We start from the raw sequence: 576,716 nt of genomic DNA, 5'->3' as shown, positions 1-576,716 counted from the left end.
CTGACGATATGAGTTTCATCTCCAAAATCTGTATAAAGCTTGAAAGAGAGAACCAGCTCCACAAAGTTGCCCCCTGACATCAACGTGAGTGCCACGCACATTGCGTGACACAAACGGCCCCTCCCCTACACCAAACACACACAGCAACAATAATAATAAATATAATTTTAACGTGTATGTTACCTGAGGACTAACACCTATAGTTGTCCTCTGACCTTCACATACACAAATGTACACATATGCAAATACTCACATGTTTGTGTGGGTGTATACCCCATACACACACATTCATGCGCACATATGCAAAAGGTCTTTAGGGGGTAGAGGGGGTCTGGAGGAAAGATATCAGCATCAGGCCCCCTGGGGATGCCTATCAGTGCAAGGAAGCTATTCTTTGGGGGTGGTCTCATTCAGAGGTGGTCCAAGTAGCAGCTGTGCAAATGGATGGGTTAGTCATTGCTACACAACAAACTGTCTCAGAACTCACAGGTTTAGAGGGATACCACGCAGTAAGTCATTGTCAAATGCATGAAAACACAAATGAACAGATACATACTGAAACTGTTTTCCGTCTCAGGGATGGAAGAGCCAGAGTAAACAGCTAAATGAAGCAAAGGAAGTAAACGTAGCTGTGAGGGTGACCTTTCCCACTGTGGGGCTCAGATAACTTCTAGATGAACTGGCGAAAACGTGGTTGATCTGTAGCCAGTATTCTGGGCAAGGCAAGAGGAAGCAGTGGAGCTTTATGGAGGTGTCAGCTTGCCTGGGCTAAGGGACAGCCAAGAAGCTGGCCAAACATTTCTGGGTGTTCCCAAGAATGTGTGTGGAAGAAACCGGGGTTTGAATCAGTTGAATGAAAGAGAAGACTATGGCCCAAATCCAGCGAAGAAGCCACAGAAGGGCGGACAGCCATCTTCCCCTGCCACTGCAGAGCACAGTTTGAGGTTCTCCAACCTGTGGACCCAGACTTGAATCAGAAGTCCTTGAGTTCTTAGGGGTTGGGCCTTAGAATAAATTTATCACAGCATTTGCACTTCTTGCTTCCAAAGCTTTCGGATACAGACTGAGCTCTGTTGGTCATTCCACTTTTATAAGGCCTTTTGTGGGACTTAGCCCTGAAAACCACAGAACTCAGTTCCTTAATAAGTCTCTTCTATGTATGCATGCTTGAATGTATCTGTTTATTTTTCCCTATCCATGATGTATATATACACATATATTATATATCACATGCATGTGGTATATATAATATTTATATATTCTTCCAATCATCTGTTCATCTATCCTTCCATCTATCCACTCATCCTTCTTTTTTTACATCCATTCATTTATTCTTTCATTCACACTTCTGTCTATTCATCTATCTATCACTATGATTCCTTCTATCTATCCATCTACTCACCATCCATCCATCTATCCATCACCCACTCATCTGTCCATCCAACATCCATCCTTCATTCATTCCTTCCTTCCTTCCATCTACTCCATTGGCTCCATGTCTGCCCAGTACAGAACTCTCCAACCTGATGATTAGAACCTGAAAGTTGCCACTTTCCTAAAGAAGACACCTATCCCCGAGATCCCCGCCAACACCCTCTTCTTGCACAGCAATAATAAATCATCCCTTGGTTAGCTCCTCTGATCCTTGTTGTTCCAGTTTCTGATTTTAGAAACCCCATCACTTTTGGTGCCATGGGGGCAGGAAGAGGCTGGGATCTTGGACTATGGGTTCCACTCCACTGGGCCATGTGATGGGTGGGAAATTGACTAGAATGAGGAGACCATGACCCAGAACAGCAAGTTCGCTCCCTGGGAAGCCCAGACTTTAATAGTTGGGTGGAGCTGAGAGAAACACCAATTGCTTACACCTGGCTGGACACTCACTTTAACTGTCATAGCAGCAGCTTGAAAAGGTTCTGTCTGTATGTATCATAGCTTGTCCCACGTGGTGACAGGAAAAATCACCCATGTTAGTGATCCCATGGGAGGCCAGTCAGCGGAGACAGCTGGCCCCAGCCTGCCCCATCTCTGATCACCAGGGTTGGTGTGCAAAGAAAGTCACCCAACAGCCTGCACAATAGCACTATGAGTCAGCTAAGCAATAAGCTTGCTACAGCTAGGATCTTAAATGCTCTTCAAAGGCCAGCATGTTGAAGGCGTGGTCTCCAGGCTGGTGTTTGGAGGTGGCTCCTTTAAGAAATGGAGCCTTATGGACAGATTTGTAGGTTATTGGGAGTGTGCTCTTGAAATGAATTGTGAAAATGACACTCTTGCCTCATGCTTCTTTGCTTCCTTCCATGAGGTGAATCATTTTGTTCTGCCCATGAGTGCCCTGACATTGCTGTGTGCTACCAGACCTAAAAGTAACGGGTTCACCTGATCAGAGACTCTAAAACCATAGGCTAAGGAGACCTTGTCTCTCTTCTTGCTTTTTAAAGTTGTGTGTGTGTGTGTATGTGTGTGTGTGTGTGTGTCTGTGTGTGTGCTAGTGTACATGCTAGACATCCTCCTACAGGCAAGTTATTAGGGATGACAGGAATGAGGGTTTGTGTAAACAGCTGAAATGCTACTGAAAGCTACTTTTAGAAATCCTCAATTTGCTTTCTGACTGGTTCATCTGAACCTGCCTGAGTGCCTGCTTTCTCCCCCACCCTTGGCACTATACTAGCCATTGGATCTTAATGGCTAAACAAATGCCATGCAATCTCTGTCTGGTAGTCCCAGTTCAAGTGGTGGTAAGTGCTGTGCTGAGTGAGAATGTGTAACAGGTGACAGTCATATGGGCTTTCTTGAGGACATGGGAGTCAGATTAATGGGAGAAGTGAGTATATTCCACAAAGCAGGATTATGTGCTGAACTCCGAGGCTGTAAGTAAAAGAAGGCCATTGTGCCTAAAGCAGAAAGGAATAGAAGTTTGGTTGCTCTGGATGTCCCTGTGATCTAGGAGAGGTGGGACCTGCCAGATCCACCATATATTCCAATCTAAGATAAGGGAAGGACAGCCCAACCAAGAAAAGGTTGAAAATGGAGCACACCCAGCCCCCTGATTCACTCAGGGTTCTGGACAAACATCCTCAGGGAGCCATGTAAGGGCTCTAAGAATGTTCTCTGCTGTGCCCTCCTGGGGGTCACAGACAGATGGAGCTCCATCACTCTGTGTCAAAATGCAGAGGACAAAATTATCCTATGGTTTTTTGTTTTTGTTTGTTTTTTTTTTAAAGTGTACAATCAATGCAACATACATTAAATACTGTAGAAGAAACAAAAGTAATTTTAACTTGACAATTAAAGAATCTTAACTATGGATTTGTCCTTCCATGTCTATTTGCATTGGAGGATTCCAAGGCAGGCACTGCCTGCCTCCTCCACGAGTCCAAGAACCAAAATGCTGATTTTGAGTGCTTCAAGACTGCCAAGCTTTTCCAGGGCATTCCCTTAGTTCTTTTCTTTATAATAACCTCTCCCTCTCCCTCTCCTCCTCCTCCTCCCTCTCTTCTTCCTCCCCTCTCCCTCTCCCTCTCCCTCTCCCTCTCCCTCTCCCTCTCCCTCTCCCTCTCCCTCTCCCTCTCCCTCTCCCTCTCCCTCTCCCTCTCCCTCTCCCTCTCCCTCTCCCTCTCCCTCTCCCTCTCCCTCTCCCTCTCCCTCTCCCTCCCCCTCCCCCTCCCCCTCCCCCTCCCCCTCCCCCTCCCCCTCCCCCTCCCCCTCCCCCTTCTCCTCTCTTTCTCTCTCTCCCCTCCCCCCTCCCCTCCCCCTCTCCCTTTGGACTTTGATGATGCAATGGTCTTTGGGTCATTTCTGCTCCTGTATGTAACCCCAATAAAACTCACTGGTTCACCAAGTTGGGCCTTGGTGGGCTTGTTACCTGTCTGCTGTCTGGGGTGAGTAGACATGTGTTTAGTATTTCCAAGGAAGAAACTGTCATATTTCTTCCCTCTTTTTCTTCTTTATTCTTTCTTCTCTTCACTCCTTCATCCTCCCACACCTGTGGTTCTTTTCCCTCCCTCTCTCTTCTCTTTAATTCCATGATTTCTTTCTCTTCCTGTTTTCCTCTCTCAATATTTACTTTTATCCTTCCTTCCTTCCATTTTCCTCTTTTCCATTCTTTCTTTTTTTTTTTTTGCTAACTCCTTTTGTTTCCTATTTATCAAAAGAGAATTTCTCTGTGTATCCTCGGCTGGCCCAGAACTCACTCTGTAGACCAGGCTTGCCTCAAACTCAAGAGATCTGCCTGCCTCTGTCTGCAGAGTGCTGGGATTAAATGTGTGCACCACCACTGCTTCGCTGTTGATTTCTTTTGATTGGAAAATTGACTTCTGTTTGATGTGAATATATGTATACATATACATACATGTGTACACACACACAGATGCACACACACATATATATTCCATGTGACTGGTTTACTGCTCATTAAATATTACTTTAACTTCTCTGTCCCTCCTAAAATAATTTTCTATGTCAGGATGATGGAAACAGACTTCTGTGTTATCCTCTGTCCTCCCTCTCTGGTTCTGCTTCTAAAGTGAGATAGAAGGCAAGCCTCATCTCCTTTCCATATCTAGTCACCTAACTCCCTTTAGTCAAATGTCATTTCTACCCGCTGTGTGACAGAGCACCTTCCCCCAACACATAGAGGACAATGCACATAGAAGTTTGTTTCTAGACACTGCCAATTCTGTTCTTTTGATCTACCTGATTTTCCTACATTGACAACTTTTCTGTGATCACTTGGAGCAGGTCTCCATAAGCAGTCTTCTCCTTTTTCCACTGTGATCTTCAAGGTTGTGCTAGCTATTTTTCAATTTGTGTATTTCCACATAAATAACAATAAGTCTCTTGGTTTCCACATGCAAAGTGCTGCTGGCGCCTTCACTGGCATCTCCCTAAATTTGTAGAGCAATTTAAGACAAACTGGCTATCAAATATCTGCAAACTATAATATCAAATATGAGAACATGAGACATTTTGCTTTTACATAGTTTTCTTTTTTTCTCAAAGTAATATGTAGTTTCCTTTATTTTGTTTAAAATGTCTCAAGTTATTTGATGTTTTTTTTAATATTAGTTATTTGAGAATTTCCTGCAAAATATTATGCTCATATTCCCCTCCTCCCCCAATTTCTCTTAGACCCATCCTCCCTTCCTTCACTACCCACCCAATTTTCTGTCCTTTTTTTCTAAATAAGAAAATTAATTTCAATTTATGCTGCTCATATGCTCCTGAATACGTTCCCTTCCACTGGAGTATGGTTAACACTATGGGACACACTAATTCTCCCTGTCCCAGCCGGTATCAATTATCAATACCTCCTAAGCCAGGGGTTGTGCTTCATAGTGTTCTCACCTAGTACTATTACTCTAACCAGACACAGTGTTCAGCTAACTCCTAATGACTTATTACTGTACACCCATATTAGGCAACTCTCCTCTCAATCACAGAATCTTCTTTTTGCAGTACGTGATCATGAACGCAGATAAAGCTTGTTAAGGTACAAAGAGTAACAGATTAGCAACTGTTCAGCTGTAAATAGGAAGTCTACATCACACTCCCATCTCCAAGGCTCCAGGATTATCCTCGAAGAGGAAGTGAAAAGACTGCAAGAGCCAGAGATGGTTGATGACTGACGACAAGGAAACTGTCTACTGGACACGGACACAGCAAGGTGGTTGTTGGTATGAACTGACAGAATTGTGATAGTGTGCACAAACCCATGTGAATTCCAGCCAGACAAAACCCCAGACTTATTTGATAGCTTTAATACTAATAGAGTTAATAATACCTCTTTATTTCTTTTGGTCTCTTCCTCCTCCTCCTCCTCCTCCTCCTCCTCCTCCTCCTCCTCCTCCTCCTCCTCCTCCTCCTCCTCCTCCATCATCACAGAATGGCCTGGAATTTACAACACTCTTGCCTCAGTCTTCTAAGTGTTAGGATAGCAGTTGTACAACTCCTCAATTCCTGGCTTAAAATGGCCTTTTTAAAATTTTCATTTTCTTATTGCTTTCTCTCAGTCTGAAGAAATTCTAAGATTGTGATAGAATGTCTTCAGTCCCAGTGTAGATTGTTTGTATATACCTTGTGTATTTCATACTGTAATCATGTTGTTTGCATGTACCAACACCAACCCATGCACCTGTTCTTGATTTTATGGCTCAGTTGCCCTTGCTGGTGTTGCTAACTCAGTGTTGAGAAGTGACGGTGAGCGTTCTGCTCTTTTTAAACCCGTTTATTATTATTTATTTACTTACCCATTTATTTTCCATTAAGTAAGATTTCCTTTGAAGATTTCTTTTGTTGGGAAAGAAAGTTCCCTTCCAATCTTAATTTCCCCCCAATTTTTTAAAAAAATCATAAACAGTCATAAAATTTATAAACATTGAGATTAAATATAAATTTTCACTCCTTGATTCTATGAAAATAAAGAATTATGCTATTTGATTTTTCCAACATTAAATTTTCCTTGAATTCCTGAAATAAACCCAAGTGGCCACGATATGCTATTTTTTATATCTACATATGAATTGAGGGTTTTTTTTTTTGTATATTTTTACTTGAGCTCTATTTTCCTGAGCAGCAATTGCATGTAATTTTTCCTTTCTTATAATGCACTTGTCAAGTTGCTGTTAAAATTATACTGGCTACATAAAATTAGCTGATTTTTTTCTATTTTCTGAAAGAGTGCATTTAAAATTGGCAACTTAATTTTTTTCCCCTTAAAATTGTATGAGAACTTAGCAGTATAGTCATTTGGGCCCAGAGTTTTCTTCATAGGTTTAACATAAAGATCAATTTCTTGAACTGTTTGAACCGTACAGACTTCCATTTCTTTTTATGTTAACACAAAATGTGTTATTTCCTCCTTAGAATTTATCTATTTCATTAAAAATATTAAATGTATGAACTCAGCATCAAATCATTCATGATAGTGCTATTTTTGTAACTTTATTGAGGATTCCCTGTTTCCTCTTGAAGTAGGTTCTTTTCCTCTCACTTTTTCTTCAACTCACCTAGAGTTTTACAAAATTCACCAGGGTTTTCAAAGAAGCAAAATTTAGCTTTATTTTTAAAAGATATTTAGTTTTTAGGTGTGTGTGTGTGTGTGTGTGAGAGAGAGAGAGAGAGAGAGAGAGAGAGAGAGAGAGAGAGAGAGAGAGAGAGAGAGAGAGAGGTGGGGGCGGGGGGGAGAAAGAGAGAGATTCTGTGAATGCATGTGAGGAGTACCCAGGATCCAGGTGCCATGAGGACTTGAAAAGGGCATCTGAGCCTCTGGTGCTGGAACTCGTGCTCCTAACCACTGAGCAATCCCTCCAGCCTTGGCTTTTTCTTTATTGTACATCTGTTTTTTTTATTAATTGGCTTCTGCTTTTTCTACTTCCTCACTGCTTTTTCTTTGGGGTTAATTGTTTGTTGCCAGAGATGTTTTGAAAGGGATACATAGACAATCGACTTTTACCCCCCCCTTTTATATTATGAGCATTTAAAATATAAAATAGTATCTCTTTAGAATTTTATCCCTTCATGTACTTACTACTACGGATGCTCTCAAATACTTCTAAGTAATAATTTTGTAAAATTGTCCAGCTTTTCTACTTTTTCTATATATCATAACATTATAACTCAAAGCATCATCTTTATCTTTTAAAGAATCATAATCATATTGAAAAGAAGTAAGAATCTTTTAGGTAGTGGGTGGCACAACACGTCTCTTAACTCAATGAACTTTGTTCTATAGTTCTATAAAGTGTGACCACTAGAGAATTTTTAATGAGGCTCAAATCTGTATTTTAGGATGGTATCAGGAGCATAATTAATGTTTACAAATAGCTCCTGTGTTAGAAGGCAGGGGGGTTAAATACACATAGTGAAATCAAACTGCCTTGGTTTGAACATCTGCCCTGGTACTTATTATCTATTTGACCTTGGATGAATTATATAACTTTCCCAATCTTCATCATTTATAAAGTAAGTATAATGAAACAGCTAACTCTTGAGATTATTATACTAGAGTTGAATGAGATTGTGCCTGCCATTTCCAAGTTATTGCCTAGAGCACAGTTACACAAGTCAACACTAACCGATCTTTATTATGGTTAATTATATTTTAGATATGGAAAAAGACTCAGAGACATAAAGTAACTTGCCCACATTTGCCCTGCTTGTGCCAGGACTGGAGTACAGATTTAAGATCTCTCCAAAGCCAAAGGCTGAAGCTGAATGAATGTAAGATGAACTGGTAGGAAAGGAAGCAGGGCAAGGTGGCTCACATGATAGCCAGGAATAAAGCCCAGGGACCTATATTTGAGCTGTGACAGTGTGAATCGGGGAGGAAGGAAGAAATCTGACTAAGGAAATTCAGTACTTAGTGACTCTCTGGTGGTGGGACAGGGGTTGGGAGAAAGGAGTATGAGCTGAGTCACAGTGCTAGATTGGGCTCCCATGAAATAGGAGAACCAAGAGAGGAGGTGAGCATCCAGGAGAGGTGCTGTTCTTGGCTTCAGGCCATAGGGAGAGGACCGTTGGATGCAGAGTCAGAGCAAGGGGCTGTAGAGAGCATCCGTGGAGAGGAGGCAGCTAAAGCTTTAGCAGTATGTATGATTCCCTAAGTGAGAGAAAAAAGAGACAGGAACAAAGCCCCAAGGATTGAACCTTGGGACAGAGCCAATGTTTATTTATGGATGTTCTAGAAGGGAATAAATAGGCATGTAGATAAGGGAACTGGTGAATGTAATCTACTCAGACTTTCAATAAGCCTTTGGCAAGATTCCATTTCAAAGACTATAAGAAATCAGGGCATGATGGGCACGTGGGGACAGTTTTTTGTTAGAAGCAAGAAATGGACTCAGAAAAGAATGGGTAAGAGAAATGGATGCTCATTTCTCCAAGGAGATAAGGATGAAGGATCAGTGCTAGGTCTTTACATGATCTTGATAAGGGCATTTCCAATAAATTCTCCATGTTTCTAGTTGACTTTAAATTATTTCCAGAAGCCAAGTACAAAGCTTAAGATACTAGACTGTCGGGTGACTGGAAGAGTCTGTGTGGATGACAAGGCCAAACTGAGCCACTGGAGTCCCTTCCTACGTTTTGTCTCTTCTTGTAACTGAGGCCTGAGCTGTAAGCTTAGTCCTGACTCTGGGGCTAAGTCTATCTGTAATCTAGCCCAACTTCCTTGTCCTCTGCTCAAGTCAGCCCTTTTTCGTGGATCTAATGGGCATCCTTGGTTCCACCTTTAGAGTATGGTTCAATACAACCCAGCCACTAATTAACAGCACCTGCTGTGGGTTTAGTATCCTGTAAGTACTACAGTAGACTCAGTCTTCAAGTAGCTCAAAGTTGAGAGTTCTTGCCCTTATTAATTTCTAGAACACTATTATATACAGGCCTGGGCACTTGCATTACTCTTATAAATTGTAGAAATAGCAGGCACCAAGTGTTCCTCTGATCTCCTATGTGTTGCAGCCAGTAACGGAGGGCTGTGCTCCAGTGGTCAACTATCCCTCTATGGGCTTCACAGTAGAGAAGTCAGCTGAGTGTGGTAGGGGTGGACTGCAGCTGGCCTGCCTCATAACTAAACCTAATGTATCTGTACCATCAGATACACTATTTTCCAAGATCTAGAATCTTCTGGCTAAGGTCCACTTAGAGAACTGGGCCACAGCTGCCTGCACAAATTGCCTGCTCTGACAGCCCCTACTCAGCTCTTTGCAGAGAAGCTGTTTAGTACTGAGTGTTGTAAAAGTCCTCTGGATTGACTGACTTCTGCAAGCTTTCCAGAACTGGATGCTAGATCTTTTTATGAAGTGTTGTCTAAAATAGAAGATCTACAACTTTCTGCTGGCTGGTAGACTAGCTGTCAGTCACATAGACAGCTTTAAAGTGATTAGTTAAAAACGAAAGAAAAAAACTGTTTAATTTTATTTGAATTCATTGGTGTTTAAGCAGCCACGTGTACTAGGCTACCAGGCAGCCATAGGTGGATGGTACTGCCCCTCTCCCAGGCTGTGCTGCACTGTCCTCTCTGTGTCTGGTGCTTCTGAGTCTCATCTGCTTGTGAGAGAGGACTTTGAAAAGAATGAGCATATAGATCTCGTGGTGGACACTGTTTAGAGATAAAAAAAAAAAATTCTGGAGCATTGCTTTAAAGTAAAAGATTTGGAGCTGGTTTTACTCCATCAAAGATTTCTTCTGATCTCAACAACTGAATGGTGCAGCCTGATCGATTGATCAGGTTGGGTCAAGATTCTTCAGTCTGAAGAATCTCTACATTCATATAAGAAAAAAAAAAAGAATAAAAGACAAGAAAAAAGAAAATCAAACACAGTTTGAAAGGTTGAAAGGATGCACATAGTGAGGTGTCCTGATGGAAAGGCCTTGTAGATGGGATAATTTAATTGCTCAAGACGAACTGGTTCAAAGGAACATGGCTTGACACTGGGACAAAACTCTGTCTCTGCCCATATACAAATACTTCAGGAGTCAGGAGTTTCCAAACTGGAGTCTCAGGCGTTAGGATTCCCTTACCCATCCTTCAAGGACATAACCAACTGATCACAGTCTCTGCCACTTCTGTCCCAGAGTCTCACCACCACCCCTGTCTATCTATCTGTCTGTCTCTGTCTCTGTCTCCGTCTGTCTTTGTCTCTCCTTCTCCCTCTCCCCCCTCCCTCTCCCCCACTGTGTGTGTGTGTGTGTGTGTGTGTGTGTGTGTGTCCCTGGCTTCCCTCCCTTCTGTTGTCTTTGCTTTCAGACTCTCTCCTTGCCTTGTGACTTCCTGGCCTTCCAGGCTAGCATCTTTGGCTTTTGCTTTCTGGCTTCTAGCACCATCAGCTTTGTCCTCACGTTCCCACGATCACCTGATGGGGTGTATCAACATCCAAGTCCCAAACTCTTGGGACAGAATCAACTCTGTCACCACCAGCTGTGGTCAGGGTGACCACAGTCACCTAGCATAGTGGGTTGCTTCTCTGAGACAGAAGATGGCAGGGGAGGCCATCTATGTCTGCATGTGACACCCCTTACTTTACATACAAAGAAACAAAAGCCAAGGGAAATTCAGTATTTTGCCTGTGATCTTAATATATGTTTCTTTACACCATATTTTAAATAAATTTTAAAATTTAACATATAAAATAATAGGACTTATCATGAAAATGTGTGTCATAGTTTTTTGACCTAAGTCATCCACTTAAGTCACTGCCCTGTTGCTTGTTTTTCTACTCAGACAGTCTATCCCTACCTTCTGCTGTCATGTCAAGGATTATATTACCTTTGATTTTTTTTCTTTCTGTACCTCCCTTGAGATCTCTCCTTACTCTCTCAGGAACACACACACACACACACACACACACACACACTTCCTGTTCTGCATACACAAGAAAACACAATATTTGTCTTTATGAGTCCGGCTTATTTCATTTAACATATAGATTTCTAGTTCTATCTATTCACTTGTAAATGTCATGATTTCACTTTTTATAATAGTTGAACAAAATTGTACAGTGTGTGTTTCCCACATTTTCTTTATTCATTCATCATTGTTGGGCCTAGGCTGATCTATACCTTAGCTATTGTGAATGGCATAGACATAGATGTGCTGGTATCTCTGAAAGAGGCATTCTGACTTAGAGTCCTTCAAGTATGGCTAAGTAGTATGCTGATTCTATCTGCAGCCTTGTCTGAGGAATCTCTGTATTGATTTCCATAATGGCAGCAGAAGCTAGCATTCCCATCAGCAGCATATAAGGGTTCCACTTTCCCCACATCTCTGTCACATTTGGTGATGGTGACTTTCTTTTTTTATTCAATATTTTATTTATTTACATCTCAAAAGTTATTCCTTTACTCCCCAGCCCCACTCCTCATTGTGACTTTTTTGATGGCAGCTATTCAAACCAGAAGAAAATAAGGTCCCATTAACTAGCCTTGGCTTGATGGTTAAAGATTTTGAACCGATTTAAAAATGTTTCTTGGTCATTTAATATGTGTGTTTTTAAAAAAAAAAAAAAAAAAAACTGCCGATTCGGTCCATTAACCCATTTATTGATTGCATAAGATGATTTTCTTCTTGTTGTTTAATTTTTGCAGTTCTTTGTATATTGTAGATATTAATCCATGTGTTGTATAGCTGGCAAAGAGTATTTTTTCCAAGTCTGTAGGGTGTATTTTTTTCTCTGGCAATATCTGCTTATCTACAGAACAGCTTATAAATTTCATGCAGTCTCATTTGTCAATTCTTGGGATTATCATTTGCACTAGGTAGAAGACCCTTGCCAATACCTATATTATGGACTGCATCCCTGTATTTTTCTCCAATTCAGAGTTTACAGTTATTGGTTGATTTTGAATTAATTCTTGTGCTATATAAAAATATGTACCAAATTTTATTTCTTGTGTGTAGATATACAATTTCCACAGCACCTTTGTTGAAAGATGGATTTTTTTTGAAGTATGCTTTTGACAATTCTTTTAAAACTTAGCCGGCTGTAGATATATAGATTTTTTTTTTCAGAATTCTCTATTTGAATCTATTTGTCTATGTGTTTCTTTTTATGTGAGTACCATGAACTTATTGTTATTCTGACCTTGTAACACAATTTGGGATCAAGTATCTTGATACCTCCTGCCTTTTTTCCTTCTTATCATGATTTGACTGTTCGGAGGCTTCTGCGCTTCTGGGTGAATTTTAAATCTTTAATGTTGTTGTTACCATTGTTCTGTGAGCAATGTCACTGATGGCGGTTGTGGGGGATCTCCTGTGCCACATTCCTGATATTGAAGTAGTAATCACAGGTAACTGCCTACTAGATATTGTCTCTATGTCAGCAATGTGCTTACTGGTATTTACAAATACAATTACATATATTTATATATCATGGGAATTAAATAGTCTCTTTAAAAGATTTTTATATTTACTTTATATGTATGAGAATATGTCTGAGTGTATGTCTGAGTAGCACATGGGTTTATGTATTCATAGAGCCAGAAGAGGGCATTAGATTCCCTGGAACTGGAATTACAGGCAGTTGTGAGCTAGCTGATGTAGGTGCGAGAACTGGAAGCTGGGTTTTCTGCAATATCAGTAAGTATTTTTTTAACTGCTTAGCCATCATGCCAGCCCATAAAGTAAAATATTAATAGTGTTCCCTTTCTACAAATAAAGTGAGTAATTAAACCAAAATTATATATCTAGTGTGTAGGAGAACTGGGTTTGAACCACACCATTCCAAGTAGACCATTCACTATTTTATGATAGACTCCCCTCTACTTCAAGTAATGGAATAATTTATGGAATTTATCATGCTGAAAAGGTGCTAGAGGCAGAGCATGCAGATGTATTAGAATTATGTTTGCATTAGAGAATTACTAATAGGCTGGGACCACCAAGCGGATCCACAGGTGTGTAAATGTGCCAGGTGAAAGACCCTGGCCACAAGTGTCTGGAAAAGCTCATATACATACATAATACACTTGTACTGAGTGAGTGGGAAAAAAAGAAATAGAAAGAAGGCACCAGGGAGGAGAGCCATCGCTTCTGATCACGCACCCTGTCAGATGTCTATTTGCAACAGATAGATTTCTCATCTGAGAAGGCTCCATCTGAGGACGCTATGTCTCATTTTGAGAAAGATTGGGAAATTGTAGAGAGACAAACTAAGCAATAGCTATTGAACATTGTATGGAAGTGCAGTCATGAGACACTGAGACATGGGAAGTGCCGTCATGAGACTGCGTGGAGACTGGGGACTTCCAGGTAACAAAAGGATTTAACCCAATAGGGTTGGCTCAAACTCCCAATGGTGGGGTGAAATTTCACTTACCAGGTAGGAAAAATATTGTGAGCAGACAGGTGCATATGAAAGCAGAGAGCATGTGCACAAAGGAGGTACAACTCGTTGGCCATAAGCAGTGTGATGTTGCCGATGATGAAAGACCCAGATGGTCAGCAGTTACATGTACATACTGCTTGCAGGAGACCCAAGTTCAGTTCCCAGCAACCATATTTGGCGGCTCACAGACATCTATAGGTCTAGCTTCATGTGGTCTGATACCTACTGTTGGCCTCCATGGAACTGTAGTCACATGCCACATGTTGTACACCTACCCATACACACACACACACACACACACACACACACACACAATTAAAAATATTTAGATATTTAATAATAAAGGAGTGACTGATTCCAGAGGTCACAGTGGGAAGTAAGTATTCAGGAGTCTGAAGATGCACTTTCTGTGCCACAGTGAGCAGATTGGACTCTATCCAAGTGATTAAAGGAGAATATCAGGGTCAGATTCATGTTTTAAATATAGATTTTCCTGCTCTAAGGAGGATTGATTTACGAAGGAATGGCTTAGGGGCAGGGAGACCTATTGGGAATCCAGGCAAGAAATGATGAGTGTCTGAACTGGGACAGGATTCCTGAGGAGGAATGAAAGGGAGAACTTTGAAAAACATTTATTAGGTTAAATTGGCAGGAAGAGTAATTGACATTGAATGGAGACAAGACAAAGGAGGTGACAGCTAGCATTCTGAAGGTTGTGACACAGAGCCGGCATGGCTGGGGAAGCCAGGAGGGCAAAGCTGGAGAGATCTGTTTGAGGGGGAATACAAAGTGTATCCTCTGTGTGTCAAGTTGTTTCTAAGACAAGAGGGAAATGTCTTGAGGGAGCTTCAGAGGAGAGGCTGGCCTTGGGCAAACAAATTTGGAAACAACCTGTCAAAACCTCGCTGAGTGAGCTCACCGTTGGTGAACACAGAAAGAGGGGGCCTCAAGCTAAACTCCAGAGGGCAGCAGCCTTTTGAGACGTGGAGAGCTATGCACAAAAGGAACAGAGGGAATAGAGGCTTCAAACAGAGTTTTCCAAGGCAGGAGGAGTCACCTGTAGAGTGCAACAGAAAAATCCAGAGGTAGGGACTGATGCTTTGTCCTTGAAGTTGGAAAATCACAGATCGTTGGCCATGGCAGGTTGGTATCTATGAACTGGTGACGTAGGGCAGATTTCAGTGGCTTAAGTGGTAGATAACACAAGCCTTCAGAGTCAAAGGCTGGGAGGGGAACTGTCCTAATTAGCATTAACAACTATGATATCTGAGTGTCCAGCCAAATCCGTGGGGAAAGTAGTTAGCTAGCAGTGGCCAATGCAGAAACCTGGGTAGCTTCAGAATGTTCTTTCTCTAGAGTAGTAGAAACTGAAATCAGGGACCAAGGCCGATGTGCTGGCGGTGAGAATACAGACGCTCTGTGTGCTGACTGACAGTCAGAGGGATGAGCACAAGATACACAGAAGGGATCAGTGTTTCCAGAGGAAGTTGAGAGAAAGGAGCAGCAGAAACAGTCAGGTCTTCTGTTTGCGGGCTTGTAGGGTGGCTTTTTGCTTTTGTTTTTGTGTTGTTTTGTTTTATTTTGTTTGGTTTGTCCAGAAGGCACACTATGACCACCTTGACAGGAATATAGGAAGACGTATTTAGTGGGAAGTGTGACAGTTGTTGGAATAAGAGTCTGAATTGATGAGAGAAGGGAGGGAGCACAGAGGACAGGGAAGCTGGCAAGCTAGAAGCAGGGATCGCTTTAGATAAGGCAGGAGTAGGCAAATGAACACATATGCAGAAGGATGAGAACCAGGGGACTTGTATAGCCTCAGATGTCCTGGCAAAGGACATGGAGTCTGCTGTTCTTTAGGCACCTGTGTGAGCCTGGAGCTCACAGGTTGGAAATTGAGGGTATCTCCAGGAGGAACCAAGAGACAAGTGAAACATGTATTATTCCAGAAGCAGTGTGGGGCATCACTTGAAATCGGACTGATGTTAATAACTAAGTAAGACAGAAATGAAGAGCACTGGATTGGAGTCCCTACACAGGACTGGTTAAGGTATGGACCATAGAGGAAACACAGAAGCTCTATTCCAAACTACAGTAAAACATTAATATCTTAATATCAAATATCTCACCCTCTCCTCCCACCGTAGATGGCGATGATGACTTTAGGCCTTTGAAGGAAGGTGTTGTGGGAACAAGCCTTTCAAATGCAGACTCTTCTTTTTCTCCCCTACTTTCATCTCCAAAATGGAAAAGACCTAAGCCAAGAGCTTCAGCCGCACTACCCCAACCCACCTCTTCAATTCATTTTTGAACATTAGTGAATGCCTTCAAGGTGCAAGCACTGGGATCATTGCATTGATGAGTGATGTAGAAAAAAACCCCACAAATGTCACTGTCCTTAGCTGCATGGTCCTGTCAGGGGACTTATAATATATTCAGCGCACTCCATGCAGACACTAAGCCAGGACAGAATCAAGGACCTGGGAGAGTCCTGTCTTCCTCTATATCTGCCTTATATGACCAACCCATATAATAATAGTTCTTCATATTCCCGAATGCTTAAAATATCAGAAGACACATGTGGCAACATGATTGAATCAGCTAAAAATAAGGAAATACCCATGGCAGGCAGGAAGGCTGCCAAAAACAAACTGGTGAATACAAGCCACAGATTGGCTGTGATGTAGACTCAGTCTCTTGGCTAGCCCTCTCTGGAAGCTTCCATGTGCCTTACATACAGACAAAGAGGTATCTAGGTATTCTTATCATAAAAATCATCTATCTCACTGGTTTTCTTCTTGTCCTAAAGTTTCTACAATTACCTCATATGAGAATGAATCAAATCTAAAGGAAGATTCATCACAGTTCTCTGCTACTGCGTGAGGGAGAAACACCTTTCTTTAGGAATGTAGCCACTGGTACGATCCCTATACTCCAGTGGAGGACCCGATACCTAGGTCTATACAGGACAGTACTAATTGCACTCAGTGGATTAAAATATAAATTAATATTATAAAAAGAGCACATGTGGCTGAAGGGAAGATGTGATGGGGGTCCTGGGGGAGAGGTGGAGCATGGCGGAGTAGGCTCATAGATTTGATCAAGATATGCTGTACATGTGTATGAAAATATCAAAGGCTAAACAGAAATTGAGGTTTTTAAATGCAAAGACTCATCAGGGTTGATATTCAACTACATTAGCACATGTATAAAATGCTTGGTGCTCAGTGAGCCTCCAGGTATGAACTCTGCACAGCTCACTGCATTCGGCTCTTACATTGCCTCCTCTGCCACCTTTGGATAATGGCTATAATCTACCCATTCTTCCTGTTATGTCTGAATCTTCTTCATGAAGAACCAGAGGATTATGGTACTTTTGCTCCCATCAACTCTACCTGGCAACCTGCCACATAACAAGTATGCAATTAGTATGTAATTGTGTGATGTCTCCTTGGTTTCATTGAAGTTGAATTTTAAATCTCTAAACCAATTCAACCTCTGAATGTCAAAACTTATTTCTTCTCCCTTGAACTGAGGTTTATGGTTGAATGCCCTTCTCATGCCTTTTATTCCTCCAGTGTTTCTGAGCATTAACTAATCTTGATACTGGGAATGTAACAGGGAACCAAATTTTTCTGCCCTTAGGGAGTTTAATGTGAGGCATGGGCAAAACAAACAAACCAACAAAAAACCCAGAACATTTTAGATAAAATATCTTATGTATCCATTAGTATTTTTCTTGTTCCTGGACCAAATACTGGGAAGGAAGCAATTTAAGGGAGGAAGGGTTAAGTTTGGCTCACGGTTCAGAGGGATACAGTCCATCACAGAAGTGATGTAATGGTATCAGGCAGCTGTCACATTGCATTGCAGTCAGATGTCAGAAACAGATGAATATGGATGCTCCACTAACTTGCTCCTCTCCATTCAGTCTAGGACCCTCATCAGTGGAATGGAGCTGCTCATATTCAGAGTGGATATTTCTGCAGTTGTGTTTCTGTAGAAGCATCCTCATAGACATGCAAAGATGTGTTTCTATGTTGTTGCATAGGATTTCTCTGAATTGAAATCTCTCTAGAGGGAAGAGGGAAGGCTCATGAGATTCAGGAAGTAAATGGGGCATGTTCAAAGTTTGGAAGGTTCACAGGGTCCCTCCTCAGGGTTCTAACATTTGTTAGAGAGAGAAGACTGTGGGAATGCTCCAGGGAGATGGCTTCCATGACTGGTCAGCCGTAATAGCATGGCTTTTCCAAGATGTGGCTGTCTTTAAGTCACCTGTGTTCCTCTCAGTAACCCCAATAAACTCATCTCTTCACTAAGTGTTACCCTGGCCATGGTGTCTCCTCACAGCAATAGAGCAGCGATTAAGACAGCTGTCCTAGGAGGAATATGGGAAACCAGTAGTGGTGAGTGATCCCAGTGAGGATGGAAAATCCAATGGCAACAGAATTCTGTTCTAAGAGCAACAGCCTGTCTTTGTGGCCAATCACATTGTGGGCATTAGGAATACTTACTGAGGGACTTCTAGAGATAAGCTTCTTGATGGAACAGGTACCATCTTCATTTTTATGCTCACAGTGTCTTACATAATGCCTTGTATTATACAATATAGGTGTGAGTACTGATTGCTAGATTGACAGCTTGAGCTACTGCTTGGTCCTCAGCACATTCTAGCCATTTCTGAGTATGACTTAGGATGCTTCTCACCTCCACCCCGTCAAAGACTCCCAGGTGATCTATTTCCTGAGTACTTCCTGCTTCCTCTGGCCTTACAGAAAAGTTACAGCTAACTATTCAGTCTTCTTTCTAATATAGTATCCCAACATGGATTGCCTGGGTCAGGTACAACACAGAATTTCATTCATATGGCCCTCCAATCTCTACCTTCTCCTCTGTGTTTCATTTCTAACTTGTGGCAAAATGAGGACTACATCATTTTAAATTTTACTGATCAGCCTTTTTTCAACAGAAATGTTTTATTATATATTCTTAATACACCAAAATAACCTAATACTTCTAGCTTCCTGCAAAATACTTTGACAGTGGTAAAATGTTTAACAACATAAAGAACAGCACCCTTCTCTGGCTTTTTCTCCTGATATATATATATATATATATATATAACAGAAGTGTACAAAGCAACATCACCAGGCCAGATTGGCTGATTTTTTTGAACACACATTGGATAATAAAGTTTTATTGAAACACAGATTCACATACTAATTTATGTGCACTGTCCTGTTTTGCTTTGGGCTATTAGTGGCAGAATTGAAAAGCTGTGATGAAAAACCAGAAATTGTAGGTTGAGCATCTTTTATGCTTAGAGATCGAGTGTTTTAAATTTTACTATTCTCAAGTGCTGGAATATCATCATACACAGTGTTAGTTATACTGAGGATGGGACCAAGTGTTGGAATATCATCATACACAGTGTTAGTTATACTGACGATGAGACTCAAGTTTAAAGTTTAAAAATGAAATTCATAATTTCTCATTTATATTTTTCCTTTAGTCCTGGGGATTGAAGCTAGGATCTTGAACATGTTAGGCAAGCATTCTACTTTATCAATGAGCTATTAACATTCATTAACATTCTCTCTTTCTTTTCTCCTCTCTCTCTCTCTCTCTCTCTCTCTCTCTCTCTCTCTCTCTCTCTCTCTCTCTCTCTCCCTGAAAGTAATTTGTATTAGTCAGGTTTCTGTAACTGTAATGAAATGAAATGTCTAAAAGAATCAATTTTGAGAGAAAGTCTGTTTGTGTTCATAGGACTTCTTTTGCTATTTATTTGTTTTATGTTGTTTTTGTTCTTGAAACAGTTTCCAGTAGCCCAGGATGACTGGAACTTAATATGCAGCTGAAGTTGGCCTTGAACTTAGGGCCTTTCTACCTTCATCTCTTCAGTGCTGGTTAGAGCATATTTGGAGTAGCACCATCAGCTCCCTGGAAGCTATAGATGCATCTTGTCACCCTGCCCTGGGCCTGCCTACAGAACCAGACATTCTGTGGAGGGTTCAGTGATTATTCTGAGGCACACTAGAGTCTGAGAACACCATAGCGGTAATTAGTCAATGGCCATATTTTCATCCTCATTTCAAGGAAAGCAATGTGCAAATCAGTTCCAACCTTCACACAGTGAGCATGGTGGTGCCCACCATGTCTGTTTGTCTCAGTAGTAGCTTTTCAGCCTAGGGCTCAGAAGCTTGCTTCGGTGTTCTGGTTCTAGCCCACAGATATGTTCACCTTAATTTTGAATCAGTTGACTTCTGGCTGGCCTGTTCTTTTCATATGTGTGTGTGTGTGTGTTTGTGTTATTTTCAAAGCAGAGGGAATGTGCTGAAACTTGAACTTAGAGTCATGGTAGAGAAAACCAAAAGCATATTTACATTCACCTCTTATGTTAAACTGCCACAACACAGCCTTGTCTGTTATACACTCTAAATGGACCACCAAAGTATCAGCAGCATGTACCACACGCATTTCTTTATGGTTTGTAACCTAGGGCAAGGAGCTCAATCCTCTAAACCTTGGTTAATGCATCCATAGAAGGAGAATGAAGGTAACTACTTAGATGCCTTACTGTGAGCATGAACATAGTACCCTTGCAGAGTGCCTGGCTCATAACTAGTTCAAGATTTAGTCCCCTCCCCTTCGAACCTAGAACATGCATTAGATTGAACATTAACTTTAAGATAAGTTTCTGGTTATTTTGTCAATGACTCACTTAACCAAATTCTGTTTACCATAACCCTTGATCACCAAAAATAATGCTATTGTAAAATAGACATATGAAGAATTCTATCCCATATCATCAAGAACAAGCCCATTTGTCTTACTCTCCCATGGGGAACAGGGCCCATTTACCTCACCCCGTGTCTGGGGGGTTGGAGTCAGTGTTAGTTACTTTTCTTATTGCAGTGATAAAAATGTCCAACAGATTCTGCTTAGGAGAGGAAATAATTTATCTTGGCTCGTGGTTTTAGAGGGTTCAATTCATGGTCCCTTAGACTTAAAATTTTTCATCATCATGGTAGACAGGAACAAAAGTAGAGATACAAAAAGAGACCAAAAGCCAGGGAACCTTTAAAGTCACTCTTTCTGGGATCTACTTTCTTCAGATTGCCCAGACCTTCATTTGCTTCCAGAATCTCCCAAAACAGAGCTGACTAGGGACCAACACTCAAGCCTGAGAGACACATTCCATTTTTAAACCGTGACAGGGTCATGAGCTATACATGCTACACAAATGATTAACATCATCAAGAACTTCGACAATACTAGCAAAGCTGCCCAGTGCCAAGCACCATGCCTTTACTCGCACAGATCACAAAAACAGTTCCAGAAAGCTAAATCCACTTCAAACTTAGCCAAACAGTTACAGAGCCAAGATTTAAACCAGGCACCATTAATCAGTTGGTTAACCTGGGAATCCCAGAACTGGAGGGAAGATGTCCTCCTTAGTCACTCATTAGGGTCTAAGTTTCTGCGTTCTACAGCTTGGATCATTTACAGCCATCAGATCCCATTAGATGCTACCCAGGGTCTGTTTCCAACCCAAGTTCACAGTAGTTCCCCCTCAGGACAAATGGTCCCCTCAGGCACACTCAGTGGATCCTCAGGAACCTTCCCACTGGAAATGTGTGGCTCTCTTGATGGGTATCAATCGCTGCTGCTGGTTGCCTGTCCCTGAGTATTTTAAGCCTCTTTGTTCCCTTCTCTGTTGTGGGTCTGTCACTGCCTAACCTTCTCTTTGACGAATCCTGTCTGTTTCTGTCACTCTTCTTCTTCATTTCTTTAGCAAAATTGCTTTTACAGGCAGTGACAAGTCTCACCTGCAGTAGAACTACCTGTTTTGAAAGGGATGAACACTTACAGAGAAAGGATCCTCTACTTGCACCGATTCCTGGTTTCTTTCCCTTCAAGCCGTTTCCTTCCTGTGAAATTTTGTCTACGTGACAGCCAAAGATGGTCTAGGGGCTCCTACACCATGAGTAGCCAACTGGTTGACAGGATCAGGACCTGAGGATGCTGGAGAGAGAAAGACTGAGCTGTGCTTGTGGGCAAGGGCCTCAGCATCCCTGGGTTCCACAGCAGGCACTACAGTCTCCAGCTGGGATGATTCCAACTTGCATTGACTCAAAAATTGCTGTGATTTTGGTCTAAATAACAACTCCAAGAGTGGGTCTGTGGAGCAAAAGCAGCTCTGATTCCAGACTTCAGAGGAGCTTCAGGATTTCATATCTTTAAAGTGGTAGAAAAACAAGGAAGGACCACTCTTCACTTGGGTGTAAATGAAGATAGCTGCTACCCGCAGCCAGCTGTAGGCACCATCTCTTCCTTTCTCCAAATACAAATGCATTGAATCTACTGAGACCCCTGTGATGTCCAAGCTGAATCCTGATCACTGTTGTAGCATGTACCTGCTGTCTGGTCCAGCAGTCATTCATCCCTTTGGGCCTATGAGTAGTAGTGGTATAACATCTGGAGCCTCGGCAATGCAAAGAAGCCGATCATGGGCTTGACATGAGCTGGCATTTTAGTTGCCTTCAGTTACATGCTGTAGAGTTCAAGATAAAGTGTATGGGTTAACTGATCCTCTTTTCATTTTAGAGAAACCTTCTTCCTTCCAGGACCTGTTGTACTATCTGCCCAGGAGCCACCTGTGAATATATGTTTCCTCTGAGGCACACTGGGATGCCAAGAAGTCACCTGCATTTCCCTCGTGGTCACCGCAAGGGAGGAGCACTGCCAGGAAGGAGTGAAGTGGGGAACATAGGAACTTCATTGTCATCTTCTGGGTGAGTGTAAATTCTAACAGTGGCTTAATTTTGAGAAGGATGCATGAATTCAGACAAAATGTAAGAAATCAGTCAGGAGGACTGCAGTACCTATGTGCTTTTTCCAGCCCATAAGCATTTATTGAACACCTACAATGGGTCTGTAAACCTTCTGGGCACTTCAGAATTGTGATCAAAAGGATCGCAGTATCTCATTTGTGTCAACTCCATTTCCTTCAGTCAGGTCCCAGCAGCCATTTTTCCCCTAATCTTATTCAAATTAGAAATAATTAAATACAAATTATTGAATTTTTTGGTGACATTGCTATACTTGCATATTGTGTGCGTTGGTTGAGTCTGTCTCTTTTACTTTTCTCCAGCCCTCCTTTGCCCCTACAACCCTTTCTAGTCTCTAATAAGGTCTTTTCTTTTCAGATTATGTTTTATTTAGTTCCTACATATAAGGCATATGTAATACTCATCTTCCTGTGTTTGATGTATTTCATGTAACAGGACATCCTCTGGTTCCATTCACTTTCTGAAAATGGCATGGCTTCGTTCTTCTTTATGACTATGGGTAATAGTCCATTATGTGTATATGCTCTTTCTCCATTCATCTCTTAATAGACACCAAGGCTTGTTTCATAATTTGACTATTGTGAATAAATATAAGTGTGATTGTGTGTTGGTTTTGTTTCCACCAAATAAATTCCAAAGTGGTAGGGCCGAATCTTATATGATATTTTAGTTTGGGGGTATGTATTGGCTAATTTAGTGTCAACAGCTAGAGTTATTTGGGAAGGGGGAGACTCAATTTTAAAAAGACCTCACCAGACTGGCCCGAGGTGAATTCTCTTCATTAATAATAGATGTGGGTAGACTCTTACAATGGAGTGAGAAGTGCCACCCCTGGGCAGACTGTCCTCATTGTGTCTGTGTCTGTGTCTGTGTCTGTGTCTGTGTCTGTGTCTGTGTCTGTGTCTGTGTCTGTGTCTGTGTCTGTGTCTGTCTGTGTCTCTGTCTGTGTCTCTGTCTCTGTCTCTGTCTCTGTCTCTGTCTCTGTGTGTCTGTGTCTGTGTCTGTCTCCGTGTCTCTGTGTCTCTGTGTCTGTGTCCATGTCTGTGTATATGTATATGTAGGCTGAGCAGGCCATGAAGGCAAGTCAATAAGGATCACGCCTCCATGGCTTCTGCTTCACTGTCTGGTTCCAGGTTCCTGATTGGACTTTTTGCCCTGACTTTCCTGGATGGTGGACAGCAAGCTGGAAGATGAAGTAAACATTTTTCTTCCTGAGTTGATTTGGTCATCTTATTTTATCACAGCAATAGAAACCATAACTAAGACGGTGTGTTTGGGAGTCTCTTCGTGCTATTTTCTATAAAGACTGTACTGGGTTACATTCTCACACTATGACCTGAGGGGTGATTCTGTGTACATGATAACTTGTGCCTCTGACTTCTCTTTCTGACAATTATAACTCCCTATACCAACACTTTAGTAGAGTCTGTCCTGACTGTTTTCTTACATTGACAATGGCTCTCCCTGCCTCTAGCCATGAGCCTTTCAACATGTCTCTTCTCTTTAATGCTGCCTGAATGATCTTCCTCAAACAGCTCTACTTACATTACCCGTTGGCTTAGAAACCCTGGAAGATCACACAATGTCTGTGCTAAAGGATAGAGCTGAGATTCCTAGGCTCTGTTTTTGAGTCTGACCTACCTTTCACTTTCAGCTACAACTGTTCCCACTCCCAAATCTATCATCACCTGTCAGATTCCCACACCCTCTATAATATCTAGCAGAATGCTAGGTCCTCTGCATCTTGGCTGTGCTGAGAGTGGCCTGGACTTCTTTCTCTTGTACATAACATGCAGTGTGGTTGGTTGGTGCATGGGAGCTTCTAGCTGTGGAGCTGGGTATGGCTCATCTGTGTACTTGCTTTGTGACCTTGACCAAGGACTTGAGCATGTGTGTGTATATGAGTGTGTGTGTGCTCGCGCGTGTGCGTGTGTGTACATGCATGGTATGGTGTCAGAGGCCAGAGAGGGTGTAGGGTCTCCTGGAGCTGGAGTTACAGGTGGTTGTGAGCTGCTTTAAATGGGTGCTGGGAATCAGACTCCAGGGCTTTGAGAGATCAACACCTGTCCTTAACTCTGAGCCTTCTTTCAGCCATGATACTTGTGTCTTTCTCAAATGAGACAAATTATAAATTTCCTGCTCATGAGATGATTATCAAATAATTATCAAATAAAATATCAATATCAAAATATCAATATCAAATATCAAATAATTATCAAATAAAATTATTAAATTATTAAATAATTATCAAATAATTATCAAATAAAATGAGCCACATAAAGAATAACATTTTCCACACAAGATGTGTTTAATAGGTCATTATTGTGCCCAAGGCATACTGTGTTCAAGCATAGAGGTACATAAGGCAGATAGCACCCTTCAAAGAAGATCCAGCAGACTTAGTTAGTTATTCATAAAAATGCCTGTCTATGGTGAACCATAGTCACAGCATTGTACTAGAGGATACTAGAAGTTATGAGTCTGAGCTGTCTGCTATTCTTTATCTAACATCCCACTAAAAACACACTAGCAATCAGTATCATGCATTCCAATTGATATCCTTTAACACCTTTGGGTAGGTACACATGCAGAATCTGTCCTTCTGTGTGTGATTGACACCGTTTTCACACACTGTTCTCTAATTCATCTATTTTGTATGGCACAGCTGCTTTAATCTTTTCCCCTACTAACCTACAAATAAATGAGATTCAGACTATGGTTGCTTTATTTGGCTTTGACAATTACTGAGGGCTAACTCCTATTCTACTCTTCTATCTGATGGCCTGGCTACCTTCCCAGCGGTACATCCCAGGCACTTGCTGTTTCTCCTGCCCCTTTGCTCATTGTCCACCTCCCCTATGGCAGCTTCCTCTTTTCCTCTCTTCTTCTTTCTCCTTCTCCCCTTGGTCCCTCTTCCTCCAACCAGGTCACTCCAACACCATGTACCTCTAATCCCTCCAGTATTTGGCCAATTTTATTTAACAGTTTTAATTAAGCTTGTAAACATGAGAAGTCACTCGTAGGCCTAGACCTTCAGGTATAGAATTTTAACATTTCAATACACAAAACCTCAACAATTTTGCTACAGATCTTTGTTGTTGTTGTTGTTTTTGAGTAATACTCTCTTATATGTATATACTGTGTCTTCTTTATCCAGTCATCCATTATGAGGCATGCAAGTAGATTATATACCTTAGCTATTGTAAATAGTACAGAAACACACACACACACACACACACACACATGCAGGTGTCTATTTTGATGAATTGTTACTATTTCCTTTGTATATTTAACTTCTTGAAAAACTCCCACACCATTTTCCTAGTTTTATAAACCATGGTTATCAGAACAGCTCAATATGAATATAAAGACAGATAGATCCCTGGAACACATGCAAAGACCCAGAAGTAGCCACCTAATTTATAGCCAGGTGATCCTCCACAAAGACACAGCAGCCACGGGGAAAGGACAGCCTCTTTAGTGCATGGTCCTGGAAGCTGGATGTGCACACGTAGGTGAGCCTAACTTGCCCTCTGTCTCTCATGCTGCACAGAGATCCTCTCAGAATAAATCAAAGGCCTAAGTGTAAGACTTAAAATCGCACTCAGAGAACACACAAGGGAAAGGATTCAGACATTAGTATAGAGAATACTTTTTTCAGCTAAGATCCGTAAAATGCAGGAAACAAAAGCAAACACGGGCAGGTGGGATTTTCTCAACCCAAGAAGTTTCTGCACAGCCAAGGAAGACAGCTGAGTGGAAAGGCAAACCACAGAGTAGGGAAAGCTTCACAAACTCCCCATCTGACAGAAATTCCCCAAACACAAGGGACATAAAGGACTCAGCAGCAGAAAGAAATTCAATTTAAAAATGGGCACCAGAAGAAGAAATTCAAATGACCAACAAATCTATGAGGGGGAAAAAAAAGCTCAACTTCAGTAGCCACTGGGAATTGAACTCAAGTCATCAGGCTTGGTGGCAAGCACCTTTACCCAGTGGCTTGTCTTGCTGGCCCCTGTTTATCTTATTGTTCGTATTCATACCTTCCAGTAGAGTTGTTCTTTTCATTGAAATATTGCTTGCAAAGAACAAAAATCCAAACGCTGCAGCATTAAAAATAGAGTTTCTGTGAGTCACTGACTCAAAGGCCTAGAAAAGGGGCAGCCGTTCAACCATTTCACTGAGGGCTTGCTGTCCCCAGCTCTCTTCTCTACCACCTGTGTGTAGGTGGGAGACCGTCTGTGCTGTGGATACAGATGGCTGCTATACCTCTGGACACATGTCCCGGAAGGATAAATGGGCACAGGGTTTTCTGCTGGTGAAGATGTCCTCTTTGTCCAGAGGGCAAGCTAATCTTGAAGTGCCACCAACTACACTGTGCCTGTGGCCACCACTTGCCACAAGACAATGGAAGGACATAGACATTCTCAGAAAGACACATCATCCCTTTGAACTGAACCATGGTTTTGTATCTATGCAAGACTTGGGAGACAGCAGAGTTCACCACAATCCTCTACTTGGTTTTAAATTTGCAAAACAACTCTATTCAGACCTGAACCAACCGGACAACTTAATCAGAAAGAAGTAATTTGGGAAGAGCTTTTATTATTATTACTAAATACACTTTATTTTTTTAGAACAGTTTTGAGAATTGCAGAAAATTCACGAAGATGATACGATTTCTGCTGACTACAACACCCAGTTTTTCTTGTTATTAACAGTTTACTTCACAGTACATTTGTTATAATGAGTCAGTGTTGATGTAGCTATTACTTCTGCAATTTATTAATCTTTCCTTAGTTTTTACCTAATGTCCATTTTCTGTCTGTATGTCCCTGGTGGGATGCCTTATCACATGTCGCTGTGCTGGCTCTTTAGGTTCCTCTGTCAGTTTCTCAATTGTTCTTAGGATTTGGTACTTTGGCTGTGAGTGTGTGTATGTGTGTGTGTGTGTGTGTGTGTGTGTGTGTGTGTGTGAATGTGTGTTCATGTAAGTGCAGGCACACATTTGTGTGTTGGGTTGGGTTTCCATGCAAATACACATAATGAGGAGGCCAGAGGTAAGTTCGTGGAGTCACATTTCCTACTGAACCCCAAGTATCTGCTTGTCTCTTCCCTCCCCAGCACTGATGGTACAGGCACCATTACTCCCAACTTTTACACAAGTGCTAAGGATCTGAACTCAGACCCTCATGCTGATACAGCAAACACTTTTCTGACTGTGCCATCACCTTGGCTCTGCCTTATTTTTGAGACAGAGTCTCTCACCGGCCTGGAGCTCACCCATGAGGCTAGGCAGGCTGGTGAGCCCTGTAGAGCTGCTTTGCTACAGCCCCAAGTGTTAGAATTACAAATTCGCAACACTACACCTGGCTTTTCAACATGGGCTCCAAAGATGGAACCCATTTCCTGATGCTTAGACAAACACGTGATTTCCTGTTTGTTAGACAAACACGTGATTGTCTAAGCTATCTACCCAGCCTCACTTGGACCTTTTTGAGGAGTTCTACCAGGTATTTTTATAAAGGTGCACCAACTTTTTATCAACATGGGATGATGTGGACATTTGTCAGCTAGAAAGATTATGTTTACGAACTGCACGAGTTCCAAAAGCAATTGCAAACCATGTTTTAAGTAAGCTTACATTGTTATGTTGGGCTATATTCATAACTGATCGTAGGCTGCTCGCAGACCACGGACACCTGATAAGGTGTTGGTAGGATACTATTTAGTAAGCTAAACCTCTTGGCTCTCACTGGGATTACTGTTTGGTGGGCATAAGACCACAGAGGTAATGTGCCATTGCCATCACTTCATATCAAGAGTGCATGATGTCAACATGAATGACATGGCTAATGTTGATGTTGGTCACTCATGTGAGGTAGGTTTTACCAAATTCTAAACTGTAAAGTCACATTTTAGCCCCTCTTTTCATTCTATACTCTTGGAGAGGCATTTACCATCTGAAGCCCACAATCACGGAGTAGAGAGATACACTATTGAAGGCAGCATGTTCCCATAAATGTCTAGATATTCTTATGCACAAGAGCCACGCCTCTTCTCCATTCAAGGAAATGTGTACATATTCATTCAATCATTTTACTTATGCCAATATAGACTTATGAATATTTATCTTATTTCTTGATTGTTGATAAAATATTTCTTTACTTTCTTCTCCCAAATCTCCTAACTTTGCCCATGAGGCATGAGTTCCATTACAGCCCTATGACATTATACCCTCACCAATGTGTATGTTTGTGTGTGTGTGTGTGTGTGTATGTGTGTGTGTGTGTGTGTGTGTGTGTGTGTGTGTGTGTGTATGCCCCATATTTTCCTGACCCTTCATGATGCTTTCAGTTTTTCTAGTATTCATCATACCTGGATCTTCAAATGAGCCATTTCTCCGGGGAATCCCGGGTGTTTTTATTAGAGAATTACACTGAAATCCAAGGTCTGAGTCCTGGACGTGTTCATGTGGGCAGTCATCTTTAATTACAGACTTAAGACTTCCTCCCCTGCCTCTCAAATGAATAATTACGTTGCTCTTCTTCCCACCTCCAGTTTCTCTCTCACTATGTCTGCCCACACAGAACTGAGATCAGCAAGGAAAGCTATACTCAAAAGTTAGGATGCTGGGAAAGGAACATAAAAGTTATGTCTTAGAAGTCATGGATTCTTCAATGTCAGAAATGTAGGTAGTTGGACCTTTCATGTTTCCAAGCCCCTCAAAGGAAATTGATGGATTCCCTCAGAGGCAGGCAGGGCATTAGTGACTGAGCCATGATTAAACCACGACTGGGTAGACTTTTCCTTATCACTATCTGCTCTGAGACATTGCTTTCCAAGGTTCTCTTCATCCTTGAGGCTGATACTGAATTGGCTACTGCCTCCGTGGGAAAACATGGGTTTTGCTGAAGAGCAAGTTAAATGTTGACCTTCTATAATAAATTTTCAGAGTTATGTGACCAGAAACGGTGGAAATATGACACAGCACTCTCCAGTCACACTTGGGCAGGGAGGTGGCACTTCACTTTAATCATGAGACACAGATGACAGAGGTGCCTTATCTCAGGGCCCTCGGGGTGCCAGCCATCTCTGCTGCTGTGCTGGGGGAGCTGAGCAGTCTTGGGAGGTGAGGCTGTTTGGATGATGTTGTTTTCTGATGTAACCTCTGTTGATTTCCCTACCTCCCCCCCCTTTTTTTCCTCTTTTCTCCCCTCTTGGGAGCAATTTATATGTCTCTGGCTCCTTTTAGGCAGGGACAGAGTGCTAATTAGCTGTCTGATTCATCCCAGGCCACCTGTCCCATGGCATTTGGCAGTAAGACCAGACTGGGCGTGGCCCCAAGCTTGCCTGTGCAGGCAAGTGTCCCAGGGGTCTGGACAGTCCCTGTGTGACGTGAGGCAATGATTGTGCAGCACGGTAAATGGGAAAGAAAGTTGTGTCCAGTGCTCCATTTCCTTGATAATAGCTACATCAGGCATTACAGGGAAAGCCAAGTCCGAAGAAACTCCTGTCTTCCCTCCTGATGAAATCCACTCCCAGAGGGACTCCCAGGGCATGGCTCTGAGGAGGGGCCCTCTTTTTCCTTCCTACCATTGCATTTATCATCAGAACTCACAATCATTCTAATCCCCATGGAGAGGTCAAAAAAAAAAAAAAAACCCACCAGAAAAGCATGCTCTGTGCTTATAATGGACATCCTCTCTTTATCGTCTCTACATCCACCAGCTCCAATCAGGTTCCATTGCCTGTTCCCTGCATAAAACTGGTCCCATGTAGGTCCAGCAACCTCATGGCCAAATGCTCTGCCACCAGCATTCAACACGAGCCCATCCCTTATTCTTGACTCCTCTCTCCCTGGCCTTGAGAACCTTTGACTTTCCTTCTCCCATGTTGGTTATTTCTTCTTGGCCTCTTTTTTTATAGGTGCCTGTTCTTGGCTAGAACTCTCTCTTTAATCCCTCCTCCTCTTCCTTTATCTTAATGAGATTTTTTTTCTGCCCCAATGGTTCCCTTCTGTCTACAGACAGAGAGGTCTACTAACCTTTTCTTGTGTCCAAATACAAAATGTCCAGCCACTCAGAATCTCCACCGGGAGAGTTAGCCCCAGGCTTGGCATCCCCTAATAAAATTTAGATAATTGCACTAATTGTCGTTAAATTAATTTAAATATTATAACTGGGTCCTATGTAGCTTTCTGTTCTTTAATTATTGCTCCAGCTTATTTCTGACTCCTAATCCTGCCTAATTAGGTAATCATATGAACAACAACCTTAGCAACAGTGACCAACCAGAGTGAATTTTTTAGAGTGTGCCAGGCCCCAGAAAGGCACTGCTCTATGTCAGACCCATACCATCCTGTTGTAAGATCCTGTTGATTCCCCATGTTTGCATCTTAGAGCTTTTGGGCTTAGGAATATGAAAGGACTTTGAACCTTAAATTCTCTAGAGGCAGAATTATTATAACCCACTTTTCTTGCCTCCAGACTAAAAATTCTTAAACCTATCCTTCACTAACCAGATCTTCGAATCAGCCCACCTGCAACTACAACTGATTATGTATCCCCATCTGGGTACAGAGGCCAGCAACTGATTGTGTACCCTAAGCTGGGTATAGAGATCAGCAACTGACTATGTACCCCATCTAGGTATGGAGGTCAGCAACTGGTTATGTGCTCTGATCTGCTCGTGGAGGTCAGAGACTGATTGTTTACACCATCTTGCTCAGCAACTGGTTGTATACCCCAGTCTGGACAAAGAAGTCAGTGGTGCTGCCCCTTTAGGCCCGCTGTGTCATTTGGCCAATGAGACTCAGGCAGGAGTTCTCAAACATGTGTTATAGATTATGGATGCTGGATGTTCTACTGAAAATTGATTGCTTCCCAGACTCACAGAGCCAATTTGTGCTGAAGAGAAGAGAGACAGTTGTCAACTAGGAAAAGCATGGGTCCCAAGGATGCAGGCCCATAATATCCGGTCTCTCTCTTGAGTGAGCAAGAGATCATAGAAGATAACTAGGTTTAGGCTGGGCTGCACGCCTGCTGTAAGCACCTTCTGGGGAATGACCATCTAGGCCATCACTTTCTTGACAGGATTAGCAATTTTATTTAGGTCATAGATGCAAACTCCCATATCACAGGTGCTACCTTGGTACACATCTGAAGAAACAGAAAGGACTACATATGATGGTTTTCAATGTGGGTTCCTTGAAACTCTGGGGTTCTAATAGAACCTTCGGGCCTACAAAAGCATAGCTTTTCAACATGAGCATCCCTGCTGCTAAAATATTTATGTTAACGCTTCATATAACATTCTATTCATTAATAAAAAGAATCTTAACTTGTAGGAAAGCATACTGAGCAAAATGGCAATAGGCTTTAATGCCAGGGAGACTTCAGTTGGACTCTTATTCTGAAATCCATTACCACTGTTGATTCTCCCTATAGCCCTCAATAACATAGAGGCAGGTGTCTCTGCATCTCTAGGTCATACAGTGAAATGTAAATGCAGTATGCAAGCAGGCCTACCAGAGAGTCCCACAGAACAAACACATCCATTTCCTGTCTTTTGCTCTGTGATATGCTGCCTGTCAGAAAGGACTGAAGACTTTACATACAGTGACTGCCCCTAACTAGAAATTTCCATAGGTTTTCCATCAGTTCAATAAGAGGAAACCACACACTCCAGTAATCTCCAAAGCATTTGGCCACTCCAAAATAGCCATCATAAAATTCTGCCTCTGGTCCACCTGGCACCTGACCTTTCAGGGCACCATAGAAAGCCCCAGTGATGCATCTGGACATACCAGCTCAGAAAATGGGTTTCCAAGCTGTCCGCTACCCAAAGCAGCACATCCAGAAACAGTCAAAAGGCCAGCCATCAAAGATGGACATCGGACAGCCAGGAGATTGAAAGATGACCTTAGGTAACTGAGGCAGACATAGTTTACATCCCACCAGAGCCCAACTGGGAATCTCTAGTAAAGGGGGAAGGCAAATGTGAAAAGTGCTTTTGAAAAATGTCTGCTAAAAATGATAAATTTTTAAAAGAAATTATTTTGGCTCCTGGAAAGACAGGCCTCAGCTGTCAAGTTCAGTTGTTGGTTTCTTGTTTGTTTGTTTGTTTAGTTTTTTGTAAATTCTAATGATGCCCAGACAAATGTGGTGTTAGTACATTTAACTCAGTCCCTAGACTTGTGGGTCCATTTTAAACAGTGAAGTGAAATGGAACAGGTTGTTATTGATAAATCTCAGCCAAGAGGAAGGTGCTGTGGCTCCTAGGGGAAGCTCCCCCAGCAAAGTGTAGAAAGGGCGACCATACTCTGGAACCTGGAAAGAAAAGGAGTGTAGGGGGACTCCCAAGCTTGAAATGGCAGATGGCTTGGTCCAGCTCAAAACTCGATTCATTAGGTTTTATGCATCTTAGGTGAACAGAGATTGGGAAGAAAGGACCAAGTGTCAAATTAGCCATTTAATTATTTCTTCAACTTCTCTTTATTGGTCCTGCATGGCTGCAAATAGACTCCTCCATCCTCTATCAGAGATGGAGTTTCAGGATGCCAGCCAGTCCATTGGATCTGCTCAGGATGTTCTGATCAAAGTGGTGCCTGCACTTCCAAACGGGATAGAGGAGAGGATTCTGTACACATGAACACTATACGTGAAGCAGACTTCCAGGTGAGGAAACCCAATGGCTTTCTCCTAGACTTGAAAGAGACCAGTCTTGGCTCCCAGAACTCCAGCAAGTCTGCAATATAACCTTAGTAAAACCTTGTCTTGTATGAAGGATACTTTGGGACAGTGATTCTGTTTTAGTTAGCATTAGTTTCATTGCAGTGAGATGTTAATCAGATCTGGAGAAGGAGATGTGTGGGGTCCAGGGGACTCCAATGAGTGATGGAGCATACAAAATTTGTACTCAGTTCAGGAGATTCTCATTTTCTTTTGAATGTTTGGTCAAACCTTGGTTTTCACATCTCCCTTAGTCCTTCTGGCTTCCACCTTTACCACATTTCCTTTTCCCCGCCTTTGTTAAAGATCGTTCCAGTCCCCACCACTGGCTTAGGACCTCTGGAGTCCAGGCCTTTACTTGGAACTCAGTATCTTCCTCTGTGGCATTCCAAGAGACACAATCTCTTCTCTAGCCCTTATCCTTTTCCTTGACTACACATTTACACACACTTGATTCCTCCTGACCAGGTGCTGGAACTGGCCTGAGTCCTGCAGAGGCCCACCTTACCCACAGAAAGAGCCCTTTGCTCACATTTCCTCTGATAGAGAGGTTCTGTGCAAAGTCAGACACTCCCCTTTCCAATCCAGCTCTTCTTGGCATTCAATACAGGTGCCTAAAGCCCCATCTACCTGGAAGGGATCCCTGGAGGGTGACCTGGGTATTGCCAGGAGTGACTTGGTCAAGGTCATAATACAAAGTGAGACTAAGACCTGCACACTGGCTTCCTGGCATTCACACCCCTCCCCCTTGTCTTTCTCCACCCAAACTCTCAGGCTAATCTGTGCAAGATGTCACAAGTAATTTGTCACCCAAAGTCAGTACCGACATTTTCAAATTAATTGCTTTATCATAAGATCACTCTAGAAAGATCACAGTCAGGCCCTTGAGAATACAAAAAAGCCTGCACCCTGGTTCAATCACGCACTGATTTTGTGATGGGGGCAATTTACTTTTCCTCTTCAAGGCTTAAGCTACCTGTCTATAAGATGGGACAAGCACAATAGACAGTTTCTGAAAGTTGTTGTTGGGATTAAGTAGCCTGTGGGAACCGGTGGCTGTAACCCAGGGAAGTCCTCCATGACAGTCGCAAGACGGCTGGCCCCAGTAACACAAGAAAAGTCCATGGGTTTTCAAAATGGCTTTATTGGCATAGAGGGATGGTAGTTGAATCTGGATGTGCACCCCCCCCACACACACACACACCACCACCACCAAACTCAGGGCAGACCTGAATTAAATAGGGAGGAAGAAGGAAAGAGGGACTGGGAAAAGGATACTTAATTAACTATGCCCTCTGGCCTTTAGGTAACTCATTAATATGGAAATCTCTTGAGGCTGAAGCCTGTAGTCATGCCCTCTACCTGTGCTCTTTGGGAGGGGCTGGATCCTATGTGACTGAAAGGCGCAGGTTAATGGAGTTCCACGCCATGTGTTAGGAGCCAAGATTCTGGGAGTGCAGTGGAATAAATGCCTGTCCCTTGCAGCCCTTCTACCAAAGACCAAGACCCCTTTCACGGCCCTAGAGTAGACTAGATGCCTAGTGTTTAGCATACCATGTGGAGACACTAACAATCAGTGTGAGCTAACATTGGTATTCATGCTTATGTTTGTAACTACATATAAATAAATGGAAGAATCTACATGTAACAACTATACCTTTCTCCCTGTTATTCTGACAGCATTCCTTCAGCAGAGTCAGAAAAGGATGGATTGTTGAGTACACATAAAAATTGTAAGTAATAATAACAATCTATCTTTTTTTTATCACATCTATAAGTGAGTTACCTTCACTGACATACCAGTAATACTTGTGGTGGTTATAACTTACCATCATCCTGATTTTCTCACAAAACAAATATGAATATGTGTCTATGTGTATGTGTGTGTGCCTCTGTGTGTATATGTGTATATGTGGAGGGTGCACACGTGTGTGTGTGTGGGGTGCACATATGTGTGCCTTTGTGTGTGTGTGTGTGTGGTGGCTTTTTTTCTTTATTTGGGCTACACTCAGAGAGTGTAGCCATCTTGGAAATAAACTTCATTTGTCAGGGATCTTGGGAAGACAGAAACTGACAATAGCAACAACCAGTGTGGTCTCCACAGGTCCTGATGCAAGACATGAGCCATAAAGTCCTAGAGGCACCAGACCAGATGTGGAGCAGGCAGCTCTGACCAGCAGGCCAGCTTGTCCCTGCTTGCCTTGGGCAACACCAGGAGAGGGCTCAGCTGGTGCCTTCCTGATGAATATGGAGGAGGCTGCCTTCAGCTCCTGCAGTGGGGCTTTGTTCCTCTGCTCCACTCCCCAGTTCTCAGATCAGATGTCACTCTTTTTATTATTATTATTCCCTGTGTGTTGACAAGTGATTTAAACACTTCACAGGGGAAGAGAAAGGGTGGGGGCTGGTGGGGAATCTTTTCTTTGAATCCAGGGTGTTCTGGGTTTCAGATCAGCAAATAAATGGCTATGGGTGTATAATTAAAGCTAATAGGTTAATTAGGGAACATTTAGATCTTTCTGGAAAAAAAAATAAGAAAGCCATCAACTTGTCTCCTTTGACACAAGCAAAATAGGAGTGTGTTAAATAAGCTGAGGCAGGGGAACAGCGCACCTACAGTTGCCTCTGTCCCTTCTTTCAGAATTACTGAAAGTGGGTGGGCCACAAAACTAGACATTCCCCACAGACCAAAGAAGTAGAGCCAGTTGGCGGCGACCACATGTTCATTGAGCAGGAGACGGGAGGCAGGCCATTGTTCATAGAGGAAATGGTCAATACTAAGTCTGTGACCCACTCAAGACAGACAGGCTCTGCTGAGGGAGACTGTTCATGTCAGAGCTGTCATTGGGACCTCCATTGGGTTCATGGATCCGAGGTCATGCAGGAGCACTGGGCAAGCCCACATTGGGTAGGATGGAGAGAAACCTGCCCACTGTGATTGATATCCTCTTCCCTAAAGATACTATGAAGTATCTTGGAATGTGACTTTAAGTTGGAAAGAGTCATTGCAGGTGTAATTAGTTAAGCTAATATCAGGTCATCCTGTCAAACCAACATTTCGCCTGCCTTTAGCAGAACAGTAGCTAGAGTAGATGAGCATCTGATATGGAGGTAGCAGCTAGAGTAGCCCTGCCATACCAATAAAAGCCTAGGGCTGCCCAAGGCTGAAGAAGGGGCCATTGGCTTCCTCAGCCCTCACTTTTGACTTCTGCTTTCTCAAACTAGTGAATTAAGTTTCTGGTGCTTTCTATTTGAAAATTTACTTGTTCATGGATGAGCATATTGACTTTAGCTGTCCATTTCAATCATTCCCAATCTTCTATTTTTCATGCATAAGTGTGTGTGTGTGTGTGTGTGTGTGTGTGTGTGTGTATGTGTGCATGTTTGCACATGTGTAGGAGTGCATGTGGACAGATGTGTTGGGATGGTTTGAACATGCTTGCCAATAGGGAGTGGCACTCTCAGGAGGTATGGCCTTATTTGTAGGAAATGTGTCATTATAGGGGTGGGCTTTAAAGCTCTGCCCAATGCCAATAAGTCAGTCTTCTCTGTTTGCCTTCAGAACAAGATGTAGCGCTCTCAGCAACTCCAGTGCATGCCTTCCTTGATGATAATGGACTGAACCTCTGAACCAATTAAATATTGTCCTTTATAAGAGTTGCCTTGGTCACAGTGCCTCTTCAAAGCAATAAAACCCAAACTAAGACAGAAGTTGGTACTAGGGACTAGGACATTGCTGTGGTAGGCCTCGTCATACTTTTGTTTGCAGGGATGTGGATTTGGGGACACTGTGAAGCAGCAGAATGCTTTAAGTGGGGCTTAATGGGCCATTGTAGTAGAAGCATGGAAGACACTGTTCCTGAGTGTTTTGAACAGTGATGTCCTAGCTCAAGAGGTTTCAGAGGAGAAGACATTTAGTATGTGGCCTAGAGTCTGTCCTTGTGATATTTTGGTGAAGAATGTGGTTGCTTTTAGCCATTGTCCGAAGAGTTTGCCCGAGGCTAAGGTGAAGAGATTTAGATTAATTGCTTTGACAAAGGAAGTTCCAGAACAGCCTGGTATAAATTCTGTTGTGTGGTTACTAAAATTCACTCTTATGAAGAGAATTTTAATGAAAAGTATCAAGCATAGAAAAGAAAGATACAAAAACTATGGTTTATAGAGTAAAGGGGCACCAGGAAATAGAATGAAGCTAAATCCCATGTTCAAGGTTATTAAATGGATTAAAGGAGTGGTCACCTTGGGGCAAGATCCTACACAGCTAAACTTATTGTTTATACATTTGTGGTTGTATGAGGGAGAGTTATATCATGTGATATCACATTATTAAAAGCTTAGGCCCAGGCATGGTGGTACACACCTTGGAGATAAAGGCAAGGAGATCTCTGAGTTCAAGACCAGACTGGGACAGAGCAAGTTCTAGATGAAGAAAAGCTTAAGTCCAGCCATGGTGATACATGCTTTTAATGCCAGCATTCAGAAGACACAGCCATACAGATCTCTTGAGTTCAAGGTCAATCTGCAAAGCACTTTCCAGGGTAGCCAAGCATAGGCATTGTGAGGGAGTTGGGAAACAGAGAGCTGGTGATAATGTAATAGAAATGGAGACCATGCTCCAGCACCAGAAAGCAGCAGAACTCGGCAGCTTTGTCGATGTAGCTCTTGCTTTAGAGTCAAGAATAGAAGGGACTACTGAGACCACTGATGCTAGTTAGCTAGAACTAAGAAATTAGCAGTGATTAAGAAGAGACCAGCATCACTGAGGTAAAATCTAGAAAGTGTTTTCTGAGAACATAGAGAAGCTGTGTTCCAGAAATAGCTAAGGTTGTACCTTGTGCCATAGCTGGACTTGGTAATGTGTAAGAGTCACCCAGGTGGTACTGATTTTGGAGGCATGAAGGGGTCATGAAAAGCAGCTGAGACTTGGCACTGTGAAAGGCCAGGGAAGGCCATTAGTGAAGGTGCAGCCTCGGCTGCAATTCAGCCTAGGACTGAAGGGGTTTTTCAAAGAAATTGAGGCTTGGTATCATAAAGGGAGCCTATCTCTGAGAGGCTATTGGTGAAGCCTAATTGCAGCATTAGACTTCAGTGTATTGGAGATGCCAGTACCATGGAATGATCACCAAGAACAGCACCAGCAATGGAGTGGAATCAACCAGATCCTGGAGTTCTACAAAGGGCAGAGCCGGAAATGTGACTCAAGCCCTTTGGAGGAACCCAGAAGATCACACTACAGGTGTGGATCCCAGACATTGGAACAAGAAGCTGTAAAGTTGAAGTTGCCTAGGATACCCCAAGATGTTAGAGATGCCAGAGTCATGGGATACTTGCTGAGGAAAGCTGCCAACAGGGAGTGGGACCAGCCCAAGGGAAAGAAGTTTGTTGTAGTCATCAATGCTGAAAAGAAGTGGACACCAGACATAGAGATATAGAGTTTAGAGTTTGCCCAACTGGTTTTTGGTCTTGCTTTTGTCCAGGATTTTCTCACTATGTCATTTGGAATGGTAAAATATATCCTGTGATGTTGGAGATATGTGATCTACTTTTTAATTTTGATTTTTATAGCAGTTAAGAGATTAAATGAATCTCAGAAGAGACTTTGAAATTTGGACTTTTAACATTATAGAAACTGTTTGAAACTATGGGACCTTTGAAGTTGGACTAAATGTATTTTGTGTTATTCTATGCCTGGGTAAGGCTCTCATAGACTTGTGTGTATGAATAAGCCTATGGGGACCAGGGAGTCGTTTGAATATGCTTGGACCGTAAAAAGTGGTACTGTTAGGAGGTATGGCCTTGTTTGGAGGAAGTGCGGTACTGTGGGGGTAGGCTTTGAAGCTCTGAACAATTTGGAAAAGTCAGTCTCCTCCTGTTTGCCTTTGGAACAAGATGCAGAGCTCTCAGCGTCTCCAGCTCCATGCCATGCTTCCTGCCTTGATGAAAATGAACTGAATTTCTGAACCTGTAAGCTAGCCCCAATTAAGTATTGTCCTTTATAAGAGTTGCTTTTGGACATGATGTCTCTTTAAAGCAATGAAACCCAAACTAAGACACTTGTACATGCATATGGGGCCACAAATTGACATCTGGTTTCTCCTTTAACTGTTCCTACCTTATATACTAATGCTCCGGTCTCTCACTTGAACTCACAGCTCACCAATTTAGTAGTCTAATTATCCAGCCTGTGCAAAAGGGTTCCCTTTGTCTGCTTCCTGCACTGGGATCACAGGCAGGCTACCCATACCTGCTACCATACCTGCTACCCATTGACCTGGGTACTGGGGATCACATTCTCATTTCTCCAGTTCTTCTATTTTACCTGTTCAGCCATCTTCCTTGCCCCATGCCTGATTTTTGAGACTGCATCACTGATTACCTAGGTCGAGTGACCAATAAGCTTCTTAGATCTGCCTGTCTCCATCCTCTGGGAACTAAAGTTCCAGATAGATACCACCATGCCAAGCTTTTACATGGGTGTTGGAGATTCAAGCACAGGTCCTTGTGCTTGCTCATCAGGCTCTTTATAGATTAAGCCATCTCCCCAGCACAGGTTTCTGATGCTTTAAATCACTCATGTGTGGTAATGTTTGAAACCTAGGAAACCAGAGCAAGCCTTCTTCGGTCATCTGGATTAGTCACCAGCAAAACCTCACATTCAGCCTGAGAGTGAAATTTCAAATGAAGTCCTCAGAAGGAAACACACGGGTTTCAGAGGGACCATTGAAGCTACTACAGCATGAAGGGTTCAAGATAAACACATCCCTATATCCCCACCTCCCATGGGATCTCCATTGTCAACTGACAGGCAGAAGAGACTCCTTATCTCTTAGGATAGACAAGTGTGAACCCCAATGAGAAGGATGTTGTTCCTGGGAGTTTGAAGGAAATGTATTGAAGCCTTCTTTTGTTGTCTCTCCCCTCCCCCTCTTTCCTAACAGTCATGGCTCTCTCATCTAGAGAGGGCTCACCATCTACTAAGGTCATAGGAAACTCTTTCTTAAGGATGTTTCTCATGAGAGGCTACCCTAAGTAAGGCCTATCGCTCCTGTCACCCATAAACAGTACCTCCACTGGTATGCAGGGACCCATCTTGCAGAGGTTAGACATGACTCATGAGGAATGACTGGCATCAAGTCCAAGTTCAGGCCACCATCAGACATAGCCGTTTAGTCAGCCCAGTTGCTTTTTTTCCCCCTGAAAAGCAGTTTAACTATATTTTTAAACTCAGTGATATTTTGACCAGACTGAAATGAATACATCTGAAATGAAAACATGGGAAAGTTACCTGACGTAACAGGAGATCAAGAACGGACCAGAAAACTGTCAAGGACATGAAGCTCTGCTTAAATGTTGAAGTGGGCAGCTCAGGAAAGTCCCTTGGCGTAAATGGCCAATGAGTGGGCTCAGCTTCCCAGCGTCTACCCGAGTATAACAGCAAATCATCCTCACCTAGAACCACAGATGTCACCTACTGAGTCCTTTCCAGCTCAGAAGCCTCCCAGGGAGCATACTCATGCCCACAGTGCCACTGAGCACAAGAATACGATTCTGGTGTAAGTCAGAAAAGAAGGACTGGGTGGTGATTTTCTGCTCTGGAATTAAGCTGGTGGAATGGCTTTAATGCATTAATACACAGCTCTTTCCCCAAATCCACAGTGGTATACCCGCTCCTCACCTAGTGAGTCTGTTAAGTCCCCTAGGTGTATAGTATCCTTTCCATACTGATCAAGCCACTGAATGCCCCAGCCGGCATTTCCTGTAAAATGTGAGGCAAAAATTAATTAACTCATTAATTAATAATACAGTTTTGAAAACATAATTATAATGATAATGATTACCATTTTGCAGAGTTCCCAATATTACTGGGGCTGCTGGGATAGCAGGGAGCATGCCAAGACTGTTAAGGATGGGAAGGCAATCACTCCTTCTCCTTGCTAATCCTCTCTGACTTGGCAGACCAGGTGAAAAGCTGCGGTTTTAACTTACAGAAAAAGGAAAGCACGGGTCCCATCCTGAGAAGGAGAAAAGATCCAAAGCAGAAAAGAAACAGAGAGGGCCTGGGGAGTACATGGTTTGATTTTCTGCCTCCAGTCCAAAGTGTTAAGTCCAGAAAGCAGCAATATCAATAGTTGTTTTGTTTGCCCAACAGAGAAAGATTGTGCTAGACCCCTTCTGACCCGCAGCTAATCCCCATCCTGAGGATCTGGAGAAGGGCCCTGTGCTCTGGGCTGTGTGTAGTGTCTGCACCTTGAGGCTGAAGCAAACAGACTTGACAAGCAAGCTTAGCAACCACAGGCTCTGCTCACCCACCCAGAAAGCTGGCAGGAACAGCCTAAAGGGAAGGAATTCTTTCACCTCCTTCACTGCAAGGAGAGCCAATCACGGGGTCTCTTCAGCCAGCCAGCCAGCCAATCACATCATTCGACAAGACAAGGACCAATCATCTCCCTTCGTCCATCTAGGCCACTGCATCTCTAACCCCCTCCCTCTGAGGGCTGTTTACCATCATTGCCAGGCCCCTGGAGTGGCGGGGAGCTAAGATGTCTAAGTTAGGGCAGTGTGCAAGCAGGAGAGCTACTGGTGGGAAACACCCTGAGCAGAGCCCACCCCGTTTCATCCAGTCACTCTTTGTTTACTGGGCACTATCCTTGTCTCAGGTCCTGCAAATGTGAAAGGCAGGATGATGTGTAAAGCCTAGTTGAGATAGAGTTGGCAATCCTGGCACCTTTATAGAGGTGACAGGGAACGGGGGTTGGGGGGAACTATAAAAACAAGAGGTTCCTTAAACAAGCACCAGGGGTCTATAGAGATATATAGGGAAACCCTTCAAGAGATGACACAACAGTCAGGCCTCTCATAGCCCCAAGGATCTTCCGAATACGCCCACCTGATTACTAGGCCTGCTGTACTAAAATGGCTCAGAGTGGTGTCTTCAGCCACAGGAATGTATCCTCTCAAACATCTGGAAGCCAAAAAAGTTGAGGTCCAGATGTGGACAGGGCTGCTTTCCTCTGTGGCCTCTTGAGAAGTCATTGCATGGTCTCCCCTCTGTAATTATATCTTTGTCCAATTCTCTTTTCTTGTAAGGACACTAGTCGCATTGGGTTAGAACTCCCTCTAATGACCTCACATACCCCTATATAAAGACTATCATCAGTCATATTCTCAAAGCTAGGAGTTAGATAGACTGTGAGCATTTAAACTGAACAATACACAGTTAAGCGCTGACACAATTTTACATTGGTTTGAAGATATTATTTAACTACTGACCCCATTCCCCAAGAACACTATGACGAAGGTCTTTCTGTCCTCTGAATCTTTGGTGCTAAGTGACTCAGACAGGCTGCTGTCAGAGGAAAGGGATGAGGAAGCTTAGCCCCATCTCTAGGGACAAGTCTACTCTCCATCTCTTCCTCCAAAAGCTGCCCATTACTCAAAGTCTCAGCATCCCATTTCCACTGCTCAGTGGTCCTGCACAGGGGGTATTTCATGTCATTTTCTCCATGATAGGTACTGATGTTACCTTAGATTTAGTGGGGGGGGGGGGGAGCAGGAAGTGAGTAAGAGGAGATGGGAAGGGAGAGGAGCAGAGGAAGTAGTGCATGTCATTGGTCCTGGTCCTTACCAGTCAGCCTGAGTTCCCTGAGAAAGGTACCCAGTATCCTCAGTCTGTGGTCATGGGGAAAAATAGTGTTCTGTGCTTTTTGAGATAACACAGTAGGATGTGAGTGATGTGCAGAAAGCAGGGAAGAGACATCCCCTGAGTTCCGTGCCTCACAGCTCAGTAAAATCAACCAGACATTTACTACATACCAGGCACAGGCACCATGTCAGGAGCCAAAGACAGATGAATGAGCTACAGTCTAGTCTTCATGGAGCTCACAGTCTCCTGGGTTAGACCATGTGAACAATCCAACGTAGGTCAGGTTATGCCCATGAAGTTTAAGGAACAGAGAACAAAGACAGCTGGCCCAACATGGGGTTCAGCTATGGAGGGGTCTGACCCAGGATCTTGATGGGTTGAGGAAAGTGAGGAGAGGAGGGTGCCCTGGCATGGGGGTGATATGGACGAGATGATGAAAGCCTGGAGCATTGGATATGTGAGAAGCTCAGAGAAGGTCAGTCGTCCTGGAATCCAACTACAGTGTGAAGGACAGAATGGCAAGAGGAAGAACAGGTAGCAGGCAGAAGAGAATGCAGGGCCAGCTCATGGAACATGCTAAGTGGCTTGGACACTACTCAAATAAGCACTGAGCTCTTTATTGTTGTTGCCAGAGATGAAGACAGCAACTGGCCAAGCAGAGAGCTCATTGGGCATTCAGTTCTTATCTCATACTTTGGGGCCCCAATCAAAAAAAAAAAAAAAAAAAAACCCTGCAAAGCTTAAAAAGTACTAGAAGTTGCCATTGCTTTGTCAAATGGAGACTCTACAGAGAGTTTTAAGCAAGGTATGAGACAGTGCTAATGTTCCATCTGAACCTCAGAGGTACCAATCTGGAGACAAGTACCCAAGTGGGAGATTACCGAAGCATCTCAAGAAGAAAACTAAAAAAAGAAGTTGAGAAACAGGAAAAAGGATTAGGAAGTGACTTGTCGATTGGCTATTGATATGGTGTGAAGAAGGTATCCACAAAGAGCAGTACATTTAGGGCTCAGATGACTGGATGCATGCTGGAAGCTTTACTACAGAAAGGAATCAGATGCATGCCAGGGTGGACAGATGAGGTATGGCTGTTGGCCATGTGGAATTTCAGGGCTAGTAGATCAGCCATACTGAGATTCTCAGGGGACCATTTGACAGAGTCTGATTGAGCACAAACAGCCAAACACAGGGTCTTAGTATTGCAAGTAGATTTTGGAAAATGTACCTTTATATTTTAAAGTGTGCACATAAAGCCTTCGAGGCTCTCTACGCTGTCTTAGCTCCTTTTTCATCTGGCCTGTCCTTGAAATCAAAATAGACTGGTGTTTCCTTCCCATAAACACTCTCTCCCACGGGCTTCATTGCATCACTGTCCCCTTGATGCCTCAGGAGATGGAGAAACATAAGTGGTGTCTTCTACATGGGTACACACACATAAAATGTAATGAGAGCCCTGGCACATGACAGACTGACCCTCCATTTCTGTTACTGTCCCCTCCCACACTTTTTTTGCCCTGATGTCACCCCTTAGACTCAGTACTACTTCCATTTGATCCATGAATCTTTCTCTGTCCTGCTCCCATTTAGAGATAATCAAACAGGGTTTATTTGTGGGGAACATTTTTGAGACTTGTGTGGGGGATAACTCAGTCTCACAGAATTGCATGCAGCCACCCTTGTCCCCAGATAAAGGGAGTGTCGACCAGGAGAGTCCTTCTAATACCATGCCAAGTATTCTTAGAGCCAAGTGCCAACTCCTTCAGGGTTCAGGGCATCTCTGTTCAGCAAAGCCCTGGACTCCAACGGAGTAGCTAACTCAGGATTGTTTCTAACTCTCTGGTTTCTTTTCCACGTCTCCCTGTTGCTGGTTTCTACTGCACACACAGGCTCAGCTTGCTTTACTCCTGGATTATTTTTAGTCTGCCCCTTCTCCTGGGTGGATTCAAATTCTCCAGCCCTAAACAAATGCTTAGCAACAAAGCCCCAGAGGCCAGGGCCAGTTTCTGCTTCTCCAAGTAACATCTCCTGCTACAGAGCCCCGCCTCTACAGTGAGTGGCAGTATCCCTGAATCATCAGCATTGCCCATTGAAAGGTAGAGTTCACAGTAGCACTGGTGGCCGTTCCCCACTCCCACTCTCCCTATTCAGTTTCTGTGGTTTTAAAAGTGCCCTGGGAACCCACAGATTATGCTACTGTGCATGTTGGCCTCTTTCGGGGCTCGCTGTGTCCATGTTCCGCTTTTCACCAATCCAACAGGGATTGTTTCCATCCCTCCCAAAGATCCAAAGATTTTCATAGCCCACATGGCATACTTGTGAAAGACACATGAGGCCTTATAAATCATGCACTATTTATTATCGTACTAAAATGATTCCCTTTGCTTAATTAAAGTAGCCATATGCTGCAGCACAAATCATTCTCATTCATTAAAATCCCCAAATTGTGTGTGTGTGCACACGCGCACGCACATGTGTTAAGGAAGAAAACCAGGAGCAGGAGCAACAGTTAGGGAGAATACAAACAGATCAAAGTTTGGGAGACAAGGGTGTACTAGAGAGAGCCTTGATATCACTCACCAAACAGCAACAAACAAACAAACACACCTCAACAGCTACAGCAAACTGATGGGCACCTGGGCTGGGTCACTTGATCTGAGAATTGGGATTGTTTTTTCATTGTCTTGTTTCTTCTAAGTAGTTAATAGACCCCAAATTTAGAATCTTCTTAACTCGTTTGCTTCTTTGAGTCTTGTCTTCTTTCTACCCTTGCTTCTACAACTTGATGGAAGTTTCTAACAGTGCCCACCTGTCCATCTTGCTCATAGTTCTTACCCTAGCAATATAATAATCATTTAGCCCATAAGAGGGCCTCAAAGGCATGCACAGAATGAATAAATAAATACTAATAGACTAGCATGTGCAAAGCTGAGAGCATATGACATGTTTAAAAAGATGAAAGACAATGCCTCATTCTGCCACTTCATCCTGTCCCTACTTCCCCTCCCTCTCCAGATCCTGTTATAGTCTGTGCCCCAGCAATCCCTCTCCTGTGCTCACCTCCCACCCTTTCCCGGAGGAACTGGCCTTTTTCTTACTCGTTCAAGTAAATAAGCACATTTTCTTTCACCTAAAACTACAGTGGCTGTATTTCTCCATGACCCAAGGTTAATGGCCAGTGACTCTTGGGCCATCTGCAGGGAACTGTGAGAGAATACACTCAGCCATGACCACCTAGCAGGTTCCCTGTCACCCCTATACATCACCTGCTTTTTGGAAGTCCTGTCCCAGACAGAAGGTGCACGAGGGTTAGAGAAGCTAAATACCTGGTCCTATGTATTTACTCTCCCCAAACCCTTTCTACATCATCAAGATTAAGATTAAAAAAATGTCAACTTCAGAAGGCTTTCAAGAATCACATTAATCTATGTATGTGGAGTTTGTATCAGAGGGAAAATAATACACAGAATTATAATTATTTGATATCTACAACCTTCCGGTTCTGTGTTCATGCTTTGCACATATGAGCAGTTTTATTTTCGTCATTTTATTAAATCCATACATCTTCTGTATGAGATTCATCTTAATTTGGGCAGAACAGACGGCGCATCTGATGCTTAGAAAGCTGAGTTTTTCCAAACCCACTTGTGAGCAGAAATGGTGTTTCAACCAATATCCACCTGAGTCTAGGAGCCTTTTGCTCAACCACTAATAATGTACCCACTGGCTCCTATCTTGATTTTCTGGGAATTTCTCTTGGAGCAGGAAGAAGAAAATGATGGTTATGAGAGCTTGCTGTAGGGCTTAGAGGAGACGAGGATTTGTGGGTGTGTCTGTGCAGCCAGGCTCACTGTGTATTTCTTCATCCTTTGGTCAGGATGGTTGGGTCTCTAGCACTTACCAAAGGTGGGAGGTATTTCGTCACTCTTATCTGGATAGCCAGCTAATTCAAGATCTTTCTCCAAAGTTGGATTAGTCTTGCCTATGTATCCTAACCCTAACCTGTACATGCACATAGCATCCATGGAATGAATTCTAGAAGCTATACTTCAGAAGAATAGCCAAGGCAATAGCATTCATCTTATATGTTATTCTAAAATCCTACCACCTCACCCATTGAAAAGTAGAGTCCTTGTCATAGCCTGGATGGACTATTGGTTTCAACATGGGGGAGCAACCCAAGTCTTTAGTCACTATTAACAGACCTACATATAAGTCCCTGATAAAGCAGAGAATTCTATTAGAGGGGAGGAAATAGAAGGCTGAAAGGGTGGGTGAGAATCAGACAGCTTAGGAAGGATTTCACTCCTTCTTCTTTCCCTCCCTCCCTCCTTCCCTCCCTCCTTCCCTCCCTTCCTCTCTTTCCTATAACCCTTTCATAGCCCTCCCCTTTCTCCCTCCACATCTTTCTATGTATTCCAGGCTGGCCATCTGCAGCCCACTCTCACTTTTTAAAACTTAGCCTCATTCTAAGCAACCATACTCATAAAGCCTCGAGTTTTTTGTCCTCTGCGTTTTGTCTACTAACACAAAATAAGCACAAAACTAATTTTTAAAAAGCTTTTGGCTATGAACTCCTTAATATAATTTCCTGTCCCACATGGGCCTTGCTTCAAAAATAGCATATGAGGCTGTGGAAAGCTACCCTGCATTCTGAACAAATAAGAAACCTTTAAAGAAAAATGTACCATTCTTTTGACAAATGCCAACAAACACATGCCAAAGACCTGCAGATGAAGGATTCTGAGGAGGAGCACACTGAAGTGAAGCACATAAACTTACTACTGTCCTTGCCACTCAAAACACCTGGGCCTTGGAGCATAAGGTGGTGCGGTGCTTTAGGAGCGTGGGGGAAATTAGGGCTCTAATTCTTGGACATCTAACTTCTTGGGAGGTGATTTAAACATAGTTATGCTATGGGTACATGAGCAAAACAACAACAACAAAACAAAAATCTGCAGGGATATTTAATTTTAAAAGAAGGCTTGGAAATCCCACTCTGGGTTGGGGCAGCTTTGGCTTATACCCTGAGCGACAGGCACATAGTTTACTTTCTTTGGTTCATGGTCCTCAGTTCTGGGAATTCATAAGTCTCATTTGAGTGAGCATAATCTAGTGTCTTGGTTCATTTTCTGTTGCTATGAGAGAATACCTCACACTGAGTTCAAAATAATTTGACGGTGGCTCATCCCCTAGAGACTGGGAAGCCCAAGAGTCTGTTACTGGCATTTACTTCACTTCTAGAAAAGGGTCTTCTGCTGCTCCAGCTTGTGATAGAGAGGGAAGGCAAAAGAACACAGAGAGAATAGATTTAAAAACAAATCATAATCGCAAGGATCTACCTGTCTTTGTGACAACCTTCTCTTGCCAGGATGTTCTTATTCTCTTTAGGAAGGGGTAACTCCCTCTAATGACCTGGTAATGACACACTGCCACTTTTCAGCCATATTTCATTGGAAGTCAAATCTCAATACAGATCTTGTTGGGGAAAAGGCATATCTAAACCACAGAACCTAGGTTCAGTCTCTTCTCCGGATGACCTACCTCATCTCTAACCTCTATGCTGCTGTTCTGAAACCAGCATTTTAATTCTTTATTTAAAATTTTATTACTGAGGACAGCCAGGATGGAATGATGTCATCTTAGGGTAACTTAGATATGAAAACTAAAGAATCCCAAAGGAGAAACTCCCCAGATTGGGGATGGGAAACCCAGTGAGGAGGCTAGCCCATAATTTGTCTACATGTTTTCATCCCTATGGGTGGAAATCTCAACACATATACATCTAATGCATATGCAGCAGGTGCACACAAAGGCAAATGCATAGTAACTGGTTAAGTGCAATCCGACCAGGAACACCCGAGGAAGGTTTTATCGATTAAACAAATACAGTTTGCTTACCCCAAACAAGCAACTCTATAGGCTTGAAACAAAAAATCAAGAACTATGATTCTAAAGAGATTAAGGTTTGTAGGATACGAGATCAAGGTCTTTGAAGTCAGAGCTGCTAAATTTGGGGTGTTTCTTGACTCATCCCTAATTAAGGTATTGGAGAGAAGCAATACAGCAATGCATGCACATGTGCTCAGTCATACACATAGTAGTGAAGTGAGGCTGAACAGTTTCAAACTCAGGTGCCTCAAACTGTTTTGAGTGAGCTATCTGTGAGGCTTTTGTTACTAAGCATGGAGACCTACTTCCTCAGTCTCCTGGGAGAAGGCTCTCTGTCCCAGATTGGAGGTTGGAGGGGCACTTGGCAGTGGACAAAAAGAAGTTACAGCCCCTACTCCTGGGTCAGAACATTTTTGCTTCACAGTTAGTACTTGCTTCCGGGGGCCACAAACAACAGGCCACTCAGAAATCAGTGTTGCGAAACAAGGCAGCATTGTCCCCTGGCCTGGGCTTGCCTGATGCTTGGGTGGGAGAAAGGGAGATGAGAAGGGTCGCTAAGTCACAGAGGTCTGGAGAAAAGCTGGCACCTGGAAAAGAAAAATTTCCCAAGCATCTGGCCAAGCTGGAGTCTTCCAAACAGACACAGTAGTTGACCCAACTGTTTTCCCATCCCTGTGAGCTCTTCTCTGCTGCTCTTGCTTCAAAGACCCAGCCAAGTGGTACTCGTTTAGACTGGCCACAGGTTCTCAGCACCCTAGACATGTTGGATGCTATTTGTAAACAGGCAGAGAAGGAATACCAACATAGAGCAACACATCTTGAGGTGTACACATACACACACACACACACACACACACACACACACACACACACACACACACCCCTCTTAAAACTCCACTTTACAGAAACGATGATCCAATCTGGCTGCCCCCCAAGGAACAAGAATCGGCATGGAGTGCAGCCATGTTCCCTCTGCAGGGCACTGAGGCTCCTCTCACTCTCATATCAAGCCTACTCTTGGGATTGCAGCAATTAGTTACCAAGGGATGTGGTGGTGGTGATGGTGATAGTGGTGGTGGTGGTGGTGGTGGTGATGGTGGCGGTGGTGATGATTAGTGATTAATGATTATGGAAGGTCCTACTGAGCCTTAGCCCCAATTTTTTACTCAATGTTAACAAGACTCTGAGACCCTATTTTTCAGATTCAGTGTGATACAAATGGGCCAACTGGCCTATAATTATCCTCTTTGCAACAAGCTCACCGGCCTCATTTTAGTGGACCAGTTCTTGGGAGCTCGACATGTCCCCCCTTTTTTTGTCAGAATGATGTCCCTTCCATCCTTACCTACTGCTTACCAGGTAAGGTACTTTAACTGTAAGCCAGAGACTGACAATAGGAAGTAGCTGAGAGACAAAAAGAAAGTTATAGTCTCAATGGTCCAAGAAATGGGTCTTTAGGGTGACCTGTCTGGCAAGCTTCTCTTTGTGTCGACTGACAGCCTCCATGATTGTATGACTTTAGCAGCCCCACAAGTATATGCCCAAAGCTCAGAAGAGTTTCTTCATGTGGTATTCGTCAAGAACAAGAATGCTCATTTCTGAGAAATCTTTAGCAGTCCTTTGAGAATGTCTGTGTTGTCTGGTGTCTTAGGGTTTTACTGCTGTGAACAGACACCACAACCAAGGCAACTCTCTTAAGGACAACATTTAATTGGGGCTGGCTTACAGGTTCAGAGGTTCAGTCCATTATCTTCATGGCAGGATCATGGCAGCATTCAGGCAGACATGGTGCAGGAGGAGTGGAGAATTATACAGCTTCATTTGAAGGCTGTTAGCAGAATACTGGCTTCCAGGCAGCTAGGATGAGGGTCTTCAAGTCCATGCCCACAGTGACACGCCTACTCCAACAAGGCCATACCTTCTAATACTGCCACTTCCTGGGCCAAGCATATATAAACTATGACACCCAGTCTCAATGGCTAGTGATGGATTAAGGGTCAGACACCTAAATCAATATGAGCTAATCAGAGAACATCTATTGGCCATGATGACTAAGCATGTTTTCTGAGCTGTGCTGATCATAACTTCTTTTTAGGAGTTTCTTGACTGAATGTGGGGTCAACTCCATCTCTCACCAGTTGCTGATCTTATACAGATCCTAACATAACCATGGCACTCCTGAGTTACCTCTTCATGGAGAAGCCATCTGATGGAATAATCCCCATAATAAAGAGAAATTGAGCCTGCCATCCTGATAGAAAGTGAGCTCTGAATTAATTCAGGGGCTGCCTTGGGTGAGTTTCTATTCTTTCAGTATTTGGTTTGTGTCAGACAGCCCCTGCTGGAGATATCTCCTCATTCTGTGTGCCCAATGCTAAATGCATAAATTGCAAGAGTAAGAACAAGGGAGGTCTGTTGTAGGCTTTCTGCTCTGCTCTTGGACAAGCAAAGGGAGATCACCTGTTTAGGGGAAGCACAGACTTCAGAACCAATTTGGGGGTTCTTTTATAGAGGAAGTAGCAGGTAGGGATTATGTATTGAATAGTAATGTCCTTTGTAACACTTAGAAATTGCCAAGAATCAGAATGTTATCTCAAAGCTGATGATTTATTTGAGCAGTGAGGTGAAGAGTCTGTGTACCACATTTCACCCAACCATTTCCAAAGACAGGCCAGGTAGTAGTATCTTTGCACAGACTCATGTAATGGGAATCACTGTTACCCATAAACCCTTTGAGGGTTGAACCAACACCGATAAGTAAGAAGAGCACATTACAGTATCATGGAGACTCTGACGACAGCCTACACCTCCCCCATGTCACCTATCACTGTAGAGCAGGGCCTATGGAAAACTTGAGGCTTCCTCTAGATGACAGGAGGAGGTAAGTGTATTTACAGAGCCCATCCACTTTCTCTTGTTTTGTTTTTATTCATTCACTCAATATTTCAGGAGCATCTACTATGTTCTTAACACGAGTAGTTTATCTTCATTTTCCCATCTTTCTGCAACACTGTTCTAGTTTTTTTTATTGATTCGTTTTCTGATAATTTCACACATGTACATAATACATATAAAGTATTCTGACCTAACCACCTTCTCCCATCTTCTTGCTGCCCCTCTCTATCCTACCTCTTCCCTATAACTGTATTTCTTATATTCATGTCTATTCTGTTTGTATTCCTTTTTTAAGCGTTATTTTATTGTATGTATATTAGTGTTTGCCTGTATGTGTGTGCACTGCATGCTGCTCAGTATCTGCAGAAGCCAGAAGAAGGGATCAGATATCCTGGAGCTGAAGTTACAGACAATTGTATGTTGTCATATGAGTGCTGGGAATAGAACAAGCGTCATCTGGACAAGCAACACGTTCTCTTGACCACTGAGTCACCTCTCCAGTCTCAGTTTTATGACCCATTGAGTTACCAAGGCCATCTATGTGAACATGAGGTTGGAGCTACTTGTTGGAGCATCATGGACTCAGCAATGGATACACAACTGAAGACGGTGACTCCTTTCCACCCAGAATGTATCAGTAGCCAATAAATAGTTCAGCCATAAGCATGTGAGTCTCTCTCATCCATGACTGATTGTAGACAGGCCAGTCTTGTGAGGGCTTCATGCAGGCAACTCCAGTTGTTGTGAGCTTAGGATTTCAGTGTGTCTAGAAGGTAGCAAGCCATAGACCTTTCTCTTCCTGCTCTTACAAACTTCCCATAATATGTTCTGTCACATTCCTCGAGCCTTATAGAGAGTAGTATATATGCCATATTTAGGGCTCTTACAGGTCACTTATGCCCAGCACCTTCCTCAGACACGAGTCTGCATTCACTACACATGGGACTTCTGTAAGGCTGGGCGTAGCTTCCTCTGTTGTATATATGTATGCATGGTGTGCAGAGACTGTGCCTTCATTTCTCCTTCTCGGTTTATTTTCTGTGTTGTCCCTTCCTTACTGGTTATCCTAATTCTAGCATCCTTCCCTCCCTCATTTCCTTTCTTCACCTTTGATAACTCTCTATATGCCCTTTAGCTGCTCAATTTTCTTTATAAAAATACATTTGCCTAACAGCCCTGTACCTCTCTCCTGGGCATAGAAGAAAACAGAGCCAATAGAAAAGAGAGCTCAATAGGGTGTGTTCCCTAGAAGCAGGGTCCCTGTGAGGTGGAAAATTCTATAATCAGACCCCTGGACAGAAGGCTGAAGTGAGAGTGATGGGCTCCAGAGCTAACCTCCCGTTCACTAGGTTTTGGGGGCAGAGACTGGAGAAACAAAACTTGGATCCTCTGCAAGAGCAGTATGTGCTCTTAACCCCTTCACCTTCTCTCCAGCCTCTGTTTTAGTTTTCCCAAAGAATTCAAGCAAAGCCATTGTCTGATCTTTACAAGGAAAATCTCCATGAACCAGTTTAAACCAGGATGGGATTTATATCTCGTCTAAAACTCTATCACATTGTTTTCTAAGTCCAGCCATCATTTTCTAGTTGCCAGGGTCTCCTTTGAGCCATCCTGCCTGCCTCTGTTCAGCCCCTCTCCTTTCTTCTTGCTTTGCCTTCTCCTCCCTCCCTTTCTCTCTCCTTTTATTTTTATAAAGCATTTCATCCTCAAATCTTACCTGCTTGAACCTTCCTCTATCATTGCTTCTGAATGGACGGCTGTCTTGTCTCTGGTGTCTTTTTCTCCTTGCCTTCTCTTTCTCAGCCTTCTTCCCTTAGATACTGTCCCTTCTGTGACCTCATTTGCTCCTCCCACAAACCCTTCCCTGGGTTTTATCCATATCCTTGGTTAATATTAGCACCCATGTTGATGATTCTTTAAATGATACCAAAGCAACAATTTTGGTTGTCTGAAAGACCCAAGTAGTTCAAAGCTTACCTCATTTGCCTTCCTTGCCTAACGTCTCCTACAGGATTCAACAGGTTTGTTTAAAGCTTCACTTTCAGCTATACCTTCAAACTTAGAGCCATTCAGTAGCCTGTCTGTTTACCAACCCCCACTTCCATACAAGCATAGGCTCCAAGCCATGTACTGTCTAGACTCTGACACAGACCATCAGTAAACACTGTCTCTTGCAATCCTTGGCTACGCCCCTTATCCAAGTGTCCATGCACTTCCATTAGCCATGACAACCGCCTTTAGGTTTTCCTTTTCCAAATCTTATTACTACCCAAACCATTACTAAATAGAGCAGCCTTTCTTTTGGAATACAGATCGAGTCCCCCTTGACTCAAAAAAATCCAATCCATTTAACCACACGTTTCTTTATCTAATTTCCCACCTATCCCAGCCCTCTGTATATTTGTATCCTGGTAATTTCGTGGAGAAATACCACCTGTTGTGTATCCATACCTCTGTCCACAGTGTTCCCTCTTTCTGGGACTTCTCCATCCACCCATATATAATGTCCATATCCTATCCCCAAGGAAAATTTAATATTGTTGAGTGGAAGAACAAAAGCTGTAAGATTTGGCTCTGTCATCATATTCCTGGAAAGACCTTTTACCTTGGCAGGATCCGTGAGCCTCTTTGCTTCCATAGTAACGCCTGTGTTCCTTCTTGTAGATTGCTGGATCCAAACACAATTTATATAATGTCTTTTCCCACCATCTATTGTGAGCTTCTTGCAAACAGGGTCAGTGGCTTTGTTTCTGTGCAATGTCAAGAGCAAAGACTAGGTCCTAAACAAATATTCGCTCAAGTAAAGTGAGATGAATCAAACCAGTATGTCAAAAATATCCTCCAAATGTCGCCTTCCTAACTCAGATGCATGGTTTCTGAGTGCAAGCCCAAATGAAGGCAGGAGGCAGGAGGACAAACATCAGATTTCAGGGTGGGGGCTGGAGGGCTGAGTTGCTGCTCCTTCTGAGAGAGTAATCGACAAAGAGTTCCCACTTTATCCCTTCTAATATTGTGTGGGCAGCAATCATGCTTTAGCAGCAGTAGTCAGAGCAAGCCCTTCTTCTGCTCGGTGTGCAAACTGGAGGAAAAAAGCAAACACTACCTGAGAAACCTACGCAGTCCCTGTTTTCCATTTAACAGAGCCAGCAAGCAGTCCATTGATACTAATTGCATGGGGAGGAGGCGCCTAACTGGAACTTAAGGAGAGGTGAAATTCTTTCATAAGAAAAGCTTCAACTTGCCTGCCAATATTTATATCCTTTCCAAGACAGGCAATAGGAAGACAGAAGCGAAGGAACTGACATCCCAGGGTGAGCCGGGGAGAACCCCTCTGCAGCCGCTCAACTCTAGCAGTCTTCCAAAGGCTAATGTGCCTCACATGGGGGGCGCCTGGATTCAGACAGGGCAATTTGGTGTGAGCAAAACCTAGGAAGGCAACTGGAGGAAGAACGAAGAGCTGGAGGTAGACTTAGAGGTGCAAAGATGGAGATGAAGGAGTTGTGGGGCCTAACTGGAGGTCTAATCTCCATTCTACCTTCACCCTTCAGTCACGTGGAGGGCATGATGAACAGGCCCTAGAGAGATTTACATACTAATGAGGTACCTGAAGGCCAGAGGGTGGAGCCGATTAAACATTCCTCCCCAGCCCCTCCTCCCTCTTTCCCTCCCTATTTAACTCAGGTCCACCCTGGGTTTTATAAGGTGTGCATCCAGATCCATCCACCATCCGCCATGTCAATAAACCGGTTTTGGAAACCCAAGGACTTCCTCATGTGTTGGGGCTGCGCAGTGAGAAACTGTGAGGAACTGTGGAGAGGCCTTTAGTTAATGAGCAGCCGGGCCCAACTTCCAGCTGGAGGAACCCAGAGTGTTCCCAGCCGACTACCCACAGCATGGCAGGAGGAACCCTGGGTTCCCCAGTCATAATTTTTTCTACAAAGGAGGAGACATGGAAGTGAAGGATGGGGAGAGGAGGAGGATGACAATGGGGAAGAAAAGTAGACGGAAGGGAAGGGAGGAGGGGGGAGGGGGAAGGGGGGAGAGCTGATGTTACAGTCTACTTTTTAACTTCCTTTGGTTGATGTTACAAAGAACAAGAACATTTAACCAGCTCCAGACAGCAATTCTGCACCTGTCCAACCCATCTCAGTAAGGATAACAGTGCCAAACATGTGTATAGGGCCAGGGACACCAGGTAGCCATTGGGAGGGGTGGCAGATGGGGAGATTTGTACTTAGCTTTTTTGAGGAGATGGGTGGTCACATACAAGAGAATGGTAGCTGTGAAATGGTTAGATTCTGAAAGGCAGCACACAGGATGCTCTTGGGTGTTTTCTTGAATTATCTTGGAGCCATGCACTGGAGCTATCTTCAGCTCGCACTGGGAGGCTTTTGAAGCAGAACATCTAAACCCCTAAGCAGCAGCCCTATTCCTCCTTTCACTCACCATGTACACCTCCTTTGGACCACTATCGGTGGCATGAATAATATAGTAGCTATCCATTGGGACGATCATTAGCTTGTTTTCCCCTATAAAGCTTGGTCATAATGTTCTCCCTCTTCTCCTGAGAGTGCACTTGCATGATGAGCAGATGGCCCATATGAGGACCAAGCGCTCGTGAGATTTCTCAGAGCTGAGAAAGTGGGATAGGAAGGGCCAGGGGAGACTTAAACCACATCATAGCAGAAGCCCCTGCTGCACCATGATGCCAAAGAGCCTCCCCATGGCTGGTTCTTCCTCTCTGAAGAGGCCCCATTGATCCAGATATCCTCATGGCAGAGTTATCCTTTACGCTAAGGAAGCTTATTACAGAGACATAAGCTGGCACATTAGAAAGCCGATAAGAGGACTCATTAAAAGGAGCGTATTTTAAAATACTATCAGGAATTTCTGTGCCTCCGGGTAGAAATGAGGCCATCTAAATATTTAAAACCAAAGAAAGTAAACCTCACACATGTCTTTTGTGTTGCTATTGTATTATCTTGTAATTGTTTGCGAACTTGTTTATGAAACCGATGGCAGCGGCAGCTTAGTGCAAATAAACCAGAGCATCTCAGAGAAAGGAACTCTGTGCATCTGTTGGGCTCCTGAATCTACTGCTATGGCCCCATCTCTTATTTTCACCTCAGCTCCCACTTTGTTACTTGCTGCGAACTGATCCTTCCTCCAAGCGTTGGTTGCCATAGAAACAGCCCTGTAAGGGCAATAGCATTTCCCTCCTGGAGCCAGTGTACTGGGTGACAGTGTACACCAAGACCTTAACATGTCCAGTCCAACATCTCTTTATGCTTTCTTGCATGCTTTCTTGAAGTTAAATTGATGCACAAAAGTTGCACACAGCTAATTTACATTTGATGAGTTTGACCTGTGCACACGATATCCTCACCATAATCATGATTATGAACACAGCCTTCTGCCTCACAAGCTTATTTATACCTATTATTCTGTATTCTTTTGTTTAGCACTGTGTGTATGTGCGCATGTGAGTGTGCATGTGTGTGGGTGAGTGTAGTTCTGATATGTGTATATCCATGTGCATGTTATAGGTTTGTATGTGGGGGGTCAAAGGATAACCTTCTCACTTTCTACCTGAGACCTGGTCTCTGTCTCTATCTCTGTTTCTCTCTGTCTCTGTCTTGCTCTCTCTGTCTCTCTCTCTGTCCATCTCTCTGTCTCTCTCTGTCTTTCTGTCTCTGTCTATCTCTCTCTGTCTCTGTCTTGCTCTCTCTCTCTCTCTCTCTCTCTCTCTCTCTCTCTCTCTCTCTCTCCCCTCTCTCTTTTTCTCTCTCTTTGTTTACCAGGAGAGTTGGGTCTCAAGCTTCTGAGGATTCTCTTGTCTCGGCTTCCCATTCCCATCTCCTGCAAGAATCCCAGGATTAAGATGCCTATGCTATGTGCCCAGTTCTTTGTGTGTTCCATAGATTTGAACTCATGTCCTCATGCTCGTGTAGCAAGTTCTTTTGCCCAACAAAGCATTTTTGCCAAGCCCTTTTCTTAACAGTGTTTTAAGTGAACAAACGACCTGTAGCTGTTGGCGTATCTTATACAGTAGCTCCCCAGACTTTACTGATGGCATAGAAATGAAACTCTAACATTTCAGACTGCAGTGCCCCATTATTGCCCCTTCTCACTCCCTGGCAGCCTCCACTCTAATTTCCTCTGCTCTGAGTCTTAATGCTCTAGATTCTTCCTACAGAGTCAAATAGACTTTGTCTTTCTGCAACTGCTTATTTCATCAAGCCTACTGTCCTCGTGTTCACTCCTGTGGTCATATATGGTAGGACTTCTGTCTTTTAATGGTTAAGTAATATTCCTGTGTCTGAGTGTGTGTGTGTGTGTACCATATTTTCTTGATCAGATTACCCACTGATGTGTATTTACGCTGTTTTTAGATCCTGGCTAGTTTGATTAATAGATAAAGACTTAGTATCAAAAGTACACAGAGAACTCATAAAAAAACAGCAAGAAATGAATGATCAAATTAAAATAAGTGAAAGATTTTAATAGACAGATATCCAAAGAAAGCATTCAAATGACATATGAAGGTATGGATAGCATCATTAACTATCAGGAAATTCAAATTAAAGACACAATGAGATATTAATTCCCAGTACTCATCTGTTCAGATGGCTAAGTGTTTGTGAGGATGTGGAGAAGTTGGAAGCCTTGTGTACTGTTGCTGGGAGTAGAGAATGATACAGCTACTATGGAAAGCAATGTGAAGGTTTCTCATGAAAAATCAACACAACTAGTTCAATCAAAGATCCTGCTGTTTTCATTCTGTATAGTTATTAGAAAGAATAAAAAGCCATCCCGAAGAGCCGCTTGCCATCCTTTGTTCACCAATGTCACTTTCTTTTGCTTCCCTTGACTTGCTTTGCCTGTAGCAAATGATGGAAGCCCTACATTATGCCCAATGGAGCAAAGTTTGGAAAGGTAGAAGATTATAATTCAAGATACCAAGAGGATGTCCCCTTCCCTAAGAAAATCCAGCCCCCCCTTTTGAGGGAAGAATGGGATTTCTGAAGTATTCCAATGGCTTATGACCCCAATAGCATTCCAGTACCCTGTGCTGTGTTTTGTATATTGACATGATATCAGTACCCGTGACAGTCCAATCCATATGAGTCTACCCACTCTCTTGTTTCAAGGTATCTGTTGGTCATGGCAAGCCTGTTAACATGAGCGATCAATGTGGCAATCATGGTCAATAATTGTTGAATGGGCATTTGCACTTTACCTTTGGGTTGGTTGACTTCTGCCCAGATTCATACAAAAGGAGCCAAAGGAAACCTGAGTCCTTTTTATAGGGGCACATACACACATGTATACCAAGGCCTTCAGATCACTAGTGACATATGCTGTAACAAAGCATTGTTTAAAAAAAAAAAAAAGAAAGAAAAAAGAAAGCTGGCTTTCCTAAGTCCTTCGAGAGTAGGTCCAAATAGCTCCTTCCCTTAAATTTAGACAGTTAGTGTTGTGGCTTTGTAGATCTTCCCACAGAGGAATCCCACATTTAATCTGCTCTCTGTGACTTAACAACCAGCTATTCCTGGTTCCCAAACTATGTGAAATATCAGATAAGATCTCTAGAACTGGATTCCTGGCCCACAGATGGCTCCTAGCACATAAGTAATCATAGGGGAGTCCAGAAGATTCATCTACTTTTTAGCTTCTTAACTGTGGTTCTTGATCCACTCATGAAGTAGTGGAATTGAATATAGAAGCTAGACAATTTTGGCAAACTAAACTTAATTATGCAACTAAACCAAAAGTTAATATCAAATCAAACACATACCAAATCAGAGGTGTTTTTAGTAACACTTTTCAGTGATGCAGCACAGAGCTTCACTGCAGCCTGAGATGCATTGCAGGGAAGAGGGAGATGCATCACAAGACCATATTGCAGACTGTGATGTATCACAGGACTTCACTGCAGCCTGTGGTGCATTACCTGGCCTTACTGCAGACTATGATGCATTACAGGACCTCATTGCAGACTGAGATCTATCAACATGGACTCACTGCACCCTGTGATGCATTACAGGACCTCATTGTAGACTGTGGTGCATTCTAGGACCTCACTTTAGACTGTGACGCATGAAGTGGCTTCACTGAAGCTGTGGTTCTGAGAACCTAATGTGCCCTATGCATTGTATTTTCCATCATCCTACACAAGGAACCCTGCTTGAAGGACCGAGTTCAGACACCATGTCATCAATCTGTTCTATATAAGGAGAGGTATATATAAATGTCCCATGTTCTTGTAGAAACATAATGGTTCAGAGAAAACAAAGACATTTTATATTTTCCTACCATCATTCCTCAGTACATATAAATTAGATTAGTGTATCTTTCTTTGGGCTATATTGTGTTTGAGTGTTTGATTTCCAAGATTTCTGTTTGAGTTATTGATTTGAGTTTCATTAAAAAAAAGTCACTCAATGAATTTGGGGTTTGGTAAAGATTAGGATAGATTTTCCAAGCATCTCTGAAAGATCCCTAAACACATTTCTGCAATCTTTCTGCACATTTATATGATATGACATTTTCAACATTGACAATTATAAAATCAAAATCTTGGTCTACTCAGAAAAGCTTTGAAGCATCAAGTATACAACCAAGATTTAGTTCTTTATGTAAAACCAAGCAAGCATATTCAGTTCATTAGTGTGCAAATTTGGGTTTGTTTTTTTACAAAATGGTAAAATCACAAGCATACTAAAGAATTGTCTTAAATTATAATTTTGTGATTTATCCTCAGTAAATGTTAAATTTGTATGCCTATTTTATATACTTACATGCTCAGAGTTAACTAAAAATTTTCAGGCACAAAAGAAGGTCATGAGAGGAAAACATTTTAAAAGCCTTGGCCCAGTTATCTGTAGATTCATGAATCATAACACATGCTGGCTTTAGCAGCTGACTATGGAAATGATTTGTTTTGCAGCAGAAGTTAACAGAAACATTGATTTTTAAAATGTCAGCCTTAGAACACTTTGAAGGCACTCAATGAGTCTTAGGTCACAGTGTCTAGCACACTATGAGAGAGGACAGTCTTACCACCACATTGATCCAAGAGGAAGTACAACCATGCTCATGTGAAAACCATGCCTCCTAGGAGGTACTTCCTGTAAATCTTCCTGTCACTTCACACCTGCCCCTTTTTCATTTAGATACTCCTGTACATAGACCTGAACAGTATTCTGTCTCCTCTTTGTAGAAGACAAAGAAACATAGATTGTAGATAATTTCTCTTGAGATTAGCTAACATACAATAAGCATTTTGCTACTTGTAAGCTAAGTACCAATCATTGGATTTATACCTGTGGCATGGAATGTCTCTGCTCAGTGCCCTGTACTTAGTTCCCACTAGATAACTGAAACCTGGACCCAAGCAATTAAGCACTTATCTACCCATTACAAGTTGAGTACCATACTGGGTGTTGGAGGCAAGCTGGGAGAGTCAGTGTGTAAGACCAAGACTCCAGGAGAGATCTCTGCCATGTTCAAGCCACCTTGTATTCCAACTTCTATCTTCACCCTGGCTCAAAAAGCCCCTTAATCCCATTACAGAACACTTAGATATCCTCTCACAAAGCAATCTCTGCTTTTAGAAACCTACCATTTCTAGTTCCTTAGGTATGAGACAAAGCAGAAGTGAAATTTACCAATTAAATGCAAGGATTTTTGCTTTATGCAGAACATAGCCACAGTGCAGTATCCTCAGGAGGATTCAATGTGTGTGTTTCTTCAATTTAATTTGCTTATCTGTGCTTCAGTTTTCATGAGCTGTGTTTACATTTTTTGCAAGGTCCAAAAATATCTCTGTGAGATATACCTTAATGAAAAGTAGCAAAGCCCTTATGAGGTGCATAAGATGCTCAAGTCAGGAGAAGCAGAAGTCATTGTCTTTTTGTGGAGGCAGCAAATGGTTGCCTGAAATGGAGCTGATTTGGGGTGATGTGTATTATAATAGAACAAATTACTAATCAAGTGCTAAGTTACTGGAAACCCTGTTTGTTGGCCTAGGGAGATTATATTTAGCCCATAGGTCATCAAGGCTATTCATGCCTTGTAAATAGTTGACAGATTCAACCAGGACATGCTGACTAACTCTGCCTTGTGACTGTGCATAGGGTGGAAAGACAAGAGGCAGGACCAGGAGCTCAGAGAGACGATTATAAGAGGTCAAATCCAAAGATTCACTGAGTGAAGGATTAATTCACTCTGTGATTAATTTGATAGGTAGCATGTACGATAAGAAGCATGTAAAGAAGATGTTGAGTTACCCCTGAAGACTTTCTACACGATGATAGAAAGAGTAGTACTCTTAGAGGAAGACAGAATGGAGGGGAGGTGACAACTGATTTCTGTTTTGACCAGTCCTCTTCCAAGTGCCTAAGAAACAGGAAAGCAAGGATATCCTTGCACAGTAAGATGCCCCGCAGAGAAGCCGAGTGTCTGAGTCTGTTGTCAGTCCTTAGGTACTGCCCACCTGCTAGCATGGTTGATTTGTTTGTTTGTTTTGTGTTGTTTTTTAGATAGGTTCTTCCTCACAACAAGGTCTCTCCCATATCTGGAACTGGTAAAGTAGGCTACACTGGCTGTCCAGTGAGTTCCAAGGATTCACGTCTCTATATCATCCCAATGCTACGATTACTGATTGAATATATATATATATATATATACATGCCACTATGCCTAGCTTTTTAAATGTGAGCTCAGGAATTGATCCCGGGTCCTTATGCTTGCAAGGCAAACACTTTACCAAGTAGGCCATCTCCTTAACACCATGACAAGTCTTTCTGACTAGCTTGCCTCTCTCTCCTGTCTTTACCAGGACATTTGATGAATTCTGACCACACGCTGCCCTTTAGAGGGTTCACAGGCATCCAGAAAGAAGCCCAGATACCACCCTAGATTTCTGGGCTCTGTTTTCTCCCACCAGCCCCTAGGTCCAGCATTTCCAGGCTGGGGCCTCTTTCTGAGCCAGCCATGGTCTTGCCTTGTGTCCCCTCTGAGGTCAAAAAAGCAAAGTGAACATAACCATGACTATTGCCAAAAGGGAAGGGAGAGTAAGAATGATATAGGAGAGAGAAAGGAAACTGACCCTTCTCTCTGCCATTTTCAGTTACCTCTCTAGCTTTCTCATTCCTGTTTGCTTTAATATTTTCAAGGAAATATCCAGCTGAACACAAGCAAAGAAGACTTAAGCACTCAATCTATTTTAATCCTTCAGCAACATATTTCTGAAATAATTTTTAGAAGGTGTTTTGACTTTCAGGAGAAAGAACCTTATCTTCAGCGAATTACTATTTATCGGGGGCTTTAATACACGTTTGTTGGTTTTGCTTTTCATATTTTTTCTGGCAGGCTGCTTTTTTGTAGCTCATTAAACTGGGGATTATCTTTGGGAGTGTGGGGGTAGAAAAAACACAAAGTCTAGTTTTCAGTCTGGGCAAAATAGTGTTAGAAATACAAGTTTAAAACTGCTACGTGACCAGTGTTAATCTTACCTGCTGAGGTGGATTCTGCCGTTTAATGATATATTTGAGAAATGGATGTGACACCAGAGGTTAGACATAAATAGGACTCAGAGTGACAAGAATGAAAAATCACACACTGGAGTCCCTTACTGGGCTCCATGGGGAGGCTTCCAATCATCTGATGGGTGGCAGAGAGACCAAGCTCCACCTCTATAATCTGCCTTCTGGGGAGGAGTGCTAGGGAAGAATCGGCCAGTTTGGTGTTTGCCTGTTTTCTCTGTCCAGTCATGTGACGAAAGTTGGCTGGGAAGATTTTGGCTTTATTATTGTTGTCTGTGACACAATCGCTACATTATACTGGAGCCTTTTGAAAAGCCGGTGTACAGCTCACTTGCCCACTCTCTTTGTGTGGGAACAGAACATTGGGTAGCCTTAGGGAAGCCCAGGATATGCTTCACTGGCATGGGAGAGGGGTTGTTGTTTTGTTACTGTGTGTGTGTGTGTGTGTGTGTGCGCGCGCGCGTGTGCGCACAGGTATACCGTGGACAGGGGTAGAGGTCAGAAAACTTGCAGGAGTCAGTTCTCCCCTTAACACTTGGGGGTCATATACAGGTTGTTGGTCTTATTGGAAAGTGTTCTTACCTACTCAGTCACCTCACTAGCCTAAGCTTTGGTGTTTTTATGCAATGTACTAAACTCTCAGCTTTTGACAATTACACTCTGTGTGTGTGTGTGTGTGTGTGTGTGTGTGTGTGTGTGAGAGAGAGAGAGAGAGAGAGAGAGAGAGAGAGAGAGAGAGAGAGAGAAAGAGAGAAAGAGAGTTCATGCATGTGGTCTTGTGTAAAGGCCAAAAGTCAGCATTAATATCTTCCTTAATGATGCTCCATCATCTTTTTTTATTTTTTTTCACAGGATCTCGAATTGGAAACTGGAGCTCACAGATTCAGATAGACTGGCTGAGCAGAAAGTACCAGGCCTCTTCCTGTCTCTGCATCCTTGACATTGGGATTTCACATATACCCACATATAAGTGGCTTTATGTGGATTCTAAGAATCTGAACTCAAGTCCTCATGTTTGCTCAACAACATTTTACCAACTGAGCCATCTTCATAGCCTCAGAATTATGCCTCTGAAGTCATATGAGTTGAATACAGCCTTGGAAATGGTGGCTTAGAGGCTTATCTCCCTTCATACGCTAGGACTGCAATGGTAGAGGTAAAGGACAGGCCTGGGTTGTAACATCTCCCAGTTAAAGTCATGGTATTAGGGACAGAACACAAGTTGTCCTGGATGATAGCGTCTGCCAGTTAAATTTATAATACCAGGGACAGAACATAGACTTCCAATCTCAAAAGTTCTGGAGCTGAATCTGGTCAATGACACTAGCCAGCTGTGTAACAATACCCTCCCCACCCCCAGAATTGATTATTTACCTGCAAGGCAATAAGCTCATGGGACGGCACAAAGGACAATATATGAAAATTCAAATGAGATTTACTAATCAATCAGGTCATATGTCAGGGACTTTCTCAGACACATAGGACCTTGTGGTGAAAAACATTGGCATCGGAGACTGAGGTTTGCAAAGGTCATGGTGCCTGCTCACTGACATAGTCAATCGGCAGGGCACCGGCAGGTCAGTGCTCCCAAAGAGCTACATGGAACCCTTGTCTATCTCTAGTCTCACTACACAGCCATCACAGTTCATTAAAACACCACAGAGAACAAAGCCACAGCCACAGTGCATTGTGGGAATTTCTCACCATTCTTCTTTCTTGGGATCTATGATAGTCAGGACCTATAAGCACCTGTTATAACAAGAGGTGTGTTGTTAGGACATGTGGGTTACTGGCAACTGCATCCCTAGGAAAGATGAATAAAGGTGTATTGGTCTACCTTCTATCTAAACCACCAAATGCCCCAGCAGAGCCAAGTTTCCATCCCTTAGGTTGAATGAGATGCTTTCCCATGCTGAACCCCTGGCAGCTTTTCAGTGTCATCACAAGCTCATCTAGATGAAGTCAGGACCTGGCCTGGAATGAACATATGAAGAGTGGGTGTAAATAAAATCTAAGAGACCAGTACCTCCAGGGATTGTGCAGAAGATGAAATAGGGGCATGAGCAGAAGAATCAGAGTTTGGTTATGATGGGCAGGTGGATGAACAAAGGTTGAATTTGAACCCTGCATGCTGTGTGCATGTACAGAAATATCACACTGAGCTGATTAATATGTACAATTAATACATTAGTGCATTAAAAAATAAAAAAATAAAAAGGAAAGGAAAAAGGAAAATGCTTATTCTTGGTAGCAGAATGGGATCTTAATTTCTTGAGCAAGGCTACCAACTTTTCCCAATTCTTTAGCTTTTCTAGAATTTTCGAGAGGGTTTGCCTCCCACCCTACCTTCTACCAGTCGGGTCTGGTGAGTTCCAAGTACCAGGAAATAAAAGCAAGTTCCTCCTCCCACAAACTCTAGAGACCCCATTAAACTCAAAGGCCTCCCATCCACTTCACTGCTCCTGTAAAAGGAACTAGATCGATTTTCCTGGGCTGGCTGGGGGGCAGGGGCTCCTGGAGGTGGGGAAATACAGCCCCATCAGGCCTCCTTTTAGAGTAGGCCTGGCTCTCAGGGAGGCTCCTGGTATTCACAGCTGGGGGCGGGGGGGGGGGGTTAGGCTGACAGACTGGCAGCAGCAATTGGAAGTGCCACCTTCCTTGAGATTACAGGTCAAAGCAACCAAAGGGAAAGATTGCAGAGCAGCGTATTTGAAAAGATGATCCCTGGTAAGAGCACACAGTTGGAGAATAAAGGCTTTTCCTGAAGCCTGTGGAACGTTTCGGCCTTTATTCTGCAAGCAGGGAGGATTTTTTTTTTTTTAAAGCTCACCTGGTGCATTGAGCCACCAGCAGTGTGTGAGAAAGGTGATTTTAGACCGTTTTTTTCATGGTTCAGCAAACGGCAAATCCCTCTCTTGTGGTGTAATGATTCCGAAGAGCCTCTGCCTTCCCCATTTGTTCAACTCTGTAACTTTTAGTAATGAGAAAAGGGCCCCTTGGCGAAGAGGGACCAGCTGAGCCCCAGCACTAAAACTCTTGGTGGCCCTTGTGTCCCTGGGTCTCCCTTTCCAAAGTGTCTTTAATCCAGCCTCACAAGGAGCCACATGGCAACAAGTTCAGCGGCCAGAGAAATCAAAACACTTCTCTCTAGCCTGCATTTTGCACCCTTAAGGACAGCTACGACCTGCTGGTTGCACACTATTGTCTCAAGCAGTGTGGTAATTTGGCAAGGGGCTTGGGTCTTTGTAAGCCTCTGGATTTTAAATTTTACAGGATCCTGTTTCCTCTCCTCGGTGACCTAGTAAAGACTGTGGGATGTCTATGAATTGCCAGAATAGGCAGGCTATGAAGCACTTTGATCATAGTTTCTGGTGTATTCTGGGTGGCTGACAAATTTGTGAGGGCTGAGCGAAGAACCCTGAAAGAGATTCCTAAGCCTTTGCCTTCACACCTGATTCAAATCCCATTCTGCTCCACTCCGTCCCTTCTTATCTCCTCAGCTGGTGTACAGAAAATTCCAGGCTGTGTGGCACAGCTAGTGTCATTGCCTGGATCATTAATTATCGTTGACAATGAAAACATGGGCTTGGACAATTGGTAAAATGTAATTATTTACCATCTGTTGCAGGCTCTCATGTGTAATTACTTAACAACGGAACAGTCATAAAGGAAAGGTAATGATACCAGACAAGTGAGTGCTGGACGCTGGGAAAGAGACTTGGTCCCAACATCTGCTAGCATGGCCCTTCTCCTCCCTCTCTTCCTCCTCTCTCTCTTCTTCTTGCCCTTCATTTTTGGCTTCTCCTTCCCTTTCCTATTCTCTCCTTCCCCCACCTCTTCCCCCACTTCCTTTTTTCCTTCTTTTCCTCCCTTTTTTCTCTCTTCCTTATTTCTACCTTTTCTCCTTCCCTGTTCCTCTTCTATCTTTTATTCTTTTCCCATCCTTTCTCCCCATCCCTTATTCCTCTACCCCTCTGTTCTTCTCTTCCCTCTGCCTTCTTTTCTTCTCCTTTCTTTCCCTTTGTTTTCTCTTCTTCAATAACAGCTGAAGCACACAAATCACCCATATGTTTGGTAAGCCCCCACTTGAGTGGACCTTTCTATAACTTCATGCAATTGTCCCTTTCTATATTTCTATGTACCCTCTCTTTGTAAAACACCATGTCAGTAGTGTTGTGGTTTGAATAAGCTTGGCCTATGGGAAACGGCACTATGAGGAAGCATGGCCTTGTTGGAATAGGTGAAGAGTGTCACTGTGCAGACAGGCTTTGAGATCCTAGGCTCAGGTTCCACCCAGTGCAGAAGAGACCCTCTTCCTAGCTGCCCTCCAAACAGTCTCTCCTAGCTGCAGTCAGATCAAGATGTAGGACTCTCAGCTCCTTCTCTAACACCATGTGTACCTGGATACTGCTACATGTCCTAACATGGTGATAATGGACTGAACCTCTGAAACTGTAAGCCAACCCCAATGAAATGTTTTCCTTTATAAGAGTAGCTGTGGACATGGTGTCTGTTGACAGCAATGAAACCCTAAGACATCTAGTCAAGCCTGTGTCATTTTATATCCTAGCAATTTGCTTTCACATCTGTTTGTCCTGTTTCCACATCTGCTCTTTAGTTGACCCTGAGTTCCTGAAGCAATGGTTTTGGTCTTTCTAGGTTCCACTGCCTAACATGTAGCACACACTCCATGCTTCTTTTTTTTAAAACAAATGCAGGCATGAACTTTGTTTTCTAAGACATTATTGAAAACCCAAATTATACACCAGCATGAAATAATTGAGATAATGATCAGTGTGAGGGGGAAAATATCATAAATATTTCCCTGGAAGGGAGGGGAGCTCGTAGATCTGGGACGTCCATGTGTCAGAGACCCTGGGCATAGTTCCCATTGGCATTTAGGCCCCTAAATGGAAAACAAAAAGCTGAGATTTGAGATTGCAGGTCCCAAACTAGCTCTGAAGCTATTGTAAGCCATTTCTTGTTCCTTCATGTGTGTTTTAAGGCAATGGTTCTCAACCTTCCCAATGCTGCCACCCTTTAATACAGTTTCTCATGTTGTGGTGACCCCCCACCATAAAATTATTTTGTTGCTACTTTATACTGTAATTTTGCTACTGTTAATTGTAATATAAACATCTGATATGCAGGATATCTGATGTGTGACCCCTGTGAAGGGGTTGCTCCACTCCTAAAAGAGTCACAACCCACAGGTTTAGAACCAATGTTTTAAGGGGATAGATATATGAAGAAAAGACCACTTCCTAAAAGATACTCATTAATTCATCCATTCCTTTGTTATCAGTTTCATGGGTTACTATTATGTAGCAGATTTCATGAAAAGTGCTCTCAACATACATATTGGTAGGCAGTGTTTGATGCATCCTAGTTTACTGAAGGGGAAGGGAGATGTTTTAAAAACATGCAAACGATAATTGATCAAATAGCCTGGGGTCAACACCGTCAGCAGATGCAAGACTCTAGGAGAGCACAGAGAAAAGAACACTCTTGGTTGAATGTATCAGAGCAAACAGAGATACAGAGTGCATTGTGTGTAGGTTCAGGCTAGAACCCATGGATTACCTGCTTGTGCACATCTGTGGAGGCTGTTAGGACTCACCATGCTTGAGACAAGAGTACAGAGAGGTGAAATTTTAGTGAGTTCCCTGAAAGCCAAGGGAAAGACAGCTCAGCTGTGTTTGGCACAGTTCCTGGAGAATATCCAATACGTTCTCACTCGGACTATCCACTACTGCTCTGCATGGCCACTGAGAGATGTGTAGGAAAGGCTTCCAGAAAGTTCTTGTTTATGAACATCTTGAGTACCCTGAGCCATGTTGGCCCTCTGTCCTGCTTCTTCTCCTCTGTTTCCTTAGTAATAATGAATGTCACTGTCCAAGAACACAATTTAACCTGCCTGCTCAATCTTTCCAGCTTTCTTATGGCTCTAAGTTAAGAAAAGCATTGTAATTTACAACCCCTGCCCTGCGGCAGTGCCAGGCCTTTCTTTAGAAAGCTGTTTTATATTCCCTCTTGAGTTTAGCGTGCCATGTTTTCCTTTGCATATTAAGGGACAAAAATCGAGGTGATGGACATGTTCGTTACCTTAGTACCAAAGGCAGCTGCCAAGTTTTTCTGGCTGACTTTATCTCCTCCTACAAACATTTCGTTGCCAGTATGGTCTTCACTAGGAGAATTTAAAACAGTGTGTATGTCTCCCTCATGCTCCCTTTTTCTAGCGAATGACCTGAGGATCAGGAACAAAAGGATAAACAATGAGAATCACACAAAAGTGGGTCCGAAGCACTGTTGATTTTTATAAGATCTTAATGCTGCACAGAACTGAGAGAACAAACTCCAGTTTATATTTAACTGCAGCAGGAGACTTTATGCTTAATAGGTTTTTTAATATAGTTTGACCTAGTACTGTCAGGAGAAAAACTACACTCAGCTCCTGGCTTCCACGCCGGACATGATTTCTGCAGATAAATAATTTGCAATGCAGTTTCTATTACTAAGACGGTGCCTCACACATCTGTTTTATGTTTCATTAATGGTACAACAAATGAAACCATCAACCATTCTGTTTCTCTACATTAATTCAACATGTAAGAAAGCTCCGATGACTCCAGACAGTAAGGCCGATTAACGTGTCCGGGAAGGCTACTAGTTTGGTTATGGATCTGCACAGGCTGCCCAAGCACAAATCACTAGGCTGGCAAGTGGTGATCCAATTTACTATTTAAATCAAGACTGGGTGACATGGTCTGATCCACAGCAGAGCACTTTAGAGCACATTAAATACTAATTTAACTTCGTCTCCAAGACCAAACAGGCAGGGAACAAGTCAGTTACAAAGGAAAGAACTACTGAGAGAAAGAAGCTGATAATGCCTTTGATGAGGCATCTTTAGAAGGAAGTGATCTTGATTGGACCAAAGAGACCACATTGCTTTCTGTGGTGATGACCATGGGGTAGACTGGATTCACATCTCCCATATTAGATTGCTGTTACAAAAGTCTTGTGTCAATGGGAAGCTTGGGTGGTTTGGGGTGTAAAGAGAACCTAGAGCCCAGTCAAGCACTTACTTGTGGTTTAATATAAATTTAGGTCTTCCCATTTGGCCAAGATGCCTCTGAGGTACTCTCCAGATCTTTTCCGTTATACCCAGGTTACAACAATAATAACAGTACATTTGCAGCAGAGAAGTCATACACAACTTTCCATATGGTTCTCTTCTGGTGTCCACTTGCTGAAGAGCTGGCTACAAGAGTGATTTGGGTGTGACCTTGACTGCTGAAAGGGGCAAATTTCTACAGAGGAATCTCAAGCCCATCCAATATCTTGATCCTTTTTTTTAATTTTTTTCCCAGTTCCTGGAACATTCCTTCCTGATGGCTGCTTCTGATCTAAAACACCCAGAGTTTCATATACTATGGTACTTGACACCCAGAGACAATGCTCAAGAATAATTTATAAGCTCCTAATGTGCTTGGGGCATAAAAATAAGTCAGAGCTGAAAGTTTTAATCTTCTTTCCCTGTGCATTGTGGGAAATATCTGGTCCTGCTGGAAAGTTTGTTAATGAGAAATGTTGAGGGACACCTGCCCATGGCATAACACTGGTGGCGGCTAACAGAAGAATCTAACCCAAATGAGCCTTTTGAGAGTTCACTTCCTCAGAGATATGTGTTGTATCATCGAGGCCCAGAGGAGTCAAATCTGTGCCATTTGTTTCTTGATTAAAAACAAAACCAAACCAAACCCAAAACTTTTATCAACTTCTGTGATATGTTGACACTACCTACCATCAGACATTGTGGGGCAGATCCTGATATGAATGTTTACCTTAAGGATATGACAACATGATAAGGAACATGAGTAGCTACAGAAATGACCATCAAGGATGGCCATTTGGGAGATGGCTTAGTGAGTCAGAGTGCTTGCTTGGTAGACATGAGGTCCTGAATTCAGATCTTCAGGGTGGAGGACTCATTGAGAGACCTGTTAAGAACACCCTAAAAGAGAACAGTGGACTTTCTGCTATAGACATCAAAGGTTCAAGGCAGATGATGACCTTGAACTAGGCCTTAATGAAGAGTAGAGCAGGCCATCTTAGTTGAAGAAATTCGTGGGTAGTTCCAGTTGTCTGAAGGCTCAAGAAATATGGAGCAGCTTGTTTTCCTGACCATGAAAGATGTAAAAGAGAGATGAAGTGAAGAAAACAGAATGATGTCCCTAGATGACTTGGAATGCCCAACTATGGCTTTAAACTTCATTCTATCAGCTACGGCAAGCCAGCGGGTCATTTTGAATAGCAACAGTATCTGCTAGAGGAATCCGAAGAAAACTTATTTTGTGTTCGTGACTCAAACTTTTACTCAGAAATGTCCCACTCTTTAACTCTCCCCTGCCACGGTACACGCCAATATTCCTTTGAAGTTTGCAAAGAGCTCAGTTCTGCTCTGAATGCAGCACGCTATTGACTGATTTAAGTTTCTCCTTTTTTCTTTCCAAGAAATGTCTTTTGTGTGGAGCTGATAAGTCTGCAGGTGCCAGGGCTAAGCCATATTGGAGGATGTAGAGCATGTAAGAAAATTAGAGTTTAATAATAAAGATGAAGGGTGTTGGGTAACTAGCACAGTGAAATATTCACCCCATTCATAAGGCTGAAAGAAATACAATGAATGTTTTTCAGGGATAGCCTGTGATGCTGAGCGGTGTTAATGGTACCTTCTGCTCTCTGGACACACTTAGAGGGCTTAAAATAGAACACCCTGAAGATGACAGTAATCTCTTGGAGCAAGGCAAAAGGAAAGGGACATGAGGTGGGGATCCCTGGTGCTTGACAAGAAAGAAAACTCCAGATGTCACAAGGAAGAGTGCTGTTGTCTGGATCTATAAGTGAGATGAAAAGGGTTCTTCCATGATTGGCTAAGATCAAAGACCACACCTTTCTCCTTTAACATCACTTAACATGTGGGAATCCCCTCCATTCACGGTCAATGTTCCCTTGTCTCTGTTAAGGTTATTTAAGTCTCCTTCCTCCCTCACAATTTCTATTTCATTCTATCCTTCCTTTTTTATTAGTCTTCATGATTGCAAATTGAATATCTTTACCCTTATTTGTCTACAGATCTGAAAGATGCCTCTTTTATCCTATCCATAAGATGCACTGTTTGCATGGGCCTCTGTCTCTCCTAGGAAGTCATCCAAGAATGGTAAAAAAGATTGTCTCTCACCCGCTTAGCATGTCACACTCTGTTCAATGTGGTCCATAAAGGAAGTTTCTTAGAGTAATTATGTTCTTGGAAGTGCTGAGCAGACTTTTCAAATGATGAAAATAATCTCGCCAAGGGGTGGTGATGGTCATTAGGCCCCAGGCTCCATACACATGCTAGGCAGAACTTGAAGGTGGAAGCCACGGCCTGCTATATCTCTCTGTCCCACTGGATCTGAAATAACATTACCTATGCCAAATCACACATTTTTTTCCTTCAATTTTCATATTCTGTTCCCTCCCTGTGTTGTAGGCACATACAACCTCCCTGATGTCTTATAACTGAACTTTTAAAACATTAGGCATAGATTTTTTTTTTAAATGCATGCTCTCTTCCCATGTGTGTTAGCCATTCTGTGCAGTTACAGCCAAAGACCTGAGACTGAGTAGTTCATAATAAAGAGAAATATATTGACTCCTATTTCGAAGGTTGGGAAGTCTACCATGAAGGGGCCACCTTCTTGACAAATTATCTTTTATTAGTTACTTTTGTCATTGCTGCACTGAAACACATGGGTCAGAAAGCAATTAGGTAGAAGGATTTATTTAGTCACAGTTCCAATGCAGGGAAGACAAAGGGTCTCTGGTTGTGATTGAAACTTGTGGCTGGTCACATCCTAGCACCTAAGAAGCAGATAGAGAGACTGGGAATAGGTCAGGTTATAACCCATAAGCTTGCCCCCTGCTTTCACAAACCATCTCTCTCTTCTTAAAGATTCCAGGAACTTCCAGCAGCACAAGCTGGTGGCCAGGTGTTCAAACGCATGAATTGTGGAGGGGGTAAGGACTTTGAAAGCATAATACTCTAACTTCTACCAAAGCGTAAAGGCTCTTGCAGTTAGGAAGGTAACTGAAGAACAACCACTTGCCTCTCTGTTCTACACACAGTCTGCTCTAAACTCCACAAAGGGCTCACTAGGTCCTCCTATTACACATAGAGCCAATCTCCCTTGAATCTTGTCATAAGGCAGGTTTTATCTAGTCATTTACTGCCAAAAATCGGTTCCCTACAATCGACACTCCTTGTGTGGCAACTGTTGAAACCTATTTGTCCAAACACCGTCCAGCGCAATTTGTCTCTAAATTGTTGCTTGCTGTTGTTAAAGGACAGTTTGCCATTAGTGGCCAAGGAATGGGTTTATATGTGTTTATATAGCAATTTGTAGAATAGTGTTTTAAGATGACTGCAACAGGTAGCTGTCAGGATGCCATTCGCCTCCTGCAGCAGGGTGAATTGGAACAAAAGTGAACTTTATCATCGCAGAGACACAGGTTTGAATCCCAGCTTAGTCATTTACCATCTCTGACGACTTTATTCCTCTGAGTCTCCAACACGAGTTGTCACCAATAAATATAGTCATAAGGTTTAAATAAGACAATGCGTGCGGGGATCATCGTTAAAGACACTCGATAAATGGTGGTCACTTGTGTTTATATTATTATTCAAATGAGTTGTGTTACCCACAGCTACAAAAACCAACCAACCAACCAACCAAAACAAAACAAAGCAAAAATTCTAAACATGGGGTAAAGCCAGGAATGGCTTATGTGTGGAACTCATGCTGTCTTGCTTGACTTTGCGCTCACAATAGATGCTATCCCTCGACAAGCACACATTCCTGCATATGAGGCCTGCATCTGACTCCAAAATCCTTGACACAGATTTATAAGTAGATACTAGGGCTGGGTATTTAGTAAACAAAGTAATGGAAGCATAGTTACTTTGGAATATCTAACAAGAAAAAAATTTTGGTTAAGTGGTTTAACCAAAAATTTTGTTAAAAATATTTTGTTATACATATATAATGTTATCAATTGTTTATCTAAAATGCAAATCTGTGTTCCATTGTCAAACTTTGGTTTGTAACCAAGGTAAAACTAATGTTCCACCCCAGACCTCTATATAAATCAGAACTTTGGACTACCTAGTTATTAAACTTAGTTCTAATAGCATTAAATTTAAAGGAAATACATCAGCTTACCTATCTAGGAATTGCACCAGGTCCAAGGGAATCAAGGGCTCAAGCAATGAGTGAGGTCTCTGGCCCTGAGGCTTACTTCTCAGTTGGGTAGTTTTCAGAGCCCAAGCCTCTACTGGTGGGAGGAAGTGTCCTCCACTGGCAAGCACTTATGTCCAACTTAATAAATAGAAAGTCAACTTTCCCAACAGCTATATGTCAACCCAGTGCAATTCTGTGTGGCTTCACTTGAATCTTGTGCCTGCCTCTAACCTTATAACTTGTTATCTAAATCATAGTCTAGATTGAATTTTATCATGGGTGCTGGATTAAGATATTTTGATGGATAGTTAGTCCATCCTCAAGGTACCATCTCCAAGAAAGCCAGGGCAGAGAAAGGGGGGAGGAGCAGGGCTGCACTTTCATTCTGTATAATGTAGCTCACAGACAGGCTTGAATACCCAGAAGGTCAAAATCTGCCACTGGAAGACAGATTATGTCATACACTGTAGCAAACCGCCAGTACCGGGGCACTTGCGAAAGCAAAGCTAGTGACCTGTCACAACCAAATATCTTGCTGCAAGAAACATGCAGGGAGATCAAAGCTCTGCAAATGATTGACAGAGACAGTGAGGACTGCTGGTAAATGCTCCTTAGGGAAGCATTTTTGACTCAGTATTGGTTTTCAAACAATTTCGAAGCATGGAAAAATCCCATGTTTTCTTCACGCTTTTGAAGCAGCTGTCTGTCAGAGCCCAGGGGGCTGGCTGCAAAAGGCTCTTAGAGAGTCCATTCCCTTGGTATATTTGCAGACAGGTAGTATGGAGAGAAGCAGGCAATGGGATCGATCACTGAGGTTTGGGGCCCAGTGTCTGCTTCTTCCTGAAGGTGAACATGGTAACCCCTAAGATGAGGCTGTTGTGACTACATTCAGTTGAATTTTAAGACAACAGGTTACTCAAAGAAAGGGAATCACCACAGAAGGACATTCTGGACAAGCCAGAAAATAAAGTTCAAAGGTGGTACCTAATTCAGAAAGAAAGCTCACCCTACATGCATCTCCCTTGCTATGTGGAATCCCAGAATGCTATGAAATACTTTCTGCCTATCTCAATAGGCATAGTTCAATATCTATATCTTTCTCAATATCTATAACAAAATATATATCCTTTATTGCATGTACATGAGTGTGGTTATACAGGTGTTAGGCATGTCCGTGGAGCCTAAGAGATCACCTTGGTTCTTGTTCATCAGGCACTTTACACACGTTATTTTCAGACACGATCTCTCTGGCCTGGAACTTACCAAAAAGCTACCCTGGCCAGCCAGTGAGCCCCAAGGGTTTGCCTGCCTCCGTTTCTGCCACAACGAAGATTACAAAAACATACTGCCAAAAGATTTCTTTGTTGTTTTTTTGTTTAGCATGGTTTCCTCCAGGCTGAATTTAGACCCTGTACTTGAAAGGTAAAAAGTTCACCAACCAAGCCATCCTCCCAGCCCCTGATGTTCTAAAAGGATATATCCAAAATATTATGTGGAAAAGAGATGGGGGGGGGGATTAAGGCTGAAATAAATCCTAAAGGGCTTAAGGAACTGTACAGTCCAGACATGGCTTTGGAGGGTGGACATGAGTGAGCACATAGGAGAGAGAAGGTGTTTACCAAACACAGGGACAAAGAGTATGCATAGCACCAGCTGCCGATCTCTTTTCAAGTTCAAACTTACACCCTCCTCAGCCACATACCCAAAAGTCCCTTGTTATGCTTTAAATGGAAAAAAATGCATATAATTTAAAACTTCGATTTGTATTAGATTAGAAATTGAGAACTAAGACATCACTTCTAAGAACATAAATCTATGGTTATGTTAGTAGGATCCTAGTAACTTGGGAGCTCTTACCAGCAGGGAATGCTTAAGTCCAGTGAGAAGAGTAGGAAGAAGATAATAAAAATCTTGGTGGAAAGTGACAGGGCTGGGGTATCGCTAAAAATCAAAGACAAGGAGCCATGTGTGATAGCCTATACCTATAACCCTTTAATCAAAAGATAGAGGCTGAGACTTCAAGACCAGCTTGGTCTACACAGCAAGGTCCAGGTCAGACCCTGTCTCAAATAAAACCCACATAGAAACTAAAACAAAAGATTAGGTTGCAAAGTCCCTATGCCAGGCATATCAACGTGACAGGATAAAGAACAAAGACAGATTGTCATGTAGCAGGTGCTCAGTAAAGGCTCCAGTTCAATGTTAAGCTTATTTCACGTAATTAATAACCTCAGCTGTGGACACAGATTCTAGAGCAGATTGAAGTGAACACTATTTGCTGGCATTTACACATGACTATCATGCTGTCCCCTTTCAATGTGACTTGCCTCTTAGATTGCAAGGGAATGATGAAACGTCTGCTTTGAGATTTGTTCCAGTATGACCAGGTCTTCTGTGTTACTGGCTCTCTCTTATCTGCTCTTGCTCCACTCCTAGGGAGGCAGCTGCCATGCTTGAGCTGTACCACAGAGGGGTTTTCATGCCCAGGAACTGGAGAAGACATCTAGCCAAGAGCCAAGTGGAAAGAGCCCTTAATCCAACAGGTCAGGGAGAACAGAATCTTACCAACTGTCGCTCAAGTGACTTCAAAGAAGACCCACCTCAATCAAGCCTGCAGGAAAGACTGTAGCCCAGTCAATGCCCTGATTAGAGCTCATCAGAGATCTGGAGGCAAGGACTGATGTCTCAGTTCTATCCAGATTCCTGACACTCTGCGAGATACCATGTAGGTTTAACCCACTAACATTTTATATGACGCATACCATAGAATACATAATTAATAAAAATTCAGTATGTTTATTTTGCCTGTTCTCCCTGCCAGACATGCATTAATAATCTCATGTAAGATTCAAGAACAGTGGAGTGAGGTAGATTCATGAGCTTCTTTTACAGCTGAGTTATCCTCAGGCCTAGCCAGATTAAGGAACTTTTCTAAACTCACGTAGGTGGCTCAGGTGGCTCTAATGTCAGTCTTTCTTACTCCAGATAGCTAGTTGTGAATTTGTAAAATTGTTCTGAACACAATAGAGTGCTATGGCAACCAGGCATCATTGAGGAAGTACAGAGGTGAGGGAGATAGGGGCTTCTAGAAAATCTCTCATTAAGGGTGCATCAAATTGGAGAGTAACTGAGAGATGATCATTTTATCTCATCTCTAAAAGCTATTACACCCAAAACAGTGTAATGGAATTAGTGACCTTATTAAAACATTTGCTCACATATTACTACTTGATAAAATTATAAGTTAATAAACCTCATTACGCCTACAAGTGATACAACCCACTATTTGTCTGAAGGCAAATCATTGACTTGCATGGCCTCACTGCCTCGTTTCAGGGGACATGGGAGTCTTTAAAAAGCCAATCATGGACTTTAGGTAGGAATAGAACTCCAAGCAACTCCAAGCTCCTTGGAGTCAGAAAGATACTATCAGGTGTCCCTCAGGCCATTCATGAGAGTAGGACTGTCTATCAATCTGCCTGCATCCCAATTACTTTATTAATCTTGCTGAGTACCGAGACTGCCCACTCTAGCCAAAAAAATCTTCTCAATCATCTAGAAAGAATAGCAGACTTAAAGTGCGATACTGGAGAAGGCAGGAGCAGAGGGGAATTGTCCGACCTCTGTTCTCGATGCTGCAATGTAAAGCTGCTTTCAGAGAAGACTGGGAGTCTTAGTGGAAGAGGGGAAAAGCCAAGCACCCAGTGACAGGTACAGGTGCATAGGTCAGTGGAGGGAGGAGAGGGTGTGTCCAAATGGCCCCCGTGGTCCTTACATCCGCTCTCTTCGTGAGGAAATTGTATCTGTGTTTATCAGCTCCATGGGTTAAATCTACCCTCTTTTTTGCCTTAGTTATATCACCCTCTTTATCCTTCAGCTTAGAACAGAGGATCCCACACCTTACCCCCCCCCCATCTTCCCACCCCTGTTCTATGCTAGTTAGTTTTATCATCAATTTGACATAACCTAGTGCTGCTTGAGAAGAGGGAGTCTCAGTTAAGAAACTGCCCAGATAAAAATTGCCCTGTGTCATGTCTATGGGGAATTGTCTTGATTGTCAATTGATATGGGAGGGCCCAGCCCATTGTGCGTAGTGTCACTTCTGGGCAGATGTTCCTAGGTTATATTTTTAAAAATCAGGCTGAATCAGCTGCGAGGAGCAACCCGGCAAGCAGCACTCCTCCATGGGTTCTGGTTCCTGCCTCCATCCTCCTGTCTTGAGTTCCTCCCTTGACTTCTCTGTGATGAGTTGAGACCTACAAGGGCAAGCTGAAGTAACCCTTTCCTCCCCAAGTTGCTTTAGGTCATTGTTTCTATCACAGCAACAGAGCAGCAAACTAGAACATCTCCATGTCTTCTCACTGTAGCTCAGCCTGGCCTCACGTTTACTACATAGCTAAGGCTGGTCTTGAGCTTCTGACCCTCTTGCCTCCGACTCTCGGGTGCTGAGATTGCAGGCATATGCTGCCATGCCTGGATGTCTGTAAGCATTGCTTAGTAAATGGCTATTAGAGATCCCTTAGAAACAGCTATGTATTTTGATTGGGGGTGGTATAGGAATTTTTGACAGACTGGGATAATGTGAGAGAAGGCGGCATCTGTTAAAACAAAACTAGACAAATTATGGTACAGAATGTATGGGAATGTCAATTTCTTTAGTTAAAATTATATCCAATGCTTAAGAACACACTTGTCATCCCAAAGAAGTCTTCTAAATGTGTAAATATAATGTAATACTCTGAGAAGACTCTTGTCATCCTACAGAAGTCATCTAAATGTGTGCAAATATGATGACCTATAAAGCGGCCAGAAATTTAACATCTGTTAAAATCGGCAAAGTTACCATTATCTCAGCAAAATCTTTCATTTTCCACTATCAATAGTAAAACAAGAGGTGGAATGTGAGGGGCGGAGCAACTCCTCACACTCCCGTGCTCTCCATCTTCCTCTCACTCAGAGCCAACACTCTCTGAGGACATCACGTGGAAATCAACTTACATGGAGCTGCTCAGATGGTCTGTACAGCGGGTCCATGCCAGGTACCATAATAAGACCATTAAATACACGTTCCCATTTACTATGCTCAGGAATTCCAGGTTTTCCACACACCATGAAGGAAACTGAAGCTAAATGGACTTGAGTTGTTTAGCCAACATGGAAGCCATGGAGCATGGGATGAATTCAGATAGCTTGGTTCACTAAACCTTAGTACACCTTCACCCTGAAAACCACAGGTTCAGGGTAACTGTTACATTATCTCTTACAAGAACTGGTGGCATAAGGTGGATCTATGCATATGAGTCTGTCCTCTCAGTCCCTAAAGTTTATCTCTGCATTAGCCGCTAGGCAAGAGGTGATGCATTTAATTGTATTAGATTTCAAACAATTGGATTGCTGTTAATTATTTACAAGTAACACCAAGGTTATTCGATAAAGACTAATATGCCATAGAATAACAACAACAACAGTACTAGGCATGAGAAACTGTCTTTTAAGTGGTTGGTCAGGGTAGTCCAATTAACTGCCAAAACAATATAGACTACCAATGTATCCTTCGTTGCCTCTCATGGGTGAAGCTGGGCTTTTAATGCTGAAGGCACCACACACTTAGGATACAAGACTTTGATGACTTGAACTGGATTTGATATAAAAACCTCTTTGCTAAGGTCTAACATCCATGGCACCAGAAAATACCATGCAAGTTGTCAAGGGAAGAAAGCAATTAAACAGCGCTGCCCAGCTGCTACATCTATGAAGTGTGACAGTGACCAACATGGCAGTAAGTGGCATGCACATATCAGTGATAACCAACAGCTATCTAACTTGATTTAAGGCCCACTCAACAGGAAGCAAATCATACCTGGTGCTGAAAAGCTACCCAGCCTCCCAGGGCTACTAAGGTCATGAGCATCAGCAAAGAATCTACTCCCACTACTTGGCTAGACCAGCATGGGTCTTTACTACATTCTGAATCTTATCCTTACACCCGCAAGTAAGTATGGGTACCACTCCTCATTAACGAAGCCCTTCTTTACTACAAATCGTGATCACCATAACCCCCCCCACACACACACACACATTTGGGTACCACACAGAGATCAACAAACCATGATGAGCCCAACCTTAACTGAGATCACAGTTAAGAAAGATCACAGAGAAGAAAGACTGTAAGTTGGAATACTAAGCAGTCTGCTGTACCTGTAAAGCATCTCCCAGAGATGGCTACATAAGTATGACCAGAAAAATGACAGTATTAGTGGACATGCAGAAGAAGAAAAATTTGTAGGATCCCATCCCTGGATAAGGAACTATAGGCAACTAGTGACTGCCAGGCGAAAGAGAACCTCTTTTAGGGAAATCATTATAGGTTGTCCAATGCAGAGTGGCATAGTTTTATATATTTATATTTCAACATAGATGTATGTATGTATGTAGTGGTCATAATCAATGAAAAATAGGTTATCAATTTGAGAGTGACAGGGCATGGGAGGGGTGGGAGGGTGTGTGTGCCTGGGAGGGGCTGGAGGGAGAAAAGAGAAAGGGGAAAGTGATGGCATTCTATTTCAATTAAAAACATATAAAGGAAATAAATAACAAATTTCCCCTTTAAAAAATCATAATCTGTCACCATGCCAACCCTCCCTTGTCAGCATCAAATTAAGCAGCCAGGTGGCAGCATATTGGGTGTTGGCACTGTTGCAAGTTGAATCCTACCCTCCCCGTCTCAGAAAGTGGTAGTATATGTTGATAACTCAATCCAGGGAACAAGAGAGGGAAAATAAGGAAAGGCAAAGGCAGGAAAACTGATGCAGAGTGAGTGCTGGTATTTGTCACCTGTGGGCAACTGGGACTGGATCTCAGCAAATTCCTGGAGAGCCAGGTAGTGTGCACATCAGAATGGCCATATGAAAGGCAGAGGCGAGCATTTACCCACAGGCTCAGTTCTCCCCGGGTTACACTTTATTTCTAGACTATTCACACTTGTAACACACACACACGCACACACACACACACACACACACACACACACACACACACACAGAGAGAGAGAGAGAGAGAGAGAGAGAGAATAAGCATTGCAGAAAGAAAAGTATGAACAGAACCTGTTGTGAAAGGCTGAGGCCGACATGGGACATGCTCAGTACTCACACCTGGGCACAGGTATTCTGAGGGTGAAAGGAGGGGAGCTGTGCTGCTTAAAATGGGAATCACTGTGGTCTAGGTCATCGCCTTCTGAAGCGTGCATTTTCTCACTGTCAAATCAACAGGCCAGAGGCCCATTCAGATGGAAAGCCCTCCTCCCTTCGAAAGGTAGCAACAGAGAGGACCGATGTTCATTTTACTGGTTTTCTAAATCTCTTGTGAAAGTGTTAATGGGCTGTGTTCTTACAGTAAAAAGCCATGTTGGGAAGCATGAGTTTGGACAGGAGATGAGCAAGGGGGATAAAGAAACCTAACACCAACTTTCCTAACTAGCAAGTGGGAAGCAGCATGCTGGGCCACAACCACCTAAAGCATGTGTCATGTATCAGCGTAACTGGAAGCTCCATCACTCTAGGTTACTACCAGGTTACTAGGCTCTTCTCGAACTCTCAAGTGGAATACAAAAATAGCCTTGTGGAAGTAGTGGATGACATATTTTTTGAAAGATGGCATTGGGCTGTGCAGATACCTTGAAGTTTAAGCAAAGCATTACCTCATTTTCAGCAACTTAGAAGTTTGGAAGCATTCGGACAGTGAAGGGAGGGGGCTGGGCAGGCAACAAGATCCTTGGCCGATGCTTATCACAAAAGATTCTGCTAGAAGAGACTCCAGCCCTGGATTTGCTGGGCACATTAGTAGAGTAACAGCTGGCTCCCAGCTAATGATGGCCATGACATTAAGCTCTAATAGAACATGCACATATTTGAGAAACTAATCACACTAAGTAGTTACAAACTAGGTCCCATCACTTGCATCTTATATCGACAAGGAAACTGAGTCATCAGAGAACTTGTCCCAAGTCACACAGTCAGGTAGATCAGGGATGCTTGTGTGTAATGTAGTGTTCCGATGTGTTTTGTGATGGTTTCTTAGTGTACACGTGTGCCTGACTTAGGGTTTCTGTTTCTGAATAAAAACACCGACTAAAAGCAATTTGAGGCAGTCATTTCATCTTATATCTTGGAAGATGAAATCCAGGGAAATGAGGGCAGGAAATCAGGACAAGAACTTAAGGCAGGAATGGGAACATAGGCCATGGAGGAGTGTTGTTTACTGGCTTCCTCCCTATGCCTTGCACCAGCAGCCCAGCCGTGGCATTGCCATTTGTGAGTTACTTCTACCCCCCATATCAACCATCAATGGAGAAAACGCACCAGAGGCCAATCAGGTGAGAACATTTCCTCAATTGAGATTCCTTCTTCCTAAATGGCTCTAGCTTGTGTCAAGGTGACATAAAATCAGCTTGCACAATGTGTTAGTATGATTATGTGTTTGAGTGTAGATGTGTCTGTTTGGGACTTGTATGCAGGGTATCTTTGTTTGTATGGGTGTTACTGTGAGCATGTCTGAGTGCTTTCTTTATGGCTGTATTTGTGTGTGAATGTGTAATGTGGTGTGGGTATTTGTAGGGAGATGTCCATATGGGTGTGTGTTTGTGCTGGGGAGGTGACTGTGTGGGTATGTTTGTGTGTTTGTATTTGCCTATGAATGTGTTTGTGGAGTAGATACGTTTGTGTGTGGGTGTTTGTGTGAGAGGGTATCTGTGTGATGATGTTTATGTAGGTTGTATGTCTGTGTTGTGTGAAAGTGTGCTTGGGCATCTGTGTGGGAGTGTCCAAGTTAGTTTGTGTTTGTGTTGGAGTTTACTTGTGTGGTTATGTATGTTTGGGGTTGTGTTTGGGAGAGGAGTTGTTTCTATGGGTATCTAATTGTATGTAGATGTCTGTGTGTAAGCTATGTTCAGACACTTCCCTCCTAGGATGTGGTCTCCCAGGGCCAGCCTACCAATGTCACTAGACTTACACAGACAACTGGTCAGTGTGGGTCTGGTTTCCCCTGCTCCCTCCTACCCACACTTCCTTCCACAGAACAAGGTTTATTAGGAATACAAGAAAGTCCCACTGCCTTGCACTTGACATCCTCTAGTGGCCTCCCATCACACTTTAGAAAAAAAACACGTGGGCTTCTTCTCCTAAGGCTTTGTTCAGCAAGCTCCTACCCATGACTACACCTTTGTCCCCTGTCTCTTACTCTCAAAATGTTGAAGAAACAATCACATTGCCATCTTTCAGAAAAGCCCTTAGTCCAGCCAAGGACCTCCATGGCCTGCATGTCCTCCAGCCTTTCACCATCCTCACCCTGGCTACCTCCATCTTGCCTTTTGTTTGGCTTTGTCCTGAGGGAACACAGGCCTGAGTCACTCACACTCCTTAGCAGGTTTTACTTTAATGACAAAACTGTTCTGGCCCATTTTTCTTTTCCCAGTCCTCACTTTCATTCCCATCTCTTCACAGATAACACGCTGACACCGGAATTATCCTCTTTAAGGACATCATGGTATTTCTCATGTTTTTAGAGTTTACTGAACTTTGTTCTAGTTCCTGCATTTCTACTCAATCTGACAGTTTAGAACCAACCAAGCTGTGTGCACCCATTGGCTGTGTCTTCATATTCTACAATAATCCATGACAGTCAATGACCTGAGTGATGCCCCCACATACCTCCTGTCACAAGCATGGCCACTGTGAATCACATGTCCTAGATAACATGTTTTTATAGACCTAAGCCATCCTCCAGAGACTCACATGTTCAATCTTGGGCCTTGTTACTGTCTTGCTTTCCAAAAATGGATGCACCATTTTATGTTTTTCCCGAACCCTCAAGAATTTTTCCTTAGATTGCAGATGTATCCCTCTTTCATATTTATTTCAGTTTCTTGTTTTCTTCATAAAACTATATATCTTCTACTTGTCTACTTATTTGTATATTGATGGTGTCTCCTTTGGAAACAACAGCTCAGTCAAAACTGCATAATTCTTGCATACATGCATACATACATACATACATACATACATACATACATGTATGTCAGCTCCCTGAGACGAAGGGCATTAGTTTTCCAGCTCTCTACCCGATCTCAGAATCTGCACAAGTACCTGGCGGGTGGTAAATAAGCATTTGTAGAATGACTAAACAGATAGAAAAGTTTGGTTTGGTAGATAAATGATGATTAAAATGTACATTAGGAATTCCCTGATGGGAGTACCACAGGACTCTGTCATTATATTAAGAGTTCCTTAGAATCATGAAAGACTGGATCTCCAGGTTCAAGAAGAAACTGTTTCAAAAAATAAGGTCGAGAACAGTTAAGAAAGCCCCACCCCCTCAACTACCATGTCAACCTTTGGCCTCCACACACATACAGAAGTATAGGTGCTCCCACATGTACATAGACAGAAAAGTCTTGATGAGCCATTCTGTCTGGTCGATGTGTTCCAAGGAGCCTGTCTCTACTCCACAGCACTGAGCTTATATGCATGCCGTGTCATGCCTGGCTTTTCTCCGTGGGTGCTGGTGATCTTAACTCGGGCCCTCCTGTTTATACAACAGCACTTTGCGAACTAAGCCATCTTCTCAGTTTCTACAAAAGGCTTTAAAATCAATTGGAATAAAATATAGAGCAGATGAGAACCCCTAGAAGTCTGTATCGTGGATTTTAGAGTTATGCAGTTAGGAAGTATAGAACGTGCCAAAAGACCATCATAGTAAGGGTTGTATGCCAGTCCTGTCTGTTGGAGTAGGACAGCTCCTTTAGGGTCCCTATTACTATGAAGCTGTCATTTCCTGTTTTTTTTCTAACAACCACAAGGAAGGATCCCCCCTCCCTTCAACACACACACCTTAGGTTTTTTAAATCCACCTACTGTGGGATCAGCTTCTCTTGGTTGGTCCCTGGGATCTGATAGGCATTCAGCAGTAATCATTGTACAAAGACAAGACTCTAACTGGAATGTTCATGTCGTCATTCTTAAAGGTCACTTCCCTTCCCTGAATCCTTGCAGCTTCCGGGGCTCTTTCTAAAGCCGCTTTCAAATGACATAACACCACTCAGGGCTATCTCTACCTGTCATGTCTCGCCCTACAAAGAAGTCAGCCGCCCCCTCTCCAGCTTCCCATCCTTTGTCTTATTAGTGAGTTCAAAGTGTCCCTTTCTGTTCTGTCATGTCATCTTGGCTCTGTTGTTGCAGCTGCCCTTTGAGAGCCCCCCACACCCAGCATGGGGTCTGGGCACGGTGTCTTCACCCCTCCAGATGATTTCTTTAGCAGAAGAATAACTAAGCCCACAAGAAACAAATAGGCTTTCTCTGACTTCTGGGACAGCTGCCCCCATTCGACTGAATTATATTTAAATACCTTTGGTTTTAGGAGGATCAACTGAGGAATGTTTTCTGAACAAGATCAGAATCAACTCCCATGAATTCCTCCTCTCAAACTACAGTTTGCTTGAAGATTTGACCAGGCAGCTCTTCCATCAGCCAGTAAGCTCTGGCCTAGATTCAGGTCCTTTTCCACCCAGACTTTGCAAGTCCAAGGCCCTTGACTAGATCTGGGAACAAAATAAAGGTTCATTTGCTCCTTTGAGGCCCTGCTGCCCTCAGCGAATATGTCTCTACTCAATTCCAAACAGCAAAGAAAACCCAAGTATAGTCTGAGAAGTTTGGGGCCTTTCCTTCACTCCTCTGGGAAGGCTAACTTCCTCCAACTCCTGAGGCACCATTTAAGCCAGCATCAAAGACATGAAGTGCCTGGGAGTGACCACCCATCTGATCCTTCTCATGTGTTTTTAAAGAGGTGCCTGGGTCTGGGCCTTTGATTCCTGAAAGCCTAGCACCTGGAACAAGGAAATGCTTTCCAAATGTACCAGTGGGCAGGCTCAGATCCAGCTCTCTACGAGAAAAGGAACATTAACCCTTACTTTTGTTCAGTTTCAGCATGTCAGATGCTAAAGGGAACTGTGGGGTTAATGTTGCCAGGTTCCGTACCAACCTCCTACCACCTAATGTACTTCCGGCAGGCAATTCCACAAACATAACAGTGTCAGCTTCAAGGTCCAAATTCCCACAGCCTGGAAGTAGAAGGGCCTGGGTATGGCAAGAGGCTGACCAGAAGCCAGTTCTCCTCAGTAGCACCCAGCTGTTTCTCCTACTGTACTGCAGAAGGCCCCAGCCTCCTTTTCATGCCCTTACAGACTGAGACACGTGGTGCTCCCCCCACTCCCACCCCCACCCCCCTCAATTGTCCTTTAGCTTTTAGCAGACAGCAATTTGCTGTTCTTATAAATTGAGACCTGGGAATGTCAGGCACAGAATATGAAGGAAACAGCAACTGCAGCAGCCACAAATAAATGAACCAAATGAGTGTTGTTCTTTGCTTTAAGTGAAGAAGAAGAAAGAAGGAAATGCTCCCCCAAATGATGTAGCAGCCAGAAAAAAGCAAACAGTGGGAAGAGCTTCATCAAGTACTGAACAGTACGGAAGTCATCATTTTTAGATGACGTGGCATCCAGTAAATAAAATAGCCTCCTATTTATCAAAACAGATTTAAGAAAATAATTGTTTATCAATCAGGAAACAAAGGGGAATGGAAGATGTCTGTTTCCTTTGCTCTATGTTCCGAATGGAGGGCCGACTTGTCCTTGAGTGTACTAAGCATAGGAGGAAGGCGGGGGTGGGGGGGAATGAAGGAATGGGGGGTTGAGGTCACGTGAACCTCACTTGACTGTCCTTTTTTTTTTTTCTATTCTACCCAAATTTTGCCTGGCTTTCTTTTCTGCTCTGAGTTTGGCCTTGTCACCTGGATATAAGCTGAGGACAGTATCAGAATGGCCCTGGCTTTAAAGAGCATAGGTCACACATGTTGCCGTTTCACTGTCATAGATCACATGGGCTGAACTGTTCAGGTACTTTTATGGAAAACAGTGCCTACAGCTCATGCAGAAGACTGGAGTTCAGTTCCCAGCACCGATTCAGCTGCTCATAAGCACCTGAAACACCAATCTGGGGGAAGCTTCTGGCCTCCGCCAGCAACACATACACATAAAGAAAAAAAATATACAATCCCCCCAAATAAAAGTAAATAAATCTTAGGGGCCCTGGTGTGAAGATGCAGTTTGGGTATGGCACATCTCTTCACCTTTCCATGTGGGATCACTAAAGTTCTAGGGGCTCCAGGGAAAGTGGGGCTCCATTCTAACAGTGCTTTCTCTGCTCTGGTCACCACTGTATTGAGCCTGCTTGCTTCTTATTCTCATCTTCATGTTACTGGTTCACTCTTTGGGTTTCCATGGTCACAATGACCTCTGGACTTCGGACACAACTGCTCTGAGTCACTGTTGTCCAAATCCAGGCTGTGTTGAATTAGTCTACACTTGTTGTTTCTTTCTACCAGGTTGGATCTGAGAAAGTCTTGTTCTGTCTGTCTGTCTGTCTGTCTGTCTCTCTCTCTCTGTCTCTCTCTCTCTCTCTCTCTCTCTCTCTCTCTCTCTCTCTCTCTCTCTCTGGTGTTGGGTATTAAACCCAAGACCCACACAAGACAGACAAGTACTCATCTAGCTGAACTATATTTCCAGCTCTTACCACATGAGAATTCTTGTCTATTTTCTCCACCCATCTTTGAAGCTACAATCCTTTCAGAGGCTTCCTAAATACCTACCCATCTGTGTTCCTTACTTACCCCTCATCATGCTATGGGACCTTTCTATTCTGGTTTCCCCTGGGTCACAGAAGCATCTTCTCTGCTCCAGACTCAACACGAACTTGGTTGTTCAGCATGTGGTTGGGATTAGATCTCTTTTGTTTCTTTGATTTTTCATAATCAATTTTCAGACTCCTTTTCATCCCAGGAATGATATAATCATTGAGCTATCCCCATGCACTGTATGGAAAGTCAGCTGTCCTGTGGTGTGTGGAACACAGTGCATATCCAAGTCACATTAGGACTTACCATTCTGATTAGACTCAGCACAGTTAAGAAATTAAGATATTTATGTTTATACCATCTTTTAGGCTCAGAAAACATCTCAGAAGAAGGGGTTGTAAGTGTGTGAGAGCTGGAAGATCGAGTGAAGGGCTGTGAGATGCTATTTTCTAAACTCAATACAACCATTTGATCACAGCAATGGTGGTTACCTGTCTTAAGTACTCAGTATTACACTGTTAACAACCAGTCACGAGCAAGGGAGACACTCACAGAAGCTGAGTTCGCTGCTTAGCTATTGGCTATTAAGAGATTCTGTTTAAAAAGGAGTCATTGTTTTTAGTTGTCTACCTACAGCTGAACCCACCAGGCTCTAAGGGAAGGCTTCAACCCTCATTAATCTCAGTGTGTTGTGGGTATCCAATAGCAAATACTATTTAGACTTGGGTTTAAGGTAATAGAAAGCTTTATTAGCTGACCAGCAACTACACTGGGTGTTCAGGATCCCAATGTAACCTTGAGCCTTTCTCAGGGTGAGCTTTTAAGTACAAAAAAACATATCCTGGATTAACATACATCTCTTAACAAGAACAATAAGCCAGAAGCCAAACTACGGATACAAACAAAAGAGGTTAGTTATAATAAGGACTTTTCCAGAACTATGGACTTTGATGCATTAGGTTTTTGTTTTCCTTTTGGCAGATGGTGCTGGCTATGTGCTGAGTTTTACAGCCTGAGTGGCATTCCTATCATGAAATCAGTTGTATCTTAGTACAATCTTGGGGCCCTCTGAGGTCTAGGAGCTCATTACAGGGTTAAGAAAAATGGATAGATATGATGTGAAAGAGATTGCAGGAAGATGAGAGGCAGACATGGGTAACAGGGGAAATGGAGAGTGTGAAGAGTAAGTGCACAATGTACACGTGAAATTGCTTAATAAGAAATGTAATGAATCAAACTCAAAAATATTGCTTGTGGAATATAGTTCATATGCAAGTCTGTAGGACTCACCTTTTTCACTCTCAAAATCTTTTTTGGTAGGTTGATAACCTGAACATTGTCAACACTAAAAGATACAGTTGAGCTTTCTGTAATGGCCCATCCTGACAATCAAGAGCTAGAGGCCAGAGGATCAGTTGTTCAGAGTCATTTTTGGCTACATAGAGTGTTCCATCCAGCTTTAACTACATAAGACCCTGTCTCAAAAACAAACAAACAAGATAACAAATGCAAAACAGACAAAGAAACTAAAACGAAAATTATATAAAGCACAGAGAGAAAGAAGTCAATCCTGGTACACAGATCTGCCTGAGGGCGTGTGTAGAACATATTCAAACCCCTCAGGACCACTAGGAAGATTGACCATCCAATATTTAAAGTGGGTAAAGCACTTGAGCCAACACTTCCTAAAAAGAGTTCCACAAGTGTCCAGCCAGCACACTGAAGAATGCTGAATACCAGCAACCTCTAGGGAAGTGGAAATCCAAATCTCAAAGAGATGGCACTTCAAGTTCATGAGAACAGCCAAAGCCAAGAAGATGGGTATCCCAGAGATGCGAGACGCCTGGCGTTCCCTCTCACACACTGCTGGTGAGAATGTGCCCTGCCTGGTACAACTACTAAGGAAAGCATTTTATCTGTGCCAGTAAGCACAGAGAAATGAAAAAAAAAAAAAAAAAAAAAAAAAACTGTCCACGAAAGTTCTGTGTGGTGGTGTTCACCCTGTCTTTATTAACAGTGGTGAATACCTGGAAACCTCAAGTTTCTACCAGCAGAAGAATGGATGGTGAGACTGGGGCATGAGTGTTCAATGGCACATGGCTCAAGGATTTAAAAGCAAAGTATTAGCAGCTGGAAGTGCAAGGGCTAAGCTCAAAGGCATTACAACAAATGAAATTATACAGCCATAACAGTCTGCTTCCACAAATGTAAAGTCCTGGCACAGAGAAACTTGTGACAGTGACAGAGAGAACTAAGAGGAAGGGATTGCTTGCAGTTGTGGTAGGTAGGGAGTCTTCACTGTCAGGAGGCCCAAGAGCACTTAAAGGTAAAAAAATGACTGTTCTCCATCTTTAAGATGATGAGGTTATAGGTAGGTCTATACAGTTTTCAAAACCTCAAGTCTGTGCCTTCAATCACATTTAATTCCTGTGGTCAACTTAAAGAGGAAAACCTCTTTTGTTTTCTGTCCCAAATCCCAGCTCTTGCAAGTCAAAGACTTGCAAAGCTGTTAATTTTCTGTTTGTTTGTTTGGGACTGGATGTACTGTCACTCCTGAAGTTGGACAGTATGAAAAGCTATTACCAGAAAAGGAGTGGGAACAGGGTGTGGCTTGGTAGCCTTCTGTGGAAAGACAGGAACACACCTCTGACTTGGACAATGCAGGATGCCAAGATCTGCCTACAGTCTAGGGGAAGAGGCAGATCAGACACAAGCCTATCACTAAGTAAAATGTGTGATTTTAATGTGCAAGTATTGGGACTAAATAAGGCTCCTCAGATATCAGAGGAACATCTGCTTAAACACTGTAGTCATCAGAGGCGTCTCTGGCAAAAGGGCATTGACCAGATGACGTACTTGAGTACCAGGAAGCAACTGAGTGGAAGACAGTTCGCTGTGCTCACAGAACCCAGAGAAGCAACATGGCCACTTGAGTAAAGGAATGTGTATACTAAAAAGCCATCACCATGCAGGCCTACCACCAGGTCACAGCAGAAAATTGGCACTTTGTTCTATGTGGGACATGAATTTATTCAAAGTTGTAAGCAGAGAAGTTAGGGTCTTCTCATTTATTTTAAAGATAGTCTTACTAAAGTATGACATTTCTATAATAAAGTATACATATTTATACTGTAAAACTTGATATGTTTTAAATATATACAAAATACATAAAACCACCAACAGAATCATGATAGTGAATACATTGAACATCTCCTGAATTCCTCTCTTTCTTACTCTACTACCACAGAGCAGTCCCTGCCCACACCCCAGGAAACCCCTTATCTACTTTCTGTCCATCCCTAGGATTTGGATTTTCTAGAACTTAATATGCAAGTGATCATGAATAGTGTTCTCATTTCACACAACTTCTTTTATTCAACACAGTTAGCTTGAGGTTAATTTATGCTGAGTGATCCATTATTATTATTTTTTTGCAAATTGTGTTCCATTATACGAACATGCTACAATCTGTTTATCGATTTACCTATTGATAAATATTAGAATTATTTCTAGATATTTTGGTTCAGTAACAAAGAATGACTGTTTTCCAGACTTTTGTTATTCCAGACAAAAATCACTGTCAACATTCGTATGCAAATCTAGATTCCACCATCTCTCAGTGACACAGGAGGTTGGTCCTTGGTTGATCACACCATCAGTGCACATCCTTGGGGGACATTTAAGATGGAAACCAGATCACAATGTTGGTATGTGACAACTAGTTTTAGGTATCTTGGAATGGAATGGCTACATAAATGGTAAATTTATGCTGAATATTTTAAAATACCCAGAGTTTCAGGCAGTTCTCTTGTGATGGCAGAGTCCACATTTCTTTAAGATATTTTCAGTAAATAAATGTACACATATACATACACATGTTAAAATGAAAACATTTCAAAACACCAGAAGACGTTTGCCCAAATGCTTCTGCAGATGAAATGCATATTTCACTTACGTCAGATGAAATGCATATTTCACTTACGTCAGTGCAGGAAAGTACCAGCTGCTCTAAGGTGATTTCCTAAACTTGGTCTGTCAAGTTTTTCAGTTACAAACATGCTAATGGATGTGCAATGGTTCCTTATGGTGGTTTTAATTTGCATTCTCCAAAGTATATAAATATGGATGAGGTCAAAGCCCTTCCAGGTCTTTGATGCATTATCTCTTTTGAATCTTTGTTCCTGGATTACCTTGAGTTTCTTTAGTCTGTGTGGGTACAAGGAGGTTTGAAGCATGGGAACTGCAAATTAATTTGATGCTTCTACTATATATAAAGCCTAACTTGGAAGTTTGTTCTTTTAGTAGTCTTGTTTTAGGTGTCTAAGAAGTCTTTGATTGTAGGTAGGCACATGCCTATAATCCTTACACTTGGAAGATAGAGATATGGGGATAGCAAGTTTAAAGCCAACATACATACATACATACATACATACATACATACATACATAAGCCATATTGTATTTTTTTTTTAGTAAGAAGTATTAAAACAGGGTCTCTCTACATAGCCCTGGCTATCCAAGAACTTACTCTGTAGACCAAGCTGGCCTCAAATTCACAGAAATCCACCTGCCTCTGCCTCCCGAGTGCTGGGATTAAAGGCGTGCACCACCACACCTGGCCCAATTGGTGTTTTTTTTTTTTTTTTTTTTAAATAAGATATTATGTATATGCCTCAATCAGCTTCCTATTGCTATAAGAATAAGCCCAGGACAATCACATTTAAAGAAAGATGTACTTTGGCTCAAGATTTTAGACGTTTCAGTCCAGTGGGGAGCGCCTCTGTTGCCTCTTGTCACATATTAGGTAGAAGTTCTTGATGAGAGCACAAGGCAGAGCAGAGCTGCCCATCATGGTGAAGTGGTGAACTAAGAGAGGAAGGGGAGAGGATGACCAGGGTTCCTTCCAAGGCATACACCTCCCCTCCCCCTACCATGACCTCATTCCCTCCATGAGGGTCTACGTTATAAGTTCAACCATCTCTTAATAATACATGTCTATAACTAAGGATAACTCCTTAGTACCCATCTTGGGTGATGCTTAAGATTGAAACCATGGCACAATGTCACTTTTATTAAAAGCTATCTTATGAGCACTCCATTTATTTTTAACAATCTTATGATCGATGATTGTAGACATTTCCTATTCTATGACTTGAAAGCTATTTGTATCTTTATGTTTTGAGTGTTTGTAAAGACAAAGTATACTTCTTTATATTTTTATTCAATCTAATAATATCCACTGTCTAAACTTAGACCACTTATGTTTATGTTTTTTAGACAAATATTTGAGTTGAAACTACCATCTTGGTAGTCTCAACTTGGCAGTACCAACTTGGTAGTCTGTTGATTATTTTCTCTTGTCTTCCTTTTAAAGAGGTCAGTACTTTTATTTATTTCACTTGTCTTCTTTCTTATTTACTGTAGAGTTTGTAGGGTCTATAATTACATCTTTTGCACACATATGTGTATGCATGTTTATGAGTATGCAAGTGTGCACACACATACTCATGACTATGTGTTCAGGAGTTATAGAACAACCATAGATGTTCTTTTCAGGGATGCTTGCCTATCTTCTTTGAGATGGAGTCTCTCACTTGCCTGGAGTCCACCAATGAAGCTACACCAAATGGCCAGGGGGTCTCAGAGAGTCTCCTGCTTCTGCATCTGCAGAGTCTCACCACATTGGGCTTTATTACATGGTCCAGGGTATTACATAGCTAAAAATATTGCATTTAATACTAGGTCTTATTCTCACCCTAAATGCAGCAGGCTAGTCTTGACCAACTCATTGTAATCCTTCTGCCTCAGCCTTCTAAGTACTGAGATCACAAGTATGAACCACCATGTCTTCACTACATCTATACACATATTTATTATTTTTTAAATTGCCATTTTATGTGTGTGTGTGTGTGTGTGTGTGTGTGAGTTTGTGCGTAGCACAATTCTATGGCATAGGCTCTCTCCTTCCATCTTTGAATGGGTTCTAAGACCTGAGTTCTAAGTTTACCAGGTTTGCTTCATAAGTACTTATATCCCCTGATCCATCTATGACACCAAACTTTTACTCTTCAAGAGGACTGTATTATAGTGTGGAAAATCAACTGGAAAGTAACCAAATTCTTTAAATGTCATGTAAGGTTTTCCCCCCTTTAATCAGTAAAATATGGTCACTACAGGTAAAATGTATCCTATGTTGTTACCGTAAAATTAAACAAGATTACATACATGGTGTACAAAGAAGATTCATTTCATCATCCTTTTTTTTCTGTCATATAAAGTTGATGAATGATTTAAACAGTATCCATCTTACTTATCTAGAAAAAAAAAAAACCCACTTAATGCACATTTTTGGAAACACAATCCCCTTGTAAAATGACAAAGAAATATATGCAGCAAGGAGCATGGGACCATCAAATCAAGTGGAGCCATTTCCAGAAGAGCAGGGGACATTTACCCACTGCACTGCTGTTTTCTAACAGGGTGACTGGTGAGGGATGGGAAATCTCCCCAAAACTTCAGCAGAAAAACTTGAGAGGACTCTTCATAAACATTAGGAATACACAGTACTAAAGCCACCAAGGAACCAACCACCTATGAAGAAACTATTAGCATAAAATAATCCATGCTTTTAAGAATAGATTCTTAAATCTATTCTTAAAGGGGGTCTCTAGAACAAAATGGAGGGAGATATTTAAAGACACCTGTAACTGTTCAAGCAGGCAAAAGACAAACGCTGTCTAAAATTCAAAATCTGAGATGTGAGGGTCTGAGGAGATGGCTCAGTTGGCAATGGCTAACATGAGGTCCTGAGTTCAATTCCCAAATCCCTGTCAAAAGTGAGGCATGGTGGTACGTGCTTGCCCCAGGAAGAGGTGAGATAAGCAGATCTCTGGGGCCACCCTCGGTGACCTCCAGGACTCAGTGAAACACCCTGTCTCAGAAAATAAGATGCAAGGTTCCTAAGAATGTAAGACCGAGGTTGACCCCTGGCCTCTACGTGAACATACAGACATATGTGCACCCACCACAAACAAACAAAATTAAACCAGAGATTTGATGTTTATAGTTCTTTAAAAAGAGTGCACACAAGAATTTTTTTTTGTTTTGCATAAATGACTCTCCTACTCCTCACCCAATGCCCACTCTTCTATCTCACCGCCTTCTTAAATAAACGCAGAAACCAAAACGCTAAGGTCCAGGTACTCAGCAGGGAACATTGCTCTGATCTGAGAACACACACATCCTTGAGCCAACTCACAGAAACCGTTATTATTTAACAGTTTATCAAGTCATTTCCAAGAGGTTTCCTTTGCTGTTTATGTTGGAAAGTTGTCCTTGCCTCAGATTCTATTTACTCTACCCAGTGCATGTGGCTGGAGTCCACACTAAGCCAGTGGAGTTTACTCTGAGCGTTCATGCACATGAGGGCTCATTTGGAGGCTCATTTTCTTTCTTTCTTTTTTTTTTTTTTCAACAAAAACTGCTGATTAGAAAACCCCACAATGAGGCTGGTCTTCAATTCAGCCCTCTGAGCATTTGCTAGCTACTTTTTGGCTGCTGCAGCATTTACCCATAATAAGCAAAACCTTAATCAAATCAGCTAAGGTTTTCAATGGCAGCGTTCAGCTCCCCTTACTTTAAACCCAAGCTGACAGTTTCCATCTACCCTGATGTCTGATGCAGGGAACATGGAAAGGGAGCCTTTTTCTTTTCGTTTTTAAAACCGAAGAAGCTACAAATAACAAGCCATCCTACCTTTGGAAGCCAACAGCTTACCTAGGAAACATAAGCAAACCCAGGTGACTGAATTCCCCCCAAATAGTCAACTCTCTCCTGTAAGCTGGTACCACTCTTTGCATATTTTCTATTTTGATCCTCATTTTGTTCATGAAATGGCAGTAATGATTTAGAGTGACATGTTGTTGCTATGGAATCTTGCTTCTCTCTGCTTCTAGTCTAGCAAGGATGTGAGAACTCTTAAATGCCTTCCCATGAGTTATTACTCAAGCGTACTGATGTACTGCTGATGGGCTGGGCAGCTGTTCAAACCCAAACTCAAACCAGGGCTAGTCACAGAGTCAAAGGTTGGGGGCGGGGGTGAGACCTGCGGAGCACATAAAATAAAAACCAGGCAAATGTCTAAGTCATGCCCTGTAACTTTATCTTGAAGGATTTTGACGATTTGAGCATTACAGCTGTGGCTTCAGAGGATAGTACTCTGTCATCCACAGCTCTTTTCTAGTCCATGTATTGCACTAGAAACTACCTTTATTATCTAATTTTCATAAGGAGAAATATGCCATTCATTCTGTGTGAATGAAGTGTCATCTTGCCCTGACCTGGAAGCTCACATTCCTGTACATAAGGGAAAGACCGACTCTATTGCCCTCATTTCAATATTGACTCACCTTAGGGAGGGACTTGAAACAGTCACGTCTAAGATAGACACATTGTTGGTTTTATTGACTATTGGATAGCTAGCACTGGGACTTGGGACTGAATATAGAGTAGGTGACCAATAGACACATTTAGATGGCTGATTAGCACAATACATATACATATATATCATGTAGCATGTACTATATAGTATGTAGTATATAGTGTATAAGCACCAGACTCAGCCTGCTTTCCAGCTGTGTCAAATGTCTCATCTGGAGAGTGAAGATAGTGGATCTCCTATCTTCTGGAACCACCAACGCCAGGAAACCCCAACTACCTAGAGAACAGCCCATCCCTTCTTGAAGGCTGTGACTCTAAAGTTGTTTTTTTGTTTGTTTGTTTGGTTGGTTGGTTTGGTTTGGTTTGGTTTGGTTTGGTTTGATTTGGTTTGGTTTGGTTTTACCTAAAATCATAAGGTATCACACATCTTCTTTGTTCATTCTCATTCTTCTTAGTAGTGTGGAATCTATTTTTTCTTCACATTGCTTCAAATACCAATAGTGGGGCCTCACAGCTTCCCAGAGATCCTAGCGGCACAAATCTCAGTACAAATGGCCGGAGAGTATAACCCATATAATCAGGAAGCTCCCTTTTCTTCTAGAACACTTGATTTCTAGGACACAATTCAGACCTATCCATCTTAAAGATTGCACGATACTAATAGAGTAATTAGGATTCATTATAGTGTGGGATGGTACTGGACCTTAGGGGGGAAAGAATCTCCATTTAAATTTGGCCTGACACAGGGTTTAAAGAACTGGGATTCTCAAGGAATTATATGCTAATTTTTGATCAGGTAAAGACCTTGGAATTGAAATGTTAATTAATTAGTCATACAACTCTTTTTAATTTGACAATGGACTCTGCCATCTCTTAACTTCCCTGTACTGTATTAAAGCTTTATCACCGAACCCTGGGATTTATTGAGTGCCCATGCCTTGCAAATGTTATCACACTTCATCCTTATGACAAACCCATGAAGAAGGCCCAATGAGTATGCTGACTCACATAACAGGAAACTTAGGATCAGTGAGCAAGGGTAACCTTTTCGAGGTCACCAGGCAGAGTGTCAAGGCTGGGCTTTCTACTTAGTTCCTCGGACACAGAGCTGCTTTTAATCTCTGACTATGTCCATAAAGACATACATCCCGCAGGAGGAAAACCAGTCCAGATGCAGTTCACTGGAGCATCCTTCATGCTATCTGCCCCCCCTACCCCCAGTTGGTGCTCAGTACGCTGAATGAGTGAACATTCCTGCTGGGGTATTGGCCATGGGTCAAAGCTTGATCCATAGCTCAGTACATTAGAGCTCAGGTTTCACATCTGTGAAGTGAGGGAAACGGGCTGAATCATATCTAAGTTTCCTCTTAGACTTAAAGAACTATGTTGCTTGTCTGAAAGGAGGATGAATCAGAGTTTAGCAGCCACAGACGAGCAATATGAGCCGATACAACATTTCTTTGTACAGAATGTTCCCTCTGCTCAAAATACCCTCTCCCCACTTGCTCACTTGGCAAAGGCCCAATGAGCAGCTCAGCTGGCCTCTGAGAAGCTGTCCTTGACCCCTCTGTCAGTACACATCCCATTCTCAAACACATGCACACGCAGTGATTTCCTTCTTAGGCTCCCGTGGGTACACAGTGCATTACTGTGATTATTTGATTATGGGCCTGTCTGCCCATCCTCACACCCTGGACTCCAAGCCCCATAAAAGACAAAAACTGCATGCTATTTCTCTTCAGGCCCTACCTTCCAGCCTGGCACACAAAACAGATCTTCAATAAATGCCCCTTTCAGGGACTGAAGGAATGAACAGGGCATGTGTGGAGGAGCGGGAAAAGACAATTTGACCTTAATGGAGAATCTAAGCCAGAACACAGTGAGAAATTAGCGTTAGTTTGGTGGGAAGAGAATGAAGCACAGAAAAGGGTATTGAGACCGGGTACACCAGACAGTGTGGGATCCTTGTTCCATTATGAGGTGGGAGGGGTGACAGAAAGAAGAAAAAAAACATGAAAAAGATCAGCACAAACATCCTCCTCAGTTTTAAAACTTGCTGTTTTTCTTCACAGTTAATCCAGCCACAGCTCAAAACTACATGTTACACTCAACTGCAGCAAAAAGTAGATCATCCACCTCAAATCTCAACACCCCAGAGACCTTGCAGAATTGCAAGTTCTAGGCATACCTGAGCTATATGGAGACCTCTATTAAAAAAGCCAAAAATAAATTACCAAAACAGCAAACACTTAAGTAGGAAAAGTTCTATCTATCTGTCTATCTATCTATCTATCTATCTATCAATCAATCTATCAATCTATCAATCTATCATCTATCTATATTACCTAGTGTATGAACTCACATCTATCTACTATGTATTACCTATCTATCTATCTATCTATCTATCTATCTATCTATCTATCATCTACCTACCTATGTGTCTGTCTATCTACCATGTATCTATATTATCTAGTGTACGCACTCACAGCCCTTAGAAGTTCTTGGACACCATCTTGCTATTACATTGTGTGTGCATTCACTCTGATTATTCACATGAACAAAGGCTGAAAGCCATGCTCAGCTCCAAGGGGGAAAAAAAGCCTGATTATTTTAGCTTAATAAAATATATTAAAGATTGAAACTCTTTGCTATTTGTTTGTGTTTGGAATATAAAACACACATGTTTATTTATAACACGTTCATCTTTTGAGCCCTCTGAAATAGAAGATAACACTAAAATACATGCATTGCAACAGGATATGTGAATGACTAAAATAGACAGGAACTCAAACAATGCATTCCATTTCCAGCCAGACAGCCCTGTGTCCTGTGTAAGCAGCCGAACAGGTGACATTTCCTTTCAAAGCCAAGCAAGTCTCTTCATTTTGTGCACTTTGGAGAAGCCAGACCTGGGAAACAGTCCAGTCTCTTCAAGATATTGATGAAGACATTGTAACTGTGTTCACCCAGGTGATGGGCCCTGTTACCAAGTGGTTGCATCATTTTGAAATCTTGGTATCTACACGTTCATGGGCAGTTTTAGAGTGCAGAATTGTCTTTTCTTAGGTGGAAAAGGCTGTGTGTGTGTGTGTGTGTGTGTGTGTGCGCACGCTCGTGCGTGAGCGAGTTACAAGGTGGAGGGAGGGCCTCGGACAACTTTTCAGTGGTGTTTGGTAACTGCTTTGGGGTAATTAAGATTGTGACTAAGTGTGATCTACTAGACAACACTGTGAGAAGTTGCCTTCAGTGTGTAATGAGCTTATTTGGATCACCCATGACTCAACGTTTATAACTCCGGAAGGTGAGGTGTTGTTGTTAGTCTAGATTCTTTCAAGGATTTTCATGATGGAGCAGCTCGGCTGATGACTTATCCCTATCTGGGCGGGGGACAATGCTGTCCTCCCAAGTTTAGCTTTCTTCTGCATAGTTATCGTTTTTAAGTTTCTAGCTGATTGCTAAGATATCTTTTCAGAAAGACATGAAAACCAACCTCAGTCTTTAGTGCTCCCATTATACCAAAAGTCACGGCAGGAGGAGAAGGTTATTTTCTTCCTTACACTTAGAAGCCTTGCTATAATATAAATTTTAGCTGGAGATAGGTTATTAGATAATAGGTCTTCAAACTGAGTCCTGGGTGTTCAAACTCTGCAAGATTTCATGTTCTTACAGTGCTTGTAAATCTGTGGGTGAGCTGGAGTCACATCACAAAGACCCATCCATTTTCCACTGACACTCATGTATATTTTAGAGATAACTTATCTTCATTCCTGATTTTGATCTTCCGTGGGTAATGGCTCCCAACTCTCTAGATTTATGTGGCTCTGCCCCTGGTCCCTTTGAAGGCTCTTAATCTCTCTCCCCTAGCTGTGAGTATAGAGTAGTGGGAAAGACTACAGACTTTGGGACCTATGGCAGGCACGGTTGTTCATTAAATAGCCCTGATTTTTTTCTACTGGACACAATACTTTCCTACCTCCCTGGTCCCTTGCAGGTAGGGATGTTGATATGGTTTTTTTTTTCAGTCTAGAAAATGGAAGTGTAAGTGGTAGGCAGGTCGTTTAAAGGCCTTATTATGTCCCTTTTCATGTTTAGGAGGCATGGAGACACACAGTGTCATAGTCAGCCCATGTCAGAACTCTGAACTTATGTGAACTAATTTGATCTCCCCTCCTCTTCCTTCTCCTCTGCTCTCTTCTCCCCTCTTCTTTCTCCAACCTCTCCATGTGTATGAATCTCTATACACGTGAACATGTGGAAATCAGAGCTGAACCTTGAGTACCATTTCTCACAAGCCGTCTACTTTGATTTTTGGAACAGTGCATCTGCCTGTGATCGTGGGCTGATTGGGATGAAAAGCTGTCTGCTTGGCCAGTGGGTTCCCTATCTCCGCTTCCCCAGCCTTGCAATGACAAGCTGCCCATCATACCCAGATATTTTGCCTGTGTTCTGGGGCTGGAACTCAGATTCTTATGCTTACACAGCAGGCATTTGACCTATTGAGCCATTCCCCTAGCCCCCAATTTGCTACTCTTAAGCCATTAAGACTTGGGAGTTAACGTTATCTCTACAGAACCTAGGAATGCTGATTAATGTGGGACTAGACATTCTTGGGTCAAATCCTTGAACAAATTACTAAATTTCACACAATTATGTGAAAGTTAAATACAAGTATGTAAAAAAGAGTAACCACATGTAATATATAAGTTTGCTTGGAAATGTATACAAACCATTTTTATTTCCTCTGTTCTACCCCTCTTTTTCTGTAAGGAAAAAGAAGGTACCTTATATCAATTTGTTGTACCTAGATTAAGTTTTGGAGTGCAGAAGATATTTGGATATATAAACACAGAAATATTTGAATGATATACCTACTTATTTAAAAGATCCTTTAACAATTATCTTACAACATAAGCATCTTTTTTTTTCTCCTACAAATTTTATTTTATCATGTTTTTCAAGGTACAAGTAGATAAGGATAAGGTTTGATGGAGAGTAATTAACACAATTTGGGAATTTTTTCACTTCCTGTATTTACTTGCTTGTTGTGTGAATATGAGTGCAAGTGTGTGCCAAAGAGAAGGTGTGGAGGTCAGAGGACGACTTGAGGGACTCTGTTCTCTTTTTCCACCATGTGGCTTCCAGAGACAAACCTCAGGTCATCCTCAGGCTTGGTAGCATGTGTCTTTACCCACAGAGCCATCTCTCAGATCCTTCATCAAAGTTTTGACTGTGGCTTAGCAACTGGCTGACCTCAATAGGTCTGGACTGCACCGAGCAATGTTTGGTACTTTGAAGCACGGCTCCCTGACATCAGCAAGATGTAGTTTAGACTGGTAAGCTCTTCTCTGAGATTCACAATTGAGAAGGACGTTAACAAGCTGAAATTCATACAAGTGTCAGGTGAGAAGAATCAGGATTATGATATGACCTTCTAATATACGGAATAACTTCCCTATTCACTTGTTTACAAATTGTGTAGGAAATGGAATCTGAGTTATCTAGCCTACACAAGGGTGGGGTGGAATCACCATGGTTTTTTTTTTTTAACTCTCTGTCTATATATAATTTAATTTTAGGATTTTTTTGTTGTTGTTTTGTGTGTGTGTGTGAAAAAGTTTCAGATGCCCTGGAATTGGAGTTACAGACACTTTAGATGCCATGTTGTGCTGGGAATTGAACCCAATTCCTTTGGAAGAGCAGCTAGTGCTCTTAACCACTGACCCATCTCACTATGGGTTTTGTCACTCCACTTCATAGGGGCCTCATTAGCTGGAGGAGGGAAAGCTAAGAATGTGTATGGGGAAATAGGCCCAGGCAGAGGAGAGGAGAGAGTGTCTAGCAAGGGTTGTGGGGCTGAGGCCAACCTCTTCTAGAGAGGTCTTGTGTCTGGTACTCTAGAACTGAGATGAGAGACTTGATCCCAGAGGGACCCACTGTAATTTGGGTAGACCCAAAATTACCAGTACTGTATATTTTGTTCCCTGAACAGCATGCATTAAACACCATGAAAACATTAAACACATTAATGTTTTATCAGCATTAAAAACAAAAGTTACATATTCAAAGCAAGTAGTCTAACGAGTGATTCATGACATTATCTTCATTCATTCCAAAAATAACTGTAGAACACTCACTGGATGTAGGGCAATAGGCTAGTGATACAGAGAGTGGACGAGCCAAAGCCAAACTAAATGTATTTGTAAGTGCGAGATATAAGCGAAAACCTGAAGGATTTGGGGAGAAACAACCAACCCCCAGGAAGAAAGAAAAAAGTAAGATAGGAAGAGTCAACAGAGAGGTGACTCATCCTAAAACTGATTTTCAACAGATAGATGAATACCAAGCAGGTCACTAGCAGGTGTTAGGATCAGCTCATGCAGGAGAAGACTGCAGTTACTTAGGTCTGCAGTAGAGCACAGAAGAAGCAAGAGTTTGGGCTGGAGACTGGAAGGGGCCCAATGACAGTGAGCTACACTGCCCTGGACTACATTCGGAGGGAGATGGGGAGGTAATCAAGGGGCTTGTGTGGGGCAGCGGCATTTGCAGCTGTTCACTGATTTCTCATTAGAAAGATAGCTTTAGGGAAGGGGAGATGGGAGTGTCGAGAATAGGGCAAGGAAGACCAGTCAAGAGGCCATGTCAGGAGCCCACAGGGAGAGGAGAGGTGACAGACTCAAAACAGCTTCCATGAAACTGCTGAAGAGCTCCTGGGCCCAAGTCATAGAACAAAGTACCCTTGATCCCTTTGTTGATGTTTATGGTTCTCATTCTTTCCAACAAACAATTAAGTGACATTTATGATGTGGAACCTACTGGGAAGTCAGGGACAGCTAGGGGCCAGTGCTATGGTGTTTGTCACATTCCTTCCTGCTTGGAGATTCAGAGATGAATCTTTCCTTGCGATACTTCCACTGCTGTTGCAAGGATCGGTGCTGGATGGGTTGAGCGTCTCCATGCTAGAGAGTACCAGGCCCTCTCCTCAGCCACGGCTGATGTAATAGGGAATTTCTCTCTCAAAGTGTGGCTGGTATGAGTTCTTTGTCTCCAGGGAATTCCTGTGAGCTCTCCAGCTCTGTGAAAATCTTGGTATCCGAGGGGTGAAGGGGCAAGGAAAAAAAAAAGAAAGGCTGCTTATCTTTAGAAGGCATGAGTGAGGGATTGTTTTATACTGACTCAGAGCCAGGAGCCATTTAGGATTTGCTAGCACCTTCCTCTGAGACAGAGTGTTACTATCATTCTCAAGAGACATGTAGGACAGTGACTGCTCAAAGGGAAATGGGCAACGAACGGTGTGTTTTCTTTTGTAAAGCAAAAAGTAGTGTTGACACTGGTCTGGGAGTCTGGTGATGACGTCACTATCCTTGTGGACATTTGTCATCTTGGTTTTTTGGTTTTTTTTTTTTTTTTGTTTTTTTCTCTTTGCCTCTTCTCTCCTTCTCTAAGTATGCCCAGGAGAGAGGGTAGCACAGATTTCCTGCATGAGTCTCTGGCTCCAAAGATTCAGTTGAGTCTAGAGAGAACTACAAGGTCCCTTCTTTCCTTAACTCTAGAACTAATGCCCTGCTGCGGTGTCCTAGTGTGTGATAAAAGACAGGAGTATGAGCATAGAACACACAAAAGAGCAGAGCTGGGTGGGAAGGGCAGGATGGAGTTAGAGAAACAAATGGAGCAGGAGAAGGGAGAAAAGGCTTTTGATCTCTTAGCCCAATTACTGATCTACCTATTCTTTTAAAACACTAGAAGCAATTCTCTAATTGCTATGACAATTACTCAAGGAGAGCTAAAGAGTCCTTAAAAACACTACCAATTTCAGCCATGCATGATGGTGCAAACTGGCAATCCCAAGGACTTAGAGCATTCAGAAGGCTGAGGCAAGAGGATTGCAGCTTTGCCGCCCTCACAAGATACTGTTTCAGTCAAAAATAAAGCAATGTAACCGACAACAGCAACCAAAGCCCCAGAGAAATAACAGCAGCAACAGAGTATTCCCACTTCACAAGGGCTGATCAGCCAGCTCCTGATGTCCTGAACCCACTCCAACGTGTTCCTAAAGTCACAAAAGCTCAATGCAAGGCTGAGTGGGTGCCCAGTGGTGCTGTGGTTACAGTTAGCCTTTACTCGTGCCCACTTGGAGGGCAGCGAGTGTATTTGTTCTTCCTACACTTCCCAGTCTCCCTAGTATCAAATCTAGTGGGTAAACCTCTGTGGGCCCCCACTTGGTTTCTGAGCAGCCTTTAAGGGAATGGCACAGCCTCCTCTGTCAGATTCTGGGTCTCGAGACAGTGGACTTTCTGTGTCTCTGGTGTCCTATCTCAGTCTCAATGTACCATCTGGATTCTCTGAGTTGGATTTTGGGCTGTTTGATCTCCCTCTTCTACCCCCTACATATCTGGTCACTTCATCTTTCTCCTGGTTTAGACTCTCACTGAAACACTCATGCCCCATGGAGACCTCTCCTCTGAACCCTAGACTCTTTTCTGGTCACCAACCTAATATCTCTGCTATCAGCTATTACTGATATCTGGGGTATCTCACAGGGAGACACCACACATACAAACCTGAACCTTATTCCCCTTTCTGTCCCTGTTACACAAATTCTCCCCATGTCTTTCTTTTCCTTCCCTTTCTCTTACCAACAAATTAGGTCAGTTCCATCCCCTGGCACCACCTCCCCAGGCACCACCTTCTCATCCATGGATACCTGCAGGAGCTTCTGATTGGGTTCCCACACTCTTTCCTGGCTCCCCAGCAGAGAGAGTGATTATTGGTTATTAAACTCCCCCAAGGCAGCTTGCATCCCTGGACTGCTAAAAATACTCCAACAGATTTTCCTTGAGCTTTGAAAGAAATGCAATCTCCTCATTTTAGCCCTCAAGGTGGCTCTTGTGTGCTGCTCTAGTCTCAGCGCGTCCCCTCTTTTCATTCTGACCACTCTGACATTCTATTCGTCTCTGGCATTGCCTAAAATTTTCTGAGACCCTATCGGTCTGAACACCTCTGGAAAATATCTCTGTTTGCTCTTTGTAAGTGGTACTTTGTGTTGCAACTTACCACCTCCTCCAAGGAGCCTTCTCTGATCAGACGTAAATTATTCCTGTCACTGTTTGTCAAGGAATAACGTTTATTTCCTCAATGTCTTTATTTACATTTTGTTTTGCTATCTTCGTTCACTTACCTTAACAAGTTCATAAACATGTATTCATTCATTTTCTCCTTCTATCTCTGCCATCTATCTCCATCCCCCTCTTTCCCGACTACCAGCACAATGGCTTGAATGTGATAAGTGTTCAATAAACGGCTGTTGAATGAGTGTCTGCTTACACTAAGCCCTCTGTGAATATTATCTTAATCAGCATTATAGTAAGTCTAAAAGACAGCTGCTGTCTCAAAACAGTTTTATGGACAAATAAAAGACAATTTACAGCCGTAAGTTCATTTACCTAAATATATAGAGCTTATGGGTTGAGGAGTTGGGATTTTGGCCTTGTATGGTCAAGCTTCACGAGCTGAACACCTATTTCACTGCTAGGGGTGTGTAGGAGAATACGTAAGAAGGTGTCAGGGTTCGAGTGAGAACGGTCCACATGGCTCCTCTATTTAAATGTTTGATCCTCCAGTTGATGGAGCTGTTTGTGGAAGTATTTGGTGATGTCTTAGTTGGAGTTTTATTGCTGTGAAGAAGCACCACGACCATGGCAATTCTTATAAAGGAAAACATTTAACTGGGGCTGGATTGCAGCTTTAGTCCATTATCATCACGCTGGGAAGCATGACAGCATGCAGGCAGACTCGGTGCTGGAGGAGCTGCGAGGTCTACATCTTGATCTGCAGGCAGCAGAAGTGAAGACTGAGACAGGCTGGCCAAAGCTAAGCTTCTTAGATCTTAAAGCCACCTTCAGTGACCCACTTCCTCCAATAAGGCCACAGCTACTACAATAAGGCCACACCCCCTTTTAGTGCTACTCCCTACGACCAAGCCTTAGAACACAAGAGTCTGTGGGGGCCATTCCTATTCAAATCACACTTCTGGTTTGGTCTTGTAGGAGGTGTGTCATGGGGCACAGCAGCTTTGAGATTTCAAGAGCCCACACATTCCCTTTATCTCTCTTTCTCTGACTACCACGTGTGGATCAGATGTAAGCTCTCAGCTACTGCTCTGGCACTAAACCTGCCTGCCTGCCTGCCCCTGCATGCCCTCACATGCCCCTCCATGTTGGTCATGGACGCTAACCCTCTAGAACCATGAGCCCCAAATGAAATGCTTTCTTTTATACATTTCTTTGGTCACAATGCCTCTTCACTGCAATAAAAAGTTAACTAGACAGAGGGGCAAAAGTAAGTTAGGCCCTCCCTTACTGAAAACCCAGCCATACTTAGTGATTTTTAAATCCTTGGCATAGGGTTTCTAGGTCCTTTCTCCAGTCCTATTCCAGGGGTTTTGTTTGTTTGTTTGTTTGTTTGTTGTTTTAGGGTTTTGTTTTATTTATTTATTTATCTATTTATTTATTTATTTATATTTATTTATTTGGACAAAACAGGAAGTTAGGTAGCTTGGAATGTGAACTCAGCTTAGAACCAAGTAAAGATTTAAACCTATGTTTTCTTCACTAGCTCACTGTAATTTCCCAATGCTAGCCATACACTCCGTGGCCTGACTCCCATGATTTCACCCTGCTGTTTGTATGTTAAAGACGAGAGTGTTGGCACTTTATGACAGTCCTCTGTGACTTGGTTTCCCACAATGCTAAAGAGAGTTCAACAGTATACATATATACAAAATGTCCTAAGCCAAACCACACTTCTGGAAAGATTAGAAAAGAGTGCTCCATAATTCTTAATAAAAACCCAATGGTAGATTTTATAAAGATAGAAAAAAATACATCTGAAAAGTCATGTGGAATCCTAAAGGACCTTGAATTGTTTGAAAGAATCTTGAAAAACAGGAATGAGCTCTGAGTTCTCCCATATCATGATTTTAAAACTTACTTCAAAAAACTATAACTGCTAAACTGGTGTGGCCCCAGCACAGTGGCAGGTACAGACCAATGGAACTTCAGTGAGCTAAACCCTAGCATAAGTGGCCAAGAAAATCTTAACAAAGCTGTCAAGACGATTCAGTAGGAAAGGGGGAACTTTTTCATATGGACGTAGCAATAATTTCTTGGGCATGGCATAAAAACCATTGAGCAAAAAGTGATTAAATATAGCTAAATTTCATAAAACATTTAAGCTTTTATGTCTGAGAAGTCAGACCAGCAGTGAAAAGGCAACCTGTGTAGTGAGAAAACACTTTCAAATCATGTATCTGATGAGAGATTGTTATCTAGCTTGTATTAACTTAACAAAAAAAAACTAATTGAAAAACAAGTTTTGACAGCCTTAAATAGTCATTTCTTCAAAGATGTGAAAAAAATGGTCAATAGACTCATGACAAAATGTTTGGTATCAATGGGCATGAGGAGAATGCAGGTGAAGTCCCCACAATAAGATAACGCTTCCTCTCTCTCCATTAGGGTGGCGAGGAAAGAGTTAGAGGAAAGAAGAGAGGCTGGAGGAAGAAACAGAAGGAATGAGCAAAACAAAGGGCAAAGGATGTGGAGAAATCAGAGCAAGTTCTGGGGATGGTGCTGGTGATACTTGTATGGTATTAATGTACCTTGTGCCAAGAACTATCCGTGTTAAAATGGCAACAAATTGCTATATGGATTCCCATTGTATCTGGGAATATAAAATGGTGTGCAGTCTTTGTGGAAAAGGTTCTAAAAGAGTTTCAAAAAAATGTAATGCAGAACACCATATAAAGCATCAATTCTACCTCTGGGTATATACCAAAAGCAACTTAAAGCAAAGACACAGATATATTTATATACCTGTGTTCAGCATAGCATTATTCTTACTAGACAGAAAACATAAAGGAGAAAAAATCCTCCATTCATGGATGAATAGGTGAAGTAAAGATGGCATGCATGATACTATTCAGTTCCAGAAAGGCAAGAAATTGACGTGTGCTATAACATGGGCGAACCCTGGAAACACGATGCTAAGTGAAACAGGACAGGCATGAAAGGATACATATTGTATGATTCTTCTTGCATTATTCCCTACAAGAGACTTCATGGGGGCAGCACATGGACTGTGGTTGCCAGGGGCTAGACTGGCAGATGGAGTTGGTATGTCACAAAGATTTCAGCAGAGGAAGATGAGCAATTTCTGGGGATGGTGCTGGTAATACTTGTATGGTTTTAATGTACCCAGTGACACGAACTATCCATGTTAAAATTCAACAAACTGCTATGTACATTTAAATTTTTACCACTAGAGAAAAGGAAAGTTTTAGCTTTCTCAAACTTGACACCTTTCTTTACAGATAAACCGTTGGTAGCAGGCATTATTCCAGGCAGCCTGGACTTTCCCCACAAGTTCAGAGGATGCTGTCTTCTTCCAGCTGTCCCTTAGATATTGCTCACAGCTGAAGACCACATTCCAGAGATGGCCTGAGTCTGGTGACTGACTGTTCAGTGTGAGGCTTGCACAACAATGTTGGAGCACTTACAGGGCAGTTTAATGCCTTGATATGGCCTCACTCTCTTTCCACCCTGTCTTTCATCCCTTCCCAGGCAGAAGTTCATCTCCAAAGCACTCTCTATATTGCTCTTCCTTCCACAATAAGAAGCCGAGCAGAAGAAAACAGCACTCCTTCCTCAACACATTACTTCAATTGGGTGCCAGAGAAAATTGTCATAACAAGTATATTAATATATGATGAGTGGGATTTGAAAGGCAGGCTTTGAAGTTGTGCATTGTGCAGCATATAGAGAAACCATCCTTCTGGGTCGATTCCTGTCTTATTCCTTTGCTTTGCAAGTTCCCAGTACCAGTCATCTGGAATTACTGGTGAGCACCCAGAACTTTTAATCAGAGCCTGGCTAAGCCTTGAACAGGGAGAGAAGGAGGTTGCTTCCACCCCACCCTTCAATAGAGCTCAGAAATAAGAGATGGAGCAGGCTGAGGGCTCCCTAGGAACTCCCCCTCTAGATTGTCGGACTCCATTTTATCCCTTGGTCCTAAAACTTTCCAGGATTGTCCTCTGTGTTCTGGGCACATTTTTTTTCTATCTTGTTTTAGTACCAGGTCACTCCTTATGTGGGTCTTAAGCTGCGGTGCTTCTTAGAATGAATTTTATTTCAATATGAATGAAAAATCCTAGGGTAGCTATGAATCCTGGGATCCTATTTGAGATCCTGCTTATTGATAAAAATAAAAGACAACAGGCCTAAATGGAGACACTATACAAGAACCTAGACCACGTTCGTTTATCAAAAACAGTCTTATATTGAGTTAGTGTACAAAACCTCAGAGGTTGTGAGCAGGAATTGACAACTGATTTATCCCACTTTCTAAGCAGATAAGAACTTCATGAAAATACCAAAAGAGAAGCCAAGAGAGTTGGGGTGCAGCTCAGGTGTCGAACATTTTCCTAGCATGCACAAGACTTTTCCATCTCTAGTTCTGTAAAACAAGCATGCAATAATAATAAAGGAAGCACGATGGAGGAACACCCCCTCTCAATCTTCCTTTTCCCTCAAACTTGCCTTCCCTTTTGGTCAGATCACTCACAGCTGGAAGGAATGCTCCAAGTCCCTGACTCCTCCTTCCTCCTTGTCCTTTTATCCTGAGAACAGAGTCATCTCTTTCTCTGTCTCTCTAAGAATTGGGCCTCTGTGAGCCACAAAGATCTTCTGAATGGCCAAATCCAAGAAGGTCCTTTAAACTGCCTTTTGTTTTTAACCACTTCGGATGTTTCTGTTTCCTTTTGGTTTTGTAACGTGTTTCATTTCTTTTCCCTTGGTCTATTCCTTCTCTACCTCTTCTGCGCATACCTTAAATACTGAAGCAGTATCTTCTGTGTCCTTCACACAATCATTGGAAGATGCCTCCTATGCCTCAGACCTAGAATTTCCAGAGCTAGCTAGCATCTTTACTCGTTGGCCCACCATTTTATCTGAATCTTCTCTTTCCTTTTCTAATTCCTGGCCTTGTCACCAGTCAGTCACTGTTCAGTTGTCTACACTGGAAGCTTCAATCTCAAATTTTTCTCTAGATTTTTTTTTTTTTTTTTGATATCTCCACATCAGCTCCTGTCCAAAAGGACACTCTCTCTACCCTGGAACTCCCTATGCCTCCACAGAACATCTTATTACTCCATTTGATACTTATCATTACTTCTTGATTAGATATCTAATGACTTATCATCTGCCTTCTCTGTAAGAACGGGAGCCCACTACTCCGAGCCCCATCTAGAGCAGTACCAGCGTTTTCCTGATGCTCAGTGGAATGAATCAAAAGAAGTTGTGTTTCCTCTCCCTACTTCAGATCTCATCTTGGCAAAGTTTTGGAACGCTTCTGTTTTCATCTCAGAAGTGTCTTTCTTTCCTTTCCTACGACACTGTCTCCAACTAGGATGTACCATATCATTCCAACACTGACCTGGCTGGGCTCTTGCTCTGGCTAGCTGGTCTTAGACCACACAAATAAATCTCCTTTTCTACACATGGTCTGGTCTAGGTGTCTCCTTCCTCTCCATGGAGCTACTTACTGATGTGTGCCTAACAGCCTGGTCTCTCTCTCTCTCTCTCTCTCTCTCTCTCTCTCTCTCTCTCTCTCCCTCTCTCTCCCTCTCTCTCCCTCTCTCTCCCTCTCTCTCCCTCTCTCTCCCTCCCTCTCTCAGCAGAGATATTCAGACATCCACAACTTCATCACATTTAAGAAAAATGGATCATGGGAAGTGTAGAAAAGTAACCCAGAAGAAAGCTGAACAACTAGGGACCAGTGACCCATTCTGTTAAGGGAACACGGGAGATATCCTAGGAATGTGGACTGCAGTAAGTGGGGCAGAATTCTAGAACAGTCATGACAACAGAGAACAGCTACAGGGCAATGGGAGGGGCTGGAGAGAGACAGAAAGGAAAAAATATATATTCATGCTGAAGTGAGATAGGATTTCCACACTTGTCTACATCTAAAGGCTAAAAATAGGGACATTTGAGGAGAAAAGCAGTGAGGAATCTTTTAATTCTACTGACAAGGGCTATAAGAAGCAAAGTTTGCAGGGATGGGTGTGTCTCTCACCCTGGGCAGTAAAATTAGAAAAATCTTATTTTGGATGCTCCAACCTTCACTCTTCTCTACCCTCCGCCCGGTCTCTCCATCTTCCTCTCGGCGGAAAATTTAATTAGGAAACAGTATGAGATATTTATCCACATAAAATTACAACGTATACTGTGCCCATTCTACACACTGGCAGAAGACAGTGTGTAACCAAAGACACAACCAGCAATATGTATAAATATATGTGATGTGCATAGCGTTAGTCAGGTTGCTGGCTCAGGGACAAAGACTTGATGTAAACACCTTATGGGGAGGAAAGGGTCATTTTTACTCATGGTTCAGAACTCTCAGCTTGTGGAAGCTTCATTTTGTATGTGTGTGTGCATGCACACACAATTGTATGCATATATACACAACTTAGAAAAATTGTGGCTATCTTTAGAATCTGTGGGGCAAAAAGATATTCTTTGAGCCTTTATACTTTTATGTATTTTTGAATTGTTTATAATCAGCATAAGGTACAAATTATAAACGTGAACACGAACGATTCCTGGGAGACAGAATGTGATAGGACCCCCAGCATGTGATAGGACCTACTGGGTACATCATACAGAGGAAAGGAGAGCTGGATGGTGACTGGTCAGCTGGCAGAAGGTGGGCTTTCTGACTGCTACAGCATCAAGGAGCCTGCCCTCTAAAGACAATTGCAGGGCTTGGGATTGTGCCTGAACTGGCTCTTTCCTCTGTCAGGGGGTTTCTCTGAGCAAGGCCACTTCTGGAGCACCCTCATGTGTGTTTCCTGCACAACTCAAGCCCATGTTCAGATGCTAAAGTGTGTTGATTTCACTATGCTCCCATCCCCTCTTCTAACAAACAGGGCTGCTTGATTAATGGACGTCTTCGTGTTGATATCTCAGTCACAATGAATTTTCATGGCCTTAAGAATGGAGGTCTCCTGCTGAAGGGAAATGCTTGCTGCTTCCCCTGTGCCATAATTCATACAGAAGAGCCAGGGAAGAGAAGGAAGGGAGGATTCCAATACCAGTTTCTGGTTATTTCTGAATATTACTTCGAAATGTCTCCGCATTTTCTTCTGACTGGCTTCCCCGCCACCCACTTCTGAGATCTGAGTTGTGCTGCTGTGAGTTGCTCCCTCTGTGGGAAGGTAAACTTCATAGCCAGGAGAAAACAAACAAACAAAAACAAACCTTCACAGCCCTCCCTCATCTCTTCCCAAATTTCCAATTTCCTTCACTTAGAAGGAGGAAGAGGAAGAGGAGGAAGAGGAGAAGGAGGAGGAGGAAGGGGAGGAGGAGGAGGGGGAAGAGAAGGAGATGAAGAAGAAGAAGAAGAAGAAGAAGAAGAAGAAGAAGAAGAAGAAGAAGAAGAAGAAGAAGAAGAAGAAGATGAAGAAGAAGAGGAAGAGGAAGAGGAGGAGGAGGAGGAGGGGAGGAGGAGATGAAAAAGAAGAGGAAGAGGAAGAGGAAGAGGAAGAGGAAGAGGAAGAAGAAGAAGAAGAAGAAGAAGAAGAAGAAGAAGAAGAAGAAGAAGAAGAAGAAGAAGAAGAAGAAGAAGAAGAAGAAGAAGAAGAAGAAGAAGAAGAAGAAGAAGAAGAAGAAGAAACCATACGCTGCTGCTTCCTATTGCAAGGACTTTAGTCACTAAACTGGAGGGGGGTCCACAACTTTGAAAATCGACCCGAATCTAAAATTCTTTTTCCCCTAATTATTAAAAACGTTCAAATTCCCGATTAAGGAACGCTGGAGGGCAGAAGGATCTCCAAAGACATGAATGAAAGAAAAGAGTGAAAAGAAGAAATCCCAGCTCTGCCTGGAAGGCTCCGTGTGAAAGAGCCCGGCTCCTTTGGTAATTCCAGGCCGCGTTTTGCAGGCGGCCGCATCTGCCTCCCCTGTCTCTTACCTCCTGGATGTTAGGAACTATTTGTGGTCGGCGTGGTGGAAGGACACAGTGAGGTTCTCACCTCCGCCCCCCGCCCGTCGCTCGCATCCCCAGTTCCATCAAAGCCAACCCGGGCCAGCGCAGGGATCTCCGAGTTGCGAGTGTGCTGAGGCTGAGACTGTCACTCATTCTCCGCTCAGCGCGTGAACGCAGCTCGGCAGTGGCTGGCAAGAAACAATTCTGCAAAAATAATCATACCCAGCCTGGCAATTGTCTGCTCCTCGGTCCATTGCTCCGCCGCCGTCCACAGTCGCTTGCAAGGGGAAGGCACTGAATTTACCGCGGCCAGAACATCCCTCCCAGCCGGCAGTTTACAATGCTGCAAACTAAGGATCTCATCTGGACTTTGTTTTTCCTGGGAACTGCAGGTACGTTTTTATTTCATTTCGTTTTATTTTTTTAAAAAATTCTAGAGCGGGTTTGTTAATTGACCGCTTGCCCCTGTCCTTCCTCCCTCTTCCCGAGAAGCCCGGTTCTTTTGGCTGGTTTTGTGTGTAAGGCAAAGACAGCATTTTCACTGAGCTGAGAAGGGAGCGCATCGCATCGTCCTTGCTTGGCCAGCCAAACCCGTGCCCTCCGGGACGGCGCTGGACGCGGCTGCCTCCCCGCTCCGTGGCGGCCGCGCACGCCCTTCCCACTTGTGTGCCCGCGGAGGTGGGACAGGGGTATGGGGACCGGGATGCTGCCGTGGTGGGCAGCGCTGCTTTCCCCTTTCCGAAGGCGGGTGGCGGGGATGCGCGGCTCGGGTGGTGTCTCACCCAGGCTCATCTTCCACCTACAGGGGTTTGTCAAGCTTCGAGAAGAGTGAACAATAAGGCTGGGGCAGCTTTACCCCCACCGTTATGTCCCGGGCTGTGATAAAGTAAGGCTTGCAGCCTTCGCTTACTCCCCCACCCCTTCCCCGCCCCGAATAACGGTTTGCAAAATGGGGCAACCACCGGCAGCACCGCAGGGCCCTGTGGTCGTTCCTGCACCCCCGTGCAAATGACGTTAGTTTTTCATTTGCCAAATTGCTGGGTAGTTGCAAAGCCTGCCCTCGGCCGGGAGCACGGAGGGATGGGAGGGTCCAGCGCCGCGTTTTGACAGGAGGAAGTGCAGAGGGGCGGAGGGCGAGGAGGGCGTGATCGGGGCTGCCTGGCTGTGTGTGTGTGTGTGTGTGTGTGTGTGTGTGTGTGTGTGTGTGTGTGTGCGCGCGCGCGCGCGCGTGTGCGCGCGTGTGCCTTTACACGCACCGAGAGCCCAGGGTTGCACGGTGCCAGGGAAGAATGGCAGGTAGCCAGCTGCCCAAGACACCTCTCCCCATTCTCCTTCCTCTGGGAGATATTCCTGATCCTGGCAAAGTGTGAACAATGGGGAGCTCGGGAGAAAGACTGTAGCGACGCTGTCGCGGGTGGCGGGGGCTGTGCCACCGCCCAGAGATCCTAAGCATCCGGGAAGGGGGCGCATTGCATTTTGGCTATTTCCATCTCGGCTTTCCCTGGAAAATTCTTCCTTGTGCCCACCCTCCCTTCCAGCTGCTGCCCCTACCCCACCCAAAGATTTGTGCTTTGGCGTCCCAGTGGGTTGAGAGAGGGGGAAGCAAAGGGCGCTGGGCAGCTGAGAGCCGGGTGGGATGGGCCGACAGCTGGGGCGGGGGGCGTGTGCTGCCAAGCACCAGCTGAAAGCAGGCCAGCCAGAGGAGACCGCGCGTGGCTGTCGCTTCTGCCTGGTGTGGCTGCACTGGTTCAAGATCTCTAAGCCTTGGGTGTGGAGCGCACAGAGCGGCCCCGGGAGCACCCAGCGCGCCCCCCTCCGTGGGCAGCAGGAGAGCTGAGCTGGGCCACCGCCTCCAGCCAACTCTGATCGGCGACCAATCAGAGCGAGGCTGGCTGGGCGGGAAGCCGCGAGAGGCTTTTATTGCGGCGCGGGTGGCGCCCGAGCTGCCAGGATGGTCTCCGGGTGTTCTAGCTTAACGGTCTCGCTCGCCTCCCGCCGGGAGAGACCCCGCCCTGATACTGCCCCTAGCTGCACGGCAGTTATCGAGGACATAGAAAAGAGAAGGATAGGCCCTGGGACTTCTCTTGGTCCAGCTAGCTTATTCTCGCCCACTCGTGCCTCTTTCTCCGCGGCTTGGAGCATTGAGGCTCCGTGTCCATGGCGCACAGTTGCGCCGGAGCGCTTCGCCTGAGAGTGCAGAAGACAGTAGCCCCCAAGCTGTGTCCGGGAGAGCAGATGCGCCTGCGCTGACCCTCTGGCCAAGGACTAGAGGCTGGGGTGGAGGGGCGTGGTGGGGTGTGGCAAGGGCGTGTCTTGACAGGGCGTGCCAAATGGATCCTCGCCACCACCAAGCCCAGTACTGGCAGAGGCGTGCCCTTCTCTGTGGTGCTGTGGGTGACCTCCTCTTAGGGTGTGTTTATTGAGACCTTCTTTCTGGATAGCAGCATGACAATGGAGACCTAATCTTTCATGATGCCTCTTTTTAGGATCCCCTGGTGGTCTTCTCCATGATGGAGATGGGTGTAACCCTCAGTGTTTTTATCCTGTTGGAAACTGAGGGAGGGAATCCTTCAGTGGCGTGATGTGATACCGGATGCTCAGGCAAGATTGGCATCCCGACCAATGTTCCCTAGAGCGAAAGAATCCCTATTCTGCCCCTAAGCCCAGACATTGAGGACAGTGAGGACCGTGAAGGCAGAGAGAAAGAGGCACATACCGACCTGTTTAACAAAAGAAAGTGGTTTTACAAAGAGAATTTTCAATTACAGTATTGTTTTCACCAGCTTAAAAAAATATAGAGAATTCAAGCCAAAGGGTTAGGAAGAATATAAAAGAAGAATATGTATATATGAATTTTCCCCTTCCTCTGACTGCAAATGCGGCAGGGTATCCACAGACAATGGTATAATTCAAACTCTGTTATTGGGTGAGCATAAAAATTTAACATATAAGGAACGCTATCCCTAGCACTCGTTAATGAATATCCTAGTGAATATCAAATGAATCAGATGTTGTAGGTGTTTTCTGCCCCTTAGAAATAAAAAGACGGGTTGCATGATTGCATAGTAAATTTGAGCCCGTGGAAGCAGCGTTCGTTGCATGCTGGCTGAATTATGTGAACGACGGGGAACGCTTAAACCACGTGCTTAGTTGACAATTTTAGGCCTTTGCTATTCGAACCTGCAAAAGTTAAGGAATAGGCAGCACTGTTTTTCTAACGAGATGACAGCGGGCATAACAAAGAACAAATTTAGAACACAAGGCAACACACACAACATATACCTCATCTCTTGCTCAGCAATTAAAGATGCATTTCACAAAAACGTGAGAGTGATTATGAAGACCTCTATTCTTTTTACATTGGTTTTTCACTTACAATGGGAAATGTAAAATTTGGACAAAATTTAAAGGACTGTTAACAAAGCCATACTTAATATGGAGGACCTTTCACCACTCACAACCCTTTTCAAAAACATGTTGCTGTCTGTAAAAGTTTAGCATGCTAAAATAACATTGAGATTAATTTAGAATTCACTTAAAATGTAACAAGACTAAAGTCAAATGGAGATTATAATCCAGAATTGTGGAACTATGGCCCTCCATTTATTTAAGTTGGTGGGTGTTATGCTGTTTTTTGTCTATTTGGGGGACAGTATCTCTTTATGTAGCCTTATGGCTTAGAACTCACTATCTAGACCAGCTTGGCCTTGAACCATTTTAGAATCCTCTTGCTTCAGCTTCCCAAGTACTGATAGTACATCCAGGAGCTACCAAACTGGCTTCTTTATGGTTTTGCTGTTGCCACTACAGAAGTCCTGAAGATCTCCGTGCCCTGCTAAGTTTTTGCTTATCCCGCACTGACAACATCCCTACCTTTCTGCTTCCTTCAAGAGATTAAACTTGGTGCCTTCTCTCTAGGCACCTTCACTCCAGATCCCTTTTGTTTTAACAGTATCAGGAGACAGCAGAAAGGTGTGTCTCAGAGCTTGGCTTAGTAAAGCAGCTTTTTCCAGGTCTATCCGTGGCCATTGGTTAAACCAAGGATTTGTTCCTTTAATGGGTAAGTAGTTCTCTAAACTTGATCAAAAATTAAAGAAGCTAGGCCCTTAACCAGCAAGATGGCCTAGTAGGTACAGCACTTGTCATCAGGCAATGCATCCCCAGAACTCACATGATAGAAGAGAGGACTGACTCCTGCAAGTTGTCCTCTGACCTCCACATATATGACAAACATAAATACATACAAAAACGTCAAAGCAAATATCAAAAAATCTCCCCCCAATAAAAAACCCCACAATGCAAGAAAAATTAAGGTGTTGGCATGTTATTCATACAAGGTAAGGTTATAGACTTCAGTGAGGGAGAAGTTAACTACGGGAGCCCAGCCTCTAAAAGCTTTTGAAGTGATTCCCTTTAGAGTATACTTATCATTAATTGAATTCTTCTGATAGGTAATCTATAACTCAATGTAAATAATCTCTAAATTTTCCTGTCACTGGGAACAATGTCTTAATTGCCTTTCAAAATAAATAGCACCATTTTGTCAGACAGACTCTAATCTTTACCATGACAGATGTTTTTCTTCACACCAGAACTCGGTTTCTTAACTTATAGGCAGCGTTTGTAAACCTCGCAATGCTTGAGATATAGACCTTGGGATTTTTGGTGCAATCACTTAATTTTTCTTTTAGATGATGAAAGCTGTGTTTGTATTAGTTTGATGAATTCCCCCCTCCCCCATTTACATCATGGCCTTTCTCCAGATTGCAAGTAGCTTCGGTGCTGCTGGCAGACCTCCAGATATTTTACAGTCTTTCTTGACTTTGTGGGAAATAAGTGGCTGACTACCTGTTGCTGAAGGACATTTGAACTCTCTCTGACAGTCGTTGCTCTGTGATGATAGAGACCAGAACGAATTAGCAGGGAGGGAGAACAGGGTCTGCACCTGTTCCCATCTATCTGCTGAAACAGTCGAGCTTGGGAGGAGACAAAAGCTCGTGCAAAAGACTCTCCTGTCCGGCTGAAGGTGTAGAACGTATAAACAATGCTTTTGTGGTGTCAAGATAAATATTTGAATGCAAACTCCATAACGGAGCTTGGTCATCTAACAAATCTATAGAGTAAGGAATGTCTGGAATTTTAAAAGTAACGGCAGGCAGCAGGTTACAAGCAGTGTTTTTGTAATCCTAAAAGCTCCATGATGAATTAAACAAAATTGGAAACATGAATCATCAATATTGTGCATTTTAGCTGTGAGTCAAAAGACCAAGGCTCAGATACGTTTTGCTATAAAGGAAGAATTCTGAGTAAAATCCAGGAGGGAACTGTGTGTGCTTGTTAATATACTCCCCAAGTCTCAGCAGTATTGGAAAAGGGAGCCTCATAGGAAGGACGGAATTTTACAAGGACTCTTCCGAGTCCTAATGATTAGCTTTTACGAGGCCTGGAGATTTTAGTATTAGAAAAGATTTTTAGCAAGAATGTTTGTGACAACACGAGTAGATAGATATGCTTGCTCCTGTAGGACACTGGAATATAGAAGTCAGTCTGAAGGTCGTGGGTCTTGTCACCTCCAGCCCTTTGTGTTATTACCTCCTGAAGCTGATGTAGAGAGGGATGGTAAACGATCTGGCACTGGCAGCACCTCCATTGTGCCCTTTGGATTGGTGCTGTTGAAATCCTGTCTTTCAGCTGCAGATGCTCAGCAGGAACAGTGCCTTTTGATGTTGGTCTGGGTGCCAAATGGAGGCCTTTCAAGCGGTTTCCATGCATTGTATTTCACATGCTATTAGGCCGTGTCTACAGGCAGCTTACCAGGTTAGCTGATTCTCACTTAGGTCGACACACTTCTCCCTCCCTGTAGTAATAATTTAGCTTCCAAGCAATCAGGGATCTGAAAGAGACTGCTGTTGAAGGACTTATCTCATATATGGGGCATTGAAGATTTTAATGGACCTGTTATGCATTCCTTCCATCTTGATATTTGTAATGCTTTCTTGATTGCAAAGCCAATCATGTGGCTGATGTGACTTCAGAGCCTCCTGTCTAACCTGCACCCCACTACATGCTCACCTTTTGACGGGGAGCTGAAAAACGCCTCAACGTCTGAGATCCCTCTTTCTTTTATCTTGTATAATTTCTGGGATAACATAGACAAAGCCTTGCTTTGCCCCTTCTCCATTGGTTTCTGATTGCCTCATCATTTCACAGCATTCCTGGTAATTTCATACTGTTTGAGATCCTGTTACATATTCTCTTAAACAGAGGATTGGGTATGTTTACCAAGTGCCAAACTTTAACCATCATCCCTGTGGTGAGCCACACTGGCGTTCGATGAGGTCATTTCTGCTGTCAGGGAAGCCTGCTATGAATACTCAGGCTTGGAGATGAGGAGAGGTACCTAAGCTAGGTAGAAGCTTCAGCCATATCTCTTCCTAACTGTCTGACTTTGGAATGGTGTTGTGTTCCAATTCCAACTTCTTCCCCTGTGAAATAGACATACTAACATTTTAGTATGCCTGTGTGTTGGAGTCCTGACTATTTTAGAGACCGCAGAAATTTGATGGATGTGAGTTATGAGTATTTACATGAGGAAATGGATGTATCTGGAGCTAGAAAAACTTACTTAGGCATGGTGCTGTTTTTTCAGGAGATGTTAACAAGAGCATCAGGAGACTGCGGCTTTGTTAGTGTCAGAACTAGATTCGGAGATATGATTGCTAAGTGTCCTGACATTGTTGTATTGGGATGCTTTAGAGAAAAAAAATGATTTGATCATAAGATGGACAGCCATCAGTGCAAGGATGGATATGGTTCCATGGGCCACGAGGCCCATGTAAAATTCTGACCCTCTGCAAGAAAATTCACAATCTCCTTTGTTTTGCAAGGATTTAGAAAACAAATGACTATGAGAAGACATTACCAGGTCCCCATCTTTCATGGTCTAGGAAGGCACTCATGTGCTTTTAGGGCTCTGGAAAACGCTGGTCTTGCTTTTGCAGCTATGTTTAGGTCTGTTTGTTGTTGTTGTTGTTTTTCTGTTTGAATTTAGTTGCTTTGGAATATAGGTGAATGCTTCCAGTTTGTTGAAAGTGGACCTTACATAAGTTCCATTGCTTTGAAGCTTAAAATCATTTATAAAAATCAAGGTTATTTTTGTAAAGAAGCTACTTGACCTTTATTTTCCCAAGGATCTGAAGTGAGATCTAAGGTATTCTATGATTTCTCACTGCAGGTATTTTTGTAAATTACCAACTCCAATAAAATAGAGTAATTGGTATTCTTATTCAAATGAATCAGACTTAAATACCCTAATGGCTGGGCAGGAAGTAGCTCTGCCAACTAAAGGTGACTTGGGAAGGAGGCTGCAGAATTTGTTTTAGGTAGCTAAAAGTAGATAACAAGGCACATAATACCAATTATTATATCTTAATCATCAGTATGTGGTTCATAGGTCCATTATATCATTTCACCTTCTCATCATTTGTTTGGTAAATATTTACTAAGGGCTTGCTCTGTGCCTTTATTGGAAGCACAGTGGTCAGATAACATAGGCCCTAGGCTAATAGTTCAAGAGGAATGCAGCTGTTAAACAAGAAAAATACTCACACACATTTGCAAAAAGCTGAGGAAGGAGACAGGACACTGGGAGCTTGTGAAGAGAAAATCTACTTATTGGATGGTTAGAGAAATGAAGGTAGCATTTAAACAACTGTCAAATAGAAGAGACAGATGGCATTCATTCTCATTTTAAGACATGGCCTATGGCCTGCTTCACTGGACAAACAAAGAAAAACAACAGGCAGAGGCAAATTCCCGTATCTAATAAAAATTCTTAACATCTTGAGGTCAAACAAGTTTAGAGATTGTGCCTGGTTTCAGTTTATAGAGTCAAGAGGGACATGCCTCTGTTTCCAGAGCTTTCCAACTTACACATAGAGATATGATGCCATGGCTCTTTTGGGGACCACAATAAAGGAAGCAATCAATTCTGCCTGGGAGCTCCCTGGAGTTTTGCTTAAGAGATGAGTTTGTCTTCATGAAGAAGAGGTAATTCAAAGAGATCAAATCACTGGGGCAAAATATATATAGCTGGGTTTGGGGAAGAGAGGCAGGGTATGACCAGAGAGTAGAAGAAAGAAACAGAAACTCGAGAACATTATTTATTGAGGTGGGGCTGGTCCATGGTTTCTATAAGTTGACTGCATTTATTCCTCTTCTAAATGATAGCTTGAAAACATGTAGCCTTGGAAAATATAGTAATAAAGTTGCCTGCAGTGGCTCTGCACAGACCGAGGCTCACCAAAGTGAGGAGTTGTTGAGAGGGGACGTTGTGCAGAGCTCTGGGGTTTGCACATCTGCTAGACACATTGACATTCGGTAAGTTGTTGCTTTTCTCAGCCTGTGTCCCTATCTGCAACACTGAGCCCCTGATGCCCACACCACCTACTGGGTTTTAGTAAGCTTAAATAAACAGTAAATAATCAATAGGTGCTTTTGAACAGTTTAGTTCATCTTGAGCCAAGAGATTTTATCTAAAATGTTTGTCTAAAGAAAATTTACTGCGACTGCTTTGGGCATGGCTCAGAGTGAGAGGAAGAAGACAATAAAGCAAAATTGAGAGTACTGTTTTTGGCTCTGTAGAAGCTTCCAGGTGGTTACAATGCAAGTACTAATTCAATTCCCTTAGTTATGAAAGATGCTATGTGGCAAGTCCCTAAGTTAAGGAGCCAGGCCACAGCCACTTAGATAGGCAGAAATCTCCTTGATTTCTTTTAATATCTAAAAACAATGTAGAAGACAGAAAATGTGATCCAAGCCTCTAGGGACCTTGGGCCAATAGTGCAAAGAAGATGTGTTACCTCATGGAAGTAGATGGGACTGGAGAGAGAACTGTAATAAAGAGTGATTTAAGGGGTGTGTGTGTGTGTGTGTGTGTGAGAGAGAGAGAGAGAGAGAGAGAGAGAGAGAGAGAGAGACAGAGACAGAGACAGAGACAGAGACAGAGAGATTGAAGTCTTAATGCTAGATTAATCTAAATGCTAGACTAAGGAAATATGAATTGCCTGAAGATGTAACAGTCAAAACAAGAACAACAAACATGTTTGGGAGGATGATCAGGTATAGGAAAGGACTCTGTGTGAGGTTGGCCAGCAAGTCTAAGGAAATTTTTGGCTTTGTCTAATAGGAAGACCCAAGTATGGAGAAGGGAAACTTTTAGGCTTAGAGTCAAAAGATTATGGTTTAAAAATTGACATTGTTCTGACTAAGTGAAATTATGGATATTTATCTCTTTTGAACACTAATGTCGTCATTTGAGGAGACAAAAGTAAGACCACCTGTGTGAAACCCATTATACATGAAAGTACTCTACAACTCGACTCTTTGTTAGAAGAACTATAGTAGGGTGGTTTTATCATTTGTTTGTACAGGAAAGGATACTTAATGGAGGAAAACCACTGTGGTATGTCTTATAAAGCAGCTCGTTTTGCAAAGTGAGCATTTTAGTGACTTTGGAGAGAGGAGGTGGGCACGGGCGAGATGTTGGAGATCAGGAAACCATGCTGAGGTCCATCATATCCGAGATGGAAGATGCCTGAGGTGGACAGGGTTTCTGGATTCTTCTAATTTTGGAATTCAGGGTCTCATTCTTTACCCCAGGCTAGCCTGGATCTCACTTTGTAATTCAGATTGCCCTTAAATGTAAGCTTCCAAGTTGTCAGGATTACAGACATAATGCCCAGCAAGTCTGTGTATTATCATTTAAGGTCTATTTTTAATAAGTACTACAACTTATTATAGTACTGTTAATAAAATGTGGAATTGGGATATTGTGGGATTTAGGGAACTTCTGGGCATCCTAATCATCCTAATATCTTAATTTATTATTTTCTAAGCTGTGGGTAGTGATGTTGGCTTTTTATTGTACACAAAGAAGTAAGAAAGGAAGAGAAGAAGGAAGAATGGAAGGCAACAGTAGGGTGGCTTAGATTAGAAAAGAGTATTTTACAGAATTGGTGTGGTAGAACATTTGTTTCTGGTGTGTGTGTGTGTGTGTGTGTGTGTGTGTGTGTGTGTGTGTAACCTGGTTGTGATGGAAAACATATTGTAACTTAGGTCAACATACTTTGACAACTACTGTCACAGAAGGAAAGGTAAAGGACACACAAGAGGATGAAGCCATCTGCAGCAGAGAGCATAGAGTTAGAAGGTACAGGGTAGGGACTTAGTGGGCTTTGAGTGAAGGAAAAGAAATGACAACCAGACTACTTAGCAAACATGTACTCAGCTGGTCATCTGCAGGGGAGGAAGAGAGCAAGAAGGGAGGCAGAAGGGCAGAGGGGGAAAAGAGGGAAAAAAAGCTCCATGCCAGCCTGACTTCAGAAGGCTTGTCTGTGTGGGAGTAAAAAGACAACTGGAAACACCAGAAAGCATCCAGAGCAAAATTTGGAGAATTTACCACATCACTAGCCAGATGGGAATGGCCGGGAACCAGGAGTGGTTGGGAAGTAGTAGTTGAGAAGAGCTTAAAGGAGGGGCTGGAGGTGGGAGATGGTGGGTGGGGCTGGTCTGGACATGGGAGGTATCTGTATGAAGCACAGTTAAGGAGAGGATGAAGCCCGAAGTCTTACTTTTATGATTTCAATAGACAGAAAACATGATGGATCGCAATCAATACTTTGTGGAATCTTTCTCATAGCCTAAAATATTGATGTAGTGTTTAGCATCCAGAATGCTGTCCTGTCAATAATCCAGAAAGGAATATTGAACAATATGGAGGGAACCAGATCCTAGTAGTATGAACTATAAGATTAGATGATTCCCACAGTGAGGGGGTACTAGGAATGAATATTATATAGAGATATGATCCTGACTTTGTAAAACAACCAAAATACCTTAATTATATTCTCTCATCAAGACTGGAAGAGAAGAGCTTACGTTTCACAGTGCTTGAGTTTTCTGGAATGAGAATGTAGGGCTTTGTGTTCAGTTGTAGAACAGATAGCTCCCTGAAAAGTGTGAGGGAGGTGAGTCCTAAGCAGAAAGTGAGGAGTTGTTGGAGAGCAGCACAGTGACATTAACACCATTTCAGTTGAGTGGAGAATTTCAAGGAATTTAAGAAATTTTGATCTTAGGAATCAAAGACCAAGGCATAGATGATATCCAAGACTCCAAGGCGCTTGTTAGGAAAGGTGACGGGGTGGGTGGGGGCTGTGTTGTTGGTGTTGGTGGTAGTGGTGCTACTGGGGGCAAAGATGTCATATTGGGATCATTGTCCCCTGGTTGACTGTGCACCAAGAGGACAGAGCCAGGGAGGAAAAATTGGTGAACAACCTCTTTGCAAGGGACAAAGGGAGAGATCCATAATTTTGAAAATTATCAAAGTCAGGGATTCCCACAGCTTCGGTTGTTGATGATATGAGAGAGCAGTTTTTAGTTATGGTTGCTCTGTAGTCTTGTATTGGCACCTTTGACAGTCATAACTGCTATTATTCTTTATTATTTTAGTATGCATATGAGTGTTTTGCCTGCATGTATGTATGTATACCATGAGTGTGCCTGGTACCCACTGAGGTCAGAGGAAGGTGTGGAATCCCATGGGACTGGAGATATCAGCATTTGGGAGCTGTCATTTGAGAGCTGCTGTGCAAACCCAAGTTCTCTACTAGGGCAGCAAGTGCTCTTAACCACTTAAAAAAAACTCTTTTGACTGTACATAGCAAGTTTTGAAATTTTCTTATTTATTTATTTATTTATTTATTTATAGTTTTGGGACAGAGTCTCACTTTGAGGTTTAAACTGGCCTCAAATTCAAGATCCTCCTGCCTCAGCCTCTGCAGTGCTGGAATTACAGCCTGCACTATTGCGCCTAGCCTTAGATAGCTTTGTGTTCTGTTTTGTTTGTCTGGTTTTTTACATGAGACCAGCAAAGGAGTGGCAAGGGTTATGATTGGCTACTCTTTCTGATTTAATAAAAAAGCACATTCACTTCAGAATATTTGCTTTGCTTAGAAGAGAAGCTGTCGAGTACATGTTAAGCTGGCGCTACTCTGTCAGAATTATATTTAGGTGACAATCTGGCTGCCTTCGAGATCTGTTGCCATCCAGTGCAGGCTCTTTATTTTGGGTGGATACTAGGGGTCTTTAGTTTCAGAACCTTCATTGAGACTGTGGTTCTTCTCCTTTCCATGACCCTGAGTATTAGTTAATCCTCTGACACTTCGTTTATTTACCCGTGAGGCAGCGATAGTGATGCTTACCTAATGGGGACATTGTGAGGAGGAAATGAGGCAATTCATAGAACTGTCTGCTACATAGTGAGCTTGGTCATTTTTTTTTTTTGTCTTCCTTTCTTTTTGCTAAAGTTCCCACTGAAGGAATATGCAATTAGTGTTGGGTGTAGATATTGATTATAATTAAAGTCACATTTTTTCCCCATTTGGTTTTCATTTCCTGAGAACTTAGGATTGCCGTAGGTATTAGTTGAGGCAGATATGCCGTCGTTGGTTACTTCCTTGTCTTACCTCCTTCAAAAGCAAAGTTTAGCTGATGATGACTTTGAGAAAAGCAGAACTTAAAGACATAAAGGTTGGGGAGATGGCTCAGTAGGTGAAGTGTTTGCTTGTATGAAAATGAGAAACAGAGCCCAGGTCCTCACCAACCATGTGAAAGCTGGGCATGGTTGTGTGCACCTGTGTCTCCAGTGCTCAAGGTGGCAAGGACAAAGAGTCAGGAAGATGGTTGGGGGCTTCCTTGGTCCCAGCCTAAATGGAAAATGGTTCTTACCAGGTTCAATAAGAGAACCTGTCTCAGGGTGGAAAGCAATCATGTAGGACACCTACTGTCCTCTTCCAGTCTCCTTATGTGCAGCTATCAGTGTTCACACAGATGCATACATGTGCATACAACACATATAATGCACAATCTTCCTGTATGGATATTTTGCTTTCTATTTGAATAGGCTTAGTGTCAAATCTGTTCACTTGTCTTGGTGGTGGATCCATAAAACTTGGCTGTTTAAATAATGGTGCCTGCTGAACATCATATTGGTGACACTTCATTAGTCTAGCAATCATTTGTCTGGCAACCAACCTTACTCCTCTAGAAGATGAAGAATGATTTGCCAAAATAGATATCCCAAAGTCCAGGAATTAAATTATATGCACTTGACCCACAGGGAAGCTTCTAAATCTTTACTCAGAGAGTCCATCTATTCTTAATTAATTTCCTAGCTACTACTTCATTTATAATGGCTCTGAGATTTGAATTTGAATTGAGGGAAGTTAATTGTTAGGGATGTGTACACTGCTGGTAGAAAGATGTGATAGCCTGAAGAAAAAAAAGAAAGGGTTAGAAAAAGTAGCAAAAACAGATTACAGATGAAAAAAAACCTATTTGGATAGAACATGAAAAGCCTCACATGTCACAAAATGCCAAAAGAGTGCCTATAGCAAAACATGGTATTAATGATGGACATTCAGCAAAGTAGAGTATAAATAGATATCCATAATATTGCGCCTCTTGGAAGAAATAGTTGCAGTTCCTTACAAGGAGCAGGTGTCAGTCACATGGGCTCAGTCATTTGAACACGCGTCTTCAGTGTTTAGCTGTGAGTTAGATGTTCAGGGTTGTGGGTGTGAGTCCACTGTTCTATACAGTTGAAAAGACCAAGCAAATTTAGACCTTAATATTCATGACTTTTGGAACTGCAAATTGCGGGAGGTTGGGGGAGGTGGGAGTGGAGAAGAGACTACAATTAAAATTATTCACCTGAACACTGGCTTGTGATGCAGATATAGTCCATGCCCCAAGGATTTAGGAGATATCTCATAGCTCATTATTTGAGAGATACTTTGTTATGTAGCTGTTTCTCAGCTTGGTTTGAAATATGTAGCAGTAAGAGAGAGTGGGCATGCTGGTTAGTTTTGTCAACTCAATACAAGTTATAGCCATCTAGGAAGAAGGGACCTTAATTGAGGGAATGCTTGAATCAGATTAGCCTGGAGGCAATTCGATGGAGAATTTTCTTGATGTGGGAGGACCCAGCCCACTCTGGGCAGTGCCAGCCATGGGCAGATGGTCCCAGGTGGTGTAGAAAGATAGCTAAACCGGAACCCTCAAGCCAACTATGTAAGGAGTGATCCTCCGTGGCCTCTTCTTCCACTCCTGTGTTCAGTTCTCTGCCTTGAGTTCCCACCCTCACTTCCCTCAGTGATGAACTCTGATGAGGATGCGAGACCCAAGTAAACCCTTTCCTCTTCAAGTTGATTTTAATTTTTGGCCATGTTGTTTACCACAGGAGTAGAAAGCAAAAGTGGTTAGTGGGTCAGCCAAGATTCCTCTGCTGAGTTATAATAAGTACATTTCAGATGAAAACATCAACCCAGTCATTACTTAGAATTGCTTACTTGGTGTTATTTTTCTTCTTCATCGAAATTAATTTTATATTTTTAGCAAAGTGATATGGCTGGATTGCTTTGAAACTTGAATAGTTCTATTAGATTTAGAATCGAACACATTAGATCCATGCCCTAACTCCCTCTGTACACCTCATCTCTCCCATTCCTTATTTTTGACTCCTCTGAAGTACTTGCTTTGTATACCTCCATATTTACACTTTACGAGTTGTGGTGGTTTGCATATGCTTGGCCCAGGGAGTGGCACTATTAGGAGGTGTGGCTGTGTTGGAGTAAGTGTGTCACTGTGGGCGTGGGGTTTAAGATCCTCATCCTAGCTGCCTGGAAGACAGTCTTCTGTCTGCCTGCAGAACAATATGTAGATTTCTCAGCTTCTCCTGTACTATGTCTGCCTAGATGCTGCCATGTTCCTGCCTTGATGATACTACACTGAACCTCTGAACCTGTAAGCCAGCTCCAATTAAACGTTGCCTTTATAAGAGTTGCCTTGGTCATGGTTTCTGTTCACAGCAGTAAAACCCTAATTCTGACACTAGTCTTGCAGTTTAAGTATTATTTGTTACCTTTTCCCTGTTGGAGCTTAGTGCTTACGTGCCTGTCCCATTTCCACGTTCTCCTTGTCCCCTCTGTACCACAAAATACCTATTTTTGGTTAAACCAATACTGAATGTTTATATCGCTATGACAACATAAACGTTATCACAGTTGAGCCTTGAATAACTCCACAAGTTTTCTTTTCTTTCTCATATAACTTTATGTTTTACCATGAATTTGTAATGGGTTTGGTTTTCCTTTGGTTATTTTTCTATGTGTCTGTCACTAATTATTCTCAACTTCTCAGGCTCTAGCCTACGTCTCTTCTTGAGACATTCATGTTTACTTCTGTTGCCTCTGGGGATTCTGTACTACACTTTAATCTGTTGATGTTCTAGGCTTCCTGTAGTTAATGTAGATTTACCTGGTATATCATTTTCTAGGTTGGGCATTGTGTTTCTTGTGAATTTTGAAGGTGAGGCTTCACGTTTCTAATTTTCAGTGTTGTGCGAGCAATGTTCGTTACTAACCTGATTCCTATACCCATACTAATAATACTACATAATACTATATACGATGAATGCTATTAAATACCAATACAATAATATTAAATAAATACAGTGCTAAAAGGTTTGATAACTTACTTACTTTTTCTCCGAAAGCATGGAAGATCTTTTGGCCTGCTGTGTTTGAAAGTTCTCAATAATGGACTTTTATGTAAGTTTTACCATCATGCTGAGATAGGTTCTCCATGGACAGTTTTAATCTTGGAATTTATGCCCTCTAGTCCTGAGGGTTTCTCTATTATTTACTTCCATTTTTGTTTGTTTGTTTCTATTCTTTTTATTCTTTTTCAAAAGTTAGATGAAATCTCTAATTTTTCTTAATATTCTCTGTCTTGTCAGAAATTTCTTTATTCCATTTCCCCTTTTGTTTGTTTCTGGAACTTTCTATTCCACTCACCTTTTTGGGTTCTATAGCACCCTCTCATCTTTCTTGATGCAGAATCATTTGCATTGCTGAGGGATTGCGAAACTTTCCTTTGCTTTCTATCTCATCAGTTTGTCCTCGAGCCTGTGTTCATTATGCCTTAGTGACTCCTTCCATGATTCAGGTATCAATTCATGCTGACAATCCTTTGCTGTGATGAGGAGTCAGCCACTGCGATGATGTGAGGAAACCTGTGGCTTAAGCTGCAGGGTGGTTGTTCAGAGACCCCTGGGATGTTAGGTTTCTTCTTGGCCTACCTGGTTTAAAAAATTCCAACAGTCAGACACCTGTCTTTCTCTGAGTGGAAGAAATGTGCTGGGTGTATTTTCTTCAGGATTCTAGTTAGTCCCCTCTTTGAAATACAGGACATTGTTTCATCAATAACTCTTAGCCCCTCTGGTGTAACTTCCCTAGTCAATAAAAGTGCAGACTTCTACTAGGATGGAGAGTCATGGGAGAAGAGATACTTGGCTGCTTCCTTCTATAACTTAAAAGTCTCTCTCTCTCTCTCTCTCTCTCTCTCTCTCTCTCTCTCTCTGTGTGTGTGTGTGTGTGTGTGTGTGTGTGTGTGTGTGTGTGTGTTGCTCATGGCCGTGCACATTTGGGAGATTGAAGTTAGTGGCAAAAGCTTGAGGAGGCCTGCCTTGGTTCATAATCACCACAAGCCAAAGCAGGCTTTTAAATCTTTTATCCCACAGGCTTTAGTGTAAATTTGGTGAGATAAAAAGAAGCCAACAGAATTCTTAAAGCAAAAGATATATGTTTAGGGGTGTCTCAAAGACACCCCCAAAAAGGATTGTGAAAGCAACTTTAAGGGATTGGTAGGTCAAACTATGAAGGCCAGCCATAGGCTTTTGAGGAACTTTTATGAACTTAAAGTTCTCAGATGACTCCAGGGTGGCCTGAGAGTCAACAGTTCTTGGATATAAAGCCATGGGCTTGGCAGCAGTGCTGTGAACCAGAGGAGCAGTTTATGCCTCTGCATACAAATGGCCTCCTCTAAGACTTGCTAGGCAGTAGTAGGCTTGATAGGGACATTCTCCTGATCTAGTATGCCCGGAATAGCTCTGCAATCCACACAGCTGGCCTGGGAGTTGGAGGTAAATATGGAGTGCAGCTAGAAAGTTTGTGAAGACTCCAGACCACATTCTAAAGTGCCTCTGATTACCCTGTAGTGTCATTCCTGTGGAAGGGAAATGTGATGACCCTGAAGTGTTGGGAAAAGATAATTAAAACTCACTTGTTCATTTCTCAGATTATTTTTTCTTTTGTCTATTGAGCTTCAAGTTACTCATAATGTCTGTTTTTTTTTTATATAAAATATCTGTTATAAATAAAGCAAAACAAGGGAAAGAGAGAAAAGAATGAGTAATGGTGTGTGGCGTTCTTTGAAGATAATAGCTTGAAAGTAGGTTAGCTGCCCTAGATTAGGATTGGAGGTCATTTTGAACTAAATTGGCTTTGAAATCAGAATTTAAATTGCTAGTCAGACTTAATTAAGATAACTGGGCATGAAGGCTATCCTTCTTTCTCCAGTCTCACAAAAAGAATGTATTTTTATTGTTTGTGCTTCTTTATGGACAAACGAGACTCTGGGTATTCATTTTTGAGGAAACCATTTCACATGGTAATTGACTTAGGACTTTAAAAGTGGTTTATATGTAAATAAATAAGCCGCATAATCACGTATTTGATTTTTCTAGGAATATTTAGAGTAGGTTTTTCTAAAGTCACTGGGAGGCAAAGCAGTACATTTCTCTGAACTGTGTCTTTTGTACCCTGTACAGCATTAAAAGGAATGTCCAAACAGACACATCCCTGTTGCTTTATCCATAATAATACAATACGTGTGTGGGTGGAGCTACCTTAAGGAAGGGTGAATTTCAAATATTTCAATCATCTTACAACTTATGCTTCTGTGTTAATATTACATCTATTTATTTATTGTGGTGTGTGTGTGTGTGTGTGCACACACACATAGGTGTGTGGAGGTCTAAGGACATTCATAGGTAGTTGGTTTTCTCTTTCTTTCGTGTGGGTTCTGGGGATTGAACTCAGGTAGTCAGGCTTGGTAGACTTGCTGAACCATCCTGGCAATCCTATCCAGTCATTTGCAAATATTAAATCTTTTGTTTGTGATAAACAGGTTAAATGTGTACAGTGTTAACTAGCTTGGCAGAGAAGACTTACAATGCTATTGTTAATTTAGCTTTCACGGGTCATCATCTTCTATAGACTAAAACAAATAAATTAGTACAATAAATGTTTTAACTTAGAATGGAAAAGTACAAAGAAAGAGAAGAAATTGAATCTAGAGATGAATTTGCTACTGCTACCTGTGCACCTGAGAATGTAGGTGCATAGCTGGCTGTATTCGGTGGACAGAGCTTCACATAAAGCAAAGATGCCTTGGCTGTTTTGATGGTGCCCTTGAACTGATGCTAACCTCCATCTTGAGTTTATGTAGATCTTTTCTGTAGATAGAGTGCACATCTTGGGATTTGGGTCTGTCGGCATGATAGGTTGACATTGCCAGTGATTAATATTGATCTGAATATAGTTTTGGAATAGCTTCACTGAAATTCATCTTGAAGTGGTAAAGAACATCTTCCTCTTGTATAGGAAAACTATTTCTAGAGATTTTACAAAGGAACATAAAATCAAATTTACATTTTAATGCTTAATACATTAGTTTAAAAAAACCCTCATATCTAAGGTAAGACATTTGAATCATTGATCATTCTTTGTTTGAAACATTAATTGGCAATGCCAGGTAACTGGTTGATTGGGTTTTCTTCATGGGGAACTGGAAGTAGAGTCAAATGATGAGGCCATTGAAAAATGAAACTTTCCTTATGAATGGTCTAATGATCATGTCTGATGGGTTTGAACTCATTTTAAGACTCTGGGACTGGGGCGATGGTTCAGAGAGTAAAGTGCTGTAACAAACATGAGAGCCTGAGTTACAATTCTTAGTACTCCAAATAAAGGCCAGGCATGGTGGCTCACATCTGCGATTCCAGAACCCCTAAGGTGGGACAGGAAGTGGAGACAGAACTCCCAGAGGCATACAGGCCTCTCACCTCCACACAAGTACTGTTGTACCTATGCACCTGCACTCACAGACATGAGTGTGCAACACACGCGCACACACACACACACACACACACACACACCATATATACACACACATACCACATCACACTAAATCATACACATACACTCACACACCACACACATACACACACCACCACTACCATTCATCCATCCATCCATCCATCCATCCATCCATCCATCCATCCATCCATCACATAACCCCTGTGGGTGGTTTAAATGAAAAATGCCCCCATAAGCTTGTAAAGAGTGGTGTTACTTGACAGGGATTAGGAGGTGTGGCCTATTGGAGTAATTTTGTCACTGGTGTGACTTGGAGGTCTCAAATGCTCAAGCCAAGCTGAATTTCTTCTCTCTTCTTGCTGCCTCCTGATCTAGATGTAGAACTCTCAGCTCGCTAGCACCAAGTCTGCCATGTTTCCCACAATGATGACTGTGGACTAAACCTCCAAACTATAAGCCAGCCCAAATGTAATGTTGTCCTTATGAGAGTTGCCTTGGTCACGGTGTCTCTTCACAGCAATAGAAGCCCCAACTAAGACAGAAGTTGGTACCAGGAACTGATCATGCTTCTATTTGGAGGTATGAGGATTTTGGAGTTTTGATTAGAAAAGCAGTTGAATGCTTTAGGGGGGACTTAATGGGCCATATTAGTAGGAATATGGAAGACATCACTGCTAGGGGTGATTTGAATGGTGGGGGCCTGGCTCAAGAAGTTTCAGAGAGGAAGAATTGGCCTAGAGACTGTTCTAATATTCTGATGAAGAATGTGGCTGCTTTTCACCCTTGTTTAAAATATCTGAGGCTAAATTGAAGAGTTATGGATGAACAGTATGGCAGAGGAGGTTTCCAGACAGCCTAGTAGTGACTGTGCTGCTTGGTTATTAGTGGCCACAGTTATACAGATCTATAATGAAAAGGAACAAACTGAACAAGGAAAAAACACAAAATGTGCAGTTTGTGGGGAAAAGGAAGAGTCATGGAGTCAAATCTAGTGCTCAGGGAGATAAAAAGCTTAAAGAAAAACCTGATACTAAGTGGAATAGAGGGATTGGTGTCCTCAGGGCAAGACCCAAGCCCACCAAGCTTCCAACTTGTGAAAAGGAATTAAAAAAAATATGTTTAGGGTTGGGCATGGTGGCATAAACCTTCAATCTCAGGAGTTGGGAGTCAGAGACAGGAGGATCTCCTTCAAGTTTGGGGTCAATATGGTCCACAGAGCAAGTGCCAGGACAGCCAAGCTTAACCAATGAAGGAAACCACTAAAATCAGAAGGCTGGTGCAGATATAAGTGAACACGGGGTCATGTTGCAGTCCTAGCAAGCAGCAGAACTTGGCAGTTTTGGCCAAGTGGCTCTGGCTTTAGAGTCAAGGATACAAGAGAGGGTTACAGAAGCTCTCAAGGTCATGGTGGTTCTTCACAGCAATAGAAACCCTAGAACCCCACTCCCTACCCTTAAAGATGAAAGAGAAAAGCTCTGGTAGAAATTATTCATGAAATTTGTGATTAAAAAGGATCTTTAATGAGTAAATACGTATGTGATCTGTTGTATAATAAATATTTAATGTTCTTTATGGTGTTGCTTTATTGAAATAGTTTTATTCATTTTTTTTTATTAAAATAGTTTTATACTGAATGAAGTAATTTGGAAAAGTCACAGGTCTTACAAAGTTACATAACATGTATCATACCAATCACATATTTTCCAACGGCTCATGCCAAGTGGATTATTTGCAATTTAAAAGTGAATTCCATTTCTAAAAACAGAAAAGGTATAACTGAATCTTGTCCCATGCAAACAATCTACAATCTTGTCCCATGCAAAATTAATACATTAGCTCAGTAGTTGACCATAGTTTTAAATATGACAAAAAAAGGTTTAAAACTCTAAATTGCCATTGTTTACAAAATATTGGCAAATTAGTGCTAAAGTGCCTGGTGATATTGTGCAATCTTCTGTTTAAAAATAAACAGTGGAAATAATTGTAGAAACCTCTGGGTTTAGAAAAGCTTGTTGGTCGCTCTTCACATCCTTCTAAAAAAGCAGGCGGTCTTTGCATATTAATCACTCTGTGAAAGGAAGCTCCCTTTATTTGCATTGTGTGAGCATTAAGAAGTCCAATAGTACGCCTGAGGAAAAAAAATGGGGGGATTGTAATTGTTGTTCTCAAAAGAGTTTTTATTCCATTCAAGTGGAAAGGCTGAATGCTGGAGAATTAGTGCACTGTTTGCTGGAAGAAGAGTCCCTTTTGGCTGCTGTGTTTTATGTGGTATAGTCCCGGTGTGCCAGCATCCAGGACGCTGGGGTGGAGACCAAAGGGACTCATGGGTCCATGATGCAGTTTCTCTTTTTTTAGATGGCTGTACTTCTGTAAGCATTTTCTCTTTACACATCTGCAAAGGGAATGAAAATTTGGCAATGTGTACAATATTGGAGACGCCAGGAGAACCGAACAGGAACCAAGAAGTGGGAAACTTAAGTGGCTGCCATTGGAGGGAGGGGAGACACAATATAAAATTAAGTAAATTATGTGTGAGTATTTCTGTAGAAAATGTGATCTGTTTAATGTCTTGCCGATGTAATTTGCTCCCCAAATTGATTTTAAATGATATATTTGAAATTCTCTTAATAACGATAGCATCGTTCTCACATCATTGTGTTTTAGGACTCATTGGCTAAGCGTAAACATCGAGAATAAACAGAAATGTTCTTGATGGCAATGCAGGCATCCTTTAAGGTTCCATAGGCAAGCGATTTTACCACTTTTCTCCCTCTCTGTACAGCGCATCTCCAGGAATCCCTCGGGTGTTCTAACTTGTTCTAGCTGACACCACTTCTTAGCCACGGTGGATTCTGAAGCCCATCGTGTGCCCTCTGTATCTCAGATGTTTAATATCCTGTCTGTAGTTTTAGTACTTTGAGATTCACATAGACCATGGGGTTTCTAACCAATTTAAATTTTAGAAATGGGTGTGTTATGACCTGTGTACATATATATTGACAAAAAATTTGTATGTGATCACAGAGACAAAGCTCATCATTCTGAATGGTTTTGTTAGCTAGCAGAGGGTAGTTAACTGACTCCAAGGTCATATGCATGTTCTACCACAAACTCTCGCTTAGGCATAGGTGAAGACTACCCATGAAGCTCCTTGTGATTATCCTCTTTCAGATTTGGCCACTTGGGTTATTTGAGAGCCATAACACATCCCTTGGTGATGCCATTTCTGTGATTTGAATTGCTTTCTGTGATACCATCCCTATGGCAATTCTGTTTAATTTGGGTGTATATGGAGTGCTTCACAGACATTTTGACTGTGTTTAGATTGCTCTATAGGAATATGAAAAACCAGGGGTATAGAAACTCGGATGGTCCAGGAAAAACATACTTTATACTTACAGTTCAGAAAGATTATGATAGGTTTCATTATAAATTTGTTTTCAAATAAATACCTAACTGATGTCATTCCCCTATAGTTTTTGTTACTGATATCACAGAAGTCATATTGCAACTAATTTAGTTGTGGATCTAATTAATTTTTGTCTTCAATTTATAAATCTGGAATAATATTCATTCTACAATATAAAATGAGTTTGCCTTTGGTAGTAACAGAAGAGAGGGTTTTATAAAATAGGAACAAGGAATCAGAATCATATAAAAAAGCTTCTTGGTTGACAATGGTTTCTTCAGGTTACTAGAAGGGATTTTGCTATGATTCTGTCACAGAGACTTGGTTCTCCCATTTTCTGGAAACATAAGTCTGTTCCAGGAGTCTGCCTTCTCTACCTTCTCATTTGGACTGTGTAGAACTAAGCATGAGTGAGTTCATGCTGGTTTGGTTTGATGTGTTGGCATCTAGTGAAGGAATTCAATCCAAGACGGTAGTATCCCATGACTTGTTTAACGGACATAGTTTATATAGTTTATAGTTACTAATTTAAATTTGAAACTTTAAAAAAATGTAGGGTGGGCCTGAGAACTTAACTTGATGATAGAGCACTTGGACCTTGGATTCCATTCCATTACCGTATATAAGTATAGATTTAGATACTTATAAATTATATATATACATATATATGTATATAATTTATATATTAATGGACATATACATACATGCATCATACATTTTAAAGCTTGTATATTTTCATATGAAAAATGTATGTAACAGGCTGTTATGAAAGGGTGTGTGGCCATTTCCACATTCATGTAAAATTTTTGACAGAATGGAACGCCTTTCATGATTTAAAACAGGAACCAAAGTGGAAATAGAAAGGTACCTCCCCAAGCACAGCATGCCCGAAAAGCTCAGAGTTCGCATCTAAATGGCCAGAGGTCAAAGTTCAGAAGATGCTTCGTCTAAGCAATAAGGACACAGTAAACTAAATCCCTGAGAGATACTACTTCACGTCCTCTAGGACTGCAATAATCAAAAAAGATTACAGCCTTGAACAATAGTGTGGAAACATTAAGACCTTCAGACACTTCTGCTTGGGAAGAAGGTGGTATGCCTCTTTGGAAAACTATCTGAAGTCATGAAACTGAGTTACTAGGTGAGCCACTAGCTTCCTTCTCTTCAAGATTAAAGCATGTTCATGTAAAAACTTACCCAGTAACCATAATGCACCATTATTAACCATAATCAGAAATCCGAACAACCTAAATGCACTTCAATTCATGAATGTGGTACAGCTACACAGTGGAATATTATTTGGTCATAAAAAGGAATGAAGTAATGCTTCGTGTCTCAACCTTGATGAGTCTCGGTCCTTCATTGTAATCATGTAAGACCATTAATTGCATTAACATTTATTTACTGATAGCTTTGAAGGTTTATTCTCATCCCAGTACTTATTAATCCATACACATAATTCTTAATAATGTTCAGCTTATGTGCATGACATCTTTATGGTTATAGTTAAGATAATTTTATTTATATTTATGGACTACAAGCATGCTATGATGACTCTTGGCACACACACAAAAATAACCACTTTTTCAAAATATAGTCATCTTCTAGAAGAAGGAAAACATGTTTTGTTTTTTTTAATCAATGCTTTTGACTTGGGTATTTTTCATTGTTCCTCTTTGGAGTAGTTAGAGTATCAGAACATACAGGAGAATCAGTTGTTTTCATAATTTGAATATCTTTAGTGTATGTACTCAGGCCTCACACATTCTGTGCAAGCACATTGCCACTCTGTCTTATCCCCACCCCTCTCTCACCTTTTATTTTGAGACTCAGGCCAACCTTGACTCACTCTGAAGTTCAAGCAAGCCTTAAACTTAGGATCTTCCTACTTCAGTCTCCTGAGTAGCTGGGATTGCAGGTTTGCCTCACAAGGAGGATCCTCAGTGTGTGCCTTCGGTAGAGGCTTACTTAGTCTCTAGCTTTGCTGTGCCTGGAAGTGATGGGAAGGTCAAGAGGAAGGCCTTCCTAGGAGGTCATGGTCAGCCCGTCCAAGATGCTTCCTTGTTCTTTGTCTTACTTCTTATCCAGGAGGTGCATGGTTTTATTCTGTTACCTGCTTCTGCCAAGATATGTTATCTCCTCATGGAAGTCTAAAGCCAATGAATATGCCTGATTGTAGACTGTGTTCTCCAAATCTGTGTCCACATAATGCTTTTTTTTCTTATAAATTGTTTCTTATACCTTGCTCACAAGCAAATGGCTTCATGGTAGAGAGCTATGTCATGGGCATTGGTTATTGATGTTGCCCCCCCACCCCCCCACCTCTGGTACTTGCATACTGTAAAGTTCCATACCCATTCTTTTTACAAGGCAAACCAAAAATGGAGGAATAAATTTCCCAGGATTTGATAGTCATTTTTGATTCACAAGAGGAAAGTGTTCATTTGTTTTGAGTCTCATTCATCCTAAATGTGAACACAATACATGTGGGTTACATTTTTATAGGAAGGCTAAGATAGATTAAGGATGTTTTTCTTGGCATTCGAAACAAATTCAGTGATCTGAATAAACTATTAATTAGCTGATACTGGAGTGGTGACTATGAAAATGGTTAAACTCATTGTGGGTGGCAATCATTGGGTTTGACAAACCCTGGGTTGCTCTTCAGGTAGAAATGTTCTTTCTCTTGAATAGGAAGAACATGTTCTTCATGGCCATGAGCTAACTAAGCACACTCTAGGTAGATCATTCTCAGATTTTCTTCTGCCAGAAAGCTTCCAAAAACCCGTTTATCTTCCTCTTATTACTTTCAGAATCCTCTGAGGATGCACAAGAAGATCTTTAACCCTGGAGAATGAAGGAATTTGATGGCTCTTTTGAAACTTCATCTTACTGAACTTGCTTTTTTTAAAACAACCATTGCAAATATCTCAGATAAGAATCTGTCTTGAAAAACAAGACTTGTTAGATGTACAGATGGAGATGAAAGATTATTCTCTAATGAAATTAGTCGACTCCCACTGGCTGCTGTCTCTCTTCTTTTAGAGTAGTTTAATATTTGTTAAAGAGAACAGTGAGGTTTTATGTCTTTTTAGAGATATTTATTTTATGACATAGACTACTCAAAGCCTGTAATAAGGTCTCCCAGCAAACATTTTTGTAACTTTTGATTGGGGATTGGGTTGAATTTCTCTGTTGAAATGCTGTATGTAGTAGGGTGGCTCTCTTGAGACTCAATGTAATGAAAAGTCCTAATATCTTCTAAAGTGGTTAGCAAACCTGGAAATAGACTCGGAGGCCAGTGCCAAGCCAACTCTTTCTCATTGGAAGGATCTTACTGATAGCATTCATTCCTCAACTCTGTGTTCGTTTGTATTTTGTTTTTGGCTTGTTTATCTCCTTTGAGGAATTTGAAGGAGGAAAAGTTGTTACTGAATTGACTTGAAAGAAAGGATGCCAGCTAGTAAAGTGTGTGCATCCGTGGGTCAGTAGGAACTGATGCCTTTGGAAGGTAAACTGCAGGTGCCCCTGCCACTAGCTGGGGAAGTGATGAGGTCAGAGGAAGCCTGGGTCCTGGGAATAACTTGATGGGAGCATGTTTTGGAAAGCTAGATATAGTGCCTTTCTCTGAGATGTTCGGTGAGACTAGAGTCTGGGAGCAGAACTGTGGCAGAGGCTGTGGAGGTAATAAGATTGACTTGAACTCTGATTGTGAGGATTGAAGGGCTTAAGAAGCACTGTAGGGCTGGGAGAGGCTCAAAAGCTGAAGGTTCTTTCTGCAGAGCCTGAGGACTTTCATGGCTGTGGAACCCACACAGTGGAAGGAGAGACTCCCTCAAGATCTTTTCTGTTCTCCTCAAGAGGCCCCAAATGGGGAGACTGTTGAGCTTAGTGTTGGTTTGTATGGATGCGGAGCAAAGTGAACAACTCACATGATTTACAGTTCAGACCAGGGTCTCAGGAAGAATGAATATCACTGGACACAGAAATGGGAACAAGGGAGAAAGGAAATTTTTAATTTTTTTGAAAAACTATAGCTTGGCCCAGAGGAAGGTGACCTTGAGGTTAAAGTGAATTGCACAAAATGAACAGCCCAGTAGACATCTGGAGACATAATTACAGTTCTTAGGAGTCTAAGTTAGAGGAAGGACTGCAGTCATTAAGCAGGAGATTGCTCTCAGAGGGCAAGTCCATTTGGATGGAACAGTGGAAAGAAACAACTACAGACCTTGTCCCAATATTCACATTCTGGAGATGGACACTTCTTAGGTGTGATAGCTATGTGTTTCCAAAATGTTAAAATCATAGAAAGCCTAGTGTTATATCAGACTCTCAGTCTCTTCTGTGTCTGTTTACCCTAGTTCTGCTGTAATGGAGAAGTATTTATATATATATTATATATTATATATATTAGTACTGATGGTTTATAAGCATAAATGACAGGTAAAAAATCGTGTAACACACATAGATTTAAAAACCTAAAGAACAAATGGAATTATATTATAGGCACCAAGAGAACTTGAAAATAAGATTTCTGGAAAATTACAGAAAGTAACCCTGGGAAAGCATGAAATGAACAAGAATTTCTGGTTTTTTTTTTTTTTTTTTTTCAAATGTAAAAGAGAGGTTAGTCTTCCCTAAGGAAAACTGCATCTTAATATCCATCCTGACCCATTGAGTAAGTTAAGGGTCCAATTCAGTGTGTGCCTATATACCCCAGTTCTCTCTCTTCCTCAATCTACTTCTCTGTCTCTCTGTCTTTCCATCTCTCCCACTTGTCCTCTCTCTCTCTCTCTCTCTCTCTCTCTCTCTCTCTCTCTCTCTCTCTTCTCTCTCTCATGTTTTACTGCCCTTTTTGAAAATTAGATGCTCATGTATATCTAGGTTTACTTTGGGGCTTTTCTGTCCCCTCCTGTTCTGTGCATCTCTTTTGATGCCAGTATTTGTGCTAGATTTTGAAATGCTTCTAACTTTGCCCTTCTTTTCCTTGTTATTGTTTTTGGCTATTTGAAGTCTTCTGTGGCTCCATATGGAATTTAGATATCTTTTTTTCTATTCTGTGGATACATATTTCAATGTAGTATGTCTTGCATTGATTCTGTAGATTCCTTTGGGTAGCTAGACATATAAAAATAATATTTCAGTATATGACCATGAGGTGTCTTTCATTTATTTGTGTCTTCAGTTTCTTTTGTCAGTGTTTTAAAGTTTTCTTTCTAGTGATCTTCCACCTCTTTGGCTAAAACATTTTATCTTTCAGTTTATCTTTCAATGCCATTATGTGTGTTGGTTGGTTGGTTTATTTCTACAGTACTGAATATCAAAATTAGGGTTTTATATACATAGGGAAACATTCCACAACTCAGTTGTTTTCAATACTATTGTGTATAGGTTTGTTTTCTTGATTTTGTTTCTTTAGATAATCCATTGTTAGCACATAGAAACACTAGTAGCTTATGTATATTGAGTTTGTATTCTCCCACTTTGACAAAATAGTTTATGTGTACACCCTTACAGTAAAGTCTTTAGAAGGTTCTTTATATAAAATAATGACATCTGCAAAAAAGCAACAATGTAATACTTTGATCTTTGTTCAAATACTTTAATTTTTCTTGTCCAGTTGCTCTGGCAAGGACTTCTAGGACTCACTGAGGCGACATGCTGAGAGTGGGCATTCTTTCCTTGTTTCTGGTTTTAAAAGTAAAACTTTCCTTTTTGCAGAGTTGGGTAAGATGATATGTAAGACTATCTTTCTTAGGATAGATTCCTATTGGAGATAAAATGTTGAGAATTTCTACATGAAAGGATGCTGAGTTTTGTTATAATTCTTTGTCTAAATAGCTGATCATATTAGTTCTGCCTTTCATTCTGTCAATATGATATATTACATTTATTGATTTGCATGTGTTTGAATGAACCTTGACTTTCAGACATAAATCCCAAGTACTGGTCAGTGATACTTTCAGTGCGAGGTGTTAGATTGGCTGAATGGAGATTTTTAAATATCTACATTCATGAGAACATGCCTCTGAGGATTCTTTGAGTTGATCCTACCTGGATTATTTTGCATTTAATGAGCCCTGGTGTTCTTTTATCTTCCAAGTATTTCCTTCAGACAGCATTCCTTTAAATGTAGATCACTGGTGCTTTCAATGTGGGCCTGAATTAGTAGATATGTTGGCCCTTTTGATGGAGATTGTATAATATCTATATTCATCAAAGATATTGTCCTGTAATCTTGGTTTCTTTCAGCATTCTTTGTCTGCTTTTATTATCAGGTTGGTGCTGATATATTAAAATGAGTTTGGAACTGTTCTTCTCAATTTTTGAAAATAGGAAGTATTTTAAAGATTGTGTGGTTGTTTGAATCAGAATAGCCCCTAAAGACTAATATTTGAATGTTTGGTCCTCAGTTAGTAGAATTGTTTGGGAAGCATTGAGTGGTGTGGCCTGATTAAAGGAGGTGTATCATTAGGGGTGCTTTGAGGTTTCAAAATCCCATACCATTCCCAATTAGGCTTCTCTGTCTAGTGCTTCTGAATAAAGATGTGAACTGTCAGCTACTGCTTCAGGACCATGCCTGGCTGTCTGCTGCTGTACTCCCTGCCATGATGGTTCATGTACTCCAACCCTCCTGAACCATGAGCTTATAAGTAAACACCTTCTTTTATAACTTGCCCTGGTCATGGTGTTTTGACTCAGCAATTGAAAATAACTAAACATGATTGGTACCAGTTATTTAATGATTTAGTAGAAATCATCTGTGAAGCCTTCAGATCTTTGGCTTTGCTTTGATGAGAAATCTTTGATTTCGGATTCAACATTCTTACTTGTTATTGGTTCATTCAGATTGCTTTTGTACAGATCTCTTTCTATTCCTTTACTTTGAACATTACGTTTGTCTTTAAAGTTGAAGTCTCTTTTAGATTTCAGATAATGTCCTCTTTATGTTTTGTGCTCATTTGGTTATCCTGTACTTTTTGATTAGAGAATTTAGGCCATTTATACTCTGAGTCATGGTGAACAGGCAGAGAACTTACTGGTGTTATTTATTAGTTGACTTAATTATTTGTTCTTGTTTGTATTGTGTTTCTTCCTTTCTATGATGTCATGATCTCTTTCACATGCTTTTGTTCATTTCTTATACTGTTTCTGTGTATCTACCATAGACTATTTTTTAGTTACCACATGGCTCACATGGAACATTTTACGGCATGTGATTTCAAGCTGATAAAGCAACTTAAATTTCATGACATACACTATACATTTTCTGCACTTTTACTTCCTCTATCCCACATTTTAAATAATTTATGGCACAATTTCTATCTTTTAATATTGAGTAAGTTTTAAGAACCTTTATTATAGCTATAGTTATTTTTAGTTGTCTTGTCTCTTGATGTTTATGTTATAGATAAAATTGACTTACACTCACTGTTGAGTATTTGGAATTTAACTATGTATTTCCTGTCACCGCTGCCTATTTTTACTTTTGAACAATTTTTTTTTGTATATTTTTTATTCACATTCTTTCATTTCAACTCAAAGAATTTCTTTTATAATTTCATGTAAAGCAGATCTAGTAGTGGCAAGCTCTTCCCCCTTCTATTTGCCTGGAAAATGTACTTATCCATTACCTTCCATTTTTAAGGGTCCTGGCTGGCATTTATTCTTTGTTCTTGTAGCACTTTGCATATGTATCCTCCGTTCCCTCTGCAGGGGTAGTGTTTCTTTTGAGAAGTCTATGGATACCTTTCAGGAGGGTCCCTAGTTTACACTGAGTCACTTAACCCCTTGTTGTTTTTAAGATTCTTTGAAATTTGATAATTTGATTACAATGTGCCCCCAGAGTATTTTTTTTTTAAGTTACCTTGACCTGGGATAGTTTGTGCTTTATGAACCATAGTGTTTGCTTTTCTTCCAACTATTTCTTCGTAAGTAAAATTTAGGACACTATTTCTTGGTGCTCACAAGACAAGTACTGTACTGAAAGAGCCATCTATAACCTGCTTCTGTTCATGTTTTGTTCCCATAATTTCTAAATTCCTAATTTTCTAGTTGTTGTCTGTTTGTAGTGTCTTGTAGTGCACTAGGATTTTTGACTCTTTATTATTATTTTTTGTTTGCTTGCTTTTTATAAGGGTTTTGCTTTGTAGCACAGACTACTCTTGAAGTCCTGATTCTTCTGCCTCAGCTTTTTTTTTTTTTTTTTTTCTACAGGTGTGTGCTACCTTGCTTAGATTTCTTTGATTAACAGTGATTATTTAGAGTTCTCTTTCAGGCTGCAGCTTCATGGATATCACATCAGATTGATTCTTGTTTTTCTTTGCAGCATTGTAGGCTCTTGGAGCATCTCTTTGTCATCATTCTAGACTGGTTTCAGCAGGTTAAGGAACTCTCTTGCTAGCATCCTAGGATAGTGTGACCGCCCCTGGGATGACAGTTGAGTAGGTTTGGAGTAGATCATGTGGTTGCTGTTGTGTTCTTGGCGAAGTCTGCTCTTGAGGAGGGACTCTAGTGGGCAATGATTCTGTCTGGTTCCTTGGTGAACTAAACTGTCTCTGGGACCTTGGGCCATAGGATTTGTACTGGGATGGAAATCTGCTTTAGGGCTTATAGACTGAACTTTTTGCCAGATACAGATGGGTATGGCTTCCCTTAGGTCTCTAAGAAAGTGCTTGCCAGGGCAGGTATAACTGCCCTGGTCAGTGGCTGAGGGAGTAGAACAGAGTTAGAGGAATCACTGAAGTAGGAAGGCCTGTCCAGAGGACTCAGGCAGGATTGTCTTTTCCCTATGCCCAGTGTTTGAGCTGTCAGCTTAATTTTTGACTGCTGATGAGAGGGACTAGACTCAGGCCTCAGAGATGTTTCTGGTCAACACCCAGGAATACTGTTAGATGGTCTGAGACCCAACACATGAACATTCCAGCTCCTGGGATGGGTTGCTGAGATACTGGATCTCCAAACAAATAGGTCTATGGCTGGGTCCACAGGGGAATATGTACCATTTTGGGTTCTGAAGCCAAAGTATAATCTGTGACTTTGTTACTTGGACAAAGTTCTACCTCTTAAAATGTCCTTTTTGTGTCTTGGGCTCCAGCAGGGTTTTATAGCCTTTTGAGTGGATTTTAGAACTTCCAAAGACACCTGTGTCTTTGGGTGTCTATAGAATCATTTAGGTGTCCCCACATACTCTGGAGCATCCTATGTGGTCATTTACTGCTGTCCTATGTTTTCTTATTCAACACTGAAGTCAGATAGAAATGAAGTTCAGATAGAAATGTCATGTAGGTGACACAGACAGGAATGGAGTGTTATTGTGATGGATAATAGGATCAGTCTGCAGTAAGCGGGATTAACGAGCTAAATTTACCACAATGAAATTTCATAAGGAAAAAAAAAGCAAAACTCACACTTAGAACCTAAGATGTGTTTTGCAGTTCCCTTCCCTTTTCCATGGCTACTTTCACAACCTTAGCAGAGTTAATTGCTCCTTTCTCTGTGTCTCCTTAGCACCTCAGGCTTAACACAGTCATCCTCAGTACTTTTCATTCAGCACTGTTCCTGTACCTCATTCCTACACTGTCAACAGTTTAGGAATATGATCTGTCCAGTGCCATCTCCCCACTCTGCAGCCTCCATAGCGATGAGAAATGAGCAACCGAATTTATGGACCAGAGCTCAACGGTGCCACTTGGACACAGCCTTAGCACATGGTCTAACACTGCTAGAAGACAGATCCTGAGAACTAGCCTGATTTTTATCCTAAGGGAGTGTTAATGTCTGTGAGTTGGTCACATTCAGTGATACACACACACACACACACACACACACACACACACATATATATATATATATATACATATACATAAATATATATATATATATAAAATACATAAATACATATACATAAATATATATATATACATAATATATATAAATATATATTATATACATAAATATATATATATATATATATAATAGTTTCACCAGTAAATTGGGAGAAAAGGTAGAAAAAAAAGACTGGAGAGATTAGAGATAATTGGATTAATTCAGACCATTCTGTAGATGAAGAAATGATACACAGTAGGAAGATGAGGCATGAAGCATCTGTGGTCACAGCAGGACTGTGCTGAGACAAGTTCTGGGATGGACACTTAAATATGAGTTGCTTTGTATTCTTTTTTTTTTTTATCCGAGAACATAATTTGCTAGTAACTACAGAAATATTTTATATGGTCATCAATTAGTAATTATGCATGGTAAAAGAGTTTATTATAGGCAATATAGTCTGTAAAAGTTAACATAGTAATTTAAGTCTCATATCTTTTAATGATGGATAATGCTAACTATTTATACATGCATTGTCCTATTTATAAAAGTTTTAAAAGAAAAATAGTCATTTTCACTCACTTTTATTACATGTTTGAAGCATTAAATATGTCTGTGCTTTGTTTTTAGTGATGAAACATCTTTTCTTGGAGATTGTGTTGTGATTATGAATGACTTGGGGAGAATAGATGATGCTCTGGTTATAGTTAGGTTAAAACTGCTTCTTAAAGGTTTCTCTTTAAGCGCTTTTTTTTATCAGCATACATTAATTATACAAAATAATGCCTTTATTGTGTCCCTGTTTTTTAGACAGGGTCATGATGTGTTACCCTGGCTGACCAAGAACTTACTAGGTAGACAATTAACTTGTAAGGATTCTCCTGCCTCTGCTTATGCCAGGCTGGGATTCCACGCATGCGTCATCATATGTGTATTTATGTATGTGCCTTTGTGGGTGTGTACACGTGAGTGTGGGTGCCTGCAGAAGCTATGGGAATTGGGTCCCCTGGAGTTACAGGAAGCTTCGATACCCAACATGGCTGCTGGGAAATCACACTCAAGCCTTCTGCAAGAACAGTATGTACTTGTAATCACTGTGCCGTATCTCTACCCCCTAGTGTAATATTTTAAAAGGCAGTTTCTCTTAAAGAAGTAATTTTCTCCGTGTGAAGTTTTATGTATCTAAATTTTCAGTCAGCATTGATATTTGCATTGTTGTCCAAGAGAGTTTATAGGGACAAGCATTTGTTCTGAGGCTCCCACCTCCCATGTATAAAAGAAGAACCCAATTTTATATATTCCTACTTCTTTGAATGTTTGCTTTTATACAAAGAAATCCGACTTTTGTGTCTTAAAATTGAATGTACTTAATTATGTTAAAAGGTAACTCACTTACATGGTTCAGAAATTAAACATGTGGATGCGTGTAATGAAATTTTTTCTTGTCACAACAAAAAATCTCTCACTGATCTCTTCTGGAACATTTTCATATTGACAGATAAGCACATGCATGAGCGTTTTCCTACTCACGAATACCTACACTTTGGTTACTTAGTTTATCTATTTTAAACATTTATTGACATTTTTATGATCATGTGCACAAAGGAAGTGTCTGTCACTGTATCATCTCCTTCACTTGGCTTCTGTGTCTTACGGCAGCTCCTTCACTCTTTATAAGTCCTCTGCCAGTTAAATTCTTAACTCAAGACAGCCAACTGAGTTTGTCTTATCAACTGTATCTCTTGATGCTTATTTGTAAGTCGGAGTTAACACTGTCCCAAGCTTCCCCCAGTCCTCCCTTTTATCATCTTCCAACCTTTTATTATCTTCCAATCATCTCTCTCTTTTTTCTCTTTATCTCTCTCTCATATGGAGAAAGAGAGAAATTAGTCCTTCCATAATGTCTCTAGAGCATAAATTGTAAAAGTTAAAATTAAACAAATAGGTTTTATTTTTCAGTATGATAGCCAGGTTAAGTTTTCTGACCAGCAGTCAGTATATGCAGAATATTATCATAGTTTCTATTATATTCTGTTACTGTTTAACCAGTGTGTCCATGTTTCAAGAAAAGGATCAAATTTGTAGCCTCCCTGTTGTGAAAGGGAACCTCTTATTCTTTCCTCCCTGTGCTCCTTTCTGCTGGGTTGACTGATCCACGATCCACTGCACAGCTATCTTCCAGGGGTGATCCTTCATCATTCTTGGCTGAGTTAAGATCTTAGATTTAGTGTCTTTGGCTTCCTGGTTTTCCAAATGACTTCACATGAGCAAATGTTTTCGGTAATTTCCTGAGGAGTGGGAGTGAACGGTAAAGGACACATCATTGGCCCATGTACTCCTGACACATATCCAATGTCGTTATTCTGTCCTGTCAATTATAAGGTTGACTAGATGTGACATCTAGATTGAAAATAGTTTCCACATCATAAGTGGAAGAAGGCACTTATCATTATAAGTGAGCCATCGAGTCTCATGTGACGCTTGCTGACAGTTTGCTTTCTGGGCGTGTACAGACTCCTTCATTCCTCACATAGGAATCATGTAAATGTGTCTCTTCATGCCAGGTGCTCCAAATCTAATGCCCCCCGTTTAAATGTGAGCCTTTCAAAACTCAGTTTCCTACTGCCAGGAGACTCTTTCCAATGAGAGGACTTGTATTCTACATTTTGATCAATAGGTCTCTATTAGGCTGGCATCCAGAAAAGTGATAATTTTGCCCTCCGTATTCTCTTTGGTACTTTTTCATCCGTCCTCAACAATTAATGTTGAGTGATGTCAACCCTTAGGCACATTCAGAGTATCTGGCATTTCTGAACCGGGGTCTGGGATTTCTGGGATGAAGATCATCTCCTGTGGGTCCCCCAACCTTGTGGTTTCTACTTTACCTCCTTTATTCTTTATTTCTGAGAAATGTGTTTTAATCCTTTGAAGTTGGTGGCTTCTTTCCCATGCTGCACCTGGTGTTTTGTGGTACTTTTAAGTTCTTTATTAGAGCTACAATGAGTGCTTGCTCAGAGAAATAGAGTCATGCGCTCTCTCGTCTCATAGTTCGAAGGGCTAGGTTGTATCTCAGGCTTCATAGGACCTTTGTGTCGCCCTCACTGGTTGTCCACACCTTTTCTCATCTGTCTGTACAGTGAGGAGCTTGACACATTATGTCTGCATTGGATAAATCTACTAAGTTTCAATGGGTGGGAAAAAACCGGAATGGTTGCGTTTAAGAATGATGATCTCTCCATTTTCAACCTTGGTCAGCCCTTTATTACTAGAAGAGATTTTTAATTGTGTCTCCCTTATCACCCCTTCTGGAATACCTGAGCATTAAAAGAACATGCAAGAAATAATGAGGATTTTACGATGGATTTGGTACCCATGTACCTTGCTTTGGATTAACGCGAGAGCCGGCTTTAGTGATGTCATGTTTCATATCGTAGCTGTTCTTCTGAACAATCTTCATGTAATTACCTGGTTTCTACTCAGGATTGGAAAGCTGCTAAAAACTTGACACTATTTTCATATAAGCCAAGCTGAATTTTAACTACTATAAGGATCTTCCATTGGTGTACACCGATGTTTACACCAGCATTTCATAGACTGTAAAATACTAGTACAGTCTGAGCCTCTGTTGATATTACAACGTGGGAACTGCCATGATTGTTTTGTAAGTTTTGCTATATGGAGCCAGGATTAGAACACTAATTAGCATGCCACTGTCATGTCTTTTCTTACTTTAAATGGAGAAGGGATGATCCTGTAATAGCAGAATTGTCAAACTGAAATGGCAGCTGTGCAGGGAGGATCACTCTGTTTTGCCTATTAGTGGTTCTAGATTTATTTGGCAAGTGTCGACCTGGCTTTAGGAAAACACACATTGAAGCTTGCGGTTACAATCTCTGACCACATCTCAAGTGTAAATGTAACATGGTACTACTGTTAGAAATCTACTGACCCATGTCTGGTTCTGTTTGGCTGGTTCTATTGAGGTGATCCATCAATGTCACATGACTGGAGGGCAGTGTGGGAGGGAGAGCCTGAGCTTGGGCAGAGCTGAGACACAGGGTTGTCATTGAACATAACACTCTTTGATTAACTCACTACTTCCCTCCTTTGGTTACATTTTTAAGGTTTAAAAGAAAGTTTCATTACAAACTAGGTAATTCAATAGAAAAATGCAGTGTAATTTCATTTAAATTTGTTTGTTGTGTTAAATTTGCTTCTGATTTTCACTTGTATTCTTACAAGTAGCATTAATGTTAAGGAGCTGTGCAAAATAATAATTTCTTTTTGCTATGTAACAGACATTAGTATATAAAAGTCTGTACTTACTCTCTTCTTTCTGTGATACCCTTCATGTCAGCTTCAGTGATGTCATGTTTCATATCATAACTGTCTGAGCAGTTCTTCTGAACAGACTTCATGTAATTATATTATGACTTCATATATATATATATATATTTCATATATATATGCATTTATTTTACAAACCAGTACAATTATCTACAGAATTTTGTCACTTGCTCGCATTTATAAAACTTTTTAATGCTGTTTTTGACATTGATAATGTATTACATTAAACCATATTTTCATTTTGACTTGTTCATTTTTAGAATTGTCAGAAATAGTATTGATGTAAGCATCTTTATATAAAGGATTTTCTTTGGCATTTGTTTTCAGAGCATATCCCCAATATGGGGTTATCCAGTCTTCTGCACGTCTTGTTTATGTAACTATTTTGACCTCATAATGACGGGGCTAAGTTGTGACTTGCTACATGTGCTCACTGGTGAACAGAGAACCCAGAATCTGGTACTTATATCTGATGTTGTAAATGAGATGGGAAAAATTTCATGGAGAAAAATCATTGTCTTTCACCTTCAAGATCCCCCCTCTAGCTTTGTCTTCACACATTGCTTTTCCAGGAGTAAATTATTCCAGTCAAAAGAAAGCTTGACTGACAAGGGTAACAAATGCCAAGCTGTTAGCTACAAGTCCTTCAGTGAGGACCACTTGTTCAGCTTAGTCTCCATCTCTTACCAGCTAGCCCAGAGTAGATATCCTCTAAGACCAGGATCTGGGGCAAGTGTTAGCTACACAGCCAAGTGCCATGGCAGAAGGGGAGGAGGGTTGGCATCTTGAATGAACTAGCATGCATCACACACTTGCTTTCTGGGTCTCCTCTTTTCCATCAAAATAGTTAATCTTAGTAAAAGGTGATTTCCTATTGGGAAACACTGAATTTATGAGTTAGGTAGTGTATTAATTCACCGCAAGATGAACTTAAGCGTGCTGTTGTGTCCTTTGTTCCTGGAGGGCACATTTTCAAACGAGTGGCTAACGAGAGTGTACAGGACATGCTGTGAAGAAGGTTTTTACATCTTTTGGTAAAACTACTCCTGGGAAAGTTCCCATATTCCTCAGTAAGGATGTAAATGAGAATACCACTGGAATTCAGAATTGGGAAAAAGCTGATGTTTTCTGAAAAGCATCTTTTTGTAGATATTAATAAGATTCATGCAACTATATATGAGTTCCACCCTTGGCCCCATTGTAAGGTAAAAGGCAAGGAAATAAATGATTCAACAAGGGATTTAAGACATAAAATAATTGTTTAGGGCTGTTTATCTGGAATGCCTCTCATAAGAACTATCATTAAATTAAGTAAGAAAGAGTCCCATCAAAACCCATCTTCCTGCCTAAAGCAATATATTCTGTCTGTAGCTACTTGGTGATTTCATTTCATACAGGATATACTTGAGAATTTGGGGATCTGATCTTATGTAGACCTAGAGTGCCTTATTTTTTTTCCTAGCAAGAATTCTTTCTAGATTTTTTTCCCAAAAATTGCAGAGGCAGGAGGAGACTGAACAATCTTCCCTTGCATTAGAGAAACAAGGTGCTGACTCCAGAGGTTCAAAGGGCTCTCCCGGGATCATATCTGGCCAGAAGTTGTTAAAGACTGGAGTAGAAAAGGGCTCAGTGAGGAACCCCATATGCTGAGAGGAGCGTGCCGTTTTACTGCATACAGCTGCCAGCGGCACAGTACAACTTCACCCTCATCTTCCGCATCCTGGCGCCTTTCCCAGGCCAGGTGATGTTTCATCATAAAGGGAGCTGCCATTGCCAGGTGTTTCACAAGCCTGTAGATCAGAGACTGGTGTGACGAGATGCCTAAGGGTCCCGTAGGCAATTAGGCTCTGGGGACCGGTGGTAGAGAAATGGGGGTTCCCACTTGGTTCATCTGATGTTTATATTTTTTCCATAGCAAAATATTTAACCTTTATGTTATGCTTTAGAAAAAAAAAATCGTAGCTACAAATGTGGTCCTAGATCACTGATCTCCAGCTATATTTGTTCATCCCCTGCTGCCAGCCCCAGCTCTGGCCCCATCTGTTCTTCCTCCGCTTGCTGCCTTTTAAAAATCCACGTGCTTACTACCGTCCAAGCACGGCTCTTCACCAATATGCCCTTGTTTTCTGCCAGCTTAAGTCACCCCTTTCTGCCCAGAACCTCAAGACAAATATCGACTTGGTTCTTCTAGTTGCTTCCATTGTTCCTTTCAGACACACAAAATTAGATTGTATGAGCTCGGGCTCTTTTTTTCACGTTCTCAACCAGGGCTCTGCTTTCCGGGAAATAGTCTCTTTGTTACTCCAGTGCCTTTTGCACATTTAGATTCTGCCAAATAAATAAAACAGCATGTTTTGAAACTGAAGCAGTATAGTTTCTCTATGTTTTAGTGACATATGGCTATTATGGCTTTATTCTCTATGGACTGAGCCAAAAAATAAACCTGATTTCAGGCCCTAACTGAACTACTCATGATGTTCTCGACACTTACCTGTTACAAAGGGTTTGTCTGTGGCTGGAAATACAGCTTAGCTATTATGAACACTTATTACTCTTGCAGAAGACCCTGGCTTGTTTTCTAGTACTCACTTGGTGGCTAATGAGCACCTGCACCTCTATCTCTAACGCCCTCTTCTGGCCTTCATGGGCACTGCACACTTGTGGTGTACATACTTATACTTTGGCATGCACATACATACATATATAGTTTGTTTGTTTATTTATTTATTTATTTATTTATTTATTTATTTATTTTTAATGCATGGTTGTGGTAAACCACCAGGTTGGTTTGAAGCAAATACAACAGATGATGGAAATAAAACAGTGTTTTATATTTGTTTGAATATTTAATGGAAAACTAACTATGTTATATGAGTAATTACAGTTTAAAGGGATCTATCTAAGAACAATGAGTGGAAAATGTCTGTCTACCAATAGCACTTAGCTTTCTTTATTCTGTAACTCTGCCAGTGGCTCACATTGGTAATCTTATTCCATTGTTCTTTTGTGCAGAATGGGAAAATGCCACAAAAACATATTAGCAAAACTTTAAAACATAAATCATGCTTTTAGAATGTTTATAATACCTGCACATTTTACATTTCTAGAGAATCCTGTGGAGAAGAAACTCTTGATATTATTCTAATTCCCTCTTTATTTTTTTTAAAAGTCCTTAGCTGCATGTTTTCAAATAATGGCACCTTCAAGTCTGCCTCTGCATCATAATTGACAGACAGTTTTTCTCTTCCAAATAAAAAAAAATTAGAAGAAAGTGGATAATTCAGATAACCCTAATTACGGGGAAGCCAGGTCCCACAGGACCATTGCCCGATTCATTATAAATCACAGCTTTAGAATTTAGAAAATGGTGTTATAAATCATGATGTCATTTCTAGGTAATCACTTTCAGGCAATGACTCCCCTGAGAGTCTGTGCCTGTCACAGCAGCTGTGTCATCTGAGGGGATATGGGAGAGGCTGGGCAGACCAGAGTTGTTTGAAGTGTGCTGATTGTACAGGTCTTTGTTGCTATGCTCACTGAAAGTAAAGATTATTCCTTAAAGTCGAAACCAGCATCTATAGAAAGTAAGCAAATTCAAATGGAGACATTTTTCAATCACTTGGGCAATTGGTTAACTAGAATAATTTCTGTTCTGAAATAAATTCAGAAGAGTTTCAATTAAGTAAGAGGCATTGCCACACAAAGCAAGGAGTTTGGACATTGTGTGTGTGTGTGTGTGTGTGTGTGTGTGTGTGTGTGTGTGTGCTGTCTTGACATTCTGCCATTAATTAATTAGCTGTGGACATATTTTATTTTTTAGCTTAATACCACTTTCTGCTCAATGGTTGATTTTTTTCAATCAGTATATATTCTTTGAGTGTCTGTTATGTGCTGGGCACTTCTCTAGGTGCTGGGGATAATGTGATAAGAAGAGAATGTGCTCACAGAACTGATGGTTTAGTTGGAAAGCCTGATATTAAACAGATAATCACGAAATGATACAACTACAGTTATTATAAGTGGTATGATGACAGAATGCAGAGCTAAGTAGCAAAACTGGGATAATAGTCCCTCCTTTACAAGACTCTGACACATAGAAAGCACTGTGAGTGGCAGAGCTGATTGTTAGACATATTGGTGGTATTATTATGATGTCATTCCGAACCAAAACATGATTGGGTGAGGACAGACAGTACAGACAACATGGTGCAGGCTGTGGGAGGAGCCGGTGACATGGGAGTGAATTTAAGTTGAGGAGGCATTAGGCATGAATGCACCCATTAAGTGTAGCACATCCAAGGTATAGATAGAGGGCTATTACACTGGTAGATCTTTGAGCACTTTGTGGTAATGTTATGATCCTGGATGGGTCAAGACTGCTGGGGAAGGTCATGATATGGGGGATACCTTCTAAAACATGCTTATATCCTTACATGCTTACACATGTATCTGTGTATATATACATGTATATATATGTATATGTGTATGTATAGATAGATAGATAGATAGATAGATAGATAGATAGATAGATAGATAGATAGATAATTTGGCCTTCTTTTCTAGGATCTAGGACTCAGAGTGTAATGATAGGATTTCCCAGTTGTTCATCCTGAAGCTAGAAATCAGACAGCCTTAATCCCCAAATAGAAATTCTCTGGTGCTCACCTAGAGGTGAGTGAGGCTGTGGTATGAATCCTCTATCGCTTGTCTAGTGTGCATGTGTGTGTGTGTGTGTGTGCACGTGTGTGCGTGTGCAGGCATTCCCTATGTGTAGCTGACTGAGGAGAGGAAAGGGCATCCCAGCTTCTCTTCTGTGTGGAGTGGTACCTTCATTATGATGGTGCACACCCGCATGAGAACCGTGAGGAATCCTGGGTGATGAATGGCATTTCCTGGAGTGTAGATGCTATTCTGAGAATGCTTGCCCCAGTTCCAGGAGGACTGGATATAAAAGCCCTGAAGTTTCTTTTCAAATAACACAGAATGGCAGTGTAGAACTCAGTAGCGTTTTCCTTACTAATAATAGTTACGGCTGCTGTTGATTCATCAACTAAGTGTCTTTCTTTTAAAATTTCATGTACTTCTTCGGATAAGGCTGTGAGATGGGTCACATTATGATCAGTTGATGGGTGAGAACAGAGCAAGGTGATATGTCTAGCAAATATCCCTTCACAGTGCTGAACCTGAGCTCCAGTTGTGAACTCAGTTTCTTTACTAGATTGACAGTTATACATATTTATTCTCTTCTTATGGAAGCCACAGAGATACCTACTTGACTGTCTCAAGATGGTGTGTTATCTGACCCTAGTTTATAGACTATTATCCTTTGCATTGCAAGTGACAGAAATGTGGCTGAAATCAGTATACAGACTTTACTGGAAGCTGTAGAAAGAAACTCGTGGTAAGGTGCAGGGACCTTGGTCACAGTGTACACAATGGGCAGCTGATGTCATTAAGAACACCTTTCCTTCCGTCTTCCCAGTGGCTCCATCTTTTTGGCATCTTGCCTAGTAAATTCTGTCCATGGGGAAGCAATTAAAGCTACCAGCAATTCCAGGCTACTGAGCCCAGAAATAAGAAGTTGTCTCCTTCAAGTTGTTGTAACAAAACCCCTAGGGGTGATTCTGATTAACTGGTTTGAGTCAAATGCCCATTTCTTAAGTAATTACTCCGGTAGTCAGATGATGTCATCCTTAGGCCTGGAGCAAAGGGATGAGAAATCTGCTTCACCTGAACTCCATGGACTGATCCTGGAGGAGCAGATATTCCCTAAAGAGATAGTGGGAAAGAAAAAGCCTATGCTTACTGTTAACCCTAATCCACACATGCTTGCCAAGTAAACAGGTGAAGAAAGAGAATTAGCTGTATTCCAGAGAGCTACAAAAAAAAAAAAAATCTAAAAATAAGATGTCATACAGTAGTACTCTTGCCATGTATTTTTGTTAAGTGGGTATGGAAATAATTGGATGACTGTGTCAGAGGAAGGCAGACTGTTCTCCAGAGAAGAAAACCCAAGTAAACACTCCTGTTCAGAGAAATAAGGATTTATAGAGGTGTCCATTGAGTCATCCTGATTTTATGTTCCTGTGTGCCCTTCAGATATTGGGCTGATGGAAAAAAGAAGGTACTTAATGAGGAGACTGCATTTTCCGTGTAGGCTCCCAGCTGAGTCCCTGGTGACAGAGACCGAGGGCAAGCACAGACAGACACCGAGGGCTCCCAAGAGGAGAGAGCAAATGGAATTTCTTGGATGTCTTATGTTTTTATCATTAAGGTTTCTGCAAATATGAGAATCAGCTTTATGACATTCAACCATTTCCTGTTGGTCATCAATGAATGTTTCAAGGTAATTATCACAGAGAAGGGGGCACAGCAGAACTAAAAGTGCTTCTGAGTGGCCTCAGTGGAACAAAGACACTAGTTCATTGAATCTTGATCAACTTTGACAAACTAGGTTGAGGGGAGTCCAAACCATGGATTTGTCTCATGGTCCAGTCTTGGTTTCTTGCCATTTCATACACATCAGTAGATGTTTCACAGCCACTTAGATGAGAAATTTGAAATATTGGTCTGTGTTGGGGGGGCACTGGCTAGTGAGACCCATGGATGGTCATATTTTTATTTTATCACTGGTGGTTTAATTTGATCATGACTGAAGTGAATGGTCCCAAATGATGTCATCAGGATTCTTACTCAAACTTGATGGTTTTGTTTTTTAAATTTTAATTATTTTATTTTTCATCTGATTTGTCCTGTGTGGCAAAATTCTCATCTTTTTCCTCCCCCTCCTCTTCCTCCTCCTCTTCCTTTCCCTCCTCCTCTTCCTTCTCTTCCTCTTCTTCCTCCTCCTCTTCTTCCTCCTTTTCTTCCTCCTCCTCTTCCTTTCCTCCTCCTCTTTCTTTCCCATCCTCCTTCTCCTCCTTCTCTTTCTCCTTCTCTTCATCTTCTTTTCTTCCTCTTCTTCCTCCTCTTTCTCTTCCTCCTCCTCCTTCTTTCATTTTGCCTTTCAGTTGTTGCTGTGTGTAAGTCTGTGATTAGCTGGTTCCATGAACTATTGTGTTTCCTTTACTGTCTTAGGGAGCACCACAGGGCGTTTGTGTAAGAGTTTGTACTGCATGTATATTGAATGAAGTTTTAACAGACCTTGGGTGAGCCATTTGGACTCTCCTGTCTTCTGAATAGGCTATGGGGGAGTAGTTTCTTATTTAATAGACTTTCAGACAAGCACCTGATTCCTTTTCTCCCTCCAGCTTCCTCTTCTGTTTTTGATTGTGGTTTTGAGTCTCTCTCTCTCTCTGTGTGTGTGTGTGTGTGTTTCTCTTGCCACTTGAAAATGAAAGTTGAATGTGTCTCTTAGGCATGTGAGAACATGTCCTGAACCATGATCATTAAACAGTGGTAGCTTTTAACGTATTGCTCTGTTTCTGTCTTCAAAACTGTTTGGACCACATCTCCAGTTTAGGGCCTCAATAAATCTCTTAATATATAAGATTTCCTTCTTCAGAGAGGAGGTGGGCAGTCTTGGCTTAGAACAATTTTGTTTGTTCTGTGATGCTTGTATCATGTCCTTCATGGCCAATATCTGTACCTTTTAGGTTTCCATGACTCTGGCAGCATCCCATCTGGCTTTGCCTGATTAGTCTTATGAAATGTCATTCTGAGATGGGCAGCTCTGTGCATGTTTTCACAGGAGCCTCATTTGCATCTATATGTGATCAAACTCATATTTTAAAGCAATGGCCTGTGCTCTTCAGATTAACGTGTGTGATTCACCGTGGCTTCATTAACTGTGGTCCAGGGAGCCCTGCCACTGGCAGCTCATTATGGAAACTCTCAGGGACAATGAATGTCATACCTGTCTCTGTCTGTCATACCTTGGGGCTATAATTTAATATTTTCTTCCACATATGACATAGATTTAAGGCTCCCACTTTTCATTTACTGTTTTATATAACTCTCCTTATTGAAATGTAACTTTCAAATCTTTACACTTTAAATAAATAACATCCACACACTGTGGTTACTTCCATGTTAAGGTAAATTGGAGTAGTTGTATGTTGGTGAACAGAACCTTTCATTAAAGGCTCTAAGTTAAACCACTGGGTTCTTCTGTAATCAAATATGAAACAAGAAAAAGGATCCAAAATGCTTTATAAGGTGATAAGAAGAACATAATTTTTAAACGTTGTTCTTGGGGCTCTTCAGGGAGTTTTGAACTGTCAGTGCCCAGCTGTGAGACAAGGGAGGGAAACAGCACTGGCTTTGGTCTTTTCTCAAAAATATAAAAACTAGTGTACATTTTCACTTTCAGAGCATATAAAATGTGATACCTAGAAGGTGTTATAATTGTGAAAAATAACAAAATGATCCAAAACAAATTAGTCACTCTGAAAGGAGATACCCTGCTAATTTCCAGGATTGGGCCCGACCTACAAGTACATCTCCCGGCCTTATTTACCCAGGACTTTGAGCAGAATGTATCCACTTCACAGAGGTAGCTTTCCAATAAATTCTACCTCTGGTTTGGGCCTCCCAAGTGGTGAAATGAAGGCAAGGAAGAATGTGGGAGCATCTGTGTTCTCTAGTCATTATCCTTCAGTCTAAAGTGCCATGCCACTATTGTGTAGAGACCTCCCTGGAAAAATGGGGTGCAAAGAGAATGACAGAATCTGTATTCCTCAGGGACTCCCTTTCCTGTTGTCAGCCAGCAGATTGAATCCAGGATAAGAGACTAACATATGTGCCAGATGTGTGAATTCCTAGAGACACACACATTTCTACATGAACAGGTCAGAAAATGGAATGGCTTTCTGTACTTGACAGTATCTTAAAGTCATTCCCAGCCATGCTGCAATTGTGACCTAATTGTAATTGTTTGTGCATTCCCAAATGTCCAAAGAGTCAGCAACACAATATGAGGAATACGCATCTGATTTCAACTGTGGTTTTGGAATGGTTCATTCCACACACTTTGATGACACTGGGGAATTAGGTGCGAAAACATGGACCTGAGTTGTCTGGGGTCAAAACATAATTCAAAATGATTCCAAACATGAAGAAGGGTGAAATGTGGATTTTTAATTCACTTAATTCATTAATTAACTCTGATGCTGGCTTTTGTTCTTAAGCCCTCAGATGGGAAACTTGAGAAAAATCCCTTTGCACAAGAATTCCTTGAATAGATGAAAGTTGAAAGCTGAGATGAAAGTTGAAAGCTGAGATGCGAAAGCACTGAGGCAGTTTCAACCACAACTTCTTTCTTCATGTATAGAACAGTGGCATATCTGACACACATGGAGTTGTAGTGTTCGTGATTTGACAAGATACCTAGAACCCAACTCAGACATCTGATGTACAACTCACTAGTGTTCACCGGAGATCTGCGGATCTTGTTGCTTCCAACAGGGCTGAGAGCATCAGATCTACACAGAGGGGTACATTTTGAAATTCTGAGGAGAGGGTGAAAGTCTCTCTCCTTCAAGTTGTCATGCCAACATGCTTTCAATCCTCACAAATTCTTTTAAACATAAACTTTTATTACAAAAATATCACAAATTACAGTTAACCAGGCCCCAAATCCATACATCTCAGTGAACGTCTGTACGGTAAGAATAGCCATTGGGATAGAAGCTATGTGGCTTTACATCGGATTTTATGCTGTCATTATCAAGTATACTTTAGACACTGAATTCTGAAAGTGAATAATGACATTGTAGTGAAGACTCAGTAAGTTCACCCCCAGTTGGGCTGTTCACATATCAATGCCTTCTTGCTGGCCTTAAGGATAATTATGTACAGAATGAGCCCCACTGGGTGTTTCTTGTATCTGACAGATCTAGATCTGCACTCAGTAAAAGTGTATCAGTGGAGCCATTATGGATTCAACCAGTTTCTGAGGACTCGCCCTAGCCATGTGACTATTTTATGTTATCTAATTTAATTTTATACATCTAGTTTTCTCCCTACAAAATTGTACTGTAAATTAGTTCTTCTGGATGTGCTGTTTTAACTCGGTTAATATTTGAGGACTAATTCTAACAATTTGTGATTTTTTTTTTACTTGAGGGTTTTTCAGGTGAAGCCATTCTTCCTGATAGCAGTTCCACAGAGACCCATCAAAGGAACGCACGTTGAAACGTCTTGTCTAGAGGTTGCTAATCTTCCTGTTCTGTATCCTGGGCTTAAATCGATAACTTAAGTCAGAAAGGGAACAAGAACAGAGAGCCCTGCTTTTCAGGAATGAATGTTTTTCCTCTTTGGGCTTCTGAACACTGGTGTTGGGTGCAGTTTGAGCAGTATAGGGGCTGGTGAGGGCTCACAGAGCAGATGCGTGCAAAAATTGAAGAAAGGCTATTATTAGCTATACTACCCTGTGTTGTTCTGATGGATGACCTAGGATGTTTCAGGATGCTACCATGAGTCTAAAAACCTGTGCTGAAGCCTTTGGCTGTTTCTAGAGGGTAGCCTGAGAAACAGCCATTACTTCTATAAAGGGAAAACAGCTCAACATTATGGCCATCACGCTAGCCTTCTGAATGTCTTCATTCATTTAAAAATATTTTAGAAACACGTGGGATCATATCTTCAGAATTATTAACATTTGTCAAAAACAGCCTAAACCTCGACACTTGTGTGGGCAGAAAGTCTTCCCTGGGTGAACTTAATCAGAAGGTTTTGAATCATTGTTGTGTGTTAGAGTAAGCGTAACCCAGACATGAGGTGAGGATTTCTCAGCAAGCTCGTGAGTATGTGGGATGTGGTGTTTGCTTTCTTGAGGAGTCCATTAACAACAGAGAGACTTTCAAAGACTATGAAGCCAAGATTTGAGTTTAAAAACGAGATCAGGATTCTTGAAAAGCTTCAGGGGTATAGAAGGTGGAAAGACTAGTATTGAGTTGAAGGAGTTTGTGTGACACTTTACAAGGCACTGGCCATGTTGACTTTTATGTATCTGATAAAAGTAGGGCAGGCATAAAATCAACAAAGGCAGAAGGGCACAGATGTTGGATTCCAAGCATAATGGGACTCTTACTTATGCAAGGAATCCTCATTGTCCAGTGTGAGCAAAGGCCGGCATGTAGATTTAGAAGACAGGAACCACATTTTGATTTGGGATATTGAACTGCATTTTGCATCCAAATCAAACTATTAATTCTGTTTTAAAAGGAAGCTAAAGTCATCTAATAAACCAATAGCATATTTTCAGAGACCATTTAAACTGGAACCAAAGTAGCATGTCAGAGCATCCCCTGCCTCAATTCTAAGCTAAATTAGTTTTCTATTTGATTCATGTCTCTGACTGTGGTATGCTAATTACGGAACCTTCTTATATATTTATCAAAGCAGGATCCAACTGAGCAATTCATTTGTATTTGGCTTTAAGAAATTACTGTTTATACTTGAAAGAATTGATGAAATGTATTTCCCCAGAAATATTCTATAAATCAAGTATTTTTAGGCAGATGGACTTTCAGTCAGAGAGTCTTGATTCAGATTGGTTCATTTTCCTCTATTCTAATGAATAGCAGAATTGTATAGGCTTTGAAACAAGGGCTGATAATAAAACTACCTTGCCTGTTCTTTATGAGTTGTGTTTATTCCCTGGAGTGCCTTTGCCTAATGAGCAAACATCAGCTGTATACCTGAAAGAATAATGCTTCTTATGGAAATAATTACTGATTGATAATTACTGCCTTTTCTGCTGTGGAAAGATGTATTCTGTACTCTTTTTTTTTTCTCTTGTGCTATACCCAAGTCAAGCTGGAAAACTCAGTTGGTAAGAGTATCAAGTATTTAATTGTACAATAAATTTCCTGAAATGGTAGTCTAATTAATCCAAGCAATATGCACATCCAGTGAACAGTACATACTATGGGGGTGTTAGTAAGATGTGACTCATGAAATGACAATGGAGTCAGGGACACATTAAAACTCAAGAGTCATTTGAAATGGTACCTATTGGAGACTGTTGGGACTCATGATTTGAGTTCAGCAAAAGATTTGTGATGAGCAAAGCACTTGGACTTCTTCTTGATAGAGGTGGTGTTTTCAGGCAAGAGAAGGAATGAAGGTGAATAGAAAATTGATATTACCAGGACTGGTGTGGGCAATAGTAAAAGAGACACAAAAATCTTGAGCCACCTTGTGTCTTCCAATCCTGTGGCCCACACTTATCCAAACTACACATGTCTAGAAGATTGAGGAAAGGTTGAAGAATGGATTCAGACAGACCAACAGAATCTAAGGAGAGGTGATGGCAAAACTTAATGTATGATCCTGGGGTAGGGTTTGGCTTTGTGGACAGGGTAGGGGCTGGAAAAAAGTTACTGTGAATATTAATGCAATTATGATATTCTAATATTGTATTGGTTTCCTGAATTTCATAAATATATTGTGAGTATGTGTTAGTTCCATAGGGCACCTATGACAAATACCCCACAATAATGCCTTTAGTGATACAGAGATACGTTGTCTTATAGTATTTGGGCCTCGAAGTCTGAGGCTGAGGTATTAGTAACCTCGTGTAGAGAAGCCATGCTTCAGCTGAAGCTGTGTCATTTTGATCTCTGCCCTATCACCTGTGTGGCTCTCTCCTTGTGTTAATACATGGCCTTGTAAGGACATTGTCCATTGAATTCAGCTTCACCCCCCCCCAATCCAGTTCAATGGTATCTTCATTAATTACATCTGTAGAAATCTTATTTCTAAATAAAGTGAGGTTCTGAAGTTCTAGGTAACGTGAGGGTTGTTTGTTTTCTTGCTTGCTTGTTTTCTATAGGGAGACATTATTTACTTTGAAACCCAGAGCAAATAGGAGAACGTACTGGGTTTTAGGAGAGAAAGGTTGAAGTGCTTAGGGGTAAGGGATCATGGTGTCTGCATCTTACTCTCTTTGGTATTGGAATAATAGTTAGACTATTGTGCATTTGCAGAGGTGACAAGAAACGCTGTGTATAATGTTAAAATAATGATGTTATCTGTAGCTCTGTCTGTCAATCTGACTATAGAACTTACCTGACCTCAGTCACTGTACTTCTGCACATCCCTGCATGACATTAAGCAGGCTAAAGCAACAGGAAATGTCATCATACTTAATTTCTTTGAAATAAACAAAAATCTATTCTGACATTTCTATATTTTATCCATAATTATGAAAGTACATTAAATTTTTCCTTAGTCAAATTCCAGGGCAGTTTTCACCTTAAATGTTTGGCATTCTGCCCAAGATTTTGATACATGAAGCCTGACCTAATTTCACTGTCCCAGATTAAACATCATTTCTTAGAGATAAGTAAGATTTTTTTTTATCCCTCCTGATTTTTTTTTTTTGTGTGTGTGTGCTTCAGAAATGTTACTTTAGGCACGATCATGGATATTTTTCTTGTAAAATTCTATTTTTCTTTTAATTTTACACAGTGACACTGTTACATAAAATGATGTATTCTGCACACAGGTCTAGGGGACATTATTGACATTTGCTTCGTTTTTCAGTTGACACTCATAGATTGTAAAGTGCAATCTATTTTGCATATCCTAAAATATATAAAACACAGTTGTGCAAAGTGTGAAATGGAGCAGCCCTTTGAAAACAGAGGTATCCTGGCTCAGGGCAAGCCTGATGGAAATAGCAGTGTCCCCAAGCAGATGGTGCTGGCTCCTCCCAGTCCTGCAGAGGGCCAAGGGGGCTTGTTTGTGCACAGAGCTTGGGTCTCATGGCAAGAGAACTAGCTTGTAAAGTTATTCCCACGGGGCTCATTTTCCTCAGCCCAGCGTCACCCCGGACACAATCAAAACAACCACGTGGTTCCTTCATTTCTTTAAGATGCATGAATGCTGCTATAAAGAAAGACCTTTGTTGAACAGTGCCACATGATGCAGAAAGAATGTTGTCATGATATATTAAAACCGTATGTTATGAAGTAGGTCATGGCAGTTGATTGAGCTCCAGTTTGTAATGTCAAAGTGTCCATCAGAACACATCAAGGAACCAGTTACTGGGGTAAAAGGCTGAATCCCCAGAGTATGGGGCATTCCTGCTAAACTCCTCTGTAAAGGACAGAAATATGTTCAAGAACGTGCACATGAAAGAAATAAAAGAAAACAAGAGAATCTGGGGACAGGAAGCATAGGGCTGGGGCCAGAGAAGTGGAGAGCTTCAGAGCTTACTCTGGTCCTAGACCCACTGGTCTACAGGAAGTGTACTCAGTCTCCCTGTGATGGTCGCTTCATCACTATGAGCCTGTGTGTGCCAGAGCCATCTGGCAACCTGCATCCTGCACTCCACGGGTATTCCTTGCAGGCCCCATCACTTCACAGTTTCTCTGAAAGATGTCCACACACCTCAGGCTCCTGGGCTTCATTCTAGCTACTTTCTTGTATTCTTCTGCTTCTCTTCTTGTGCCACACCCTCCCAGTAATGTCTCACTCAGACCTCAGACTTCGAGTTCAGTTTATCATTGCAGCCGTCCATGTGGTCTTTGCAGCTGTCCATCCCAACTCCAGAGAACAGTCTGCAGACCACAAGGGTTTGGTGGGATAGACTTAGCCACCCAAGGCAGCATCCTCTGCATTGGTCATTGACAGCATCAACATGATAGGGAAGTGTTATTACAACCAAATACTGCAAAGACATTTTGATTGTGACCCTCTGGTGTCATAGACACTCTAGGGATAGCTGGCTTGGTTGACTCTCAACTTAATTGATCTAGACAGGTAACTAAGGCCAAGCATTACCCATCAATTCTCAGTCTTGAGGTCCTGGCCCCATTTTAAGATGCTTGCCCTAAGATGAATGTATGGAGAAGACTTAGCAGTGGTAGACTGAGAGAACTTAGATTCAGCAGCTTGCATTTATTAGTCATTGGAAAGCCTTCCTGTGAGTAGAGCCATTCTAGAGTGAGGCTGGTGTGCCAAGCTTTAAATATTTAATTTAAATAGATTGGAATCCAATAACAGCTGCAACTGGAGAAACCCGAGGAAATGCCCATAAATGGCTCACTTGACGAAGCCCATTCATAGGTCTATTTAGGAACTCGAGTTCTTGTGAACAATAGCAGTAATTCTTGGGCTCTTACTATAAGTCAGGCACCAAGCCAAGAACTTTGACATGTCACTCCTTTGCATCCACGCAGCAATCTTTTGAGGACAATTCTGTTCATTATCTCTATTGCACAGTTGATGGGCTTTAAAGATGCTATGTGACTTTCTAGGACTCTTGGAGGTGGGAATCTAGCTGTGACTTTAAACAGTGGGTCTTTCTGCCTGGAGGCTCTAGGTCTCTCTCTGCTGATGCTGCACCCTGTCCAATCCAAGTGACTTTTATTTGGCAATGACTGTTCATTGTGCTGCCTTGTGGTCCTCCATGGCACTTTAAGAGAAGAATCTACATGACACCATTTAGAACGGGGAGAAGAATATCTAAGGAGGGAATGAATGAGATGCCTCAGGGATAGAGAGCGGAACCTGAGGTGTGTGCTGGTTGCTCAATAGCCACTGCCTAAGCATCTTTACTGTGCTTTCTTGAGACCCTGAAGGTTACCAGACATCAAGTCAGCTGGAGAAAAGAGGCAATGAATGGACTCAATGTGTTTATTTAGTATTCTAGAACATGTCCTCTGGTAGGGGCAGATTAACCATCCAAGTTCATAAGCAATGTAGTGGACACTGGTTAAAAAAAGATGTATTTCTCAATCACAGGTCATTTGGGCATATTACCAAACAAACTAGGGGGTTGTGTGTGTGCAGGTGTGTGTATGTCTGTATGTATGCGTGTGTATGATGTTCACATGTATGTATTACTTTAAGAGCACATGTACGCATGTCTGGGGAGGCCTGAAGTTGACGTCATGCATCGCTAGTTGATTCTTCCCACCTTATATATTTAGACAAGGTCTCGTGCTGAACCTAGAACTCATCTTTTAGCCTAGTAAGTTAGCAAGCTTGCTCTGGGGATTCCCTGGCTCATCATCCAGATCCTTGGAACTAAAGGCAGGCTATAGTGCCACACCCACCCACCTGGGATTCCAGGGATTCAAACTCCTGTCCTTGGGCCATCTCCCTAGCTCTAAGGGTCTGTGTTTTCTTTGTTGCATAGTTTTCACCAGTGAGGGCTTATGGTAGAGGACTCTGTCCAGTCTGAGTATGAAGCTCACACTTTCCTGTATTGGTGGGCATCATTAAGCCTGTTCAGCACAAACAGCAGGACACGTGTGACCAGTTAGATGTAGGGGTGGGTGCTTGTTTCTTTTCTTTATTTTTTTCCTTTCCATACTTCATACCTATTTGTTGGAAGAGATCAAGGTTTAGCAAGGTTTGTAGCCTGTTTCAGTGACCCACGGATTGGTAGATGCTGCTTTGAAATCATGTGTACAACTCCAGCAGTTTATGTGGGGGTGGAAGAAGTGACTCCACCTGCTGCTTCTCTTACTGCTACTCTCGCTCTAGAGGGCTACGATTAGAGCCCTGGGATCCTGAAATGGAATGAGGAGGATGGGGAAAAGCAGTCATCATAACAAATCTCACTTGACTAGAAATTGAATTGAGTTGATGTCATTATAAAGTATTTGTTTTAACTAGCCATAAAGTTGCAACGATTTTAAAGCTTTTAGAATTTAATTTGCAAGATGTCTCCTCATCTTTAAACAGAAAGAAATCTGAAATGATATCTAGCCATGTGACTCTCAGAAAAAGAAAGGTTGATATCTCCCTGGTGTTACAGCCAGCTTATTTAGCTGATAGTCAATTCCCATGGCTACAGTGACATCATCAACGGCCCCACTGCACAAACAAGAACATCCTTCATTTGTGTCTTTAAAACAAGTAATTATTATACTTTTGTACTCATATTAAAATCAGCCACCAAGGAGTGTGTGTGTGTGTGTGTGTGCACTCATGTGCTTGCAACTACATTACCCTTTGTACCTGAAGCAGGAAAAAGGTTAGAAACAAAGCAAGTAAGGAGCTTTATTTCTTTTGATTGATAACAATATGATACATGTTATGTCTACATCACATCCTTTTGTCTTTTCATGTTGTACTGGCAATGTCTTTCCCTGGAAAAATATCCATCAGTTCAACATTCAAATAGATAGTGGCCTTCACCTTCACGGATCTAATGTGGTTGGTTGTGTACAATTGAAGTTCAGCTGAATTCCTCTCATCTTTTCCAACAAATAGCTATAAAGGTTGGAAGAATAAAACATGAAAGAGTCAAGAAAAAAAATAGTCCCCTTTCTCATGTCTGCTATGATTACTCTCGTTTTCACTCTACAGTTGTATTTTCATTACAAAATTTCAGTGCAGTACTTTATAAGATATAAGACAGCGAACTTCAAGAGGGTGATGCAGTGAGCAAAATTCTCTGTCTATCTCTGTCTCTCTGTATGTCTCTGTGTCTCTGCCTCTCTGCCTCTGTCTCTCTCTCTCTCTCTGTGTATGTGTGTGTGTGTGTGTGAGAGAGAGAGAGATAGAGAGAGAGAGGGAGAGAGAGAGAGAGAGAGAGAGAGAGAGAGAGAGAGAGAGAGAGATTTTCAAATCAAAACTCTCCTGTCTATGAGGTGTGCACTGTATCATTAAATTACTCTTCTGACCACATGTGATTCTAATTGAGGGGAATGGATGCAGAGCAAGATTTGCTCCTTCCTATGTTGTAGCTGTCGATAAGGAGAGTCCTTCCATGTGGAATGGCCTGAATGAAATGTGATAGCTGCCTATGCTTAAGGGGAGTGACACCTCATGTGTCATTAAGTCAGCCCACATCACCCTGTGTGGTAGACTGTGATCCTTACTGAGAATGAGCTAGAGCCTGTTTGTGTAGGTAACACACAGAGATATGTACAGACACCACTTGACTGTCTGTCTACAGCCTTTTAGAACTTTCAGTTGAATCTCTTGCTGAACTTCACTGCTGGTGATAAAAGTCTACACAGAAATTGTGGCCTGTGCTAGAAATAAAAAACCTTGCTCATTTCCTATTTCCTCCCAATAATTGTCATTTTTCTTGATGTCATTCTCTGACTTCCCTTTTCCATCCATCCTTAAATGTTGGAGTATATTGGCCTTTGTCTCTTCTTTTACATTCTCAATGGACAATCTCTGTCACTCAGAGAGTGTCAAATACTATGTGTCTGTACACCTGTAACAGGTAACATCACCTACTTTCTAGGCTTTGTGTAGTAAACTGCCTTTTACATGTAACAATCTGTAGTTTCCACAGACACCTAAATTTCATACACCTACGGTGGTGTTGAGAATGCAAGTTGGTTTACCATTATGTAAAACAGCATGAAAGCAAAACTATCCAAAAGCTGCAAATAGAATTACCATATAATCTGGTAGTCTCAATAATGGTTATATAACCAAAGAAATTATTATATCAGATATTATCTTCATGCCTATATTTTTTGTTAATACTAACAATGGCCAAGATAGAGTATTCACCAAAATGTTTATTAATATACAAATGAATTGGAAAAATAGTACATGATATGTATTCAACCCTAAAAAGATGAAATTGTGTCATTTACAGAACACACATGGAACGCAAGATGTCAGGCTAAGTGAAATAAGCCACACAGAGAAAGATGAACACCACATCTTCTTGCTTACTCGTCACAATCTACAAAAAGATGATCAAATTACAATACTATATACCCTGTCAATATGCACAAATACAACACATCAAAAATAAGTACGTATATAAGTCAAGGAAAGCAAATGAAAATGTCTCAACTTGTTTCACATGGAAATCAGAAACATTTGTATAGCTATGGGCCGAGGAAGCTACAGTAAACATGGAGTGTCTGCAGCTAAATGGAAACTAACTCATTACATTTTTGTAGCATTCATAACCCAGAGATCATTAAAGCAATTTTAATATTGAAACAGTACAGACTGCATAAGTTTTCATGGTAATAAATAAGTGACCTTTGATGAAAAATAGTTTCACGGGTAAAATACAAAAGTTATATGCTTCTCCTGTCCTTCCACCTCTTAAAAAGAGTCTAGTATGTGCTTCAGTCTGTCTGCATTGCATCTGTGAAGACAGGAGTCCTGGATTCTTCTATCTCTGTCATTTACCACCTACTTGAGACCAATCCTGCTTTCGTCCCTCCTAGTATTTCTAGATTATGTAAAGTGTAACATGGCAACTTTTGCTGTATGTTTGACTTTCCACCCCCTTATTCTGACTCAAGAACTCCATCCATTTCCCTCTATGTCAGGGCATAGACAAACACTTTATGTCCTTGAGAATCAGGGCATTTCTTTTGGAGACAACTCTGCAGTAAACTAGTCTCACTGCTGCCTACACCATCTCTGTGATTTCAGCAGGATCGGTCTTTTCTTAGCACTAGTCTCGCTGTCTTTATGATGTAGCTCCCAGGATATTCTCATTACATTTGTATCCTAGCCTTGAGTATTCAGCTTGTCTACAGACAGTAGACTGATGAAGTTGGAAGAACATCAGACAGGCTGTTCCTGGTGGGAGGAACCACGGTATTCAGCTCATGAGTAGGATGCCGTGAATGTATGTGAAGCTTCCCACTCACCCGCTTAGCTGCAGGGTCTCAGATGCTCCCACATCAGGGTACCTTATTTGTACCTTACCTTTGAAGCATTCTTTATGTTGAAAACTGTTCTGTTTTATAGACTATGATGAATCTTTAATAGTGAAGGAGAAGGAAACCTCAGAGACTGGAGATGCAACTTAGTTTGCTCGTTCGAAGCACAGCCTTGTTATTCTCATTGCAGAGCTTTAGGGAGGCAGATCCCCTGCGAAATGATGCTTAGTGTTGAAAGCAATTTCCAGATGCTTAGGATCGAACCCAGGGATGTGTTCATGCTAACAAATGTCCTCCTTCTGAGTTGCACCTCAGCCCTGTAAAGTGTTCTCAAACATATCATTTTATTGGACGTTTTATTGTACTTCAAGTAGTTTTTTTTTTTTTTTTAATGTATTGCTTTTACTATTTTCTTAATTGGTGGAATTGGTGGCCACTATTAGCCATCCACTGCTAGATTGTAAAGTGAGAAATGCTTCAAAATAAAAGCCATAACAGTAATGCTAATTACTGATTACCACATGTGAGGATGCATGCTCAGTGCTGTGTGTGTGTGTTTGATTAGTTGCATTGACTCAGTGAAGCAGACATACCTGTGCAGGGCCTCGCACTAATATGTGATGGCACATTCTTGCTTGATTGAAATTTGTAGGCACTTCTATAAGGTGTACAGCATTGGTTATTGGGATGTCCTGATGGAAATATTTGATTCTGGGTCTAAGAACTTAACCACGAATAAAGAAGATGTTGTGTAAATATGTTCCAGGCACAGTTTAGATGTTTGATTCTAAATGGAAACAGAATTAAGGTAAAATGTTCTTCAGATTTGGGTGTGGTGGTGGTTAAGTCAGGTAGTAGTTGATATAAGAGAGTGTCTTTTCATTTTTTCTTAAACCTCAGAGATCTTTGGCTTTTAGGAACTACTGTGGATTTTTTCTATGCTTAAGAATTCAAGAATGATAGTTCCTATTGATGTATTATATCAATTAAAGCCCTGACAATATCTCTTTTATGCAAAAAGGCAACTAACAATGTCATGGTGATCTTCTAATTGTCATGACAGTGAATAAACTGGCTCATGCAGTCTTATCCAAATTGTCATTTGCATGGTTATTGTATTATAAGAATAGTGTGGCTTTTAAAACCCTGCTAGAGACAGTTTGACTCTGCTTGGCTGGGATTCAGGACAATGATGCCTTTTACTAGACAGTACTAAAGCCCTGGCATAAAGGTAGGGAATTAAATCAAGCCACAGCTGTAGAACTGATCGTTTCTATGCAGTGGATAGCCAATGGAGAGCCTGGTAATGTGTTAGAACAATGAGCCCATCACTGACGGGCTCAGAGGGATCTGTAAAAAGTAGCTTGCAGTAGTATTTATGCAATCAGCAGAACTAACAGAAACTCATAACTGTGATTCTAGTGTTAGTCCATTAAGTCCAAAGGAGAGCTTAAAGATACATGGAGACCCAGTGTTTTCTGACCTCCATTACTTCAGCTCACATAATGTTCTCAGTGCAAGCACACTGGCTTGAGACAGTCAGTGCATTTTGGCAGGCACATCTCAGGGCTAAATAATATATTGATAGTTTATGCAGCTAATGAAAAGGAGACCGTATTTCTCAGAGGTTCTGAGCTCTTGGTATGTTCTTCTGCATTCCTCTAAGGCATCTGTGAGGATCACCAGTCTCACAGGAAGACAATGCTGTGCTAACCACATGGCTTCTGGGATGAAGGATTGCAGCCAAAGTCTTCACATAAACTCAGTGTTAGAATCTAGACATCCAGTTTCTTGAGAACTGATCATGAATGGTTTTGAGAATCTAGTACAGAAAATGCCTAGAACATCATATGAGTTAGGGCTTTGTTTGTATACAGATGACCAAAATCCTAATAGCATCAGAGTCTACATAATAGTTGTTTCTGTTTGGATGAAATCAATGCAAAGGAACTAAGCAATCCAGGGTTCTGGAATTACTTGGGTTGATGTTCTTCATAGTCGTTTCTATATTGACATGGATGGTCCAAAAACAGACTGATTTAAATGATGCTGTCAAGGACCCAAGATCCCAGTTCTCTGTTGTCAGTCCTGTACTAGACATCTATGTTATGGCCCATCATGGCTGCTAGGCTCAGAAACTTGGTCATTTGATCAAGAAGAAGAGACAGATTGGGTGAAGAGGTGGAGGTTGTCACAGCCCCTGGGTCTCACATAGTCATATCTAAATCAGAGCTGCAAGGACTTTGATAAAAGGTGGCATCTCAATGTTAAAGGAATCACAAACAATATTGGTATAAGTCTGACTTTGGTGGACAGCCTTTGTTATTGGAAGTCTTTTTGGTCGTTGATAAAAATCAGACATTAAAACACTGATTCCCTCTGAGCAGCCCAATGTTTTTTATGCAGGCAAGCAGGAATAAAACGGAAATGATTAGATGCCAGCTCCCTGACTTTTATAGCAGCACATTCAGCTGCTTACCCACAAAGCACTTCCCCAGGAAGTTGCAGCCAAGAATTTGCTTGGCCAGGCTTGTCCATTTTTCATTCATTTCAATGACCATCTCCAGGAAAAAAAAAAATCTGAAAAGAGGAATCTCACTGAAGGACCTAGGAGTATGAACAGAAAAGAAGTGACTTAAAGCTACATGTGCCTGATCGGGAATTTCAGGATTTTCATCATCTCTGTGTGTATCTGTGTTTGTGTCTTTAAGCTCATGCAAACATGTAAATATACATTCAAGGTCAAGGTGATCGTTTCAGAGTCAAGGACTCTGTTTTCTTCTTTTACTGACTTTGGATGGAAACAGCAGCAAATTCTTTTGAAATAGCCTTCCCAGACTCAGGATGGCTTTTGGCATTTAGTAAACAGTGTGTTCAACCCTGTTGAGGTATCAAAGTATATTCCATGTGTATGGGAGGATTTTGGTCTGGTACCTTCAAAAAAGCTTCCTAGGAACCTCAGACACAAGGTAGTGGGAACTTGCTGGACCTCAGGCTTCAAGTCACTTTGGTCTAGGTTTTCCTCCCTGAAGGTATCCTTTATCTTTTCAAGAAGTTCCAGTAGGACATCCTTAAGCAAACTAGAGGTGGGAGAATGGGAAAGGGAACCTGCCTGGGCTCTGGAATTGCTTTTCTCAATGTTTACCACAAGCATCTCTAGAAAGGCTTGCCTGGTCCAAGGATAGGTTTAGGTCCTGTGTATGATTCCTTCTTGAGGTCAGGGCAAGTTGTGATTCCTACCTTTAGTTCTGGGTGTTAGCTGAAATTTGAAGCCAAGGGGCCACTTTTCCTTCTATACCGAGTCCTGTGTGTGATTCATTTTATATTTTAGATAATTTTAGATATCTTTTTTTTTGTTTACCTCTGTTTGTGGTCTCCTTTTAGTATACTTTTTGCTTTATCCTATGGTTATTAGAGACCTTTATGTGTTTAACTGCATTGCTCTCAATATCTAGTGTCTAGAAAAGGAGGCCAGATAGGATTAGATCCAGTCACAGTCACTGTGTTCTAAAAGTTCCCTGTCTAATCAGCAGAATCTGCTAGATGGCTTTCTAGACATCAACACAGCCTGACAAATTGTTTGTAAAAATCATACAACAACATCTGTGTACTTTTCTTTTCACCTCATTATGTTTTATGTTTTCAGCAGTAAGATGGGGGATTATGAAACTATGACTTATGGTATGGTTAAAAAATAAACAAACAATTAGAGGTAGGGGGTAATTTGCCACTTGTGTTTTGCTTAATACATTCCAGAAAGAATCTGGAATTACCTATGTTTTATTTTTGCCTAAAACATGCCCTCCATTATAAAGGTTATCTTAGATCTTTTCACTAGTGGATACAAAATGAAGAAAAACAGCAAGTGAACTGATTTAAGACAGTAGATGCTTTTAAACACCTTAAATAATTATTTCAATTATTTTCTGGGCCATTTGTTTCTTTGCCAGGTAGAGAGAGTGAGGGGGAGGGCTGTTTAAACTGACGTTGAAATCATTCAAAATATCATAGGATCTGACTGGCCAGTGTCTTCTAAATTATCTCCTCATAAGCTTCTGAAAATCCTGTCATCAGTTAAAAATGGTACTGTAGCTAAAATGTTTGACCATTTAGTATTTAAATTGATAGAATGAAATAGTTTGCTCAACTCACAGAATAATTGAGATGTTTTTTCCATCTTTTTTTCCAACATGGTATACAAGAACATGCTCAGGTGGTCAGGATGTCAGGAATGTGTGGCGGTGGCTTGCTCACATCTCAGAGGGTAGGAAGCAGAGAGATAGGAGAAATGCTGACACTCATCTGGCTTTTTCTTATTCTTCCTTTTGTTTTCAGCTTAGATCCCCAGTCCATGGTATGCTGCCACCCATGTTCAGAGCCCTCACCTAATCCTTTCTGGAAATGCTCGAAACAATATGTCCCTTAGGTGATTCTCAATCCATTCAGTTTGATGTTGAAAAGTAACAGAAAAAGGAGATGCACAGATAAATAGATGTGTATACATGCTTGCATGTATGTATGTATGTAGATAGATAATAGATAGATAGATAGATAGATAGATAGATATGCATGTATGTAAATAGGTAGGTAGATAGATAGATATGCATGCAGGTATATATGTAGATAGATAGATATGCATGTGTATAGATAGATAGATAGATAGATAGATAGATAGATAGATAGATATGCATGTGTATATGTAGATAGATAGATAGATAGATAGATAGATAGATAGATATGCATGTGTATATGAAGATAGATAGATAGATATGCATGTGTATATGTAGATAGATAGATAGATAGATAGATAGATAGATAGATAGATAGATATGCATGTGTATATGTAGATAGATAGATAGATAGATAGATAGATAGATAGATAGATATGCATGTGTATATGTAGATAGATAGATAGATAGATAGATAGATAGATAGATAGATAGATAGATAGATGTTGTCAGTCTTCTAGGATTGGGAAACTTTTCGAGTTACTTATGGTGCTAAGCGTGCTGTGTACCACTACACAGTTTGCATATATTTTTAAGTGGGTTACCATCATCAGCTAATGCTTACTGAACTGTCAGCAAATATTTATGAAATGCCTGCTGTGCTTAAGAACACTTATGAAGCTCAGAGCTCTGAATTATGAGTGGTAAGGATTTTCAAAAGATAGAATTCTATGCTTTAAGGGAAATATTTCAAAGGAATTGTGAATTAATTTGAAAAGCTCAGGGGCCTTCTTAGAGAAGCAGTGCACATTTTAGATACAGCATATAAAGCCAGAAGATTAAACCACATGGGTAATCATTTTCTTTCTCGTTACTCAACAAATGTGGATTGTGAAATGGGCAGAGGCTCATGGTGGCCAGGCCCTACCTGAAATCCCAGAGGACCAATCAGACAATGCTATAGCATAAGGAAGTGCATCGCCTGCATGGCTTCCCTGGGATTTTGTGTTTTCTGATAAAGCTCATAATCTTTCTCCCATGTCAGCAGGTACCCCTACTTTCTTGAACACCTTCCAGAAATGAAGGAGGAGCAGTCACAGACTCACTCCTGAGGCAGTAATTCTTTCAAGGACTAAGATAGGGAACCATCAATATATTGCTTTGAAACAATTAGAAGCAAATCTAAAGTCTTAGTTACTGTTGTGCAATTTCTGACAAATTTCTGACAAAGCTTGTGGTTTGGGGTGACAGTCTACCTTGGGGGTGGCAATATGGCAGAAGGAGCATGAGAGGCTGGTTGTGTTGTGTCTGTAGCAAAAACAGAGAGAACTGGGCGCTGCTACTCAGATCTCTGTCTCCTTTCTTCCTCTGCATTTGTTCTGGGGTGCTAGTCCATAGAGTGGGTCACCTCTGTTCACAGTGGGTCATCTCCCCTTAGCTAATCTTTTCTGGACACATCCTTAGAAATATACTCAGAGGTGCATCTCTTAGGTGATTCTAAATCCAGTCAAGTTGACAGTGAGGATTAACTATCACAGACAGTGACCACAAGGATGCTTCACCCTTTAAAATATTCCTCTGTGGATGGATGCTTTGTATGGGAGAAAGCAGAGGCTCTGGACTCAGCCCTATAAATGATTGGATGAGTAACTTAGCATCTGTCTTAGGGTTTTACTACTGTGAACAGACACCATGACCAAGGCAACTCTTATAAGGAAAACATATAATTGGGTCTGGCTTACAGGTTCCGAGGTTCAGTCCATTATCATCAAGGCAGAAACATGGCAGCATCTAGGCAGGCATGGTGCAGGAGGAGCTGAGAATTCTACATCTTCATCTGAAGGACACTAGTGGAAAACTGACTTCCAGGAAGCTAGAACTAGGGTATTAAAGCCCACACCCACAGTAACACACCTACTCTAACAGAGATACACCCTCTAGTAGTGCCACTCTCTGGGCTGAGCATATACAAACCATCACACCATCTTACAGCTTGAGTAGGGACCAGGTCTGGACTCAAAACCCAGCCCTCTTGGCCTCTGAGCTTCACTGGCTCCTTCAGAAGATCAGCGGGGTTGACTTCCAGATGTCAGCAAGCAGGCTGACAGAAGCACCAAGGTGAGTCACTCTCTCTGACTGCTTTAATTTTCCACCTCTATCCAAAGACCTAGGCTCACCTTGAGTACAACAAAACAAATAATTCAATAAGACAAAATTTAATTTATTTCAAACTGGCTGGCTTCTTCTCCCACTTACCTCATACACATGCACACAAATAGAAATGTGTAATTCATTTGCCATATAAAGAAAGCAATGCAGGATCTCGGAGTACATAAGATATGTCCGTGGAGGACACATGTCAGGGTAGGACACAGGTACAGATGACCTAGAGTTAACTCAGTGGAATGGTGGTGTAGGTGTTCATAAGGCTGGCATCTAGTCTAATCAACAAAACCACCACATCCATGCAAGGGAAGTTCCACTTCAGTGTGACAGGGTCCACTGGAAGCCATTGGAAGCCGCAGCTAGGTAATAGGTGAGTCTTAGTTTGTGAAGACTCACGTACAGATCATATGCTGATGCTGATGCTGAACAGAGAAAGAGAGAGAGAGAGAGAGAATGCTCAGCAGTTACGAGCACCTCCAGCTCTTACATAGGCTCAGAATTTGGTTCCTAGCACACAGGTTTAGTGGCTTACAACCACCTGTCACTTCAGATCTCAGATATTGAAACCCTCTTCTGGCTTCCACAGACCTCATAATTCACATGCACAGATTCTTACACAGACAGAAAGATAATAGAAACACACACACCTTTTAATTTTTTTAAAAAATATCTGGACTTTTAAAATTCACGTTAAAATTCCTCTCCATCACAGACTCACTGATATGTCAGTGGGTCAGGTGTCTCAGGAACATGGCAGATGTCAAACAGTCTCTGGACATTTACAGTGGTGACTTTTCACCCTCATATGCAAATAATGTTCTCACCCAGATCTTCATTGAGGAAATTATTAGACGAAACACCCCAAACTGAAATCGTATCACTTCAGTGAGATAACTATCTACTAATGTCTTGAGTTTCTTTAATACCATTTAATTTCAACTGAAAGTCATTTAAATTATTCCACGTTTGACGGTCCCAGTCTTGATGTTAATGTGTCCTGTTGGAGGCCAACCTGGATTTAGGTTTATACAGGAATGCAGTAGGAAGCCCCTTGCTGGTGTTGGTCCAGTAGGAAGATATGAGTCACACTAACCCAGAGGCCTTCTCAGATCATAGGGAAATGTACTGTTTGTTCCTAAATTACCAATGTGGAATTAACACATCCCAGAACCAGTCCCTAGATTAAGGCTTCCTGAGCAGTTTTCTATGGGAGGAGGGGATGCCCACATAGTAACTTGGGTTTCTTTGTCAAATTGTGTCAACATTTTTCATTTGCTCCGCACTGCATATTATAAGGTAGCTAATAACCCAAATATGTGCACATTCACATTTTCAACATATCAATATTTTATGCACTATCAGAGTTGTTCAACTAGCCTTCCCCCCCCCACCCCTATATTAACATAGGGATGATATCACACAAGGATTGCTCAGATCGTTACATTGCATTCACCTTTTATTCTCAGCAACATGTAATACAGCCCTTTTAGCTAAAGAGCTAAAAGTATCACTATGGCTCAGAAAACTGAAGCATTCTAAATATAACTCGCAAACCTATTTCCTTGGTGTTATGAGTCAATGATCTCAGTCTTTGTGTAGACACAAGCTGAGCTTAAAACCAACCCAGCTGGCGTGGCTTCTTTAGCATAGATGTTATGAGCAGGTTTTTTTTTTTTTTTCTGTGACAAGATAAATAATAAATAAAATGCAGAAGAGAACATGAGCAGCATCCACTGGGTCACTGGGACTGTTGGTGGATGCAGCACCCTACTCCATGACTGATCGCAAGGTTGTCCGAGAAACAGTAACTCTACGTTCTTTTAGGGAGTTACCCTGGAGATGTGCTTCAGCAAACCAAGTGAGAAAGACAAGAAAGCAGGTGAAGTGGTGAGGGAAATGTATGTATATAGATGACTCCAGCGAGAAGTGAATGGAAGCCTGCCATCAACTGGAGGGTTAAGGAGGAACTGGATCAGAATAGGAAAACTTGGGGCTCCTGGGATGTGGGATCTGCAGAGAAGTGAATTTCTAGTCTATAAAATAAAGGTATGATGAAAGAATTTAAAATTTTGACTTCTGACGGGTAGGTAGACTAAGGAAAAAACAACTAGACTGTGGGTTTAAAATCTATATTTATGTGTGCTGTTAAAATTAACAACTTTTTAAAATAATTTTGATGACAAATTGGTCATTTGATTTTACTTATGTCTTCCATTTAATCTTTGTGGTTTTGAATTTAGAGATGGGATGTCCCCTTTGTAGCTCAAGTTGGACTTAAACTTATAGTCCTTGTGATTCATCTCCTTGAATACTGTGGGTATTAACCATACCTGGATTGGGAATTAAATTAATTTTATGTTGGCATTCTTTATTGGGAGAAGTGAGATAGAATCCTACTAGGTAGTCCTTGCTGGCTTGAAATTCACAGTGTAGTCCAGGGTACCCTCAAGGTACTTGCAAAGATCCTCTTGTCTTAGACTCTCACTTATAATTATTGGAATAACAAGTATGTGCTACCACGCCCAGGTAGTAATCACTTTTCAATAAAATACTACTTTGTATCGCACAGCCCTTGTATATGCATAATAATGTAAATTTCACTGATTTAAACAAAAAAATAAATAAACCACTGAAAAGATGAAGGTGTTTTAAGAATATGAATTTTTGGCTAAGGTATGAAATTAATAAACTTAGTAATATCCATTTGAATGGAGTCTTTAGAGATTTGGAGTCACGCCAGAACAGTTTCGTAAGAGATGGCAGAAGGTAGAAATGAGAGTAGTGAGGTTGGTACGCTGGTACTCCAGGATAAAGCTTTCAGCTGGCCTGCTTCACTCTTAAAGAACACACTGTTTAATAATTTAGAAGAGCAGAATATTAAAACAATACTCCAATTTTAAAGAAAAAAACCCCATGGGATGAGCTGAACTGGTACGACTGGCCAAGGAACGTTTTGCCCATCTCCCTAAGAAAGCCTGGCTTCTGCCTTTGATTCATTGCTGCTGTGGGACCAGTCAGGTGTCAGTCGGGCACGGAGAAGTTGGTTGTGAGTGGGTTGCACACCTACTGTGTGCAAGGACATGGTAGGATTGATTTTCTTTCTCTGACTTCCAGGAAGAGGGTGGCACCTCTCTTGCTGATAGCTAGTAATGTATGATGGTTCCGTAACTTCAACAACTTTTCCTCCTCTGGGTAGATTTGGTGATCTCAGTCTTGTTAGAACAAACAGAATCTGCAGGTCTTTGATAAACATTCATATGAGTTGTACATCAGGCGTGCGAGCTAGTTTCCAGATATCTTGTCAAGATGCGAGGAAATCCCTCTGTTGTCTGTTACAGAAAGTCCTACTTAAACTTGTGAAATGTTTTCTACTTGATCAGAATTCTACTAATGAGAGTTTACTTGATCCTTGTCCCACTGGGGATTGGAGGTAGGATACAGGAACAAATAAAGTGATTTCATTGGCCCAACTGTGCAGCTAAACTTTGTAAAAAAAAAAAAAAACTAGCATTACTACCAAATATTACTACCAAAGGAAGTAATAGACAACACCTATACTGCCTAAGTATGACATGCATTAATCCACATTAGGATCATCTATGACTCCCTAAAGTCTTAATTGATACTGTAGTTGTCAGTTCTTTTGTTTTTCCTGTAGTTATGTTTGTAAAGGTTCCACAGTGAATCAGAGTGAACCTTTGCTCAAACTGATCCATACCCAGCCTTGTTCTGTGCTTCCCTCTATCTAAACAGGCCACTGTTGCTTGATTAACATGGAATGTGTTTTTCTCTCCGCTCACCTGATGCCATAAGCTAATGCTCACCTAACACTTGCATTTTCTTAGTGAATTTTCTCACACTGGGGAACCCTAGACTCTACTACTTCAGGACTACCCTGGGGCCATTTGAGACAGAAGAATCACTAACAAAAGCACAGCACTGTGAAAAATGTAGTGCTGAATAGAGCGTGAAAGGGAGGCTTGTTTACAGTTTAAGAGCTGAGGCAGCAAGGCAGGGTATTGCCTGGTTTGACCTCAGCTGGGAATGTGGGATTTAGACAGTCCTCTGTGCATGACCAAAGGGCCTTTGATAGGGTTGATTTGGGAGGTGACAACTGTATTTTAGTGGGTTTGCTTATGTAGGTATAGAATCTACAAATAATGAAGACTTAGCTGCAATAACAAATAAATCGAAATTTGAATCATAAACTGAGTAACTTCCAAGAAAATAATAGGTGCTAGAACTGATTCCTATGTTCTGTGTGTGTTTGGGTGAGGTGTGTTATCTGCCCAAACAAGACTCCACCTAGATCTCTGGTACTTACTGTGCCCTGCATATGCAGCAAACTTCTTACTATCACCATTCCAGGATTCCATCTTTCTTTCTCCTGCATCCTCTGTGCTTCCCACAATCCCTTGCATCTTGACAACCAACCTATGTGAAGTCTTAGAGATGTGGTTTAGCTCACCCCATCAACATTTCTTTTAAGTGCTCTGCTAGGAACTCTGGGTAATGTTCTATCCTTTCCTACCAAATCAGAAAAACGAGCTTGATGCCTTCCTTTTAAGATTCAACCTTATTCCACGTTGTTCTGTATCCTGTGTGTCATGTTTCTGTTTCCATGAAAGAAGTGTTGGAAATGTTCATGTTCTAACTGTTAGAATTAAGTGGAAGAAAATTGAGGAAACTGAGGTTTTATTTTCTGTGCAGGAAAAGTTTGCTTGTCTGTTGGAAGAAACTCACTAATGATTTTCTTATTCTTAGCTGGGTTTATCAGCAAAGTCTTACAAAAAAATGAAAAGAGAGAGAGAGAAAGAGAGAGAGAGAGAGAGAGAGAGAGAGAGAGAGAGAGAGACATTGTCAAATGAAATGCTTTGATTTCAAATTAAAACAGTGACAGAAAACCACTTTCTTCCCTCTGTAAATTTTCTGTAGGTAGGTTCAGTTCTTGCCTCTTGTAATTCAAGGAAAGCATAATAAGGAATTTGATTGCATGGTTTTTTGCTATTACTTTTGAGGTAATTGCCAGATCGGCATACACAGTAATTTGTAGGTGAGAGGTGATCAGATGTGAATATATCCACTCAGTCATCTCCCTGGAATTCAGACACATCACTGCTTCTGGCTTTAGAATTAGGACCAGTAATTGCAGTCCTGGGACGAGCAGAGAATCTGAAATAGGCTATTTCCTGAGTGATGGATACTGCTATGGGCTTACTGTGGGAGGCAGAACTGAGCTGAGTCCCGTTCCACGCTGTACCCTGGAGTAGTGGCAACAGAAGTAGTAGCTATTGTCCTAGTGATGGTAGTAGTGGGTGTCGTCGTCATCTCCCTAGCAACCACAACACTGACATAGTTGTTATTTTGAAATTCAGCAGCAGACATGAAGATAGGGTTGGGAGGGGCCCAGCTTCAGGATTCCATATGTGGAGACAGAATGAAGGAGTTTATCACTTGTGACCTCAGTTCTGGCTTAGTTTCCCTTCACCTTCAGTAAAAGGGGACACATTCTTTTCATGAACTCTGAGGAAAGAACAGTGGCCATCCTCTGGAGAATTGAAAAGCTCCTGTGAGTGTAAGGCAAACAAAACCTGAGGCTGGGTACCTAGTGCCCTGCAGGAGCTACCTTCTTAAAGAAAGATGTTTTCCCAGATTCCTTGAATATTTTGATGAAGCATGCTTTTTTGAGAAGCAATTTTCTTATATTGGTGCGATGATAATGATGATGATGATGATGATGGTAATAAAGTTGCATGATGTTAACTACTTAAGAAGCCAAACACACCCAGGTATACATATGTTCATGATGCTAAGGTAGTGTTAGACAACTTGATACTTGTAATTTCCTATTTTCTGTTATGAATGGGTGTATGCTTAAATTGCTTCTTGCTTTTTTTCCCACAGTACAACCCTGTAGCCTTTAATTGAAAAGAATGGAGAGATAGGCTTGTGTCCCTCAAATATAATTATTAAGCATTCCTTGTGGTCTTTTTTGAGATTTTGGAATTCTGCTGTTATATCAAGCACTCTGTTCCCTTGCTGCTCTTTCTAGAGTTGATGTGCATTTTATTGACCATCTCTGTGTTTTGCAGGGTTGTAACATGCAATCCTAGTGGATTCCCCCAGAAAAATGCTCTAAAAATCAATTGCTGATTTTTTTTTTCGGGATAATTTCAAAGACTCCTGTCCAACAAACTTTTCACACTGCATCCCTGTGGTTGTTATTGTTGTAGACATAATTTGTTTGATATTATTCGGCATACCTAAGGGGAGGAAAACTCCTGAGACTTAGAATTTGCATTTGTTGAAGTTCTGGTTTGTAACTTATCCTGGTTTCTTCAAGATTTGGCCTTGTTTCTTTAAAGCTGGGGCCTGAGGGCTATGTTAATTTATATGATTAATAAACCATCCCCCTGTGTGCCATTGACAGAATAGGACAGTGTAACCTCAAGTTCAGTGTGTCCTGGTGGTGGGAAGAGTTTCTTTCATTTTCCTTACTGTGATGTGGTAGATCATCATACCTAGTACCATCTACATGCTTGGGAGGTACTTCCCATCAGCTACATCTCCAATGCTAAGCAGTTTCTTTGTCTGTCTGTCTCTCTCTCTCTCTCTCTCTCTCTCTCTCTCTCTCTCTCTCTCACACACACACACACACACACACAAGTGTCTGGTGCACAGAAACTGTTGCTCTTGACCTTGAAGCACAATAGACATATCATTTTCTTGTCCACTTTTATCTCTTGCTGAGAAGCTGAGGAACTTGTTACCTTAACTTGTAAGAACTCTATAAAGAGGAGGTGCCATAACTCAGAGATAGAGTGTGTTCAGAATGCATGAGGCCTAGAATTTAGCCACTATCTGAAAGATAGAATTTAGCCACCACCATCAAAGTATCAACCCCTCCAAAGAAGAACTCACTGAAACGCTAATGGCCCATCTCTTTTAGTGTCCAAGATATGATCCATACTAATAGATGAGTTGAGGGCATATCTCGGGCTTACCAAGACATCTTTCCTTTAACTAAGACAGGAAACCATTTAGAATTGTATTGAAAGAACAACATGACTAGCCATATCTCCAAAGTAAGGCAATTCATTTGTGTGTATGAATTGTTCATGAGCTTTTGTGGTCACTTCTTCCTTGTTCTGGCTTCATTGTTTTCAACAATGGTTTCAGTAGATCTAGTTCGTGGGTGATTGGAAGCCATTTCCAATCTGTGAAAGAGAATGTAGGATGAGACAGAAGAAGATGATAAAATATTGTTTTAATAATCCCTTTCCTCAGTTGTCAGCAGCTTCGGGGATTCACAAATAGCCTGTGGTTTATAAATATTAAATAAGATTCATTACTGGAAAGTGTCACCACAACTAGCCAAACCCAGAACCAAAGCGATTTAGGCCAACACAGTGCCTTTGTGATGAGTTTTGGAGCTGAGGAACAGTTTCTTCCCTCTTTAAACATTTCAGAATGTGTGGGAAATAGTTTGTGATTATAAGAAAATAGCCTGGAATCTATGTTAAGGATGTTCTGTTAATAACCTCTGATCAGAACTCTACCACATTTTCATAGTCAATAAAGCAATGGAGAGTGTCGAATTTTAACTCCCTATTCTCTCACTGAGTCAAGACCATGAAACAAAGGAAGACACAACAAAGATATTTAAACAGGAAGAGAATCCGTTGTCACACTGTGTACATTGCTCTATAGGAAACCAACTGAAACACCGTTAGTCTATCTACTGAGGCTTAGTTATACTTCTGTGCAAGCAATGTTTTCTGGCTTGGTAACTTGGGTTATGAATTTTTCCCTTTGAAACCTTAGTTCTTTTGAGTTTAGATCAATGACATATCTTAAGATTCATCGCATCTTGAAATGAGGAGGAAGGAATGAGCCAACTTGGGACCTATAAAGGATTTGTGATCTAAGATCTCTTACTGATGGGCAGGGAACTTTCTACACCTCAGCACCACTTCAGGCATTGTCTTCCTGTCCAGAGAGACAGAAATTTGTAATTATGGCAGCAAGACCCCCAGAAGATAGCAAAGTATGCTCATCCTACTATAGGATAAATATAATGTTTTTGTTATGTGTTTTTATGTATACTGTGGATATTTCATAGACATACATGTTACATTTTGGTTCTGTTCATCTTCCCATGTCCAAATCCTCCTGGACCCTTCTTCCACAAGACACATCACTTCCTGTTCACATCTTTTCATTTGAACCCACTGAGCTAAGTTAGTGCTGACATATGCATGTGGGTATATAGCTATTCGCTGGAGTATCAATAACCTCTCAGGGGCCACACACTCAAAGAAACACTCTCCTTTCCTTAGGCGTCATCATCTTCCAAATAGCTACACAGGAATGGAGGGGACTTCCTCTGCCACTCCCCATCCATGCTGGTCTGCAAAATAGCTCAGTAGACATAAAATGTAGCTGCTTTGAGTTCATGAAGGTAGCAGTCCTGGCGTGTCTGGAACACACTGACTGCCTCTGAGCACCCCATGCCACTTGTTTATTGTGCTTTGAGCAATTGTAAGTTTCTGTAGTAGCTGCTACCGACTATAAAGAGAACCTTTTCTGATTAGGATTGAGTCACACTCAGCTCTGGGTGTGAAGATAAGAGTTCAGAAGACAATTTTATACTATGTCCTTTTAGCAAGTACTGCTACCACTACTGCTGCTGCTACTACTAGTGGTGGTGGTAAAATTTTGTCCTCACCAGCCATGCATTTTTGGCCAGATTTACAGTATCAGGCATGAGATTCCACCTGTGAGTGGGCCTTAAATCCAATTAGAAAATAGGTGTATGGTTACTGCCGTAACATCCATGCACCTATTACACTAACGGGCATGTCTTGCCATATTGGTCATTATTGTAGCTTGTAGGGTTCACAGTTACGGAAGACTATTCATGCCTTCTCTTGGCCAAACTCCAGCAGCCCAAATAGTACCTTCTATAACTAGGAAAGCTAGCCACCAGGAAGGAAGCTTCCACTTTAAGTACCAATTTGATTTCTGTAAATCCTGTTACCAAAGTATGTAGTGTCTTTGTCAATGGGGTCTTACAAAAACGTTCTGATAGTCAACCAAGAGCAAGAGCAACAGACTATTCTGAGGATCTCTGGGGACTCCCTGGCCAACAATTCAAATGGAGGTACCATATACCCGGAGCTGGGATTTTTGTTTAATACCTTATGGAATATTATCAGGCCCATGTAGGGTGCCTCTGTTCACACATTTTTTTTGGGTAATATTTTAAGGAGCTTATGAAATAGTAGGCTCCTACACAGTTTTGTTCACACCTCCTTATTGTTATGCATTATCTCATCCTCTCCCCTGCCCCCCATTCCCCTCACTATTTAAACCTCCCCCCCCGTTATTTCCCTACCCCTTTCATACCACCTGTACCATTCTTCTATTGTTGTTTTAAAAGAATATGACATTAAAATTATTATTTTAGCCAGACGTGGTGGCTCAGGTCTGTAATCCTAGCACTTGGGAAGTGGAGCAGGAAGATGAGGTCATAGGGAATGTGAGGCCAGCCTGTGCTACAAGCTCCTACAAATAACCCTCGTCCTGTTCCTGTAACTAAACCCAGTAAACTCACTGGCTCACTAAGCCAGACTTAAAGAGATTCATTTCTTTGGCTTGCCAACTCTGTCCGGTCTGTGGCTTTGGGATTCACAGATGCATCAGTGACATACACCAAGTGTTTCTGATTCAGAGAATTCCCTCAGAAATGGGCTTCTTGCCTCTTCATCCTAATTTTTTTGGAAAAAACTCAGCTTGCTTTAAGGATGGGGCAATCAAAAGGCAAAACAGTTGCATGAATTTCTCAGAGAGACACCCAGAGGAAACCAAGAGCCCTGGCCAGTGAATTCTTATTGCTTTGATCTTATCTAACACTGAGGCATCCTGGGATATGGTCTTAGCCTAGTTTCAGGCTAAAGTTGCCCAAGCAGTAGTAAAATAACAATCAAAATCAAACAATAGCAGTTACACACTTGTTCTGATAAAGGAACCTCTTGCCCACGGGAACCCTGTCCTTGTCTCTGGGACCCTTGTCCAGCCCAGTGCCAGTGTCAGTTACATGGAAGGAGTTTCTTCCAAGAGTCTCTGGACCTGGGCTGACTTGTTAAGAGTGAATTTTGTTTCTTCTGTACCCAGACTCTAAACCTTGCAGCTATCTCTGACTCCTGTTCGATCAACATACCAAAACAGACTGTAAACTTTGCAATTATCTTTGACTGCTTTCAATGAGTTCTCTTTATGTCCCCATTTTACAGTATTCCCAGAGTTTCCAAGCGTCTCTCTGTTAGTTCCTGTGACATGTCCTCAGACTTGTCTCTCTTGCCCCTGTTTCAGTCCCCCCAGTCTTCCAGCCTCTGGCTCCACTAATGCAGGACAAGTCTCCTCCAAATACAACTCTCCTACCAAGACTCAACCTTCTTGGAGTGTGGGGGTTTGAGAGCTTGTCTGAGCCAGGCCACCTCCAAGGAAAAAAAAAACTATTCTAAAGTGTAGTCCCAGAGGATGACTGCCTCACCAGCTGGTGTGGGCACCACCCACAACTCTGGTTTCCTGAGACCCAGCCAAGGATCTTGGCTTTGTCCCACTCTACGTCTTGTTATTCCCACCATCTGCAGTCCTCATGGATTCTCCCCAGCATGCCCACGGCAGCCGAGGTCTCTTTGTCTGGTGTGGAGACACTCTCGGTGACCCAGTTGCAACATGCTGTTCAAATGATCTCTGCCTAATCCCTAAATCAGTGTTCTAGCCAAGATGTGCTACTCACCATTCTTTTAGCAAGCCCACTGCTTTCTCACTTTCCTGTCTCTTTGCCCTTTTAAGGCAGTGTTCTCTACACAGAACCCCTCCCATCACACTCTGCCTCATGTTCTTCTTCCCACAAGAAGCCCCCTGGGTCGGTCTTCTCTTCTTGAAGCTGAAAGGATGTTCTCAGCCCTGGGAGCTCACAGCACTTTGCCTCCCTGCCCCAGATTTATCCTACTCCGTTTTTACATTGTGATGGCTCTGTGATCGTTGTCTTTGCGTACTCCAGTCTAGGCAAGAATTGTATCCTATTTATCCCTCTTTATCAGGCTTAGCCGACTGGCCTAGATTAGAATGAGCAACTGCTTTCGTGACCAAATATTTGGAAACATCACGCTGAAGAAAGCTCTAGCCAGCATTGGGAGGAAACTGGACTTCAGTTTGTCTCCTAAGCTATTCGGGTTTGGGAAACCTGGGAACCCGAAGCCCATGTAAAAAGTTAGGCAAGGCAGTATGAACCTAGAATCCCAATACTGTGGAAAGAGATGGGACAATCCTTTGGACTTGCTAGCCACCCAGTCTAACAGAATCATTAAACTCCAGGTAGAATGTGATAGACACTTTCTCTTGTCTGACGTGGAAATACTCTCAGTATGTAGCTGTACCAGCAAGCTCTGATGGAGACCCCTGCATCAGTAAGTAAGATGGAAGAGTGATTGGAAGAGGACAGGGTCCCTGTGGGCAAGAGGTCTCTTTATCAGAACAAGTGTGTAACAAACTGTTGTTTGCTTTTGATTATCATTTTATTACTGTTTGGGCAATTTTAGTCTGAGACTAGGCTAAGACCATATATCCCAGGATGCCGCAGTGTGAGATAAGATCAAAGTGATGAGAATTCACAGGCCAGGGCTCTTGGTTTTCTTTGGGAGTCACTTTGAGAAGTTCATGCAACTGTTTTGCCTTTTAATTGCTTCATCCATGTTCTAATCATATATATGTAAACCTCTGGCTTTTACACACTTATACATATAGGTGTGTATGTGAACACACACACACACACACACACGAATTAATGTTTGTACCCCATAGAGTTGAAATTAGCTATAAACTTTAAGATGATGAGGGACTACCTCTTGTCTTATTTGCCTATATTGGGCGCTATGAGACTGCGTCCCTCAGTAGTAGGAATGGCTTTCCTATTTACAATCAGGCTTCATGTGCTAGCTCTGGGTATCCCTGGGAGAAATGGCTGTTTATTTCTTGGGATGTGGTTGTCAGGTTTCACAAATTCTATGGGACCTGATGTGAATGTTCATCTCCAGAGCCGCAGACACCTCATCATTTATGTAAATGTTGTCATTATACATCTCAGATTTACGTAGAAATAATACGCCCAACTGAAGGGAAAACGTAACTGGTTAAGACAACTGCATTCTACATTTGTTGACCTTTGGGTGTTAAGTGAGGCGAATGCTGAGCAGAATGTGTGTGAGGTTGCAGTAGTAATAAAGTCCATATCCTACTCTGTTTCATTCAGAAGGGATTTTGCATTGGGCAAATTGGCTAACTTGAATACTTAAATTTGACTATTGGAGGGCTTGTTTGGTGTTTTGTTTGCTTTTGTGGTGTGTGGGGGGGTACATGCATATTTCTATGCATATTTTGCATCTATTTGAGTACATATGCTTGTGCTTACATGTGGGGGTTGTTGGAAATCATGTCTAAGCATCCTTTTACCTCATTCATTGGTAGAGGGTGTCTCAGTCCAAGCATGCTCAAATGGCTAGTCACAATCTGAGCAGGCTCATATGACTAGCCCTAACCTAAGCAAGCTTATATGACTGGTCCACTTGCTCTGTCTCTACCTTAGGATTCTGGCATTACAGACTGGCTGCCATGCCTAACCAGCATTTATGTGGATTTGTAGGGATCCAAATTCTGATCCTCATACTTATTTTTTAAGTGCCTTAGCCAATGTGCCTCCTCTCCATCCCCTCCCTTACTTTCTTTGTGCGCTGCAAGACCTGACTAGAGTGTAGCTTCTATTGCTCTGAACTATGCCTCGAAGGATGATGGAAAAATCTAATTGGCTTTCACCAAATTTATTGCTCAACAGTATGATCCAGGGTCTTATATTGTTCTTGCATGCAGACAATAATGAACAACAACAGTGTCATTCTTTATTTAACCATCTTAAAGACCAAATTAACAAGGAAAGTTGCACAAACTAATTGCTAAGAAAACTGAAGAGTGACAAGCCATCTATCCCTTGCTATGTAAGTCTAAGGAATAAAGCCTGGGGTTATTTTAGGGACAGTTCTGGGAAAAATGCTAGCTTTTAGAGAATTATTTGTTCAGGGTCTAGACTTTAGGCTACAAGTATCCAATAGAAACAAAATCTGAACTCCATAATACATTTACATTCTTTTCATACTCACATTAACAAAATTAAAAATATAGTGGAAACTAATTTTAATAATAGATTTTACTCAACTATATATAGTATATAACATGTAATTCCCATTTTTTGAAATATCAATAATTTATGTTGCTGTTGTTACTTAGTCTTTGAGATCCCACATGTATTCTACACCTTTCAGTTTGGAGTTGCCATATTTCAATTGTATAATAGTCACATACTAATGATGACCACTAAAAGGTTCAGAGTTGCCATCTTTCAATTGTATAGTAGTCACATACTAATGATGACCACTAAAATTGGCAACAGTTCGGCTTCATGCTGGGATGTAATTGTCTGAGAACAAACGTGGTAAAGAAATGATTTGGTCATCACTTTGAAAAAAGTCAGCAAGCCATTTCAATATTGGGCCAACCAGAGAATTTGGTGTCACATGCCTGTAATCCCAGAACTTGAGAGACTGAGGCAAGTGGGTTGTCAGTTCAAGCGCAGTCTCAGCTATATAGTGCCAGTCTATATCAAAAGAGGATAGAGGCATTAAAACAAAAAAGGTTGGGTTTTTGTGGGTCATATGTTTCCTCCCCCCACCCCCAATAATATAGCACAAATGTAGTTACAGACATTGCTTTAAAACTTGTATGAGGCTCTGTTTCAATAAAATTGTATTTATATAAACAAGCTGTAGAGGAATTTGGCTTGGGTGCTACTTTCCCTACCCCTTCCTAACTTTAAAGCACATGGATGTCGCATATGAATGAAAACGATTTCTGCCTGGGAGGACTATTTGTAAGTGAGATGTCTCTGTTTTTAACAACCATAAATGTAGCAAATGACGGTGCTAGAGTTGATTTTCTTTGCCATGAAACAGTGTTAATTCTCACTCTGCCACAAGTGCCGTTTATTGGTTGGTTTAGTAAATGACAATGTTTTTATGTCACTATTGATCTCAATGCTTTTCTCTCTTTTTCCCCACCCACTCTCCTCTCTGGCTGGGACCATATTTCTGGATGACTTGGCTCTCATAACCCTGTTCATTCTGCCCTGTTAAAACAGGTAAGACTCGTCTTTCACGTTGAATTATGATTCTCCCAGTGTTACATAATGTTTCTCTTTGAATTTAACTATTCAAGGGAATAGCATAACATAATTCACCTCTAAGTTAAATCATTTTCAGCTACAATAGTTATCAGTAGTCTCCATGGCAACATGTATGTTCTGTCAACTGTAGGAACAGCCTCTTCTTACATTGTTTTGTGAATTACAGTTTGTTCTCACATACAATAAGAAAACAGACAGAGGTCAGATTTTACTGTCTTCGGCTTGCATTCTCAAATTTGATATAAGACTATCACAAATCTATCTGTGCCTAGTGATTATTTATGTTCAAAAAGTTTTTTTAAGCCTTTTTCATATTAGGAATGTTGGGAAGAGACTTTTCCAAGTGTCACAGCCCTGGGGAGTGTACTGTTGTGCCCTATGAAGCCAGGAGGGTGACCGACTATACTGGAGATAATTACTTCAAATTTGTTTTGAGACTTTCTTATGGCCCAGTTGTAGGCTTGTTCATTTGACAATCCATAGGGACATTTAAAGAAAGAGTATGTAAGCATCTATAAGTATCTTCCTTTTGCATTTCATTGTGTGTGGGAAACAAAAAGCCCATATTTTAAGATTTTTTTTTTAACTCTTAATTTAAACATCAACAATTACATCCCTCTGAACCTGCCAAAGGCAGTTCATGTTCTCCTGCCCCTCTGATGGTGGGTGATTCCATGGGAAATCTGCTGCAGGGATCCTGTGGTCAGATGAACACAGACAGAGACTTTCCCACCCTCCTCAGGAAGCACTCCGTGCCTCCATCTTTCCTGTCTTACAGGAAGACAGCATCCCCTGAGACTGGTTTCTCAGCCCCTCTCCCTCAGCCCAACTGACCCCTTTACCTTAATCTCCTTTCCTTGTTTCAACCACTGACCTTGCTCTTTTTATCCATGTCTGGTCTCTCCTCCATTCTCCCCAAGACCCTGGGACCACAGTCTGCGGCCCTTCCTGTGCACTGGCAATATTTTCTTGTCAATAGGCCTTTAACTGCAGCCTGCAGACATCACCGGGCTTCCTTAAGGCCTGAGAGACAGAGAGTTTCCTTCCATCTTATTCCTTCTTCTTTGTCAAGACTGTCTTTTAAAGAGCGACTGTGCCCACCTTCGTCTTTCCTTCCGAGTCACCTATGTGGTGAGCAACATCGTCCAGTTAGGAATTTTATAGACCATCCCCCTCTGTGGCCCCTGTAACACATGTAACTCAGGAACACTGATTTTCCCTTCCCTCACCCGGCTCCTGTTTGCCTGCTCTTTCTGAGTAGCTGTCTCTTCACATTTTCTTTCATTACATTTCCCCAGATGTCGGTGTCCTTAGGAGCCCTGGTTTGGCTATTTAGTTGCTGGTTTTATAAATGTCCCCTGCTGCTCCTCATACCTCCGTCTTCATGGCTTCAGGGTGTCCATGTGGGGTAAGCCCCATGTCTGTCCTCAGCTCTGTTCTCACAGATGCAGCCCACATTACTCTGCCTCCCCATGGCCTGTCATTAAAGTTGAGTATTCTCCAGTGAGTATTGTCATCTTACCTTCTCTCCCTTGTTACCTGTCCTTGTCTCTTCCTCAACTGTCACATCTGTCACCTTGCGAGGTCCTCACTCACACCTCTGCCCTTACCTTTCCACAGACCCTTCCCCATCTCATTTGCCCCCTAAAGGAGCTCCGCTCATTTTCTTCTAAGTGCCCTCTGACCTGTTGCTGAAACTGCTGCCACTCACTTGCTTCAAAAGTCTTCATTGATCCCTGGTTATATCGATAACTGGTGCCCTGTATATAGCAAGTGCTCAATAAAAGTCAGCTATCCCCCTCTTCCTCTTTTTTCTAGTTCTCTTTTGTAGTCTCAACCTTATCTTAGCATTAAAAATCCTCTGGGATCTGGTCCAACCTTCTTTTCTGTTCTACTTTCTACCAGTAGAAATAAAACAGGAACCCTGGAAACTGCAGGGGACTCGGCCCAGGGTAAGAAATAGGGACCATTTGGAGATGAGGCTGGCAGGGATCTGGAGGACAGTCCAAGGAAATGGTTTTCCTTGGGGTTTCAATTAATTTTTGTAACAGGGAGCACTATAGATAGTTGGTCAAGCAGTAGAGACCCCCTCCTTTTCCTAATTGTCCCCTATCCATGTGTTCCTGTTGAGGCCTGCTTCTAAGTGAGTTTGAACTCTCTCTCTCTCTCTCTCTCTCTCTCTCTCTCTCTCTCCTTCTCCCCCTCTCTCTCTGCCTCTCTCTTTCACTTTCTCTCCCTCTCCCCTTTCTCCCTCTTTCTCCCTCTCCTTTCCTCTCCCTCTCTCCTTCTCGCTCTCGCTCTGTGTGTGTGTGTCTCACTTATTCACTTTACATCCAACTCACTGCCCCCTTCCAGGTCATTCCCTCCTGTTGAAGACTGCACTCTCCACACTTTGGGGCTACTATGTTGCTGTCCACACTGCCCCATGCTTTGGGGCTAAGTGCTCTGGTCAAGAGAGAGAGAGAGAGAGTGGGGATGGAGGGGCAAGAGATTCGAAGAATGGAGACAAACCAGAGTGTGTAGTCAAGTCTGGTTACTCCTTTATTTCCCCTATTGACTCTATTACAAGGAAATCCTGGGTATTTATAAGCACAAGCAGGAGAACATAGGTGAAAACATTTTACCACGTGGACCATGCAGCTGGGGTCACTAAACAGCAAAACAAGCTATGTGGGATAAACAATATATTTATCAGAGTGTGCTTCAGCTTTTGAAAAACAAGTCTCTATCAGGGTATATGGCTCCAGATGGCGGCAGAGCTGATAGCCGCTTTCTGCTAAAAGTCAGCTCCCAACACCCTCTCACAATCCTTCCCCCATCTGTCTCCTTCTCCTCTGTGTGGGTGGGGGCCCCTGATTATCCCCCTACCCTGGCATATCAAGTCTGCAAGACTAGGTGCATCCTGTGCCATTGAGGCCAAACAAAGGAGCCCAGCTAAAAGAACATATTCCAAGTACAGGCAATACCTTTTGGAATAGCCTCTGCTCCAGTTGTTCAGGACCCACATGAATACCAAGCTGTGTGTCTGTTACATATGTGCAAAGAGGCCTAGGTACAGCCTGTGTATGTGTGTTCTTTGGTTGGTGGTTCGGTCTCTGAGAACCCCAAGGGTTCAGGTTAGATGACCCTGTTGGTTTTCCTGTGGGAACTCCCATCACTTTAAAGAAGAGGCTTCCGAGTCTCTGCTCTGCTGTCTCCAAATCTCTTGGTCTTGTGCATGTCTCCTGTGTCTATAGCACATGTCGCACCCATCATCCTGCAGGGCGCGTGTCTAACAGATCTGCTTGTCCTTGCAGGGCCCACAGCATGATACTGTCAGTTTACACATGATCAGAAGGGCTTAAATTTAACCTGGATGTTTTGAGTATTTACCTTGTTGTAGTAAAATTTCACAGTAGTTTATTCAGGATCACTGTTTTTAGTGATATTTTCATATAATATTTAACCTTGGCAGGATTTACCTAAAGCCAATAAAATATGTTTAGCTACAGGAAACAAGACTTGCTGGCTCCTTTTAAAATCAATGAATACAGGGTAGGAAGAAAATTGTTTCCTTTCTCCCTGTTCTCTTCCTTCTCTTTCCACATCAGACCGTTGAAGCAACTTTGGACCTGTAACCCCTTCAAAAACTGTTCACACATCACAATTGATTTGCCAGGTTTTACTTAACTCTTCACGGAGAATAAGAAAGCAATTTTTAAAATAGCATTAAATAATTTTAAAGTTTTTTTCACTATACTTGTATATTTCCAGTTCTTACACATATTCACACTCATACACAAGTAGATAAACACTCTTACACGTTCAAACAGACACACCCACACACATATAGATAAACACTCACACAGATTCATACACAGACACACCCACACACTTAAACATATAAACTCTCAAACACATTCTTCCAGACACATTCACACATACACATGTAGATAAACACTTTTACACATTCATACACAGATACACACACATACACATATAGATAAACACTCATACACATCATATAGAGACACACCCACACATTCAGTCAAAGTCACACATAGTCACACACACACAATTACACAGTCACACAGACACATATACACTCACAGTTATAGTCACACACAGAGATGCACACTTATTCATACACAATTACATACATACTCAGACACAAAGAGTCACACATACAGACTCACACAGTCATACATACAGACTCACACACACATACACAGTCACACATACAGACTCACACACACAGTTACTTATACACACTCACTCACACATACTCTCTGACACACACTGGTCAATTTTTGACTTCTCCTGCTTTTAATGTATTCTTTAAATGTCTAAATGCTTCTTTGAAATGAAGATGTGAGTTTGGTTTTGCTGTGAGCATTATCCTAGGACAAGGAGGAAGCATGTTTTACCTGGCCAGGAAGAACCCCAGCCTTGGGCAGGCTGCCTCTGACTCCACACCTTCCTGGGCTGTGGGAAAATATGGCTGCCTTCCAGAGCCTTGCTTGTTACTGAAGAGACAGAGAAACCCTTAAAGGTGTGGCAGGGGTTCAGGAGCAGGTGTCAGCAGTTGGGAAGGTGAGGCACCTGCTGGGAACATGGCAGTAGTGCAAGAAGGCAGCACACACAGGCTCAGAGGCCCAGGAGACGCTGTTCCTTCAAGGCTATCTTTCCTGAAAGAGCCTCGTGGGAGCTATCTTTGAGTAGCTGCAGTGGAACCATGTGGACTGAGACTACAGGATGCAAGACAGGAGCTCACCCTGGAGCCAGATCCAAGGCACAGAGACGCCATCATGCATTATTTATACTTCCTGACAAAACAAACTACAAACAAATTTAACGGATAGATACTATTTCTTTCTTTTGTTCACTCTTGATTGGGTCCAGCTACATAAAGATTCCTTTATTTTATTTCATCCTGTCTGCTAAACTAGGCCAGCGTGTCATAGAAAGAGAGGTTTTCCCCCCTTTGAGATGAGTGAAGTGTCCAACTCAAAGAAATTTTTCTTTGAATAAGAGGATTATTTCTTTTTAATTGGCCTTGTTACATCCTTTGAGTATCAATCAGCTCTGGGGAAATGTTAGAACCCCTGTCATTTAAAGTTCTGAGGTAAGATGACTGGAACTACAAAGCTGAGGGTGAATTTTTTTAAAGGTCAATTATAGCATGTCCCTCCATCCCTATTAGTGGCATTTAGAGAAAGTGATGTGGGAGAGAGACCATCTTTTGGTAATTATTTGTCAGTGGCTATGTGTTGGACTACACTAATGTGAAGACTAGAAAGCACAGTAATGGTATTATTTGGGACTCAGTAGGTGCCAGGTGCTGGTTAAGCCCCTTGCTTATTACACTCATTTTATCCAGTCCCAAAGGATTGATATTAATACTACCTCATGTCACAGTGGAGGACTCGAAGAGTGAAGATCTCAGGGAACTTGCTGGTAACAGAGGAGGCCTGCTTTGAACACAGTCAGTTGAGTGCAGGAACCCAAAGTCTCTGCTGTTAAGCTCTCCTGCCTCCTCTCTTCTGCTGATGGGATCAAAACACAGCTGTTGGAAGGCACACAGAGCCTGCAGCTTCTGCATAGTGTTTATAGACAGCTCAGTTGCCCCAAACTAGAACTTGCTCTTGCAGCAAGAGATGAACAGGAAATAGCTATTTTCACTCGAAAGATCAAAGATCCTGATTGGGAAAATACATGCTTAGCCTCTTAAATGTTTTCATAGTAACAGCATAGCAGATAGATAGATAGATGATGGATGGGTGGATGGATGGATAGATAGATAGATAGATAGATAGATAGATAGATAGATAGATAGAATGAATGAGAGATTGCAAGAAATGTAGATAAGGAAATAGAGAGAATGGAAAGGAAGGAAAAGAAAATGTGAAGAAAAGAAAGAAAAAGGAAGAAAAGGAAAAAGGAAGAAAAGAAAGATGGGTAATGAGTGAGTGGATAAATAGGAAGAAAAATAAAGGAAGGAAAGAAAAGGGTAGGTAGGTAGATAGATAGATAGATAGATAGATAGATAGATAGATAGATAGATAGATACAGACAGACAACTTGTTAAATAGGTGGTCTATGGGGAAGGAAGGAAAGGGATAAGAAGGAGGATAAAAAAATGAAGAAAAGAAAGTAGAAGGGTAATGATTGGATGGAGAGACAGTAGCTATCTGGTTGACTAGTACATGAGTGTTCATACATGAACAATGATGTGGTTGAAGATTTGTCTTTTCAATACTGTAATTGTCACACATATGATTTTTATGTGGCCATCAAGGAGGTACCTAGGTGTTCAGGTGACAGGGGACTTTATACTCCTGGTTCTTTTACTGAAACATACAAGTTTCTATAACATTGAAAATCTAGAATTAACTACTTTTTCACTGTACAAAATTTTATATAAATAATAGACAAGCAAAATGAATCCTATTTTTCTATTATATTCCATTATGTGTTCAATTCAATATTCACTTTCTTGAGGGACTTCCAGCCAAAGAAAATCACTAGGAAAATTATAACTACACTTAAAACTAAAAATAATATTACACTTAAAATAACTTATTTAAAAATAATCTTAAGATTATAGCCCAGTCTTCACACATGCATTAGTGAAAAGAGTCTTAAATATTAGTAACATCTTGGGCATAACCCAGCAGTCATGGACTAATGTAACCTCTGCTTCCCAAGGCAGCTGGGAGCATGTGCCTGTAAATTCAGGTATTGTCAAGTGAGTTCAGATGAGTTTCACAAAAGCAACAGGTTAACGACAAAGAAAAGCATCTCACAGAGATGTCCGAGGGTCCGCTTTTATTCTGGTGAAGGAGGATGGCTCTTTTCCGTTCACTCTTTGAAGGACTCTCGGGAAGATCAAAGTGGAGTCCATGGAGGATTGGGTCTCTATATTCTTCTTCTTTATTATGTCTCTTCCTCTTCATGTCATACGGTTTTATGTCACAGTGTATAAACGTAAGTCAAACTAATCTCGGAGCCCAATGACCATGTGTAGGGGTCTTTGTGAACTCCCAAAGGGATGTGCTGTATTTCTGTTTAAGGTTATATTCATTTGGTTTGGGGGTGGTTGGGGTAGGATTAGTGTCCAGAGTTAGACTGAATTCCTTTGGTGGAATAACTGGACTTAAAAGGGTAAAGCATTCCATTCACCAAGCATTTCCAGTGTGCTTCATTGACCTTGAGAAACTGAGGACCTTGAATTGCCAGCATCTTTCTTTTCATAATCCATTAGTTATTTGGATAAGTTTTTAATTCATTTAACTTTGGATTAAATTTAAAGATAATATTAGCATAAGTTAATTATTTTTTCTTTTAAGTTGCAGCATTAATATATGTAAAATAAAAGATTGTAATAAATTATATTCAAGTCTTTTATGTCTAGCTGTAACCCCCTCTGTTAGCTAACTTTTGTTGTCAACTTGAAAAACCTGGAAAGAGGAAATCTTGGCTGAATAATTGCCTCCATGAGATTGACTGGTGGGTGTGTCTCTGGAGGCATTGATATGAAGGGCCCAGCCTACTGTAGGTGCTGTCAGCCCTAGGCAGGTAGGTACAAACTGTTTAAGAAGGTAGTTTAGCAAACCAGAGGCAGCAAGTCAGCAAGCAGGGTTCCTTCATGGTTTCTACTTCAAGCTCCTGCCCTGAGTTCATAGCTTAGCTTCCCTCGGTGATGGACAGTAACATGTAGGGTGAAAGAAGTCCTTTGCTCCCCATGTGCTTTCAGTCATGCTGTTTATCACAGCAACAGAAGGCAAACCAGGATGCAACCAATCATTTATTTTTATTATTAAAAGTAATATATGCTTTTTGTAGAAAAATTTGCAAATGCAGATAAAAGAAGAAAATAAAAGTGAACAATAAATAAATCTAAGAACAAATAGCTTTAGCACTTTGGTGTCTAGTTTTTTTCTTTTTTCTGCACTTGAAGTCACATGTCTCATATGTCATTCTTTTAAAAGACATTTTTTTGATTTATCTATTTTTATGTGCATGAGCTCTTTGCCCGCACACTTGTATGTATACCATGTATGTGACTGGCATCTATGGGTGTCAAAAGAGGGTGTTGGGTTTCAGTAACTGGAGCTGTGGACAGTTGTGAGCCACCATGTGGATGCTGAGAACCAAATCTGGGTTCTATGCAAGAGTAGCCAGTTCTCTTAACATCTCAGCAAAGTTTCCAGCACCTATAATCATTATTTATCATAGCACACGTTTTCCTATGTTCTTTGTGATGTTTCTGTTATTTTGTACTTTTTACCACTTTTTCTTTAGCATCTGAAGACAACTGTAGAATATCAAATCACATATTCAACTACTTATTATTGAATATAATTTACTTAGAAATTTCTCCCTCTGAACATCACAAATGAAGATCTTTGCTGTTTTCTATACTAATTTTCTTAATATAAATTAATTCCTTTAGATGGAATAGCTACATCTAAAGGTGTAAACAAAGGTCTTTGAGACTTTTGATACCTATTACAAATTGCTATCCTGAAGGGTAGTGCAAATGTGGACTCGAGGGTTGAGTTTATCACCTTGGGGACACTATCCTTCTAAGGCTCTGAGAACTCTTAGGTCTCTATAGCAAGCAGCAAGGTGCAAGCTTTGATGAAAGGTCTTATGAGTTTTCTTCTTGGAAGGACATTCGATTCAATAACATGGGGATTTCATTTGGGACTGAGTCTGTGCAGGGAGTAAGTTGTTTACCTGACGGTAATCGAATCCAGCCCTTGGTTGAATTGGATGTGCTGGTGGTACCTACCTGAGGGAATTGTTGCAACTGGAGTCAATAAAGCAATTTCAAATGGAAGGAAACCTGCACTTCCTTTTGAAAGAATAAATAGGCAAAGGACTTTTCCTTTGAAACCCTGCTAATTAAAATGGAGTTTGAAGGACCCTTGTTCTGTGGGAAACAGATTTGGTATGTCTTGAAGTCTTCTTTAATGAAATGTGAGCTGAATCTCCATCTTGCGCTTAATCTGAATGGAGTTTTGCAGTGGTGCCCATCCCCACCACCCAGAGAACTGGACCCTCACTGAATTCTGGGTAAATGGAGAAGCCATGAGCAGTTAGCTAGGGATGATCAAATCATTCCCTAAAAACGCATGCATTAGAATGGTCTTACTGTATTTTCTTGCCTTACAATAATGGAAGGAATATTTTACTTGTTTCCTGATTTAAAGAAAGACCCATAAAATTTGTCTTTATCAAATATCTTGTTTTCTGGAATTATATGCACTGTGAACAATAGTGTTGCTGACTCAGCTCTCCCTCACCCATCTTTCATGTAACTGCCATGAGAGCTGCATTGCTAGTAATGACCTGATTGGTCCCAGTCTCCATCCACATATCAGGATTTCCCACAAGTACCTTGAGTTTTCTGTTTCTATAATGGAATGTCACAAACTGGAGGTGCAATAAAGACAAGAACTTATTTGGAGTTCTCAAGACTGACAACTCCAGGAGTGTGGTACCGGTGATCTGTAGAAGACTGTTGCTGCGTCACAGTGTGGTAGGAGAGTAAAGAAGATATGTGTGAGAAATAAACAGGGCTCACTCCTGAGACCTTAATCCATTTGAAAAAGCAGAACTTGCCCGACCCAGTCACCTCTTACTGGTCGTACCTATTAATAATGTTGCAATGGCAGTTAATCTCAAGATGAAGTTAAAACAAGACACATAAACCTTAGCATTCCCCCATTCAATCCAGAGTCCCTCCATGCAAAGCATCCTTTGGATCCCCACCCCACCGCTTTCTTGGCTCTTACTCAAGCCCATAGATCTAGGCTGGGGATGAATGTACATAGCCTTTACTATTTGAGTATCCATTGCTTCCAACCTCAAGTCATGGTGGGGGAAACCTGGCCATCTACCACTTTAGAATACGTTTGGTTGCTGTGAGTACCCCAGGCTTCTAAGTGCAGAGACATTTAACAGACTTTCCCCTTCACACTCTAACGTCCCCCAGGTGTGTTCAGAGATGTCTGGTTCTGAATTCAAGCTAGAATCTAGTGAATCGCTGCCTCCATACAAGATAGGCAGTTTGTGGGTGAGATCAGAGGAATAAAAGTGATGTAACCAGGCATTAAATGAAGACTGCTCACCCCTGCAAGTCTTTGCCCATTCTCTTCTTAAACTTGTTGATACTTCATTGAGTGCAGTATCAGCCAGTTTAGTGCTTAAGCTGGAGAATTTGCAGGCTAAACTGAAAAGTCCCATGCTCACTGTTACAACCCCTTACCTGCTGCACAAACCATCACATGGTTCTGCCTTTGAGGAAAGACACTTTGCCATGTGAATCCTTGGGATGTTATTGGAGCTCCACGGAAACCCTAAAATCTAAGAGTAGACATGGGTATGTCTCAGAGACCACTCAGTTTAAAATTTCTAGAAAATACTTTCCTCACTCTGTGAACTAAAGAGAGGCCAGGTGGGCTCTCTTCACACAGGGTCTTTATTTTGGCCTCCTGGGCATTTTAGAAGACCAAGATGGCTTGGCCTTTAAGCCTTTAAAGATCCTAATATGTATGGTTTTGGTGGAACATCTGATTTACCGGACTGGAGCTGTAGCTCTGTGGCAAGGTACCTACCTCAAATCCACAACACCTACGTTCAATCTCCAGTACTGGCATTTAATAATCAGGAAAAAAGTCATTGTGTTTGCCTTCATGTGTTGCCTTCTTTCTACAGCATTTATGGCCTTCTCCCTGACTGCTGCAATTACTTCAGGGTCAAAGAGAAAAAAGAGAATCAATCAAAAAGGAAACAAAACATTTGTGAAAAGGACTAGGTGCCTGAAAAGCCAGAATACAGGAAATCCTTGAAACAAATTATAGCTTTAAGCAAGAGCTGTCTCCTTGGCCATTTTCAGGGTTGATTTGTGTGTGGAGCATGGCAGGCCCCATCATGACTTAGTTTATCATGTTTATCAGAGCCCACAGGAGCACCTCTAAACAGTGCTGATATATTAAGCACATTCTTTATGTCTTAAAGTGTCTTAAAATATTTTTTGCCTTGTCCTATTTTCATAAATTTTGCTTTCTCTAAGGAAAGTTGCAACATCTCTCACTTTCTAAACTTTGTTTTTTTATAAGGTTGATATTTTCCTTAGTGTATTGTTGCCTATAAATTATTGAGATATATTAAATAAAGCCATGCCTCCTAAGCCCCAGACACCCTGTAAAATGGATGAAAAAATCAATGGTTTAGGAAGATTTTAGCAATCTGAAGACAGTGACAAAAATAGTAATACTGAGAGAAATACAGAAGTGGAAAATAGTGTTTTCGATTTACGGTTCAGTCCTCAAACCCAAACTACGCATTATAAACCTTTTTTTTTTTTTTTTATCAATTGCAGAATTCTATAGTAATAGGAAGTTGTTTCCAAAGAGAGAAAAGTAATCTACTATTGTAAAATACAGTTTTATATGTAAAAATGTCTCTACACTAACACTCTTACTGTCCTCAGTCTGATCCTTGCTGTGTTAGTTATGGAGCCTTTCTGGTAAAGACTGTTAAACTAAGATCTGTGTTTGGTAAGCAGTCTCTAAGACAGCCCCTTGGGTCACCACGTTTTGGAAAGACCGATGGCATATTTCTCTACAATATAGAACACACAGCACAGGTAATGGGCTATCCATTCCTCTTTGTTTTGTCTATATTTTGTTTTTGAAGCAAGGCCTCATATTGCAGCAAGGACTGGCCTTGAACTCAGGGCAACCTTCAAGCCTCAGCCTCCCTAATGCTGGGATTGCAGGCACTTGCCACCATGCCTGACTATTCTGTAATCACATCATGTAAAGCTGATGTCTTTCTTGCTAGAAAATTTGCCCCTTCCTCATTTCCTCTCTTTTATACTGTGGTAAGGGACCTGTGGTTAGTGTCCAGCTGAGAGCCACTGAAGCCCTTGGGCTAACAGCCCACAAGGAAAAAATAAATGCTGTCAGTACCTTCCTGAGTTCCAGAGCAGGACCTTTCCCAGTTGAGATTCAGTTAAGATCATGGCACCAGACAGTGCTTTCACGAGGGGCAGGGAGCTTTGATCCCCTGAACCAGAAGACTTTGCTAAGCTGTGCTTAATTTGCTGACCCACAAAGCTTGTACAATGATAAATATGTGTCACGTTAAGCCACTAAGTGAGTTATAATATTGCTATTGAATATAGTAATGAGGAAGTAATATATGTGTGTTTATCGAGTCATTAGTCACCCTGTCCTTAATTGTTCTTACTGTTATAATATATAATAGTAGGCTTCATGTTGGGTGCTGGAGAAAGAAAGAACAAGTCCTTTAAATTATGTGACTATTAGTGTTGTGAAGGGTGCTGGGTAGACGGTGATAGAGTTAGTCCAAATCTCCCAGACAGGGAACCTCGAAACCTCGTCTGCAGGTGAGGAATAATGAAGACCCCTATGTCTTTGCAAGCAGCAGGGTTGCTTGATGTAACCAACACTGACCAGAAGCCAACTTGAAAGTGCAGGAGAGGACATCGAGATAGAGCAGCACAGAGACCTGCAAAGGCAGCAGGAGACCTGGAACTGGAGCAAGAAAGGGAGATGGTGACGCCTCCATCCGTGCACTGAGAACAGATGGGGTAGGATAATGGAGGGCTTAGTCTACAGTGTTAAAGAAGCTGGGATTCTTCCTGCAAGCAAAGAGGATGATGGAGGAGCTTAAATAAGATGAAAGGACACACTTGTATGTTAATCCAGCCACTCTGGCTACCTGAGAGTCTATGTTTGTACTCCAGCCACTTGAGAGCTTTTGTGAGCCCACTAAAGAGCTGACTACTCCCTAAACTAGCCCTGTGTTAAGGCAGAGAAGAAAGATAAGTGGAAATATATGTAAAATGACAGGGACACAACCCCAACCCAACAGAAACTATAGAATTAGCTGATTTAGCACAGAGAGGGTGAGCAAATGCAATTGTGGACTTGTGGACTTGAGTGCCTAGGAGACATTCAAGGTGAGGACACTCAGTGAGCAGTTGGCCATGTTGTTCATGAAAGGAACAGTTTTCCTATCATATACCCATTTTACTGCCCTCTAGTGTAGAGGATGGGGAACAAACTGTATGTTATACTTAGGATTGTCATTGCTTTGATGAAACACCATGACCAAAGCAACTTGGAGAGGAAAGAGTTTTTTTTGGGGGGGGGGCGGGGGGGCTTACACTTCTACATCACTATTTATCTTTGAAAGAAGTCAGGACAGGAATGCAGAGGCTGTGGGGGGATGTTGCTTACTAGCTTGCTCTTCATGAATAACATGTTCACTCTGCTTTCCTATAGTAGCCATGACCACTAGCCTAGGGGTGACACCACCCACAATGGGTTGAGCCCTCCTCCATCAGTCACTAATTGAGAAAATGTTCTACAGGCTTATAGACACATGACACAACACATGCTGATTAGTAATAATTTTTATTGGAAACAATGAACACACAAGATTTGATGGTTAGTATCGATCACCTACTTGATAGATCTTAAATCATCTGGGAGATTTAAGACATGCAACTCTGGGTATTTCTATGACAGAGTTTCTGAACTGGGTTAATTGAGTTGAGAAATCTTACCCTAAAGGTTGGTGGCTCTGTCACATGTGCTGGACTGAATCAAAAAGAGAGAGCAAGCTGAACAACAAAATCCATCATTCATCTCCTCAACTGAGGACACTACGGGACTAGTTGTCTCCAGCTCCTATTGCTATGCCTACATGTCATGATGGACTGTACCCTCTGACTGTGAGCCAAATAAAACCTTTCTTCCTAAGGTTGTTTTTGTTGGGTGTTTTATAATAGCAACAAGGGTGACACCCAGGACACTCATTCCTCACCAGAATTCCATAAAAGTTCGTGCTGACAGGAGATAGAAGTAATGAATAAGGACTATTATGAAACACAGAATAGCATTCGAGGGTCTAGCAGTCACCTCACTGATGTAGACACATTAAGTACTCTCATGATTTAATTCAATTACCTGGCTCGAGAGCATTTGTCTCCAAGTCTTATTGATCTTGGCTGCTTCATTGTGAGGGAACTTCAGAAACATTTTCAGACAAGATCTATACAAGATTGCTATGATTTCCTGAGAGTATCCTGTCCGCTTGATTTTTTTTTTTTTTTACAATGCCATGATGGTGGATTCTAGGGCATAACTGAGCATTGACTCTCTTATGACTTCGTAGATTACTTTAGGATACATGTGGATAGTGCAGCCATCTTTAATGACCTAATCCAGTTCCCTAAGATACTGTGTGTGCATTTATTTCCAGTTGTATGCACTCTAAGCAGTAACTCAGGTTCAGTTTATAGTCTTAAAGGTTAATTTATAAAGATTCTGTGAACTTGTAAAAAAGAAATCAATTTATTCATAGCTCTGCAAAAAGTTGTGTCATTCTTATGGGGTGTAAAGTGAGAGACATTCGGGTCTCCCCTGTCTCCCTGTCCCAAAGCTGAATTTCAGCTTTTCAGTTGCAAGTTTTATTGTTTGAAATTTTTGTACATAAATGCCCGTGTATGAAAAGAGACTTTTGTATTTCATTGCCTCAGCGTGCCTCAGTATCTTTACTGAACATGCAGTTTTAGCTGCCATTAGTCTTTTCCCAGGGCTGTGGGAGAGGATGCGCGGTGTAGCCCAAGGTGTCGGGAGAAGATGAAATAATAAAGAACGGCAGCAGAGTGTGACAGAAGCTCCTTAAGCACGTGTTAGTTTATTTTAGCCATTTCAGTGTTTAGAAAATGTCTAAACATCATGTTGTATGTGTTAAACACATATAACTTTATATGTCAATTAAAAATAAATTAGTATCTCTTCTTTTAGCGAGTTTTAAGAGCATAATGAAGTGCCACGATGAGAAATACTATGTGTAGTTGGCTCTAGAGCTTACCTTGGCCAGCTGAAATTTCCCAGCATCCCTCTGCCTCTTTCCCCTCCTCAGTCCCTGAAAACTTGTCTTTTCCCTCAGTGCCCAGGAATGAGATCCTGCAGACCTTTCAGCGTTTGTCTTTCTATGCTTGGCAATATTCATATAGTGCAATGTTCTCTAGGTTCATCAACGTCTCAAAAGTCAGGGGCAGTTCTCATTGTTGTCCAAGACTTCTAGCCACTTCCTTGTGTCCAACTGGGTGCCGCCTGCTGTTAATACTGACCTGAATCTGCTCCTTGCCTATGACTAGCCTAGCCCAGCAGGTGTTGGCAAGCTCCCTACTGAGAAGTCTTCGCCTCCAGAAGCCTGACCCTTGATGTTCCTCTCATGAGCTCAGGTCAGCTCTAGGTTCTGTGCTTGCTCAACTACTCAATCTGAGGACACACACGGTTCATGTTGCTGATGCTATGGGGTGCTTCTGATGGGATGGATGCTCCTTCACAAGACAATGGTGCTCATGATGCTGAGTGGGTTCACAGGCCACATCTCTGGTGTGACTTAGATGGAGAGTCATGCATTCTCCACTGCTCCCAGGGACCAGTCACGCCTGAAGTACCATTTAGCTGCATTGTGAAGACTTCCCTCCACTGAGAGAGTCTTTATTCTACAATCATGATGCTTTGGTCCATCCCAACTCTACCAACCCTAATAGGAAAGTACAATCCAAACCAAGTGAAGTCAGAGTGATCTCAGAGCACCAGAATATGTTAGAACAACTGATTGGCATTAACACAAATTCAATACACAGAAATCATAATTTTTAATATATTAATAATATCTCAATTGGACATTTTGGAAGAAAAACAATGGAAGTTTCTTTGCCAAATGTGGTCATATTTTTCTTATGAACAACAGAAGATATTTCTGACCGTGTTACTGAAGATTTATACGGACAGATTCTACAAGTATTGAGAGAGCTCCAATCAACTGGAGGAATTGACATTCTGTTCTGTGGGAACCCTGACTACCTTCCATTAAATGGTATGGCTGATGCCCCAAAGACTGACATCCTAATGGAGTATGAAGAAGGGGAGGTCACAGCCCACAGATCACTGTTCTCTTTTTCTTCCTCACTGTGATAACTGTTGTTAGCCCATTCACACATCTCAAAGTGTTTGGCGATTCTGTGTATTAAAAAATCAGGCTCTGAATACTTTTATGCAGGAGTAACTTAGCTGTTTAATCTTTTAAAGAGACATACATGTAGTAAACCAGTGCACATGAATTAGTGCTTAGCTTTAAGCTAAAAGGCAAATGGGTAACACTAATAATATAAATATAAACGAAAATTTACAGTAATATATATTTTCTTTTTTTGGCACTATTTCACTATTTTAAGTTTTTGATCCTCCAGTTGTTAAAATGTTTTTGTGTTTCAGGTTCCATTGTGAACACTAAAATACATCACTTTATTTAATTCTTTCTGTAATTCTCTGCAGTTCATATATCATCGTTGTCTCCGTTTTTTAGATGAGACTTGGGCCCTTTCATTCCCAACAAATACCACTGAACCAATTCCTACTAACAGACACATTGATCATCAGTCTAATGCAAGTGACATAATAGTTTTTAACAACTGACATGCTTGGACCAGAAAACTTTAGAATTGTTTTTTTTTTTTTTTAAATCTAGAAATTAAAATAACTGCAATGTTTGACATAAATAAAGATGGCTGCTGCGAGAAACATTTATAGATAAGTGAAGACACATATGTTAGTGGATATACGTATACTTATTCATCCAATCAGATGAGAGAGCTTAAAGGTACAATATTCCAGTAGTGTTGATCACACTGGGTCCCCATATCCTACCTTCCAACAAGCTCTCCTGTACAAAGAGCTACATATCCTTGGAGCTGTGGCTGATTCTGGACCCCTGGGCTGCTCTCCCTTTATCTCTATTGTGGAAAGATGAAAGAAAAGGGCAGTTCTGCTGTCCAGAGCACTGCCAGTCATCCCCTCAGACCAGTGATTGAGGGCTACATGGCAAGTTAATGAGGAAGGAAGTGGGTTGAACTAGAAAGGATCTGAGGAAAGCAGCACTGGTGTTAGTTACTTTTATAAATTATTTTTGTGGCAAAATACTTGACAGGCTGTGACTTAGGAGAGGAAGGATTTAAAATAGTTCACAGTTTGAAGAGACAGTCCATCACAGTGGGGAAGGGCATGGCGGCGACCACAACACTCAGCTGTGCTATCAGGAGTGTGTGCTTTCCAGTTTGTTGTGAACCAGACAATAGGAAGGGAAGGTTGGCACTTCTCAGGCCTACTCTTTCTTTCCTTTACAGTCAGTCTTGGCCCTTCACTGATGTGATGGCGTCTTTCTCATTCAGACAGGCACCTCCCGCCTCTGTTGGTGTGGAAATACTCTCATGGATGAGTCCAGCGGTGTGTTTCCCACATGATTTTTTAAACCCAGTCAAGTGGACAATGAAGATTAACCATCACTGCACATCACCTGTAGGATTTCCCCACCCTGTAACCCCAGTCTAATCATGAGGAAAACGAAGACAAATTCTGAGAGGGAGGCATCTTGTGAGAGACCTGCACTTGCTCTTCACAGTTGCTGGGGCCTTTAGAATAAGCAACGTCTGAGAAACTGTCACAGTTGGGAGGAGTCTCAGGAGACAGGATGATGAGGTGGAATGGAGTCTGTGGTGTTCTGGGTAGGATACAGATGAATACAAAGGCAATCTGAATAAATGATGCACTTTAATTCACAAGAGTATGGGAATATTGGCTCATTGCACACAGCCAGTGTGCCACACTAGAAAGCAGGATGTTAACACTTTGTGAGTTGATAGGATATACAGAAACACGAATATTTTCGCATCTAAATGGTTTCTGAATTAAAGTCTTTTAATTAAAAATAAAGTGCATGTTTGCATTTTCAGTGTGATTCATGAGAGAGCACAATTTGCTTTGTTCTTGAGCCTTCATTTAGATAATGTATCTGTCTCATTTATCCAATGAGTATAGTAGGTGTGAATTTATTTAATTGAGGACTGTCAGATAAGTAATTTTCATAAAAGGAATGCATACCAAGATCCCTTTGAACCCTCACAACTAAGAAGATGAATAGATGAAAAATCTACAGGGAAGAAGTCATTCTGTAATTTAATTTTAATCTTGTAAAAAACCATAGAAAGGTATTAAGATTATTTATGAACAGCAATATATTTATTTTTGTAATGGTTGTTTTAATGGATCTTAAATTAGCTTCTTGTCTTTCCTATTTTGCTTCCCTAATTGTGTTGGGCCTTGCTATCATGTTGTATTAATTGGCCTCTCTTGCATCCGTATGGGACATAGGGGAGGGGCAGAGAGGCAAGTGTTTTGCTTAAAGTCATTCAGCATCCAAAATGAGGATTCTCGGAGCCTGATTTCTGTGCTTTGTGCACCGTGACTGTATTGATTGAATTCCAAACCACACGTCCTTTTATCAAGTTCTCCCATGTAGCTCTTTCATTTTCTTTTGGGATTTTGGAAAGCAGATATTACTATACGCATGCATGGAGGATGAAAACTTGAGATTCTTACAGTCTCTTTCTTCCTAGAATTAGGTGGGCAGAACCTGGGTACCAGCTTGTGTGCTCCCAGTGGCGCACTGAACAAATCTGTAACGTCTCTGAACTCTGCTTTCTGCTCACCAGTCAGAGATCCTTAGTGGGCAAGGCTGCCTTAGTATAGAGGTTGAGTCACATGAGATGGTCTGTAAATGGTTTTTAGTAAATAGAATTCCGGTAAGCAATAGCTACACAATGAAATAACCAAGGACATGTGTTGTAATATAGATGCTTTCTCTGAAACCCTCTTGTTATTCTGTCTTTAAGACTCATCAGGGTGCCCAGGATCTGTTTTAAGGTTGTGACCATCCTTTAAAAAAAGGGGAGGGGGGGAATGTGTCAAGTTTAGAAAAAGGAATAAAAAGCACAACCAAACAAAATCCCACATACAGGCATTGATATTACTTCAAAAGCTGAAAACCACAGCACCCATTTAACAGCCTTCACTGACTGTGCCCCCTTTAATAGGACATGGTTTGTGTGAATCAGATTCTAAATTTATGGGCTCGAGTCAAAGACATTGATGTTTAAGGCCATCAATGGAAAATTCCTCTCATTTGTCTCACAGACAGTGTGTCGTCATTATGCCATTTGACATTTGATAATAGATATAAGTACCTCACTATCCTATCACCTGTAACTAATACTGTAATTAGCTTCTTTCTCCTCTCTGCCCACCGGGTGAGTTCAGCGATCCTTTGACTCTCAACTATGGTTAAATTCTATCCTGCAGAGCACATGCCCCTGAGATGCTACAAATTCCTCTGCTGGCCCATAAACTTGGAAAATGTGCTCAACAAATGCTTTTGTTTCCCAGGGACTCTGGGTCCTTACAAGGTTAAGGTATTCCGTAACCTTTAAGGAGGGCATTTGCATGACATGTCTCCAAACTCACTTGAGCATGGGCTTATTTCTAAGTGGGACAACAGTGTTTAACAATCTTAGAGACATCTACTTAGATGATGGGACCTGGAGAGAGTTCTGCCTTAAAGCCCCAGTTTCTTGCTGTTAAGGCGAGAGTGCTTATCCTTAGGGTAATGCTGAAAGTTAACCAAAAAAAAAAAAAAAAAAAAAAGCAACAATATAAAACAAATCGGCGTGGCGCCTGGCATCTGGGGTACTTTAGTAAATGGCAGCTGGTGGCAATTGCTCCTGTGGAGAATCTTAGAGTTGAGGAGAACTGTGTGGAAATGTTGATCCTGAATCATATCAGTTGTTTATTCTGTTTTACAGATGAAGCCAAGGATAGGTTTCTGTGGGTTGCTCATCTGTGTGTATGTGGGGGAGTGTGTGTTTGTGTGTGTGTGTGTGCACATGTTCATGGGGTGGGGCTTGTGTGTTTGTGGGTACATATGTAATGCATGTATGCATGCATGTAGAACCTAGAGGACAGTATTAGGGGATGCCATTCCTGAAGTTGCACCTGTCTTTGTTCATTTGTTTCATTTTTGCTACACACACACACACACACACACACACACACACACAAGTCAATAGCCTAGAGCTCAACAATTAGGATAGGATGATAGTTAGAGAACACGGGGTCCAATCTGTCTCCCCTTGCCAGCACTACCACACATAGCTTTAAAAAAAAAAAAAAAAAAAAACATGAGTTCTGGGGATTAAATTTAAGTTCTGCTCTCAAGTCAAGCAGTTTACAGACGAAGCTGCCTTCCCTGCTCCTTCATGATTTGTTTGTGTGCTTGCCTGTGTCTTCCCTGAATTAAATTTGGCTACGTCACCCAGATGACATTCAAACTCCCCATCTTACTGCCTTACCTTCCTGGTGTCGGGTGGCCCTAGAGTGGCTAATTGCTGTGATTTATTCTATAGTCTATAAAAATGCTATGTCTATAGTTACTGAACATATTCGGTGGGAACGTTCTATCAAAATGGTTTCATTTTAATACTTGGCCTTCATGGCTGTTTTAGGAACCTTGGGCCTCAAAGATGTGACAGTCTGGACCAAGAGATCACAATTACTCTAGTCAACACTCTTGGTGTGACCATAAAACATTATATAGTTCACTTTGCCATGAGAGTACATGGCCATCTTCCATCAAGAAGGCAAAATATTTGGCTCACCAGTGGAGAAGAGAGATAGCTGGCTAAACTTGATTATGCTTAATTATTATGTGATTAGTATTTGTGTTATATTAAACAGATGTCCTGGCACAGAATACTCTGTTTGTATTCATTAATTAGTTCACTTATTGATTCACAGATCCTTAATGATCATCTTCTCTGTGCTAGTAAAGGGAGGGCAGAAATGAACAAGATGTGGTCCCTGTCCCTCAGGCTGTATCCTTTCATCACAGAAGTGGCCTTGGGTTCAAAGAATCGGGGGACAGTGATGATGAGCAGTCTTGGGAGGAAGTAGTAGAAACATCCCCAGTGTAGTTTGAAATCCATCATGCATCAAAGACAGGAAAAGGCTTTGGACTTCCAAGGAGCAGGGGAGTAGGCAAGGATGCAGGATGTGGTTGGAAATGTGGGTAGGAGCTGATCAAGATGAAGCCTCTGCAACTGGTCTGCAGGACTTGGACAGTGATACAACAACCAGATTACCTTTAAGCAGGTAAGTGGCATGAATAGTATGGAGTGGAGCCCAGAAGGAGCCAGGGTAGAAGAAGAGAGAGCAGTGGGAGCAGGAAAGTTATACACATAGAAGAAGGCTTGGTAAAGCACTTGCTACGGGAGAGTGAGGTCCTGGATTTGCAGCCCCAGCATACTCACAAAAAGCTGAACTAAGGAGCATGTGTCCTCTCATAAGACCACACAGATTCTCTAGTCAAATTGATTGGCCTCAAATTTTATTAGACGGCATGTCTCAAAAAAATAAGGTAGAGAGTGATTGAGGAAGACATGAAGATTTGGCTTCTGGCCACCATATACACATGCATGCATATGCACGCATCTGGACATATATGTACACACAGGAGAGACTGGTGCAAGATGGAGTGCGTTTCTGGTTAGAAACAAGAACTGGATACTACTGAAAAACCAGGCAACCTTGCTTTGTGTTGAAGAAGAGCTGGGAATGTGGCGTTGGAGGAAGAGACAGCAGAAAGCAGCTGTGAGTCCCTTTTGATAGAAATGAAAACCATTAAGGATGAATAAGGTTTCTGGCCTTGGTTGGGGGTTCTAGTCAAAATATGGATTGACACAGAGGGTTGCAGTGGCCAGGAAAACAATGTTCTGTGTTTGGAGAGGGTGTAGTCTTTGGAGTCTGAAGTACCTATGGGGCCAGGAGGATATTGTATAATTTGAGAAAAATGCAGATACAACTTTAGTTAGAGATGTGGATACAGGCTATGTTCCATCCTGTCTTGCAGGGGGTGGCTGGGGCGGAGGGAGGGGATGCCACAGGAAAGGAAGGTGGCTCAAGCTGGATTCTAGTGAAGTTACTAGCAGTCACAATGAGCCCACTGCTAAGAGTGGGCTCGTCTGTGTTTTCAGGGTTGAATAGTCTGTTCATACTTCAGGAAACTCTAGAAATACCACTACAGGAATCAAACGAGAGCAGAACTTCCAGGAGCCACTCTCTTAAGCCAGAGAGCTTAAAGGACATAAAGAAGATCAATGTCATTGTAGGTGTAGAGCTAGAGATGGAAGTGAGCTCGTAGATAATTGGGATGTCGATGGAAGATGCAGAAACAAGTCCCTCCAAGAAGTGCACCTGTGGGGAGGAAAATGCACAGGTAGCTGGCAGAAATTAGAGGACAGTCAGTATTTCTTTTGAAGACTTCAGTGTACTGGAGGAAATCAGCGGGGGGGGGGGCGGGGGGAGTTTTGAGGCAGAAGTGAGAGGAAAGATGGGTTGGGAGGCAGTCAGAAAGAAAAGGAGCACTCCTAGTGGAGACCTGAGCCTTCCATGGAGGAATCCACTTGGTTCCAAAGAAATTGACAAGATCACAACTCAGAGCTGATGAAACCTACTCATCTGGGCCTCTATCTTCACTCACTATAAAGGAAGAAACTAGGTCATTTTCTGATGGTGGGGGTAGAAGAAGGAGTCAAGTACTTGAGGACATGAAAATTTGAGAGGATAAATGGGAAATGATGGTTATGGGGTCCCTTCCTCACAAAAGTATTCTGAGGGATGCTGGAACCAGGTAATCACTCATTATTCTCTGTCCCCTGAAGCCATTGGGAGCTCCCCATTGTTAGAGATGATTGGACCTGTTCTGGGGGTTGACAGGTGGGGTGGAGCGGAAACCTAAGGCTATAAATCAACAAGCTTCAGAGCCCTCATTGTTTCCAAGACAAGAAGACAAGAAGCAGGAAGAGAACACAGTCCAATGGTGGTGTGGAGCAGGAAGAGATCAGTCTGATGGTGTGGTATGTGCAGGCAAAAGAAAAAGAGTAGCTTGCAGGTAGATATGAGATTTACCTATTGGGATTTCAGACTGTAGAGTTAGAACAATTGTGAGTGGTAGCAAAGCCCAGGAGGTAGTGGGCTTTAAGGGAAATAGGTGAGTGTTTGTTGGACAAATAGCAGGGGAGTCCCTGGGGCCTATTGTTGAACAAGTTTCCCAAGTACTACTTAGGGATTTGCTACTGCTGATGGGAAACACACTGTAGACCTGGATCTCTTTGACTCAGTGGCCTAGATAGAAAAGCTTAGCTAACATCAGGCAAGCAATAGGACTCAGTTTCCATTTATAGCTTCTGTCTGTTAAGGTAGGAGAAAAAAAAATCTGAAATATGCCAGTTTTTCTCAGGCTAGCCTGGGCTACATAGTGAGTTCCAGGCCACTGTAAGCTAGAAAGGCCTTGTCTCAGAGATACAGACAGACAGACAGACAGACAGACAGACATGCAAACAGTGAGAAAAAAAGTGAATGATATCTAGCTTTGAGACTATCTCTATTCCTCACAGGAATGCCTCTCTTAGACGTGTTTCTCTTTGCACCTCTCACCTTCTGGCACTGCAAGAATATTTTTAGCATGGCATTCAACTTTTTGGATGGTGTCTCTCAATTTTTAATGATAAGGTTATTTTATGTTAATTGTGTTATTTCAAAAGTTTTGCTGACTTTTTTAATGTCCTGGGGCCATATGGAAGCCTCTTATTTCAATTTAAGCTAATGATAAGAGAACCTTCTACAAAGCATTTAAACTAAGCATGGAGCATTTGAAAGCATGCCAGTTGGGTGGCTGTGGGAAAGGATCTGTGTGAGAAGTTTGGCACACCTCTGCCACCCTCTCTCACCTCATCCACTGATTTATGTGTCCATGCCCAGAAAGACACAGAAGAAAATATAAAATACCTCATAAAGTTTGAATTGAGGAGATATTCTTATGAAGTAGCCAAATGTGATGTTTATGTATCTGGAGGCAACTGCACCTAGGTAATTTCATCATGGGAGTTGGTTTCTGCTGTGTGGTACATAGAAGGGGTCAGAGCACGCAGGTAGTGGGATTTTGAAGAAGAGACCTAGAGTATGTTAGCATTTACAGTGATGCCCTATCTCAACTGAGGTACCCACAAACTGCTGTTAGTTGGAGCTACCCTCTTGTTGTAGGATAGTTGGCTTCTGAATATAACATGGCCAGTGCTATCTTGAATTGTCAACAGCACCAAATTCCATCATTGAAATGGGGAGAGAAGGAAGGCTCATGACACCTTTATCTCTATCCAAGGACTTATTGTCAATGGTCACTAGAGAAGAAGGCTTACAAAGCCCAAACACTGATTTATAGACAGTTGCTAAATGGAGGTGCTCATGAGTGATGCCCCTCTCCAAGACAGTAAAATGTTGTTAGGGAGAAAGCTGATGGTGTATGAAGCCCGCCCTCTGCCCTTTAACTTTCTTCAATGAAGGAATGTGGATAGCACTTGCTGTGTGGGGGCTGGAATGAGGAACGGAATTTTACATTTCACCCCATAGAAACTAAACCGATCCCTTGTGGCTAGCATCTACTGCATTACATATCAGCTGTCTGAACAGAGCCAACCCTGGATTCCTGCCCTCCCAGCTTCAGGTCCTGCTCTGCTACCCCCTCACGTGCTCTACTGTTGATACACTAGCATAAGGGAGCCTTGGTAGTCATCTGTTGGAGTTGGGAGGCCACCAGGGATACCTACACGGCTGGCACCCCCTCTTGAGTACTGGTCCTTAAAGTGAAATATGTAGTTTCAGAGTCACCAGCTCAAGTTCTCAGCTCCCCTTGGCTGCTTCTACAAATATAAGTGAAGGGGACTAAACTGAGAGAACTGGATATTTTGAGTTTTTGTTTTCCTGGAGACAAGATCTTGCTATAGTGCCAGTAGTACGGATTTATAAGTGTATACCACCTTGCCCAACTGAGTGCGGAATTTTTTTTAAGGTGCTAGGTAGGTCGAGTTAACAAGAACAAAGGGGAATATGGCAAGGTGCTGGTCAGAAACTTTATCTGGGGTTGGCTAGTGACTGAGAATAGACTCTTCTCTTACAGAAGAGCAGAATGTGGCTCCCAGAATCCGTGATAGGTGGCTCACAACCACCCAGAACTCCAACTCAAAGAGGATCTGACATCACAGGCACCTGCACTCATGCACATAGTTTAAAAATAGTAGAGACACATCTTTAACAAGTGACATCTTTATATCAACTCTTACATCCAGATGCCCTTGAGGAGAGATCCTAACCTCAGAGAGAGTTTTTTCTCCTTCAGGAAAGGGGGGGGGGGGTGAAGCCTCTGTTCTGCTTCTGTGTGAGCATATTCAATAATGAGTCAAACAGTGCCAAGGACAAAAATTCCATTTAAACATTTACCTCGCCGTTGTCACCGCTCTGGACTTGTAAGTTTTCTGTTTTGTTTTTTTTTGTTTGTTTGTTTGTTTTTTGTTGTTGTTGTTGTTGTTGTTTTTCACCTCCTGTGACTTTTCATTGAGTAGAAAGGAAGCTAAAATGCAAACAATGAGGGATTTTATGTACTGAAAATTGCCTGACGGATCCAGATTTGCCCATTGGTTTTCAGGGAAAGGCTGGGTGTGCAGTAGGCAAAGGTTCTCAGTATTTCTTTAAACTTACTATGTCTCATGAGGCTGGGGCTGTCATGTCCAGGCCTGGGACAGCAGCACCAGCTTCAGTGTGCCTGGTCAGAAGGCCATGTGCAGAGGAACTCCTGGATTTAAAAGGGCAGTCTTACTTTAGGAGAATGGGGCTGGTTTCTGTATTTAGTGACCTAGAAGTAGCCACAGAATGCCTTGAAGCTTACTTGGCATCCTGGCCCCACAGCAAACCATGAAGAAGCCATTTCTTGTCCTTACCTGGCTTCCAATGTCTGATCTGCAAACTGTGACAATTGCCTATTCTCTTTCCCACCCGTGAACAGAGCCATGGCCCCACTGGGCCTATGGAAACTTACCGTTAGTTTCATTAGGAGGGAAAATAATCTCTGGAGAAGTGAAGATGGTTTTGCTGATTCCCTGTCCTCGATACTAAAAGCAGAAGCAGAGTCTGCCTCTTACAAACCACGGAGTGACAGTTTTCCTGAGCTTCAGTCCTCAGCGCCAAATGGTTTCTCCCAACACTAGTCTGCTGAAACAGCTGCCCCATGTAAAAAGAAAAAAAAAAATTTTCTCCCTCTAAATGAAAATGACGTGACATGGTTCTCTATGCACATTTCCCTTCTGGAGAGAACCATTTCAGATATAACAGACATAACAGATTTGTTTCCAGCATTTTAGAGAATTCTGTTTAAGTGAATTGAAATAGAAAAAAAAAATGATTTTATTGCTGCTGGCTACATTGTGTTCAGGCCACTTATTTAGATATTTGCATAGAATACTCTTATGTATAGGAGGAGGCTGTAGCTCTGGCATTGAATCACATGCAGAAAAGAAACAATAAAACTATTTCTGTGTGGTAATATAATTAGGCCTGGCTGTATGACTGCTTTTAAGCATTTGACCTAAAATATTTCAATACTTAATTGCTATGCAGGTGTCAAAACAAGATCTCAAGAGTAAATAACCCAACTCACTTATTTAAGAAAGGTATTGCACATCGATGATGCAGGTACCAGGGCCTGTGAAACCTGTCAGCACAAGCCCTTCATTTCTAGAAGCCTGTTAGAGGCAAAATAGTCAATTGTAGGCAGGCAGTTAACAAAGCTGCAGGTTCTGAGAGGCTGCTTGAGGGTATTTAGGTGAGGGGACGTCTAATACTGATAGGGAGTCGTTCAGCCAAAGTTCTGTTGAGAATGTGGTATTTGATCTGGATATAAAAGCATTTCCTCGGTAAGAAAGTAAAGAACATGAAGGCAAGGTGTGCTTTATGTGGGGACATTGGGAGTGGTTTGCTTGTAGTGCACACTGTAACTGTCTGACTTTGTTGTTCATACTCCTCTGAATGGTCCCTAACTGTCCCCAGGGACAGCCATAGAGTACTAGCTGTCTCTACTGTAGGAACTCTCTTATTTCAGATTTTCCTTAATTTCTGACCATACTGTGACCTGGAGTCAGACAACGGGCCAACTCTTCATCCAAAATTGGTTTGCTGAAGCCATCTTTTTCTGTGTTTATCAGCTGCAATTGTGTAGTGGGTGATGAAACTTCTTTCCATTTAATAAACGTTGAGTTGGTGGCAACCAAAGTTGTGAAAACTAGCCAGTGCACTCACAGTGCTCAAATCTGAGACATTCAATCCCCATTCTTAACCATTATTGCTTCCTTTCATGCCTAGGTTCTGTCTAGGCCACAGCCTTGTCTTGCTCCTCCCAATAGAACCCGGTATGTCTGGCTTTCTTGTCCCAGAAACAAATGTAGGGTTAATTGGGCAAATAAACAAATCAGCTTTAAAGACTTGACCTAGTCTTTTTATTTTCTCTTCATTGGATTCCAATGATCATTAAGGCAACAGATGCCAAATTATGAAACTTACAGAGTGTGGGAATTAATGTATTGACATTCTCCATAATAAAATCAATTGACTTTTTTTTTTTAAATAGAGTGTTAATATTGGTGAATGTTATACTATGAATATACAGGCACGTTCAACAAAATTGCCCAGAAATCATCTGTTTCTGGTGACTGAGAGTGCAGCCAGACCATTTGTTTAGCTGTTTCCTTTCCCTGGGAAGACATAGCCACTGGACAATAGCAAACCTATTTCAAGATTGACAGATCTGAGAAATTAGTTCTTCTTGGACAATTTCTTCTTAAAGAATGATCTCCTTTCTCCAAAAAGCTTGCACAGAAAGACATCGTTTGAAGTTTACTAAGTCCTAATAATATTGCAGTGTATTATAATTTAAGTACAAACTCCTCAAGGATAATACAAGAGACTTAGATTCTGAAGTTCTGCAGAGTGCATTCTTGGATATCTGATTATGTTTCTGGAAACAGGAATAGATTTGAAAGCGAACAAGTCCTATGGAATTGAAGGTCATGGGCCTTTTGTTGTTTATTTTGTTTTTTGGTTTTGTTGTTGGCTTGGTTTGTTTGTTTTTCTCTCATACTGTCCATTTATGTGATAATGAAAGGAGAGACTGCAGAAGATAATACATTCTAACAAGTACAGGGTGCAAGTGTCAAGTGGCCACTGCAGAAATGTACCTTCCCTGACCCTTTGAAACAGACAGGTTTCCAAGTTAACACTTAGCTTTCCTCAAAGTCTGCAGTGTCCTTAAGGAAACATCATCTCCTGATGCAAATTTACATTTCCAAGTAAGAAATACAGAGCTATTCCACTGGAATCACATACAAGTTGTCAAATCAGATACATAAAAACCGGAAAATAAAATGCCTTGAAAAAAGGGTGTTTTTTTTTTTTTTTAATATTACTACTTTAAAAAAAGAAAATCTGTCAGTCAAGTTTACCAAGGGTGGTATTTAGGGGCTGTGCTGCTCTTGTGTGTAAGAGCGACCGTCTGTCCAATTGTGCATTAATTGGTAATCATGGAGTATTACGTTGATTATTTGAAAGGAGGCTAGAACTGATATGCTTTCAGAAGCTGTAGATCTTATAACAGTATTTTCATAGTGACAAGGGGGAGAGAGACATGGCTGTGACAAAATTGCCAAAACATTGAGGCGTATTGACAGCATCGCAGACCTCGCCGGATTCATGCTGGCTTTGTTTCCCTAAGTACCTGACAGGTTCCTTAAGTGCCAAGTGGCTTTATATTTGGTCGCCAGGGTAAATTTAAGTCATTAAGGGACACAGCAGAGTGGCTTCCGCTGTGCAGTTTCTCACTTTGTTTTGGATCCAGAGCAAGATGATTGGCATTTGAATGAAGGTTAAGCACCACGTTAGTGGCTTAGAGACAGAGAAGACAGTTGGTATCTTGCTGTTGTATCTTATCTTAGATACAGAAAACACAGTTGGTATAATTTTGCTATTACATTTATAAGTCACTTTCCCATAGGAGGCTTCATCTAGTTCTTACAACATTAAGAGGTCATGTGATTTCTGTTCTAGGAGCTAATGGAGAGAAAGAAAGAGATCCCTCCTGCAGACTGTATAGGAGACACTGTACTTTGTCTACTGGTTGGGTAACTAACTGCCAGGTCACAGTATCGGCCTGGCCTTATTACTTCCCGCAGTAAGAGAATAGAGTAAGTAATGGAAGAAAATTGAGGCAAGAAGCAGGCATGGGGCTTGCAAAGTGGATGAAGGGGGTCTAAAGGAGCAGCCATGTCTCCGTTTTCAGGAAGTAGAGACGAAGCCTCACACCCGTGCTTACAGGTCTAGTAGCTGGATGTAAATGACAGGTGCGGTGGAAGATGACAGTCTTTCTGTTAACTCTTCTACATGCTGAGCAAAGAAGCTTTTATTGGAGGGCCTGGGGTGGTGGCCTGGCTCCGGGGTCCACTTACAGATCTTCTGAATCTTACAAGAGACTAGAGACTTCTAAAAACAATTTGAAACCATTCTTTCATTTTATTTCCGTGACTTGAACACAACTCCGGTCTTCACTGTTAAGCCACATGGCGTTAAATTTTAATTCACGTCTGAGTTTATATAGTAGACATATATACACATTCTCTTTACACCCTGCACACATGAATAGAAATCTGATGTACTACTGATGTCTTTTAATCAGTGTATTTAGTATCCCCCTTAGCATATAAATACACCAGACGCTATCATTGTTTCATCTCTTATTTTTTTCTTCATTATTTTCCTACTTGGTCCAGCCCTTATTATAGGCTTGCTCAACTGATTTGAAAGAGCAGTTGATAATTCACCTTGATAATGGCCAGTCATAATTGGTAACTTAGAGTTATCAGAAAAGAAGATGGGCCAAGAGCCACACAAAATGGTTCTCATGGACTCTTAAGGCTACTTAGTATTTAAATTGGAAAGGCTCTGGTTATAATTTTTTTATATGCCCATAGACTTGTGTATGTATCTCCTGAGATGCAGATTAAATTTTGAGAAAATGTTTCGAGCAATAATTTAATTTAAAGCAGTGGTGCTCTTATTGTTAAACTACAGGGCTGTGTGGAAATTTTTGTTGTGTCACCATAGATACCAACATCTAATTTGATTACTCTTGTGAATAGTTGCTAACTATAATCTGATAGCGACTGTTACTTTTCATCAGCGGGAAGGAGACTGCTAATTGAGCTGGAGGGAAGCCAGAGGAATCTTTCAGAGAAGTAGTTTTATATACAGTGGCTTTAATAAGCCATCCAATGAAACCTTTTATAAAAGCAACAAAGGCAAGAAGGGTCTGGACACAGTAAGTATGATCCGCACATCTACAAATGAGCCCCAGACAATGCTGGATCATGTCGGTCACTCAAACCCAGTCCAGCAAGGTCAAATAAGAATAGCTTGACTTATTCAGCAGCCATGAGCATCCTTATTTGCTTAACAACTCTTAAAGGAATCCCTGCCTGTCACTGGTGTTCAGGAAATGGGCAAGGTGCTTCTTATACTATCAAATTATGCATGGCTGTCATCCTGCAAGGAAGATGTTGGTTTCACAAACACAATTAATGTTCTATTAGATAAATATCTTCACCAGCAAGAGGACTTTTTGTAAGAGATAATGGTATCTTTCCCTGTAATCACCTAGGAGTGTAGATGGATGAATAATTCCAAACACAGTTTTTATTTCCTTAAGGAAATTGAAGCACAGGGCAAATTCTTAAGCCAATGTTGTATACTTGGTTAGCCTAACAGATATCTCTACTGGCTGTGGGTGCAACATTTTTTCTTGCCTCCTATGTTTGCCTCCATTTTATTTCTAAGCTCCCTATGTTTGTCCTATAATCCTACCCTTATAATAGATCCTATGGTTCCTGTCTTGTTGATGAAGCGACACAATTTCAGAGAATTTAACCCAAGTGTTAATATCAGACCACAACATATGGATGCGGCCTTGAGATTTGTTTGAACTGCCTCCCACCAGAGCCAGATCTTTAGATGAGAAGGTAGAAGTGCTATTTTTATGGCAACAAGGTTTACAAAATTTGGATTCCTGGGCTTAATGGCCTCATTTACTTCTAATGTTGAATGAGAGACAGATGTTGCATGGTCATCTTTGGCATGTGTTGGGTGTGGGACAAGTAGTTATCATTGGGGTATTTGTCTATGTGTTTGGCATGGGTTTGCCTAATCCAGTGTTGCCCAAACCTGTTACACTTATGAGTCCCCCAAGGAATCTTATTAGAATGTAGATTCTCCATTTACCATGTCCCAAGAAAGTGAGAATTTATATTGTAAATTGGTCCTGAACAACGCTGGTAGGTTCTGCTAGTAGTTTGAGATTTTTTTTGTATACTTAGTCTCACTAAAGCCATAGGCTTTTCATAGAAGTAAAAGGATGTTGGAGAGGTTGTGTGCTCAATACAAGGAAATACATCTCAGGAAACAGATTTAACTGGAGAAAGTTGCTTTCAAGTATAAATGGGTCATCCTAAAGAGCCTTTAGAGCTCATAGAGCCCTTTAGGTATATGGCGGTTTGTGGAATTGCAAGAGGTGCTCTTTCTGGGGGCATGAACAACCTGAACATGTGCAACCCTGCCAGCAAGCTGCTCTGTCAGTTTTGAGCCCCTGCCAACTCACTGACCACACCTTATGCTAGCCTACCTCTTCCTGTAGGTTGTCTGTGTAGTCCCGAGGCTGGTGTATTCCTTTGACAACACCAACTCTAGTTCCCTAGATTACAGAGGTAGGCACTGCATCCCAGATTAAATGAATTGTTCAGTATTTAGGCACTCTTAGCTATACACCTCCCTCGCATTTCCACAGCTCTGAAGTTGGGATTATATTCTCATTGGGGACTTTTGACCACTGTGTCACTGTGTGATAAGTAGTATTTTGTCTTTCTTAGTGGTATAGTCGACACTATTGGCACATCTTGAAATGGACAGGTTCTCAGATGCTCTGAGATATTGCAGTAGAGAGCCAAGTTCCCTGGCTCATTACATAGTGCTTCTCCACTGCATAATCCGTGATGCAGTTATCCTGATGCCCCTGAAGACATCTGGGTATCATGGTCAACTCTAGAGCCAAACCGGTTACCCCATAGCAGCTACATAACTTGTTATCTTCAGCTTATTTTTCCGTAGCTGTGTGAGACACTGTCTATGAATCCAATCGTATAAAACATTGAAAAAATTGCTGGCATATAGTAAATCCTCAATAAATACAGTATTAGTATTGTTGATAATCTTACTAAGTCAGCCCAGACCCTCCACAGTGTCTACACAGTAACATGAACAGAATAGGTATTTCTGTGTGCGTGTTGTAAAACTCTACCCATACAGAAAGTCTTTTAACACCCTGAATAAGACTAATGCTTTTCAGTGTGATTCAATACTAACTGTGACATCAAGGGAATCTATAGCACTTCTATCTATAAAGGGTAGTGAAAGCGTAAATTGACAAAGATTTGTCTTGACTGATATAGACATTGTCCTGTCTGCAAGCTTGTATTTCACCTGTCCAGTGAAAACCAAGACAGTGCCACGATTGTCTGTTAGACAAGGACCATCATTCTATTTGCCCTACTCCCACAGTGCTAGGAAGCCCCGACTAGATTGTGTTTGTTTTGAGACCTGATCGAATGAGACACAGTTTACCATGCTGCCTCCTTCGTTCTGCATCAAGTCCTGGAGTTATTACTCATATTTGTTCCATTGTGAGATTGCCTAATACGGTCTTCGTCAGTGTAATGGATATGGACATTTTCATTCCGTGTATTTAGTCTTAAGCTTCTCCCTACTTTTTCCTTCTCTGCTTATTATCATTGTCTGTTGAATGAGAGGAGTTGGGAGTTCTTTATCAGGACGGGAAAAGTATCTCGCCCTAAACCTTAGCTCACACGTATGGTCTTGTACCTTATTGGTTTGCTGTTTCTCCCTCTTGTTAGGAGGATCTTAGGAGAAGGATCTTAGCTTATTCTTTTTTAAAAAATAACAAAAGGCCTGCAGAGTGCTTCATGGTTCAAAGTAGAAACCACCTGACAGGATTCCTTTGCTGGGAAGATATAAGCTAATTATCGCTTCACTGTTCTCATACCTACCCAAGAGAGATAAAAGCCCATCTGGGCTCCTGTCAATTTCCCTAGTTACTTTCCTGATAAAAATTGGAAAAGTTATTCTCCCACATCTTAGCAAATTACATATAAAATTTATAAGGTGCATTGCCTGTCAATAATAGCTATCATGTTACATATTGAGGCACGGTAATAGATGGATTCAAACAAATTTCTTTCCAACCACCTATCCCACAAGACATACATCCCATTTCACTGGATCTCCTGGCCAGTGAGGTAGTCGCTATCATGAGACCACTGTGATGATGAGGTACTTCAGACGTAAGCAAAGGAGAGACAGTGAGGGAAGAACCACCGGGCCCTTAGTGCAGCTATGAACAGAACTGAAAGACTCCTGCACCAGGAAGCTGAAGAGAGTCCATAAATGGTATCTAGGTCTTCCAGAACTGACAAAGTCGTATATATTTTGAGTGAAGTTTGTTTGTTTTTGTTTGTTAACAAATGTTCCAAAAGGCAGCTGAGATTTTCAGTAACATTTAAACAGTTCGTGGCTGATCAGGTTTCTTAAATACACATCTTACTGATCAGTTGACATGTTAGGAAGGGTAGAGCACCCTGGCCTTGAAGTTTGAACAGCTATGTCTATGGACACTGAGTCCCTGGCTCAGAACTCAGGGATGGCTCTTATTCCCGAGCTTTTACTACCATGCCCAGGAAGGTGGCTGTGAAAAGCTCATTCATTCGAAGGCACTCCCTTGCCTCTCCCTTTTCTCTTACACATCAGAAAGTGTGAGCCACACGTTTTGGGTTAGGCTCATACTTTGCATTCATTGAAGGTGATCAAGGCCACTTCAAACTTGGAACCTTGGAAAAAGGTGTGATCAGAGCAATGGATGAAGAAAGTGGCGGAAATTTCCAGCGTCTGCCGGAATCTTTATTAGGCAACTTTACAAACAGAAAACTGTGGGTGCTGGCCACGCTTAGAATTTAAATCAAACTCTCAGTACAAATTTAGAAACTTAACAGTAAATTTTTATCTTAGAGTGTCAGAGTATCCTTGAGGATTTTTGTGAATACATACAAATTGACTGTACTTAAATCTTCTTTGTAACAATGTAAACTGTGTGACTAATTTAAATATAGCAGAAATATAATTATATATTAATCTCAAAAATAAAATTTAAAAATACAATATTTTTTAAAGATTTATTTATCGTATATATGTGAGTACACTGTCGATGTCTTTAGACACACCAGAAGACATCATCACTGTCTTCATCATCACAGTGGTCTCATGATAGCTACTACCTCACTGGCTAGGAGATCCAGTGAAATAAGATGTATGTCTTGTGGGATAGGTGGTTGGAAAGAAATTTTTTTGAATCCATCTATTACCATATATAGATCAGATCCCATTACAGTGGTTGTGAGCCACCACATGGTTGCTAGGAATTGAACTCAAGACCTCTGGACAAGCAGTCAGTGCTCTTAGGTGCTGAGCCATCTCTTCAGACCCAAATACACAGGCCCAAATACAACAAACTTCAAGGTTGCTTTAAGGCCTCAGCTATTTTGTATGTTCCTGTGCTTGAGTGCATGTTTGTGCAGGTGTGCATACATGTGTGTTCACACATGTTTGCATCTGCCTGTGGAAGTTGGAAGAATTCAGCAAGATCAACTGTCCACTTTGGTTTTCTTCTTTCTTTACGTTTTTTTCTAAGTCTCTTTGAGGCAGAGTTTCATTCACCTGGGGCTCACCCCTTGGACCATGGCAGCTGGCCAGGAAATCCGAGTGGTCCCCCTGTCTCCACTCTCTAAGTACTGGGATTACAGTAGCAGAGCTTTTGGGTTTTTTTTTAAACATGTGTTTGGAGGCTTGAACTGGAGTCTTTATGCTTGCTCAGCAAGTACTTTGTCAACTTACCCGAGCCCCTTAGGTGTATTTTTGACTGAGACCTTACAGAGACAGTTATTTCAAGCACCTCAAGCACATAGTCATTCCTCCTCAAGCTGACTTGTTTGCAAACAGATCCGCTAAGAACATGGCAGGTGGCACTGTGTGACAAGCAGAGAGAGTCATTTTTCAGGGACTGAAGGACTTTTGGTAACCTTCTACAAGAGCTTGCAGAAGGATGTTAATTGATCTCCTGTCTCTCCTTCATCTCCCATCCCACTGTGTTTGAAGCCTTTACCTACGGGCTAATGATGGAGAGACTGAGGTATTGACTTGGGCTGACTTTTTTCTTTTCTTTTTCTTTCTTTTTTTTTCTTCAATGTGAACCTCCATGTCTATAAGTCTCTGTCTCCTGCTGCTCATATTTATGTAGTCTTTAGCTATTTATTGCTCAAGTTTGCCTTGTCTGCCCCCACCCCTTGTGGTTATTTACACATTGGTATTCTTGAAGGGATACAGCTCGTCCGAGAGTGTCCGGCTTCTTACTGATGGTTGGAATCCACAGGTTAGCGGGAGGTGAGTTTGAAACATGGGGGACCTGAAATGTCCTCTTCCTCATCACTCATGTGTCCATTATTGTCATCATCAAATAAACATCAGTATGTACACACATTGCTTTTTCAGCCCTTTTACTAGGAAGCAGGTTTCCTCCTGCTTTAGAAAAGAGAGTCTCTGTGACGGTCCATCATGAGAACATCATGCAACAGGCATCACAGAGGTCAGATGACATGGCTTAGCAGAGCCACTAAGATAATAGACTATCCTCTGGACTGCTACAACAGCACATGGTGTCCTATGCAGGCCAGGCTGCATTTTAGCTGCTGTAGGAAAGGCTTGTTTAGCATTTTAAAGGAAACCTGAACTTCAACCACCTCCTCCTGGTTCCCAGTGTTTTAATAAAATGAATGGTTACAGGGGTTACTGTGCTCTGCAGAACCTTGTTTCTTCGTTTGCTTCATCAGAAGTAAGCAGCTAGACATTAGGAGAAGAGGCCCTAGAAGGTTAACTCTAAACACCCAGACTGTCTTGTCTTAACTCCAAATCATGGAAGAATCAGGAAGTCTCATGAGAACGTCCTTTATTTCCCCATCACTGGCAGGCAATGGATTAAAAGACAGGAGTTAGAATCTGAGCACAGGGCTGCATGTTCTTAACTTGAGAATTCAGAGAGTGAAAGGAAGAAGGATCGCCAGATTCAGCCCTGTCTGAGCTCCAGAATCAGCCTCTGTTCGAAAGACACAGACAAAAGACAAGCATTCGGGAGACTGAGAATGAATAAATTACATTTTATGATCTTTGAAGATACTCCAAAGAGTGTTGTGTTGTCAGGGTTGTGGGAAAAATTCGTTCATCCGGTAGGCTTCATTCTGAGTGGAGGTTGAAACCACGTGGTGAGTTCAGCATGATCAGTCAAAAGTCAAGGGCCGTGTTGTTTCCTCTCATCCATTTGATGTGACACAGAGGTGAGCCAAGTCCTTGACGACTACTACCAACTATAAAATCTGCACACAGAGCTACACTATGTGTCCCATCTGCTGAGGCCTGTGTTTGATAAGTGACAAAAGATAGATGGTGTTCGTAGGTCATAGGAGCTCGGAGGAACCCTTCTGTGTCCCATTCCCTTCATTCTTTTGGCCCTTCCATCCCCATCCTCCACCCCACCCCCACAGCTTTTCAGTGCACCCTTAACACCCCTGCATATGAATGAGGTTTTGAAACTCAGCTTCTAACAATAGCATTTTTCATAGATAGATCATATCTTTATTGACTTATTTTTCTGAAGTTTAGTGGAGGTGTTAGAAGACATTCTTATTATTGTTTTGCTTTGGGCAAAGACAGCTATAATTGGGACTAGTGTTTATTGAAAACGTAAAATTAGAAAAACAGTTTAGAAACGAGATTTTTGCCTGATCTGCACATTTCCTGAAATCCCACATCTGGCTTAAATTTTAATGGTTTTGAGTTACTTTTTTCCTGGAGAGCTTAAAAATTAGTCTTGTTTCTTTTTTAAAACATTAGAGCACGTAAACTATTAATCAGGTTTAAATTTACTGAATTGAATGCCCATGGCTTAAGATCATGATAGCCTAGATTTTTCTCCTTCATGGCTTTGGAGTGACATAGACCAGCAGTCTACAGAGTAGGTTTGTTGGAAAGGGTAGAAAAAAAAATGAAGATAGCTTTGTGTTGGAGACTAAAAAGAGCAAATTGTTTTGCAAGTAAGCAGCCGGAGAGGCGTTGAAAAAGGAGGAAGACAAAGAGGCCTAATAATGATAATCACACATTAAGGAAGTGAATTTTCCCCAAAGGAAGGTGGTAATGTTTATTTGGATGAACTGAACTGAGAATTCATTTTTCTTCCCTAAAGTAATTCAAAGTATTCTTGTCACTGGCACTTTATTTTATTATGGGACCAAGAATTTTGTTTTCAGTGCATTAGCTCGACATAGCACAAATACATTAGATTGGCAAAAGAGACATTTTCAAAATCCGTGGGATTATTTTTTCTCCACTGAATTATTCTGCTTTGTGCCTATGGTACTTTTGTTGGCTTTGTCTTATAATCTCAATAGGTAACTATGAGTAAAGAATTCTTAACTCTGAGCTTACTAATATTACATGATAGCATGCCCCACTAGTTGATAAGTTCAAAGGCTCTGACAGGAACAACAGTGCTCCTTGCATGTTTTAGCTAGCATTCATGATAAGTTTGTCTCGCATGGCTTATTATGTAAGACTATTGCTGACCCATATTAATAGGTACAACATCAACACAACTTCTTCTGGAAAGGAGGAGTCTCCCATTACTGAGCAATAACACAAGACAACACAGCTTGTGAGAAGACTTAGTGCTGTGAAGCACATGACTTCACTTCTGCCAAGTGACTTGTGGCAACATGCAATGAGCAAATACGTGTGCTGTAGACAGTACATGAAACACAGAGGCCAAGGAAGGAGTGGTGGGGTGATGACTATCAAGTTATTTTCCCTTGCTTCTTCCAAACACAGCCCAGTACCAGGAAGCCACAGTACTGTCAGTCACATGACTATATTAGCTAGGGAAATATTTGAAGGAAGTCAAGTTAACACAAGTTTCAGTTCACTAGACCTCAACTCTCCAAGCTCTAGCACAAGAGAAGGAAGGCAGAAACGGGATAGTTAAATTGCTTTGAATTAACATATAGGGAAGTGAGAACCTTTACAGAAATTCAACTATACACAGGGTACCACAAATAGCCACTACTTATTTTCTACTCATTATCACATTTGTTCATTCAACACACACTCATCAGCACCTACTGTGAACCAGGAACAGTTCCTGCAGTTAGAGATGCAGGGATACATCATCAACAGGAGGTCAAAGGTCAAAGATCGTAGCTCAGATGCCAGTGTGAAAGACTGGCAATGGGTAATAAGCATAGTCATGAAGTAAACTGCATGGTGCGTTCAAAAGCGACAACAGGAGCTGGGAAGATGGCATGCTGGGTAAAGACGTTGCTGTGTAAGCATAAATTCAGATCTCCAGAACCCGTGCTGAGGGGTTGTGGTTAAAGGGTGGGTCCAGGCACAGTGTGTGCCTGCAAGCCCAGTGCTGGCAAGACACAGACAGGAGGATCCCCAGGTTTATTGGTCAGACAATCTTCAGAATCAATAAGCTCCAAGGTCAATGAGAGATCATGGCTCAAAGAGAAGGGAAAGGGGCTGAAGAGAAGACTCAGTGCTTAATATCACTTGTTGCTCTTTCAGAGGGCAAGTCAGGCAGCTCATAACCACTGTCATCTTCTTCTGGGCCTCTTTGGGCACCTGCACACACATGGCACACATGTGCACACGTGGACACACAGGCACGCACGCACAGAGAAAGACATAAATAATAATAAAATAAATCTTTAAAAAATGCAAGGTTGACCAGAGCCCCCAGGGTCTAAACTACCAGCCTGGGAGCACACAGGGAGGGACCCATGGCTCCAGCTGTGTATGTAGGGGAGGATGGCCTTGTCGGGCATAGGTGAGAGAGGAGATCCTTGGTCCCATGAAGGCTGGACACTGAGTGTGGGGGAATTTGAAGATGGGGAGGTGGGAGGTGGGAGTGTGAGGGTGGGTGGGGGCACATCCTCATAGAAGCAGGAGGAGGGGGGATGGGATAGGTGGTTCCTGGGGGGATGGGGTTAGGGGATAACATCTGAAATGTAAATAAAATATCCAATAAAAATAAAAGAAAAAAGAAATAAAATTATTAATAAAACTAAAGAAAGGAGAAAAATGCAAGGTGGAGAGTGATTAAGAAAGACACCAAATATACACCTTTGGCCTACACAACAACAACATCAGCAAAACACTCACATTGTGCATGCATGGACAATGAAAGTGACAATATCCAAAAGCAAGCATACAATAGAACAAACGTGATTTGAAGTATGTTTGGGGGAGACAGTATGAATTGGAGTATGTACGGGGCAGTGTGTGGGCAGCTGGCACCAATCCATATAAAGACCCTCTTCCCCTACACACACACACACACACACACACACACACACACACACACACACACCAAATATATGTCTATTTTAAGGTAGAAGCTAACTGCTTCTCAAAGGGGTTAAGTACCTTGCGCCAGATCAAACAGCTGGGAAGAAGGAAAGTTGCTTACTCAGACGTCTTTTTATTCGCCCCTGCTGCTGCTCTGCTCCGTGGGCTCCCATGCCACTGTTTCTGTGCTTTCTACCAGGGATAGATTCGGCCCAAATGATCGGTTTCAAGATGGTGTTGTGCAGATGTTTGATTCGATGTGGGGGTTTTTTAGGCCACTCAGGGTTCCAGTACCAGACATAGTTCATCGCTGTAGTTATAACTTTGGGAATAGCAGCTTATAATAACTGGAAATTAGACATGCATGAGAGGCTAGGAAGGTCTGGATGGAAATGCTAAGAGGAAGAAAGTAGGTTAGAGGGCAGGGCTGCAGCGCAGGTGAAGGGAGATAATTACTTAACAAGGAGTCCATGCCCAGGGTTGGTGCTGAGGGCAGTGAATAACTTGTGCACCGTGATGCAAAGAGAGCCGGTGCTAGCGAGTCTTACACACAGAGCCACACACGGTACTTGGTTTTGGTTAGGGTAGGGTCTGCATAGCTACCGGATGATTTTAGAAGTCTGTGGCTTAGGGAACAATCGTTATGATGGGATGAGAATCCAAACCTGGATCCTCCTTTCCCACTGTGGCGAAGAATAAGGAGAGTCAAAGGAAAAGGCCACATCGGGCCAAAAGAAAGAAGAGGACTGTGTGCACACTGAATTCTTTCCTGAATGTAAGCTGACTTCTGTTTGTTCATTTGCATTGTTGTAATTTTCTTTTTTGGGTCTTACTGTGTAGACCTGGCTAGCCTAGAAATTGCTCAGTTGCCCAGGCTATCCCCAAACTCAACTCCTATCTTCCTCTTGCCTCAGCTTGCTGACTACTGTGATTAAAGGCATCTATTACTATGACTGGCTACAAAGCAAGTTCTAACGAAGATTATAACAACGACATCAACAACAACAACAATTATAATATAAAAACAGATCCCTGGCTAAACTTTGTTGTACACTATCTGTGTGTCTGAAGATGACCTTGAGTGTCTTCCTGTCTCCTCCTTCCACATCCCAAGGTGACAGGGATATACCACGACACATGTTTATACAGTGCTGGGAATGGAACCCAAGATAACTTGCATACCAGGCAAGCGCTCTCCCAACACAGCTACATCCCAAATCCCTCTCCCAGAGTTCTCTGGTTTACGAACTCTTGCTAGGGGAGCAATAATCATCATTTCCACACCTGTCTTTTAGTTTTCTGGTACATGCTTTCCCTTGTTGGTGATGATTTCAAACAACTTGTGTTGTCATTAAGAGTATTTTTAAAAAACCACAGCTTTTAGTGTGTTTGTGAGCAGTTACAGATAATGTACCTTAAACACTTAACTCATGCCAATCTACGGTCTCAAGTTAATTACATTTAAACTTCATAACAAGTCAGGCGTAGTGGTCTAAGCCTGCAGTTCCACCTGCTCCGGAAGCTGAAGTGGCAAGGTTTCAAACTGAAGTACTTCTCAGGTTACAGCAAGTAAGTTCAGGGCTAACCAGTGCAATTTCCTGGGACCTTTTTAATTTTTTAACTAATTAATTAATTTATTCATTCATTTTACTTCCCAATATCATCCCCCTCCTCTCAATGCCCCCTTCAAGACCTTGTTTTAAAAGAGGGCAAAGAAGGGGACAAAGAGCAAACAGGAGTGGTAACACCGGTCCTTCATGATAGGCATCCTGTGGTGTTGAGTCTGTGTATTGTGCATTTTATAGGTGAACACAGCAAGGCATAGGGAAATTGGCTTTCCCATGATATCACAAGTAAGTGAAGGAATGTGATTAAACTTTGGGCATTCCTCAGCCATAATCCAAGTGGCCTCCAAAAGGAAGACAGAGGAAAAGTTAGGTACTTCAGTGCTTTTCCCAGTTAGGAAGCACTATAATTAGTGCCATGATGATGATGATGATGATGATGATGGTGATGATGATGATGATGATGATGACTAGTGCTGTTTTATTTCTATAGCTGGAAAAACTGCTCATGAGGTGGTCGCTTGAAGTTACTCACAAGCATGGGGCTCCTCAAGAGTCAAGAGGCAAATTCAGACATACATGAAACAGTTTTTAAATTATTATCACAGTATAGGTTGTGTTGATTTAAAAATTTGACGTGCTGGAACTAAAGGAGTGGCTCAGAGGGTAAGAGCAAGCACTGTTCTTTCAGAGGACCTGAGTTCAGTTCCCAGCCCCAGGGGATCAGATATCTTCTTCTGGTCTCTGGCACCTGCATACCTCCTGGATTTGGAGACATGACAGAGTTAGGATTTCTAGATTAAGGATGATCAGTCTTCAATGTCTAAGTCTATTTATGGGCTTCAGGTTCCGAGTGATCATGGTGTGTTAGATAATTCGAAGAGACTTAGGAGAGCTGAACTGTTTGATAGTGGGAGCCCACGAAAACCTAGTGAGGGCGGATAGAATGATTACATAGCAAGCAACAGAAGCTATCTGGTCTGCTTGACTGTATTTCGGGACATCCAGTGTTGATATTTTTTGTCACATCTACACTATAGCCTGCCACATCTGGGTCTTCTTTCCAAGTGCTACAATTCCCATTTAAAGGCCATGAAGGTGGCAGCATGGTTACAATGGATAGCAAACACAGAAACAAGATGCCTCTGTGACTCTTCTTTGTGCCACATGAAGGCCCACTTGATGAATGCTTAGCCCTAGGTGGTAGGCCTTCTCAGAAGAAAGAAGTTAAACTCCAGGGCAGCCTGAGCCACACGTTATCAGTAGCCTATCTCAAAAAAAACAAACTGAACAAGAAGAGAAGATACAAGAAGCTTTGCTGTTGAAACAACTGAAAAGGGGACATTTTTCTTAGATTTGCTTTACATCCTAACCCTCCTCTGTCCCCCTCCTCCCTGTAATTGCAAGGCAGCTTTGTACTGAAGCTCCTATGGCCCCTTTAAAGTTTATGGTCCTATGAAGCACAGCTGGAGAGAGAATCCTTATTCTTAAGCCTTCCTTTGAAAGTCTGCAAGTGCCCAATCTCTTTTCTCTAGGTGGGACATTAGGGACAGCACTCGTGTTCTAGGGAGACCCAATAAGAATCCAGGGACACCATTAGGCACAGGGAAGGAAGTCATTCTCTTTCTTCTGCCCAGGGGGATCATTTCCCCTCCTTTCACTTACAAGCAAAGAAAAAAAAAAAAAAGAAAAAAGAAACAAAAAGAAAAAAAAAAAAAAGATGGCCAGATGGGATCCAAGCAAAGGAACAATAGAACTTGGCTCTGGGAGCAATCAGGAGTCTCTCTTTGGCTTGCAGGCCTTGGAGTCATTACCTTCTGCTGGTGGTCTGCCTTCACAGGGTCTTCACACCGATCGGAAGCCATGGTTTGTTGTGCCTCTCTGCTGGAGATGCCCGCTGGCACATGCTCCCACGCAAACACACCTGCCGGCTGCCTCCATCGCTGCTAGGCCTGTGGAGTTTAAGAATACATTAAACAATCAAGGCAGATGTGCCTTGTCTTGTCCCACGTTGCTTCAGACAGAGCAAAAAGGGGTCCCCTTCAGGAAGTTAGAACACCTACAAAAGACTGAATAGGGGCGAATCGGGGTGTCTAGGTGACTGCTCACCTGAAAGCTAACAATGGACTCAGTCAACTGTAAAGAACAAGGGCAGCTTTAAGGAAAAGGGTGGAGAATGGATTTGCATATCTGGATAGGGAAGAAAGCTTAGCCATTTGGTACCAATTTTACCAAAGGCCAAAGTTAGACTTGCTAGCTGGGCATTATGGTAGAGATGTTGTGGGATACCCAGATTTGGGGTCTTTCCCACCGAACTGGGGTGAAATGTTTATCTTGGTCTACCTATTTTCCAGCAGGAGAAAGGTTTTTTTATTTGCTAGATCATTAATTCATGAGAAAGAGACCAGGGCTTTCAAGACTGCGTGTGCCCCTGTGACAGTGTCTCGTCCCTCCTCTGGCTAGAGCACATGTCCACATTTGGGTGAATTCCACATTTCAGAGCCAACTGGAGTCCATGCTTCCCATCAGGGTCAGATCCTCTGTTCCCTGCTCTCTCTCAGATCTGTATTCCACAGGTCTCCGCTCCACCAACACTTCCCCAGTCTATACCTAGTGGACTAGGAAAAAGTTGACTTGGTGGGGGACTCTGGGCCACTTAAACCATAATTTAAAATTTATACTTGTAATTCCAGGTCTGGGAGGTGGAAGCAGGAGGATCAGAGGTTAGCCTCATCTGCATACAAGGCTAGCCCAATTTCAGAAAACCCCAAACAAGCAACAAACTGGAATATGACAGAACAGCAGTGATTTTTGCTGTTGACTCACAGTTAACTGCTAGCTGTGGCCAAACCCTTCTCTAGGTCTCATTGACAAGAACATTTCTGGCACCTTCTCTAAACAAAGAAAAATCTTTAATAATAAATTATATTTGCTTCCAACTCAGACATAGGTATATTTTTGTATTGGGTGATTTATAAATAAGGAAACTAGTATCTGGGTTTGAATTATGCATTATTTTCACATTTCTCTTCTTCAAGCTGTTACGTTGCTGACAGAGCACGGAGGTCTCTCAGTTCAGATTTCCTGATAACCTTGAATATAAAGAGAGACTGGATTTTGGTATTTTGCTCAGGTCTTAACAAATGATAATACTTTTATAATGCAAATAAAACTGAGGAGGAATTGTATAGCTGATCAAGCAACATTTACAGTCTGCTCATTTGGAATTTGTGTTGTCATTGAGTTTCCCAGTAAGGTAAAACCAATCACCAATCATTCACCATACTCTTCTCCCTGTACCATAACTGTATACAGCACTATCCACCCCCATCCCCTGCAAAATGCATGCATGCGTAGGTGTGTGTGTTTGTGCACGCGTACATCTGTGTCTCTGTGTGTCTCTGTGTGCATCTGTGTGTGTGTGAGTGTCTCTATGCATCTGTGTGTGTCTCTATGTGCATCTGTGTATGTGTGAGTGTCTCTGTGTGCATCTGTGTATGTGTGAGTGTCTCTGTGCATCTGTGTCTGTGTGTGTCTCTATGTGCATCTGTGTATGTGTCTCTGGGTGCATCTGTGTATGTGTGTGTGTCTCTGTGTGCATCTGTGTATGTGTGAGTGTCTCTGTGCATCTGTGTCTGTGTGTGTCTCTATGTGCATCTGTGTATGTGTGAGTGTCTCTGTGTGCATCTGTATATGTGTGTGTGTCTCTGTGTGCATCTGTGTATGTGTGAGTGTCTCTGTGCACCTGTGTCTGTGTGTGTCTCTGTGTGCATCTGTGTATGTGTGTGTGTCTCTGCATGTGTGCCTGTGTGTGCCTGTGTGTGCCTGTGTGTGTTGCACACAGATTATTTGTCTAAGTTTGTTTACTAGCTCTCATCACAGAGCAGTAGAGGGCTACCACACTGAGCGCATGAGTGACAGTGGAGGCCTGTAACTGGGTGTGGTTTCATGAATACCAGCTCTCATATTGAAGCAACTAACCAGAGGAGCACCCACTCTTTCCAGGAGTCCTGAAATATTTTAGAGGCTCCTGGACGAAACATGCCAATCTAACAAATGTCTTCTCAAGAGATTGGAAACAACCCAATAAGTCATACTAGCAAATGATTTCTGAGTCCCTTTTCTCTCTAATCCTTGAAGCAGGGTGATTGTCACTAATTAACCTCATTTTACAGATGAAGAACCTAGGTCTCAAGGAAGCTAAACGGAAGTTTGATGGTTGGTTAAATACACTTGTGGGAGGGTCCATGCTCTAACACTAATGGGCCAGGCTCATAGCCCGGCCCTCCTGCCACTCTGTAACTGATCTTGAGGCAGCTTGTCATCTATACCTGGTTTTGATTCTGTGTTATGGAGAATGGAGAGATGGCTCAGTGTTTAAGAGCATTCCCTACTCTTCCAGAGAACCCTAGTTCAGTTCTCCGGACCATGTTGGTGACTCACAATTACCTCTAACTCCAGCTCTGTGGGATTGGCTTGCTCTCTTCTTGCTTTCATAGGTACCTAGACACATGGCATACACTCACACAGATAAATACACATACATGTAAATAAAAACATATCTTAAAGAATGCTGTGAAGATAAAATGATATAAAGGAAGTTCTGAGAGTAATGTTTGGTTTAATAGACACCGGGTTGTGCTGAGGTGGGAAGTGGACTAGGTTCTGGAGATAAACAGGAATGTTCTCACAGAATTTTATTCCAGTAGAAGACCAGATAATCAAGTAAACAAATGCGAGAGTGATAACCTTAGCTGTGGTGCTCTTGCCACAGAGACACTAAATGAGATACTAAGATAAGGAATGATTGGCTCTGTCAGGGGTCTGGGAGGAGAGGCTCCTTTAATTAGGCTGGCCAGATAAAACCTCCTTGGGGAGATATGTTAGCCCTGAAGTGGTGGCTTGGAACAAAGAATTGGAATAGAGCAGAAGCCTACGACATTGTATTGCCATTTGAGTTTGTTGTGCCCTGGGCTCAGAGCACTCAAGGAATGTTCAGGGGGAGATGCCAGACAGGCAGATGGGCGTGGGAACCTGGAGCAAGAGAGAAATGACTGGACAGTGCTCAGGTTCCTGGAGATGATTAAAGCTGTTGAATAGGACCATTGAGTCCAGGAACCAACATGCATGTGGAAGTTGCATCCCTTCCCCATGACAAGAGTATGTCCAGTGGGACATTCTTTTATGCATATTACAAATAGTTGTTCAAAACAACCTCCAGGTCCCCCAAACAACCCTAAAAGGGAGAGGACTGTCTGTCATTTCCCTTTCATTTAATAGATTTCATTAATAGAAAACTGAGACACAGTACCATAACTTTTTCTAAGCTCAAACTTACTTAGTAAGGAGGACCTCAGTAGCTTGGTTGCAAGCCTATGGCTCTAACTGCTGAAATGCAAGGCAACATCTGTTTTCATAGGGGAACCATGGAAACGAGATTCACATGGCCTTGGAGGAGGCTGGATGAGGGAATCCAGAAACCATGAGGAGAAGGCAGGAGGGCACTGAGGAAAAGAATAAATGTTTTCATCCACTGGGAAGTGGAGGCAGTACTGAGGTTCGAGTTTGTTGCCATGGATTTGAGGATGAAGGTTATCCTGCTCCCTTCGCCACATGCTTTGCTACACCAGTAGCTCAACTATGTCCATGTTAACTCTGTTGATACTAACCCCTTCAGCTGGCTGATAGAGGAATTCAAGTGAACAAAGTCTTCAACAAAGCAAGAGGGCATCTTTCCCCAGGCCTCCTGCAAGGGAGGGTTTTTCTGGTTTTTGCAGACCTGTCCACCAAAAGCAGACAAAACCACACCCCTTCTCTTCAGCCTCAGCAGACTACTATATGTTGTGCCTGCCATGGTTGATAACACCAGTTACATCCTCACAAGGTATTTTACTCTCTGAAATCATCATGGGAGTGGCTGTATTGGTTCTCATATGGTGCCTACAGACCATCCCTGGGCTGTGCATTCCAGCTGTTGCACTGATTTGGGTTGCAAAGCAGAATACACAAATCGGGATCACTTCTTCTTTGTTGGCCATTCGGCTCAGTCTCAGAAATACACCTGCACCTATTAAAGTTGGTGAAGCCCAGATTAGGGTACAGCTGCAGAGACAACCCCACACCATTTGGGAAGACCTGAAGGGAAACTTCAGCTGGCTCCTTTATGACTTGGAATTGTTCTTTCTCCACTCTGTGGCACTTACCAGCTACTAGACTATGTTTTTGGTGACGACTCTACTTGCATTCCTAAGTCTCCAGTGTTGTAGCAGCACCAGGAAGTTTGAATAAGTATAAAAACCTTTCAAATGAAATATGAAAGAGGCAGCAAATTCCTTGGTAATGGCCTCAGTCCCCCTGTGAGTAGTTAGCGCCACTGAATGTGTGACCTTGTTTTTAATGGCGTCGTTACTTTCCTTTGTTATGTTCAGACTCTGCTTCTTTCCCTACTTAACTTCGCTTCTCTATGATCTGCTCTAAATTATGGCTGCATTGTGTATTGCTCCTTAATTATAAGTCCTACTGTCATGCTTTGTCCTGTTTTCCTCCCTCCCCTCCTCTGTTCCTGGTTATCCAATTTCTCCACTTTATTTGACTGGATTTATGCTCTTTAGGCAAATATGGATTTTCTAAGATCCTTTTGAAGAAAATGTGATTGAAACTTTGAAACGAATTCTATTAATTAATAGTAGTTATCAATGCTAGAGTCTTAGCCTCCACCAAGGGCTGTGCCAAACTCATTCAGCAAGTTCCGCAGTCACGCTTTGTGCCATGTTCCCTGTGAAGCCCCACCTTTGCTTATAAGTTAAGACATGCTTCCCAAAAAAGTCTGTGTTGTTTTATAACATAAGTGGATCTTCAAGCCATGAGTATTTCTCCTGTTTGCGCACATTAGTTTATTTACCTGGTAGTCTGACTTTTGTACCACTTGATTAAGAATGTGGCTGTGTTTATTTTCTTTTCCCCACAAGTATAGATTGGTACCTGATAAAAATGAAGGAAGGCTGATTCTTTCCTAATTCTGCAAGCTCATTATTTGCTCAGATTGTAATAAATTCTACCCTTGTGTAATGCCAAGAATAATAATAGCTTTTTTTTCAGCTGTGTGGAAATGTTCCTTAGGAATATTATTTCATTCATATGTAATTTTCCAAGAGGACCTTTTTTTTCATGAACTGTAAATTGTAAATGTGATAAGGCCTGCCTTGAAGAAACACTGGTGGCCATAACGCACAGCGGGGCACACCTGTGTGCACATGTGCCCACCCACAGTGCACATGTGGTCACAGAGACATGGTTGAATTGCTCCAGCTGCAGAAAAGGGGTTCTGCTTTCAATCTGTCTGCAACTTGCTTTACTCATTTGAGGTAGGTGATTCTGGGGATCTGGAGTCGGCATTTTTTTTTTTCAGCCATGAACAAAGGTCTTGAAGTTCCTTTTGGCTGGTGTGGGGGCTGTGCAGGTGACATTTCCTCCAGGTACTCTCAGATTAGAAGCTGCCTGCTGCTGGCATTCCTGGCTCCAGAAGCACACTGGCACACCAGCTGGTCTTTCCATCAGTCCCTAGGCCACCTGTACCTCTCTGTGACTTGGTATTTATATTGACTGGTTTACGGGGGAAAAAAATTAAAAAGAACAAGGTATTTAAACATGAACAAAGTTTGATTAAAATTTAGGCCATCACTGGGCTGGAGCTTGACAGTTGAGAGTACTGCTCCTGTAAAGGACCAAGGGCCACTTAAGGTGGCACATGACCCTGCGGAACTCCAGCCTCAAGGGGATCAGATGCCTCTGTCCTCCCAGACACATATCCTCATAGGGACTCTCTCCCTCTCTCCCCCTCTGTTCCTCCCCCCCACCCCCGTCTCTCAAAAATAAATATTAAAGAACTATAGACCATCATTCTACACTCACATTAAATGTAATCATTAAAACCAAATGAAAGCTCCACAGCAGCCTTGTGAGGAATGAGAGGAATCAGTGTAAGACATTCGGGGAAAACTCTAACAGAAAACTCGGCTTTGTTATGAGACTTCCACTTCTTATTCTAGAACTTGGAAACATTTAGAATCCTGTAACCATTTTCTTGATTTCCACATCAGAACTAAAACATATCCGGTTGATTTTTAGACCCAGAATAATCAGGGCGATATTTAGAGCATTAAAAACTGGTCAGAAACATGTTTCTGCACATCATTTTTGAGCCAGGCCATAGGCACAAGCCACTGCGTTCCCTGACAAGTTCGGGATAGAGTTAAGGAAGGAAGCTGAATAAGCTGGCAGGGAGAGGCTGCTTAACACATCCAATTAATGAACCTTTACATCCTAATGCTTCCGCTATTGTTGGAAAGCCAGGTAGACTTCGGGTTCCTATTCATTAGCCCCCATCCTGCTCTTGCTTCAGTCCTTAGCCCTCACCCAACAGCAACCGTTATTAACGGCAGGCTTGAAATACGCCCAGTGAACATATGTAGGAGGCACTCCGGACCTAAGCCTGAATTGTGAGACAATACCAGTGGCATCGCTACATTGTTGCCTCCCATTACCCCAGCTTTACTTTTGCCCCACCGCTTGCTACTTCTTTTATTTATTTATTTATTTATTTATTTATTTATTTATTTTTAATTTGCTCACCCTCCTTATTTTGTGAGCTAGTGTCTCAATTCATTCCATCAGTTGAAAAATATCACATCAGCTTAGTATCAAATAAGGACCCTTGTGCTGCACTTAAGCGTCTGTGAGCATGTCAGTCATGTCTCAGATTTTTAATTGGTCCTTTATGATAACCAGCCATTCATTCTTTTTTCATTATCACCTACTCTTTGTCATTAGCCTTTTGTCCTCTCGTTTTCTTTCCCTTCCCCCCTTTGTGACATCACTCGCGACTGTTAAAATTCTCACTATAAAGTCATCTTTTAATTTTATTTTTGTTGGTTTGCTGGAATGGAAATGTTTCAGTGTCTTGAGTTTTTGCTTGTTTCTCATCGTGCTTTTTTTTCCTTGGGTGCATTGTAATTCTTGCCTTTGTCCTAGCTTGTTGTGACACAGGGACCTTTCTTCAGCAGGGATCCTAGAACCTGGACATAATCTCAAAAGGGTCTTTTCTCTGAACATATTGATGAGGACTTCAGGTGGGCTTGGTTGACTTTAAGACTTAAAGTGTCCGGCCTTAGAAGAAGATGGTTTGTCTATTTGTTTGTTTGTTGTTTTATTTCCCTAGTGTAAGTGATCCTTGAACCTTTTCAATCACCTTTAGTTGGTATATCTTTGGTTGGGATACATAAAGCTTTGCAAAAAAAAAAAAAAAGGCATCATCACTATTTTTTTGTTGCTTTTAGTTTTTATTCTATTTTTTGTTGCTTTTAGTTTTTATTTTTATTTTCTTCTTGATCCAAGTATTTAACAACTAGATTTGATTCTTCTTGTTTGCTCTTGTTATAGCTTATTCTCATTGTTCCTAGTTGATTATACTGTCATAGGGAGTGGATGCTTTTTTCTCATTCTAGTTTTATAAAAGTATTTCTTGCTTAATTATATATGTGTACATGTATATGTATAATTTGATATATATCCTGAACTCTTTCCATGCCATGACACAAGTCAGCCTCTGGAAAGCACCATGCTACCACTTAAAACAACCAATTAAATTATATATATATATATATATATATATATATATATATATATATATATATGAAAAGAAACAAAAAGAAAGAAAGAAAGATGGTGTCCAAAATGATAAGAAGTAGTTATCTAGTGTTCCTGGATGTGTTTGTTACTTGAAAAAAGTTACAGGCTAAATGGAGTGCAGAAGATTTGAATTGTAAATGGATTTCTTGTCTCTTTTGTAGATAATTGTACTAAATGCTAATTCATGGACAACTAATGTGTTCTTGTGTTCACTGATAAGCTGTGTTGCTTGAAACAAATTTATAAACGAGACAAATCATCTGTCGGCAGAAACTCTCAGCCCAGTAAACTTGGTTGGTGTGCCCAATATTTCTCTATGCTTCTGCAACAGGAATCCAATACAAATTACCTCCCTCCACAAACACACACCTCCCACCTACTACCCAGTGACAACGGCTGGTTAATAAACTGCTCCTTATTGACATCCATTTTGGAGAGGGAACAAATACACACTTTGGCTAAGTTAGATAGGAGACCTTCCCCCAACTTTTTCTATAAAGGGCTGATAACAATTAGTTTCTACTTTGTAGGCCTTGTAGTTGTGGCTACAAGTATATATAATACAGGGAAATGAGCAAGTCAGAGGGGTGCCGCAGGAAGGGTGCCGCAGGAAGGGTGTGGCTAATACCTCCAGGACTGGGAACTTTCTTGGCCATAGAGGACTCATTGCACTACCATTTCACAATCTGCTGAACTGTTTCCATGCCATGACACAAGTCAGCCTCTGGAAAGCATCATGCTACCACTTAAAGCAACCAATTGAAATTAAGTGTCTCTCACTACAGAGCTGCTCCTCCCCAGAGTCAAATCCAAGCATCAACCAGTCAGATTTGCTGGACTTCAGTCCTGCCTGTGTATCACAGGAACCAGATAAAGACAGCCATGGCCCACCATTTCCCAGTGGCTGCTTCTACAGTCACCGCCGTACCCACTGCCCCACTGCACTGCACTGGATAATCATGCTTTTCTTCTCTGGGCTGACTTGTGTGAATTCTTTCCTTGCCCCTGATTGACCTGACACATTCAACCCCAAAGTAATGTACAAATGAATGAGCAAGAGTGAGGTCCATAAAACTATCCTTAATTAGATTTCATGTATTTCTTGCATGAAACACTATATTATTTTGATTTTTTCTTTTCTTCTAGCAATTTAATGAATTTCACCAGTTCAATTTTTTATAAGTCTGAGGGTTTATAACCACCACCACCACCAACAGGCTATGGTTTGGCTTGATTTTCTCAGGATAAGTTTGTAGAACCTGGCACTAAAACTTTGTGTGTGTCCATTACTCTTTTTGGTGTCTTCTAATCTCAAATCAAGGTCTATTTCTGATCTCTTTGCAGGGAATGTTTGAAGATTTTTATGTAGAAGGCCATGAGAAGTCTTGTTTTAGCTTTGTTGTGGGAGATAGTGGGGGGTGCCAAGGGTTATTCATTTGCAGATGTAAGAACACAAAAAGGTGAATTACATTAACCACAAAGAGAATTATTTGTTCGAGCATACAGGATCTGCTACTGCTTCCATGGCTGGTTTTATGTTCCTAAATTTTGTATCAGGTACTTTTTTTTGTTATACATTTTATTGCTCTCTTTTTTAGGAATTAAGAGTAAAAACTTGAAAAACCTGCAACCAAATAACCTTTTCCCTGCCACCCAAGTGAAACCCAAACACATTAGCATGGCAAACTAGCAAATGGTTCCCTGCAGATATCACAGACTCAGCAGCCTAAATGCCCACTGGACAGAAGCTGTTCCTTAGCCAGGGGAGGTGAGTCGGTAAATACACACATCTGGCTATAAATTAACATTGACGTTAGCCATCAAGTCAGTTGGCATGGCCACTCTAACGTTCCTAGTGTGGAGAAGACCATTTATGTATGAATGAGGAAATTTCTCCTCTGACGAATCTATTTGGGTAGATACACTAAATGTCAGTGTAGATCTACTGGTGAAAGACAAAAGGAATCGCCACCATGCTGCTAGGCCCTGGTGCCTTTCGGCTCTACTGAAGTCTTTTCTACAAGAACAAAATCAAGTTGTGGGTCATCCCTCATGGTCCTTAGACACTGCTCAGCAACACCGTAATCTGGAGGAAGATGCAAAGTGCTCCTTTGTCCTGTGAGACCCTGTAATGATTAATCTTTTGAACTTTTAGCTTGGGAGGAAATTGATTCTTATGCACAGGAGTCCTGTGAGGCTATTTTACTTGAGGGTGAAGACCTCAAACTAAGACAACTTTGCGTAGAGCTTCAGACACTGGGAGATTCTAATGGTGTTTAATTGGGCATAAGAGCTAAATAAAGTTTAACTGTGGATGGCTTTTTCTGGGTACCCTTAATAAAGCAGGTCATTGTTACTAATCTACCTCTTCAGATCTGCTCTTGTCGTTTGGAGGAAGTAGAGTGCCATGAGGTAGGAGAATGGGGATAAACAAGCAACCATGAGCCTGCTTGAGTATTGGGGGAATTCTCTGAGAGGTCAAGTTGAGATGTCAAATTTGAGGGGCAAGCTCACTGACTCATTGATGAGTGGCCTTTGGTTCCTTTTGGATGTATGCATTTGTGATAGGGTCCCAGAGATCTCAGTAGTAGGTGAAAGAAGCCAGAGGATCCACTGCTTTGCTATTGAGACAGCTGTATCCCACTATGTTCCCATACCTCCCAAGCACACGATGCTACTGGTACACAGCTCTGCTCTGTCAGCATCTTCCCTCTCCTGGCTATCAAATAATTTGCATATATTTCTTTGCTAATGATTTTAGTTCTCATTTTTAAAATTAGGTGTTTTACATGTATCCATGCAGAACCGTAGATCGTGCTCATTGCAGCATGATTCACAGTAGTCAGAAAGTAGCAGCAAACAAACAATAGAAACAAATCAAATACCCATCAACTAGTGAATAAATAAAGAGTGTGCATGATGGAACATTCTTTGTCCATTTAAATGAAAGAAGTGCAGATAAAGTAGCCTTGAAAACTTCATGTGGGATAAAAGAAGCTATGTATAAAGGACTGTGTAGTATGTGAGTGTGTTTACTTTAAATGTCCTCAGTAGACAGATCTTCACAGAGAGGAGAACTATTACTTGTAGCCATGGTCTAGGGAGAGAGAATAGCTTATCACTGATTGTTGGTGGCCATGGGGGTTGATGAAAAGGCTCCAAATGGGATGACAGTGATGATTTTACAACCCTAGGAATTTATTAGAAAATACTGAATTTTTTAAAGGCTGATTTTTTTAGGGCATGTGTACAGAATAACTCCAGACAACTATTATGTAAAATAGAAAATTTGTAGGTCATTATGAAAAGCTAGTTCTGCAGGGCTGGAGTTCTGGATTTTTTAATGCATATTTTAGAATATTTATTTATTTATTATCTCGTGTCAGCTTATGAAAGTCTTTGTGATGGGAAAGATCACGGGACAAGTTGAGCTACTTCTCTATGGATAACAGATTGAATCCTTTATTCTGTATAATGTGATTTTAGTTCTTTCTAGATATTATTGGGCCCTGTTGAACAGATACATACTTTGCAGGTACAAAACACTTAAATGGAAACACTACTTTATCAGAGTTGTGAATTTTCTTTCTGTTTACTTTTGTGAACAAATGTTGTAATTCTGTAAACTTCTGGTCACGTAACTTGATACTCTAGATATGTCCAGTGAAGTCTATTGTTTTATACAAATGTGGCCTTGAGGGTGGGTGGTGGTCACTGAGTAGATAACGCAGGCACTCTACTCCTGAAGGCAGCCAGTCACCCTCAGTGAGGACAGAGAAGAACAGCAGTGAGTTCTTTTCATCTTGCTTTTTTTCTTTATGAGAGCTTATCTTTGTATCCACCAAGTAGGAACCCTAATACAATCTTATGGTGTATTTGCCTTTGCCATGACAGCAGGAGGATCAGGTGTTCCCCAAGTACAAAGCATGTCTTTTACTGAAATACAATATGACATCGTGGTTTAAAATACATTGCCCTAGTGTAAAATCTTGGAATAGGAGGAAAGTTCTCCAGCCCCATGAAGGGCTTGTTACCAGGGAGGCTGCAGTTGTTTGCAATGGGAGAATTTATTCTGGAGATCTCCTTTTCTGCACCCCAGTGATGCTCCAGATGCGTAGATAGAACTCTCAGTAACCCATCTTTTCCTGTAAAAGCCCAAAGAGAATTGGAAAAATGGCTGTCGTGACAGAAGAGGCAAACAGTGTAAACTGATATATGGGAGTCACAGTTGTCACCTGCTTGTTGCTCTTCTCCCTGATGCTCTGGAAGCAGAATTCTATTCAACAAGTTTTACATGTGATTTCTTACTTACAATGTTTTTGACTCTTAATTGTGTTTGGGAAAAATTAAGAGATGATGAGGGTTAAGAAAATGATTGTAATTTTGATATCAGATAAAAGGAAACCAGCATACGGGGGAGGGGAGCAGTGTTGAGTGGCTAGTGGGAGAAAGTAGGTCTGAAGATTTATTATGATGGTGTATATGTGGTATATGTGTGGGGTTATGTGTACATGTTAGTGCAGATGCCCAAGGTGTCCAGAAGAGGGCAGCAGATCTTCTAGAACTAGAGTTACAAGTAGTTGTGGTCCAGCCAGCTAGCATGAATGGGTACAAAGATACAAGCCCAGATCTTCTGCAATAGCAGTATGAACTCTTAACCACTGATCCATCTTTCTAGCCCCAGCTAAAAATACAGTTTTAAATATCAAAGTATTTTACCTATTGCTCTTGCTCTGCCTCTCATTGGCCATGTACAAACGTAATCTCTCCATGTAAGCTGAGGGACTTCAGAGGTTAACTACTAACATTAAGGAGTGGCAAGAATTAAATATAAAAATGTATATAAAGTTTCAGGGCTTTTTAGTAGATATTCCACAAACATTGGACATCAAGAAAGAGAAGACCACACTACTGAAGAGTATCCATCCCACAGTGTCTAGCTGGCGCCATGAAGGAAGCAGGTTGCACTGGAGTACAGGTGGGAGGCAACTCTATGTTGTGAACCCACTCTATTCATTCTTCAGAGATGGTTATTGTTAAGGCCCAAGTCAGTTCTGAACTTCTTGCAAATTCAGGAGGTATGCTCAATCAAATGTTGTATCTATTATGAAGGTAGTCAGTTAAAAATAAATGGGCTAACACTTCCAACAAGTCTCTGTGTTTTAATGTAAGACCTTGAAGTTTGACTCCTACACAGCAAGGCCCTGCATAATGCTTTGTTTTCCTGTGAACTCCTATCTGTAAAATGGGATAAATGGGAATTTGCCTTATCTGAGGATGAGTCCAATGATGTCACACCAAGCCACATGTTGGCTAGTCAGAATGTGGGCTATCTCCAAGCAGGATGTTAAAGATTCCACATATGTGTTCCTAAGAACCCTCAACTGTGATGCTTTGAAAATACAGGACCTACCAGTCAAAATGAAGACTGCTTAAATCTTTCCAACTCTCAATGTAATCCATTATCAATGGTGAGAGGGTCATTGTCCCCAGATCATGGTTTCTGTTTAGCATACTCGTCTGTCTTTGCTCTCTTGTCTCTCAGCTGATCAAAACTCATTAGCTGGTTGTGACCTCTGAGAATACTGTTGTAGCATCTGGACAAAAGTTCTTTTAAAGTGAAACATATGAAAGACAAATGGTCTCTCCCTGAGATCACATAGTCAAACCTAGACACTCTGTGCTGTCTAAAAGGAGTTTCTCGTGGACCCCTCAACACTGTTTTATCTTACTGGAGTTGGTCATAGACACGATGGACTAGCTTCTGTATCCATTGGAGTGTCTTAGCAAAATTTCAAGGGGATCCAGGTATTGTCAGGAATTGGAAGTTAGAACATTGCTGGAGCCACATTTCTGTTCTTATTTTCTGGCCCATGCAGCAATTGGTAGCTTATGAAAGCAGAACTTAATGGTCGCATTAAATGGGGTAGAATATTCATTTTGATTTCTATTGATTCTCGGCACTGTGCTTGGCACTGGGGACAGAGAAAATACAAAGAGGAATGCACTGTTACTTTGCTCTCAAGAGTCTTTGCCTTACTGTGGGAGAAACAGGCCTAGCTCTCTAATGGATAGGTAGAAGGAAGGGTAAGTGATTGTGTGTGGTGCAGGAATGTGAAGGGCTTAGTGGAGAGTGAATTCTTGAGCTGTGTTGTAGTTGGTGGATGGATATGCAGAATGTGCAAATGGTCTTCTCTAGTTTAGGGACTGTCATATGCTGTTATCTGGTGCAGCAGATATGAAATTTGGGAGCTCATTCACTGGCGCTAAGAGTTCTCAGTAATCTATAATCCATACATATTTTATAGACATTCACATACATGTATACACACATACTATGTAGGCACACATGAAGACACATAGAAAAATACATGAACACTTTGCTAATATGTGATTGGTGTAATTATCCTATTGGCCAAAGTTCATGAAGCCAATGCTTCAGCATGGAAGATATGCATATATTTGTCCAAAGACAACAGACATGTTTTCAATTCAGTCATGATTTAATATATTTATATTAAAAAAAAAACACTGGATCAGCTCAATGAATTGTGAATTCCTCTTGGGATGAGAGTTAAATGAGATGGTCTATTTCCACATTTGGAAATAGACATTTGGAAACTTCCCAAGAAAGATAGATTTACCCACTTTTTGGCACACACAACAGACTTGGGAGCATAAAGGTAAATTACAATTGTTTTTTGATGAACATGTTCTCATGCCAGAGTCTCTGACAACCAAACCCATGTAAAGATAAGCATATACAGTTACTGGCTCTCTTTGTGCATTTAGCTAACATGTGCTCTTGTTCAGACTCTCAACTTCCTAAGTTTCTTCTCTCGGGTCCCCTAAATTCATGTCTTACACTGGGTTGAAGCAAAGGGAAGGGACTTGTATCATTCAGTAGGATTAGAGAAGCACGTTCAAGAAATGCAAGGGTGTCTTTTCACTAAAGCACCAAAGAGCTCCAAAGAGAGAAAACACAGGTTGAGATGTAAAGGTGAACAAAATTTGAAGGGAGAAAGAAAGCCAACAGGACTGGAAGTAGCTATGTGGGGAGGGGGCCTGGAGAGTCTTCAGAATGCACTGCAAACAGGTATGGAGCTGTAAGAGAACACATTTAATTAACAAAAGGGTAACATAAAATTAAAATACATGAAAATTCAAAAAAGTAAAATTATAATGAAGGCAAGACTTCTCTATTCAGTTTTCTATACTGCCTCAAATAATGACCCATTCCTCATAAAACTCTGAGAACAAAATACAGCTGTCCGAATTCATTCCAGAATCACAACAAAATCCTTGAACATTTGCCTTGAAGAACCAAAATGTTTCCTTTCTCTAAAGTGAAGTCTAGACGGCGTGGGGGTGTGGCTTCGAATATAAGGCTGTGGCTTGGCTGTGTGATATTGCAACTTTTTCCTGTTGTCTGTGTGCCCCCTTCCGTCTTTGGTGACTCTTTTCTGTGTGTCCTGATGATGAGCCCAGAGTGCGCTTTGGTTTGGGGATGTTTCCCAAGGCTTCAGGAATGGTGGAAGGAACAGTAATTAAATAACCAATAATCAATAAGCACCATATACACGGTGTCTGCTATAGGACAGTGATGTACAGCACTGGTACAGTCTCATCAGTTCTGTGAGATGGGCTCTGTTTTATTCCTTATCTTTAAAATGACCACACTGAAGTTAGGGCATAATAAACAACCTGTGCAATGTCATACCTCATAGGTAGCAAGGCTAAAATTTTTTTGTCTAAATATCACCAATTCTGTCACCTCTTAACCTTAACTCTTCAGGGAGATAGACCAACCTACCAGGCCAATGAGAAACCCTGTCTAATTAATTAATTAATTAATAGAAAGAGAAAATGAAAAATGAAACAAAAAGAAAAAGAACACGTTATTATTCCTCAGTAAGTGTGATTGAAAAGCTAGTTATTCTTAACGTCTACTAATATATTCTTCCACCATTTTCTTGTGTATATTCACTACACAGATACACCCAATATATAGTATGAAACATAATATAAAACACACCCTCTAACAATAGATTATCCTCTTATTTTGTCTTGTAGCCTATCTCTTTACTAAAAATATATCTGAAGTATCCTTTTTGGTAAATGGTTGTTTGCCTCTACCCTGGCCATTTGAGTAAACTTACATGTTACTTAGACCAGCCTCTGCTTGAGTTTTCTTGGAGCAGATCTTTTTAAACGTTGCTAGTATGTGATCACTGGGAGAAAAAATAAACATCTCTTCAAGAACGCAGTGGCTTTGACTGGTAAATTGCCTGGATACCCTCTTTGGGAACATTCTGTTGTTAGCCCGCCAGCTATCGGGTAGCTGAAGAATGCGTTTCCCCTGACCTTGAGTTGAACATACAGTGAGGGCACCACCAGAGCTTGTGAGGGAGCCGGCAGGGAGCTGTGTTCCACCTTAGTGATCCATTTGAGTTGATGTGACCCCTTCACAACCAGATGTCTAACAACAAACTGTTTTTCATGATATGCCATTGGAAATGTGTACTCTATCGCAACTTATTTTTTTCAAGAGTGTAATGAATGCTGTTTCTTTTAAAAGGCGTAATAAATATTTTCCTTTTGACCTCAAAAAGTAGATGGTAGGAAATAAAATCAATTGTTTTTTCCCATAAATTTAAATAGATGTATTACCCTGTTTCACAAATGACATCAGCCAGATCACTTCTCAGGCTAATGACATTTTTCCTGCCAGACAGAGCACTTGATTTACCAGTGCCGGGGATTGCTGTGCCATCCTGTTTCCCATCCATGCTGTACGCTTGAAGTATTGTGACACTTAAAGTTTCCTATAATGAAAAATAAGAAAAATTTGACAAGGCTCATTGTTTACATCACACGGCAGAAGATTTCTCCACAGTCATTGGGAACACTTCTCCCTGGGTCTGGTGTGATGGAGCCGACCACCTTTAGATTGCCTCGGAATTAACTCCTTCTCTGCCTCATCTGTGTGGGGTGGTTTGCTTGTTTGGCTTTGGTTCTGGTTTTGGTTTATTTTTACTTTAAACAGTTCATGCTCTTTAAATATCTTTTTGAGAATTTCATATATGGGTCCTGAATTTACATCATGTCCTCCCCTCTCTGCTCTACAGTCTCTATATCTTCCTTCCAAATCCATGATTTCTTCTTTGGTGATTTATTTCTCTGTGTGTATATGAATATGTAAACAGTACCTGATGAATAGTTTTAGTATTGCTTGTGCGTGTATGTGTCTGTGTGTGTATCTTTCTCTCTCTCTCTCTCTCTCTCTCTCTCTCTCTCTCTCTCTCTCTCTGTGTGTGTGTGTGTGTGTGTGTTTAAATACTTGTTGATTTCATGAAAACCTCTCTGCTTGGAGAAGTGAGATTGAAATTGAGAGCTGCCATCTTGTGTGCAAGATGCCCCAACTGTTGGAAAGGGTTCAATTAGCTATAATATTTCACTAGGTTAACCTGTGTTCTAGTGGCAGGTTTATACAAAGGGGCTAAGTATCTGCTTTCTTTGTTGATAAGTCTAAAGGGAGGAGGATCTGTAAGTTGCTGATGTTGGCCAGGTGCTATGAACATGGCAGGATACCGTGGGCAGCCTAAGGAAACATGGATGGTTGTTTTATTCCCTAGGAACACATCATTGTGCATCTGGATTTGCTGACTTTCTTTCTCTCCAGAATTATATATAACTTTCCTTTGGCTCTGATCATTACCTAAAATAGACCTGGAAGATCCCTGTGGGCGCCTCTTGGACTGTTCTGATTCATGCCTGCTTGGCGGTTAAACCATGACCAGGCTCCCAGGAATGTCCTAAGTTGGATCTACAGGTTTGTCCCATTCCATGTGGTGCCTGGTAGGGTGGAACTCCTGCTGAAATACAGAGTTTCTTCTGCTGTCTTGCTTGTGTCAGCAGCCTTGGGATGATAGCTTACTCTCCAAGACCTCATTAGCTAAATTAAACTTTCCTCCTGTTCCCTTAGTGTGAGACAGCCTGGGTTTTGTGGTATTTTCTTTGTTTTTTGTTTTTTTGTTTTTTGTTTTTTTTTTGTTTGTTTGTTTGTTTTGATTGTTTGCCTTTTAATCATGATGCATGTGAAGTCTCACAGATTATCTTTCCATTAAGAGGACTTGGTCAGGATCTAGATGTTGATCAGGAGATGTGACCGAGCCAGCCCCATCTGTCCTTTTCAATCTCCTTGAATATTGCTGTCCATTGCAAAATCTCCCAGTGACCTGCTGAGACGCTTAGGAAGGAGTCTGTAGTTACTTTTAAATCATACATTTTGATATGTCAGAATTAGACCTCTCTCCTTTTTTGGTTTGAGTTTTCTTGGAGAAGAAAATGGAGACCTTGACTGTTTCCGAACTGTGGTCTCCTAGGATGAAATGTTGCTTTTCTGGAGAACTATTTTCTTCTTTGGTAACATCATAGCCTAAAGTTCATAGTGAAGTCACCATAGCTATTCCTGCCAGGCCAAAACCAAGCCCTGTAACTAACTGATCCTGTATCTGGAGTCAGAGACACAAACAGAATAGGTTCCGAGCGTGGCAGCTGAGAATTTCAGAGTGGTTGCCTGTGGTCACTCTGCTTTCTGCCTTTGAGATGAGCTGTGTTATACCAGGGCTAACTCCCATTAGTAACCAGGAGACGGCTGCATAGAAGACCAGGCTCCCCGGGTCCGGAGGCTCTGCTGCTTCACAAGCCCTCAGCTTGCAGGCAGCAGCAAAACAAGGTCTAATTTGGCTTTAGCCATTCTATGCCTTCTTCCTCTTCTTCAGTCCAGTTTGAATTTTAATCCCTTTCCCTCCCTTGCCCCTATGCTTAGGAACTTTGTCTTCCTCTTTTGGCATCTCCTGTGGTTTTTACATCATGTGTCCTCTCTACGTTGGGGTGGTGGCCCTGCTCCCCCTGGTGGAAGACTTGAGCCAAAATGCTCAGAGAGCACCAAGTACCCCAAGCAAGTATGATGTCCATGCAAGTGATTCTGCACTGGGAGGTGAGGGCATGGGTTCTAGTTTCCAGTTGAAAGTTACAATTTCATTCATTCATTCATTCATTCATTCAGTGGGTTGACCAACAGTAGACCATTTAAGTCCAGCAAATCAACAGGAGACTATGTGAAGTTTTTACCCTCGGAGCTTGCATTTTAGAGTTATATTTAATATGTATGGCAAATAAATTTTTACTTTTTGAATGATCTTTATGCATTTATTGTGGGCATAAGTGAGTGTTCATATCTGCAATACACATAGAGAGGCTATCAGATAACCTATGGGAGTCAGTTTTCTCCTTCCATCATGCCGGCCCTTGGGAGTGGACTCTGGTTAGCAGTCTTGGTGACAAGCTCTTTGAGCCGCTGAACCACCACACAAGCCTACATATAGATAATTTTGGAAAATATAATCTATTCCAGCAGTTTTTGACCTAGGGTGTTTCAACCAAAGACCATCAGAAATATCAGATAGCCACATCACAATCCATAACAGTAGCAAAATTACAGTTATGAGTAGCAACAAATACCATCTTATGGATGGGGGTCACCACAACATGAGAAACTGTACTAAGGGGTCGCAGCACTAGGAGGGCTGAGAACTGCTGCTTCTACCTTGAAGGACAGCTGCTCTGTAGAGTCCTTGTCACCTTGGAACAGAAGTGAGTGGAGAGAAATTGCAGTGCGGCTCTCAGTTCATCTACCCTCTCTCTCAAATGAAATGCAGAGACAATACAAACCAACATGCTTTTCAGTCTGGATGGCCATCATGAATGGTATAAAGCTGCTTGGAAATAAGAACTGTGTAAATAAAACTTTATTGCAATGACATTGTTGGTGGAAAGCCAAAAGTTGGACCACACATTTTTTTACCTCTATTTTCTTGGCAAGGGCTCAAAACATGTAAGCAGAGATGTTGATATGTCAGCCGCTGAATTCTTAGTTGAGTGTTTCTCCAGACAGGGCTTCTGTGGGTTTCAGTTCTTATCAATTGTTTTGGGCATCAAACAGAATATCAAGGGGGAAAAATTCTCTTCATCACCCTTCTTGTGAAGGAAGCCAGCAGTGTTAGATTGTGTAAGGGGCAGGGTGACCAGAAAACCAGGGCTAATGTATCCTACCATTATCTGCTAACAAAGTGAATTTCCAAAATGTTCTAGAAGGAGAACAGAAGAGCCGAGGACCTGCAACAATGAGGTTTCTGTTGGGTACATGTTCTTCTCTTCTCTCTGTTTGAGGAGGCTCTGAACAAGGGACATTTGCATGCACTAGCTGAGAAACAGCTTTTGTTTAAAACAGCTGACAATGGCAGAAACCTGGCCAATCGTTGACTCAGAGATTCTGCCTAGCTAAATGGTAGGATCTCTCCTTCCCATTCTTTCTCTCCCCCTCTTTCTTTAAGTTGTGGGAAATGCCACACAACATAAAATTTACCCTCAAATCATTGTGAAGTGTGAAGTCAGTGTGACTCTAACTTTAAAAAGACTTATTCTACTAAGAACAAAAAGGATCTTGTAAATTTAAACTCACTTATTGTTTTACATTATTATTTATTATTTTACAAGTAACTTAAACTTATTGCTTTACAAGTAAACAGGGGTCTACAGCAAAAAAAAAATCACAAGGCTTCACATGACAAAGTAGGTTTCATGGAACCAATATGTGCCCCCATATGATCATGCCCATTGCCTGTATATGTGATAAAGATTTTGACAAGAACTGTCCAGTACTAACTTGGGGCCCTTGCAGCCCTCTAAAGTGTTTAACTGTAACATGATTTGGTAAAGAATCCTTCGGTCAGTGTTCTGTGCCTTAATTGGGGAAGGGTAAGAGATGGTAGAATATTAATAGTACCATTGCTTGGAGCCTTCCCCCTCTCTTCAGAGGGATCTTCCCAGCCTTTCAAAACTGTCTGCAGAAAGGACAGCCGAGCAGACAGGGTGGACTTTACCCTAGGGCAAGCCAGTCCATTGGCACCTGTTTTCAAATGACTTCAAGACAAAGCTTCTATCTGCATCAAGTGATAGGATTCATTTTAGGCTTAAAGTTATTTAAGCTCATTGACTGGGCTGGCAAACAGCTTCTGCTTTTCCCTGTGGAGTCAGCCTGTCCAGCGTCAATCCACTCGAAGAGCAAGACCGATCAATAGAGGTATTATTTGCAAAAGTAAAGGAAAAGCTGGTCCCAGACAAGGCTAGCAAAGCTGTGCAAGCAAAGGTGAGGAGCGTGGTTCTTGCCACACTGCTAGACATCTGCTGGTACGGCACCGTGAGACTTTTCTTTGGGCTCTTGATTTGTGCTTTGTGGCTGGCTTGGAAAGGCACTGTGTTTGGGAGAGGGGCCAAGAAGCAGGTTCTTTCATAGTATATGATTTCTTGTGCAAATATTTCTACAAAATATACCTTTTTAGGAATATCAAAGATTACATTGCCTTCATTTGGTGCATTCAAGTGGGCATGCCCTGTAAAAAGAAGCCCATCTCTTCTGCCTCAAGTGTGAACAGAGTATATGCACATTGCACATCTTTGTCTTTGCAAATGAGCCTTAATAGTTCATGTGCCAAGAACACATTAAAAAATTGGGGAAGAATTAAATATCGTTGCTAATGCTCTCTGAACAGATTTTAAGTATTTTTTCTCCTTTTTAGTCATCTGCAAAAGCCATTTGAAAATAGCATAAACTCTTGTCATTTAGAAAACTGGTGTGTTATATTGTATGTAGTACTCACATGCAAGCAATTTTCAGTATATCACACTTTTTCCTATGTAGGGCATTCAGAAGAGGTTGCGAGAAACATGGATATGACAATCAATACTGTTGTCTTGACCAAATGTAGAACCACCTAAGAACCAAACCTTTGGATATGTCTGTGAGGGAATTTCTACACTGTATTAGTTGAGATGGGAAGACCCACCCTGAATATACATGGTATCATTCTATGGGGTTGGAGTTCTGGACTGAAGAGTACACAACACCAATGGTCATCCCTGTCTCTGCTACCTGTCTGTAGCTGCAATGTCACCAGCTGCCTCCCATCCCCACTATGAAGAGCTGTACCCACTGAAACTATGAGAGAAATAAACCTTCCTCCTCTCTTAGGCTTTGCTTGACATTCTGTCCCAGTGAGGAGAAAGGCAGCAATGGGGTTACAGATGTCATGAGTTTTACATGATTCCTTGGCTTTAAGCCCAGCATATACTGAGCTTGCACAGAACGAGTACTCCCGCAATCCCAGCATGCAGCCGCCTACTCATTATGTAAAAGGTCGTACTGACATTTCTGCTTTGAGCCCTGTCAAAATGGCTGTGACAGTACTAGTGACCCTCCAGAAATCTCTAGGTGAGGATTTTAGGCTTTGGGGATAATGAAAGTTATTGACTTATTTCAAATCTTGATCCAGCTGTATTGAATGACGATCCAGTCATGTACAGTATAAAAATTTAAATTAGCAAAACACCCTCAGGCCTGGTAAAGTCTATGCCACTTATGAACCTGTGAGACTCAGCTATTAGTTTATAGCTGGAATGGAATATGAAGACGCTGACCTATGAGAGTGAGATAACAATACAAAATACTTGATGTCCCAAATTAACTTGGGCAGCAGAGTTTCCAATGCCAGCAATCATAAAGAAGTATCACGGGCAACTCTTTACTCCCTATTTGCGAGATCGTTCTGACTACTTAGACTTAGGGGGATTAATTACAGTGCTTGGAAGAGTATATTCTTAAAAATGTGTTACTACCATGGTTTTTATTTTTGAGTATCATGAGGTTATGCTGGTGTTACATTTTACCCTTGCATAGTTTTCTGTAAATAAGACTTTATCATATTTTTCCACTCAAATCTTGTCTTCCAAGGTGTTTCTTTGTATCACGATATCTACGTAGGTAGCATCTAAAAATGTGGTAAATCATTTTATACTACACTCTCTGAGGGCATTAAGCATGGGTTCTTCAGGAGTGACTGTGTTGGAGAGGAGTTTTGCTTTTGTTTGACTGTTATTTCAGCACCAATGGGTAGATGAAGGATCTGAATGAGCTCACATTATTCTCATGCAGTTACCAATTACACCTATTAAGTAGCCTTTAATGGGAAAGATTGTCTTGGACTTAGGCGGAAGTTTTAGCTAAGCCAGATCTCTGATGTGTGGCTTGACAAAAATCTCATTTATAGCCCTTGGTGTTTGTGCAAGTAAGGAGATGGACTTAGGCCAACCCAGGGCCTTTCTGAGGGAAACTGGGCTCTGTGTCCAGCCCGTGGCTAAGGCACAGAGAACAGGAATGAGCTGGACTTGGAGAGGAAAGAATCAGGCAGAACCACCAAGTATCAAGAAACACTAACGGGACTGGAGTGGGCAAATGCTTGTGCAGCAAACGGTTAGCCCTGCCTTTGACTTCTAGTGCTATAGCCAAAAGGGAAACAGTAGCAGAGGAAAGGATGGGAGAGAAGTGCACAGGAAATTCCTCCAGGCACATGAGCAGGTGAGGTGAAGGAGACCCTTGAAATAGCACATTCTTCACAAATTGTGACTGACTGAGGACAGAAGGCAGGAAGAAGATTGGGGAGGTTACTTTCAGTGATGTGAGTCTGTTCCGAGCACTAGAACCATATATACTTCAATTCCCAGAAGCCCGTAAAAGGCCAAGCTTGGAGGCTTGCGATTCTAGCATGTGCTTCTAATCCCAGCACTGAGGAGACCAAGACAACAGGATTTCTGGGACTCACAGGCCACCTTACTTGGTGAGTTCTAGGCCAGTGGGAAACCCTGTATCAAAAGAGTAAAGCTGTATAGCACCCAAGGAATGATGTCATAGGCTGTCCTCTAGCGCTCACTCAGAAATGCATGGCAGGAATGGAGGTCATTTTTGGTGGTTTTCCAAACATGTTACCATTCCCTGCTTGTCACAATACAGCAGGTGCCCTGAATGTCACATGGTCATGAATATCATTTACATCTGTGTTCCACTTACTCTTCCTATAGTCTTTCTTGGTTGTTCTTTAACAAGCATTGCTTCATTATCCCAGGGAAATACTTAGGAACTATCTGTGAATAGCTCCTTATTGTAAATTCTTATCAGTTGTTTCTAAACAGACTGTTAAGGGAGAGAAACAACAAACACAGGAATGTAGGAATGTGATTTAGAGTTAATGAAGACAGCTCTGTCCTGAGAAGCCCTGCTTTGTCTTGTTCCTTTCCATTTGTTGTGATGGTTTTTAAGCGATGATCCTTTGGAAGTGTTTGGAAGAAGTAGTTCGTAATTTGGTCTTGGAATCCTGATAAAATATGCTCCGTATTTGAGATACAAAAGCCACAGGGTCACATTCTTTCAGAATTATGTATAAGGGAAAAGATCTTTAAAAAAAAAAAATCAGGCCACTTCATTTTTCTTGACTTGCTACTGCCCCCTAAGAACAAATGCAAGTTTGTTCAACTTGTGTTAACAGGGCTCTGGCAAGCTCTGGGTCCTTTCTCTCTCTGCCATCTCTTCCTGTTTTTCTCTCCCCCTATTTGTTTGTCTCTGGTCACATGACACATGGTCACATATATACTTTCCAAGTCCATAGATATTTCTGATTCTTTCCTTTTGGAAGACATTTGGGCTTTTTTCCCCCCCTTCTCTGAAATTCTCTTTCCCAGCTTGTAGCATGGCTAGGGGGCTCCACTGGACTAAAATGTATATCTTGAGTGGGCTCTCTCTGGGAGGCCTCTTGTTCCTTCACTTCATAGACTGGTCATGTTCTCTATAGCACATTAGTCTCCGATTTCTGTGTGTCTGTTATTTACTGTACATCCTCTGTCACCTCTTCTGTCATGAGTATCTTATTGAACCTACGGTGCCTTGCTAGATTTCTGGTTTCAGTGAATAGAATTAGAATGTGATTTGAGAACTGAAGCAGGAAGCTGTGACTCCTTGAAAATGGAAGAAATCTGCATAGGAAAGAACCTAGAGGCTTGACGATTGGAGATGTGTTCCTCTGAGGCATAGAGAATGGGAATGAGCTACAGATAAAGGAGCAGAGACATGACTCAGCCTATTGGGGGCTTGCCACAAAAATCTGCTGACCTGAATTTGATCCCTCAAACCAGTGGAAAGGCGGTAGGATAGAATAGACTTCGCAAGGTTATCCTCTGACTTCCACATAGATGCCATGGCCTGCATCCCACCTCCCAGTAATAGTATTAACTAATTAATTTTTGAAAGACAGAAAGGAAGGAAATGAGCATTAAGGTGGGAAGGAGAGAAAACTTTTTTATGGTAAAGCAAGTCCAGGAAAGCAAATATTTAAAGTGCAAAAAATCCAGTGATTGCGGGATATAGACAAAGTCAACTTAGGTTGTTGTCTTTAGAAATTGTTTTCAGGGAAAAAATAAAAATGTGTTCAGTTGCCATCAAATTCAGAAGAGAAGGATAAAACAATGGACAAAGGGAAGACACCCCTTTATGGCCACGTTTAATAGAAGGGAAATGTGAAGGAAAGGGAGACTTGAAAAGGAAGTATGAAAGAGAGAACTTGAAAAAAGGATGGAAAAGGGAGCAGAGATAACATCTGGAACAGCGATGTCCAACCTTTTGACATCAATATATTTATAAACAGATGCCCCGTGACACCAGTGGCCTACAGTTCTCAAGTTGAACACACCTGATCCTACTCAGGAGGATGGGAGGGAAGATACCCTGAGGACCCTGGCCATTGTGGGGCTGTAGACACATCTGCCCTGTAAAATACAGATTAGTAAAGTACCATTGGCTACGACTGTGGGCCTGCCCTATGGGATGACCAGTTGTTTTCAGAGCGCAGCTGCTCTGGACAGCAGTGGCCAGTGATAGCCATGGAACTAGTGAGATTCAGTCAGAAGTCTGACTCAGCCCAGTGACTAAAGGCTGAATCCTTTTGTAATCCACAAGTCCTCATGATCTGGAAGCTTCTAAGCTTCTGCACAGTGAAGTATGAAATGGCACTATGCATGGAGAATGGTCTTGATTTTGTTAGAATAGCTGGCAGCAACATCTGGATGTAAACACTGACCTGATAGTGCTTTTGGATAAACAAAAATTTACTTTGTTGAGAGGCTAATACAGGTTTCAATGTTGGTGGAGGAGATGATATTTAATATCACATAAAACCAGAATGAATTATTCTCTAGGGAGTCATCTGGTTGGCATTTCTTTCCTACTTCCATTCCATCTTAAGCCTGCTCAATTCTATTAAAAATTCTGTTAGTTAAATGCCAATGGGTTCAACATGTCTCTTCTTGCTATTGCTCACTATAATTTTCATATAAAACACTGTTTTAATGTATAAGAGATAAACAGAATTTTATTAATGTCATTCCCAGAATTCTGCACATACCCCTTCACCCCATCTGGGGCCACATTTGGGAGGGCTGGATTATTTCACCTTTTCTCATCTCATGATGACAAAATAGTTGTGTGGAAAACAGAAATGTGAAAGTGGAGCATTGACTTGGGGAGTATGGAGAAGGCTTCGTCAATGCTTGCTGTGCAAACATGACAGCCAGAGTTCTCATTCCTAATACTTGCATTAAAAGCCAGGCAGGGTGGTTCATCATGATCTTAAGAGTGGGAGCACTGGGAGGCAGAGGCAGAAGCAGAGGGAGAAGCAGGGGTGGGGCGTGTTGATCAGTCAGTGTAGTCAAATCCATGGACTGAAACTGGATTCAGTGAGAGATACTGTCTCAAGAAGTAAGGTGAGGAAAAATTGAGGAAGACACCTGGCGTCAACCTCTGTCTCTACTTGCATGTGGACATAGCAATACATGCACTTAGTCCTGTGGTTATAGATCTTATTTGGACCTAGAGTTTCCTGAAAGAATTAAATGTGAACTATTCCCCCAGCTGTCCAGAAAGAATTTACCAGCCTGGATCGTACCAGGTTATAGAATGTGTGTGGGGGTGGAGAGGAAAGACACATGTTATAGTAGACTCATGAACGAATTTTGAGCTGTATGAATCCATTGTTTCAGTCATGAATATGCCCAGTGTTAATCCTGCTCATTCTAAGGAATTCTGCTGGACCATTAACACCCCTTGGCTGACACTATCCACAGGCTGCTTGAAGAGCGAACTCACTTGGGAATGTTTTGAAGATTTCTTAGGGTTATCGCAGGACACCTACATATTGATGTTCTTGTGCTTAGCTCAGACTCACTGAGGATGGTGTTAGCATCCCGTGGAGATGAAGCTAGGCCCTGGCATTGTATGTCAGATGGAATCAGCAAAGGAAGTAAACGCCAACTGTACCAGTGAAACAGGAAGTGCGCCCCAAGAAGAGTTCTGATGGAGAGTGCTGATGACCCTGTTCAGAAAAGAGACTGAGGAGCAGAGTTGACTGTGGACATAAAAGTATTACCCTGGAGGCTGCTCACTGTTGTGGCAGGGAATTCAAGTAGGAAACTAAAGAGAGAAACAGAAGCAAGGAGGATGCAAGACAGTGGCCTTCAAAGATTTCTCACATTGTCTGTCAACACAGACCTATTAAGAAGACCTATTTGGGAGAACACAGTAATTGTCTTCATGTAATTTACACCAGGATTTACCTAAATCCTTGTCTTGTTTCTATAGTCCATTTTGAGCACAATTCGAATCATTGAATGCCCATCACTTCTTGGGTACCACCAGCTGACCTTCCGGTCTCCTTTCCTTTGTAATAGCTATATTTTTTTGGCAAAATCCCCAAGGTTTTGAAGGAGAACAAAGTGTTAGAAACAAATCATTTAACCTTTGAAAGGTATTGAAACTGGCATATCTGCTAACCTGAACCATATATATATATATATATATATATATATATATATATATATATATATATATAAAATCTCCAGTCATTGGGGAAGTAATGTCCTGCCTTAAAAGTCTCTTGTTCAACTGTAGCAGGCAGGTTGAGATTATTATGACACCTATGCCTAAGACAGACCATCAGAAAGGAGTATTAAATCTAACATCTTTGGTAGACTTCCGATTGTTTTTCATCAAGGAAGAATAAACTCACACTTGTCTGGCTTAAAGCACCCTTCTTATATTCTTTGCAAATCTTTTTACCATCCATAATACGTGCCCATATTGAGTGTAAAGAGAGCTGAGTGGGAGAAGCAGAGTCTACTTTTTCTGTCACCTCATTTGCATCTTTGAGATGGATGAAATAACCAGTATATCTTGGAGTCCTCTGAGCCCTTCCTTTACCCCATTCTCTGTCTTTCCCTAAGTCTCAGGATGTCATTCACATGTCTAGCTATGCCTGCAGGTCTCGCTCTATAGATGCAGCTTCTTCCTCATATCCCTGGCTGATGTCCCTGGTTGGTGTCTACTAGGAATATATCTGAATTTTGACCTTCTTGAGGAACCCAAGAAAAGATTTTTCAGAATATTTGAGTAACCTATGTCCTATGGACCCTTCATATGGGACACCAAGTGTCACCTCTCCTCTATCCAGCCACCTTCAGGCCTGCTCCTGGTAATGCAGCCCATAGCCTCTTCCTAAGCTCCTTTCCTGCAGGCTTCCCTCTGAGATACAGTCCTAACAAGAGGATCTGTGACCACTTGACCAAGGAAAGCCCCCTCATCCTCCCCTTCCTTTGCTTCCTTTGTCTTGACACTTTTCTCCGGCTCAGGTAAGCTCAGGGTAAGGTGAAAAAGAAAACCTGCCCACCCATCAGTCATTTACACAGGAGCCAAGGCCAGCTTCCCTCCAGACAGCGCTTCTCAATTTGCTCTCTTTGGATAAACACCTTTCCATTGACATGGGGAGTTGGACGATAATGATTCCAGGGAAATGGGAGAAGAAGAAAAGCCCAGCCAACTCACACAGGAGAAAGAGGATACTGCTTGCCTTCTGTTCCTCCATCTCTGCGCTGAGAAGGAAGGAAGCATGAATTAGGGAGTGGGGTATAACAGGGCTGTTCTATATATAGTCTTGAAGCCTTGCTAGGAGGGGCCATTTCCCAGACATGTGGACATGATAGCAGTAACTCCAGCATTGTCTCTAAGTTGCTGGTATGGGACAGCTTTCTCAAAATTCTGTGGCAAAACACAGATCTCCATTTCCTGGCATAAAATCTCTGGAAGCTCCATTGCTGAGTCTTTGTCCTATGCTAATACAAGCTGTTGTCATATTGTGAATTGGGGAGAAACAAGATAAGATATGTCAAAAACCATCATTTTTCTTTTTGTCTCTCCACTCTCTTAAAATTCATTACCTCTGAGAAACTTACCACTTACTTCATTTTTCAATTTCATTCTTTTAGGAAAGCTCCTGAAAATATCAATTTTTTTTGAAAGGCTTAGATGGTAACTAACCTAAGAGCACCAGAATGACGGGGTATAATATTTTGAAATTTTAAAAAGTGGGGAAAAGAGAAATCCCCATTGTTTCTTCATGTTCTTCTGGCTTTCACTATGGCATTAAAGTCAATATAAGACATACTGACAGCTGGATTGTTCCAGATCTGGCAAAAGAACAGGAGTCAACGTTTCTGTTGAATTCTGCAGCAGTACTATGACGGTATATTTAATGTGAGTCATAAAAGTGTGTGCAGATTGCTTGTGGCCTTCTGTCATTAAAGGCCCGAGTAGCTAGCGTTAGCCATTGCACTTGTGGCACCTCAGACATAATTGAAAAAGGTTTTGGCAAAACAGGAGCATATGTAATGTTTCTCATTTCTATTAGTGCTCTAATTAAAACTGCCTTCTAATCAGACAACTTAAAAACCTTAAGTAATATAATGTCAGCAAAATAGAATGAAATCCCTAGAAGTGTGGGACACAGTCTGGTAGTGACTTTCCCACAGTGTTTTATTGGGTAATTGGTTTGGGGGAGTAGATGGCTCTGCCTTTGAATACAGAGAACCACACACAGCTTACTCCAGTCTTCCCTTGAAAGATTTCATACAAGATTAGTTTCACATGTTAACACTTATTAAACAATGGACTCCATTTCTCACACTATGGTTGTAGAAATGTCTTTGTCAGCTTTAACTGTCAAATTGACACAGCCTAGAGTCATATGAGAAGGGAGAAGGGAGGCTCAACTGAGAGATGCTCACATCAGATTGGCCTGTTGGTATGTCTGGGGCAGAGGTTGTATTGATAGTTAATTGATGTAGAAGGATACCCACTATGGGCAGCACCATTCCCTGGATAGATGGTCCTTCCCAGTCTGTCCAGGAAAGCTAGCTTATCTAAAGCATGAGCCTGTGAGCACCTGAAGTGTTCCTCCATGGTTTCTGCTTCAAGTTTACACTTTAGTTCCCCACTGACTTCCTTCAGTGAAGAACTGTGACTTCGAAGTATAAGGCAAAGGAATCCTTCCATCGCCGAATTGCTTTTGGTCTGTGTGTTTTATCACAGCAACAGAAAGCAAACTAGCACAAGGAATATTCTAGAAACTCTAATCTGTGACATACTTTCTTGCAGGAAAATGACTGTACACGCTACATTTGAAAAAGTGGGAACATGATTATGAAAAGATGAAGAGAAACCTCAGTGACCTTTATTAATGGAAAGGATTTTATTGGCTTACATTTCGTTTTCCTTACTTCGTGATTTTATTAAAACTCTCAGCAGAGACCGTTGCTCGGTGGGGATGGAAAAGGCCCTTTGTACACTCTAGGTCTGAGCAGAATGAATAGTTTGTGGGGCAGCTTACACCTCCTCGTTCTAGAAAGTGCGGTTCCAACCACGAATAGGACTTGCTCAGAGCCTTCTGGGCAGAGTACAAAGCAGGATAGAAGTGCCAGCCACATCACCTCTCAAAATTAAACACTGAGATCACTATCTGAAATCTGGGAAGATGTTTTAGTCCTTACATTGCAAAGTTTAATCTTAGGTCTTTCTGGGTTTCTCAATTATGCTACATGGTGAACAACAACCACAAGGAACAATATTCAATAAGTATAGCTCATTCCCAGACTGTATCAGGCACTTTGCTGTGTGGTTTTCAGTATCAGCTTAAATATCTATACCACTCTGAGAATGTAGGTCCTTCAAGGCTTACAAGACCCTATCAAGGTCAGAAAGCTCACCAAAGCACTGATTCAGGATTTGAACCCAAGACACAATGTTATCTGTGCTGCCCCATGTTAGGTGGGGCTGAAGATGATGAGAGCATTACGTCATGTTCATAAAATGAATTCAGATCTGTTTATGGCCATATCCCTTATGCTTATTGCCCTTCTCGTTTATTACTTCATCTTTAAGTAACACAGAAAGATCTATTCTATCATTACAGCTCATTTTTTCATAATTGTGTTCTCGCTGGATGCAATCGACAAGTTATCAAGTTCTCCTGTCTCCCTGACATCCTTAAGTCGTTTCGAAACACATTTTAGATTAAAATTTCTCTCATAAAAAGCAATATTGCTACTGTTCAATAAGAATCTACTGAACTCCCCCCAGCCTTCCACTGCAACTCAAGAAAACTTCCCCATAACACAGAAACAAGCCAATTGACAATAAAAAATCTAATCCACTTCATGGGTTAGACTTAGGCAGAATTGGCATGGTTGAGTTTTATCTCAAGATGCCCATCACGCATAGCTGAAGGCAGTAGGTTCTTCTCTTGATGGATGCAAAGATAGTTAAATGCAGCCAGAGGGTGTAAAAATGGTCAGAGTGTGTATTGCTTACAGCAAGTATGGAGAGCAGTCACACTATTTACAGAGAAGCAGAGAAAACCAGATGCTATTGGAGAATCTGTGCACACTGGAGAAAGAACGTGTGGGACGAGTGCACTTCAAGGTGCACATTTGTGAACGTACTTACGTGAGGGACACAAGTCACATGTTTCAGAAAGAGAGAAAACAGGCACCAACACTTGTATAGGGTGAATTTAGAAGCATAATGAACTACATGTCCTAAAAGAGTAAGTCTCGTTAATTTAGTGACCTTGGTTGCTTCCTTGTAAGCTTCTCTAAAATATCTTAACTGAAGCATAAGACATAAAGGCTGGAGAGATAGCTCAGGTGGTAGAGTTCACAGCTCGCATTCACAAAGCCCTGGATTCCAACTTCAGCCTTGGAGAAACCGGGCATGAGGTGGGCAGCTTATAAGATCATTCTTGGGATCATTCAGTGAACTCAAACCAATCTGGAATATTTATGAAGATATCTCAAAAAAATAACTTTGTACATTAACAGTCTTTTAAAGTATCAGCACCCCTTTGCTTCTAAGTTTAGGAGTTGTCTTGCTTAGTAACTGACACAAACAACACTCAGTCCCCTCCCGACCATTGGGACAAATCTTGGTGCAGGGAGCATGGCCAGGTTTAAAATCCTAGAGGATTTTAAAACTTGTTCCAGTCTATTCTCTTTGTCTGTCTCTTGTCCACTAGACAGCTTCCCGTATGCTCACCATATTGATTTCTTCTAGCCTTGAACTAAGACAGAGTTGTACTCTTCACTGTCTGTGAGAACCGCACTGCATTCTATAAGTCCTCTTCTGTTTGAGTTGTGATTCCAAAGTTTGACTCCTCCGTGCATACAGTTAGTTCCTGTTAGATACGAGCCTTGGGTTTCTCACCCAGAATCTCTAGAGGTGGCCTTTAGGAATTATTGTGAATTTAAAAAAAAAAAGTTCTCCAGGTACTTCTATTGTTCAGATTTTTCCTCTGGCTAAATAAAAAAAAATGAAATTTATTATGAGCAGTGCAATAAATGGAGATCAGCCAAGCTATAGTAAGATGATGTGGTGCTGGTGCGTCCACCATATGTGTTATCAGGAGCTGCTGGGCTCTGTGTGTGCAGAGAGCTGCTTCCACCCTCTCATTGTTCTCTCCCCAGAAGCCATTTTAAAAATCAAGTTTGTACCACAGAACTGCCAGTCTGTTTGCTGCCATGGATGGAGATGATAATGAAGGCATCATCAACGCAACATCTTTTTAGATAATAACTGTCTTTTAGGGAGAGTGTTTTAAAACCGGGCTGCTTTTAGGGAAATTGGTAATGTAAGTTAAATGGGGATGAGACGTAGAAGTTTTAAATGTATCAATGTTAGGAGCTTCGAGGCATTAAAACTTTGTAATTCAATTTCCATCCAAAGGAAAAAAAATGAATTGTAACCATAAAAAGGTAAGTGCTTAGTGCTCATAACAAAAATCAACTAGCTGCAAACAACAATGTCACTTTGTAAAAGAAAGAGTCAAGTTGTCATCTTAAGGCTTAAAGATGGGCTGCATTTGGGCAGATCCACTGAGGGCTGGTATTTTGAGTTAGAGTATATGTGTCTTAAGATACAGAAGAACTTTGCCTTTCTAATGAGTGTCTACTACAGAGAGCGTGACTGAGGGAAACCACACTGGGAGTGGCTGAACTCTTATTTCTGCCCATTCTCCCCGTGACACAACCACACCCTGCTACCTGCCACTGAGGCATAGTCACTTTATCACAGGGCTGGTCTTGGGTTCTTTCCTTGGCTTGTGTCTTTCTTGTTACTTAATTCTGCTTTGTTACTTAAAAGTGAGTGTCCTTCAACCTCTTCTTCTTGGGAACCGGCCTTCTTTTCATCAACATAAAACACTCACAATGCCCATTTGTTCAGAAACTCTTTCCTGCTCAGTTCCTGCCTATGGAGGTGTGGGCAGGAATAGTGGTTTGGGAACCCACAGCCCTAGGTTTGAGTTCCATGTTGTACTGGCTGATTTTGTGTGTCAACTTGATACAAGTTGGAGTTATCACAGGAGCCTTCCTTGAGGAAATGGCTCCATGAGATCCAGCTGTAAGGCATTTTCTTAATTAGTGATCAAGGGGGAGGACCCATTGTAGATGGTGCCATGCCTGGGCTGGTAGTCCTGGGTTCTATAAGAAAACAATCTGAGCAAGCCAGGGGAAGCAAGCCAGTAAGTAACATTCCTCCATGGCCTCTGCATCAGCTCCTGCTTCCTGACCTGCATGAGTTCCAGTCCTGACTTCCTGTGGTGATGAACAGCAATGTGGAAGTGTAAGCTGAATAAACCCTTTCCTCCACAACTTGCTTCTTGGTCATGATGTTTGTGCTGGAATAGAAACCCTGACTAAGACACATGTCTACCATGTATTAATTCTGAGTCACACAGGTTACTTGCGTATTCTGTGAAATAGTACTGGAAGGTACCTCGGGTGTTATAATCCAGCATGACCCAGTATAGAAAGGCCCTTCTTCAGTGTTTGGTAAATAGTTTCTTCAGATTTGTGTAAAAAAAAAACTCCAAATATTTCATGCCAGTGGTAACAAAGAACGTTACTTATGTGATATTCTATAATTCTGCTTTCCCATCTTCCCTATTGTAGTGTCATCTCCTCCTTGAATAGCTATGTTCTAGAGTTGAAATTCTTGATTTTCTGGACATAGCATTATATACTAAAAGATAAGCTTCACATTTTATTAAGGACTTCCCTTTATAGGATCATCACAGACTCAAAAATGGAAGGGAGGGACATACAAATCGGAAAAATGGCTAGGTTAGGATGGGAGTGGTTGTAAAAGGCAGAATTTGTCACTGCAGGTGCCTTGCAATTGATACTGTATGCCCCCAAATTATAATTAATTATAATTACTGGAGTGTAACTTTCCATAAAGGTATGTATGTGTAGACACATCTTAAAACTTAAACCTGAAGGCCAGGTGTAGCAGTATCTGCACACATAACACTAGTATTAGGGCAGAAGTAGGAATGTGGAGGTTGGTGGGTCCCTAGAGCTTTCTGGCCATCCAATCTAGCCAATGAATGAACTCTGGGTTCAATGAGATGCATTGTTTTAAAAGTAAGGTGGATTGTAATAGAGGAAGAAGACCCTGGAGGACACCCAGCATCAATCTTATGCTTCCAAGCATGCACACATTCCATATGCCCATGGACATGCATACACATGCATATACATAAGTACATATGGACATGTAAATGCATACACATGTACACATAAATACATATACATACACTACACAAAATATTAAACTTGGAAAAGATTATACAAATGAAAAATGAAGAAACATTGCACCACGCTTTCTGGGGCCATGGCGCTTTAAGGATTTCTTTTGTTTTCTCATCAATTTAAATTTCAGAGAAGGAATATCCTGAAATGGACAATAAATTTGAAGATCTGGGGCCTCTTGTTTCCTAAAGAATCTCTCTCTCTCTCTCTCTCTCTCTCTCTCTCTCTCTCTCTCTCTCTCTCTGAAACTCTGAAAGGATATCTCCAAAGGATATTCTCAGTAAAAATCTATTGTTGTCTTGGTATCTGAGGGCCAAGTTTTGCCTTTGAAAATTAAATTGTTGCCTTGGTAGATTGGTTTCTGCACAGTTCCCTCTGCATGTGCAGCTGGCTTTGGACATATTCTTTGGCTTCGTCTTTACTATAATGAGATTCTTTTTGGTATGTTTCCTGAGTGCTCTATAGACAAAGATCTGTATTTTTTTTATACCCGTAACAGTGGCCATGTTATATGAGCATCTGTCATCCACTCTCCAAACAGCCCTCTCAGTCACAGCTGTGAGATGAACACAGCCAGCCAGCAAGGCCAAGTTCAGTTCATTTCACCTTGTGATTAAAGATAGTGTTGTCCTAAGGACCACGTTCAAATGCATCTCTTTCCATGGATACTAGAGGAACATAAATTGCAAAGCAAATACCTTGGCACTGAGGTTGCCAAGGAGAAAGGCAGGAATTTGGGTTTAAAGATTTCTTAGATGAGACTGTATCCTAACTAAAGAAGAAATGTGTGAGGCTGCCAAGGGGCCTAGAGAGGCAGCTTCCATTTGCTCTACCCTGGAAGTTGTTCTCAGACCCTAGCTAGTTCAGTAAACAATGTTTTAGCCAGATTATCTTATAGCTTCAAGGTATATTGTATTATTTTATACAGTTTATGAAGATTATCTATTGCCATTTTTTGTTTGTGTGTAGTGTACATATGTGTGTGCACATCCATGTGGAGGTCAGAGGGTAATCTTGGGTGTCATTCCCCAAGAATGCCATCTACCTTATTTTTTGACACCATGTTTCTAATTGGCCTTGGCTTTCCCAGGAGACTAGGCTGGCCAACCAGTGACCCCTAGGGTTCTTCCTATCCCAAACACTGGGATTACATGTAAGCACTATCAGGCTTTTTACATGGGTTCTAAGGGTCTTCCTCAGGCTCTCATGCTCACAAGGCAGGCACTTGGTCAACTGAGATATCTCCCCAGCTTCTCTTGCCACATTTTAAATATCACTAATAGTCCTACTGTTCTCTGGATATGTGGGTGTCTAAAGGTCATCTTGTTGATGGCACCAATCAACTTAAACAATGAGATAGCTATGTGGAACACAGTCTAGGTCCAGGACATGTGCACCTGTCATCATCTTATTTTGACCCTTGAGGCCCTGGTAAGCGTGAAAGCATGTACACACTCAGCCTGTGAGTAGCTTTGAGCATCCTGACTACTGTTGGCAGAGTGTCCGGAGGTACTGGGATGCCTCATGGAGGGCTGTGGGTTGTTTTAATGACTTTGGTCATTGTTTATTGTTAATCTCTGTCTCAAGAAACTTGATATGCTTTCCATTTCCTTGATACTGCCATGCATTTTCTACATGTCCATGGGTGCTGATCAAAGCACTGTGCTACAGCTGGGAGCAAAACAGTAGATCTCTGCCTTAGGGAAGCTTAGTCAGTGTATTGAATGGGGACGGTACATAGTGGTGTGGATTAGTTGGGTAATTAGTCAAATGGGGTAACTGGCATCGGAACTACCAGGAAAAAGACATGTTTGCAAACTAGATGGGTTTGAGATTTAACATGGAAAGAAGCAATGGCCTGGCTCAGCCCGGGGATCAGGTTGCAGCTGCCTTTCTGACATCATCTGTACTTTTGTCTTGTCATATTTTTTTTAACCTTCCGTAGCTTGTCCTGTTTCTCTTATCTGTAAGCAACACAAAGAGGGGGCCTATAAATCACAGGCTCGACTTCCCTGGCAGCCCCAATTGCAGTGTGCTCCCCATGGTGTACTAAAGGAATCTGTGCGTCTCTGAGTATGGCCTTAGCCTTGGCCGTTTCACAGGCAGCACTTATGGAGGGATATGTGCCTGAACACTTTCTCTAAGGCAGAAGGCTGGGACTGTGGCATCCCTTACATGAGTAACCATCCCTGCCTTAGTGATGTCTGCCTCCTTACAGCACAGAGGGGATTATTGAAGAAAACTCCCTAGACTAGCCTTTCACTCTGTTTCTTACTTAGTGTAGAAGTCACAGGAGAGATGGTCAAGGAAGGTCTGCCCAGCAGCTGACAGCAGTTGTCAGGCCACACGAAGGCTTTCAGACCTCTGAGCAAATCCAGATGCTCCAGTTGCTGCCAGAAACCTCTGTTCATGTTTCTTCTAAATGTCAAATCTAGTTGCCTTTTATGAGTCAGGCTCTGGTGGAGGCTACAGTCCAGTTGATATAATGAACAGGGGGCTGGTCACTGTCAGCTGTCCTTCTCTGAATGATATCCGTTATTTTGTTCTTCATGAACTGAAGATACAAAACTCTTCTAACTGGCCTCTCCCTCCGCCCCAGGGCGCTTGTTTCAAGCTCCATTTCACTAGTATTCATGGGTTATTCAGAGCACCACATGGTCAGGAGGGCGTTGCTGGAAATGTCCAGGAGCATTGGATAGAAGTTAAGACCTGGGACTGAGCCCCATGAGAGTGTGTAAGTCACACTCATGTGGGTCATCTGTGACAGCTGAGCTCCAGAATAGTAAGCTACAGGCACATAGGGTGGCAGAACCCCTCCATTGAGCTCATAAAACAGTCAGCCAACAGGAAATGAAAGCATGAAAGATACAACAGCCAGTTTAATGTGCACCACCCAAGTGGTTTGCACGGTCTCCCCTTGCAGCCCATTGGTCAGTTCCCAGGTACATAGCCACGGCTGACTTCTACAGAGACTGGACCATGCTATCCAACTGTCTGCTCACTAGGAAATGGAAGTGGGTATGGAGGACAGCTCTCACTGTCTACCACAGAGGCACACTTGAAGTTTGTCCAACCAGCTTACACTTCCTGTGCCCAGGCAGGGATGTGCCAGTGATATGCTTATTAAGGCTCAAGTGAGAAGAATTAGGTGGTGAGGTGAGATTTTTCTGTGAAAGGGAAAGGCATTTCCTCTCCTCCCCCTACACACACAGCATGGGCCCCCACAGTCCTGCTGAGTGGACATAGTTTAGCTTTTAGGGCTGTCATTCAGGGCACCCTCCTAGAGGTCAAAGGTCATCCATATTGATAGCCTATCTGTATAAGATTTGACTCAGGTAGCCTACAGTGAGGCACTAAACTAACAGCTGTAAATTAGGTGAGGAAAGGGAGTTTTCCCAGAAGACTCTGACCTAAATTTTAAGCCAAACTATGAGGATTTGTCTTCTTTAAAAAAAAATGAAGGAAAAAGTATTCAAAATGATTCCCTCCAATCCCCTGTTCAGTTTGTCTCTGCACTGAATAATGTGTGCTATTTAATAACCCAGGGGAAAGGGCTTCCATTCCCTCTCCCTCTCCTTCCTGAGTTTTACACTATATTCTCTTCCTAATATAACAGGTGACACAAGTCTGTGGCCAAGCTTAGTCACCCAGCTCCGAGGAGTGTGTAGATGAGGTTGTGTTCAGAGATGCACTAGGAAATACGGGGTAGGGAGAGAGAGAGAGGAGAGAGGGAGAGGAAAGAGAGAGAGAGAAAGAGAGAGAGAGGGAGGGAGGGAGAGAGAGGGAGGGAGAGGAGAGAGAGAGAGAGAGAGAGAGAGAGAGAGAGGAGAGAGGGAGAGGAGAGAGAGGGAGGGAGAGGAGAGAGAGAGAGAGAGAGAGAGAGAGAGAGAGAGAGAAGGAGAGAGAGAGGGAGGGAGAGGAGAGAGAGAGAGAGAGAGAGAGAGAGAGAGAGAGAGAGACTGAGACTCCATAGGGGGTGAGTCCCATGGCCTCTTTTCCTTGCCTAGGCTTTAGCTCAGCATAATTATATGGGGTGGTGCCTGGTGCCCCATGGAGAATCTCCTTGCCACCATCCAGACAGAAACAGCATCTGTCTCTTATGTAGGAGCCTGCGGCACTGACTATTCCAAAGGTCATGTCTAAAGTGTTGAGGTCTGAAAGACAAAGGTGCATCTCCACAGCTTAGCCCTGTTTGGCTTTATACAAGTGTTTACAGGGCCCTGATTTTGATCCTCAGCACCCAAAAAAGAGAAAGAGCTAGAAGGCAGCTAGAAGTCCATGCCAGGTCACTGAAAACAGGTTTAGAGGATGGGGTTCTTTCCTTGTATTCAGAAGCAGTTATTTCCAAAAGGAATGAGTGCCCAAGCAGCCCTGTTGCCCCACAGTGTTGATGGAGGCATCGTGCCCTGCATCTTTCTAGCAACAGACACAATAGCTAAGAAGAGTGCTGAGGAAGGAAGTCCCCAGCTCCATCTCAAGATGCTCTGTTCTTGGTGCCAGAAGCAATAGGTTTCTAGTTATGTAGGAAGGAGGGCTGGCTCCTCTGAGATGCCGAGGCATCCGTATACCTCTGTGCTGTGTGTTGCTGTGTTGTTCCCAAGTAGACACTGGGAAGACAACACTCTGCCCTTTTATCCAGGAATCTCATCTAATGTCCTTTTCTGTTTCCTCTCCCCCTCTTCTTTTTTTAATGCTTTGATTCTCAACCTGATGATGTGCTGCTGCGGCCTTCTCCAATGAAATCCCTTCCTTTATCTCACCTCACAACCAAAAGGTAAGGAACTGACAATCATGTGAGCGTGTGCGGGTAGTGCCATCTTTATAACATGCAGAAGGACATCTGCCTTAATCCTGGCATATTTCCTTTATTATTTTTACTTTAAGAGAAAATGTGAGTGAGGGTGAGGACCACTGCACAGGGGTCAGTCCCGTGTTTAGCTGATCACTTTCACAACCACACGGCTTGATACTGAATGAGCTTGAAGATTTTGTACATGCGTGTGCACTTGTACACGGTGCAGAAAGCCAGTGTTTGTACTTGTGAGGTGTTTTTGTCAGTAGCTCACAGTATGGAGACTAATTCACAGACATTTGGCAGTATAGCTTTACAGAGACTAAGCCTAACTGAAACAGAAGGGTGTTCCTATTGCTCTGACTTCATACTTTGGAGCAAGCATGGTCCATGGGATAATGACTCTTACATGACTCAAACATGGTCCATGCAATAGTGATGCTTACCTGGGACTTCACTAAACGTGCTCAGTGATCACTTGGAAACCCCTGCAAATGAGAACATGTAGAGTTTCCTACCTGCCAATCACACCTTCAGGCTGTGGATCATTTGTTTTGTTTTTATTGTGGTTTAAAACACTATATAACACTGCACTACGTGTATGTGGTGTTTGTTATATATTCACATGTGTTTACATGTGTGTGCAGGTGTGCTCACAATGTACATGCATCATGGTAATTTGGGTTGCTTTCCCTTCTTGGCTGCTATACACAATGCTGTAATAAAGATGGATGTGCAGGGCCCAGGGAAAGGTAGCTGCCTACAATCCTGGCAGGATCCACATGATGGAAGGACAACTGTTGTCCCCAAGTTGTCCTCTGACCTCCACATATAATATACACTGACATATGTGTTCCATACATAGCTACACATATACCAAAAACAAGTAAATCAAATGCATACATGTATACCAATACCCCACCATATCTTTTTATTTTATCCTGTATATCCATTCCCAAAGTAAGCTTCCACTTTCTCATGTTCATAAAATTGTCACCATTCACATTAATTGGCTCCTTGGAGCTAAGAATTGATCTTGTGACTTAATAACTACCAGGTATCCCAGTGTTTCTTTTCTCCTCTACATCCTGTCCCTACACATTTCAGGCAGAAACAGTCTGTCTCCCTTCAGTCCCAGCCACCCTCACACTGGGACTGCCGTCCTTTGTCACATTCAGTTGCAAGTATTTTTCTGAGGCATGTCATCTCATGTAAATGATGAGATTGGAGGATTAGCCATCAGTTTGCACCCTGCCACTGTGCTCTTTAGAAGAAGCTGGCTGGCCTTGTTGCAGTAGTCCACGCTGAGAAGAGACAAGCACCAGGTGCATCCTCCACAGCAGATAGCTTCTGCCTTTTTCCTATCAGTTCCCTGTGGGGACGCATGAAATTGCAATGGGGACCATGGCCTGAGTGAGCTTCCTAACTATCATACTTTGACAGAGACTGTGTCCTTTATAAGCCTGAAGATTTGATGGTGAAAACTACTTTCCCAGAATTCCCTTGGGTACATAAGAACAGTGACACAGGTAGGATCTGAGGAAATGCTGGAGGGTTTAGGAAAGTTTTGTAGATGGGGCTATTACAGTCAGCATGGCCAAACCCCAGGACCCCCACCCCCAGTGTTCTGCAGAAGCTCCCACAGGCAGAGGATAGATGAGCATAGCATATTATATACAGAGAGCAATAAGAATTTAATGATTTTTACGCACATTTTTGTCAATAAAAGAGTCTCAAAGCATTGAGGATATACTTCTTGGGATCCTGGGACTAGGGGTTTATCTGCTTAGAGCCCCTGTAATCCAGGACAAGATGAAGCTGGGACCATTCAGTTTTATGAACTGCCCCTGTATGTACTACGGTGCCTGGGAAGGCAGGTGAGTTGGCATCTGCCGCTACCTTGAACCTTGAAGATCTGCCTGGAAGCAACTATCCTTGCCTATGTTTTTGTGTATAGTCCTCTGTTCTCTTTGAGAGAAACCAGCGATGTGTTGCACTGTGCAGCCTGCTGAGTCCACCTGCAGTGCCCTGGAGACAAGTTGATTTAATACTTGCAATTCGATTTAACAGTCAGAACGTATGCCGGGAACCTTGGGGCCTGCTGGTTCCTGAAGATCTATAATGAGTTGACTGAAAAGTGGGGTTTCTTGCATCGTATATGGGTCTAGGGAGTCCTTTTTTTGTGAGAATATGTGCAAAAGTTGGTATAATTGATAGACCACAATGAATCCCTGTGGATTCCTTTGTTTCCATGCTCATTTGGAAGTAAATGGGGTTGAGCCGTGGATACTTACTTGGCATTTTTATTTTGGTGTGCTTTATATTTTTAATGAGTTTTTAAAATTTTTATTTTTAAATTATAAATGATAGTCATCCATGTTTATAGGGAACAAAATGATGTTATATACTGTAAATACAAGGTGGGAAAGTGAAGCCAGGTTAATTAACATATCTCTCACTTCAGATACTTACCTGTTATTGTGGTGAGAACATTTGAATCTTAGTGATTTTGAAATGTACCACAGTGTGTTGATATCTTTCATTGTTGCTGTGTTCTGCAGGACACTGCAAAGGGCAAAAAAGCTTAAGCTTCTGGTCCAAAAAGCATTCCTCTGTACTCTTTGAGTATGATCTTCTCATTTTCAGCTCCACCCTCTAACCTCTAAATCTACCACCACCACCCACTCTCTGCTTCTGTTGATTTCATTGCTTTACAGCACACAGGAGTGTGTGCTCCTGTCACTGAGACACTCCTTCAATTCTCTTTATGATGCAAATGGAAGGACTGCCTTCTTTCCCAGGGCTTTCTGGTACTCTCTTGTGCACATATACTGCATTTCCACGCCCTATCCCTCTGTTGATGGACATGTAGGCTAATAACATAAATTGACCACTGTGCCTGGGAATACAGTAACCATGTGACTGTAGACATCTCTTTGACATAGTTGTCAGTCTTTAGAATGAATGCTTAGCAGTAGGTAAAAAGTCACACGACAGTTAGCCCTGGGTCTTTCTGAGGAATCCTTGCATAGCTTTTCATCATAGCATTGGTAATTTGTCTTCCTACCATCATGACGTGAGAGTTTCTTTTTCTCTCTACAGTTTAGTGCCCTTTAAATCAAAGAGTTATAAAGCAATACACCGCAGTGCCCTGGGACAGGAATGATGAGAAAAGATATCACTTGAGTCATTGATTACTTTAGTTACGGTAAACCAGACCACTGAGAATGTATGAGTAGAAATATTTCCATGGGCAACAGCAGGCCAGTGAGTTTCAGGTTCCATCCGGAGAGTGGTCTCTTATTTATATGAAGGATTGTTAACAAACTGGAGAAGAGAAAGACATGAGGGTATGACCGGCCTTTTGAGAATTCACAGAGGATCACAGCAGAACAGGAATCCAAGGGACAACCAGGAACCATCAGGAGGGTGGGGACCAGTAGAGATGGGTCCCACACCTAAGCTCCACCCAGAGGCCTTGTTTTATTATTATTATTATTATTATTATTATTATTATTATTATTATTATTAATTAGTATTACTATCATTATTATTATTTTAAATATGTTTTTAATTGAAATAAAACCCTGTAACTCAGTTTCCTCCTCCCTTTTCACCATCTACCCCTCCAAGCTACTCCCCATCAAATTTCTCCCATGCTCTCATCTCAAATTGATAGCCGTTTTTACTTGGATTATGAGTGTTACATATATACATATGTATGGGGTGAGCCCATTTTTATTGTTTGTGTATATGTGCTGCTCTTAAGGCTGGCCCCTCTGCATTAGACAGCCAATAAAGGGGCTCTTCCAGGGAGAGGTTAATTCTTTTTTCAGCAGCCATTAGTTACTTGTAGTTCTTTGTCTATGGGTGCAACCCCACAAACTTTAGCCCCTTCTGCCTTAACGTGCCCATTGATGCAGCATTATGCTGGTCTGGCTTATGCAGCCATGTTTGGGACATGTTTCACCACAGACTTCCTGCTACTCTGGCTCTTACATTCTTTCTGCCCCCTCCCCTTTCCACACAGTTTTCTGAGTCACTGATGCAACCTGCAACCATCCCCATCTGTGAGCCACTGGGACTAGGATCCCCACAATCTGTTGATCTCTGCATTGTATAGAGACCTTTCTGGATACACAGCCTGCTTGGCTTCAAAGCCCGCTAAAACCTGGAGCATATTGAAGCCACCTAGTGAGCATCAGAAACGTACCTGCTACTGGGCCTCACCCAAACAGAAGTCCAGTGTCTGTGGGTGGGGCTCACTTAGATGGTTTGGTCTTTAAGTGCCTTCGTAAATGGCTCTTGTGGAACTAGTGATCGGAAAGGACAGAAAGAATCTCTAGTGAGCAGACAAGAAACAAGAGCTTGGCAAACCTATGGTGCTATTTCCAGTAGAACTGTGACACTAGGAGAGAGCCAGACTGTGGGAAGTGTGGAATGAATGGAAAAGGTAGAAACTGTAAGTGGGGGCCCATAGGGAAGGAATTTGGTAGTAAAAGGATTGGGGAAAGATGGAGGGGTGATGGGGATGGTTGTAGGGTCAAGAAGCAGGCTTTGTTTTAGTTTATGAGATAAAATATCAGAGAAGTTGGTTTGGTAAAGAAGAACAGAGAGCCCTGGTAGAAAGAGGTCACATAAAAAAATGGGTCATAACATATGTTGATATCAGGTTCCAAACCCAGTGACATCATATCTAGGCGACCCCCACATCGTTGCCACGGCAACCGCCATAAATTCCCAGAATCCACCTGGCTACCTCCCACCTTTACCTGCAAGAGGCTACGGCACCGCCCATATAAAATAGGCAGAACCCCCTGACTCGCTCTCTTCTTCCTCTTCTTCAGAGAGATGCAGAGAGATGTAGAGAAGAGGAGTAGAGGCCGGCCATGAGCACGTGGAGAGAGGGGGAAGGGGCAAGGGGACAGGGGGATCAAGAGAGCAAGAGATCAGGAGATCAAGAGAGAGAGGAGGAGGCAAGCAGCCCCTTTTATAGTGGGTCAGGCCTACCTGGCAATAGCCAGGTAACTGTGGTAGGAGCATACCTAGCTGTAGCCAGGTAACTGTGGGGGTGGAGTTTAGACAGAATGCTAACAATATAGACTAGCTCTTCTGGAGAAAGGATGGAGAGATGGTTTTCTTTTATGAGTGAAAGCTGGAGGAAGAGATGGGGAGAGCCAGTGAAGGGCCCTAGCAGAGCCGCCCTCACCACCAGCTCTCTGAGAAGGGGATAGGGATGAAGAAGAAATTAGGAGTTCAGTAGTATGGCGTAGCAGGTTAGACTAATCCTATGGAGACTGCATCAGAAAGAGAGCAGCAATAGATGATACCCAAGCCTATGGACAACTTTCAAGTGTGCAGTGTTTGAATTTGCCACAACTCAGCTCAACAAAGATCTGGCTTCTTGTCTCAGAGGTAAAGGATTCAGGCTCAAATGAGAAGAATGGGCTGAGGAGTGGGCTGGACTGGAAATTGCCTTGAGGGAAGTCAGGGAACATTGGCACCTTGCTGGAGGTTGGCCACAAAGTGGGTGATTGGATCCCCAGTGAAAACCCCAAGTCCTTCCTGTGATGGGGCAACCAGTAAGGGCGAAAAAAAAATGGAGGATCCAGGGAAGGAGAGACTCTGAGAAGAGTGGAAGGCTGTGTGAGCAGGGCCAGGTGGGGGCATGGACCTTAGTGAGGAGACAGAGAGAAAGGACATCTAGAAGGTAATCAGGAATAGCATAGCCAGGCTGGAAGACAATTCCCAGGCTCCTCTGGGGAATGGGAATTTCAACTGAGACCAAGAATAAATGAGAAGACAAGAAAATAACCTGGAGTGAGGGGTAGCTGTACAGCCCTAACAAGAGGCAAGGAGAGAACTTCCTTTCAGGAGACACAAGTGGATTAAACACTGGTAATGGTTTCTTTCCCCTTGAGACCAGCAAATCAAAGAATATGAGTAAGATATAGAAATGGCTTAAATAACATGAATATTTTATGTCCTCTGCGTTATCTAGAAACCCAGCTGTTTGCTGACCGTTAAAGGAAGACAGTTATGGACCTAGTGGTGTGTTATTTTAAAATGGATACTCTGAGGATACATTTGTTGGAAGGCATTTCTTGACTTGAATTCTCCATTATATTTCTGGCCTTTCCAAAGAGAAGCAAATAAACATTATGTACAAACGTGCCTGATTACTCAGTCATCTGACATTTTGATGGCATTAAGCAACAAATATTAATTTGAGACTCAACATTGTGATTGTTTCTAAGATGTGCAAAGTCTCTAAAAATATGAAGCCTGCGTTTCAAAATGACTTTCTTCAAAGACTGATTGTGGCAGCCCACACTGTTGGAGGTTTCTATACCTGAAAAAGCTTTCAAAGAAACACTGCCATTTACAGAAGTCATTACTGTGCACAACTAATTAGAACTTTGAAGGAAATCACAGTGGAGAATTAAATATTTTCAAGCGCACTTCCTTAAGCCTCAATGTAGTTTGGGATAAAGGTTGTTCTGTTGTGAAGGGAACATTTGGATTGCCTATATGTATATATCCCTGAGCCCTGAAGAGTAGCATGTCAGACCAGTCCAGTTCAGAGATCCTTCTTGCTCTCTGTTCAGACAGAAAGAAAAGTAACAAAGGCAACAAGGAAGGGACAAGATAGAAATACAAAGTAGATGTCTTCTTGCATAAAGAGAATGCTAAACACACACACACACAAACCCAGTCATGTCTAATTAGTTTTCCAACACCAGCTTTACTGTACAAAGATTAAAATAAATAAAAAACCTTCATCTGAGATAAGAGAAGCAAGAACTGCATGAGTCCCAGGTGTATGGGAGATTACAGCAGAAAGCTCCAAAGCCACCGTTGTTCAGCTCAGCTGCTTCTGTGCTACGCAAATGTGTTTATTGAAAGAATATAAAATTGACCATGGATCACCCCTCCCCCCTCCCCCCACACACATTGATTAATTTCTCCACATGCTGGCAGCTTTCTACATGGCTGGGGTATTGGGCTTGGGAGATGAATGTGGAAAGCAGCAGCAGGTGGGGAGTTAGATTTGTCTGGCCCAGCTGCTGCTCTCCGAATCCCCCATTCTTCTTGGTTATCTCAATCTAGCATCTGTGGTTGAGCAGAACTCACTCACGGGCTTCTGTCATCTTAGGCCTGGGAGGCACAGTGTTGCCTATGTCTTCCAGCAGCTCAGTGTCCTGGATGGAATAGCAAAAGGCAAGAATGGGAGCCCTGTCTCTATTTCTAGGGGCTGACAAAGTGTGTGTGTGTGTGTGTGTGTGTGTGTGTGTGTGTGTGTGTGTATGTGTGTGTATGTGTGTGAGAGAGAGAGAGATTGTGTGTATACATGTGAGTGTATGTGTGTTTGAGTGTGTGTGTAAGTGTGTGTATGTGTCTGTGTGTGTTTGAGTGTGTAAGTGTGTGTGTGTAAGTGTGTGTGTTTGAGTGTGTGTGTGTGTAAGTTTGAGTGTGTGTGTAAGTGTGTATCTGTCTCTGTGTGTTTGAGTATGTGTGTGTGTGAGTGTGTAAGTGTGTGTATGTGCGTGTGTGAGTGTGTGTGTGTGTGTATGTGTGTATGTGTGTGAGAGAGAGATTGTGTGTATACATGTGTGTGTGAGTGTATGTGTGTTTGAGTGTGTGTGTGTGTGTGTATGTGTCTGTGTGTGTTTGAGTGTGTGTTTAAGTGTGTATGTGTGTGTGTTTGAGTGTGTGTGTGTAAGTTTGAGTGTGTGTATAAGTGTCTATGTGTCTCTGTGTGTTTGAGTATGTGTGTGTGTGTGTGTGTGTGAGTGTGTAAGTGTGTGTATGTGCGTGTGTGAGTGTGTGTTGCAGTTTGAGCCTTTACATTCTATAGTGGCATGCCTTTCCACTGAATATTGCATTGACTGGGCTTTTTTGTTTTTTGTTGTTTTTTTAAATAATAACTCCTTGCTTTATTTAATTTCATAAATAGCACTGTTATATCTGCATGTGCTTTTTATTTTAATATTGGTGATGGTACAGAGATTAAAAAAATGACCTGCCTTCCTGGCCTTTAGATTGAACACTGAAGAATGATATATTCCACACGTCCTCTGGGAATTGCAGAATTTAATCATCCAGTGTTTTCAGAGGTATTTTAATCATAGAATTTTAGTGTGACCTTCAGAAGTCTCCATTCTTCCAGTGCCCCACAAGTTGCCACCAGCCTATTTTGGTGATCAGCTGCTGGGAATTATGGAGAGATCCAGCAAATGGCAAGCACTTATCTTTGATTGTACCTAGCCATCTTGAGTAATAGTGAGGGCTGCTATGTCTGCGGTGTCTCCCAGGACATCTTTGAAATGAACAGTGGCCAGATGGCTATCTTGGAGGCTCACATAGGTGAGAGTTATCTTCCCAACAAAACCAGTTTCCAATCTCATTCTACAGGAAGTATCGACTGATTATTGATGGCAGGAAATAAATCAAATTTCTAATACTTACTACAGAATCGACTAGCAAAATGGTTTTAAGTTTGGCTACAACACCTTATTCTGATCCAGGCTTCTTGATATGATCACTGACCTATTTAACTTGTGGATGTTTTTAAAATTCATCGTGTGGGCAGTGTTTCCTCCACTTGTTTCTGCTTGGAGGCTTTTCAAATATAATCCCACTTCTAATAACCAGCTGAGGTGGTTGAGGGCTCATTCTTTTGACCTGTCAAACCTACAGAAAACATCAAATATTGGCCTTGTGCTACTATCCATTTGATAGGTGTCAAGGTCTTTCTCTGTTTCATGCACACGTGTATTTATAGCCCCTAGTTTCCTCTCTTGACGCCTAGAAGCCTATTCATTTTTTATATTTGTGATCTGTAATGTAGAAAGAAAATTTTGCAAGTACTATTATGGGGCTGTAGAGACAGCTCCATGGTTAGGAGTACATGCTTGCAGAGAGCTCTGTTCTCCAAGAGCACCTGAGCTCTGTTCCCAGAATCTTTCTGGTGGCCTGTAACTCCAGCTCCAGGGGAATAAGACACTCTAGTATGGTCTCCATGGGCACATGAGCTCGTGTGTACACACCTCCATACAGACAAACAAGTCTCATAATCTACTATGATTTACAAAGTCTTGACAGAATTGGCCTTAAGCTTTTCTGTGTACATTCTCAATATAAACAAGCAAGCAAGCAAGCTGTCATAAAGTGGGCGTGATTTGAAGAGAAATCCTAAATTGTTTTGGGAGTAAATTCCAAGTTGATATTGGTAGAAAATTAGGATGAGAAGCACGGAGTGCTTGATTAGAAACTCATGAAGAGGCTCAGAGGTCTTTGCTGAGGCTCTCTTAATTTTTTGAGGGAAGTGGTGTATGCAGAAACAAAATTGAAACAAGGTTATGGAGATAGCTTAGTTGGTATCTATGTAAGCATGAGGACCCAAATTAGAACCCCAGCACACACATAAAAAACCAGGCATGGTGGCATCTTCTTATAATATCTATGTTGGGAAGAAAACAAGCCAATCTCTGAAAACCACTGGCCAGCCAGCCAAGTCCTAATGAGGAAATTACAAATTACAATAGAAAGAACCTGCTTTTTTAAAAGTGGACAGATTTCCTGAGAAACTATACTCAAGGCTGATGTCTGACCTCCACACTCATACCTGCCCACATGTGTGTGTGTATTCATCTATCTACACACCTACACCTATACACACACACACACACACACACACACACACACACACACACAATCTAAACATCTTCAAGTTTAAATTGCTTTGGGGATCAAACCCTTATAGCCTTTGTTGGGTTTGTCAGCCGGTGAGTAGTTAACCACCAGGATTGCAAATGGTTAGAGCACAGACTGAAGTCAGACACTGTCCTGGGTGTTAGTTTGCAGTAGTGACTGGGACAAAGGTGTCATGAGTAGGCTTGAGTAAAGTACCTGTGTAGCTAGCATCCTATATATACAGTAGTCCTTAGGCCTAGGACTTCACTGGTTTCTGAGACTCAGACTCAGACTGATTGTCAAGAAGGTCTCTTCCAGCCTCTTGCAGGTGGAAGTCCCTGCCTGGAAGCTTCTCCTTGAACAAGCTGCTTGTATGCACTCAAGCAAACCTGAGGTTCTAGGAATTCTGAACAGACTTCCACACTGCTCCAGCACAACACAACGAACCCTGTCTTTCCACACTAGCTCTCCACCTGGTGTAGCTTGGCCTTTTGTTGACCAAGGCAGGCTGTTAACCCGGTGCACACCGCTGTGGGGGCTGAAAACCCTCAGCGTCTATCACAGGAACTAGTTTGAAACAAGTTTCCCACACTTCTGTCCTTAGAGATTGGATGGCTTTGACCCTGAATGTAGGACTCTCTTTTTGCATTTATCATTTGAATATTTCATTATGCCAAAATAGAGTCCCACTCCAGCTTAGTTTGAATTTTGGTTTGAATTAGTTTAGTTTGAAGCTTGATTGTTTTCTCCAAACAGTTTTGATTGATTACTTCTTCTGGAAACCACTCTTGAATACTTTGTTACATAGATCTACACTTAAAGTTTCATAAATTGTGAGTGTATCATCAGCCGGTGTCTCAAGTCATAATATACATGTATGACAAGGCTCCCAGAGTGTCTTAAAGCCATATGCAGAATTATTCTAATTGTTACATTGTTACTGTCCTTGTTACTTTTATCTCACCGAGACAATACAATGCTTGTACCAGGAACAACTTCTCCACCATTGTCTCGGGCTGGCTGGTTCTTTCATTATTAGTATCTTGAATCAACTGTTTCTTTGTGAAACTCTTTCTTGTTTTAAGCCAGCTGTTCATTTTGGAAAGATTGGTTTAGTTAAAACTAGAAAACGTAATCTATAAATCTACTTAACAGGGCTTAGCTAAACGGCTGTGTGTGGTAATAGGGAGGGAAAAATAGCCAAGGGCCTTATGTCTTCAGCTGTTGGGGATAGCCCAGACACCTCACATGCTTCATGTGGCATGCTATCCTCTCCACTGTAGACCAGGTGACTCTATCTCTGCCAATTGGTGCTCTTAAAATATCTGTGAACAATGAATTCCTTCTTTCTTAATGTTTAAAGACAATCAGAAATAGCTCTAGTATTGTTTTCTACATGACGAAAAAACATTTCACAAGCTCCTAAGAAGGGTGTTCACATCCCAAAGATCCTCTCATTTCTTCTTTGGTAGCTCACCCGAAGTTGTTTGTCATAGTCGTGCACAATATAGAAATAGGGGTTGAAAAGATTGTGATGAATTCTTGGCCTGGACATGCTGACCCAAGCCTGGAATCTCAACACTTGAGGAGCTGAAATAGGAGAATCAGTAAGTCCAAGCCAGACAAGCCTAGGCCACGTAGTGACTCCCATTCTCCAAATAAAAATAAAGACATAAACCAACAAGCAAGCATAAACAGTGAATTCTTGGAACACAAGAAGAGACTCTCTCTTGGTTGATACTGACTCAGTTTTCAAGGTTTTTAAGAGACAGTTCTTTAACTAGATATGAGTAAACCTAAGTGTGTCGACAGTCTGTTCCCGAATTTTCCATAAAGCATACCACTGAATTCATCGATTCTAGATGTCCCCTTGGTGGTAATGCTCACCTGTCCCTGAGCCTCTAAAATCACAAGCTGTGCCATAAGTTCCCTCAGATGTTATTTCACTGGTTTTCTCTGGGAACCCAAGAGATGGGCATTTTATTTCTAAACTGCAAATTAAGAAACAGAGCCACAGAAAGGGCAGAGTGAGGATAGCTCTAAACAGGAAGTAAGGTGACAGTTGAGGACTATTGAATGTCATTAGAAGAATATAATTCGGTGTATGCCCCACATAAATGTGTAGAACGGCTGTGCTTGCCTCAAGATGCAAAAAACAAAAGTGAGTTTGTTCATGGTACTCAGATCTATCCAGGGCCGACTAGGGCAGGACGCTGTGCAGATGGTTTGCAATATCCGTGCTTGCTTCCCTGAGACAAGATTTTGCTATGTAGGCCATACTGGTCTCAGAGTTACTATGTATCCCAGGCTGGCCTCAAAAATCACAACCTTCCTGGTGCTACCTTCCAAATGGGTACACATACAGAGTATATGTTTTAAAACACCATGTTCTCCATATACATAACCCTCAATCACCATTTTGAAAAAATGGGACATTTGAACCTCTGGATGTAGTGTCTCTCTTTTCTCCTTGTCATACTGCCTGAGAAATAGAGGCCAAAGTAGCCATAGCTGCTGCGTGCCTTTTAGCCTGCCAGGTAAAAGCAACCAGTGATTCCAGACAGAAAATATCTGGGTGCACCACTGTTGTGCCTTTCCCATCTTTAACTCCAGTCTGCCAGTCTCTGTTCATCCCTGTCGTCTAGAAGCTCAATCTAGGTGGCAGCTGCTTTCTTTGTGGCGTGATGTTGTCTCACCACCTGCCCCAAACAGTAATTTTTTTGTTGTTGTTAAGGACTGAAGGACTATGCAATTTTGAGTGTTTTTTCTTCTTTCTGCAGAGATGTTTTAGTTATTTTCAGCTTTTTATCATGAATTTTTCAACAAATTAAAAATGTGAAAAATGGTATAATCAATATCTAGTCACCAACCACTTAATATTCCTGCTAGTATTTTGCTGTTTACTTTCTGCTGAATTATTTTTAAGGGCTGACAGTTTATGTTAGTTTCCTGCCAAATATTTTGGTATTGCATCTATTAAAAATAAGAATGTTGGCCAGTGAGACATTGCTTGTTGAGAAAGCCCAACTTTGATCCCATGTAAAGACGGAAAGAGAGAACCAAGTTCATAAAATTGTCTTTTGACTTCCACATACAATGTGTGTGTGTACACACACACAAATGCACACACACAGTATGAATACTAACACTACTTAATAATAAAAAAAACCTAATGACTGTTATCACTAAGTAAAACTATTCTCCTACATAAATGGAGTACTGTGTTCATACAAAAATAAAATTAACATAATGTTTACAGATTGTATGATAACATTCTGTTTTATTTTTCTCCGAAATAGATTATGTATTATTTTCAAACTGAAATTTAGTTAACTCTTGCATCTTGCAATTTGCTCTTATATCTCAGTTTTAGGCTTTGGGATTCTTGGTGTAAAGAAGGTGACATTACAAGAGCTGGTTAATATGTATATATTATGCTCCATACACACACACATATATATATACATATACATATATATATATATATATATATATATATATATTCATTTTGTTTGAATGATGACTTTTCAGATTAAGTAGACTATTGATTTAGATGGTTCCGGTGGTTTTGCACTAGGTAGAAAATGGCGCCGGATATGCTCAAGTTGTAAAACATAGAAATCTCTAAAGTGTGCCTGAGAACCACATTTTTACAGAGGTCGTCCGTCATCTGCAGATGTTCATGGGACACTTACTTCTCTGATGCTTTGTGCATGAAACCGTCCTCTAAGCAAATGGTACATCTAGGGTTTGGGCTTGGCACTGGTAATGGATTATAATAGATTGAAATTAAATATGATTTACGTGACAGGAAAAATGGTGCCAGCTAAGTAAATAATTGATTAATTGTTCCCTGGTTAAAACTGGCAAGTTAAATTGTAAGGCTGGAATTGAATGTCCCCCAATGCATCTTAGTCCTAATAGAAACTGCATAGAGATACAGGTCAGCTACTGCACTGAAACAGCAAAGCAACCTTCCCTTTGCTGTGTCCAATTTGCACCAAGATGTGTATTAGTAAAGGAGCGAGAGAGGGAGGGAGGGGGGGACTGAGTACACGTGAGACTAAGCTGTCAAATAAATTTTTAAAAAGCCATAGATACCCATGTTTGCATGAAAATCACCAAATTTAGCAGGTCAGAGGTAGCACACCTTTTCTTGTTCATGTGCTGATTATGGAACTGGGGTTCATGTGACTTTTTATGAATGAGGTTAGCACAGCAGAACTAGTCCCAGGTATGTTGACCACTATGTGACTAGCACTAATCCTGGATTACTTTGAGTCATTTAGACTTCCAGTCATCCACTCTCTAGTAGACTATCTAAAAATGAAAGCTTTGGACAGAAGATCTCTGAAATGTCTTCTGACCCTTCAGATGTAAGGTCCTGTCAGTTCGGAGTCTATGAAGTCATGGTGACTCCTCTCCTTGTGATTTTACAGCTGGTCTTTTGTCTTTTGTGCCTTTGTGAACACAGTGCCACTAGCTGTCTCCCTGTATGTTTCCAAGACTACCAAACAATTAACACGGAGTTAATTTATAGGAAGTATTATAATTCTTATTATTATTGTGTGTGTGCGCACGTGCATGCATGATGTCTGTGTGGGTAGCCATGCCAGGGCACATGTGTGGAATCCAAATGACATGCAATTTTGTTCCTTTTCTTGAAGATTACTACTCTTCCCAGGATGCTTCATTAACTAGAATTTTTTATTAGTCAGAATAGACCATTCTGTGACTATGTAGAATTAGAGTAAGTCTATTGTAATTTGAAAAAGACATACATATTTTAGAAAGTGGAATAAACACTCACACGTTGCAGTTTCTGCTAAAAAGCCTTTAATTCACAGTAACTCAGCAATGTAAGGCAGGAAGAGCTGATCCCAGTCATTACCCAGGGCAATGTATTGTTGAATTTTAATTATAAAGATCACTTCAGCATTTGTATTTTCCGGGTCAGCAGGATGTGTTCTGTGTAGCCCTTAACAAACATCTGAGATGGTTACATCTGCATTTCTCCTTCATAAAATGGGAATACCTTTGTCACAGAGTAACAAGTGTGAAGCTAGATCACAGATGTAAGTGCACAGCCCACAGCATGTGCTGACGCATTAATGATCATGGATACTGCAGGATCCCAAGTCCTTGGCAATTTTCTTTGGAGTGTAGGGTCCTCCAGCCAATATGCATGATCAAGAACTTATTACATTATGTCAGTCATCTTAATTAGTTCATAACATTGAATTGACCTTGCAGGGATTCACGGTCTAACTCATGACCTCTGAAAGACAGACACCTCCTCTTAGTTTAATTTAAACAATATGAATGAATACTCCAACTCACACTGCAGGACTCTTGTGTCGAGCACATGATGCCATTCATCAACCCTTCCAATTTCCCTAGCCCGGGAACAAATAGCAGCTGGCTTATCTGCAAATGTAAACGAATGTGAACAAAGAATCCACAAAACAGACCTTTGTTAGGAAATGTTATGCTTATTCTTTGTATATGAACCTGAACCTGGGCTGGATCCAATGGTGTCGCCTTAAATATAAAAATGGCAAAGGCTAAAGGGGTGAAAGAAATAAGAATTCATGGATAACAGTAACATTATGACACACAAACATTAAATCATAAATAGTTCTTTATTGTTGTAACCATTGTAAGAAAAGTCAGAATCTTCAAACCCAATGTTTGTCTACAAAACTTGCAAACAGCCTTAACCATATTAATAAAGATAATGTCCACACTGGTGATAATGAGAAACGTGAAATTAAATTGCACTTTATTGTATTCTTCTTCTGTGAGTGTGTGTGTGTGTGTGTGTGTGTGTGTGTGTGTGTATTCAGGTGAGTGTGTGTGCACATTTGTGAGGGACATGTAGTTACAGTTTCCAATACATCATCCGCCATTTTTAAAACAGATTCTCTCCCTGGCTTGCAGGTCAAGATGTTGCCCAGGCCTGCCTCTACTTCCCTTCCAAGGGCTGGAATTTCATGCGCATACCACCACACTCAGTTTTTTATGTGAATTCTGGGGATCAAGCAGGTCCCCACATTTTCACAGCAGCCCTTTATGGACTGTGCCATCCCTAGTCCCTTCCTTCTCTCTTCAGTGATCTGTGTAGCCATTGTCTGGGTCCATGCTACACAACAGGAAGAATGTTACCTTTCATTTTTTCCAGGTTCACTTAAAGAAACATTTCTGCCAGTACCTCTTGTGTGAGTCAAGGTACAAGGAGCATTTTAGTTGATGCACTCTGAGCAAGGAATACTTCCTCTTGCCATTGGAAACACACCTTTGCATGCTGGAGTCTATGACTCAAGCACATCTGAACACAAACAGACAGGCCTGCGAGTCTGCAAGTGAGTCTTCTTGGCACTTGTTTCTGGATTCATCCAGATACATGCATCTTCAATAAAATTTTTTAGTTAGTTTTCATCAAAATCACTCATAATCTGGCTTAATGGTTCCATAAAAGCCTTGGTTTACCCTGCCCCATGTGAATGGAAATATTTGCCAGGGAAAAAATGGTTATTAGTTTTATAGCCTTGCCTACTTCCATGCCTCTCTATATAAATAATATGAGAAGAGATATTAAATCTCAACTTTTAATAACATTATTGACATCATCGGGGAGCTTTATAACACTTGACATTTGCTTTCGGTGTTGAGGAAAGAGAGAGAAAGTAAGTTGATTTGGTATTTATTTCTGAAGTTGGAGTATGACAAGTTATTTTAAACATAAAATATGTATGTGCTTTGGAACACAATGAACGGAATGGGTTGTTGGTTTTGAAAGTGAACATAAATTTTAGAATCAAATGGGTAATGTGGTAATGATAATAACATCATTTGATTGCTAAATGAACCTGTTTTATTATATTCATCATTGGGTTTCTATTGCCACCTAGACAGCCTTCAAAACTGATATAAAATGATGTCTGGACCTGCAGAACACAGCTCATGACTAAACATACAGCTCTTGTAATGAAAGTTAAATTCTTCAGAGTGCTCTGATTCCAATAGGTACTTCTTTTTCTTCAGACAAAATGTATGCGTCTCAAAGGCCACCCTCTGAATGTAGACTTCTTTGTAAGAAATGGACATCCATTTTGCAGTGGGCATTTACCTCCAGTTATTAGCAACACAGGAAGAGTCACACAGGGGAGACGATGGTGATATTGGCAGGACACATGTAGATAAAAGATCTAGAAAAGGCCTAGTAAGAACTTGGTGGGGTGAAGAGAAGCCAAGAACTTTGCCACTACCTTAACAGGTCAACTGTGACTCAAAGGCTGGCTTAAACCCTACACGATCAGTTCAGAAAGATTCTTACTTTGTTGTGGGTTTTTTTTTTTTTGTCTTGTTTTGTTTTATGCCAGTCTTATGTAGGTCTAGCTAACCTCAGACTTACGTAACTGAGAATGACCCTGAACTCCTAGTCCCCCACTTCCATCTCTAAGACCCGGGACTATAGGCATGAATCACTAAGCCAGACCAAAAAGGTTCCCACTGCATAATAAATGGTACAGAAAGTGGGCTTGGCAGATTCCAAGCCAGCAAGAGACTGTCTAGAAAAACAAAGATGTATAGGACCTAGGAAACAACACTTAGGGCTGTCCTTTGGCCTCTCCATGTACATGTACATGCACATACACGTGCACAGAGGTACACTCTCACCTCCACACACATGTACCCTTGCATGCATGAAGACACACACACACACACACACACACACACACACACACATGCACACACTTATAAAAATGTCAACTATCACATTTGGTCACTAGACACTTAAGACCAGTGGGACTTGAATGCATGATATTGGTATCTTATTCAGTACTGTGTGAGCTACTGAGTCACCTGGTTGAGCCATTAGCTTGCTGGCAGATGCTCTGGGTTGGTAAAATTCTTGTTTCTGTGTTGCCCACTTGCACGTCCAGGCAAAGGCTTACAACTTTGTACGTCTGCATCCACCATCCAGCTCCTTATATCTGCTGTTCCTATTCCCCCACCCCCCACGAGTGCCAGTCTGCCCAAGTTCTTTTCCCTGCCTTGCTAAATGAAGATGATGCCATCTTATTTACCCCAGCAGTGTTTCTGGTGTAGATAGATGTTACACTATGCAATAGATTTTTTTAAATAAAATTTTAATTACTTTCTGCTATTCCGAGCTCATCGCAATCAGCAGCCATCTTGCTGGAAGATAAAACAAAACAAAGCCGTTCATCGGGAGGGGCAAAGGCCTTTTGTAGAGTCGGGCACAGAAGCCCATTGTCAGCAGCAGCTGTGGACGCCTTCTCCAGGCACAGGCTCAACTGCCACAGGGTTCAGAGGTTTTGAGTTTTCCACTGATGTTCCTCTTCCCTAATGAGGTCACCTCTCAGCACAGTAGGGGAACGACTCTGCTAATGGGAGACTCAGAAATGCATGTTGCAATTACCACTCTTTGTTTCTAGCTATCTCCCATAGTTTCCAAACAGCCCGAGAGCTAGAAGGGGGTGGGGGTTGTTTGCTCCTCTGCAAATATGGAACAGAGCTAGATAGGGAAGCTGCATCTTTTATTGACTAGCCCCTGAATTCCAGCCATTGTGTAGTGCTGTTGTTTCTAAAACATCGAGGATGGGGAGCAACTGACTTTCAACCGAAATGACTGGCCAGCAGTTCATGTGATGATCACGCTGGCACAGCGACTAAAGCTTTGTCAATGACAACTTCCTATATTTGATTAGTCACTTGATCTACATTATACTCCCCCCTTCACAATCAAAAGGTTTCACTGGCCCATCTGTGGCATCCCTCCGGTACTATCTTCTACAAAATGGACATAACACCATCATTTCAAACCCGCTATTCAAAATGGACAAAGTAAAATGCATACAGATGCTTTGAAAATGCATGATTCTCTAATGAAACAGTGCCCAATAACGATAGGCAGAAAAATAGATTTTTGTGAGCATGACACAGAAAGTGAAAACAAAGGAATAAGAATATTCCCCACCGTGTTCCCCCTTTCAAGGACTCCACTGGAGAGAGGACACTCCAGTTAGTGACTGAGGCTGGCACTGGGTCGACTCAGGATACAGGGGTGTGGCTCTCCATTGCTATTGTAATCTCTGTTCTCCCGGAGGACTGGATTAGGAACCTCAAGTTGCCATGACAACAAGCAGGTCCTAGCTGCACTGCATTGGTTATTTTGTTTTTTTTTTTTTTTTTATTTGTTTGTTTTTTGTTGCACCTTTCTTTTTTCCTTTAATTTGTCAGAGAAAACTCTTATTTGAATTTTTCAATCATCTGAACTCCTGACTATTTCTTGGATCTAGTTGTAAACCACTAATTTCTCTTTCCCTGGATGTTTCCTCTCAGTGAGACAGGATGAAGGGTAGAATATGAAACAAGATCCTATTTGAATGCCAGCCTGGAGTTGAGGAAGCAGGCATTCTTCCAAGGGAAAACATTAGCTGGAGTTTTGTCAGGGTGTGGAGACTGGTCCAAAGCTTTGATGTGTCTCTGTCTTGAATTTATGGATGCATAACCACCTGTGTGGCTGGATGTGTCCAGCATAGCTGTGGACACTTTTAGGTATGCTCGGACCTCACGAGAGTATTGAGAAGGTAGCATTTCTGACCCGTGTTCAAAAAGATGTATCAGTCTCAGAAAAGCTCTTTGCCCTCAGCAAGGGCTTCCCCACTCCACTCTGTGCATGAGGCCCCTCAGAAAGATAAAAACAGAAGACAACAGGTGAGTATCTTACCTCCTGCCCTCCCCCTACTGGCTAAAATCCTGAGCATCCTAGCTCCTCCCTGATAGAACCATGCTTAGTCAAATAGGACCATCACTTAATGGTATCAAGAAACCAGCAGGTCAGGATTCTGAAGGGAATGATTGCCCATTCTCTCCTCTGACCAAGACTCCTGAAAGTCATTTTCTGGAGCTTAGATATTTGTAGGTTGGAACAAGTGAACTTGCTGTATGTTGGGTAGACCCTGGTAGACCATGGGTCGTTCTCTATGATAAGAGTCCACACCCTACAGTACTTTGACAAAGAGTGTGCCATTTGCATTACTAGGAATCAAAACAGGACCTGATGTATGTTGGCCAGTACTTGGCCACGGAGCACCAACCACAGCCCCGTTTCTTTCTGCCTTAATGGGGTTGGCGGTATATTATTTATCAACGCAATGATACCACACAAAGATAATGTTTTTATAAGGATTAATCTGTAGACCACATAAAATTGCATATGAGGGCAGAGACTGGGCACAGAGAAGCCATCTAGGAATCTGTTATCATAATCCAGATGAAGGATAACATATGGATGAAGACAGACCCAGCGGAAGAGAAGAAAATGGAAAATGGAGGAAGCAAGATGATGCAAACAGAAGGGCTGGAAGTGAGTTGGGAAGCTAGGTCTGAGGCTGGAGGGTTTAGAACTAGATGACAGTGTTAAAGGAGACTGGGAGGTGAGGCCCGTCATGGCCTCAATCGATCTGTGTGTCTCAGTTTCAAATACTAAGGACAGTGGTAATATTTTTTTAGCTGCCACTCCTTGGTGTTTCATTTAATCACACTTACTGTTAGCGTATTGCTCTCTGCTGCTTTCCACTGCAGATGGGGTAGCCAAACTTTGTGCCGGAGCCAGAGAGCAAACCGAATTACTATTTATAATGCAGTTTCTATGGAAAATGCAAATGGAGCTGGGAATGTTGCGCTGTGGGCTTCTTTTGTTGCTTTTTTGTTTGAAGAGGAATATTCTCACCATAGATGTGGAATTGACTCTCAGTAAGAAGATAAAACGAGGAGGCATGTATTAGTAAGGTTGGATAATCATTTGCAGAAAAGTCAGAATTTAAAAAGGATCGTGATGGTTGAAAAGGAATCGAGGCAGTAACATACGCAGTTGCTTCAGTGAGTTTAATACTGAAAGTAAAACAAGGGCTGTTTCATTTTTTAAGAAATCAATTTTTCCATGTTGAAAGTTAATTACAAGGACAGGTATGGTGGTGCGTGCTTTTAATCCCAACACTTTGGGAGCAGAGGCAGGCGGATCTCTGTGAGTTCAAGGTCAGCCTAGTCTGCATAGTGAGTTCCAGAACATCCGGGGCTATATACCTTTTCTGGAAAAAAATATAAAAATATAAAAAATTACAGACAGGCAAACCACTAATTTCAGAAAGGAACTAATTTCAGGGAACTAACTTATCCCTGAGTGATGGAGAATTTGAATTAAGATATCAAGCAATGTAAATGTACTTTGTAGTGGGGGGGTGGGGTGGATTGGAATGTATGTTAAAGTTTGAGTTGATTCAAAAGAAATCAATGCTGTTCTCTGTGGCAAGGAAAGGGTTAAATGTGCTGCTCTGTCTTCAGGGAAACCAAAGAAGTCACTTGGTGTGCAAGCCTTCCTGTGCAGACTGTTATTTATGCTCCAAGTTGCTTTATTCTGTTCGACTCCACAAGTCTTTATGAAGCATCTTTCACAAGCCAACACTAATATAAGAACTGGAAGAGTCATAAATGCCAGTGACCTTTTTTCCTCTGGCATTAGGGATGGATAATTCAGTTGGGGAGGCAAGATAGACAGGCATGAGCCAGGTAGAGTACATAAAAGGTAGAGTTTTCCCATACTGTCAGGAGATCTTCACTGTGGACATGCTGTAAGCCCTGTGAACTGAGGTGGTTTTGGAGGGCTTTGAAAAGTATTCAGGAAGAGTTTAGATGGGTTACGGATAGAAAACAAAAACAAAGAAAACAGTCCTGTAAGAAAGATTGAGAAAGTTGTTGAAAACTCACCTAATATCAAGATTTGGCCATTAGTCGACAGGAAAAGGATGAGTCCACAAGACCTTGTGATGTTAGACATAAACGTGCAAGAGTAGGAGCTGACCCAAGCCACGATGCTGAAGCCACTGCCTGGGACACCAATGGCCATGTGGATACCAAGTGGTGACTCTGGCCTGCCTCTGGCTCCTAAATTCAAGACTCGAGTCTTAAATGACCCTAAGCCTGAGCAATGGCAACTGTGGCGCAACTGAATGGAGTGGAGATAGCAAAACTTGCCCAGCAGATCCTGAGGGAGGGATCCTTGTCCATTTGCAAAAGCACCAGCCCATTCAGCCAGCACGCATGGGAGCTGGAAAGAGCATGAGAAATACAGCCGGATCGAATCGGCCTTCTTTCATGATCCTGAAATAATTTCTGTAAGTGAAAAAGTCCTTTCTGCTAGGGAGGCTGTAACTGACAGGTCAGTTGGACATGGCTAGGAGACAGTCTCCTGCCTGGACAAGTCAATAAATCTCTTGTTTTTTAAGGCTGCTTGTCATTCTATAGAACAAACCATAAAGTTACCGGATTAGCGCATGTTTTCTGAGATCCCACACTCCATCCATGTGCTTGAGGAGAGCATCCTACCCCTCTCTCATCCTAATCCCCCACATCTACTGTCAGTATTCCCTAAAGCTCTTCCTATGGAGCAGGGGCTGCTGGAAGACACAAGCCAGCTACTCTAAGCAGTGGTTTGCTCAGCTTGGGCCCTGTCACAATCCAGTGGCCTGTTCTCTTGCTTCAAATACAACAAATGCTCATTGAGACCCTCGTTGAGCAACCCCCTGGTCCTCAGCTTTGCTGGATTCAGCAGCTAGTTAGGACATGCCTCGAACACTTTTTATTGCTATTGTAAGGCACTATAACCAAGGCAACTACTAAAAAAAAAAAAAAAAAAAAAAAAAAAACATTTGATTGAGCTTACAGTTTCAAAGAATGAGTCTATGAACATCACAGTGGGGAACATGGTGGCCCACAGGCATGATGCTGGAGCAGTAGCTGAGAGCTCACATTGCTCCACAAACAGGAGATAGAAAGAGACAAAGATAACTGGGAATGACATGGGCTTTTGAAACCTCGAAGCCCACCCCAGATGACGTGCCTCCCTCTGACAATGCCACACCTCCTAATCCTTCCCAAACAGTTCCACCATAGGTGGTAGTATGGGGAGGGGGGAATAAACATTCAAACCTAATAAGGCTATAAGGGCCACCAGGAAGGATGGAAGGTGGGTGTGGTTGTCAATCATACACCAAAAAGAACCTCAGCAGGATGATAGGTTCTAGGGATAGAGGTCTAGGTTTCTCCACTGATTGCAATCACAAGAAAACACCCTTCCACACATTGCCTTCAGATAGCCAGTGACCCTAGAACTGGTTCATCTAATTGTAGAGGTGGAGTGGGTTCCAGAAAGAGCTAAAAATAGTTAAGAAGTGCCCTAAACTTAAGCTCACAGTGAGTTGGAGGAACATGTCACTTGTGTGAGTCTAGCTGGAGCCAGAGATAGATTTCAGGCATCATCCTCTGCTTCTTTCAACCATATATTTTAAAACTGTCTCTCACTGAGCCTGGAGCTTGTTAGCTTGGTAACGACCAATGAGCCCTAAACAAAGGAATATTTGTTTTCAGACCTTAAGGTCAGAGCTTAGGCCTCACTCCTTGGATACACCACATATGGAGGTCCTGGTGGTGAGGCCCTCTCTTTGTCAGAGCACCCAAGTATAAAAGTTGTAGAACCTTGCTGGGGCCATGGCACTTTGCCACAAATCTGCGTTTGCTCTCCTCTGCTTGAAACATGCCGGCTCCCTTTCTTTTTATAGCAAACGGAGACGGCAACTGTCACACATGGCCTGGCAACTTCGTCTCCAAGCCAACATATGAAGGGAGTCAGGGTAATGTGTTCTAAAAATATTGGTGTAATGCTGAAAAATGCATATTTCCAACATGTTCTCCTTCAGCTCGTTTTGCTTTGGCAGGCAGACATTGCCTCTGCATGCTTTTTGTGCTGTGCATACCAGGCCCATGCTTCAGCGGGGTGATTTTACTATTGTTCATCTCCTTCATGAAAGCAGCACCAATGGAAAAGCATAGAGAATTTTAAATATTATTATTGGTCCAGCCAACAAAACTATTGAGGCTGGGAGATGGCTAAGTAGGAAAAGAGCTTCCCACACGATCTGATTTCTGATCTCAGCACCCCTATAAAAGGCAGGCATGCTGGCATATGCCTATAACTCAGCTCAGGTATGACAGAGACAGATGGATCCTGGGGACCTGCTGGTCAGCTAGTCTAGCCAAACAACAAGACAGGCTCCAGGCTCAGTGAGAAGCCCTATCTCAAAATAATAATAATAATGATGAGTAAGTGGACAGAGATAAAGGAAGATACCCAAAGTCAATATGGTGAGTGCAACCATCTACAAATGAGCACATGATATACACAATAATAAAAACACATGCAAATTCCAAAAGCAAAACTATTGTATAGTCACTATTATATAGTCAAATATGTATGTACTCATATGTGTGTGTGTCTGTACGTGTATGTGTACATATATATATTTGTATATATAAACCTTTGGTCCCTCTTTTAAAAAAATGTGAAGTGCAATGTGTAAGCAGATAGGCAAGAAATGTAGCAGGAATTAATTAAATTTGACTACAGTCAAAGTAACAAATAAAGATGCACCGTTACAGGGAAGCTTTAATGCACAGCACAAGTTTGTGGGAAGAGTATTAAGAATCAGGGAATACTAGATTGAAAAGACTGGGCGTTACCTAGGACTTCATAGAGAGGGCTGCCATGAAGAAAGTGTTTCTTCCAGCAGAAAAGGAAACAGAGAGTGCAAGTGTGAGCTGCATTGCAGAGAACCGCAGGCAGCTCAGCATGCCTAGGGCAGGGCGCATCCTCAAGGAACAGACTGTGGTGAAAATGTGGGACATAGCTACAAAGAAACCCGGAGACATCTTTACATCTTACATTAGGAGCTGTGACTTAAGTATCTTGTTAGGTAGGAGATCAAGCTACCTCAAAGCCCAAAAAGGGAAGCGGCATCATGATACCTGCGCAGTACACAGACAGCTCTGACGCCAGTAGAAGAACGAGTTGCTGAGACTTGGCCCAGAGCAAAGAAACCAGACACATTAAATAGCCGGTGGTCCCGGTGAGAACTGCCCAAGCCTGCCCTGTGACAGTTCCACTGACACAGTTCTGAGGAAAGGCGTAGATAGTGTAACAGAATAACTAGATTACAGTTACTTTAGGTAGAAAAGGAGCATTCGCTTTGTGAGCAGACGATGAGATGGCGCCCCCTTGAGTATGAATGAGAAAACATGCTTGAGTAGAAAATACAAGGATGAGTTGCTAAAGGCGCGGCGTTCAGATGAGAATAGAAGACGGCATCTGTCTATGAGTCTAAGAAGAAAGGCCTGGGCTAAAGGAGTAAATTTAGGAGCCTGTCTTCTGGGTATAGGTGTCTGTGACTTCAGTGGAAAAGGAAGGAGCACAAGGAAGCGAAAAGAGCTAGCTTTGACAATCGGGTCTGGGTTTGAAGTCTGAATGTACCCCTGCTCACTAGGCAAATAAACTGAAGAAAGTTTCATACCCACACTGAACCCCACTCTTTTCCATGATTAAAAAGAGGTGAGAGTACAACCTAAGAGGCTTCTTAAAATTTGATTGTTAATTAAATGAATACCAAATTCTTACTGTGTGTTTGAACCTAGAAACACCAAGTGGACATCATTCATGCAGAGTTAACTTTCACCCTTGTGTTTGGGGGAGGGGGGGTGCATCTATTAGGTGTGTAATACACAAACACTGTTAGGGAAGATACAAGGAAGTACAGCACAAGAAAATAGATGTCGGGGCTCTGGCATATATATATATATATCCTCAAGTAGTTCCAGAAAGAGAAGTGACACTTGTTTTCATTTCCCCGTGCCATTGCTCAGACAAACTCTGATTGGCAGTGGCTCAGGGAGAAATTGGGAAGGGTGAGTTTGGCGATAACGATCAAAGATTGCTATTTTAATGCCTGGCTGTTAAGAGAAATAATGATCTTGAAGGCTAGCTAGAGCAGACTGGTACTTGAGGAGAGGTTTGGGGATTCCTAGATGAGAGACATAGGCACACCGAGGGATGGAGCAGGTGGGGAGAATACAGTAAGGGAAGAGGAAAGGAGACCTCTAGGGAGACAGGCAGATGCCAAGAAAGAGCCCTTTGCTGAGATAGCATACGAAGTGTGTGAAGATTAAATGGGATAATGCATTCTGAAGTGTGGGGAGTGGCATATGGTGGGTACTTAAGAAGCTGTTGACAGCAGAGTCACTATCGATAGTGTATTAGTCAGGGTTCTGCAGAGAGAGAACAAATAGAGACTGTACCTCAATGCATGAGAAGGGATTCATTTATGATTCATTGAGTCACAAGATTAAGTCTATGATAAACTCCACAACAGGGTTTTCTGAAACCCAGACACCCTAGACTGACAGTTGTATGTCTCAACCCAAGCCTGGAGGTCTCAGAACCAGGGAAGCTAGCTATATAACTCTTATTCTTTTGTTTCTTTAATATTTGTTTATTTATTTTGAAATGGGGTTTCTCAGTGTAGCTCTGGCTGTCCTGGAACTTACTCTGTAGATGAAGCTGGCCTCAAACTCAGAGATCTGCCTGCCTTTGCCCACCATGTGCTGGGAGTAAAGACATGGGCCGCCACCCCCCTTGCAACTTCAATTCTTTAAAGCCTCAGAGAGTAGGGCCACAGGTCCAAGTTCTGGCATCCTAACTGGAGCTTTGATTTCTAAGGGAGCAGCAGGAATCTCTCTAAACTCTCAGAATAGAAGATATTTTGACTTTCAAATTCATTTCTTTCTGGACCCTCTACTGATTATATGTTGCCCACCTGTATTAAAGGCAGGTCTCTCCTCAGACTTACTACATATAATCTCCTCTGGGATCATCTCACAGATACCCAAAACCACACTGAAGATAATTTTTAGGTATTCTTTAAGTCAAATGAACCAACCGCAAATAAACACATACATAAACATGCACACCTGTACCCCACAGATTAAGCCTCTCTTGTGACTCAACCAGGGGAAACTAAAGGTCCTATCTGGCTCCCTCGTTTCCTTTATCAAGAAAGTAAAGTGTCTGCTGAGACAAAGGCAGAACTCTAAGGTCCTGAGGGAGAGAGTAATGGTTTAAACTGACCATAAAGGAGTGAAAAGTGAAACTTGACCCAGAGGGTGACCACCAGTGTCTGGAGAGCATTTGTCATAAGCGCTTTGGGTAGAAAGTTTCCTCCAGGAAGTACTATTTCCCTCTGATGACTTCAACCTTAGGGGCTGCCATTTTGAGTGTGGTGTAACAGGAAGCAGCTAAGAGAGTGACGATGCTACCAGGAGAGAATGAGGTGTTGGCTGCAGGCTTTGACAGTAGACCGTAGTGTCAGTGGGTATGGGTGATACCGGATAGCTCAGAAATGCAAAAGAGCCAGTATCTGGGGCTTCAAGGAGGTAGAAGAATTGGAAGAACAGAGTAGCCATGGATGATTTGTCAATCAGACTTTCAGTTTTAAAATGCAACTTTAGAATGTACTGAAGGTAAGGGGTTTCTGAAGTGGGAGTTTGTGTGCATAAGAAGTTGAAACTAGAGGATGGAGCTCTGCCCCCACAAATGATATGAAGCCTCTGTATCCATGGGCACAACCATCAGAAGGTACCTAGATAAGTGTCCTTTTCCCTCCATCAAAATTCCTGACATTTGTTAGTAGTAGCTTCTTCCTTGTGTGCTCCTTTGGACATTGGGTCTGTGGACTCTTGGACTTCCTCTGTCTTGCATCCCTTCCCTGTTTCCTCTCAGGCCAGGTTTGCTAAAGTAGACATCCGTGAGTCTGAGCGGTTCCCACATTGCTTTTTATAGTCATCCCTGACAGAGGTATTTATACAAGAAGGATGGACAGAGGGAAAGAGAAGTGAAAAAGATCAGGTAGAAACTGTTTCTGAAGTTAGAATAAATGATATGTTTGCCTGGGATCATGAAGTAGCACCAGGGAAAGGCAGAAGAGGGTGTGGAGAACATTTCAGAGTTTCTGAAAGCCCCTTGACCCCTGGGAGAAACATGTTTTGGGGAGATGAAAAAATGATAATCAAGTAACTGCAATGCTGGTGCTCAAAAAGGGGACAGGACAGGAATATGGGCACGAGTGTGGGGGAGCAATGGGCTCCGTGTGGGGTGTAAGACAAAGCCTGAGGCTTTGGCAAGTCAGATGGACATCACACACACAGAGCCATTGCAGGTGGCACTCTGAAGACAGCTGAGCACTAGAAGTTTATATCTGACAGCTAACCACACCAGATTGCTCATGTGTAATATGCTCTGGGCAAGAGGACGCTAACACCAACAAAATCAGGTAGAGACCAAGGGTAGCTACATAAAGGCTCTCAGAGATAGATATACTGAGAAGGGGGCAAGGAGAAACTGAAGACAGGAAGAGGGGAGAGAAAGTACTGTTTGATGTGAGATAAGATGTTTGGAAAGACTAGGGAGGTGATGACTTGGTGGAAGGATGAAACAGGGCAGAGATGGGACAAGCAAAGAGCTGGTTGCTGGATGGTGCTGCAGTCATTGGAACTATGTCTTTCTAAAATGTAAAAGAGCGTTAATGGGAAGAGGTGGCAAGCTGGTGACTTTGTTATTGTTGGTGATGGGGAATGTGGCCACATTCAGGTGGAAGGCTTAGAGTGAGTGGATGCTGTGACAGCCATTCTTACCACTCTTTAGACCTGGGGATGTGTGCCTAGGAAGCAAGCAGTTAATCACGTGTAGACCTGCCCAGGACATTCATGACTTCTGCCTCTTCTGCCATTATAATCTCCATTACACCCTTGTCATTCAGTGGACTCGTGGCATATGTTGCAAAGTCACCCTAGAGAAAAGCCACAGAGGCTCAAAGATGAGGGACAACACACAGATAAGGCTCACAAATTTGAAGCACAGTGGAGTCCAAAAGAGGAAGGTGTGGCTCAAACTGTTCAAACATTAGTCGTGTTTGAAATATGATTAAAATTCAGTAGCTGAACAGATAGCCACAGTCAGGGTCAAAGTTTCCCAAGCTTGTTCTTTTTCACACCACGTGAGATTTACAGCAATCCTTTTGTCTATATTTATTCTGCTTGGGCACAATTGCCAACAACTGCTTTTGTCCTTTGTTGTTTGTGGCACTGGTTTGGTTTGGTTTTTTCCCTACTTTCTTGGTATATTATGCTGTTACTAGTCACATACTGTCACTTAGGTGCTTGGAAGCCTGACATTTTGAAAATCAATATCATAAGTATTTGGGGGTATGGTGGGTATGAGGGGAGCAAGCTCCTTTCGTCTTCTCAAAATTACTGAGGGACCCAATGGTGTTGTATTTTGGCTGGATATGAATAGAAATTAACACTGGGAATCTGAAGTGTCCATGAGGTCACTTTAAATTAAGAGTAATGCTGTGATATGTTATAAATAATATATTTTGTGGGAAATGATTAAAATTTCACAAACACAATCAAGATTTAACAGTCCTGTTGCAAGTTTCTTTGACATTTGCCTTGAATAAAAGATGCTTGATTCTCTTATCTGCCTCTGCATACAGTCCTCTGTGTAGACCATTCTTGTTGAAAGATAGGAGGAAAATTCATCCTCATGTGGATATACTGCAAATACATTGCCCTGTTTTCTGTTGAGAATAACACAATATCTACAATATCTCAGACTGGGAAGAATTATTAAGAAAGTTGGTTTATTTGAATACATGGCTAGCCGGCAGAATCTTAAGGTGGCCTATGGCATCACATGGTAAGAAACAGACAATCCATGCCCCCCCCAACTGTTTGTGTGTGTGTGTGTGTGTGTGTGTGTGTGTGTGTATCTGTCTGTCTCTCTGTCTCTTTGTCTTTCTTTCTTTGTGTGTGTTTCTGTGTGTGTTTCTCTCTGTGTGTCTCTCTGTCTCTCTGTCTCTCTCTGTGTGTGTGTGTGTGTGTGTGTTCTGGTGTCACTTCCTTTTCTTATAAACCCACCAGGATTCAGTCACGGGGGGTTCACTGTGGTGACCTTATTTAATCTTAATTCATGAAAATTTTACCCTTCAATGCAATGAAGATTGAGTTTCAGCCCATTCCTTATGGAACACAATTCAATCATAGCCAAACTAAAGCATGGAGGAAAGACTATTTCAATGCACTGTACAGATCTTCAAGAGTGTTATTGAACACAAAAATTTGACAAATGGCATTTTCTTAAAAGCCACTTACAATACAGAGTCTGAAGCCTGTATCACGTGGCTGAGGTTTTTGTACTTGGTTGCATTAAAGCACACTGGTTTCCACACACCATAAGCCATTAACTTATACATGATTTTTAAACCTTATCTGTTAGTATTTAGAAAAAATGGTTCACCAAATCATTGACAAATGTATTGACAGTAATAATATTTATAATACATAAAATTTTAAATTGCATGCATTATTGTTACCATGATTCCAGCAGCAAAGTCCTTAAGTGTTTGCAAAGCTGTTAAGTGCACACTGGTAGGAACAGGTTTCCCCAAACAGTAATTTTGTTTGAAAGTCTGAATTTTTATCATCAACCACAGATACTTTCAAATTGTTTATATAAGATGACAAGTTCACTTCATTCATTTTGAAAAATAACCTCCAAATTTCAAAGACTGAATTTCTGCACATTGCTTGTCAGCAGTTATTTCAAATGGGATAACTCTGTCTAGTGGTGCTTAGAGCTCATGGCTCAACATTCTCAGGAACTACTGCACTTGGGCCCACAGAAACACAGCTCATTCTATCTTACCTTTGCATCACGGAGAGCTTTAAGATGCTCTTATGACTGGATCTTCTCTCTACATCTCTCCTGGTCCCTAGTTTAGTCTCTGCTGTAATAAATTAATCCTTGAGCATACTACTTCCTTGTGGTTGTTTTTCATTAATCTGTGGCTTACCCACCCACGTCACAGAGTCCTTAAAGAGGCTTCACACTCATTCCTCCCCAGTACCTGCAGTATTTTGCCCAGGTGGTTGGATAGTAGACACTTAAAGTCCACAGTTGTCAAGTGAATGCTAGGTGGATGAAATTAACAAGAGCCTCTTCTATATTCCAAGTCAAGTGTTATCCTTTGGAGCTTACTTTGGTCAGGTGGTTATTAAGACAATAACATCACCTAAAACAATCAGCATATCAATGGCTTGTGTTGATCTAAAACAGTAAATTTATGCATAAGTGTATTTCATCAATAACAAATTACAACTCATTGTCTCTAACAATGGGTGCTGCCTCTAGAGACCAACAGCATTGATGGAGACCTAAAAATCCATCATATCTTTGACTGTAAGATGGGATTATCTCATTGAAGCATGCAACCCCTATTGAGTACAGTGATTTACTTAATCTTTCTGAGTTCTGTAGAGGTGTCTGTGGGAGTGCAATCAGAACAAGGCTCTAACACAAGCCATGGTTTGCTGCGGTGTATTTGTAAAATGTAACAAGATTATTTCTTAAAATGTGCACTCATACAGCTCCCCGGGTTTGATGTCTGGAATACTATACTTTATAATTAGAAGTTGCAGTCTGTGGCGAGCACGTTTAAACCTGGCATCATTTCTCAAGTGTTTATCCATCTGAACAGTTGACTTCTTTTGTGTGCAAACATCTATGAGAAATAAAATGATACTTGATCATTGGGAAATACCCAGCTGCAGAGACACAGCAAGTATGTCTCTATTTCTCAGCTCAGCCATCCTCCTTAGTACCATCCCCCTGAGCAGGCACTCTCCAGCTGGTGAAAAGTCATTAGATGTCGAGACAGGAAGGGAAAAGGCTGTAGAGTGGAGCTTGCAGTAAAGAATTTACCTATAATTTAACTTGAGTTGCAGGGTTTTCATATAGTGAGTAGTCTTATTGCACAGAGAATTGTTCCTATTAAGTACATTTAATTTTTGTCTTATATTTATTTATTATATGTCGGAGCATGTATGTGGCACATGTATGTGGAAGTTGTTTTTCTCCTCTTACCATGTGGGTTTCAGGGATTGAACTCAGATTGTCAGGCTTGATAACAAGTGCCTTACCTACCCAGCCACTTGAAGCTTTTAGTAACCTAATTTGTCAACTGTTGTCAAAATGGCCCCAGTGAAAATCAGCTCTGCCATTCTTTACTGTGCGGAGCCTTCTCCTTCCCACTGTGCTAGAACTTTAGGCTTCATTGTTCTTGAGCTGTGCATACCCGATGCCTAAAGAGGCAGTGGTCAACAAGAACACTCTGGTTTAAAGTAATGTTGTTCTTCTTGGCTCCTGAGGTCACATAGAAGGGTACATGCTGCTGAATTTCCTTGAGTCAGCCTTTGAATGCCAGTTTCGGGAACATAGCTCCGGACAGTCTCTTGATACATTGAACTTGACTATCTGCAGAGTCGTCGAGCTAAATGGTGTTTTAGAAAGTGAATTTGTACCTCCTGCTTAGTTCTGCCTCATTCTGGGTTACCAGCTGCCCCAGTTTCCATGAGACCACTCTGAGAGCAAGACATAGAGTCCAAGGACTCTCTCTTTTAATGCTGTCCAATTTTCCTGACATGGGTACAAAAATCCCAGCTCTTGCCCCGTGGAAGTGAACTTGGAACCATTGAGACGTTCAAGAATTAAGAATCAGACACAACCAGGGTTTATTGATCTTCAAAGAAGAGAAACTCTAGAACGTTTCTTTCTCTGAGCCAGGTTTTTTTGTTTTTTGTGGGGTTTTTGTTTTGTTTTGTTTTGGCCCACAGTGGCAAATACAAAACCTCAAACCCACTTGGCACTTGGCCCTGCTTTGTTAGAAACTGTTGGTGTTCTTGTGCCAGCGGTTGCCCAAAATGCTCATCCTGGGCTTTCACTGTGACTGTTCTTAAAATTGCAAATGGCTTCGCCAGTTCCAAACAAAGAGGGTCACCAAGGTTCTGCTTATAAAGTGTGGTTTCTGGAAGGAATTCACTACAGATTGCACAAGGGAGCACAACACAGGGGACTCTGCTGACCCAGGCAATTTTTACAAGGTTAAATCAGCCGTAAATCCAGTCTGGGCCCTGACAGTTCCTCTAAGAATGGTTTTGAGAGATTGGATAGAACTTTAGCTTCTTATGTATTGAGATATGCACCCCCCACCTTCTAAAATGGATCTGTGAATATCCTACACTAGGAAAAGTTGAAATGAATGCCCAGCCCTCAGGACCATTTTGTAGAGAGAAGAGTTAAGAGACACAAGCTTTCTCTTATACTTGATCTTGGCCTACACAACTTATATTACAAATGAGGGCTATGAACATGGAATGATAATACCTCCAACAAAACATTTTACTTTTCTAGAAAATGAAAATTATATACTATTAGGAGTTTCTTTGATGATTTTAGAGATCTTATTTGAAATTTGTTGCTTGCAAATTGTCATTCCTTCTCCTACTGGGTGTCATTTTAAAAATAGGAGACCTCTCGTTTGAAGGCTCCTGTAGGTATCACCTCAGATGTCATTCAAATGTATTATTTGATGACCTACAAGAAATATTTGGGCTCCGTTGTCTTGGTTCTGCCATCATCCTTAGTTAATTCTTTAGACCAACTTAACGTTATAGTCAGGTTAAAGTTCTTTAGAAAAAAATAGTGCATACATATTTGGTTAGCCTATATAAATCCCTTAGCTGAGTATGGTCAGTGCATTGTGCTAGTTAAGGACACCGTGCCTTCTGTGGATCTTGAGGATGTAGTAGAAGATTCTTATTTGGTTTGCATACGTGTGCCTATCAGTGTGCAGATATTGAAGATTTTAGCCTTTGGCGGTTTATAGCAGAACTGAGGGAGAAGAGAAATGAGAAGATGCCTGTGTCTCTACGGAACCTCCTGTGCCAAGGAACAAGCTGGCTGTGTTTTCCCATATCCTGTGCTGATTTTGCCCCCTGAAGCCTTGGCTTGGATTGTTCCCTGCAGTGAATGGGAAACCTTGCACACACAGGCCAGGTGAGCTGCTGTCAACGTGTTTTCAGAATGCAACAGTGCCTTGCCAGGAAGTAATGAGCACTTAGTAAAACAATGAAAACAAACGTTTATGGATTTGATTTTTTTTTTTTGTAGACTCTGTACCACTTACCTGCAGTTTCTCAGTGCGTGGGGTTAGAGTCTGAGTTGGTTGTGGTGTATTACGAAGTAATTGCCACAGAAGCAAGTTTGGGGTCCTACTGTAATTTAACAGATAAAACCATCAAGACACATTATGGAAGTGGTGTTGTCTATGTGACTTCCACTCATCCAAAGCATACCCCTTGTCATGACATTTATGTATTAAAAGAAAAATACAACCCATGCTTGAGATATGAGCTGCTCATATATGAAGTCAGAGCCCAGGGTCCTGCTCTTATCTTATAGACTGTTTTTGCAGTGCCTGCTCCTGGCCTAATAACCACCGCTGGGGAAAAAATGGAAGAACTATTTTTCTTTTCTAAATTGCATGGCAAGCAAGCCCATGATGTCACTCTACTTGAACAAATAACACTGAAGAAATGTTTTATTGGATTTTTTTTTTTTTTGAGATAAATACAAAGTGTTGTATAGGTTAAGAAATGTTGCAATGGGAAAGGAGACAGAAGAATGTAGAACTGTCCAAGTGTTTGCCTCTATGACAAATGCCACTGGGTTCTGCCCTGGGTGTGCTGCTTTGTTGATACAGGCACAGGGCATATTCTCAGTGGGCAGCGGCCAAGGCAGAGACAGCCCAGACACAAGCTCATGAATGATTCAATACACCACCCTCGTGGCCACTGGAGCACATGCTCTTCTGTAGATTTGCAATGGATGTTTAGTTCATTTGCCTTGGCTGTTCTGGAAAGAGGAGCTCAACTGGGCTGCCTGGGAAATTCACTTGAGAGCCTTGACCATTACCAGTGTCCTCTCCACCCCTAACCCCAACCATTCCTAGACCCTCTTCTCCCTGCATGCTTGCACCTCCTAGTCAGATGTAGGTCGTTTCAAGCTCCTTGTGTGTTCTGATACACAAGAGGGAGAGGTTTTGCTCTGAAAGTTACACCTTTGAGAAGACTCTGGTGCTGCTCAGTCCAAAATCTCAAAACACTGCCCTCTGTATTCAAGGTAAGGTGTTGTCTTACCTCTCAACTGAAGCAGAGAAGACTGCTGGAGACTGAAGCCAGGGATATAATGTTCTTCATCTGCAGCATATCTTTTTCTGTCTGTAAGATAAATACCACAGAAGTGCTGAAAAGTCTGACAAAAACCACTCGTGTTGCTGGTTCACATCAGCGTTGGCTTTGCAGCCTGGACAGCCAGCCAGACTTAATGCTTTTGTTATGATTAGACCCTGTTTCTTCCCCCAGGAGAATAGGATGTCACATTTTTGACCTCTGTGGGTTTGATATTAAATTAGTCCTCAGCCAGAAAGTTCAGAACTGGGTCTGAGGTTCCCAGACTTTTCTCCTGGACAGCTGTCAAGAGCAGTCGGAAGAACATCGCGTCAAAACAGAAGCATTTCTCATATGGATTCTGATACTTGAAAAGGAAAGGTTGTATCCAGTCCTGTCTGGAAGAGACAGAATGGAGTGCTGCTTACTGTGCCCTGGTAGGGAAGACAGTGCGTTATACATCTTGCCAAAGTGGGACTCCAAGTAGAGGAGAAGGGAGCAGCTTTAACAGTGTTGAGGAAACATTTCATTCTAACCTGACTAAGATTTCAGTTTTTAAGAAAGGTATTATGGTTTATGGTTTAGCTGTCTTATTGTCCTAAATCCCATCAATATTCCAGGCATTGTGTCAGGCTGGATGCAGGAAGAAAACTTATCTTAATGGTCTGCAGTGGACAGTGCAGAAAACAGATGGGAAGCAAAATTTTACACAGGCATTTCAAAAAGGATGTACCCAGATATGGGAGACTTTCTCATTGCATCGGTGTGTCTTTCCCATGCGGCAACTGAGTGTGCAGGGGGTCACTGAGCACCCCGGTGCAGATGGTGAACCTGATATGAATGTTGGCAACTTCAGTATTAGAGAAGATAGAGTGTTTGTAGCTATTTCACAATATGGAATGGGGCACTTCCCATGTGGAGCTGTCATTGCTGGTAGACCAGATGCCTCCGCTGAGTCTTCTCTACAATTTTGACGAGTATGTCCTCTCTTATAGAAGAAGATCATACGGTAAAAGAAGCAAAAGTTGCTCACACTGTTCTGAACACTTCACTTCTGATGCCATGTGCCCATGGTTTTCTCCCATGTACAAACTATTCTCCAGGAGACATCCCAAGAGTGTCCGATCATTTGATAGTATCTATTTAAAAGTATCCATTCTGATGCTATGTTTCTATTGTTGGCGTCAGATCTCACAGGTTTGGGATCAGTTCCACAATCCCCACTCCCCCACCTCAGAGGCCAATTGTGCATCTCCAATTGTGATTCCATCCATTTCCCCCCAACAACTGTCAAGGTTTCCATGACTTCCTGTTCAAGTGGCTTGCTACAGTGATTTACAGAACTCAGGGAAGGATTTCGTTATTCTTTCCTACTTATTATAAATGATATTACAACTGATACAGATGCAGATACATCCAGTACATAATAGGATAAGATACATGGGGAGGGACACAGAGCTTCCATCTCTCTCTTCCTCTCTCTCTCTCTCTCTCTCTCTCTCTCTCTCTCTCTCTCTCTCTCTCACTCCCTCTCTCAACAAATTTCTTTTTTAATTTTTAAAAAGAAAACACATTTCTAATTTTTTATGAGGATTTGTACTGTCAAGAGTTGTGTCTGGGTTGCTCTGTTTTGCCTCAGCTGCAGCCTTTACCTGCTTAACAAGCAATGGGGACTGAAAGTAGTAATAATCACTATCTCTAAGATAAAGGAAGAGCTCACCTACAGTCAATACAAGAATGGCTTGCAGACAACAGAGCTGAGCCCACAAGGACACCTGGTCCTTGCAGGGGTCTATAAGGCTGCCCTAACTTAGCAAATATAGATATGTCCTGTTTGCCTATATCCTTTAGACCCATCATTTACCACTAAGGAAAGAGAAGCGGACCCTAGATGTTCCCTGTCCTGACCACTCCATTTTCGGCCCTTCTTGTGTGGTGGTCCAGCCTAGCTAGAATACTACCATCAGCAGTCCTGGCTTCTAATCTGTCCCTCAGCTTCTGTTGCTCCCAAGTAGAAGGATGGACATATCTCTGTACCATGCCTCTTCATATTCCTCTGCCCTCTCGCTGGGAGGGGGTGATAATGAGGCAGCAAGTAGCAAAACGCCACCATCAGAAAGAGAGGGGAGCACAGAGGGTGAAGATCACAGACACAGCCTCACCTGTCAAGCTTCAGATGCCTTGTGGCATGGTCTCTGCAAGAGAGATACTATGAAGCAAATTTGTAAGTTAAGAATGGTAGGTATCACACCCAGAATAAAGAGGTCACCTGTGGGTACTACATGGTTACAACAGTGAGCCACGGTGCCGCCGTTAAACCATAGGTCCAGGTCCTAGCTCTTAGTTCTTAGGTTGGCTTCTGAACCTTTCTGGTTTCTATTTCCTCACTTGTTGTGTAGATTAATTAGATCTCCTGATTTGTAGCAGATGGAAGGAAATTAGAACTCTGTCTTGGGCAAATGCAGTTACCCTTGAAATAAAAAATGTTCTATTTATTTCTAAGTTAGAAATATTATGGCATGTTAGTTCCATGTAGCTTCTGACACATACCAGAGATAGATAGATAGATAGATAGATAGATAGATAGATAGATAGATAGATAGATAGATAGAGACAGAGAGAGACAGAGAGAATCCGAGAGAGAAACAGAAGGGAAGAAAGGACGGAAGGAAGAATGAATGAATGAATTATTTTATATACTGCATAAATAAGGCTAGATTTTACCAGACTGAATTTTAAAGGATGGATTTTTATAAAATTGACTCATATTTGTTCATTCCTGCATTTAGTCAACGGAAATTTGATTTCTAGCTCTTTGGAACTTCAATGGAATTACTTTACTTGCATTTAAATGGAGCTGAAATGCTGATAAACACATTATTCTTAGGACTGAAAGCCCTCTTTACACTGACTTCTGAGAGGTTTTGATCCCTCTATCAGAGCTGTCTTCTTTCCTGTAGTGAGTGTATGAGCTCACCTTGCTGCCACAGACAGAGACACTGTCGAAAAGCACAGACCCTGGAGCCTTGCTGCTGATCACTGGCCTCGCTGCTAGATGAGGACTGAATGTTACCTGTGTCTCTGCACCTCCCCCAGAGCATCAGTATTGCAATCCTGGGGCCAAATGCAATTCTAAATGGTGGTGAGCAGCATTAAGAACACACAGTCTAGGGGCTCATGGTAGGAACATCTCCCAGGTTTGCTCTCCTGAAGCCTTCAGTGCATTGTTGGCACAACGGTTCAGGCTGCTTCCCTATAGACCTCCAAGCCAGTGTGGGTATCACTTTAACTATGGGGCATCTGCTAACTGCTCCAGAATATTTTTTTAAAAAAAAGATTTTAATGAAAGAAAAAAGAAATAATTCATCAAACCTTGCTCAGTATTCTTGGCTTACTCCAAAGGTTCAATGCCAATTTTTTCAGTAAAAAGCAGACCCCTGGGCAGGTGGAGCATTCAGGCCATGGTACACAGAAGTCTCTTCCTATGGGGAGAGATGTGGTCCATCCCCAGATGGTAGTCTGGGTTCTGTGAATCTTCTTACCCATTTCTTACAACACAAGGGCAAAGTTTACATGGGATCCAATTTCTAGAACCATGCCAGGTTTACAAGGAGACATTCTATGGTGGAACCATTATATAGAACAATAGCTTATATATGGGGAGGAATCCTTCCTCTTCCTCCTCCTTCCTCCTCCTCTTCTTGTTATCCAATAGCTTGATTTTTCTTTTCTCTCTATCAAAAGTTGCACTACCTCTTTCAGCACCTGTTATGTAACTTTTTGGGAAACTGGAGAAATAAGTTAAGTGGTGCCTGATCTCTGAGGCCAGAATTTCACAGTTCACCTTTCTCCATACCTAAAAGGAAATGAAATTAAACTCCAAATTGTGTTAAAAATCCAAGGGGACAAGCAAGGCTTCTTTCAGGTTAGGCTGAATAATCAAATTGATTCAAGTGTATCTGAATGACTCTTCCTAGGGAAATGTTACCATTGGGAAGGCTACTGTATGTACTTTACCCTAGCCTACATTCTGAAAACTACACTCTCATTGTCTGGGTGTTACTGGTTTTGAGTTTCTCAGTCTTTTTGCTCAGTTCACTTTTATTGTCCTTATAAACAGAAGTTTGCAATTTTAACTCCCAACTGTTATTCTGAGGGGGAGACTGGATGGTTGTTACCTGAATATGGTAGCCTCCTAGCTATCAGGAAGCCATATTGCCTAGCCTGGTTCCAAGGTTCAATGTATTCCCACAAGATATGCTGCAGTCGTCAGGGATTTTCTCATGGCTGTGACAATTACCTGACCAAAGCAACCTAAGGAAGAGGGGGGTTACTTTGGCTTTTGGTTTGAGGGCATGGTCCAGTCATGGCATGAGAGCTGCTCTGATTACAGCAGCAGGCACACTAAGCAACTGATGGTGGTGAGTCTAGAGTCAGCAAGCAGAGAGCCATGATTTTTCCCCTCATTTTATGCTTTTTGTTCAGTGCTGCCCTTAGCTCATGAGATGATGCTCAGGGTGTGTCTTCCCTTCTCAGTTCATCCCTGTCCAAAACATCTAGGAATGTATCTCCCATGTGGTTCAAAGTCCAGTCCAGTTGACATTGAAGATTAGCCATCACACCTGCCTTATGAAAAGACAGGGGACAGCATGTGTCCTCCCAGATCAGTTTCCACCCTGTATCATTTGACTGTGTGTAATTGTAACTAGTGGTGGTGTTGATATCCATTGCTTAGTAATTAATGTGCTTTCTTCCACTCCCACTTGAGATGTGTTATTAACATCTCAGATCTGTCCTGCTGCTCCCGGTTTAGTCTGCACACAGTGGGAAGAAATCTTGTTTCTTACCAAAAATTGCAGAGCAATTTGATCCAGTCTCTTCTGTTGAAATGCTGAGTTAATTATATTTAACCACGGACGGTGGTGAAGTTGCAATAACAGCATTTTTTAATCAGTAGAAAATGTTTAGCTCGTGTAGGGTGGGGGAGGTAGGAATCCAGATTGGTTGGGGGGTTGGATTAGGAGACCAAATACACACACACACACACACACACACACACACACACACAGTTAACTGTGTGATTGAGCATAAGCTTTCTAATAGAGTTATTATGGGATTCTAAAGAAGCCTTTATTGCATGAACTTGGGGCTAGAATATAAATGTGCATGCAGGCCTATTAAAGAGCAGATAAAAGGTTCTCTCTCTCTCTCACACACACACACACACACACACACACACACATCTTTTCTCTCTGTCTCGCTCCTTTGATTCATATATACATTTTTTTTTCAGAAATAATTGCAAGACTGGAAAGTCCGCAGTAAGAATGACCTAGCTGATATCAACGTTACATCCAAACCAAAACCTGGAGACAGTGGTCTTCATAGTTTAATGGGCAACTACATAGACCTGTTTGCCCATGTTACAATGTTAACAGATCATTTCAACTTGTCTTTATTGGTAGAACAATTAAGATTAATCTCTCCCTGGCGTAAAATTAAAATGCAGATAGGCTCTACATTATTAATGCAGAGAGTAAAGGATTTGGTTTGGTTTGGTATGAGAAAAGCTGGAGTGTGTTCTCTAAACATTTCCTATGTCCATGGCTGTGCTCCATCTTTCCCTCTGCCCATGCAGTGCCTCGGAATATGCTAGAATGTTGATGTCCCCTCTGGGAACAGGTAATATATGTTCTCCTTTGTCATAACTTGTCATAACTTCCTTGGTTTTCATGTGGGCTCGGGCCTGTGATAACAGAAATCCCATGAAGTTATGGATCCCGATCAGATCAGCATACGTTGTTTCTTCAGCAGGAGACAGTGATGGTTTTGTTGGTTTATAGTAACTGAGACCTTTTTGAGTTAGAGAGGTAGGGTGCTAGACATTTGACAGTTACAAAAGCCAGTGGCTTCTATGTCTGTTGTATCATCCTCAAGGAGAATAAAGAAATGTCACCAGAGAGTAAGCAGAACCCTCAAGGGTAGGAAAAGCTCTAAGGGAGGAGAACCTCTGTGTTTCCAAGCCTGGATCTTATGGCAGAAACTGAACGTATATGGAGCAGATCAATATTAGGGTTGCTCTTTTGTTGGTGGTGGTTTTGTTTTGTTATGTTTTCTTTGTGGTTTATGTGTATTAGTGCGTTTGACAGTATGAGTCTCTGTGAAAGTCTGTGTGTGTGAGAGAGTATCTCGGTGTGTATGTGTGTGTAAGTATATGTGTGTGTATGTGTGTGAATGTGTGTATGTGTGTTGCCAACTGGTTTAGTAAGGAGTCCACATACTTTAGCCTTATCCATGCTCCATCACCCCAACCACTGAAGTGATCCTGTCAGGGTAAAGATCACCTTTGACTAGCTATGGATGAACAAAACACCCTGACCTTACTGCCTAAGGGAAGTTAACTCTTGTTCTAGAGAAAGAGGTTTTCCACCACCTTGCTTCACGGGTTGGCTCATTTGTTTGAATGTTTCCCCCAAGCGGTGTGAAATAATATCTTCACATTCTTTCAGTTTCCACATGTCTTCACTTTTGAGTAACTCAGTTTCTTCACTTTTGTTGATCAAAAGCTATTTTTTTTCCTAGCAAATTTTGTTCCTATTTCCCTAGTGCTAGCTTATAGATAACTCATAATATCCTGAAGCTGGGGACAGGGGCAGATTTTAGCACTTTGTGTTGTTAGAAAAGAAATCTAAGATCAGGAAGTTCTGCACAGGGTTCTATGGCAGCTGGTAAAGAGCCCACCAGGTCCTATCCAAGGTCCACAGGCCCCAAACCTCAACCTCATCCCAGTGAAGCCCATAGCAGGGCACTGTTTCTGTCCATCAATTTCTCCCTAAAGTTCAGTTTCTTCCGATTCTGAAGTCATGATTGCTGTTTTATAGTTCAAGTATATAGTAGCTCCGTAAAAGGCTCTGATGTTCAAGGTTGGGTTCCCAGATGGTGGTATTATTGAGAGGTGACCAGATCATGAGCCAACCAACCTCATCAGTGATGAGGCAGGACCTAGGTGGAGGGCATGTGTCATTGAGAACATGACTTTGAAGACTTTACCTTGTCCTCACATCCTCCCAGTCTCTCCCTTCCTTCCCCACTCTCTCCCTTTCACTACCCCATCCTATTATGGCTCTACTCCACAGGGCCCTTCCTGCCATAATGCTGTAACACAACACAAAACCACAGGTGAGAGCCAAGCAGCCATGGATCTGAAACCAGGAGCCAAAAATGAGCTCTCTCTCCTTCCGTTGTCTGCGGTAGATATGTTGCCACAGAAATGGAAAATTGGTTAACGCTCATCCTTTCTTTACACCCATCCTTCCTGGCTTCCTGTAAAAGAAACACTAGCACAAGTTCCAAAGCAAGCGAGCACTGGGACACACTGGCCAAAGTTAAAATGATACAAAAATGTCATCCTATGCTCTATTTGAAAACATATCCATAGATCAAAATAAGATGAGGAGCATTTTGAGAAATTAGTCAAAGGAAGAGAAGGGAAAGGAAAGGAAGATGGTGAATAGGATGTGACTTTGTTGTTTGTGTCATGGTGTTCTATCTTTGGGCTGATTCTCCAGGTTTTCTTTTTATGCCTCCTGGCCTTTGTTTAAAAAATAGAAAGACTAAGAAAATGAAGGCTGAAAAAGATGGCATTTTTCTTCCATGCTACATGGAATAGACATTAGAAGTCATGAATCAGAGCTCTCTTGTGTGGCAACGAAAACGTCATTCAGCTTGCCTCCCAACCCTACCAGCTGCAGATTGCACGGTCAGAACCGTTAAGGCAGTAAAACAAGAAGTATGTCATCTAGGGTGACGTTGGTGTTGCAGTGTGTTTGTGTTTAGAAACCATGCAATTGCATAGTTAAAATACATAGACTTGATTCCAGATGCCATGCTTTCCCTAGAAAGTACAGGGTTCAGGAGAAGACAGAGTAGAGCCAAGGGAGGTGACATAATGAGATGTGCCATTCACCCACAGCGTATGTTGTTTTTCCTGTTAAGTAATACTCACTGCAAACCTTAACAGGAAGGTCAGTGATGCTGTTGCACGGAGAAGAAAACATATTCAGGGAGTTAAATAGCTTTTCCCCAGAGCACACAGCTGTTAAGTAACAGAGCCTGAGTTTGAACTCGTATATCCCATCCACCTCAACTTCCATCATATTACTTACCAGATGGGAATTTATATAGGGACGTGGCCAAGAATCCATCATGAAAAAAAAATGACTGATTCACCTGGATGTTGCTCTCCTAGAGTTCATAGTGAGCTGGATTTTTTGATCATACATAATCCAACTAACCTAAATCTTCCTTGTACCTGTGATGGGTTGAGTAGTTGCCTCCCAACACGCAAATGGAGAAACCCTAATCTCTTGCACTTCTAAATGTAACTTTATTAATTACTCATTGTTAGTATAATTAGTTATGATGCACTCCTACTGGAATAAGGTGGCCCATGATCCAACATGACCAGTGTCCTTATATAAAACAGGTATATGGAGACAAACAGACAAAACCACACACCTAAATGTGTGTGTGTGCGAGTGTCACAATCCATCAAGACTGGGATCTACCAGAAATTACAAGAGAGGCCTAGATCTGACCTCTCCCCTTGTGCCTTGGAAGAAAACATAATGCTTCCTGCTGACAACTTGGTCTCTGACTTCTGAATTCCAAATCAGTGCAGGAAGAAAGCCACTTGGTTTGTGATAGTGTGACTCCGTAGTCCTAGCAAGCAAGCTGTGTAACACCACATACAGATATCATAGTTCTTGTTTTCTCTAAATGTCTACTTTAACTCTCTAGTTAGTCTCATCCTCTCCTGGCCAGGCTGGGTGGTTGGTACCAGCTGTCTTCATGTAATCATGGTAGAGGCTAGGCACTGCCTCAAAGCCATCTTGCTTCATGTGATTCCATGTAAACATCCTCACCTGTCCTCCCAGGAAGCCCCTCTCCCAACAGCCTCATGCCTAATGTGCTCCAGGTTTAGTGCTTCCCATGCCACGAGAGGTTCTGTACGTGTTCCTTGGCTGAATGTGAGGGTATTACAGCTTGCGGATGGATCTCGGTGTATTCTTTTGTCTGGGTCTTTTATTTTGCCATTCATTGTTTATTCACAGATTTTAGAAGATAGCACATTTTGTTTAATTATGTTGGAGACAGACTGGCATTCCAGCTCTTACAGTCTGTGGGAGAGGAGTTGATAGCAAAAATTATGTGGAGTCTAAATTGTGTTTGGTGAAGGAAGTGGAAATGAATAAAGCTGTTTTACCATGAAAAGTAGGTATTTTGTCTTGGATCTTGGATTTTTTTTTCCTCTTAGATGGAAATGTTCTAAGCGCTGCATTGTCTATTTCGTTTGCCTTTTACAAGTCTGGCGTTATAAAAAGGCAATTTGTATCTGTATTTGCAAATTTGAGTGTGGCAGCTGTGTTTTGAAGGTTTAATCTGGAACTAACTGAACTGCAGATGATGTGGAGTCATTTTCCCGGGATGTTGTCAGGTTCCACTTATCAAAAATTCTGCATGTGGAAAAAATAATGGGGTAGAATGAAGAGATGGCCCGGTGGTTAAGCACTTCCTGCTTTAGGAGAGGGGTAGAGTTCAATTCCCAGTGCCCCCATCAGGGAGCCCTCAGCCACCTGTAACTTCAAAGGATCAGACTCCCACTTCTCACCTCCATGGATACTCACACTCGTTTATGTAAATATGCACACACGCACAGACACACACACACACAAACAGACACACACAGAGGGAAAGACAGAGAGACAAAAAGAAATAACACATAAAAATATATGACAAACGGCACCTTCCAGCCTCTATATCAGGAATTTTAGAATTTTAGGCAGTAGCAGTGTACTGTGATGTGAGCCGGGGAAGCCTCCCTTCCTTGTCCACACATGACTGCTATAGAGGAACTGAGCCTTCTCTGCTCTTGGTGCATTAGCCATGTTTTTGATTAGTTGTTGGGGGTGGGCTCCTAAAACCAGAAAGCTTTTTGTCTCCCATGTCTGTCAAAATGTGGCTGATTTAATTTGAATGAAATTTTAATTAGAAAAATTCTGCCAAGATGCAGCCCTGATTTGAATATTTATAGATACGTTAAGGATCTCCACATACCTGGGGTCTAATTTGAATTGCTTCACTGGACTTCAGCCTTAATGGCTCAGGAAGAAGGAGCCTGTGCGATAGGGCGGATTACCCATGCACAGTGGGGCTGGAATGGGAAGCCAGCCGGGGAAGTGGCTGCATGCTTGGCCTCCACTGTTTTAATAGCAGCCGTTTGTCCGGATACATTTTTCAAGCTTGTGAGCATTTAGCTATGGGGGTGGGAAAATATATGACCAACATTAGCATGGTACCTGGAACACACAGCTTATAGAAACAGCAGGGGATGTTACAAAAGCTGTGGGAGTGAGGGAGGCCACCTCTGTCCAGGCTCATTCTCCTCTAGCTGCAGGCTTGTGTTCTTGGATTTAATCTTCAGTGCCTTGTCTCAGAATAGGAAGATGCAGACTTCACCGGCCCTGGGTGGACATCCTTGTACCTCCTGCCCTGGGTAGTGAGCTGCTACCGGCCATGGTAGAATTGCACAGTGAAAAGAGAGAAAGCTTTCTCTGCCTTTTTGTTGTTTCTGAGTAATTACATGCCCACTCCCACTTTCCCAAATTATTCTTTTGTGTTTGACATTTACAAACAAAATGTCTGCAGCCTTCACCTTTGTCATAATGGATTTAGTGTGAATGTGTGCATCCTGTGAACAAATAATGTCTTTAATTAGACAATGCACTGTTATTAAGGTCAGCTCTTATCTAGGAGATTCAAAAGGGGAGCTCTATATGTATATAAATGTAAATGCATATTCCCCTCTGAAGATGTGCTGCCAATCTGGACGCAGTGAGGAGACCCTGGCTGGGATTCGGCCTCCCTGCAGAGACCCTATTAGACACACAGCCCCTTGGCACCTCCTATCCAAGGGCTGATCCTTACCACATGCTGACAGTTCTCTCAGAGATAAGACTCTATTTCCCCCATCAAACGCCAGGAATTTCTAAGCAATCACAGTTTTACTCAGTTCTGAGTGCAAGGAAGTTGAGCAGAAAGGTTTTGCATGTTACAAAAGAAATTGGGGAGGCTTTGGTGAAAAAAATATTTTTTGACTCTGTAGTAGTAAATTAGTCAGTAGTGACTTATTTAATTTATGATGTCAACAGATGCAGCTGTGGCTGCTGGAATGGGGGTTTCGTGTGCACAGAAGATGACCATGTCCTCTAGCTTCTCCTGTAGTGGAGGCACAGGGTGTTCTCTATCTGCCTCCTTCAACCTCTCACTGCTGGAACAAATTTTAATATCATTGAGCATCTGAAATATGAACATTTTTACATAGAATGTGATATATATATATATATATATATATATATATATATATATATAATTTGCATGCAACTTAGAAAAGCCAGCCACTTTTAACATTTTCACAAAGACAAAGAAATAGAGAGAGATCTTGAAGAGAAAAGATACAGTATATGGAAAGGACGTGAAGCTGCTTCTGAGTGAACTACACCCACGCTGGGCGAACATCAAGTACTATGCTTATATTTTCCTCTTACTCCAAGCCTGCCAACAACTCCATCACCACCCTCAGGGAATCCAGGAGGTTATGTATGTGTGAAGTTTACACATTTGAGGGCCAAGAGGCTTCCTTTTTGCAATCCCTACAAAATAAAAGTCTCCCAAAGTACCTTGGCAATGAAACTGCTGGGTGATGTCATGCTTGGGTGGGAGACTGGTATTTCTTCCACTGACTGAGCCTTTGAATACTAACTTTGATGTGCTGTATTAACCATCTGGAGACATTTTACAGTTGTTGTCAAAAGGTTGACTCGGGTCTCTAATGCAACACGAGGAGTTGATGGAGCCTTAATAGAGTTTACCAGCTGCGCTGATTTGTGAATGACAACCTCGCTGTAACCTTTGGCCCAAAGAGATGGCTGCTGTGTATACTGCTTGAATTGAGGCTTCAGGGAGCAGAATGGGAGCCAGGCATTGTGTAACAATTTGGAAAGTGCTTAAATCATGTACCTCAACCCCAGCTTTTGCCCTACTGATCACATGTATGTTACTGATTTATGCACCGTTTATTTACCATGTAGAAAGCTAATAGACTTAGGAATTCAGCACATCAGCCTCCATTTCTTAGTTAGGTGTGCTGGCTGGTTTTATGTCAACTTGACACAAGCCAGAGTTATCTGGAAGGAATGAACCTCCATTGAGAGAATGCCTCCATAAAGTCCAACTGTATGGCATTTTCTTAATTAGTGATTTATGAGGAGGGCCCAGCCCATTGTGGATGATGTGACCGACCCTGGGCTAGTATAGTTCTATAGAAACCAAGCTGAGCAACCCAGTAAGCAGCCCACCTCCACAGCCTCTGCATCAACTCCTGCCTCCAGGTTTCTGCTTTGTTTGGGCTCCTCTCCTGACTTCCTTCAAGGATGAGCAGTGCTGTGGAAGTATAAGCCAAATAAACCCTTTCCTCCCTTGCTTTGATCATGGTGTTTCATCACAGCAATGATAACCTTAGTTAGGACAAGAGGTAAGATGCATTTCCATATACAACATGGATATATTTGGTTCAACATCTAGCCTAGGCTTTACCTTCAAGACATATGCCCATGGGCACACTATTTCTACTGAGGTTATAATAATGCCAAAAAAATAAGTCTTAAGCTTTACTCCACCTTTATATAAAACAAATGAGATATCATCTTTGTTTGCTTATTTTTATATCAATTGACACTGTATAAAAACATCAGCCACTACACTCCACATGTATCTGCACACATGCTCATGTTCCTAGGTCTATAAATTCAGCATGTTAATGTCTGCATTTTAAAATGCACATATAAGGGCTGGAGAGATGGCTCAGCGGTTAAGAGCACTGACTGTTCTGCCAAAGGTTCTGAGTTCAATTCCCGGCAACCACATGGTGGCTCACAACCATCTGTAATGGATGGGATACAATGCACTCTTCTAGTGTATGTCTGAAAACAGCTGCAGTGTACTCATGTAAATAAAAATAAATAAATCTTTTTTTTTTAAATGCACATATGAAAATAAAGAAGAGAAGGAAATGAGGAAAAGGCGGGAATAATGACCATGGGAATGCTGTTTAGGACCACAGGAGGCAGTAAAGGAGTTGATGAGTGGGTAGAAGAGGAAATAAGGAGTAGAGAGGATGACATAGGCATGGATGTTTGGTCAAACAGTCATCAGATACTGGTGTTTTTGATAAAATGTGATATGCCTTAGGAGGATGGGTCTAATCAACAGCAGCTCTAACAGCAAAAACAAAGAATTGAGAATTTGAAGATTGAAGTAGCTTTCTTTGGGTACCTCTGTCCATATGTAATGTCACAGATAGAACCTAAGAATGGGTGGAGTTGGCCTGAGCATGCACAGCTTGAAAGCAAATATGGCCCCTAAAAAGCCAATAGCATTAGCAAGAATACTCATAAAAAGGAAAGCTGGATGGTGAGGTTGCTCGTGTTATTCTAAATTAAATTTGGCTTGGATTGTGATGAAGATGTAGGAAAGGAAGTGGAAGTGGTCAGAAAACGTGTTCTAGAGCCCATCAAAGTTGTTGAACCCACAGTTTACTGAGATTGGATATGGATGTCCTATTTGACCACGGTCTGATGCTTGGACATCTGGTCTACCCCACAGGCCACTTCCCCATGCCACTTCTGGTAACACTCAATAGTCTGAGAAAGATAAACACAATGCACTACATGGTTTTCAAGAAAAATGTTATGGTGGTTTTCAAAGATTAATAGTCTCCCTTTATTATATCTCAAGACAGGTGATACCTGCATACCTCCCCTATATTTTATTTTGGTTTTTTTTTTTTGGTGAGTTTTTTTTTAATGTTTATTTTATATGCCCTCTCCCTTCAGGGGCTATTGAGATGAGACTGAACTTAGTTTAACAAATTCCTAAAAACAGCTACTACAAATTCTTTCTGAATGTTTTCATGGTACTGCAGGAAAATATATTATTTGCCTCACAGCCTATTGAGAAAAGCTAGTCTGTCAAGCTCTTATAAAGATTGAGTCCTTGATGAAAATTAAGATACAGAAGGTCACAAATGCAACACGCTGTATTGGGTTTACCCAAAAGGGTAACTTGGCTTTGAAAGGTTGGCATTTGTAGTACTTCCTCGTGTTCTCCAAACTTTGCCATAGACTTCTTTATCTACTAATATACTGGAACGTCTTTGTAGAAATCACAGTGTTACCTCATGTACATCCTGGGATGCTTTTCCGGCTATCAGCAGACACTACTGTGGTCAGGAGAGAGGACACAGTTCACAGACTGCACATTTACACCTATCTCTGACTCTGATGCAGGCAGTGCTGATGCTGGTCACACAGGGGCCCTGGCTTGAGTTGTGGCTCACATGGGTGACTTAAGGAGCACCCTCCATCTTCACATGACATGCTAAGCCACAGTTGCCCTTCTACCCTTTTGTGCCATAGTGTTCTACCAGGAAATGCATTTTCTCCAAGACCCATTGTTTCAAGCCTTTTGGGGAAAGCATCAGGTTTTTCTTAGAGTTTGTAGCTGAGCACTCCAGAGGAAAGCCTGTGGTATCAGTAAGTGGATGATACAGATCTGGGAAATGTAGATCCGAGCCGGGCAGACCCCTATTTGAAAGGAGCCCTGGTCTCTGCTTCTGCCTTTTCTCTTTTATCTCTATCTCTCTTGCTAGATACCTTCATATTCTCCACAGACTCTCCCCTCACTCCCTTCAAAAGCATGCCTACAGCAGTAATGAAAGAAGGATTCACGAGAGGGAAGTGGGTGGGAAGAGTGCTATTTTACAACAGTAGCTTTATAAATGGGCAGTTGAGCTCTCAAAAAAAAAAAAGAAAAGAAAGAAACAAAGAAAAAGAAAACCCACGTTCCTTAGAGACTGTGTGGGATTTAAAATCCAAGAAATGAACAGGAGACAGACCATACAGATGAAACAAATGCAAATAAGGTCTTGCTTTACACATTTCCTTCTTATTCCTTACCCCATTCTCAGTGTGCCTTCATCTTAGAGGAGAAAAGTCATTGTAGAAGAGACAATGAGTTAATGTGAGAGCAAGCAACAGTCAGGAATAAAACAGAGAAAGAGGCCAATGCAGGAGAAAGACATAATCAAGGGTGAAATAGCTTAGGACAGGGACACCTGCACATAGTGCCACATGGCTAGTGAGTCAGTATGTCAAATAGGATGTCAGGGTTCATCTTCAGTAAAAGGCCACATGTGTGGGACTCAGAATGATGTTTCAATGTATATTTCATGAGCAAGGTAGGGCATCTGGGAGGAACATGGCAACTTCCACATCTGGCTGGCTCTGCCTCACAATTATGTGACAGTGATATCACAGGAACATGGAGGCTGGTTAGCACTCTGCTTAAAACTCAGCTAATTTGCAAGTTTCTGTCAGGCAGCCTGGCTTCTGGAAGATGCAGGATCCCCAAAGTGAGCCTGCCCTACTGGGGTCAGAAGAAAGAACCCTATGAAAATTTTAAGAAGGCCCATTTCTGCCTGGGTAAAGGCATGTTACTCCTCAACTGGCCTTAGCACAGATGTCTGGTTGGTTTCTACAAAGTGAGGAAGCTGAAGATAGAGTTTGAGAAGTCAAAGCTGCATGGAGGACATCAGGGAGATCGCCCTCTGTGTCAACCTTAACATGCTAGGATTTTCTTTTCATTTACACCAGCTCTGCAACCTGCTACAAATTATACCGGAAGACACAGGTTTCTCAGTTCTTTCATGTTTCTGAACCTCAAGACTCATGTTTGAATGTCAGTCAGGACAATGGTAGGCTGTGAATGCTTGGTTGGCTTCCCAGTTCTGCATTTTATGTTAGGTTGGTTGATGAAATTTCATGGCCAGAATATTTACACCATAAAAACCTGCAAAGACTACACACTATGGCATCTCTTCCACCATAAGCTCTTTGGTAAATATTTACCAGAATCTCACTGGGCAGAAAAGCATGAACAAACTCTATCTTGTATTTCAAATTATAGTAACCCTCCCAGCCACAATGCATTGAGGCTATTACTTCCTACACACACCAGTATTCCAGGATGCTAAGGTCACTTCTGGGAAGTAGTGTGGTATCTGCATATAACTGACATGCATCCTCCCGTCTTCTTTGGCATCTGTTGATCACTGTTGCTACCTAATCCATTGCAAACGTTATAAGATTCTGTGTTGTTCAGAGAATGGAAACAAGACAAGTGGTCTTCACATCCAGCGCAACGCAGAATTTCCTCCCCCGAATATTTGTGATGTACGTTCCGTTGAATCTTGGCTACTGAACATGTAGCTAGGGAGGAATGATCACATAGACCTGAATGTATGTCGGTTTAACTTGTTTCCTATGAGAGTAGATGTCTATGCTCATATCTCCCTTCCTAACTTGTTGATTCCTAAGTAAGGAATCCACTGTTTCTTAGCTAGGAAGTAAAATGAGCACACATTTCCATTTTCAGGGTTTGTTTAAGAATTTTGCAACAAGTTGGAGGAAATCATGTCTGCTCAGCTAAGCAATTTGGTGTCTGTTGATAGCCAAACAGCCTGGGAAATTATCTTTGCCTCAGCTCACCCACTGTGCAAGGCATTGCTGATGTGGAGTTGGCGGCTTCCAGGGGCCTATTGTATGGGATGCGACAGAGGATTGGTGAGGGAGAGGCAGGTATATGATTTAGCCATCTCTTACTCTGCCTGCTTTGCTTAATAAGTGAGCACTGCCAGACAGTGTGGCTATTCTGTCAACGCTTGGGTAATTTCTTTTCTCCCATCCCACAGAGAGCTGTGATAAAGCATAGACAATCACCCGAAGATTTTAGAAAGAGCTTCCAACAAACCACATAGAAATCACCGGAGACATGAAGATGTCTGAGTCCCTTTAGCATAAAATGCGGAGATTTCTTTTGCTTTCAGACTTTGTCTCTTAAGTATGGCCACATGTGGCTTTTGTGACAACGACTCCATGGGAGGCCTCTTGGTTAATAGAAGAAATGGTGTAGGAAAGACTCAGCTAATTAGAGTTCTAGAGTTGAAGAATGTTTATGGCCAGTCTTGATGATCATTTGCAGAAGATATCAGAGGACTGGAGATTTTGTCTTTCCCAGGGGTCATCATGTCAGAACAAGACCTCAGGTTTCTAGGCAACATAAATGCAGCAGTCACATCTACAGCTACCTCTGCTGTTCCTTCCCCTCTGTCACTGTGGACCACTGATGATGGCAGATGCTATACTAAACATTATGTGTTCTACTTGCTTCTTCTGATGGGCATTGGGCAGCTGCTGGGCGTGGGTACAGATGGGTATTTGCAAGAGGGAACAGTAGGACATAGTCCTCATTTCAAGGGGCATGCAGTCTCATCCTGCTTACTGCCTACAAGAGGAGAAAAAGCACACAGGTTTGTGACTGTCCCCAAATTCATCCTTTCTCTGTCTAAAGGATGAAAACAAGCTTCTAAAGATAATTGTAACATGGTCTTTTTCTTAGCATAAGAATTTATATTTAAAAATTACATGGAGTTTTCTGGAATGATTCTTCCAAAAGCCTGGTATTGGACTCCTAGCCCTAAGCAGAGTGCACACCAGGTTTACTCTCTGAGAAGCGTGGGTGTAACCTGGGAATGGCTGGTTCAGAGGTGGCCTCCTCAAGCATGAAGTATTTGTTTTCTTCCATTTTTTTTTCACTAAGCAGAAGCAGGAACTTGTGCTCAAAGTTAAATTGGTAGAAGATATCCATTGCCCTCTGAGGCATCAGTAAGTAGGGGCTTCACAGAAACAGAAGAGAAATGGACTTTGGAAAAGAGCAAATGTAAACTTAAATTTAGCTTCTCAATAGCTGCGTAGTGCTGAATAATCCATTTAAAGTGCTAAGCCTCTGCTTCCCCATCTATAAAGTACATTGATGAGTCCAGGGGCTATATTGGACCCCAGGGATGAGGTCTGTAAAGAATCCAGCCTGGAGCTCGTGATGCAGAGTCTCTTACAGATTCTCTTTACTTCTTGATGTCAACACAAGAATAAAAATATCCCCGATCAGTAGTAGCAATACTGATTCCCCTGCACAGTTGCCCTTGTCAGTTTCTTATTTCATTAATAAGATTCATAGGGATCAATTTCAATAGCCAAGATCTGGAAAATCCACATGGAAGAAGTTCCTTACTGCTGAGTAGGGAAATTGGGAAGGTTTGGGGATCGGTGTGAGAATGCTTGGTGTGGGAGAGTCCTGAGGGGTTCATGAACACAATCAGTCCTGGTTCCAAATTACTGCTGTTCAAGCCAACCTGGCTCAACTTTTAAGGTTTATTTAGTGGTTGAGGGCTACCTGTCGTAGCAGCTACAAACACTAAGACCTGTGTTTCTGTTTTGAGTCTGAGTAGCAAGGCAGAGGTCTGGCCCTGTTTTCCTTAGGCAGAGTTTACAGTGAAGTTTTAACCCAGATGATCTTCACTGCTCTTGTCAGAAATAGAAAGGGTTATATAAGATTGCTTGGAGGGCTGCTGTGTTCACATCTGGACCTGAGAAAGACTGAGGGATCCTGATGCTGCCTGGTTGGCTCAACGTCTTTGATTCTACATGTGTGATTTAATCACATTGACAGATAACCACCCAGAATTAGATTGAGGGACTGCCTTTTTTTTTTTTTTTTTTTTTTTTTTTTTTTTTTTTTTTTTTTTTTTTTTTTTTAACAAACCAGCCTCCAGAATTGAAACATTCTTTAGATGACCACATAGCCATTTTGACTTCAAAAAGTATTCTTGAAATAGGCCCCAGGGATGCATCCAAAATATATACTTTGGAGCCACTTACAAATGCTGAAACCCAGTGAGAGGAGAGATTCATGGAAGCAGCAATTTCTTTCTAGTTCCTTCTTTCTCCTATAGTCCTGGTTGTAATTGTGTTCCTTGATAAAACACAGTTCACTGCCATGGGAGCTATTGCTACATTGACCTTAAGTCCATTGGGACTGCTTACCACTTGAAGAAGCATCCCACTTCGGGACCGTTCCCTGAGGGGAGGAAGAGCTCTAGGAGAAGAACAGTCTGTCTTGTTCTGTTTCTCCAAACTCACCCTCCTTCCAGATAATGATGTGTCAAGGGATGACAACCCAACTTGTGGAGTTGTAGCGTTAGTCAAGGTGGGGGGTATGGAAAATAGCTGTGCTAATCGGCTTCATTTGCCTTCTAGCCACATGATCCTAAGGCTGCTTCTCTTGGCCCTCCCAATATTGTTAGCAGCTGCCTGGGGATGCTAACTTGCTTTCCTTTGCCTTGTTTTAAGGTGATAATAAGTACTATTTAGAGAACACTCTTTGTTCTGTAACAGGAAACCCTTTGTTTACCATTTGGGTCACCACTTAACACACAGCAGGATCAAATGATGTTGCCATGTAGTTTCTCCCCAAATGGGATTTCCCAAGGTGGGAACCGCTGCTGCCATGAGCTCAGATCAGAAGCAGGATACTCAGCCAGGCTGTGTTTTAAATGTTCTTGTCTAGTTTAGACCATAACTTAAGCCAGTAACTGAGAATCCAAGGATAGAGCCCACTACAGAAGGGGGGTTGCACCTGCTGGGTGCCCTCAGATGCTTGGATGGAGGAGTAACCCTGGCTTTGCCCAGGTTGGGTGGGTCCTGGCCTATGCCTCCAGAATCAGCATAGATTAACTCTAACTATATGAACCTTGAACTGTATAGAACCTTTACCTATAGGGCTTGGACAAGCCAGTGCCAAGAGTGAATGTTTACTTCAACACCAGTTTCCCTACCTCATTCATGTAACTATTGGGGTACAGTGGATTTTCACAATCAGTTAAGTCAACTGCTGCCTTTCCCGATGGGTTCACAGAGAACTAGAGAGATAGAAGAACTTGCCTAAAGCTCTATGATGGCTTTAGAAATAAGACTAGAAAACCCTAACTTTCTTTTCAACTGATTTTCCCCTACCTTGCTACCCTGGGCCTCTGTTTTCATACTGATTTTACAGAAGACATTAAGCATAAGGATCCAGACCTCCAGATGCACACGACCATCCTGTCTGTCTAACTGTTCAGATCTGGCCCAAGTACTTCCATTTTTTTCTTTTTGTTAAGTAATTTAAGAAACAATACTCACCTCTGGAGGTGCCATGTGAGTGAAAGAGGGCCAGCCATCAATCAGGCAGACTGCCTTTGTCTGAACCTGCTGGCAACAGAACCAAGTCTGAGACACTTGGAAATTGCAGAACCACCTCACCTCACTGGGGAGCTTATTGGTGTGATTCTTTGGCTCTGTCTTTTCTGCCAGGTTATCATTTTGAATCGTCCCAAGTATTGTTGTCCATATCTCATTTTATGATGAAGAAATTTCAGCTTCTAACGATCTGCTCAGCCAGAACTTCCATGTGTTGGGGAGCTATATATGTGAGCCCACCATGTATGGGGAGCTATTCGAGTGAAGTCATGTGTGCTGGGGGGCTATAATAGTGAACTTTCCATGGTAGTAATGAAATACCAACCCAAGGTGCTTACAAACAAAAAAGAGATTGGTTTGTCTTATGATTTTTGAGGCTCAAGTCAAGACTGAGTGGGCCCAATGGATTTGGATTTCTGCTGAGGATAGCACATAAGAGGATTGCCAATCAAAGCAAGCATGCACATAATAACCGGGAAACAGAGAAAGAGGGAAGGCTGGCATCTTACAGTCCCCCATTGGAGAGACATCCTCAGTGTTCTAAATGCCCCCACTGGGCCCCACCTTCCAAAGGTCCTTAGTGCCTCCTGATGAAGCTCCCCTGATGACTGACGTTTTAACACATGGACACATCTGGAGTGGTATCTCATCAAACCATAGCAGACTCTTCCCGTGCTTGTATAGATGGGCCTCCTGGAAAACAAATGATGTCCCCGTGTGTCATTCTTTGCATCCTTGTATCAATGTCCTTGGTAGAGTAAGCTGCAGGGACAGACACTTGTATGGCATATGACTTTACCACTAGTCTGAAATACAGAAGACAGGAAGAAGTTACAGGAAAGATTGTTTATACATGGTCACAGTCACCTGTCTTTCTCCATGGAGGTTATGTATCCAGCCACAGTCCACATCGAGTATCAGAAAGATCTGTAGCTCCAATGTAATAGACACTTGGGCAGTTGTTTTGAATCTCACATTTGAAGAAGAGCTAGTGAATCACCAAATGACCTTTTCTTTAAAGTGAGGCATGCATGGCAGGGAGGCAGCCAAAGAAAGCAAGGAACAACATAGAGTTATTAAGAAGAAGAAATACTAATCTTTTACATACAAGAGGAGCATTTGTCCTTGGGACACTCCATCTCTGAAAGCAAGATGAATTCAGCTGGGAACTGTTAGAAACAATTCAGAGTTTTCTTTCATTGGGTTCAGCAGGGGATTGAGAATCCTATTAATGCACCTGTCGAGCTTGGAAATTCGTCAATAGAATAGAATAAAGGTAAGAGGCAGGTAGTTCCTTATCCCACAGAACAGAAAGCTTTCTTCACTAAAACGACTACCACTTAGTGCTGGGTGTCTTTTCAAATTGCCATTTTGAAGATTCTATAGCTGTAATTTGTATTACTTTATGACTTATAGCTAATTCGTAATGCTAAAGACTTCATTTCAGAGCCCCGAGATCTCATTTTTGGAAGAGTGTCTGATGCTTCCTTCACACAGTCTCTCACCTTCCTTTTCTTCCTCACAATTTGCAAGGAGGTGCACAGCGCATACAGACTCTGTTTTGATTACCACTTGGTGATCAACAGACTCATCTCTGGGAGTTTGGGATGCAGCTCACAAAGGAGGCTTCTCAGTCTCACCTGATGAGAAAAGCAATCTCCTCAGTGACAGAGACCTGCCATTTGTAGGCTATATGTGGTCATCCTGAACTCGGTGAAGATGTCAAACTCAAATGATAGAAATTGTAGGTTATCTTTTCTTTATCATATCTAGCTTATTGCAACATGTATCTACTTTTAGAAAAGGTAATGGACTCATGTATTTTGGTATGCTGATTGTGTTGATTCTGCAAAGAAAGAACTTCCTGTTAGTTCTGTTCTGCACAAAACATAGGCATACACTTTCTCATATATGTGGACATGTATGCAATCATATGTACACAATTATAGTATGTGCATATGTATTATGTAAGTATACAGATTTATAAATAAGTCTATGATGCTATGGTGAATGGGATCACATAGCTATGGAAGCTAGAAAGTCTAAGTCTATCATCAACAAGATAAAGACCCAGGAGAAATAATGTTCTCATTCCAGTCTGAGTCAGAGTTCAAGAACCAAGTCCAAGTGCAGGCAGGAGATGTCCTGAAGTCCTGGTTTTTTGTTGTGTTTGTTTGTTTGTTTGTTTAAAAACAGGGTGGGGGGAAGAGAGATTGAAATTCTGTCTTACTCAACTTTCTACCCACACCTTAACCAATTAGGTGAGGACCACCACACTACTAGGAAGGCAGTCTGACGACTCCACCTAATCAGCATATCAACCTCTCCCAGAAACACCCTCAGAGACCCACTCAGGATGTTGTTTAACCAAATACCCGGGTATTTTGTGGCCCAGGCAATTCTATGCACACAGCTATCCCTCAGAGTAGCTATGACTGTACTTTCTAAAGCACCGCTGTGACTCACATGCAATCAGAATTTGTGCAGAACTACATCCCGCTGCTTCAGGTGACAAATGGCAAAGTAAGATTGATTACAAAACTAACTATTCTCAATCAGGGACTTGAAGACTTTAACTGGGCCTGCTTGTTTGCAGGTTTTTAGTTATCCCAGGCAAGGTATCGACTGAGCCAGTGGTCCCTGACCTGGTTACTAGTGGTCCCTGACCTGGTTACATAGCGAAATCTTGAGCATCCTTAGGCCAGAAACATGGGGACCTCAAGACAGAGGTACAAAATTGGAATTTTTAGGGGATTAAAAGGAGCTCGTTGAAGACAAATCCAGGAACATCACCTCTCAGATTCCAGGAGGGGAAATCTTGTGTCCTGATCAGTCTTGTCTATGCCAATAGCTGAGGCCTCATTGAATAATTAACACTAGCCCCTAAGTCCAGGGTATACTGTTGTATGGAGGAGGCCATGCACAGGGTAAGTAATGGTAGTTTCTAGAAGGCTTCGAGACATGGTGGGGTTAGCATAGAGAATCTTCTTACTAAGGCTCCTTAGAGATTACTAGTCCTATTGCATCCAAATGCCAGATCTGCCTTTTATTCTAATGTCACTTTTCTTTTAGACTATTCCCTCCCTCCCTTCTTCCTTCCCTTTAACCTCCTCCTCCTTCTGTCTCTCCTTTCCTGGCTTTACAGGTTTGTCAGTCTCCTACAGCTGGTATCTAATGGAGACCCCCAACATGGGGGAAAGCTTTACTCTGAACATGTAAATATAGGCCAAATCCAAGTCTCCATCAGACCTTGCTCTGGACTCTGGCTTCTCACCCAAAGCTCTGATTTCTGATCACTCTACCTGTGACTCTGTAAAAGTCACAAAGTCTTGGATCCCAAAGAAGGGCCAGCTCTAAACTTGAATCCACTTTAGTTGATAGCTCTGCCCTAAGTACAGGACAGACAGACAGTGGGAAACCCTGGCGTGGTAGTTGTATTGTTTAGGAATGTTGTTGTTATTTAGGTAACTGATTTTTCAACTTACCTGAGAGTAGTTTTGAGAAAACAGGTTTTTCATCCTCTCCTTCCACCTAGGAAGCAAGCGTATAGCTCACAGTCCAATGACTTTGGAAACAGATGTGGTATAAAGTGTAGGATCTTAGTGTGTATTGGAGGTATTTATGTAGAACATTCAGAATCTTCCAGCCCACCTAAGTGGACTCAGTGAGAAATGTTTCATGAAATATAAAACTAGGTGTAGACTCATGGTGGGAAAGATAACAAGTAAGAAGTCCGTGTTGTATCTCCAGAGAGTGAGGTGATATCCAGAGACTGGTATGACATACAGTGGCAGATTCATGGTCTCAAAGGGAGTTTAAGGGCTGCTACTAGTGCTGTCGGCTCTCATTCTCTCCAGCCATTTATTCTGGAAATCCTGATCCTTGGGAGACTTGCTTGTCAGGTTGTTACTATTTAATAGCTTTCAATAAGATACTGGCATCATTAAAAGCCCAATAGTGGTGCTGGCAGCTACAGCTTGTTTATAGACATGAAAGCAAGCAGCTTGGCCTGTTATAAAATAAGGTATACTGCATGAACATGGGTTCACATTCATATGTGTTATTGCATTTTCTTTCCGACTGATGTTGTTCCTGCTGCTGTTGTTTTTAAGTGTGGAGGACTTCTGCCAGTCTTACAGAAGTACAGTTTTGAGTCTCACTGTAGTAGGGACCTATTCTGATAACTGTTTCATGGACAGATATTTTAGTACAAGCGTCTTGCAGTATAAGAGTGCCCTTACGTAAACTCAGCACAAATCAGACACATGACATGGTCCTCTTCTCACTCCTTCCATAGTCCCCTATCTAGTTTTGTGGAAATACCCACTCTCACAACTCCTGGTTTATGTGCATAGAAACATAAACATCTACATGTGAGAGAGAGCAGACAGCATTCTCTTTCTGGGATTGAGTCACTTCTCTTAAAAGAATACTTTCCAGTTCCACCTATTTTTCCTGAAATTTCCACGACTTCATTTTTCATAGTAGCTCAGTAAAAGTGGGTTCTAATTTTCTAAGTGAGGCCTCTTTTAGGCCGTGTGTTTGAAAGTTCTCTGATGTAGGGCTCAAGGCAGGGGGACACTGAGATGGATTGCTGGGGTCAGAAGTTTATTAGAAGGTATCAATGCCTTGCAAAGACAGTTAGTGATGTGATTCTGAGAGCTCATCCAGCACCAGGGACAGACAGCATGGCCAGGGTTCTGCAGTAGAGACTGATCCAGGTGGCAGAGTTGGGTCTTTGAGATTCACAAGATTAGGGAGCTCACAGAACAAGCCTGCCATGGGGGCACTCTGATTCCCCAGAAGACAGCAGAAGTGGAAATGGGGGTAGAATGTGTGGCCCCCAGAACCCCTCTGTTGTGCCTCCATGTGTCTCTTGATTAGGTGCTAAAAAAAAATAAGCTGCATGGGGCTATTCCTGGGTAATGCACCACACTTCTTTACAGTCCCTTTCATTTTTTATAGGTGTGAAGAGTACATAGTAAAATAACACAAGCCATAGAATACTTAATGCATAAACCAGAAACATGGTCATTCATGGGCTATCGTAATAGAATGTGTATATCTTATCCAGCTGGTGACACAGTATGTGTGTTTGCACAAGCAGTGTGCTCTGGTGGTAGAAATTTCTAAGCTCTACTTTTCTAAACAAGGTCTTACTCTGCCGTCCAAGCTCACCTGGAGCTCATTATGTAGCCCAGCCTGTGTGTGTCTGTATGTGAATCTTTGTGTACTTATGTTCATGACTGTATATTTATATTCATGTATGTGTGCCTATACATACATACATATATGTATGTATATGGATCTATATATGGTTATGTTCATATCCATTTTTCTGTGTGTCTGTGTCTGTGTGATTCTTTTGTGCATCCCATTCCATGTCCCTTATTTTAACATGACACAGGGACCATCAGGCCAGGTTCATGGTGGTCACTGTAGACTCCCAATGCAGAGAGAATAGTTTGTTCTCCTGAAGATGTTGGGAAGAAGTTTCCCAGACCTCCACATGTAGACTTTCCCACTGGAAAAGATTTTTCTTTTCTTGTGAATATCAGCATGAAAGATCCAGCAAAAAGCAGTTCAGATTCTTGATCTAAATTTCTTATAAGGACTCTGCCACTTTGAGGGGTGAAATAAGAAGGGTTGCCCAGGTGGAAGTCTTCTTAAAACAAGACTCTCTACCTTGGCATGAGATTGTTGGATGTCTGGCCCTCAAGGGTGAGGCTTATTATTTGTCCCTGACTTTTGAATTGTCTCTTTGGAATTCAGTCAGACTGCAGTCCTTGAACATCAAAGTGCATGACAACATGGTACCATGGGGACTTTCATGTGTCCGTCTTTGATTCCACAGGCTGGGATCCAAAGGCTCTTCTGCTTGTACAACCATAGTGAGTGTGTCAATGACCGTATGAGTGGTGTGTAAGGGGTCGAGTGTAAGTGAATGATAAGAGGACTTAGTAATGTCGGCTTCGGTGAAATCTTATTGAAAACACAAGCCAGAATCTCTGAGGGATGTGAGGATATCATGGTCCAGGCTCAATTTGTATGGCTTGAGTCCTCAGGGTTGCAGAATATTGTAGGCAGGTTAGCACATAGGGGAGATCCAGTGCTGAGCACAGAGTGTCACAGTTGTAGAATGAGCTGCACAAACGCTTTGAGGCCATGCCCATGGGTGATGAGCATAGGGTTCTGTGGAGGGCTGTAGAGATGAGAGAATGACCTTATGGGTTCAGCAGCTGTGATTTTAGCAACTGATCAGAGTCAGAAAGAGTTCTATCAGGACTGCTCCTAGCCTGTGATGTCTTTCTCTAACCTTGTGTCTGTTTGCCAACTCCTCCAGGAGAAAAAACAATCATCTTTCATCAAAGATCACTTTGAGACTGACTCTATTAAGTTCATATCTAAAACAAGTCCCTAGAGGCAGGTCAGCCTGGGTTCAATTCTGTTTCCACAGTTCCTTCATTATTCCAATAGGACAAAATAGTACCAACCTCATGGGATTGTTGTAAAGATTAAATAAATTAAACATTACCTGGCCCACAATAATGACATACAAATCATTGAGTATGTAGAATTTTTACTTAATGGAAAAGAGGTTTCGACAATTCTCTGCAATGTTTGTTTGAGGAGTGTTAATCTCTGTATCTTCAATAGCCCAGATGTGCTTGAAGCCATCAACACATAAGGACATTTTTGAAAGACATTGGCAATATCTAAAATTCTCAGGATAAAGTTGCATGCCAGCACTCTCTAACTTTCTATTTTCTCGGTGTAAAGAATATAACATCTGCAAACAACAGCTGGACAAATATTGAAAGATATAATCCCAGTTTCTTGCCATGTTAGCAGAAGCTGTTGGAAGTGGGGAGGGGGAGTCTACCCCATATCAGTACCATTTTGTGACTGGAAGAAAGATGCCAATGAGTCATTTTGCCAAGGCAAGGGTGCAGAGAGCTTCCTGGGTTCCTAGGATAAGGTGGTTTACCAAGAAACCCTGATTGATCGATTTTATTTATCTGGAGAACTTCATCTGAGTTCCAAACATCTGTTTGCCTCCTTACCCTGCATTTCCCTAATGTAGCTTCACATAGGTGCTGCCCCACCCACCACCAGAGTCTACCCAGAGAAAGGGAAGAACAAGAACAAGAACAAACAACAACTTAAAAAAAAGAACTTCTCTGGAGGACTTGGTAGCTGATTCAGTGGGTAAAATTGCTTGCTGTGGGACCTGAGTTCAAATCCAAACACCCATGTAAAGAGCCAGGCATGGCTGGCATGCCTGTAATCGCAACTTTGAGTGGCAGGGTCGGGCAGATCCCAGGAGATCACTGAATGGCTAGCTGAGTTAAAAATGCAAATTTCTGGTTCAGTGACAGATCCCTGTCTTAAGGTAATGAGGTAGAGACAGAGTAAACCTGAAGGCCTGCTCTGAGCTCCTTGTGTGTATGCATGCTTTCATGTGTGCATGAGCACAGGCATACACACGCACAGGCACACACTCATGTGTGCACACACATACCACACACTTATACCATACACATAACAAACAAGCAAATTTTAATTCATTAAAAACCACTTCCCTGGGTTGGGCTCATTTGGACGGTTTAAGCAGCTCATTGCAAAGCCTTCGTGAGCATAGGTTGTTTCAGCCCAGCTTTCTAGATCTAGTTTTCCACTTGATAGCCCTGGCTCTTTGGGGTTGGGGATGAGATTAGGGAAACTGAAATAAAAAGAGATCAGAACTAGCTACTGAGAATACACAAGAAAATAAGACACAAAAGCAAACAGTAGTCCTAGGTCAGGAATCAACATCTGTGGTCAAACTCAGGACTTCCAAACTTCACTAGAGCTTATGGGATGTTTCCACTCCTGGTTTTTCTGAAGGTAAAATAAAGGAGTTGATGAGGGGACATCAGGTTCCTTCCTGCTCTGCCTCTTTAGTTACTAATTAGCTAAACAATCCTGGCCTTCCGTGATATCGCAGGATGAGAAGCCATGTTAGAAATAGACCATGTTACAGCTTCTTGTCACACATATGCATGGCTATGCACTCCTTGGGGTTAGATGCTCTAGAACATTCTTTCCCTCACCTGTTATGTACTATAAGAGATTGGGCTAGTGCCCAATTCCAAAGGATTTTATTCTCAGACGGGAAGCTGGCCCTGGTGAGACACTACGAGGCTAGTTCTGACTTGATGCTTTGGCAAACACAAAAGAAAATTGAAGTATATTTTAAGAGGAGAAAATACGCTCTTTTTGACAAGCAGACTGGCTTCTCTGCTGGCCCAGTGCAGAATCTGCAGATGTAGTTAAAGTGTGTGTGGCTTATGTCCATGTTCGGTGTAGCTTTGAGTACTGGAGATGGAGTAGGAGTGAGGGCCAGCAAACTGTGTGAGTCTTATTTCTGAACTGATAGACCAACATGGTTTTTCGTTCTCACCCTGTACTCAGAAACACAAGGCGTGAAGTGACCTGGAGTTAATTACATTTTCCAGCTGCTAGGTGGATTGGGGCCCAGAAACCACGGTTTTTAGCCATAGACAACTTTGTGTGTGTGTGTGTGTGTGTGTGTGTGTGTGTGTGTGTGTGTGTGTAGTGTATGTGTGTGTGTATAGTGTAGTGTAGTATAGTGTATGCTTGTGTGAATTGAATGTGTATATGTACATATATATGGTGGGAGGGGCTGTGGGTCCTATGACAGTGTAGGCAGTATACAGGGTCAGAAGAGAAGCCCCTCCCCCTCCTCCTTGTTCTGACACAGGCTTTCTTACCATCTGTCATGGCTTTTGTCAAGTTGTATGCTTCTCACATTCAGGGTACTCTCCAGTCTCTGCCTCCCATCTCCATGGGAAAACTGGAATTACGGATGCATGCTGCTACATCCAACTTTCCATGAGTCCTAGGAATCTCGACCGTGGTCCTCACGTTTTCGTGGCTGGTGCTTTTTACCTACTGAGACTTGACCCTGTCCCATAATGTTTTTTTTTTTCCCAGTCAACCGAAACCATTTGATTTTTCAAGTTAGAATTAATAAAATCATAGTTTGACTCAGCAAACTCAAGAGGCCAAGGGTTCTGAGGCATTATTGAACTCCAGAGATCAAGAGGGCTGTAACCATTATTGGACTTGGCTCCGCATTCTGATTTGAAGACAGACCCATGGGATAGAACCAGTAGACAATTTTGCCCCATTCACAGCAGCTTCTGTAATTTATTATGCTAAGGAATGGAACCACTTGCTCTGGCAGGTGGGCTTTTATTATTTCACTGCCAGCACTCCATAGGACAGAAGCTTGGATGGCGGGATCTGTCCTCAGTTGTTGTGATACTCAACATTCTTTCTTCCTTGTTACAATCTTATGTCATAAATGATGGGTATATAGAACATGCAAAAATACTGAGGCTATGATCACCTTGTCACTTTCTTCACTGTGCTGTTGGGATGAGTCTCGGGAACTGGGGAAGATGGAGGAATTCTTCACCAGCGTCGTTTGTTGCATGGCTTTGAACAGGTACAGTGTCAAGTCTGAATGAGTTTATTAAAATGCTAGGTTTTGGAAGCTTGCTCAGTTACATAAGCAGAAAGAGCCCAGTGTCTCCTGCCAGTGAATTTGGCTTAAATCTGTCTATACTATCTGCAGCCTGCCAGTGGGTTTGTCTTTACTCCATGTAATTTGATTTCTTCTCCATCCCGCTGGCTTAAACCTGAATCCATGTCTGCTATCACTGACAGCCATCTTTGTCTTCTCTTTTAGCCTGAGAGTCTGCTCTCACACATCATCTGTGTTCAGATGTTCACAAACAGAAGAGACCTCAGCTGTACCCAGAGAGTTCCTTCACTCTCTAGCTTGTCTTCTTTCTTAGTAGAAACCCAGGGACCACAATCCTGTAAGAGCATTACACGAAGGGTTTTGAAGTGTTTGGTTATATACTTGTTGCCATTGACCTGGAAACCTAACTACATTACTTCTAGATTCAAGTTTGAAAAAAGCTTATAATGGAGTCTCTTGCCGAAAGATTAGCTGAAAGATATGCCTTTGAGATGATTCTAGTTCTGCTTTGAGCTAGCTGTAAGCTCTCAGGATGCTTCCAGTGGCAGCTGGAATGTAGTCTTCCATGTTAACACCATTCTACGCAACTGGAAATCAAAATCTCTGAGAGCATGTGCTTTATAGAACCTTTAAATTAGCGCCTTCATTGGGGTTAATGATACTCAAATGTTTACCTTATTTTTAACCAAGAAGCTATTCCCAACAACATCTCAAACCATAAATGCAGTACTGACATAAGTGACATTCCTGTGCCATGTAGAAATTTATTAATCCCTTTTCCCTTAAATGCAATACATTTACTCATATCAAATGACTCTTTCAACAGCATTAATCTGACATTTGCACTTATTCTATTAGTGTACTTGTACACATTTATATAAGCTCTCAGTGGAACACACACACATATGGAGAGAGAGAGATAGAGAGAGAAAGGTTAGCTACAATCCTGCATAAGAAACTTCTACCATCTTATTTCTGCTGTTATAAATATTATTGGGGATTTTATTTATTTGGGATTGTGGGGAAAGTCAAGATTGTGTGTGTGTGTGTGTGTGAGAGAGAGAGAGAGAGAGAGAGAGAGAGAGAGAGAGAGAGAGAGAGAGAGAGGCTATATCTTTTTAAATCAGCTCAATACACATATGACATCTATAGGGTCAGTATCCTGATTTGGAGATGAAGAATATGGACTCAGATCCACCTGCCAGCCAACTCTGTTCCTAAGTGACAAGCTGGAACTCAGACTGTCTCCCTGACTCCAGAACCTGAGTCCTTAACTACAACCAGCTCCTATTTAGTTTCTCTGACAATCCAAGCACATAAGTTCAGTCTTACTGTTTGAACAGCCCGAGAACACTGAGGTCAAGGTAAACTGATCCATCCAGAGCACGTCTCAGTGTTTCCATTGTTGTGCTTTTGGCTCTGACTGAATTCAAAATTTTCCAAACAAATAAGTTAATGCAAAAAGCAGAAATAGCTTACCTATCCACCTATTAGATCATGCTGGAAAAAAATTTATTTTCCAGCCTTAAAGGAAAACATCACTTTCCTCAGACTGAAGTAATCTCATTGGGAAGGGTGGTTCCTAGCATATGCACTGAACGTACAAGGATTGGGAGCTTATTGTATCATTTCCATATATCAGTTACCACAGTCTTTCCAAAGCTGTGGGTCATTTTAGTTTCTCTGTTTTGCCTAGGGGACGTGGAGGGGTTAGGTAACTTGCCCGTGATCATACAGCTAACAGGAAGTCAAACTGAGATTCACGCTCCAGCAGATGTGAGGCTGGGCCTTGAGCACCCAGCATGACAGGCACATCAGTTCGTCCCTCCTTTCTTTGAGTTTCATGTTTAGTGCTGAGGGTAAATTGTCGCTATCAATAGGGACGCCTCAGTTCCGACATTCTTGATTGTCTGAGACTGGAATTACAGCAACCATGGTCACATGAAAAAGCCCCCAGTTATATTTAGAAAAACAAAACCACATCTCTCCACTGAGGTGATTACGCATAGCAACACTTAAGGCTTATTTCTGAAACAATAAGTAAAACATAACCATAAAAGCTACAATTCAACACCTTTTTCAAAAGTTCTTAGCCATTGTTAAATAGGTTCTAGAAAATTCTTCCATCTCACACGAAGCCTCTAAGCAGAGAAATCCTCCATAGTCTCTTCTTCTTAAATCTATCCGATGTCTTCGGCAGCAGTGTCCACTCTGACCCTGAGCCCTTACACAAATGCGATCTCCCCTTTCCCATGGCCAACAACCTTCTTCATAGCCTTCCAACATGGCAGTACTTCCAAGTGGCTTCAGAGACCACTGAGTTGACTGCAGAAAGCTCCTACCCTGACAAACACATTGAAAAGAAAATCAGTAAAATTAAACTGCTGCAAGAAGATGCTGACTTAAGCGAAATCTATGAACTACTTTGGAAATGAGAATGAATGATTCCTCCCTGTCGCTTTACCTAACAAGATCCCCACCTCTCCAGATAAGTGCCTTAGCGACTCTCATGAACTGAAATTTTCATTCACTTCTCTTCGGTAACGATGACTTTATAGCCTACTTTTGCTAGGAAGCTGGGAGTTATAAAATATCTATCTACACCTAGAAGAAGGAGCATTGCTTCCAGAATATTCATCACCTTAAAAAAAAGACAAATATGTTTTAGAACCAAGTGTCTCCTTTGGGCTTATTTACATGAGTCAGGGAGAGGTGGGTCATTCTGTTTATGGAAGGATGGGACTTTTTTTTAAATGTTGGCTCATGGGGATTAACATAGTATGAGAGAAACAGCTGGGGATTTGGACTTTGTTCACCCTGAGTGTGAATCTTGACCATTAATTAAGGCCTTGAGCTTCTGACTCCTCATCTGTCAAATGGGGGTCATGGTATTATTATCCAGGAGTGAAGAGGATGGTGATCATTAACGACAGGGAAATGGTAACAGCAATGTAATTGAAATATTTTTGTACAACTTATGATTTAGAGAGAGAAAGAGCAACTAATGGGAACTAACTGGTTATAATAAACCTATTTGGATGTTTCAGAAAGGCTCTAGGAGCCTGGGGAGATAGTACTTGCTCTGCAAGGCTCCATATGCAAAAGCCTGGTGTATTGGTGTGCACTTGTAATACTTCGGGGGAAGTAGAGAAGGTGGATGCTTGGGGCTTGCCAGACAAACAGACTAGCATAATTGGATGAGCAGTCTCAAGAATCAAAGGGTTGGCTCCTGAGTAATGACACATGAAATTGACCTCTGGCCTATGCAACATGCACATGTATGCACTTTCACACACACACACACACACACACATACACACACAACACCACACACATGGGGGGGGGGTAAGGGGGCTTCAATCTTGGTTGAGTTGCTCATCATTTGAGTGAAGTATTTCATTTCCTGCATCTCAGTTTCCTCTTCTGCAAGTGGTACAGCACCCTCCTTGGTCTTTTACTTTATTTTTTATTCTCTGTGAACTCTTAGTAGCTTGGTGCAGTGATGAACTGGCTTTTGTAAACCCAATAGTGTAGGTTGACTGCAGGTAGCCTTGGTGGGTATGTAAGGAGAGGATAACATGGAAATTACTGGACAGTGTTATCCCAACCAGCAAAGCCCATCCAGGTCCAAACATCTGGATTTGGGAGAATGAATCTTCATATGCAACTAAGATGACAGAGTTTATGCAGGGAAGGCTGAAGCAAAGCCGGACATGAGTCATATCATTAGAGCGCAATGTTTGCATAAGTGTCTTCAAAGGTATGCATTGTGCCTGACTAGGAAATTATCTTGCACACACGAGAGGAAGGTGAGACACAATTCAGGAGATTTTATTGAAAAACACGAAAGCAGAAAAAAGATGGATGGAGGGAAGGCAAGCAGGGGAGACAAGGAGTGCAGAGTTTACCGTGGGGTTCCCCTTCTCATTATTAGACCTAATATTTTAAAGTTGGGCATGCGCAGGAGGAAACTCAGCACTGGCTACAGTCTAAAACATCCAAGCATTGTTTGCAGAGTGTCTAGGCTCCTCTGTCCCAGCCCTGTCTGGTGCTGAGAAAGAGAGAGAGAGAGAGAGAGAGAGAGAGAGAGAGAGAGAGAGAGAGATAGAGAGAGAGAGATCAGTCTCTTTTCCTTGTGTGCAAAGGGCCAGCAGTCTCCATGGAAGATTTCTTTTTTTAGAACTGATGATAAATGTGTGTGAGGAATCCCGTTAAGCTGGGAATTCCTTTGAAATTCGCATTTCTCTTTCTCTCAGTTGTCCATAGATAGATCCTGGCAGCGTTTGGGAATGAAAGCTCTTCAGCTTGACTCCCCCTTGAGAGTCATGTTCTTTTTTGAAAGGAGCTTTTTTTAAAAAAAAAGAAAGAAAGAAAGAAAGAAAGAAAGAAAGAAAGAAAGAAAGAAAGAAAAGAAAAAGTGAAGGCTGTTTTTTCACTTAGAATAAGGCTCTTCTCCAGCAGTGAGGGTATTGAAGTAACAGGATCCATATGTTGAAGCCGACAGTTAATGCGCAGCATATGGGCAGTGAACTTTGCAGGCAGAAGGATGTCTCTGCTTTTAGAGAATGTCCTGGACACTCCACAGAGGGATATTGCTCAGGTGAGTCATGGTGGAGGAACAGTTTGCAGACTTTGAGTTATCATCCATCCCAGGAAGTATGAGCCACTAAAAGCATCTGAAGAGGTTCTGGTTGGCCTTCAAATTCACAGTACTGGCTTGGAGCCTTCTGGGTTAGGCCCCACACTCTCAGGATAGTGGAGGAGCCTAATCCTGGGTTTTCTATACTCCTCGAGAAGTGGCAGTGCTAAGGGTGTCATTCAGCATGTGCACATGGTTTCTTTCATTTGATGAGAACATCTTCCCTCTTCACAAAGATTGCACTGCAAAGTGAACAAGACCTTACCCGAGAGCCAGGAGGCCTTTGGTCCTCAGCACTGACCTGTAACTAGCAGTGACAGTGAGGAAATCACTCACTGCTCCTCTCCATCCATTGGCAGTGAAGAATCAGACCGCAGTGACATCTGAGACTCTTTCCAAATGTAACACTGTGGGACTGAGCATCACCTAACTCCAGCTAGAGAGGTTTGGTGGGAAAAGCAACCCCGTAGGTTGCAACTGGACCTGTGGACTCAGCCCCTGCCAGCATCATGCCCCAGTACAGCTTTATGTGCCAAGATCTATGCACAGAAAGGATGGGGGTGGGGAGGACATGTTCTTGGATAAAAATGAAGCCCAATTCCCTGACTGGTTGGCAATAACAAGGAAGAGGTGATTGCACCCCTGGATTATTGTATCATTTCCTCCAGTTCAGTATTGGAATATGTCCAAGCTCAGTCTCTTATCCATGGAGGAGAGCTGAGCCTCCTCCCCTCCTTGATCCTGAACCCCATCCCTTACCCCTTTATTCCTTTTTTTTCTGCACATTGGCTCCATTTCACTCCTTTCTCTGTACAGCCTCTCCTACAGTCTCCTACACTCTTTCCCTGTACAGTCTCAGGACTTGCTTTGTCTGCCAGTGGGATGATTAGGGACGCTGTACCCCAACTCCTCTGCCTACCCCCCACCCCAACCATGCACTCCCTTTCCAGCCCCAGGCAGGCCCTTTGATCCTTGTATTCTGCTGAGCACAACTGTGGTCTCTTGTCTCATGAGCCCATACTCAGAGCTGCTGCTCCAGCCCTGCCTGCAAGCTGGTCACCATGGCAACAAGCTTTCCCTCTTCTACTGTGAACGGAAAATGGCTGTTGGAAGGAAGAGCTCCTAGTCTCTATGACCCAGCCTGGTTGTTTTCTTGGGGGTGTAGGCTGTAGGAGTGGACTTGCTTCATAATGGCTCTGAGGAGCTCCTTCCACTGGACCTACTGTGTGCTAAGCCTTTGCCTTTTAGATTTTCTTAAAGAGAGCAGAGGCAGAAGGAAGTTGATTTCTAATGAATAAAGCATTCTCTTTCCCTATCCTAAAACTGTATTTTCATGAACAGTTGTTATCTGCTCTAAGGAGATAAACGGAAAGCAGAGTGAAACGGGCAATCGGTGAGATCTGGTGTTGTGTATTTTTTTTCTTATCAGTACCCTGGGAAGACTGAGCATATGGATATTCAAATAAAAATTCAAGAAAAGTAGCCAAGGGATGCAAAGAATTCCACAAAGCACAGGCTGTGGGATTTCAGAAGCACAGCAGACTGATTGGCATATTGATGTTGTTTTTAGCCCTGGAGATAGGTAATGGTTATGTATGGTGGGGTGAGATTAGCTCTCATTGGCACCCCTGGTTTAGAATGGATCTGATTCACAGTGGTCGAGCATGGCAGCACAGAAAATGTGCAAGGTATCCCGATGCATAATTCTGGGGTGACAGGCTCCCTGATCTTACTAGCCCTAGAGACACTTCAGGCTGACACCCAAAAGGGACTGGCTAGCTGGCTCTTTCTGTGAATACAAACCATAGTTATTTAGTGAGCGACCCAGGGAGCCCTTCCACTCTGACAGCAGATGACAGTTCTATGAAGGAGTGGTCTAAGCTGTATCTCCTTCTGGCTATGGTATGAAGTTACTTTGATAACGGTAAATTTTCAGAAGCCAAATAAACCTCATCTTTTTAAAAACTGAGCTTGGAAAATCTCATTTTTGGGGTGAAAGCTCTGAGGTTCTATCTCAAATTTTTAATGATGTGTTTGAACTGGACTTTTTCTTTCTTTTTCAGTTTCCCTGCAGGTAGATATTGTTCCCAGCCAAGGAGAAATCAGCGTTGGAGAGTCCAAGTTCTTCCTGTGCCAAGGCAAGTGTTCTGGGGCCCATCACATCCCAAAGCTTGCCTCTAAAACCTGTTTCTCAGAGTGCAAGCTGAGAGTACCAAGCCTAGAATTCTGGCCACTGCTCTCCTCTTGGTCAGCAACGTGAACAATCCAGACCATTCTAGAGACCTTCCCTTCATAGTGACATGCTGTCTATGCTTCTGCTTGACACTCGAGCAACTCAAAGGGAAACCAGCACACACCTCAGTGAGGGCATTATATCTCAGGTCTAGTATCTTATCTTTCGGCACAGCTCCAGGATGCAGCATGAGCATAGAGAGAATGTCCCCATAGAAAAGGCTAAGGCTCATTTCTTAGAACAACTCAGACCTGGAAAATCCAAGGTCTAAAAGTGTGTTGAATACGGTAGCACTTGCTGTGGAGACACCTATCTTGGCTTTTCAGGACTGTTCCAAATATCAAATGCTCTCTGCTCCGTCAGAGCCACACATGTGCACAGAGCTGGGTGTTCTTAATGTCTAATTGAGAAATATGCCTTTAATAATAATGGGGAACCATCCTATGGGGGAAGGGATGGGGAAATGGGTTTCAAGGTGTTGGTAGATGGCGTGCCTGGGGTTTGAAATAGAACAGAAGCAGGAATGAACTGAGCTAGGTGTAGGCTGTGGCATTTAACACACAACTTTTGATGGGAAGGAGGCTTAACTGCCACCATGATTTGCGTCTGACCAGGGGACTATGGCTGCTGGGTGCCTTTGCTCCAGCTCTGCCGTCATTACAGCAGTTTCAGTGATCTGAAGATAAAGCCTTAGTGCCCACAGTACAACTTGCAAATTGGGATATTTATTGAAAACATGATGAGCCCCGAAAGGAACACTGTGTTTCCATACCACACATCTGCACAGGGCTAGGCAGTGCAGGCTAGTGCCCCCATTCAGGCAGCAAATCAAAGAAGGAGGAGTAGATTGGAGAGCCCGTTCACCCTGTCCCAGCCTGGCCTCTAGGCAGCTGAGTGCCACTCTCAAGTCCCCAGAGAGAGCACACTGCTGACGTTCTGTCTTCTCAGAGCATGTAAGGGGTTGACTGAGGCAACAGGCATCAGAATATCAGTCATTCACACCAGTTTGAACAGAGTTGTTACAGTCAACATGGCTAGAATCTTACCTCTTGGGTTACCCCGTTTCTGTTCATTTCAACTCGGTTGAACAGTCTCTGTCCTTTTCATCCTAATCAGTTGGTTCAGGCCAGCTAGGTCCTGGCTCTTAGGGCTCAGATAAACCAACCCCCTTTATTTCCCATTCACACTACACATTCATTCCTAGCAGCTTAGAGCACAGTGGGTTCATAGCAAATATTGTTTCCCTCTCCAAGGACATGACAACTAAAATAACACTATATGCACAGGCAGTGGGTGAGTTCATTCAACTCTAAGAGATGTTATGTATATAATTAAACTGACAAAGAGCAGAGCTGCAGAATGCTTCATGATAGAGATCTCTTTCCAGCCTTCCAGGCTTTGTAGCCATGGGCACTCTGGAAGGGCTTAATCTTCTCATTTTCTATACTCTGAAAATAATCTCTTTCTCCTTAGTGGCAGGAGATGCCAAAGATAAGGACATCTCCTGGTTCTCCCCCAATGGGGAGAAGCTGAGCCCAAACCAGCAGCGGATCTCAGTGGTGTGGAATGATGACGACTCCTCTACCCTCACCATCTACAATGCCAACATCGACGATGCTGGCATTTACAAGTGTGTGGTCACCGCCGAGGATGGCACCCAGTCGGAGGCCACTGTCAACGTGAAGATTTTCCGTAAGAGCCTTCATATGTACCCTCCACTCCCACCTTTGTTAGGAAGACACATGGATGGGTAGTAAAGGCAGAGAGAAGGCAAAGGGAGGACCAGTAAGGGCCTAGTGGTTCCTTTTCTGTCAGAGCTGCTAAGAGATCTGGTATATTCTCAAATGGTCTGCAATCAGCTCAGAACCAGTAAGGCTGGTTCCCACCAGTTGTCACTACATTCCCAATGACTGCCATTCTCCAGAAACTACACAGTTACCAGTGGGCTAGCGTCGGTTCCTCTGTGCCTTCTAAGTGACAATGACAGACACATGGTTCAGGTTTTTGTTTCTTATCCCACTACACTTGCAAGTGATATAGCCCAGTGCTCTAGTGAGATGGAGTATTATATGTGAACACTTGATACTGCTCTGGGAAGGTGGCTTCCACGGCCATGGAAGGCTAGCCTGGCAGTGACACCTCACTGCCTTCTTACTGTGTAGTGTTGGCTCAAGTCATAGTAAGTGCTGATTGTCATAGCATTAAGTACCATGAAGTTGGCTCTCATTCTACAGAATTTTCTCTGTTACAAAAAAATTTGGGGTGAAGTCAAAGTGGGAAACCAAAAATAATCAATGACTCCTATTGTCATGGTAGGATAAGTGCAATGTTCATCACTGTACCTGTGTGTATCCTCACTGCATCAAGGAGCCCATTCTCCTCCATAGACCCCTCTCAATGCTAACTGTTCTACCTTAGTCAATGACCCAGAACTATGTGGGAGTCCCTTTTACACTGCTGAGTTATATGTGGAAACTGCCCTGGAGCTGAAATCCAGGCATCAGAATTCTATTGAGGAGGTATTGTTCCTCACTCCGCTCCTCCTTCTGTCTTTCAGAGAAGCTCATGTTCAAGAATGCCCCAACTCCACAGGAGTTTAAGGAAGGGGAAGATGCTGTGATTGTCTGTGATGTGGTCAGCTCTCTGCCCCCAACAATCATCTGGAAACACAAAGGCCGAGATGTCATCCTGAAAAAAGATGGTAAGACCTAAGTTCCCATGAGCCCTCAGGCACCCTAGGTTCCCAACCCTACACAAGTCCTGTGGCATTTCATCTAAACGCAGATCGGGGGCCCTAGAACTCACATGCAATTTCTGGATCCTAAACAGATGTGTATCTTTAACTAGTGTGTTCAAGCACCTGCTTGTTTCTCTAAAACAAAAGACAGGCACACCATCCCTAGACGGACTCATCTGTATTCCAGGACCAGTGATATCTTTGCTCATTTCAGCCTAAAACCCAACACCATAACACCAGAGGCAGGAGAAAGGATGAGAAAGCCAGGTTGTGTCACATGTCTGTAATTCCAGCATGCAGACCTGATGCAGGGGAATGGTTGCATGTTTGGGGTTAACCTAGGCTTCATAGTGAGCTCCAGGCCAGGTGGACTACATTGTGAAACTCTGTCTCAAAAATTACACAAATGGAGCAGAGGGCAGAAGCAGTAGGCACAGCTCTTTGCCTGATTGCAGAGTTCACGGACTGACCTTGGATGAACCTGCCTCTTGTCTCTTCCAGTCCGGTTCATAGTCCTGTCCAACAACTACCTGCAGATCCGGGGCATCAAGAAAACAGACGAGGGCACTTACCGCTGTGAGGGCAGGATCCTGGCCCGGGGGGAGATCAACTTCAAGGACATTCAGGTCATTGTGAATGGTGAGAAGATCCATCCTTCATGTTCTCTCCATTACTACAACCAGGGTTTGATGGGGACCTTCTTTTCCATTGCCTTTGGGTGTTGATCTGTTCTTTGTCATTCTTGCATCTCAAGGGAATCTCTTCCTCACAAGCTCTGAGAAGGGGATATTTTCTCCTTAATTCACTTGTCTTTGGTGCCCCCCCCAGCTGTACAGATCAAATGCCTTCTTTTGTCTAGCAGAACTAAAGATTCCCCCCATTCTACTAATAAACCCTCCTTCATCCCAAGTGTCCTTGATGTTACCGTCATTAGGAAGTTAGTCCCCTTGGTTTGATAGGCAGAAAAAATACTGCAATCAATTCAGGTCTCAGAATAGTCAGCATCGTGGTCCGTGGGCTTATTAATCTTAATTTGCAGAGTCAAATAAAAACACCCATAGCATCGATCTGACATTTGCAAGATGCTTACAGGAAATTATAATGTCAGTGCTAAGAAAATAAGTAAATCACATTTGAATTGTTTTGGTTATTGATATGTGTTTTCTTGCCAAGCTTCTCTCTCTCTCATTCCTTTGGTGGAAGCACCTTGTGCACAATGTTGTTTATGACAGTTGGACAGAATGTCACCCCACTAGCTGGTATCTTTCAGAAGCATATCAACCTAGCAGCCAACAGGAACTGTACTTTCTAATGTCTGCCAGTATGGAAATCAGAGCCTCCTTTTAACATCAAGTCCCACCAACCTTCCTAGTTGTATATATTATGTATATATTGTAATATATATTGATTGAGAAAATACATCCCAACAAATTACCGCTGTAAATCAAATACCACAATAACAGGAGTTAAGATGCAATATAGGGGCTGAACTCTTAAAAACAATAATGCATGTTTGTGGGAAAATTTTTGTTCAGTTTACATTAATTATTTAGAATACCATGTGAGTTTAGATGCCTCCACTAACACTCTAGACATCCAGGACTGTTAATGCTCAGGTGGCGACACTGCCACTGAAGACCCCCAAATGCCTTTTCTCGGGGCCATCCGGTTCTTTTGAGATTTGTACAACCACCCTGACATCCTTCTTTCCTTCAGTACCACCCACTGTCCAGGCCAGACAGAGTATCGTGAATGCCACTGCCAACCTGGGCCAGTCTGTCACCTTGGTGTGTGATGCTGATGGCTTCCCAGAGCCCACCATGAGCTGGACAAAGTAAGAAATTAGCACGTGCTTTGTGTTATGGGTGAGAGAAGAAGGCAATTCATAGCCCCACTGCCTGTGGGGTTTTCAGAAGCATGAGTGTGAGCTTCCTAAAGTACCAGGGTGAAGAATGGTTCTTTTCTAAGAAGTCCTCTTCCTCAGTGTCTTGATTATTCTTTAATTTTCAGACTTGTGGGAGCAGATACAGGTGTAGCTTTTGGTGCCTGTTCTATGAAATCTTTCTGAGTTCTGTCGATAGCCTTTGCACATACTCAAAAGATTGGGGAGAGGCATAAAATGCATATAACAAGAGATGCTACTCAGAAGTCTTTCCCTTTTATGTAGACTGAGCCTGTCCCCTTTTCATAGTGGGAAACGGTCAGAAAGGAACCTCTTCACCCCATGCTCAGAATCATCACCCTTTGCATCTCTGCACTGTGTAGGGATGGGGAACCCATAGAGAATGAGGAGGAAGATGATGAGAAGCACATCTTCAGTGATGACAGTTCTGAGCTGACCATCAGGAATGTGGACAAAAACGACGAGGCCGAATACGTCTGCATCGCTGAGAACAAGGCTGGCGAGCAGGATGCCTCCATCCACCTCAAGGTCTTTGGTAGGTACAGGCTAGTGCACGCCAAGGCTGTTCAGCCACAATTCCTCCTACTCGGCACATTCTATCCATCAAAAAGGCACACCCACAATCCCATGGCATGCATCCATAAAACAACCCTTAGGTACCTGCTCTGACACCTAAACTCCAGTCCAGGAAACCAGTTAGCCCTCTTCAGTAACACACAATCTCCTAGCTGGTCCTCTTGATCCTCAGATTGACCACCACAACAGGTCTTATCCACTTGTGGTAGCCAGAGTGCCTCAATGCCATTCCTCTCTTCAGTATCCCTTGCAACTAAGGTAAGCAACAGACTAAGCCCATGGCTCAATGCTGGTACCCTAGCTCCTGCCTTCTACTCTAGCCCCAACTTACCTTCACTCTGCTCCACAAAGAAGGCTCTCCAACCACACCAGCCTCCTGTCTGTCTCTGCCTCAGAATGAGCTAACTCCCTATTGTCAGAGGCATTGCCTTTGAGGCTCTTCTGCTTAAAGAATTGTTCTCTAAGACAGAACCACTCTGAGCAGCCTTCTTGTTATCATTATGCAGAGTTTAGCTCAAGTACATCTTCCCATGAACCCCTCACCAGTCTGACACCCCTATCCCAGCTACTGACCACCTTCAGGACTCCAGGACTTGCTGTCTTCTCCATACACCTGAAAGTCCCTGAACTAATGCTCTTGACATGTTTGTTTGAGGGATTGTTTATCTCCAGTCTCCATCAGCATTCAAAGCGTACTGGGAGCATACTGGCTGTCTTATACGTTGCTTTATCCTCTAAACAGCTCCAGACTCATGCTGCCGTGGTAAATATCAGCGCCTGGTTAGTTGGTTCACCTTTTTTTTCCCTCCTCTATTGGCCTGTGTGCCAGTGTCATAGAAAGTGACAGAAAAAGCTTTCATGTCTTCATCTACTTTGTCTTGATGAGTTCTGCAAATTTCCAGGTGTTTCAGTTGAACTGCATTTTGGGCCTCCTTGTGCAAAAAAGGGATTTGTTGCGAAGAAAGGTGGACCCTAATGGCTCTGAAAAGTCTCGGCTTATTTGTCTAAGAAGCACAGTTCAACTGCTGCATTGTAGACCATGCTGGTTAGACAGAGGCTGGAGCGACCTCTCTGGTTCATGTCCTTCAACCTAGGAGACAGTGTTGGGACCTGCTTGTTTAGTCTGATGGGGAGAACTGTATGTAAACACACTTTGAAAAAATTGGGTGCTTTATGCCAATAGCCCTGATAATCGCAGATGAGACTCTTTTTGTTCATTGATGACGCTTGGATCTACAAGTAGGTTCTACAAAAAAAGAACATGAAACTCCATAAAAACATGCCTGTATATATGTGTGTGCACATGTTTGTGTGTATATGTGTGTGCAGCTGCACATGGATGAACATGAGGATGGAAACCAAAGGTGTGTCGTTCCTCATGCATCAGATCCTTCTTTGGGAAGACTAGGGCCTCATAAGTTGGTGCTTGCTAATTCAGCTAGGCTATCCAGCAGCAAGATTGAGAGGTCTGCCTTTCTTCACCTCCCCAGATGCTGGGATTACAAGTATGGCCGACTATGCCCAGGTTTTTTTTAATGTGGTTCTGAGGTTCAGACTAAGATCCTCATGTTTGCAAAGGAAACACCTCACTAAATGAACTGTCTTCCAAGCCCATAAAACAAAACATTCCTGATGCTGTTTTCTCTATACTTCAGGTTAATCTACCCTACCCCCATCATTCTGTTTTCTAGATTTAGAGAAGGGCAGACGCACCTGTTAATTTGTTCTTTCATTTAAGATATATCAAGCACCTTTGCAGCTAGATAGAGCGGCTGGGGAGATCAGAATTGAACTGTGAGAAGACCCAAGATAGAGATAAACATATAAGCATACAAAAGAGAATAATTAGTGTCAATCAGCACTATCCATTTGAGTGTTTACTGTGAATTCAGTCATTGCTGAGTTTAAAATAAAATTTCATGGAGTCTATTCCTGTCAGTAGATTTGCAGGCATGTGTATATTTCCAATACTGACATTTTTAAATGACAGCCCCCTATAATGACTCCATAGCAACAGCATGATGATGCTTTATAGGAAAAGATTTCCTATGTGGCATCAGTTAGTCACCAAACTGATGCACAGCTTGAAATATAGAACGGTGGGACAAGTGCTTTGGGCATTTCTTGCCCTAGGCAGAGTTGAGAAAAACACACTGTGTTGCATGTGAGCAGCTGTGGACAGGCCTCTCTGCCTGTTTGACTTACATCTATGCCTCCAGCACCTAAGACAGTTAGCAGAAGCAGTTGAATAATTGAAGGAATTTGTTCATTTAACTGAAGCATGACCCAGGTCCTACGGAGATGATCCTGGGATCAAGTTAGCCTCAGTTGTCTCTAGAAACCTTTTGAAGCATTCTCCCCATACAGTAACAATCACAGTGCCCAGCACAGATGGAGCATTTTTTCAGTGCCATGCCACAGAACCACAAATCAGACTTGCTGAGCCTCATCAGAGTCCTTTGAGGTAGTCCAGTTCTTCCTGTTCTACAACTGTCACAGGGAGCTCAGGTGCTCCTTCTAAGGAGCCGTGATGTTGGCTTCTTGGTCCATACCCTGGAATAGCAGTGATGGCTAAATCTCCATACAGCCAATGGGCACCTGTGCTGAATCTGCATGGCCTAGGGAATGGATGGGAATGTGAGAGAGAGCACTCTGTCCCTTGACCACCATGCTGCTCAAGGATTCTCTAGATGTTTTCCACTTGTAAGCACTTTTTACCTGAGAAATGTTTAAACAGCCTCATTTTAAATCTGTGGTTTCGGTACACATGATTTTCCACTGATTGAAAATTGAAAGCACATTTGCATACCAATGAGATGGGCATACTTGTTTATTTAATAAAGAATTAAATCTTGGCTGACTATCTGATATGACTGGACACAGAATATCTTCAATGTTCTTCGGAGTTGCTTGATGTTTTTGTTTTATAATCATCAAGGCTGAGAACACTACTTTGCATAAATACACAGTACAAAATGGCAGAAATTTGTTTAGGACCATTTCAGAAATTGTTGGAAATTCTTTCTCCAATCCCAAGCCAAAACTCATTGAATAATTTTTCTGTGAAACTCATGTCAGCAACTCAAATAGCAATTTTTAAAATCAAGCATTCTAACACAATACTATCCAAAGACACACTAATTTGATACTTACATGCTGAGGAATGGTGGTAGGAAAATATTTGAAGTCGTTGTTTTACATAATTAAGCCATTATGTTTCTGTAAGAGCAGAAAACTTTGCATGTGTAGTAAAAACACTACAATTCATAACTTACAATGGTCTTGAATCTGATCCGAGGCTTTGCAGCCAGTGTTTGTTGGCATTGTGTGATAGGACAGCGTATACATGCTGAGTGTTCAGAACCAAGGCTGCAGTGACTTCACTCGATACATCATAGGCAAACACTGCCAGAAGCAACTTAGATTCTTTACGCGTTTGAATTCGTTTCTGGGGTTTTCTTTTTCTTTTTCTTTTTCTTTTTCTTTTTCTTTTTCTTTTCCTTTTCCTTTTCCTTTTTTATGTCCAGGAACATTATACAATTGCCAAACTTTGTGACCTCTGCTTTGCAATTGTGTGACTTCATAGGTCCATAATGCAGCAGCTAAGAAGCTGCTCTGTGGAACATCCCAGCTCTAGAATGGCCGAAAGAGAAGAGCTCTTGATTCTCTTCCAGGACCCTTTGGTGGCAATGATTGACTGAGGCAGGAAGGACAGGTAGCAAATGAGGGGTCAGGTGGGGCCATGGGACAATAATCAGGATGGATTAAGGCCCAGGAGAAGTGGCAAGGACAAGAGAAAATAGGATAGGATGAAGAACCAGGCAAGGCAGGATTTGTCTCCCCAGTCTTTGTCCTAAATGAACAAATACATCCCTATATCCCTATATTCCTGCATTCCGGATCCCTGCATCTCTACATCCCTGCATCTCTGCATCTTTACATCCCTGCATCCATGCATTGATGCATCCCTGTATCCCCGTATCCCTGCATTCCTGTATCCCTGCATCCCTCTATCCCGGCATCTCTGCATCCCTACATCCATGCATCCCTGCATCCATGCATCCTCTATCCCTGTATCCCTGCATCCCTGTATCCCTGCATCTCTGCATCCCAGAATCCATGCATCCCTGTATCCCTGCATCTCTGCATTCCTGCATCTCTGCATCCCTACATCCATGCATCCCTGCATCTCTGTATCCCTGTATCCCTGAATCCCTGTATCCTTGCATCTCTGCATCCCTACATCCATGCATCCCTATATCCCTGCATCCATGCATCCCTGTATCCATGCATCCCTGCATCTCTGTATCCCTGTATCCCTGCATCCCTGTATCCTTGCATCTCTGCATCCCAGAATCCATGCATCCCTATATCCCTGCATCCATGCATCCCTGTATCCCTGCATCTCTGCATCCCTACATCCATGCATTCCTGCATCTCTGCATTCCTACATTCATGCATCCCTGCATCCATGCATCCCTATATCCCTGCATCCATGTATCCATGCATCCCTCCCCATGTATCTGTACCTCACACATACACCACCATTTCTTCCCCAATACTATTAGACTGTTCTCTATACACTACAGTGGAGCAAGCAAAAGAGATGGCTGGGCTTTTAGCAAGGTCAACAAGGAAGTCATGGACCCATAGCAATTGCATCAGACCCAGAATCAGGATCTTTCACAATGCCACGAAAAGAACTCATCCAGCCTTCTTGAACTCCTGCTTCTCTCCCTTCTATCTCCTTTCTCCTTTCTCTCCTCCTCCTATTGGTCTCTCTTCCATTAGTTGAGACAACTAGTATGAGGGTCAGAGAGCCTGGTAAAAAGGGGCTGGCTGGTTAGTAGATTTTCTTCACTCTCTACCCCTTCCCTTATAAATTGGTTCCATGGGCCATCCCTGAGGTGGATTAAGAAGCTCAGCAGTAGCAAAGCTTTGTGGTGTTGAAGAGGAAAGAGATCTACACTGTGGGTAGCAAAGGAGAGATCAGAAGTCGTTCTTTACCTGATCCCTGTAACTAAAGCAGCACTTGAGGCTGATGGCAAGAGACCACCAGAGGGCTAAAGGAGAAAGTCAGAGGCAAGCAGAGGCCACACCTATCTCAAAACAAGGTGTAGGGAGCCTAGAGATTCAACTCATATTTTTACCTTTATTGGTTTTACTTTATTTTACCCTCTAAAAGTAAATATTTGATACTAACAAATCTTCATTCCATACGGTGTACACTGTTGGCTTCTACAAGGCATCATTATCCAGATAAGACATAAAGTCTTCCTACAGAAAGCTTCATCCAGAGGTGATGGACTCCATCATCCCCACATCATCTTGCCATCCTGAATTAACATTTGTCTGTGTACCACCCATGAGAAAACAATTTTCTCAGCATCCTGTGGTAACTTGAGGAAGCCACTTATACCATTCAGGTGATTTTATCTGGAAGCAGTCCATTTGTCAGATACCTATTATTTGTTGGAGTAACATGGGAGACTTCAAGACATATGTCTTCAGGACATATTTTCTTAGCTGACTTGCAGTGACTATGAATTCAGATATAAAAGAAGTGTAGTGATTTCAAAAGCCACCTGTCATCGTGGCTTTGTGTCTCTCTTGCCTCGCCTTTCTCTCTAGTATAGTGAGATAAGTTATTTGTGCAGACTTATCGGTTCTCTTCTATGGAATGTTCAGCAATTTCTGAGTATAATTGTTTTAAATTAGGAAAATTCAATTTCGCCTAATGTTTTCACATTTCACTCAGCGTTGGAATGCATGTGTTCCTTGCATTACTCTAGACATTTGGAAAATGAACTGAGCTCAGCTTCTTCCCTCCCTGCTGTTAGCCTACCCTGCAGCATGTGACCAAAGCCTCTAAAATGGCTTCTGCTTGAGGTTTTATTCACTGTAGAGTTCCTCCTGGACTAACCTTTTTGGGGTTCAGTGACCACTCCATGGCTCTGATGAAATTCTACCCATGAGCTTCAGTGGCTTCTGTGTACATTTCTAGCTGCTGAAGCTTGTCCTCCTGTCCCATAAAACACCTCTCCCTCTATCTATCTATCTATCTATCTATCTATCTATCTATCTATCTATATCAATCTATTTATCTGTCTATCTATCTATCCATCATTACCATCCTTTCTTACCACTCCCTTCCTACCTACCCCCTCTCTCCGTTTACTCTTCTGCTTTTCTTTGAGAAGTTTTCTGGGCTTAGAATAACTTCATTCCACCCAGATTTGCTGGAAACCTTATGGCCCAGCCCCAAGCCACCTCCACGTGAAGGCTTGAGGCAGGGTAGGCCCCTTCTGGAGCAGAACTCAAGCACTTTACTGACTGTATAGTCCAGAGAATGTGTCTATGATTGTCATTTCAGTGTTATCAGAACCCTTGGGAGTACAGGTCTGTATCTCCCACTGTATCTAGAATTGAGCCTTACATTTAGCAAATAAGAAAACTCTAAATGGGTGCGTGTCATCACGTAAATCCTAAAAGCTAAATAACCAGGTAACTCATCAAATTTTTTTTTTCTTTTCAGCAAAGCCCAAAATCACCTATGTAGAGAATCAGACAGCCATGGAACTAGAAGAGCAAGTCACTCTGACCTGCGAGGCCTCTGGAGACCCCATCCCCTCCATCACCTGGAGAACGTCTACCCGAAACATCAGCAGTGAAGAAAAGGTACAACATCGCCCCAAAAGTCTTAGGGCTATGGGATGCAGACTTGAAGTACCTCAAGTCTACCCTATGCCCAGTTCCCTTTGGCACATGGGAAGATGGGATGGGGGCCACACGTAGCCATTGCAGGTCCTGCAGCTTCCCTCTGCCAGCCTGCCTGGTTGTGGTCTACTCAACACCTTCTTGCATTGGGATGGGCACTGTTCCCTGCATTGATAGACAGGGGTGTGTTGGTAGTGGGCCTGGTCAAGTTAGATGTTCTTGGGAGGAGGCAGTAGTGAATTTCTGACCCAGGCTTGTGGAGCTGTGAGGAACCAGGACAAGCGAGGTTCTGGGGCACCAGGTGATGTTTTCATCAGCTCAGGTACACCCAGGAAAGTATCTTCCAGAAACAACAGGGATCAGAATGAGTCTATTAATTCTCTTCCTCTTGTCTCATATACTCATGCTGTATGCACTCTGTGCACAAAAGCTTGGTTGCCTTTGTGTCTGCCTGTATTCTTGGTCACATTTGGACTCCATTTTGTCCTAAAGGCAAAAATAATTAGCAGTTTCTACATGATGGTTCTTACACCTGGGTTCTGTAATACATTCGCCAAAGTTGAGAACATGGTAGTAAATCCCTGTCAAGTTAAAAATGCCCAAGAACATTTAGCTTTAAGGTGCATGAAGCCACTGGAAAGCCATCTTTATTAGTGGCAATATATAAATATTGGGGTGACCACACCATATCATGCAGCCATTTGCTGTGGAGCAGGCTGAGAATCAAAAAGAAAGGGCTTCCATGGAGAGCAGTGTAGATCTTGTTAGGACAAGCAACACAGTGGAACACACAGCCCTAAATTCAATCCGAAGCACTTCATAAAGGAAAAAATTATTGGTTTTTATGGCACCTCTTCAGTATTATGTTGCATCTCCTGTAGTAATAAGCTTTGTTTTAGTTGGCCGAAGCTCAGTTACCTACTCAGGAGTAATAGCCTTAGCCGGAAAAAGTCTGTATAATGGATTGCCTATCGAACCAGAATGTCAAACGTGATAGATATGCATGCTTCTGCCTAGCCAGAGGAAATCTCTAAAACAAACTGAAATAGAGCCAAAGGGGATGGAATTAAGAAGCAGGGCTAAAACTGGAATTTGCATTTGAGGAATTGACTTCTGCCTCGGTAACAGAAAACAAAGTTAAATCTAAAGGCACCAAAAGCACCATTCCAAATCTCCCATACCACTATTCCCAAGGTTTATACCCAGAGTTGAATCCAATTTTATCAAAAACTCAACTGAGGAACTGCTAAATATTTTTGAAACTCGCATACGCTGTTTGATCTGCAAAAGTCAGCTAAATTAAGAAGCAGGGTATTCACTTTGATAATTCCTTTATCAACACTTAGTACATTCCCAGCTAAGATTTCAGCTCCCTTTGTATGTCTCGTGGATCCAATGTACATTTCAGGGCTTAATCCACATGGCCACTGCTTGACCAGTCTTTCTATATTAGATTTCAAAGTAGATTTGTCCAAGTGACCCAGTGTGTATCCCTGACCTACAGTGAAGGACAAAAACATCTATTTCAGATGAACGACGTTTTTAAGTTCTGTGTCATTTCTAGAAATAGCTCAACAGTTAAACTAGACAAGAAGGATTACGAAGATTTGTGCCTACTTGGGGTTTACTTTAATAGGTTGGCGCTTCTGGCCTGTATCTCCGATTTCATTTCTATAAAATGAGAATAAATAGCTAGGAGCTAATAAGCACTCATTCTCCCTAAATATTGAGACTGAAGCTATTAGAAAAGACCATTTCCAGCCCCGTTGAGACTGATTTCTTTTAACAACTCAGTTTTTTCTATCGCTCATGTCTTGATCTGAGATGGCTATTCAATCCCAGCACAGATGAGAGCACAGCTTCTTTTACTGCAGAGTAGCTTCAGGTTTGCTGGAAGTGGCATTTATGGAGCACAAGTCAGTCCCTGTCAGAAGAAATCCTCCAAATAGGTCCAATGATGCTGTCATATTAATGTATTTACTTAAATAAAACCGTATGAGATAAGATTTGCCACTTCCACTGATTAAATATTGACATCAAAGAAGCTGCCAATCTGCTATTGTAGATGATTAGAAATGGTAAAGCATGGTCTGTCTGTGAGCAGGTCGAATTCTAGCCCAAATCATGTTCACTATGGCAACTTCCACTCACATTCTTTCCCACCTATAGTTGCATTATATATAATTATGTATGGAGATCACCTGCACCATTGAATTACAGGCATGGAAGAAAGCTATAAAGTCCAGGATGCTTTGCCAGGCAAGTCACACGAGTACCAATTTATCTAATGAGTGAAATAAATAAGCCCCTTGAGAGTTAAATTCCATCGAACTGCAGGTTAGGTTATGTGGTTCCACCTGATGCCCTTCCTAGCATCCCTGTCAGGTCACTCAGCCTCTGTCAGACACATGACACATGATGGCTACATTATCACAAGGGACTTTCTTTCTCCTTCCATTGCTCAAAACCCTCCACCTCTGTCACTCAGCATCTGAGTCACTGAAACAGAAGCTGCTGCCCTTCTGTCTTCCTTTTAGCACACCACACACACACACACACACACACACACACACACAGTTTTCCACTGTTTCTCCTACGTCATGATTTCCATATCCTCTACCCTGCTAGTTGTCCTATACATCAAGAGCATCACTTCACTAGCACTCAGTAAAATCTTACCCTCCCCTGGTAACCTGAACAGATCCCAGTGAGGTTGTCATCTTGACCCAGTTACCGTCATGTAGTCAAAGCAGTGTTAGCCCTTGAGTCCTGTCATATCATGGTCACCTAGACTTTATAGGTCTGTACCTGAACTGCATGTAGGCCACTTATCTTCTTCCTAGTCTTATGAAATTGATTGCTTAAGCAACTATGCAGGATTTTTTTATGTATGTTATTTATTACAGCTTTGTTTCTTGGCCACAGTCATTTGGCCATTTGGGACTCTCCCTTCACTGGAACTGTCCTATGCATTGAAAGTTATCTGACATTTCCAAATACCAGTAGCCAATTGTAAGCATTACTAAAACACTCCCTGGTTGGAGAACTACTATATCAGACCATTTTTTCAATCAGGATTAACTGTTCAAGGGAACTTTACTCACAAGTCTGGAACTTGGAGTACTTCCTCTCAGATGAGTGCACTCATGTTATATCTGTTTGTTTAAATGTTTAATGAGGTAGAGCAGCCAATGGTGACCCTAGCTTTAAGCATGAAGTTCAAGTGCTGGTAATGGAGTAGCTTTCCCAATGTAGCTACCACATGACATTTGTGTTATCATTGTTTCCAGCCTTGTGTGAATCCTTATTCAAAAGATCTGAGTCACTGATGAAAATATGGATTTGGACAAGGTCCGTGTTCAGAGACCTCAGATTCCTTCCAAGTCCGTAGCTCAGAAAGTGATGGACTTGATGTCATGGTGCAACAGTGCTCCTGTGTAATCCTGGTAGCTTTTGTTGGAGGTTCAGCAAGGAATATAAGTGGATTAAAGCAGCTTTGTCTTTCACATCACTGATTGACAATATGCTGCCCTTCTCATTGGAAGAGGGAAGCAAGGATTTAGTAGCAACCTACTAATAGATATCAGAATTGTTCTTCCTTATAAAAAGGAAGATGGAATGAATCCAAATTGAGTATAGTCACACCATACCCTTAATTATGTCTCTGGGTCAAGTCTCATCAACCCATTAAGTTTCAGCAAGTGGAGTTGGTTTAGGTCAGCAACTATGAGTAGCTAGTGTGTTTGCTTGGATGATTGAGATCAGTGAGGTAGACCAGATATCCAAAAGTTTATCTATTTCCTAGCAATCATTGATCACCTGAGGAAAAAAAGAGAAAAGTAAATACCAGTATGGGTTAGTCGTCACATGTGTGTGGAGGTGTTTGTGATACTTTAGAAAGTTACACATCTGTCTTGTGTCATTCCTCATTCTATACAGATTCATTTTAATTATTACCAAGTGTTTGGGTGTTCACACATTGAGTGAGACCCAGGGATTATGATCTGTATACTCAATCACTGGCAGAATAAAAGATATCCATCCATCACTTGCTATTAGAACATCTCTGGGCTTTGAGATGTCTCTATAGAAAGAATATGGATTCTTCTCTATTAAGGAATAAGAAGGGTGGGGAGCTAAGATTGGAAGAGACAGAGAGGACGTGTGAGAAGCACCTTGTGAGCCTCAAGTCTCAGGCTGACAGAGTGTCCACAAGTAAGAGAGATCTTTTGACATTCTGAATTCTTTTGAAGCCCAACCTTTCTTTTCACTTGGGAGAAATCTTGATTGGGTACAAGCCAAGTGCCCACTTTCAAACATCAGGAAATGTTTTGCATAGCATGATCAGAGCCTGATCTGTCTATGCTATGGGCAGATATATAGAGAGAATGCTTAATATGAGCATAGAAGGGCTTTGTTTTAACTTGTATACATATAAACTACTAGATATGTGTATGTAACAGCAAAAGGAAGTATTGAAACAACCAAAATCTAGCAACATTTGCAGCATAATAATCATAGCCTGATTTATTTCCAACATATATAGATTTGAATGTAAGATTGCCTTTGAGTGGGCCACACCACCAAATTTTTAGAGTCAGGACAGATATTTGCTGCATTCCACCAGGCACAGAGGGAAGAATCAGGCTACTAGAAATGTGTGTCCCTAGCAACAGCTTATTTTAAAAGCCACAGAATGCTGTTAGTTTGGGACTGAGACAGTGAAGAATCCAATTTGAAAATAAACAACCGTATATGATATAGTACCATTTAAAAAAAACAAAACAACAACAAAAAAACAGAAGTCCTGATTGACACAGCACTGGCAGGTGAAAAATGAGCTTTAAAGCATTGTAGAACTGGCAACTCTAGCTGACGTGTTGGGCCACCATGACCTTAGTCTGTGCATGTTCTTTGTTCTCACTTCTTCCTTCATCCCAGCACCACGTGATGTGCCCCAATGTTTCACTCTCTCTGTCGCACCAAAGTGCCTTGCATTTAGTGGACTTACTGTTTGCTAACTCGTCTGCATTCACTGTTTCTGGCACCATTTCTGTCCTTTGCCATCTGAACATCAGGGACAGTCAGTCAGGAATGCCACCCAATGGGGGGGAAAAAACTAACAGAGTTTGAAAACAGAGTAGAAAATTATGTACAGGAAAATCAAATCTATACCATACCTGAACAGAAAGTTCCCCAGATCTTCGTGAGCACGAGTTTTCTCACTCTTTCATGAGTGGCATGTTGGATAAAGAAGGTCCATGCTTCCATCCAAATGCCGTTTGGGACCTTCTGACTTTAAGCACTAAGGCCCCAGTATCATCACCCAGCATTTAGCATTCTCAAAGCTTCCTGACCCATAATCTCAAAGACTTCATATCCTCACACTCGTATCTCTCTGCACGTGTTCTGTTCTCTCTCGATTTTTGTTTTTACAATCATTTTTAAGTAAATGCATGCTGAATTGTCAAATGCGTGAGCATTTAATGGCTTTAGTATATGTGTAATAATCTGTCTAAAACATTCAGAGGGGAAAAAAATCTACTCTTTAAGTAACTCTAGATTATTTGATAAGAACTGAGTGCCCTCAAATATTATGAAGACGGTTTAAGTTGCTCAGCATAGGAGGAGTTGAATATGTCTTCTGGTATATATATACAGGGTTTAGGATGCCTTCAACTTTGAATTTGGCATTTTAACATGCATAAGGTGGGGAGGGAGGTGAACATCAGCTAAGTTCTGAATTAAAATTGAGGGACAATCCTATCCTTGAAAGGGGAACCTTGAAATCTTTTTTTCTGAATTAAAAAGAAGCTGCATGTGCACGGAATGCAGAGGGAGTTCTCTAAAGCAACATGTGACATTTTACTGCCTTTTTGTTGTGTTTTATATCTTGTTCTCTCCAGGCATCGTGGACTCGACCAGAGAAGCAAGAGGTATAGCTTACCTGACCACTAGCCAGTCTCTAGCTCTGAAAGCATTTCAGTTTAACTCACCATCACCGTTAATAACCAGACTTGCTAACCTAGTGAGCACTTTAGGTAGATTAAAGATTAGGTTCATAGCAGTAGACATCACCTAGCAATAGTGTCATTTTTTACAATGAGCAAGCAAGCTGTGTTGGGAGTGGAGGAACAAATCTTTATTATTTTCTAAAACGAGACCTTATTCTCTTGCTGGTGCTGGTAAAATCATACCCAGGTAATTATATTGATAGACATAAATTGCCCCAATTCCCAAGCCAGGCATTTTGGGAAAAAAATAAAAGAAGAAATTTTTTTTTTTTAATTCTCATCTGGTGTCTGTGGCTTTGGACCATAAAGTCATAGAGTGAGTGACCTAAAACCCACTCAGCCCTTCCCTTTCCAGCTCAACTCATCTTGTTGCTCACTTACTTGATAATGACTGGCCTTTCACACTGCATTTCCTGTCAAACGCAACACCAAAGTCATCTCTCACCAGTGTCTCCAAATCGTTCAGTGTATCCGTTATCTTTATGGAGCATTAAATTTGTAAGATTGGGGTGATTTTGGCACAAATGGTTTTATGTTTTGTAATGTCCGTAGCATTTAGCCTTTGCAATTTCCCTGCCCACTCGCTTCAGTTTAGGTGACATGGGACTCGGGTTGAAAACCGAAGCTAAGCATTAACCTTTCTGTTTCATGTCATCATGCCCACCATTTTTTTAACCTGGTTTTGTAACTTCGAGTGACCAATTGTAACGTTAAAAACCAGTTGCCCTGGATCTAGGGAGGTATATCTCAGTCAGTAAAGGGCTTGCCACACAAGGACAAGGACTTGATATTGAGCCTTGGCACCCATGTTAGAAGCCAAGCAATGTGTTGTGGGCTTTTAATCTCAGCACTGGGAAGAAATAAACAGGTGGATCTATGGGGCTCATTGGCCAGCTAGCCTCACCTACTTAAGGAGCCCCGGATTCCTGTGAGAGACTCTTTCTTGAAAACCAAGGCTCCTGAAGAATGACACTTGGGTTTCATTTCTAACTTCCACATAGACATACGTGTACACACACACACAAACACAAACACCACACACATGCATACCACCTTTAGATGAGGTTCAAAAATATAACCTGTGAACCCTTTCTCTTAAAGTCCCTTTTGAATTTCTCCAAAACAAGCATTAATACCCCAAACAACCGTCACAGAAGAGGATTCAGTAGTCCAATAGACTCAATTTTGATTGAGTGAGTGTACCCTCTCAGTCTTTTGGGGTAGTAACCATTGATACATAACTCCTGTCTTTAGGTCATAGACATAAATATTGAATGCTGCTTAATATTTAAAAGTTGTCATTGGTCCCCTGGCAGGGACATTTATTTCCTCACCTGAACAGTCTGCCATGGTCAAATCTTGTTCATCGTAAGTTCATCTCTGTGATGTGTCTTCCTTGGTGGCATGGGGTCTGTAGTCAAGCATATGTCCCTACTGAAAGGCTTCCCTCCTGTGGCCTTGAAATCACTTAGTGCTGTCACAGCTGAGTGTTTTATTGGCCAAAAATTATGGCCCCATTGGCATTCAGGAAGGAGAAAAAGGGGGTAAATGATGGAGCCAACTTCCACAGCTACAGATCTTATTCTGCTGGCCTTGTACAACCACCACTGTCATTCTGATCTAGACTTGGCTTGGGAGATGCTGAAATCTATCAGGGAGCATTAAGGAGATGCTAAATGGATTATCATTATAAGTGGAAATAATAAGTTTACTCCTAGGAGAGCAGACTGCCCCCCACTTCACTTTCCAGCAGTATCTTTTATCTTGAATATTTCACTTTGGACACAATTGACTTCCAAGTGAAGGTTGCCCAGGGGCCTCAGAAGTTCCATTTTTCCCTATTTGACTCATTCAGAGATGAAGACCATAGGTCAGATGAGTGCACAGTGGGATTGTGTTACGGCCAGATTCATTCTGGATGCTCTGAAAGGCGTAGCACTTTTACTAAGAGAGAGAACTATTTTGATGAGAATAAGCAAAGTTACACATGTTATTTTAAAGAGTGAGAGAAGGAACTCCTTGCTGTAATATTCTTATTCCTCTTCTGTCTAAGCTCAGCTGCTCCCTCTGAGCGAGCCTCCGTGGTCAGCAGGACTTTTGGTTGAAGTGTCTAATGGGTGTATCCCTATTTCAGAAAAAATTATTTCAGGAGGAGATAACCCAATCACACAGGAGTCTATCAGTGTAACCTCTAAGAGGTGACTGGGTATCTGGCAAAGGGTCCTATCATCAAATATGCAAAAAGAGGAAATTCATACAGAAACTGTCTCCTTGTCTGATGACATCATTAAATGACAGAAATCACACAGGGAAGTGTAGGCAAGTAGACAGGTTTTTGAAATGAGCCAAAAAAAAAAAAAAAAAATATCCTGCAGCCTCTCTGAGCTCGTCCTCAGACATTTCTGACAAAGGCTGTTCCTATCTTGTTTTGTAGTAATATTCCTACTTGTGTGCTTCTCTCTGCCTTCTTTCTATGTGGACATGTCCTCTTGAATTCCTGAGAATTGTGTATATGGCAGTCTTGGGAAAAGCCTGATCTGTGTCACATAGACTCACAGTTCATTACAAGGTTGAAAAGACCCTGTGTGGACCTGGAGTCCTTTCTCCCTTCAATTCTGTTGTGAAAAAAAAAAAAAAAAAAAAAAAAGGAATGATGAGCAAACAGGCCAAATTTTTAGAGATAACAAGAATGACTTCACACTCTCAGTGTCCCTAATCCAGACTGATGGGTGAAGATTTTGTTTGACATATAAAAATAGCCACTAAGATGAACCACTATCAGCCTACAAGAAATGGAATCTAGCATCTCCAGTAAACTGTCTGTCTCTGGGCTCTCTGGGACAGTCTCCTGTCACCTCTCATTAATGTGAATCACTTCCTAGGATGCAGGTTCTTGATCAACAAGCCTCCTCTATGTACGGGGCATCCATCTCTGAGAAAAAAAAGAGCTACACACAGTTGTAAGCAGAGATGGTTTTCTTTTGTCCCTTCCTTCCCTTGTTGGAAGCATATTTTAGGCCCCAGATACAACTCAGAGAAGTGAAATAAACCTGATTCAAATAGTACAGGTTACTGAGGGAAAATGGACACTGTATCATAGGTCTGCTGAGATACAAGGCCAGAGACACCTTTTCAGTTTGGTTTTGGTTTCGGTTTTAGTTTTTTGATCTTCCTGGACTGGCTGGCAAAGGATAGTGTGGTTCTGCCCTCTGGGCTCCTAATTGATAGAAACTGAGGTTAAGGACCCTTCAGATCTCTGAAGAGCAAACCCAATAGCATGGCAGATGCAGCACATCCTCTTGTCCTATGCTACTGAGCATCTTTCAGTGGACCTAATTTCCCAAGTTACATAGAATAGGGCCCTTCTTCAGTTTACCAACTTTCTGGGGAGTCTGGCCCAGGAACACCACCTAAACCCTTCAATGGCTAGCTACCCTTTTGCTTACAATGCCAAGGAAGAAACCCTTGCAAATGTTCTACTATCCATGGCCTAGGGATTATGTGCTGATTCATTTCTTAGCAGTGTTTGTAACTCTCCAGAGTCAGTAAACTAATGGTAGTATCAAAGACTAGGGATGGATGCAGGCTTTGCTGCAAAGGATCCTGGGTGAGCGTGTGACTCTTTCTGCACTGTTCTTCAAGAGGGAGCTCTGTTACTTTCAGCTTAGTAGGACATGAGCTTTGATTTGTTCCCATGTTAAGAATGAGAATTGTCTTGCTATCAAGCATGCAGGAAAGAGAGGCATTCATAGGAAAGACACTTCTTGCATTTCTTCCATTTGGGTCATTGGCATTTCCTAGTCCCATTCACACACCATAGAACTGTGGGTGGTAGTCAGACCGGAAGGAATGGACAGAGGAGAGTGGAAGGCAATGCCCTGATGGAATCTGTGCCAGCCAGGGCTTAGTTTCCATTTTAACACACCTTAAACTAGTCTTGGGGAACCTTAGTATGCCCGCAACCAACTGAGTCCCATTTTCTGTCTGAACTGCTTTCAAGTTTTCACTCTGCTCCCACACTCTCCTCCAGTATGAAATAGGTGACGTGAATTTAGAGGGTGACATAGAGAGAGGACTAGAGACTGATCATAGACAAGCAATGGCCTTGTCTCCTAGACCCACACTGCTCTAAGTTGCCCCTGCCCTCTGCCTCACCTCAGTGTCTGATGCTGTCCCTTTCCTCCTGGCAGACTCTGGATGGGCACATGGTGGTACGCAGCCATGCCCGTGTGTCCTCCCTGACACTGAAGAGCATCCAGTACACAGATGCTGGAGAATATATCTGCACTGCCAGCAACACCATCGGCCAGGACTCCCAATCCATGTACCTTGAAGTTCAATGTAAGGAATAACTTGGGAAGGAGTGGGAGGAGGGAGGGGCTATGAAGGGTCTTGATGCAGGAGACATAAGCTTCAGCTTCAGTAGAAAGTTCTACCTAGTGCATTCCTCGAGGATATTGACCCTCATCAATTTCAGGCCTATGGCCTGAAGTACCCACACACAAACGTTATCCCCAAGTTGCTTACCAGATCCCCACTGTCTGAGTTCTCCCAAGCAGAGAATTCCAACATGAATTCCAAAATTTCCCAGAGTTCTACTGCTCCTGACACCAGCTCTGCTTTGGGTCCTGCTTACCTTTCTAGTGGCAGAAGACAGACTCGGGGTGTCCCATGAGAGTGGTTCTGACGGTCATTGTCCTTCATTGTAGATGCTCCCAAGCTCCAGGGCCCTGTGGCTGTGTACACTTGGGAAGGGAACCAGGTGAACATCACCTGTGAGGTCTTCGCCTACCCGAGTGCCACCATCTCCTGGTTCCGAGATGGTCAGCTGCTGCCAAGCTCCAACTACAGCAACATCAAGATCTACAACACCCCTTCGGCTAGCTACCTGGAGGTGAGTTAGGGGCTGGGAAAGGCAGGGCGGAGAAGGCTGTGTGGTCATTTCTCCTGCTTCTCTGGCACATCCAGAACTGGGGAGCATAGGGTGGAGAAGAAACTGAGCCTTTCTTCCAGGTCCCCATCCCCAGCTTCACTGGTCCTGACCATGTGGCTAGGCTGGGACTGGGGAGTGGAATGTGTCTCTTCTGTGACCCACTGAGCTCCTTTCACTGAGATGGATAATGTGTACCTCACCTGATTCATTCTTTGCTAGCTGTATCTAAGAAAGAAAGATGAGTGTGGCCGCCCATGTTTCACTTGTAATCCATGGGTTTTGTCTTTCTACAGGTAACCCCTGATTCAGAAAATGACTTTGGAAACTACAACTGTACAGCAGTGAACCGTATTGGACAGGAGTCCTTGGAATTCATCCTTGTTCAAGCAGGTAAGTGCCATTCAATGTTAACTTTCATGCCATCCTTGCCCTCATTGGTGCATCTTATATATTTCAAGGGTACCAATGAAGGGGTTGAAGAAGTCAGGCTCTAAAGAGTCAGATGCTTTTTGCCACTTAGAGAGAGAGAATCTAGCTATGGGACAAGTTGAGGAGAGTATGAAGTAAGATAGGAAAACAAAGTCTCCAAAATCAGAGATTCTTATGTTTAGATAGGATTCTTGAGATGGAGCAGAAACATAGGAGACATACTTCAAATTAGGCATTGTGGTCTTGGTCCACATATATGACCTGGGTGTCCATATGTATTCTCACAGACACGCCATCTTCTCCATCCATTGACCGGGTGGAACCATACTCCAGCACAGCACAGGTGCAATTTGATGAGCCAGAGGCCACAGGTGGAGTGCCCATCCTAAAATACAAGGCTGAGTGGAAGTCGCTGGGTGAAGAAGCATGGCATTTCAAGTGGTATGACGCCAAAGAAGGTGAGTCTAGTTTGCACCCTAGAATTCATCAGATCCTTGTTGACTGTGTAGGTAGGGAGCATGCAGGATGCCACCATCTGCCATCCCATCCAGCTTCCTCCAGAGTTCGGAACTCTTTAGCTAGAATTAGGTCAGGGTCATGCTTTCATAAAGGTGTTCACCTTCTGTCCTTTGCTGCTTCAGAACCTAGTTCTTGTGACCTCCCCAGGACAAGAAGGACATCTCAGATGATCCCCAGACAGAAGACCTGGTTAGGTGCTCAGCTCAATGGGAGAGTGCAGAACATCCCCCACTGCTCTCTGTTTCCTCTCTGATGACACCTGGGCATCCCTAATGGTCTATACCCAGGGACAGTCACAAAACCGGCAAGATGACAGACAGATCTACCATGAATAAACCCTGTTCTGTCTTTCAAGTTAAGTCAATCTAGTGAGGTCTTTCAAGATTAAATATCCCCATTTCTCTCTCTTTTTTTGTCTCCCTCTCTTCCTTCCTTCTTCCCTTCCTCCACCAACCCCCCCCCCCGTGTGTGTGTGTGTGTGTGTGTGTGTGTGTGTGTGTGTGTGTGTGTGTGTATGTGTGGGTGTTCCTCCCCACTTTCTGTCTTTCTGTGCCCCCTTTCTGGAGTCAGCATCAAGTATCCATGGATGGATAAAGATTTCCTGTATCATTCCCCACCTTTATTTTCTGGCCCTGAAAATCATGACTTCAGCTAGGCTGACTGACCAGGGAGCTTCAGTGTTCTATAGTCTATCTGTGTCTAGGCCCCGTGCTGGGTTGCAGGAGAGTGCCTCCCACCCCAGCTTTTACATACCTTCTGGGGATTTGAAATCAGGGATTTCTCTTGTACAACAGACACTTCATCCACTGAGATACCTCCTCAGTCCCTTCTGTTTTAAAAGATCACTTCTACTTATATTTTAATTATGGTTAAAAAAATTCACATGAATTTTGCATTTAACCATTTTTAAGTATCCAAGTCAGTAGTGTTGAGTCATCACCACTGACCATCTTAGAACATTTCCATCACCTCCGACAGAAACTCTAGTTCCTCCTTTATCCACCTCCTCTGTCCCTGGCAACTACCATTCCACTGTTGCTCCCTTGCTGATTATTCTATTCCTCATGAGAGTGGAATCATTTGCTATGTGTCCTCTGGCATCAGCTTGTTTATTTAACAAAATGTTCTCAAGGTTTACCATATCGTAGCATGTGTCAACATTTCATCTGTAAGACTGGGTAGATACCCCACCATTGCTCCTGGCTGTATTTCGTTAATCCATTCATCTATTACATAAAAGTCATCAAGGCTGCTTGTGACGTTGGACCATTGGTTTGTACTTGGAACTTCACCCTGCAGGTGTGAACGTGAGTGTACGGGTATCCACTCATCTCCTGCTTTCAATTTTTCTACATAGTAGCCAAACAATGGTTGTGTTTAGTTTGATGAAGACCTGCTATACCATCTCTCACCGAATTTTCTTGCCTGTGCATGGTCACTCTCTTTTAATCAGCCCTATTTTCTCACCACAGCCAACATGGAAGGCATTGTCACCATCATGGGCCTGAAGCCTGAGACAAAGTACACGGTACGGCTGGCGGCCCTCAACGGCAAGGGGCTGGGCGAAATCAGTGCAGCTACTGAGTTCAAGACACAGCCAGTCCGTAAGTACAGCCAGCTGCTCTGCCTCTCTCCACATTCACACTCCTCCCTCTTTTCCTCAGGGACAGATGGGGACCCTGAGATGGCTCCTATCATAGCTCAGAAGATAGCCTTTGACTTTCGGGTCCCCATGTTCCTAGTGGTCCACTCAACACTCCGATTCTCAGGGATGGCTGATCTGCACTCACACTTCTCAGAATGTGTGGAGGAAACTTACTGTTCTAATGCATGGCCCAGTTTATTAGACTAGCAGCCAGAGGCCACCAGTAATTAATTTTGGTGAAGAGTCTGAGGCGGGAAGGGAAAACACACAGGGCAAATGGCAGGAGCTGGGAGTGTTGTCTATTAAGCCAGGCCACAGAGGCCCATAAATACCTTGTGACTTGAAGGAGGACTACAGAGACAGTGACTGCTCGAGTCGTTAGAGCCCACACTTTTGATGCAGTGACAGTATTAAGTCATAGAGAGAAAAAAAAACCAGAGTCTTCTTTGTGAGGAGGTATGGATACCCACTGTCTAATGGGGCCCTGCATTTGTCTGGTTCTTCCTTCCCAAGATGACTCCTCAGACATCTCTGCCTCTCAGACTCTATCAGGCAAGTTACTTTCCCCAGATTCCACTCAGGGCTGCCTCTAGCTTCTCTTTGCCATTCCCTCCAACCTTAAACCATGCTTGCCCAGCTTAGCCTTCATTTCCCTCAGCAGCCAGGCTCAGAATAAGCCTTGTCCTGGTCATGTTCTTCTGCCATCCACATTGCTGCCCCACAAGACTCCTGGGTCCCTCCAGCTGATGAAGATGCTACAAAGCTGCTCTCCTGGGTGACCAGGGAACTCCAAGCTCTCCCCAGACCTGGATTTAATCCACACAAGAGAACACTTTGCTTCTTTGTCTGAGAAGCTTGGGTGCCTACAAAAAGACCCCCCCCCATAACCTCTTCCCAGCGATAGAGCTGTTTCATGGTCCTTCTGCAGGGACTGATTCCTTCTGTTTAAAGTAATTTGATGATTTGAGTTTCAGCTCCATGTGCTCTGTGGATTCTGTTCATTTCTTTTACATCTTATTTTTTTTCCCTTGGGTCTGTCTCTTGGCTTTTCTTTCCGTCTGTGTTCCATCCATGGGAAATGCAGACAGCCTTCCTCCACGTAAGTGCCTCTTCATACCTCATTACCTGTTTCCATAGTGTTAACACCTAGTTCTAGTTCATAATTTAGTTCTGGTCCCTTTTTTTGTCCCCTAGAGGCTGAAGTAGATGATGCTGTCTGAGCCCTAACCACACTGACCTTAGTGTAGCCGTGCCTTTGTTAACTTATATAGGTCACTCCAGGAGGCTAACACTACTGTTCTAGAGCATGCGACTTCCGTGTCTTTTGAAATTGTGTTTATTTATTAATCTCTGTGTGTAGTAATTACTGTGTGGAAAAGATAAAGTTGGCTGAACCAAGCGTGGTGGAAATCTGCAGATGATCTCCAAGTAACAAGCTAATAGCAACCCCTCACTTTTAGTCCCTGGTACCAGCGGAGTGACACCTGCCTCCTGAGGACATGGTTCCAAATATGATCAAGGAGAAGGAGCCAAAAATAATCTTCCTCTTTGTTTTTAGGAATGTTTAAGAGAATGGAGCACGCATGCTTCCTGGCTTATCTGTTAGTTGTTCGATGAGGAGGCGAAAAGGCAACTGGTGGGAAGGCCTAGCGGGGGCTCTCAGAAAGGTGTAGCTACACTGTGTCCTGCAGGGAGCTGCCTGCAATGAGCATGGGAAGGGAGCTAAGCCCTCACTTCTGGCCAGCTCTCTTCATTTGCACTGGATGACTGGCAGTGTACATTCCCATGTTGGGAAAAGACTGGCCACTTCACTTAGTAGCTACCCAGTAGCATGGAGAGAGGGGAAGATTTTCCTTGGAATGACACTCTAATTATGTAAACTGGGAACACACAATGCTGAAAACAAAGGAATCAAGAGATGTGACAGGTGCTACAGAGAGTAGAACCCCTCAACCCGAAGAGATATCCAACTCCCAAAAGTCACTTTGACAAGGACTGGCTCTCCCTGGGCTGAGCACCTAGAGAACAGAGCATAGAGGCACCTGCCAGACCCAGACAGAAAGATATTCAGGAAGCTATACACTGTTCTAGAAAGCTACTAGATCCTAAAAGGCACTCAGGGAAAGTTCTAGTTATAAAAGTACTTGGAAATACTGCAGCAACAGCAAAAACTAAGTAGCTGAGTGTGGCTGTTGTGGTATCAGGCAAGTTGGTGTCTGAAGCATCAGCTAAGGAAGGTGTCAGAATCAGGGCCTGTGGGAGTGCCGGGTGCAGTCAGGGAGCAATGAGGGTTGACAGCTGTGCCCCAGGGGAACTCTGGTGAGAAAGCTCTTCCTTCTGGATCCTTCCAGCAATCCTAAGCTGCTTCCTCCATCCCCTTCTCTACAGGAAGTGATCAGTAAGCAAGGACCAGCTTTGCTAGTTAGAGAGCGGGAGGCCCAAATAAGACTTTCTGTTAAGACTTTCTGTTGACTGTCTTCTCTGCAGCAATTACAGTTGACTTGGAGGAACTGGACTTGGCCCCTGAGGTCACAGTAGTTTTCATTCATTACCAGCTTGGGCCTTATGAAGATAGGATTATTGAGGGGTTGGGTTTGTTTTTTAATACAGCAAAAGGTACGCTTCAAGTCATGTTTAAAAAGTATGTGTTTCATTAAAATTTTACTTTTAGTTTTAGTTGTTAATTTTTAAAAGAAGGAAGCCCCTGGACTTGGTCTTTTATTGTCTAGTAGTAGGAATGTGGATGATTAAGGGAGACTCTGAGAGTCCTCTGCAGAAGGCTGTGACCCAGCAACAATTAGCACAAAAGTTGGTTTTCTCAATCATATAATAAAGGTATGATTTAAAGAGTTAATAAGCATCAGACCTTACAAAGCTTTGTGGGAGGCTTAGGTGGGAGGATCATAAGTCCAAGGCCTGCCTGGGCTACAGACTGAGTTTCAGACTAGCCTGGGTAACTTAGTGAGACCCTGTCTCAAGGTAAAATGAAAAGAGAAAGGACTGGCAATATATATCTCAACCTTCGGGCACTTGCTTGGCCTCTGCAACCCCATAGATTCAAACCTCTAGGCAGGCAAAAAGGAAGGGAGGAAGGAAAGAAATAAGCAAGAAAGGAAGAAAAAAAGAGGGAGGTAAGGAAGGAAGGAGGGAAGGAAGGGGAGGGAGGAAGAGTTAAGAAGGAAAGATTGTTTTTGACAAGCAGAAGTGAAGTGTAATCTTAGAAGCATATGCAGAATATCAGCATGCTGTCTTGCTAAACATGGGAAGAGCACACTCCCTGAAGAAACCTCAGTGGGGTCTTTTCCTTTAACCCTCATAAGCTTTCCCCAAGTCACTGATGTGGCTCTGGCCAGAGAACATCCTGCCTGTCCTAAGAAAGGACACCATGGGGAACATGAAGCCAGTGTTTACCACTGCTGAGACAAAACCCACTTTTTCTACTGTGAAGTTGCATGTCTTCACAAGGGTCTCCTCTGGGTCCTCACTCCCACTTCTTGGAAGACAAGAAAGATGTCTGAACTCAGATAACGAATCATCCATGGGCTGATCTGTGTGTCCTTCCCCCAAGCCTGCACTCATTCACTGACACTATTCCCCTATCCTATAAGACTATAGGTGTCTAGACACAGACTGACTTGTGACTCTGGGCTTGGGACCAGAGTGGAACTCCTAACCCCAGGAGAGAGAAAATGCACAGGGCCAGAGGGTTAGCTGCCAGACTTCTGAGTTGGGAGGGGTTAGTTAAGACCAGTGCTGGGCGTTAACTAACTGTTGGAGTTTATTGGGATGTTTCAAAAGCAGAGTTGCTTTCTAGGCTCCCTAGGAAACCTCTGCACAGTCAGGGCTGTAGGTTATCACAGCCAGAGAAGAGCAGGCAAAACTAGCAAAAGTACCAAGGCCTCCCAGCTAGCTGCAAGGCAAAGCATGAGTTAGCTTTTTGAGGGTCCTCTGCATACAGTGCATGGAGGAGAAGAGAGAGCTAAACAAACTAAGCTCTAACCTGGCGAGTGTTCTGTGCATGTGATTTCAAGTTCGATGCCTGTGTGGAGACCTTTGCTAATAAGTTCCTGATCTGCTTGCCGCAGGAGGGGCTGCTTCCCTGCTGGTAACTTGTACTCTGTCTTCTTGCTGAATCTTTTTACTCTGTCTCTGAACCCCACACTTGGAGAATTTCATGGCCTAGTTGGTACTGTTGACTTTTGCTTCCGTGCCAAGGAAGAAAATAGAGCATATTGGGTGCATGTTTTTTAAAAGATGTATCTTGAGATTTTTATCTTGATATACTGTCCCCTCTGTGACACGTATGAAGATACCTTAAATGCATAGCAATGCACATGATTAAAATTCATAAGGTACTAGGCCTTTCCCAAAATAACATGAACAATTACACAAACATCTCAAGCTACACATACACACACACACACACACACACACACACACACACACACACTAAAGTGAGAGACATTTACCTTAATTAACTGAGTCACCTATTCATGAAAGATTGGTAAGCAAACTGCTTATGGCATCAGGGACATTGACACCAATGGCGTTATCTGAAAGGTACTGGAAAACCAAGCCCCGAGCACTAAGGCAGCTCTGCCAATAGGGTGGAACTTTCCCATTCTGTCACCTAGCTCTCAGAGGGGTGTGCCTTTTGTTACAGCTGATGGACAACTTCTAGATACTTGTTAATCAAACACCAAAGCCCCATTCAGTGTCCCAGTGTGCCAGATATACAGTCTCTAAGCATACTCCATGCTGAAGGGTACTTAGGATTGTTTGTGAGGATCCTGTATCTTTAACAATTCCTTTCTCTGGGGGCACAGGAATGACACTGAATGTTATTTGTCTCAGTTTTCCCCTGCAGTGTAAACAATAACCTTCTCTAGGGAGGGTTTTTGGAAAGCAGCCATGTTTTCAGAGGCTTCTGTATGAAAACCGACTGTCCCTTGTTGAAGTTGGCCAGTTCCTTCTCACTCAGTTATTCCGGTTAGAGAGTGAGACGTGTAGGTTTTGCTGTGTGGACCAGGAGGGAGGAAGAGATGCTCGATCATTTAATCACTTGCTATACAAGAGTGAAGATCCGAGTCCAGTCCCAAGCACTCACATAAAAAAGCCAGAAACAGCTACATGTGTCTGTGACCCCAGGACCAGGGCCATAGGGACAACAGGGGTCTTGCTGTGTAGCCAGTAAGACTCTCTGAATCAGTGACCCTAGGCTCAGTGAGAGACCCCCATCTTAAAAAGTTAGGTGGCTGGGAACTAGAAAGAGGGCTTACTGGTTTTGAACTCTTGCAAGGGACTAGAGTTAAGTTCTCAGGATCCATGTCAGGCAGCTCACAGGTGTCTGTAACTCTAGCTGTAGAGAATCTGATGTCCCCCTTCTGGTCTTCTTGGGTACCTACACTCATGTACATACATCTACACAAAGACATGCACATATAGATGTAATTTTAAATAAAATATTTTTAAAATAAAGTGGAGAAGCAATTGAAGAAGACACTCAACATCTGGCCTCGACACACACACACAGGTGTGTACGATCACCCGCTAACACAAGCGTGTATACACACCAACCGGATATGTACATAAATACATTCCTATATATAAACACATATCCAGAGTGTAAGCTGAAAAGCCAGCCTCTTTCCTTGCTAAGGGCCACAATAAGCTGAGGCTTAGATGTCTGTCCTCCTGTCCCTCAGAGCTTATGGACGCAGGTGATCCTGCCCACGAAGCTGTTTGTGTCCAGTCAAGGTTCAAGGAGGCTTTTTCAGCTGCTCCTGGCCAATTCCTTACCTGCATGGCAGCCTTAACAGGCTGTTGGGCTCAAGGCGTGTACTTGAAAGAGAACCCTGCATACTGCCTGCTATCGTGCCAGCCACCTGTCCCGTGCAGTTTTCTTTCTCCTTCCAACTTTGCTTCCCACCAGCTCCTCATACCAGCACCCCAGTATTGCTACCCCCATTTTTTTTTTCAATTCAGCAACCCTGTCCTCCCAGTGATCTATTTTCCATTTTTTTCACCTTCAATTTTGTTTCTCCAGTGGCTCCTGCTAACTCTTCCACCCTTGTTCCGTTGTCTCCTCGAGCTAGTGAGTATTGCTTTCCTCACCCGTCCTCCCTGCAGGTACCTTTCCGCCAGGCAAGACTCATCTGCCCAAGGTTATATGCTTCACCGGTTCACCAGGAGATAACTCAGCTCTAGCAATGGAAAGTCACATCGGGGGTTTATAAGAAGCAAAGGGAAAAAGGAATAGAGACAGGGCCTCTCAGGGCAGACAAGGGAAGAGCTTTGCTCTGGATAGGACGCCCTGCCAACAGCTGTCCTGAGGCTGCTTTGTATACTTGTGATGCGATTCTCAGCGGGTCAGACCAAAGCCTGTATTTGGAAAAGCCAAAGTAATTTACCAAGAAAAAAACAAAACCAAAAAACCAAAAAACCCTCTGCCCTGCCTGCAGGGTCATGTAAAACACTTTGAGGCGCAGTGTTTTTATCCTTTATTTTAGTTGGACTTAAGCTCTGAAATTAGAGAGTGCAGCCTGTAGCTTTCACTGTGCCCGTTAGTGCATAGACTCCTCAGAAATATCTGTGGGGACGTTAACAGTGCCTGCTCAGAGGCCGCACAAATTACTTAACACTTTGCAAGTGACGCTTGCTGACCTCTGCTCTAAAATCAAATGGTGAGCCTACTCCCGTTACATACCCACTGTAAAGAAAATAATGAAGATTAGAGCATTTATCAAGCTCCGGTTTGCTTACCCTGGATGGGCACCCCGACCCAGCAGAACGTGAACTGGATCTTTGTCACAGTGGGTGAGCCTGGTTCTTTCCACTCATTCCTCTTTACTGTGCTGTACTTTAGTACTTTGAATCTGGAGGAGTAGAGCAGGGCCACTCTTTGGAAACTTGAAGCTGGCTTTCTAGCTGGGGCGGGGGGGGGGGGTGTAGGGCTTCGGTCGGGGTGTGGATGACAAAGTGAGACATTAGGTGAACAATGTCTGGGGTGATGTTGGCACCAGCCTAGAGCTGCACACAGTAGCATGGCCCTTCCTACATGGCTGTATTCTCCATAATACTGCAGAAGTCCCCCGTGGTTTGGTTTGGACTCAGTCTCAAGCCCTCTTCCCATCATTTTGAATAAGAATCTTTCCTGCCATCTCAATCCAAGCTATGCTCTGTGGCCAGAGGAGTCTAGGCCTTGGGTTCAGATCTCTGCTCTGACCTTCTATCTGGGACCTCATGACCACAGAAGAGTCTCTTTGGAATCCCCCAAATCTCAGATTTCTTATCTCTAAAACTAAAAAAAAAAAGTTACCCTTTTATTACCATAAATACATACATATCTATTAAAAAAAAAAAGATTAAGTGGAAATACACACAAAATAAAATGTCCAGCATTTAGTAACTGGATTTATTCAAAAGAATACTTGGGGATGTTTTATCTCTTGCTGCATGAGTTTTTTGTCAGCAAAGTCTTTGATAATCTCCCCAAAATATTTATATTAATATTGATAACTCAGGGAGACAGGAATGAGTGACTGACATACTGTCTCTGATACATATGTGTGTGTGTGTACATATATATGTACACACACACACACACACATATATATATATATATATATATATATATATATATATATATATTATGTGGATCAGAGACAGACATACACACACATATTATATATTATACACACACACTTATAAGCATAATTTGGTTTTATGTTTTTTCTGGCCGTCACCATTTAGTGCTCTTTCTGTCTTTCATGTTTCCATAGCAACCTGGCCTCTCCCTGTCCTTCCAACCACAGACCTGACTAGTGAGTACAGAACTGGCTGCTGTGGGCAGTGCCTCTGATTGGACGCTTGTAGTAGCACAGACTACATACAGTGTGACTGCACGGAGGCGCCCAGCCTCGAGTGGTTTTCTAAGCATGTTCTCTGTTTGGCTGAGAAAGCAAATGGAGCCTCCTCCAAAAGAATAAGGGGTGGCTGTTTGTGCTTGAGCAGACCTCTCCAAATTGACGTTTGTGTTAAAAACAGAAAAGGGATTGAGATAACATGGGGGGCGGGCAAAGAATGGCAACTCCTTCCCATGGTGTTACTGTCCTTACCTCATGTGACTGTGCTCGTGTACACACACACACACACAGAGAGAGAGAGAGAGAGAGAGAGAGAGAGAGAGAGAGAGAGAGCGAGCGAGCGAGCGAGAGAGCAATACAATAAAGTGAGGAGAGCCTGGGAGCAAGCAGAAATTAGAAAAAATGGAGAGGGATGCTCAGAAAAAGGTGGAAGAAGCTGTGCCCTCTGACAGCATGGCTGCCCTTGTCTCATAGCAGAGCACATGGTAGAAAGAGCCACAGCCCCTTCATTCTGCTCCCCGGAACACTCGGTGCTAGAAAAATAATAGAACAAAGCTATCTCCTAGGCTGCTGGGTTGGAAGTGCTGATAGTAGGATCCAGGGGACAACTGCATCCCCCTAGACCATCCTGAAAACCTGGCTGAGTCCTGCTTAAGGCGTCCAAGCTGGCCTTAATGATGTGAAGCCACATGGGTGCTGAAGGCCTAAGGCCCCTGATAGGTGACGAGTATTTGCGCATGACTGTGTGTTCCAGCACTCATGGCCCCAGGGGCCAGAGTTTTTATTTCTGGATGCAGGGAGAGCTTATCCTGTCTCCTACCAAGCTGCATCCAGATAAGGCAGATGACAATGGGTCTGCAGAGTCCAGCGTGCCCACGCCCTGACCAAGGCTTCTGATACATAATTAAAGAGGGAAGAAGTTTCCCCATTGTGTGTTCTGCATGGAATGTTTCTCTTTTCTCCTGTACAAGACAGCTACAGTCTGCTTTCTCAGTGTGTGTGTGTGTGTGTGTGTGTGTGTGTTGCAATGACTTTCAATTCCTGAGGCCTTTGAGCTTTGGTTTTGTGAGAGGAGCAGAGCTGACCAAAAGCTGGACTCCTTCGCATGGGTTTGAGGGCTTTCTTGTTTGTTTGTGGTATATTTGCATTTGAGAAAGAAATGAGACTAGCGACTCCCCTCTCCCCAGTCTCCTGCAGTCCTTTTCCAGCCTCCTGCTGCTTGTGTCCTGGGCAATCAGAGAAAGCTACCCGGATGCATTTGCAAAACCCTGTCCTGTCTGAGACACCTCTTTGCATCTTGGTCTTGTCTATCAAAGAAACACAATCTCGGCTCCAGACATTTCCTGAAGAGGAATAAAGTATTCCTCCCGTGACGGTGACGGGTGTTTCAGTTTTTTTACACATCAGACATTTCTACCCACAGATAAGAAGCTTAGTTGTGAAATCTGAGAATAGGAGGTTGGAGTCTGTTTTATTTGAACCACTTGACTACTGACCCAAATCAGAAGTCCCAGTGGACAGTGAGATAAAAGAGAAGGTGTCCCTATGGGCAGCAGCCTGAGTTAGCAGGAATGCATTCGTCACATCGAATCAAGATGCAGAGGATGTGACCCTCAGCGCAGAGCAGCCAGGGTCATGTAGAACTCCGTCAGATAACACAGTTGAAATTAAATAATATCTCCTGCGTGTGTGTGTGTGTGTGTGTGTGTGTGTGTGTGTAATGTGTGTATGTGTGTGTAGTATGTATGTGTATATATGTGTGTATGTGTGGTGTATATGTGTGTTTGTGTGTGCATATCGGTGTGTGATAACGATCTGTTTATAGTCATAGGTGAAGAAAGTTTTCATACATAGTATCGAGAGAAGCTACTTTTCACATATAATCCCTTCCAGGCAGGCGTGGCAAGAACCCGTGTCATGATAGACCATGAGATGGTGCATTCTGTTAGCTCACAGGGGCAAAGGGATATGGCATTCAGCTAAAGCATTTCTCTCTCATTATTTTTAAACAGCAGCATACTTTCAGAAGGATATCTTGATCTCACATCTTTGCCTTTCTCTCTTAACTTCAACTGTCAATAGCTAGAACTTCCTTCCCCCTACCCCAGACATGTGAAAGTTATAAGAAACCTAAGAATTTAGGGTCAGCCATTCAGTCCCAAACTGCAAGCTGGGGTAAAACACACAGCAAAAGACTATAGGTGAACTCAAACAGGGAACCCCTGGTTTACACTGTAAACCTCAAGCTCCTTTCTTAGCCATGTGGTCTTGGCAAATCTGAAGGCATCATTGGATCCATAAGTAGTTAAGTAATTTTTAATGTCACTCTCTGTGTGCTGGACCAGATCTGGTTCCTGCTATTTGGTATTAATTAGTCCTTTACCTGTGGTGTCCTTTTCCTTTTATGTGTGCCTTGACTCTTTGGAGTCCTGTAGGGTATTAAGAACGTCACGGGTGTGCCATAGAGAAGTGGAGTTAGACCCTCCAGGCTGTCCCTTTCTGTCCAGAATCTACCAAGCATCCTTCAGTCATCTCCCTCTCCTGTTTGACCAGGACAAACATGGAATGACTCTCATTAATTAAACACAATCTATTATTCTTTCAGGACTCTTCCCCGGATGACCTACAGCTCACGGCCATCCCTTCCCCAAGGATGCTGAGACAATTCTGGAATCTGTGAATAAATAACTTGCTGTCGTTTTTTTTCTTTTAACAGACTCTGGGATTGACCTTGATTGACATTTGGGCCTTGACAGAAACACCCCCTCATTTTAAAAGTGTTCATACTCCTTGGTGTGGTATTAATACGCAGTGTTGCAACTGTATCTAATGCTTACTGGTGTTGTTAACTAAATGCGCTATATAGTTTGTTATTCTTCTCCTTCTGGGCAGTATGTCTGCCCTCCCAATGTTTCCTATATAAGCTGCTAATTTAATTTGATTTCTCCTTTTATTTAGTCTGTGATTTTGTTGTTGGTTTTTTTCTCCCTGCCCACTGTTTACATCAGTTTTTAATTTTTTTGTATTTTTCATGTGACCTCCTCCACTTTCCTTTCAACCAATCATGTGCGTGCGTATCATGTGACTTTGTCATGTGGCTTGCATGGTGCTGATGATGTCGTCCACGCTGGTGAACAGAAGGTAAAACTCTTTGTTCTGATTAGAAGAATAAACCTGGAGCCACAGCCTGGCACAAATTTCTCCCCGTCTCAGACTTAGCAACGCCATTTGAAAGACTTGCTCTTGCTATCAATTCGTGTCTAGAATTCAACAGTCCTTGCAACCTTGACATGGCAATTTAATAACTTGACAGCCTTTAGTTTAATATTTTCCCTCAAGAAATCTGGCCATACCAACTTCCCTCTCAGTAAAGCCGTGTCAGCCGCGGCACAGTTTGGGAACTTGAATTTTTAACAGACTTCACAAACATTATTTCCCAGAAATATGCTTTGAAAATTAGCCTTGTTGCTTAATGCTATATCCAGTAGCTGCATAAACTACAGTTTCTCCAAAATGAGTTGCAACCCCTGTGGAAACATTTTGCAACCTTGAAATGCTCCAGGAAGAGAGATAGTTCCCTGCAAAGGTTGCTCTCCTGTAAAACCAGAGAGTGCTTCACAAAATTTGCATAAATGGAGGACTTTTCTGAAATGAGAATTTGGATTGATGACTGAGGTGTCACTTCTCAAAAGTGGCCCTCCCCACCCCCCCACCCCCAGGCAGGAGGCACAAATCAAGCAAAAGTCACTTGGCAATTAACGGTGACTGGAAGTCTCCGTGTAATCAAGAAGCACATGATTGACCCTTACAGAAAAGGAAATAAAATTAGAGCCTGATGAAGCACATACGGTGACGAAATAATTGGTTAATATCGCGCCTGTCACAACCTCGTTAAAGCTGTTCTCACTCACCATCAAGAGAGAAGGAGGCGTTGGCTCTCAGCTTCCCCCACTAAACCCTGGGAGTCACAGGCATTCTGTTCTCGCCTAACTAAAGTTTTACTTCGCATCACACCCTACAGACACATACAGGCTGCAGTGATCACGTAGCCAGACTAACACCAATAACCACCCAGTGTACCTGCGCATGCAAGAGCCTCCCCTCCATTTGACCTCACCTCTGACCTCATTTCTCTGAGAATTGATTGGGCGACATCCACACAGTCAAAATCACAATAGTGTGTCTTGCATGGTCTTTGTTCCTGGTCTGAGTCACACTCCCTATATGTGTTACCCTGTGTGTGTCCCCTTTCCTTCTCCCTCCATTCACTGTCACTGACCGCTTCCTCTTTGTAGCTGTGGCAGCATCACCCTAAATCCAGTCCCATCTACACCCAGTCTCCTGGACTTGCAGAGGAAACCCCTTCATTTCCAACAATGAGTTGCCCTATATTTTACATGGTATCCAACAAAATAAAAAAGTCCCCAAAACAAAAGAACCTTGTAGACCACAGTAATAATTTGATCTATGTTAAAAATTGGCATTGGATCTGTCAGTCTTGGACAGAGAATATTGGGGATTTAAGATTGCTAAGTCTTAAAGATTTTGCAACCCCTCACCCCAAATAGAATGGCTCCCAGCAGGGGTAGACTTCTTTCAGAGTCATGGTTAGTGGTCTAGAAAAAAAAAAAAAAAACAAACCTGGGACTTGCCTGTAAGATATTAAGAGTATGCAGATGCTGAGGTTTGAATTTGGAATTTTTTAAGATTTTTAAAAAACAAATTTGGCTATTGCAGTGCAGTGCTATGATTCAGAATGAGTGGTCAACTAAACCATAAAAGGGGAGGAGGGATGGAGAAGTTAGAGTACGAAGAATGTATGGGGTAGGAAACTGAAGCTTTGTTAAGGACAGTCCCCACCCTCCCTCCCCTGGTTATTAGTAAGGGTTTAAATGATTTGGGCCTGAGTTCAGAAGCTTTAAATAAGCTAATAGCATCTCTCTTGTTAGTGGATCCTACATACAACAGCTGATGAAGTCTGATGTTCCCCGTTCCATCCTCTGTCCATCTACCCCCACCCAAATTGCCTGGGATGCGTTTAATGTGTGTCAGATACTCTGCCCATCAGCCAAACACTATTCACTATGTTCCAGCCTGAAACATAGAATGAAAAGAAGAGAGTTAAGCCAGGGACTAAATCTCATCACTCATCATCAAATAGCTAAGTCCCTACTACAGGGCAGCAGGAGTGAATTTGGGGTGAGCTGAACTAAGATGCCCCTATGGCCTCCCCTCCCCCCCGCATATCCGAGAGCTTTCTCTTGAGGTGCCTCTGCAGAGAAGTGGCTTTATAGATCATTGTCCATGGACTCTGTAAATGGGACTTCCGGTTTCCCACCATCAGCATGAGTGTGACGAGCCCGCTGTGCTCCCCCTGCCACCGTGTTGCATGTCTGAGCATGGCTCCCTCCACACCCTTTCATAATGATCTTTTTTTTTCTTTAGCTACTGACCCTGACTTGTGTTAGGCAATGCTGGTTCTGACGAACTAAATTCTTTAACACCCACTCTTCCTTCTTAGATTGAAAACATCACTAACCGCCCCTTCCACACCCTCCTTTATTTTATTTTTTTACAGCTGTGTGTTTGGAGCCTCGGCCTCTGACAGGTCGACACAGACTTTCTACTCTAATTGCCTTTGTTCCGAAGGATCTCCCACCCTGCCGGCTCCCAGGGTAGAGAGGTAGCCGGAAAGGTCCTCAGAGAGGGGCAGTGGAGTGTTATCAGCCTGAAGCCTTCCTGTAGGGACCGGATCCCCTAAGGTTACCAGTATGAGGGCAGGAACATCCCAGTTGCCCACTTAATATTCACACCAATGTTCATGAAATAGTGAAGTGTGGCGCCCCCTTGTGGCTCAGAGGCAGGAGCGGAGTTCACTGGGTCATAGTTATTTCTGTCCTAATTTCTTCAGCCCATAACCACAAGCCAAACCTTCATGGCCAGGTGGTGGTTTTTTGTTTTTTTGTTTTTGTTTTGATTTTTGTTTGGTTTGTTTTTTGGGGTTTTTTTTAGGGCAATGAAACAAAGATAATTGGTCAATTAATCCGTTGGTGCTTTCATGCCACCCACAAGAATGGAATCCGTGTTTTTGTGACTCAGTCTGTTAGAGTTCATTTGTTGCTGTATAATTTGCATTTTTATCATTCAAACCCCTCCCTTCTGCCCCCCAACACACATTCATAATTCCTAAAAGAACTGGACAGGAACAGACTTGGCACCAGGTCGCAAACATCCATAATTCCAGTCTTAGGGTATCTGATGCCCTCCACAGGCACCAGGCACTCATGTGGCACACATGACATTTGTGCAGGTGAAACACCCATACACATTTTAAATAAATAAAATCTCAAACTGGCCATATCCCTACCCACATATTCCATATTCCCTGAAGCCAGGGACTCCGGTGGCAAAGGTAACCCTAAAGAAAAAGACTATTTGGCTCCAGAGACTTCATTTGGAATGAACAGTGCTGAGGACAAATTGGCACCTTTATCTTTAATATAACTGAGGGAGCTAAGCTTTGGAAGTGTGGGAAATCCAGGGAGGGACCCTCAGAGGAGTGTCAGGGAGAGTTATAAAGACCAAGAACAGACATAGCCTACATCACATCAGAGTCATCCATTTGATATCTCTAGCTAAGGACTCCGTTTCAGCAAGGAGAATTAGTGGCCTAATCAGTCTAAATCCCGATTCCCCAAGGCAATTTGCTAATCCCCAAAGGACCTGTCAGTACTGTTCCTTGATGGAACCGTAATGTGTCTGAGCCAGAGACTCGAAACAGGCTTCCCATGTAATAGAGAAATCATCCATTTGGGACTTGTATGAAGAGGCATAGAATAGAAAAGGTACACCCAAGGTAAAATTGCTGGGAGGAAACAACTGAACAAAAGAGATGAGAGTTGGGATAAACAAAGTGTTTGGTGATTTAATTCACAACAACGAAAGTTGATAGTAAAAACACTAGATTTCAGTACAAACTCTAGATCAATCAATAGTTAAGCATGAGCGTAGCTGAGCCTGCAGACCTCAGTGCAGATCTGTTTGAAAGAGAGGACACAGTGAAGGAGGGCTGGAGAGTTGGCTCAGTAGTTAAGAGTACTGCTTTTGCAGATGACCCAGGATAGTTCCAGCACCCACACTGGGCAGCTCACAACTACCTGTAACTCCAGCTCCAGCGGCTCTGGCACCTTCTTCTGACCTCTGTAGGCACCCACACTTATGCATACAAACCCACCCAAGACACATAATACATACATAATTTAAAAACAGACATCTAAAATGGATGAGCAAAGAGCAGAGACAGAACCCTTGACGGGCTGTTTGCCCCTTGGTCTTTCATGATCAGCATGCTGTTGGCATTGGGCTCCCTGGAGTGGAGCAGGGAATCCTCGTCTCCTCTCACAGTTCACAGATGCTTCTTCCCCAAGCCTCAGGCTTGCTGTGATTTTTATTGCAAAGTCTTTTCCACCTCCAGGCCCCTGCAGATGAGAGGGAAGGCATGCAGCAGATTTGGATTTAAGGAAGGGCGCAAAAGCCCAGTAATTCCAAAGGAAGAACCTGTAATCTCCAGGGCCAGAAATAAACATTTCAATTATGGTTTCTCAGAGGGCACTCATCAGCCTGCCCGTGGTGTATCTGACAGTACTCGGCCTTTTTCATACCATTTTTTTCCATGCATGCATGACTTATGGTTTGCTGGGAAATATCAGAACTGTCCAGAATATTTGTTACTGGTAAGGTTTATTTTTAAAGTAGTACTGTGTTCAGCTTTAACATAAAATATTTGAGGGGGAGATTGAATCCTAGATGACGCTAAACTCAGAGGGTATAATTAACCCCAGGGGTCTTCTTAAAGCAACATGCCTATTGCTGATGAATGGTAAACCAACATTCACAAATAATTACAATATTGGTTTTTCTGAAATTGCCCATAATGATTTCAATCACAGCAGCAGCCACCCCAGAACCTTGGGACCCCCTAAACCATTTCCTCTGCTAATGTGTTCAATTAAGCAGTGAGCTTCTGTAATGCTGAGTCCCCACTGCCTCTGCAATGTCCCCTTCCTCATCGAGCCTGGCTTCGTGCAGAAAGGAAAGTTTTGTTAGGCCATTTCCTAGTCTATAGTGAAAAGCAGACAGCAAGCATTTGAAGATGTGTAAGATAATTGCTTTAACAACTGCCCTCTCCAGTCTTGATGCACTTACGAAATCTTGTAGGGCCGCCAAATTGGTCCAAAAGTTCCATGTTAGTTGAAAATGATTTTCCTTAAGGCATACTGTCACAGGAAAGGTTACACTACTGTCCAAGACCCCGCTATCTTTTTAATGAATCATAACTATATCATGTTTTTCATTTTGTTAAAAAATCATGTCTCATTTGCCTTTGAGATATGATTGCCTGATAGACAACATCTAAGGCTCAATACAACGTATATGATTGATTTGTATGATTAACCATAGGTAAAGCTTTCTAAATGATAACCTAAATACGATATGATATAAAATGCTCTGAGCTTCAAGAGAAAATAAATATGTATCAGAGTAACCTTGTCAGAGAGAATGATAGCTAATTCTCTTCTGGGTATGTAAAACTGTGAGAGCTCTGGTGGGTTTTAGGGGTTTTTTTTGTTTGTTTGTTTGTTTGTTTTTTGAGATTCTAATTATATGCATATCTTTTCGGAAACAAACCCAGAGATAATACCCTACCTTTAGTAGGGCTGCTGGGTTCTTCAGGGACTCCTGGGAGAGATGTCTGTTCATTCACGTGTTTTTAAAGGGACTTGAACTGTCTTTCAAAGACCATAAATTTTTTTGAAAGAAACTTTACAAAATTCTAAAGCATGACATTGATGACATTGATAACTGTAAGTCTTTGAGATATGAATCTTAGGGTGTGTCTCATAACAAAAACTAGCTGACGGTCATGTATCATCTCTTCCACCCTCACGGTGGTGTGAGGAATGGCCAAGGAAGAGTTGACACCAAATTCACCCATGCCGGGATGGCGGAGGTGGAAGGACCCTTACATTGACTCCTGAGCTCCATTTCTGCAAGTATGGAGACAGAATAAGGCGGTGATGCCAAAGATACCCATACCTCCCACCAAGCAGAGTTCAGAGGAGGTGTTTTAAGCCCTTGACTATGCCTTGGATACCCACAGTGCTCCCTTCTGGGAGGAAACAGTGAGGTTAGGTCAACAAAGCAGCTGGCTGGGTGGAGTCCCCACCACCTCACTCCAAGGAGAACAGGTTAAGCTTCCGGTCTTCACCTGCCTGCTGTATCCCCTCCTTCGACAGGGAGCATCCAGCACAGTCCATGTTGTGATCTCAGCGCAGAAAGCTATCATGCCATTTCCATTCACTGCTGGCCACCAATCATCTCCACCTAGGATTAGGGGTTTTCCTGGGATGTTGAGCTTTCTGTGCTAAAGCCTGTGATGTCCGAGGATCCCTGAGATGCCTTGATCACCTTAATTCTCTCAAGGGGTAGAACGGGTTGAGCTCTCTCATGGCTCCTTCAGCACAACTGTGGTCAGTATTATGGAATCTACCCAGAGGTAGATTATTCTACCTTCTTCTAAATGAGACTCCACTTTGAGCCCTACCAGACATTTATAATGGTCTAGACACAATTGCCTTATTGCCTAAGATGATAGAAAAGCCCAAAAAAGTTTGAAAAGTCTACATAGATTGGCATATGTACTTTGCATCCTGTTTTTTTTAACATCTCTTAAATTCCCAACCATCAGATATTGAGCCTGACTTTTCCCAAATATCCTTCAGACATCAAGATTATGAGTCCTCCCTGTTAGAGTACACTCCCCCTCGTTTCCTCTAGTTCTTGGAGCCCGCCCATGCCCACATCGAACCAAGGAGTCCTCTTACAGAAATAGTCTGGGTTTCTAACCAGCTCCAGATGATGTACATGATGTGCCTCAGGGGATGTCTCATAGGGCTCTGGGTGGCATGTGCTTGTCCTCTCTACTTCCACCTTTGAATCCAAGAGAGGAGGTTCCCAACAGCTGAACTAGGATACCAGGCTAAACTGCAACTTTGCCTGCAGCCTTCCATTTATGGTGAAGGGTGCAGTGTGAAGTAATTAGCCTCTCTCCCTAGTGGCTCTTCCCTTCCTGCCTCTCATGTCATAACCCTCCCTCTCCCCTCTCTCCTCTCCCCTCTCCCCCCATAGACTAGAGCCTCCCTGAGAGGTCAGGAAATAGATTACAAGAGCCTGGTCCTCCCTGCAACTCCTGATCCCTCACAAGTATGGAGTTTTAATTTCAACCCTAGATTACACGTCCTCACCTGTTCACTTGTTTGCTCAGTATATGCTTGCAGCTTTTTCTACAGGAAACCAGCAGCACAGTACAGAGCCATCCTGACACTCTCTGATTCCTCATACACAGGCTTATCTCCCATCTCCCACTTGGATGCCCAATGCTACTGACCGAGAAAGCATAAAGTCCAAATAAAGAGAAACAAGAAACTTTATTTTTCTTACTGTAAAATACTAATGCCATTCCCACCTCCCCGCTCCTCTGACAAGGAAAAAGACCACAATGATTGTAGCTTTAATACATTGAATAGCCAAAGATTACCCCTCACTCCACTGAGCCATAAATGTAGTTACAGTCGCAGGAAACTTGCCTGTGGCAATTCGCGTTTTATTTAGCCACAACTGGAAACGTGTTTTTAAGTGATCTTAAGCAATAAAATTTAATTCATGAAAAGCTAGTTGCAAGAACACAGAGTCATTCACTCCCGTCACTGACCAAGCCCTAGGGACTCTAGGGTGAGTTATGATGTACCCAGGGATATAAAAATAAAAAATCACAGGGCTGATTTTTAGAATTACTGAAAAGTAATTCTATGTTTTTAAATTTCCTACTCAGACCTGGCTACATCTGCCCACATCCCAGGCACTCTGTCAAGATGTGTCAGGTTTATAGAAATCAAACCTGTAGAATACAAGGAAGAAATGTGATTACCAGTGAGAGAGATGGAAAAAGAAGTGTGCTCATGGGGAGTGTCTTCCAGAACATTCCCACAAAGCACCCTCAGCTAAGACCAAGTGAGGCAGCCAAGTGGGGTTCAGGGTTCTACACTCACTGCTTCTTAACCATTTGAATTTCTGGAAAAACGAGCAAAGTGCCCAGTCCCACCTCATCACTTCATCCCATTTTGATGGGCCCACTCATCATTCTGGGAACCCAGATTTCATGTAAATTCGCTGGCTGTTTCAGGGGAACCCAGTGCACCCAAGCTGGAAGGGCAGATGGGAGAGGACGGGAACTCCATCAAGGTGAACCTGATCAAACAGGATGACGGAGGCTCCCCCATCAGACACTATCTGGTCAAGTACAGAGCGGTGAGTAGCTTCTATCTTCAGAGGCGCCACACACAGTTTGGGACACTGATACCTACCTTGCTGGCCAAGAACACGAGAATCCCAAGTGAGGTGAGGATAGGACAGGGTCCCACCAGACTCTTGGAACGTGGTGAAGGTTTTAAATCCCAAGACTGACCTATAGCCATGCCCACAGTGGGACCCTTTGAAAACTTCTACTATGACGGATAGTGACATCACTATAGTTTTTGTGATTGTATTTTTCTTCAAAGCACTATTTCAGTAATCCAGGACTTCTATGCAAAATTGTCACAGTGTCATATAACAGTCACTACATTTAATCAATCATGTTTCCTGGACCAGATGCAACATCCAGGCATATTTCTTGTACAGAACCTATGGAGCAGGTATTACAGCTACCCCCTACATTATAGATGAAGCAACTAAGGCTCCGACAGCCAGCACCTGATGGTCTCGCACGCCTGGGTGAGGTCTCTAGCTGAGGGGCCTAGGTTCTTTCCTCCCTTACTTCCAGATCCTAAGCTGGACCCCTTGCCTGATCTTGGCACCTCAGCCAGTCTATCTGCAAACACTCAGCTTGATTTTGAGCTTCCTTTTTTTGCTCACTCAGCTAAGATCTTTCCTATTCCATCTTTCATCACCGACCCTCAAACTGAGAATCAGTCTCTCCTTTTCCAGTTTCAGAATGACAGACAGTTGGCAAGCTGTTGCCAGGGGCGGGAGCAGTCTTTCTGGACACTAGGAAAAAAAAAAAAAAAAAAAAAAAAAAAAAAAAAAAAAAAACCTCTTACTAAGATTTCCTAGTAGTTGGAGATCGAGAGCCAGAGAGCAGCTTGCTTTCTCCATGAAGCCCCAAATAATGCTTTTTCCAGGAAGTTTGTTCATTTCTGTCCCTCCTGGGAACAGTTCCCATGGAAATGGTAGGTGGGTCCAGAACACAGCTCTGCAGGCTTGCATACCTTGCAGCCCAGGGTCAGATCTTTATCTAATCAACTCTCTGAACTGTCTCTCAAGAAGTCAGAGATGAGCTGGCATCGTAGGGGAAGTTGTTTAAGGGCCAGCCCAGAGATACTACTGCATGGGAGGTCCTGTGATTTGCTTACTGAAGGGAAGGACGCCATGACTTGCCAGGTGGCTCTGAATAGCTTACTTGGAGCAGGTGGAATGGGAGTAACCTACTTGGAGGGGTAGAATACTTACTCCACTATTTGAATGGCTATTATGAGCCTGAATGACGTCAAATCCCAGATTTGCCATTTGCCATAGTGGCATCTGAAGAACAGATTTTCCCAAACCTCTGCAGATGGTAGCCAGGATGCAGGACCCAGCTAGAACTCTCTCCCGAAGGAAGACAGTCTCCATGTGTGCTTGCCCAAATGGTCACTGAGTCTGTGTTTAACAGACAGAGAAACAAACTGCTGAGCTACTTTAGATTCCAGTGACTTTAATTGTCCTCCTTCACTTTGAAGCGTTAACGTTCTCTAAATGCAATCACATATTATTAATATGTATTACATAGCATAAAGTTTGCTTTCCTGCGTGTTTGCCTTATCGTCTGGTTGTCTCTTTTGTAATGATGTTTGCCAAGGAAGACAGAGAAGGAAGAGCAAAGAGAGGCAGCTCAGCTTCTTTGTTTTAAATTAAAACAGCACCATAGCAACATATGCAAAGCCGACTTAACAGAGCACAGCCCAGGCTTCCTGGTTAGGTTATAGGACACAGAATCTGCTCTGAGCGTTTTCCAACAACATTCACAGCCCTGGAATGAGCACTCCCATGGTCCTAGAGGCATCTCTGTGGTTCATCAGAACTACTTTGCTTGGTGAAATCTCTTCCTCCAGCCACAGGCCTGGACCTGTGGTGACCACTAGACTACCTCGTATCTGATACATTGCTGTGTTCTACCCCGACTCCCAACCAGTAAACATTTGTCAAACCTCCTTGGGTGTCAAGAGTGTACCTAAGGCATGCCTGGCTTTTGTAAATAAGGGCCAGAGACTGTGAAGTGACAGGCTTTGCAACTAGAAAAACACCTGAAGATTTCTCAGGAGGACTTGAGGCCTCTCTTACAATGTTTTGTTATGGAGACGGTTGCCTAGCAATAACTTTGGAAACTTCCTCCTGGTACAAACTCATTGGTAAACATGAATGATGTACCTAGAGGGGATGTTAGGTGGGAAGCAGGGAATCCCTAGAATTTTGCCATCTCTCCTTATGCCCCGGACACTGTTTGCTAAGCTCAGTGAGATACTCCATGTGGGCCATGAACACCCCAATCTTGATCCTCAACTGTTCAGCCACAATGATGCCAGACCATACTGCAGAATATAGAAAACCCAGTTCAGTTCACCACGTGCTTTCTGGGCTCCCTGGTATGAAAGGGAAAACGCTGTCTGGGGCTTGAACGTGCTGGGCTCCAATCTTCTCTGCAGTGTGACTTTGTGAAGTCACCTGACCTTTGCTCATGTTCCCCTCCTCAGATTTAGTAAGAGCCTGAAGCAATGCCCCAGCAGGTTTGTTACAGGGATGTAATGAGAAACGGTAAAGCCATCCCTCAGGGCAGAGCCTAGCCTGTGGAACGTACTTAATATGAGGGTTTGCATCTCTAATAAAATTGGAATCTATGTGCTGTCACATATGTGCTGTCAGAATGGGGACAGCATTCTGAAATACAAGAAACATTTCTTGTAAGTCCTCTAAGAAGCCCTTCCACCATGAACCCAGTATAGGGGAGACAGGGCAAATGGGGAACAGTGTTCACTGTCACTCCTGTCAGTCCTGAAGTTAGTGGGACGGTGGAGTCAGAACGGTGCCACACGGGCATTTGCTACTGTTGGTCTTGGCAAACATATGAGGTGGTTCCACCAATATGGAAAACCTGCATCAATTCCCATTTCTTACAACTCACCCCCTGGGTTTCAAGTCCCCTGAGTTTGTGTCTCCTAGCCAGTCTCACCAGTATTCCCACTGACATTCCCTGGTGTCTTCTGTCCGTCCTGCCGATTGTTCTCAGAAGGTCGCCTCTGAATGGAAACCAGAAATCAGGCTCCCATCCGGCAGTGACCACGTCATGCTCAAGTCCCTGGACTGGAACGCCGAGTATGAAGTATATGTGGTAGCTGAGAACCAGCAAGGAAAATCCAAGGCAGCTCATTTTGTGTTCAGGACCTCAGCCCAGCCCACGGCCATCCCAGGTACAGCCACATTTTGTTTTCTGTCCCTTTCCCGCTTTAAATTAATGCACACAGCCTCGCCTCCTAATGAGCCTGAACAGCCCTGACAACCTGCTTGCTTACAGCCATCCTCATGACTGGTTGCTCATGCCAAGCTTAGTTTTGCCTTATCCCCATCTGTGCAGTGGGTTGACATATGCCAGACCTCCAGGAGAGTTTTGCCAAGCATCCTAGGGAAAAGGTCCTGTCTCACTTGGCTTTGACAGATCAATGCTAACCAGTTTATGGGACTCCCTTGGACGGGAAACGCCCCTACTCCTGCCTTGCCTTGGATGCTGGTTGAACAAGGATCCTTAGTGAGACTTTCTCTGCCATCTGCATTCCGTACTAGGACAACATAACTGGCTTTATGCTGTTTATATGCGACCCTTGCTTTAGCTTTACAACCATGGTCTAAATGTCTTCTCTCTGGTGGCCCCAAGAGAAGGAATAGATGGTGCCCAGTTAGCTACAAGCTTACCTGGGAAGGGCCTCTCCACTGTGCCAGAGACAAATTGAACCTCTTGGAATGGAGCAAGTGGAAAACATAGATACTGGGACACACCATCAATGAAAGGACAGACCATGGTAGCGGCATTGCTCCTAGGACATGCAGATTCGTCTCTAGGATCCAGGACCAACTCAAGTGTGGGAATAAAGTGAGAGCCATGATTTCTGAACCACATGCCTTGTGCCAGTGGCCAGTCCCCTCATTAGGCAAATACCTCAGAGAAGACCCTGTTCTTCAGCCATCATGTTGCCTTTCCAGGGCCAGATACCAGGCACAGGCAGGAGAGACAGTCATAGATCATACAGCTGTAGACTGTTGGAGAGGGCTCCTATGCTCTACCATGGTCAGGTGTGGTAGGAAGACAGCCTGGGATAGGCCCATCTTGCCCACCCTGTCTGGAAAGCTCGCTTAGCTGCTCGTCTCAATTTTCAAGATTGCTCCTCCTGGGAAAGTCAGTCCAGAAAGGGGATAAGCTGCCTGCCCTGTAGGGTTATGTGTGCCAAAGTGGGTAGCACCAGAAGAAAAGCTTGCTGTGTGGTTGTTTATGATCGTTTGTGTGTGAGTGGGTTTGTGGGGCAGATATGCGTGGGGCTTCCAGCCAATTGGCAGGTGAGTTTTTAGCTGTAGATTAGACATGTCCTTTGGTTGATTTCACTATGGGGAAGGCTTTCTTGCTCAGTTTAGGGTCCTGTGTCTTTATACATCCTGGAAGGAAGTTCTTAGATGTGCTTACAGAAAGTGGCCCTCGTGGCTCAATAGAATGTCCAAATGGAGGTGGCCCTGCCTTTCTTCTGTCTCTTCTTTCCTGTGTTCTTTGGTTAGTTTTCCATTGAAATCAAGAGTGTGACATACATGTCTGTCCAGATCCACACTTTGAGGCTCTTAGGATTCCAGAAATAGTGAGTCTTAGATTTAGTGCTTTGCAACAGGTCATATGCTAGTTCTTCCCCAGAGGAGACTGGATGGGCGTGTTTGGGCATGCTCTGTTCCCAGGCTGGGCACTGCCAGCAACTTCACCTTCTAGGCTTACAGCATTAGAAAGAAAAATGCTGGAGCACTCAGCCTGCAGAGGCCTTGTAGAACATTACCCAGGAGCCTATTAGAGCCAGCTAGTGATAGGACTCAACTTGTCCGTGGTGACTCTGTGCCTACTGTCCAAGCAGTAAAAAGACATGACTCTGTTTGGTCCATCCTGGCAATTTTATTGGAATTCAAGAACAAAGCCTCTTTGCATTGCAAGAGGTACATTTGTGGTCGAATTCCATGGTCGGCAGGGTGGTAGAAGGTGAGGTGTTCAGGACACTCACACGTGGACGACGAAGGTGGGGCTCGTAAGGTAGAAAGACAGGTCTGCCTCAGCTCTGCAGATTGCCAGTGCTCTGACCATAGTGTGGCTCTCCACTGCATCTCAGCCTCCATACACAAAACCTAGACACAGAAGAACGGTCTCCCCGCCTGAACCTCAGAGGCTTCGTCTTAGCAAGAGGTAACCCTCTCCTGCTCTGCCCCTGCTGTTTTACTGCAGAGGCTCCTGTTCTCTCACTTTAATTTCATTTGCTCGCTGGCCCTGACCCCCAAATTAACTTGCTATGCTGCTTCTGGCCTTGCTGAGCTGCTGACCCGGCCTATGATGTTGATAGAGCACTGAACTCTCTAACTTTTGTCAGCCTAACTTACTAAGTTGAATTAACCTTGGATTCTGGTTTTTTCTATATTTGACCTATTTTTCCTTTCTTTTTTATCTATTTTTTTTCCTCTGTTTCTGTCTCTACCTTCTCTTTCCTCCCCTCCCTCCCCCTCCCCCCCGTGTGTCTGCCGTCACACTTGTCACCCTGGACGTCACTGGGACATCCCCACTGCCAAATTTATGTCTCAACAACCATCTTTGCTCTGGGACCCATTGCTTGGCACCTGCAGCCACCCTGGGAGGAAGCTCCACCTCCTACACCTTGGTCTCATTGCTTTTCTCTGCGGTGACTCTTCTTTTGCTCTGTTAGGAACTTGAACGCGCGCGCACGCGCACACACACACACACACACACACACACACTCTACATTGTATTTGATTAAAAGCCCAGTTTCTATGAAAATGATCAGTTGTCCCTCTTGGAAAGAACCTGTCAGGACCACAGTGGCCCTGCCACAGGCACTGAGCGAGTACTCTGTATGAACAAGGAAGGTCTTGGTGACTGGAAACAGATAATTTTGTCATTCAGTGATACCTTTTTTTGTCACTTCTTACGGAGTCTAGCCCCTTTTTAATAGTAGTAAAAATATATATGAAGAAGAATTTGAGAGATCTTTCTTCCAATACTATTTTTTTTTTAAAAAAAAAAAAGCATTATGCAAGGTTTATGGAGATGTTACTACCATCTGTTGCTTGTGTCTTTGCTGTTGTTCATACCTAAAGTTCAGCAGAGAAGAAACTCTAGACTTCTAAAGCTTAGCTCAGTTTATTGTAAAGGTCAACACACGTGTCCCTCGTCCTAACACTGTGCCCACCACCTTTCGATAGGTAGTTAGCTTCACCTGCATGTGAGTACCCATGTTGAAAGAGCCTCCTGGGGTGACTCTCCTAAGCACTCTGCTGACCTGATAGGCAAATTAAATCCCCTGTTGCCCACGCAGTGGGAAAAGTTAAAATCGTCTATTTTCTGGAGCTGATGAACATTCTAGAAAGGGCTGGTGTTAGTCTCAACATCTTCTGGCCCTGTGACATGTCCGATAGGAATGGGCTTTGCCGTCTGATTCCCAGTGAAGCTGATTATTCCACTCCACAGTAGGATGCTTCAGATGATCACCAAACCTCCAGGTCCTGGTGGCAGGTCCTGTCGTGAACTCACCATCACCACAAACACAGGATACTGGGCAGTTTGAAAGCATCCACTGTGAATCAGTCACCCTCCCCACCACTCCCTGCATGCTCCAAAGAGCACAAGGAAAGGGGCCGAGGGACAGTCTACTCCCTACTGTTTATAAGTCAGGCAGTGTCTCTGCCAGTACCTCCACAGTACCGTAGCTTGCCTACTGGCCCCATGACATGTTTTAAATGTTTCTGAAAAGCCAGGAGCTCCTGTAGCTGTTGGGCAATTCACCCAGAAGAGGAGGTGGGTGTGTCACAATCGGATGCATGAAAGCCAAGGCTGAAACCCAGCCAATAGTGTCAGCTTGTGGTGGACCTTCTAATGAATAAAATCCCCTCCCCTCCCATGGCACCCGTCATTCTACCTATCTCATCTCTGAACATCTCCACAGAAGCTTAATTTATGTTTCCTTTGGTTCTTCACCTATTTCATTTCTGTTGTTATTTTTTGTAATGCTCAAAGACTAGCTTTTGCCTTTGGGCAGACAAATGACTCCAAATTGCAGTATGCAGGCTGTTGCCACCTGCCAATGTGGTGTGTTGCCACCTGCCAGTATTCTCAAGTGTTCAATGTAGAGGCTTCACACTGCTCAGCAGCTAAAACTGACAGTTCCTCTCTCTCTCTCTCCCCGATATGAACCTCTGCTCTGGACCTGTGGCCTCTTCCCACCAACTAAGTGAAGCAAGGTGGCGCAGGCCAGTACTGCAGAGAAAATAACATGGGCCTCAAGGCCTGATGTGACAGTCACAGGTCATTTAAGGAAAGCATCAGGGAGGGCAAGAGAGGCCCTACCATTGTCCTCTTCTGATGGCCCTGGACAGATGTCACATGCATTCACTCTATGAGAACTCAGCTCAGAGAGTCTGCCTCAGCCTCATCCTGACACACTCACAGGAGAGGGACAGTGTTAATATTCCTAAGGAGACCTTTGGATTTCAGCCTAAATGTCCAGAGCCATAGCATGGTTCTGTGCTCTTAGCACACACAAGGCCCAGCTGGAAAACCTTTGGGTTTATTCCAGGCAGCTTGTGGTTTGTAATGGTGTGCCCTACCAGACACAGCTTTATTGTGCACTAGCCCCTGCCAGACACTGGGTCCCTCCATGAAGGCTGTGGCTCCTGGCCTAGCCAGGACTCATCAGAGAGCAGCTCCCAGGAATCTGCAAGGGAGTGGGCTCACCCCACCTCTACACTGTGTATTAGTACAGACCGTACACCGTGTATCTACCATGAGGGTTCTCTGCTCAGTTTTTTTTTTTTGGGGGGGGGAATATTTATACAGCAGGTTCAGATCATGTTTTTCTACTAATAAGAATGCTAACATCATTGTGTAGATAATCAGCAAGACTTTATGAAGTTTACACCTTTGCATTATTAAAGGATATAACAGTTCATGTAAACCCAACAGCGTGTTTTGATTTTCTTTGACTTTTGTGTCCAACACAGTGAAAAAAAAAAGCCCTCTCTTTCCACCTCACTTGCACTTGGTAACTGATTATTAGGAGAGACATTTAAATTGGACCCCACACTTGGTGAGGAGGAGAGTTCTAGTTGAAGGCATTTTCTCATGAAAATCATTTATGTCTTCCTAAGGGATCCTGAGGGTGTCAGGTTCTCTGTTGCCTGGGAATCCTCAGCAGGCAATGGGAGAGGAATGAACCTTTGCAAAAGTGGGGTGGTAGTAACTCTGAAGACTGGATCAGGGGTGGATGTTCAACCAGCTGCAGAGCTCTCTAGTAAGGTCTTCTGAGTATGCAGTGACCTTTTCTCCCCCCTAACAGTATACACGCACATGCATGTGTGCATGAGAGTGCACATGTGTGTACACAAGCACACATACACACACACACACACACACACACACACACACACACACACACACACACATCTAATGATAGACAGGAACTAACGGGAGCTTCTGTTGACAACTTGAATTCTGTGCATAGCCAGCTCCAGGAAGAAGCAAGCAGACATACAAGGAGTTTATGAGGAAACTAGATCCCAAGTTCAACCTAGTCTGAGAGTCATACTGGGGCCAGGACTTCTGTGCCTGGGGGCCATGGTACAATAACTCAGACCCAGCTGGGCACCTGGAAAGTGTGAGGTCCATATAAAGGCAGAAGAAAGCATCTATATGCAAGTCTCAATCTTCAGGCAAGCTGGTTCCTGCTTTGAATGTCAAGCTCCCAAGCCAGGAACCACAGATGGTTGACAGTCCTAGTCAGGCACTGCGGAGGGCAGCTGCTACCCAGGGAGATGTGCAAAAGCTGCCCCCAAGAAGTTTTCTTCATGTGCTAGGCACCTATGTGCTGGGTTTGTCAGGGAAGGCAAGGTGAAGGTCATGGAGAAGACAGACAACTGAAAGGGTTTCCTTTGTTTTTCCTTTTATCATCTGTTCAATAAAATGCAGGATCTAGACCTAGTCCCACTAGTTCCCTGGACTAAACTACTCTGTAATACCCACAAAGATGTGGTGTCTCCTGGCTCCAGGGCCCTTTAATTTGTACACAGCCTCTCCTTGTTCCCATCTCTCTGTCAGGGCCACCAACATTCCCTCCAACTTCAGAGTACTCACTTTCTGTAAGAAGAATTAGTCCTTGGAAGTGGTGGGCCCCTTTCCGCAAAGAGTCCTTGATCTATCTATCTATCTATCTATCTATCTATCTATCTATGATCAAATTTTATGTCTGAGATGTGGAGCAGGTCATTACCCCTTTGATGATAAACCCTAGAATCAGGCATGACCCACTGGAATTGAGGACAAGGAAGGCTTAGGAATGGTGGCCCTCATGTGACCTGGGTACTTGTTCTAATCCCAGTTCCTGACCCTCACCCCCCAGTGATTCTAGCACTAGAATGAAGAGTCCCATATGCTAAGTATTTAAGAAGCCTCCTCAGGAACCCCACCACAGGCAGAGAATCACTGCTAAGTGTTAAAGGCATTTGATTTTTATGCAAAATCTAAATTTTAAAGACAAATAGCTAAAGATAGGGGCTACCAGCATTTTAGTCTTCCCAATACACACTATCGAGACTGGCATCTTGGAAACAGTATCATGTGTGGAACACTGTACAAGTCTGGTTTGAAATGAGGTATTTATGGTTGAAAAAGATTTGCAGACCATCCCCCATTCAAGGCCCTTCTAGATACAAGTATCTCATCCAAGATCATCATCATCAGAGATACAACGTCTCTGTCAACAGCTTGTCTGGTCTCTGCTTAATGGTTTCCAGAAACAACACTCACAAGTAACAGCTTCCAAGGCAGCTCACTCTGTTGCTTGTCAATCCTTTCGGAGGAGCTGTAGTCCGCCTCTCCCCCTATAGTAGCACCTAAAGATTCTGTACAGAATACAGGTCCCTTTCGCCCCATAACACACAATTAAATTTTTGGAATGATGCTCTCATTCCCAGGCTGAAGACTCAGTCACCCAACAAATATTCTGTGAACATTTGCCCAACGTCAGAGTCACATTAGTTGCTGAGGAGACAGAGAAGAAAGTGGGCACCTGCTTGAATGTTCTAGAGAAACCATGCAGTAGTAGTGTGCATACACGGGAGAATAAAACAGCAGATGGGAGCAAGAAGAGAGTAGAGCAGAGTCGCTTGTTAGATAAGGAAGGTAGATGTCCAAGAAGATAACGTGAAACCTGAGGCCTATACCTACAACATAGCTACACGGTCAGCCAGCCCTGGAGAGATGACAGGTTGCCGTGTCCATTAGGCAGCATGCAGACAGACCTGGGCTGGAATACAGTACTGAAAGTCAGAGCCTAGTTTACAAGGGTCTGGGGGATCTACACAGAGGCCACAACACATGTGAGACTGGATAGGACAAGAAAGGCTCCAAACTTTGCATCAAATGAAAGGGAGACTGTTGATCCCCTTTCTTGCTTATGTGGCATGACATTCTTCACCCTTGGATACATCCATTCGAATATGCTTAGACCTGGTGGTGAAACCATCAGCTGGTTCTGCTGGGCCCAGAGCCAACGCTGTCCAGCTGCTGAACTCTCATCCTCCGAATAGCTTTTCCATGGTTTATTTTTCCTCTTTGAAGAGATATGGTCTTAGAGACACGTCTCAGGAGTTAAGAGATAAGCAGTCACATAGGACTGCTTTTATGTATAAAGTTCAAGATAAAAACCCATTGCTGTTGAGATGGACATGGTAGGTTGAGTCTGTAACAAAAACAATGAAGAGGCCAAGGCAGCAAGGGGCTCATAAATGTGGGGCTAGCCTGAACTTCACAGCGAGGGCTACAGAGAAGTAAGACTTGCTCTCAAAACATTTTTAAGATTGCCACTAAGTACAAAAATTCATAGATATCCCCCCAAAAAACTACTTTTGTATTTTAACTCTTCCCTCATGAAGTAGGAACTGGATACGTTCTTAGATCTAAAGATCAAGGGGATCAAGCCATCTCCTCCTGTCCCCATACAGGAATAAGGGTTACAGGGTTCTCAAGTGGGTGCCGGAAGAATGAATCCCCCAACTGAAGCCGAGAGCAGCTTTCCTGATGCCAGAGCCACACACCTAGTAGCTAGCATCCTTTATTCATCTTGAGCCATCTTAGAGACAGCAACTGGAGTCCCCAGTGAAGGATTAGAAAAGACCAGCTCAAAGTCCTGAGGAAAGAAGTATGGGAAACAAGCCAAGGTCCTAAAGAGTAAAAACATCTGTAAACCTGGAGTCTCCTCCAGCTCAGGCCCTAGGGCCCCTAGGGAGGAATTGGTGTGAGCGTTCCTCTCTGGCATTCTGGGCCAGAATTGAGGCTTGTAATTAGGAACACTGGAAACCCCGGAGAAGCAGTATGGTACCTCCCTGAGGCATCCTAGTTCAGCAGATCACAGGCTACATGAGGGACGGAGAGTGGTGGCCAGGAGTGGCAGTGCATACCTGTAAATGCAGCTCTCAGGAAATAAAGCCAAAGGGATCAGAGTCCCTAGCCAGTGAGGTCCTGTCACAAATATCCAAAAGTATTAAAAGAAAGACAGTAGCCCACAGGCAATACCATTCCTGCCCTTTTCTGGAGGAATGGCCTAAGATAAGATTGGCAAGCTGCTGACTAGGCTTAGCCATTTGGCAAAGTATAGTATACTCACTATGAAGACAGTTGGGGCCAATTCCCAAGTACTGTTAGCTGTAGTCCTTGCAGCCAGTCCAAAGACCTTGGTGTCCTTAGTCCCTTGGAAGCACAGAAAACATCAGGAAGGGTCTAATGGTGAAATGGAATGGGGCTAACAAATGAGAAGTGCCCTGTATCAGTCTGAAACTATTGTCCCCATGATGACTTATGTAGGCAGAACTCTGCAGTCTTGCTTCCCACGATACCAGCACTGGTGGAAGTCATCTAGAGTCAGTGGGTCCCTCTCAGAAAACTGGTGTCAGTGGAGCCACACAGGAAACTCACACAGGGTCCTTCTGTGGGAGAATCAATAGGCCAAGACCTTGGAGGCTGTTAATGGTCACCAGGAGGAACTAGACTGTGAAGCCCCAGCTAGAGTTAGGAGGCTGGGTGCTGTTGGGATGTGAGACTGTGAGTCCATGGACATTTGTCCTGTGCGTGGGTGTGACTGTCTGTGAGAATGTGCAGATCTGGGTAAGTCTACAGGTTTTCCTGAAGTCTGCCACCAGAATGCCTGGTTCACACATGGTGAGTATTCCCAGACCCTTCGTCTTACCCGTGGGGCCTCAGGAGGCTGCTGTGTCTCCAGAGTTTCATAGGTCACATTCAGCCTCCTGAATCACAATAAACAATAAACTGATCCCCAGTTCCCTCATAGTTAAAGTCCTTTGGACTTACTCTTCAAGAGAGGAGAAGAAGTTGAATCATATGTTGGCATCCCATTGGGCCTGGCATCTCCACAAGACTCAAGACAGTCCTGGGACCCCCATATGGGACCCTGTCTGTCAGTGAGCCTAGAGCCATAGCATAGCCTAAAGCCAGCAGTCACTGCCTGATGAGGCAGAAAAAATAATGTGCATTGGTCCAGAGATACAGCAGGACCCTCCTGGATGTGCCTTCACTCAGTGTCCTCAAACACTACCTGACCGGGCCTCCAGGATTCATGAAGACCAGTTGAGCACATGTCTTAGGGAGGAGGTTCAGAGTTGTTGAGAGGCAAAAATGAAGACACGATCTCCTCTCTCATCTTAATTTGTAGGAGTCCTCAAACCCTGACTTCTGCATGAGATGAGGCAATCACACCCTCTCTGAAAAGTCCAGAGAACCTATTGTCCCTATACCAGGCATAAGAAGGCCCCAAGGAAGGTACCACTGGTCACAAATGCCTTAGCTTCATGCTCAGGGCCCTTACTCCACCCCAGGGATGGCTGTTCATAGGCTCAGGGGCTCAGGGTCCTACTCCACCCCAGGGACAGCTGTTTATAGGGTCAGAGGCTCATAAGCAAACCTCTTAACCACTGACCGTTTCTCTCCCACTTAAGCCAATGGCAGCCCCACCACAGGCCTGAGCACAGGCGCCATTGTGGGGATCCTCATTGTCATCTTCGTCCTGCTCCTGGTGGCCATGGACATAACCTGCTACTTCCTGAACAAGTGTGGCCTCCTCATGTGCATCGCTGTGAACCTGTGCGGCAAAGCTGGGCCCGGAGCCAAGGGCAAAGACATGGAGGAGGGCAAGGCTGCTTTCTCGTGAGTACAAATTCATCCTGTCAGTGGGGTGTAGACTCTGCCTCAGCCCAGGACCTAGTTCTGTGCTATCAGAGAGTGCTCTGGTGATCTCCTCTACTTGAAACATGGGTTTAAGGCCAAGTGAGGTGACAAGTTTGAAAAACAGTGTCTCTGACCCACCCTAGGCTCTAAAGTCTCATCAAGATGTGAAAGTTCCTGGTGAGGTCAAGAGGTGGGACTTGTCAGATTTAAACCTGGAAAGGACCAGTGATGGAAAAATATACTTAATATCTCTCTCTCTCTCTCTCTCTCTCTCTCTCTCTCTCTCTCTCTCTCCTTCATTTACTGTTTGAATACTTGACTTGCAGCTACTGAAGGCGAGACTGTATACTGGCTCTCGGGTACCAAAGGGAGAAAAACAAGTACAAATTCCTCTTCTCTTAGAGGGACAATGTGTATGTTCTTCCCACCAGCAGCATCTGTTATCTAGTTAGCAGGAGATTTTGAAGTCTGTGGGTGACTGAGGCCGTTGTAGCAAGCTGAGAAATGATGGAGTGAGAAAATAAGTTGCTTAATACTCCCACATGCAAGTAACTGGTTAGAAGATAGATAGATAGATAGATAGATAGATAGATAGATAGATAGATAATAGATAGGTAGATAGATGATAGATAGATAGATAGATAGATAGATAGATAATAGGTAGGTAGATAGATGATAGATAGATAGATAGATAGATAGATAGATAGATAGATAATAGGTAGGTAGATAGATGATTGATAGATAGATAGATAGATAGATAGATAGATAATAGGTAGGTAGATAGATGATAGATAGATAGATAGATAGATAGATAGATAGATAGATAGATAGATAATAGGTAGATAGATGATAGATAGATAGATAGATAGATAATAGGTAGGTAGATAGATGATAGATAGATAGATAGATAGATAGATAGATAGATAGATAGATAGATAGATAGACAGACAGGTAGATAGATGCACACAGGTCTGTGTATGCACAGTTACAAATACATTTGTATACATGCATACACACATGTGCACATAGGTTTGCATTGAGCACTTATCTGCATTGTGCTTAAACACTTTAAATAAATTATCTCATTTAGTTCTCATAGTTAGGCAAGGTGTACGCTTACTCGTACAGATGTAGAACTGAGGGAGGGTGAGGTGATTACCTTAGGTATCAGAACTGGACTAATGCAAACACAGTCGTGCAGCTCACTCTGGCAGCCACGGGCCAGACCCCAATTCCCCTTGTTACAACTTCTTTCTTAGACGTCTTTCCTCCTGAAGCCATACTGGGATCTAACCAGCGGAACTCTCTCAACAGGAAAGATGAATCTAAGGAACCCATTGTGGAGGTCCGAACAGAGGAGGAACGGACTCCAAACCATGATGGAGGGAAGCACACGGAGCCCAACGAGACCACGCCGCTGACAGAGCCCGAGTACGTGGAGTAGGAGGGATTGCCGCCTCAGTAGAACCCCAAATTCACCTTATCACCCTACCCCAACCTTCCCTGCTTCTCACCCTCGGCTCCTGGCCAAACATGGAAGCCAGAGCTCTGGAGCCCTGGGTCAGAAGACTTTCTGAACCCACTCTCTGGAGAGAGAAGACATGCTTCTTCTTGGATTATAGGGGGTGCTTTACTGTGCTCATTGCATAAGTGGGCTCCCTGGAGTATTCCAGAATTCCACACATATTCCAGGAATGACTTAACTTTATTGAGAGAGAGGACTAGTCCGTTTCATTTAGGATTTCTTTAAAATCTTCAGGACCTGGGTAGGTTCCTTGGTCTTCTTCCACTCAGAAGCCTTGGCGATCTTCAGGGGTCCTGACCAGCTATGTTTGTATTGCCCAAAGGCTATCAAGGATCTGATAGCCTTGAAGGAAATACATCTCACAGGAACACAAATCTATGGCTGGAAGAGCCCTTGACATATAGGAGCCATTTGGAACACTGGTCCTCCTCATTCTGACCTTGGAAGAATTGTAAAGTAGCCGGACCCCATTCTTATGGGGCTCCAGAAACCTAGCAAGGTGGATGATGGATGTCAGCTGCCTTCACTGGAGTGGAGATCGAGGGCAGCACAAGAGAACACTAGACAGAGCAGTAGGGAACTGGAGCCCTGTACAGAGAGCTGAAGGGGCGTCAGCATGGAAGAAGGCTAGCAGGTCCCTTTGAGACTGCCATGTTCTTTGTTGTCTCCTGTGTCCTCTTCCGCCCACCTGGGGCATGTACTTCCTCTTCGTCCTTGTTTCTCCGTGGGCCCATGTTCCTGCCCGTGTATGGTTGCATGCCCTCCCACCGCTCCTCTCCTTGCCTCCTATCTAGCTTCTCTGTCAGTCTTAGCTTCATTGTCTATTCTCTTTCTACTTCCTGTCCTCCCCACAGGCTGCCTGCCGACACCACAGCCACTGTCGAGGACATGCTGCCTTCTGTCACCACCGTCACCACTAACTCTGACACTATCACCGAAACCTTTGCCACTGCTCAGAACAGCCCTACCAGTGAGACCACTACACTGACCTCCAGTATTGCCCCACCGGCCACAACTGTGCCAGACTCAAATTCTGTGCCCGCTGGTCAGGCCACCCCTTCCAAGGGTGTCACTGCTTCATCCTCTTCCCCAGCCTCAGCCCCAAAAGTTGCTCCTCTTGTTGACCTGAGTGATACCCCAACCTCGGCTCCCTCTGCTAGCAATCTGTCCTCTACTGTCCTGGCAAACCAAGGAGCTGTACTCAGTCCTAGCACACCTGCCAGTGCGGGAGAGACCTCCAAGGTCCCTCCAACCAGTAAGGCCTCCCCAGCTCCCACCCCTACTCCAGCCGGGGCAGCCAGCCCCTTAGCAGCAGTAGCCGCCCCTGCCACAGAAGCCCCCCAGGCCAAGCAGGAAGCCCCCAGCACCAAAGGTCCGGACCCAGAGCCCACCCAGCCTGGCACCGTGAAGAGCCCACCTGAGGCAGCCACAGCCCCTGCTAGCCCGAAGAGCAAGGCTGCCTCCGTCAGCACCACAAACCCTTCCCAGGGCGAGGACTTAAAAATGGACGAAGGGAACTTCAAGACCCCAGATATTGACCTTGCAAAGGATGTTTTTGCAGCCCTGGGTTCTCCTGCTCCCGCCACTGGGGCCAGTGGACAAGCCTCTGAGCTTGCTGCTTCCACTGCAGACAGCGCTGTGCCTCCTGCACCAGCAAAGACCGAGTACGGCCTCTCTTTGTCCACTGTCATTGGGTTGTGTCCTGTAGTGGTGTGTGTCTCTGCTGTGTTATGTTCTCCGTGTTTGATGTATCCTCAGCCTCTTGCAGGGCTTCTGTGAGACAACTGTCAGCCAGGGGCCTGGGATGAGGCAGGAACAGGGGCAGGTGACGGGAGAGGCAAAGCAGCTACCGGCTCCATTCGATAATTAGGTCGTTTGTTAGGCTCCATCCTTAGCATCCTAGCCATGCTTATTCCCCCCAGGGATGCCTTTGCAGTTGGGCCACTGGTGAGCAGAGTTTAAGAAGTCACATCGGAGGCTAAGGTGCCTTTATCTGCCACCCTGGGCCCATAGTTGTGTGTGTTATCCAGGGCCAGGCCAAGACCTCCCGAGAATGGTGCTGTGGTATTCAGAAAGAATTGAGCTAGCTCTGCTGAGGTTGCTTTTGGGAGGAGGATGCAGCCACAGACAACTCTGTCCCGCTCAGGCTGTGAAGGTCACTCTTTCCCCTACCCAAGACTCTCAGACACTCATGCCTGCCTCCATGCTCTAAGTTCTCAACCCTCAAGTTTCTGTAGTGTGGTGCTAACTAAATGCATTGGAGTGAACCGGTAGATGCACTTGCTCTAATGTGTGTTTAGGCTCGACTCTGTCCTGAGAGACCTGTGGAGACAGAGGCACGCCTGGACTTTAATAAAGGTCAATGTAGCTGTCCCTTCCAGTCTCATAGAGCAAGCATGCCCATGCAAGCCTCTTGCCACCCTGGTAACAGTATTCTCTCACCCTGCTCAAGCCACCAAAGAGTCACCATCCTGAAATAATCTGGATGAAATGTTGGGGGCAAGCAAAAGAGAAGTGGTTTATGGTAGAGATCTCTGGAACTGGTACCAGAGGCAGAGCCTGGGGTACCCCACTTTTAGCAGTGGGATACTTCCATTCGGTGGGAGAGACGAACTGAGCCTTCTCTTCTACTCCAGGTTAACATGGGCTGGGGAAAGTTAAGGCTGGAGAAGGAAACCACTGTTCTTGACTAATGCATCTCCACCTAGCTGTACCTTGGAATCATGGTTGTGTTTAAATCACTGTAGCCAGGATTTCTGGGGACATGCCCCAGGAGCCAGTCATTTGGAGAGCTCTCAGGTGATTTCAATGTGCATGCAAGGTTAGAGCTACAACTGAAGCCTCCCCCACCCCATGTGGCACAGGAAGAGGGGGTGGGGAGGAGGGCAGTATTTACCGAGCTCTACAAAGTGGTCTTAGCAACACTGTTTCTCTTTTTCTGCAGGAAGGGTCCCGTAGAAACAAAGTCTGAGCCCCAGGAGTCAGAAGCAAAGCCAGCGCCAACTGAAGTCAAGACGGTCCCCAATGAAGCCACACAAACAAAAGAGAATGAGAGCAAAGCATGATGGGTACCAAGCAACAAGCAAAGATCAAAATAAAAAAAAATGACACAGCGGCTTCACCAGAGCATCCCCAAATAATCACCCCCCCCTCACACACACACACACACACACACACACACACATACACACACACTCATTCCACTAGTGTCTTTTGCCTTTAAAAAAAAAAACCAACAAAAACAGATAAACATGGGATTGCCTTTTTGTAGGTTTCTAGAAAGGGCTCCTTTGTTGCACACTCACTTGTTAAGAAAAAAAGAGACAAAAAGGTTAAACCCACAGCCAAACTAGGACACTCCGTTCCCTGAAACCATTTAAAAATCAAACAAAAGCGCCCCAAATTAAGAATCTAGGAAGCTCAGATTTAAAAAAAAAAGAAAAAAGAAAAAAAAATCTAAGCTCAGAAAGGCTGCAATTGGTCTTATCCAATTGGCACAGATCAGTTTCAGAAAAAAATGCTTCCAAGAACTTAGACTAACCGAATGAACCAAGTCCACAGTTTATTTTTATACTTTCAGTCAAGTTGGGACTCTGTAGAACCTCACAAATAAGTTATACTTTCCTTTCACTTTGTATTTGTTCTGTATGCAAAGTGTGGCACTCTAGCTAGCTGCGTTCAGTTCCCATGTAGACTCCTGTTTCTTAGGAAGAATGCCAAATCGCAGCTTATTCGATTTCTTTCACTTTTGGTTTTTTTTTTTTTCTCCACTGTTTCTTTCCCTTTCTTCCTTTCTTCCAAGTTGCTTTCCAGTGTTTACAAGTTGACAGACGTTTGACTTTGGTTGTGTTTAATGTCCGTGTAAAATAGCTGCCCCCCACCCGTGTTTTTTTCTTTAAGCAACAGGTACCCCATAGAGGCAGGTAGAATCCTCCCAGGTTGCTTTGAGCACGGGTGAAGATTACAAAAGACAATTGTTTACAGTGGCTCTATCCCCCCAACCATCCCTCACCCATTGCAGTTTTTACCTGTGTCAAACTGGGGTGAAAGCCTCTCTTTCTGAAATAATTTTGCCTTTTCCCCCCCTGTTTAATTCTGTTGCTATTTCTTAGGGGGAAATGGGGGATGTTAGACCACTTTCAGATTAGCTGCCACCTGCCTGTGTCTGTGACACTGGACCTGCCTCCCAGGTGTCTGCACACCCTTCCTCTGAAGGATTCCTTTGGCTTTGTTGAATGAAGCAGAGAAGATTGTATAGTTGGGGCTGGTCTTGGTGAACACACTTTTCTTTTTTTCTTTTTTCTTTTTATCTTTTTTTTACCCCCAGACACCTCCTTTTTGTAGAAAGCCAAATAAAATATATACATACCATTTCCTTTAGAGCCCAGAACCTAGATTTGAGCGGAAGAGCAAGTGTGCTTCAGGGAAGTAGTGTCTCCTTTTGGAAATCTATTGAAGTAAAGTGACATCGGCCTTCTGTTCAGTTAGGCAACATTTGTACAAAAAAAAAAAAAAAATACCGTCTGGAGTTATAATACAACTCTCCTGGATCGGAAACCAAGTTGGGGGGAAAATACAGAGACTTTCAGGGGATGGGAGGGGGGAGAAGGGAAAAGCCAGCCCTTTGTATAGAAATTTGCTTTTGTTTTTCATTCTGCTTTAGAACCGCAAGCTTGTGCACTGTGGATGCGTGAATATTTTAGTGTGAAACGTGTTTTTGTCATAGTATTGAAATAAAACTTCAACATAGTTTGGTTGTGGAAGGTATAGCAGATAGTTCAGAAAAACAACTATTCGGGAAACAAAAAAAAACGAAACAAACAAACAAATCCCAAAAGGAGAAAGGAATCAAAGCCTTTCAATAGGCAATAAAACACAATAAGGCTGGTGAGGACACTAAGCAGACAGACGTCCAGACAGCACGAATTCCTTTCCTAAGTAAGAAGCAACAAGAGGTTAGGGTGGCCAGACACACCCCTGTTCACTCCGTGGGCCACACACCCCCTCCCCACCCCCCCCACCCCCAGTGTTCTGACACTTCTGCAGTGTGACCAGTGGTGATGCTAGATTATAATTTCAAACTGTGAAAAATAATGGTCTCGTCATTTGCTCAGTGTGGGGTTATTTTGCATTTTTCTCAGCTCCTGGGAATGTAAATGGAGGATTCCAGAACACTCAGCCCAGCCCCTTTCATTCCAGGGCCTGCACAAATCCACAGGTCACATGCACTGGTCCTCAGGAAGAGCTATCGGGTAGACAACTCTGAGAGCACATAGCAGAATGGGAAAGATGGGTAGCACCTGAGCCAGGTCCTCATGGTGAGGGACAGACTCCTTGGGCCACAGCCTGTCCTGGGGAATCTTGGAATCTGTTTCCCATATGGTGAAGTGGCTTGACCAGCTAGGCGGAGGGCACACTGTACCTCCTGGAAATGGTGTATTTCACTGTTTGTGCTTGGACACATTGAGTTCAACTCTGATGCTAAAAAGAGACAGAGGTATGGCCAACCCCAAAACAATGTGACCCAAAGTAGCTGACCCCCAGAACACTGGCCCTGCCATTTGCTGGAATCCAAGACTGCCTACACTTTCATATGCCTCGCTCTTTCTACATACGTTTGTCTCGGAATGCATCAGTGTTCCTTTTTTCTTTTTTCTGTTTCTTTCTTTTTCTTTTTAAAAAGCAGTAATCTCTCAAAAATCAAAGAGAGAGTATATTTCCCACCTGTTCTTTTATGTGAAGAAAAAAGCACTTAGTTTTCTGTAGGGTGTTTTCTTTTCTTTTTTTTTTGTTTTTTTTTGTTTTTTTTTTTTGTTGTTGTTGTTGTTGTTTTGTTTTTGTTTTTGGAAGGAGGGATGGACTCCACCAGTGTTGGTGTCAGTGTGTCCTATGTCTACGTGGTATACATTGTAGCACATAAAGACCAACATGGCCAAGTTCTGTGGGAAGGCTACCCAGGTGCCATGAATGGGGTCTCCCGGTCCTGAAGGGCCAAGGTGTATCCAACAGGAGTCCGTGTTCTCATTTTCTATGGAACCTCCACGTCCCAGGGTCTCACCCTCAGCTGTCCGTCTGGATGGTGGTGACCACACCTCCATTAACATCCTTACCCAGCATTCTGTACTTCGGGGGCCTTCTCTCTTGTTATAAAAACTTTTTACTGAGTGAAACATCAACACCACCTTTGTTTCCGTTCTCACTGCTGTAAATACTGAGTACTAACTGAGAATTTTGACTTTGCATTCTGTCAGAATACTTGTGTTCAATAAATATTGAAAGAAAAAAAAAAAAGCAACTATAGTCCAACTGGGATTTCTTTCTGTTTAGTGAGAGTAGTGTGCCCGAATTCTAATTTGTGGGTTTTCTTTGGGTTAGTTGGATTTAGGGCAGAGTTTGTGGTTGCTTCGGTTTTAGCACCTAGTAAGCAACACTAGTGTGTCTTAGACACATGTAACAGCTTAGCTCTGTAATCCTAGTATTCAGTAGACTGAGGCAGGAGAATTGCCATGAATTTGAATTTGAATCTACATTGCTGTGAACTACACAATAACTTCCAAGTCAGCCTGGGCTACAATATAAGATCATGTCTCAAATACAACAACAACAAAAGTGTGTGTGTGTGTGTGTGTGTGTGTGTGTGTGTGTGTGTGTGTAAAACTATGTTGAGTTCTTATTGTACAGATTGGTAGAGAAGCTCCTGTTTAAAGGGCCCAAAACTGAGATTCAAAAGATTGTATTTAGATCCTGGTTCTGTTGCTTCCTAGATGACCTTGGACGAATTATTTAATCTGTCCAAGACTCAATTTTCTCTTTTGCTGGACAGGAATTCCTCGGGGCATAGATGTTGATACTGGCTGATGAACAACACAATGTGTGTGCACGCGCCTGACAGTGTTTTCTTGACTCATAATGGGAAATGAGAAAATAAGAATTAATGTTGTTCCTATTACCCAGGTGCAGCCCCATCAAGCATAGTTATAACAGCCAACACCTGAGCATCACAGTCACAGCCATGAGGTGGATGCATGAGGCATTTTCCAGAACAATTCTATCCTGGGAATTTGTTAAAGCAGGCAAGAGTACAAACTCTGGCATCTGCTTCCACCTGGCTCTCTGCAACCAACCTCTACAGTCAGAAGTGTCCATTAAACTATGGATCTGATTCCTGAAGGAGCCCTGGCTGCAAGTGCAGGATGAGACTCTATGTTCTCACTTTTCTAAGGAATCTCCCACATCCCAGGGTCTCACCCTCAGCTGTCCATCTGGATGGTGGTGACCACACCTTCATTAACATCCTTGCCCAGCATTCTGTACTTTGGAGGCCTCTCTTGTTATAAAACTTTTTCCTGAGTGAAACTTCAACACCACCATTGTTTCTGTTTTCATTCTCACTGATATAAACACTGAGAAAGTATTTACTGAGAGAGGTACATAGGTCATAATATATAAGCTAGTACCCACTCAGGGATTGCTTTGCTTTTGCACAAATCCGAGGGTGACATCCCCTTCACCTTGTGCCCAATGTGCACGCCTCACTTGCTTACTCTGATGAGATCAATTATCTTGGTGGATGGGGTGCAGGGGACTTGTGCCTCTTCTGTTTTATATCCTAATACCAAGTCACATGCATCCATGCGATTTCTTTTACCACAGTCCCAGCTGCGAATGGCAGGGATGGGTGGGAAAGAAAAACCTACAGCTTATTCAGAACTGGACAAGACATGCAATGAAGACTGTCTCTTTATTGATGCACGGAGCTGATTTCCAGAGCTTCTCCCTGCATTATTTTTCTATCAGACCTACTTTGAAGTATTGAGCATCTCCAAGATGTTCTAGTGAGCAAATAGGCTCTGGTGGAAGCTACATTTATGTATGAGAATAACATGCCATACACACATATACATATGCACACATGCACACATATATACACCTACACAAACATACCACAAACACACATATATGCACATATGCATACAAACATACACATACCACACACACAGATACACACACATACCTCACTCATACACACATACACACACATACATACCACACACATATGTACACACACATGCACACACATACATACACATATACACACACATACACACATGTATGCATACCATACACACATGTACATACACACCGTACATTCACACACATGCACACACATACACACACACACCACACATTCATGCACATGCACACACACACACATGGGCACACACACATGCGTACATGCACGCACGCATGCACACACCTAATGGAGCAGTTGTCAGAATGACATACACTATCACTCCATTTTCCTTCCTTTAGGCACATGGCAGCCTTATACTTCTCTGATCACGTCAACAGGTGTGACTGTGTGACTGACATTGGTTTGTGAAATATAAACAGAAGTGTGTGGTAACAGGACCACAAATAGTGAGAACAGATCTGGGTAGGAAGGTATATTCATATGTTTATTATCAATTTTGCTGATATAAAGAGTGTGGTATGCAAATACTGTGTACACATTGCTGACACCCTGTTGACAGAGAATTCTTTGTTTCATCTGTGTTGACATTGTATATCTATAGTTAGCCTATGGTTCCAATTCATTAATGGGTGAATCTGAATATTGATTGATTTGTTCACTTGTATTAGGAAGGGTTCTCTTGAAAACAGAACCAATAGAATGTCTCTATCCTTCCCTCCATCCCCACTCCCTCCCTTTTCTCTCCCTCCTCCCTGTTTTTCTTGAACACAGAGTTTATTGGATTGGCTAACACAATAGGAACTGGGTAGATGTAACAAAGTCCACCTGCACACTTGAGGAGGAAAGAATCAGATGCACAGTTGAGGAAGAAGGATGCTCGGCTATTCCCCTCCAATGCTGAAAGCCTGAAAGGTCTCTGGAGAGGTGTTGAGTTCACACTGAAAGCCAAGGAAGCTGGAGTCTGGTGGCAGCAGGCAGCAGCAGAAGACTCAGTCACTCAGCAAAGACAGAGACTCGCTGGCCCACCCATGCTCTCCTTGTTCCTTTCCACTTCTTTCCAGAAGTTTGCTACTGGAGGATTCTCCCCCTAGTCCATCTGGGTCTTTGTCTGGCTGTCCCTGTCCAGTCTGCCAACCTTCTCTGGAAATGCCTTACTACACACACAGGTGTACTTAGTCAATCCTAGGTTCCTCTTAGGTCATCTACCTGACAGCTCAAACCAACCATCTCACTTTTTTTAAGTGAGGGAAAGTGAAACAGGAAAGATAAATTTTCAGAATGACACTCATGTATCAGTGGTGTGAATGATGTCACTGGTTTGAGCATCAATTCTGAATGTGGTTTGCATTTTTGGCTACTATCTCAAGTGTGTATGTGAGTGTGTGTGTGTGTGTGTGTGTGTGTGTGTGTGTGTGTGTGTGTGTGTTATTCACATTTCAATGTCCTACTTTAAAATTTAATGTTCATTCTAAATATTTACTCCATCACTTTAATCTCTCTCTCTCTCTCTCTCTCTCTCTCATACACATACACACACATACACACACACAACTGATTTGTGGCTCTTACTGACTTTAGCAATGTGCAAACACTCTCTTTTTTTGTTGAAAATGCTTTTTTAAAAAATTGAATATTTTATTTATTTACATTTTAGGTGTCACCCCCTTTCCCCATTTCCCCTCTCTATAAACCCACAATCTTATCCCCCTCCTCCTTTTTGCTTTTATACCATTATAAATTGCATGCAAGTATTAAGGTCAGTTCTAGGTTGAAGAACTAGCAATACAATAGATGCAGATAGTCAAGGAACAAGCAAGACAATAACCATAAATAGTCAAAGAGCAAGCAAGGCAATAAACAAAGTTCCATGACCCAAATATTTAAGCCTACTTCCCTGTCCTATCCCAAAGTCATTTTTGTGTCTGAAGCCTACTTCTTTGTTCTAGCCTAAGATTTAGATTCCTGCCTGAAATTACTTCTTTGTTCTAGCCTAAGATTTAGATTCCTGCCTGAAATTACTTCTTTGTTCTAGCCTAATATCAGGTTCCTGCCTGAAGCCCACTTCCTTGTCCTTGTCCAATGTCATATTCCTGCCACACAGCTCATTTCCTTGTCCTTGGCCTATGTCAGATTCTTGCCAAGCAGCCCCAAAAGCTATCCGCCTCTCCCCCTTTTTTATTTCATAAACAAGACTGAGCCTATCTTAGGTCATTCTGACAAGAATGCCTTTCTTACCTGTCATAGAATATGCATTATCAAAAACAATGCATTTCTGTCTTAGGTTGGTAAGGTTCTGTACAGAATCTTACCCAACCTTGGCTTGGAGCCTGTTAATTTAATGACTCTGCCCATTTTCAGTTTCAAGCCATGTACTTTGGCTGCCAACATGTTGATGTTGTTAAAGACAAGCTTTAACACAATGGGCAGGAATAAAAGTATTCCCAGGACAAAAAGATCAAGCTATATATGCCATTCTTGAAGCTTGACCAAAATAGAAATACTGACCTCATGCCATAGGTAATTTTATCAGCAGTATCTACTGTATCAATGCTCAGCAGAGCAGCATTCTTTAAATTCCTAATCTCACCATGCAACATTAAAACATCCAGAGAAGTGTTAGAATTATGCCAAATACCCTACAAGTATCTTTAAACTTTTTCCTAATTATAATGACTACCACTGTAAATTTTAGAACTAACATGAATCCAGTGATATTTGGCATGACACTTGAGATGGCTCCTTACTCTTAAACTCTGAACCTCTTTTCAATAATTTGTATAGGATAAAGAGAATCAGTCTATTCTTCCAAATGCCTATCTAAATCCTCTTGTATATTCAACACATTAGTAACATTTTTTTTGGCTAAATGGTTAACTAAAGTAGCTGTCTTAACTTCTTGTATCAAAGCAATTTCAGAAGCAGTGGTGCTAGCAATTAATGTAATTAAAGCTGTTATACCAGCAATAATCAAACCCACTACCCTCTTGCTTCTGCTTAAAGCCTGACTCACTTCTTCCAGTACTTGCAAGTACTTTTCAGAATACCAAGGTTCTGTGATACTCAGGGTAATAAAACAATAGCTGGTTGATAGACCTCTGTAACTGACATGCTGGATTTCAACACACTAACACAATTAGAAAGTGTACAATCAATGCAACTTACATTAAATACTGTAGAAGAAACAAAAGTAATTTTAACTTGACAGTTAAAAGAGCCTTAACACATGTACTAACACTTGTTTGAAATCCAGATCCTGCCCCAACTTTATTTCTTGCTAACATAACATCATAGAGAACTGCAGCTAACTTCTAAATATGTCTCTGAAAATGTCCATAACCAGCCTTCCAGAAGACTCCTATCTCCAATATTGGATTGATTTCTAGACCAGTCTATGTTTGAGTCTGAGTAACTGATCATATCTAAGAAAACTACAAGAGTCATTATAACTTCTCTTCTTGATTCTCTATTCCACAAGGTCTAAAAACTTGAGGCAAGGCAGCTTGTCCCATCTGGGGAATAGGTAAGCAAAGGTGGGTCAGGAACATATGTCCAATACAGCTTTCCAGTCACCCTTGTCAGGGCACTCAGCAAGCTCACAGGTCAGCATCATTCTTTGTCTCAGCACCAGACTATCTCACCTGTCACTCTGGCAGCCACCATATTCCTTCAGTATCTGGCAGAAAAAACAGAAGCATGCCCTCTTCCCCATATTAAATACCTGATCAGGATCATTCCATATGCCAGTAAGTAGATCCTTCCCTTTCACCTATGCATAAGTATGCCTAGTTGTAGAGTGCCATAGACACTCAGCAGAAAGTTCCTTGGCATTCAAAAAAAATTTTTTTAAATAAAAAAAAAAGAACATGATTTAAATAAATTTGTGGTATATGGGGATATACCCCCCTTTTTTTATTTTATGAAGATTTTGTTTTAAAGTTCCATGGGCCCCTTTCACGTCCCTTGTTTTTGACAATTATCAGGAATTTCAGTAATATAGGTACTATTAAATTGCTGACAAAAAGTCTCAAATGCTTGACTACAATAGCCAGTTCCATTATCTGTTTTTTGTTATTAGATAACTTATTTACCTACTTATTTATCTCTTTCCCCATACACCACCTCCCAAAATCCCTCATTCTATTCCCCCTCCTCCTACTTCTATGAGGGTGTGCTCCCACCCATCGACCCATTACCAGCCCCCTGCCCTCAAATTCCCCCACACTGGAGCATCCAATCTTCATGGGGCCAAGGCCCTCATCTCCAACTGATGCCAGACAAAGCTATTGCAAACACTCTCAAGATAGCCGATGCACCACTACTAGTCTTGAGTTAGGTAAAGCTGCACTGTACACTGTCACTATGCAGTATTTCTTTCACACAGATACAGCAGCCCTAAATATGTGCAAGGGTGTAGATTAAAGTAATGTGCAAAAATAATAATTTAATAGTAGTAAAATAATTAAGAAGAAATGTATAGCTAATTATACATTTATTTCATTTAGCTTGTTTTTAAAAAAAAAAAAAAAAAAAAAAAAAAAAACAGAGCTACATATAACAACTGGTTCACAAATTTCCTGAAAATTAAACAATTGACTCTTGGGAACCAACAAAAGCTGCATAACCTCTACATTGTAATCTACTTAATTTGAGGACTTGTTATGATGGCATTATTTAACCTATTATTTTGCGAAGTAAAGGATCTACAGATTACAACAATCCCCAAGTTGAGGGGCTGCATGTGAAAGGTCACTATTTTATTCAGGGCAGCAGGCAGGGGACACCGACCTGGAGGAAGAGAGGACAAAGACTATGTAGTCATTTAACAGACAGTGTCTCAGACACAGAGGAAACAGAACATACAAAAGACCTGCAGTGGGCACCTAGTTGCCATCTTTGAAGAGAAGCAAGGTGACCATTGTGGTGAGATCAGACAGCAACTGATAACCTGGGGTGGGGAATAAAAACACAAGAAGCCCAGAGGTCACCAGGAGCTAAATGGCACAGTCCACAGACATTGGTTAGATGTTTGCTTCTTCCTTCAAGTGAGAGAGACAGCCAAAGGATGTGCTTGAGCACATTTAACCTGACTTGAGTTTTTTAAGTGATCACTGACTGCCGGGTGGATAACAGACTTTGGAAGGGCAATAGAGACAATGGGAGGTAACAATACAGGTGGGATGAGGGGGTTTCAGAGGAAAGAAAGTGGACCATGGCTAGACTCCATTTATACACCGAGAGCAAAGCCAGACACACTGGATAATGCACTGGATGTGGGTTTGGAGCAAGGCATCAAGGGTAACTTCTAACTGAAGGCACTGACCATTGAACAATGTACAAGAGTTGCTGTTTACATCGTAAAAGGAATGAAGGAGAGGCAGACTCGGGGTGCCAGATTTGGAAACTTTGAGTCTAAGATACCTGTAGACACCATGGAGGAGATTTGTGGTTTAGACTATGAATGCAGTCCCCATAGGTAAAGGACACCATTGGCCCAGGAACCCTTCTCTGCTGGCTCCATTCCTCAACTTTGTAAGGTGAAAAAGACTCACAACTGAATATGAACTGGGGTTTATTAATATTTCATTGAATTTCTGCTCCAACCGGCTATCCCACACAGTTGTCGAAATTCAATCTCCATCAAACTAAGATTCCACACTTCAACTTTCTTATTTGTTTGTTTGTTTGTTTATTTATTTATTTATTACAATATCTTAATCAGTAGCCCAAGCTGGACTTAAGTTCATCCCCCTGCTCCAATCTCCGGAGTCCTAGATTAACAGGTCTGCATCCCACCCAGGGTCAACTATCTCTAATGTTGCTGACAGAACCTAGGCTGCCTCTCTGTGATGGTTAATTTTAATTGTTCACTTGACACAATCTAGACTCACCTTGGGAAGAGACTCTCGATGAGGATTCACTGGGATTACATTGGCCTATGAGAATTCGGCATTTCTCTTAATTGTGTTGAGTGATGCGGGAAAGCCCAGCCTGAATCTCGGCTTTCATGGGCTGATGAAGAAATCAGGCTGAACATGAAGATGTGTGTGTCATTTTCTGTCTGCTCCAGACTGGACCAATTGCTTCAACTTCTGGCCTTGACTGCCACAGAAATGAAATCAGTGTGTTCTCCAAGCTTTTTTCTATCACACACTCTTCTCCCTCACACCCTGTGTCAGCAATGATTATATTTGACTGTGTCCTGCTTTTACCCCAATCTAGGGTCTTGTATGCCTACTTGCTTCTTCTTGTGTCACAGGCATCCCATAGATCTCTCAGTGTATGCACAGGTCCTGGACTCTAACCTAAGCTTCCAGTTTAAGTATCTTTCTATCATGCTAGCCCACCCTGTCACCTGATCCAGGTTCTGCTCCAATTGTACATCTGATATTATCGGGTTGCTAAAATATCAAGATGCTTCTTTGCAGTTGTATGTAGCTGCTGTCACCCCAGCTACCTGCTTCCTACCACAAACATCTTTGTACTGGCTAGTTTTGTGTGTCAACTTGACACAAGTTAGAGTTATCAGAGAGGAAGGATCCTCAGTTGAGAAAATGCCTCCATGAAATCCAGCTGGAAGGCATTTTTTTCAATTTAATGATCAATGAGGGAGGCCCAGCCCATTGTGGGTGGTGCCATCCTTGAGCTAGTGGTCCTGGGTTCTATAGGCAAACCATGGGAAGTCAGCCAAGAGGCCTCCCATGGCTTCTGTATCACCTCCTACCTCCTCCAGGTTTCAGCCCTGCTTGAGTTCCTGTCCTAACTTCCTCCAATGATGCACTGTGGTCTGGAAGTATAACCCAAAAAAACCCTTTCCTTCTCAACTTGCTTGGTCATGGTGTTTCATCACAGTGATGGAAACTCCAACTAAGCAGTCCCAAGACCCCACTGTCCAGTGAGGTAGCACCTAGGCCAAGGGGGCACCAACATTTGTTTCTAGCACAGTATCTCATGTCAAACGGATGATCTGAAACACCTTTAGCACACTGTCTGGGCCATCCCAAGACCGTATATGTTTCATGAATAACTTAATGTGTCTCTTTCCTGTTGAACTCCAAACTCCCCCAGGGCACATTCTGGACCCATCTTGTTCTCAGATTTGACCCACTACCACCAAACACAGCAACTTCCTCAAAGCAGGGGCTTGATAGCTGCTGGCTTCACGAATGACTGGCCAGATCCCAGCAAAAGGTCATTGGAAACACCTGGCCTATTGCTTAGTTATTTTGAGAGGGTACAAAGTGACAGGACAGCTTTGTTTTCCAGCCAATGGTCTTAAATACACAAGTGGTATTTAATTCAGAAAGAAACAGACCAGATAGCCTTTGTGCTCCTGTTCCTACAATAGCAAGTTCAGTCTCACACAAGTGTTCAAGGTGTTCTTAGCAAATATTTTCTACCTAGACAATTAGCCTGGAGTCGCACAGAAGATACACAGATCCTTCGGAAGCACTGACGTGTCACATAGTCTTTTGCATTTTTAAGTATTCTTTTCTTATGTGTGAAAAAATTAAGATAATCACTCTGCTGGAGTGAGGAATGGTGTGGAAACAGTCGTTATCTTCTCCGGGCTGAAATAAAAGTAATTCTGTAGTAGCAAACTCTGTTCACTCATTACATGGCTTTTAATTCCTACTGCTGTGCCTTGCAAATTAATTACCTTATTAAATTAATTAAACCGTTGACGGCATTGGCATGATCAATCACCTTTCAGTACTGTCACCAGCCCCCGACCGAACCTTCAGCACAAACCAGCAGTCGGCATGGCTGTAAGAGAGAACACGGTGTCTCTAAGCAGAGGATGGTGACCACTGCTCAGAATTGGGAAGAAGTTGGCCCATTATATGCAGAAGACTTTATTCTGATTCTAGAATCCTTTGATAGCATCCAGCCTGAGCGACCACTGCAGCCTGGAAACCGGAATCCAAAAATACTGGTGCTGCAATAACGGGGGCCATCGTTCAAGGTCACCTGCCGAAGTCCTGGACGTTAACTCAGTTCCAGATGGTCATTGGTAAAGATCAGGATGCACACAGGGAGGCTGGAGCACTCACAGGGTGTGACACTGAGGGGCCTGAGGAACAGAATTAGCCGTTTAGTCAGCACTTAACCCCAGTGAAGCCACAGGCTTTATCTATCTGTATCTTGGCACTGTGTTTAGGTAACCGACAGCATAGTGACGAATCCAGTGAACAGTGTCCTTGTCTTGACAAACTTTGCAAGGACTGTGGTCTGCTGAGCAACTCGGCAGCCACTGGAGTCCTGGCTGTGGTACTGCCAGTACCACATCGCACACAAGTGCTTTTCCTCGTTGAACATGTTTACCTCATCTATAAAACAAGAACCCCTGCTACATAGAATTGCTCCAGATGAATGAAGGGAGCTTGATTTGAACACATCAGCATGCACGTCTGTTTTACTCAGTGGATTTTAGCTTAGAGCAGCCCATGTGGATTTGAGATAGTTATACTAAACAAGATTAAGTGACTATTGGTGGGATGGCCTGGAGAATCAGCTTTGCAAAAGCACAAGCTCCAGGTGTCCATCAATGCTTTCAAACAACTGTTCTCCCAGCCCCAGCTCAGCTCCGGCCCCGGCCCCAGCCCCAGCCCAACACTTATGAAAGACCCAGCAAAGCCACCTTTGGGTCAAGACTAAATAAAGTTGTTCAACAACTTCTGGACAGCCAGAATGTGGCAAGTGTCCACTAGTGTTTCCCACTAAGGCTAGACAATAAAGACACACCCTATCTCTTTTCAGTGCTACAAACTGCGGATTTGCCAAAATCTACAACCCTGAAACACTGCTGAAGTCCTTTGTAAGCAATGATCGACCAGTGAGCTCCTCTATGCCCAAATTACAACCAGTCCCAGCCAGGCAGGAGGCTCAAAGAGTCTAAGGCTCCCTGGGGAGATCTCAGCAACCATTTCCAGTGCTGGGGCCTGACATGGAAGCCCACAGAGCAGACTGAGACTGCCATCTAGTGGCGATGTTGAGAATCACAGGAATACAAGGCCTGGCTTGCAATTTGGGTACAAGGGGAAAATCATTGTCTTACCAGAAGCCTGAAAATTAGGGTTCCCCTTGTGCCTTTCCTCCTTGCCTCCTCCTCCTCCTCCTCCTCCTCCTCCTCCTCCTCCTCCTCCTCCTCCTCCTCCTCCTCCTCCCCTCCTCCTCCTCCTCCTCTCCTCCTCCTCTCCTCCTCCTCCTCCTCCTCCTCCTCCTCCTCCTCCTCCTCCTCCTCTCCTCCTCCTCCTCCTCCTCTCCTCCTCCTCCTCCTCCTCCTCCTCCTCCTCCTCCTCCTCCTCTCCTCCTCCTCTTCCTCCTCCTCTCCTCCTCCTCCTCCTCCTCCTCCTCCTCCCCTCCTCCTCCTCCTCCTCCCCTCCCCCTCCCCCCTCCTCCCCCTCCCCCTCCTCCCCTAAGCTGTGTATTTTGATGATTCCAGAAGAGGTAATGCTATCCTGTGCTGACTTAGTCCGGTAAAAAAGAGCACATACTTGCATGGAATAAGAACTCATTATTGCTACAGTAATTGCCGTTGAGGGCTTCCCGTGCACCTGCCACATCAAAATGTCACCGCAGCTTCCACACCAAGTCTATAGTGGACAAATTCACTTACCCAGATGGTGTCTGCTTCTCTCTCCTTCTCTCCTGGCCTCCCTCTCCCCTTCTCCTCCCCTCTTCTTCCCTCCTTCCCCCTTCTATTCTTTTTACTTTCCCTTACTCTCTCCCTCTCTTTCTCTCCATGTCTTCTTCCCCTTTATTCCCCCTCCCCCATCCTCTCATTGTTACTTTTATTTTCTTTGGTTTTGTTTTATAACACAGGATGGTCTTGCATTCACTGCTCAGCTTGGGTTGCCCTCAATTTTGGCATCTCTACCTTTCCTTCCAGTCTCTGGAACTGTGGGTGTGTACCAGCCTGGCTCCTTTCTATTCCTTCTCTTAGTAAGCTTTCTATTTTTCTTTGAGGGCGCTCTTCTACTCTTAGGTTTGTGGAGGGAGGTTAATTTATGTATATATGAACATTTGTCTACATGTATGTTTGTGTACCACAAGCATGCATTGCCCAAGGAGGCCAGAAAAGGATGTTAGATCCTCTGGAACTGGAGTTATAGGAAACTGTGAGCCACCATGTAGGTATTGGAAACTGAACCCAGGTCTTTTGCAAAAGCAGCAAGGGTCTGCCCCTAACTGCTGGGCCATCTTCTTAGCCCCACACAGCTAGGATTGTTACTGAAACTTAGAATATAAAAGAAACTATTTCAACCCATAGAAAGATAAGTCAGGAGTTTCCATGTGCTAAAAGCAACAGATGGGAAGCAAAGCAAACCCGACTCAACCTTGAACCCCAGGGATCTGCCTGGTCTGAGAAATTTCTAAAACCAATCATCTCTGTACTTTTTCCGACGAAAGTCAGTGTGCTTGAGAAGACGTATTTAATACTAAAATAATTATATGAATCCACCCCTTTTAAAAAAAGACATTAGAATGTAGAAGTATGTTGTTGCAACAGATAAATACAGAATTATCAAGGTCAAGGGAGATACTCGTTCAATACATCGCTCTGATCCCTGTGTGCTACTGGCAGTTCAGGTGTTAGGATCCTAGTTCCCAGTGCTATGCATTTGGAAGTGAGTCATTTTGGCTGGTAAATCAGTCATGAAATTGAGCCAGGAGAGCTCTCCCACTCCCACAACGTGAGGAGATAGAATGTGGCTGTCTATGGACCAGGAAGTGACTCCTCACAAGCCTTCCTCTTCTTTGGCCTTGATGTCAGACTTCCAGCCTCCAGAATCATAAAAAGGAAAAGATGTGTTTATAAACTACTCAATTTGCAATAACAATTTGAACAAAGACACTGTTCTAAGAGCTATAAATACAGCAGAGAAGCCCAAAACCTGACACTTGACCATGTTTCTTTGACCAAACTTTCTCCTGGGGATGTCACAAGAAACAATTTGGAACACAATAGTTCTGCTGAGGATTAGAAGCAGGGACATGATACATTCCAACCCTGAGGCTTCCTTGTACTGGGTGATCAGAAGACAGGCCAATGGTTTGGTTCACTGAGGACTACACTACCCAGAATCCCCTTTCTTCCTCTCCGCCCACAGTGCCCTGCCCTGTTCACAGGCAGTTTCCTAAGTCTCTTCTCTCTGTCCTGCTGTGTTGAGTGAGTGAAACACTCTTTTGAAGAATTTGTTTCATAACATTCTAACGACACCCCTTCCAGGTTTGCACGAAACATCATAGTCTCCTTGAGCCCATCATTCTCAGATCTTCCCAGCAGAGTTTTCTCCCTGCTGTCAGTCTCCAGTGCGCCCCAGAGCTGGTTAAAACCTTCGTTGAATGAGTGAAAGACCAATGAATAAGTCAAAATTGTGAGAGATACTAGTTTAGGACCAGATGCTTGAGGGTTCCTTTCCCTCTTTCAAATTTTAGTTTTGGAAAAGACTTAAAGGCATTTCAGTAACAGAACAGGTCTCTAGCAGGTCACCCAGATCTTTCTAATGCTCACATAAACCAGGGAAGGTTTTTGAATAGTGGAAAACTGTATTGCTCCAATACTGATACTATAAACTCTAAGTTTTGTGGGATAATCACCAGGTTGTCCACCAGTGTGTCAGGGTGGAAGCCAGAGCATGGTGTCAGATTGAATCAGCCCTCTGTATGTAGTCGTTTCCCAGTTGATTTATTGCTTTTGATGAATTTGTCGTCTGTGAAGATGTTGGACATAGATTTAGAGAATGACTTTCCTTTTGGTCTTCTGTTTCATTTCCTCGTAATTGGACCGGAGTTACAGATTCTAGAGAGGAATATTCTAGAAGTGATAGGCTTTTCTCACAGCTGTGTGATATCAACACAGCTAAGTGTTGATGTTACTGACCTCAGCCCCTTGCAAACCTAGTATGGGCCAAGTCTCCTCCCTACCACGTTACTGTTCACCTTTCTTTACTTTCCACAGTCAAATACTGCAATAGTATAGGCCATGAAACTCCAAGAGGAAGAAGGGTATCAGCCTCTACCCTAAGAGTCAGTAAATACACAGTTACCATTCAGAATTCACCTTTAATGTGAAGAAAGGCATCCTGAACAGTGTTTCTGCTTTGACCCTCTGAATATCAAGTGATATATAGAGACTTCTTCTTAGAAATATATTTTTAATTTAATATATTCATTTAAAAATAAAATACCTGGAATTAATAGGGAAATATTCATATTTATTTACAATTACTAAATATTTTAAATGGAATTTGCAGCATAGTGACACATAGATTTCCTAATTAGCATATTAAAATGCAAGCTCTAGCAGCTCACCTAATGACCACTGTGAGTCAAGTTGCTGCTGTGTTTTAATGATGTCATGGCTGTGCAGTGGCCTGTTACTGACATTAACTACAAAATAAGTGCTACGCTTCAGTGAGATGCTTGAAAAACAAAACCTTAAGCAGTAGTTATATTGTTAAAAGAATGGAAATTTGAACAATTTTATCATCTATAATTATAATCAAGCTCAGAGACCCTCAACTGTATCTACAGACTCTCAGACCCTAGGTTAAGAAGGCCTGTTTCAAAGGCCCCAGTGGCACAGATGGTTCAGGACTGTACAAAGAGGGAAAAAAATGCCATGTGATAACATGCTGTTCTCTGCTAACACTTCTAGAGAGATCTGGAAAGCACCCGTGTGGGGAGAAACAGGAGGTTTCAGTCTAAATGTGAAGCCCACACAGAACAGTCCATTCATCCTGTGTGCATTTTCAGACCATTCACCGTCTGAACCTCGGCGGTAGTGAGGACCCTCTCACTTGTCAACTATTGCCAGATTGCCAACTGCTCTGATGTTTATGAATCACCGAGGAGCAATTTGGAAATTTTAACAACTGTGGAGAGTAAGCTCTTGCGTAGTGTAAAGGGAACTAAAGATCTGAGATGGCGTGGCTGAGTGACTGGAATAAGCGTGAATACCACACACAGAAGAACGCCTGCCTCGATGAGCTAATGAGCAGGAGTGTGTGGCATGGCACAGCAAATTGGCTTAAAAATAGGAGGGTAATGAATAATAATTATGAAAACAACGTGGCTAGAAAATACACACTTATCCACGGCAAGTGTGTGCATAAGTATCCCTGAGGGCCGCAGAGGCTGTTGGGAGGACAGAAAAACATCCCCAGAGAGTGTCGTGTTTGATCCCCTAGTAAGGGGTTCTCAGAAAGTGGCAGTGGCTGGGGTGGTGACATGATGCTGGGTTGAGTAACTTAAGACCATATGTAAGCAAGATGACAGCATTGCAGAGATCACAGACAAAAAGACCAGGCAGGAGAGGCATCTGGATCTAACTAATGATGCAGGGATAAAGTTTCTGCCACGTGCTTCTAATGTAGTATCAAACTTCTTACATAAAATCAAGAGACACTGGTCACTGGCAACACCTGTCTCCAACTGTCCTCATGGAAACTGAAACTGGACACGCATCAGGACTGTGTGTGACTGTGGTGTCTTGCAGTTCTGTGAGTGCCTTTGTCCCACAAACCTCGATGGCAGAGAAAATTCCAGTGAACGAAGTCGATGTGTCTTCAGTTTTCTGAGTGTGAACTGTCACACTCAGAATGGATGACCTTGTACCTCAAATAAGCAATTAATCACCATTAAACTTCCCAGCATCCTGAACTGTTGGCTTTAGTTCACAATCCAGAGAGGCAATCTCAGCAAAGCAGCCATACAAAGAGCCTTACCAGGTATGGTGGTTTAAATACACTTGGCCCAGGGAGTGGCACTATTAGGAGGTGTGGCCTTGTTGGAGTGGGTGTGGCCTTGTTGAAGCAAGTGTGTCACTGTGTGTGTGGGGTGGGGGGGGCGGGGGTTGGAGATCCTCCTCCTAACTACCTGGACACTGGCATGCTTCCTGCCATGATGATAATGGATTGAACTTCTGAAACTGTAAGCTAGCCCCAATTAAATGTTTGCCTTTATAAGAGTTGCCTTGGTCATGATGTCTCATCATAGCAATAAAACCCAAACTAGGACACCAGGTATGCACACACAGGAGGTGCTTAGTTAGCCTTAAATAAATGCAAGAAGAGCAATCTTACACCTGAGCACCGACCCTGAGCCTGGTCCTGCTTTGCACCTGCTAGTCACACCCATGCAGCCCACAAGAGGGCAGTGCTGCTCCACAGTAGGCAGGATGGGGCATCGGAGTTCCTGCTGCCCATCTCTAGCAGAGAAGTCTCTTGAATTTACAGCTTTCTTAATGGAGTCAGGGACGCTGCTCTCTAGAGGGGACATTAGACCAGTCTGTGACAAGCATGGAGCAGCCTGCTTTACATACCCAGGGAGGAAAGCTTACTCTTAGATGGAAACTCCCAGAGTGGCTGCTAACAGCAAAAGTTTGAATCCGGCATTGTCTGCCAAAAGGGTGTACATGGGAGTCAGATAGTGAAGTGGGGTAGCTTTGAGGGCACAGACCAAGGCTCAGGTCTTGCTCAGCCCCTGACAAGTCTCGGTCTCTTTTGACTGCATGTTCTTGACTTAAGAAATGAGAATAAACAAAACATTTACATTAAGTAATATGTAATGCATTACATGTATGCCTGGCACGCAACAGCTTGGCGAGTGTTTCTTGGCACTGCTATGGTGGTTGTTGCTAATATTTTCCAAGCCATCATTTCAGCACAGAAATATAAAAGGATATTCTTATCTCCTGCAGACACATGAACCCGAGATCCTGAAACTATACCTTCCTCTACAGAGGCGAGTTGGAATAGAAAGAGTACAGGAGAATCCAAGTGACAGGAATTTTTAGCTTAAGGGTTTCTTTCTCTGTAAGGGCATATGGTTAAGAGAAAGAAATGAAGCATGATCTGGTAATTCTCCTTGGGGAGGCAAGAGACCTAGACAAATCCTCTCTGAATCTTGAAACCAAAGTCGCCAAGCTAGCTGGCTCCTGCAACCCAGAGTTTTGTCTGGCAGACTGTAGTTTGGCTCCTGGATTCTGGTGGGCTCGTTTGTACCAGTTGATCTCCACAGGCAAAGGTAGTTTGTTTCATTCTGCATGCTTCTGGGGATTTTTTTCCCCAATCTCTTCTAAGCTTGTATAATATAATTGATGGGAAAAGGCAAGGAGTCAGGGTTGTTCACGTGCTGGGGAGCCAGGTGAGTAAAAAGAGCAGAGATGGCTTCTATTAATCTGGGTCTCCGATTTATGATACAGTGGAAGACGACCAAATGTTCCTTCGTTTTTATTGAAGACATAAACCACAAACCCTGAGTCCCACACAGGGGATTTAGGCTCTATAAAAGTAAAATCATCCTTGAAATACAGCTCACTAATGCTTTCAAAAGTCTCTACACATGCAAACCACTGCACATGCACACAGACATTGACCCTTAAAAATCTAACAACAGTGATCCTGACCCACACAGAGTCACCCACAGGGTCCTCAAATGTTTGCCAAAGCATCAAATGAAGAACAGGTGGTCTGAGTGACTGAGCGTGTTGTGCTGAGGCAACAAACCCATCCAAAATGTTGACCCCTTATCAGCCATGTCTATTGCTTATTCTTCTATGGATCAAAGGTAGACTGGGTTCTGTGAATACTCACACCGGCCTCCATTGACTAGTTGCTGTGTCGGATGGGGGCATATTTGATGAGCCATACTCCATACTCGGGTTCTCAAAGGTTCTTGTTCACGTGCTTCTCCGTATACCACGTTGGCCATAGCAAGTTACCAGGCCACAAAGAAGTAAAATCTACATGTGCCTGGAGGAAGGAACATCAGACTCTTTGCTGCCAGGTGACCGACTTTTCAGGCTCACTTAGGACTTGTGACCAATCCGAGGTGAGTTTGGTGACACACACCCGCCATCCCAGCACCCAAAGCAATAAGATCACCTTGAGCTCTAGGCCAACCTGGGCTACAAAGTGAATTGGGGGCTAGCCAGGGCCACAGAGCAAGATAGCATCCTCAAAAACAAAAAACAAACCAGTTAAAGAAGCAAAACAAAACAAACAAAAACCCTAATAATCTATCAACTGTAAGATTCGTCCCCCAAAGTGGCTTGTTACCACTGTAACCCTTGTTCTTTGGGACAGATGGCTGTTGGCTCTTGGAAGCCTGATGCCAATTGTCACCTCTCTTATCCATTCTCCATCCAGCATACTTGACAGTTCCTGCAAGCACATTTGCTCGTTCAAGTCTAAGTGCTAGAAACACACACACACACACACACACACACACACACACACACACAAACAGCCAAACCTCTAGTCCTAAGGAACAGGGGACTAGTTCTATCATGAATGGGCCTATGGGACTGGGGAGTGGAGAGCTGCACTCCATAACAACAGGAATGGAAGCCATCAGGCAGGAAGGGCTTCTGAAGAAGCACCAGCCAGCCAGTCTGTGGCTACTGAGTGTCACTGCCCAAGGCAGTCCTGGGAGCAGATAAATTTGCCCCTTCTTCAGCCAGCTGCTCTGGAACTCCCATCACCTCTTACCTGGTCTCTTACCTTGCCACTGACAAGCCTCAAGCTCCTTTTTTGTGGATTCTGGCTTTGACTGCTCTACATTACCCACATCTTGGAGCTCAGGGCTCATCACTCTTACACTAAAGTTCATTTGTTCTTCTTTACACAGCACCCATTTCCTGCCTCTAAACCTCCTTCTACACGGAGCTTCCATACTTTCCCAGAATCCACAGCGGTTGGCAACAGCTCTTTCTGCACAACCTAGCTGAACAGCATCCTCTCTCCCTTCCTTAGGCAGGAGGCCATTCTGCCCTGGGAGCTGGTCACAAGGAACACTTCCACGATCCCTGTGGCTGTTTCTGTGGTAAACAAATTTGACAGCCTTATAAGTGAACAGAATGAAGCATGAGACGTTCTGTAAAAGGTTAGTGTTCTGAGCATGTGGGGAGAAGTAAACTGGACGGTGACTTCAAGTAGGAAAACAAATTATGTAACTTCTCACTCTAAGGAACACCAGTCTTTAGCTTCTGTCTTGAGTTTTTTGTTCCCCTGTGCTGTCATAAAATACCTTGACAAAGAGGCTTAAAGAGGGAAGATTTATCTAGCTCACAGTCCGAGGTACAGTCATTCCATTAAAGGCGGGAGACGCAAAGTAGCGGGAGCTTGAAGCAGCTCATCACTTCCCATCTGCAGTTAAAATAAAAGTGCAACACGTGCATGCTGGTAGTTAGCTTGCCTTTTCACACTCTTAAACAGTCCAGGATCCCAAGCAGAGGGAATGATACCACCCATAGTAATCATGTCTTCCCACCTCAATTAACATGATCAATATCACCCTTCATACACGCTCTGTCGTTTAGAGTCCATTGGAGAGATATGTTTTAAAGTCACTGGGTGTCTTGAAAATACCAGCACTTCTCTTCAACTGGCATAACAACATTTAGCTTATTTTAAAATGAAATGATGTGCCGCCGGCTAGCTGCGTGAATGAATAGTGCCTTCCATGTTAGTTCCCATTAAATTTAACTGGGGGAAACTGTGTTTAACAATATGGCAAAGTAGTCTCATCCCAGACTGTAATGGCATATTGCAGGAGCCAGTTCCCCCACTCTACCTCCATTACCTGGGGACTCCGCTAAACCATGCAGGAGACCCAGCCCCTCTTTAGCCCATTCCCAATCCCTTGCTGTCAGCCTGCAATACCTAGAAACACTGTCTTCCTGGGATTTCCCATCAGGCCTGGACTCAGCTCAGTCAGTGTCTTGCTCAGTCATCATCATGAAGCTTCTTCCTGCAGCAGATGGAGACTAATTCAGAGACCCACAACTGGACAACATGGAGAGAATGAGAAGCTTTGGAACTCTCAGTCCTAAACAACTTCATCAAACCCCTCCCCTCAGAGCTCAGGGGACTATGAGAAAGCCAAAGTAGAAACATTGTAAGAACCAGAGAGGATGGAGGACACCAAGGAAAGAGTTTCTTCCACGCAAAGCAGGATTGACTCAATCATGAACTCCCAGCATGCCCAGGGCTTCCACACAAAAAGGAAAAATTAGTTTTCTCCAATGACATCTCACACTGAAGGGCAGGCAACCATGCTCAGCATTACGTGGTCAAGGCAAAACAAGCTAAATGGTATGTTTGGAAGAGGTTTTGTGTCTCATATTGCTTTGTTTAGACTTTTTTTTTTTAACCTTACTAGTCCTTTGCTTGTATATTAAGGTTTATAATTTTGTGGTTTTATGTAATATGATGTGATGTGTGTGTGCATGTGTATGTGTTTCTTGTGCTTTTTGTTTTTTGTTTCGTTTTATTTATTTTATTTTATTCTGGTTGGTTTGGTTTTGCCTTTTTTTTTTTTTTAAACTCAAGAAAAAGAAAAGGTATGGAATTGGTTTGTTGAGGTGGTAGAAAGATCTGGGAGGAGATGAGAGAAGGTAAACCATGATTAAAACATATTGTATAAAAACTGTTTTGTTTTTAAAAGGAGGAAGAGGAGGAAGAGGAGGAGGAGGGGGAGGAGGGGGAGGGGGAGGAAGAGGAGGAAGAGAAAAGAAAATGTGGCAGGGACTTAAATAAGAGGGGACACTCTGCCTATCTGTCCTGTTCTCTTCTCCATTTTGCAAGTGCTCCAGTTAGCCTGCCTGTGTACGCTGTGCCCACGTTGGCTTCAGATAACTCTTCTGTTATCTGAGGCTATGCATTGTAGAATCTTGCAATTAATACTGGAAATAGCTGGCTGGCTGTACTTCTCTGTCCCCTGATAAGTTCTATCCCTCAGCCAGTCAAACTGCTTTCTGTGAAAGTACCCACAGATTTGCTGAGTCGTCCCTGGGGTCTTCAGCTCAAACTTACGCTCCTCAAACTTTCAGCCACAAAGACCTAGTACAGCATGAGTTGAAACTTACTTAAAGCACAGACAAGTCGTGGAGTTTGATGGCACAGAGCTCTAATTCCAACACTCAGTAGGCGGAGGCAGGAGGATAGAGTCTGAGCCCAGGTTGGGCTACACAGTGATACCCTGCTTCAAGGTAGGGGTGTGGTGGAGAGTCTTTAAAGATGTGTGCATGCTTTTTGAAAGTAGTGCTCTTTTTATGTCGCTTACTTCTGTAGCTAGGATCCAGGCCCCTTACCTATAGCTTTGTGAAAAACTGTCGTTTTTACATTTCGTATGTGAGAAAAATTGAGAATCAAAGAGACAGTACTGCCTTGGAGGCCACACATTGGTCATTAAAACAAACCCGATTCACACCGAAGTACACTGGATAAAGCCTTTACTTTATGGGGCTAAAGATATGAAATCAAATGGGAGAACCCTCGCGGCTCCAGAGTGGAAGGGCGTTACCGGCGTTGCTTTAGTGACCAGTCAGCACCAACCAGCTTCTGGCTCTGGGTGGGACATCCCAGATTCAAACCCGAGAGCGAGTTCTAGGGGTCACAAGAGGCTCCGCCCTCCCAGGCCCCGCCTCTCCCCAGCGAAAGCCAGTCACAGCCTGTCCTTAGCTTCCATTTCCCGTCAGATCCTGGGCGCTAAAGGTCAGTCTAGCCGGGTGAGCCTGGGGATCTATCCTGGAACTGGTCCTGGTCCTAGTCCTGGCCTAGCCTTAGAGTTGACAGAGGCCACTGATTCAGGCCCCTGAGGATGATCGAACACTAGCTGCAGGCTGAGACCAACCCTGAAAGCACAGGGCCAGGACGCTGGTGAGCGGTTACCAGGCAACAGTACAGCTGTCCCCGCCCTCCAGTGGGGTGTGCGGACGGAAGGGCGGGGCTCGGGTGTGCGGTCCCCACCCCTCACTGCAGCTCTGCGCCCTGCCAGGGAGCCTTGGCACTGGATTCCTCCTGACACTTCTGGCTTGGGTGTACAGAAAGACTGGCTCTCTCTGTCCAAGAAGCGCCTGGTTCATGCTAGCCTTGCACAAGTCAATTCACTTTTCCCGGGATGTGAATCCCATTCCTAGGGAATGTTAGCTGTTTTGCCAAGACTGTTTTCTAGATAAAGAAGCCTGACAAATCACCCACCCACATTCCGGGTGCTACAGTCAGCCCAGTGGTGTCCTCTGGGTTCGCATGATGATTTCTGTAACATGGATGTAGAAACTGGGACTCACGGACTAATTGTGCATGGCAAAGTTTTAGTTCGAAGTTGTCTGTCTGCACTACCAAGCGTCTTAGCTGCAAGCCGGAACCACACAGCTGTATTTAAAATGTACAAACCTGGGAGTGCTCCCACATGAGCTGAGGCTCGCTGTGGGCCAAGAAGGCTGGAGAAATCTGTTTTATAAGCTTCAGGTGATCTGTAGGTTGTGTGGATAAACCTATGGGTACCACCGAGTTTATCACGTAGTCTTCACGTTCAAAAGGAAGTGTAATATGCTAACGTGCTTTGTAGAGTACTGGACAGCAGAACTGGTGTACTCTGGCACCTTCTCTTCATCCTCAGAAACAGGGCAGAGGCAAAGGTTTTAATCAAATGTGAACATGTACGTGATGGTGGTCTTCTCCCTACTTATCCTGTGCTTTACCTGGTCCAAGCTTCCGACTAGGCACACCTATTATGGCCAAAGTTGGGAGACTACACTCCTCCCCCAGCCCTGGCAATCAGTTGGCTCCTGTCCCGTCCTCAGGTCCCTAAATCACAGTGGTTGATGTTAACTTTGGAGGAATTATTGTGACACAGTTTCCCCCAGCAGAGGCCAGCTCTCTGGAAGTATTGCCACAAGTAATGACTGTCCCTTGGCCTTAAACAGCAGTCGGAAGAAAATGGCTCACCCTGCTGTTATTCATGACATTTACAAACACAAATCTGCCTTAATAATAATCACTTGACTCTTAGTCTTAGACAGATAATAAGCCCAACGGTTCTGTTTAGTGTTTTATTATTAATTTCATAATTTATACTGCCTCCCTTAGAGATTTGTGTCTGCAATGGCTGATGATCAAGAGAGAGACTTGCAGAGATTTCTGGAAAATGTGGATGAAATAAGTAAGTAGCAGTAAGTCACAGATTTCTGCCTTGGAGCAGTGAACTGGGTAAAGAGAAATGAAGTTAGCTACTGGCTTTTTGGACAGGTTTATGACTCTCAAGGAAAAAAAAAACATAATTGAAATTAAACAGAAAGGCTATTGAGAACTCAGTTACAGCCTTGGGGCAGTATTTTCTGGCTGTTAATTGGTATCTTAGAAGCTGTTATGGTCTGCCTGAAATTCAGGCTGACGGCTTTCCTCCAAACACCTTTCCTCATTGCCAGTGAGCCTATCTGTTCCCTTTGAGATGGCTTGAGAGCCTACTTAATCATCTGGGTCCCGCTTGTTATAGGCAGGGGGCAAGAGTCTGTGGCCTTCCCTTAAGATTTGTCAGTTATGTGAATGGCTTATGAGTTTCATCCTCTTTCTCAGTCCCCCCTGACCAAGAACACCCTTCCCAAGCTCAAATAGGCAGGACTTCAGAGAATGTCCTCTGAACCACACAGCAGATTGAAGAGACTCCAAACCAGTCCATCCCTGTTCCAGCTTTAGAAAGCTTGTTTGCAGCTAAAAAGAGTGCACGTGAACGAGTGTGAACGAGTATATATCCATTTGTGCCCACACCAGCCTTTCCTGAGCTGCTCTTCCTGTGAACCCACCTGCTTGCTGGTGTCTATACTGCCTCCCTGCCTTTCTTTCAGAACCTCGGGCTCTATGGCCAATTGCCAACGCTACTGTATACCCCAATGCTTCTATCTTAATGTGTCTAGAATTGAGTCATCACCTCTCACTTCCTCTCCTCTCCCCTTCCTAAATCAAACTCCCCTCTCTGCTGTCTCCTTCTGGTCTCAGTTGGTGGCACTGACACCCTCAAATCTCCAAGTCAGCGGGACTCCTCCCACCTTACCACCTTGTGTCCAATCAGCCTTCAGGTTTGGCTCCCCTCACCGCACCCCCTGTCCATCTTCTCTGAGGCACCCTCTGTTCTGGTTCCTCTCTGCAGACTCTTAACAACTTCTAATCGTTGTTTCTGCTGCCAGGCCTACGCTCCCCACAGAGTAATGTATCTAAAATGCAGATCTGGCCAGACACTTCTCTGCTTGTGTTCTTCTCAGTCACAATGAATCAGGAGATCTCATCTGGACTAAGTCCTCACATGACCTTCTCCGTGAGCCCCCTCATCTCTCCACATAAGGACATTTAATTAGGGCTAGCTTACAGGTTTAGAGGTTCTGTCCATTACCATGAAAGTGGGGAGCATGGCAGCGCCCACGCAGGCATAGTGCAGGAGGAGCTGAGAGTTCTACATCTTGTTCTGAAGGCAAACAGGAAAAGACTGACTTCCAGGCAGCTAGGATGAGGGTCTTAAAGCCCATGCCCAGTGACACACTTCCTCTAACAAGGCCACACCTACTCCAACAAAGCCACACCTCCTAATAGTGCCACTCCCTGGGCTAAGCATAGTACAGTGTGAAAACAGATATTAAAAAATTAACTTCAAGGGGATATATAGAAGGAAGAGAGAGTCGAAAAGTGCCAAGAATCTAACCCAGTTTAGGCAGTTGTATTACTCTGATGGAACTATCACAAAATACCAGAAGCTAGATGAATTAAATGGGGGAAATACATTTTATCACTGTTCTTGAAAGTGGACTACAAAAACAAAGAGTTGACAGGATTGATCATTCCTTAGACCTCTGTATTTAACTTGTAGAAGGCCACTTCTTTTTGGGTAATTATATGTATATGTCGTGTGTGTGTGTGTGTGTGTGTGTGTGTGTGTGTGTGTGTGTGTGTGTGTGTGTGTTTGTGGAGGATCAGCTTAGGGTGCTGTTGCTCAGGAGCTATCTACTTCAATTTTTCTCTCAGCCAGGGTTTCTCACCGGACCTGAGGCTCAGTGATTAGCTTAGGGTCCGTAACCAACAAGCCCCAGGGATTGCAGATGTACTGCCATATCTGGCTTTTTACAAGGGTTTTGGGGATCAAACTCAGATGCTCAAATTCATGTGTTGGCAAGTACTTTGCCAATAAAGTTTTCTCCCTAGCCTCTTCTGTATACATTTCTTTGTGAGATTTTTTTTTTCTTTTCCAGTATGTAGGGACCTTCATGTACCTAAATCCCCCTTTACCACTTAGGGAGAACAGAGAGGTGGTCAGAACCAAGTCTGAGCTTTCTAGGAAAGGCACTTCCCCTGCTTGGACATTGTCCCAGATTGAGACCCAGGGAACCGAGCAGCGGGGCCCATACAGGCACAGGTCCACTCACACACTGAAGAATCACCTTTTCTCAGTCAGAACCTTCTCCCGGCCATGGAAGTCCAAGTAGCTTCTGAGTCTGGCTCTGGTTAGGAAAATGGCTGGTACTGGGTGGTGGTGGCGGCACACACCTTTAATCCCAGCACTTGGGAGGCAGAGGCAGGCAGATTTCTGAGTTCCAGGCCAGCCTGGTCTACAGAGTGAGTTCCAGGACAGCCAGGGCTACACAGAGAAACCTTGTCAAAAAAAAAAAAAAGAAAGAAAGAAAGAAAGAAAGAAAGAAAGAAAGAAAGAAAGAAAATGGCTGTCTAAGGGGACAGTTTCGAAGTTGTTGACTATATTGTTGGTGTCTTTGACTAAGGTGCTAACTCCTAAAGATGCCCCTGATGCAGAGCATGGTTCAGTATGGCTCTTCATTAAGACCACTCTGTGTATATTCTTTTTTTACTGAATTATTTTACATCCCAACCACAGTTTCCCCTTCCTCCTCTCCTCCCAATCCTTCCCCTCCACCTCCCCTCTCCACTTCCCCCCAATCTATTCCTCCCCTGTTTCTCTTCAGAAAATCACAGGCCTCCCATGGATATCAACCAACAATGGCAAATCAAGTTGCAGTAAGACTAGGGACTTCCTCTTTTATTAAGGCTAGACAAGGCAACCCAGTATGGAGAAAGGGCCCCCAAAGCAGGCAATATTGTCAGAGATAGCTCCTGCTCCCACTTTTCAGAGTCCCACAAGAAGACCAAGCTATACAACAGTAGCATATGTGCGGAGGACTTAGGTCAGGCTCATGCAGGCTCCCTGATTATTGGTTCAATCTCTTTGAGCCCCCCATAGGCCCATAGGTTAGTTGATCCTGTGGGTTTTCTTGTGGTGTCTTTAACCTCTCTGGCTCCTACAATCCTTCCTCCCCCTCTTCTGCAGGATTCCCTGGACTCTGCCTAATGTTTGGCTGTGGGTTTCTCCATCTGTTTTCATCCGATGCTTGACGAAGCTTCTCTGATGACAGCTGAGCTAGACGATAATCTATGAGCATAGCAGAATAGTACTAGGAACAATTTCATTGACATTTTTCCACTCGTGTTTCGTTGTACCATGGGTCTCTGGGCTATGGAACTTCTAGGCAGTGACAGGGGCAGGCTCCCTTTCATGGCAAAAGTCTCAAGCTGAACCAGTCATTGGTTGGCCACTCCCAAAATTTCTGCTCCACCATTATCCCAGCACTTCTTGTAATCAGGACAAATTGTAAGTTGAAAGTTTTGTGGCTGGGTTGATGTCCTAATCCCTCCACTGGAAGCCTTACCTGGTTATAGGAGGTGGGTGGCTCAGGCTTCATATTCTTCATTGCTAGGAGGACTCTGTTTCTCCTTCTCAGTGACATTTACGATCCCCCACCTTGAGCCCTCCTTGTTACTTAGCATCTTTGGGTCTGCAGGTTGTAGCATGGTTATCCTTTACTTTGAATTTGAAAGACCATGTTTGTATTTCTGGGTCTGGATTACCTCACTAAGAATGATCTTTTCTAGTTTCATCCATTTCCTGGCAAATTTTATGGTGCCATTGTTTTTAACCGCTGAGTAGTACTCCATTGTGTAGATGTACCACATTTTCTTTATTCATTCTTCAGTTGAGGGACATCTAGGTTGTTTCCAACTAGGTTGTTTCTGACTATTACTAATAAAGCTACTACGGATACAGTTGGGCAAGTGTCCGTGTGGTAGAGTGGAACATCATTGGATGCAGAGGTATAGCTGGATTGTGAGGTAAACCAATTTCCAATTTTCTGGGAAACTGCCATACTGACTTCTGAAGTGGATGTACAAGTTTGCACTCCACCATCAATGGAGGAGTGTTCCCTTGCTCCACATCCTTGCCAGCGTGAGCTGTCACTTGTGTCTTTGATCTTAGCCATCCTCTTTGATCTTAGCCATTCTGATGGGTGTAAGATGGAATCTCAGAGTTGCATTAATTTGCATTTCCCTGATGGATAATGATGTTGAATATTTCTTTAAGTGCCTTATGGCCATTAGAGACTTGTCTGTTGAGAATTTTCTGTTTAGATCTGTGCCCCATTTTTAATAGGGTTACTTGGTTTGTTGACATTTAGTTTTTGAGCTTTTTATATATTTTGCTTATCCGCCTTCTGTCAGATGTGGAGTTAGTGAAGATCTTTTCCTTTTGTAGGCTTCTATGTATCCTTTTGACGGTGTCCTTTGCCTTATAGAAGCTTTCCCGTTTCATGAAGTCCCATTTATTAAATGTTGATCTTAGTACCTGCACAAATGGTGTTCTGTTCAGAAAGTTGTTTCCTATGCCATTGTGTTCAAGGTTGTTCCCCATTTTCTCTTCTGTCAGCTTCAGTGTATCTGATTTGTATTAAGGTCTTTGATGCACTTGAACTTGAGTTTTGGGCAGAATGATAGATATGGTTCTATGTGCATTCTTGTACATGTGGACATCCAGTTAGACCAGCACTATGTGTTGAAGCTGCTTTCTTTTCCATTGTGTATTTCTGGATTCTTTATCAAAAAATCATGTGTTAATAGGTGTGTGGATTTACTTCTGGATCTTTAATTCAATTCCATTAATCAATATGGCTGCTTTTATGGCAATACTACGTAGTATTTTATTACTATTGCTCTGAAGTATGGCTTGAGAGAAAGGATGATAATACCTCCTGAAGCTCTTTTATTTTACAAGATTGTTTTAGCTATCCTGATCTTTTTGCCTTTCCATATGAAGTTATGTAGTGTTCTTTCAAGGTCTGTAAAGAATTGTTTTGAGGGTTGGGGATTTAGCTCAGTGGTAGAGTGCTTGCCTAGCAAGCGCAAGGCCCTGGGTTCGGTCCTCAGCTCTGGGGGGAAAAAAGAGAATTGTATCAGAATTGTAATGGGAATTGCATTGAGTTTGTAGATAGCTTTTAATAAGATGGCTATTTTGACTATATTAATCCTATCAATCCATGAGCACGTGAGATCTTTCCATATTCTGTTATCTTCTTCAATTTCTTTCTTCAAAGACTAGAAGTTCTTATCATACAGGACTTTCATTTACTTGGTTAGAGTTACACCAAGATATTTTTTATATTATATGTGACTACTGTGAAGGATGTTTCCCTGATTTCTTTCTCAGCTTGTTTATTGTTTGTATATAGGGGGGCTATTCTTTTTTGTTGTTGTTTTTAGTTAAATTTGTATCCAGCCACTTTGTTGAAGGTGTTTATCAGCTGTAAGAGTTTCCTGGTAGAAATTCTGGGGGTCACTTATATATACTGTCATATCATCTGCAAATAGCAGTACTTTGACTTCTTCCTTTGCAAACTGTGTCCCCTTGATCACTGTTAGTTGTCTTACTGCTCTGGCTAGAACTTCAAGTACTATATTAAATAGATAGAGAGTGAGCAGCCTTGTCTTTTCCTGATTTTAGTAGAGTTGCTTTAAGTTTCTCTCCATTTAACTTGGTGCTGGCTGTCAGCTTGCTGCTGTACGTCGCTTTTTTATGTCCCTTGAATCCCTGATTTCTTCAATACTTTTATCATGAAGGAGTGTTGGATTTTGTCAAAGGCTTTTTTTTTGGCATCCAATAAGATAATCATGTAATTTTTTCTTTTATTTTGTTTATATGACGGATTGTACTGACAGATTTTTCATATACTGAACCATCCTGTACCTCTGGGATGAAGCCTACTTGATTATTGATAATGTTTTTGATGTGTTCTTGGATTAAAGTTGCATGTATTTTATTGAGTATTTTTCCATCAATGTTCATAAGGTAAATTGGTTGGAAGTGTTCTTTGTTGAGTCTTTGTGTGGTTTAGGTGTCAGAATGAGTGTGGCCTCAGAAATAAATTTGGTAATGTTCCTTCTGCTTCAATTTTGTGGAATAATTTGAAAAGTATTGCCATTAGCTCTTCATTGAAAGTCTGGTAGGATTCTGTGCTAAAACCATCTGGCCCTGAGATTCTTTTGGTATAGAGACTTTTAATGACTACTTCTATTTCCTTAAGGGTTATGGGTCTATTCAAATTGTTTATCTGGTCTCAACTTAACTTTGGTAAGTGGTATTTATCAAGAAAATCATCCATTTCTTTTAGATTTTCCAATTTTGTGGAGTACATGTTTTTGAAGAAAGACCTAATAATTCTTTGGATTTCCTCCATGTCTGTTGTTATGTCCCTCTTTTCATTTCTGATGTTGGTAATTTAGTGATTGTCTCTCTGCCTTTTTGTTACTTTGGATAAGGGTTTGTCTTATCTTGTTGATTTTTTTTTTCAAAGAACCAGCTCTTTGTTTCTTTGATCCTTTGCATTGTTTTCTTTGTTTCTATCTTATTGATTTCAGCCCTGAGTTTTATTGTTTGTGCTGTCTACTAATCTTGAGTGTGTTTGCTTCTTTTTGTTCCAGTGTTTTCAAGTACGTTAAGTCACTAGTGTGAGATCTCACTAATTTCTTAATGAAGATACTTAGTGTTATGAACTTTTCTCTTAGCACTGCTCTCATTGTGTCCCATACATTTTCATTGAATTCTAGGAAGTCTTTAATTTCTTTATTTCTTCCTTGACCAGTGGTCATTCAGTAGAGAGTTATTCCGTTTCCATGAATGTGTAGGCTTTCTGTTGTTTCTGTTGTTGAAGTCCAGCTTTAATCCACGTGGTCTGATAAGTTAAAGAGAATTATTCCAATTTTCTTATATCTGTTGAGACTTTCTTTGCAACCAAGTATATGGTCAGTTTTGGAGAAGGTTCTGTGAGATTCTGAGAAGAAGGTATGTTTTTTGTGATTAGATGAAATGTCCTCTAGATGTCTATTAGGTCCATTTGAGTCATAATGTTTGTTAGCTCCATTATTTCTATGTTTAGTTTCTGTCTGGATGTCCTGTCCATTGGTGAGGGTAGGATGTTAAAAATCTCCCCCTATTAATACATGGGGTTCAAGCTGTGATTTAAGCTTTAGTAATGTTTCTTTTACAAATGTTGGTGCCCTCTCATTTGAGGCATAGATGTTCAGAATTAAGATGTCATCTTGGTGGATTTTTTTCCTTTGATGACTATGAAGTATCCTTCCCCTGTATACTGTCCCTCCTTGACTAATTTTGGTTGAAAGTCTATTTTGTTAGATATTACAGTGGCCATACCAGCTTGCTTCTTGTGTCTGTTTGTTTGGAAAATCTTTTTCCAGACCTTCACGCTGAGGTAATGGCTATATTTGATGTTGAGATGTGTTTCTTGTATGCAGCAGAAATAGATCCTGTTTTACCATACATTCTGTTAGCTTGTGTCTTTTTATTGGGGAATTGAGTCCATTGACATTTAGAGATATTAATGACCAATGGTTGTTAATTTCTATTATTTCAATGTTGGTGGTGGTTTTGTGGTTTGGTGTGTGTCTGTGTCTGTGTGCCTGTGTGTGTGTGTGTGTGTGTGTGTGTGTGTGTGTGTGTGTGTGTGTGTTTGTCTCCCTTTTGGTTTTACTGTGGAATTATTTTCCTTTGTTTTCTGGGTGTAGTTAACCTCCTTGGGTTGGAGTTTTCTTTCTAGTATCTTCTGTAGAAATGTATTTGTTGGCAAATATTGTAAAATTTGGTTTTATCGTGGAATGTTTTGTTTTCTCCATCTATTGTGAATGAACATTTTGCTGGGTATAGTAGTCTGGGCTGGCATCTGTGGTCTTTTAGGGTCTGCAAGACATTTGTTGATGACCTCCTGGCTTTTAGAGTCTCTGATGAGAAGTTGAGTATAATTCTAATAGGCCTGTTTTTATATCTTACTTGGTCTTTTCCCTTGCAGCTTTTAATATGCTTTCTTTATTCTGTGCATTTAGTGTTTTAATTATGTGTCAGTGGGGGAGGGCATTTCTTTTCTGGCCCATTCTGTTTGGTGCTCTGTAAACTTCTTGTGTGTTTATAGGCATTTCTTTCTTTACTCTATGTATGTTCTTATAAAGACACTAGTCATAGTGAATTGGGGCCCTATTTGATATTACTTAATTATATCCAAACTCTTTTCATATTATTTACCTCTTGAAAGACCAAATATAGTCATATTGTGGTACAGAGCTTCAACCTAAATATGAGAATGTGTGTGCAGTCCAGCCTGTGGCAGATGTCAAAATTTCTCTCAAGAAGTGACATTTAAGTTAAATCTTAAGAGTCAGCAGGAGTCAACCATTGTGGTGACGTGGAGGCATGTTCTTGTTGGGAAGTGAGGAGATAAGAAATCAGTGAGCTAAGGGTCAAGTGAGGTGCTTTCTAGGAACAGAAGGATTGAGAAGGTCTGTAGGAGTGCAGAGCAGTCAGCAAAGAGAGAAGGGTCCCATCTGAGAGAGAAACCAGAGCAGCTGAGGAAGCTGCAGCAAGGAACTCAGGTTAACCAGGAGCAGTGGTGCAGAGGCACCTTGAGGGGAATCCTTAGACCAGGCACACTGATGTTGGAGGAAAGTCCTGTGCTGGGTGTGTAATGTGGCCTAGAGAAGAGAAAAAGGTGCTGAGGGGCCAGTCAAGAGGTTGTTCCCAGCACTGCAGAAGGTGGACGGCATCAGCTGGATGCAGTGGTGATGCAGTGGGCACAGAGACAGAACACTGATTACAAACACACTTAGAGGTTATTCTTGACCAGCTTTAGTGTTCTTGCCTGTGAGAGCTGAGAAAAAAAATGCTAACTCATGGAAAGGTCCTGAGAGTTGAATGACAAGCAGGAGGCCAGTGATTTATGAAGATGGGGGCATTTGAAGGAGAACAGACTTAGAAGAAAGATAGGCATGTCAAGTTTGATGAGTAAGACATCTGGAGAAAGACGGTCAGTGTTCAATAGCCTTTAGGCGTGAGCCTAGAGAGACACATTGATAAGATAGAGGTAGATCAAATTCTTAAAAAGCAAGTACTATGCAAAAGAAAATAGATGCCAAACATTAATATCAGACAAAATAGACTTTAAAAGAAAGGCCGTATTAAGCTTTAACTAACAAAATTATACATATTTATAATATATGTCATGTTTTGATTTAGTATACATTATGAACTAAGCCATTCAAATAAACGTTTCAAAGCATTTTTCTTGGTGAATAATTAGAAGGTCTGCCCTCCTAGCAATTATGAAGTGCACAGTACATGATTTTCACTGTAGTTCACCATTCATTCTGCACAACTGTACAGTACAACTGTAGTGTGTATTCCTCTTGTCTGGCTACAACCTGCCTCATCCTCCTTGTTCTCCAGCCCCAAAACCACCTCCAGTAACCACCATTCTACCCTGCTTTTATGAGTTTGGAGGGGGCACCATTTTCTTTGTCTCGTCTCAGAGTGATCCTCTACGTGTCTACAGGGAATAACACTGTAATGAACATGGAAGCACAGATAGCTCCACATAGATTGGTTTTATTTCCTTTATATTCATACCTAGAAATGAGATTTCTGCATTTGGGCCCCAGGAATACTTCATTTAAATATGAAAATAAATCTTGCAGAATATATTTAAGATCTTTGGAGAAAATTATAAAATTTAATTGAAAGAACTCCCGGTGGAAAAGAAACGGGACAAAATGAGCAATGGGATAAACAACATAGCCTTATATTATAATTCAAAGCAGGAAAAATAACATCCAGGAATCCATAGTGACATGAATGAGATTAGATAAGTATAAATAGGTAAATGAATAAAACAAATGCCCTATCCAGGTGAATTCTTTTAACTTGTGTTTCCTTCAGGGAGGTGAAATGTGCCTCTCCCATCTTAAATGAGAGCTACGTTAAGGCTTGCTTGCCAAAAATGTGGTACAGAAAGTGGATAACAGCTGACAAGCACAGCCTTACACAAATGGTCAAGGTTAACATGATGGATCACAGTGATAACATGCGCCGTGAACGGCTGTCCTTCAGTCCTACAGCCTAGCCACGAGAAATAAACCCAAACAGAATAACTCTTTGAGACAGCTGCTCAGTAGCCTTGCAAACTGTTAAAGTGGAGTCAAGAAGATGACTCAGTGGCTAAAGGTGCTTTTTGCCAAGTCTGACAGGCTGTCTGAGCCACAGAGTTTTAGCCTCAGCACCCAAATGGTGGAAGGAGACAACCAGCACCACCCCCACCCCAGTCATTTGATCTCCTTACTGTCCTCTCTGGCACCTGCACACACACCTACCATGCCCTGCCCCTGCAAACACAGCCATTAAATAAATTTTAAAGCCAACAAATAAAAACTGTGAACGTTATCAAAAACGAGGAAGGCTTGACAAACCGCCCCCTGCACCCCTGATAAACCCAAGCAGACACAACCACTGCAGCCCACTGCCCTTGACAAGCTCCAGAGCTGAGAAAGGATGTTCAGGAGAAGCTAACTGTGTTAGAATAAAGTATGGGGCTCAGTCAGTACAGATTTTATTAAAAGACATAAGAGAACCCCTGCATATAAGAAGATATATATTTTTTTTTCTAGATATCATTTGGCAAAGACAACAGTTCTCCTCAAATTATTTTTGCACAATTAGTTTAAATCAAAATCCCCAAAGTGGTTTGTGTTCAAATTCAACAAAATGGCTCAAAGTTTCATGTGGAAGAGCAAAGTGTCAATAATAACGAGAAAAAAAGCCTCACAGCGGGTTGGGGGCCATGGTGAGCGAATCATGTAGTGTTTGAGATTTTAAACAAACAAACCCTATAGTAATCTGTGTAAGGATGGGCACATGCTGGAAGGTACAAGCTGTGCAGTGGAAAGAGATGAAGAGTGTAGAACAGATTTCACATCTGTAATAGGGAAAACGAACACACCAGGGAAGCCAGTGTCTCTTGTCCTCAGCATGCTGTGCTACCACCCTGCACAACATTCAAATTACATGAGGATCTAATGAACTGAGGAGAAAACAAAACTGAAGATTGGTTTTGTGTTAGGAGCCACATGAGCGTGACAACATTCGCCATTACAAGATGGCGCGGGCATCCTGTCTTCCCACAAGTAAACAACTAACTACGCAGGTGCAAAAGGCAAAAAGCGCGCCAAAGTCACTGCCCATCCCAGGGCGTATTATGGGTAATGAGTGAACAGCCAATCAGAAGTGAGCACGCCAGTCTAGGGTACATATAGCAGTGCCTTTTTCGGGCTTGGGGTCTCTCCGCTTCTGCTGATACAAGAATAAAGCCTCGCTGTGGTAACCACCCGAACACTGCCTCACGTGTCTCTTTCACAGGTGAAGGGGACACGGAGGGGCTCAGAACAGTTTTGTGTATATCTGTGTGTCTGTGAGCGCATATGCAGGTGCCCAACAGGCTGGAAGTGGAGGCTCAAACAACCAACACTTCCATAAAACAAACGACACATAGCCAAGGAGATTTTTAAAATCCATGTGACCAGTCCAGAATTTATATAGAAAGGGGACAAATGACCCAGTAGAAAATGGGCCAAGGATAAGTAGGCATGTCATAGAAAATAAAAACCAAATGACCCACAAACTGAAAAGATATTCAGTTCCAATCGTGATCAGCAATTATGGTGTCAGTAATGGGAAAGACTATAGCTTCCTTTCTTTTCTTTTCCCTTCTTTTCTTTTCTTCCTTCCTTCCTTTCTTCTCTTTTCTTCTTACTTTGGACTTATCCTTCCATTTATTTCATAAAATTTTAGGCTAACATACAATGTATTGGGTTTCATCATAAGATCTTTTTAAAATTACACTTTTTTGCTTACCAGGGTGAGGAGGGAGATGAGGGTAACAAGGGTGAGAAGGGTGTGGATGGTGAGGAGGGTGAGGAGATTGTGGATGGTGAGTAGGGTGAGGAGGGTGTGGATGGTGAGGAGGGTGAAGAGGGTGAGGAGGGTGTGGATGGTGAGGAGGGTGAGGAGATTGTGGATGGTGAGTAGGGTGAGGAGGGTGTGGATGGTGAGGAGGGTGAGGATGGTGTGGATGGTGAGGAGGGTGAGGATGGTGAGGGGGGTGAGGGGGTTGTGGATGGTGAGGAGGGTGAGGAGGGTGTGGATGGTGTGGAGGGTGAGGAGGATAAGGAGGGTGCACACGCACAAGTGAAGGGCAGAGGACCACTTTCAGGAGTCCATCCCTTCCTTTCACTCTCTGGGTCTTGAGGATGGAATTCAGGTGGCCAGCCTTGCAGCAGGCACATTTACCTGCTTACCCATATGGCCAGTCTAGAAACTCTTTCTTATAAACTACTTATAGGACATGACTACTTATACTCGTATCCTGAAGAACATATAACATGCACATACAGATATTCAACTGGGCATTTATCTACTGTCTGAAACATAAAATAAGCCATATGAATTTCTGGCAATACTAAACTGAATTGCCATTGAGTCATGGTGTGTAAACTGTCTGTAACCCCAGGTGCCAAGCAGACCTCTTAAGCATATTGCAAAAACAAAACAAACAAACAAAAAAACAACAACAAAACCCGTAGGCTACACTATAGTGCACATTTTAAAAAGCATGTCGCCATCTCGTTCAGGTATCTAACAAAACTCGTCACAGATAATTTTCTTTACTATTTCTCCACCCCTTGAATCTGCATTGGTCACGTGACTTGCACAAGCAGAGGCTCAAATGTCATACAAGAGACACTGCATCCTTCTGTGGTAAGAACCAAAGATGGATGCAGATATGGGCAGCTGTGTGAGCTTGAAAACATGAGCTTGAAAGAACTTTCTTGCCTCCATCCCTTTCCTCTTTAAATGAGTAAGTAGAATCCTGGATTAGGAACGGTCAGGTTTAAATTGCCCCAAACTTGAAAATGTTTGAGAGAATAATAGATTGCCTATTCTAGGGTGACATATTAGGGGATCTGGGAGAGTGAGGGTACTGAGAGTCATGTCAAACTGGGACCAGTTCCCCCAGATATTTATCCATTTTTCTTCAGTGTTCAGTCTCCCTAGCCAAGGTTGCTAGATATGGATAATTATGTTGATCTGAAATTGGAGTGAGGTGAACAGATTTGTCTGGGTGGTGGGGTGAGAGGGCAGAGGAGAGTGATCCCACTAAGTGGCGGTCTATAAATGCCAATCTATGTAGACAACGCAGTGGAGAGAGGCAGGGAGACAGCTAAAGGCTGTTGTTTCCTGAATTTCAGAGCTGCTCGTGTTACTCTTGTCTCCCACACAAGATCACAAGCTTTCAAACAAACAAAAAAAAAAAGGAGTTTTTTATTCACCATTTTCCTTAATATTCAGTAAAGCATACAACTCCTGATAAACAGTGTATAAATTACGAGAGTTGACTAGTGACTTAAAAGCTCTGTTTCTGGAAGCCCAGTATTAAATTCTATTTATTTCTAGAAGAAAACAAATGCTATTCTCAATTGTTTCCCATTAATGCCAGTGATTCACTAGGCTTCCTAGCACCTTCTTCTCCCATCTATGGATCATCCTTATTAATTTTCAGCACCATCCTTTCCAACGGATGGAGTCTTTCCTTTCGAAGAACTTGTCTGATTGAGTCACGTGTGATTATTTTTTCCCCCTCTAGCCAATTTAATCCAAGAGATGAATTCTGATGATCCCTTCATACAGCAGAAAGCTGTCCTGGACACGGAAAAAAAACTCCAGCTGATGGAGAAAGAGCAAGAAGAGGATGGGTGCAGGACCACTCTGAATAAGACCATGATCAGTCCTCCAAAGGCTCCCGAGGTTCCCCTTTCCGCTATGGTGGTCTATAAATAGATGCCATTAGGGAGACCTGCTCTGAGGCAGGAATGTGATCTCAAACCACCCGATGAGGTTGGAACCGTGTAGCTATCCAGGCTTCCTGATCGGGTTTCCATGTAGAACTATAAGTTCTAAGGATGCTTTTTTTCTCTTCCTGTAGTGAAGACTCAGCCTGCTGAGCTGGAGTGTTGTATTTAGGTTATCCATCTCAACTCCCATGTTCTAGCAATTCATATGTAACAAGTCACAGGGTAGGGAGGAGGGGCCCCCTGACTTAGGTCATCTTGAGTCTATGGGAGCAGGCCCATAATTGTGCCCACCATAACATCTCCAGCTTTTAAGCCAGCCCCTTAAAATCTGGAACCGTCAGTATTGGTGGTTAAAGGAAATAACCCAACTCCCTGTTTGCAGTAGGTTTGCTTTCTTGGCTTTATGTACACATTTACCAGAAACTGACTTTTAAAATTCATTTCTTTGTTTTTATGATAACCCATATCTTGCAGAATGCAGGTGCAATGAGCCCAGGTAAGGACGGCATCTCTCTCTACCTCTCCAATGTGTTGTATTCATTTAGGGTCAGTACTTTTTTATTGAATGTAACTTCCAGACCCTTAAATTATGGCCTCTGGGCTTAAAAACAACCCACAAACAAAATCCTGCTGACAACTCAGGTCTGGTGCCAGTGGTCCGAGAGGCAGCAAGCAGAGGCTTTTCTATCTTACCTTTCGTTTTCTCCTGACCAATCTTTTGTAAACTGAGCTCAGTTATTCTTTATGATCCAATTTGCCCTTCACTGCTTAGGAGATGCAGTTATTTTCTGTGTTGCTCAGCTCTGAGGCTCACTATGCTAAATAGAAGGAAGTCTCTCTTCAAAGGAAAAACTCTTTTAAGAGACATAATTCAAATCTGAGGCATAGACACAGCCATCACACATAATAATACACCACACAGGCTGGCATTTAAAGTCACATTAAGAAGGTGACAGTTCAGCTACCTCAGAATTGTGTGTACACGTGCGTGCTTATGTGCCCATGTGTGCATGTACACACACACACACCACACACTCTCACACACACACTCACATGCACGCATGCACGCACGCATGCATGTCCTGCATATGTATGCATAAGAAGTACAGCTGAAACAACCCAAAGTAGCTTCCTCTGGAATTTGAACTAAAGAACTGATTAGATTATCTGGCTTGTTCTTTTTTTTAACGATGTAAATCGCTGTGCTGTCAGATGCCTTCTTGGCATCTGTGGAGAAGGACGCCAAGGAACGAGCCAAGAGAAGACGAGAAAACAGAGTCCTGGCAGATGGTAACTGTTGGTCCTTACTTTTCAATAGCTGGAATGACTCCAGCTGAAGGATTCTACAAGAGCCTGTGTGCAGATGTGTGAGGATACTCCCTGGGGAGTGGGTTCAGGATGGACTGGCAGCCAGAGGACCTGGCCAGGCAGAAACCATTGGAGGTCCATCCTCTGATCTTGCTGAACATGCAGTCAGCAGGACACAGCCTTAATCAGGCCCCCTGGGTAGACCTAGCCTGTCAGATTTCTAAATGGCTCTTGGGAAATAGGAAGGAAGAGAGGCTCCACTGGCTAGCCTAAGCTAAAGCTAGAGTCAGAAGGAAAAGTGAAATGGGAGTGGGGAGAGGAGACAAAGTAAATGAAAATCAATAAAGTGATGTTGTTTGTGTTGGCGCATGAATATGCAGAGTGCTTTCTGCATTTTTAAAAAAATGTGTGATGGTGTGTTAATGCAGATCTCCTCACTCCCCATTTGTTCAAAGACTATGGGGACACTTGCCTTGGTCAAGGGTAATATTATCACAGATGTAAGCCTCAGTTCAGAAAAATATCATTTTTCTGAGAGGCTGCATAGAAAACCTCAGCCTCAGTAGATTTCAAGGGGGGAAAAAGAAATTGGACCTCAAACTAGAAAACCCGCAATCTAGAAGGGCCTCCCGACACACGCCGAGGGCTGACTGTGTGCCTTTTATTCTCCCAGCCCTGAAGGAGAAGGGGAACGAGGCCTTTGTCAAGGGCGACTATGAAACAGCCATATTCTTCTACAGTGAGGGTTTAGGAAAGCTCAAGGACATGAAGGTGCTGTACACCAACCGAGCCCAGGTGAGTAACCCATGGCTTCCTCAGTGGCGACTCTGAGGATGGGTGCTGGGAACCCCATCAAGGCAAAGATGAGGGTAGACAGTATCATTGGTGGCAAATGTTTACCAACCAACCTTTGTGGTTCATGTTGCAAATGCCAGTTTCCGTGGCATAAACACTTCCTGGTATCAGCCTTACGGCCTATGAGAACTTGAAGTCTGTCAACTAATGTTTTTGGTGGGATTCTCAAAGGGCGTTATGCCAGTCCATGCTTGTTATGTCAAACCTGCTTTTTGATTCTGTGACTGGGGTTAAACTGGGTAGCCAGGAAACTGACAACACTTTCTCGGAAATTCAGGGTTTCTGAAGCCCTTTCCCCTCAGATTTATTTTGCTGTGAACCTCAGTTTCTCAAAACTGAGCCTTAACTGACTGCCCCTGCCCCCTGTTGTTTCTTACCTGCTGCTAATGAAGGCAGGAAGCTGGTAACTAGCACTCGAAACAAAAAAAATGTCACTAGTCACCTTATCTTTGAGATATAGTGAAGTTTGGCGTGGCAGATTCATGGATGTGATCCCATGACAGACAACACCTGTCAGCTGGACCTCTGCGTGACAGACTTGATGCCATATCACCTACCAGAGAGGGAGGCAGCCGCAGAGCCCCCGTCAGCTCCGATCTCCAAAAATCAAGAGTTATCTGTCTGGGCTTGGTGGAGGAGAAGCATTGAAAGCCAGGCATGGGGCATGGAGAGTCTGTGGGGTGACAGTGATATAATGGTTGATAAATCCGAGAGCAATACAAGCTCGTTACCCGAACAGTTTGCATATGTCTGACTAGAGGCCAGGTTTTCTTTACTACCTTCATTTGTGGCAAAAACTTGTTATAAGAGAGCAAGTCCATAGAAAAGATGGCCAGGAGTTCCTTTAGCAGTGCCCACCTTATTGCCCTAACAAGAATATAAATATGAAGTTATTAAGGACAAAACCTGCCGTATACTTTCCCTCAGCGCTCCGTCTGTCACAGCTGCCCAATGCCTCACTACTTATATAACACTGGAGCCGTAAGTCCGTTTAAAGAACTCAGAAGGATCTTTAAGTGTAAGCAATTAATACAATGGTTACTTTTCTTTCTTTTTTTTTTTGGCACTGAATTTTTATCTTGGAAATTGTCTACCTACTGATGCTCATTCAAGCTGGTTTCTCTGAAGTGATTAGAAAGCAGTGGAGTTGAATGGCTTTTAAAGTGTTATGTAATGCAGACTCATTTCTAGTGCAGGCTGTCTGTCCCCCACTTCCCCAATTCATCTAAATTAGTTAGTTGCATTTTTGCTGTATTCAGTTTTAAGCTACCCTTTGATTAGTCATAAGAATCTCATTAAAAGTGGCTGTGGATAAATATAAGGAAATGCAGTGAAAGACTCTCTCTCTCTCTCTCTCTCTCTCTCTCTCTCTCTCTCTCTCTCTCTCTGTCTCTCTGTCTGAGAGCATACATTCAGAGGCAAATAAACACAGAAGTGCTGCCCAGTATTAGGAATCACTTGAACTGCTGACTATGTCTCTCCCATTTGTGTGCAGTGCTAGAAAACAATAAGGATGCTGGGAATTAAATATTGCTTGCTAAAGAAAAACAGAAAAGCCTATCCCCTCACTGCCTTTATTTCTCCCCTACAGCTAATGTTAAATCAAGATTGCTGGTGCCCACTAGATAAATCTAGAGTTTAATTGCCATTAAGAAAAGTAGCTCCTCTTAAAACCGGGAGAAGCAAAAGAGAATGGAGACAACACAGGGCGTCAAAGTCAGGACTTAGAGAAGACAAGAGAAAAGGAAAGGAAAGAAAAAGTAGAAGTAAAAGGTTACATAAAGAAATTGTTGAAGCCCACGATGAGGTCTTCAGGGTTGTTTGGACTTTAAGTCTCATAGCATAAGATCATTGTCGCAGTGATCCAGTTGTCTCACGGTCTGGAAGCACAAGGACCTCACCCCGTATGATTTTCTAATGCACCTCAAGACCTGAAGAAGAGGGAGTGGATCTGTACTGCAAAGGCCACTACCCAGCTGTTACCTGCTCTCCCTCAATTTGCCTGGATGCCTTGATTCCCCAAGAGTTACACCACTTTTCCATGGAAATATCTTATCTTACTGCTAAGAATATTACAGCCCCTTGGGTTTGGGTCTTGAGTAAACCTAAATGTGTGGTGGTGTTGTTCTTGAAGACTCAGGGCCTTGGAGAAATCACTCATTCCATGGTGCCCAGGTTGTTTTGGTTGGGTTGTTGTTGTTGTTGTTTTGGGGGGGGGTGTTTGTTTGTTTTCTTACATGGGATTACCATTACTGTTTCTTCTGGGACTTTCTATAAGAAAAGTGCCTAAAATCTATGTAGTGCTTCTTGATAAGAAAAAGAAGATGAAGAAGAGGAGGAGAAGGAGAAGGAGGAGGAGGACAACATATATAATTATATGCCTCATCTTTCTCCCATTTTTATTATTAGTAAATATTAATTATTTAGAAAAATGGTTTCCTGATTACATGACCTATGTGCATACTCATATATACACATACAAACACATACACACATATACACACAGACACACATAGACATAGATATACACATATACACACACAAACATACATATGTGCTCACACACATACACAAATGCACACACACATATACAAATGTACACACACACACATACACAAATGCACACACATACATATACACACACACATGAGCACACACATACACACAAACACACACATACATATAGACAGATGCACACACATGCACACACACACACACACGCTAGGATCCACATGTGAAAATGAGTTGTGGTATTTGACTTTTTACCTCTTCTGTATATTCCCCAGATCTATCAGTTTCCCTCCAAATTTCATGTTTCTTTACAGCTGAATAAAACTCCATTGTGTATCTGTATCCCATTTTTATTACCCATTTACCTGTTGATGGACATCTCAACTGGTCCCACTTCCTTGCTAAATGTGTGTGCAGGGATCTCTGTGGTGGGATGTGCAGTCCTTTGAGTAAGTGTCCAGAAGTTTTCTAGCTGAGGTATGTGGCCCAGAAGATCCTTTATACGGCTTTCCATGATGGCTTCCCCAGTTTGTACTCTCACCTGTGAGTAAGGTTCCTAGCCTTCCCGTATCCCCAAATCCATTTTCTGCTGTTTGTTTACTTGGTGATATTAGCTGCCCTTTCTGTACCGACTGAGGAGCCCTTTGATGCAGAGTTGTGTCTGAATGTCATGTACTTGTATCATTTCAGGCTTATATAAAACTTGGGGACTATCAGAAAGCTCTCGTGGATTGTGACTGGGCTCTCAAGGTAAGAGACTCTTTCCTTTGCCACGTGACTCTATTGAGCTCACTCCAGCCTGTGTCTGAGTCCTGAAGTACACAGAAAGCAGCTCCACGTGTGTCACCTGAAGGACCTCAGTTTCCTCATCTATGAAATGGGATGGAATGGAGTTTCTATGCAGGCCGGAACATGCACATGGTGCACTTAGCTCATCCATGTACTCCAGTAACGCTATCAGCACTGGTCCTTGAAAGTTCTGTGTCACACTAGCTCATTCTTCACTTGGTCCCTGTCAAATGCTTTATCTGTGTCATGGGGAAAACATCATTCCCTCTCCTCCAGGACCAGCCAAAAGAGACAATTCCTACAAAGTCATCTTCCTCATCAGTCTGGAGATCATTTGGAAATTGATTATACACTCTTCTATTTGTGTCATGGAATATAAGTATAAATTGCTATTGTCCCATGTGGGTCAGGCGTGGGCACATGCACAGTGCTTTGCTTCATATTATCTCCAAGAGCATACAAGTAGAGAAAAAAATCGAGAGTGCAGAGAAGAAAACATTGCTCAGCTCTCGGGTGCCACAGTGAATCCTTGGGCACAGTATTTCATATGACTAAATAAATGTTTAAATAACCCTAAATCCAAGCTTCCCTATCTTACCCCACACATGGTTCTTAAAAAAAAAAAAATACCTGAACAAACTCTTCTCAGAGGACAGTGCACATAAGCCCTTCAAAGAGTCTAGAAACAAAAAACAGTTTTATCTTTAAAAATGCTTGAGATTTTCTGTGGCACTTCATAAAAATATAATCCTATCTCTCTCTCCTGCTTTATCTGTTTCTATTTTCATCTGCCTTATATCTATCTCGTTGTCTCTGTTTCTCTGTCTCTCTCTCTGTTTTCTTTCTCTCTGTGTCCGTGTCCGTGTCTGTGTCTCTCTGTCTCTCTCTGTTTCTCTCTCTCTCCCTCTCTTTTTCCTTCCCTCTCTCCCTCCCTCTCTCCCTCTTTCTCATTTTCTCTGCCCCTGTTTGTCCTATGACTTTTCACACATTAGGCAAGAGTCTCCCCCACTTAGCCACATCTCCAGGCCCTTTATATCTTCAGACAAGGTCTCACTAACTTGACTAGTCTGGCTCTGAACCTGTTATCCTCCTGCCTGCCCAAGCCTCCCAAGTAGCTAAAATTAAAGCCCTGCACCATCAGCCCTAACTTCATAAAATGCATCTCTTTGTTGTAATTGTAAGATAACTTAATGTGTTGTAATGTGACAGGTTTGACAGAGGAATGTGTGTGTGTGTGTGTGTGTGTGTGTGTGTGTGTGTGTGTGTGTGTGTGTGTGCGCGCGCGTGCGCATGCGTGTGGATGTAATGTAATGTGTTGTAATGTGACAGGTTTGACAGAGGAAGGGCAAAGAAAACTTAGGCATAGAGTACCTCAGACCATTTGCCATTTTACCTGATTAGTTTAAACGACTTACAGTTAGATAAGGTAGAATTCTAAGAGAAGGATCCAGATGTTATCAGATGTCTACAGTGCCCCAGGACAACACCCGTGGCCTCACCCAGTGATCATGGTCTAAATCAAGAATATATATTCACAGCCACATACTGGCCATATTCTCTTGCTAATCTTTGTTTTTACTTACTTATTTCTGTGTGCATGTGTGTCTATGCATCACATATGGGTGATATATGTTAGTGTGTGTATGTGTGTGTGTATGAGTATGTGTGAGTGTGTTTTGTATGCTTGATGTGTGTGTGTGTGTGTGTGTGTGTGAATGCCATAGCACATGTATAGAAGTCAGGAGAATCTCCTCAGAGTTGGTTTTAGGCTTTCACCTTTGGGCAGGTTCCAGGGATTGACTACTGTCCCCAGGCTTGTGTGGCATGCCCTTGCCCGTTGAATCATCTCGATGGCTCCTCTTGCTTAATTTCTCTTATTATTGAGGGTATAAGCAAGGGAAACAGGGATGAATCAGAAAATCCCCCTGGATTCTGGGGATTCGTAAAGCATTGTGAACCTGCAGGTAGCACGAAGCACTTGGTTATGTCATCCCCCTGAAGGCACAGTGTGGAGGCCCACTGCTCCGTCACACTAGGCAGGTCTTCCTATCATGGGAGCAAGCACATGCTGACGGCAGCATTGGATCTCCAGCGTGGACATGCTCACCCATGCTGTCACCTTGTTTGCTTACAGTGTTGTTGTTGTTCTTGTTGTTGTTTTAACTTGTTTTGTTTTCTGGCACCAGTCATTAAGAAACAACAAGCTCAGGATGTTTTCCTTGGCTGTTCCAACAGTGACAGCAAAATCAATCATTTGCTGCAGGCTCTCTGCATACGTTCTGTTCAGTGCCACTGCTTTCCATACTTTCTCTTCTGACCAAGAGAGTGAGCCCTCAAAGCTGAATTAAGCCATTTATATAGCAGATTCCACACTGGCTGTCAGCCCGTACTCTTTTTAACTATCTACTATTAAAAAAAAAAAAAAAAAAAAAAAAAAGCCCCTGCTGAAACCAGAAACTCTGAATCCAGAATCCCTGAGAAAGGATCACGTTCCTTTCTGAGCTAGAAACAGGATCTCCTCGAAGGAACTCCAGAGTAAAAGTCTTCTAATCAGACAAAGACCAAAGAGTTAGACGCAGCCCATGCTGACCCAAATGTTGAATGAACATTTGGCTCAACATAATTAACTGAATGAGACACCAAAGCAGAGCAGGCCCAGTGGAGGTGGCGTTTAAATAATTGCCAACGCTCAGAGCCCCATCTTGTTAAATACCCAGTGAGGCTCCCAGCTGGAGAGGTTTGGATCAACACAAAAGGAACTTGAAAACTGGTTAAGTTCTGTTCTTTGTAGAAGTCATGGGTTCCAAAAAAAAAAAGTTTGCTCTCTTTAAAAAGTCTTGATAATCTCAGTAGCAATGATCCCTGGCACTCGATTATTAATAGTATGGGAACTATTCATGCCAATTTAACATTTCTTGACACTTTTAAATTGGAAGAGACCAGCCTGAGTGATATTTCAGGGCTGATGTTCCTTGTCAAAGAAGATAAGGGTGGCAACGTTGTGTCTCATCCGGAGCAGACAAATGTCAACCATCAGCAGAACCCTTCCCACACAATGAAACCCATCCTGCTTTGAAGGCCACACTCCTTCGAAGACAGTGTGGGGCTCACTGGAGTAAATGCATGGGACGGAAGACTCCTGGTTACACTGGACAGGTCCAGTCATAAGATCTATTAGTCGCTCTTCGTGGGTGGAGAGAGGATGGTGTCATAGCTACAGGCACTTCCCTGTGCCACACCTATGAAGGTCATGGGCTTCAGCTTAGGGACCTGCATGCCCCCAGCCGTGTAGCACTGGCATTCTGCCATGAATATGTTATGAATATCTGGCTGTCATGAGCACCTTCTCTTCCCCTTGGTCACACCTTCCCTGCTTCCTGGATTTCATCCTTTGTGACTTCGCTATGCTCACCACTCTGCTTTCTGCCCTCTTTCCTCATGCCTCCTCATCTCCTCTCAGGAGCCTCATGGATTCACCTGTCATCTCTGCAAGTCCCTTTCAGACCAGCTTTCCCCGCTTCTCCCTTCTCCTAGCTCCAGGTCCACCCCCACCACCTCATGTAGGTTTTCATTTGGTCGTCTTGGCATCCCCCAAATTCAGGGAGTCTACAAACTAAGACTGTCTTTCCACTCGGACAGCTTCTCTTCTACCTGCCCTCATGACCCCTTTTTGTTAGCGCCTTCCCTGCATCTCGACATGGTTCTGATGTGTCAGCATGCACGTGGAGTGAGTCCTCCGAGCTCATCTTACTCTGACATAGGTCTGATGTCTGCACTCCCCTTTCTGCAGCTGTCACCGAGACCTCTGGCGTCAGCCCTCCTTCCAAGTGACTCTCTGGACTCCTTGCTCATCTCCCTGCCTTCCTCTGCTCAGTTCTGCGAGCTACCACCAGACCATCCATCCTGCCTTCTCGACAGCAATGATAATGCAACCCTCCTCCCACTTGGCACTTGAGACTTTTGTGTGGAGACTTTTATGTGGAGTCTTTTTAGCTCCCCCTTTCCATCCCCTCTTGTTTCTTTACCCAATACTTAAATTTCAGCTGGGCATAAGGCTCCTGAACCCCTTCTCTCTGGACTCTGCCCATTCCCTTCCCTTGTTATCATCACTCTCCCTTCAATACTTTCTTTCACTCAAGATTCAGTTCAAATCTCTCCCACCTTGCCTGCTCCTCTCACTGTAGGGTCTCCTCCATTGAACCTGGTGAAGAGCTTTCCCTGTAGTCTACAGTCATTTTTTTCATAGCATACTTCTGAAAGAGATGTGGTTTTATTTGTTGTCGTTGTATTGAGAATCAAACCCAGGGACTCGTGCCTATTAGGCAAGCTACTCCCCCAATCCTAATAACAATGTTAAGCCCCTGTGTCCTGGAATTCAATGGCCAGATTTCAAATTCTAGCTCTTCCATGCAGTGATGAGACAATGTTAGCCCCCTCTCCTCGCTCTGCTTTCCTCGTCTGCGACATGGGGATGCCCAGGCCTGTTTCACTGCATTGCTACGATTCTCACAAAAGATCATCCATACAAGCCATCAAGCTCAGTGCCAATCACACGAAACAGACTCATCATCCTGGGTGCTTATTATTCTCGTTAATTCTCCCATTCACTTTATAATAGATCAGGAAATATTATACATAAAAAACTCCTGGTAAGAGTTTCTCTAACAATTATTGTTTCCCTTTTTTGCTATTATTTAGCCTTTCTATAAATCACATTTGCTCTGGAATGTATTGTTGCCGCTGTAACCACAGCAACAGCAGCTAATGGAGTATTAGGAGAGTGCTAAGTGTTACACAGTTCTCCCTCCCAACAATGGGGCAGGAGGAGGAGAATATGAATTACTGTCTTCACTTTCCAGATAAGGAAAATGGTTGCCCAAAAGCTGGTGGCCTACCCAACATTCTGAATTGTTAATTCACCTAAAACATTGTACGCTCCTGAGACTGACCTCCTGAAACTTCTAAATCTAAACCCTAAAGGATATCTCACCTTTAGGTATGATATGGCTCAGTATCTTGCGTATAAAGGGGATGGAGTGGATGTTAATTACCTGATGTTTCAAATGTTACTTCATAGTTTTGTGCTGGGTGGCTCCCTGCAGACTTACGATGAGGAGGAGCAGGCAGAGTCAGGGCCCTTCTGTGAGTGGTATAACCTTAACCGTACACTTAAACCCTCCCTTTTAAACCCATCTACATCTTAAGTGATACGAATGGGAATTCCTGTTTGTTTTGGACAGTCCAAAGAATGATCTGATAGCCACACTTTCTGATTTAGATGAGTGTGCTTATTAAACACATAGCAAGACAATGTAAACAATAAGGAAAGGGAGAAAGAGCATGGGAGGGGGAAGGGAGGAAGAAAGAACATGGGAAGAGGGAGAGAGAAGCACATGAGAGGGGGAAGGGGAGGGAGAGGGAGCACATGAGACCTGGAGTTCTCAAAGACAGCCCCAAGCAGAACCAAATATCTGGTAAAAGAACAAGTAGCAGCAGGTAGAGTTTACATCATCAAACCAGGCACTCGGGACATCCAGCAGGAACAGACTGGGGAAGTTGAGGCAGTCGGCTGGAAATCCCCATTGAGCTTTCTCTCCACAGAGAAGCTTCCCAAGGCTCAATTTCTGCCTCCCTTTCCACCATAGGGACTCCCTCTCAGATCAGGGAGTGGGGAGTAAGCTCTGTTGGCGACATTTCACTTTTCAGCTGTTCTCAAGGGCACAGTGTTCTTACTCTTGGGATGTTTTGCCGTTCTTTCTCTGCTACCACAGAGTTAGGAGAGCCAGCCCATTCCCAGACAGGAGGTCATGGAGAACACTTTGTGACGACAAACATACTTGTGTCTGAAATGGAGTGGGAAGCAACTCCACTTCAAGACCCAGATTCCTTCTTGGTGACTTGAAAGAACACGTGACAACTGGCCGACACAACGTGCATTATGCCAGTATTCATGTTATGGTTTATTTTCAAGAAGGGACTTCCTGCTGCCCACTAAGACATGTTACTAGCCACGATTGCCTTCCCAGAGAATTCTGTCTGCTAATGAGCAAGTAGCTCTCAAACTTAGCCTGCGCAGTTACATCACCCAGAAAGCTGAAAAATGATCTGTCTAGACCTCATTTAGGCAGTAACTTAATTGGTCCAGGGGCAGCCAGGCCCAGATAGATATGAGCCTTCCAAGTGATTCTAACATTTAGCCAATGCTGAGGACTCTTCTACACTTAGGGCTTTGCCTTACTTCTTGAGCAAGTCTCTACATGAAAGTGAGAGATGACAGTACCACTAATTTGGAAGAGAGCATACTCATGTGTCCAGCCTCCTTGCGGGCAGCAATTAGCTTGGTCACAAATCCACAGAAACGACTTAATTGTCAACTCTGTTAGCTATCCTGAGAACCAAAGTACTGGCCTCCTTCTGTTAACTAAGCAGGCAGGGCAGTGCCTAATGACTTCAGATCTCCTGAAACATTTGATCAAACATTCTCTTTTACACAGTGTGATGAGAATTGTACAAAGGCCTATTTCCACATGGGGAAAGCCCACTTGGCCCTGAAGAACTACAGTAAGGTAAGCTCTTGGCTCAGCAATAACTTGGTTAGATGTTAATCCGCCTTTTAGGGTTTTCTGAAGTTCCCAGCTAATACAGTCAGGAAGTCTGGGACAACCTCACCAGCTGTAGGAGTCATGTCAGAGAACCCCCTACTAGGACTGGTTCAACTTCCTCAGAGAGAAGACACGAACAACAAGAAAACAAAATTCACTCATAATCTCATTACTCCAAATGTATGTTCATACACACTACAACGTCTCATGGCTGATCATCACAGTATCAGTGATGGTGAGGGGGACAGGCAGTGACTAGATCGTAGATACCAAGCCAATATCTCCTAGATTGGATATGGGACTGAGGAGATACTAGGCTCAGCATACTCATGTCTGTCCTGGACTAATGCTCTTTTTAAAATGTGATAGTTTGTAATATGTCCTATCTCTGTTATTATGTAAGTTCATGAGCATGATGGGGGTGGGGTGAGGAGCACACACAGTGTCAGAGAGGTCAGAGGACAACGCTACAATCATTTCTCACCTTGGTGTGGATTCCAGGGATCCAACTCAGGTCTCAGCTTAGCAGGTCAGGCTTCGGTGACCTGGGAAGCCACCCATCCCTCCAGCCCTCTTCTAGCCATCGTTACCCTGCTTGGTAGAAGATCTCTGAACAGCCTTGAAGATAGGGGTGTTTACTCCCTTAGGACTTTTTTTGTTTTGTTTTGTTTTGTTTTGTTTTGTTTTGTTTGTTTGTTTGTTTGTTTCGTTTTTTCGAGACAGGGTTTCTCTGTATAGCCCTGGCTGTCCTGGAACTCACTCTGTAGACCAGGCTGGCCTCGAACTCAAAAATCTGCCTGCCTTTGCCTCCCAAGTGCTGGGATTAAAGGCATGCGCCACCACCACCCGGCTCCTTTAGGACTTTTTTCTCTTGGAAATTGGTCGGGTGTTGTCTCAGGATTTTATATACATTTTTTTGAGTGATACAATCTTAACCCCCCCCCCCAAATCTCCCTGAACTAGTCTTTCTCTAGGATCTTTTATCTAACCAGTCCCTCAGTAAGAGCCCATTGTCAAATTCTCTGAGTCTGATTCAGCCAATGACTGGAGTCTTTACTGTTTTTGCAGAGCCTGTACCTCTAAACCCCAGGGTGTTCTATTCTCCTATTCCTGGGTCTCAATCAGCAGCCGCCAGCCTACAGTTTTGCTTATTTCCTGACTCCCCTGGGCATAGCTGATGGGTTCTGAGTGCAAATAGCAAATCTAAGTTTAGCATATACATTGTGATTATTCTAACCTCCGGCAGACATGATCCACAAAAATATTTCAAGACCAGGTAGTTCTCATCACAGTTTGTATTTAACAAACAAGTTTTTTAAATGAATTTTGAAAATAGTACCTGTAGTGCCACAGAACCTGAGAAGAGAAGCCCAAGCAAAAATATCAAAAACTCACCTCTCTCCCTGACTGCCTCTGTGCTGGGAGCAAGGGAAGGATAGATAGAGATAATGAAGGAACCAAGCCCTGGGGTGCCTAGTGTCTGCCCTGTAATCACTGTACCCCTGATCACCTCTCAAGGTCTTCTTTCTGCTTTCCAGTCTAAAGAGTGTTATCAGAAGATTGGAGAGATAAATCCCAGGCTGAAGGCACAGGTGAAAGGTGAGAAGGTCCCTGCTGCTGAGAGCCGGCTGAATCTGGTTTTCCTTTGTGCTCCACTGGGATGTCCTTTCTACCTGCCTTCTCTGCCCTGGCCAAGGCCATACACAGCCTTGCCTTTCCTGTGTTAGCAGCCTCCCTCTGTGCTCATGTTCAGATTCATTTCTTTCTTCCTTACCATCTTCCAATATATTTCTAGAATGCCCCAAACTCTGTGTTTAGGTCTTCCATTACTTCTAAATGGTTCCTTCCTAAAGGAATTATTTGAATTATTATCTGAATGATTTTCTTGCTTTATACTTCACATTCTTGAAAGGAAGGAAGGGGGTGGGCAAGGGCAAGAGAGAGAGGGAGAAGAGAGGAACCTCTTGTATGCTGCCGATTCTTAGGATGTTGTTCGTTTCCCTTTTCCCTGCTTGCTTTACTAGAACACATAAATCAAGTAAGTCTTCGAGAAAAAGCAGATCTTCAAGAGAAGGAAGCACGCAAATCTCTGGATTCAGGAAAGAGCACAGCAATGACGACCAAAAATCTCCTGGGAACCCTATCCAAACCGGGCCAGACACCATTGTTCTATGCTGGAGGCATTGAGATTCTGACAGAAATGATGACTGACTGTAAGTTAGATACGAGAGGGGTCTGAAGAGCATTGACAGTGTGAAGGCATGGGGCCCCCGGGGGCTGGCTTCGTGAGATGAAGATTCCCCTCCCTTCTACAAATGTTGATGGAAAATCTAATATAGGTGCCAACCTCCACCCATACCATCTTCAGAGGATGCACTTATTCAGTGGTCAGGCAGAAAGCACCACACATGTAGCACAAGACACATACAAGGTGTCGCTGCTCCATATGTGCCTACAGCGCATACTCAAACCACATGGTGCTTTTATTTATATTCAAATTTATACTCATCATTATATGAATATATATTTGAACTATTATTTATATTATGAATATGTGTGAATATATTATTTGAGTAATATAGGAGTATATTATCCAAACATATTTATAAATATTGAATACATCAATGAACCTATTCTATAAACTTTTCACACATCTTGCTTACATCCCCACATCCAGTCTGACATCCCGTACCATGCACACACCCTAAGCCATGTAGAAACAGAAGAAATTTTTATGATAAACTATAGAAATCACCCCAGCTGCACTTAGCAACTGCTTGGGACATGAAAATAGTTTCAGAGGAAACATCTCAGTCTCCTAATGAGATCATGCCATTCTGTAACCAGTTCCTGTAAACACTGATGACAAAGAGATCAAACAGCTTTGATTGCCCAGTAACAGGACATCGTCTATACAAATGGATGGAACCCCTGGTCCCTCTTCAGTATAGAACAGAGGCAGCCCAGATTCTCCCCCGCCCCCACCAGCAGCTTCTTAGGAACTGTAAGTTTTACTCCAGAGGCCAGAAACAGCTTCAAAATAAATATATAGAGTCAGATGGCTTCCCAGTTCTTTCCAGAGATTAAACAGCTCTCTAAACACTTGAGTAATGAATTGAGATACCAACATTTTCTAAGCAGTCCCTCTGAGTGACTGATGACAATTACATTTCTCTGAGTGTGCAAGCCCAGCCTTTCCCACTGGGATCTTGTGATGGGCCTGGCTATGCTGCAGCTGGATGCCAACCTGGTGGGTAAGGAAACTGACTTAGCTCTTGTGGCTTTGTTTCAGGCACAGAGCGAACGTTGTTCAGAACATATGGTGGATTCAGCACCATCAGTGACCATGAGGTCATTAGAAGGTAGGAATCTCTGGAAAGAGTCAGGTGTCTAGTAAGGAAAGAAAGATATTGTATGAAAGCAGATATTGACCCTACAGTCTCCTAATGAGATCATGCCATTCTGTAACCAGTTCCTGTAACCACTGATGACAGAGATCAAACAGCTTTGATTTCCCAGTGACAGGACATCGTGTCCTTGCTCCTCAGGCCACAGGGTGACCCCTGAAAAAGCACATGTGAGCTCAGCGCTCTTTGCATCATGTTTCAGCTGATGGGGTGAGCTTGTCCCATAGGCCCTCTCTTGTGCTTCTCAGCGAGACAAGCACAGGTCCTACTGGTTTCCCACCAGACTCTATAAGAGTCTTCTTTGTACCTTTTATCATTTGTGAATTTACTGGTCATTTAAGGAAGCAGAAGCAGCTGGTCCTGCCTGATTCCATTTAGAATTTAATCTAAAACAAGACCTACACGGTAGGAGGTGAGGCACTGAGTTTATTCTATATTGGTCCAGGAGATGGTCCAAGAGTCTTAGGATCCTAATGTGGGTTGGATGTTTGTATTGTTCACTCATCACCGACAGCCCCTAGATGTCCACCCTCCTTTGTGTATCCAACCCTGCCTTTTCAATCCTTGGCTGTTGACGTGGAACTTTGGAGTCAGTAATGGACAGCTCCTTGGTTCTGGCGGCCTGTGAATATGCCTTTTTTGGGAGGGCAGGTCTCACTATGTAGTGCTGGATGGTCGCTCTTTCTCTATGCAGACCACACTGGTCCTGAACCCACAGAGATCCACCTGTTTCCAGCTAAGTATGAGCAATTAAAAATTGTGTATTTAATTGAAAAATTAAAAATTAAAAATGTGTACCACCAAGTTCGGCTTGGATGTGTGTGCATTAAAAAAAAATTCTTTTAAATCTTCCTTTGGTGAATCTGGGAGTAGTCCAGAGTGAAAAGAAAGCAAAATGATTCCCAGGCTCTCCGTTCCTCTCCCTGTCTTCTTCAGGTGCCTCTGCTTAGCAGGGAAAGATGCAGTCGAGGAAGTTGTCTGTGTATCCGTTCTAAAGCTCTGGCAAGAAGTATGCATTGACAACGGTAGGCCTGGCTCTTCCCCCTTGGTTGTTAGTTGTGTGCCACAGAACTGAGAGCTGTGTGGTCGTGGTCCAGCGTGGTAGTTCTCCCCAAAAATGGGGACCAGGAGGATTGGTGTCTACACTTCCTTGCCTTTTTCTTCCCAAAAGTACATGAATCAAAAGCAAGTTCTGTATTGAGTTCATTCCCCAGCCCCCACCTCTTCCTGTCTCTCCTCCTTCTCATTGCCCTTCTCTCCTTCCTCCTCCTCTGACTCAGACACTGGGATGGAGGGTGGGCAAGATCACTGTCAGCTTAATGAGTGCCTGCCCCCAGGGCCTCTGCCTGCTCTGCAGACTCATGACTTCTGCTCATGCCATGAGCAATGGGAATGGATAGTTTCCTTTCTTGTCTGTTGGAAGATACTTGGTTTTGCTGACCATAGCAGCCCTTGAAGCACCTGGAGATATATGACTACCAGCCAACCTTGTTGGACACTGATGAGCATCTGTCACTGAAATAGGAAAAGGCCAGAGGGATTTTATTTTGTCAACTCTTACCTTTCGTCATACAGCATCCTCCAGAGTTTATTAAGTCCTTGCACAATTTTTCTTAGTCACCTTAATGGCTTCTGTGTATATCAAGATTTTAGGTTATTTCCTTCATCTATAAAAATAAATGTTTCATAAGAATGAGGTTGATCTTGAGATGAGAAACACTAGAAATAAAGACAATGACAGGGTGGAGACTGCAAGTAGTGTGTGCATGCACCAGTCCAGCCGAGAATGAGGAAGCAAGCTCCATTCTTTTAGTAGGTTGAAGGACTGAGAGCTTACTGTAGGCTGTAGACAACTAGCTTATCAGGAAGCCCAGCTACTGAAAGTGATCAGTAAGTAAAGCCAAGCACCAATGTTTGATTCTCAGAACCTGAATTAACAACAACAGAAAAACCCAAAATAGGTGTGGTGGCATGCTAAGAATGTGGAGACAGGTAGATCACCAGAGCTCTAAGGTCAGCCAGACTGACCTATTCAGTGACTTCCAGGCCAGTGAGACCCATAAAAAAGAGAGAGAAAAGAGTAGAGGAGAGGAAGGAAGGAAAGAAGATAAAAAAGAAGAGAGAGGGGAGAGACAGACCAACAAAGAGAGAAGAAAAGAGAGGAGAGGGGAGGGAAAGGGCAAAGAGGGGAAGCGAGGAAAGGAAAGGAGAGGAGAGAAGATTTAAATGATGCCTAGGAATGACATGTGAGGTGTCCTCTGGCTTACACACACACACACACACACACACACACACACACACACACACACTCAATCCAAAATAAAGCAAAGTGAATTATCAAAGTCCCTTGCTCAGGGGTGTGTGTTTACCAAGATTCCTGAAGGAAGGTGAGGAAGACTGTATTTTCTCTCTGTGAATCAGATATAATAGTGCAGACACTTTTAATTTTGTAACCCTTGGAGTTATGTTGTTTTAATATCTAAAAAATATTTTCACCTGGGGTATGCATATGATGTGTCCCAAGCTCATGGAATCTTGATATACCCAACTCAGTAAACACAAAGCCATTTTTAAAGAGGACAGAGAATATGAAAAAGCAGAAACATGAGAATACATCAATGGTATATTGTTGGTCAGGGAGAGAAGTCAATTCTAGCCCTCCCACAGTGACACACCTCCTCCAACAAGGTCACACCTCCCAATCTTTCCCAAACAGTTCCACCAACTGGGGACCAAGCATTCAAATACATTAGCCTGGGAGGGGGTGGCACTTGCATTCAAACCCACATCTTGGGAATCATTACCTCCCCAAACCCAAGCAACCAACGCTTTAACACAGGAACCTTTGAGTATTATTTCAGAGTCAAATGATGACGTCATCCCTCCAATGTGCTCTGCTGCATTTCATTACTTATTCTCATACCCCTGCCTATGTTCTATCTGTACCCACATGCCTGCTCAGAACACAAAGCAGGCAAAATTCAAGGTCATTGGTTTTCAATGTTAGTACTCTGGAAAGAGTTCACCATTGAGGATGGGAAACACTGCTCACATGATATCGTAGTTTCTTTGGAAGAAGACAAATGGTTGCTCAGGTCAGTGTCTGGTTAAGCCAAGAGCTTTTTCTTTATCCCATCCCATGTTCCCCCACTGAGAACGGTTTTGTAATAAGGATAATAGTGTAGCCAAGCTACAAGAGCCAGTCTCTGTCTAGCACCATCAGGCAATAGCTGCCCAAATCCTCCTAAAAACTCTTAACAAGGGGGTCATTGCAACCATCTCACTGAGGAGGAAGCTGAGGACCTCAGAAGTTAGTTATATCGTTCAGACGCAGAAGGTTGGACACAGAGACCAGTTCTTATGGGTAACATCATCCTGCATGGCAAATGTGTTAAGAGCCAGCCACTCTTTAGTGTGGTGGCAACAGAACTGACTTAAATGCCATCATGGCGGCTTGAGGCCACTAACACCTGTGTTCTGCAGAGGAGAACCAGCGGCTGCTTGTGACCCACCCTGATATGGGCAGGCTGCTGCCTTCCTTCATGACTTCCAGAATCCTGGTGATTCAGCAGCAGAGCCTGGCCCTACTGCTGCAGCTCACCCAGACAGAGAATGGCCGGAACCAAGTGATCAAGCACCTTGACATGGCCCGGTAAGCCTTTGTGGGTGGGATCTTCCTTATAACCCTGAGGTTACCACAAAGTAGACAAGGTCAAGCTGCCCATCACCCCTCCTGTCTCTGGTGTCTAGTTGCCATCAGATTGTCATGAGCCTTCATGAGAGACAACAGAAGGAACCTTTAAAGGGAGCTCTATCAGGAAGGTTCTCAGACCAGCTCCTGGCTGCGCTCAGAACCGTGCCCAGGTTTGGTTCTGTACAAATAGAGACCCTTGAATCTGCCCGAGGTAGCGTTTCGGTAGGCAGAGAACCCAGCCTAGAAATGGACCACTTGCTTCATTGTTAGACTCAGGCTCCACCCTGTCCCTCTCCTTGCTTTCATCTGCTCTTCTAATTGATGCAATATTGATGGCTTGTTTTTCATGTCCTTCAGCCATTTCTGAAATGATAGAGTATCGATTAGTCAAACAAATGCTTTTCATAGGCTCTTTCTGAGACTGAGACAGATAGAATATGTGCCTGACTCTTACCTGAACCACAACTTACCTGAGCCATGGTGAATCTTTCAAATGTTTTTTTAAAAGTTTGTGCTTGCTACCCTCTTCACAGAGTAGGCAGGAGAAGCCACACCAAGTTACAAGGCCACATCACCCAGATGTCCCCTGGTTCTTGCTCATTGGAACTCAGAACCCACTCTCGGTCCTCTGTAAGAAAAGGAGCCAGATCTCCCTGGACAAGGCTGAGACCCTCTCACCTGTCTGTCTGTGAGGAATTCATTGTGTGCCAAAGAAAGAGTGGTCTCCTTTTCCCTGCTCTCATTCAGTCATAGTCCCAGAAAAAGGTCTCCAAAACCACAAAAGCATGTGGACTTTTCAGGTGATTTTGTGGCCATCAACTCAATCCTGTGATTTTCTCCAAAACCATCTTTTGTCTCTGAGCAGCTATAGCTGACGTTGTCTTATGACTTTTGCCCTAAACTGTCTTTGAATTGCCACAGTCTCAACTTGAACTTCTCCAGTGTCTTGGAGATCAACAGGGCTCACCTTGGTCCATACAGTCCTGTGTATGGGCAGGGAGACCTCAGCTCATTGCCTTCAGTCCCACTAGGCTTAGTCTTGTAATGTCCTTCTTCAGATAGGTGGGAAGGAGGTATAATTGGTTCTCTGAGCTGGAGTGAGGTTGTTTGAAGCAAGACAAAGCATTGCACACCTCACAGAGACATGCAGGTCACCTTCCTCTCCAGATGTCGTGAACTGGCTGGAACAGGTCTTCCAATTTGCAGGAAGCACTGGGATTGAAGATTCACACAGTCCAGTGCTTGATCCACCTACGTGTTTTTATTCATTTTTGGCCTGCGAGAGGTACATTGTCTTGTCTCTACTGCACGCTTGGAATGGCACTTAAGAGAAATTGTGGGGAGCTGGAGAGATGATGTGGCAGCTAAGAGCATGGACTACTATTACAGGTGGCTCGAGTTCAGTTCTAAGCATTCGTATTGAGCAGTCCATCACCACACACAGATCTAACTGCAGATCTGATGCCTTCTCTGGCCTCTGAGAGCACTGTTTATATTTATGTAAATACAGATTCTTTATATTAAAATAATTTTGATAGGCTGGGCATATGACTTTATGATAAAGTCCTTACCTAGTATATATTAGGACTCAGTCCCTAGCACATTACCCTCTGCCCTCCAAAAACAAACAAACCAACAGAGGTATGTCTATGTCAGTTTAGATCTTTTTCTCCTGCCTTATGCAAACAATTTGACTAAAAGGAGCTTAAACAAAACAGAGCCTGACCTATCTTCCCCACTTGTCTTAAAAAGAGAAGACTAAACACAACAACAGGTGGCTTGGAGATGCCAAGGTCAAGATCGTGGTCCTTCCCTTTACCTTTCCTTAGCCCTGGGTGGGATGCCAAGCCTCATGTCTGTGTTTTCACACAGCTTAGCTCCTGCTGGATCTGCCCTCTTCAAAAAAAACAAAACAAACCAAAACAAAACAAAAACAAAAAAACACTGCTTACTTCTGTTGGTAGACTTGTGTCCTGGACTACACAGGAATATTGTGTAGACTTCTGTAGCAGAGTCAGGCAAATTGGAAGGGAGACTGTAGTGACTTCGAGGCTGGCCAGCTAACAACTGCTACTACGGTGAAGAGCCACCCAGCATCCCCATCTGATACTTGACGTGAACCTAAAAATGCCTTAATTATCATTTTTCTCTCTCTAGGGTAGATTGTTCAGAGTCTTAAACAGGGACAGTAGTGAAAAGGTGGACTCCATGAGCCCATTCTCTAAACTGTGGTTTATCCACTGAGACACCAGCTTGTCAAGAGATCAGAAAATGTGCCACAGGGCAAGATGAGGTAAAAAGGGACACACTGTCCTCTGTAGGTAATGAGAGCAGTTAGGAGAAGTGTTTTGTCACGGGGTGAGGAAGCTTATTGCTTATATCTTCTAAGGCCAGACCAGAATGACCCTGGCTGTCGTCTGTCTTGGATGACGCTGAGCATGGTCTGTTCTTAGATGACCCTGGTTGTTGTTTGTCCTTGTTGCTATTCAAGTTCATCAGCATTCATTATCAAGACCAAGAAAGCAGAGCTAAATTGGTGTAGGAGGAATCTGGACTAACTCCAAAGCAAATTATTTCTGATGGATGAGCACTGGAGTACACTCCTGAGAAAGTCAAGGATTTGCAGGAGCTTGGGAACACCTGAGCTTTAGACTTCATGTAGCCCCGCCCCACCCAGCATGGGTGTCCCTCTGCAGTGCCCAACCCAGTCCATGTATGCTCCCCTCTGGGGAAGGACCAGCATTTTCACTGTATCTGTCTCCATTAGATTTGGCCCAGGCAATAGGACAGCTCGACATCCAGGAGGTCTTTCCAGCTAGTTAGGGTGTGTGAGTTAACTCTCCCCCACCCCCAGATAACCCCATCTACTGCCAGAGCTACTGGGACTATGTTGCCTTTTCCATGGCCTATCCCATGACTCTCTGCCCCAGCCTGCACAGAATATGAAGAGTCTGAAGAGAGCATCAAACCCTGCCTCTTCCCAGCATTATGGGCTGTACACAAGGCTTTTTTAGATCAAGTATCCACCTTCCTCTACCAATCCTCAGGGGATTCAGCCGTTGCCAGAACAATTTGCTAAAATATTCTATACCTTGAAAGTGAGTGCCTGCTACACTCCTAGATACCCAATCCACCGGCTCTTTTCTGGTCTTGCTGTCACTCCACTGTCCTTAAGATTCTGGTCAGAGCCTTCTCAAATGTCATGCCATGGCTGTCGATATCACCCATTCTGTCCTTCCCCCTCCATCATAACTTTCCCTTCTTGGATTCCTGTACTAACCCTTGTGCCACCACCCAAGCCAGGAACTCCAGGATCCTATGCTAGCTCTTGTCTGTAACTTTAAGAGACAGAGTCTATGTCTTAAGGATTAGCTAACAGCACACTTCTGTTTCTAGATCCTGCCTCCGTGTCTCTGAATAGCATAGCAAATAAAACGTGATTTTTTGAGGCCCATCTCTTTTAACTGAATTTTCTGTTATAGCACAGAGCATGTAACCATCCAGTTGCTAAGTCAGAATTCTAGAATTGACTTCTACCACCCTCACTATGGTCGGTCATAAGACTGTAGCTTGTCAGTCCTCACTCATTAGCATCTCCTGGTCCTCCCTAGCCATGCTTCTCCTCTATCCTCATCACTCTCTCTCAGCCTTCATTATACCTCCTCTCATTTAGTGTACCTCTCATCTTGCCACTGCCTCAGCCCTGTCCCATGACCTTTATTGTCAGGACAACCATACATCTCCCTGGTGGAATTCTCTGTCCCTCCCTGTGTCCTACCTTTTCCAACCTGGCCTCCATTAAGCCAGGAAAAAAGACGTTTTTGAAATGCACACTGGTCCTGTTTTCCTACTTAAAACTCTAAAGTGACTCTCCATTGCCCTTAAGACTAACTCACGAGAGTATAGGAGGAGCTAAGGTGGGAGGAGTAAGGAGAGGAAGAGGAGGAGGAAGAGGAGAAGGGAGAGGGGAACATGGAGGCAGATGTTCACGTGTCTCCCACAGTCAAAGGTAGTTGATATATCTATGTTGGGTATTAAATTACACCTCTGATTGTATGGGCATCTTGTTACTGAGCATCATTAAATATATAAAGCCTTTGATTAATATTTAAGCATTAGAGTCTCATTTTTTTTTTTACTGGGTCTGCATGGATGGCAGATGGTCAGTGCAATGCCCAGCCTTGTGGAAGCAGCGTGGAAGACTGGCAGAGCCATTCCCATGCTGGTGTCTCATGGGTGGCAGGGCTGGTGTTTCTGACTGGCCATTTCTAGCTATGGCGTGCACGTGGCCTCTGGCCATTTTGGTGGCTGAACTAGACAGAGCCACTGCAGCTTAGATAGTCGGCTTAACCAGTGGCCATTTTTCAATAATTACTGCACAGCAGAGTCACCCGGGGCCTGGTTAAAGTGCAATCTTCCAGAAATTTGGGGCTTAAGAGTAGTCTTAGAGTAGTCTACACACCACCCTAGCCCCACCACTACCACCCAGAAAGTCATCACATGTGGGAGAAGGTGGACCTTGAGGGTTAAACCCAAAGATTGTGGAAGACTCTAGAAGGCCCATCATGAACTGAGCTCTGTCTAGTTTTCTCACCTCCCTGCCATCTATTCTCCTCTTGCACCCTAAGCACTAATGGTAAGGAGCTGATAGGTGTTCCAAAGAAGCCTCACCATCTGAGAGTACCTCAGGGTGTTCTGTCTGATATGCCCTGTCTCTCTAATAGCCTGCAAGCTCCCTAATGCCAGAACAGTGCCTCATTTCATCTTTGTGGTCCTAAAACCAACCTCATTGCCAGGAGGATAGTAGCCAGTGGTAGTTTAGCCCAATTGGATGTATGAATAAATGATAATAAGCATCAGTGTTCTCTGAAGATGCAGCTTAGACAACACATATTGTTGAAGCCCTTTCATATTTATCCCCACAACACATCCTGCCAGGGGGACTCTGGAGTCCTTAGCGTGAATCTATTCTGGCACGTTCCTAATGCTTTCCTTTATTATTTGTACATGCATCACTGTAGAGCAGGAGCTAGGTGCAGAGCATTGCATGCAGCATGCCAGAGATGCTGGGCTTGCTGGAGGGGACTCATCACTTTGAGTTATAGTTTGCTGACAGAAAGTCCTGTTTGGGAAGCTTAGGGTTGCATAGCTTTTCCTGTCAGCTGGACTGGACTGTTTGCCCAGACTGTTTACAATCATCTCAAAACCCTTGAATCTTTTCTGTATGAATTGGCAACCAAAGTGAGTCTCCCAACTCTGTTCCTCACCTACAATCTCCAGCTCTCAGTAGAGGACTCTAACTCGATTAAATCTATCTGCTATATTCAGCAGCCTGTCAAGATCTTGTTAAATATTTATTCCATCATCTGTCTTAGTAGGGAGCCTCCCACTTTTGTTATGAGTAGATTAAGAAGTCTGCCATTTAGATGTCGTCCAAGTTAATGAACTCAACTGAGATACAGCCGTAGGGGCAGAACATCAAAAACTCCCTCCAAGCTGGTGTCTGATTAATTAGTGAACTTATATTAAAACTGGCTTGTCCACCTGGGGATTTACATGGGGTACTGGAGCCATCCTGGAAGGATGGTGTTTATGAGTCCTGGGTGGCCATGGTGGATCCATCCTTTCAACTCTTCTTTCCCAGATGCTGAGGCTGAGCTGGATCCTTACAAGGGCACCTTATTGGAGATGCTGAGGGTCAGAAGGCATCCCATTCTGAGTTTTGTCTTTTTAATGGCTCTTTGCAGATTGTGTGAAGCATTGCTGTCGTTTCTTGACTTCTCAGATAAGAAGGCCAATACAGCCATCAGACTACTCACAGATTTGTCTCTAGAAGAAAGGTAATTGTTTTGTTTGTATAAACTGACAGTTCTTCAACCTGTGTTAAGCTGTGTGGTCTTTGAAAAATGTCAGCACCTACAAGACTAATCTCCACATGAGCATTACAGGATTGGCTGAGGCAGGGGACTGATGGGTTCCAGAGGGCTATGGCCACCCACTCTTATGCAAGTCCCTCTGGGTAGAGGGTGACCTAGTCCTTAGTGAACTTGGAAGGCATAACACACAGTTACCCCTTGGTTCTATTAATTCTGCATTTGTGGGTCCAGTCAGCCACAGATCAAGACTACTTCTAAAACGACTTCAGTACCAAACATGGACAGACTCTTTTCCTTATTGGTCCCTAAACAATACATACAGTGGGTATTTACATAGCACTTGCATTGCTTCAGTGCCATAACTACAAATGATGAGAGATGGCTCAAAGATCCCTGGAGGGTATCTATAGATTATATGCCAATACTATGCCATTCTATATAAGGAACCTCAGCATCTGAACAGCTTGGTATTCATAGGTTCCTGGAGCCAATTTCATACAGATTCCAGGGAGGAGGATGATGACTGAAAACACTGCTTCTTGCAGTAAGCATATCAGCTGTGGCTCAGGGAAGCTTCCTGCCACTTGGTCAGTGCCTGGGCTAGTGCGTAGAAACTGCTGGAAAACCTGAATTGAATGACTATGGGCGAGCAAGCAGAGGAGGAACCAAGAAATGTTACCTCCTCTTGGGTCGCCAGTAATGCTGAGTAGCTATCTCTTCCTGCTTTGTGTTTTGTTTTTAGCTGATGGGAAGCAGATGGTAAAAAAAAAAAAAAAAAAAAAAAAAAAAAAAATCCTAGATTTTGGAATAATTACCAATTCCTAAGTCATTTTTTATGAGCATTTAAAATAGTCATTGAACACATTGTGAGTCTTGCCTGGAAATAGCCATGGAAGAAAAAGCTACCATGCTCACATGTGGGTCAGCTATGGTAGGCTGGGAGCATGGACTGCTGCACCAGCATGCGGTGCTGTGCGTCTGGGCCTTCCCTGAGGCTGTGACAAGTGAACATGCGTTCACAGTTTCCCACCTGCACTGGGCACACGGGACATACAAACCCAAAGCAAGGAGGAAGGAATGCAGTCAACTCAACAGAAACTAGGGGGATTCCAGCAACTTCTCTGGCCAAAAGCCACTGTGTGAGACCTGCTGTCTGATATCAAAAATTATGCCCTAGGCTTAGGAAAATTAAAGTCATGTGACAGATCCAGGGACTTTTAACTTTAGGCGCACAGAGTGATCTGTGAATGTGTACTCTCAGTCACACGGGCCCTGTTCGTAGCTCTCTGAGGTGTCACCTGAGAGGTCAGCCTCATGGTATACTTTGGGTCATTTCAAAATTATCCTGACTGATGTTCTCTCAACAGATTCCAAGGCTGGCTCCAGGCCAACCTTCCAGATGTCCTCCCTGCTCTCACAGGTGCTCTGGTGAGCAAACCCCCGAGTCTCTTCTCTACGGCAGACACTTCTTTCCAGGACAGGGCTGTTGAAACACAATTTACATCCCAGCACCCTTGTTGTCTCTCAGCTTGATTAGTCATTTATTCACAGCTGGGATTTACACAGTCCCCAGTTATTAAAACAGCTGCAGACAGGACAAATAGAAGTGGCTTACGGACAGCGCTGGGAAACACTGCATGTGGATTGTATCTTACTTGACAGTAGGGAGAGAGAGCCATTCTCCATCAGAGTCCTCCTAGCACAAAGCAGTGTCTTCAGAATAGGGTGTCCCCTGGATAGAAATCATCCCCATCAAGACAAGGGTAGCAGTGTTAGGGATGGAGCAAGGGCTCTCCCTAGAGAGCATGCTATGTCTGTTGGGCCATGAAAAGATTAAGAGATCTTTAAGAATCAGTACCACGCCCCAACATTATGAAGCTGGTTGGTGGAGAAACCAAGTGTATGACTCTATCCTGTTACCAGAGTGATTTCATTGACGTCACGGTGTGACAGTAAGCTAGCTGCCTAGTTCCTAGCCTTTTAGTGAGCAAGAGATATTTCTAGAAAAACCTATGGCATTGTTTATCTGCTGTCTGAGACATATCTGAATCCACTTGTAGAAACGAGAGCCCAAGTTAACCAACTCCTCGGCCCTCTGTCAATGCATTGCTTTGATGGGAAACTTCAGCACTGAGCCTACGGCCAGAAGACACATGATAGCCTATGAAGAATTTGGGAATTCCTGCTTGGACCTCCTGGTATCACAGCCTTTCTATTCAAAGTTGGTCTCCTGTCCTCTTGTGGGGCACTGGCTTCTAACTGTTTCTTCTGTTCTGTTTCTAGGGCCCCATTGGCTTATCCCTACTATAGCAATAGGTTTGGTGGGATGGTGACCTCCAAAGTCCTCTAGATTAAGTCTCCCTGACCTAGGGAGGCTTTTCTGATGGAGCTGATTCTCCATTTCCATAGCCCAGATCTCAGTGCAAAACCAGGGCCTGCTAAGCCAGAATGCCATAGCCAAGGTATCTGAGACACCTTCTACTCCTCCTAAGTTAATGCCAGTTCTTAGGGCTGGTATCTGTACTTCTACCACCAACCGAGTCCATAATATTGACAATATAAGGAATGTGGGTGTCTCAAGACTCACATCTAAGGGAAGAGGTGACCAGGAAAAGCTGCAAGGCAGCAAGATGATTATCTTGTTTTGTTTCCAGGTCAAGTGTGAAGAGGACATGGACCTGTTCAGAGAGGTCACCTATACCCTCCTAGGACTCATCATGAACTTGTGTCTTGAGATCCCCCTCATCTCTGAGGTACAATGCTCTTGTCACCTTCCTTGGATCCCTGGGATGGACTGCCCATATCAAGTTGATTGATTTGTTCACATATTCATAAGGTGACCAGAGAAGCATGTGGCCCTGAACATTAGCAGCTTGGAGAGATGGAAGGATGGAGGGATATACTGTCACTTTGCTGAGGGCAAGAGTCACCTTCATATTCATTCAGAAAGCTGTCCACATGCACAGAACATGCCGAGCCTACTAGAGGCTGCATTTAAGGGTCAAATAAAACGTTCCCTGCTAATCCAGAACTAGAGGAGACAGATATGGAAGCAATACAATAAACCCTGTGGATATGGACATGCATGTTGTAGTTCCCAGAGAGTGGGTAGCTATGTTTGATTGCTTGAAAAATACTCTACAAGGGATTCTAACTGTCAGGGCTTTAAAATTGCTTTCCCATATTCCCTTGTTTGTAGATGTGGGCCATGAAGATGAGCCGGAAGTGCTTGTCTCTACTGAACAGCCAAGATGGAGGAATCTTAACAGTAAGTTTCTTCAATAAGTAGACTAATGGTTTCCTGCCCTAGTACTGTTTTCATGTCCATAGGTCTTGTCCATTTGTAGTCACCATCTTTGAAACCTTCTTGACTCCAAGGTACAGTGTGGGTGGACTCTTCAAAGTGATGCTCACAATCACACAAATGCCAAACTTTGCCTTTAATCTGAGAGCATTTGGTGACCCCTACACATACACGTGTGATCCTTGTAGAATCTAGGAACCCAAATTAAGAATCTCTTGACTGTGCAGTCTAGACTTTAATGAGCTGATGCAATGCAATCTACCTCATTTATAATATTTCAAGAGATCCTTTGAAGACATATGCTAAAATGACTCTGAATTCTGCTTCTGACACTTGGCTATGAAAATGAAGAATGGTCCTGTGGTTAGGACAGTGGACATGAAGAAGTTAACACAATTCAGAAGGCCATTGGCCATCACCCTAGGATGCACTCTTCACCTACAGCATCAGTGCAGGACCTAAGACCTAGCCAGACAAGGTGATAGCCAGAGCGGGTGTCAGAAAACAACCCTTTAAGACCTGCAGGCAGAGGCATTGACTTCAGACCTTCTTATGTTGTCCTCTGACCTGTATCCACTTGGGCATTGTGGCACATGCCCTGACACACACATTCACACACACACACAGACACACTCACACATATACTCTCACACACACATACACACACATTCACACACACACCCTCACACACACCCTCATACACAGACACACTCACATATATACTCCCACACACACTCCCACACACATACACTCATATACACACTCACATACACTCAAACACACACATGCTCTCTCACATAGACACATGCCAATAATCATAATTATAATTCTAAAAATTTTTGGAAATGAAATGAAAACTGGGAAGTAAAGCAAATGAAATCTCCCAGAAAGTCGAACCAAAAGACAGAGATATAGAAAGATAAAAATAAATGAAAATTGAAAACTCCATAGGTCGGTCCTAGAAGTGAAGCGTCCTCTAATGAGGAGGACCTGCTGATGCTGAGGTCTGGGAGGCCCCCAGAAAGGACTGACTCTCGGGGTGGAGCCCTGTGCAAAGCTGAACTACACCGGCCTTCTGTGCCAGGAGGCATTATTTCCAGCCCTTTGAGCTGCCTGCCTGCCGGTTTATTAAAAAAGAACTGCGTTCGCTAAATGTTCTTTGCCCATTATATCGTTTTAAAATGGAGGAGTAAATGTTGCTTTCCATCCCAATGATTGCTTTTGCCTACGAAACTCCCCCTCATTAACTTTGAAAGTCACCAGCGTTTCTGGATGGGGTGTCTAAGCTTTCTCTTTGTGTCCCCTCAGAGAGCAGCAGGTGTTCTGAGCCGGACCCTTTCTTCCTCTCAGACCATTGTGGAGGAGGCCCTGACAGCAGGAGTGATCAAGAAAATGATTAAATTCCTGAAGGTAAAGTAACAGCACCACTCACGACTTCTTAACTGTCCCAAGATCACCTGTTCGACTCAGAAGGCAGGAGGAAGGTGGGCTGTTAACATGGCGAGATGTCATCTCTGCTGAAATAGAGCCAAGTCTTCCATCTGTCCACCTTGACAGTGCTCTGAGCAGTGACAACAACCCTTGAATGAATAAGCAAATTGTTCTTCAGCTGACAGTGGTAAAAACCGCTTGCCCGCCAAACCCAGTTTGAAACATGCAGCCTCTGTCCTTGAACAAAGTACATTGAACAGCTTTCGGCAAGGTCCCTTAAGGCAATTATTTTGTTCATGGATTCCTGGTGCCTTCCATCCCTATCGGGAGTGGACCAGTTGTAACTCCATTTGTGAGCTTTGGAGGCTGCAGAGTTGTCATGTGACCAGAGGATATTGGACTTTCCCCGTATGAAGTAGGAACAATGAATCCAAGTGAGGGGCCAGATTTACCTGGGAAGGCACATGGAATTATCAGTCTGTTGTCTCTAGGTCCCACCCGTGCCACAAGGCCCAATTGCTTATGTTACTGCTGCAGCAGTACGGCTAAGTGGGGCAGGAAGCAAGCTCCATATTGGGGAAGATGCTGCCAGGCTCCAGCAGATGACATGGGGGCAGGATGAAGGGTCTCAGTTAAGACTGACACTTGGTCAGTGTCTGCCATTATCCCTACAGTTTTGGCATTACACCAGAGACTGCTAGATGCATCCACACATGTACACATACATCCTAAAGACCCTGGTATTATGGGATATGCTTGCATAATTGTTGCCTCTTATAATGATCTCAGTTGGTGATTCTTCACAGAGGTTGTCAACCCTTATTCTCCAAAGCCAAAGGATGGGTGGCAGGGGCTGGCATTTTCTTCCTTATGGGTAAACACCAGCTACTGAACAGCATCACTGTTGTCTAAGCCAGTCTTTAATAAAGTCTTTCAGTGGTGTCAGATGTACAGGCAACAGGCCTGCGTTCCTACCCTGGGCATGGGCTAGGTAGACAGGTGGACAAGTGACCCTCCATCCTTGCTCACCTATGAAGCATATGCCACACTTAATCTAATTCTCTTACAGATGCCATGAAGGCCACTGGCACTATTCTGATCACTAAGGTACCTAGGCAACAATGGTTAGACCCTTGATCTTGCTTTTCTGATTTTGAAACCTAGGTGGGAGGCCAGACTGCATCACGTTACGCCATAAAGACGCTGGCTATCTGCACAAACAGCTACCACGCAGCTCGGGAAGAAGTAATACGACTTGATAAAAGTAAGTGACAGTTTCATTATGGGAGCCCAAGCCTCAGAGGGGGATCCACCCTGGGAGCTGCAGAGAGAATGGAGGCTGAGGAGGGGGGGCAGAGAGGACTAGATAACACTGCTCGCTCCCTTGTAATGTTTATACAACAGGATGTCAGTTCACCTCCCATCACAAAGTGTCTCCTTGGCCTTTGGTCTGTGCTTCGGTAAAATGCCAGGCAGCTCAGAGATCACAGGGCAGAAGTTGAACAACTTCCCCCACCCCCAAAGCTAACCTGGACTTGTTTCTATAGTGATGCTGGAATTGGCCGAGCACCGGCTCTCCCCCTTCGTGGATGAAGGGAGGAAACAAAGCACCTTCAACCACAAGAGAACAAAGGGAATTTCAGCATAGAGGCCAACTTAATTCATTAAGATTGATGTATAAATTTAACCTGAAGAGTGTTGGATGTCACTCCATTCGTAAGGTAGATGTGAAGGCTGCAGAGTGACCATGTGACCAAAGAATGCTCTAATTTTCCCACAATCTAACTTAAATCCTAAATCCATTGTAGCTGTTCATTGAAGTGGGGAGTGTTCCAATCAGGGGAAGATTCCTAATGTTCTTCACACCTCCTCCTCACACACTGACTGACTGGATGAGGTCCACAGAGGGCAAGAATCTTCCTTCCAAAAATATAAAAAGCCTCTCACACAGGCTGGCAGGTGATGTAGAGTCGGGTAGGGAGGGCCTTTTGAAAACAGACTTTTCTGCCACGCAAAACCATTTTAAAGACAAAGTTTCCGTCTTGGGGTTTCATGGCTGTGAAGAAACACCATGACCACAGCCATTCTTATAAAGGAAAACATAACTGGGCTGGTTTACAGTTTTCAGAGGTTTAGTCCATTATCATCAAGAAACATGGCAGGGTGCAGGCAAACATGGTGCTGGAGTAGAAGCTGAGAGTCCTTTATCTCAATCTGCAGGCAACAGAAAGGGACTGTTTACCCTGCAGGTAAAGCTTGAGCATAGGCGACATCAAAGCCCACCCCTACAGCAACACATTTCCTCCAACAAGACCACATCTTCTCTAGCAAGGCCACACCTTCTAATAGTGCCACCCCCTATGGGCCAAGCATTCACACACATGGGTCTACCGGGGCCATTCCTATTCAAACCACCATAGTCTCAGATGTAGTTCTAGCGGATCTAACTTATATAGATCAGACTGGCCTCAAATTCACACAAACCAACCTGTCTCTGCCTCCTGGGTGCTGGGATTAAACCATCATGTCCAACTATGCAAAGCAATTTGTACCACAGTACAAGGCGACAGGGAGAGAGCACAAATTTCCCCCAAGTGTCTGGAGAAGCTTGCCATCCCCTCTCCCCCTTCAGCCTCCCATGCCTGCCTGTCAGCCTCTTCAGCTTGTCCATTGGAACTGCTCCCTTTGCCCATGTTTCCCTGTAGAGTTGGATGTCTTGATAATGCTGCTTGCCTCAGAGGATGAAATTCTGGTGGGCAATGCTGCCCTCTGCCTTGGCAACTGCATGGAAGTGCCCAGTGCAGCCTCGTCCTTGCTGAAGACGGACATCGTGAAGGTGCTATTGAAGTTGGCAGGCAGCAACTCACAGGAGACAGCCGTACAACTGAATGCAGGCATCGCTCTGGGAAAGCTGTGCACTGCTGAGCCCAGGTCTGTTGTGGTCGCCACAGAGCCAGGCCACCCAAGTTGTGGTTACATCTCAGGGTGGGGCAAGCCAAGCACTATGGTAGGAGCCCCATAGAGGTACTTCCTGCCTCGTGTGCAGGTCTCTCTGGGTCCCTATGAGCTGTCTCTAGAAGAAGGGTTCCTTTTGGGGGCATAGGAAACCACAGCCTGAGAAAGGAAATGCCTTTGACAGAGTTTGGTCCCAGTCACATGGTCACCGTCTGGTCATCTCATCCCCCTTCAACCATCTCCATTTTACTTTCTCTTTTGTCTCACACGTTCTCATCTCTTCTTCTCCCTTTATTATTGAGCTTTATGTCCCTGGGACAAAAAAAAAGTCCGTGTAAAGAAAGACTTATTTTGGCTGATGGTCTCAGGGGCTTCAGCCTCTGGTCACTTGTGTCTTTGGGCCTGTAGCAGCACCATGCCTCCATTCATGTCATGGTGACCAAGAAGCCAAGAAAGACACACGAAGGGTCAGATTCCTCGACTCCCTTTTGAGAACACCCCAGTGACCTAAATTCCTCCCATTAGGCCCTGCTTACTAAAGCTTTTGTCACCTTTCTGACAGTGCCATAAACTGGGACCAAGGCCTCAGCATATGGGCCTTTGAAGGACATTTAATATCCAATCTCTCTCTATGTCTCTACCCCTGTCTCTTCTTTCCTACCCTCCCCGTCTCAATATTTCTGTTTCCCCTACTTCTCTCTTCCCTTCCTTCCTTCCTTCCTTCCTTCCTTTCTTCCTTCCTTCCTTCTTTCCTTCCTCTCTTCCTTCCTTTCTCTCTTCCTTCTTTTCTTTCTTTACTAGTTGGCCTAGAATTTGCTTTATATCTTAGATTGATCACAATCTCCCTGCCTCTGCCTCAACAAGACTGAGATTATGGTTATGTACCACCATGCTTAGCGTCTTGTCTTCTTTACTTTTCTGGACCAGACTTCTATTTTTATTATTTATTTATTTATTTATTTATGCTGATTGATTGGCTGGTTTGTTGATTGACTTGGCTCTAAGCAAACGGAGGACTGTTCAGTGCCAGTGACGGTCTCCTGCTGGAGCGACAAGGCTGCAGAACAGTATGTCTGAGGCCAGACAGCAAGCCAGAGCAAGAGACTGGGTCTTGAACTCTGATCATCGGTTCTCATTTACCTCTGCTTCCTGTCCTGGACCTGTTATCTGCTTAATCACCCCATAGTGTATGTTTCAGGGTGTTTCCCCATGGCTGTGCCATGATCCATCGCATAGAAGTAGGGGAGACCTTGAAGATGCGGTTGAACATGGCTTCTGCCTTACAACTGCACACTTCTTTCCTCCCCCTGAAAAATGAGAAGGCTGGTTTGGATGACACTAAAAGCTCTTTCAAGTTCTCTCTCATTGATCAAGTGGAAGAAAAAGAGAAAACCTTTCTTCTACAAAAAGGGAAACCCATTAGCTAGGATGAGTTCAAAGCGGCATCCTGCTGTTATGGGATGGAGGCTTTCCTAAGAGCACAGCTCCATCTGACCCGCCTGTCACACCCGACACTGAGTGTTCCCCCAGAGTCCTACTACTCTCTTTGATCTGTAGGGCTCTCCAGTGCCACCATCACTTCCCCTTTCCCTTGAGTGATCAGTTCCTAGCCAGCATCCATCTACAGAAGATAGCTGTGAAGTGTGACATATATTAACCTGGATTTTGCATCCTGACTTACCACAGGTTTGCTGCCCAACTTCGAGAGCTTCATGGGATACAAATTCTCAACTCTACAGTGAAACACTTGAATGATTCTTGAGAGACACAGTGACAGAGTAAAGTCCAGGAGCGCTCGCGTGTGCGCGCGCACACACACACACACACACACACACACACACACGTGGGTCAGGGGTCAGTGCTCTGCTAATAAATTGTTTTTAAATATCTAGCTCCAAAATTCAATGTCTGCTGTGTCTTCACTGGGAAGAAGAGAGCAGGCGGCTACCACAGTAGGAACTGCTACAGCTTGCTCTAGCATGTCTCTCATGTCTCTGACCTGCTCCTTCATTTTCTACTGTGGCTGGAAAACAGCCAGTCAAAAGCCTCATTTCCCAGGTGCCCTTGCAGCAACACCACTAGATACGAACTAGATCCTGAGCAAACCATCAGGGATGTTTAACAGTGGCATCCCAGCATCTGCCTGCAGCTCTCAGCCCTTTAAGAGACTGGTGGTACCACGTGAAAGCTGGGTTGGAACCTGCAGCTCTTGGGAGCAGTTCTTCTAGGCCTGGCCTGGAGTTCTCAACCACAAGAAAGAAACTGTCTCTAAACGAAAGGGAAATTTTTTTATCCAAGGGGAGAAGTCTTAGAATGCCGGTCTAAGGAACACAGGGGCGATAGTTCTTGTGCGGCTCCCAACATCGTCTAAGGGCCCAAAGACAGAGACCAACGGCCTCCAGGTCAGCCTGGAGACCCCCACTCAGGAACACAGGGTCCCGGACCCACTGCTTCAGGCAAGCCGGCTGAACTAAGTGGCTGCAGCTGGCAGCAAACAACGGAGGAGGAGGGAGAGAAGCCTACACTAGCAGGCGCTGTGCTAAAGACTGACCCCTGGGGGAGACACGCTGGGGACTAGAGATCGGAGCCTGTGCTCCTGAGAGGGTAGTAGGGGGCTAGTCTTTTGAACTAGGCAAGAGTTAGATTGTAGCTAAGAGTCAAAGGGGAGAAGGTGACCAGGAACACATGGAGAGAGAAAGAGAGGGGAGGGGGACAGAGAGAGGCCTGCTTAGTCTACTGAACTAGGCCGGAGTTAGTTACTGTCCTTGAGGTCCGTGGAGAGGTTCTTCATAGGCGCCAGCGGGTGGGTGGGGGGGAGTTACTCTTGAAGCTGGCTTTGCCCACATCCTCCACCAGCTACAGGGTTGTTAGCTTGCACATGGGTGGGCGTGGGTCCGTCCTGTTGGGTTGTTGTGGTTCCCACGTGTATGCCGCCCCAGTCGGCTGGAACCGTGGCTCTGGGGAGCAGTAGCATGGGAATTTGACTGAGTTCACTCCACGTGGTGCCGTCCGGGCATGGAGAGGCCTCAGCCTGAAGTCCTGCGCGGGGCAGAGCTCCTGAGTGGGGGTCTCCAGGCTGACCTGGAGGCCGGTGGTCTCTGTCTTTGGGCCCTTAGGCGATGTTGGGAGCTGCAGAAGAACTGAGACCTGAGGCATACGGACTCAACCGGCCTGAAGCCAAGAGGGACTAGGGGGAGAGAAGCCACTGTGGTGCCCCGCAGGCAGAGACTCTTGGTTATGGCACTCGCTTGGCTGGCTCAGCTAGCTTGGTTGAATTGGCAGCCTCCTCGGCAGGAACCAGGAACGTAGAGAAGTCCTCAGTGGGAGATTAAGCAGTGGCTCCTTAGTCTAAGGCCCCCTCCACGGTTTTCCACGACAGGCCCCAAAGACACGAGGAAGTCTTAAAGTTTTAAAGGGTTTATTGTCATGGCAGAAAGTAGATGAATCTGGCTGTACCCCCGTACCTCCAGGGCAGGCCTTTGGTTAAATACTGTTTGTAAGGAGGAGGGTCTGGGAAGGAATGGTCAATTGGTTATGCCCTCTGGTCTTCAGATATCTCATTAATATGGAAATCTCTTGAGGCTGAGGCCTGTAGTCATGCCCTCTACCTGTACTGGGTGACACAAACTTCTCTTTGGGAGGGGATGTGGAGGGCTGAAGCTAAGTGAAAGGAACCAGGGGCCCAGGAGCAAAGCCGAACACCTTCCATCTTATTAGGGTACAGGGTTCCAGGTCTGTGCTCGACCAGGTGCTCAGCTACCTCTCACAGCCCACCCACCCCACACCAGTGTGGCAGCAGCTTCCTGAATCACAGCTGCATCTGTGACATGTGCTTTTGAGTCCACTGGGCTAAGTGGTGATAGATGGCTTGCCTGACAAGGGCGCTCTTTCCACTCCTGGGCCTGGGGGTCAGCATTACCACTGGCTGCTTTTTACAAGTGCCCCATGTTAGGTGTAAGATGGTTCCGAACTTACAATGCTAGGGCACAGGCTTTTATTTATAGAACCCCAAATCATGTACATTTATGTCCCTAACTCATCCCACATGCCTGCTTAGCCCATTCTTAAAGCCACTGGTCTCTTCTCATTGCCCAAAGCCAGGATCACCAGAGGACTCTCAAATAAAAGGTTTAATAAATATCAGTTCTCTGGCTTCTCAGTTCAATCATTGATCAAACCATTTCAGGGAAGGAGGCAGCAACTGCACTTGAACACTGAAACATGAAACTCCAAACCAAAGCTCCCAAGAGGGGCAGCCCCTACTTCCTGACTGCTGTGTTACTGGGTGAGTTGCTTAACCTCTCTGAGCTTAACCCCTCTGTTCCATCAGGAAAACAGAATAATATATATACAACCTACCTATGCTGTGAAGGTTATATGAAATCTAGAATGTTTCCCCAAAGACCCTGAGTTAAAGGCTTGGTCCCTAGCTTGGTGTTATTGACAGGTGGTGGAAACTTTGTTAGAACCTAGAGATATTTGGTTCACTGAGAGTGTGCACTCAGAAAGGCTTGTGGGATCTTGGTCTCTTCTTCTGATAGGCAGTTTGCTTTGCACCCTGTTCCTACCATGAGATTTTGTCCTCACTAACAGAAGCTTTAATGTCACAGACCCACCTAATCATAACCTAAAACCTTGAAACCTGTGAGCCCAAATAAACCTTTTCACTCTCTAAGTTCATTGTTGTGGCTACTTGTTACAGTAATAGAAAACTAGCTGACATTAGAGCAGAAGGTATTTTGGGGAGCTATGCAACTGTACCACTATGACAAGTGCCATCTGAGACTAGAGACCTTGACTGACATCCTCTGTACTAAGGGGTTTACTTTGAGATTTGGCAGGATGGATAAGCTCATGCCCTTTAAGGTGTTGAAGCCAGATATCATCTGAAATATGCAGGAAAGAAAACACACACACACTCTCTCTCTCTGGGAGGATTTCATTCAACATACCCCTAAGGAAAATTTTTCACTGACAGAACAGCTCTTGGCTTAAATTTTTTAATTTAAAATATTTAACTTTGTTCCTAAAAGCAAAATGAATAGTTTCATGTTGGAAGTCTGGATGAAAATCACTAACCCAGAGTCCTCTCTGTGGGACCAGCGCACTGTGGGCCCCTGGTAAAAGCTCACCAGAGTATTCTCCAGTGGGGCTGCAACTGTTCCTAGGTACCAGGCAGGTAGCAGACCTCAGCGGAGAAGATGGGACCAGCCCGCTCGGTAGGTAGCCTCGTGCAAACAAACCTCCTTCAAGCAGCCAAATTGCAAGGGAGATGGGTGATGCTGAACAGAACAGAGAGGAAAATTAGAGGCTGTAGTATCCGTCACTTTCAAAGAACTCAGCAGGGCTTGGAAGACGACATCAGGGTGCAGAATCTCCAGGCTGGTCTCCTTTTCAAGGTTCACGCCTCTCCCATTCTGCTATACTCCTCCTCCTCTCTGCCTCTGAAAATGTCTGCTCTAGGTAGAACTCCATCCCTAAAGAGTAGAATGTCACATTCTATTGTGCTTGAGAGTTCGCACCCAGAGTTGTAATCTTCATGTTGGCAATGGGGTAACTGCACACCCTCGTACAGGTGGAGAGAAATGCCTTACAAACTAGCAATCTTTCATCTCCTAGCCTCACACGGATGCCATGAGGCAGATACTATCTTCACTAAAGAAGTTAAGAAACCAAGACTTCCATGCCTGGGACCATGGTATTCTGTAAATAGAGGAGTCAAGAAGTTAAGGTCAAACTAAAGACTCAAAAGTTTGTTTTGTTTTAACTTTTTTTTTTTTTCGAGACAGGGTTTCTCTGTGTAGCCCTGGCTGTCCTGGAACTCACTCTGTAGACCAGGCTGGCCTCAAACTCAGAAATCCACCTGCCTCTGCCTCCCAAGTGCTGGGATTAAAGGTGTGCACCACCACGGCCCGGCTTAACTTTCTTCTAATGTGAAACATTTCTCTCCTTGTTGAATGTGGCTTGCAAGAAATGTCTAATTATTTTTCGAGTCTCCTTCTTCTCTGTAAAATGAGAGTAATGGTTCCATCTGGCCTTCTTCAGTTTGGATATTCACAACATATCTAGCACAGGGATGGGAGGGTGGAGGGTGGCATAATGGTCATGATGGGTAGACCAGAAATGGTTTCTCCCCTTCCCTTCCTTCTACCTTTGCCATTCCCCCATCCTATGCCCGGGAAGGTGCACATAGACATCCCCAAACCCCACCTCCAGCCAGCAGTGGCCTCCCTGTATAATTCTGAGATAGTCAATTTAAGAACACCAATCCCAGAGGGGCTGGAGTTCTGGGCACTCAGAATCCAGGAGTAATCTTTTTTGTAATCCTCTGACTGCTCTAGCACAAGGTGCTGGGGTCAGGTTCTCTCCCAGCAGATACTCGGATTATTTCTCCTTTGACCTAATTTCAAGTTAAAACAAAGAAAAACAAACAAACAAAAAACCCTGTTGATCCTGAGAACTGTCACTCCAACGACACTCTCATCAGGAGGTCATTAGCCTCAACCTCTGCATTGCCCTGGAAATGGCGAGGGATGTCCGTCCCACTGACCATCATCCCTTCTCCTGACCACACACCAGCTACAAGGCAGGCAGACACCAGCTGGGTGGCTCATCTTTCTAGCAAGATCTCTAATGTAATCTCAATTTCCAAAAGACAAAACAAAGAGAAAGGCCTTGCCAGGGATGGAGGAGTGGGGAGGCTTTTGCCCTTAGATGGACGGGGCTCTGCCTGCTCTTGGGCTCAGCCCCAGCAAGATGCAGCTTAAAGGGAAATAGCAGAGCAGAAAGACACACTGCTGAGAATATTTGCCAGCCACCCCGAAGCCTCAGGACTCCCCAGATGTGGAGCTGGGAGGTCTTCCTAATTCTGAGACTCAACTCCTGTTACCAGCCAGTTCTGACAAACTGCTCGCTGTGTCTTGGGCTTTCTGCCAGTGAAGATTCCATTCAGCCTGAGCATCCCTCCACTGTCACATGCCACTGCCAACCTCACATTTGTGCTTTTAGTCTTCAGCATCTCCATCTGCTCCTTCAGACCCTCCCCTGCCCTCCAGCTGGAGCACACACATGTGCACGCACACCCACACGGTTCATCTCCTGAAGCTGAGAGGTGAATTGTATGGGGTGAGCTGAGGTACCACAGAGATATAGGCTGGATCAAAGGCAGGCTAAGAGGGAGAATTATTGGTGTGTACAGCAAGAAAAATGAGTCTTACACTCAACCTGACATTTACTTGGGGTTCATCTCTCCAAGTTCTGATTAGTTGGCATCTTTCTAACTTTATTTGCTTAATGCAAGTCACTGAACCACAATGTCTAGGTCACACCTTCTCATATTACATACAACAAGGAAGCTCTGACTCAGAAGGGCCAGGTGAGGAATCTTTAACACTTATTCCTAGGTGTGCAATGGCCTGGCCTAAGGATCAAAGAAATGTAGGATCAAAAGAGCAGGAGACCCTGGGAAGTAGCCCTTCCATGGTCAGACTGCAGGTTCAAAGCGGCTCTATACCCTTCATGACCTCAGAGCATTGTTGAGTTAGCATCACCCCTCCTGTGTCTTGCTCATAAAAGGCAGTGCTGTTGGGGACAGGATACTTCACAGGTTTGTCATGAGGATTAACTAGAGTTATTTCTATAAAGCTCTCCACACTGTGCTTTGCATGCAACAGGCTCTAAAAGGAGGAGACCTACCTCATTACACTGACGTAGCTACTCACACAGATGCCCATGCTGGGTAATCCCTGCAGGCTCTTCTCAGGAATTCTGAAACACAAGGATTTTGATCAGGGTTGGATAGATTCCTGTGTGAACCTATCTCAAAGGTGGGATTCAGAGGCATGGACATCCAGGTTCAGTCTTGTTCACGTGTAGAGGAGCCTGTAGAAGGGAAGGACCGGTAGAAACTCAGATGGGGTGAGGAGTGGGCTGTGTGGTTGGAGAGAGGGGCATCGAGGTGCAGTTGAATGGGGGAGTACTTGTCTAACACACCTGAGGCCCTTGGTTCAATCCCTGGCATTGCCAAAAAGAGGAGGAAAGATCAGTATGTGAAGAAAGGAATGGCAAAGGAGGAACAGAGAGTGAATATCATTACTCCACTTCTCAACCCTGCTATATCATCTGCCCCAAAACAGCGAGTGGGAGAAAAGCCCTCCCAACAGCAGAGAAAATGTGCATGATGCAATGAAGGACCAATCAAGGATCAGGACCTTGTGCCTCCAGCCTCTGACCTTTCCCGACTTGCAGACCTGATTCTGTGCTCTGTGGTTCCCATCATTCTTGATCCAGCGCCTCTATTTCTACACTATCCATGGGCCACTCATCCCATTCTTTATTCCAGGGAAACAGAAGAAACCTCAGCAGGTATCCTGTGGAGTCCAAACTATGCCTATAACAGCCCAGAGGAGTGGGAAAGGTTGGCATGGGTACCCATTGACACTGATGCTCTGAACAAGGTGGGAATAAAGAAACAGACAAGTTTGGGGTTCACTTGAAAAGCCACCTCACAAGGCTTCCCATCCCCCTTCAGATCAACAATGCCCCGTCCTCTGTAGCCACTGTCAGTACCCTCCCTCAAACTTCTACACAATTGATGTGTGAATGTGTGTGTGTGTGTGTTCACGCGTGTGCATGTGCGCGCGTGCACAATATGGTATATGTATGTGAAGTATGTGTGGTGGAGTGTGGGTACTAATAATACCATGGAGAATTTATCATTTTCTCAAGTGCCACTGAGAAGGCTCTAAGTTATTTTCCTTAAACTACCATCAGATGCCTTTGCAGTCTCCACACAGCATGAAAGAGCTGTGATTCATAAGGCTTAGGTTGAGTATAAAACATGTGCATCTATGATTATCCCTCGAATTATTTTTCCCTATAAAAATGCTGAGAAAGTCTTATGTTGCTTTTTCAACATAAACCACCCAGTGCAGCCCCATTGAGCCTTAAAATATAGTTTTAGAGTCATGTTCTGGTTCCCACTTAGGCCTATCTTCTATTTCAACCCTAGGTACAACGTCTTTGGGGTTTACTGCCATGTTCCAACACTTGAAAGAAGCTTGGGCATTATTGGCTGAGTGACAGCTGCCCACTGTGTCCCTCCCCTGCTATAGGTGCTTTCTATTGTTTGCATGTATACATACTCCCTCACCTTCCACACAGTCTACTCACCCCCATGCCTCCCATACCTGCTGACCTCTGTTGTCTTCCAAAAGACCTTCTCCTTCTGTAAAACCCACACACCCACAAAGCTTCAGCACAGCAAAAGTGACAGGCACCTTTTGGCAAAATAGTAAGCAAGCATAGATTCTTTTTAATGATGGGAGGACTAGTGCTAGTCTCTCCCTACTAATGAGGAAACTGAGACAAACCAAGGTTAAACACCTGACCCAAGCCACATCTCATACCTCCCTCCCTCATCCCACTACTGTACACGAAACTCTCTTCAGCTAACATTTCCCACCCTCTTGATTTCTGCACTGTGTTGTGCTTTGAAATATTCTTGTTTTCTGTTTGTTTGTTTCCTAAGTTGAATCACGTTTACTAAGGTGTGTACATCTTTTTCTTAAGGGGAATCTTAGGGCCTAAACAAAGAGAAACAGACATAGACTGAAAAAGCATTACTGTCTTAGTTAGGCTTTCCATTGCTATGAAGACATACCATGACCATGGCAACTCTTAGAAAGGACAACATTTAATTGGGTCTGGCTTGCAGGTTCAGAGGTTTAGTCCATTATCATCATGGCAGGAAACCTGGCAGCAATCAGACACTCTGGAGGAGCCAAAAGTTCTACATCTTGATCTGAAGGCAGCCAAGAGAAGATTCTCTTCTGAAGGCAGCTTGGAGTAGGGTATCATCTGCACTTGGCAAAGCTTGAGCACTAGGAACCATCAAAGCCCGCCTACACTGTGACACACTTCCTCCAACAAGGCCACGCCTATTCCAACAAAGCCACACTTCCTAACAGTGCCACTTCCCATGGGCCAAGCGTATTCAAACCACCATAATAACCTTGCTGTAAGGACAGGTGATCTGATCAGAGACCATGACTTTGTCTTCACTCTGCCCATAGGAATGATTGGATGACTCATCAGTTGATTTATCCAGTTGATTGAGAGGGGCTTCTTTCTCCAGTCTGGAATTGTCCCCGTTGGTCCCCAAAGCCATGGTTAGATACCACTGGTGGCCCAATTCCTGGTATGTATATGACTGTTACCAGATTTTCACTCGTAAACCTATCTGACAAGTCATGGGTCCCTTTTGTGCTGCCTATGAACAACTGGAGACCTAAGGCCTGGAGTCTAGCCATTCAGGTGTAAGGGGGCCCTTCGGAGCAGCATGGAATAACCTCTAAGAAGATCCTATACCCTCTGGCCCTTCACTGTTTATCTAGGCACCTTTCCACATTTAAATGCTTCGAGTTTAGTCCTGTAGTCCTGACTGTAGTGCCTATTAGTCTCCTGATCACTGAGACAACAACAAGGAAATAATGTTTCCCCTTCTGTTTCTTTCTCACAACTAATGGAATCGTACAAAATTCAGGTCATGGACTGCAGTGGGAGTACCTCTGAAACAGACATTTCAAATAGAAGGGCTGCTGCTGTGGTATCATTGAAGTCACTGAAAAAAAGACAGTCTTCCTTGCAGGGTGGTGGGAAATATTCCATGTTGTGGGTGGGTAGAAAAGGGTAGCCCTCTTGGTTGCTTCTGAAGAGGTTTGGGAACCAGCATGAACACAAACATCAGGGGACCCAGTTCATTCTAAACAAGCTGAAGACACCTAACCAGCCTACTGTTTTGGATCTGGACCTTTGACTTCTATTACCTTGGAGGTGGACCAATGAGTGGCTTGAATCTCTTGTTTACAAGGGAATTCCCCCGGTTTGGGTAGTAATGCCATGGGGAACAATGGAAAGCCATGGACAATCACGGGGAACCATGCCTCTTCCATGTTTAAGCCACACGTTTTGGGTGTTGCTGGCTGTTTTAGTTCCTTTTCTGCTGCTATAACCCAATAGTGCAGATTAAGTCATTTACGAAGAATAATGACTTCATTTGGTTCATGGTTCTGGAGACTAGATTGCACTAATGCATCTAGTCAGGGCCTTGTACTGAGTCATAACATGGATGGGAAATGCAAAGGTGTCAGGGTTGGAATGTAAATGTCACCCCACTGGCTCATGAACTTGAACACTTGATTCCCAGTTGGTGGGGCTATTTTGGGAGGCTTGGACCTTTGAGATATATGGCCTAGCTAGGCTAGCAGAAGTGGCTCACTAAGTGGTAAGCCTTGAGGTTGGGTCTGCTTCTGGTTTGGGAACAAACTGTTCTTTCTGGTCTGTATATCCTGTGTTGAGCACTGCCAAGTGCTCCAACAGTCATGGAGCTACAGATCCCTCTACCGTGCCTTTTCTCTTATGAGGCATTGGAATTCCCCTGAAACCAGGAGGCAAAATAAACCTCTCCTGTTTCAGGTTGCTTCTGTCAAGTGTTTTGATCACAGCGATGAGAAAAAAGCTTTCTGCCCTGCTGCTTTCAAAACTCATTCCTAAGGCAACCTACTGAGTTCCTTAGAGCAAGCACTCACTCCTGCAAAAGCCTATTCAGTTTCTGTGAGTAGCATTAATCCCTCTGGACAGCTCCATCTCTTTTTAAGGCTCACCTTGCCCCCCACTTCCCAGTATTCAATGTGAGTTTCAGAGGAGATAAATACTAGAAACTCACCTCCAAAACACTCATCTTTTTCACAGTGCAAAACACAGCGATTCCAACCCAACAACTCAGATTCTCAGCTTGGTAGAGGCCAGCTGTGAGACTGTAAAATCAATTTTAAAAAAAGCCATTCTCTTTTAAAAGTTCAATGACAGAGACCTGAAGAGATTGCTCAGTGGTTAAGAGAGCGTGTTGCCCTTGAAGAGAACCAGTGGTTCCCAGCACTGTTAAACAGCTTCCAACTGTCTGTAAGCCTACCTTCAGGAAATCAATAGGACACCGGATCATGGCTTCTGTTAGCACTTGTACATTCATGTACATGTGCACACATACACAGTTTAAAAACAAAGTTCAATGGCAAAACAGGTGTAGAGTAACTATTCCTAATGCAAGGGAGAGACAGGCTGGTAGAAAGAGGGACCAGCTCCCCAAAATAGTCCCAAACCCATGACAGCAGATACTAAATCTCAAACCTGGAAAACAATCTTTCACTTCCAAGGCACCCTTTTTAGATACACTTAGTGGGTTGGACCCCCAAATGTGACTTAGCTGGACCCTGTGGTTTGACTTTTCTGGACTTTGTCCTCCAGTGGCTCTGTAGTCCCAAGGTCTCAGAGGAAGCCTGGCCACTGCAGCTCTACCACACATTAGCCTGCGGACCCTACAGCAGCTCAAGGGCCACATTGCCGCTCAGTGTGGTCCTCCTAGTACTTCACTTTTGTAGCTTTGTGTCTATGAATGTATCTTTTGAGATCTAGGTGGGAAAAAGCCATGACTTCATGGATCTTATATTATTTGCCTACAGAAACATCACCATACACATGCCATTTAAACATGCAACTTGCACCTTAATATCTGAGTCAAAATGACATAGCCATGTTTGAATTAACCAAAGGATGTTATGCCAGATTTAAGGAGCAGAGACCTGAGGTGGTCAATGGTCTCATCCTGCACTTAGGGTGCTAGAGACAACCCCAGAGATCTCTGAAATGACTTCAGAACTGCCCCCACATATCCCCACCTTTTGGGACCCATTCACCCACCCATACATACACACTATGTTTCTGATGAACCACACCAGGCTCCCTTCCTTCTGCACTTCTTGGCTTTACACTTGAACACTTTTTCTCTTTGTGTGGCAGGGTTGAGTTTTCCAGGTTTTTCTGCTCTGCTTTACTTTTAATTAAACATTCTGGCTGGAGCTTTGTGCTAGGTTCATTCAAACATAACTTAAGCAGTCCCTTTGTGCTCACAGGTCACCGTATGTGACTGCAAGCAGCTTGAAGCAACATGAACGCTTGCTGCTTAGACAGTTTTTTTCTGCCAGATTTCCTAGTTCATTGCTTTGACTTTGGATCTTGCACAAGCTCTTCGGACCCAGAGAAAATCCAAGTAAATTCTTTGCTGGTTTATAACAAGACAAGCCTTTGTTCTATGCGTTCCCCCACCTCTACATAAGATCTCATCCGTGAGGTTTTACTAGACACGTTTCTTTCAGCATATCTATTAGGTGCCTTGAGTGCTATAACAAGCCACTCCGCAAAAATATGTATTTGGGCTCCAGACTTAAGGGTAGAACCCATCATGTCAGGGAGGCTCTAACAGCAGGATGTTAGGCAGCTGTCCACATTGTGTACAAGCGAGGGAGCAGAGAGAGATGAATTCTAAGGCTTAGCTTGTTTTCTCCCCTTAATTTAGTCTAGGACCCCAGTCCATGGGGATTCTACCACCCACATTCAGGTGAGTTTTGTATCTTTGAAAATAAGACATGTTTTATTGCTTGCAGATGTGGCCACCTCCACCGTGGTCAAGACAGGGAACAGTTTCCTCGTAGAGATTTTGCAGCTGCAGCCACACTTCTCTACGCCCCACTGTTGACTTCTGTCACACTGTTTCCCGTCTCTGTAATTTTGTCATTTCAAGACTATGAATGGGCACATACAATATATGTGCCTTTTTAAACTGGTTTTGAAAACCATCATGATTCCCCGGTTGTGCCTGGCAACAGTCTCTGAGAATTATTCCATATTGTATATCTGCCTCAATGTGTTTAACCTTTCACCTGCTCAGCTCTTCCACACATTTTTGATATTCCATAGGAATCTACAACTCACAGTCGTGTGCAGGTTTTATGTGAACATGGTTTTCATTGCTCTGGGATTTATTTCCCTAAAGGACAATTGCTAGGTCACTTAGCATATATATGTTATATATTCTCAGAGACTGACTCACTGTCTTGCAAAGTGGCTGGGTCATCTATATACACAGTAGCAATGTTTATATGGTCCATTTCCTCGTGGGTATTTGGCCTTAATATTTATGTTAACAATTCTGTTATGTGTACATTGACATCTCAGTGTAACTTTGATTTGCATTTGCTTATTGGCTGATGACATTGAGCATATTCTCAGGTCGTTATTTGCCATCTGTGTATCTTCCCCAGTAAAATGAGTCTGAGTCTCTTCTCCATTTTCTAACCGGATAAATGATTTTGTTTGTTTACCATTAACTTTGAAGATATCCTTATATATCCTAGGAACCAGCAAGGCATGGTTATCCAGGAGTCAGCTCACAAATATCCTCTCCCTGTGTGCAGTTGATCTTCTCATCATCTTCCTGTGGTCCTTCCTGGAGTGGAGGTTTTTCATAATGTTCAGTTTATTGACTTTTTCATTTATGAGTCATGCTTGTGGTATTTAAGTCTTGTCTCATGGGTCTTTGTTTTGTTTTGTTGTTTCCCCCTTACCCTAGACCGTAAACATTTCCTTATAGGGTCAGGTGCAATGTTGTACACTTTCAATCTCAATGCTTGGAAGACAGAGACAAGAGGGTCATAAGTTCAAGGTCAGCCTTGTTTACATATGAGCTCAAAATCAGCAAAACACATAGTAAAACCCCTCAAAGGTGCAAAGGGGCAAAGAATATTTTTCTAAAGATTTTATGTTCCTATTTCATATTTAAGTCCATGAGCCATTAGATTCTTATATTTGTATAAGATGTAAATGGATGAATATTCCTATTATCAAATCATTCTATAAAGGTGGAGAAACCCATGGAGATCTGATAAAAATAAAAATATAACTGTTAAGGAGAAACAGGGCAGACATTACTGCTATGTGTGATCTCCTTTCCTTCCCACCCACACCTTCCTCTCCTCTCCCTTCTCTCCTACCCCTCCTCTCCCTTCTTCTCCCTCTCCTCTTCTCCTTTTTTCCTCCCTACTGAGCATCTGCCCTAGCTTCCTGAATGCATTCATTCCTTTCCAGTGACCAGTCCTCCTCTCAGCACACAGGCTGACGTTGGAGCCTGTCAAAACATGCCCAGCATGCCCTCTGCAACACGTTTGCAGTGTGAAGAATGGCGAAAGACAGACAGATGGGGAACTTCCCTGTATGCAAATGACTTGTCCTTCTGGTTTGGAGAAAGTCTCCACTGGCTTTCAGCAGCGTCAAAGTATGACAGAACTGCTAGGTCACTACACTGACTCTCGGGGGGCGGGGGGGGGGCGTGCTCAACCTTTGTGACCATATACTCAGGAAGGCTGGCTTCTCCTAGAGTTCACCCAAAGACTTTGTTTGTCCTGGTGAGATTAAAGGAGAAACACATGCACCATATTTGCTATAGGCAAATTCTGTCATTTGCCCCGTGCTGATGTTCTCTGTGGAGGGGTAGCAGGAAGATAAGAACCAGCCTGCTCCCACTTAACATTGGGCCACAATGCCAAGCCAGTCTTTACTGCTGTGGTCTGACTTCCAGCTGCAAGCTAGCTCTGCCCCTCCCTAAGTCTGCTAGCTTAAGCTAGCAGGGACTGAGGAAGAAAAAGCTACAGAGAGGGGCATCCTCTCTTCCAGGACCAGATCTTTTCCTCCCTTCTGCAGTCTCGGGCTCTGGGCTGGCTGGGTTTCCCCACCTTGGCAGGTGGAGAAGGAGGGAGGGCCAGCTCGCCTCATCATTTCCACCCTCCCAGACCTGAAGAGCAGGAAGCGGAGGCTCCCGGAGCCACCCAGCTTGCTGCCAGAGTAAGGTTAGGTACAGAGGCACAGGGGAGTGTATGGTGCCACACAGGGCCAGGAGGCTTCCAGACCCCATGGCAGTTGGCCCCTTGGAGCAGCAGCTGGGCAGTCTCACCATCTTCACCCATGATGATTTCGAGGAAGAATGGCACCTGATTGCCAGTGGTGGCTTCAGCAAGGTGTTCCAGGCGAAGCACAAGCGCTGGAGGACCCAGTATGCCATCAAGTGCTCCCCGTGCCTCCAGAAGGAAACCACCAGGTAGCTGATGGCCTGCTTCCACAGAGGAAAGACTGAGGTAGAACAAGTTTTTGGTCTAGGAAGCTCAGAGGAAAGATATAAGCTGGGGTTGGGGTTGACTGTCCAGGTGCTTTTAAATGAGCCCTGTGATCTGAATTTCTTCAGACTAGGCTCTTTCTCTGAACCTGAAGTAAATAGGCAAACAATGCCTGCTTGTTGGCATCCCAAGAGATCAAAGGTGAGTAGGAATTGCCTTGCAAAAGTTCCTTTGTCTGCCCAGCCTCTCAAACTTGCTTTGCCTCCTTCTTCTTGTTATATGATGAAGCCTGGACACCCCTCTTTGCCCCATCCTTTCAGGGTAGGGATGAGCTTTCCAAGAAATATGAAATTTGTCACCTTCTCTCTTTCCATGCCAGCCACTGTAGGCTAAAGGGGATGGGAGGCTAGACACTGCCCCAGTAAGATACCAACAGGTAGCTGATGCCACACTGCTGGCCTTCCACAGGGGATTGATAGAGGCAGGGCCCAGGTCACTTGCCAGCTAACATAAATCCCACTGGAAAGTCAAGTCCAGCATCCCACACTGGCTGGTTTGGATCCTGGCTGTCATAGTTTGTGCTACAACCACTTCTTTGTTAGTGCCTCTGACCTTACTGTGTGTCCCTGGTCTGTGCTTCCCCTTACAGCCAGGAAGGAGTCATTCTGGGATATTAGGCCCGAGTATGAGAACATGTCCACAATTACACCTCTTGGGACATCAACTGGACACCCAGTGATTCGTACCTAGATGTTATTTATTGTGTTTTCTGTGACTTGATGACATCCCCCAATAGCAGCGTTTGTATTAGATCTTTCTGCCTAGAGTACTCTTAGCTCTGGAATAGGGCCAGGTACTAGATTTATCCAAACAATGTATAGTCTTTGAAATAAAGAACATGAGGAAAGCTGGTGAGTATAGTCTTTGAAATAACACAAGGAAAACTGGTGAGCTGATTTGGCATATAAAGACATTTGCTGCCAAGCTTGATAACCTGAGTTTGATCCCCAGGACCCACATAGCAAAAGGAGAGAACTGGCTCCTGCAAGTTATTCTGTGACTTACAAACACACACATCATATATATCATATATCATATATCATATATCATATATCATATATCATATATCATATATCATATATCATATATCATATATCATATATCATATATCATATATCATATATCATATATCATATATCATATATCATATATCATATATCATATATCATATATCATACATACACATACACATACACACACACACACACACACACACATATATATATATATATATATATATATATATATATATGATTTGTGACATATGCACACAAAGAAATATGTTTGTAACAAATAGCATGGGAAAGTGGATTGAGTAGACTTGCCTATTCTGTGACTATGATAAAAACTGCAGCCAGTTTTCCTTCTCAAGTTCTTAAGACTCATTGAGTGTTAAGGAATTTATTGAGTGTAGCTAGTGGGTGTTATTGTGGATGACTGTCATTGGAGCTTTATGATTATTGCTTTATTTATCCCCCAACCATCCATCCATCCACTTGATGAAGGCTAATTGCTCTTTACTATGTGCCCAACACAATACTGGCCCCTGCGAGGAAATAATGAGTGAAGTAGACATGTTACCACTCTATGGATCTTGCAGCTCAGAGGAGAGACGCTAAGCATAATCTGAGTGCACTCCTGTGACACAGGCAGGAAACAAATCATGTATAGTCCCTTGAGCTCCTCCTGACAGAGTTTTCCTGAGATCAGAAAACCTCCCCTGAGAAAGTTACCCTGGAGCTAACATGTGAAGAATGAATGTGACCTAAGTAGGTGAGGAGGAAGTTTGCATGCAATGGGACATGTAAGGACCTGTGAAGGAAGGGGATGGTATGCACAGAGGTAAGGAAGGCCTTACAGCTGGAGTTGAAGGTGTGAAGGAGCAGGGGAAAGACACTGAGGGGTTTGCAACCAGGCTGGAGAACACATATGGAAGGGAATCAAACATATGTGAAGCTTAGGGAATGGACTAGATGGTGGAGAATGGAGGCTGCTCTTGTCAAGAGACTGATGTCTTCAGGCCAGGGATGACAGAGAGCCAGACTGTAGTGCTGGTAGTGGAGATGGAGGGAGAGGAAGGGTATTGAGGAGTGACAGGACCTTGTGCTAATTGGCTGTGGGAGGCACACCAAAGAAGGGTGCTGAGGTCTACATGCTGCCTGGTATACCAGAGGAAGACATCCCACTAGGATGTCACTCTGTGACAACAGGACCTTAGGTCCTGCTAATGTCTGCCACATAGTTATTGTCAGATAGATATTTGTTGAATGATTGCCTTGGCAGGAAAAAAAAAACAAAACAGGTTTGAGGAAGTCCACATATGCTCAGCCTGAGATAGCCTTCATTCAACAAGAGTTGTCAAGGGTACAAATACGTTGTAATTACCATTCACATGCTGTGTCTTTTATGTAGTAATTGAAGCCAGGCCAGAGATAATATCATCCATTCTAAACCCAAATTGAATGCTTAAGGTCCTGCCTTCATGGGACTTAGATTCTAATGAAGCAATCGATGAGCAAATAAACAAGTATGGTTTCTATTTATAGCAGTAAGGACTACTAGACATTTTCTCAGCTGATTAAAAATAAGGAGAATTGAGTAGTGGGATCTCCCAAGAAGAGATTAATTTGGTCTAGAAATATTAATCTGTGGGCCACCTGCACGTGTGGGAATCAGAAGGGATAGAGCTGAGGTCATGTTGCCAATATATATGCTTGTTTCTGAAATATTCACTAATTAAGATGATCCAAGTTGTCTTTGGAGCAGATGAATGAGCAGGCCATGTGGTTCTGTGAGAGAAGGTGTCTTGGCAGAGGAGACAACACATGCAGAATTCCTGGAGTGGCATGCAGAATTCCTGGAGTGGCAACACACTTGGTGCATTGGGGGGGGGGGGGGATGGAGAGAGAGAGAGAGAGAGAGAGAGAGAGAGAGAGAGAGAGAGAGAGAGAGAGAGAGAGAGAGAGAAAGAGGAATGGGTTAGGAAGTGGTGAGGTCAGAGATTTATGACAGGGGCGAGAGTGAGGAGATGACAAGAATCTTTGTCAGGCTTTGAAAGACCCTTGCCTTCAACTCTGAGGGAGAATAAAGCCAGATGCACTGGCCGAGCAGTGATTTGCTACTATAGTTTTCTTTTAAGATTTCTTTTTATTATATGGGTGTGTGGAGGCAAGTTTTGTGTACATGAATGCAGGTGTTGACAGACTCTAGAGTTTCACGTGATTGTGAGCCATTTCACGTGGGTGCTAGGAAGAGAACTTGGATCCTTGTGGGGTGGTGGGCTGTGAGAAGCAGCTGGGTGCTTGGTCAAGAAGAGCTTGGAACCCCAGAACCTTTATCTGACAGCAGGAGTTCAGCTCCGCTCCCTGGTTCTTTTCATTTAGCTTCAGCCCTCCACAAGCACTCCCACAGAGAGGTCTATGGCCAAGTCACCAGACCTCAGGCCCTAGAGAGATTTACATACTAATGAGGTACCTGAAGGCCAGAGGGTGGAGTCAATTAAATGTACTTCCCCAGCCCCTCCCCCCTCTCTCCCTGCTATTTAACTCAGGACTGCCCTGGGTTTTACTGGGGGGTGCATCCAGATCCATCCACCATCCACCATCCACCATCCACCATCCACCATCCACCATCCACCATCCACCATCCACCATCCACCATCCACCATCCACCATCCACCATCCACCATCCACCATGACATTAAAGCCTGTAAAAACCCATGGACTTTCTCGTGTGTTGTTGGGACCGTGCTGTGAGGAACCGTGGAGAGGCCTTTAGTGAGCCACAGCAGCCGGGCCTAACTTCCAGCCTGGAGGAACCCAGAGCGTTCCCAGCCTGGCTTGAGGAACCCTGCGTTCTCCAGCCATAATTACCTACAGATTCTCTGCAAGAAAGTATGCATTCTTAACTCTCTATCCCCTACTATGTACATTTTATATTTAGAAGTATCTGGGGCAATAGCAGAAAGGCCATTCAGGAGACTTGGATTCAGTGATACAAAGTAAATGGCAGAGGTGGTAAGAAGTAGCCAGATCCTTGCTGAATTTCAGTGATGGAGTTGGTGGTGATAATGAGATAAAGATGAATCCAGGACCTGTAGGGGCCTGGAGGATGGGAAACATACTGCCTGAGATGCATAAGGCTACAGGAGGAGACAGTTTTATGGGGAGACTGAGAGACAAGCACCTGACACATGCAGTATCAAAACATCAAATATCTGATTGGAGATGCTGATGGTGAGCAGAGAAAGAGGGATACCAGGTTGGATGAGCAGAGCATCTGAGATGAGCACAGGGGCCGAGCATTCTAAACTAGCCAAGGAGACAGAGAAGGGGAGCACAAGTCTGCAGGGGAGGTGCCGGAGAATGTGGACATGAGACTGGTAAGAGAAAAGAGATTGGAACTGTCCTCTGGGGCAATGGGAGCCGAGGCCAGGGAGACAGAAACCTCCTAAAGAAGTTGGTGTGGCTGGGAGCTGTGTGGGGCAGTTACTATTATTCCCACTCTGCAGGTTCAAACGAAGGCCCAGAGAAGGCCCAGAGAAGGCCCAGAGAAGGCCCAGAGAAGGCCCAGAGAATCCTCTGCCCAAAGTCATGCATAACTCAAGTGAGAAAACTAAGTCGTGAGGACAGCACAGTGTCACCGAACATCCCAATAAGTTGTCTGCCCCAGGGCTGATATTATTTTGGTTTCTACACACCCAAGAGAGAGAAGGAGGACAGTCAAACACACCAGAGCTGTCTGGAATAGCAGCGAAGGGCTAGAAAAGGCTAACCCTGTAGTAGCCAGCTGCTCAGATGTCTGGAGAGTGGTAGATGTTCCTGGAGGCCAGATTCTCTGACTGGTGCCCCTGAGAGCATGGCTTTGCAGACCCGTTGCTTTTTGAAAATGCTCTTTCTCATTAATTCCCATCCCCTCTTCTCTCTTGCAGTTTGCATATTTACAGTTCTGTGGGCACACAAGAGGACCTGCAGTTCTTCTTTTACAGGGCTTCCCCTTAAGTCCTGATTTCAGTTCATTCCCACACAGATGTATTGTGCAGTCCATGGCAATATGTGTGTGGGGGGGGTGGCAAAGAGTACTAATTATAGTTCATCCATAACACAGACTACTCTGCATCCATTCAAGCCCGTGCTTCAGGAGAATAACAAGTGTTAGAATGTAGGAAAGGAGAGACTCCTGGAAAACGTCATAAAAGAACACACTAAAATGTTAGCTAAGGCCAACTCTGGGAGATTTTTCTTTTTTACAGCTCTCTGCAGCTCCTAGGTTTTCTACATGGTGCATGTATTATTTTCATAATCAAAATGTTTACAGACGCTATTTTAAAACAGATTCAAGAAGCCTAATACCGGTTTTCTGAGGGCTTGAAAGCTGCTAGGGAAGATGAGCGTGTAAGCAAGTGGGCAGGATAAACGGTAGGTTGTGTCCAGGCTTTTTGTGGTTGGCTTCTTCAGAATGGATAGATTCCCAAGCCTGCAAACCTCTCACCCTTTCATTGACAGCAGCTGGAGCCCCGGGCCTAGCTGTCCGCTGGTGCTGGTTCTTTTACAGCCCCTCATTTCTCTTCCTCTATCCTGGAAGCTCCTGAGGCTTCTCTGGGTCTACTTAACTTGCAGCATGCTGGGTTAGTGCATTTTGCCACTTGCCCTGGTAATTTCTGTTCTCTCTTCTTCCATCCCATTCGTGGCTCTCCACAGCTCTGAGGTGAGTTGCCTCTTTGAAGAAGCAGTCAAAATGGAGAAGATTAAGTTTCAACACATCGTGTCCATCTATGGGGTCTGCAAGCAGCCCCTGGGTATTGTGATGGAGTTCATGGCCAATGGTTCCCTGGAGAAGACACTACCTACCCACAGCCTCTTCTGGCCCCTCAAGCTCCGCATCATCCATGAGACCAGCTTGGCCATGAACTTCCTCCACAGCATCAAGCCACCCCTGCTCCACCTGGACCTTAAGCCAGGCAACATCCTGCTGGACAACAACATGCATGTCAAGGTGAGGGTCCTGATGATGTACACTAGACCTCTTCCATATATCAGGATTGTCTACATGCCAATCATTGAACCAGCCAAGAGCTTGAGCTATATGTCTGTTTGAATAAGTAGTGAACACAGGAGATAAGTCTGAAACAGAGATGGATGAGTAGACAACTTTGGGGCATGAGATGGGGGCTGTGATGTCCACAATGTTCTCTGGGCCACACTTCTAAAACTGATAGAATAATCTCTACCCTTCGTGTTCTTTGTCTGAGGGAGGAATGTGTATAAAGAAGATTTTTAGTGAGTCACGATGCTTCAGTGCTCAAGCCTTCAATAATAATTTTTATGCATGCGAGACCCTTGCACATTCTCTTCTTCACTCTCTTTTTTATCTAGCAAACTCCTAATCGTGTCTCAGCTCAGATTAGTCATTACCTCCTTGGGGAGACCTTTCTTGATCTCCTCCATCAGGGACTCTTACATCCTCTGGTCACACCATTGCTACTTCATTTTCTGACCCTAGTTGCAATCTATAGGCATTCTACAAAACTTTTTTTTAAGCTTAGGCAAAGTTGAAGAGTAACCGCAGGTAAGGGGTCTCAAACATGAGTGAAACTTGTTCTTAATGCACAAATATCCTATGTGAATACCCAGACATCAACAGGGCATGGGGTTTAAAGAGGCATATCAATACCCAATCTCATTGTCCCCCGATGGATGACAGACTGACAGGCTAGAAGCAGACGATAAACAGATGGTGTGAGTGTTTCAGGATTCATGGAGCTGGGAAGAACAAGGATCTTGGAGATGTACAGATCCCCAGCCTACAGATTTGGAAACTGAGGCTCTGTGAAGCTGAATTGGTTCAAGAACATCTAGGCAGTGGGCAGTAGAGCTGGTGGCCAGTGAAGTTGAAACCCACATGTGCTGCACTAAAACAGGATATAATGACAGTGGCAATGAGTAAGAAGGAGGCCACAGATGACTTCCGGAAGGTGTCTGTTGCTGCGCTGTCCTTGGCATCTATCTGGCTTTCTCCCAGATCTCAGATTTTGGCCTGTCCAAGTGGATGGAGCAGTCAACCCAGAAGCAGTCCATTGAAAGATCAGCTCTGAGGGGCACACTCAGCTACATCCCTCCTGAAATGTTCCTGGAGAATAACAAAACTCCAGGGCCTGAATATGATGTGTACAGGTGAGTGGGCAGCTGGCTCTGTGTCATGTGGCAGGTTGCTACCCTGGCTGGGTCCCTACAGCTAACAGACAGGGTAGGACAAGTATTAGGACTGGTTCTTCCATGTGGTGATGGAAAGGGAAAGATGAGGGGATCCCTGCTTCACCTGGGATTGTAGAAAGTGTGGGGCCCCCTGGCTAGAAATTATGGATACTAGACCAAGCAGACTATTGAGTTCCTCTGTCTAGGGATCATGAATACTAGACTAAATCTCTCTGCTAATATATTCCCCACTGCAGCTTTGGGATTGTCATCTGGGAGATTCTCACTCAGAAGAAACCCTATGCAGGTAACATGATCATAGTCTATGCCTGTGGGAGGCTGAGGTTGGAGAACTCAGGATGATGTGTGAGCTCCTCACGGACTGCTACCTTACTCCGTTCCCTCTGTCCCCAAGTGCTAGAACTTCTGAAATAGTGAGCAAGCATCAACCTTGACCTTGCTTCATGACTTCAATACTCACGCCCCTACACTTTATAGTGTGGAAAGCCAAAGCCTTCCTTCAAGGCCTATTTGTCTATTCTACTGTCTTTGCACAGAGAACAGATGCAGGAATCATGTTGAGTCTTTGCTAGAACTGGACCAGTGACTAAGTTGCTCAATCAGAGCCTCAGCTAGGTCCCAGACTCAACTGTCTACTCACTGAGCATGTATAGATCACCTACTGCCTTCCTATCCTGTCATGATCCTCCCAGCTTCCACCCACTTGCCAGTCAACTGACCACACTGCCAAACTCTTCTCTTACAGGGCTCAATATGATGACCATTATCATCCGGGTAGCTGCAGGCATGCGGCCCTCCTTGCAGGAAGTCTCTGCTGAGTGGCCAGAGGCCCATCAGATGGTGGACCTGATGAAGCGCTGCTGGGACCAAGACCCCAAGAAGAGGCCATGCTTCCTAAGTATCTGCCTATTATTTCCTACCCAGGAGCTAGAGAGGGAGGGACAGAAGATAGCCTTTTCCTGAGATGCATGCAGAGACACCCTTGGCATTAGAGCTCAAAACAATATATAAGACATCTTCAGGGTGAGGCTGGGAGGCAGGTCCTCTGAGCTACGCAGCTGAGGATGGATTTTGTTAGACAGTGCTCTCTAAGGGAGGTAGAATCAGCAAATAGAAACCACAGCATCTGACCCGGGTCCTTCCATTGAGCTCTGTAACTATCTCAGGGGATTTTCAATATTGTGGAATCTATAAGGTCATAGGTTGAATGGAATGAGGCTATCTGATCCTCTAGGGATAACACACAGAAGGGTGGGCATCTTAGAGATTGTCTGATCCTTGTCTTCTCTTTCCGTGAAATAAAGGCTTACCTTCAGAGGGTCACCAAGTGTACCCCAGCCATGTCAAGAGTGGGACTCAGTTTCCAACATCATTGTGGGCAAATGGAAGCATACATAAACCTAGGAATGTGTTTAAGGGATTATGGGAAACATCAGAATATCTGAAATGTTTAAGAGAATACAGAAAACATAATATCTGAAATGTAGTAAGTACCACTGAGCTTGCCTGTTCCCTTTTTCCTCTACCCCTACTCCTTGTGGAGCAGATGTGACCATTGAGACAGACATGCTGCTGTCCCTGTTCCAGAGCCCTGTGGCAGACCCTGAGTGTGAAGCCCTGACCCGGAAGGTGTCTTGCAAGCCATCGCTGAACCAGCCCCACAAGGTGGATATGACAGGCTAGGCAGGCCATTCTAGGGATACTGGAAGCCACTTTGTGACATCCAGGGTCTCTGGATAGCCTGAGAGAGAATATGCAAAGGCTGAAATTTATAAGGCCACTTGACTGCTGAGAGTGATGTAGGAACTAGAAGCCAAGCTAGCCCATACTTAGCTTTCAGATCCAGAGAGACTAGCTGGAGGCTTCCAGCATCCCTAGGGGAGGACACTGTTCCTGATTTATGCGACCGTACTCTAAAGGCCATAGGTGCTATGGCTCAGAGTTCCTGGGAAGGACCTTATTCTAAGCTATCAAGCTGTGGATGTCAACATCATCCTTCAAGTCTCTTGTTCCTACTCTGACATGGGAACTGACAGGGACTATCAGAGGTTCCAGGGATCTACCCTGGAGTCTATAAATGAAGACCAGGCCTCAGAACTCCGCTGCTTAGAGATTTCTTCTATACATGTACTGGTGGGACAATGGTCTTGCAAGATCTCCCAGCAAGGGTGGAATGTGACTCTGGAGGGAGGAAAGGCAGGGAGGACCAGAGCAGATCCCTGATGACACATCCTGTACATTACTTTGCAGGTCAGCAAGGAGGTCAACCAGGAGCTCGTAGACAGTGGTGAGTCTGTTGTGCTGAGGTGGGACCGAAGAATCCACATGGAGGAAAGGGTGGAATCCATTCTCCTCAGTCATTGCCCTCATCCCCTCTCTTTCTCATGCCTATGACACATAAGGGTTGGCTCAAAAATACCCAGACTCTTGGAGTTCTGGATCCGTTCCCCTTCATGGCTGTGCTCTTAAAAGAGTCGATTCCCTGGTTCTGCCCTGAGAGATAGAACACTGGCTTTCAATACTGTCTTTATGTTACACTTATTTGAGAAAAAAAGAATGAGAAAAAGATGTGTCCAATGCCTACCAGACACAAATCAAAATCAGTAGGGGATGGGTCTTAGCAGTGGTCATTATTCAGTTCTGAGACACCCGTAGATGAATCAGGAGGTGGTAAAGCCTGAAGGTCTTACAGCATACTACTTCTAGAGAAGTTCTGATTTCCACAGCCTGACTTCCTCTCAGGTTCTTTGAACATTCTTACCCATCTAATCTGTCTTCCAACTGGTAGACTGAGCCAGCACTGTTCATCTCTCTTTTAAAGAGCTGCACATGGAGGCTCAAAGAGGCCAAGAACTAGCAGAGTCCAGGGGATGCTTCTGGGTAGAGTAATGATTTTTTTTTGTTTTGTTTTTTTGTTTTTCAAGACAGGGTTTTTCTGTGTAGTCCTGGCTGTCCTGGAACTCACTCTGTAAACCAGGCTAGCCTCGAACTCAGAAATCCGCCTGCCTCTGCCTCCCAAGTACTAGGATTAAAGGCGTGCGCCACCACCGCCCGGCTGAGTAATGATTTTCAACCAGGCCTCCTAGTCTCAGCTCATCCTGCCTCCTCTGCAAAAAACACAAATTCAAAGCTTTAACGATATCGGTGATCCTTGATACCATGAAAGCCATTGCTCTCAAGTCGAGGCTGTTTCTGGGACGGGTCTCCAGGAGGCAGGGGGATGCATACGTGACCTATGAACAGGTTAAGATATAATATTTTTTTCAATCTATCCCTCTCTCTTAGCAGATTCAGGTGACTCCTTGAAGTGGATCCTACAGCTCTCTGACAGCAAGAGCTTGGTCCCAAGTGATGTCTATGAGAACAAGGTGACTCCCCTACACTTTCTAGTGGCCAGGGGCAGCTTGGAACAAGTGAGACTGCTGCTGTCCCATGAGGTTGAAGTAGACTGTCAGACAGCCTCTGGATGTACACCACTCCTCATCGCCACCCAGGACCAGCAGCCTGACCTCTGTGCCCTGCTCCTGGCACACGGTGCTGATACCAACCTGGCAGATGAAGATGGCTGGGCCCCACTGCATTTTGCAGCCCAGAATGGAGATGACCACATTGCCCGGCTGCTCCTGGACCATGGGGCCCTGGTGAATGCACAGGAGCACGAGGGCTGGACCCCACTCCACCTGGCTGCACAGAATAACTTTGAGAATGTGGCACGACTTCTGGTCTCCCGTCAGGCTGACCTCAGCCCACGTGAGGCTGAAGGCAAGACACCCCTCCATGTTGCCGCCTACTTTGGCCACATTGGCTTGGTCAAGCTGCTGACAGGACAGGGAGCTGAGCTGGATGCTCAGCAGAGAAACCTGAGGACACCCCTGCACCTGGCAGTGGAGAGGGGAAAAGTGAGAGCCATTCAGTGTCTGCTAAAACACAGGGCACTCCCCGATGTGCTTGACCACAATGGCTACAGCCCTCTGCACATTGCTGCAGCCAGGGGCAAGTACCTTATCTTTAAGATGCTTCTCAGATATGGAGCCAGCCTTGAACTACGCACACAACAGCAATGGACACCCCTGCACCTAGCAACTTATAAAGGCCACCTGGAGATTATCCATCTGTTGGCCAAGAGCCATGCAGACCTAGATGCCCTTGGAAGTATGCAATGGACTCCCCTGCACCTGGCTGCCTTCCGTGGGGAGGTGGGGGTGATGCTGGCACTGCTGCAGTGTGGGGCCAACCCCAATGTTGCTGAGCAGTCAGGCTGGACTCCTCTTCACCTGGCAGTGCATAAGGGAACCTTCCTGGGTATCGTCCACCTTCTGGAGCATGGTGCTGACGTCCATGCTTGCAACAAGATTGGCTGGACACCTGCCCACCTGGCTGCTCTCAAGGGCAACACAACAATCCTCAAAGTTCTAGTCAAAGCTGGTGCACAGCTTGATGTCAAGGATGGAGTTGGCTTCACACTCCTGAAACTGGCCCTCCTCCGCAGCCCAAAGCAGAGCATAGTGGCTTGCTTGCAGGGCAAGGAGCCTTCACTAACCCTTCTGGAAGTTTCTGAGCCTGGACCCCAGATAGAAGATTAGGTAAACCAGGGTTCCTTCGCTTGGAAGGGGAGAGGCTTATAAAAGTGAAACTTGTCATCTTGGAGGCCACTTCCCACCTGCCCCTTTGACCTTGAGAGGAACCAGTGTCCTAGGTGACAGAAGGAACCCTAGGGGTTGCAGTGAGTTGGGGAAGCTACAGACTGCCTGGGAAACTGATACTAGCTCCCCTCCAGTCATCTCCAGACCAGCTGTGTTCTCCCTTTTCTTTACATGAGCTCATGTGTCCAAGACAAACTTCATCTCCAGCCTCAAGACTTCTGCCACCATTTGCTGCTTTCCTCTGAATAATGGAGCCCAAACTCCCAAAATAAAGAAAAAGCCTCCAAATGAAGAGAAATGGCTCCACTCATCTCCAAATTGTATTCTAGGTGCTGTACCTTATGCTGAGAGAGGAGAGTTAGATGCCTGCTTTACACAAGAACCATACTCTTGGAGCTCAGAGAACATATCTCTTCACTGTTTGACTCAACCATGCTTCTGTCACCATAATGACCATAGCTTCTGCTGGCACTGGTCTCAGCTTCTGGTGTCCTATACATTCTCTTGAGAGTGTGGGGAGGATGTTCCTAAACTGCAGCTGTGTGCTCATCTACAGGATGCCACTTCCCTGTCTCTAACCCCCACATTTCTCTATTATAACCTGACTAGTATATGAGGCTCCCAACCCCGGAGCAAACAAAGCAGGTGATCTAATTCTTCCAGCTAGATATGGACCAGCTGGGTACCCTTGGAAGCCTGGGAGGTTAACATGGCACATATGTGTCTGTGTGGTGACTGATGCATTTCATTATATGTGTGCATCACATGTGTCTGGGAGCTCACAGGGGCAGAGGCAGGGGTCAGTGAAGGGGAGTTGGGTGATTTGCATGCATGCATGTGTGATTTGTCTGTGTGGTCCATGTGCATATACAATGCTTGTGTTAGCTTATGTGAAAGGGGCAGGGTAGCTAAGGGAAGCTGCAGGTGTGTGCAGGATGCATACATGTCTACAAAGTACATGTGTAAATTCATGCATGGGAGTGGGCAAGGCAGCTAAGAAGAGATGGAGACAGAAATGCATAGTGCATGTATGTGCATATAGTATGTGTGTAAATTCCTGTGAGGGAGGAGGTGGGGCAGCTGAGAGGGAGTTGGTAGTGGGAGGGGTTTGCCTGGGCTTGGGGTGGAGCTTCAGCATCAGGCACTTCTTTTCCTCCTTATCAGCTGCTCAGAGAGATGGTCACGAGGAGCAGAGATGGGCCACTCACCCATTGGACTATCCACCAGTTGTGGGCAAGATGGGGAAACCCCAGGGCTTCTCATATCCACCCTGTGTATTGGGAAGCCTGGCTCAGTAGTCAGTGAGGCAGTGGCTGTTGAAGGGTATCAGAAGGGCAGGTTCTCCCTGCTGCCTCATCTCCGTACCTCATCAGCACCCGAGTATCATCGAGGGACAAAAGATAGGGCAGAGGAGATTTGCTGCCCTATGTGCCACCCTGGATTGGGCATGGGTTCACTTTGGCAGCCTTACTTCTGTCCTAGGCTCTCTGAACCAGCTCCAGCTGGGCTCTGGACAGTTTGGGACAGCCAGGGGTGAGCCTCAGGTCAGCACTTAGCTGGGTTGTGTGCTTGGGAAGCAGCTACCAGACTAGTCTACACATTAGGATTTCCTAATGAGGGTTTCTTTAAATATGCACTCAACCAATTAAAGCAGAATCTGCAGGGCAGACCCTGATGTGAGTGAGCTCCATAACTCAGGGCAGTGAGGACTAAGGATGACCATCAGGGGTATACCCAAGGCTTCCTCAACAAAGCCATGCCTATGGCACACTGGAAAAGGAAGTCTTCCCCAAGGGAAGTAGTAGAAACTCCTGGGGTCTGGAAACCATTTAGCAGATTGTCTCTCTCCTTGTTCTGTGCCAGCCTCATCTCCCCATTCTATGCCAGCTACTTGATCTGATTAAGAAAATACCCCTAGTTCTGTCTTCTAAAGCAGTGAACAGGAAGAGGGGAAGGTCAGGTATGTGTGCCCCTCTTGAGCCCTTGAATACTGATGTAGCTCAAAGCCTAGGGATCTGGAAGGAGCAGAGGAGATGGAAGTGAATAGCCACACACAAGTAAGCACGAGCAATCAATGGGAAGCATGAGGTCGGAGCCACAGCACACGATGGTGTCTGGCTTATCACATTAGGAGGAGTGTGAGGAAAACCTTGAATACAAGTGTTGGGGGGAAATATGTTGGCATTTGTTATCCAAGGCAAGGGTGTCATGGAGGTATGGTCAGGACTGCCAATGGATCACTTTGGCTCTGATGACCCTGGCCTTTTGTGGAGATCCTCAGATCCCTGCTTCTTTGAATCACTTCCTCCTAGAACTAACGGAGGGGATGGTTTGGGCTCAGGCTTGAGCAACAGAACTTTGCTGTCTCCTGTATTCTCAAGTTGCCCTAGACAGATACACATAGTGTCCATCTTAAGCTTCATTTGGACACACCTGCCTTCTTGGTGGTGTGGGGATATTTTTGGTGGTGCTTAAAGGAGGTCCTTGAAATTTCTTGAAGAAGGTCCTAGTAGGTTTCCACTATGCTTAAAGTACCTAGGAATTAGGGTGCTAAAATTAGAACCCTGATTTCTTTCTGGACATCTCTACTTGAAGGTCCTAGAGAACCCTTAAATTCAAATCATCCCCATGAACACTACACTAACCCCCCCCCCAAAAAAACTGCTCCTCACTCTTTGTTTCTATATTAACTGAAGCTTCCCCAAACTCATAAAATAGGACTGTAAAAGAGGAAAGGGATTTTGGGGATCCACATTGCTTAGTAGGTAGGGTACCTCTATCAGATTGTGGGACTGAGTCCTTGAAACATGGTGAGTTAGCTGAGGGATCAGGTTTTTAATGTTGCTAAACTGAAGTAACTAAATTGGATAGAAGTAGTCACTGACCTCTCCTCTCATACCCCTCTCAAGTCAGTTTTCAACCTAAGCATTGGGTTGATCAGAGAGAGCCTCCTGAATGATCTAAATGTTAGAGAAGACATGGATGGAGCGAAGAAGGGCCAGATGCTCACATGGGAGGTACTCCATTAGCTCCAGAATATTGGAGGGACAGCTTATTTCTAAGGGCAGACAATGTGATGGATTTCCTGTGGGGAAACTCTGATGTCCATCTTGAGTCTGGAGCTTTGCCTCACTGTCAAAGAATGAGACGAGCCCCCGCCCCTTTCCAAGCAGAGGATATTCATTGAGTCTGGTTGTCCAATGCATTCCAAAGATCCCAGAGAGCTGTGTGCAACGGGGAAGCTGGATGTTGTGATGGGAAATTGGAATTCCAAACCATGACAGAGGATTGAGAGGTGGCCAGACAAACCTGGGCTAGGCTCTTGATTTTATACTTTATTAGCTGTAGGCTTCCTCTAGACAGGGAGGCCCGTGGATGCTCCAGCCCCTGGGTGTAGAAGCCTTTTAGATGTAAGAATGCTATTGGACCACAAACCCAGCATGTGCCAGCACTCACCTTCACTTCGATTCTCTTCTGTCTTCCAGCTCTTGTCCTTTCTCATCAACACTTTTCCACTTACCTGCTTTTTCCTTATCATTTACAGAGGCAAATTCCTTTCCTACTCTAAACTTCTGCTTAGGTGACTTCTTGTGCTTTGAGGAGTCAGTGGGTGGTGGTGGAACCCTCCCAGATATGGAAACAGAAAGAACACTGCATTTTAGCAAGCCATAGCCAAGGGAGTTAATCTGCAGATAGAAAGCTCCAATTGGCTTGTGTGTCATTCTCAGATTAGATGTGGACATGCAGTGATCTGCAGAAAACTCTAAGGGACTAGAAATACCTATGGATGCATCCTTATAGCCCAGAGAAGATACTCTGGGGAAGGGGCACAGAATGAAGACAAAAAGAGAAGCTAATCTCCAGGGCTATAGGACAGGGAAAAGAAGGCAGCAAGGTAGGGGACACCCCAGGGCTTCCGGACACATAGATGGCTGCTCTAGTCATCTGTTCAGAGTCACCCCTTTACGGTGACTCACCAGCCCCAGGATCACACCACACCCCTTCATGCTACTACTGAGTTCCTCCATCTGTGCCTGCTGGAGTCCTTCATATCCCCCTCTGCCACTAAATCCAGCTCATTAACTTCTACCTATGAAGCTTTTTCTGCTTGCCCTGTTGGAGAGAGCCACTCCTCTTGAAGGCACTGAACTGACACCCCCCTACTGTCTGCCCTGGTGCTTGCTCGGGTAAACAACCTGGCCATTTTTATATCCCCTTCACACGTGTATTACCCATGGGGCTGAGTCTGAGTAGGCAATGGGGGCTGGAACATTTTGTGCAATGCTGTATGAAGGACAACGGATACAAGCCAGGCTAGCCAGTGGCAGGGAAGGCAATCTGGAGAAGGAAGCTGAGAAAGGTCAGTAGGGTGGACCAAAGCAGGAGACTTGAATACAAAGCCTGCCGTCTGGGTCACAGCCATCTACAACCTCAAGTTGCTGAAAGTTCCTTAGCTCCAGTCACACCACTCAGCAGCACTTGTGACCTTAGGGTGCTGTCACACTTGCATCTGATGCCAAGCCTCTGAAACGGCCAGGCAGTGCATAAGCACTCAGCCTTTCAGCTTCTCACTGTTTCTCCTAAACAAAAGGAAATTTTCTCTTGGAATAGAGCACAGATAATCAGGCTGTGGGGGCCTCGTGCGAATGATGCCTTAGGACACAGTTGCCTAAGTTCCCACACCAGTGCATTCTGGGAAGGAATGGAAGATTCTTTCTGGGCCTTGAGGTGGGTTGTGACCTTGGAGTGCAACCTATAGTCATGCTGAGTCACTGGTTGTAACCACTGAGGAACAGTGGTGGAGATGGTCTGCAGACTATAGTACAAGAGGCTCTAGGAGTCTAACAGAACTTAGTTAGATCAAGCCAAGAATCATGTCTGCATTGGTAAGAACAGGGGAGGGTGGAGGCAAGGGGCTCTGCATGCACATAAGGGGCCTTTTTTTTTTTTAAATGACTTAGGTTCTGCATGGTGCCACCTGACAGTAGCAGAGCTTTCTAGACAGAGTGGCAGCCATAACCCTGCTTCCTGCCCTAGAAGTCACCTGGGCAGAGTGACTAGCAGTAAAATCTATTTGATCAGGTTCCTCTCTGCTGCACCCATAAAGCTGGGGCAGACCACTTACACCTTCTCACTTAGAAGATGCTACATTTTCTCTCTACCAGCTTTCTGCCTCATTTGGTATAGCAGAGCTACAGATGTGTGATAGACAGAAAAGGACCCTCAGAAACATGAAACTCTCAGACCCTAGCCTCTTGCCATCACTAACTTTATCCCCGTTCATTCTCCACCACCTGCTACTGAGCAGGGAATTGCTGTTTTCATGGACCTGGGGCATCACCCTAAAAAGTCTAGTCTCAAACAGGTTTTCTTTCTCTATCTAAATAAAATATATACTTGCCCACACTAACCAGTTCCAGCTACACTGCACAGAACGGATGATGTAAGATACAGTCGGGGGTCTGGGCCTGTCACCCAGACAAACCACCCTCCTCAAGTGAGGCCAGAGCACGGGAAAGGCACCCTGGGACTAAGAGGAGAGTATCCATGAAAACAAAGCCCAAGCTTCTCTGTACTGATAGGTTTCAAAATCAGATACAGACTCTGTCCTTGCACCCAGGACAGTGAACAGTGTGGCTCAGGGAAGACTGGGCAGCAGGCAAAAGAAGCCATGCAGTCTCTGGAGACAAAGATGGTCTAAGAATGAGTTCCCCTGTAGGTGGGGACACTGGAAATGTCAGGAAGGAAATGGGGAGGGAAGGTTCTGAGGCTTCCTTCCCAAACCCATCAAGAGAAAGGGTGGGGCCTTTTTTGGAAAGCCAGAGCCTGGGATCCCCATCTCTGCTATGTGTTTCTGGGTCCCCTTCCTCCCATTCTTTTGCTCCCAAGAGCTTAAGGGGGAGAGGGTGGGGCCCAGCCTTCCCCCTGCCCACTCTAGCTGTCAATCTGCTGTCTGGAAGAAAGACTTGAAGCCTCCTGACAATTGTGGGCAACTCTCTTCTGCCCCGCCTCCCGCCCCTGCCCTGCCCTCTTCCCCTTTTCTCTCTGACAGAGTTCTCTGATTGCTCTGTGGATTGCCTCCCCAACCCATTTTCAGGTTCTCTCTCTCGCTCTCTCTCTCTCTCTCTCTCTCTCTCTCTCTCTCTCTCTTCATATCCTCCTCTGGTTTTTGGTGCTTGTAAACTTGAATGCCTCCATAAACTTCTAATGAAACAAACTTTGAATCCCCCAGCCAGGTCAAGATCATCCATTTGGCCTTCGGCTGACAACCTGCTGTGTGTGTGTGTGTGTGTGTGTGTAGTGTTGTGTTGTTGGTTGATTGTTGGGTGGGTATCAGCAGCTCAGAGTTTCCTAGGAGTTCTGGATTAAATGAGGGTCTGATGCCTTCCAGGAGATGGCTACCGAGTCATTGGTAGCCCTGAGCTTCCCTAGGGCACCTTCTTAGCTTACCTTCTGGCACCAGAGTGCTCCTGGGGACAAGAGCCTTTCCCAGAGCTGAGCGCTAGATTCAAGTTCAGCAAGAAGATCAAAGTCCATAATTAAATGTTCAGGGCAAGTTAAGTGCTCCAAACTTTGGTACTAAAAATATTATATTTAGCATGCAAATTATGCCCTGACAGTTCCCCAGAGCCTGAGCCCGTGGGTGCTACTACCCTGTTTGTCATTATTCCTGATTTTAAGGTGCCAAGAACATTCCTCTTTCACTGGCTTGATTTCTATTTCACTTTTAAGGAATCGGGCTTCTGCCATTGGGGCAGTGCCAGCCTGGGACCCTGAGAACCTGGAGCTGTGAATGAGCCTAGGAATGAGAAGATGGACACCTGCCCAGGCCACTCTCTTCAGGCTTTGCCTGCTTCACACTGCCCATGCCAGAGACCGGACAAGGAACAGACAGATATGAGCAAACCCAACACCTCAGGGGCCACCTTTACCGTGAGCTCTCTCTGCCCTGGTAGCTAAGATTAGCCCTGAAGAGGTACCAGGATCCAGGAAGCAGGGGTAGCTGGATTTCCTATGATTGTTTCCTATATACTATACCTAAATGTTAAGGATAGTGTTGACAGTGTTCCAGGTCACCCACGTGCCCATGGGAATGACTCTTGTCAAGGTTTTATTGGTTTGGTGCATGTATAGTGATGTTACAGAGTTGGAGTCCAGAACCCTCCAGGCTGCAGCTTCCCCCCCTCACTCAGGGCCAGGCCTAAAAGTATCAGGAGCCCCAGCACCCCTGTCCACAGCCTCCTCTAAGACAGAGGCACTGGGAAGGAAGAGACATGGGAGAGAGAAGATGTCAACAACCCCCGCCATAGAGCCCCAAGTTACCACCTCCAACTTCAGCTCCAACACTGGTCCAAGGCCCAACTTCCCAGGCTGGCCAACATTTGCTGTGGGGAATGGATACGTCCAAGGTATGTCAAGAAGTGGCAGAGTGGGTTGGAGGGTAGAGGGAGATCAGCTATTTTTCTCCTTACAGTCTCTCTTGGGGCCCTTAAGAATTAGAGTTGTTTTCCCCCAAAGGGTATAGAAATCCCATGGGATGCTATAACAAGGTAGGACACAGCAATACCCACTGCTATGAAAAGTAGGGACTCACACTAGAGTTGGAGTGAAAAACAGATTTTCAGCCTCAGTTTCTCTGGGGTCCGTGGAGCTACCTGGTGTTTATGTGTGTCTCCAGACACTGACATTGTCTGGAGGCCTTGGCGTGTTCCCTGCTTTCCTATGTGGTCCCTGTAAAGTAAGAACTGTCCCTCTCTCCCACAATCTGATCCAACACAGGCAAGCAATGGCTGGGCCAAGTCAACAATCAACGTGTGCTTGACCACTGAGCTAGTTTCGGTGCCCTCGAGGAAGGTCAAGGAAGGCCGCTGCATCTTTGGTGCCAAGGAGACAGGGTCTGGATGTGAAAGGGGCACTCTGTGAGCTACCCTAAACCATGGGTCCAACCCCAGAACTGGTAAGATACCAGTCTCCCTGGCCCTACCCTGGCAGGATGAGGGTGTGTGGGCAGAGAGGGGCACCGAGCCAAGCCAACACTGCAGGGCCTGCAGGGTCAAGAGAAGGCCAAGTCCATCTGGGCCTTTCTGCCCACAGCTTGCAGGGATGAGGTCTGGCCTGCCTAGGCAGGGAGGCGGGAAGCAGCTGCTGTGCGGGCAAGGGGCAGACTCAGCAGTGCAGGATCTTCATGAAGGCCTTGCGGAACTCGATGTTGAAGGTGGTGTAGATGATGGGGTTCACGGCACTGTTGACATAGCCCAGCCATGTGAAGGCGCTGTAGAGGACTGGTGGGATGTTGCAGTCACAGTGTATATTCAGGATGTGCGTGATGAAGAAGGGCAGCCAGCAGATGATGAACACACCTGGGAAGAGGGCAGGGTCAGACTGGCGCCAGGCATAGGAGAAACTGGACTAGGTGGGTCCTGCTCCCCGTCCACCTGTCTGCTCTGCCACGGGCTTCCCTGGGGGCACTGAGACTGCTAGCTACTGGCAATAGCCCCAAGGTTGTGGCGAGGGGAGCCCTGGTCTCAGATCTAAGCATCTTGCTTTTAAACATCTGTAGGGAAGGATCCCTGCATCTCCCTCAGCTTCATTTTCATTTGCTCAATGGACATGACATCTGCCTCTTAGAGAAGGAAGCGGCTTGAAAACACATGGGAAGTGTTAGCCGTCTGACTCTAGTGGGTCTCTGCAAACAGGCACACTAACTACTTCCCACTCACCATTGTAGGCACACTAACTACTTCCCACTCACCATTGTGGACAATGCTCTCCTCAAGCTGATGACATTGGACAGAGTTTGCTCTCAGCAGTATGGAACATAAAGTTTAGGAAATGAGAAGGCTAAATACCCATCTCACTTAGTTTTCACGGTGGCTCTTTGAATTCAATGGGAAACTAAACGTGTGTTGGCTCCACGATGTCGCCAAGACACCTTTGCTCTTGACTGACACAGATGATATCTGATTCCCATGTGTATAGACCCCTCAGATGTCAAGGCTCTTGCTCCAGGTTTTCCTGAGATTGCTCAGTGTTGGTAGACATAGCCTTTGTTGGTCATACCTGGAGATCATGCCGTCTTACAAAGGCAGGCTTCAAGATCACTTGCTCCAGTTGGATACTCAGTATGTAGTTATAGGGGAGCTTTTAGGACAGAACAATATCTTGGAGTAACAATACCCCAGATATGTATTGGAAAGTAATCCCTTACCCTCTTGGGGTCTATACTTCTGAACAGGAGGGCATTAGAACCTGGCCAATCATAGCCCAGGATTCCCATCAAATAGGGTCCCAGTGTCACGAGAATGGTGAACTCACACCCTGCCCTCCTTTCCCAACTGCCCGAATCAGTCAGTCTACTTCCTAGATTTTGTCCCTCATTACACAATTGTCTAAAAATCTTTTAAAAATTAATTGTACTTTAGTGTATGTGTGTGTGTATGTGTGTGTGTGAATGAGAGAGAGGGAGGAAGAGAGGGAGGGAAGGAGGAAGGAAGGGAGAGAAAGAGATAGAGAGGGAGAGGGGGAGGGAGAGGGAGGGGGGAGAGAGAGAGGCCACATGAAAACCAAAGAACAGCTTATGGAGAATTGGGACTGAGCGATTGAACTCAGGTTGTCAGGTTTGGAGATGACAAGTGCCTTTACCAGCTGAGCCATCTCTCCAGCCCTTGGAACTTCATCCAAAAGTCTTGCCTGGCAAATCTGTAGCCACCTCTCAAAATATGTATCTTATTTTTCACAGGGGGGGGGACCGTTTTGTCACACAGGGACTTGGTTGAGGGAAGATGTATATTTCCCAATTCCTGAAAAATAGCAGTCATAACAAAATGAATAATAACTCTCATATGTGATGCTTTCCCAACCCTGTGCTACCCTGACTGTTATGACCACCCTGAGAGGCAACTCAATCTACAGATAGAAAAGCAGAAGGAGAATGTACAGCCAGAACACAGGCTATGGTGTCTTACCAGAAACTAATGAAGCCCATACACTGAGTCAAACTGCCTGAGTTGACCATGGTCAAGTTATATAATTATATTACAAAACCCTGATTTGCCCTTCTGTATAGTAGGTACAATAGGAGATTCTACTGAATATTGACTGTATATAAGGAGTGTGGAATGTTACTACAGAAGTACCCAACCCATAACCTTCAAAACATGGTCAGCAAGGCAGAGTCTGGGACCTGCCAGTATGTTTCCTTTCCCCAGCCAGGACTGGGCATGGCAGAGCTGTGGCCATCACCGGGAGCTGACTCACCGAGAACAATGGCAAGCATCTGAGTGGCTTTCTTCTCCTTCTGCTGGGAGAGCTTTCTGCGGCTCATCGTCTTAAGGGAGGTCCGGGTTTTGCCATTGGGCATGGTCTGGATCTCAAAGAACTTGGCAATCCTGGGGTTGACAATCTTGGCATGCCCATTCTTCTCTGGTTTGGCAGGACTGTCGGGGTTGCTATGTAGGCCGTGTTGGGATGGATCTGGGAGAGTCAGCTGGTGGTGACTGGGAGGGATGGGGCTATACCGGGTCCTCTCTGGGGGGCTGGTGCTTGACAGCATCTCCATTTCCAGCTCCTGAGCTCGGCGGGCAGCGTCCTATGGCAGAGACAGAGAACTTAGGATGAAATTTCTGGGCAGAAGCCACCAAGCCTCCCTTATCCTCCTGCCCCTCTGCACACTCTTGCAAACAGCATGGTTTCTCTGCCAGGAACATAAAGAGGGCCATCACTGGGAGGAAGGGACCATCTGAATACAGCACTCAAACTCACGGCAGTCACTCCTGGACCACTTCCCAGAGCAATCTGTGAAGCCTCAGTACCCTAGCAACCTTGGATGCTAGCACCCATCCACTTCTCGTTTTATAACCTGAGTGCTAAAGGCCAGACACCAATTCAGCTGCTGAGATAAACCCCAAGTGACATTCAGTCTTGCCTCACCTTCAAGAACTCAATTCCAACTACACATAAAAAATCATGTTCCCCATCCTCCCTTCCAGTCTGGAGTACAGGCACCTGCACCAGCATGGACATGTGGGATGATTAGCTTGATCCAGAAGCCTGGGACTAATCTGGAAGCTCTGTAACTTCTTCCCTGATAGGCTGACTTAGAATGTCCAGCATGGATCCACACATAGCTTCCCAGTTCCCCTTCAGACTCCCCTGTCCCAGACCTTTGTGATCTTAGATCAGCCTCTGAAATAGTCTATGTGCCTAGATGGTGAAAATGGGATGCGTTCTTGACTATAACTTGAGATCTCTTTCAGTACCTACATTACACAGAGCTCATTAGGGTCCTGTCCTTGGAATGCAGCCAAACTGTAGAGACCCTGCCTATCTAAGAGACATATCCCGGATTTTATGTATCCCTACTTAGCTAGGGCATAAAATGCCTGCTTCTTGAACTCTGGTGGTACATAGTACCATGAAGAGCTCAGGTATGCTATAAGTCTGCATTTACAGGTTCTATGTTCAGGATATGTTTGTCAAACCCAGCTGCTCTGCTCTTCCCCTACCCCACAGATGGCCACCAGCACCCAGTCTCAGAAGCTGTCTATCCAGAAGGTGGTGCATGCTGAATGGAAAAACTTGGGTGTAGATTCAGAAGTCACACAGACCTTGGCACTCTTTCACTAACTGTTTAGACTTGGGTGAGCTACCTGTACTCTGAGCCTTGGCTTCCTCTGCTGTGAGCTGAAGACCAATAAGATTTACTTCCCAGGGTTACCTGAGGATTTGATGAGATATCAGGAAGCATGGCGGGTATTTGATGAGTGGAACTAGCCTGTGTTGTCACTTTTGCTAGGTTTTATGGGTAGATCATTTCTCCCAACAAGCTTCAATGTATCTGTGCCCTGCAGAATTGAGGCACCTCACTGCACCCTTACTCGGAAGTGTGCAATGTGAATGTGCTCTCAGCTGAGGCAAAGTAGAGATGCCAGATGATACTTCTCCCTTAAATTAGCTAGTGAGGTCCTAGGATCAGGGATGGTGGGCTCCACTGGTGGCGGGCGGGGGGGGGGGGTGGCAGGGGCGGAAGGGGAACAGAAAGATGGCATTGTTTCCCTGGCCTGAACACTTACCATTCTCCGCCTGTTCACTGGGAAACTCCCATTAGACTTCATGATAACGGTGCAGAGTTTCATGTCCTCAGGGTGGGTACAGTTGCCCTGTGGAGTGAGCCAGCACATGGGTCACACAAGACAGTGGAGAGCAGAGGTGGTAAGGGAATAGAAACCCAAGACAAGGGAGTCCATGGAGAACTCAGACTCTCATCAGGGGCTCAGCAATTAGAGGAGCGTGAGCCACAGAAGACAGTCAGGGCAAGGGGGAAGGCTGGTACACGATGAAAAGAGGCAGGCAAGGTGAGAGGTAAAAGGACCTTGTTCTTTGTGGGGGACCTACTCAGGATCATGCTAGGCACATGCTCACATCCTTTCTCACATCAAATCTTCAGGAAAACCCTGTGAACTGCACATTACTCCCACTTAACAGATGAGGAAACCAAGGCTCACAGAAGCTAACCAATATGCCCAATGACACACATTTTTTAAAATGTGATAATACCAGCATTTGGACCTGATGCATCTCACCTATAAGTCCTTGTTCTTTTCAAACCCACAGACTGCCTTCATTGTAGAATGTTGAGTGAAAGAGAGAGATTACATGATAAAAGAGCAGAGGGCAAAAAAGAGGAGCTGAGGAAGAAAGTAGGGAAGAGGAGGTGGGGTGCACAAGGAGGGAAGGGAAGAGCATAGCAGGTACAAAGAATAGTATTAACAAGATGGAAGAAGGGAAAAGGAAACATGGAGGCCATAATGAGAAAGGTGGAACTACCTGAGGAGGAAGAGAGAAACTAAGGATCAGATAAAGCAAGAATTGCTTTGTGCAGCAACAAAGATCTCATGGCAAATCTTACTTAGCTCCCATCATGGACCATCTTCCTGTTCTAAAGATTCTGTCATTCCACTGAGGTCTACACTCTCATCCAGCCCCAGGAAGCTATTCCAGCCTAGACTTCCACCTTGATGTAATGTTCCAGGCCCCACCCAAGTGTAGTATTAGCTCTCTTGATAATGCTTTGGTAGAGACCCTTGCTGGGGCTGAGGTCGGAGACCTTGAGTGGTGTCTTCAGATTGGCTCTGAAAGCTCGGCTGCTGCGCTTGGTGTTGACCCGCTTCCGGCGCTTGCGAAGGACGATGTAGATTTTGATATAGACCAGCAGGGTGACGATGAAGGGCACGTAGAATGAGACGATGGAGGAGTAGACCACAAAGGCAGGGTTGGCAATGATACACTCATTCTGGTCTAGGGGAAAAGAGAAACTCAGATGGGCAATGCGTCATCAGGCCCACCAGGCCATAGCACCACCCAAAGATACTTATCTTCTTGTTGGGAACCAGAAGCACTCATACAGATTATGTACTGCATATTGCATGGAAAATGGTAGGTGCAAATCAATACTCAGTTTTTAAAAATATCAAGGTATAAAATCTCCAACTGTGAGCAAAAAGTAAAGCTGGGACTGACTGCTTCTAAGTTTCTCATTCCTCTTCTCTAATTACTTGCTTGTTAGTTTTGCCATTTTTATGCAAGTACACAGGAAAGCCATGATCCAGAAGATATGACCCAGGGAAATGTGTTTTTACAAAAGAAAGCCATTACTTTAGTTTTTCGTGTATAATGGGAAGAGGAGAGGCTCTCCTCCATTATTTTTGCAATAGAATAGCTTCACATAAACTTACTTAACTCACCTGTGTTCTAGTGTTTAATGTTCACCCAAAGTCCCTTCCAGGTAGACCAGATGTCTGTTGATATTAAGTTCATTCTGAATTAATTCAAATATAATCAGCTTTCTTCCCACTTCTGGGAATTCCTGTAGCACCAGTATTCTGAGTTATATACTTCCTGGAATTGATGTAGCCTATGCTCTAGAGAGGTACCTGTATAGCTCTTGTCTCTCTGCTGAGAAGCAGCTCCATACTATAAGTGTTCTGTTCTTCTGTCTAAGGTGCTTCTTACACTGCCTTCTACAAGAAGGGGCTTAAGGTTGGCTTACTGCCTACCTGTTTCTAGCTTTCTTGCTCCAGGCATAATGAGGCCTTGGATCAGCTGACCCACTGGGTTGCAATCTCATCCCCTAAATATCACTATTACATGTGAATGGAATAACCTCCTTGGTAAATATACATGAGCACATAAACATATATGCAGTTTGTAAAGCTGTCTGGATTGCACCAACACATTTAAAAGATTGAAAATGGCCAGATCTTCTCTTCAGCCATTTTCCCTTCTTCTCACCCAGTCCCAATGTGCCTGGAGACACCCTTTCCTCTCCTGCCCAATTGGGAACAACTCTAAGCTGGGCTGGATCTGAGTGATGCCTCCAGCCTCCTTGGAATTAGAAATGGACAACCACTGGGCTTCCACCCATATCTGTATGAAAGACTCATCCATTCATTTTTCTAAACAAAACAGAGAGATAAAGCCATCTGAGCCCCAGACAAAGGCCAGACTTGCCTGTGTTGTTGAGTCCAAAAAGCAGTGGGCAGGAGATGGTGAAGGACAGGACCCAGACGATGGCGATCATGACAGTAACTCGGCGCTTGGAGCTGTAGCGTGTGTTATACAGCATGGGCATGGCCACAGCTGTGTATCTGCAAAGGCAAGGATACTAAGTCTGGGTTGTCGGCCATTAGACCCCTCACTCTACAACATGTACCACAGATGCTCAATCTGCCTGGGTCTATGAAGCCTGACTAAGACACTCAGCCCTTGCCCCTTTCCTTCTTGTTTCCACATTCAAACACACATTCAAATGCTTAATGAGAAGCAGCTACTGTATACTCCTAGGCCATTCACTACTTAATTTCCCCTGCCTGGATTGTAGACTTTCAGATAGATCTTTGCACATTTGAAACCATCCTTACTATAGTAGACTGCAGAAGGTAAAAGAATTTGTTGACAACTGGTAGTTCTGTCCCTCAGAACGAGGCTTTAGTTTCAGTTAGCAATAATTGAGGTTGTCTCTGATAACAGTGGCATCATTAATCCTCCCTCACATTCCTCTACCAAACACTTGTTCCTTACTCACTAACATCTCATCCTCCAGCGCGGTCCTGTGAGAGAGACATGCAGGTCCTCTGGAAGCCTCCCAACATGTTATGTATGTGAGTGAAAGGCTCTAAGAATACAGCTTAGTAAGTGGACATGGCCTGGGCCCCTTGACCAGGTGTCTGGACACAAATTTCTAACTCAACACTGTAGCTTAAGGGCCAGGTGTCATTTTCATGTCTAGAAAATGAACGCATAAGGTTCAAATAATTTCTACAATCTTCCCATGGGCGCATAAATAGGGAGCAACAGGCTTTGGGCTTCAATCAGAACCAATTCTTTCATATAAGTTATCTGGGTAGTCTGTGAAGAGTCTGGACTATCTAGCCAAACACTATACACACACACACACACAGAGAGAGAGAGAGAGAGAGAGAGAGAGAGAGAGAGAGAGAGAGAGAGAGAGAGAGAGAGAGAGAGAAAGAAAGAAATTCACACAGAGAGAGCCAATAATTACAGAACCTGACCCTGAGAAGTGGTGAGGCACCGAGCAAGAATGACCAGGATCATCTCACCTGTCGATGCTGATGGCACACAGGTTCAGGATGCTTGCTGTGCACATCATGACATCCAGAGTGACAAAGATGTCACAGTGAATCCTGCTGAATTTCCACTCACCCACCACCTGGAGATAAAACAATGTCATGAGTGGAAAGCACGGCTGTGGAGATTATTTACCCAGGTCTCAATCCTACCAAGACAGCCATGCCCATGACGTTGGGAAACAATCTCAGATGACAGACCTAGCAGTCGTATCAGACAGTTCTCTCCTTTCTGTAAAAAAAAAACACCTGATAAAAATCAATGTAATGACAGGATTATTTTGACTCGCAGTTTTAGGATACTGTCCAGCATGGTGGTAAAGCGTGGTGGACGAAGCTTGAGGCATCTGGTCACATTGAGTCATCATTCAGGAAGCAAAGGAAGATGAGTGCTTGTGTTCATCTTTTGGTTTTTGTTTGTTTGTTTTCTTTGTATTTAGCCTATATCTTCAACAGCATGGGATAGCAAAACCCACGGTTAGAGTGGCACTACCCTCTTCAGGTAACTGAATATTGGAAAGCCCCTCACAGACATGCCCAGAGGTTTGTCTCCTAGGTGGTTCTGGATCCTGTCAGGTTGATTCCCTATGATCCATCACAGAGACCTTACAGGTCACTATTTGAAGGGACCATGGGCAGACCAAATCTGTTTTTTCAAGGAGAGTTCTACATATAGCTCAGGGAATACACAGAGTCAAGGCCCCTCACAAACAAGAAGGTCATGGAGGAACTACAGTGGCGGCCCAGAGTGGTTAGTTTCAGTTGTCAATCTAATAGACCTTAGAATCTCCTGGAAAAGGTCCCACTGAGGATTTGGCGGACCTGTGTCAGTCAATGCCTGAGAAAATTTTGTTGGTTGTTGTTGATGGTGGTTTTGTTTTGGTTTTAATTTGTTTTTTTAATGGATTAATTGAGGTAGGAAGACCTACCATGAATGTGGGTGGCTTTGTTTCATGGGCATGGCCCTGGACTGTTTAAGAGTAAAGAGAGTACGCTGAACATGGAGCACACACACACTTATCTATATCTGCTATTGATTGTGGATGAGATGTGACCAGCTTCTTCAAGTTCCTGCCTTCACTTGTCCAAGCAATGATCTGTAATTTAGAATTGTAAGTCAAGATAAACCATTCCTGTCCTAAATTGCTTTCTGTCAGAATATTTTTTATCATAGCAACAGAAACAAAGTGACAACCATCTTTAATAACTAATCACACTCCCACATACCCAGGCTTGAGACTGCCTTCTGCCCTGGACAAGCCACCCCAGGCTCCTATGCAGAGAAAGCGGTAGCACCTCACTTGTGCCTCTAAAATTCCCCAGTGCCCCATATCTACATGCTAGACCTGGAGAGTGTCCCCAGGGAGAAAGGACCCATGCTGGGCTTCTCCATGAACAGCTTTTCCCTTTCCTGTGAGGCTTGGGTCAAGATGGACAGCTTCTGTTCAAAGCTTCTAATTTCTGTTCTAGGAACTAAGCAGAGGAGGGTCGGTTCTCTGAGGTTCTCCATCAGTCTCTGCAATGTATTCACCACAGGGCCTTCAGCAGGGGACTGTCTACCCTCCTGCTTGAGACATCAAGCAGGCTCTGTCTTGGAAGGCTGCATCATCCTCTCTGGGAAGGGGCTGCAGCATGGGCTGCCCATTGTTGCCTCTACCAAGATGTAGGCACTAGAATACACGAGAAAGGGGAAAGAAGGGCAGCATAGAATAGCAGCCTCTGTTTCTGAAATGGGGAGAGAGTGATGGGAGTTTCAGACCTTGGAGCACAGGCATTGTCCCCTCCTTAGGGATTCTCACCTTTAGCCTTTTCTAGTAAAATCTACTGAAGCAATTCCAGGACAAGGCAGAATTCCAGCTTGGACCTTTATGCAGTGTGAGTAGAGAAGACATATATTTTCTCTGACCAGCTGGCCCATCATCTACCAGATGGGGACAGTGCCAGGTCTGCCCCCAGAGCTGCTGTGAGGTTCATATAGGAAAAGTCTGTGTATAGCATCCTTACCGTGGGCTCTGCACTTAGGAAGCATACTGTAAAACACAGAGTCATGATTACGATCACTTTCTGTTCCATAAAGAGAGAAACTGAGTCCAAAAAAGAGAGAAAGGCTACTTGAGGGAACAGGCAGAAACTTCTGGGGGGCTTAAGAATCCAGACTCCATTCTAAGATTCTTGAGGAAGGGGGAGCCCCAGACCTACCTCCAGGTAGACGACCCAGGGCATAACCAGTGTGGCCACCAGAAGATCAGCCACAGCGAGGCTGACTATCAGGTAGTTGGTGGTAGTTTGCAGAGCCTTCTCTCGGGATACAGCCATGCACACCAACACATTGCCAAAGACGATGATAAAGATGAGGAGGGTGAGCAGCATAGCATAGTAGTTGTAGTGGGGCCTGTCTGCCTTCCCTTCTGACCCATTGAAGGTCCGGTTCCAGTTCTGCCTCTCCAGATCATCATCATACCAGGACAGGTTCAGTGGATCCATTGGGGCAGTGGGGCCACTGGGTGGCACGGCTCTGGCCAGGAGAAATAAATGGAGAGTGAGCAGGAGTGCTTTCAGGGCATGCTTCCTCCCAAAGAGGGTTCCCTGCAGGAAACCCAAGAGCTAGCAGAGTAGAGAATTCCCCAAACTGTTTTCTATTCCCATATCCAATGATCTTATAATGTTAGGGCAAGCTTCTGTTCTTCTAGCAGATGATTTAACCAATGAAAACTATGCATTTTTCAAGAATAACATAAATAAGCCTCAAAAGAGCTACTCATCCATTCTTTCATTTGCTCAACCCACTCACGTGCACTGTCATTTAGTTAGGAATTCTGGAGTCTTGTGTAGAGACAGAAATGGGCATTCATTAATTCTTGACGCTTTAATATTTATCGATCACCATTCTACATGTGGCTGCAAAGCACAGGCAAACAAAATATACATGGCTTTGTATCTTACATTCTAGGAGAAATAATAACTACTGTGCTCAGCATCACACATCTGTAATTCCAGTTGCTCCAGATGCTGATGCAGGGGGATAGAAAATTCAAGGTTAGCCTGAGCTACAAAGTGAGTTCAAAGTCAGCCTAACAACTTAGTCAAACACTGTCTCAAAACTTCAAGGAGCTAAAAAGAAAGGTTTTGGTATATTTCAGTTGTAGTATGTTCGCCTAGTATACAGAAGACTCTGTGTCCAATCTTTTGTAATATAAATAAAGAAAACAATAGCCAACTAATCAAGCAATTAACTTTTTAGTGGTAGTGACTAGGAAATGGAATGAGGAGAGACATACACATCCTAGTTTATGTAATCAAGCAAGACTTTATGATGGAAGTGACATTCAACTGAGACTGGAGATATATAGAGATCAGACACAGAGAGCAGGGAATTATGGGAAGAGTCCAGGCAGTAAGAAGCAAGGCCTATAATAGAGATTGAAAAAGCAGAATCCTAGAGGGTCTTGGCATGATTTGAATCAAAGCAGCTGTATAGGTTAGATCACAGGAGGCAAAAAGTCAGCATCTACTGAACGCTGCTACACATTCAGATGTGCCTTGCAGAATGATGAATCTGAGGATAGTACTTAGTTCATACATAGTGACTGGGAGAGGCCCGAGGCAGAAGTGGGACACCTGAAGGAAGCCATTGCAGGAATCTAAGCAAGAAATGATGAGATTCCACAGAGCACACCCTGTGGCAGTCCTAAGGAGAAGTAGGAAGAGCCTGTTGAGCAACTAAATTCTGGAAGATGTTTCAGCCAAGGAGAACATAGCACAGTCCCAACAGCAAATGATTCTGTTCAACTAAAAATAAAGAGCATGGCTACGAATTTGAGGAAAATTAAACCAGAGGGACCTTCACAGGCCAAAATGGCTGGGTCTTGTCAGCTCAACAACCCATGAAAATCTAGGAGTAAAGAATGATACCATTGAGGCTAGAGAGATGGCTCTGTGGTTAAGATCACTGGTTGCTCTTCCAGAGGTCCTGAGTTCAATTCCCAGCAACCACATGGTGGCTCACAACCATCTGTAATGGGATCTGATGCCCCTTCTGGTGTGTCAGTGACAGTGTACTTGTATATATTAGATAGATAGATTAGATAGATTAGATAGAATAGATAGATAGGTAGATAGATAGATAGATAGATAGATAGATAGATAGATAGATAGATCTATTTTTAAAATAAAGGATGATCCCATTAAATCTGGACTCTGGAAAGTTCACTGAATGCTTAGGGTAAAAGACAGCCTTGAGCGAAATGAGGTAAATCTAACTCATGTAAGAGATGTGGGTCACTAGATGGAAGTAGTGGAAGTGGACAAGTCAGTGTCACCGAGCCTGGTGGTTACATAGGCGGGAACAGGAGAAGGAAGGAGGCTAAAAGGGGAAAGAAAAATCTATGGCAGATTATGAATTTCCCTGGGGGCTCTGGGAGACTGACAGTGATCCACTCACAGAGAAAATGGAGAAGGGGGGCTCCAGAGCAGACTTGGGAGGCATCAGGCTTGGCTTAGGTTAAGGTTGTGATTAAAACAATGTACATATGATGTAGTCTCAGCTCTGCTAACACAGAGGTTCCTATTTCACTGGATGCAATAAAATATATTGGCATTTCCTGGCATTTCACACAATGCACAGTGACCTCCAGGCACTCTGCCACCCAGGGGGACTTGAGAGCAACTGATCAATGGCATTGGACATGAAAAGGGAGAAACACAGATGGAGGATATCCTACTCAGCACCGCCGGTCGGGATTTGGTGTGGGGTGACCTGGGAATGCAATCCAGCAGCCAGTTTCCCAATTCAAAGGCAGCGAAGCACCAGGTCTTATTGATGCTGTATTCAGCAGAGCCCCTCTTCCCACTTGGAGCACACAGCAGGATGCCTGCATATACATATCGATCAGCCAGCCGGTTGCTTCTGACATTAATTTAGTCAATCAGTGTCTATTGAACCTGCTACACATGAAGCACTAGGCCGTGCACTGGAGTCTGGAGGAACTCTTTACTCCTGTTCTGTTTGCTTTCTTTCTCAGCACTTGGAGCTTGGGGCCTGCCTGCTAAGCAGCACTTCTGACCCACCTCCCAATTCCCTTTCTCTTTGTATTTAGAGACAGTCATACTAAGTCACTCAGGGTAGCTTTGAACTCACTCTAACCCAGAAAGGCTTTTGACTAGTGATTGTCCTGCCTTAGTCTTCTCAGTCACCAGAACAATAGGACTTTCCTGCTAGGCCTGGCTCTACCTCAGATCTCTCTGTTCCTCTCTTGTTGCCTTGCTCCTTCTCCTGGTCTGGCCAGTAATATCTGCCATGACCCTCAGCTTCCTGTGTCCCTTCCCATGATCCTCAGCTCCTTTTCTTTCCCACTTCCTCCTTCTTACACCATCTTCCACACCATCTTCTTACATCCTTCTTCCACCTTCTTGCACCAGTTCTTACACCATCTGGTGTCACAGTTCTGCAACACCATAGTGATCTAAGACAATGGAGCTGTATACCTGTAACAGGCTTGAGAGTTTGCCGAATGATTTTAGATGCACTGTCTCAACCTCAAAACAACTACCTGCAAACTTTCAACATTACCCCACTTTATAAAGGAGACATGTATCTGAAAAACTCTAGTCTGAGCCTACACATGCTTCAGAGAAAGACTGACTCAGAATTTCCCTTTCCTGGAATTAGCCTGGACTGTCTCTCACCCTCCTCAGGGCTCCCAGTGCTCCGCTCCAGGTTCTGTCCTGGAATACCCCCACCTGTGTGTCTGTTTTCTCACTCCAGATTTCTCATGGCTGTACCATGTGTGGCTCCTGCTTCATTCTGAGGGAGTAAACACATAAAAAGCACACTATTTTGTTCTTTCTTGACTTCTGACTCTGTGGCCTGCAGGTAATGAGTATTGAGCACATGTTTGCTGAACTGAATCAAAGGATATGCTTATAGACCCAGGAAGGAAACCCTCTGTCCCTGATATGTGCTGGTTAACACAGGTCACTAGATTCACAAATGCCCAGAGGACTGCAGCTCACATGGACCACAGACATTGCGTGACGTCTCTAGCAATAGACAGCACTGTGAACCTCACATCTGCTCTACAGAATCCACATGGTAAAGCCATAACTCCAGCCTACCTCAGAATGTGGCTGGAGATGGAACCTTTAAATGGGAATTAACTTAAATGAGGTCACTAAGGTAGGCACTATGCCAAACTGACTTGTGTCCCATAGGAAGAGGAACTTTGGACATAGAACGAGTTGCCAGTGTTGCAGGGACAAAAGAGAGACCATGGGGATACCACATGAAGAGAAAAATGTTCCAAGATGAGGTAAAGCTTGTGCCTGGATCCTGGCTGCAGGACATATTCTCAAGGTGAGGATTCTGCTTTCCCAGGTCACCTGCTATAGCCCACTGCTATAAGACTAACCACATTTCTGAGGCTCTGACAGAGTGGAATGTAAGCTTCCATGTTGGTTTCTGCAACACCAAGAAAGCAGAGTACCATTAAACACAGACCTAAATGCTTTCAGTTACAAAAAGCACTCTGACTCTATTAGACACTAAAATGGGAGGGAGGCTGTTGCATCTTAGATAAATGGTAAAGCAGAACACCCCTCTGGTACCTTCAGAAAATCTGAGAAACCCTGACACGATCAGGTTTCTGCGTTCATCCACTGCATTCCTATTTTCCTTCAACCTTTGGATTGCACAGATTGTTCAACTCCTGAAATATCAAGAAACACCAGAGTACCTGGAGGGTCCTCCCCGTGTCCTTGCCAGAGATTGTCCCTACGGGGTGGACAATGGAAAATTGGGGATCCTTCAGGTATTCTGGGCTGGTTTTGACTGCAAAGAAGGCAGATGAAGTCAGTGTCTGCTCCCAGACTTGCATGCAGAACATGAGAAACCACACAGCAACCAGGACCCTGAATTGGCCAAGAAAGAACAAAATTTGGGGGGTTTTTTTGTTTTGTTTTTCTTTTTTTTCTGAGAAACTTGCTCAGAGTGAATTATTCTTCTTGTCATTAGAATTTTCAAATAAATATGATCATATGTAAGAACAAAGGTTTTTGCTGAGGTTTAAAAAATACAAAAGAACTGCTCGCCAGCCTCCATTTCCCCATAGGTGGCTCCTCCCTCCTGAAAACCATAAAAACTCCCAAATCACAGTTCCCAGTCCAAGAGCACTTAGTGACCAACATATGCAGACATGGCCATGGCCAAATCTCAGCCTCACAGATGTAGCCACTGGACTGTGTCTCCCAAGAAATAGTTGTATGATCTAACCCTGAGATGCTAGGCTCACTCAAGGAGTGTCTGGGTCAGTCTCCCTAAAGTACCCTATATCTCCCTGAGCTGACAATTTCCACCCACCCACCTCATTAGGAGACAAAGACCTGTAACCACTGTGGGACCTCTAATCCTCCTTCTCAGCTGATCCTGTGGCATACGGGATCCTAGGGAGACCTTTTATGGAGGTAGCCTACAAGCCTCGGGCTACTGAAGCAACAGAGACAGAAACCATCTGCCCCTTATCTGTTCCCAGTATTCACTGTTTCTGCCCTTGCCTAGAAAGGCCAAGGTCAACTAAAAGGTCTTCCAGAACCATCTATTTTGATGCTCAGAGCCTAGCCCCATTAAGTTTCCCTAACACACTCACCCTAGCTCCAGCCCGTGTTAATAGTGGCCTTCTTCAGAAGCTTAGAGCAGATGTCTAGAAGGAGCCAAGGTGTATCGAAATAGCAAGCCAAAAATAATGGAGCTAGGGTATCCAATCTCAGCAGCTTCTGCCATTTACCCCATGGGCCTCACAAAACCTACTTCCTGTGTGTTCCTGAATTTGGAAATAAGCCAGCTTTCCCATGGAGAAGCTGAGAGACAAGTTGGTGCTGAGCTGAGTTCCCAGGCAACCTAGATTGACACCCCGCAGCTGCCACCCGCTGCTGAGCCCAAGACTGGGAGCACATAGAGCATAGGACAGGAAGGAGAGCTGAGGGCTACCCCCCCCCCCCCCAGTTCTCCCAGGCACACATCAGACACAGGCAGGCTCCCAACCTGACAACAGGCAGGGCTCCTCACAAGCAGATGGGGGGGGGGGGGGGAGGCTGCTTTGATGCACCACAATTGAAGGATGACTCCCAAATAATCTGTTTTCTCAGGGAAAGAACTTGAGGTGGGGGTGATCACTGGTTGCCAAAGGAAAGCTAGTTGGTCCAGGAAGGGGATGGTGTCCTTTCATGGCCCCTCCTGCCTCTGTGCCTTCTCATTTTTGTTCCATGGAGTCCTGAGCTGGCAGGTGGGGGAAGAGCAACTTCGGGTTTCAGGAACCCAGGCAGCCTTTTCCTGTGCTCTCCTCAGCTTCTCTTGTGCTGCCTCCTCTGAAGTTTGGCACTTGAAGGAATCTAATTGTCTAATTAAAATTTAACAATCCCTTATCAGGCTCGATGGCGGGTGAGACACTGCTGTCTTAAACACATCAATTTTTTCTTCTTCTTTTCTAAGACTTTAAGCATTTCAATGAAAAATTTACATGTCAAAAGCAGCTTGGTGGAGTGATTTGCTGGATGGAGATTGGGTGTGAGTGAGTAGGTAGGGTGCTTCTCTCCAGGGCTCCTGGCAACCCAAGCCAACACCTCCCTCCTCTAGGTGGAGGGCCAGGCTGTGGTTTAGGGATGGCTCTTTCTCTAGAGCCCCCAGACATTTCAGGAAGGCAATATGGGACAAGGATTGGGAAGGGAGGAGACTCTCCCATCAAGTGACAGGTTCTTGACCTGGAAGCAGCCTGAGCCTGAGTTGCGGGCTGGACAGATCTCACACTTAGAGTCCTAAATGAAACATCTTCCAAGGGTCTACTACCAGGCATGCATCCCAAAAGTACACATCATTGAGAGCCCCTAGACCTAGACTCCAAGAGCCTAGAATGATGGCTGGAGACATTAACATTATCTGAATGGCAGGATTTCTTAAATCCTGGGCTGAGAGTCTAGGGGGTCTGTGGAAAGGACAAAGAAAGATGACACTGAATGTTAGGATTGTGCAGAGCCATGGCAAGGGGTGGTGGTGGGCATGGGACATGCTGTATGCTGTCATCTCTGGGTTGACCCCCCCTCCTCACCCTGGACATCGTTTTCAACACCCAAGCCTAGGCACACTGAGAAACTGGGTCCTTCTTAAGTGTCAGCAAGTCACATCTGAGTGAAAAATTTGAAAGGAAAGATGCTCTGTGGTTTAGACCTTAGAAGTCCCCCAAGGTTGTCCCCCATGTGGTAATTAATGCCTTACTCCCCAGGCTGGCATTACTGGGAGGTGGTGGTAATGTTAGGAGGTGGAGCGTGTAGGTCTCAAAGCACTGGGTGAGCCCTCAGGAACTCTGACCCTTCCTCTTCCTCTCTTTGCCTCCCAGCTGCTGGGAGGAGAGCCGCTTCCTCCACCACAGGTTCCCGACATGATGTGCCACCTCATGAACCCAGACAATAGAACCATAGAACTGTCATCTTTCTCTCTAAACAAACTCTTCCACCTAAGTTGATTGCCTCGTGTGTTTGTGGCAGCCATAGGAAGTTGGTGTTACTCTTGGGCTCCAAACTACCTCCCTCCACAGCCTCAGCATCCCTTTGGGGTAACAGGTCTATACTATTTAGACACCTTGTCTAGCGCAGACGCCTTCCCTCCCAGGACTTGGCCCACCGTTTGGGAGTGACAGATTTCTGTAGAGGATGTAGAAGAAACGACATGCTGATAGCATACAGTTTTATCCCCCAACTTCTGATGCCCTCCACTTCTGACATAGGCCATTCAACCTCATGTTCCACAGCACAGCAGCAAAGCCCATTCCTTGCTGCTAAAACCGTCTTTAAAAGTGTGGAAAAGCCTTCTCACTTTCTGGTTGTGTCTACGCTGCCTTTCTGGAGCCAGATGTACAACATCATCTCAAGGGCCTGCAGTGACCCAGCTTGAGGGTAGTAGCCATCAACTTGAAACCTCCTCTGACCCTGCTTGCTGGAATTAAACCTTCCCTGACAGCCTCCAGCCTTCCCTTCTCACAGGCGGGGGAAAAAAAGAAGCTTTTGGTGGACCCTCCCCCAATATCCTGCCCAAATCTACAAACCTCCAGTACAGGGAAGCCACTTACTACATCCTTGGGTTTCAGTGTCCCTTCCCTTCCTCTACAGGCCCAGCCCAGACCTGAGCTCATGATTCTATCATATTTAAAGTCCAGCAGCCCCTACCCCTGGGGCTGCCTTCCCAGCCCTTTTCCAGGGAAGCTACCCTAATGCTTCTACCATAGCACATTGCTCCCAGCAGCTGCAGATGCAAGGAGCTGTTATTCATCTAATGGTTTGGTATCAGTGCATCTTATCAAATTCGAGCAACTTGCTATCAGGATGGCTTCTACCTTGTCCGCTCTAGGTGCCTACCTCCCCACCCAGAGCCTGGCAACAGTAGGTGTCTCATAAATAAGGTGACATTTGTGGAGTTAGTAGCTCATGCAAGGGTAAAGCCAGTAGGCACTGGGCTCTGGGGCTTACCCACCTTATAATAGTTACACCTCTTGGATCCTTCCCCTTGGGAACTACACTCCTGAGAACTTGCCTAGCTTTCTGGGCCCCAGTGACAGAGGCCTAGATGTCAGAGTCCTTTTAAGGTATCCGTGAAGTGTACACTGTAGCACCCAGAGTTATAGCATTGGGAGTGGAGGGTGGAGGTAGACAAGAAGTAGAACTGGATCCTAAATTACTTGCATCCTGTGGAAAGGGAGGCCATAGCTGGACTCTGGGCTACTGAAGGACCAGGGACCCAGGATCTCCTAGCCTCTTCATTAGTGCCCCACTGAAGAAGTAAAGTTTTCCCAGAGCTATCACTTCAGCATGATGCCAAGTTGGATGATAAAGTGTTACAGGGATGAACTGAGAGCCATCTTATCTGTGGAACATGGAGAGGAGTTTGGAGTCAGCACACATAGCTCCTTGCTCAGCCACAGAGGGACCCCTGACTGAGAATCTTCTGGAAGAGAAGGGAGCTGAATGTGACTGTGAGGGCCATTTCTGTCCCTCAGCTGAAAGTGGCTGGCGTGTCATCTCTGGGACTTCCATCCCAGGCATACTTCCTTGTTTGTGTCCTTCTCAAGGTGACCAGGTGTCACAGGGATAGCCAGGTAACCCTGGCAATGTGGCTGGTCCCACAGGAGACCCAGGCAGCAGTGGACTGATGTCAATTTTGTCATCTGCCCTGGTTGCAGGCCTTTGAGGTCTGCATCGGAGTTAGGCAGCATCTGGAGACTCAGTAAAGGGAAGCAGGCATGTGTGGCTCCCAGTCTCATCCCTGTGGATTTTGATGGCTCCGTAAAAAACTGTCTCCGCACAAACTGTCAAAGTGTCACACATTAATTAACTGTTAGCTGAGTGATTCAGTGAGAGGAGGGGCGCGGAGAAAAGCTTCAGTTGGTGCTAAGCGAGGTACCATTCTGGCATGTGCCCGCCTTTTGATTAAAAATCTTCACAGTGCGAGGGAAGGGGCAAATCTCTGGGGCAGCTCACGTGAATTGACAGGTGGGATGCAGGCGGAGGGGTGCGGCCCAGATCCCCCTCTTTGAGAAAGGGAACACAGAGAGGAGGGTGAAGCCTCTGAAAACTGTTCTGATCTAAATCAGAAAGGATCCCATAGATTGGCTGTTCTCTCTCTCTCTCTCTCTCTCTCTCTCTCTCTCTCTCTCTCTCTCTCTCCTCTCTCCTCTCTCTTTCCCCCACCCTCCCTCCTCCCTCCTCTCTCCCTCCCTCCCTTATTCCCTCTCCCCTCCTCTCTCCCTTATCCCCTTCCCCTCTCTCCATCTGACTTCCCTCCATCGAAAAAAGACCTGGGGAGGTGAGTTTGGCTTCTTCCCTAGGGGCTGGGCTAGTCATCTGGGCTCAAGATGCAGACACAACCAACTCCCCGTCTCTAAAGGGCAGGGGCTGAGTCTTGGACAGGTCTCCTTGACCTTTACTTTAATTTCAGGACAGGATTGAGAAAACATGCTCTTGAAAGTCAAGAGGGAAACAAATCCTGAACCTTATTGCTCTAGAAAGAGGGAAAACAATCCTGGCTATTTGGCAGAAAATTGTTCTGCTTTATGAAAAAGCAGCCCTGTCCAAAAAAAAAAAAAAAAAAAAAAAAAAAAAAAAAAAAAAAAACAACCCATAGACTGCATAGCCCGGATCCAGTGGTTCCAGGGAAATAAGAGCAGGATTGTTTGCTATCTTGTTGCTGCTCAGAAAATTCAGGAAGCAGTTCTCCCCAACCTCTCACTCCTAGGATGCAGCAAGTGAGTCGGCGGGCTATTTCTGTCCCAGGAAAAGGAGAAAGAACCCCTCCTGCAGTAGAGTAAGAAGATAGGCCAAGCAAGACTGAAATTTATGACTCTCAAATAAATAGCAACTTAGTTTCAGGACCTCAAAGACCAATTGACAGTAAGCTTCACCGAAGGACTACAAACTCCAGATAGCAGAACACGCTACAGGGCAAAATAAGATAAGTCCAAGGAAGCAAACAGAAGACAGAGCGGCGTCTAGACTAGAAGCCACTCCAGTGTTCCATTAGCCCATTATGATGTGTGAACATACTTGGGTTCTGACTCAAAAGAAACCAGCTGTTCAAAGTCCGTGACATTTCTGAGACAATTGAGAATCTTGGCAGGAGATTTTTGATATTAGGATCATGAATATTTTTTAGATGCCACAAGGGGGTTCCGGTTGGATTTTTTTTTATTTTTGGAAGCAAGATTTCAAATAGCCCAGGCTGGTTTCAAGGACACTGTATAACTAAGGACAACCTTGAACTCCTGACCTTTCTGCCCCTGCCTCCCAAGTACTGAGATGGCAGGTACCACGAAGCCCAACTATACTAGGTTAACCTTTATAGAGCCCTTATGTTCTGGAGACACAGAATGTAATGTTTAGAGATGAAACTATATGCTGTCTGAGATTTATTTGAAAATGCTATGTTGTGCAAATAAAAGTGGCCGTGGTTGTGGTTGAAAGTAGGTGATATAAACATTGAGCTCCTGTTGCTGCCCCTCCTGCTTCTGTATATGTTTGGAATTTTCACTAACCAAATGGTTTGTCTAATCTCCTCTTTATGATTTCCTTATCACTCTAAAAATGATGTGTACACAAAAGAGAACCCTAGCTCTCTTTTCAATCTCTTTTCAATCCCTCGTTATAAATGCTGGCTTCCTTTTCTGCCAAGCTGACTGATTTCGTTTTTCTGTTGGCCTTGTCCAGTATAGACAGAGCCTGTGGGACTCAAGGACTGGCAAAACGAAGGCTGGTATGCACACGCTGCAATCTGAGATGCCTCCTCAAAAGCATAGAGCTCAGAGGAGTGGATCATGTCCTCCTTTCACAGGAGATGGTAGCTCAGCTGGTCAGAGCAGGAGACAGAGTGTAATTCCCATTTTAAATGCAAATCAACAGCTCCTGAACTCCTCTGCATGCCAGAGATCATAGAAGCTGCAATGGCTTTGTGCTTCAGGCCTGTAGTGTTAGATTATCCCGTGGTACCAGTGAAGATGCAGGCCCAGAGAGGGTGAGAAGCTTGTCGAAGGTCACCTCAGTAGACTGGGTTATTGCGATGGATGACTAGTTTTAGGTCAACTTGACACAAGTGAGAGTCCATTGAGAGGAAGGAACGTGAGTTGAGAGAATGCTCCTCACCTTATTGACCTGTGGACAAACCCGTGGTGTACATTTTGCCCAAGGCAACATGGAGGCAGTGACTCTCTCTGTCCCAACTACAGGCTGAAGCCATGCACAGGGCTTCCTCATCCCAACCTCTCCAGTGTTTCAGACTTTCCTAGAGAGTGAGATCCACAACACAGTGTAGCTGACAGGAGTTGATGTCTCTTGTGTTTATTTTCAATGCAGGGACAGACCTGAACCCAGTCTCAGCTTGAACACCATATGCCTCGGGTTTTTATTTTGTATTGCTATTTTGGATTTTTGTTTGTTGTGTTGAGGCAGGGTCTAACTCTGTAGCTGTGGCTGCACTGAAACTCACCTTATAGACCAGACTCAGAAACCTTCTGCCTCTGCCTCCCAAGTGCTGGAATTAAAGGTTTGCACCACTGTGCCTGGCTTTGTGCCTCAGTTTTCTTATCTGGAAAATTGGGCAATGATCCTTCCCTCACTGGAATTGCTCTGAAATGAACTTAGGACATGTAACTACACTAGTAATAATCCAGCAGCTGGCAGCTAATGTCACAAAGAGGAATATGACAACTGACAGAGAGATAGGTGAGCCTGAGCTCTGTGAGAATCTCAGAGAGCAACAAAAAACAACAAGCCCCTCATTCTTGGATTCGGGCCTGTGAGAGGACCCCGTTATTTCCCCATAGCTCCCAATCCTCTTCATACTACAGACTTAAGCCATAAAGCTCCAAAATTCCCACCAACACCCATGAGTTGAAAACCTGAGATACTGGGGCACTTCATGGTTACCCCTGAGGTCTTCTTGATGTGTCCCCTGTAGTTTTCAGTAAGCTTGACCCTTTGTTCTGAATCCTACAGAATTAAGTTATACCTGGTCCATTGCCTTTCTGTTAAATTGTAAGGACACAGAGAGATGAGATACCCTCTTCCCCTGAAGGCAGAGGTGACCAAGCAGAGAGCTCAATCAGGAATTAGACTCCATGATCTATAAGGACATCATCAACCATGAATTAATTCATCCAACTGGAGATGTCTGATATGCAGCCATCTAAGTGGGTTCCCCTGATGAGCCATGTCCCCAATTCTTGTTTAAATAATTAATACTCAATAAGGATTTGATAATGAGTGCTCTTGTTTCTAATTTCAGAGAGTAGGAGAGGAATCAAATAAAATGATACATTTCAAAGTAACTCGCAAACTCGAAAGTCTTACAGAAAAAGTCGAGTTCTCTTGGCAATCCGGCTCAGGCCTTCCTCTGAATATCTCCAAATTGATGACACCCATATCATCACTAGGTGATGGGGGAACCAGGGATGAAGTTCAGTTGGTGAAGTGCTTGTTGAGCATGCACAAAGCCCATACATACAACGCCTGCATTTGGGAGGTAGAGGCAAGATGATCAAAAGGTCAGGTGTTCAGGCTTTGTGGCAAGCAACTTTGTCTTCAGAGTCATCTGGCAAGGTCAGGTCTTGTGTTGTTTTTGTTTTCTTTTAAGATTCTGTTGCAGAAGAGCACACGTGTGCAGGTGCTTGTGGAAGCCAGAAGAGGGTATTAGATACCCAGAGTCTAGAGCTACAGACTGGCGTGAGCTGTCCAATGTGGGTATTGGGAACCAGAGTTCAGTCCTCTGCAAGAACAGTAAGGGCTCTTACCAGTGAGCCTTCTTTCCCACCTTCAAGTTCTTTTTTGAGACAGACTCTTACTCTATAGCAAAAGCTGGCCTGAAACTTATTATGTAGCTCTGGCTAGCCTCAATCTCTCAGTGATTCTCCTCTCTCAGCCTCCTGATTGCTGGGACTACAGGCATGAACTACCATGTCCAGTGCAACAGCCGCGGATGAGAGTAACACTGCGGTGATTTTGTTCTTCTCTGGTGTTAAGCCTTGCTGGTGTCAGACAGGCAGTTTACCACAGAGCCCCCCAACATTCCCAGCCTCCTTCTTTATTTTGATAACAGGCCAACAGTGAACCTCAGAGACCCACTTATGGGGTTAGGAAGAAATGGAGAATGTGTTCCCAGAGGAACTGCCACACTGTTCTGTGATCCTGAGAATTTCAGAGGCAGTAGAAACACTTGGGTCTTATCTTGAGCTCCTGGGACACAGATGAGCTAAGTTCCCTGAGCCCGTGGCAAACAACATGATGTTGCTAATCAAACTTCCTATGCACCCACCCCATTTTATAAATCAGTCTTTTGATGCACTAAGTGAAGATGAATTAGCAGTAATGAGGCTGTGACAGCTCCCTGAGGCGCAGGCTTGATGAGAGCTTTGATGGCTGAGGCGTGAGGGAGGGAGACTCCTCCTTGCAGGCACCGAATCATGCTGTCAAGTTCACGCACCTCAGCTTCACCTGTAAATCTTGCACCCTCCCTCGAGCATAAAGTTGGTATCCAAGAAGGTCCAGCCTTCGTAGATCTGAGAAACTGAGTCACCCACTTGTCATAAGCTCTCGGGCAGTAACAACCTTGAACCATCTGGGACATCAGTTATAGCAGGCTGCAGCAATCAAGGCGACCTATTCCCTGGCCAGTCTCCACCAACTCAGTGATGCTAGCTAATCCTCTTCAGCTCAGATGTGCAACCTGATAGCTTTTTTGGGTCACATTTAGTTTTGCACATGGGATGGGTTGAACTCACACGGCATTGTGGGAAATTTTTCGTTGCCTATAGTTAACATTTGGAGATTTCGTATTAAGATACGAATCTCTAGCTCTTCTTATTTAAAGAATGCTGTTTGGGGAATGCTGGGTCAGTGTACTTATTTATTTCATTTATTTTTGGACATGGTCTACTGTGTAGCCTAGAGTTGGCTTTGAATTCCCTATGTTGGAGTCCTGGTGCTCCCTGCTTTCAGCTCCTCAGTGCTGGGTTATGGAATGTGCCACACCTGGCTCTGAATCAGCATCCTTGCATGGCAGTCACATGCTGGAGCCAGAGAGCGTCAGCCAGCTTTCTATAAGACACATAGGACTGAAGAAGACAGCGAGAGGGCTGAGCACTAGCTATGATGGTGTTCTGAGGATAGGAGAACTGGAGGGCTGCTATCTCTACCCTATACCAACTCTACCCTGTATCTGTCTTATATTCTCTTCAATTGCCTCATCTTAGAAGAAATTAGACCTCAAGCATTTGCCAAAAGGTCCTCCCGCCTGTCCTGACACCCAGTCTTGGCTGGCTGGGAACACAAGCTCTTGGGTGTACCACAGACACTACCAATCCTTATAACCTTACAGCCAACTGATTTCATCCAGTTCATACTTACTGTCAGGTCCCAGAAAGCAGCTAAGTTTGTGTGTCCTGTTTTACATCTTCAAGGTAACTGAGCTGAACAGCTGGTGAACAACAAAGGGTATATGTGACTGAGACTCTGACCCCCTCTTCCCATCACAGGGTAGGAGCAGAAGGATGGGGTTGGGGAAGCTGGGGTAACTCTGTGCCTTTTGAGCATGGCGGTGATTTTGTGTACTTCTCCAGCCCTCTGTGGAGAATAGTCTCAGGACTATTTTCCTTGGGCCTCTTTCCCTTCCTAATGATAATAGAAATGGCATTATCATCACCATATAATAATAATAATAATAATAATAATAATAATAATAATAATAATAATTAAACCTCTCTCCTCCAAGGTCATATTTGCTTTAGATTTTCTGTGACTGATCGTCTAATTACATCAGCAGCCCAGAAAGTGCTTATCTCTCCAGGAACTGGGGTGCACACTGCAGGTTGAAACAAAACATTCCATCTTCCTGGCATGTGACAAGCAGAGAGCTGGATCTGCCTGGTACACCAAGCTAACAAGCAAGGCTACTGGTGACCTAGAACAGGCCCCTGCCTGTTGTCTTTACTCTGTGTGGTGCTGAAACCTGTGAGAGATGGCTGCAGTCTGCTGCCTCATCCCCTTTAACACACATGCTAAGGTTTGCTGGATGGCACAGAGTCCAAGGACTTCACTTTCTCTCTGGGATATTGGTGGTATAACATGTAATTTGCACTCAACCACTAGTGCCTACAATGTCCATGCCAGGGGAAACCCCATGAGCATGCTCACTAATACAACTGGTTTATTTGAAGGGATGATGCCAAATTCCTTTCTCGATACAGTTTTATTGATCATCAGAGGCTGCCTTCTCCAGGAAGCTTTCTTTGTTCTCTCCTGGGAAGAATTATCTTCTTACTCCCCTTTAGAACCACAGCATATGAGTATTACTGGTGCTTGGGGTATCAAAAATCCACATGTCTGTCTCTTCTGTCTCCTAGGCTCATCAATAGCAACATTTACATTATAGTCATTCTTAGCCATGTGGGCAGAATTTGCTGGAGTGCAGTCGAAGTCCAGCAATGGCTAATGAAAGACCATACATGTGAGAAGGTCTCCAATGACCTCTGATTTCTTAGTGCCGAGGACTAGTTATCACATTCCAAACATTATTTCAGGAAAGGAAACAGAAGGATGGCCACAGCAGGTACACTATTGCTAGAAAGATGCAAAGCTCTGCCCATCATAAACAGTCCCAGAGAAGATGCAGAGCACTGCCCATAATGAACAACTCCGGGGAAGATGCAGTCCTTGGGAGGATCCAGGGCTCTGCCCATCATCTCAGTACTGGGAGGGCTACAGGAAACAAGCTTACAATGAGCTAGACACTTGTCATAAGTTCTTAGGGGAATAGCAACCTTGAAGAGTCCAAAACAGAACGGCGCCCTGTTGTTACAGAGGAAGAGATGGATATCAGTGATGGCAGGCAGGAAAAGTCAAGGCTGCTGACTACCTGGCCTGTCTCCACCAACCAAGTAATAATAGCTAATTCTCTGTAGGCCAGAAGGTTGTTTTTGACAACTGTCATTAATTCAGTTCACTCTTTCATGCATCATGATATACAGGTACCAAATTATGTTACTGACCCATAAAAATGAAATAGGGAAAGTTTTCAGACAAAGAAAAATTGCAGATAAGGTTCTTTCTTAATTAAAACTATAAAAGGAGATGAAAACAACAACAACAAAGGGCCAAAGGGAAAAAATTCCTGACTAGTTACAAAGGAATGAGGTCACTCTAAAAAGTGTTGGAAATATATATTCATACTTTTGGAAATTTAAATATTTTTTCCTTTAAAAATACTGGAATTGGTCAAAAAAGATATGCTGCTTCGGACATAAAGGCAGAACTCAAATAATTTGGAAGATGTGCATCCATGAATGCTCCAAGGTAAAATGCAGTGATTAATCTATCATTTCTCTAAAGGCCTTTTCCAACGAGTCTATCAAGAATACTGACTAAAAAGGTATGATGGTTAATAAAATATTTCCAACTTGACAGGATCTAGAAGCGGCAGACTGCAGTCTGTCTTTTTAAGGAAGCCTCTAGATTGGGTTATTGATGTGAGAAGACCAACCTTAAATGCAACCTCAGTAGCATCCCATGGGTGGGGTCCCGGACTGGATGGGAAGGAGAAAGCAAGTTCAACAAAGGCATTCACCTCCCTCTGAGGGTACAATGTATCCAATGACCTCCAGCTACAGCTGGGGACTTCCCTAACCCAATGGCCTGCATCATTAAAACTGTGAGACAGAATAAAACACTCCTTCCCTAAGTTGCTCCTGTGGGGTATTTTGTAACAGTCATTTAAAAGGCAATGGATACAGAGGACTTCTGTCGGTGGGGTGGCTGCTGATGTTGCTTATGCTGACACTCGGTTGACTTGGCACATCTTATTGAACCCATATTGTCTGCAGACTTGATTAAGAGCCATAAGTATAGCACTAAAGGGGACAGGATAGTCCCCTTGTCTCAGGGAGTCTGTTTAGTTAGAATTGCTGTGAGCACAAGCTGGCCAGGGTGAACAGAAAAGGAGGGTGAGCATCTCCTGCAAAGGGAAGGTGGCATGGTTAATGTAGCAAGCTAAACAGATTAACTCACTGCCACTCCTGTAGCTGCGTAGGATCTGTCGCTCTCAGTAGGGCAGATTCTTGGCAGAAGCGATGTCTCTGGCAGCACAAAAATATAAGCAAGCAATGTGTGTGAGGGCAAGCCTGCGGAGCTCTGGGCTGCCCACTACACCACAGATGTTCAAAGTAGCTCTCCTGTATTCAGTAATGCCATGCGCCACAGTCCTTCAAATGTCTCAAAGGTCATGAAAGACAAGGAAAAAGCGGGGAATTGTTCTAGGATAGAGAAGGCTGAGGAGGCTTGACAGAAAGCCATCCCCTTGACTACAGGTGGGAGGTGGAGAGAATGTTGTTTCTGGACACTCAAGCTTTGAATCTGCCTCTTCGCCTGGGGGACTTGTCCATCTCACCTGATCATTCTGGGGCAGCTGCAGGTGTCTGTCTGTCCATCTGTCTGTCTGTCATCTGTCTGTCTTCTTGTTTATAATAGGATCTCAGATTCCTCTGGCTGCCTCATACTCTCTAAGTTGTCAAGGATGGCCTTGAACTTTGAACCTCCTTCCACTGCCTCCTGATTATAGGCATGAGCCACCATGCCCATCGTGATATTCGTGTTTTATCTGAGATAACTTTCAGAGCTGCAAAAGCAGTCCAGAGGGTTTCCATATACCCTTTACCCAGCTGTCCCTAATAGCATTATTTTACAAAACCAAGAAACTGTCGTTCAATGCCATTCACAAGAGCACAGAGTTTTCTGGGCACTTTGTCAGTTTTTCACTAACGTCGTTTTCCTGGCCAGGCTCCTACTGGCCTTTAGCTCCAGCTATCGTCCCACTCCTTCCAGATCTCTGCTGCTGGATATGAGACAGCCCTCTGGGCTAGCCTGGACCTAGCTTCTAAGTACCAGGTCCTCGTCATTGGAATGGTTGTTATGTTGTTTCTGCTAAGAAGATGGATCCTTTCCTCCCAAATTGAGAGTCCCACATGGTGGCCGATGATGGAGAAAATGGATTCTTTTTTACCATTAGCACAGCAGTAAAAGAAACCATAACAGTGCAAGATGGTTCATCTGACAGTGATCACCATGTTGCCCGCTCTACATACCTTTCTTCATCCCTGAAAGAGGCATAAGCAGTAAATATTACTAACTCTTTTATTACAAATGAAGCAGAGGTCCGAGGCAGGCCTGTACAGAGTAATACAGCTAGTGACCAACAGTAAAGGTAAAAAAAGGCCAAACAAGCCTACCAGCAAAGTTCTGGTCTCTTCCTGCACACAGCCACCCACCCGCCCACCACTGTTCTCTGAATGTAAGATGAACTATATGGGGATATTGTTACCATGTGGCTGCTGACCTACACAATAAGCCTCTGGGATCATTCGATGATTGAATTTTCCAATGTTGGCTGACTTAGGTACCTCTGGAAACAAGGCTAAGAACCCTGCAGCATTTCTTAGTGCCAATGCAGCTGATGCATGCAGGTATGCTGCTGTCTGTCTCAGAGCAGGATGCTGTCTGCTTCCACAGATAGTTCCTTGGAGAAATGATTGATCACACAGATAATCCATAGGCTCTAACCTCTTTACACCAATTTTAAGGTGGGTTCCACCAGCCTTGGCCTTCTTATAGTAAACAGATGGTCAGAAGCCCCTGTTGGGATGTGGTGTCATGGTGTCGCAGAGTGCAGTAAGACAGTGTTTTCAGGGAGCCATCACAGTTTCCCACCTACTTGTCTGTTAAATGTGCACATGAGATGATGGGACATAATTCCTAACTGGCTGCCACTGACCTGTCTATGACTTTTTTTTTAATTCAAGAATATGTTATTATTTTTTATTATAATAGTAAGAACTTGTGTATTTAATACAGTGCATTATCTCCGTACAAGTAGGGGAGATTAAATTTAATGTTTCGAGACTATATTGGTTAGAATGAGAATGGGTCCCATAACTCCATATGTTTTAATACTTGGTCCGCAGTTGGTGGAACTGTTTGGGAAGGATTAGGGGGTGTGGCCTTGTTGGAGGAGGTGTGTCACTGGAGACAGGCTTTGAGGTTTCAAAATCCAACACTATTCCCAGTAACTCTGTCTAGTGCTTGTGATCAAAATGCAAACTCTGAGCTACTGCTCCAGCACCAGGCCTGCCTGTTGCCATGCTCCATACCATGAAGGTCATGGACTCTAACCCTCTGAAACTGTAAGCCTCTGACAAATTCTTCCTTCCATAAGTTACTTTGATCATGGTGTCTAATCACAGCAATAGAAAAATAACTAAGACATAGACAAATACGGCGCAGTAAACTGGGAGGTTTTTTTTTTACAAAGCTGACAGAACAACTAAAGTTCTACAATATATATATATATATAATATTATTAAAATTATACATTCAAATTATATATCATAAAATTATATATATACACACATATTCAAATTTTATATATGCCATTAGCTATATGCTGTGCATGAATAGCTGCAACAGTTTTTCCAGGTTCTGCAGTCATCTGAATAAAAGTGTAGAGACAACCAGTTTATGTCATTAAAAAATAAACAAACTCCCATAAAACAGCATGGTTCTGTAATTGTTGTGGCACATGGCATGGTTTATTATATTATTATTATTATTATTATCATTATTATTATTATTTATTACATCTCAGTCATCATTTGGAGATAAAATGTTCTGAGTAGAAGCATTAAAAACAGCATTAAGCATGCTCCCTATGCATCATAAAGCAGGTGCATAATAGTCTACGTCCACAGAGGTATAGCGCAGTACTGCCCCACATCTATAATGCCAGAAAACATAGTTGAAAGGGCTGGTTTGAGACTTGATTCTACTTTTCAAGCAGAGCTGTCTGAGATTTTGATGCCTAAAAAGGATTAGTACCCAGGCAAGAAAGCAGCTCAACAAACACTATGTAAACATAGACCTTTGCAGAAGTCCTCTGGCTCTGGGGAAAGGATCCTTTAGGTCCTGAAGACCCAGCCTACGCTGTGGCAGTGTTCCAGCATTTACAGAGAGGAGCCTGCACATGTCCAGGACGTGAACTGAGAAACGAGTGGAGCGGGATCGTAGAACTGAGCAGTCACAGTCAGCGCCGTGATGCCCCTGCCTGTCTCTACTGGAACAGCTCCAGCCACTACACAGGCTCTCCTCACCCCTTCCTGCAGCACTGCAGCCTGCTCTCAGCTTTCCCATTGGCTAGGCAGTTCATGGACCAGCTATGGCACAGGATATTGGGTAGACATGGATGGAAGTAGCCTCAAGAGCCAGAAAGGGAAAGCCTTGACCCCATTTGAGACTTCTATTTGAGCCTTTTGGGGAAAAGAAAAGGAAATCTTGGTCCACATTCAGAGAAGATGTGAGGCAACCTGCCAGCAAGCATGCTTTCCTTGCATACAAACAACCCCACATGGTCTCTGTGAGCATCCAAGATGCAGGTAGGCCACTGGACCAGTAGAGGTGCACAAGACAAAACAGGTGGACGCAGGAACAGGATTTGAAGAAAGAGCTCCAGGCTTAATGCCAGCACCTGAGTTTGGCCCCAATGCTGCCCTTCTTTTTAACTATGTGGCTTCAAGCAACTCACCTTTGCTCCTCTGGTCCTCAGGTTAAATACATTCGGCTGTTCCAGAGCCTTAATTCTCCCAATTCTAGATAGAACGTACCATGATAGAGTCTCCTGCCCCACCTGTGCTGAAGAGCCAGTGAGCATAGGATTGCCCAGAACCTTCTGGGTTGTCAGTCAGGGGACATTTGTCTACTGTGGCCACTGTACCTGTCCAGTGGGAGTCTATGGCTATGATGAGGTTAAGACATGCTCTGGGATGGGCCTAGCAGCAGTGAATGCGAATATGTATGTGGCTGTCAATCAAGCTAGGAAGTCATCATCAGTCTGTGAAATAGAGACAAATGAGGATCCATTGAGTAAGCCCAGGAATAACAAGTCTCCAGACAGGACATACATCATACACTCTTCCAACCATAATGAGACCCCAGTCCTTAGGCCAGTAGAGTGCCCAAGCCTAGAGGGCAGCCAGGAACAATGAGAACGAGAGTCTAGCTTCAGCCTGGGGCAGCCCAGCATTGGAAGCAAGCAGCTCATGGCTGCGCACCCCAGCTCAGATGAGCTGCAAGTCCCGAGGTCCTCCCTAATGACTCTGGGAATAAGAAGATGACTGACGTCATCTCTGAGCAGCTCCCCACTCTGTAAGCCCTACTGCAGAGGTGCCTTTTGATGATGGAGCATGGCAGTCCTTCTGTAGCAGCACTGAACATCTTCTCGTGTCCCCAGCACCAGCACAGTGGAGATGGAAGTTGAGGAGACATAGCCACAAGGCCTGGTAGTCTTAAGTGTCCTCCCTCAAGGGCACAGCAGCCTGCTCCATCCCTTCCTCAGTCCCACTCTCACATGTGGGTTGTCCCCAGGTACGAAAAATTCACCAATAACCAATAACCAATAAAGGGGTCTCTTTTTGACCCCTTTGATTGATTAGTGCCAAATGTAGCCTATGTCAAGGAAGCCAGGCCCACTGGCCTAGAGCTTGGATCAGGTAGAGTTTGGGAGGTCTCTTCACCCACTCCTACCCATTGTCCAAAGTCACGGTGTTAGGTTCCCATTATTATCACATTATTATGTCTGCCTTCCTAAATCAAGACTGGTCTGGCTCTTCTCTTATGGAAAGGCCAAGCTCTCTCTAGGGCTGGTCTGTTTTGTGGCTCTTCCTGCCTCCACACGTCACATCATCTGCTCAGTTCCTCAACCTGAACTTCACTATTTCTCCACCTATCTGCACTCCCTCATGTCTAAACCCCATCAGTCCGTGGGCTTCTTGAAGGAAGCCCTGACTACTGAGCTCACTGGGACTTCTGCTGGTCTCCTGTGTTCTGACACAGGGCTCAGAAGAGATGACATGCAAATAAATATCCTAAATCCCTGGGAAAGGGCCCCTGACATGCTCTGGGAAGTTAGGCAGATAGGGAAGGAAGGTCTTGGCATTCCTTCAGCTTTGAAATGCCAAGCATTTGTGTAGTGCACACGAGCAGTGATCTGTCGGCTTCCTTTCAGCTGGGAGCAACACACGGGGCAAAAACAAGTTGAGCAATATCTTCCCCATGGCCATCAAAAGTATTCGGTAAAATGAGCTTGGTGAATAATTCCTGTGCTGGCAGGCTGTGATGCTAGATACTTTTGTCAGCTCCACTGGGCTGACAGACACTTAGACAATTAGAGAAGCTAAGGTCTGGCAGGACCTTCAATGGCATTTCCAGAAACAATTAGATAGATGATGAGAGTCTGACCTAATCAAGAATTAATCACTGGACAGAGTCACAATTTAATGGCATTTTATGGAATTGCTAGAAGGTAGAATGTAGGTCCCAGGTAATGGAAGTGGGCTCCTGGGGGCTGGTACACATGGGAGCTATATCTTGCCCTATCCCTTTCCCATGTTCCCTTTCTCTACTTCCTGCCCAGGATAACGTTCTGCCATGATATATAGACCCCTCTCAAAGTATAAGCCAAAATACAACCTTCCTTGATATAAGTTGTTTATGTTCAGTTTTGGGTTACAGCAACATAAAGTAACAAGTACATAGAGTGGCAGACATGACAGAGATGTCTCCATAAAGATGATGTCTCCCATGGGACAGCTATTAGGGGGTTTGACCCAAGATGTGAGTGAGAGTGAAGGAAAGGTCAGAAATGGCCTTCATATCATAGACTCACAGACAAGTGTGTCACCCACAGTTGAAAACAGAGAGAGATTTCTGTATTTCCAAAGAACATAGAAATGTGTGCTCTTATTTGAAATGTCTTTATCTGGAAATGGTTGTAACTGACTGGCAGCATCCTGTAGACCGAGCTCTTCCATGGGGTGCACCTTGCTTGCCTTTCCCATCTGAAGCCGTATAAGTAGCCCAATTAAAGGCACTGGACTCTCCAAAGACTCTACACAAGGGCTCTCTTTAAGTGTTAAAGAAACTGTCCTCAAAGAAGACAATTAATTTGCCTAAAATCTTTCTGCTAGTTAGTAGAAGATGCAATATCAGAACTCACATCTCAATACTCTCTCCACAGCACTTTCCCTAGACTCTGCATTGTCTCCAGGCTGGAAAGAATGACAGAGCCTTGTTTTTAGGACAGCCTATGGCACTGGCTGCTGGCCCTGGTATCCTTAAAAGAGAAATGAAGAGGCTGTCTATTGAATTCTCATTCAGTCTCTGCAGGCAGAAGAGTCTATCTACATCAAATGGAAAAGTGCTGTCTGTAAATCATCAAAATACTAATTGTTTTTCATCAATTCCTAGGGAGGCCAGGTCCTCTTAAGAAGGGTCACAGTTGTCTTGTCAAAAGTCACAGGGTGAGCTATTTGCCGTTCCTCAGAGGGACCTCAGATCTTTACAGAATAACTACACGCTGCAAACCAGAAGCAATCAGTCTTTGGGGTGTACTTGGTAGTGGCTGTGAATGACACAAATTCCTGGTGGTCCAAGACATCACCGTGGGACTCTAATTCTCTGATGTATGTATGATCATGGAGTCAATTAGCTTTATCTTAGGAGTCAATTAGCTTTATCTTAGATTCTTTTCCCAGTGGGTTCAGAAGTTTCCTCTCAAACCAGCCTTTAGTCATTTCTCTGTCTTCAGAATCCATAGCCGAGATTAACATATCCAGCAACTTGTAGACTCTTCCAAACCACAGGGACAGTTGAATTTCTTAGAGCTGCTAAGAAGGCATCTTAAGAATCATGTCAACCTAGGGACCTGCATTCTATGTGTTGAGAGCGTACTGCCAATAAGGTTTGCCCAATATGTTAGATGTTAGCAAGAATAAAACCTGAAAACTAGAAAGATTCCTGCCCCTTAGAAAAGATGAAGATAACCCCACACTTTGTGACTGTATTGTATTCTATAATCTACAGAACACTGAGTTTTATAGCAACCTCATTCCAGCTTATTTCTACGTGTACGTGTAAATATACACATATTTTGTTTGCTTTGTGTGTTGTTTTTAAATACTATCTTATTTACACTTTGACAACTACATCTATGTATCAAATATATTTTGATCATATTCATACCCTCCATTCCCCTCTCTTACCCCCTCTCCTTCCCATGAACCTCTTCTTCTCCACAAAGAGTACCCTCTCCTACTTCCGTGTGTTTATTTGTGTGTATGACTCGCTGAGCTGATTTAGACATGTTTGCTAGTGAATGTGAGACAGGTTCTTTACTAGAGTCTAGGCAACTTCCCTGTGGCTCTACTACTGAAAAAAACAACCCCCTCTCCCCCAATAGTCATTAACTACCAGCAGTTCCTCAGCTAGAGTTGGGGCCCGAGAAACCTCTCCTCAGCCATGACATTTTTGACTTTTATGAGACAAGGTTTTGCTATACAACCCAGGCTATCCTGATATACACTATGCAATGCAGGCTCATCCTGAACTTCCTGCAATCCTGCCTCTGTCTTTGCCTCTGGAGTGCTGGGATAACAGGCACACTCAGTACAGGTATTTCTTGTATCCCTTTGCACAGTCAGCTTTGTCATCTCACAAGCTCCCCAGCTAATGAATTATGCAAATCTTTGGCACGTACATGTTTGAGAAATAGGTTTTTACCCTTTCGAGAAGTATTACTTTTACAGTTTACGTGACTCAAAAGATAAATACCTGTGAAAGATTTAGCCGGGTAGATTAGAAGGCGGAAGAAGTCTGATGTCTCCCTTTTCTCCTCTCACCTGGACCTTGGAGTCTAGCGCTCTAGACTTCTGTCAGCTCCCATCAAGCACCCTGAGGGCCACAGGATGGCCTGCCCACATATGTGGGATAGAGACACCCTCCAGTCTCAGGCTGTACAACCATACTATGAGAAAGGCAGCATTGTCAGCACAGCCTGGGGACAGGTGGCTTCTTTAGGTACTGGTAATTAGAAAACAAAGACATAGGAAAGACAGCAGCTGCCAGCCTCCCTACCACCACCACCACCACAGGTCCCATTAGATAGAGTGGAGGCAGGGCCACAGGTAACTCTCTCTCTCTCTCTCTCTCTCTCTCTCTCTCTCTCTCTCTCTCTCTCTCTCTCTTTCTCTCTCTCTCTCTGTGCGTGTGCGTGTGTGTACCCAAACTGGAATGTTCGAGATAGCATCCAAGAACAAGTGAGCCTCTCACTCCTCAGAGTATAAATGCCCACACATCTGCAAGCTTCCCTGATCGCCCGACATCTGAGCTGTCCTTCTCAGAACCAGCCCTTGTTGTCTAGAGTACTGCAGGCCACCCTTGATCAGGAATTAGGTCCTGGTGCCACTTTGGCTCTGCATTTTGTTAACCACAGGGTTAAGATTAGTCACTTAATCCCAATCCCCCCCACACACACACTCTCTCTCTCTCTCTTTCCAGTCACTCTCTCCTTCCCATCTTCCCCCCTTACCTTTTCTTTCTCCAGCCCATAAAGCCGGAGTTTTACCAAATGAGAATAGCAGCTACTTTCTTATTTGAAGGGACAATGAACACCAGTCTTGCATCTCAGCTCTCCACATACAATGTCAACAGCAGAGAATTGAAGGGATACCTACTTCACTGCTGCTGCTCATCTCTTGTAGGAAGCAGAGGTACTGAGGACAGTGCTGATACCAATGGGGAAATATCAAGATGGAGCCATTAGAAAGTTTACCTGCAGCACGGTGAGATGTGTGCTGAGTGACTCTATCAATGCCTGCTATACCCTAAGTACAGCACAGGTGCTGATTCTTTTAACTACAAACTCCCTGAAGCAGTGGGGGTTGCACTCACTGAGAACTATTCATGACCACCTCCTTTCTTCTTCTATTATCCTGCTTCGGATGTGTAAATCTTGCCTCTTCAGGTGTAAACTGTCAGGAAGTGTGAATACCAAAATAAATGAGACAGAGTCTGGTCTTCAGGAAGACCACAGCTCAAGGAAGAGACAAGGGTGGGGTGATCGACACAGCACAAGATGAGATGACAACCTGGAGGCCATCTGACCAGGCAGGGCTCCCCAAAGGCAGAGGTGGGCCATGTGACTTGCAGACTCCTTGCCACTAGAACATAACTTTGTACATAACAGAAGGTCAGCATATGTTTGTTGAGAAAACATGGGGTTGGATGACCTTTCTTAGCGTGTAAGTCACGCAAAGTCCCTCAGCTATGGCAGAGGAATAGCCCCACTCATCCCAAGCACCAGGAAAGGCATTTTCGCAGGTGTGGGTGTGGTGTGCTAAGGAGGGATGAGATTGCTCTCCCCAGTCAGGTGTCTGGCAGGCAGTTTGCTAGCAGCTGCACTTAGGATATTTGCACAACAACGTGAGTGCGAAGCGCCACACATGATAGTGTTATTTTTTTTCTCAAAGGGTTGGCTGTTAAAACACCTCTCAATGAATCTATTTCACAGATGAGGAAATGAAAGCTCAGAGTCATTAAGGAACTCAATCCACTCAGAACCCCATCTTCTCTTGTGCTCCACCCCTTGGCCCCCAGTGGCTTGATGAGGAGTCAACCCTCCACCTGTACCTTGCCCTAGCTGAAAGGAAAAGGGAAGCTCTACCTCTATTCAGACTCCCATAAATCCTCAGGGCTCTCCCAACCTAGGCCAAGGTCCTTGACAACCCCCATGATATTGGTCTCTTTTATTGTCTACTTTGAGGCTACTTGTTCAGAACCATTAGAAAGGATGGGAAGACATTTAAGCCTCATTGATCAGGACAGGCGTATAAACATCAGCTCAGTCAGTTACTGCCAGTGGGGGAAGGGAAGAGCAAGTATTGGCAAGGACGTGGAGCAATCAGAACCCTTGTAAACCTCCTGACACAACTGTGAAATGGTGTGGCTGCTACCATGAACAGCAAGGGGTTCTTCGAAAACTGACAGCGACTAGAATTGTAAGCTCTAGCAGTTCCATTTCTGGTGAGAGATCCAAAAGAACTGAAAGAACAATGCACTCACACCTGCTACCAGCATTCTACACAAGATAGGGGCCAAAGTGGTCCAGATGATAAAGAAGATGTGGGCTACCCATAAGATAGACTATTACACATCTTTTAAAAGGAAAGAAGACTTGATCGGGTAGAGCTATTACAGTAAACATTCCCAGCTCTTATTGGTTGACTTTGAAAAGAAAAGGGGGTCATTAATACACACAACAGTCTCTTTAGTAAGTGGTTTTGAAGAGAAATGATTAGGCACCAGCAGAGCGATCACTTGGGACACTCACATCACTCCTTACTTAGCAATCTACTCAGAGTGGATTAAAATTTAACCCTAAGACTAAAACTGTAAAACCACTAAAAGAAAACAAGAACCACTACAAAAATATGAACTGGGCAGCAAGACCCCGCTTTCAGACACAGGCGACAAAAACAAACCTAGGCAAATGGAATCACATAAGGCCAAAAGCTTCTGCAGGGTAAAGGAAGTGGTTGTACATCGTGAGAGAATATCTGCACATCCTAGTCAGCCAAGGAGGTCACACCCAGAACATGGGGAGTCCACACCCTTTAGAAAGAGGAAAACAAGACAGCACTTAAAACTGGTGAAAGCAGAGTTCAGCGATTAAGATTGTTAGCTGCTTTTGCAGAGGACTGGAGTTCAGGTCCCAGCACCCACACTGGGCAGCTAACCAACACCTGTGATTCCAGACCCAGGGGACCTGATGCCCACCTCTGGCCCCCACTGTCAGCTGCACACATATGGCACAAGCATACACAGATTTACAAACAGAGAGCTAGATGCCTCCGTGAATATGCCTCAAAGGAAGACATGCAAAGCTCAGAAAGAAATCGAAAAGGTTTGATCTAGCCATGGTCTCTCATGCTTGTCATCAGCCCTCAGGAAGAAGCTAAGGCAGGAGGATTGTCACAAGTTCAAGGAGCCTCAGCTACACAGTTGGTTCAGACAAGCTTGGTCTATGAAGTGAGATCCCAAAAACTAAACCAAAAACAACCATGAAGAAGAAGTTAAAATCTCAAGATGGTACCTCACGCTGTTAAAATGGCTCTTGTTAAACATGGTGGAAGGTAACGGGTTGAAGGGACAGAGAAAGGAGAAACTTTTGTATGTTGGAGAGACTGTGATGTTGTTGAGTCATTTTAGAAAAAAAGAACAAAAATGCTTCAAGGAAATTCAAGTAGGGCCAGCAAAATAGCCTAAGAGGCAAAAGCACTTACTGACAAGCCTGACAGCTCAATTTTATCCTGGACTCACAGGGCAGAGGGGGAGTGAGTAATGACTCCTGCAAGTTGCCCTGTGACCTCACATGTACACACATATATATACACACACATATACATACACTGAATAAGTAAATAGACAAATACATACCAAAAAATACAAAATTTATCACATGATGTAGCAATCTTGCTTCCGATATAAGCATGTAATAGGTATCATAAGCGGTAAAGGTATTTATGCTCCTACATTTATTGCAGAATTACTTACAGCCAAGCTCTGAAAACTAACAGCCACAGCACAGCTGAACGAAATTTTAGAATATTCGGCAAGCATATACAGTGGAACATCACTCAGTCTTCAAAAAGACTAAACTCCTCTCACCTGAGATAACACAACTGTGAAGAGCATTATACTGTATAATTCCCCAGCCGTAAAAAGATAAACATTAAATGACCTCACTTCTGTCAACAATCGGCAAAATAGAGAGTCTGATTGGTGGTTACCAAAGTAGGAGGGGCCACTAAATCAGTGCCGGCCAAAGGGAGTCCTAGCTAATGGGAAAACTCCATTCTAGCTGTCCACTACACAGCAAGGTGGTTGTTGCTAACAGGAACAAGCTGTGCATTCTTGCATATCTGAAAGACAAGATTTGAATTGTTCTCACCACAAAGAAGAGATGGAAAATGACAGACGTTAATTTGCCTGCTTTGCACGTTCTACAATAAAACACGTGTCAAAAGGCTCATCCTGGAGTCCTGAATATGTGCAATTATCACTTTCAATAAAAGTAATTGTATGGGAGGGGAGAGAGTGGGGGAAGTGAACAGATGAGGATAAAGTTCAATGGGACATACACGAACATACAGGAACATATACGTTACAGTCACTGTGATGAAGCTGTTTTATACACTAGTATAAAAGTGTAGTTTTAAAAGTAGTAATTGCCTCATTCTTTTAAGGGAAATCCTACCACATGCTACAACATTAACGAATCTCAAGGACATTATGCTAAGACCCAAAAAGACATACTCAACAATTGCACTAATAAGAAGTGTCCACAGTGGTGAGACTGACAGAGAAGAAAGTGAAAGGGTAACCGGCAGAGAACACAAGCTGCAGGGCACGTGTTCGTGTGCCAGAGACTGCTGTACCCCAGTGAAGATAGTCTTAGCCCTGTGCAACTGCACACTTTAAATGGCCCATCACTGAGCTGGGGAGATGGCTTAGTAAACTGCTTGGAACATGAACGGGAGGACCCAAGTTCTATCCCATAATCCATGTAAACAACTGGACAGAGCCACACATGCCTACGGTCGCAGCACTGGAGATACAGAGACTGGAGGACCCCTACAGCTATGGCCATCGGGTTTAGCTGGATTGGTTAGCTCCAGTTTCAGTGAGAGAACTTATTTCATAAGGTAGAGAACAATGGAGAAAGGTCTCTAATCTCCACATTCAGGCATGTGTGTGTGTGCGTGCGCATACACACACACTCAACTTTAGTCTCTAGTGGAATTCACACACAGCACCGCAAGTGTAAATGACTGGATGTGATACACTCTGTGCACATCATCTGCGGGGCAGCCATTCTTGTGGGAGCTACTGAGACGGGAGTCTGATCTCAATGATTCAAACAGCTCTCCAGCTAGGTTTTAAAAATGAATGCATATGTTTTATGTATCAATAGGCACCGATGTCTACTGTGTGCAACCCTTTTCTCTGGTCCTGTAAGTTATGTAAAGACAGCAAAATCCTTCTCCTTGTGCCTTCTAGTCCGGTGAGAGAGGTAGATGATACTTGGAAAGACGGCACTACATATGAATCCCGACTGTGTAAATCCTGACTGTCGGTGAGTTTCATTCATGACACACTCCGTCTCTGAGAGCCTGGTGGCCACATCAGAGCATCTCTTTCCTGAGAGCCTTGACTTGAAGGTACAATGTCTACTACAGAGTGTGGCTTGATTACGTGAATATTCATTCATTTAACTACAGAAAAAGACAAAGACAAAGAAAAAAGGAGGGACCTTGCTCCACATACAGTAAGAAATGGTGCCTAGAGGCTGGACTCTGAATGGCCATGATTCAGCCATTCAGAGCACACACTGCTCTAGAAGAGGATTCAGGTCCAGTTCCCAGCACCCATGTCAGGCAGCTCACAACTGCCCTTAACTGCGGCTCCAGAAGATCTGATGGCCTCTTCTGGCCCCCACAGACACTGCACTTAGGAATACATATCACCACACAGACATATATGCATAGTTTAAAAAATGAAATAAATCTGTTTTGAAATAAGAAAGGAAAACATTACTCAGGATGAGGAGCTAGCTCAGTCAGGTAAGTGCTTGCTTTAAAGGCACAAGAATTTGAATTCAGTCTCCAGAGCCCAGAGTATTTGCAATCCCAGCATTGGAGAGGGGGAGATAGGAGGATCACTCAGTCTCTGTGCTCAGACAACACAGCCTGAGTACAAACACACACACACACACACACACACACACACACACACACACACACAGATGCAGTCATGTCCACATACACACATGGGTACATGTGCACATACACATGTAGTCTCTCCCTCTGTCTCTCTCCCTCTCTCTCTCTCTCTCTCTCTCTCTCTCTCTCTCTCCCTCTCCCTCTCTCTCTCTCTCTTTCTCATACACACACACACACACACTGAAGCCATCACATACACATACACACATGGGTACACACATATGCAGTCACACAGAGACATACACTGATGCAGTCATGTCCACATACACACATGGGTACGTGTACACACATATATGTAGTCTCTCTCTCTCTCTCTCTCTCTCTCTCTCTCTCTCTCTCTCTCACACACACACACTGAAGCCGTCACATCCACATACACACATGGGTATATGTACACACACATGCAGTCACACATACACACACAGAGAGAGAAAGAGAGAGAGAGAGAGAGAGAGAGAGAGAGAGAGAGAGAGAGAGAGAGAGAGAAGCAGTGTCCTGTGTTCTTCCTGGCCTGTACATTCCTGCCTGTGCCAAGGCAGTGAACTTTAAGATGAGTCCTCAGCATTTGCAATACTTCCCCCAAGTGAGATCTTGCAGCAGTAGAATGAGCTCTAAACCAGCTTGGTTTCCCTGGCAAATACCTCCTCCTACTTCCAGAGACTAAGAAGCCAGCATGAGTCTCTGAGCCACCACCCCCAACAGACACACACACACACACACACACACACACACACACACAATCACTTATCACACAATATCACTCCCAGAAGCAGGACCAAAGCAGCCAGGGACTTTCTGAGCTCCATTTGCATCTAAATGAAATGGTCTAGGGTTGGGCCTGTTTAACTGCGAATGGAATCAGTTTCCCAGTCAGATTTCTAGGACATCTGCCTTTGCCAGCTTCTGCCAGAGCCGCCTCAGAGCTTTGTCTGCACCACAAAATAATCCAGACCTCAGAAGCATCTAATTTGGAAATTATGGGCTGTCCGAGGCTGCTCTCCAGGCCACTAGCTTAATGGTGATCCGGGTCCCTTTGCAGGCAGCAGTTCTAACCAGTCATAGGCTCTGTCACCTCTGTCTGCTCATTAGAGACAATGCCAGGAAACTCAGCCTCTGGCTCCAAGGGCTGCCCCACAGTGGATGAGATCTAGCAGGTCGGGCCCCATCATCACTGGGGACTGTTACCAAAGACCTGAGCTCTACAAGGCAGTATGAAGGGAAGCTAGACATTAATATATAATAATAAAATAATAATAATAAAATATAATAATAATAATAATAATAATAATAATAATAATAATAATAATAATTAGCTTAGCTCCCCGGAGGATCCCAGCTAGCTAGTGACACAGACAAGACCTGCAATTAGAAAAACAACCACTCGAAGCCACAGATCAGCTGATTAAATGGGTCTAACCTGGGCACTTAGCAGGTTTCATACACAAACACACACATCCCTGTTGCAATGAGTCGTCATCTTATAAACGCAGTCATTTCTCCTTGACTCCCTTCTCTTTGGATTTTGTGCCCTCTGGCCTATGTGGGTGAGGTGGGATGCCAGGTCTGGACCAACAGAGAGATGTCATCAGGAAAGTGCAGCTGAGACAGAAGTTGTATCAGACTGCTTCAGTAGGAGGGATGTCAAACTGTCAACAACCCTTGATAGTTTCTGATGGGCAGGTCATGGGGTTCAGCCATGTACTGCTAAGCTCCCCTCCTGCTCCCTCCCAAAGCATCAGCCAAAATTAACGCCTTAATTTATTTGAAAGGATGTGCTCATGATCTTGGGGGAAATTGTTCCTGTTAAAGAATGAATGCAATTTATTGTATGAGTGTCTGAATTCACATCAAAACTGCCCACTCTCCTTGTACATGGTGCTGTGAGCTGTACTTGCACGTTGTGTGTGTGTGTGTGTGTGTAAGTTATCTGTGTTTTAAACGTTGGAATGTACTATACCTTCTCTCATAGAGACAGTCTCCAAATGGTCCTAAGGGGCATTCCCTAACCTGTGCTGGAACATTAACTGGGCAAAGGGAGGAAAGAGGTGATTCATGACGCTACTTGTACTATAGATAGCAATGGAAATGGAAAAGAGCGGAGTGGTGTGTGGTAGTCGCAATTTTATGTGGCTCAGGTGTGAGGATCAAGTCCAGGTTCCACACCAGTCAGTTCTCACCACATGTGTGGTCTAGAGTGTGGCCATATAAGGTCTCAGACTCTCAACGTCCTCATCTAAAGAGAGGAAATCATAATTCTAATCTTTAATGGTGACTACTGAAAGAATTAAAAATAGTATGGACCAGAGAAGTGGCATTCTTTCTCCAATATCTCTCTCTCTCTCTCTCTCTCTCTCTCTCTCTCTCTCTCTCTCTCTCTCTCTCTCGAACACACACACATCCTTCCTCTCTCTCTCCCCCTTCCTGCCTCCCCTCCTCCTTCCTCCTTCCTCCTTCCTCCTTCCCTCCCTCCTTCCCTTCCCCCTCCCTCCTCTATTGTCATTCCTCAGTTGATATCCACCTTGTTTTTTAAGCCAGTCTCTCACTAGAACATGAAACGCATGAAACCCAATGAAGAGACAGAATGCCTGCCTGGATCTCCCCAATATTCTAAATATGCATTTTTTTCAGACAACTTTTTACTATGTAACCTCAGGAAGGCTGCAACTCATTGTGTAAACCAGGCTGGCCTTGAACTAACAGAGAGATTCAGCTGCCTCTGCCAGGTGCTAAGATTAAAGGGATATACCACTATGCCTGATATATTTTTAAATTGTGGATAAAACACCCAGAGTAATGGGAATAGAATGTCTCTGTGGGTAAGAAGTATCTAGCCTTCAAGCTGGCAGTTAGTACTGTCCACATGTGAGCAAAGTTTAGGACCCTCTCATGCAGCTCTGGGTGGAAGGGCGTGGGACAAGAGCAACTGTCGGGCATGGCATTCTGTTGGCACTAGAAAGGACCTAACCCAATCTCAGCTATCTGTATAGAAATAAGAAAAGTTTAATGCACACTGCTTGCCAATTAGGGTGGAGAAGTGAAACTAGAACCAGGAGACTCCAGACTCCAGAGATGGCTGGGAGCCCCACGAGTTGGGCACACACAGGCGGAGCCTACAGACAAGCGGCTGAGAGCTTTGGGTCTGGAAGTTAAGCAATGGGCTTATCTTTGGGTCTGGAAGATAAGCAATGGGTTTGTCATTTCTTCAATTTTTTTGTTTTCATTCTGCTAGATTTTCCAGAGACTCTGTCTGGAGGGCAGAAACGTGGAGACTGTCAGTAGAGACACTATCAAATTGACTATCCAGACAAGCGGCTATTTCTGTCATCATTACAATTCACCTTGATCACAGTGGTCCCAGGGCCAAAGCAGCCAGTGGCTATTCCTGGGCTGAATTAAAGGAGGAAAAGGAAAAAGGCAGCTGGGTAATCAGCACTTACCTTTCTACTTCCTGTTCTGCAGAGATGTGAGGCAGTGGGGAGGCTCAGCACACATGCGTTTTCACAGCTCTTTCCCCACCATGCTGGGCTGTGTGTCCCTCTAACCACGAACCAAAAGAAACCCTAGTTCCATCTAGTTTCTTCACAGCAGGTATTTGATACCAGCAACAAGAAAACTAAGTGATACCAGGAGGTTTCTGGGACCACACAGAACCTAGGTTGTACCCTTTGAACTGAAGGTAATTCCTAGTTAGGGAAAACCCACAATCACACAAATAGCTGGCCTCTAGGAGCCTCTTGGATACAGAAATTCCCCCTTGCTGCCCAAGAGACCCCTGGTTGTATTTTTCTATACAGACACATGCTCAGGGTCCTTGTTGCTCCCCACTGCCTCATGGTCCATTGTAGCTGCACTGTGCAGAAACAGCACATGGGCATCGCTGGCCACATGCCCTCCTGCATCTGCCCTTTTCTCTTCTCTCCTCTACCAGGACCATAGGCTTAGTGGCTATGACATTACCATGGAGACTGTGCATGGAGAGATGTAACAGAGGGCAGGTAGCTAGATGCTCAGGGATATAAACAAGATGGAAGCCAGAGAAGATTCAGGCAATGGGGAATGTGGAGTTTGGGATGCCAGTATAGGCTGCAAACCACATCCCAGTTGGAGCCTTTGAGGACTCAAGTTCCAAACACTGCATTGAAATAAGGTCCTACCTACATCCACATGGTCCACCCTACATCCACACATCCTCTCTTCTACCTTCTCTCACTTGCCACGAGACCATTGAGTCTTCTCTCTGGACTCAAGTGTCACTCAAGTGCTGATAAAACAATTCTCCCTGGCACCAGTAGTACCCACAATGTTTTTGCACACTGGCTGGAGAGTTACAGTTAATGCGACTCCCTCAGGGCCTATCCTCTGTCTGTGAAGCCTTTCTCTTCTCTTGGGTGTTTACATCCTATGCCTTCCCTTTGTCACTCCTGGTGAAGCTGAACTCAATGTAAGGAATCCAGAAGCTTCCTTGCTCCTCCCCCCAGCCCTGCCACATCAGCTAGCAACCATAAAATGACTTGTGGAAACAAACACTGTTCACAGCCAGAATTGTAGACAGACACAGGGACATATTGTTACCTGGGGAAGTCACAGGTGCCCTTGGCAAACTGCAGCTTGAGAGAGAAGAGCCTGGCTTTGTGTAATGGACACTGAGACTTACAATGGCTGGCTGAGTTTGGGGTCTTAGAAACTTCTCTGGCCTACCAGAGCCTTGGAGTGTGTGGTCATCTGTCAAGTGAGTGTATTAGAGAAAGCCTAGTCCATAGACAGAATTAAATAAATTCTTATAAAATAGATATTAAAGGAACAGCCCCAAATCTCTGAGTTCTTTGAAACTGTGTAAGGAACTCAACATTTGCACCCAGCCCTTAGGATTACTGAAAGCCCTGGATCTCAGGTTCCCATGGACCATCTCCTTTCTGAACCATTCAAGTGATTGTCTACCCATCTTGTTTCTCTACACTAGTCACCATGCCAACAGGTCAGTGAATCCTTTTAAGCCCCAGATCCCAGTTGTACTAATTGCTTTCTTTCTTGTCCCTGTTTGCCTTCCAACTTGGGAGGTGAGACTTCAGATAGATACATGGGCAGATGTTACAAACAGGAGACTGGGAGGGATGTGGTCTTACCCTGGAAGATGCAAAAGATATCTGTAAGGACCAGGAACAAAGAAAGCAGGAAGTTCTCTGTACTAGGTTGAAAGCATCACCCCTAAATCTGTGCCCACCCCAAATCTCAGAATGAGACCTCATTTGGAGATAGGACTCTTTTTTATGTCTTAGACCTTTAACTCCCCAGTTACATGTACAATTGTCCTGGCCCATGTGTTCTTTAATCTTTAGTGGTATTGAGGATAGAACACAGGACTTCATGTGTGACAGTCAAGCACCAAGCTACGCCTTCTCCAGAGCCCACTGTCTTTGCGTAATTTCATTTGCTCATGCATGTAAACATCTCATGATGCCTTACTAATGTCTGAGTGTGTGCAGAGCATAGAAACTGTCCTCTCCTTACTGCCCAGTCTATAAGATCTGCCTAGTGACACAAGAGCCATCACCATACTTGGTCTATTCTCTTAAAAGACAACAACTCAGCATCTAATTAGTTGTGTGGTTTTTGGGTTTTGTTTGTTCGTTTGTGTTTTGAGACAAGGTTTTATACAACCCAGGCTGTCCTTGAGATTGATATGTAGCTAAAGACGTACCTCCAATCCTCCTGCCTCTACTTCCTATGAGTTGGGATTACAGACATGCACCACTGCATTTGACAACAGGGATCAAACTTGGGTCCTCATGCGTGCATGTTAGGCAGGTACTCCAGCAACCAAGCTACATCCCAATCCCGATAATGAACTTCTCATGTCACTTGCTTTACAGAACACCAACCTGTCCACTGTGTGCTCTTTTCTGAGATAACAGAAACACTGGTGGCTCTGGAGTCCTGACATGATGCCACAAACCCTCCCAGATGTCTAAGTGCTAGCCTAACTCTGCCTGATGTTTCACGTCTCTACATTTCTAAGAAGACAGATGATGCAACTAAGTGGAGCCAAATATGGAAAATAGAAAGACAAAGAGATTGTTCTTATAAGAGTGTGAAGTATCTTGTCTTTTGCTACAAGGCCCATGATGGTGCTGGTTTGGCAAAATGACCTAGGTGGATGGCATGCCAGGGTCGGGGTCAGGGTCAGGGTCAGGGTCAGGGTCAAGGTCAGGATCTAGTCATCTGCAAAGCAGTCGTGAGACTCTCATTGCTTTCTCCTGTGAGAAGAATGCTTTCATCTGCACACAAAGAGTGGCCTGCATCCTCAAATCTCTTTTCATCTTTGGCATACTGAGATCGTTCCATACTGAACCATTGTCTGGAGGGATTCCCAGTCTGCCTTAGGTGTGTGAAGAATTTCAGAAGCAGCCACAAGATTTAAGTTCTCTTCTAAGACCACTGCTGTCTCAGGATTGAACATGTGCAGTGGGGAGAGACCACTATCCCAGTATGGTCACTTGCGTTGGGATGAATGCCTCATCTTGAGTGATAAGAATCCCATTGTCACCTTCAAGGGATTTAACCATCAAGTGGGGTGAACAGGCCAGCCAGTAGACAATTTACAGTGCAGTAACATGCAATCCTAACTGCATGCTGAGGAATGTGTATGAAGAGACCCTAGGCCAGGCAGGCCAGGAAATATAGAAAGGAAACCCGAGAAGGGTTTTTAGAAGAGTTGATGCTTGGGTTCAATTGTAAAGACTGAGCAAGGATCAGCCTTGAAGGACAATGGAGCAAGCATTCAGGTAGAGAGGTATCTTGTTGATTGACTGGGTCTGATATACTGGGAGCAGAGATGCAATCGATCTATTCTCTTTCCCATTCTTCTAGCCTCCATTTCTTCCATCTCTCATTCCTTTCTTTCTACCAACTCACCGCCTCTCTCCTCTTTCTCTCTTATTCTGTACATGGGAGAGGAATGAGGTCTAATGAGTCCACAAGATAGTGAGGATGCAAGAAAAAAATGGTAAGACATGACCCAGGGCAGAGGTATAAACCATGTATCAGAGCAAGCCAACCTCTTGCAGCTTCATCCAAGGGCATCACTTCCTCTGCACCCTCTCCAGTCCCTGTGCCTCAGTACCACTCCTTTACAGTTTTGTAAAGCTCCTGGTTCTCAAAGGCCCATGCTGCCCACCATGGCATCTCCAGCCCTCTTTGTCCCAGTTGTCCATGGATACCTGGTCTGGTCCCCTGCTTCACAGAAGCTGTTGACACCTAGCTTACTGGTTTTCACCCAACTCCGAGTCCTTTCACTGATGTGTGTCATTATCTTGACACACTTTGATATTTTAGCTCTGTGACCTTCAGACCTTCCAATTCAGCCACTGTTTCCCACGACTGCATTTTGGGCCCTGGATCATCTGTCCTGTGTCCCTACACTGTGCCCACAACTGCTTATGCAGCCCAGCACCATCACTCAACAAATCTAGCTTGTTCCAGTTCCCTGTACACTGGACAACAGAACCTGTTGATTCTGTTTACTCCTGCATCCACAGCCACTTTCACTGATTCAGACTTCCAGCCCAGAATTGAGACACTTTAATCAATGTCCTTAACACACTTTGTCTCACTGTCCCATAACCATCCTTGGCTTCTCCTCTTCCCCTCCTCCTCTGCAGCCCACTAGTCACTGGGTTCTAGTGTCTTCCTGGCTCCACTGCCCACTTCGTCCATGTCACCTACCTCACTGTCCTGCAATTACAGATTTTTTTTACTGTGTCTCTGCCAATACACCCCCTGTAATTAATTCTCCCACACAGGAACCTGCGTTTTTTTTTTAATGTAATTCAAATCAATTGAGTTATTCTCTTGCTCAAAATCCAATCCTTTAAAATGATTTTCTGTTTCCATCAGGTAGAATCCTATCTCCATCCTAAGTTCTGGAGTTTCACAGTGTGGTCCCTGGTGATGCCTCTGGGCATACTTTGTACTGTCTCCAATTCAAACTCTACTCTTTATCCACTGTGTTTATAAAATAATCCATGGTCTATCCTGAGGCTAGCTTCGCAGAGGATAGAAAAAGGCCCTGTGGCAGAAGAAAGTGTTGTCCTCTTGCTGGGTTCCCTTGCTAGGTAACAATGTGTTCTAGAAAGACGTCAAATCCTACTTGTCTCATGGCTTTGTATGCAATAATGTCTTTCTTTTCTCCAGAAGAGAAGCTAAAACACAGAGTACACATTGGGAAGGGTCCTGTGGACACCCTTATTTAACCTAATAAATTATAAGAATAATACAAGTGAATGTTTTTTCAAACATGACTTGTTTGTTTTATGTGTATTTATGTGTGCCCGGATGAGTTCATGTACATCATGTGAGTGCGACACGGGTATGCAGAGAGGCCGGAGATGATGTCTGATCCCTGGAAGGGGAGATGCAGGTAATAGTGAACTGCCCCATGTGAGGCGTGAGTGGTGTGAGTCAAACCTGGTTTTCTCTGCAACAGCAGCAAGCACTCTGAACCACGAAGTCATCTCTGTGGGCCTCAGGGAACGCCATTTCAGAGATTGCTATATGCCTTGTGCCGAGCCAAACACTTGATATGATGATCCACTGACAGCATAGAACCCCATCAAGGAAGTGCCACCATCCTTTTGTGAGAAAACCATCTTGTGAGAAAATGGAAAATTCTGCATTTCATAAAGGGACTAGTAACTTGTGTGAACAACATCACACAAGTCATTAGTGACCAATAAAATAAAATAACAGAAAAAAAAAAAACTATCACTCTGGCTTCCAAGTTCATACTCTGAATTGCTTCATGATACTGATAAATAGCTAGATGACCTATTGACCTATCTCGCTCTATGTGTGTCTCTGTGTGTATACATGTGTGTACATATGAATGTGTGCATATGTGTGTATGCATATGTAGAAGTCAGTGGTAGACGTCAAATGTCTTCTTTTAGCAATTCTCCAGTTTTGAGTTGATCTCTCAGTGAACCTGAGACATGCTGATTCAACTGGACTGGCTGGACAGCTAGTTCCAGGGAACTCTGCCTCTGTGTTCCTGTCCAGCTCTGGGATTGTACAGACATGTACCTCACCATGCCTGGCATTTTACATATGTGCTAGAGAGTCTGACTGAGGTCATTATGCTTGAATAGTAAGCAGTTTGCTTACTGAGCCATCTCCCCAGACCAATATGCCATTAAAAAAATATTGTTGGGAAACATAGGTACAAGATCTTAGGACTTTGGGAGAGTCTCGGGTTAAATGCACTCTTGCAAACTGAGAACTGGCCTTCCTCAAAAACTGCAAAAGTTCCAGCTTTAAACACAGGGACCCTGAGAGCACTGCAAACAGTCCCCAGCACAGCTCCACCCTGAGTGCCCTGAGTCCCCAGGCTGACCTGCATTAATACATCCGAGTGTCCAGGTTTCCTTGCTTCTCAGTACCTTCATCTTGGCACGAGTGTCTGGCTGATGCAGGCATTGACAATCCAGAATCTCTCCTTCCCACAGGCTATGGCAACTATGAAAATTTTTCAACCAAACCCCAACATAGCTACAGCAACTAGCTAGTATTGGTGAAGGATAAAGGGGAAGTGTGAAGCACTTTGCTGATGCACTAACATGGAGAACACTACATGCACGGTCAGACTCCTGTTGAGCTTCAAGTGAGTAGAGAGTGTGAGGCTGTCAGGAAGTGTGACATGTCACTCACTGACCCATCCCTCACCCATTCCACAATTTAAGTGACTACCAAGGACCCAGTGCCACTTTCAGCTACACGTTTCCATGGAATTATGAGACAGATTCTCCACTTCCAAACCCTCATAGTCTAGTGGAGAAAAATAAGAAATTCACAGTCAAAATATTCGCATTATGATGGCAGTATAAGGATCTGGGGAGACGACTCAGTAGGTCAGAAGCTTACTGTGCAAGCATGAGAACCTGAGTTCAGATTTTGAGCACCCATATGAAAGCCAGACATGGCAGTTCATATCTGTAACTCCAGTGTTGGAGTGAATGGTTAAGACAGGTGGAATCCCACCCCACACATCCCCAGGGGCTTGTTAGCCAACCTATATAACAGAAACTGTGAGTTCTAAGCTCAATGTAATACCTGTCTCAAAAAAAAATAAATTCAAGAGAAAGAGGAAGACAGGAGATGTTGGCTTCTGATCTCCACATGCACACACAGGAGTGTGAGCACTAACACATACATATGCACCCACATGCACACACCACACACACACACACACACACACATATACCACATTAGAAAAGCAAGATGCCAATACAAGACACAGTTATGAGAGGGCTGGGGGTGTAGCTATGGGTAGAGCTTTTGCTGAGCATACTAAGGCTCTGAGTTCAGCCCCAGCACTGAAAACACAAGGGTATGAGATATCATAGGGCAGTGACTAGTGTCCCAGCCCTGTGACTCTGAGTGAGTGTCACTCCACCTCTCAGATCTGGTCTGCACCACAGGATGTAACAATAACCACAGCAAGTTACTGCAAGGAGCCGTCAGGACAGCGAATATGAAAGTGTTTCACAGAGGAGAGAGATGATTATTGCTTGATGGGTTCTGAAAATTAAAAGAGGATTTCAAGATGCTGAGTATCTCCGCTATTGTTTCACAGGGAATAAGACAATTATTTTAAATGCTTGAAAGTGAGCACAAACTGGCTGGTTCCGCTGTCTGGAATGTCTGTCTTTCCCTCAACGTGAACAGCTCACTTCCACAACCTTCAACTCTCTCCCTCAAGTGTTAGTTAATGCAACAAAGTTGTCTCTGGCTTCACACCTCTGCCTTCCCGATTGTTGTAATCCTAATCTGTTCCCTCTGTTCCTGGGTACGTGGTACCTTCTAAAACTCAGTAATATGCTCTTTATATTATTATCCGTTTCCCATATACTATAAACCCCAAGAAGGCTGAGATCTTTGCTGTGTTCACAGACAGATTTGCAGCCAAAATGAATACCTGGCACACAGTAGATGCTCAAGAATAATAGTTTGATGAGATAATAAGAAACAGAAATTATGTTGCATAGATACCGTAGCAGAGGATACCCAGAGAATAAGGCTGCAGGAAGACAGAACATGGGAACCAGAAGCAAGTCTGAAAAGATGATGGTGGAGGGACTCCTGACCATGGTGTACAAAACACAAGTTTCCAACCTCTAGGATAACACAAGCAGTAGGGCCACGGAGGAGGCTTAAAAGAGGCAGTATCAGCCACTATTATACAACAGGCAGTGAGTAGACTGCACGCGATTTCAGAAGACAAGTTGGCATAATCATAGAGAATAATTTCTGAGTTCCTGTTATCTATTGTTGCGTAATCAATTATCCCAGAACTTAGCAACTTAGAACAAAACTGTGTTGCCTCATAGTTTCTGTGTTAGGAATGTAAACAGCTCAGGTAAGAGGTTCTGGCTTAAAGTCTTTTAAAGGTTCCAGTGACAACGATGTGGGTTGTTGTCAATTAAAAGCTCTTGTCACTTGAAGAGCCTTCTAAGACAGTTTACCCAGTGGCTGAAACTTCAGTTCTTTGCCATGTAGACCTTTCCAGAGGGCTACAGGAATGCTTTCAAGGCATTTTCTAGCTCTCTCCAGAAGAGCAATCCAAGAAAGAACCGGGTTGAAGCTGTGATCCTTTCTAGAAATCAAATTCTGTCCTTTAGGCCTTGTTCTATTGGCACACATGTGTTCCCTGCTCAGTATAGGGACAGATCATACAAGAACATGGATGCTGGGAGGTGAGGAGTCTAAAGGCCACCTTGGAGGTTGGCTACTATGGATTGTTACTAAGGAAGCTGCAGGGATAACTGGAGAGCAGTGTTGGTTTATCGACATTACCAGTTTTCTCCAGCTCCTTAGAGAACACTAACCACAGATGTGTTATCGTTTATCAGATCATAGCAGGCCTTGGCTGTATAGATCACTAAAGAAAATCTGTGTATCAGAGCATGGATCCTCAGAGATCCCTGCATCCTTGTTTTGAATGCTAGTTTCTGATTGTCAGTACTTCTCTTCCCGGACCTGCTTTAAATGAATAAAAGAGCCGAAGATGCTCAGAATCTAAAACAGGAACTGCCAAGGATGCTAACCTGGGAACAGAATCTGCAACTAACCTTCCAAAAGCTCTTCCCATCACTAATGAGCAAGCACATGTTTTCTGCCTGTAGCTACAGCACATACAAGAGCCCTTCCCTCATAGAAAAGCCCACAAGGATAAGTCACTTTCTGGATGGGAAAGCATCAGCACCAGAAGCTATTAAATTCCACTGCTTTCTCAGGCAGGACTGTGTGTCACGTCAATACATGAACGGCATTTGCTTCTGCTACTAACATCCTCGGAAGATGGAAAGTCGATGGGTTAGTTTTTGGGGGGAGCAGGGGGTTCATTTTGTTTTACTCTGGTGTGTGTGTGTGTGTTAGTGTGCATGTCCATGTGTGCAGGTGCAGAGGGCAGAGGAGGATGCTGGAGGGTCTTGTTTTTTTGTGCTCTGCTTTATTCCTTGGAGATGGAGTTTGTCTTACTGAACCTAGACTGGCATCCAGCAAACTTGAGCCCTCCTCCTGTCTCTGCCCTCTCCTACACTGACAGGATTTTAAAAGCACTTGACCATGCCCAGCTTTTCACATGAGAGTCAGAATTCAAACTCAGATCCTCCTGCTTGAAAAGCAAATACCCACGAAGCATCTCCTGAGCCCTTATCTCTTAAATTTAAAATGGCCTTTTTCAGAGTGCACGTCACACCGCCGGTCTCTGCCAATTAAGAAGGATCAACCACAAGGTAGCAGGTGACGGACTTGGGGTGTTATGGGGGTACGTGAGGACGTGTAAAGCCATCACCAGGAAGACTGATGCCTCCTCCTGACTTATGAGAGCCTAGCTGTGCCTAATTCAAAAGGGTGATAAAGCAATTCAAATCTTTCTCCCTTGGGATGAGTAAGAATTTCTGACAGGTGCCCGCCAAATAATTTGGATAAGGATAAATGTAGAACATTAGAAAGAAGCATAAGGTTGAATTCTGTGGAAGTTTAGGAAGCTCATTTCAGAGATGTAAAATCAGCTTCTGAATCGGGGGGTTAGGTAGTTAGTAGTAAGCCTCTACTGTGAGCTCCCAGCCATTACTAAACGGGGTCTTTTCAGTGCCTCCGGTCTGTTACTTTCGGTCACCATCATCACTGACGTTATCACCACTCATACAGAACACCAAGGTGGTAGAGATGAATCAGCCTGCCTCTGATCACATAGCAGAGTGTCAGAGTTAGAGCCAGACTCCAACCCTGTGAGGTTACAGACTTACCTGCTATCCTAGGTTGTTTAAGGAGTTAAATAGGGAACAAACTGTTGGTATACAATATCCATAAGATATATGGCAAGAGTCAACAACAGGCCAGAAGCCTTCTAGCTTTTTTCAAGGTAAATATCATTTTCCTATCAATTTAATGGAGCCTCCTGGGGCATTGAATTCTGAGGGAGTTCAAATGTATCAGGAAGCATATTGACTCCCTTCTTTTGTACCTGAAGAAATTCATGGGTAAGTTAGATGTTCTGATCAACGATACTCAGGCTTCTCCTGTCTCTGTCCACCAGAAAAAAATAAATACACCAATTGGTTAGTTCTTAAAGGTAGCTCTAAGGAATTTAATTACCCATCTATTGGTTGGCTCTCAGATCTGTCCACCCTCTCCTATCTATGTAGTCAAGCAGCTGTGTCTTGAAGACAAGTGACTGTTCAATCCAGGTGTTTATTATAAGAAAATAACAAACAGACCTGAATGTCAACAGGAGTTACCTTTTCATTCCTTAGACAGTATGAGTCACTCAGATGTGGGAAAGAAGGCCCATCACCAAGCTCCAGCCCTATTCACACCTTCTCTCTTGGTCCTCCTTCCACATTGGAAGACAGTTCTGACCTCCACTCTGCCCCTGACTCCTGAATCTAGGATTTTATCATTCACTGACATACATTTTTAATGCATTACAGCCGAAGGAACTCAGATCCAGGGTGAAGCAAAACTTCCCAGGTAGTCCTCAAATTTAAGAACACCACAGAGTAAGTTTGTGCATCTTCTACTTTTCTGGTATCATCTTCAAAATTTACAAGCACTTCCCTTATTAAAGAAGACTTATCCAGACTGAAGAGATAGCTCAGTAGTTAAGGGCACTTGCTGTGCAAGCGTAAGGACCTGAATTCCAGCATTCACATAAATGCCAGCTATATCCATGCGTACCTATAATTCCAGCAGCAAGGGTAGAGGAACCACTCTATCAGAAAAGGGCAAACCCCAATCTCAGTGAGAGGCCTGTTTTGAGGGAATTAGGCAGAAAAGTGCTAAAGCGGGGCACCTACATCCTCCCCCAGCCTCTGTGATGTGTGCAAGAGCACGTGAACAAACACACATTTCCCTTTCTCTCTCCCCACCTGTCACACATGAAGAAAATAAAAGAAGACGTTCCCCCATCCCCAGTCTTCTCCCGTACCATTGTTTATGCCACTTACATAAGTCAGCAAAGCCTAGTATTTAACCATCACACAGTCTGGCTTTGAATCCCCACTCCGCACCTTAGCTGTGTGACCTTGCATGAGACACTTCTCTAAGGCCGTGCGTCTTTCTCCGCCAAATAGGGATAAGAAGAGCACCCACTTCCAGAGCCATCACAAGACGGTGAATTGAAATGGACACGTCATGTCAAGCGATGAGCACAATGTCCAACACACAGCAAGCAAGTGCTAAATATTGGCCTCTGTGATGATGAAGCCAGCAACGGGGAGGGGGGGGGCTGGTGAGCAGGCCCAGTTGTCATAAGCAGCCGTGCTAAGGAAGTTTGTGAGCCAGGCTCTTTCTCAGACCAAGGGTTTCAAGGGAACTGCTTGTGATGTAGCTGCCTGGGGTAACAAGAAGGAACTGAGGCAATTATACAGTATGCAACAGAAATAATTTCATTTCTAATGCCTTTCCCCTGCTGGGCCACTTAGACCCAAACAATAACAACAAGGTGGAGGCGGGAACAAGGGGGTGGAGGCAGGCACGTTCTGATGGAGCTCCGTGATGAATAGATGGGGCCCCAGGACTCATTTTTTTCTCCCAGACATCTACGGTGGCGAGTCCCTGGGGCCACAGCTGCAGTCCTGTACAGATAGGCAGTGCTTTGAACCACTAGAGGCTAAAAACCTCTCTCTGGGACCAAACTGACATCATTCCAGGGCTCTGGGGAAGTCAGGGGTCCTCCCTTCTCTTTTTATCTGGGCAGACAGCAGACTGCCCTTTTGGCCTCCTGGGAAAAAAGGAAGTCCTTGCAGGTGACCTAAGTTTATGACAAAGCTGTTGGTGTTGCATGAAGCTAATGCATCCATTCAGTGTACTCTTAACATCAGCCTATTCTGGGAGCCTCTGCAAGCAATTCTCCTCTGCTTCTAACACACACACACAATCACACACACTGCTTCATAGTCTCTAAAATGCTCCAATCAACTTCCAGGTTTTTGAGTTTGGAGCATTGCAACAATATGGTCTCTTCTATCCAGGGGAGTCCCCAGGCCCCAGTGACTCATCTCTGTTCACTGGAGCCAACAGGAACCTTGGCTCCTCTGAAGAACAGCTCTGTGTCACCTAGGGAAAGAAGGTATCACCCTCTCCCAGGGGCAGCTTGTCTGCCAAGGGTGTCCAGTTAACCCATTCATCAGACTGAGGTAAAAGGAACAAAAATGAGGCAACTTGTATTGTCCCAAAGGTGTCTCACCTTTCTCTGGACTCATCTGCAAACTGAGAGTCTGGGTCTTGGTTTTTCTTTCTCCTTCATCATCAAAGGCTGACACTATAATCAAGCTATTTTCCAAGCCTAGACATTTAGGTAATATGATTCTATTATATTTTTTAAATAAGAAAAAAAACTTCAATTACACGGATGATGGGGGAAAATGAGAGGCAGAGACTATTAGCACTGGACTCCAGCACCCTTATTAATACTAAAAAGTACAGCAATAATATCAGTCTACCACCCAGACCTGGCAAATAAACTGCCTTCACATCCCCAGTCTCTCCATAAATTACCATGGAAATCTGGAGGTGGGTGGTGTATACGTCCAACAACAAGCCACAGCATCCTTCAAGGGCTATAAGATGCCTTTTGTGGATAAAAAGAAGAGAACGTGATACCGGAGTTCAGCTAAGCGACTAGAAACACCATGAGGAGAGGAGGGCTTCTGGTGAGAAACAGAACCAAGCTATTTCCTTTCTAGCGTCTGTGGATTTCACTCATTTCCTATGTGACCAGAAGTGTCCCTGCCTAAGTAGAACACCTGGTAGGATTGAGGTGCTTTGGTCACTAAGTCAAATCAGAGAGTCCAGGAACTGGTAACTTGACCTTACCCTTCTGGGGATAACAGAAGGAAGCTCAGTATTTGGAATATTTGGACAGTTTCCCTGTTTGGAAACAAGGTCATCCAGGATGACCTCCAAGGAGCCCAAAGCATCTTCAGCTCTACAGGCCTGTAAATAGTATCTGAGAGAACTATGGATGACTGGGCCAGACTCTAGGATTTCTACAAGACTTATAACCTTAGGAACAGTGAACAGTTGATACACAACACAATTCTGGGAGGTTCTGCAAATATGGCTTCACAAAGTCTCAGCTTGGATTCGACATAACCTGTGAAGTTGCAAAAGCACCTTAGCACTCAAGTTTTGTAGAGAGCATCTGCTGAAAAAATATGAGTCTGTGGAAGAGGTAGAGTCGGCTCAAGGATGTCTCGACACACCTCATACTCACCCCGTGTGCTCATGTATGTATTCATGTTTGCAGCGCGCACACACACACATACACACAAAGTCACTGTATGACATTCATAGCCATACCTTTTAATATCATAGTGCAATTTTCATTAGCAGGGGAGATGGAGACAGCTCTCTCCATGAGAGTCCATGTATCTTTCCCCTTACCCTTGTTTCTCAGAGAAGAGTGAAATGAGACCCATTTGGCCTCAGCAAATTGATCTCAGGAACATTTAAAGCAATCTTTTTTTATGTGAATCTGAGTTCCCCTCTGTTTCCCTTGGCATCAGAGGAGAAACTGAGTTTCTCTCACTTTGAGGTTCTTCTAAATTATTCTCAAGATTAGATTTGCATGTTATAAACAGAAATAATCTGACTTGGAAGGTAGACAACTGATGGCTGATTCAACCTCACAAACCTTCCAGTTTATGGAACAAAGAATCAAAACAGTAGATTTAAGAAGTCACTGCCAAGAAGGAATGAGTGGCTACCAGCTTTGGGAAGATTAGACTGAACTAATCTTGTCTTGGCATTTCAAGAGCAGTTGTTGATAGCAGAAAGAACCATCACTCACAAGAGAGGGTGGGAAAGAGGCACACACTAGGCTGGCCTCCAAAAACTGATAGCATTTACACAAGGCTATCTGCATCCATATTGGTGAGTCTTGTGGAAGACTAAAACAAAAATTTTTTGAGAAATATCAAAGTATGGAGAATCATGAAAGAGTGGAAATTGGGTTGCATCTTTGGACTCAGGAAAGGGACTGAATCAGGTGGATGGTTCTTCCATGCCCAGCCCCATAGTTGAAGAATTTAACTTGAGACAGCTTGATAAATGAGAGACTTTAATTTGTATCCATTAAAAACATGCACAGATTCTCTTAGAAGTCCTAGTTTCCATGAGAGGTATTTTCTCTAAAGCGTGTGTGTGTGTGTGTGTGTGTGTGTGTGTGTGTGTGTGTGTGTGTATTTATGAATCACCCAGTGAAACATAACGTTATGGGCCTCAACTTTAGATTCTAATTCAGCATTTTATTTGAAAAAGAGACAGAAATACAAATTTTTAACCAGCTTCCCAGATGATTCAGATGCAAAGGCTTCTTTGCAATCCCTTAGGGAAATACTGCCTAGGACCTCTACAGCAGATCAGAATCTTCATGTTCCAAGCAAGAAAGGTTGATGGAACTCGGAAAATTCTTTAGGAGACCAAAGCTGAGAAATGCTCAATAGTAGAACACTTCCTTAGTGTATAAAAGACCCTGGAATTGATCCCCAGCTGCACAAACAAGCAAGAAGACCGCAGCTGGAAGGTCCTCACTTATTTCTGAGCCTAACCCTCCCAAATCTCTTCCTTGTTCCACATTTGATTTCAGAGATGCTATCAAAGCCCAAAGAAAACAGATTTGTAGTGCATTTGCAAACGTGAAACCACAAAGTCCAAGGCAGAGGGCCGAGACCCAGTAAATCAGCCTCCTGATTATCTTGAAATCGGTTGCACTCGTGTAAGCTGCTTTCTGCCCACCCTCATCAAACAACAGCACATAGGAAAGATGAAAAAAATGCTTTCTCAAGTAGCCCTAATTCGGGGGTCCGGGGTGTGGATCAGGCATAAGCACAGTATTTGCATCTGAAGCAGGGTTCGGTCACAAAACTGAACATCTAGTTCCCAAGGAGAGAAGCAAGGATTAACCTAAAATGTTCGTAGCCTGGTCAGAATCCATAAATTGTTGAGTGTGCAGAAGGACCTAGAGAAGTCCGCACACTGGATTGTACCTCATCCTATCTTAGGAGCCCCAGAAAAGAACGTAGCAGGGTACCCAGTGAGGAAAATATGACTCGCTGAAGCAGCTTCCCTGTGACTGAGAACAAGGGCCTGTCCCCAGGGAGCCCCAGTGCTGTTCCTTGTGTCCATGGCGAAGCCTGTTGTGTAGATGGCAACTGGCTCTCTTACCTCTGCTCCTCAAGAGGAACCTCACAGGCTGCCCTCCGCAAAAAGGGAAAAAGGGAAGCGCTCTGTTTGACGCTTAGAGAAGCCTCTTCGCATACAGACAGTGGGGCTCTTGATCCATTTCAGAGATGGACAGTCACCCTCTATCACTGTCTCCCGCCCCCACTGTCACCTACACTCCCAGGGGGAAATGCGTCTGAAATAACCGGCTTTCTTCCGGACTGGGTGACAGAGCAGCGGACAGAGAACGGGAATTCGGCACCAAGGACAGCAGAAAGCCTAAGGGTGGAAGACCGCTTCCGGAAACAGCTTCACCTTCAAACTTGACTTTAACCCTTCCAAAAGTCTCAGGTTGCACCAATAACAGAAAGGTCAAATACAACCCTTCTTCCTTTTGAATGGTGGGGAACTCTAGTGCGCGTTTGGGGTCCTAATCTAGGATACCAGGAGACAGTGCCCTACCAAAAACCTCCAGGATCAGCCACTCTCTGAAGCCACAGCTACACCCCACTGTTACTCTGGATAAGGACTCCCACCCAGACAGGACAGCCCAAAGGAAGCTAAGTAAGAAGGACTGGGGATGCCATCCTTCAGGTTCCCGACGCCCGGGGCGCAATCTGCCCGACGGAGATTCAGTGGAAAGGGTGCTACCGGACAGGCGGCGCTAGAGTGGCTGGACAAACTTCTGTTCTCGTCCGGTCAGCTCTGGACGCTTCGACCCGTGCAGAGGCCACAGACTGCTTGTCGCTCCACCCCGTTGGTTCTTACCTTCAAGCCATAGGGCGCCCGGGGCCAGAGAAGGCGCCGGCTGCTCGAGGCTTCCAGCTCCCGCCGCATCCACGCACGGCCACCCCTCCGGCAGCCGTCCGGGGCCGCCGGTCCCCTCCGCGGGTCCCTCGGCTCCCGGCCCCGCCGCGCCGTTCAGATCCCCGGCGGGCAGCCGCTCGGCCGGCTCGGGCCCGCGGGGAGCAGTGGACGGGCCGCGGCGGGGCAGGGCGAGGCGGGGTGGGAGGGCGGGAGCGCAGCGCGGGGACCAGGCTGGGAGGCGGGCAGGCGGCGCTGCGCGCGAGAGGCGACCAGCTCCAGCACTGAGGCTGGACAGCTCCGCAGAGTCAGAGCGCCGCGCGCGCAAGAGGAGGGGGCGGGGTCACCCTGGCCACGAGGCGCCGGGAACCCCGCCCCTGGGACAGGCCCCACCCACCCAGGGCCCCAGAGCTGTCTCTGCACTATGGGGCCTGGGGAAGGAAGAAACCCCCGAGAACTGAAGCAGAGCATCCATCTCTGGCTTTGAGGAGAAGATAGCCTGTGCTCTGGACTGCTCGCCGGTGTCCTCCTACACTCATTAAGTAACACCCTGTCCACCCAAACCTACTCTGGTCTAGCATTAGCAACACCAGC

The 576,716-nt window shown here is 43.3% G+C and overlaps 4 protein-coding genes across 27 annotated transcripts; 3 read left to right on the top strand and 1 right to left on the bottom strand.

The window, feature by feature from the left end:
* Nucleotides 1–113,826: 113,826 nt before the first annotated feature.
* Ncam1 (neural cell adhesion molecule 1) lies at nucleotides 113,827–407,429 on the top strand. Of its 17 annotated transcripts, none has more exons than XM_076925100.1 (21): nucleotides 113,827–114,210; nucleotides 344,571–344,645; nucleotides 346,214–346,432; nucleotides 347,298–347,441; nucleotides 347,979–348,116; nucleotides 349,194–349,311; nucleotides 349,743–349,915; nucleotides 356,492–356,634; nucleotides 362,580–362,609; nucleotides 366,878–367,028; nucleotides 367,397–367,581; nucleotides 367,914–368,010; nucleotides 368,337–368,507; nucleotides 370,041–370,172; nucleotides 371,298–371,312; nucleotides 389,321–389,445; nucleotides 392,462–392,639; nucleotides 402,481–402,688; nucleotides 404,024–404,140; nucleotides 405,089–405,898; nucleotides 407,179–407,429. In XM_076925100.1, exons 1-21 carry the CDS (start codon nucleotides 114,159–114,161, stop codon nucleotides 407,297–407,299), a joined length of 3,402 nt encoding a protein of 1,133 aa, XP_076781215.1. In that variant the 5' UTR covers nucleotides 113,827–114,158; the 3' UTR covers nucleotides 407,300–407,429. The 17 variants fall into 17 exon arrangements, with proteins under 17 accessions (XP_076781215.1, XP_076781214.1, XP_076781219.1 ...); XM_076925099.1 differs by having other exon boundaries at nucleotides 392,459–392,639; XM_076925104.1 differs by lacking the exon at nucleotides 362,580–362,609.
* Nucleotides 407,430–431,516: 24,087 nt separating this feature from the next.
* Nucleotides 431,517–481,697, top strand: Ttc12 (tetratricopeptide repeat domain 12). 2 transcript variants are annotated; one of them, XM_076925097.1, is made up of 22 exons: nucleotides 431,517–431,711; nucleotides 433,089–433,161; nucleotides 446,858–447,018; nucleotides 447,540–447,561; nucleotides 448,278–448,355; nucleotides 449,047–449,168; nucleotides 452,430–452,489; nucleotides 459,023–459,094; nucleotides 460,669–460,729; nucleotides 461,155–461,343; nucleotides 462,423–462,492; nucleotides 463,474–463,562; nucleotides 466,021–466,189; nucleotides 471,979–472,071; nucleotides 473,475–473,535; nucleotides 474,168–474,305; nucleotides 474,762–474,860; nucleotides 475,307–475,375; nucleotides 476,720–476,821; nucleotides 478,007–478,106; nucleotides 479,548–479,773; nucleotides 481,484–481,697. In XM_076925097.1, exons 2-22 carry the CDS (start codon nucleotides 433,104–433,106, stop codon nucleotides 481,557–481,559), a joined length of 2,115 nt encoding a protein of 704 aa, XP_076781212.1. In that variant the 5' UTR covers nucleotides 431,517–431,711; nucleotides 433,089–433,103; the 3' UTR covers nucleotides 481,560–481,697. The 2 variants fall into 2 exon arrangements, with proteins under 2 accessions (XP_076781212.1, XP_076781213.1); XM_076925098.1 differs by having other exon boundaries at nucleotides 431,694–432,658.
* A 13,734-nt stretch (nucleotides 481,698–495,431) lies between these two features.
* On the top strand, nucleotides 495,432–508,205 carry Ankk1 (ankyrin repeat and kinase domain containing 1). 5 transcript variants are annotated; one of them, XM_076925092.1, is made up of 8 exons: nucleotides 495,432–495,782; nucleotides 501,558–501,852; nucleotides 502,879–503,030; nucleotides 503,309–503,358; nucleotides 503,818–503,970; nucleotides 504,619–504,737; nucleotides 505,323–505,359; nucleotides 506,358–508,205. In XM_076925092.1, exons 1-8 carry the CDS (start codon nucleotides 495,562–495,564, stop codon nucleotides 507,653–507,655), a joined length of 2,325 nt encoding a protein of 774 aa, XP_076781207.1. In that variant the 5' UTR covers nucleotides 495,432–495,561; the 3' UTR covers nucleotides 507,656–508,205. The 5 variants fall into 5 exon arrangements, with proteins under 5 accessions (XP_076781207.1, XP_076781208.1, XP_076781209.1 ...); XM_076925093.1 differs by having other exon boundaries at nucleotides 495,433–495,782; nucleotides 506,361–508,205; XM_076925094.1 differs by having other exon boundaries at nucleotides 495,700–495,819.
* A 6,576-nt stretch (nucleotides 508,206–514,781) lies between these two features.
* Drd2 (dopamine receptor D2) lies at nucleotides 514,782–576,245 on the bottom strand. 3 transcript variants are annotated; one of them, XM_076925089.1, is made up of 9 exons: nucleotides 576,087–576,223; nucleotides 530,091–530,265; nucleotides 525,559–525,874; nucleotides 523,333–523,442; nucleotides 522,224–522,360; nucleotides 520,821–521,011; nucleotides 519,787–519,873; nucleotides 517,973–518,303; nucleotides 514,782–516,075 (listed from the first exon to the last, which is right to left on the bottom strand). In XM_076925089.1, the coding sequence occupies exons 3-9, from the start codon at nucleotides 525,841–525,843 to the stop codon at nucleotides 515,882–515,884; spliced, it is 1,335 nt and encodes a 444-aa protein (XP_076781204.1). In that variant the 5' UTR covers nucleotides 525,844–525,874; nucleotides 530,091–530,265; nucleotides 576,087–576,223; the 3' UTR covers nucleotides 514,782–515,881. The 3 variants fall into 3 exon arrangements, with proteins under 3 accessions (XP_076781204.1, XP_076781203.1, XP_076781205.1); XM_076925088.1 differs by lacking the exon at nucleotides 530,091–530,265 and having other exon boundaries at nucleotides 576,087–576,245; XM_076925090.1 differs by lacking the exons at nucleotides 519,787–519,873; nucleotides 530,091–530,265 and having other exon boundaries at nucleotides 576,087–576,245.
* Between the last annotated feature and the right edge of the window lie 471 nt (nucleotides 576,246–576,716).

The sequence above is a fragment of the Arvicanthis niloticus genome, chromosome 26, assembly GCF_011762505.2.
Source record: "Arvicanthis niloticus isolate mArvNil1 chromosome 26, mArvNil1.pat.X, whole genome shotgun sequence".
NCBI classification, from domain to species: Eukaryota; Metazoa; Chordata; class Mammalia; order Rodentia; family Muridae; genus Arvicanthis; species Arvicanthis niloticus.
The sequence above is the reverse complement of the archived record's forward strand: the minus strand, read 5'-3'. Positions and strand labels throughout refer to the sequence as shown.

Coding starts and splice junctions, on each gene's coding strand:
- Ncam1 (XM_076925099.1), top strand. CDS start 114,159: ATGCTGCAAACTAAGGATCTCATCTGGACTTTGTTTTTCCTGGGAACT. Junction 402,689..404,023: donor GAGGGCAAGGCTGCTTTCTC/GTGAGTACAAAT, acceptor CTCTCTCAACAG/GAAAGATGAATCTAAGGAAC. Junction 405,899..407,178: donor CCTGCACCAGCAAAGACCGA/GTACGGCCTCTC, acceptor CTTTTTCTGCAG/GAAGGGTCCCGTAGAAACAA.
- Ttc12 (XM_076925097.1), top strand. CDS start 433,104: ATGGCTGATGATCAAGAGAGAGACTTGCAGAGATTTCTGGAAAATGTG. Junction 461,344..462,422: donor GACAGAAATGATGACTGACT/GTAAGTTAGATA, acceptor GCTTTGTTTCAG/GCACAGAGCGAACGTTGTTC. Junction 478,107..479,547: donor AGTAATACGACTTGATAAAA/GTAAGTGACAGT, acceptor GTTTCCCTGTAG/AGTTGGATGTCTTGATAATG.
- Ankk1 (XM_076925092.1), top strand. CDS start 495,562: ATGGTGCCACACAGGGCCAGGAGGCTTCCAGACCCCATGGCAGTTGGC. Junction 503,359..503,817: donor TCAGAAGAAACCCTATGCAG/GTAACATGATCA, acceptor CTTCTCTTACAG/GGCTCAATATGATGACCATT. Junction 503,971..504,618: donor GAAGAGGCCATGCTTCCTAA/GTATCTGCCTAT, acceptor CTTGTGGAGCAG/ATGTGACCATTGAGACAGAC.
- Drd2 (XM_076925088.1), bottom strand. CDS start 525,843: ATGGATCCACTGAACCTGTCCTGGTATGATGATGATCTGGAGAGGCAG. Junction 522,361..523,332: donor TGTGCCATCAGCATCGACAG/GTGAGATGATCC, acceptor TTGCCTTTGCAG/ATACACAGCTGTGGCCATGC. Junction 521,012..522,223: donor TTTTGGACTCAACAACACAG/GCAAGTCTGGCC, acceptor CTTTTCCCCTAG/ACCAGAATGAGTGTATCATT.